The sequence below is a fragment of the Perissodus microlepis genome, chromosome 20 (genome assembly GCF_051167445.1).
Source record: "Perissodus microlepis isolate ML-2025 ecotype Zambia chromosome 20, ASM5116744v1, whole genome shotgun sequence".
Taxonomy (NCBI): domain Eukaryota; kingdom Metazoa; phylum Chordata; class Actinopteri; order Cichliformes; family Cichlidae; genus Perissodus; species Perissodus microlepis.
Window position 1 is genome coordinate 25,363,772 of NC_140480.1, and position 453,127 is coordinate 25,816,898.

The 453,127-nt window shown below is 38.7% G+C and overlaps 11 protein-coding genes and 1 long non-coding RNA gene across 33 annotated transcripts; 7 read left to right on the forward strand and 5 right to left on the reverse strand.

Annotated features, from left to right (window-relative positions):
• Positions 1-1,514: 1,514 nt before the first annotated feature.
• On the reverse strand, positions 1,515-10,954 carry LOC146364634 (specifically androgen-regulated gene protein). Of its 2 annotated transcripts, XM_084918101.1 has the most exons (4): positions 10,733-10,954; positions 7,603-7,787; positions 5,643-5,805; positions 1,515-5,534 (listed from the first exon to the last, which is right to left on the reverse strand). In XM_084918101.1, the coding sequence occupies exons 2-4, from the start codon at positions 7,651-7,653 to the stop codon at positions 4,030-4,032; spliced, it is 1,719 nt and encodes a 572-aa protein (XP_084774227.1). In that variant the 5' UTR covers positions 7,654-7,787; positions 10,733-10,954; the 3' UTR covers positions 1,515-4,029. The 2 variants fall into 2 exon arrangements, with proteins under 2 accessions (XP_084774227.1, XP_084774228.1); XM_084918102.1 differs by lacking the exon at positions 7,603-7,787 and having other exon boundaries at positions 10,733-10,953.
• A 3,289-nt stretch (positions 10,955-14,243) lies between these two features.
• anks1aa (ankyrin repeat and sterile alpha motif domain containing 1Aa) lies at positions 14,244-78,756 on the reverse strand. 11 transcript variants are annotated; one of them, XM_084917932.1, is made up of 29 exons: positions 78,154-78,756; positions 66,441-66,521; positions 66,083-66,239; positions 65,150-65,212; positions 55,541-55,837; positions 54,806-54,881; positions 54,612-54,713; positions 54,428-54,514; positions 54,084-54,253; positions 53,737-53,799; positions 52,758-52,890; positions 51,938-51,981; positions 50,585-50,678; positions 46,500-46,993; positions 37,731-37,787; positions 36,171-36,240; positions 32,130-32,245; positions 24,726-24,824; positions 24,104-24,250; positions 23,335-23,442; positions 22,915-23,085; positions 22,695-22,832; positions 22,531-22,602; positions 22,353-22,439; positions 21,684-21,821; positions 19,551-19,733; positions 18,722-18,823; positions 17,114-17,208; positions 14,244-15,811 (listed from the first exon to the last, which is right to left on the reverse strand). In XM_084917932.1, the coding sequence occupies exons 1-29, from the start codon at positions 78,321-78,323 to the stop codon at positions 15,808-15,810; spliced, it is 3,618 nt and encodes a 1,205-aa protein (XP_084774058.1). In that variant the 5' UTR covers positions 78,324-78,756; the 3' UTR covers positions 14,244-15,807. The 11 variants fall into 11 exon arrangements, with proteins under 11 accessions (XP_084774058.1, XP_084774057.1, XP_084774054.1 ...); XM_084917931.1 differs by having other exon boundaries at positions 14,244-16,628; XM_084917928.1 differs by having other exon boundaries at positions 14,244-17,208.
• A 577-nt stretch (positions 78,757-79,333) lies between these two features.
• On the forward strand, positions 79,334-82,812 carry taf11 (TAF11 RNA polymerase II, TATA box binding protein (TBP)-associated factor). Of its 2 annotated transcripts, none has more exons than XM_084917943.1 (6): positions 79,334-79,439; positions 79,795-79,984; positions 81,464-81,594; positions 81,688-81,775; positions 81,880-81,976; positions 82,065-82,812. In XM_084917943.1, exons 2-6 carry the CDS (start codon positions 79,817-79,819, stop codon positions 82,193-82,195), a joined length of 615 nt encoding a protein of 204 aa, XP_084774069.1. In that variant the 5' UTR covers positions 79,334-79,439; positions 79,795-79,816; the 3' UTR covers positions 82,196-82,812. The 2 variants fall into 2 exon arrangements, with proteins under 2 accessions (XP_084774069.1, XP_084774068.1); XM_084917942.1 differs by having other exon boundaries at positions 79,347-79,620.
• A 104-nt stretch (positions 82,813-82,916) lies between these two features.
• bltp3a (bridge-like lipid transfer protein family member 3A) lies at positions 82,917-100,521 on the reverse strand. The gene is made up of 21 exons (XM_084917927.1): positions 100,280-100,521; positions 97,558-97,720; positions 96,229-96,267; positions 95,885-95,976; positions 95,613-95,802; positions 95,108-95,248; positions 94,807-94,977; positions 94,404-94,584; positions 94,158-94,244; positions 91,836-92,006; positions 91,309-91,448; positions 90,347-90,488; positions 90,017-90,210; positions 88,696-89,891; positions 88,430-88,590; positions 88,207-88,346; positions 87,963-88,113; positions 86,433-86,698; positions 86,171-86,279; positions 85,907-85,998; positions 82,917-85,623 (listed from the first exon to the last, which is right to left on the reverse strand). Exons 1-21 carry the CDS (start codon positions 100,321-100,323, stop codon positions 85,507-85,509), a joined length of 3,987 nt encoding a protein of 1,328 aa, XP_084774053.1. The 5' UTR covers positions 100,324-100,521; the 3' UTR covers positions 82,917-85,506.
• Positions 100,522-101,745: 1,224 nt separating this feature from the next.
• On the forward strand, positions 101,746-111,208 carry LOC146364638 (protein ILRUN-like). The gene is made up of 5 exons (XM_084917703.1): positions 101,746-102,000; positions 103,365-103,519; positions 104,561-104,758; positions 107,010-107,335; positions 109,478-111,208. Exons 1-5 carry the CDS (start codon positions 101,849-101,851, stop codon positions 109,511-109,513), a joined length of 867 nt encoding a protein of 288 aa, XP_084773829.1. The 5' UTR covers positions 101,746-101,848; the 3' UTR covers positions 109,514-111,208.
• Positions 111,209-113,449: 2,241 nt separating this feature from the next.
• On the reverse strand, positions 113,450-149,019 carry pacsin1a (protein kinase C and casein kinase substrate in neurons 1a). 3 transcript variants are annotated; one of them, XM_084917700.1, is made up of 10 exons: positions 148,779-149,019; positions 126,352-126,481; positions 123,419-123,575; positions 123,052-123,287; positions 121,719-121,874; positions 121,203-121,378; positions 118,881-119,001; positions 118,678-118,784; positions 117,738-117,934; positions 113,450-115,608 (listed from the first exon to the last, which is right to left on the reverse strand). In XM_084917700.1, the coding sequence occupies exons 2-10, from the start codon at positions 126,409-126,411 to the stop codon at positions 115,499-115,501; spliced, it is 1,320 nt and encodes a 439-aa protein (XP_084773826.1). In that variant the 5' UTR covers positions 126,412-126,481; positions 148,779-149,019; the 3' UTR covers positions 113,450-115,498. The 3 variants fall into 3 exon arrangements, with proteins under 3 accessions (XP_084773826.1, XP_084773828.1, XP_084773827.1); XM_084917702.1 differs by lacking the exon at positions 148,779-149,019 and adding an exon at positions 148,613-148,748; XM_084917701.1 differs by lacking the exon at positions 148,779-149,019 and adding an exon at positions 131,594-131,830.
• Positions 132,872-145,318, forward strand: LOC146364640 (uncharacterized). Its single transcript, XR_014798966.1, has 2 exons — positions 132,872-133,219; positions 144,543-145,318. It is a non-coding gene; the product is annotated as an uncharacterized LOC146364640 (long non-coding RNA).
• A 5,792-nt stretch (positions 149,020-154,811) lies between the features above and the next one.
• Positions 154,812-161,692, forward strand: smim29 (small integral membrane protein 29). Its single transcript, XM_084917704.1, has 5 exons — positions 154,812-154,927; positions 155,402-155,701; positions 155,859-155,884; positions 156,008-156,113; positions 157,406-161,692. The coding sequence occupies exons 2-5, from the start codon at positions 155,594-155,596 to the stop codon at positions 157,472-157,474; spliced, it is 309 nt and encodes a 102-aa protein (XP_084773830.1). The 5' UTR covers positions 154,812-154,927; positions 155,402-155,593; the 3' UTR covers positions 157,475-161,692.
• On the reverse strand, positions 159,887-166,228 carry hmga1a (high mobility group AT-hook 1a). Of its 6 annotated transcripts, none has more exons than XM_084917706.1 (5): positions 166,096-166,228; positions 164,953-165,071; positions 163,982-164,062; positions 162,885-162,941; positions 159,887-162,023 (listed from the first exon to the last, which is right to left on the reverse strand). In XM_084917706.1, exons 2-5 carry the CDS (start codon positions 165,049-165,051, stop codon positions 161,964-161,966), a joined length of 297 nt encoding a protein of 98 aa, XP_084773832.1. In that variant the 5' UTR covers positions 165,052-165,071; positions 166,096-166,228; the 3' UTR covers positions 159,887-161,963. The 6 variants fall into 6 exon arrangements, with proteins under 6 accessions (XP_084773832.1, XP_084773836.1, XP_084773831.1 ...); XM_084917710.1 differs by lacking the exon at positions 166,096-166,228 and adding an exon at positions 165,834-166,002 and having other exon boundaries at positions 164,968-165,071; XM_084917705.1 differs by lacking the exon at positions 166,096-166,228 and adding an exon at positions 165,834-165,994.
• Positions 166,229-188,644: 22,416 nt separating this feature from the next.
• LOC146364643 (metabotropic glutamate receptor 4-like) lies at positions 188,645-378,642 on the forward strand. 3 transcript variants are annotated; one of them, XM_084915998.1, is made up of 13 exons: positions 188,645-189,600; positions 198,214-198,271; positions 242,824-243,831; positions 314,376-314,592; positions 335,781-335,916; positions 341,838-341,992; positions 342,310-342,450; positions 356,356-356,556; positions 364,033-364,169; positions 366,772-367,707; positions 372,274-372,520; positions 373,257-373,302; positions 375,868-378,642. In XM_084915998.1, the coding sequence occupies exons 3-12, from the start codon at positions 243,298-243,300 to the stop codon at positions 373,292-373,294; spliced, it is 2,742 nt and encodes a 913-aa protein (XP_084772124.1). In that variant the 5' UTR covers positions 188,645-189,600; positions 198,214-198,271; positions 242,824-243,297; the 3' UTR covers positions 373,295-373,302; positions 375,868-378,642. The 3 variants fall into 3 exon arrangements, with proteins under 3 accessions (XP_084772124.1, XP_084772122.1, XP_084772123.1); XM_084915996.1 differs by lacking the exon at positions 373,257-373,302 and having other exon boundaries at positions 188,649-189,600; XM_084915997.1 differs by lacking the exons at positions 198,214-198,271; positions 373,257-373,302 and having other exon boundaries at positions 188,649-189,600.
• A 37,985-nt stretch (positions 378,643-416,627) lies between these two features.
• Positions 416,628-444,119, forward strand: LOC146364644 (immunoglobulin-like and fibronectin type III domain-containing protein 1). The gene is made up of 29 exons (XM_084917629.1): positions 416,628-416,788; positions 417,283-417,358; positions 418,615-418,674; positions 420,788-420,910; positions 421,054-421,193; positions 421,321-421,420; positions 421,697-421,739; positions 421,876-422,047; positions 423,351-423,555; positions 423,936-424,208; positions 424,318-424,578; positions 425,025-425,129; positions 425,239-425,391; positions 426,171-426,293; positions 426,460-426,576; positions 428,489-428,611; positions 428,778-428,894; positions 429,354-429,478; positions 430,826-430,967; positions 431,101-431,394; positions 431,630-431,926; positions 441,273-441,452; positions 441,575-441,703; positions 441,808-442,116; positions 442,386-442,471; positions 442,581-442,773; positions 442,868-443,164; positions 443,253-443,579; positions 443,696-444,119. Exons 2-29 carry the CDS (start codon positions 417,313-417,315, stop codon positions 443,698-443,700), a joined length of 4,545 nt encoding a protein of 1,514 aa, XP_084773755.1. The 5' UTR covers positions 416,628-416,788; positions 417,283-417,312; the 3' UTR covers positions 443,701-444,119.
• A 1,253-nt stretch (positions 444,120-445,372) lies between these two features.
• Positions 445,373-452,006, forward strand: LOC146364645 (uncharacterized). Its single transcript, XM_084918236.1, has 5 exons — positions 445,373-445,873; positions 447,259-447,746; positions 448,161-448,224; positions 449,172-450,180; positions 450,316-452,006. Coding segments are annotated over exons 1-5 (1,842 nt in total). The 5' UTR covers positions 445,373-445,594; the 3' UTR covers positions 450,318-452,006.
• Positions 452,007-453,127: the final 1,121 nt, after the last annotated feature.

The following is a 453,127-nucleotide window of genomic DNA, read 5'->3' on the forward strand; positions in this document are numbered from 1 at the left end:
ACAAGGAGCTTTGTGGAGATTTAGCTCATCTATGCATCATAAAATATAAAATATAACTAAACCTTTGAGATTTTACTCCATGTATAACTGGTAAAATATCAAACTTCAATTCTCCTTTAAACTGTTTCAGGCTGAAATGTTGATGAGTAAAAACTTCCCGCAAATCACCCCTATTCATTTCTCCCACTATATGCTAATACTCTGAAATGAATCATTTCGAATGAATCATTTTGTCTAGAAGAAAAAAGAAAAGATAACGGGATGTTGTTGCAAAGATAAAACCCATGGTTACAGCTGCCTCCAAAGTGTTTTTGTTCCCCTTAAAGAAAAAAAGGTTTATAAAGAAAGTCCATCCTTTTTTTCTTATCTAACCACATCCATATTTATGGCCAAATAATCAGTTAAAGCAATCAAATGAGGCACAGAGGGAACAGGCAGCTCTACACCAGAAGACCTCAGGCGCCTAAGCAATCTAAACCGAGAAGCAATGGTAGAGACAGCGCTAACCACCGCACCGCCATGTTACCCCGAAGAAAGACAAAACATCTAAGATGCAACAGGTCCAATTTTCCACAGAAAAGCATGTTTAGTGAGATTGAATAGCTCAGTTAATTGGTAAACTGAACCTTCCTCCCACATACGTACACAAACACACACACACACACACACACACACACACTTTTAATGACTAAGCTTGAAACTAAAACTTGAACTTTCTGGCTCACATTTTTGGTAGTGAAACCCCCTTTGATGCAGACTTACTTTGTCCTGGTCTAGGCCTACAGCAAATGCATTTTAATCCTCACTGATGTGCCATAATGTCAGATTATCTGGTGGGATAGTCTAATCTCATCCATAAATGCAGTTAGAGGTCTTTTCAAGGATACATATAAAAAGCAAATAAATGAAAGACACCCGTTATTACAAAAGTGAATGGTACACAGAGAAACTGATCTGTTTTCACTTTACTCCATATTTTTTTAAATCGAAATATTTAATTAAGCACTTTTTCTGTGTGCAGTTTATTTGAGAAATAAAAGGAGAAAAAAAATCAATCACATCTGTGCACAAATTCAAATGTGCAACAGCAACATATGGCCCTCTGCCATTATGGATACAGCGTAAGCGGTTGCGGTTCTACCCACATATGAATCTAGACTGCACTCTAGTGGCTGCAGGTTTCAAAGTGAGAAAGTAATACAAACGTGAGGTTTTGACTCGTCAGAGCAGAAGGAATAAATATGATTAATGAAGAGTCAGTTTTATTAAATGTCCTAGTATGCGTACACACATGTACACACACTAGTAGATCCTCTCTTTAGTGGATCCAACAATCACTACCAAACTTGTGCTCCTCCTGCTGTAACGGCTAAAACGTCCTCCAGGATTTCAGAAAACAAAGATTGTCTCAGTGTTACAGTGATATAAACACACTCTAAAATTGTATATTGAAAATTTTGGATAATAAAATAATGGATACTGTAAAATTTCACTCATATTTGTACATGATCATTCTTTTTTTTATTTTTTGCATCCAAATTTTAGAACTATGCTTTGCATAATTTGATATAAACTGAAAGAATACATTGTCCCTGACTGCAGTGCACCCATGAATGTTCAGAAAAATATCACAGGATTGTTTTTACACCGAAGAAAACATAAAAATGTACAATACTCAAGCCAGTTGTTATGTGGGTATTTTTTTAAGAGCACACATGGACATCGTGATAGGTAACTGAAATCTTGAACATTCTGAAGTTTGGTAGAGCTGTGTGTCACATGCAAGTGCTAATAAGCAAGCCAAACGTATCGCTGCCCCCTTCGACTCTCCTGTGCCCCACAGTTTGAACATTACTGCTGGAGAATGATGGACAGGTGTTCGCTCTGTAGACTCTTGTTCACCTCTGTCACATTTCATACCAATCACTAAAAGTTTTTATTTTCTCTGTAGGCAGAATTTTATGGTATGTTTCTCATAGTGGCTGTTTCAGGATCCTAGGAGAACAACTGTGAAAGCTGACAGTTGCTGTCATTGAGTCCTTGTCAGTCAGGTCTGCTGCACTCAGGTGGAAAGGAAAAATAGCTCACATACCAACACGCCACAGTGCAGCACAAAGCTGCCTGTGTCAGTCTGACGGCACCCACTGTAGCTGCTTTCTCTTCTCTTGGGTTTATAGGGAATGAGGATGTTCACTTTGAGCTAAACAAAAATAAACCACTGATACTTTACATACTAGCTTCTTGGTGTCTGGAACAAAACAGTAAGTACTATTCAACTCCGAATTAAACAAATGTGCTTCATCTCTTGATGTAAAATATTAAAAACAATATTCAAATTTCCACTCGGCTCATATTAAAAATTGCGACTGGGAGCTCGAGATCAAGGATTTACTTTCTTATAAAAATATTTTTAGACTTTAAACAAAAAAGCATGGAAATATTCTTAGTGTAGAAAACGCAAACTAGAGGCTGGAAAAAATCATGCTGCAAAGCTGTCCTAGGCGTTATCAGGATTAGAACAAAACGATTTGTGAGTTAAGGGCTGGTATCAAGGGCAGGGCTCAAAGAATTACAACAATGACACAGTACTGTTGGCACTGATCCAGCCATGCAGAGACAGCGCACCTTCACCTTGCTAATTTCTAATTGGACAATTAAAGAGGAGTCATTGTTATCCGCCTGGACACGCCAAGAAAATTTTAATTTTGCTCATTTTTTCCATCAGTACTGTCTGGAAAGTTTAGTTCCAAAAATAGCCAAATGTGTTGATCCAGTCCCTGCTTTGTTCTTTATTAGCTCTGTAGTTCTGCACCCTGCTGTAAACAGCTGCTCAGATAAAACACTTTTTCAAATTGAGCTTGCGTTCACAGAAGTAGGTGACCTCACCGGCAAATTACAGGAAAGAGCAATTCTATTTGTCTAAAAAGCCTGCAGCAGCAATAAAATGTTTTTCAGACAAACCGTCGGCTCGTAAATGAGCCATCATGAGCAGCAAAGATGTTCCATGAAGGCTGAACCGCGAGGTGAAAAACAGGCTGTACTAGTTCACTCATCAGCACATCAGATAAAGTTGCTGAGGCTGAGCCACAAAACTGGTGCCTCAAGTTTTGATTCGATATGACAGACGCATCTGCGTTTTAAAAAAATGACCAAAAGGAGTCAAAACAATGACATTCAGAAAGCAGTCAGTTTATGGTTTAAATAAAAGATGCAATAAATGCCTGCAACTTGTCGACCCATTAACTCCAGACATGTAGCTGCTATGTAACAAGCTTATGCATCATTATTCAGCCATGCAAAAAACATTTTAGATCCTTCTCACCCAGTGCTCACCGACTATGTGCTTTGAGTTACGGTAAGGTATGTTCCCGAACATCCCTTCCCCATATCCATTGATTTAAAGAGAAAAACAGCATTTTCTAGTTATGATACAAACTCTACAAAGCAAATAGGTTCAGTGCAGTTCACAGTAAATGCACAAATCTGAGTACTAGCCAGCGCTTTGTAAAAGGAAACAAAACCAGATGAAAAGTCTAACAGACTGTAGGAAGTGAAAATCAAATTACATAACACAACAGCAACACATGGAAGTACCTAAAAGGAGAAGTACAAAGAGACCCTTTGAAAGCACACAGCGAGGGACATCACAAAATAAACTGAAATGGCTAAATAACTCGCTATTGTCTCATAAAAGCAACATCATTTACTTTACAAAAGTACATATATCACAGTGACAGTTAATGAATATTAAAAATATCCTTGACTGCTAGTTCTGTGGGAAAAAAAACATTGGAAATAAGGTTGTACAATATAGGTAAAAAGTACATTCAATAATGTCCTTGACAGTCATTTAATTCCAAGTTTTGTCAATGCAGTAAAATAAAAAATGCATAAATATGTGGTTAAGCTGCTTCCTGAAAGCTTTTTTTTTTTTTTTTAAACTGTCCATATTAATCATGTAGAAAACTCTGGTATGTTTCTTAACATACATCATCTTAAAGTAGTCTGACAGATAAATGAGGTGCATATTCAATCTCTTAGCAGTCCGAGCTTCTTCAGGGCCCCACGGCGGTCCTCTTCATTTTCTGAACGAGGGCAGATCAGCACGCTGATACCTTGTGATCGAGGCAGTTTCTGAGTGTCTCTGGAGTGATGCAAGGCAGTGTGGGCAGGCAAGGCCTTCTGTGAGGCTGGCTCTTTAGTAATGGAAGGCTCTGCCTCCAAACCCTCTCCTTGAGCACTTGAGAACTCCTTCTTACTCCCAAGAGAGGCGGGGCGTGGTCGATGGTTACGCAGCTGGTTGAGGTTCTGATTAATGCTGGTGCCCTGACTAGCCTCACTGTAGTCTTGACCTGCTGTATATCTGCTTATACCCACCTCAGCGCGCCCGAGGCTGGCTGATTTGACCTTTGGCGGTGTCAGCTGCTTGACCAGGCCAGAATAGGTAAGAGAAGTGGCATCTTTGACAGCAGATGGTTGATTTTCTGAAGGAGAAAGCTCAGTGGGGTCACTGAAATCAGCAGGTGCTGGGAGAATATCAGGATCCAGAACTGTAAGAGCAGTAGAAGTGTTTGATGGTAATATAGCACCAGGGTTCAAAGGCTGGACAGTAACAGAGTCAGGGGGAAGGTTATAAGACTGTGATGACGGTGGTTCATTTGGAGCTGCAGGGCTAATTGGAGGAGAAGAAGAAGATGAAGCTGCCCAAGACACTCTGGTTTTGAGAGGAAGTTTAGAGCTCTGGTTTGGGATCGATTCTTCCTCACTGCTTTTAAGCAGTCCAAGCTTTCTGAGAGCCTCCATGCGAACTTTGTGAGGATCCAAGAATGGCCGCTGTTCACTGCTGTTGAGCACTGGATGCGCTGAGTTTCCATCAGAGTTAGTCATCTTGTGAGATTTCAGAATAATGTTGGGGGGAAGCTTTTTAGGCTTTGGGGCCACAACAGGTGGACTTTTGGGCTCTGCACTTTCAGGAGACGCTGGAGCAACAATTTGTGAACTTGTGAGCAGACTGAGAGACTCAGGCTGAGGTTTGATTTGAGGCACCTTGGTCACAGGGCTTGTCAAATCTTTCTTGACAGAGGCCCTCTGACGAATCTGCTCCAAATCAAAGGTTATTCCCGGCTTTTTCCTGGAAATTCCCACAGATGGAGTAAGGTCTTTTACTTTCACAGGCTGTGAAGGAGAGTCAGGCTCATCCCTAAAGTTTAAGGGAGGTGGAATTACACTCAGATCAATCTCAGAGGTGTCAGTAGATGGTCCTGGACAAACAATTGTACTTTTGACACTCTCAGGATCAGCATCTTCATTTGTGGCTGAGCTTGACATCTCAGTCTGTATAGCTGATGAGTGGATTCTGGTATCAGTAGAAGATTCAGGGATTAGAGGACTGTCTTGTGGTTCAGAGATTTGATTTAGCTGAGTTTTTCCTTCTGTGGCTAATGCTGTGGATGCAGGTGGTGCTGTGGGCACTTCATCACTTAGAAATGATTTCTGGTCGCGTTTGGAGCCATTAAGCATCAAAGTGGAAATGTCTAATTAAGAAAAGCACAATTACAACAGTTAGTGTTGCAGCACAAACTGTGCATCTGTGAAGCAAATAAAGGTACACAAGAAAATATACACAACAGCACATCACATACCATTTACTCTCATCTGATCTGCTTTTTCTGTTAGACTCTCATGATGTGATTCATCATTCGATACGCCGCTGTCCTCCTGCGTCTCCAGCGCTTCGATTGTTTCTTCCAGATACGTGAGACATGCCCTCTCCTCTGCAGATAAGTGGTCCATGCTGTCTTCACTCTGCACAAAAAATATTTTTTCCTATCATGTGTATTTTTCATGACGATTTGATTCTCATATTATCACACGACTGTTTTGCATTTCTTAAAGCTTTTTTAAAAATACCAAATTCTCCCCATACAGTTTTAATAAATATAACATCTTATTCAGTTTGTCATAGGCTCTAATTTAAATTACCACACAGTGCTGGTGTGTGGGGTGGGAGGGAGGAGTCTGTCAGTCATGTTAGAAGAAGAAAGACTCCACTACTGCATTTATTAGCTGGATAGGGAACTTCCCAGACTGGACGTTATCAGAAATGAGAGTGTCACGAGATCTACCTGAAACAGCTGAGTTGTGCTCTGATCACGCCACAAATAAAAAGCTATATTGCAAGCTCCAGTCTCAGCAGCGATGACCCTTCTAATAGCGTGAAAAACTCCACCTGCTGATGTCCAGCATTCAGCTGGAAAATCCCGAAACAAAGACAGGCAGGAAGAAACTCCTCCAGTCACATACCAGCATGCCCGGAGCATAGCATGAGGCAAACTAGGTGTGATAACTGCCTGTATTATGTGTTTAGCTTCATTAGTTTGACTTGTTTCTAGTGACAGCTTAATTTGCATTGGCAGCAAAAAGTCAGACTTGTTCCTGATGGGTGCTGGACTCCATCAGGGCTGTCCTTTGTCAAAGATTTCTAAGGACAGTCAAGGGGTAGAGGGTGTTGAATTCTGTAGTCTCAAGTTCTCATTTCTGCTTTTTGCAGACGATGTGGTTCTCTTGGCTACATCAGCCGGCGGCCTCCAGCTCGTACTGGAGTGGTTTATAACTGAGTGTGAAGCATGAAGAATGAGAATTAGGACCTACGAGTCTAAGGCCGTGGTTCTCAGCCAGAAAAGGGTGAAATTCTGTGTAGTGACTCACTAGTCTCCTCCAAAGGGTGTCTATGCTCACCCGTAGAGATAGAGTTGGGAGCTTATCTGGGAGGGGCATTGAGTATAACTACTCCTTTTCCTCAAAAGAAGCCAGTTGAGGTGGTTTGGCCTTTGACCAGGATACCTCCTAGACAAGGTGTTTCAGGCATCTCCTACAGGGAGGAGGCCTTAGGGCAGACCAAGAGCAAACTGGACGGATTACATTTCAGGGATACCGATTGATTTTTGCGTGTTTATTTCAGTTATTTTATATTGAAGTCAAAATGAAACTGAATTGGTTTCATCATATAAATTCAGCACAAATAATGATTAAACTCATTGGCACCAGAACCAAAGGATGATAAATAAGCTTTTAAGAAATAATGTAGATTAAATCTGTAAGATTAGGTACAAAGTATGCAAATTAATTGCAACTTTTCCATTTTTTACCATATGTAATAATACTCCAAGAAGAAATAACGTTTGCTATTGTGATTTCTTCTTACAGTAAATAATTCATGGGATCCCCAGGGAACCCAGCTGGTAGTCTGTGTGTTAAATATGCAGTAGGTCAAACAGATCCAAAGGAACAACTCCCATCCATCTCCTAGTTTTCTCTTATTCTATATTAGCCTGTTGGAAAAAAAAATATTTCAGGTGGCTGCTGGTGTTGTTTATACTTCATTTATGAAAACATGTGCTGAAACCCTTTGAAGGCTCCTCACTGACTAAACATGAGAACCTTTCACCAATTACAAATTCAGTTCCTCTCATCTCTCAGACTTCACAAATCTCAATTATTTCTTTATTCTCTTCCAGTTGAGGACAGAAGCATTTGTGTTTGTTCTGTACGAGAGAGTCAGTGATACAGACGACTGAGATAAAGTGCTACAGCGGCACTCACATAGCCAGAGTTCGTGCTGATTACACTGTCCGAGCTTCCTGCGCTGTCCATGTTGCTACGGGAACACCACCTGGCCACGTGTCACTCTTTGGCATTGCACATGAAGGAAGATGAGGGCATCACATGCTCTTCGCGGCCCTGTTTCGTTTGTGTAAATCTCACTGAAAGTCTGTCTCAGGAAAAATCTGAAATGTCAAGGACAAAAGCATGAAACTACAATCAGATGAAATTTGTGAGTCACTACTGTCTCCACAGTGGAAAATGTTCATTTCTTTGACCACTGACCGATGAAGCCTTAGTTTGAGGCTAAATATAGCTAGAGAATTAGTTGCTAAACAAAACAGCATCTTTACAATTATTGTGATAAATTAAGGTCATAAATTACAGCTGATAGTTTAATGATCCTCATAATGTAATGGCTGTCTTATTTTTGTAACATGATTCAAATGTGCTGTCATGGTCACTATGATATATTAAGCAAATCTAGTTATGCTAATTGAGTCATTAAATAAAATAATGGTTGATCTAAAACTTTTTCGCCTTTTTAAAAAAAAAATGTGGATCGAGGCACGCATTAAAGGTGAGTAGCTGTGAAGTGGAGAATATTTTCAGTTATGCATATCTGTCATGCATAGTGATGTCTTTCACAGGAAACAGATTAAATGTTTCATTTATTAATAATTAAACTCACCTGTATGCCAACAGAAAAGACCTCTTATGGAGACCATTGTCGCATATTTCTTTTGGCATCTTCAGACTTAATAATTAATTTTGCTTGTGCTTAATTGTGCTTTCCTTCTTTTTGCCACTTATAACAGTGTATTTATGTATTTATAATTCATTACTGGTTTGGTCTTTAAGATATTTCTACAAATCAGGAAAATGAACTCGTCATCGCAAGCAGACAGTGCTGTCAGCATCCCTTAATAATCAGTATTTCAGCCATTATGATATAACAATCAAACGCTCTTACTTGCAAATACACACGGTATACCTCACATCATGGCAAATTTGTGCTAAGAATCCAGATATGTTGTGTTACTGCATGCTTGTGCCTCCGCTCCCTATCTTTTGCGTATCACTACTGGCAGGTCAGGCATGAGGAAAGTATGCTAGTCGTAAAAAAATAAAAATAAAATAAAAAAAATCAACCAAACCAACAGGTTGATTATTAATGAGAGCATAAAGAAAAGGCAACTTCAAGTAGGTGTTTTTTAGGGCTAGAGGAAAAATTGTTGACAATGGTCGTCAAAAGTTTTTTAGCTAATTAACTCTAAAGCTAAATGGGTCAGACAAATTGATAATTTTACTTAAAAAAGCAATTTTACAACCTGGTATAGAACTTATTTACCACATAGTGCTGCAGCCAGTTCAGGTATGTTTGTGGAAGCACAAGCAACACCATTATGTTTATTAAAAATACAAGAGTAACAGAATTAAAGTTTCTTTTCATACCCTGCTGCGCCTGCATGCAAATTATCCCCCAAAATAACATGCTGTGTGTCACAGCTTTAGTTTATTTGTGCAATAGTAAATTAATGTGGTTCGAGAAGTGAGAGAAACTCAGACACTCTGAGGCTCATTCAGCAAAAACAATACATAACTCTGTCAGAATAAGAATTATAATGTACATCGAACATTCTCATAAAAACAACACTTAAAAAAGCTAAAAACTAACACTTCCTGTGGGCCCATAAAGAGCCACCATAATTCTATTGCTGCAAGTGAAATATTTGAAATATTACCGAACAGTAAGATTGGGTAACAAGTGGGGGATTTTCTATGACTTTTGTGTTTTGAAATCTTGCATCTAATTAAAAAGCATGTTTTTTTTTTAAATAGCATTAAACACTACATTGAAGAAAATGAAATACATTTTTAGAGGACATGTAACTATTTTTCAATTTTACCGTCAGCTTTTTCACCTTATTACTTTTAAGATTTGAGTCATGCAAAGACAGTGACAGACTTTTCCTTTGTTCACTGAACTTATCAGCTCTATCTTCTGTACATGGCACTTTTGACCTGATGACATGAAAACTTAGCAAAGGCAGCTGATGAAAAACCTGATCATCAACCCCCACATTCCCACATGTTTTCTGGAAACAAAAGCTAGTTGACAAAGCACACACCGGCCTCCCACAGTAAGCAGCTAATTATCATCCCTCCCTTTGTCCAAACCTGAGCAGGCAACACCTCTCAAACTGGAGCACTGGCAAAGCACACTGCACCCACAGCTGAGTCAGGATTTAATAGTGACAGGAATGTCACTTTGCCTGCTTCCATGTCTTCGACACAACTCTTAAATGAAGCCAAACACATGAGTGGATGAAACCTTTAAAATATGAAAAGGGAGGATCAGCTCCAGGCCTTAAATGTGAGAACAGCTGCACAGTTTGTGAGCTAGACTTATTAAAAACCCAGGATAATGATTGATAGCTTTTGATAACAAATCACAGTGCCTTATTGAAAAACTCAAAAATGTTAAGTATGTATTCAAGGTTAGCCAGCCAGCCAGAGCTGGTTTAATGATTAACAATAAACAAAGATTCATGGTTAACATTGGGTTGTGCAACTCACAGCCTGTTTGAGTGAACAGAAACATGTCTTTACTGTTCACACTTGTTCCATTAAAATGACTGTTAGTGACATTTATGAGCAAATATTTGCATTAATCCTGACATAGATAACCAGGGTCTAAACACTATGGTCAGTTGTGTTATCTCTAAAAACAAATTTAGAACATAAAAACTAATAAGTAATGCATATCGGAGCATTTCTGATACTGATTTTAGTCTTTTGCTGAATATCTTACACGTCTCTCTATTCCTGCTGCACTCTCCTCCACCCGAACAGACACAAAATGACACTCCAGGGTCAAAACTTACAAACTAAGTAAAAAAAACAAACACAAAAACATTATGTTACACCTGATGGTAAAATCTGCTCTGAACAAATGGAGCGCGCACACTTACACACACGAACCACTCTAAATGATCACTGTATTTTCATAAAGTAGACTTACGAGCTTTCACACAACTTTATTTCGTCGTTGCCTCCATTGTAACCAATGATTACACCCTAAACGAGCACATTTCGCTTTTAAGAGGACAGTTTCCTGATAACTTACCAGAAAAAGGTCGGTGAAACTGCGCTGCTGTCAGTCCATAGCTGCGGTGCGCCTCACTCCCCCGACAGCGCTGTTCCTGGAAGTAAAACTACGCGAGTGACAGACGGGAGAGGTGTGAGAGGCTTACGGCCAGGTGAGGCAATTAACTTCCGCACAGGTTGGTTTGTGGCCAATCAGAGAACTGGGCGACTGAGACTTTTCCAAGGAAGAGCCAATAGGAGAATAGCATTAAAACGAGCGAAACCTCAAATGATTTTTCACCTTTTACTTTTCTGTGTTGAATACTGTCACTTATATTAAGTTATTATAACATTATATATAGCTATATATAAGCATGTTAATAACATATTTAAACCAATGTACTGTAATTCAATTGGATTTGCATAGCGCCACATCACAACAGTCGTCTCAAAGCCCTTTACTTGTAAAGTAAAAGCGCTACAATAATACAATATAATATAAAAATATGAATAATACAATATAATCCTACAATAATAGCAAAACCCCAACAATCAGATGAGGCTCTATAAGCAAGCACCTGGCAAAAGTGGGAAGGAAAAACTCCCTTTTAAAACCTTTTAACAGAATCAGGCTCAGGGAGGGGCGGCCATTGTCGCCACTTGTTGTGGATGAGGAGAGGGAGGCAGGACTAGAGACAAGCTGTGGAAAAGAGCCACGGTTTAATAATAACTGGTGATAAGTGCAGAGCGGTGTATAAACACATAGTGAGTGAAAAAGAAATACTCAGTACATCCAAACCTTCCTGTTTGGATTCGGGAGACAGACACCATCTCTACTTTTAAGATTAGGCTTCAAACTTTCCTTTTCGCTAAAGCATATAGTTAGGGCTGGATCAGTTATGCTGCAATAGGTGTAGGCTGCTGGGGGTTTCCCGTGATGCATTGAGTGTTTCTTCTTCAGCCACCTTTCTCACTCATTATGTGTTAATAGATCTCTCTGCACTGAATCATACTTGTTATTCATCGCTGGCTCTCTTCCACAGCATGTCTTTATCCTGTCTTCCTTCTCTCTCCCCAACCGGTCGTGGCCGATGGCTGCCCCACCCTGAGTCTGGTTCTGCTGGAGGTTTCGTCCCGTTAAAAGAGTGTTTTTCCTTCCCACTGTCACCAAAGTGCTTGCTCATAGGGGGGGGGGGGGGGTCTTATGAGTGTTGGGTTTTTCTCACTATGTATTATTGTAGGGTCTACCTTACAATATAAAGTACCTTGAGGCGACTGTTGTTGTGATTTGGCGCTGTATAAATAAAATTGAATTAAATCATGGGAAGCCCCCAGAAGCCTTGGCCTTTTGAAGCATAACTAAGGGAGGATTCAGGCTCACCTGATCCAGCCCTAACTATAAGCTTCATCAAATAGAGATTTATCTTTAAATTTGAAAGGGTGTTTGTCTCCCGAATCCAAACTGGGAGCTGCTTCCACAGACAAGAGGCCTGAAAGCTGAACATTCTGCCCCTCATTCTACTTTTAAATACTCTAGGAACCGCGAGTCTGAGAGCGAAGTGCTCTATTGGGGTGGTACAGTACTATGAGGTGTTTAAGATAAGATGGAGCCTCATTATTCAAAACCTTGTATGCGAGGAGCAGGATATCGGGATTTAACAGGCAGCCAATGAAGAGAAGCCAGTATGGGAGAAATGTGCTCCGTCAGTTATCTTGCTGCAGCATTTCGGCTCAACTGAAGGCCTTTCAGGGAGTTTTGAAAATAATGAATTGTAATATTCCAGTCTAGAAGTAATGAACTAATATGAACTAATTTTTCAGCAACACTCTGAGACAGCACATTTCTAATTTTGAGATATTGCACAATTGCAACAATGCTGTCCTATATATTTGTGTAATATGAACACTGAAAGATCTATCCTGGTCAGAAATGACTCCAAGGTTCTTCACAGTGTTACTGGAAGCCAATGTAATGCCATCCAGAGTAAGTATCTGGCTTGACACCACGTTTCTAAGATTTTTATCACTGAGTAGCAGAAGAAGTAGGAAATTAGAGCACAAAATCAAAATTGAACTATCTTGAGGGGAACAGGAACATCTGCATCAATTTTCACTGCAATTAATACTAAAACATGAGTGTGTCAACCTTAGGAAATTAAGAGGTTAATCAGAGCCATTAAAGACTGTTGCTTTAGGACATTTGTTTCTGTGGGAAATGCAATGGAAATCCATCCAGTAGATGCGGAGCTATTTCAGCCTGCCTGACCAACATGACTACAACACAACTTCTGTGAGAAAACAAGGTAACCTAGATTCTCAGCCTCTGATTGTAAAATTACTACCACCAAACATTTATTTCAGTAATAATTTTTTCCATTTTTACAGGCCAGATACCACACACAGTCTGTGTGATTTCTGTGAGCAAAGCAGAACATCTGTGGATCAGATCTCACAGTCAGCATCTGTTTTCCAGGAACAGCAGCATATGTCTGTGACAGATGTGTAAACATCTCCATCATCTCATCTGTCATTGGGCCGCTGCTAGTACATTTTTTTTCCATGCCAGCAGTCACATCAAAGACGCAGCCATAGTTTGACATTTTTTAAAGACATACTCATTACTCAGATTACAGAACAAACTGAATTTACTCTTGGCAGTTGGATTTGCTGTTAAAAACAATGAACAAGTTTAATTGGAAATACTTTGTAATACACGGAAAACATCAGGTATTTAAACCACGCGTTTAAATATTTTGTTAAATAAACTGAGTGAGATTTGCCTTTTCTCCCCCAAAACCAACATTAGAACTTCTATTCAGTCAACATTAAAAGTCTATTTCAGTTTACATTCACAAATGTAATAATTATTTTGAGTAAACACATCAACGTCTTGTTGTTGACATTTCACCGCAGCTGGCATTCAAATTATAGCTGCAGCAATTTTCTTCCGACTCATTTCCCTCATAGCAAAGATAAAAATAATTGTCAAAGCACAACCAGAAGTTGGGGCAATTTAAAACCTTCGCAATATTTAAATTAACTTGAGCCGATAAAGCTAAACATGAACACAAAGTCAAAAGCACAATATGGGTTATGTAAGGTTTAAAAGGTGACAGCAGTAATAAAACTGAAGGTGACCGAGGTCAAAGGGGCAAAGAAAAGCAAAACTGTTGTGTTTATAATCCTGTGCTGAAAAGTGAACTTCAGTTCAAATAAAAAGTTTCTTTGTTCTGATTTAATGAACTTTTTTTTAATAGACTGACAGAAGAAGCAGCTGTAATACATATTTCCTTTGTAAATCCACTGAGCTGTTGCAGAGAAGTTTATGATGTGGAGATGGGGTGAAGAGCAAACATTTCATTGGAAGACGTCCACTAACCTCGGCTGCCCTGAGCCAAATCGAGATACTCTGAATGCATTGACACTCATGCATCACTTACCCTTAAAGACTGCAACAGAGCTGTAAATCCATCAGAAATTTACCCAAATTTGGAGGAAGAGCCGTTAAAACAAGAACAAAGAATGTCCTAATAAACATCCAGAGACAACGATTCTAACTGTACCATTTATTAGTTGTACAATTATGAAAAATAATCATAAAAAAGATTGGAAGCCCAAGATTATTTACAATCTTTTTCTCTGAAGTGAGGTCCCTCTTCTGAGTCATGTTCTCAGCCTTCTTTTTTTAATGTTTTTTTTTTTTTTTTAAATCACAGGGTATTTATTCACGATATGTTTAACTTTATAAGACATAGTCCTTTTCTCTTTTTTGACAAGTGTCAAAAATTACATACGTACATACATACATACATATACATACATATATATATAGATATCTATAAAAACAAAAATCATTCAAGTATCAAAATACAGACCGCTAGATTCATGTACAATATCATTCTCATCATTGTTGTCATCAGATTAGTCCCAAAATATCTTTCCTGATCCTCAGCAATGTGCAAAAGCAGAGCAGGACCAGGCTGATGGCTAAAGGTGCTGACACCAGCGCGCTGAAGACAGTGTACCATAGAGTTATCGTACTGGCCGGATAAAAATGTACCACATATACAAGAGTTAAATCAAAATGAGCCGACTATGCACCCATATACAGATTGGTGGACCAAACAGTACCATTAACAGTCAACATATTAGGAGTTAGCTAGAGAAACATGCCGTGCCCTATTGTTCTTGTCTGCAGCTATAAATCTAGAGTCGTACCGGCCTGCATGGCAGGTTTGGTGAATAATCTTGTCGAGATTAACTGAACAAAGGGGCAGGGAAGGAGAGAAAGAACCACACCTGATCCAGTTCCAGCATTAGGACAAATCATAGTCCTATAAAAAAAGTAAACGCCCACCCACACACACACACACACACACACACAGTAAAATAAATGCCATCCCCCGTTATTTCAATATAAAACAGTCTTTTAGTGTCAGTTTCTTTGCCCCTTGAGTTTGGTAAGAGAGCTCCTCCCATGCAAGATTACATTGTTTTATCACAGTTACACATGTATGCAAGCTGACGGTGATGAAAGCAGCTAAAATGTTTGGATACAGGACAAACAACCCAGGAAGAAGTGTGTACCTACAGTGTGAGGTCTCTCGTCTGACAGTTTGTTTCATAATAAAAAGTGAATGTTCCTCATCTCTGCAGCAACTTCCCCTTTAACTACAAGTTCTGCTTTGAAAACGGCAGGTACATTTCCTGAAACGATAAACACCAACTCTCAGTGTGGGACGTGATGGTTCATTTCGGAGGAAATGCACGCAACACAACAAATACATCTGTCTCTAATGTCGCACGGAACAACCATCACTTTTCTAAGCATCGAGAAGTTAAATGGAGGCGGGTGTGTGCGTGCGTGTGTGTGTGCGTGCGTGCGTGCAGGGTGATGAAGTTGGAGAAGTCTGATGAACCGGGGGAGCGTGTTGCGTTGGCGAAAGGTTTACATCCGTCTTATTCTCCATGCCCGTGTGTAACTGTGGGCACAATCCGACTGCTGATGTGATCTGCTCGGTGAGAAGTGGGGCAATGATCCAGCAAAACATCCTACCCACCACTCAACAGGGCTCATTCCTGTCCTTTTCTCACTGTCTGGGATTGGCCACAGTGTCAGCTACAGGGAAGGGACACAGACACACGCACACAAAGCAGTGGAGTTAAAATAAAGTAAAACCGACGGACACAAACAGCACTATAGTGATGGATTACGTCCTTCGTAATGATTAACTCTTTTCACCAAGCATCTGTGAAACATTAACCTGGTATGACTGGGGGGGGGGGGGGGAAGGCAATGCTGACAGGATGAACACTGAAGGCATTTGTTGTGAAAGGAAAAAAAAGAGAGAGGAAAATGCACTTATTCTTTCAAACTTGGGGATTTTATGTAAGTGCTTAGGTGTAGTTAGTTCACTCTAGACGAAGCATTGAGTTTAAATCCTGACTGATAGTTGAGGGCATGCCAGTTTTGAATTAGTCTGAGCTGTTTTTTTGGAGCAAGGACCACTAACATGCAGATCCATGTCTGCCTCTGTGCCCTATTCTGTTCCTCTGATGCTCTCTAGAAACCGCACCCCAAAACGCTTACTTCATTAGCATCAAAAGGATCATATCACAGTGCTAGGATCTTGGCCTCTTTTGGCTTTAAGCAGGCAGCTGACCATAAGAAGAAGAAGAAGAAAAAAAGCCTTGCCCTTAATTGATCTTATTTAACCTCAATAACACCTGCATCCCTGCGAACATAAACATGCTACAGTCCGACTGATGCATAGAATTACAGGATCAGTTTCACAGTTTCCTCAGGAAACGTGTCCATCCAGGTACAGGATGTGTGCAGTGGGTCACTCTTGGCTGTGGTAAAAATCAGTTTTCTCAGCACTCGGTGAAGTCAGGAGTTGGAACGTCAGAGTGAAAAGCCTCAGAGCGGCCGTCGCCTAACAGAGCAGGAAAAGCATTAAGAAAAGAGAGAGCTTATCACCAAGAGTAAAGAGTGGGATGTTGACAGTTGGGAAGAAAAAAAAAAAAAAAAAGAAAAAAAAGGGGGAAGCATTGTTGGAGGAAGCATATAAGGTAAACAGAAAGGAGGAATAAAAGGGAAAGTGAGTGGCAGGCTCATAGTAGAAGAGATACCAACTAGACAGCTAGAAGACGGTGGGCGAGGTGGAGGGGTTGCATTAATAATCGAGAAAAAGTGTAAAGGTGCTGGGAGTTAAACATAAGGGGCAACAGCTGGTCAGTTGCCACAGACTATGGTGTTGTCGGAGGAGGAAACAAGTGATGGCGGTGGGGAGGAGCAGAGGTCCAGCGCAGAGAAAGAGGCAGCGTCACAGTGAAAGGCACACAGAAGGAGGGGAAGGAAGGAGGGTGAGGCTGAGCCCAGGAGGAAGAGAGGTCCACTCAGAAAATGGTGGTCTCGTACTTAGTGCTGATAGTGCGCTTGGATTCCTTGGGGTCCATGAGCCACGTGGCACTACCCTGGGACTGAGAATCGCCTTCCTGGTCCACGATGTCCCCCTGTGAGTACAAACAAACAGCAATGAAATATCTGAATCTTCACATACGAGGCTGATTACACTTTTTGTAATGCTTAGATTCAAAATGCAGCAATGAAGTATTATTGTGCCAACAAACTGTAATTGTTTGTGGTGAAATTTAACCACATTTACTCATGAAAGTGTTGATGTTTGTGTTTAAACAGATTCCATAAACGATGCAGCATCACACCTATCCATCAATTATCATAAAATTACAACCCCGATCCCAAAAAAGTTGGAATGCTGCGTAAAATGTAAAGAAAACAGGATGCAATGATTTGCAGATCTCATAAACCCATATTTTATTTATTATATTAGACAAAAAGGTTTTTAACTAATACTTTTTACTATTTCATGAAAAACATTAAGTCATTTTGAATTTGATGGCAGCAACACTTCTCAGAATAGTTGGGGCTCAAAAGATCAGAAGTACTATGTGATGCACTGCCATCTTCTCTGAGCCAAAGCTCTGAGGCAACTTGGAAAACTGTTATGTGGTCAGACAAATCCAAATTTAAAATTCTTTTTAGAAAACACAGATGAAAAGTCCTCTGGAGGAGAGGGACCGTCAGGCTCGCCGTCAGTGCTCAGTTTAAAAGCCTGCAACTCTCATGGTATGTGGGTGGATCATTCCCATGAAATAGGCAGCTTGCACACATGGCAAAACACTATTGCCGAAAGGTATCTACAGGTTTTAGAGCAACACATGCTTCCATCCAGATGTCTTTTTCAGGGAAGGCCTTGCATAGTTCGACTAAACTAAACTAAACCACATACTTCATCTATTACAGCCGCATAGCTTCGGTGCTGAACTGCAGTTCAGACCTTTCACAATTAAAAACAGTTGACACACCATGAAATACAACAAAGAAGACACAGAACTACTGAGCAGCTAAAAAAACGATACAATCAACAAGAATGGGACACATTTCTCTGCTGAAAGTCCGGCAACTGGTTTCCTCATCTCCCAGAAAACAACCTTATGTTTTTCTCAGTGTAAACAGTTAAAATGTTTTGCGTGTTCAGATGTCAATAAAAAATATGGGTCTATGAGATTTGCAATTTTTGCAATTTTAACTTTTCCTGGTTCTCATTTTGCTGAGCACTTTCGGGAGTAATTAGTGAGCAGCCAGTTTTGCTGGCTTTTTATTGATAAAACATAATAAAATTTTCTCTATGTATATCATAAAGGGACTTAAAAAAAAACCCTGTAAAAGTTTAAGTAAAAACACCCAAAAAGAATTCTGTGTACAGTATATAAACTTTGTCTGTCTTACTACAAGCGTGTCACTAGAGGGCGTTGGAGTTACCAGTATACATCATGATTTGTAGTTTTCAACACAGAGCAGTGAAAATATAGTGAAATAAACAGACAAAAAAAGTTTACGGGCTTTTCAGGAAAGTCAGAGAAAATAAGCTGTGACAGGAAGGCAAAAAAAAAAAAAAAAAAAAAGAGTGGGTGAGGAGGGTGGGGATGGGATAGGAGGCAGCACCTGGGCAGCATGGCTGGCAGAGTGCAGCGGTAGGAAGGAGGGACGGTGGTTGGTGCAGGTGTAACAGTAACAGCAACGACTGTCGAGAGGAAGAGGAGAGTCCTGGGAGAAATAAACACCACCAGGAGGAAGAGAAGCGAGCCAGACGAAGACGAAGATTAGAAGAGAAAAGGGAAAGTGCACAAAGAACCAGGAAGAAGCAGCGACAGAGTCAAAGAACTTAAAGGGCGTGAAAAGTGACACAGATTTTAACAGGCATGACACATGAGGAGTCTGACAGGTCGCACACAACACAGAAGACACTGCAGGTGCATTTTGAAGCTTATATGTGCTTATCGGTGTGGATGTGTGTAACTGAGTATGAAGTGCATGTGTGCTCAGGTGCTGATTAAACACATTTAAAAATGTACATGTGAAAAAAAAAAGCCACACAGATGAAACACACTGAACAGAATTACATTGTTAAATCATTGTGATCATTAAGCTGCAGCTAGAAATGTGTGACTTGTCCCTGAGGTGGACTTAGCTCATTTATATTCAGCACAAGCTTCCCTCTTATTGGTTTAATGCTAATGCCCAGATGGACATCAGCATAGCATAACCACAGTGATGTCGAGAGGTGTAGACTGATGCAAGCAATCTAACATCGTTTTTGCTTCCAAAAAAGTAGGCGTATGCTGAAAATGTAATCACAAAACACAAAAAGATTTTTTTCTGGCACAGAGAAGTAAAAAAGGATTTAAAATTCCAAATTTGCTTGAGAACATGTTGAACAATATTTCAGCTTGATTTGGTGTTTTTACTGCAACACTTTTAACAACCAACTCACCGCTGTTTTGCGTATGCTGCCTCGTGGTTTGGGCACAGGTTTGCTGGACTTGGTCTCAATGACCTCTGATCCAGATCCAGCTGGGACGCTCTGGTGTGGTTTGGTCCTCTGGGCCTGCAGAGCCAGCTGATATGCTACCTCAAACGCCTGGCCCAGTGTCAGTATAATCTCATAGGTCAGGTTCTATACAGAAAGGGAGAAAGAGGAGGATCACTGAGTCATTACAAGCCTTTAGCCAAAGGACCACCACCATCACAGTGTGCAGCGAGACAGCAAAACGTAACAGAAGAAAGATTTTTCCTCCAAAACTTCTTCAAAACAAAATTGCATAACCTGAAGAAGTGGCAGTAATCTCAGGAGTATTGTGCAGCAACCCCCTGTTCCTAAACTAGATCCATCCTCTGTAGCTCAGTAATAAAGCTGCTGGATTATTCTGTTTTACCCTGACAGCTCCCAGGTACGAACAAGCACTGCAGACTAAAGACAGATGATTCATGCTTTATACGTTATGCCTTGGGAGTCTGAAAAAGCAATCCTATGGTGGGAACAACAATCATCATTTGAAGAGACACATAACACAGAGCTGTGAAATCCTCTTTATATCCTTTGATGTAGTAACCTGCCCTGAGATAAAGCACTCCATGTACACCAATACGCAGAAACTGAACATCTCTCTTGTGTAGTGACGATTGTGCCTGGCGGACCCTGAAAGCAGCCATATAGTCAGTGCAGTTTAAAATAACCAAATAAACCTCACGGAGATTCATATGGACACTTTCGGTAGCAGAAGGGACACGGCAAAGCTGTGGTAACTATTTGACTCATAGCGTTTCAGTGTTTAATGACTACCAACAGCCCGCAATCAAATACAAAAACATTACTGTCTACAGCTGAAAACTTTTGTCAAGCTACTACTAGCATAACGGACAGGTTTTTGACGGTGCTGCCACACAAACGCAAAGCAGGAGATGAAGCATCACCAAATAGGTTTCCAAACCAACTTCCTTCCAAGTCAAAGACTAGAAAATATGATGAAGCATATCTTCCCTTTGGCTTCACCTGCACAAGTGCCAGGTAGGTCTCCACTGCAGAATTGGTTTTTCCTGCGTCGGGAGCAGTTCTGGGCTCTCCAAATCACGGACACAGTATCCCACATTCTTGATTTTTAGCTCACAAACACTTCTTGTAATGACTAACTACTCCTGACATTTTGGAGATGTTAGCTCATTATACAGTAAAGTTACAGTGGGATACAAATATATCAGGCTTATCCTACCGTAATTTGTTCCCCGGTTCAAATCACGGACAAACAGCATCCCACAGTTGTTTATGTTTTTGAACCCATTTTGCACAGAGAGGCATTTTTTGAAAAATGTATTGATAGCAATGTTGAATATTATTACACAGGAAAAAAAACAACTACATGTAAAATACACACTGAGCTACTACTACTGTTCACGGCCCACAGGTACCCTGAATAAGCAGACAAACTGCAAGCTGAGATAAATAGCAGATAAATCTGTACTTTGTTTTGAACACGGGGGAGAAACTCCAGAAGTACAAAAACTGCAGTTCCTCTGTGCAAAGCTTGAAGCTGGCTCCAAAAATGACAGACTTCCATGTTAAAATGTCACATTTTACAGTATGGTACAAAAAATATTTTGGCTTCTGTGGATCGTTTCCCCCTTCATAACAATTTAATAACAACATAATAATTGAGGACTCATTCTGAAGTACTAAACTGGAGCTCTTCACCGTGTGCCTACTACTACTGGTGACTTTTAGAACATTTCTAATTGATTACATGACTAATACTGTTCATTTCTGGGTGGTGCTGACCATTCAAGAAGTTTGTGCTCTAATGTTTTATCCATCTGTTTCTTACATTAATTAACCTGTATGTGTGTATCTATATTGCATGCCTGCTTTCATGCCATGAGCTGCTGTTTATGAATGCAACTTGCTAAGCGCTAGCTGCTAAGTAAACCCTCCACCCTCCCATCTTTGTAAGATAACGTCTGGCTCTAAAACGCCAGCATATAAAAGCTTCAAGAGCGATAGGTGACATCACAATCACACAATCATCTTTTATACCATCTATAGTACAATAGAGCCCAGTACAAGTGTCCTTACCACATCTACTGTGCTGAAGACATGGCAGTAATGGTGGCTGGTCTGCAGGTCCTTAGTGATGTAGGCAAATGTGCACAAGTCCTCGGGGTCCTGGGCTGCACAAGAAATGTTACGGATCTCGTGCTCTGCAATGATGTTCTGGACCAAGAAGAGAGACATGAGTGAGGTTTAGTAATGAGAGTACACAGTGCATTCTTTCATTTTTTTAAAATTTTTATTTCATTCCATCAACATTGAGACAATAATGCTGTTAGAAAGTGTTACAAATTTTTTTAAAAAAAACTAAATGGTTAAAGGAGAGACACTGACTGCCAGCCATCACAAGTGCAACTACAACAAGACCATGTTGAGCTTCAACATTTCAAAAACTTTTTTTATTAATGTCAACTAAATGTCAATCAGATTTGCTTCCTATAAGGAAATATAAGCACAAACTAATCTGACACAAACTTGCAGGCATGATATTTACAATCACAGAAAGAGAGGAAGCTTGATGTCTGACTGCGTCACTTTCATGCACACATTAAAAAAGGAAACATGCTGTCATTTGCCCCAGCCTCAATTTGATGTATCACACGCCTCAAAGAACACGTCTGGTTAAGAAGTAAACCTTTACGCAAAGAGAAAATGTGTATGTACGCGTGTGTGCGCATGTGTGTAGCCGCTAACCTTGTTGGCTGCGTCGATAAACTTCACACCCTTGTATGTGATTGAGAGGACGATAGTCGGGACTTTTCTCATTTGCTCTGTTGACCTCTGGAGGAAAGATTAAAAGGACAGGTCAATTGCCACTCACGCAAACAATATCTATGAGTTTATCCTCAGGGATTGGAGAAACTTGTCATACCCGCATTTTGGCACAAGCATCCTGCGTGGACTCAGTGCCCCTTAGTTCCTTAATAAGCATGGAACCAAGATACTGTAATGAAATGGAGGGGAAAAAGACATTACTGCTGATGTGTTTAATCAACGAAGCGGAATCATGTAGGAAGGAGAATGGTGCAGACGTACACTAGCTTCATAAGCGCAGGATTCAAAGATGAGTTTCTCCGGTTGGTGATGCCAGTTCTGAACCGGGGCGTACGGTGCTGCTAGACTAGGTGGCCGCAAGGTCAGGCGGGGCTCTCGTTGCCAGTCTTCATGTCGCTCCTATAAAAATAACCATAACTATCAAAGAAGCCTGGCAGAGGCCCTCAATAACCATTAACACACTCGTAGATATACCACATACAGGAGGCCTGTGTCGTTCGCTGCGATATCTTTGGGTAACGTCATAGTCATTTTCTTGTGCTTTTTTCCTCCCTGGCTCGCCTGCAGGCAGCAGAGGGTCCATTGAGCGTCCTGTGTAGGGCTCCATCTGACTCATGGGAGATGAAGTCTGGGATCCAGGCAGGTCTTGGCACTGCGGAGATGTAATATGACACAGTTGGGTATCTCATGTCAGATGCACTCTCTATCATTAGCTATCAGGCATTCATCTTTGTCAATATACTTTGCAACATTTACAGGCTAAAAATAAAGAATTTGAAAATAAGCTTAAGTTTGTCAGACAGTATTCAAACAACAGATCTGGTTCCGAAGTGAGTGAAGAGTAAACAAGAAACATTTTGTGAAGCACTTTTACACAGGAAAGTAGTTTGTAGGTCCTCACCCTGATCTGAGACAAACGAGGAGGTTTGACAGGAGGCTCTTCATAAGGCCTCTCCGCTAAGGAAGCGATGATGCGTTTCCTGTGACCAAGTAGGCTAATTTTTAGCACCTGTAAAAAAGAAAATTATGAAGTGATCATACTGAGCAGCACAAAAGGAAATGCCAGAAAACAACACATCAGGCACCGCTACTTCATTTGTGAGGTTCCCTTAATGGTTCTCCATGTGAAGCAGTTTCTCCTCTGAGTCTCTTCTCTTCTGTTAATCTTGAATCTACATACAGGATTGCACAAGTTCACACGTTCATGCAGCAATACAGTGTCTGACATTACTTCACTGATCTACAGGTGATGGTATTGCACACAGAAATGGAGGAATGCAGCATTGATCTTGGAGTGAACAAGAAAACATGTTTCTTTCAGAGACCCTTCCCAGTAGTAGCAAAAGGCAACACATTTCCTCACAGACCAGTGAAGTCTGACGTGCCATCTTCTAACCAAGTAATTTCAGTTCTGTCTTTCAAAAGTGAAATTCTCAATTAATTTTTTTGAGTGAGACTTTAGAATCCATTTCCCAATATTCAACACAAATACACATTCACCTTCAGTTTTAGCCTCCTGCTTCAGTTTGGGGGGGAACCTGAAGTAAACCGTCAAACTCGTTTCCCTATCCTGATTTTTTTTTTTTTTTTTTTTTTTATTTCCAAGACACCTGAAGACTAATTTCACCCTCTGATACTCCTCACTGTCCTTGTACATCACTGTGACTCACATTGACAATCTCCAGCTCCCACAGGTTTCTGACGCAGTCCAGAGTGCGGTAGCCGCTGGACAGGAAGTTTTGCAAGTACTCATGCAGGCCCAGATTCTCCAGCCAGGAGGACAGGGAGTTGCTGCCGTCACAGCCGAGCGCTTTCACCTGCAGCAGAAAACGTAATCATTCACAGACACTTTGAGGAATTCAGGGCGTTGGCTGAACCAATATGTTGCAAATTTAGCCAATTTTCCTTGGCAGGAAATTGAAGGGTTCTGGTTTTAATAACCCCCACAGATGTATATTTGTATACATGCAGAATGAGCTAAAGCAATACAAATTAAAGTGACAATACTGCAGAGGTGTTTTAGTTTAATTTTATTTTTATAACAAAAGTAAAGCTCCCAATACAATAAGATAAAGCAAGCCCACCGTCAAACCGCATTCGACTTCATTATTAAGCACTATTGCTCCTGCTCAGCCGTATGCCTAACCCACAAATTAACTTGTTAATTTCCATAAATGCAATAGACACTTGGGTCTAAGGTGAGAATATTACTTGATCATCTAACATTAAAGCAAATGCAAAACACTGAATTGGGTCTGAGAAGTACTAAAGTAGGAATCAATGATTTATCACCTTTGGGAAGGAACGTGCTGCGTGCAGGATCTTCTTTCTGTGGCTCGGATCTGTGATTCCAATCTCTCTCAAGTCCTGGTCCTCCATTACATTGCTCCCCTTTAAAGCAACATACAAAACAAGCATTTTTGTTACTGGCATTTCTATTCTAAGACCCATGAAAGTCATTAGAAAGCAAGGTACATTAAACTGTGTCAGAATAAAGTAATTTAAGTTACCATTTAGTAAAAGCCAGTTTTTTTACGTAGTTTATTCAAGTCATCTATGAAAATCCCGAAACACAGACTCCTTTGATTTAAGATTTTATATAATTAAGACGAACCCTCCAAGCTCAAAGCCTTCAGTGCAACGTGAGAATTGATCACAAGTATGCTACCATTGCATAAAAAGGTGAATTACTCCTGATTGAGATCCTCCCTAGAACTCAACTTAGTGACTATCACCAGAGGAGCCACATTGATAACCCCTTAAATGAGACTTAAGTGTGTGTGTGGGGGGGTGGTACTGACAGGAATGTGGTGATTGATGTTCAAACCAGTCTTTGGTTACACACGATATCACCTTTGGAGACTGAGTGGCAACAAACAGATAATGGAGAAGGGAGGGATGAATCAATGTCTGAGTTGCTGAGTGGTCAGCGTTATGAGATGGAGGCGCATCGATAGCTGACGACAGCCGCGGGGGAAATCAAAACACCTTGACACGTAAAAGGAAAGCCTTTATTTGAACACCGAACATCATTTATTCATTTATTTTAGTTCCATATTCAACAATTTCATGGTACAACAGACCAAATAAGACAGTCACAAGACAGTAAACAGTGTTTCCCACAGATTTAGATTAAAACGATAACAGATTCATAATAAAGCTTCTGGGGTTTTCACACTTAATGTTGCAGCTTTACTGAGCAACATAATCAGCTGCCTCTGAGGTGAGCGAAAGAACTCCAAGATTACAGCTGATGATTGTGGGTCTTGTTTATTAACAATTTCCCTACCCACTGTTAGAGCCTGGTTACAGTAGTCTTTTCAGGTCTCAGCATCTGCAGAGGAGAAGAAAGACTACTGTCTTCAACTGCAGTCCAGGAGGGTGGAATAGAACGTGAATATCTCCAAGAAGCAGCTGAATAACTGATAGGACCAAAACAACAACCACTCAGCAATTGAACTGGTAGTCAAAACCACAGGATGGCAAGGGCTGGGACTAGCCAGTTAGCAGAGATTGAAGGAATTGCAGTCAGTTAAACTGAATTAAACTGACTTTTAACCATGCTCAGACTGACCAATAAGAAGTGGGTAAGGGTCAGTCCTGCCTGTTGGATATAAACCATGAATGCTAGCTGTAGTGCTTCTACAGGGGAGTCAGCAGCTAACTCTCATCTGCCAGTATCACTACGGTCCAGAGAAGGCGCCGCCTCAGGGCTCATGTGGCTGACTCTTCAATATGAACCTAAAGTTAATTCTGTGGTGCTCACCGCTGCGCACACATACACACACGCCACTAATGGCATAGCAGAGATGCTGTCTGTAGGTCAAACTTGACAGCCTGTTTTTCATGCAGATGCCGTTGATGCAAACAAGGGGCGGAGAGCATGAGGAGCGGGGAGGAGCGAGTCTGTTAGAGTAAATGCTGCAGAGCAATCTTTGTAATGCTGCCTGTGGAATCACAATGCTAATCACAATTCAGCTAAGACACTGACAAACTTTTACACTGCCATCCTGTTCATGCTGAAATTTCTAATAGGCTGTGATCCGGCCTGTCGATGGAAATCCGGAGAAGGAAGACGGAAAGAAGAAATATGAGTACCTGAATACTCCAAGTGAGTTTATTGATCAGAACTCACCATGATCTTGGCTTCAGCCCACACTGAGCACAGGACATTATGGATCATCTCTTTTGCCTTCACACTGCCTCACACGAAACTGACAACTGAAAGCCCATTATCTCTGAGCAGCAACATGCTGATTGCTGCCTCTCTAGCTGAGGACTGATATGGTTTGTGGGGCTGAATGGATGATAATGCTTCAAAGTGTATGGATCATTGCATTACTGTCCCACTGGAGATTAACTGATAAATGTCTCTATGCGGGGGAATACAGCTGTAACAGACTGGGTTTACACTCTCTGCCTATTTCCTGATTTATTCATTTTCCTACCACTCTGATTTTCTGCTAATTCTGGCAGATGTGTAGAAATGTTCTCATCACTTCGAAATCATCCTGTTTATTGGGCTTTACAGACTTTAATATTTGTTTTATGACATCACTGAGGCAAGCTAAGTAAACATCAGCGTTGTGTGGGTGCTGGAGTCCATCCCAGCCACCATACGGCGAGACCCTGGGTACACCCTGGACAAGTCGCCAAGCTGACACAGGGTTATTTTGTTCATTTCTTTCAATCTTTTTTTGTCCTTGGATAATTTGATTTCATGTTGAAGTTAACCTGGATAAGCTTAGACATAAATAAATGACTCCCAGTCCCCAGTCCCATGATTAATGGCTTGATGGTTGAATGACAACCTGACTAAAAGCAAATAACTTTGAACACTAATCAACATTTTGCTCTTGGACACACCTCACTAAACCAAACCAAACTGGAGTGAACTGAACACCTGTTAGGTGAAGAATGTTTGTTCACACCTGGTTTAATAAAAATTCTCATTTCCTTTCATGTAAAGTGTTACATTCACCTCTGCTATATCTGGATAAGCCATTTATCCTCATTCAAAGAGTCTGAAAACACAAACAGCATGATGTGGTGGTGACAACTCTGTGGGGAAATTTCTGGCTAATGTGCTTCCACAGGGTTGGCAGGTTTCAAGGAGTACATTAGTAGAGAGAACGCTAATATCAGCACAACATTGGCAAACAGAATACATTTACAGCAGTGTAAGCTGGGCCTGTTTTGTGCCTGTGCAGCTTGTCCAGCTCTGCTTTACTCCGTCCTCTCATTAAAATGCTGCTCTGTTCCTCCTCGGCCTATCCAGAGAACAGCCACAGTGGGCTCCCTGGTTTAAAAGCACTCTGAATTCAGGCTGGGTGCTCAGGGGCACGCATCACTCATTCTGACCCTCTAAAGGACAGCTACCTAACAGCACTAAGACTCAGTTTGTCCTCCTAAACTGGCTGCCATGAGACCACTCAGACCTCAAAAGAAAAGTGAAAATGAAACGGTGACAGAACATTAAAGAAAATGTTTCTTTCAAATTAACAAACAAATCTAAGCCAAAAAAGAAAATCAATCAATCAATCCATTCCCAGTCCTTTAGCTTCGGATGCAGGAAACCATTACTGGATTTTTCCGCAGGGTTTGGTCCCTCGCTGCAGCATGAGCCCTTTGCATTTATTAAAAGGCAGAAAAAACAATGACGACAGAAAAAAAAAAAAAGGGGGGGGGGGGGGAGGTTGGGGGTCACGAAAACTTCATGAATTTAGATTACATGAATGCAACTCAGAAGAAGAAAAAGGTTCGCCTAACCTTGGTGCAACTTTTAGATCTGACCAACTCTTTCTAAAAAACAAAAAACAAAAAAGGCTTTCTCCTTATAAATCCTCAGCCACCTCCACTGATTTGAAACTCAAAGTAAATTTGTTCTCCCTCAGCTGACCGCATAAAAGTCAGATCCAGACGCCCTCGCCAGAAGACCGTCAGTCTCAGTCGCTTTGAATACAAACGAACTTGCCGACTGTGTCACAGCGCAGAAGTCTAACACAGAGAAAAAGAGCCATTTCATTTCAACAGGCTTTACTTGTCAGCACCAACGAGCGGTGGAGAACAGCATGATTGCGCAGCGCTTGTTTCATCGGGACATTTGCTCCACGAGTCGATAAAAAGCATCTAATTGGTTTCAGAAAAAGGCTCGTCTCTGCAACGCTGCTTGAACACAATACATTCACTGCTGTTATTGATCTGCTTCTAGAGCGTGCCTGCAGGGGAGACACACATCACAGTTGGCTGAGTGGCAGAGTAAACACTGTTTAATTAGTGATCTCGCTGCTACATAAGCATACTTGGAAAAATAAATAGTATGTCTAACAACCTAACTCAGAGAAGGACCATTTTCTTACCATTGTTTAAAATTTGATGATGAAGTGTGAACATTTCAATTAAAATACTGGCATCTTGCCCGTCTTTTAGCAGCTCATAGGAAATGCATAAGAGTAATATCATGACTCTGCATCTATTTCTGAGTCTGAAGTGTTTTTAGATTGTTGTTTTGAAAGTCGAACACAGAAGGTGATCAGTCTCTTGAAGATAAAAGTGGATTGGCTGACAGGCATATCTGTACACAGTACTGGCAACTCAGCCAAGAACGAAATATGGCTCGTTTCTGCTCTATTCACTAATGCATAGATTAAACGCAATTATAAAAGTTTAGCAAAGGCAAGGTGACTCAGAGGGTAATTCTAATTTCCAACTGAGACTAAATTGTGATTCATAAAAAAAGGTCAACATTTGCTGTGGGAAGGACACGTTGTTTTGTTCAGAGGTAACAGCTTTTTCTCTAAACCCTGCAGCGACTTTAGGAAGCCAGGTGGTTAGTAAGCCATGTTTAAAGATAGAAATGTTGTCAGCTTGCCGCTTTGGAATAAAACGAAGACTCAAGCCTGAGAAAAAGGAGTGTGAAAGCCTAAAAGACAGTAGGAAGATTAAACCCCGAGAGTAACTTCAGAGGCTTCGACACGTACTTAAACATGGGTGTGGATCACACTTTCTCCAAGCGGAGAGGCTGATAAGTGGATGAATTCTCTATTCTCGGGTTATGTAAAGTAGAGTAAAAGGTTGTTTATGGGAGAATCAGAGTGCACTGAAATTAGACAGATATAGTTTGATAGCAGCCACACATTTTATTTATTAAACAACTGAAGCTTAATAAACCAAAGAAACACTAAATTTATAATATTTAAGTCTAATTAACAAGCCTTACATGCAGAGATAAAGAAATAAATATACAGATACTGACAATCAGTGATGACCTTTATCTGGCGTCAGACCAGACAGTGATCTTCTAGTTTTCTATTGTCTAATTCTGGTCAGGTTGTGTTAATCATTGCTTCAGTTTGTGGTCTTTAGCTGATAGTAGTGGCACCTTGTGTGGTCTTCTGCAGTTCAGAGATGCTCTTCTGCATACATCGGTTGTAACAAGCGGTTACTGGAGTTACTTCCAAGTTGCGTCCAGTGAGCTCGAGGCATCAACAAGACATTTTCACCCAGAGATGTGGATATTTTCACATTTTCAGATCATTCTTTGTAAAACCCTAGAAATAATTTTGTAGGAAAATCCTCAGTCCAGGCTGTCTGACACCAACAGCCATTTAAATCACCGTTCTTTTCCATCCTGACGCTCCATTCAAACTTCAGAAGGTCATCCTGACCGTGTCTGCATGCCTAAATGCATCGCGTTACTACAAACCCAATTAGATTGAACACCTGATTAGTATACATCATTAGCATACCAAATGAAGTTGCCTATATATCGTCTTTATTATATCCAGTTTTGCAAAGCTCAAGGTTAATGATTTCGAATTTAAAGTTCAAGTTTATTTTTAAAAATTGTTTAAAAAGTTTGAAAATCTCAAAGAAAAAAAAAAAAAAGTGTGAAAAGAAAGAAATATATTCATTAATTTTTGTCCCATCACTTCATGTTTTTTTTTTTTTAAATTATAGTAAATGTTTCCCTCAGAGAGATCGATGTTTTGTTTTGTAGTTTTTGAACTTTAAATGTCTGTACTGGTTTTAATATCGCTGCTATATCACATAATCTCAGGGTCTTATAAGTTGAAACGTGTACGTCTGTTTACATCTGCTGTCATGTGTTGTGGAGCTTACAAACAGAGGGGTATATCTTCTGAGTCGCACAAGGAAACAGCTGTTATGCTTACGTACAATACGCTGCGTGTCTAAGGGACCATATTCTTTGGAGTCTTTGTCAGCTTCTCATAGTCGCACTCATCTGAGGCACAGTTCATTCAAATTCAAATTAAAAAGTGCCCGAGACCCTTTCTTTCTTTCAGCTGAAATGAAAAGTTTAATTTGCACCCAACACAGTGATTTATGAATTATTTTTGTAGTCGCTAAGGGAACTTGTTCTGTTTTGTTGTTGCTGCTGTGTTCCTGTTTATACGCAGCGCTCTGGATCTGGCTTCATTTACTTTGTGGTAAGTAGTAAGTCCACGTGGAGGGAATCTTGAGTACATTGATAACTCATGTGTGAATCTACAGTAGTGTTTGAAAAACATGAAAATCTGTTGTCCACAGTGTGTTTTATTTGTTACAGTGAAGGTTTTTATAAGTCTGATAGAGATGTGAGTTCTTATCTTGACAAATAGGATGCTTATCTCTCAACTTTCCCACCGGTTCAGACTGCCAGCTGTGCCCCTTCATCAGACTTCAGGACTGAGAAAAGCAACTGAGCCAACTCAGAGAGGCATCGCACACTGTGGGCTCTATAAACTTGTCAGATTGGCAATAGCACCCCATTACTCATCAAGATTCTTCTCCCTTCTGGTCGGGCATCAGCTGCTTTGTTGGCAGCCGGCTCTCTGGCTGTTAACGAGAAGCCACGACAATCGCCTCCCAGGCCACAGACAAACCGTCTGAGAGTGTGAGGATCCAGGACAGCCTTGATTCAACACTAAACCAGAGGTAACAGTATCAATAATAATAATAATGGATTGGATTTATATAGCGCTTTTCAAGGCATCCAAAGCGCTTTACAATGCCACTATTCATTCACTCTCGCATTCACACACTGGTGGAGGCAGCTACAGTTGTAGCCACAGCTGCCCTGGGGCAGACTGACAGAAGCGAGGCTGCCATATCGCGCCATCGGCCCCTCTGGCCATCACCAGTAGGCGGTAGGTGAAGTGTCTTGCCCAAGGACACAACAACCAGACAGAGAGCCCGGGGATCGAACCGGCGACCTTCCGGTTACAGATACGCTTCCCAACCCCCTGAGCCACGGGCGACAGGTATCAAGCAAACTATCTGACAGGAGCTGAGCTCAGACTGCATCGGCTAAGTTGAAAGGTGGATGCTTTGCTCAAGAGTCACCAGAACAGATGGAAAAGTTGAAACACTGAGTTAAGCCAAGCACTAAATAATGTAAATACCTATGATGCAAATATGATACCGAGTTATGTGAAAAGCATTTTTCAAAAAGTAAGATTATTATTATCACAGGGATACATCTAATTGAACTTTAGATGACGCTAACAGGATCATCATACTTAATGGCACTAATATGATTAATGCATAAAAGCACAAATGAAAGTGACTTTAGAGTACAGGGAAAAGGTAAAAAAAAAAAAGTCTTCAAGGATTTAAAAACTGAAAATAAATGGCTAAACATGCGAGAGAATTAAATATGAAACAAAGACAGTAATAAAAAAGTGAGGCACTCACCATGTAGTGAAGGTCATCGAATCCATTCAGGAGTAGTTTGCTCTCGTACTGCGGCAGACCCACATGCTCCAGCCAGTCTCCCACGGGCTGGTCCAGCAGCCGGCCTGCAGCACCTGCTGACAGGGGAAAGCGCTTCAGGAGTGAGAAACCTTTCAGCCGGTAGCAGCGGCACTCCGAGGACGAGACGTGGCATTGCCACATCATTCTCGGCCAGCAGAGCCGAGCGCACCAGCAGCAGGAACGTGAGGGAGACAGTGTCCTCTGTGAACAAGGCGTCAGCTCCCGCAGGACAGCGGGGGCTGAACAACAGTCACTCGAAATAGATTAAACTACCCCCGAGTCGGGGGTGAAGGTAAGATAAAAGGGATAAATCCACAAAAAAATGGATAATATCTAAAAAATAAAGAATATATTTTTGCTATGGTAGTGAGCCAGGAGAATGCTGAAATACATTTCTGTTTAGCACACAGCGCGGTGCCTCACCTAACTCACAAATATGACTGAATATTTCATATATGATTATGAAAAAAGTCAGAATGTCCCATTTCAGGAGGTACCTTTTTCTGCCCCAAAAAAAAAAAAAAAAAAAAAAAAAAAAAATTAGGGCTGTTTTAATTACACTTTAACTTTACAATAACACTCAGAGGTTGGAGCGTATAACTTTAGTTTAAGTTCTTCCAGGGTAGTAGATTTGTTGCAGCCAAGTGTAAGTGATCCAGACTTGTAGCCAAGACATGTATTTGGTAAATAATTGGATCTCAGATTCACATATCCAACCTGTTTAAGATATAATCCCCCACGGACAATCCAAACAGGAATCTACCTGTGATGTGCCACTGTCCACATCGGAAGCAGCAGGACAAGCAAAAAACGCAGAGGGACTAAAGGAAACCTGTGACATGACTGCAATGAACGGAGATTGATAACAGAGCAACACTATACTGACAGCTGTCAGCAGTCTAACGTATACAAAGACAGATTGGTGCCTCTCCTCCAGTGAACATGTTACTGGAATTCTTTAACTCTCTTTCAAAGCAAATACACACTCCACACTAGAAACCAATCACTGCACAGGTAGTTACCTCCCAATATATTAACTACCCCTCAAACACAGAGGCTAACAGAGTCAGTCGTTTCCTACCTTGTGAAATCTGGCAGCTTAGAAAAGTAAACAGCGTTAAATTCTAAAACATAACATTTCTTTATAAAAAACACAGATTTGAAAGTTTCCCTTTCTGCTTGTCGGCTGTCTTATCATTTAAACCTGCTGCATAAACAGTCACGTTCCAGATGAGGGTCCCATGTCAAAAGTTCCGTTCAGACATTTCATGAGCTTGAAAATTTGTCAAGGAGAAAAGAAAAAAAAAAATCCAGTCAAGAATCCGATCAGCTCCTTCAAAAAGCACTTTCAGTGATAGCTCACTCCCAGGATTAACTCCTCTGCAGACAAGAGAGCGCTAAGATTATCTGAGAGATGCGGTCCGGCAACAGACGAGGTCTAAAAGAAACATTTTTTAGCTGCTCCTAGCTAAAGAGCAGATAACCTAGTCCTACAGATGCAGAAGTTACATCCTCCTATTGTCCTGACTGATCACAATTCTGCTGCCTGCAATTCCTCTCTCCTCCCTTCCTCTCTCTCTCTACCCCCCCTTCAATGCATACACTTCCCCACTCCCCCTCTCTCTCCCTCTGTAACACTGCAGGTGGCTGCTCTTTATCAGGGCTAGCTACCATTTCAGCTACAACCCCCCCCCCTCCCACCCACCCCTAATTTGCTCTCAAGTTCCTGCAGCGTCTGTGCCTCAGTCCGTTGTTTTTCCACATTCTCTTTGTAAAGGTAAATCAGTGAAGATACAACAGACTGGAGGCACAGAGCCAATCAACTCGGCACGTCACCGCCGAGCACCGGACCAAATGAAGGAGTAGAGGGAGGAAAAAAAGTGATGCGGTTTATCACATCAAACAGAGAGCCTCCTCTTGACCGAGTCCCCCGATGGTCTGCTCCACTGAGCTGAAGCTGTGAGCGTGGTAGCTACAAGGTTAAGACTCACACACGCATGGAAGTGGAATCAGACTCATGGAAACTTCACACCAAGTGCCTGTGATGGGATGCTAACTACTTTACTGCAGCAGTGTCAGCTTTCTACAAAGTCTGCTTCCTCCAAAGCACAATGAGCTCACCCCCTGACATACGTACAGAAGTGGTTAATATTTAAACAGCTCAATCCAGCGCAGGGCACAGCAAACCACAGGGCTAGAATAAGACGATGGAGTTTGGCGAAGGAAAAGAGGATGTGCTGCTTTGTTTAAATATATTAAAAAGATTGCTCAGGCACAGCGGTGACTGACAGTGGATGTTGAAGAATGTCAACAGGGAGAGCTGAAGGGAAAGATTTGATTGCTCGGGTTGCTGCTACAATCCTTGGACGCCATCCATCAAACCTTAATGACAGGCTTTGAAAAGCAGAATAACAGCAGAGCAGGTTACAGTCCTTACACTGCTTGTAATACAGATTCTCTCTCAGGCACTTTGGTTTTAAAAATAAAGATCCTGGTACGTTATGATGCAGATTTAATACTTGGCTCATGTCAGACACCACAGCTTGAATTACTGCCTCAGAAAAACAGAGACACACAAAACAAACCAAGGGGTCAAATCTCAGTGGAGGATGACACACGCCTTTTAAAAGAAACGTTTTAGACTCTTTTCTTTGTCATTTGTTCTATAAAAAACAAACCAGTAAATTTCTAAAATAGTATTTTTGTACCCAAACCTCCATTTGTAACTAAAATGGCCTGTATTTGTATAGCGTCCTAAGGACCCCAAAGCGCTTTACACATCCAGTCATCCACCCATTCACGCACACATTCACACACTGGTGATGGCAAGCTACATTGTAGCCACAGCCACCCTGGGGCGCACTGAGAGAGGCGAGGCTGCCGGACACTGGCGCCACCGGACCCTCTGACCACCACCAGTAGGCAACGGGTGAAGTGTCTTGCCCAAGGACACAATGACCGAGACTGTCCAAGCCAGGGCTCGAACCAGCAACCTTCCAATTACAAGGCGACCTCCCAGCTCTTAAGCCACGATCGCCTGCTAATCTGTATTTAGAGCTCTCCTCTCTACTATCACTGCCATGCACTTGTTTAATATATTTTTAAGGTTCAGGGTGAGGATCTAATAAATATAACTATAGTAAATCTAATTCCAAGCATTCCAAGCCCACTATTTGGCAATAAAGGCAGCCGTTGCATTAACAGCCACACCCACAAAAAGATAAATAATGAATTAATACTAGAGGTGGGAATCACCATACATCCCACGATACGATATTATTGCAATTTTTAAAAATATTTTGCGATATTCAGATTCTGTACATAAAGGTAAACTTTATCAATATTTGTTTTATCTAATATCAAAGTCTCGCACTCAGTCTTTCTCTCATCAGTCAGTTGTATTGTTGACAAACTGAATGGTTTGTATTACAGTCTAGTCCAACTTAACTGAATGCAACCATCTGGTACAATTATAGCTATTCTGAACTATGCAATTTATGAAAACTATGCAGCCCCTTCAGCAACTGAAGAATTTGAAAGTAAATTAAAACAAAATATAAGTTATAAACTTAATTAAAATAAAACATGTTTATTGCTGCCAAAAAAAAAAGTTAAACACATTTGGACAGTGTCAGGATTCTTGCTCAGAAAAAGGAGCTGATCAACATGCTCTGAAGTCAGAGCATGTTCCAGTCCACAAAAACTTTTTTTGTAACAAAATATCGATTTCTGCTGTCCCTGTATCGATACATTATTAGCAAACAAAATATCACGATACTACACAGTATCGATTTTTCCCCCCACCCCTAATTAATACAAGGTGCTTTTGCTCACATTTATTAAACAGATGAGTAGCTAATGGAAAACTACCCATTTCTTCCTGTTTTGCTTCAGGTTTCCTTGATAATTTATTTGTGAATTTGACACTTAAGTCATTTTAACTTGCTTGAAAAAGCAACAATATTAGTATTCATACTCTACCTGGTGTAGCGTATTGCTGATCTCTGGAAAAATCAATGCCTGCACCGATCATAGTCATCATCTTCTCGATCTGAAGACAGGAACAGAGGGGGGAGAAAACAAAATGTAAGGGCTTGGAAGAGTGATCAGAGTTTGGCCACCACCTTTCACCAGCAAAAATACAGAGAAAAGCCCCTAAAGCAATAATACACTGTCCCTGTAAGAGCAAATGATGAGTATGTCAGCAAGAAGAAAATTAGGTTGCAGTGATTTTGCAAAGACATGTTAAAGGACAGCTTGAGGACTGAGACGGTTGAGTGCCTTTATATCCTATTTATGGTCACATTAAAACAATCATTGCTATTGTCCCACATTAAATGAGTAACCAGGGCTTGACTGCAGGTAGGGGACAACAGGCACAAAAATGCTGCTTTATACTGGCATGCCCGTCTTGCCGTCCGACTCTAATAAGGTCAAAAACAAAAGGGTAATTGTAATAAACAAGCTAAAAGAGAACGTGCACAAGTCCGGAAAAATAATACAGAACAAAGTCTGGTAGTTTAAGCTTCCCATGTACTTATAAAGCTCTCAGTGAAGAGAGTTTTGGAGCAGGTTTAACTGTGTCTTGATGCTTAAACCAATGCTTGTAACAAATGTTTCAAGACGACTGAAGCTTCTTAGACAAAACACAAAAAGACAAAAAGGGTTCGAAACCCAACAAGACTGAGAGTGAGAAGCTACAGCTGAAACGACGCCCAGAAACGTGACGTTTCTTGCAGTAATTTCATGCATCATGACATAATGCATGTGAACATCACCAGCAGTTTGTTTCCAATCATAGCAAGTCATGCACATACACACATCACATGCCGCTCATGGACTTGTAAAAACACAATACTGTCATTTCATAGAAATGTATTCATAAGCGAAGCAGCAGTGGGACGTGAAACTGCAATATTACATCTGTCACAGCACAAAATCATGGTTCCCTTTAAAGTGGCCCAGAGCTGAATATGCATGGACACTGGGAGTGAATTCAATGCAAACGGAGAGACTGACTGTGCTGCTGTCACACCTATCAGGTACTCTGACTACTTTGAGTATGAGGCCATGTTGTATAAACTAGAGTGAACAGATAAAACTATAGCTGGAGAAGTTTTATCCGAATTTGAATGTCCTTGCTCCTTAAAAAGCCCCCAGACATCTTTGATGACCTCATTAGCATAATTATATGTGAGATAATAAAGCGACACTGGAAAACCAAAGTAGCCCTTTTTTTCATCATCGATCAGCAGGTGGATGTTTAGTAGTGAAATAGTGCATAATTAGAAGATTAATGTTAGAAGGGCAGAGAAAGATATTAACGTTGAACAATGATGCATCTATTTTAGTATGCTGCTGTCAGACTGGAAACAGTCACAAACTGAAGCTTCTGGACTTAGAAAAAGAAATGAATAATCTGAGTTAATGTTATTCCAAAAGGGTTTCTAAAGCCTCAAAGGATCCCATCTACCTCTACAAAGAATGCCCCAGTAGAGGACAGAGCCAAAACCCAAAAGGACCAGAAGATTGACATCTTACGCTGTCGGAGGAATTAGATCTTCTTTGTTTTGGGGAGTCACAAGTCGCCGGTGTCTGCTGAGAGAGAATTCATCGTTTTGTTTCGCCTTCTTCCCATTCAAAGTGTGTATCCACACTGTGCCAACTATCCTCTGGCAGTGTTATTATAATCATCCTGTTTCACACAAAAAACACTCTTGACAGGAGATTTTAAAAATTCTAAATTGAAAGAAACACCGTTCCAGATGGAAAACCGTACACGTTTAGTGCATAACAAATGCATCTGTTATGACTGGATCTATGAATAATCAGTGTAGTCATAGGAAGTGAAGAAATATAAACACAAAAGCTCAGGATCACACACTCAGCCTCAGTGTAAAGTACAATTCCTTCCTCATGTCCACATTCTCAACATTCATGTTCACCATCAGTCCTCAATACGGCAGAGGGAAAATGCCAAAGTCTTGGCGAGAAGAGGTGTGAGACAAAGGACGGTTAGAGAATGGCATTATTTTTGATATCCATCTGCCCAGTGTGAAGTCACCATACTCTTGATTAGAGGCCTGCATATTGGGCAGATGGTAGATTAGTCACACGAGCTCAACAAATAACTGCCGTCCACATGTTCATTCTATGTCGTTAAACAGGAAAGCTGACGGTGGAGTGGGAACACAACTTCTAGCTGAGCAAAGAGCAAACATGAGTCATCAAAAGTAGTTGCCTCCTCTTCACACGAGAGTCTCTGGATGCATGTCACACATACTGAAAGCATGTGAGACCTTGTGTGCTCAGACTTTTCTACAGTGATGGTTCAGTTAGTATGAAGCATTTTAGGAAAGAAGAATGATGCTGGTTGGGAGAGATGCCCCCCCCCAAAAAAAAAAAAAATAAGAGCAGCCCTGTTTAGTAAAAATCTTTGAAACAACATGAACAGCATGTAGTTGCTGTTGCTTCTTGGATTCCTTAGATTTTCTTCTAGTGGTGAAATAAAAGAGAAAAACACAAACCAACTACATCTTCATTAGAGTTTCTGTTCACCTAGGGATGGCTGCTTATTTTCCTTAAGTTATGATATCAAACTGATCTTGACAGGTTTATGTTGCTCTCATAATAAACTAAATTATTAGGCCTCGGCAGGACAAAAGCAATTAGAAAGCCCCTGATGAACGCTGGCCTCGACTGGGGGTCTAGTCTGTAAAATCACACACATGCATAAGCAGTAGCAGCACCTGAGTTAATGAAGACAAGGCAGTGCTCTTTGCCTCATTAAAGTGGCCAAGGTCTGTACTCGAGGGAGGATAATGCTCCCATCAATCGCATCTTTGACACAGTTCAGCTGCCCAAGTTTTTTACTCCACCATTCAGGAGATAAGACAGGCCATTGTACTTTTAAACACTGAAGGAGAATTAAAAATATACTCACTACTGTGGAAAAACAAAATAAACTGGATGCATTTAAAATGTCACTTAAGTTAAAGCACAGACCTTTTTTTTTCCTATTTAAAGAAATGTACACACATGAACGTACACACAAATCACAACAAAAAAAAGCACATCGACGTTCAGTCCTGCTGTATTGGCCTCACTTATCCAGCATAATGGAAAAGGGAATGTTAGCTGGTCCAATGAGAGTTCAAGGCAGCTATCCAGAAAGGTAGGTGTGTTGGAGCTGGGTAAATATATCCTTATCAGAGGATGCCAGCCAGTGATTTCCTCAAAGTAAATCACATTCACAGCAAGAAGAGGCTTCTGAATTTCATGGTCAGGAACTAGGATGCTCAGTGTCATGAGAATTAATAGAGGAGAGGAGAGAGATGGGTGTGTTTTTGTGCTGCAGGATTGAATCAATGCAGAGAACTGAAATGGAGAGGCATCCATTGTTAGAGAGCCTCACTGTGAGCATAGGGGTACAATGAAAGGGGTCAGAAGTCACCCAGGAGGTGGAGGTCAACAGCTGAAGAGCCAGCAGTGTTGCGAAATGGTCAGGGTGAGATTAAAGACGCATGAACCCATTTATCATGCTCCTCACAGTAGGCCTGCTGCCCTGAGGTGACTTAGCAGAATAACGGGTCCGCTGTCCTACCGGGATGTGAAAACACAAACTGTCTTTTCATTAACAGCCTTGAACAATGCCCAACTAAAGCCGAGAGAAAGGGTGGCGGCAGAGCTAAAGGACGCCTGGCAGTGTGTAGAGGGTGAAACAAAAGGCTGCAGCGGAGACCGTGTGCCCAGAGCACCAGCCTCAAATTGGCAAGCTGGCACCAAAACAAGGGTTGGACGAAAACTACGGACTAGTGAAAAGCATCAAGGGGAACACAAACACAACCCTGTTTGTAGCAGGTGCCAAGACCTCAATGCCACAGTGGGACAAAACACTGTCAGCAGTCCCATCAACATCCTCCTGAAATAGCCCAATGTCATGCTTATGTTTTTATGAACAACGTCCCCTCTGGGAAACCTTGACCACTCATTCCGCATTACACATAAATATTCCCAGTTAAACTTAAAACAGGAAGGGCATTCCTTTGCAAATAATTACTAGAGTTATACCAAGCAGTGGCTGCACGCGTCAGCCCCCCGTGGCTCTCCTGTGTTCTCCCCCTGGTGGGGATCAGAGAATAGATTTACCTCGCTGGCTGCACTGGAGCTCTGACACACACCCACAGTTTGGTTTGATCTCAGCAAGTCAAACACATGAAACTGCTTAGCAAACAATGAGGACACAGAAAACCAACGCATAGCCAAACCCTTAGTGATCCCATGAACATGGATTAAAAAGAAAAAGAGCAAAGAAATGATGCATGGCTTAAAAACATCAGAGAGGACAAGGTTTTTGAAGAAAGGGCAGGATAATCTGGGTGTGAGCCTCACTTTGAAGCTGGTTGCTTTATTGATAAAGAAATAAAAGGGAGACAATCAGTGAATACCAATCAGAAAGGCTTTAAAAGAAATATAATATCCACAGAAATGCTAAAAAGCATTCATTCTTTTCTCATTCTGTTCAGTCATAGCAGGTAGACAAGATTAATGAGCCTCTAGCAGAGCTGCTGCCTGTAAGGGAATCAATACTCACAAAAGCTGGTTTCATAGTGGCTATTGGATCTGTGAGGTGCGAATCGAAAACGAAGTTAAAAAGTGAAGTGTGGAAGTGGATAGCGGCCCTCTCCTGTCTCTGTCTAAAGCTCGCCGTCTCCTTATCTCTCCTTCCATCTGTGGAGCTCAGAGTGCTGGCTCACACAATGTGCCCCCCTGGATTGTCATCTTCAGTCTGATTGCAAGGACCAACACCAACCCACATTAGCATGCGCTTTACACACATGCACACACACTGAGAGCGCCTTAAAAGGAGAGATGCATAGGCCAAGACCTCATGCAAGTCAAATCTCCTTGTCTTGAAACCAGAGGCAGTGCATCCAAGGGTTTGTCTTGTTGAGAAAGAGGGGGGATGACTAGGAACGATACTGAAAGGAAGGGGAAGAGGGTGTGAGAACCAGAATATTTAGCAAACCAGATTAAAAAGGAAGAAAAAAAGATGTTTTTAGAAGAGGTGTGTCCATGCACTTGGGGGTGGGTTTGGTAATGTCCAGGGACCCCAAATGCTGTCACGCAGCTCTGTAGAGTGCTCCAGAGCAGCCAGTCGTGACTGGCAAGATGGCTGCCACAGCACATCAGAGAAAGCAAGAGTAAGCAAACACTGCAGATGGAGAGACAAGGGCTGAAGAGAATGCAGCGAGAGAGAGAAAGTGAAAAGAAAAGGGAGTTTTCAATTTTCAGGGGACACTCCCAACATCAGTAAGAAAGTGTAGGCAAGGCTACGCCCAATGAAACTTTTACTGCATTTCCCACACACTCCTCTCATTTGCTATGCACTTTAAATCGCTGGTGTGAATATTTCTATTTCAAGCAGACGCAGGCTTATTCCCTGAAAGGAAAAAGAGAGCGAGAGAAAAAAATGAGCTCTTGCGCTTTGGTTTGAACAGAGAACTCACCGCCATCTAAATCACTATTCATGCGAAAAGAAAAAAGCGTTCCGGGTTCATTAACTTTAAGTAAGGCTCAAAAATTGGAATTTTTCAAAGGCTTTTAGAAGCTTACCAGCCAACCAAGGCCTCTAATAAACATCTAGTCACGATCAACCGCATTGAAAATTCCTATGCGATTCAGCATGCTTTCAAAAAGTACTAAAACATGGCGTTATTGTTATGGAAAACTGTGCAAGCAGGGTAGTGGTTAACTCTACAAAGCATCATTTGTTTTAATTTTTTTGGTTTTTGGGGCTTGTATTTAAAATTTTAACTTTCTACATCACAGGACATGTGCTGACAAGGAACCTGTGCATGTGTGAGCTCCATCAGAGGCTGATATTAGCAATATTAGGGAGTACGAACACATTTTATTCCGTAGCACCACTGATAGCAAAAGAGAAAGAAAAAAAAAATCTATATTTTTAAAGGTCAACTGTCTAGGTAGTAGAGCCCAAAAACAATTTTATTACGTGTCTGGCTGTATGACTGGAGAGTAAATAAAATTTATTCCCAAGAGAAGAATGAAATTAACAGACTTTAACTCTCTGCCAGCAGCCAACTTAATGATTTTTTAAAAAGCTTCCAGACATTCAGATGAACTCAAAGCTGCCCAGTTCCCTTGGTAAAATACACTTGCAAGGCGCATACAGGAAATGGGGGCACTGCTTCAAGTTCATCTCCTTTTAGCAGACCAGAGCTATTTTTTTCAGTTTGGAACCAATATCACCATCTATTCTCCTGCCAAAGAAATGCAGTTGGTTTTGGCTCCTCCTCTTAGGCCACGTTTAGTCTGTTTACTTCATCTTTCTCTAAGCACCGGGGAGAATACAACAGGACTCGGGAGCTCCAGGATTATTGTGAGCTGCTGAGGATATCTAGGAAGAGCAGAAAGCTCCAATAGCCAAGTAATGTCACAGCTGGCTTAATCCTGTCACGGGCCACATCCCTCAGGTGCAGTCTGAGGAGGTGAGGTGTTCATTAAACTAGATAATTAGAATGAACAGTGCCCTGCCAGTGACCAGACTTTAAAGGGGAAATAAAAGATCCAAGCAGATACTTGATTGAGCTCATTACCCACTACTCCACATTCTGTAAAAGGAAGACAATGTGCAAAACCTCTGGATGTCTGACTTTTAAATAGTCATCATTACACTTTTGGCTATGGTACATTTCCATTAGTATTTGTCATAGTTTGTGACTGAATTACAAAAATACCACTAGATCCAAATGGTAATGCTACGTTACGACAGATATAAATTGGTGGTGCATATATGTCGGCCAATCAGCAACTGGGCAGCCAGGTGTATGATACAATCAGAGACAATAATGCACAGTTTGCCCACCAGAGGGCATAGACATGTTGATTTTAAAACTAAAACAACCCATTTAGTACATTTGATAAGGGACCCTTTTGGTGAATGTTTATGGAATTATTTTATGTAAAAACAAACAAACAAACAAACAAACCAGTCCCTATAGGCCCCTATATATTGCTAACCAGTCTTTTTTAAATAAATCATAATCCTTTCAAATTGGACTTTAGTGGTTAGTTACCATTTAACTGGTTTAAACTATTAAAAGTTTGAAACCACATCCGCTACATAATATCTTGTAATTGGGTCACACCAGTCCCAGCATCACTGAGGTTTTGGAACCACACCAATTTTAGAAAACACCCACATTTAGTGAGATTGAGAAGCTGAGGCCGGCACAAAAATCAAACTGCAGTCAGCTGACCATAATGCTCACAGAAATCACCTGATGGCTCAGCTGAAGGCCTTGCATCTGATTAAGCTACATAAATAGCAGCCCTCTAATCTAGTCTATTAGTCGCTATACATTTGCAAGCCACTTTGCAAGCCACACCCACCCCAGCATCTTTTCTTCATGCCATGTCTGGCTGCGGCTGGTAAACATCTTGCTTGAATTTATGAAAGATTTTAACTGCCACATATATATACACTACCCAGACGAAACTCAAATATGAATTGTGTTTAATACACAAACCTGAATACAGAGTATACCTGTCTGCAATACTGAGTTAAAGTCACATAGTAATACACTAACAATACTTTATCAAATCAGTGCATTACCATAGTGTGGTGGTTAACACATTTGCCTAACACATGAAGGATCACCAGTTTAAGAGTAGCAGGAGGCACAAATCCTTGAGGATTGCGTCAATAATTTAAAGTCTGTGGATCCATCCACTGTGGTGACCCCTTGTGAATAAGAGAGCAGGTAAGTGTTCACTTAGTGTTCAGGATATTACAGAACAGTTCCTACTGGCTAGAGCTGAGAAAACATGGTCTAGTACACTTGAATCGAGGCGAGGCATTCACTCGGCTGCATACAGACGAATACCAAAGGCCAGTCATTTTCCACGAGTGTTTCCTTGGCAGCCTTTGACAAAACTCTAAACTAAAGTAATGCCTGCAAATGCTGAAATAGCTCAAGAACAAACTCTCTTTGGAGTGCTCCCATACATAAAAGCTCAACAGCAAGGTTATCCCAGAATGAGTCATATTACCATAGTGGAAGGCAGCTATGATCTTTCTCATGATAGAAAAGCCTGTTGAACTTGGATAAAGCACATACATATACAAGGCCTCGGGCCTCTCTCCTTCCCAAAGCAGCTAAAGATGAAAGTGTTGACAGCAGTATTTCCATATAGAGCCAATATCGTGTCTGTTCCTTCCATAAATGCACATCAAAGATGCTTTGAACTACAGTATCCCCTCTGTGGGCTGGTGCCATATTTTTTTTAATCATGATCTAATAGTGAGCAATAAACTGCAGCAACATCAACACAACATCTGGCACTTTAAGGTAGCACAACACTGCCAAATAAGAAAGTATGACTTTGTCAGACAACAGTCACATACCAGCATCTAATGACGAGGACGTAAATTGCACTGGTTGCAACAATGACGCATAATCCAGATTGCTTGCGTGCAGTCTCACACATGAACAGAAAAAAAAGAGATTCTTAAAAACTTCAGAATCGCAGCACACCACAGTGTAATTACTGTATCGGTGGCATAAGTTGGCAGCGTCTAAAAACTGACCACCTGCATGCAAACCATGGCCCGCAGTAGCCAAGACATCGACCTCAAATCTGCAATTAGCTCACTGTGGTTGTTCTGACAGGGTCATGTAAAGGAACACTAGGCAGCAACATGAGCTCCTCACTGTGGGAAGAGAAAGCATTAGTGCTATCTGAGCCTGCGATTTGCTCAGGATGGACAGGCATCACAAATAAAACGTACAAGTCACTTCTGGACTGTGTGTAGCAGTGCAGTTATCAGTAACAAATGGAGCAGAACACAAACAGAACAAGGGAAAATTACTGAGGCTAGTGGACAGCTTATGCAAAACTTAACTGAGAAGCTTACAGAGGATTTCTTTAATTCTGCCAACAATAAGATGATTGTTTTAGGATAATGGTAAAAGAGCCAATGAGGAAACCATGCCAGCTGTATCTTGTGTGGCTGTTTAATGACTGCAATACTAAAAACCAAGGTTTATAAAACTTATACCTTCTTGGTAACTTGTGTTTCTTAAAAGAGTAAAATCTAACAAACTCTGAAAAGGAAGGGTTCTATACTGTATTTGTTTAGCTGTGTGTTTTTTCTGTGTTCTGATGGGTTGTCAGTCTCTACAGAGATTCAGGTCGGAGTTTCACGTCTTTACAACAGGAGGAGGCAAGAGCCGAAGAGACGGATCTACGGCTTCCACGTCTTCTGTGAATCTCAATTTCCAAATCTCTGTCTCTTGTCTTATTTTTTCAGTCTCTCAGTTGTTTTATCCCCATCTTCTTGTCTTCTCTAATCTCTTCCCGCTGTGTCTCTACTCAGCTCTTTATCTACATCCCAGACAAAACATTAAAGCGCTGCATGCACAGGGAATATATTTAGATGTGAATATGCTCTGTGATACTAACACATAGCGGGATTGAGACAAATTTTTAAAAAAAAAAAGAAAAAAAGTTTTAAACACAGAATTCTGAAAATATTTTTATACACTGCAGTTTTTTAACAAAAGAAATGTACTAATGCAAATATGTGCAAAGATATATTCCACCATTTACTGTTTTGCCAAAAAGTTTATGTTCCAGACAAGTTTTGACCTAAATTGCATGATGAGAAGTCAGGCGGGCCTTGTTAAACAAAACAAGTCAACTTTTGTACTTGCTTAAAAACCGTGTCCAATAATGTCAATGTCAATACATTTTAGAACTATATTAACCTTGTGCACATAATATTAATCGTTTCCATCCAATGGGATTCATGACAAATGTTTTAAAAACAAAGATCTCCAGATTAGGTTTGTTTTTACACGTTACAATTGGGATGAGTGAAATTCTTCTAATAATGAATGAGTCTGTTACCTAGCACATCCACGTGTCTGTGCCTTTTACCTGTGCAGGTTATGGCAATAACATCGCAACAGCCTAAACACTAACACCGAGGCTTCAAAATGCAGAGTCCAGAAACCGGTGACTGATGTCACGGTGGCTACATCCATCTTTAATATACAGTCTGTGGTTTCACCTGCTGTCACTCTGCTACCTTGCAGTTACATTAGTGTGAAAAAGGTCACCTTTATTCATATTAAACATCTGTGAAACATGTAATTATTATTTACTGGCCTGCATTATACAATATTTGGTTGTACATGCATAAACACTAAACAGTACAGACACTAAAGCCTGTTTTTTTCCCTGTGTGTGTGTGTCTTAAATATTTCAAGCGGAAACACTTACCTCATCCCATTCTGAGGTGAAAGAGGGAGATTTCTCAAGTCTCTTCTTAGCCGTGCTACAGTTAGAAACAGACTCGCTACGGTTTCCCAATCCTCCTTCCTCTTCATTAGGAGGCGACACGAGCAAGTCTGAGTCAGACTTGGACAGGCTGCGTGCCAGCTTCAGGTCCCCAGGAGGGCGCATCTTGACAGCAGATACAGCACCAGCCACCGAGTCCCTGGGCTCCTTGTTCACAGTAGCATAAATTGCTTTTGGATCACAGTCTGTCAGGATGGCGGCCATGCTAGGACGGCTAGGTGGCGGTGCAGCTGCCGTTACTCCCTCTTTAGCTTTGGCCCTCTTTTTTGTTTCTGGCTGGTCTTGGTTGGGTGGCAGAACACCTGGAAGCCGGAAGGACTCCTCACGGCTCTCAAAGACAGGAGAAGATCCGTGTAGGAGGCCTGTGAACTGCTCTGGTACACCTGCTTCCTGGTCCTGGCTGAGCTGTGAGTTATCTAGACAAAGAGAAAGGGAATAGACAAAGTCAGTGAAGAAGGAAAGCAGTCTGTGAGGGCTGGAAAGTAGACTTCCAACTGAGGGGCTGATCCTTACAGTGTGGCTAATAAGAAACCACCCACACAAGCCCTGAAACAGATCTGTAATTGTTTCCTACCAGGAGTGACGAAGAGAAAAAGGGGGAGAGAGAAGAGATGGAGCAAAGAGAAGGCGTATGTTGGCTGGAGAAATGACTTCTGAATTCCAAACTCAGCTTGTAGCCGTCTGACAGCTATCTGCTGGTGCCTGAATGCCTGTATTTTGCAACAGGGAGTTGAAGCAAGTCATCTCTGTGAGCAGCCTCATCACAGAGGCCTACTTGTCTGTTAGGCCTGTTTTCCTAAAATGACATAACACTGAGAATGTCCCAGAGTTTCTGACTAAACTAAACTTTCAAACAAACCTACACATAAATTCCAAGAGTGTATGCCAGAGAAAAATGCAATACAACACAACAAATATCACAAAGAGGAGTGAAACTTACTGTTTGCCGTCTTCTCCAACAAAAACGACTCCTTAATGAGACTCAATGGCAAGTGCAACAAAGAACAATGAGATTTTTTCCTCCTCCCCTCTCCCAAGGACTTACTGCCACCTAAGCCTATTTTCCACAATCAAATCAGCCACAGCTTGATAGTACCTGTTGTAATCGATATGTTGGTTTTAGGGAAAAAGAAAAAAAAACTAACTCGTGCCAAGCCTGTCTTCTTCAACTGCAGTGACGCATTTTGTTGTATAAAGTGTGCGCCCTCTGTGTTTTCTAGCTTCTAATTCTAGCGCCTAACGGAGGGCGAGGAATGGAAATTTGAATCACCCCGTCCTCCAGCAGCCAGACTTCTGATAATTAGTCCTGTGACACATGGTGCGGGAGTGTGTGGGCTTGTGTGGTCTCTGCCAGGGTGACAAGGGTCAGGAGTGTTTGGTGACAGGGAATCTGGGGCAGAGACACCACAAGAAAAGTAGTGACCTGTTGCAGCACTTTGTTTGTCCTTCACAAAACAGCTTCCTGCCAAAAATGTGCCCAGTGCAGTCATTTTATCAGTATAGAAAAAGAATTATCTACACCAAACTACCTCAGTACTATTTCAGGGATCATTTCCAGGGAGGGAGTGTGCCAAACAACACCCTAAACTCCCTTTTCACAAGCTTAGGAAAAGTGTGTGTGCATTGGGGGGTGTTTTGTGTGTGGGTGAGTGAGTGTACTGCACACATATGTCAAGATCACAGCCAAACACCCACCCTCTCCTTGGCAGCTAGGGAGCGTGAACGCCCTATGATCACATCCATGTGCTTCCAACAAACTCACGTGGTGTTAACCCTTGCAAAGACCACCGGAGCTCCTTTCTATACAGTTCTAGGATGGAAAACCTGCACACATGCAATCTGATGTTTTTGCAACTCTTTTATATTGGGTGAAGTCACCACAGACGTGGGGTGTTTATTTCATTTGGCAGCGACAGCTCCATATCGCCCTGATGATGTCATGTTTGGATTGCAGATGCTGTGGAATCAGTGCTGGTTGTTACTTCACTAGCTACACAATCCAAAGTCAATCCATATGTCCCCGGAAAACCTGCACTGTTTCTGTTTGAGTTTCAAAGACGTTTTAAACTCTTGGTAGTGCACTGCAGCACAACTACAAGGTACTAAGGCTATCTTACTGACATTTGTATTAAAGTACATCATTTGATCATATTTAACTCACTGCAGCGCATTGAGCCTCCCCCATAAAAGATATTTTTATACACTGCAAAGTGCCCACCCCTGGACAAACTATACAACATCAACACCTATTACATGGTTCAAGGCTGTTTCTTACATCCCTTCTTCAGTTATTATTATTTATCAGTCAATATGATCGGCCCCACTGATCAGTTGGGCTCCACATAGCATCATATATAATGATGCAGAAGAAGTGTGACAAACACACGTGCTTTCTGTCTTTAACTTCCTTACATCTATCCTTTGATGTGCTACAGTTCATAAAAGCAGCACAAACAAGTTTAGCTAAGTATCAAAACTACAGAAAACACACTGCACTCTGTTTGTGAACTAATGGAACAGCATGTATACTTTGAGGTTTATTTCCTCACCAACGTTGCTCATAACAGCGTAATATTTAAGTTAAATGGGTGTTTTTAAAATTTATTATTATTATTATTATTATTATTATTCTTTTATTATTATCTGTGGAGAAACTTCTGATCTTACAGGTACTGCTTTGGAAACGCTATAATACATCAGCAGCAGCAGGTCTATTGCGAAAATGTGGATTGCTGCTGAGAGCAGGAGGAATGTGTTTGAAGACAGACAATAAACACCATATATCGCTGACTCGGCATCTGTCCTCCACCTGCCACAGAGATTGCTGAGGTTTGGTCACTGACCGTCCATAGACCACATAAGTTACAAGAAAGATCACATCAACGTGAACAAAGCTAAATATTTAGGCTCCGCCGACTGCCTGGGTTTATGTAATACATAAAATAGGAACCAGGTTTAAGTTGCTGATCTGCAAAACCTCAAAAAGTAAAGAGGAAACAGGTCAGAGACAGGGTTATTTAAGTAGAAACCAAATTTGTGGTTTTGACAAATGAAATGAAGAGAATAACTTTAGAGTTCCCAAATATAAAAATGAACCAAAAAAAATGAAATGAACAACATTTCGCCGTGTGTTTTAAACTAGAGTTGCTCATCCTTGAGCTTTGTTAAAAAAAGAATTACTGCTCTTGTAGAAAATGAATAACATTTTAATGTTTAAACTCATTACGGTTAACCATCTGAGGGGCCAGCTGTTCACAGTGGTTTTTTACATCAACTCAAAGAGGAACAGTGACACGACAGAAACACTGAATATGCGAATAAAGACGCTAAAAATGTATTTCCAATTCATATAAGCAATTATAACAAATAAGATCACACTCTTATTTTCTGTTTTCCAATTTGTCTTTATTTTAAGTCAAAGAAGTCCCAAAAGACAGACTAATGTTACTGCAGCTGGCCAATAATTGTTCACGTGGTGAAATTACATAAAAACAACTCAACTTTTTGCAGGTTATTTCCAAACATGTGCAAAACTCAATTTATTCAATGAAGACATCTGTATATGTATCAGCAAAAACCCAGCAGCTATACTCCTCATCTCTGCTCCGTGCCTGACTGGATGAAGTGGCATATCCAGCTTTAGGCGGGGATGTGGATCTAAGATAGGAATGTCACGATCTGATCAAGAATTCAGTTTCACATTGGCAATGAAACGAGTCTAGCCCACTCGCCAACGAATGTCAGTCAACCTGCCCCTGACGAGCCAAATCCCCTCTGCTGCCCGAGAATACCAATCGTGCACTTCCCCGGCTGCGCTAATCCAAGCCAGCCTATCTCAAATGCATCAAACTGAGATGCATTTCTCCTATTTCATTGACATGCTTGGCTTGTAATTTTCCAAGTCTGATGTGTCAGGTCCATCTTTCCTTACCCTCACGCAGCTTTACCAGCAGCAGTTGTTGTACCTTATTAGGTATCTAAAACCTGAGGACAGTGACCGTACTCACCTCCCGGCGCCCCTGGGCCCACTCTTCCTGGAGGGTGCAAGGTGTCTTTCGTCTTACTTGGGGCTCTAAGGTCGTTTGGGGCAGAAGGTTTATGCTAAAGTAGGACAGCAAGAAAGAACAGATGATAAAAACATTTTCTGTGATTCTAAACAATTATAGTAGCTCGTCTGAAACCCAGTTAGCAAATAACTAAAAGCCAGACTAATTATCCTGCTGGTCTGTTGTTAAGTGAAGACATACCCTCCCTGATCAACTGCATTATAATCGTGGTAGCATGTTTCCTTACAGTAGTTATGGTGTAGCTGAGCTCAGGAGACTGCAGATGAAACCACAGACGACTATAAGATTATTATCATCAGGCAGGTCAGAAGCACAGCCAACTTAATAGGAGCTTGCAAATTAAGACACAAGTATATACTGTGTGCAGCAGAGGGGCTGTAGAGGTGGTTGACAGCAATAATAAAATGCTGCTAACTGGATGATAGATATCAAAGGGCAATAAAAAAAGACAATGGCAATAAATAAAGTAGGTAGATTTACAACATTAAGATGCACTATTATCAGGGGCCGTTTAAGATGACTTCTGCCTTCTGCTAACATATGACTCAGTTTCTGACTCTGAAGAGACCACCATCTTAATTTTAAGACCCGCTATCATCACTTGGGTTGGGTCAAAAATTATCCACTCATTCACTATTCAAACCAGTATATAGGAAGCTTGTTGTCAAACCAAAAAAAACCCTCCAGATACTACCTAATATACAAACTAGACAGATTATCATCAGCTGTAATCATGCATTTTTATACAGTATAATTTCTCAAACATTCTGTCAGGACCACTTTAGTCAAAGTAGGATTGTTATTTCCTCTGCAGTTACATATATCTGGCAAGCTTCGTGCCTTTCCACATGTATACATGTTAAGCCCTCGTACAGATCAGACAGGCATCAATGGATGGACCAGACTGGTCATATTTTACTACTACATTCATGTAGATTTTAATTCCATGTATGCTTTGTCCACCTCACATCTACCACCAACTGAAAACCACCAGTTAACTCTGTGCATGTGGGACTCGTACTGTCATACAGGGCTGCTGGCTCAGCTTGAATCTTTGGCCTACCAGAAGTAACGTCAGGGCTGATATGATGCTTTGCAGCAGTTCTGTCAGTTTTACTTCCACAAGCGCATGATGGTCTACAATGCTTGGGCTAGTGACCGAATTACTTTTCACAACTCATAGTAGGATACTTCCACATACAGTGCAGCAACTAGGGTACAATACTATAATTTTAGTATTCAAATAACAACCTATTTTTGAAGCAGTTATAGTACATGAACAAAAGACTTTACCTGAGGTAGGACACTGTTGGAAGACTGTATAGTGGTATTGTCATCTAAGGAGACAAGAAAACAAACGTTGGTTAACTAAGAGTTACAGAAAATCCATTGTTGGTTCTGACTTTCAGGAGAGACATTACGCTGAGAATGTCAAAGTGATGGATAATAAAATCATGTATTATGCATGCCGCCATTATCGGTCTAAGCGTCAGACAGACTTCAGATTAATCTTCCTGCCTTTTAAACAGCACCGAGTACGGAGACATGATAGAGCAGTTTTAAAACAGATGAAAAACTAATCATTTAACATTTCTGTCCAATTCAACAACCCCCCCCCCCCAAAAAAAAACCACAGTAAGTTATTCTTTTTTTATAACACCATCATTTCCATCGGGAAGGCCCGATGACATCCGCAATTAGACTCCAACACTTCAGCCCAGTTTTCTTTGGGTGATAGTCAAGCTGACTAAGCTGAAAGGTCCCAAGGGTATGGTTTTAAAACATCGACATCAACAACTAGGGATCAAAATTGCCTCCTAATTTAATCCCATTTAATCCAATAACATGCAGTGCCATTCAGCAGCCACAACTGAGGAGGGTCTGCTGAGGCTCTGTTGCGATCAAACAGCAGCAAAAGAGCCTGAGAGACAGAGCTCTCCCGTATTCATGTCAGGAACGAAGGACCTCCTGATTTATATGCAGATATAACAAGGTAAAGTGACTGCATTTTATCAAGAAATATCTTCGTAAAGCACAAACAAAAAGAATTGCTGGAAAAATATGCCTTTTCGAAATGTTACTTGTTGTTTTTGTACTGAATGAACACAATTACCTTTATATGAGTGGGGCTCATGGCTAGGTGGTGGTGGGATTTTTGTCTCTGCAGTCAGCAACAACTCATATGTGTGATCCTCCTCCTCCGCTGGCTCCCTTTTCTCATCAGCACTGCTGCTAGTATACAGGGCCTGCAGAAAAGTCAAAGGATTAAAGGTGAAAAAGAAGTAGCAGGTTAGAAATTACGAGGCAGTTGTGTGAAAATATTTGTTTACAATAGGAAACCCTTCATGAAATATCCACAATATGCCCACTATGATCAGCAACAGTTTAGACCAGAACGGTTCTCGGACGCTGCCTTTTCCAATTCTACTTTCCTATTACATGTGCTCCACTCTGCACTCAGCTGAGTATTTCTTAAGAAGCCATTTGAACTGAGCAGCAGCGTTGAAGGAAATGAAAAGGGTGGTAGCTAAAATGAAACTGGCATCCTCAGTGACAGATTGTTATTTTCCCAGCAGCCCCTGTGTCACAGTGTTAGAAAACACGTCTAACTTTTCAGTGGCATTAATTTTTAAAAGTAGTCTGTCACAACCATTTGCAAACAGCTACAAGTGCGCGTGTGAGAATCTGTGGCGTTAAATGGCAACTGTTTCTGCTGGCTGTATGACCTCTGACCTATTCGCATAGGATTTGTATTACCAGGGGGACTTGATGTGATTTACAAGTTACGCCCCTCGTGTCTGTGTAATGTTACTATTAATATCCTGCCAGATAATTGTGAGCCTAATGAAAGACAGCAAAATGCTTCTTACCAATTCGTACAATGCAAGCTAACAATTTCATCTCATGAATGGTTATCCATGTTGTGCATTTATCCAAATTCTCCTTAAAAACTATCCAAATTTGCATACGTACATTTTTTTTCTTTAAAAAGCAGATTCAGTGGTTGATTTGCATGAGATTAAAATCATAGATGATGTCCACAGCTATCACTAGACCACTATCACCATGTGAATACAGCTTTACTTCCTTACCTCTGAGCTCACCTCCTCTTCATTACCAGGGCCAGGATGTGACGAGACAACCAGGCGATCTTTCTGTACGTCAGCAATACAAGATGTAATAAAAAAAGTAATCAATTCACTATCAGTATTAAAAGATGGCATGCAAACCTACACTGAAACACAAGAAAATAACACTGGTGGATTTTTGTAGCACTGTCATAAGAAGAGAGGATCACCATCTCCCTCTAGTGGGAGTTCAGCATTTCAGTGCCTCACTCTATGTCTTGGTATGTATAAGTTTTATAAGTTTATGTATTGTTTTTTTCAACTAAAAACATCTTTAAAAAAAAAAAAAAAAAGGATCAGAAACTGCTGACCTTTCCAGCTTCACTATCAGGCCTTCCCGAGTCTCTGTCAGAGGACTTCCCACTGGTGAGGCTGTCTAAAGAGTGGCAAGAAGTGGCCTCAAACAGAGCTTCATAAGGGCTCTCCTCCTCGGGCCTCAGGGCCAGCCCCGAGATTAGCTCACAGACTTTCTCCAGGTCACCTGCAAGTCAAAATGGATAAAGATTGAAGCAAAAACAAGTTCTCAAGTCAAAGTAATAGGTAAACTATCGTCATACTTTCCTGCACAGTGGTTTTTTCTTCTGCTTAAAGATTTGCTGCTGCGAAGGTAAAAATCACCCACTATCTCTCACAGGAGACTCCTGATAAATCTTACCCTTTTTCCGTGGGCTTGGGCTCTCCTGAGGTGGAGGCACTGGTGGAGGGGGAAGGTCAATATCAGGGGGTTTTCCAGTCATATGACCTGGAACAAACAAGAGATTGTATCGCAGCTGTTTCATGTGATATAAATAAGAGAATAATTCCCACTGGAGCTCTGTATGTGCTCATTTGGTCTTTACCAAGGATCAGGGCAGCTATCTGTTTGCTTTTCTTAGAGGGCATGTCCTTGACAATGTCCAGCGCTGTCAGGCCCTTCTGGTCGACGATGTTCACGTCGATCCCTGGGAAACGACAACAGTAACAGTCATGTGCTAAGTACGTGTCTTTCCTAAATACGTGGAAGTTATGTAGATTTAGCGCTCTAAGGTCTGACCTGCACAGAGAAGCTTCTGCACCACATCAGTCTTCCCAAACAGAGCGGCTTCGTGGAGTGCACTGCCTTTCTCTGTCTGAGCAGGAAAGAAAATGAAAAAGCATATGAATTTATGAGAAACATAATAGACAGAAGTTCTTAATATTTCCTATGTTATTACCAAAAAATTAGACTACAGAATATAGCAGTTCTGTTCCAGCACCAACACTTTCGTAAAATACGTAGCACATGTTGTGTGGATTCATGCCCACTACTTGGTCCACTTCTTGAACTGACAATTATGTGGTTGAGAAATCAAAGCAGATCATTTTCCAGCTCACAGGGCCATGCTAATTAAAGCCCTGCCGGATGCAGAGCCTAAAGGAAGCTGAATAGTCTCCGCATCTTTTATTCAGAGGAAAAAAGGACAGAGAAAGGATCTCCAGACAGACGGGTGGCACAGTTTGATACAGAGTCAGAGCTCTAGGGCCCACCAGGGGGAGCAAGGCCGGCTCTGCTTTGCGCTGGCCTTACTACAACAGTTCCTTTAGAAACTGAGAGCTTAAGAATTTTACATTTAATCTCATAGCTTTAGTAGGAAGTAGCAAGAGGAAGTGCTGCAAGGACAGATTAAGTTGCCTAACATGATTTGGGCCATGAAAGTATGTTAAGAAACACTTGCAAACAGAAGTTTTTCAGTAAAAAGAAATATATAAGTAAATATACATCAGAAAAAACAAAAAGACATGCACATACCTCATAGTTAATGTCCATTCCAGCATCTAGTAACACCTCCACTACAGGTAGGTGTCCGTTGCGAGAGGCCAGGTGTAGTGGTGTGTGTTTCTTGGTGTTGCAGCTGAGCAGATTAGGATGGGCACTGAGCAGCAGTTTGACAACCTCCAGGCGGCCGTACAGTGCCGCCAGGTCCAGCGGAGTCTCAAACTTGTTATTCCTCATGGTGGGATCAGTGAGTTCCTCCAGCAGCAGCCGCACCACCCGAGAGTGGCCGTACTGGGCGGCACAGTGCAGCGGTGTCTCGTTGTCATTGTTCTGTTGGCGGTGGTGGTGGGGGGGGATAAATAAGTAAGAAGCAGCTTGGGAAAAATGGCAGCACAGTTAAGTTGAGGTAAAGTGAAAATGTGTAATTAAGGAGATAAGAATAGAACAGAGATGCTTGAATCGTGTCTGCAATAAGTCAGAATTTGTGACTCGACTGAGTCATTGTGAGAGTAAACCAGTCAGATGGGTACAGGCAAATCATGAAAGGTCATGAAAAACCACCAACCCTGAAAAAAAAAAAAAAAAAAAAAAAAAAAAAAAAAAAAGCACACAGTGAGGCTTGATTGGGGTGAGGGGGCGGGGACTGGCAGGCATGCATGGACTAATGAGGACAGGTGTCTGTGTGGCACTGAGTGCCAGGGGCAGCAGGGTGCTAACAGAGGGGCAGGGATACATAGGCGGGTGGGGAATTAGCAGAGACATGGGCCAGTTTGACAAGAGGTCAGAATGCACCGACACTGAAGAGCTACAAAGGGTCAGGCATGTATAAAGCTTCTTTGTTGTTGCTTCTCACCAAAGCACAAAAAAGCAACAACCCACATTGCATAGTGAAAAGTAAAAATACACTCAAAGGATCACTGTGATATTAACAATAACATTTGGTCTGCCCTGCCAATCAGATTCTTTTTCTCCCCACAAGTCCAGGTCGGCTTGACAAAAACCCCCAAACAGGGTCCAGAAAACTCAACTATACTTCTATCGCACTTATAGAAAATATACATACAAGCAGCTAATCCTCAACAGAGAAGAAAATGAAACCCCAAAATTGCATTTTTTTTGATGACTTTCCTTTTGATCAGCTGATCAATGTATCGACAAACTGTTCTGGTGCTAAAAAAAAAAATGCAGTGATGATATTTTAATGTTGACTTAAGTTTAGCCAGTATTAGAATGATGTCCTTTATATTGACATGCACAAAAACACGACTGAGCTTGTACTGTAGGAAACATGCTAACAAATAAGTAGATAAAACACAGAAGAAACAGGAGTATTGAACAGATAAACTCAGTAACTAGTGCTAATTGATTCTAACCATTCAAAAGCAGGAATGCAATCAATAGACATGAGAGCTTCCAGCATGTTATCTCTACCACGAGCAACCACCAGGGGGCAATCCCTGAAATCCTGCATGATCAAGTCAAAACACACAATGACAACATGCATATAGTAAATCAGAGCAGACCCTGCTGTGCTTTCTTTCACTCTAGGGTGTTAGCAGAATTCCAATTTTGTGATTTTCTGCAAACATGGAAAGACAATTTATTTCTCTGCAGCTCTGTGGCTCTCTTAAATATTAGATACAGATGGGGTGTGGTAGAAAATGCCAGCTAATGCAGAACCGCATATTCAGAGAGTCAGTCATTCCAGACTAACAGAGCCACCTACAAAAGGGCTGACAGCTGGCATGAGAAGTCCCCACATGGACATGCATGATGCCAGTTTGGGTGACTCCCAGAGGAACACGCCAGCTGTGCCACCGAAGACAGGCCGTCATGCAGGGCAACAGGGCAGTTTTAGACGGGTGTGACTTGCCTATTTACTGCTTTCTCTAAAACCTGGCGCCAGATGGGATCAGCAGGTATCTCCTTCTTTGTTGGGAGAGCGAGTATTGTACTACACTGGCAAAGCAGGTCACGGCTTGAACAGGGAGAGAGTCGGTGGAGTCTAGAGGAACAAAACGACACCTGCCTATCAAAAGAAGGGACACAAATGCAGGCTAACAACAACAACCAAAAAAAAAAAAAAAAAGCTTTTCTTGGATGAACTGAGCTGAACAAAACAAATGTAAAAGAGGCTTAAGAAAAAAACAAAACCTTTCTCTGGCAGCTAAATTAAACCGACCCCAGTTTTCTCTGCCTGGGTGGTTTCATCATTTTCAGTTTGTACAGTTGTGCGCTCGTCTTTGGCTCCAAACAAATGCACGTGTACCGACACAAGCACACTGACACAGAAACGGTCCAAACCATTGTCTTTCATCTGTGACGCACCATCGAGCATTTGTCACAGATTTTTAAACAGATTTACTCTCAGCATTGCGATGACTTCAGCGGACACACACACACACACACACACACACACACACTTCCTCAAACATGCAGGTCTGCTGCCTCCATAGTAATCCAAGTAAATCTGGCATACAAGGACTTTTGTATTTTTTTGGCAATGTGGCTTTTCCTTCCTGGGAGAGGCAGAGGTGTGACATGCAACAAAGGTGCCTTAACTTTTAAGGAAGCCCCTTAGGTACAATTCTAAACTGAAACCATGCAAAAGCTGCCTGTAAAATCAGGCAAAGGAACTTTTTAGATAATACCGAAACACCCTTTTTACCCTTTTCTCATGATATTTAATAATAGTGCTGAAAAATGACACGCACAGTGGACACATACCATGACTTCAGTGCTTATGAGCACGTTAACACCAAATGTCTCCCTTGCCAAAGTGGTGGTCGGGGCACTGTAGCAATGTGTCACCCAGCATCTGATCGCATTAAACATGGCTGACCAGCCGTCTGACTCACTGTTAGGAAACACACAGCAATAGGACAGTGACCCTTGGCTCCTTCAGTGGCAGCACTGGTGCATGTTATCCACACAGAGGCCTTCCACTAAAACATCCACTTACTCCCAAGCACCTCGACCGCTTTGCTTTGTATTGCAGTTTTAGCTTATAACTGAAGCACTTATAGTTTATCCCACTAGTTGTATAGTAGGAGTATACAATTTATTTATATGCCTATTTTTAAGCATTTTATATCAGCAAAATGAGCCAGCCAATCGGGAATTGAACCTGTGTCTTGTTGCTCGCGGCATTTGCACAAATGCAATATGCACACAAATCTTACAGACTCAATTTCTCATTAATATTATGATTTATGTGGAGTGCATTTACAGGGAAGACACTGCAGGGTCTTGTGTAATATTTGGTTACATTGTTCAGCTGAACTCGTTTATTCATAGGCCATCAGAGGAACACGCATATATACAAAGCATAACTAGAAAAAACTATTTGAAAGTCTGTCTACTTTGCTTTTGCATTAAAATCTGCATGTGAGACAAAAGAAATTGAAAGAGTGAAGACATGACAGCTGGAGAGCTGAAATATGGAGCCCAGTTTGAAACTAATTTCAGCAGACTGCTTGCCCTGTAGCAAACAAATCCCATTCAAAAATGCTATTGTACAGAGTTAATTTGCAATTTCTGATGAAACACTTTTATTGTTATATAAGACGGACTTTCAGCATTGAATTCAGCTTTATAAAGATTGGGATCAGCATTATATCCTCTGCACTACCATAGGCCACATGAGCGGTCAGACAATCACGCACTAACGAGATAGATCTCGGAAGGCTGTTACCCAAAATGACACCAAAGGCTTGCAGCCGCGCTGGGAAAGATTAGAATTCATAAAGCAAAGCTAAGACTTCCTGTGCAGTCTTCTGTCTTTACTGTGTGTGGAGCTGCATCCTGAGTTTAACCACAGAGCACGTCAAAGAAGAAGCGATTACGCTGCTGATTGACAAACCGTGGTTTAACCAAAAACATCTGGAGATTACACCCCATTGTGTTATCACGCTGCTGAATATTCTGAGACGAGAGAGAAAGACCCCAAGTGACAGAGAGAAGGGCAGGATGTTATGGTTCTCACAACCTGCAGCTGGGAGACGGTAACACGGTTTGACTAGCCACCACAGTCACGTGACACGCTCACTGGCAGCAGGGCGAAGCAGAGGTTACGTCAGCCTGGCCTCTGGAAGTGGTAGTAGTAGTAGTAGTGGTGGGTGATGGTGGTGGAGGGGTGGGCTGAGCAGCTGTTGCAGCTAGTGCGCCAAAGGGCTGCCCATCCTCAGTGCATGCCAGTGTCACCGATTGAATTCCTGCTAGCTTCTGTGCATTCAGACAGCTCACAGATCTCACACACGTGAACTAAAACGTTGTTTTCTGGGTGCTTCTGATAAAATTATTTAAACAATATTTCTGCTGTTATACTGAAAAAAAGAGAAGTTATTAAAAAAAATGAAGCAGTCATTTGCAGCTGGACTCAATTTAAAATTTTTTTAGGTTTATTATGAGTTATGGAACAATTAAAATTAAGTGTAATTGTAGCCAAGGATAATTAAAGAACAGTGGTGACTTGTTTGGGAGTTTGAGGAAGAAGGAGAGTTTTGCTGAGAAATGCTGATTTCTGTTCTATATTTTGCTCAAATAAATAAATAAACAAGTTAATCACAAAAAAGTAGCCATTTGTTCCAGCTTTGGTATTTTTCTTTATTAGTCAAAAGCCCTTTGTTTTTGCATATAACACAGATGTCTGTGAAGGTTCTCAGTCATCCAGGTCATCGTAGTCAAAGGAGCTTGCAAAGAAAAGCGTCTGGAACTCTTTGAACAGAGGCGGGGGTTTACGACACCAACTCTCTGCCATCTATAATCCAGTTTTGAGATCCCTTCCCAGACGCCTTAACGCCCACTCACATCCTGGGCCATCTGACCTCAGGAATTCGCATGATAAGGTGGGGCCAGGTTTCACAATGAACACACCCGAAACTCTGGCTGATTGGGACCCACACCCAGTTTCACACCTTGGCTCAGGCGATTAGAAGATCATCAGGGGGTCCTTTTGTCCCTCTGTGGGGGGATACTCCCACTAGGTTTATATCTGGGACTCTCCACCATTTGACCTTAGAACTGAAGAAGCTTCTCGGATGAGAGGTGAAACGTCTTCAAGTAAACTTAAAGAAGTCCAGACGCTTTTCTTTGCAAGCTCCTTTGACCATATAACACAGAGCACCAATAATATGAAGGCAGGCTACAGTAATGGATTACAGGCTTTGGAGTCTTGTAATGAGATGGATGCCTAAATGGCTTCTAGCCATGGAATGTAATTCTTTGCACAGGGTGTTTTCTACCTTTTTAATTTTCGTATTGCATTTGTTAAAATACACCACTTTCCAAACACAGCTACATAATATAAAAAAAAAAAATGGGAAACTATCAAAATAAGACATCCCGGCTCTGCCCCCAATCCCTCCTCCTCAAATTTCTCAAAACTGACATGGGAGACACACCCTTACACTTATGACAATGTTGAAACCCTGATTGCTCTTTTTAAAATAAGGAATCAAAAATCAAAAAATGTTCCCTCAGGGGCATGTCAAGCATACTTCATGCACTTCTTAGCATGAATGAGTTGAGAACAGGTCTTGGAGGACAAGCCGAGAGCAGAAGGGAGTGCAAAGTGTTGACGAGGCATGAGCTGGACACTAGAGTGGCAGACGGAGGGGATAAATGAGCGTGCTGTCACACTGCAAACATTATGCCTAGAGGAAGGAAGGGAAACTCTGTTCGGCTTGATAATGAGGTGCCCAAGTCAGAAATATTGCATCTACTGCTTCCATCAGCAACTTCCACTGCGCACGAAGAGAGCAAGGCATAAGATCGGCTTCATTTCTGCATATAGTCTCACATGAGCTTGGCTTAAATCTGCACCAAACTAAAGTATTTCCATTTATCGTCATTAAATATTGTTCCATTCTTGGATACTTATTTTAGATGCTCTAAAGTGGCTTGTGTGTGGGGACATGTAAAGCACATCTGAGGCTGGGTCAGAATTCACCAGCCTATTGTATATCGTATTAGACAAGTGACCTATATAAGAAAGCCTGGATGAGAGGTAGCATGACAAGTCTGGGCAAACTAAGGTTTATAATGGTCAAATATGGTAATTTATTAAAAGGGGAAAAAAGGAGGTCAGTGATAAAAATGATCTAATGAGCACCACATGCAGGGTTTCTGGAACACTTGAGTGAAGGTCCGTTACATATAAATGAACCAGCTCTTGCCAAATCAGTGAACACAATGCTCATTAGTGGCATCGCTGTGGTATAGTGCATTAGTAGGTGCTACTTAGCAAACACACATCTACATGTTTTAGCCGTCTATTACCCAGTAATGTAGGCTGCTCTTGTTGGTTATGTATCTTAGAATAAACAAGTGATAACAGACAAAAAGCAACTAACAGATCACACTCCACTGGAGGCACTGTTTGTACTTCAGATCAGTGCTCGTTGTGGTTACTGGGGTTCTTTTTCAGCTTCCTGGAAATACCAAGTAAGTGTTTGTAGCCTGTACATTGGCTGAATTCTCTGTTTAGCCAAAGAGCGGCACAAATAGACACAAATGCAGGACTATGAATCCAGCTTAAGCTTATGAGTACCAGATAAATCCTCTTTATATTTTGCAGTATACCCGTGTTTTGATTCTCATCTCTGTGGTGACAGTCCTACCAGCAGGGCTGCATTTTACATTCATTACATTTACCAGAACTGAAGAGGAAGCAACAGCTGTAACAGAGACGACTAAGCTTTGCACTGCAGGTTAAAATTGTCAACATATTTTAAAAGGCTGATTAATGATTAATGCTGAACATCCGGACTGGGTGTTGGATGAGATATGGTCATAACAATAAGGCCGACATTCCAACTATGACACGATCCTGCCTGTATCATGTGATACACTGCATGGGAAACGTCGACTGATTCTTTTTTCGGTAAGAGGAGATTATCATCATTATTTGCTTTCTTTCCGCCGTTTCGTCATTTTCTTGCTGTTAGTTTCTTCTCATTAATTGCAAATTTGTTTTCCTTTATCATGAACTAAACAAGTACCCACCCAGGTTCCAGTTCTTGTAGATCAAATTAACATTTACAGTCACTGCACATACTGCAAATATCACTCTTGGACATCTGTACATCAATGACACGTCACGTCTGCAAGTGTACAATATACTGGTGTATTACTATTTAACCACAAAGTTCCTTGATTTACATGATTTCTTTTTCCCCAACCAGCTTTTAGCAGTTCAAAAGTACAAGACAAAACTAAAACTAATAAACATGTTTAAGAAAATAATCACGAAAACAATGATTAGTTTTTAGATCCAGTCTGAAAATAGCTACTTGTTAACTTTTTGTTGAACTCCAGAATCTTCAGCTAAATTTCAAGAACAGAATGTACTCTATATCCCTAACCAAACTGGTGTGGGGGGCACATCCTGTGGCTAGTGGCCAATACTCCCCTGCTGAGGCTTTTGAAACATCATCAAAGTGGCCTTCCCACAGAGGTTAGTATCAGCAGGAGACAGAATGGTGGTATGATGAATAAACATTAGTTTGGCTAACTTCTTGGACCAGGATGACAGCAAACTGGACTCAATCCAGGATGATTTCTTGAGTGAGGTACTTCTGAAGCTGTAGTCCCTAAGACATTTTGTACAGCATCACTGCACACCTTACTCAACCACACCAGCTTACACAAAGCCAGCATCTCTCCACTGGGTCTCACTGCCACGGCAGGACCAATAAACCGTGACATTGTTACTATGACAATGTCTCACCTCTTCCCCTCTTCAGCAGAGCAAGCACAAACTGGGATGTGGGAGCAGGAGGAAGGAGGAGGACATACAACCATTTTTACACACACACACACACACACACACACACACACACACACCTCTCTCTCTCCGATGTTGATTCAAAGAGACTTTTACATTGAAAACCTCCCATCTTTCCCATTCTCTTGAGACTGAGCTCTCGATGTGGATTGTTATGAATCTGGATTCAGAGCACAGACCATCTACTAAGTCACATGATGCCATCAACCATGACCACAACCAGGGTCGCACCACCCACACTGCATCCTGATTTCTGGTTTATTAATAACAAGGCATCAATTATTCAGTTTCACGACCAGGAGTGGGGCACAAACTATCTCAGAAGTGTTTACACTGAGACATTTTTGACATCTCAGCAGAACAAAAACACTCCATTTAGTATATATATATTTTTTAAAATCCTTGAATTAGAATAAACGGAAAAGCATTAGAACTAATGCACACATGCACAGAATACATGCTCTGATGTACTGTATATCAGCACGAAAGAAAGCCAGCCTTCCCATCCAAATGCTAAGAAGATTAGTCCAGGGGAAACGTGACAATGTACTAAAATAGTGTGCAGCTTTATCTACTGGCCTGCCTGCAGAAAATCAAATCATGGAGCGACCAGCATGTTCACCCTGTACACTGCACTAACTGTGAGGATGCCACTGCCAGCTGAGCACTCTGCACACACATAGAAAGGGTGTGACTGGGGCTTCTCTGGGTAGCTGAATGCTATAGGGTTGCGCCTGGTGGAATATAGCAGGTACTACAGCAAGTAGTTACTTCACATGAATCTCTGTTACCTATGATCTGTACATAAAAGACTAGTATGTGTCTATCCTTAGTGAAATTTATTAACAGCAGATTAAAATATATAGTATTTTTGACATGTCAAGTGATTTCATTCAATCTTCCCAGGTGAATTCATTTCAGTAACAGTCAATTTATACATCAACACGGATGGATTATATTCATTCTTATATAGTCAATGTACTTTTTCCACATCTGTCATGTAAAAGTATTTAATTCAGCATGCTATAATGCTAATTCCTGCTGATTAGCATTACACACAAAATACTGCAGTTTGTTTTTCCGTTATCTGATCATAAAATGAAACAGAAATTTATTGCTTCATGGCAGCAATGGATTAAAAAACAAAAACGCAAACAAAAAAAAAAACAAAAAAAAAAACACAACAACAACAACAACAACAACAACACACAGGGATCAAAGTTTCTGTTCCTCTTCAAGGAGATAAAAATCCCTGTAACCAGTGTTGCTATCTTCCATCTGTTAAGACATTTATCTCTGACAACAAAAATCTCAATCTCATGTTGGCCCCTTAGGAAAAAAAGTCATCATACTTTATTGTCTGGGAACCATGAAAACTGGAATTTGTGCTAATCCATCGAAAGCCAGTGGAAGATTTCACAGAAGACCTTCTTTATCTCATACAACTTTCAGCCTTTGAAAGATTGGAGTAATACCGTAATGATTATAATAGCTTAATTGATGGTGGGGTGTGCGTATCCTTCCAGTATAATCCTCTACAGCTGACTCTGTGTTGCCAACAACTTTACGGTACTTAAATCAGGTTTTTCTTACCCACTGGAAAAAGACTCAAATGACCTGCAGCGTCCCCCGTGGTAAACATAACATCTCAATATAACTGGACATCACAACATGTGGAGAAAGCATGAGAGCAGAGATTGACTGATAGCAGCGAAACTAAAAGCCTCCCCATATCTCTACAGCAGAGTGACCCCACAAGCAACGGCGACAAACACACCCAAGCACAGAAAGCCAACACAGCATTAAAGCAAAGAAGGAGGTTTAAAGGAAAAGTTTTGGCAGCACTGTGTACACACCTTGGCATTAATATAGGGGTCAAAGGGCCCACAGCGTTTGAACTCTTTATGGTCTACAGAGCTCTGGGAGGGAGGAACAGAAGATAGGTTGATGGTTTTGGTTCAGACAAGCAATGAACAAATGAGTGATGGTCGCAAATGAGCCAAACTAAATAAAAAGGAGAAGAAAAACATTTAGATGTCATGAACAGGCAGGGAGAAATGACACACAATGAAACCAAGATATTTCTGAGTGACTTTGTGGTTACAGACGAATGCTTGTTTGACCAAATGTTTCTGACTAGGTTTGCAAAGCTCATTATGGGTCATTTCTCCTCATCTCAAACAGGATAGGCCAGGGATGGTTTCAGTCTGGAAGCTATCTGTGCAGTAAGCAACCAAATAAAATATCAAATGTAGGAGTTAAAACAGTTAAAATGGTTAGAGGAAACAAGCACTTTTCACTCTAGCAAGCTGTCAAAGCACGTCAAGTATCACATTATCAAAGGCGAAGTTGAGGCTCAAGATGCACTGGAGTTCATGTACTCTCATCACAGTCTTTTTAACGTTCATCTTATTCAAATACATGCCATGCTGCACTAGACTTTTACTATCTCTATATGACTCTTCTTGCAAAAATGTCCACTTTAGTCTATTTAGAAAAGGATAAACGTCGTATAGTTGATGTTTAAACCATCAGAAAGGTCATCTTGACACTACCAGAGACCAAATGTGCTGAAAAGGAAAGAATCATTAGCGTAAAAGAGAGCTAGCAAGCTTCCATTAGGCCTTTATGGGTCTGCTGCAGACACACATATTGAAAAGTGACATCATTTCAATACGGTTTTCTCTTACATGTACTGCATGAGGAACGTACAAGCAAAACCAGAAGTGTAAGAGTGACCAACGTTAACACATGCACATTAACATAGATGACTAAGTGCATGGGCAGACCTGCTCGTTGAGTTTGGGGTGTGAAGGTCCTTGGTGAATGAGAAGCTTTACGATATGCTCATCTCCCTTCCACGCAGCCAGATGGAGAGGATAGCAGCCCTTGTTGTCTGCGATGTTAGTCAGAGCCTCGTTTCTTAGCAGCACCTCCACCACCTCGCTGTAGACGAATAAAGAGACAGGGCAGGTCAGAAAAAGCCAACAACAAAAACGACATTAATAAATACTCAGAGCCTTAGTAAACAGTCAATCAATAGATTCATCTTCCCCGTTGTACAATGGTCTGCCAGGCCAGACTGCATTAAATTTCAGAGCATAAACAGACGTATTCCCAAATTCCAAACGGTGATCGCTAATCTACCTGTGTCCGTTAAGGGCTGCGTGGTGAAGAGGGGTGTATCCAGTGCTGTCCACGCAATTCACATTGGGGCCTCTCCAGATACTGAAAAGCAGAAAGGATTGTCAGTTTTCCATAACACAGGCAATACACAACAGGAATACCATACCCTACACCAAACAAACATTGCCCATCCCTCTGTAAAGTCTATCCACGGGTGTGACTGTTGCTATTCTGATTGCTATCTCACGGCTCCAGTCTCTCACGGCTACATCTACTTTAAGGTGGTGGCAAACCTTCATGTTCTCTCCTATTCTTTATAAAGATAGGAGATGTCAGGAATGAGGAAGCACTGGGCCAAAAGCCCCATCAAACTAGGAATACAGAAAAAGAGAGAGAGAAAAAAAAAAAAAAAAAAAGAAAAAAAAGAAAGTAATGCCAGCAGTAGGAAGCCACTGAGATGAGCTCATCTACAATAAGTCTGTGCAACCAAAGCCTGATTATTCTGGCCGAGGTCCTGATGTAGAATAGGCTTTTGTTATGTAATCTAACTAACAATAAACAAAGCTTTGGGATGGAGCCAAAAGGCACCGATGGGGTAAAGTGTAAGACAGAGAGCTAAACTACTGCTGGCCTTTCATTTATTTGAGCTGAACTCAGCTGTCAGCTTAGATTGGTTTGTTTCTTTTAATTTGCAAAGAGCACTGTGGGGAGGAGGGAGGAGAATGATGACAGGAGCGGTGGTAAAGACGGAGTAGTGGGAGTAATTTCAAGAGCTAAAAGAGAGATAGAGTGCCAGGACGGGATAGTGAGGCTCTCTGAAAGACCTTAAAACATCCTAAATAAATCATGTGACTAGGAAATCCCAGCACTAGTGAACCAAATATGTGAGACCAGAGTCATCTGGCATACTGAAAGAGAATTGGAGCAAAACAGCTGGGCCTCACAGAGAATCATAAATGTAAGACGATTTGTTTAAAAAGAGATGAGAATTTTTCAAAATTTATTTGGTTTTTCAGATATTCTGGGAAAGATGTCTGAAATGCAAAGTACTGCTTTGACAGCTGGATAGCTTCATAAATTATTACTGGTAGGAATTTTGATGCTAGCAAGCAAGTAACTTCTATGAATGGCAAAAGAATAGCAGCAGCACAGTGCATTTCCAACTCTTTACAATGTAAAAACAAATTTAAACACACAGTCTGGGAGTCAAACACATTTAAAGATACACTGAAGACTGATCTGTAACATAATCAGTGTGTAGACAGCGTGGCAGTGGATGCTCACCCTTATATCAATGCCACTGACAGAGTGTGACTTTGCTCCACATTCACGGCTCATTTTTGCCGCAGTAATGGCTGTTTTGCCCCCTTAAAATACATCTCCCATAATAGCTCTGAGAACAGCCTGCAATTACACAGTCAGAGCCGTCTCATTAAATAAGTGTCTTGGAAGGCTCTGTAGCCTGCAGAACAATGGGCCTGACAGAGCATGGACACGCAGAGACGCGCCACTCTACAACTCATAACAACCTAAGCTGTTTATTTCTTGCAGCAGGTTTTCTGGGTGTCATCCCAACTAGTCAGGCAGCACGCGTGAAGTGGGATATCAAAAGCAGTGCCAGGAGGAAAGACTAGTGGGAACATGTGGCAAGAAATGTTAGGGACAGATAAAATTCTGTTGGAGAGTGGAAAATATGTGAGCTATGATTATGTCAACTTTTCAGGCACACACACAAATTCACTTCCTGTCTTTTAAAAGTAACCAAATGTGCAGTAGAGAGAACAGCAACACTGTCCTTTGCTTGTCCACTGAACACATCAAAAGGGAGACTGAAACAGACCGCTAGTTGCTGTCCTAGATAAAGAGTTATATAACTGCTTAAAGCAGAAATCCCATATACAAATGAACATAAACATGAACGGAGCAGTGACTACAACTGGAGAATTAAACAAAATGTGCCACAGGGCAGAAAAAAAAAAAAAAAAAAAGTAGGAGAAATGCAAGATCATGCACCTTTGATTTTGGTGCATCCATTGTCTTACACAAGTAAAGGCAACAGTTTACTGTGCACTTTTATGTATCCTGTAATATATCCACATCCAGAATTTTGACAATCTTCCAGAAAGAAACATTGTGCAAGACAGAAGTCAGCTGTATCATAAGACATATTGCAAGATTTCCCTTTCACATTTTAAGTCATAACCTTTAAGCCTGTATTTTTAGGTTGTTTTTACATATTGGTATTCCTCATCTGTCGTGAATCTCTGTTGTGTTACTGCCACTAGAAAAAGAGGGGAAATCTAAAAATACCACACAGAAACAAACAGTGTTTCACATCATCCTCATGACCCCAAACATAAAAACAAACAAACAGGAGCACGTATTATTCTACTGCCGCAATATTTCACTTTTAATCGGGGATATAGCATTAATCCTATCAAAATCACCTCCACGCAGAGGGAATGAAGATGTCAGCTCATTACATTTTCTCACTGTCACAGTATTTCAGTTTGCTATTAACAGAGGTGCCTGCAGCAGCAGCTTTAAGCGCAGTACAAGTGTTACGTCCTCTGAGCATTTTGGCAGCGTGGTACTCAAGGGCATGAGTCAGAGTGGTGCTCGACAATCCACTTCATCCTCTTACTACGGCTCACAACCAACCTAACTGAGGGATGGGGCTTAGGCCCATAGCTGGGCAATGGTCAAAACTGAGTTGATTTGGTTTGGGAGGGGGCATATTCATGGGAACTGACTGAGGAATTCCCGTTTGAAAGGCTGAGCTAATCCTTAATTTGCCTGAGGGAATATCGGCAGGATGAGGCCTAAGTTTGAAAGAGATTCTGGAGGACTGTAATTCTGTTTTGTACAAAGCCTGGCTACGAAGAGATGAGGATGGATAAGAGCATTTTTCATCTTTTTTTTTTTTTTTTTTTTTTTTTTAAAACCGTCTTTACTTTATTGGTTTAACAATATTATATTAGTCATATATACTGAATATTTAGGCTTAATAATAAACTTTTCTTTCCCTCAAGTCCCAAAGTCACTGATGTATTATTTATTTAGACCAATTTATCTCATTGACGTATGGTTTTCAGTCTTGAAATTAAATCATGTTGAATACACGGTAAATAAATCAAGTCTGTATTGCAGTTTTATCCATATTCAATAAACCCAGTAATAGAAGCAAGTAAAATCCCATTTTAGTCCCACTGTTTACAATATTTCTTGCTTAAAATGTTTAAACAGCAGACAGTATACAAATTAAAACAGAGACTAGAGCATCAAACATCCCAAATGTTCAAACAATATTAAAATCAAGGTATCTGAATATTTAATCGTTTTAGCCACTGATAGATGGGCTGGGAAACCCTATGACTAAATTTGCTACCTAATGGTGGGTGTCGGGTACAAAGGCCGTATGGGTTGCTGACTCATCTAAAGCTAGTCAGCAATGATTAGCAGACTGATCACACCCCTTTCTCACTTCTTAGTTCTTCTGCACATTTGTCACACTTTATTTTATATAAACAAACTGTAATATTCAACAAAGATAACCCAAGTAAATAAAAATTCAGCTTTTAAATGGTAATTCCATATATTAAAAGGAAAAAAAGCTATTCAACCCTACCTGGCCCTGTGTGGAAAACTATTTTGCCCCTCCTTGTTAAATCATGAATTAAGTGTGATCAACTACATTTTTTTGGAAAGCTGAGTTCAAGTTTATTAGTCACACCCAGACCTGATTACTGCCAGACCCATTAAAGGAGGAAGTCACTTAAATGGAGCCCGTGAAGTCAAGTAGACTAAAGGCAACACATCATGCCACGAGAAAAAGAAACTTGGGAACAAATGAGAAACAAAGTGACTGATATCAGTCTGGAAAAGGTTTGGGACTCCAAGGAAACACGGTGAGAGCCATTACGCACAAATGGAGAAAATATGAATACTGGTAAACCTTCCCAGGAGTGGTCAGCCTACCAAGAGTGCATCAACAACTCATCCAGGAAGTCAGAACAGAAGCTGGAATAAAATCCAAATCTAAAATCAGGCCTTACTCGCCTCACTTAAGGTTAGAGTTCATGATTCAACAATAAGAAAGAGACACAAATGGCATCTAAGGTGAAATCAACTGCTGACAAAAACCACAAAGGCTTGTATTACATTTGCCAAAACACATTTTGATGATGCCCGTGACTTTTGGGAAAATATTCTGTGGACTGATGAAAAAGTCTGACTCCTGTTACATCTCAGGAAAAATACAGTATTTCATTAAGAGAACATCACACCAACAGTCAAATGTGGCGGTGGTAGTGTGATGGTCTGGAACTGCTTTGCTGCTTCAGAATTGGGACAACTTGCTGTAATTGATGGAACCATGAATTCTGCTCTCTGCCAGAAAATCCAGAAGGAAAATGTCTGGCTGTAAGTTTGTGCAACAGTTGGTACAACAAGCAATACGTTTAGGGGGCAATTAGTTGACTATATGAGGAAAAAGTAAGTTCCTTTAATGAATAAAATCGTAATTTATCGGGTTATCTTTGTCTAAGTATCAGAAATATGCAAAATCATGGCACTGCAGGTATAATAAAAACCTCAGCACTTTATCATTATTTGATCAACATTCCCAAAAGCTTACATCATCTTGGGCCAGTGAACTCATGTCATTTACAGTAAAGCTGCATTCGTTTGCACACATCTACATTAGCTAACATTATGTGTAGCTCTTTTATTATTAACAAACAGTGTGATGTAAATGACAATGTTTTAGCACATTATTTCATCTGTGAACATGATTTCTGCCAGAGTCATGTCAGATACTCTAAGGATTTTTATTAGTTTGGAGTTAAACATAACAAACACGATAATCCCACAAAATATAATCAAATATCTAATTTTTAAACTGAGAGTGCATCAGTGGTAAAAATGACATACAGTGCATGTAAATGTTTATTCATTGAGCCCCGGGAAAAGAGCAAGGCAAAATGCAGTAGTAGGTTTAAGCAAATAAGAACCCAGGTGTGTGTGAACCCAGTGTCAAATAAACAGATTTGCCCTCCAGCCTATTAGCAGTGTAACCACACTGCCAGGGATTAGTCTAGGCCAGGGCAGTGAGCCCAGCAGTGACTGACACATGTCGCCCACCGTCAGGGAAATTGGGCTTAATTATGCATACTGCTGCCGGGTGCTGCAACCAGATGCCCTGCTGCCAAATAGTCTACTCGAACATCTTCTCCTCAGCAGAGACTGAAGCACTGGCCAGAGTTCCCTATGCCTGCTGAGTACTACACTCACTGACTTAATAAGCAAAGAAGAAAAAAAGAAAAAAAAGAAAAAGACTGTTAAGATGCTAACATCTAATTGATGTTAGGACCGAAGAGCTATGACTGTAATTAAGCAGTACGTGCTCATCATACACATTGTTACAGAGGAAATTACAGGAGAGCGTGTTTATAGCTACAAAGCAGTATAACGAGTTAGTTGGCACAGGGAAACGTATTAGGCAACTAAATTTCAAATGCATGACACAAGTATGGCACGGCTTCAACAAGTCTGTGACTAACAAGTCTTAAAGCTACTGATAAAGAGAACTTCTTGGTCATGTGGTTTATTGTTTTGACCATTTATGGAGAAGCTTTTCTAGAACTCATAGTGAGCTCATGTTGTATTAGGTATCAAATAGAATTTTATTCACGCCCAACAGCTCTGTGACACTGTGTTTAGGTACATTATTGTTAGCTAAATGACTATGGCAAAATTCATCAGTGAAGATACACAATGCTCCCTGCTTTGGTGATTAGGGCGTACACATAATACATCTCAAGCTAGCAGAAATATCCCAGTGAGAACAGTGTTATGCGACAGGTTAAGAGATCACCTGAGTTATTACAGGGAATCCTAAGGGGGGACTCAAATGTCTCTACGAGATATCATAACAATCGCTACAATAGTTGTCAGCAGACTTTACTCTGAACCACAAATGAAAGCCTTGTGGTTCCAATTGTGGTTGTATCCTCTGGGGACTAGGGTTGACCATAATTTCAAGGCAAGCCACATAGTTGCTGCTGAGATATTTTAGCTTGGATCAAAGTGGAGGACCCACTGATCGCCCACTTTGATTAAAGTGCTTCAAAAAGAATCCTTGAGGCAAGAGGTCTTTGAAATTAGTTAAATAAATGAACAGTCTCATTCATTTCAGAAATCCTAACTGTGACGATAAACATTTCAACGAGGCTCGCGAACAGTATCGATCTTGTTTTAGTGCTACCAGAGTCTGAAGCGCTTCAAACGGATCAAACTGTGTGACAGACATGCAGCAGCTCACCAGGCGACACAGTCTTGATGAAGCCTGATTAAGACTTCATGCCTCATAAATACACCACACTGAGCACTTCACAGTGCAACTGTGTTACAGCAGGAGGTGTGAATATATGTCATATGCCCACTATGATCAGAGCAGTCCAGTGCGAGGCAGCATAATCAAGATGGCTTGCATGGAAAATGCTGGAGGTGAGGTAGGTAGACGTAAAAAGAATGAGATGGAACAAGAATACTTTTAATCGCAGATTCACAGCTGATGCTCCTGCACATGAAACACATCTGAATGTTTGCCCTGGCATCCGCTGAGCCTTTTGCTTGAAAGAACAAGCTCATGTTCAGTTTCAGCTCAAATCTTGCTGGATTGATAGGCAGTTATTTTCTGTTATGCACACAAGCCAATTCTTGAAATTGATTTTCTGTAGAATCCAGTGAGAGTTATTTAAGATTCTCAGTTTTGCTGAGAAGAAATTCGCCAGCACGGTCATTCTTTAAATTTGACACAATGACTTTTAAAATAACTCTGACACTAATCTCCCCTTCTTTGTGGTGATCTGTGGGTGTGAATATGAAAGTAGACGCATTTCTGCGTTTCACAGGTACAGTCTGGTGTGAATCTGCCTAGTCACGGGTTAAATCATTCCAGAGAACTTTGTTCAGTTTCTTTCTTACATTTTGCAGGAAGACCAAAGCAAAGGGGAATTTAAAAAAAAAAAAAAAAAAAAAAAAAAGAAGAAAGAAAGACTGAGGCGAATTTGTTTCCTGTGTCAACACACTGGGGGCACTGTCATTAATCTGGCTTCAAGTACAACATGTTTTAAGTTTGAGGTGGAGTAGAGGTTGGTGTAGGCCCAGCAGGTGGGCCGCTGAGTCTGCTGAGAGCAGCAGAGTGTGAGATAAAAGAGGACGCCGCTTAGAAGGCAAGGCAAATGAAAAAGTCTGGGCTGGGGGCTGCAAGTAGCCAGTGAACACATGTGGGCCTGCACACAACAAGAAAGTTTCTTCTTATAAATTTGGTCAAAATGGACACACACACACACACACACACACACACACACACACACACACACACACACACACACACACACACACCTCATCAACGTTAGTTTATATTTGTCCATTTGCTACCAAACGTTTTTTTAGTAGCTGGTGTTAAATACGGTTCACATAAACACATGACCATAAGAGTCAGTGTAGGTGCCTGTGTGTAGCTGTCATATCAACTTCTGTTTCTTTAATGCAGGAAGAGCAGATAGAAAGTGTAAATGACAGCATTTTATCTCAGAAACCAGACGAGTTTCAGGACCACATGTTTTTCCATTACTCCACTGGACTGTACATAAATCTCTAATGTCAGCTGAACCGTAGCCCCAAATTGGGGCTATTGATTTGATATTCAAAGTAAAATAAATCTTTTGGAAGTCTCTGAACATCTAGGCAGCACAAAAAAATTATTTTGTGCTGCCTAGATGTTTGGCCCCCTTAATTATATTTTAATTTCAGACCAGTTCAAAGCAGCCTTTTCCCCACAAAGCTAATGAAGAACCCCTTGACCCACTTGGATGAAATCTATTTTTAGCCAACCAGCACTAGTTTAAAATATGGAGGGCTACATACTGCATGGGAAGGATGCTGTATTTGTCGGCTTCTGCTCCCACCTCTCACACATATGTGGAATTCATCACTACTGAGTGCCTTTCAGCCTGCTTTCTCAGGCTACACAAACACGAGCCGGAAACATAACGCATAGAGCAGAGCATCCCAAACTCAGATGCTCTTGGAATGCTAACATGGTGGTGTTAGATTTCCCAGCTACCACTGCTCCCTCCTGGGTTGAAGCAGCTACAAATTCTTTCAGTTCAGAGGTCAACACATGATGAAATGTAACTGCCATGCCTGCTGCTGGCCCAGATTTCTACCGGGAAATGATTTGAGGCTCTTTGTGGTTGTGAAAAAGTAGATGCTACCTTCTTAACACAGACTTTCATGCAAAATGTCTCAAAATGGCATTTTGTGAAGAAAGTCCAGCTTTTCTGAAGCACAGCTAAGGACAGTGGGTGTCCGAACCCCGCTGTGAGCCCGTCATTTTGTACACACGTCACCCCTGCAACCCATCTTCACACATACTTGCACACTGGTCGCAATACAAAGAGAAGCTAGAGGAAATAGTGTTTTCAAAAGGACAGTAGGTGCAAGTTCTCCTGCAGCATATATTCTCTCGGCTGACAGCAGCCTGACAGCATGGGTCTGCTTGGGATGAGCCAGAAATTGTGGATGTAATGGGATGGAAAGATCTGGAGTTTTGCCCAAGCCTCTTAAAATGCTAACCAAGTATCAAAGCTGATGATCCTAGCGAGCATTCAGAAAGCAGAAAAACATCCCTTAGGAAAACTATATTTCAAAAGACCTTCGTGAATATCTTAAGCCGATGTTTATCTCCAAACACTGAAAAAGGCCCACTTCTTTCAGTCAACATCTTTCAGAAGCATGCGGCTAGATGAGAACTCTTAATAGGTGGTCCAGTTCAGTCCAAATGACAGCTCAATTTTCTTTGTAAAACTAAAAAAAAAAGAAAAAAGAAAAAAAAGTATAGAAAAGCCCCAGAATGGTCTTTTTTGGGCTGAAATGAATATGAAAAGCACCATTTGACGCTTTGTCAGTGGGACAAAGGACACGGCTGTGGAACTGGGAGACCAACCCTCATCTGGCTAAGCTCTCAGAGCGTCTGTCCAGGACTCCATGCATTCCTCCGTTAATTTCCCCTCAGTGGGCAAGCACTTTCCCTGCCAGGGACTTGTCTTACCTCCGGTGTAACCGCTGCAGCTGCTTGTGTTTGGATGACCTGGGCCAGGAAATACTAGTGTTGGTCTCTTCCTGTATACCTCTGGGTTCAAAAAGGGTCATAGGGCTTCTAGTTAAAAACTACAGTATGGAGGAAAAACAAGTAAATATATGCCCTAAAATTAGATTAATGTAACTTAAATAGAGTAGCCGCCGCTGTGCTGTAGTACTAAAAAGGTTACACTGTGATCTTACTACTTGAGGAAGCCCTGCCCAGCTCGTTTTGGTGTTAATGGAGCACCATGGAACAAATGTTTGGGGCGGCAGGGGTGTTAAACACGCCGGGGGTCAGTGTCTGTACCATGGCAACGGCTGGGATGCCGCCTCCTGGGAAAGCAGACATTCAGCCGAGCAGAGCTGTACAACAGCCTGCACACAAAAACACTACAAGTCGTAACATGCGTTCCATTCCAGAGTACACACACACACCCACACACACGCGCACACACACACACCAAGGAATGGGACAAAAGTTGATTAGCTCACTCATCTGCATCACCTGTAGTTTCTTTCTGCGATAAACGAGTAGGTTTTTCCACTATATTGAATGTACAAGGCCAAATACAAACAGCAACTGACAACAGCAATAACTGTCATTATGTCATCTCATATAACTGAGCCTGAAAAGCAACTTGAAGTGAGGAAAAGTGTTATTACACAAGTAGAAGTGAACATGGAATCAAGCGGAGGTACAAGCTGACACAACCAGAACAGGCGAAAATTCGCCAAAGAAAGCTGTCTTAGCCACAGATCAAATCTCCTCTGACAGGATTACAGGCCTGCACTTTCTAACAATGGATGATGAATGGGTTGCAAAGAGATTTTGATAAAAGGGGGTTGGAAAAAACATTCATATACAAACCCACAGCCTGTGCCACTGTACCAATCCACTGTAATACCCTTAGATGTATTGACATTTTCATTGTGGAAACTAAATCAAATGTCATGCAGAACAGAAACAGCCCTCCAAAGCAGCCAGTCATAGTCAACACTCATGCAAATTCTTATAAGAGCCTGTCCAGTATTCTCAAGTGTTGCCAGCCAGAAGCTTTTTAGATCCACACACCACCTATTCATTTATTCATTTCCTCCCGAGCCTAGCCAATAATTTCCCAGAGATCCCATTGCCAATCACCGATTGCTCAAGACAAATGAGATGACACAATGGGCTCGCCAGTCCGCCCACGGAGCAGTGAGGATGAGACGAGTCAGCCTTCACCGCATGACATTTCTGAATTGGATTTCCAATTAGGAGAATTTAATGTAATAATCTCAAGCAAATCTTGCAGTCTCCACTAAGTAACACAGTGGCGCATCACCCCGAGCTTTGCCTTAACACTTCTCCCTCAGAGGAAGGCGGCTGTTACTGGGAAACCCAAGGGAGCAATTTTACATGATTGACATACACTTAACCACAGACAGGCAACCTGCAGGTTGTATGAGAGGCAGCATTTAGAAAAGCTATAAGCCTTATATTTTTAAAGAGTTGACTCTTTTTCAACAAAAGGACTTTTAAATTCTTTCTTTGCAGGTTTTCATATTGTGTGTAACACACTGTAAACCACAGAAACCTCATGATTAAAACAAACAAACATGATCTGTCACCAGAGAGAAAAACAAGAATCAAACTGTGGCGAGCCAATAATGCAGATAACATACAGCACAAAATGAAAAATACCTTATCTGATTTTTTTTTTTTTTTTATGTTCTCAACATCTGCACAACCTTACATGGATTGTATACTTCTACTAAGGGCTTGTCCCTTTAGTATATCTTTTAGCTTTACCCAGTGTGTGATTTTGGGTAATTGAATCTGATTATGTCCACAGTCACTATCAATTGCAGACAATACAGTGTGGACAAGTATGATTGCTACTTTACATAACTCTGGGCTGTTTTTCCAGTTTTTAATAGTGACCTCATAACTACTGAAGGCTGACAGAGAGAGCAGGAGGAAGGAGAGCCAACTCTTTCTAACCATACAGAGTAGGTCTTTAATAGATGTGACAAACCACATCAAATGTTTACCTCACTGAGGACTTCCTCCAGTGACTACTAAAAAGAGAAAGTCATATTCCTGGTTCACACAAAGCTGAGGATAGTCAATAAGGTTTCATACGACAAAGATTTCCTTATAATAAGAGAATTTTGCTAAACAATGAGAATCCAATTGTGAGAAGACTTCCCATCTCCAGACCTGTGACTGTTCACGTCCAGACTCTATGTAAGCATTATAATTACTGACACATCTGCAATTCGTTTCTTTAAACGTAATCGTGGGCCGATTCGTTGCAGATTTCTTTAGTTAAGTTGCATAATTTCCTCTCAGGCTGTTTGTGCACACTACAGTAGAAATGGCAGTAACACAGGAGGTGTAGGCTAACAAAGAAGCATGCCACTGCTTGGGCGCTGCACTGGTTTGGCTTGCGATTGTTTGACAATGCAGGGAAGCATGCAAACATGAAACATCGTTTCTTGCAGTAACAATAAAGGATTGGGTAATATTCGCCAGGGGCAAAGCTGTTGTCTGTCTCCCATGTAGTCAGAGCCACCTCGCCTCGGCTTTCCCTAAGCCTACCTGAGCAGACTGGAGAGCGGATGAGAGGAGGCGCCGTGGCCACCGCTGTTGCCGCTTCCACCGGTCCCAGACGATCCACCAGCGGACTGTCGCTTCCCGGATAAAAGCTTCTCCACGGCAGCCAGGTTTCCCGTGCGCGCCGCTTCAAGAAGCTCCTGCTCCTTTCCCATCGCGGATCCCAGAAAGAAATCAAAGGAGGCGCGGGGAAAAGAAGGAAAAGGGGAGGGGGGTCGGTTATGGGAGTGAAATTCCTGTGCGAGCCCCTCTTTCTCCCGACCTCAAGTTATTCCTCAGTGCTGCTAAGTGTGAAGGGGAAACAAAAGCTCCCTCCGCCGCGCTGGATCCGTCCGACCCGATCCACGGGTGCTTCTGGCGCTCACTGGAGTGAAAAGTTTCCTTCAACAGCACGGCGCATCGAACAAACTTCCTCTGACCAGACCACTGAGCGTCGTCCGTCACTTCCTCGAAACTGCCCTTTCTTTATGCATCTCCAGTCCGAAACCCTTCAGACGCACACGCATTCGCACACACACACATTTATACCCACTATCACCGCCGCCCTTACTGCTTCAATCAGAAAGTGGATGGATATAAGCAAGATGGCGCATTGGTTAGAGACAGGCAGGATTTACCTATTCAGTGCTTTTAAGATCTGTTCGCCTCTGACCCCTTGTATCCACAGTAAACGTCCATACATAGTCCCTTAATTACTTACTAAACGCTTTATAAATTACTGATTGGTAGTCTGTAAGTATAAATAATACTACTAGTAATAATATCAATAATAATAACAATAAGAAGAAGAACACAAATTAAGTATAAATATTTATGAATAACTATAACTGTGAATTACTCTTACTATCAATGGAACTACCTGACATTAGCAGCTAGGCAACTCTAATCATATTAATTCCGGTCAAATTAATAAATGTTTTACAGCATTTTGTCCAGTGAAAGTAGATAATCTGGGAAATAACAAGAGAAAACCAAGGAATATATAATGCTTTATTTATTTCAGACAGAAGCCACTTGCAGCCTGAATATTTACTGAATATTGCGCTGTAATTACGGGGCAAAAAGACAAAGCAAAATGAAACGAACAAACAAATGAACGAACATCGTCCTGTTTATTCCTAACATCTGAACGTCACTTCCATAGTCCCTCGCTGGTTACTTCACAGAAGGCGGTGTTAATAAAGTTCGTACAAAACGGAAACGGAAATGCGTATGCTTTGTTAGCAACATTACCAGGGAAATTAGCCATTTGATGCATCGTACCTCTTACTGTAGGTGGTTACGTATTTATATAATCCATAGCTACTGCGTTCATTAGAATATAATTTTGTGTACTGGGGTATATTATACAAATCAGGCAAGTGTTAGCCCCCGCTAGCTTCTAATTATCGTTAGCTTAAATTGACGACCAGACTGTTGCCGCTGCTTTGTTGACGCCTAGCTGCGTACAGGGTATGTGCATACTCGTTTGTTTGTTTTTTGTAAAGTTTTATCCACACACTGCTATTAATACTAATGTACCTAATTTCTGGGCTATCTAGCTAAAACAATTAAGTAATTTAGCTAATTGTAGCTAGCTTTTTAGAGTTGGGGTAAGTATCTCATCAACTTCTTTGATATTTGCAGAATCTAAAGTGAAATTAGTAAAATGGCAGACCCTGCACGGATCAAGAGTGACGATGCACTTGAGAGGACATCTCCTACCGACGAGGAGCACCTGAAGTCAGAGGAGAGTGAAAATCCTTCAGCCACAGAAAAACCTGCAAATGTAAACCTAGAGACATCGTCGCAAGATCAGCCTAAAGAAAATAAACATGTGAGTTTCGGAGCGTCATTTGCATAAGTTATTCAAGAAAGAGGTTATAAAAGAAAAAGTGGGATAAGTAGGGCGATGAAGAAAGTAAACAGGAGTACTGGAAGGCTAGACGCACTGCATAGGCTTGTAGTGAGATGTATGTGAGGAAGGAGAAAAAATAACTTGTATCGACTGGTAGACGGAGAAATCAAGATGGAAAGTATTTGAAGAAGGTTAGGGCGATTAAGGATAGAGATGGAAATATGGTAACAAATGACCCGTGGATCTAGAGAGAGGAAATGATTGGGTGCCAAGGGAGGATTGCTGTTACAGCATGATAAGGCAGGAGTAGCAGAGAAGTAGGCAGAGAAAGGTGTTGCAGGACATGTACAAGGATATTGAGACAATGGTGATGTGTGCGGCAGGAATTACACATAGGTTAAAGGTACATCAGGATAACAGATGATTTCAGGTAGGTCATAGTTTATGTGATTTTTGATGTTTTCAGACTGCGTTGTGGTCTGTTAGTGGGAATGGGGAGCAGATAGAAGAGAGGTGGAGATATGTGTTGGAGAGAAGAGGAATCAAAGTCAGTAGAAGCAAACAGAATACATGTACTTGAATGAGAGGGGAATAGGCTTAAAAGTGAAGATGTAAGGAGCTGAGGTACTGAGTGTAGATTAGTCTATAAATATATGGGCTCAGCCATCCAAAGCAATGAACCGTGCAAAACTGAAGTGAACAAGGGAATGCAGCCATGGTGGAGCGAGTGAAGACGCTTGTCAGGGGTCATTTATGCCAGAATGATAGCAACAAGGGTGGGAGGGTTACACGATGGTAATGAGACCTGCAATGATGTGTTGTTTGGAGACAGTGGGGGTAACAAAAAGACAGGGGGTGGAGTTTAAGGATGCTAAGATTTTCTTTGGGAGTGACCAGTATGGACAGGGTTAGACATAAGTATATTGAGGGTCACCTCAGGTTGAGTATTTTGGAGACAAAGTTGGAGAATCAAGGCTGAGATGGTCCTAATATCTACAGAGGAGGGATGGTGGATTTACTGGACAAAGGATGTTAAAGATGAAGCTGCAGACAGAAGGTAAAGAAGAAGACCACAGAGAGGTTTATGAATGTAGTGAAGGAGGACATATAGGAGTTTTGTGTATAATAAAAGAGGATGAGATGCAGGCAGATGATCCACTGAAGAAACCCCTAAAGAGAGCAGCCAAAACAAGAAGACCCTAGACAGTTGGTTGACAAACTTAAATGTACTGTTTCAGTTCCATTTTAAATAAATATTGTATTACAGTAAAGTTAATGTTACATTAAAAATCATTTAACTGACCATATGTATAGTAAAAAGTTTAAACCAACAAATCCTAAAACCTGAATGATCAGATTTGAATTTTTAGGCTGTCATTTGTGTTTTTGTTATGTGGTTTCACAGTGGTGTCTCTTTCTTTGTTGTATTTCTGAATAATTTTGTCTTCCACTGGATAGGAAACACCAGGGGGAGAAGATGAGGAAGAGGGAACCTCTGGCCAGCCTCCTTTGAAAAGGTTAAAAGTGGAACCTGAGAAGAAAAAGGAGAAGCGGCACAAGGTTGATGAAGATGAAATACAGAAGATGCAGTAAGACGACCTTTTTAATCTCACAGATCATCATTCTTATTCTTGAAATTATGTAATTTGCGAAAATTCGCCATAACGCCATAACATTTTCAGAGTTTTGGTGTCATCATTTTCTGAAGAGCAGCTGAATCGCTATGAAATGTACAGACGTTCTGCATTCCCTAAGGCTGCCATTAAAAGGGTAAGTTGTTTGTTTGTTTGTTTTTTTATAATAGAGGAAGTATTAAAAAACCCTGAAAATGTTGTATTGATTTGGATTTGATGTCTCTTATTTTAATATTCTAGCTCATCCAGTCAATAACAGGATCATCGGTGTCCCAGAATGTTGTTATTGCCATGTCTGGTATTGCAAAGGTCTTTGCTGGGGAAATTGTCGAGGAAGGTTAGTTGGAGGATTTAAGAAAACCGAAATCACCCAGAATACAAGGTTGTATGAATTATAGTTTCATGAGGTGTCTTTGCCTTTACAGCTCTGGATGTTTGTGAGAAGTGGGGAGACACACCACCACTTCAGCCCAAGCACATGAGGGAAGCAGTGAGGAGGCTGAAGAGTAGAGATCAGATTCCCAACACAAAGTACAAGAACATTCTCTTTCACTGACACACCTGAGCTGCAGATTGTATGAGGATGACGGATAAATGGCAGTAATTTAAAAAGTGGTGCAGAGCATATGGAAAACTCACCATGAAGCCACTTAACACATCTTGCAGCCAAGTAGACAGTGACTGCAGTCCTGAAGAGCAGTCAAGGCAGCTGCTAAATAAAGCTGAGTTGTCATTCACCCCTCAAAGTCGAGGTAAACGTTTTTCTCATCATTAAATTGGTTGCAACTAAACAGTGAGAAATTATGGTTTTATTTAAAACATGTTTTATATTTTAATAGTCAATGTTTCTTTTTGACTGAAACATTTTAATGTGATTAGGACCAAGCTGAAAATGCAAACATCATTTTTAGTTTGATTCCATATTTAAAAGCCTTCGAATCATTTAAGACCCTTCTTCTCTGTAGCCAATAGTATTAGTTGTTTGACCATGAACTGGAATTGGAAATAGTTTGGACTCAAGACAGACTTGATGGAAAAACTGGGTGCTTGACATTTGTTACTTCAGTTTATATTTTTGTGCAGGTTGTAAACAAGAAGATGAATTCTGTTTAAACTGCATTTGTAAATATTGTACTTTGAGATTAAAGACAAGTTTGCATTATACTAGTAAAATGAGCAGAATGATACTTTGAGTTTTTTGCTCAGACAGCGCCATAAATTCGCTGATACATTGTAACATACAAACATGCATTCAGTTGAAAAAGATAAAGACAAAATGTGTTTAGCAATTAATCATTTATTTATTTTTTTACTTAAATTAATCTCTACATACTACGTTTGGTTCACAGAACCAGTTTAAAATTAGTCTTAATTAAGTGATGAAGACAATATAAAATTCTATTTAATCCTACACAACTCACAAAAAAGTGTCCAAACATTTGCATCACTTAGAAAGATTTCACAATTACTCCTCCAGTCATTTGAAGTGATTTACATGAAAACGAGTGCAATCTCCACTATACCACACAGGTGCAAGTAATCCACAAGGTATAATCAACAGAACATCACTTCAGCACATGCATCTAGAGAGAGAACACCACACTCTGGAGTGAATCTTGCACCACTCTTTGTCCACTTCCTTTCTGCATGGCACACTGGGAAAAAGTTAAATTTACATAGAAACCCTGGCCTGCTCTGGAGTGCAAATAACCTCCGGTGTAACAGGTAATGAACAGATTTAACTTAAAGCACCAGTTTTTGTTTTTTTTTGTGGAACAAAAATGCTACTAAACATGGAAGCCTGACTGAGGAGAAAGAAACTGGGTAAACCTCAGAGCTACATGATGCATCCAGCACGGCACGTTCAATTCCATACCAATATATCCGCCTACCACAGGCATGCAAAAGCAAACACCAACAGCTGAGAAATATATCACATCTCTAAGTGATAATGAGGTTAAAAGGCAGTCTATGTTCTATTACATGTATAGATTGAGGATATTTTGAGTTACACAGGTAATTGATCACCCCGTGAACTGAAGAACTCCACATCAAAAAAGTGTAGTGTTACGGTTCTTTGTCATGTTTGTGGATAAACTCGAGTGTCTATTGCTTTGACATCTAACATTCCTCTTTAATAACATAAAATGTCGGTCACAGGCTGTAAATTTGCTAAAGTGCAAATTTACAATTTAAATTTGCACTTGCTAAAAAAATAAAAGAAATGATAAATAACATTTTAAATGAAGTGTATGCTGGCAAGTCAACACCAGAGGTCTCAGAAGGACCGTTATGAGTTTAAGTGAGTGGAAGATTTCTGTGACAGCTATGCAACCATTAAACCCCTGCCAAAAGGCAAAATAACGAAACGCTAATTTAACATTAAGACACTTTTAGATAAAATGTAACTGACAGCTTCATGAAATGTTTACCCAACCAGTCTTGGATAAACAAGTCAATCGCTTCAAATCCATGTAACAGACTTGTGTGGATAATGGGAAGGGACAGAAATTTAAACTTGCAACTGGCCTGAAAAGATCTGCAGATTAGGATTAAATACAGTTAAATATGAGTGTTGTAGTAAATCTGACAAATATACATTACATTATCAGTACCATAGTTCTTATAAATGTCACCTTCTTTGATTGATATGGCTTGAATACAATGTAATAAGTCAAAGCTTAAAAACAAAACACAGGCAGTAAAACAACACACAAAATGAAGTCAAGTCTATGATGTCAAATCACTACACACAATACATGTGTACAGAAGTAATAACACTATCAGTCTGAGTTGTTTCCTGGTAAGCTACAAAACACAATTAAAGAGCACAGGTACTATACCATTGCTAGCTGGTATATTCTCAGATGTCTTTATGCCAGAGAACTGGACTGACAAATCCAATCAGGTCAATAAATTGAACCTTGTGTGCAACCTCTACCGTCAAGGGAAAGGCACATTGCCTTCATTGGACATTCAGCCACAGAGCACATCGTTTCACAGTACCAAAGAAGCATAATCAACATTTTGCAACTAAAAAAAATATATATATACATATAACACTGGGGAATGATTCAGCCTCTATGCGTAACCATGCCCCCCTGTTGATCAAATAACCAGGTGGAATTTGAAATGAATCAGGCTCGCCATGAAAGCAGTGGAAGTACGTTTTTTCCCCCTGCTTTTAAAGTGCTTTTTTCCCTACTTGTCAAAACACATTTTCCACCAAGTGGGAAAAAAACCCCACAAGTTTACTTTACAATTAACAAAAGTAATCTTCGTTACTAAGTCTAGCTCTCTCACTGTCAGTATGTATATGTGCTACATGTAAATTAGCACTGTTCAGGCAGCATGCTTGAGAATATGTTTTGTGAAGTATTGAGATGAACTAGCAGCTGTCTGGCAGTGTCAGTGCATGTGAAAAGAGGTTTTGGCATGTTTTATGTGTGTAATACTTTTGTAACGCAAACAATCACTAGAGAGAATTAAAGCTTAATAATATGTACCTTTGCATGCTGCATGACAAAACACTAAAACCACACAACAAGTTTACCGTCCACACTTATTTGGATGAGAAATAACCAGAAGAAGAAGAGTTGTTTACAGCAGTGAGGACTATCTAGACCGTTAATGTACCTATGTTAGTTCACCAACTTCCCCATCCAGTAATTGTTATAAGTGGCTTTTTTGTAATTTCATAAATAAAACAAGGGAAGTAATCCAAACACTCATCTTGGATTCCTCTTCTTTTGAGACATGTCTGATGTCCAGACATGAGTGAGTCATGCTGGTTCCCGACATTCAGCCTGACCAATCCCATCAGCATTCTTCAGCAGCGACAGATTCAGAAGTCAAGCACAATGAAGTTCAGAGGGTAAATTTGGGGTCATACTTCCTGACTTCCAGCAGGAGGCGCTCTTTCTCTCTGAGAGCCTGAGTAAGTGCAGCCTGTACCTCACAGAGCTGTGACTCCAGTGGTTGTATCTGCAACAACAGGATTAATGGATTAGTTAGCTACAGACCATGCGTGCTTATACGTGATTCTGAAAGCACTACCATTACATAACTCTGTGCATTTAAGACATCGCTGTAAGTAAGAGGGCACTAGTTTTACACCTGTATTTAAAAATTAATAGTTAATCTAACTGAGCTGAGTTTTAAATATCTTGACCCCACTAAAAATGAATAAAAGTCAAAGATACACACACAAATTTGAGCCCCAGAAAGCAGTACATTACAGAGCAACACATCATTATATACACATTACCTCACTCTGGTGTTGGACAGCGAAAGAGTTGTTAGGGTTATCCCCACCAGTTTCTGGGAAATCTCCTAATGCTTTAGAGCCTCCACCTCCAGCTGCAGCCAGAAAGGAAAATAGTGATGATCAGTTTCTGTTCATCTTTCTTTCGAACTGTGACAGCTGATACTCTATAGCTGGGTCTTTGTGGTTTCAAGGTTCATGATCAAGAATCTAAAATTCATCATGGTGAACAAAATTCACGTTGAAAAGCGTTCTTTCCTTGCTCACCTCTGACTCTCATGATGCCATCATCACTACGCTTGAGAACCAGCTCATCTACAATGAATGTGGTTGGAACAGGTTGGGGGGCTGTGGGGTATATTCTGGGGCCATCATCCTTGAAACAAAAATTAATTAATTAATTTAAAAAAAAAAAAAGTTCTTTTGAAAGGTTGATGTTGAAAATATTTTAGTGGAGTTTTTGTGACTCAACAGATAGCGACATCCAAAGCAAACACTTCACATGCCACGAGGACAGAAAGACACTTACCTTCATCGTGATGGTGACGTTGCTGATGTGCAACTGCATTGGCTGACCGTCAACGCTGAATTCGTCTTCAAGGAAAGGACCAATGTTAGTAACTGTTGAGGCTAACAACTCAGCCTGACAGTCTTGCACTCTCACATCCAGAAAGCCCAGTGATTCAGCCAGAGCAGAGCGCCGAGCTGCAGCTGGACCCATTTCCGCCCGCATGCACAATGCTGGAGAGGCACTGCTACCCTCCCTACTCTGCTTCTGGACTGGCAAAACTGGTGCTGCACAACAAAAGAAAAAAAAAAGGTACATTTGTAAACCATTCTGAGAACGCACACAGAACTCAGGTTCCAGCATGCTCTCCCAGCATTAACTAATCTAGTTCAATTTTTGAGCTGAGCTAACATGTGCATACAGTGCTGTGAAACCCTCCTTACTAACTTCTAGGTTTCCGGATATTTGTCATACACGTTTCAGAATAAATAACCTTTAATGTTAGAGAAAACCTGAGAAACTACAAAATGCAGTTTTTAAAAGGGGATTTCCTGTATTAAGTGAAAAAGTATCTAAATCCACCTGGCCCTATGAGAAAAATTTATTGTCTCCTTGTGCCACAAAACTGGTTGTGCCACCCTTGACAATGGGAAATGTAATCAAACATTTGCAATAACTCACAGTGAGTCTTTCACAACGCTGTAGAGGAATTTTGGTCCACTCTTCTTTGAGAATTGTTTTTAATCCAGCCACAGTGGAAGATTAATGAGCATGAATGGAGATTTAAGGTCATATCAAAGCACTGGGCCACTCCAAAACCTTTTTTTTTTAAATTCATGTTTCCATCAATTATGGCAAGTCGTCCAGATCCAGTCTGTAACATCAATGCACAGAGTATTTTCTCAAAAGTTTTGGGCATCATCAAGATGTTTTTTGCTAAAGGTGAGACAAGCCATTGTGTTTTTGTTGTTGTTCAGTAGTGGCTTTGACCTTGGAAATCTTCCACAGATCCCATTTTGGGCCAGTTTTTTTCTTATTGATCTTAAGTTGTTCTGGGTTCTTTTGTGACTTCCTGGATGAAAATTGAGTATTCTTGGAGTAATTTATAAATTAAAATTAAAAATGTAATTTTACTTTTTTAAAAATCAAATACAAAACAAATTTTTGTATTTACTTGGATTCTCTTTGTTTAATATATTGTTTGATGTGGTTAATATTAATAAAAAAAAATCTGGAAGGGGACAAACACTTTTTCACAGCACTGTATACAGTCCCTTTATAAAGTATGTTTTTATGGGTTCATTATGAAGGATTGTTTATGAGCCAAAAAGCTATTAAAGACCATGAAACAGAACCTATTCATTTTTGATTTTTCTTAAGCCCAATCACACTAAGAATCAAACATAATTTTGTTTTTTTCTGAATATAATTATCAACCCACAAATAAGTAAACAGGAAAAGAAGCATGTCATGAGTAAACATTAAATGAGGCCATGGCATAGATGAACAGGGGACTAAAATAATTTTTCAGCATGACAGATAATCACTTACATTGAATGACACCAGCAAGCACGTCTGACTGTCTGACATTACCCATGTGTACAGGGGTAAGAGTTTGCGCTTCAACAGCCACAACTTGGTCTTCTCCCTTTACCTCAATGGTACAAGATGTTCCACTCAGGATCAGCAACAACACTGAGGACTGTACAACAGCACATCACAAGTTAAATTTGAACTAAATTTAATTCAAATTTAATCTACTTCTGAAATTTGTTATATGATCGCAATAACCCACCGTGTCCTGAGAGACATCCTCTGTACTTTGGGACAGGGAACTGCTAAGATCAGCTGATGAGCCTCCCTCTGTCCCTGGGGCTGGGCTGCCTCGACTGCCAACAGGTGTGCTGTTAGGGCGCATGGACTCCATTCCTGATTCTGGAACAAGAAACAAAGTTATGGTAGATGCCACTTGTGCATGTCAGAGAAATGTATGTAGAATCTTGGTAGTATTTAAACACCTGAGTCCAAGAGGACAACAAAACTGTCACTGATATCGCTATCCACAGAAAGATTTTCATCAGGCAGGCTGCCATCCAAGATAGCACTGTCAAAGGAATGCTGGGAAGGAGACGGCTTCATGGATTGTTGACGAGACTCTTCTGAACGTTGAACCTGTTCCCTATGAACATACAAACACAATCTGTGATTAAGGGAAATCCAATGAAAAACATGAGATGCATAGACATAAAAAAACAGCATTAAGCAGGAGAGTACTAGCGCTTACTTTGCCTGTGGACTGAACAATTTGCTCATCCCCGAGCCACGACTCAATATGCTAAAGGCATCTTTTGTTATTGAAAATGCCCCTTTAGTCAGGTCCAGTGAGGCACTAATGGCATCTTTGGTCACATCCTTGGTGACATTAATGGCGCTTGACAGCTCTCCCTCAAGGCTGAAGGTAGACGGTTCTCTGGAGAGTACTAGAGACTGTCCGGGTGAGAGGGGAGGAGAGGGAACAGGAGCCTCCGGACCCTCCTCCACAGCCTCACAAGCCTCCTCCACCCCTCCATCTTGTTCATCCTGGTCAAATCCAACTGTATTGATGGAGGAGATACCGTTTTCTAATCCACTGTCCTCAAGAACAACATCAGAGTGATGAGATGGGGAGATGTCAGAGTCACTTATGGGGCTGTCTGTTTCAGGAGTGTGGGGGACGACTTCTTCAGGCTCTGTGCAGGCTGGTGGTAAAAGCAGACCCAATTCCACTGAGTCCACCACAAGGGCAAGGCAAACTGTAGCCATTTTTGTCTTCTGGTCATGAGCCTGCTTAACATCTCGTATATCCCGGCCCAACTCTGCTCCCAAGCGAGCCATTGCATCTTTCATCCTGAGCAGTGCAACGTACTGATAGTGGTTGAGCCACATCTTCACTGGTGTGATTGTGTGGGCCAGGAAATGGACCGAAGCAAGTGTAGCCTCTTGCTGATGAGGCTCCTGCTCTGAAGAAAGCTGATGGGTTTTGCTGGGACTGGAGGAGGAAGACAATGAACCGCTTTTAAAGGCACATGGCTGACACATCCACACAGACATGGCAAAGGGCTCAACAAAAGGCTGAGTTTTGCCTTTGGGGAATCGCCGTGCTCCATCAAAGCCTAATGTAACATGGGACAGACTGAGAGACCACATGTCCTGGGATCGCAGCTGCTTTCTGTCCAGAGGCTGGGGCTCCATCTCTTGAGCATGCTGAAGGAAGATGGAAGGAATGGGGTGGAAGGCACTCAGGTCTCTGGGGTACGGGCAAGGTGGTGTGGACTGGAAGAAGGTGCAGCTGGCAAACTTTTCACATGTAGTATTGAGGTCCACATTAGACCCATGAGGGCAGTGGCGGGTGTTGCTGAGAATGATCTGGGGTATAGTGACAGAAAGAGACTGAGGACGTTCTGGATGGTCCAGTATGGATGAATCCAAGGGTATTATCAGCTATAAAAATATAAATAAACAGAAAATTACTGGCTCAAAATTCTATACAAAATACAACGAAGATTGGTAACAAAAAGGACCAAAACCAGAAAATATTAGTACGCTATAATCAGTGGAGTATTCACCTTAAGTTGAGCTGCATCCATGCGGATGTCTACATGTTCATCAGACTTGTTACTGTCTTGTAAATGGTAGAAGGCTTTGACCTGGTCCAGGGTGTGTAGGAGACCCCTGGTGAACAAATTAATCCATAACACACTAGCTGGGTCAACACAAAGCTGGAGGCTGTTTAACTGGGCATACAGGTTTGAGGTGGGCACTGCAAGAAGGAAAATATGGGAAGTCCAGACACATCCAGAATTAGACGGAAATTAAACCAGCATTATTGAATACAATACGCATAAAATGAAGTAATCCTTCTGTGATATTAATGAAAAAAATAAATAAATAAATACCTGGTAGATTGGGATTGTCAGGAAAGTAGTATTCAGTAAACTGCAGATGAACTGCTGGTATGTTGTCTGGTAAATGCAGCGCTTTACGGTTACAGGATAACAAAGACTGGGTCTTTTTGTTTTGTCGGCCTCTTGTAGACACCTAAATGTTACGAAAAAAAAAGTATTATTGGAAGTATTGATGGATTTATATTTTGACTAAACTGCCTTATTTGAAATATATTAAGAAGCAAAAGATCCTGAATTACTAGCCAGATGTAGAGGGAGGTTTAAGAAAACAGAACTAAACCACCTGAGCCTGAACATCAAATGATTTCCTGTCCCAAATTTAAACTAAACACCAAACATTTACACAGTTTCCCCTGGGTGTCTCTTGCTCTAAAAATGAGGAACTACAAGTGCCTTGAACTAAAATAACCCTAGATATTTTCTTTTATGATGAAAAGTGTAGAATATCTGAAGTGAAAATGCAGAACAAGCATGACTGAGTATTTCAAAGTGGCAAGGGGTTTTCTCTGTTCCAAATGAGTGGCATTACAGCTGACAAAAGAAGTCACATGTATGTGATGGGATTTTTGTGTTGGTGCTGAGGTATTCTACCCACATTTCATTAATCGTTTTGCCTATCACACTAACGATCATATTGATGCAGTAATAGTCATCATTGCAATTATATCACTATCTTATCTATTACCGCAGTTCAAGAAAGCAACCTGACGCCCTGAGCTGACGTACCAATATTTTAGATTGACCATGTCATGTGGCTGGTGTGAAAGAGACATTTGGTTCCTCTATAAGCCCTGCCAAGCACGTGACTCCAAGACTACAAACTGGCCAGAACCTTTTGCGGTTTGAACCAACTGCAAGGCCCGACTGCTTCTACTTAGGATTAGGGAATTAGTAAGAAGAGTAAGGCTTCTGTTTGAGCAAGTAAATCAAATGAGACAATGATAAAAACTTGCCTGGTGAATGTCAACATCATCCATCCTGATCACCACGCAGCTAGATCGCAGCCTCTTCAGTGATGATCCCGAAGCAGCTGAAGTCTTGCTGGCTGCCTGCTCTTTTTCAGACGAGTTTAACTTGGGACTTGGCTGTCCATCTGAAATATGTGAGTAAATGCTCAGTTGCAAGCTAAAATAGAGTTCTCCATAAGAATTTGTGACATAAATATGTTATTTTTTTTGGTGAATGGTCACCATAATATCTTTTAATAATAATTTATAGTAGGCCGTTGTGATGAAGGAGGTAAACAAGTAATTAATCTACCGGTGTGCATGGATAATGTTACGCAGTCATATATATATATATATTAAAAGCTATCAAGTGAACCTTGACATGAAGTTGTTTTATAAGATGATTGTTGCTAATATCATCAGCACTGACTTTTCACTCCATCTATAAAGTTTTTATCTTTATTTAGGGCTCAATCTAAACTAAAGTTTAAGAACTTTACCAAGATAAGCAGTACCTCAAGTATTACTCATACCTTGTGCTGTTTTTGCAGGGGAATCCTTGGCTGACTGGGGAATTTCAGTATGTGGTCCAGGGATCCCTGAAGCTTCAACTCTTCTCTGATACTCTTGCAGTAGTTTCCCAGCCCACTGAGCGTGGGCCTCCATGGCTCCACTGTGACGTTCCCAGTGTCGACACCCATCAGCTGTGCAAGAATAGCAACAAGAGGCAGTTGTGATTCAGCAGTCATTCTACATTTAAACTAGTTTTAGAGATTAAAATTTGTTGTACTATGTAAATAGCTACACAAAACAATGATGCATATCAGAAAAATTATAGATCAACAACAACAACAAAAAAGACAAGGTCATTATTTTCAATAGTAGAGCGTAGAAAACAATACAGCATGCCATAAAGGTTTTTTTTAAAACAAACAAACAAACAAGCAAACAAAATCCAGAGAAACCATTAAAGCTGAAATCTAAGAATCTAAAATAAGTAACGTATTTATATACATTTTAACCTTTATTGTACGTTTTCATGATATTATTTATACTACATAAAGATTTCAATGATATGTTTTGCATGTAAACTGTTCCTGCTCTGTGAGGCTGTAAAGTGATGAAATGGTAACGTCAGAAATGACACAACGTGAATACAAACATCATGATGTTAAACAGGTATAATGGCCATCACCCTGGTGTATCAGCATTCCAACAGTGATAAAAAACCCTAGACATATGATACGTTCAGCAGTAGCTGGTGGGAATGTCACATGTTTTATAAGTACATAATGACAAAAGAATGTATTAGACAAATAAGATACAATCAATGTATTTTATTTATTTATTTTTAGTTTGATCTTCTGGTTGCATTACATGGCAAGTCAGAAGACTCTCAATCTAAATCAAAGAGGTCCAAGGCTCTTATTTTTTATATAAAATTTAAAATGCCTTTATTTTCATGGCACGGTCATGTTTAACCTATAAAAACTCTGCTGTGTTTCTGCATACAAGCCTTCATCGAGGCGTTAAACATTCAATAGCACACTGGATCTTTTCTAGAAGTCAAGTACTAAATGACTTGACTTCAATAACAGTAGTCCAGCTACATTACAAACCTTTGGGATTGACAACATGACAGATAAAAGACTTCTAAACAAAGGGAAGGTTTTTGGATTTTTTGATTATAGGCCACCAAATACCCCAACTTAAACGAGGATTTAATTTTACTGCTTTTTAATAAACTTTGTTTGTCTTATAAGATGCATTCATTTTGGCTGTGGTTGGTGCTGCTGTGCCAGTGTTTCTTTGTGACAGCTGGACTGACACAACATAAAACTCCAGTCAAAGATATTTGATATCACAGCAGTGGTTACAACACCGAGCTGTGAAACCCAGTTTTGAGTGCTGCCTTCTTTAGTAAGAGATGCTATCGAGTGATGATGATGATAAAAACTTAGCAGCAGACTAGAACCAAGGACATAAACATCACCGAGCTTGTAAGTGCCAAGCTAACACTGGTGTAATTTTACAGCTGGGCTTCATTCTATGTTTTTTGTAGCCCAAAACTCATTATGGTTCATTCTGTCACTGCACTTTCTTGAAGTGGTAATCAAACAGCTTTGGAGAGTACACACAACCAAAGCCACAAATGTAAAACTAATTGTGGTTCCAGTGGAAAAGTCATTATAAGACCTTCTAACCTACGCTAAAATAAATAATACTGCTCAGTGTACTTTCAGTTTGTATTAAACTGAATTATTGTCGACCAGAGCTACAGAGTTAGTGGGGCTAAAAAGTGTGAAGGAAATTTGAAATGTATGCATTTATGACTTAAACACAACTTTTTAAGAGAGACTGCAATTTTTCCATAATGTATCAGTTTAAATGAATCCTAACACAACAGAGATGTTTACTTGGTTTAAATCTACAACTCAAAAAGTAAAGGAGTCAATACTTTTCAAAGTCAGTGTTCACACGCTGTACAGTATAAATACACACTATGTGCACACATTTGCTCATCTTTCATAATCATGCATTGTGTTAATGTTGATATCTTCTTATATTTACTTCAAACAGGTATAATTCTTAATGACACAGATTTTTTTTTAAGATCCTTTTTTAAGAGGTTTATTTACTTTAATGAGCTCCAAGGGTGACTGCTGTTCTACATTCAACATTTCAGTAATTCCACAGAGTAACAGCACTGAGAACAGTCTCCCATGCCATTAGTCTGCTTGAACAGTAATCCTCCTAAGAGCTAGTCCCGAATGAATGCTGTGGCTTTAGTGGGAGGAGTACAGAGCCTCAGGGTAAACTGCAGCTAAATGAGTCAAAGAATCAGTCACACTCACCAGGTCTGTGGACGGGATAGTAGTCAAAACCTAGCTTCCTGAAGGTCAGCTGCATGGCACCCTGCAAGCCTGGTGGGGGAGGCTCATCTATGTAATATCACATGACAAGAGTTTTAAAACCAGCCTGACAGCAATTACTCTTCAAATGCTGAACAATTTCATATATTTAAGTGATTACCATGTGCAGACAACACAGAAAAACTTAGTTACAAGACAGCAGCACATGGTAGGACACTTCCTTCTAACCTTCATCCATTGAAGAACTGTCATTGCATATGTGTAAGTCCAAGCGTGAGATGAAGGTGTGGTAAGAAGACTCTTTGACATCAAAGAGATCAAAGTATTGGCTGATGTTGCTGGGGGTGCCTGCGGGAGCCGGTTGGGGCTCTGTCCACAGACTCTGGAGGCTGGGAGATGGTGGGGCAGTCTAAACCACAGAAGAGGCAACACGTTTAAAATGACCAAGATGATGATGATTTAACAAAACTGGGAAAAAATGTCTTACAAAATTAAGTTTTATCAAATATCAGTGAGCGTTTCTTTTCTGTTGTTGTAACATAACTTGCTGAATTACTATATCCACAGATTTTAAAATTGGAATTCTTTTTTAACGATTTACACTATACGCAGCAAAAAAGTAAGGAAAGACCTGCAAGGATTCGGCAGCCATGCTTTTCCTCTGCTGTGCAGATTTCTCCATTGCTTCACTGAGAGATTTGGCATAATGGATGATGGCTTTGAGCTGAGTGTCTGTCAGCACCCACAACAGGTCGTCCAGAATGAAAAGCAGCTTTGACGCCAGCACATTACAGTCCTTTATCTGGGCAGAACAATGATGACATAAGGACATTTTATTTATTTATTTATTTTTTTTATTGATGGTTTAATGTTTCTGATCTGAAACCAGTTCTCTGTGAGAAAAGCAGATGAAGGCTCAACTACAATCTTACCCTGCGTTTAAGAGCAATGCGAATGCGCCCCTGGTTGGTGATGAGCCTTAAAGGGGTGCTACTTAGGTCTTGGTCATCGCTCTCAATGGCATCTGCTTCAATACGTAGAGTTTGCCAGTTAATTTCTTTGAATGTCAGCACCTGAATGGGAAAATATACATATAAACCCATCAAACTATAACCAAATAAAATAAACAATGCGAGACTTGTTGTGATGGTTATTTTGAATGATTGTTACCAAAGAGAAAAGGGAACAGACATTTGCTTTTAACTGGATTACAAACTCTCATTCTAAAAGGCTGTTTATCCCAAAATAGTCTGCAGCTACCAAAGACCAGACCATGTGACTTGATTACACACCACAGAAGTCATTTACAGCAGGCTTAATGAGCAAACACGATTTCTGTGGTGGATCATTATTTTCAGTTATATATTACACGACTAAAATGGATCGTGCTGAAGCTGTGTCGGGAGGAAAGTGAAAGCGTTTGTGTGTATAAAGTACCTCTCCTCTCTTTGGATCAGTGATCCGGGTGTAGCGAAGATCACTACGTTGCCATTTGGGGTTCAGGCTGTTGCCTTGTAGCTGCCACAGCTCAAAGGACGCGTGGAAGGCCTTAGCCTGGACCTTGATGGTAATTGAGTTGATCCTAACAGACATGCCCTCTACTACTTTTTCAGCAAAGCCATACTCGCTGTAAATACACATGACATGGGATGCAGTACAGTATTACAAAAGAAAAATGTTTCTTTAGCACAGAATTTGTGAAAGCTTACCTCTGGCCTGCTGTTATAGCTATGGGAGAGGGGCCATTGGGTGGTCGAGGTTCTTCACATGTCCTCATCTCTACCTCGACCTTGTCTAAGAACTAAACATAAGAGGAGACACAAACAGTCAGAATACAATTCAGCAAGCAAATTAGAGATGCAGCCAAAATTGAGCATATAAATATAATAATCTTTATATGCTTATCAGTCAAATAAACAGTACAATAGCAAAACAGGATATTGCTAGTGTCTTCCAAGAGTAAGGTTATTTTGGATTAAAGATGAGAAGGAAGCTAAATGTTGCAGAAATGTGCATGAGCTCTGAATAAGGACCAAAATAACACAATTCTTACCAGGCAGATGGGGCTTGTTTTCAACTTTGTCCATTGTATCTGAAAAGACAGGACAGCAGGGTCAACAGTGTCAGTCACAAGCACTTGCCGCAGCATTCTGTGTTTTTGTCATTCGCAAGCACATAGTGAGAAGCAAGCTCACACATTATGACACAGCAGCTGTGACCAAAACTGACACGCTGTAATATTTCTGCACAACAAATTAACTGGGAAACAGTAGTACTAGAAATAGTTCTAAGCATCATCTCTGTCTAGCATGGTAACTGAAGTGCTATATGTCACGGGCAACAGACTGCAGCCAAGCATATGGTGTGTTAGGCTGCTGCTGACATTTGGTAAGTAGCACTCAAAATAAAGAAGGCCAATATTTATAGGAATGTCAATAGATGTGGTCATATACTGACATACTGAACAAAGCAACATGCTGACCTGTTAGTGATCCTAACAGTGACCCTACAGAAGAACTGAGGAAATCACCACAGGCAACAAGGTCCATCCTTTGGGGACCATGAATGTCTGTACAAAAATTTATGGCATCTAACAAATGCAGTTAGTAACTTAGGTGACTAACAGATCAATCATCCGTTATTCCAGAGAGTCATACCAAAAGCAAAGCTGATTAAAATGGTGCAGACTCAATGGTGCAGACATTCTTCATATTTGTGTGGGCTGCAAGGTTGGGTCTGGTGCATTTTTGAAAACAGTAAGACAATTTGATAAAACTAAATAAGTAAATGTCAGCAAATAGCTGAGGAAAAGAGATGTTATCACCCAGAGTCAGCTGGGTCAGCTCATTGTAAATATTTATTTGCAAAGGCATTCATTAAGTATTTTTTTATAATATGTGTTAAGATATTTCAGATAAGATAAGATTTTTCAAGAGAAACTGCCATTCCTCTTGAAGGTTGTTTGGATTTTTTGGAAATACAAATCAGACATCCTGAGAGCTAAATATACACTAGCTACTGTATCTCAGGATCACTCTAGCCTGCAGGCTTTGGTGTCCCTGTGAATCATGGCTTGCCTGTCTATTATCAACAAACAGTAATGGTTTGAAGGGTCACAACATTCGCAGCAGTGCCTCTAGTAGTGCTCATCTTTGTGGTTCTGCCACTGCTCATTTCCTCTAAGATTCAGTGGACTATGAATGCTAAAATCTATTTCTGAGACACTAATAAACACCATATACTTTTGTTGAATTTAAAAAAAAGAACTATGAGACAAAGACATGATGTATGTATCCGATGTGTGACAGGTTTGATCTACTATAGTCTTCTTTGAAAAGCACATCAACTGTTAGACCATTTACAGGGATCAATATTAACATACCCTGATGGCAGCCTTGTTGCAGTAGACCCGGGTTACAGCCAGCCATGTAGGCAGGTCAAGCATGTTCTGCAGAACCTCTTCATCAAGCTCGAGGTTGGACAACTGCCCCTCCCCCTTTAGAGTACTCAGATTGATTTTGTCCGGGGACAGATTCTTCGTAAACCTAAACAAACCAGTTCAAATATAATGTTTCAGAGTGAATACATAGAGAATAAAACTGGAAAAAGTTTAAACAGGATACATCTAGGAAACACCAGCATATGTCACTGATGATCTGTGAGACAGAAATACCTCAAATTGAATAATGCAAATATGGAGGCAAGATGCTTTTGAAGTAGTGCAACTGGATGACTCATCCTTAGAGGCAGCAGCATTCTTAATAAAGTCCTCCAGCTGCACTCCCATCTAGAGCACCCTCTTCAAAGGGTCTAAGGTAGCAAGCTCCAAAAGCCAGGAATAAAAATGGAATATTGAGTTGTTTTTGGTTTTTTCCACCTACATTACATGGCTGAAACACCACTCTGAAAAATGTGTGTGACATTTCAATTATCAGCTGTGAGACATTGCTTAAAATGAGGACTAAGTATCATTTGATTAGAGCTACAGATTGTAGCTCACAGTTCAGGATGTTCTTTAAACTATAAAACTTAGCATCATCTGATAACATGCTTTTCCTGATAAACGTGAGAAGCCAGTGAGCTCCAGCTTCTTTTTTATATGAAGCAACAAAATAATGGCTCATTATCTATTGCAGAAAAAACCCGCTCTGCTGCTTTTCACATTAACCCCAACAGACATCAGTGAGTCAAGCCTGGGGCGTAGACCTACTTCATATGGCTGGAAATACAATACAACTTTGAAATGACAGTCCAAAGTTCTTCAAGGTTGTTCATACTTATCCAAAAGCCCAACTGCTTAGCTGTACAGTTACAGAATACTAAATTGGTTAAACAATAAACAATGTAGTTCACAGTTAACTAAATGGTTAACTTCAATCTGGCTGAGGAAGTCAAGTTTAATCAATTATATGCTTGTTATGCATGTTTAACTTCTTGTCATTACCTTGAATGCAAAGTAAGCAGAATATGATTTGACCATTTATGAAATGACCACGATGTTACAGGATAACTGCTTTACTGAGTCAGATACTCACAAGGAAAAATTAAAAATGTTAGTGAACTACAGAAAAAAAATGAAAATGCTTTAAAACATGGGTTTTCAAAGTGTTGACAACTGTTAGTTAAGAGCTGCACAAAACAAACACATTTAGCAAATAGTGGTTTGTGTTAGTAATTGCCTTTTCCCATTTATGGCTTTTTAATTATTAGTTAAGTGGCTTTTACACTTCTTGACACCAGCTGTATTTGTTAATATTCAGATGGTTTAGTCTGCTTTGATGGCTACAACAAAATAGGCTGAAACTGATGACTATGGATGAAATGTACAGAAGTGCCTTCTTTTCGTGATTGCAGGGAGCATATAACGTTCCCATGGGCCACCACTGTCCAGCAGACTGCACTTTGAGGTTTTAAGTGATTTATATCAACAGCAGGATGAAAAGATGAAATTGAAGAGATGATTGGATCATTTGCTATCATAGAACAAGCTATGGCAAGCTGAGAATGTGCTTGCATGTCAACCTTTGATGTCCACTCTGTCCTTTCTTCTGCAAAATTTGCTTTAATTATTTAGTGACAGAGACAACAATGAGGAGAATAGCTGTTAGTCAAATGCAAAGCCTCTAACTGAGCAGACATCCACTGTCCAGGCTCATCAACTTTACTCTTTATCCCATTTAGCTTTTGAGACCTTTTATACACATTTCTTCATTGCTCTCCCACCCAAATTCATTTCTTAACAACTGTAAGCAGTTGTTAAGCAATAGCTGAGAACACATTCTCCAACACCACCACCTAAAAAAAAGTTGACTGTGCATCACAAAGTCGGAGGCTGTCTCCTGAGGAAGTAAAATCAGGTCAGATGTAAAGAATACATTGTTATTAAGTCTGAAAATAAGGTGACGTCTGAGACAGGGATATTCCTGACAACTCTAATAGCAAACATGGACTGATAACAACAATTCGTTCATTTATTACGGCTTAGGACAGACATGCTTTTTATCATCCTGATAAATATGTCTGAAGGACAAAGATAGATAAAATGACGTGTACTTCCACCATAACATTGCCGATTTAGAGCTTTGCTTTCCCTTTCCCATGCTTTTTATGCCGTGAAGATGCGATTTATTCATGCACTGACAATAAACCCATTCAATATGAGAATTTTTTTTTTTTAAATAACTGTCAAAACCTCATTCCTGACCCCTGTATGAATAAAATACAGACATTCATTAACTGTAGATCGAGTGAATTTTGTCAAATCTGTGTTACCATTATATTTTCACCCCAGTGAACGCTATAGCATGGACATAACCGTTTAAAAGCAAGGCAGTATGTAGTCTATAACCCTGTAAATAACATACACATGATTGGGAAAGTAGATGGGCATCCTGTGTCGTTCACTGCCTCTTTACACTTTCTAACCGTTATGTGCAAGTCGCTGCTTCAATGTGGAGCACTAAACCAACGTGGATATCAAATTACTCTGACTACATGCAGATGACAAATCGCAGCCAACTAACCTTTGCTGTGGCTGTGAGCAGTAACGTTGCAACAATACAGCTGGGCTAACTGGCTAACACTAACCCGAACCTGACACTTACCTTGACAAATGTTTCAGGATTTGCTTTTTAATAATCCCAGCCATTTCTGCGAGCGTTAGTGTCGAAAGGTGTCGGCAGTTTTCCTACATATATAAACATATGTTAGCTCGCAGGCACCTCTATATTGTACACAGCACTAGCTGTGTGCATCTTCTTAGCCGCTGCTGGCACAGCACGGCACAGCACAGGCTAGCCGCTAAACACCGCACAGAAGCTAACCTCCTTTTCTCTCACACGCACGCGCACTAAAAACAACTTTAACGAGAAATCGCAACCTGCGCCAATGACACAATGCTGCCCTCTGCTGGATATTCAAGGGAAGTGGGAAGACAAGTGGCTTTGAACTGAGGCTGAACGATCCCACAAAATATTGAATTAAACAAGAAGTAAACATCACAGTGAGCGACTGGTATTGCTTTGACGTTATGTGTTACTTGTTAACACACAAGCTTACATTTTATATGTATTCATATATATTTAAAACCTTTAAACACAGACTTTGAAGTTTAAAAAAATCATTTAAAAATATGGCATTATAGTAACTGCATATATATTTTAAGACAAAACTTCAACTAGGCAGAATGTTAATACTGAAGGATATGACCTCATGCAACTATTACAGTGGATATTGCATTTTTATCTTGTACCTAAACAATGGCTCTCTTTCCTTTCAACAAGACCACTGTGAAAACAGTGCTTTTCTACTGGGAAATGTCATAATGTTTTTCTTGACAGCTTACTGATATGCACAAATAAGGCAAAGTATTACAAGGCACATTGGGTGTTAGGTAATATGAGGACTGGTCCCCGACTTCCTTATTTTTCTGTCAAATTTAATTTAGTCATTTCTTTGTCCTCTTGTCTTCTAAAACAGTTGTATGGCACCACCCATGGCACCATCAGATATGTATCCATCCCCTTGCGTTCAACAGTAGCCCCAGTAGAACTTTGGGGAACACTCATTTAAAATTGTGTTATATTTGTAAAAGACTATTATACATGGAAATTGGAGCTGGGTTATATTCCAATATTGACATTGTTTCTTTGTTTAGGGGTCCATGTACAAAATACGATTTACAGTGTGCTGTTTGCTTGCGGGGCGGGGGTGTTTTTTTTTTTTTTTTTTTTGTTTTTTTTGTCTACAGGTGTTTATTTTACAGTCTAAACAACTGCATAGTCCCGCTGCTAGTACTTCAAGTATCACCAAGAATATCGTTTTGCTTAAAACTATGGAAACTTCTAGGATAAATAAACGATAAATTGTTATATATACTTTAAGTGATATTCCTTATGTTGTTCTTTTCTTCTTCTTATCATTATTATTAGTGAATAATTTATTATTTATTTGTGAATTATTATTATTGGTATTTTAATTAGTCTGCCAGTTAATTACTGTTGTATACGCGTAGAAGATGTTTTAATTACCGTCCACATTTTTCAGTCACGGAGACTCAGGATGCAATCAGGTGACATGCGCACTCGACCCTGTTACCGAGTTTGTTATGATAAGTCAAGGCCTCGGACTAAATTAGGAGCCAACCCCCCGTGTTTATCCGGGCGAATCCCGTAATGGAGGGCATGGACCTGGACCAGGAGCTCATGCAGAAATTCAGCTGCATGGGTACAACAGACAAAGATATCCTCATATCAGAATTTCAGAGACTTCTTGGGTTTCAGCTAAACCCCGCAGGATGCGCCTTCTTTCTGGACATGACCAACTGGTGAGCTCGGGGACTCGTATGGCCTGCTGTTTGGTTAATGTTAGATAATATATAATGTGTACCAGCTAGCTTTCTGTGTAGCAGCATTTTTTGTACAAAGATAGCCTGCCTGAAAAATAAACAAACAACAGAAAATATCTCTGAAAGTTTTGTCCTCGCAGAACAAAAGCGTTTACGTTGGCCATAGAAGCGTCGGCTCAGTGACGGCTAACGACGTTGAAGAAGCGTAACTAGCTGAGTCAGTGTGACTCCGACTTTTGATTGCCTGTAACAGACACAGTGAAGGGTCGCAAGATTTGCATACCGGTGGAAATTTCCGTTGAAACAAATACTTTTTCGTTTAGGCACAACATAGCACCGAAGCGGATGCTGTATTTGACAAAAAACACGTTTACGTGTGTTAGCCTGTTGTTAGTCACCACTTTTATTCTGAAAAGCTAGGACGTACAGGATAGCTAGCTAACTTAAACTGAACTAACCGGATAGTTAGTATTTATTTTACAGTCTTTTAACTTGTTATTCAGTGAGTTACATGAGTACCCTTTAAGTTTAAGATACCCGTTACCTTTATTGTCGATACAACTACAGTACATTGTGTCTATACTTTATTACGTAATCCATCTACATTGAAGTTGCAGAGACGGAGCTCAAAGATCACTGAAGCTCAGAGATCTGGTTGCGCAAACCAGATCAATCTTAGCCTGACAGAATGTATTTCAGTTTTTTCACGTACGGAGGGTACTTGACAAGTCTTGTGTTTTTTAGGAAAAATGTGACTTCCGGTGGCATGTTTTAACAGTGAAACAATTCGCGGTGCCATTGCAGCGTACGGAAGCGAAAATGAATGTGCTGCTGAGGGGAAAGGCCATTTTGAAGTCATCCCAAAAATAGATTTCTCTGCGCATATGCGGCGATGAGCCAGCTAATGCGGGTCTGTGGAAGATCAACCGTTCCAGCAGTGCGCTCACTGGGAGTGGGGCTGTTGTAGTATCACGTGATCTCGCTGCTCTGCAACGGGGTTTCTAAAAATAAAAACTGCTGGTTTATGGATGACCTGGTGTCACGGGAAGAACCTATCCTCAATGTGTCATACAGAAGCGTGATCTGTCTCCTTGTGATGCCTGATGATGGGGATGATTTTTGTCAGTGTACAATTACTAACTTTAAATGAAGTATGGAAAAAAAAAAAAAGCAAAAAAAACAAACAAACCCCCAAATGGCTGAATTTAACCTTCACATGTGTGGAACGGCTATAGCCTGTAGAATCATTTATCAACCAGCTGTAAAAACTGAGGCGTTACTTCTGCAACTGTATTATAAGTGAATATTTAGATTTACTCTAATTTCTGGTTTTTCATTCTTAGGAATTTACAGGCAGCCATTGGAGCCTATTATGACTTCGAAAGTCCCAACATCAGTGCACCCTGCATGTCCTTTGTAAAGGATGTGACGATTGGTGAGGGTGAATCCGTTCCACCTGACACACCTTTCACAAAGACCTGGAGGATACAGAACACTGGTAAGTCAGCTAGAATAAGAATAACACTTGTGTTGGAAAATAAAATAGTAACAGTATTTCCCAATGGTTGACTGCTTTGATGGGGTGGGTTGTCTGCAGTGGAGACTAATGTTGGTCTGTCCAGTTTTGGCTTTAGATGAGTAGCACTTGTTGGGAGCTATTATTTTACCTCTAGTTGGCTAGAGAGTTGTTGTCAAGTGGAGTATAACTGTGTTTTCATCAGCATCACTCAGACATGCACATAAACACTGTGCATGTCTGTTGACCGCAGATATACTAAAGTGTCATTATAAGTGACTGCAAAATGCATGCACCGCTGTGCTCTCAAACCCATTGATTTCATTGGCAAAACAGTTTGTCACTGGACAAACCGCAGCACTCAACTTGGGAGTGCTTAAAGACACTGTGGTCATATTTTAACAGATATGAACTTGGGCAAAAACACTGTAATGACTGCCTGAAATTGTTTCTTCTTGTAGGCTGACCTGTGTGTAAGGCCAGTTTACATTTCTTATATCATCCTCCTAATAGCTTTACAGCTGTATTAAACCTGTGGAGGTACATAGGAAAAGAGATGCAGATATTGCACAGGAAGTTTTGAAAAGTGCCTATTTTGCTCTGTCCTTCAGCGCGCCCAACAAACAGCATATTGAATCCAACTGCAAGCACATTGCACGTGGCATCCTGTGCAAAGGCCCTATTGTGTTTTCAACGAATCTCATTTTATTTAAATAAGGTGGCATTACGTGTTACATAACTGAACTGTGGCTCTTTTGATTCGCTTTTCTTGTGTCAAAAATGTTAGGAAAAAAAATGTAACTTTTCAAGCAACAGCAAATCACTTGTTTATTTAAATGCTGCAGCTCTGCCTCTAGCCAACCAAAGCACATTATATAAAAATATTACAAAAGAATGAGGTAGTTGGTTGAGCAGCCTGCCATTCAATACTGATCTAAAATAGAAGCTGATCATTGGTTAGTAATCACTCTATCGTATATGAATACAGTTCGTAACAAGCAAAATTGTCTGTTTGTCTTCCAGGTGCAGAGTCATGGCCTCCAGGAGTTTCTCTTAAGTATGTTGGAGGAGATCAGTTCGGCCACATAAACATGGTGATGGTGCGTTCTCTAGACCCGCAGGAAATGACTGATGTCAGTGTGCAGATGCATAGTCCTGTATCTCCGGGTATGTACCAGGGCCAGTGGAGAATGTGCACAGCTACCGGACTTTTCTATGGAGGTGAGAACTACAACTTTACTTAAAAAATGTTAAATGGAGTTACTTATTGTGATGATAAGTAACTTAATTTTTATGATAAGTAACTCCATTTATTTATTTATTTACATATTAACTTTTTTGTTTTGTTTTTTTAAATGTTTTTGCTATAAGACAGTCAAAATGTGTTTCCTGGTTGATTCTGATGGCATAGGATTAGGGGGATTTCCTTCAGAGCTAAACAAGGGGTTGGAGCCATAAGTAATATATCAGCTGCTAGGGCTGTTCGATATAACGATATATATCGGATGACGATATAAAAACATCTATAGTTTCATTTTACGCTATTGTTTGTTTCGTGGTGTTGCAAAATAAACTGTTTACGGCAATATTTTTTTCATCGTTTTGATCGTCACTGTAGTGGCTATATTAATTTCTTAAAGTTCTCTCTTTCTCATAACCACGCTATGGATGGACAAGCGCCTGTTTTTATGCGTTGTCATTAGCAACAACAATGGTAAAACCATCGCGTGTCCGCTTGTTTATTTTCCACATAAACCTTTCACAATAAAGCTCAAGATCCTGTTGAGACTTTTCAAAATAAACTGAATCACGTGAAAGAGTATGCAGAGTATTTACGGATGAGAAGCAAAAAAGAGCCGCCATGTGCTAAAAAATAAACCTTAGACTCAAACGTTAGAACAGGCTTTCCCCCGCAGCACGCCGTGTAATAAATACTCACGAAGAAAACGGCGGCCGTTACAACTTATGTCAAAAAATGTATCGTTTCATGCATCAGTTAAAACACTCGACTCCAGGTACATGACGCCCAGCTGGAAACACTTCACGCAATTCCAGCTACCCGAGATTCACAGAATTTACAGAAAATGTTAAATTTTTGTGATTTATATCGTTATCAGGACGATAGATGTCTTATATCGGGATATGAGATTTTGGTCATATTGCACAGCCCTATCAGCTGGTACAAAAAAGAGAGAAAACTAGAAATATTAGGTAGGAAGACTTTAATAGACCTACAGCTAGGGGATAACTTACCTAAGGTGCAAGTAAGTTATCTTCAATAAATGGAATTTCTTGAATAAAAAGAAAAAGTGACTCTAATGAAGTAACGTCATCTTTTTGTCATGCTAACTTACTGTTCAAGGTTTAAATTCTATTGTGGAAGCACTGTGGTTGAAGCACTGCTACGCAGATGGTTATTCTTCAGAGCTTTGTTGGAATCTTATTTGGTCTTGGACTTTTAGACAGATAAGTCAAGCTATTTGTAGAGTGCCTTTGTTTGGGGTTTTTGGGCTTTGTTATGTATACACAGAAAAAAAATGTTCAAATCAAGTAAATCTTATTTATATACCTTGATATCACATTACAGTTTTGCCTCAAGGGGCTTTACACAGCACGCAACAACCCTGTCATTAGACAGTTAATTAAATTAGTCACATTTTGTTTATATGTGATTCATGGCTTACGTAAGCTGCTGACACTGAATTATACATGTCGTCCAGGCTTACTTTGTGTTGACTCTACAAAACCTAAAACCGTAGTCAGAGATAATGGTGTTTCGACAGTGGTTATCAGCTTTCTTTGTTATCTCAGACCTTTTGCTGATGGAAACGCTGTATATAACCTACTCCAGACAAGACTAGACATGCATTTACCATTAGTTACCATGGTGATCTAGGCAGGTAAAGCGAGACCCACTGTTGGGATGCTAACAGCTCGAACATTAGGATCACCATACATTGCTAACCCGTTAATTTCGCTACATAGTACAATGTGCCGTGCCGCAGTAACAGGGAATTATTAGCACTTAATCTTCATTAATGAAGATTAAGTGCTAGATCATTTTGTATGGATGTGCTGCAATAAAATTATTAATTATTTATCATTAAATTAATTGATTTATGTCCTATCAGGATGTCTCTAAAGTCTTCTCTACTTACAAATTAAGCTGGAGAGGGATGTTGAATTTAAACACTGGGCTTTAATATTTCATCCACCTGTTCATCACAATTATTTCCCACCTAAAATAGTTTCATGCTGACTTAAGGAGTAAGAAGAGGGCTGCAGATCAGAATCACATTAAATCTTTGAGGATACAAGGTGTAAAGTGTAGTCCAGCCTAATTATTATACAGTAAATATTTTGTTACAGTTTGATTTATGGGTATTGGGTAATATCCTGCATATAGACACAGGTTTAGTTACATGTTATGAACTCTATGATTATGTTTAAGCACACCATTGTCTATTTACAGATGTAATTTGGGTGATCCTGAGTGTGGAGATTGGAGGCCTCCTTGGTGTCACACAGCAGCTTTCCTCTTTTCAAGCTGAGTTCAACACCCAGCCTCATCGTAACCTGGAAGGAGATTATAACCCCTTCGCCTCACCAGAGAAAAACAAGTGCCCTAACAGCAACAACAACAGCCTTCGCGATGACAGCAACCATACAGTTGCAGAGGAACATTGGGAGGGAAGCCCAAACCAGCTGCAGCAAGACCAGAATGGACTTTCACAAAACTCTGTGGATATATTAGCAAACAGTCTACAAAGCAATCTATCAGTAGTCTCTTGCAACCAGGTGAGACATATCACAGAGCAACAACATTGTCTGTGCACGTTAATGAGGGTTGAATCACGCGGAATCTTCTGTGGACAAAATTAAAAAGTCAACATTTGCCTTTAATAGATTATCCCGAGTGGTGGTGTGCTCAGAGCACGTATTAGAACTAAATGCAAAGTTTACCAGCTGTAATTTTGCAGTGTTGGCCAGGACAGCTCCATGCTGTTGTTGGTATGGCACAGACTAATGTAGCTATACTGAAAAATATAGACTTTAGACACCGAAAATCTGTAAAGCTGCTGTTTAGCAAGTTCAATACAGGGAGTGCAGAATTATTAGGCAAGTTGTATTTTTGAGGAATAATTTTATTATTGAACAACAACCATGTTCTCAATGAACCCAAAAAACTCATTAATATCAAAGCTGAATGTTTTTGGAAGTAGTTTTTAGTTTGTTTTTAGTTTTAGCTATTTTAGGGGGATATCTGTGTGTGCAGGTGACTATTACTGTGCATAATTATTAGGCAACTTAACAAAAAACAAATATATACCCATTTCAATTATTTATTTTTACCAGTGAAACCAATATAACATCTCCACATTCACAAATATACATTTCTGACATTCAAAAACAAAACAAAAACAAATCAGCGACCAATATAGCCACCTTTCTTTGCAAGGACACTCAAAAGCCTGCCATCCATGGATTCTGTCAGTATTTTGATCTGTTCACCATCAACATTGCGTGCAGCAGCAACCACAGCCTCCCAGACACTGTTCAGAGAGGTGTACTGTTTTCCCTCCTTGTAAATCTCACATTTGATGATGGACCACAGGTTCTCAATGGGGTTCAGATCAGGTGAACAAGGTGGCCATGTCATTAGTTTTTCTTCTTTTATACCCTTTCTTGCCAGCCACGCTGTGGAGTACTTGGACGCGTGTGATGGAGCATTGTCCTGCATGAAAATCATGTTTTTCTTGAAGGATGCAGACTTCTTCCTGTACCACTGCTTGAAGAAGGTGTCTTCCAGAAACTGGCTGTAGGACTGGGAGTTGAGCTTGACTCCATCCTCAACCCGAAAAGGCCCCACAAGCTCATCTTTGATGATACCAGCCCAAACCAGTACTCCACCTCCACCTTGCTGGCGTCTGAGTCGGACTGGAGCTCTCTGCCCTTTACCAATCCAGCCACGGGCCCATCCATCTGGCCCATCAAGACTCACTCTCATTTCATCAGTCCATAAAACCTTAGAAAAATCAGTCTTGAGATATTTCTTGGCCCAGTCTTGACGTTTCAGCTTGTGTGTCTTGTTCAGTGGTGGTCGTCTTTCAGCCTTTCTTACCTTGGCCATGTCTCTGAGTATTGCACACCTTGTGCTTTTGTGCACTCCAGTGATGTTGCAGCTCTGAAATATGGCCAAACTGGTGGCAAGTGGCATCTTGGCAGCTGCACGCTTGACTTTTCTCAGTTCATGGGCAGTTATTTGGCGCCTTGGTTTTTCCACACGCTTCTTGCGACCCTGTTGACTATTTTGAATGAAACGCTTGATTGTTCGATGATCACGCTTCAGAAGCTTTGCAATTTTGAGACTGCTGCATCCCTCTGCAAGATATCTCACTATTTTTGACTTTTCTGAGCCTGTCAAGTCCTTCTTTTGACCCATTTTGCCAAAGGAAAGGAAGTTGCCTAATAATTATGCACACCTGATATAGGGTGTTGATGTCATTAGACCACACCCCTTCTCATTACAGAGTTGCGCATCACCTAATATGCTTAATTGGTAGTAGGCTTTCGAGCCTATACAGCTTGGAGTAAGACAACATGCATGGAGAGGATGATGTGGACAAAATACTCATTTGCCTAATAATTCTGCACTCCCTGTAGATTGGACTTTTTCTGGTCATGTCAGCACCTTTTAAAATCTACTTTTAATGTTTGCAGTTGCTAAACAGGAAATACCCTACGCCTCTAGTCACACAGGCGTAGAGATTAGTTGGTGATGCCCTTGCTGAGTGGGTGCTGGAAGTTGCTAACAATCACTGAATTAGTTGCAGTGACTGTAAACTGTGAAGCTATGTTTTCTGTCTGTTGTTGGTCTACTACTACTACTACTACTACTACTACTTTTTTTTTTTTTTTAATCCTTTCTCTTTGTTGCAGGGTATACAGGAGCCCTATCCATTTGGGCACTCTTAAATCATGGGACTTGTGAAGGAGTGAAGCAGCACTAAAATCATACCTCTGGAGTCTGTCACACCAACAAAAGAAAGAAGAGGTTCGTCAGTAGAGTGGAGAGTGTGGAGATTCAAAAACACTTTATGCAAAGTCCAGTTAGACTGAATATCCGGAGGCCAACGCTCCTGACATGCAGCTCAACCAACATCCTGCACCCACTGTATGCACGTGTGAATGCTAAGTTAAAAATGAGTGCTATGAGTCTTCTGAGTGATAACTTTTTTCTTTTATTTTTCAAAAAAAATAATAATTTTTTTAGCAGTCAGAGTACCCATTAAACAGATGACAGGAGTGTGTGAATGTTTGTGTATTTGTGTGTGGATTGTGCAACATGAAAAAAGAGAATTTGGAGGAAAAGCCATTCACTTTGCCAACTGATTCTCCGGTTTCTACTCTGATTTATTGGTATGTTGATTGGGTTTGTGGACTCTTTGTTGTCTAGACTACTAAATTCCTGAAACATAATTTATGCATTTTTAAAGAAACAATATTTTCCAAAAGCTTATTTGAAGGTTAGATAAGTCTAAACTGTGTTTTTCATGCCACATACAGTATGACCAGTATTTTGTAAGCCGTTAGCTGGAAGTTTAGAAACAGTGCAGCTTATTTAAACAAGAGGGAATTGGCCAAATTGAAGCTAAGATCAGAGAAACAGAAGTCTCATACATTAATTACAAATCTTTTCTGACATAAATTTATTTTGTATTATTGGTAAATGTTCCTGACGTCATAGTTATACATACATTAATTCATAAAAAGTTTTAAAAAACTAGATTCCTGGAAAGTATAAGATGCGTAATTCAAGTCATATAAACAGAAGTAAAGACATAATTTCTCATTATGAATCCGTTTGGTTGTTTGTTTACTGCTTCAAATTCAACTTAAAGCTGTCTTGGAAATGTTTTTTAACATATTAAGTTGAATGTAAATGATGAATGTAGAAGGGGAAAATTCTTTTGGAAACATATAAATTTACCCAAAGATTCTTAATGGGATATTTTCATTCAACTGTCAGTTTTATTCATGTTATTGTTGGTTTTCATCTCGTTAAATTTATGTTTGAGAAGTTCCATTTAAAAGACTACAAACAGTCTCATTGATATTTCTCATTTAATCACACGCTTGATTATTTTTCTTTATCACCAATCAAATAATTGATTCATATCTTCTTCTTTTTTTTAAGTAATGTTATTCAGCATTTACTTACTTGCTAATCTATGCACTGAGTAATGAACCCCAATGGCAAGGCCTCAGTGTACCTTTTCTCCTTGGTAAGAAGGTGTGTTTTTTTTTATGCTGTGTGTTAGATCCCTGCCATACCCTTTTATGTTGAGGCCTGTAACCTGATGAGTTGACGTGAGAACACCGTTCAGCTGACACTTGAGGATCCATGAGATCTAAATGTTGCTTAGAACAATGTGCATTTCCTGTTAATAAAGAGAGAGATTAATGTTTATCTTGCTATCAGAGGTAGTTATTGTCAATTTAATGTAATATTGCAAAGTTTCCACTGGCCAAAATGAATTGCAGAATGAATCAGTTGGCATTAGACTCAAACAGCAGCACATTTAGGTGAGTGAGAAGCAAACAGATGAAAGCTTATTTCTGGTATGTTTGATGAATGTTTGTATGATTAAATTATCAGTGAAAATGAAAGCCTGTGTGGTCATGCTTTTCATGGTTTTATGAAGCGACTCACTAGCAGATTCCAAGAAAGAAAATTAAACCTTTAAATAATGGCTGTTATGATGGCGGCTGTATGTTTTACTATGAGAAAGTGTAAAGATTTAAAAAAAAAAAAAAAAAAACCCTCAGGAATATTTCCAGCACCTTGTTGAGTCTATGACATGACAAATTAACGCAGCTCTGAATGCAAAAGTTTGTCCAACTCAGTGCTAGCAAGGTGTAACTAGTGAACGTATGTACAAGGAACAAAAATGTGTCTAATACTTGGTGATTCCATCATTAATCTTAAAAGGGCTTTGCCATCTGTGACAGATTTTAAATGCTGATTATTAACTGAAAAAAAGAAAACCGCAAATTCTTCAGCCTATATAACAGTCTATATTTATATATAACGCATATATAAATATAACTTTCTTGGTGTCTTGGTGTTTTGTGAACACATGTGACATAGGTTGGATGATACTACTGATGAGATTCATAAATTCTCTGGATTGCTCGGAGAGCTGAAATGTATTTATCAGACACATCTGGCATTTTTAAAGTTAAAATAGTCGCTACAAGTAGTTGAAGTTGCTGCAGTGAGTTTATTTATGAAGGGCCAATGAGAAGAAAAGGAGAAAAAGTTTAAAATGCTTGTTTGGAGTCCAAGAATTAAAAAGATGTGCTTGAAAATCAGCATAACACATCCACAAAAGATCCACCTGAGTGTTGGACAGTCAGATCCCGGAGCGGCATTACTGCTCAGCTTGCAGTGTAGCAGTATCAGGTCTCCTTTTCATGTATAGCATAACCAGGGCATGGCACACCTGTCTCAGGTAGATCCGGTGATCTCTCTAACGTTCTCCTAACTTCCATTCTGGGAAGTTCCCCATTAAGGTGATGAATGCAGCAATGAAGTCATTTGTCTTTAAAACATAACACTAATCTCCTTTATAATGTATCATTCTTTAATTTAAGACCTTTAGAAAAGATGATCTAAATAAATAGTTCAGTTTATTAAAAGTGGAACTTAGTGATCTTTGAAGGTAGATGCTTTCTGTTTTTCCAAGGTTTGATGCCTAGTGGGCTAAAAAAAGAACCAGTCAGTGGCTCTTTCTTTGGCCTTGGCTCTTCAAGTGCCCCTCTAGTTTTAGAATTGCATTTTCTAATATTCCCATCCAGGTGTATTTAATTCAAAGTTAGGAAATGTTTTATTATTAAACCAGTCTTGATAAATAGCACTTTTTATGTGTCAGTGATATGGCATGGTTTATGCCCATGCTCTACAATAAAAATAAATAAATTGGTAGCACGTTATAATAATGTTACACTATTAAGCATTAGTAAGGTATTAGCAGTAAGGTATTAGCAAGTGCTTCATTCATCATCATATAGCATTACTCCTCCTTAGTATGCCATTTATAAAGACAGATATAACATTATGACTACGACGATGATTCTGATTATTACTACCAGTGATGTCGTAGCAGTGGTAGCTGTAAATGATGTAACAGTAACAGATGGATAAACATATCTGTATTTATAGATAGCATAATAAAGCGGAGTAATGATAAATGACAAATTAAGAACTTGCTAATTCCTTATGGCGTGACATTATTATAAAGTGCCACTAAATTAAATTAATGGTTTAATAACAAATAACTCCAAATCATACTGTCTACAGACAAAAAAACACACAGAGGCTACTTTTTTGTCAACAAACTTGTTTCCCTTTCAAACCAATATCGCAATATTGACACCATCACAACAAATTTGATTTGGGTTTTTCATCACTATCGTCATTATCTGTGATCATAATCATCTTTATGCATATTTAAATGAACTTGTTACATCAAGATGAACAGGCACTACACCAGTTAGGAGATAAAAGTACATCACTAACTATGAACATACATCTTCTAGACCGCTAATAAAGGGTTTCCACAACATGAGCTGCTGTCCCCTGTGTGCATAAGGAAGAGATCAACATAAAAAAGCATTTTACATGTACACCTTTTTACTGCCTCAACATGGTTAGGTCTCATTTTCAACTCAACACAGTTGTACAGTTACAATAGAATATAATCTTTAAATTACATCATCATATACAAATCTGACAGCGTGGGGTAACGTCACGCTTTTATGATACACTGACAATTCCATTGCAATAAAATTCATACAATATGGTACCTATTACTTAATATGTTTTCCATTGCTGTTATTTAATGAAACACATTTACATGTATAACACTACATTTTGTCTTAATAGTCAATCACTTGCATTTTTTTGTGGTTTTTTTGTTACATTTACACAACTCATACACACTGGGTGATGGAGATGTTTTCCCTCAGAATATTAACCTGATAATGTGGATTATGCATTTGAACCTGTGTGTATTGTGTATGTATATCCTGCTTAATGCATGTGTGTTTGCACGTGTGTGGAAGTGTGTGCGCATGTGCATCGAGGATGTATGACATTTTTATGACAGGAGTCCTTTTTGCTATGCTGGACAGCTTTACTCTAAGACACAACTTGTGAGCTGGTGATGTGTTTCTCCTCATGTGTGAGACCCAAAACCTGTCAAATCCTGTTCCAGACACAAAGCTAAACACATCTGACTGCTGTTAGTCTGGTGACATTTAAACTAAGTTATAAATAGCAATCTCCAATCTAATCAGATTTAGGTGCAACTGGTAGCAAGATAACTCACTAATCCACTTTTGATAAATGCAATTCCTGCTATGGTTTTAATTTAAATGGTGCAAGATTTCAAAAATAACCATGTAATGCACCCTGTAAGTCATCCTGCATGCAGTGCAGTACTTGTCATATGTATCCCCAGTATTTTGTAACATGTTTGGGTTTTTTGACAACTGAATTCTGATGGACTGTGAAGCAACTATAAGTTGATCTTCAGTGAAGCTGCTTCCCACTGATATGGTAAATTATTGCACGGAGTGAAAACAGATAGTTGATGGTATTGGGTCGTTCTTTGGCTCAGCATTAAAACGGGCCACATAACTAGTGCTTTTTGCTAGGCAAGGCTTTAAATGACAGTGGAGAACAATGCTTATACGACACGCCCTCTTTCAAGCCCAAACACTAGTACATTCATGTCCTGTTGGAGAGGCTTCAATCTTCAGACAACAGTCTGTAGCACAGTAACACACTGAGATGCCTCCACTGGCCCTTCACTCTGGAAGAAAAGTCCCCAGCATATGCACTGTTCAAAACCCTCCTCTCAAACTGCAGTGGAAACCTCATGATGACTTGATCCGCCTTCACTCTGAGGGAATGCATCGCAGGTCTTTCTCGTTATCAGTAGCGGGATATAGTAAGGAATTACTGAACCAAGGATGAGAGCTTCTGTGAAAAACTGTAAATCCTTTCCATGATTTGCATGAAGATGGTTTTCTCAAAGGATTTGTGACGCTAAGAAAAACAGATGTTGAAAGCAAAACAAACCAACATAAAATCAGTTCATCAACAAGCTTTCTCTTGTGAAATTAGAAGCATGTGCATGTCCAGAAGCTTGTGATGCTAAGAAGTAATCTCTGCATTTGTAGTTGAAGTGTTGCATCAGGTTGGAGCCTAAACAAGGCTGCAGGATTCAGGGAATGCACGTCGTTGCATAGCACATGCTGCTATGCAAGTTCAGAAACAGTTAACACACGTAGCACTGCACACACTGGAAAAGAGGTTGGACCAAATCACAAAGAAAAAACAAACAAACAAAAAAACAAAAAGAGGATACTGTCAGTGGTACTTTTAAAACTACACAGCATTCCTGATGTGAGAATGATGGCTGACCGTACACAGCATTAAAAATGCTACACAAAATGGCATCACACTGTATATACACAATGCAGGTTAGAGAAGCTCATCTTTGTCAAATGGGTACAACTGATTATATTATCTTCCCATTTTCACAAGTGAACTCACTGCAGTTTAAATAAGCTGCATTATATTGTTAAATACAGCTACACAGACAAGCAATGTGTTCCTGCACTGTCTTGATGTTATAGTTGAGTGTGTATATACTGGAATAACTGCTGCTCCTGTTTTTAAATGTGTAAGTTCGCCCACCCCAAATGCTGGATAAAATATATTATACTGATATATTGTCTTTTAGGTTACTAAGTTTTATTTAGGCAAAACTGCTTGGCGCATCTGTTGGGCAAGGGATGTGTTGCTCTTAAGTCTCTGGCTATGTGCGGTGCAATTGGACGGGACAGTTCAAGCTGCCTCCAATGGCATATCCTTGTCCAGTAATGTGACTAGATTGCCTCGACATAATTGGCTGGGTACAGTCCCTCTCTGCCGTTGTCCAAACGACCTCTACACCAGCCTTGCTCATCTTCATCCTCAGTCTTGGTCAGTTCATCGCCTGCAAAAGGTAAATGATTCCTTAATCAGCACACTCGTACGTTTCACTTAAATCTAAAGCAGAGCTATTCATCACAATATTTCCACATTTTCTCTTTTATTATGTATTTTGATAATAAATCACCGGAAAGAAAAAAAAATAAAATCCTCACTCTAGTAAGCATACAGTTGCAAGGTAGAACCACCCAAAAGCTCCTTTATTCTAGTTATTTCTTTGCTGTTACAGTAAGCATAGTTTGTAAAATAACATTATGTTGTATAAATGAGACTTTGAACTTTCCACCAAAACTATAAAATAGATTAAACTAAATAGGCCAGCAGCAGGTTAACTTAGCGTAGCACAACCACCAGAAACATGAATAAACAGCTAGAGTGACATCAAATGTGTGCTGTGTTGGTAACGCTGGTTAGTTGTGTATTTGTGCTTTAAGGCTGTTAGGGGAAAAAAGCAAAACTGTCCGATAGATAATATGTCAAAAACCCACAACTTGTCTGTTCTTCACTTTCTTGTACAAGAATAACTTACACAGAATTTACAGCATTTATAGTATCATTTTATTTGTATATCCTCAGAGAATAAAGTATTCCTTTAGATCAAGGATGTCAAACTCATTTGACATTGTGGGCCACATGCTGCTCACCCTGATTTTAAGTCGGCTGGATCAGTGAAGCTTCCCTTTCTCTCAGTGTAACGAAGTTTAACAACACATTTAATCACTGAGATCTCTTAATATAAGAAAAGGAAATGCAGTTTCACTGTGTGTCTCAAGTTTTCTACATATTAAAGACATGTTGCTCTTGTAAATACAAGAAAACTGTCTCTTTAGGCTTAACTTGTAAGAAATAAATGTGTAAAATAAAGGGAAACATTCTGATTGCCCACCCTGTCCTGTCACAATAAAAGAGAAATGTTTTGTTTATTCAGTCACTGTAAAAACAAGCAAACTAAACTAAACTAAAACTAAATCAAGGCATAAATTACTATAGTAGTTCCCTATGTTGGTTTGTTTGTCTGTTACTTAATTTCATTGGTGTAGTATGAGTAACCATAGGGACGGTCTTTATCAGTAGGAAAAGCTGTTAAAGTAATAAAAAAGGAGTTAAGAGTCCGATATTTATGCCTACATTTTCCAAAACCAACCAGTGGGCCTGACTGGAGTCAGAAAAAGGTTTCAAAGATGAGTGGTTGATGTCATGTTGTTCAACTTGTTCTGTGAACAACATGACATCAACCACTCATCTCTGAAACCTTTTTCAGGCCCAAAGAGTGTTCAACTTCTGTGAACACTCTTTGGGCCACACAATCCAGTTTGATCCCCAAACAAATGTCAAACATCTTAAAATTATCCAGGGCAGTTTTTCTTTCTGGCAGTAAAGTGCAAAGAAAAGCAGTAACATACCATTAAAAGGTAAGGAGTTTCACTGATGTCAGGTAAACAAATACTAGCAAAGAAGAAGTGTGATTCATTTTGTTTGCCTCTAAGGAAGCGACAGGAGGTGCTTTCAATGGTTTTTAAACAGAATACATACAACAGCTTGCAGGTGAGACGACTCCTGACAAATATTCAGGGAGCAACACAAAGAAAGTTTCTGTGCCAGAAGAGTTTGGGCAGGGGGTGGGGTGTCGCTTTGTTTGTTTCATGTCTTTATCAGGCGACAACTTCATGAACAAAGACCTTCACTCACAGTGTGGTTAAAATATGGATGCAGAGGGAGGAGCAAGACAAAGATACACAGCTGTTGCTTCTTCAGTAGCTATTCTTCTGTTTATGGTTTGCCTTTAAATTGTTAGTCATGTCACTGTGATGGCTCTAGAGCACTGTTTTGGACTAGCTTTGGAGCTTCTGTTAAGTGTTAGCAAGTCCCTGTAATTTGTTGTCCATGTGGCTATTATTGACTCATCATTGCTATTTTCTACAGAGGAAGGAACTTGAAAATACATATTAGGCCAAGTTGCTTTTGAACACCTGCATCAAGCTACAGCTTGTCATCTTATCTGAAATCTACAGCCTCAATAACATAAAATAAAAATTTAACTGCATTTTTGTTGTAGTAATTGGCACGCTTGAGCTGAATGGCATGATTATTGACAAAATCCCCAAACTATGTCACCCGGTCATGCACATGTACCTGCTTTAAAGGAGAGCTCATCCTGCTCCTGGCCTTCGTAGTCATAGAGAGCACGCACGCGTACCCCTCTCCCAGTGCTGGAATCATCTTCAAATGAATTGCCATTCCCACCGTTCTCATTGCCCGAGTATGCAGCGGGCTGCTCATCATCAGACCACTCAGTCGAATAAGCTTGGTTCTTCTCATAGCTGCTCACACTGGAAGAGAGAGAAAAGGGAGGCTGACATTAGGATGTTTCCAAAACAAAAGACTGAAATTTAAAGGTTTTGAACAGGTCAAAACCATTAACAAACTAATCCTGCTAGCCAATGTCAGAAATGAGCTGCCTGCCACAGACCTTCGTGACTGTCTAAAAACTATTCTGGTGTTAAGGATCAGTGTTATGAAAAGAGTTATTCTGCATTCACAGAAAACACTGGGAACATGCATCAGGGGAGTCTAGAGAAGCTAAAACATGACACCTGACACTTGTAGCTCCATGATGGCATGCGCTATGAAAGAGTTTTGCTGGCTTTACTTTGTAGTAATGCTGTGACAATATATTGTGTATAATTAAATTTGGACTTCAGTATAAACAGTTTAAACACAGTCTTCTTCCTGAAAGGCTCAGGTGGGACGATTTAAAGTGACAGACTCTTAAACCACAGGTACACAAAACATCTTTGTGGTACTTTAGGCTGAAAACTGAAACATATACTTTATCAACATGTGAGATTAAAATTAATATGTGTTAAAGTGGAAGATTATGAAGTCTAAAAATGTAAAAATCTTGAAACAGGCTGGTTTTAGCTTCCCCAATGAGATTTGTTCACAAAAGATAAACATTTAAAATAAAATAAAACTGAATAAAAATAATTATTAGTCATCTTGTAATTTTATTGCTAGATTTGACTCAAAAATATGTGACCGTAAAATACACTAGCAGATCTCTTGAACTAACCTGCTACGGTCACCAGGTGGAGCCACATGGTCAGTGCTAGGAGTGGGTGGGGCTCCGTCTGGTTTCTTCTTCTTTGGAGGAGCTGAAGCCTGGTCTGGGTTGTACTCCTGGTGAGGAGAGAGAAGAGAAGCACATAAAGTAATGTAAAAAATAAAGGGGAGAGGTGTCGTACACGTTTTTTTTGTGATGGCTTGGCATTGCACCTCAAATATGGGCCAGTTCATGTGCATTCCTGGGCCGTGGTTGTTGCTGAACCACTTGAGATCCTCCTGCGTGTTTGCAGCCAAGATCGTGCGCTCCAGTTCTCTGTATATTGTGGCATAGCTGAAGAGAGGAAAATGGAACAAATAGTGACAATAAAAGTGCCAGAAGGGACCTGTGGGTGCTGCCAATTTGGCAACAGAATCACCAGTGTAGTTCAAATTCTAGGTTGAAAGAGATCTAGTGTTGGGTGACGACAGGACTAAAGTGTCTCCCTGAATTTTCTGGTAAAGCTGGGGTTCTCAACAGTGGACATATTTACTCTGAATGGCCCTGTTTTGTACCACGATGTTGGTATTTATGTTGCCACTGTTTACCCAAACCATGGCAATGTGTAATGGATTAAAAAGAGAACAATGATCCTGCAGTTTTCTTCCTCTAATTACAGGCTAAACCAGTATGTCTGGGGTCCTATTTTAACACCTGTGGATAACAAAACTACTGTGAAGACATGCATAGTTTATAATATTATTACTATCTTTTTGGGCATTTTTGTCTTTAATGCATAGTAAAGTAGTGAAGAAACACAGGGAAGCAGGGGGAGAGAGAGGGAGAAGGCATGCAGGAAAAGGCCTCAAACCTGGGCTACTGCACTCCAGCCATGTGGCACGTGGTCACCTGCTTTCCCACTCAGCTAAAATGACACCCTATAGGTTATGATAGGTTATTAACATCAGCAATTTAAACCTACTGTTAAAAAAACTGTAGATGTCTTAATTTTAAAATAAATCTTTTCACTTGTAGGCTACCGTTGTGTTTATGTCAGAATTCACTAATAAAGGCTATATTATCTTATCTTATCACATGACCGGTCTTGGACCCTAACATAACCTAACACAAAGAGGACAATGTACCAAACATAACTCAAAATATCACCCATAATAGTAAAGGTGATCAGAGAGTGCATGCACAGCCACTCTTCCTCTGTGCTATCCTCATCAGCTATCTGAGGTAAGCTTATGTTTTATTTCTAACTATTGCTTTCTGATTTCAGTAATTAGTATTGACTCCTCTTCTTAATTCCAGTTCATTTCATCTTCACACGTGTAAGTATCTGCTGGCCACTGTACAGCTGCATCCAACATGACTGTATCCATCTGAGCAGTTAGATGGAGAAGACTGAATGTTTACAGATTGCTGAGTTGACTGAAGTGGCAAATTGTCACTTCTGTCACCATCAGGGTCGACTGCTGGCTTGTAATCAGAGCAAAGGGTTTACAGCACACCTGCAGAGAAATTGTTCTTAAAGTGACTTTAACTTGCTTTTTGAAAGTGTTTGGAGAAACTCGTGGGCTCATATTGGATTTGAGTTGTCACTTTTGACCTCTTCTAGTCGATTAAACACATTTAGAGAGAAGCACTGAGAACACAAACACAAGTATCTTGGAAGCTGTCTTCATCCACAAGCATTTCCTGGCTCCTTTCTCCTCTTCTTATTGTTAACTGTCAAGACTGATAACACTTTTTGTGTTGTTCTTACTGGAAATTGCAAGTAAAAACAGTGTAGTGTGGCATTTTTTCATAAGATCAAGCAGCATTGAATGAATGACTTCATTGCAAAGTAATGGTCATAATATCTATTACATGGCAATATTTTTTTTTAAGTAAAAAAGTTCCTAATAGCCTGCTTTAGTTGGAGAGGGATTTTGTTTTTAGCATTATAGCACTGAAATAGTTGGGTTTATTTTAATTAAATAGACACTGCTCAGCGATAGACTGTAGGGCGTACTCTGTCTCTCACCCAACGACAGCTGGAGTAGGCTTTACAGCTGGGAAAGGAGTGAAAATGTTAGAATAAATCAAATCAAAGGTGAACGATTAAACCTGAAAATCACTTTTCTGTGGCTCATGGCTTTGTTTGCTAAATGCAGGATAACAAAAAAAAAAAATCTAGAATATGACAAGCATTCACTCTGGACTAAATTCAGTTTGTCAGAAATGCCACTGACTGAATCATCGGTTAATTAGCACCGAGAGTCTCAAAACTAATGAGAAACACATGCCTGGTTTGGGTGTCTGTTGAAATTAATCAGACTGCAGTGAACTGTGTCAAATGTGACACAAGACGAATCAGACTAATCGAATTTTAATTTGTATTCAGTGTGACTACTTTTGATTAAAAGTACAATTAAGTAACTATATTCTAAGCATCCATTGCCTACTTCACATGTGCCCACACAGAATGATAGTCTATACAATGGTATACATTTCCTGCCAAACTGCAGAGGTGCTTAATGTGCAACCCAACCTTCATTCTGACTAACCTTTGGTTCTCAGTGAGGTTAAGATGGCGTTTGATATCCAGCAAGGCTTCCTTAAGGAAGGTCAGCCTTTTGACTTCATGCTGCTGGCATTGGTCAAACACCTGCTCCATGCACTCCATGTACTGAGGAGTGCACTTGCTTAGCTCCTCCAGAGACTTCTCATACTTTTCTTTAGCCTGGAACAGAAACAAGAAAACACGGTGAGTCATCTACGGACAATAAACAGTGGAGAATAATCTCATATTGGGCCTTGGAGCAGCCCTTCTATAACTTCCTTCTGATAGACTGCCCCTTGCAAAGAGAACATTTGAACAGCAGTAGCATGGGGCTGCTCACAGAGCCAGAACTCCCCTCTTTTTGACATCAGACAGATCCAAGAATAGAAGCGAACTGTCTAAAACAGCAGTTTGAAGCCTGGCTCATAGGGATTACTTGCACACTCGTTGACCTAATTACTGGAAACCTTTGGTCAGAAAAATCAGGAAAAGCATAACAGGCCCACTTTAAGGTTATTACCTTCTGCGTATCCTGTTTGCATTTGTCCACTTTCTCGTGGAGTTTCTTCTGCTGGTCTGGTGTGACAGAAGCTTCAGTCTTGCCATTGGCCTCTCGGGCTGCAGCCAGCTTCTCCTCCTTGCAGGCCATGTGGTATGTTTTCTTAGCTGCCTCCATCTGTAGATTCAAACACGGACATTGCTAGTATCACAGATACAGAACATGATCTGATGGTTTGATTAAAGGAACACAAGAATAGAAACTATACAGTATAAAATAAAATAGGTAACTAATTTAATGTATTTGGTTAATTCTTCTATTTAGGACACTTCAAATCAGTAGTGAATGATATGTGCAATTTTCTCCAGCATGAATGCACGACCACTATTTGCTCTTCTTCATTGATTAGGAGCTCGCCTTAGGTTGTTGGTCTGGTACTTGTGCCAGGAACTGATATCAGTATACAAAGTTTCTCCCTAAGCAGGAAGTCAAGACTTCATCCAGTGACGCATAGTTAATTAACTCACATAATGTTTATCCTCCTGAGACCCAGTCTATTCATTTATGTCCTCTGTAGTGGACACACAAATCATAGAACGGTTAACCCAAAAGATACGTTTTTTCCCTCAGTTCCAGGAGGTTACTTGAAATGCTGCATGGGAATGAAAGTCATGCACAGTAGTTGAAGATTTAAAGAAAGAAATGTGCTAATATAACTACCATATATATGTCGTGTGCCACCATTTAATAAAGCAACTCTAGGACATGGTCTTCACAGATATCGTTTGGTTACCGTAACCACAACAACACATCAACACCTTTCAACCAGCGTCTGGCTAACCAGTGGATAAAAGTCCAGCATTCACTCTCTTTGATCATTTTAGCCTCCACCTATTTCTGAGGGTAATATCTGGCCCTTAACTCGCTAATGCTCTACTGCGTTCAGCATTTATTAACTTGCTCTATCTGCTATTTGAGCCTTTTCACTGATTTAAAAAAAAACTTTATTCAAACTACTAGAATAATAATGTTCCAGCGTCAGCTGCTGAAACTAATAGCTAAGGCTATTTTAGATTAAAGTGATCTCTTTCACTCATCTTTTATCATCTTAATGTATATTTTGTGAATATATTTATTACTTTCTGTAATCCTATTCCATTTTATAGAAAAGGGGTTAAATAATAACTTAGTCAATAGCAAATGGTCATAAAATCCTGCTTCAATGGCTAGCAATGTCTGGCTTCCGTATTGCTATCCCCATTATGATTACCATTTAAAGTTTAATAAAAGTGTGATGGATGGGCAGATGGTCCTGTAACCTTACAGAAAAATAATTTGCCCTCATCTTTCTCACCTCCTTGAGCTTTTTGGCCCATGGTTTCTGAGCCTTCTTGAACCCTTCCTCTGCCTCCTTGGCCTCTTTGAAGCCTCCAATCATTTGCTTATGATATGCTTCTTTCTGCCAGTTCTTCACTTTTTCAACATCTTCGTTAAGGAGGTTGTTCTTCACCTCTTGGTGCAGCTCACTCACTCTCTCCGCCTCTGTCATCACAGCCAGCCATGCCCTTTCCACAGAGCCATACTGTGGACCTGCGAGTTGGATTTTTTTGTGATTCCGAGTAAAATTTCAGGGTAATATTACTCAGTGGAATAGTGAAAAACACATTGATCGCGGTACATTTGCACCTTCTTATCTTGTTGACACTTTAACAAAAGCTGACCTTTCTCAATGAGCTGTCTCCATCTCTTGGACCAGGCAGTTAGCTGATCACCATAGGCTTTCTCTATCTTGGCACGTTCCTGCAAGCAGCCCATAAGGTCATTGCAGAGCCGATGGCCGTCATCGACTCTCTTGACAGCACGTTTGTAGTTCCCCACCTGAGGACAGAGAGCAACAAATGAAAGGACTTGTAACCAATCTGCAGTACATATATAACAACCATAGAAATATACAGAGCTCTGACATTTTTCCCCCTGAGAATAACTGAAGTGAAGGCAGTTTGATGTCTCTCTTGTAAATTTACTGAAAAAATACAAAGAATTTGAGAGACTGCAGTATGACTGAATACCCGAACCAAGCAGCAGCATTCGGGGTGCAAAGGAGTTGCAAATGCAGTCCCTCAAATGGCCACTGTAAGCTAGCTCCAAAAAGTATGTAAATCCTAATGGACTCAAAGGTAAAGTGCCCAACTTTACAGCAGAAATAAACGCTATTACACTGTCTTTATGTCAACTGTGCATAATTTTGTAATATTTTGTAATATTTGCCAGGTTAAATTGTATTAAAGCTTATTATGTTTGTATAATTTCACAACTGGCAGCTAGTATAAATAGCACTAATTCACATTGTTGAACCTGACCACTGTAACACCCTGTTATCCATAGATGATCGCTTCTAGCTTGTACAACCAATCAGTGTTGACATAGTAGCTACATCCATCTTTTATGTACTGTTTATACATTCAACACAACATACATCAAAATGTGTCAGCAGCATTACAGAAGCATTTAATCTGGAGAGTTGATAAAAAGTCTTCAAAAGAAAACATGCTTTAATACACAGTTTCACTAATAAACTGACAATTGAGTGTATGTTTCATTTATTGCATTATACAATATGCTACTCCATCCAAGCAGAAAGCTCCGGCCAACTTCATTATTTAATTAAAAATATCAAAGCTGTTATGCTACCTCGATATTTATTTTATTGCATTTTCTTTTACATCTCACCCCCTTAACTTGGACTACCTTAAAAAAGCAGTGCCAGGCTGAGCGGCTCCACCTCTTTTGTGCCTGCAGGGGGGTGTGCTCATGGTGCATGATGAAGGGAGAGGGGTTTACCAGTGCCTGTGCATGTGTAGTTATGCAATGACACGGGCTTGAGTTTGTGTGTGTGGATGAATGTGTTTTAGTGAGTGTATGTGTGTGGGTAGCTGCTTTAATCCTCTTGAGAGGCGTAATGCAGTCAGATACTCAGGGATAGATGACAAAGTAAAGACAGAAATATGACCGACTGTGTGTGGAATAGGTATAAATACATAGTCATATACAGCATAATACAAACACAGATCATGGAGTGCGTCTCTGATGTGCTCGCTGGCTGTAAAGCTGCACTCTGATTGGTCCTGACGTGAGCACGCATGTTTGGTTACTGTTTGAGACGGTAGCTGCAGGGAGGCCATGAGACAGGTGTTTAACGGTGTGAGTTTTGTCCTATGTGGCAGTTTGCCAAGTCACACCAACAACAACACGTTGGTGTACTGGTTGTACACATGAAAACACACCTGAGCCCCTCTGTTTGAGCCGCAAAACCATTCTGTGTGGATAAAACACAAGCCTTCCTGATGACAAAACATGAGGATACAGCATTTTTTATAGCATTGATAAACCATAAACTGACTCTAGCTGTGCTGCTAGTATAGAGACGATATAGGCAGGTGCATGTGGTGAAAGGCTGCCTCAGAGAGGCTGATGACTGAGGCTCTTTGTCTGAGTCTCTGTGGCTAAGAGCCACAACACAAAGAAGACTCTGTACTGAGGGAATTCATTATCACTAAGTTGGGGGGGTTAAAGTGCAAACACACACACACACACACACACACACACACACACACACACACACACACACACACACACACATACACACAGAGTTGTGTTTCCACCAGGGGACAAAATTACTACTTGGCTAACTGTAACCCTTAACACAGCAAAGCAAATTTGATTAACAGTGCATTCACTATTATAGAGTAATAACAAAACAAAAAATGCTGAGGAAGTGTCTCTACCAGATTTATATTAAACTCTTAGATTTTCAGCAAAGAAAAAGTTATTATGAAACTGGCCACAAGGAAATATGCTAATGTCCTTAACATTTATCTATTGACTTTATCCTCAGTATTACAATTTTATTATATATAGTGCTTTATGATAATGCTATTTAAAAATGTTTTTCTTTTCATAAAGAGGAAACTTTTATGATGCCCTTTGGAGCAAAAGAAACACACCATGCTAAAATGCAAATTAGCCTCCTATATTACTTTGCTCTCTGGTTTACAGCTTGTCTTAATGCATTACGTTTTGCCTTAAGCATGCCAGTTTGAATTCCCTTGCTGGTGAAAGGTTCATAAACAAACCTGCCTTACTTTTCCTCATACTTCATAATTTGTGTGTAATAAATTTGCTCATTTATTTTGAGTACTGTGAGCGCTCTGATTGCTGTACTTCCATCATATTAGATGAAGGCGTTTTGAAGCAGTCATCAAACTACTGCTCAAAATGACCCCTCTTTTGCAGGGTTTGAAGTCCATACTGAAGTCATCAGTATTTTTCCACTGAATATGATGGTATAAAGATGATGAAGCGTATATAATGGGTAGATATAAGAGAGTCTAATTTAAGTTTTGGCACTAAAGCAAAAAGCATCAAACCCTCCTTTAAAATGGACAGCACAAGTGGCCCTCTGGCTGGAAACTCAATGGGGATGGATATCAAACAGCCTCATTAAGATGTGTGTGACGCATTTACTTCTAAGAACAGTTTCATGTTTTTACTGATAGCATTGCTTGATTTCAGAAGCCAAATCAATAGAAATGGAGGGTGAGAGGTTTTGGTACAATTTGAAAATCCATGAGAACAGATATGACGGTGGCTTTACCTCCCAGAAGCTGTCCATGGTGTCGTCACCACCTGCACATTCATCGTAGGAGCCAGACATTTTCCTGGATGAAGCGAAGCACTCTAATGACTAAACCTATCCTCTGCAGAAGAGCTGGGTTCCTCATGCACTGAAGAAGGCAAAGGAGAACAACAATAATGAGAGACAGCGACACCACAAGAAAGCAAAAACTTTAGTAATAGAAACAAGATCAACACTCCTATTTATACATTTGAATGTGTTCTTTAATTATGTTGTTTGATTGCTGATTGCATAGTAAGGTGTACATAACACAGTTCCTCAAGTATTTAAGGTGATTGATATTTATTTGTTTGACATTCACTCAATACCCTACCACAGAGGTGCAAGCAGAAGAAACTGCTGGCCATTATATTGGTATTGAACTCTGTTTGAAACCTAATCTATTTTGTCCTCATGACTAATGTCTTCCCTTTGACAGAGAGCTCTTCATAGCGCTGCAACAGCCGGTATGACAATGAAATTTATAGCCTCCCCTGCCACGGTTTCTTGGGTCTTTATAATTACAGTGGATTTAATTATTATCTAATTCTGTATGTGGCCCAACAGAGCAAAACACAACTTTTAACACTACTAACACTTTTAATTAAAATGATAAAGAGTTTTGTAAATTATTATTAAGGAAGGGTGTGATTAATTGATTCTTAGTCTGCACAGTCCAACCTGAGCGATGGTTCAACCTTGGATGCGTGTACATTCAACATTTCACAATTTGAAGAGGCAAAGCATGAATTGGACATGGTGGTACACGTGATACACGCTTTATTGTGATATCGGGTTGGATGGTTAGGTATGCTAGCTATAGGTCAGAGCAGATGAAGGATGAGTTGTGGCCATTTCAGAGAATAAACTGACTCAGCGTTCTGCAGCTGGCTGCATCACAAGGAGTATTATGTTCAAACAGTAGCCTAGCCCTTCATGCTTCATCCTTCAACCTCCATCTGCTGTCAAGAACAAATTAATTCCTGCAACAACCTTCATCCTTGGAATGAGTCATAAAAAACAGCTTTCTGTATTTGGCTCGACTTGAACTGGCCTGACCTCACTTTCTATATTAACAACATAAACAACCTAATTTCCCCTGTGAGATGAATAAGAGGCTTCAAACCACAAGATCAAGTCATACAAGGAAAGGATTGTCAGTAGTAACTTTTTTTTTTCACAGAAAGTCTGGACATGAACACATTATCAGGGAGTTCAACAACACATTTGCACCCTGCGTGACTGAGTCTGCTGCCAGTTCAGTCAGTGTTTCTACAGACGACAGATAACTGATTTAGCCAAGCTGTATTCATCAAAGCCCTTGGTTACTATCACCAGGCTTACGCCAGTCTTTGAGGCTCTTCTGCAGTCAAGGCTTTCATTCATTGACTATTATCAAGAGTGCACTCTCTGCTGGTTGCAAAACAACAGAGCTATTCTAGGAGTTAGCAATTTTACTGTCACAGACTGAATTGAAGACAACTTGAGCCTTTCAGTTGCAGCGAACAGTTCCAGGGGGAAAAAAAGGTGCAATGTCTCCTTTCTGAGTGAGTGACACATTTCACAACTGCACATATATATACAAAGGAATACTGAGCTTTTTTTTGTTGTTGTTTTATGGATTTAAATACTTACAGAACTACTGAATGTTGTTAAACCTGTGCAGTGGTTCAAGATAGACATGACATTATACTTCATGTTTTCCCATCCAAGGCCAAGAAAAAAAAAGCACTGCCTAAGCACTACCACCAATAAGTTTGTTCAGTCAGTGCCGCTTGTATTCCTTAAAATAGGGGATAAACTATGTGAAATAAGACACACAAAGCTTTTAATGCATTGACATGCAAAGTGTGTTTGCCAAAATTTAGAAGACGAATGGTAAAAAATGCAAAGACTTGACTTACCACCCTCATAATAAAGATATTGAAGAAAGAAAAATATTACATTAGCATGATTGTCATTTTGAGTATGAATCAGCTTTATTACAGCTAATGACTTAAACTGGTTGGGAAAACAGATGCCTTAGAGCAGGGGTGTCGAACTCCAGGCCTCGAGGGCCGGTGTCCTGCAGGTTTTAGATCTCACCCTGTTTCAACACACCTGAATCAAATGATTAGTTAGGCTTCTGGACAACTTTAAGTCACGTTGAAGAGGTAATTAAGCCATTTAAATCAGCTGCGTTGGATCAAAGACACATCTAAAACCTGCAGGACATAGGTTGAGGCCTGGAGTTCGACACCTGTGCCGTAGAGGAATCTGAGACAGGAGTGTAAAGTTCCACCAGCGATTTTCCCATATATGCAGTATGTTATGTGATATTGTACAGCTTGCAGTACTTTCTGTGAAAAGTGTGATCAGCAGGGGAACACCCACAGTAACCCACTTCTCAAAACTGAGGACAGCTTACATTTCTGTCAGTCCATGTGACACAGAGAAAATATGTCAGCCACGCTCACCACTTGCCCAACAAATACAAGGACTTTTAGTATTTTACAATAGATGCCAGCCACACCCAGCATAACTGAATGCTGTCCATGACGACGAAAAGACTCCAATTATCTCTCTGTCCTCGTCACAGACAAGGAACTCAATCTCTGACAAGATCCCCTTTCTTTATGTTTGGAAATTGTGAGCACTTTCGTTGACATGTGAGAATACTGATTATATTCTCATGTCCGCACATGAACCATTACCTCATGCCCTTAGCTTAACTGTCGTTAGCTTATGGTAAATGGGAGGGTTGGCCTAACTGAGAACAGCTAGGTAAGAGGTAGCTTCACTGTTAGATAACAAATTCCAGATATCAGCACATTTAATGCTCAACTAAGGCTTGACACTTTTAACTTTTTAAAAATGTGCTAAATTCCAAGTTTAGAATTGACATGTAATCATTTTAGTGCTTTTCAGCGAACCATCTTCATGCTATGCATGCATGCATACAGTGCTCTGAAAAAGCATTTGTTCACTTCCTTGTTTGTTAGTTTTTTTCCATATTTTTCACACTTTTATGTTTTAGATCAGACAAATTTCAATATTAGACAAAGATAATCTGGATGCATAAGAACAATTTCACTGATTAAGGGGAAAAAGGTATACAAACCTACCTGGACCTATGTGTACTTTTTTAGTTCCACATCTCGATCTGATTACTATTAGACATGTTGAATCAAGAAATTACTTAAATAGAACCTGTCTGACAAAGTTAAGTAGGCTAAAAGGTCTCAAAAAGCAGCACATCAGACCAAGATCTCAAACAGCTGAGTCACTGACATCTATCAGTCTGGAAAGAGTTATAAAGACATTTTTACGTCTTTGTGAATCAAGTGAACCAGGATGAAAGCCATTATCCACAAAGAGAGAAAACTTAAAACAGAGCTGAATCTTCCTAGGATTGGTCAGCCTACCAAAATTACTCCAAAAGAACATTGACGACTCATCTAGGAGGTCACAAAAGAACCCAACACAGCATTTCATAAAAAGAGCACCATAACAACAGTCAAACATGGTGGTGGAATTGTGATGGTCTGGGGCTGCTTTGCTGCTTCGAGAGCTGACCGACTTATTGTAATTGATGGAATCAACGATTCTGTTTTCTACCTAAAAATCCAGAAGGACAATGTCCAGCTGTCACTTCATGCCGTGAAGCTCAAGCACACTCAGGTTATGCTGCAGGACAATGATCCGAAACACACCAACAATTCCACCTCTGAATGGCTCAGAGAAATAACAACATGACGGTTTTGAAGGGACCTAGTCAAATTCTAGATTTTAAACCTGATTGAGATACTATAGCATGACCTAAACAGGTCATTCATGCACAAAAACGTTTCAGCATGGCTGAATTACAACATTCTGCAAAGTGAGTCAACATTCCTCCACACCAACGTGAAAGACTTTCAAGGTATTGCAAATGCTTGACTGCAATTCTTGTTGTCAAGGGTGAGACAGCCAGTTACTTTTTCACACAGGGTAAGTTAGGTTTGGACAGAGTTGATAAATTGAATTATTATTTAAAAACTGCATTTCATATTTACTCAAGTTACCTCTGTCTGCTACTAACATTTTTTGATGATTTAAATCGTGTGAGGGGGAAATTTCTTTTCCATAGCACTGTATATGAACACAAGAAGAGCAAAAGGGCAGGCCTCACTTTCTAAATCAACATGCAAACGTGCATTTATGTTTAATGAAGTTAAATCCATACACTGTAAACAGTCAACTTTATGATGCAAGACAACCTCATGCAGCTCAAAATTTAAGTAGCCCTAAAGTAGCAGTTCTTAATCCTAGCAGCCAAGAAACGCCATTGGTCCAGCACCCTGTCCCACAGCCAAGTCACCCAATAAGCTTTGGCATCAGTGACTACAATACCTAGTGACATCAAAGCCAGTTAAGCTCTGGCACAATACCAGTGTTCCACCTCATAGCCAAACATGGAACACTAATTCAATATTACACAATGTTAATGATTAGAAAGTATTAGAGGTAATTCCACAAGCATGTTCACAAATTCCTTCAGACATCCACGAGCGTCGCTGTAGTCAAAAATGTCTGAGGCATTGTTTTTAGTATTTATGACAGGCAAGAACTTTGAGTTTAGTTATTAAACAAAACACATAAAGAAAGTAATAAAATGATATTGGTGAACATTTTATGCCCAAGAACTCAAACGTCATCAGTGTAAACTTAGAAGGTCCAACAGCACAAAGAGGATACATGACAGAAAATTCACAGTTTTGGTCCACTGTGAGAGTGCTCTGTGTCCCAAGAGACAGAGGGGCTTATACTCCAGTTATTGAGGTTAATCCACCTGAGTGGCTGTGAACACACCTCTCATTCCCTTGTGATTTAACTGGGAGGAATGTTACAGAAAAAAACTAAACTGTAGCATCATGGTAAGCTTGGTACAGATGGTGCTAAATGAAGGCTTGTATAATAACTTAACACCCAAAGCATAGCAACACACACAAAGAAATATTACAACAATAATAGCTGTTTTGTGCAAATCCATTTGAATGTGTCTTGCAAATTGAAAATCACAAACAACCCACACACTGAAAAAAACAACAAAAAAACCCGCTGACAAAGCAATCCGTTTTGTAATCTTAATGTTTTTGAAACCTGTTTTGATTGTGGACAAAAAAAGGACATAACTGAGTGCTACAATCCAGCCTTCTGCATATTTGTTAGTAACTACCACTTCTTCTGCATATTCACGTACCATGTTTGACTCCATCACTACAAAAGAAAAAAGAAAACCAATATCCAAATTTGAAAACACAGCGCAGCTCCTTAAAACAGCAAACTCCTTAAACTGTAGTCCAAATATGTCCTTTACATCAGCTCTTATAACGATAAACGATATGTTGCAAATTTTATTTCTGCAGCTTTGACCTCTGTGGCCGAAGTAAACCCAGAGAGGACGATAAGTCTGACCAAACCAGCGTGTCTCAGAGGCTGAGGGATAATCCCGCAGTGTGTCATTTGAATAGCTTTAGAGGGGGAGGGAGTTCACGAGCAAGAAGAGCAAAGAGGCGGGTAGGACAAGTGAGACAGAAAGACGAGAAGTGTGAAGAGGAATTTATTGTTGATGAAACATATATTGTACACCAACAGGACAGCGCTATTGTGAGACTCCACATTTGTCAGTTTTGTTTTGTTTTTTCCCAAGGAGTTAACTTTTACCAGCATTACAAATGCACTGCTGACACACCATGGCTCAGCACTCCTGTTAACAGTAACATAACACACGTGAAACCAGCCTGTACCTCATGAGCAGAAACTGCTTCCAAGAGAATTAAAGAAAACTGCTGATCCAAGTGTCACAAATGTTCTTAATGCAGTCAGAAGGCCCAGTGTTGACAAGCCTTTTAAAGCACTGAATGGGAACCACAGCAAACATGTAAGCTTGTTACAGTAAGAAGATTTCAGCGAGATGAACTAACTTTACTCCAGCACATTACCAAGCCATCTCTTTCCACTCTGAATATAGACAATGGCATTTCAGAAAGGCAAAGTTGGTTACCCGAAATGAATTCAGTAACAGTTTCGCGCTCTACAGTAATAAAAACGACTAATATCTTAAATCGAAGAAACTAATAAAAGCAGCAGCTTGTGTTTTCATATGCAGTTGGTTTTTGTTAAACTATGGTTGTTGACTGTGTTTGATTGAGCTCAGCATGCCATCCCCTTCTACTGACTGAGTAAAAGAGGACGCATGAGAAGAAAGGGAGGCCTTTCACTGAGAGAGAGAGTGACGCGGACTGAGAATGAGGAGAAGAGAAGAGGAGGAGATGGAGCTCCAGATGGAGATAGGGAGGGACGTGTTAGGAGAAATGAGGAGGGACAAAGGCTGGGAGAAAGTACAGCACGGTCAGGACAAAGTGAGGGACTGGTCAAGCAGCTAGGCTGTTCTCGAGCGAAATAGAGAGAGAGAGCCACAGAGCCAGAACGGCAGCTGACGGTACAAAGATGTGATTCATCTCACGGTGCAGCACAGCATAAGCAGGCTGGTGGATGTTGCCAGGAGACAGAGCTGCCTAGTGCAGACTTCACACACGTCGTAACAGCCGAGGCTGTCGTTATAAGCCAGCCATGTGACCGATGCTTTAGACAAAAGCAAGAAGGCTGGTTCGGTGACGCTCTGTCAGCTGTCCATCCAATAGCCAAGTTGTAGGAAGTCCCTGAGTGTTAGCGCCAGTGTACACAAGAGGGTAACTCGAGGAGACCAGTGGTGCACTGAACTGAAATGGAGAGAAGAGACCTTAAAGAAACAGCACACAAAACAAGGCAGAGAAATAGACTGAAAGACAAACAGGAAGGGAGGAAAAACCAGCGAGGATGGAAGGTGAGGAGAGTCTTATTTCGTATTCATCAGCTGAACATAAAATGCTGTGAGCCCTAGCACCGCTCGCTGAAGCATGGAATAGGAGAGTCAAATGTAAACTGACATGTTGATCCAAATGGGGAGTGTGCAGCAGTATTTGGGGATGAAACACCCTTCATGTTCCACTGTTTTGGCTAACGGCTAACATGGCCACTGGAAAAAAAAGCAGCTGAAACTGCAAAATATTAATAGAATTTTCCTTCTGACGAAAAGGAGGAAAACTATGACAGAGCTACAAAAACATTTTTTTATGTACAAATTCTTGTTCTTATGTACGTAAACATCACTCAGACCTGTGCTACTGCATTGCTGATGTCTTGGAGCTTTGTCTGAAAATGCATATTTTAAGCATAAGTATGTAGACACTGACAAGTATGGCTTAGAAGGTACGTTGGTATACGTCAAAAAGTTGGCAATGGCACACTATACTTCTTTCCATAAATGGTATCCATCCTGGGGCTATATGATAAATGGAAAGAGCACTGAAAAAGATTTAGCTATGTGTCACTGACAGTGCCAATGCTAGATAGCTAAAGTGGCAGATTTTCTCAGGAATAAAGTCAGATGTGATGTGGAATTACTGGTGTTTAATTTTTGCTAAACTGACTTTTTTACTGTAACAGAATTTAGTACTATGTGTGCTCATAGGCTCAACAGTTAGCTAATGTTCACAAAAGGTAACATCTAGAAACAAAAAGGTAACCTAACATCGTCAGTCATGGTTAGCAGCCAGCTCACTGTTTGAATTGAGGCAACATTACCCAGGCAAACCTCATATGGAGGTAAGTTTTTAGTAAACCTAGTGTACCGTATGAAACTATAATAACTGTACTTTTTTGTCAAGCTTTTGGAAGCTGCTAATCTCTGGAACTGTGGGTGAACAGGTTGTTGTGTCATTTAATGTATATATTATAAATGAATTTACCACTGTTTTATTGTAAAGCACTTTGGTTTTACATGTGCTATAGAAAGACAATTACTTATTTATTTACATTGTGGAATTTTAGAGCTAACTTTCTGTCATTTACAAGGATAACGGGCATTATTCATGAGTCGGAGATCTAACTTTATCGCACCGATTCTTCTCATTTCACACAACTAACTAAAACTGCAATCAAATCGAGTGTTTAGTAAGCCCTGTAAATATATTATTTAATTTATTATATTTATATATTGTTTAATTTAGTTCAGTCTGTTACTGTTCTTATTGTCTTGTAGCAACTCTAACCACACAATTAGTAAAGGATTCTGATTCTCATAACCAATAAAATTGAACTGACTAGACTTGAACTACAATTGAATTAACAGCTATCAGCATATTTTTCAAAATAAAATAAAACACAAATATCAACTTTATTATGGTACAAGATAAACTCTTTAGGAGTACTCTTCTAGGAACAACAATTTTTCAGCCTGGAAGAAACATAGTCTTAGCCAGCCAACTTAGCCAGTGTCAAATCATAATGTCATTTTACCTTTCCTGTCGGGCACAACAACAACGCATGCTCCCCAATGATTATTTAATACCTAAAAAAGGTGCTACTTCAACAACCTTCACCAAAAGCCAATATTTGGCAAAAAAATATGCAAGAAAACTGTTTCTGCTACACTTGGTACCAACAAACTTGCTTCTCTATTTCAAGCACAACTGGGCTATTAAGGAGGCAATTCTAGTGATGCACAACCCCAGTGTAAACAATGACTCCACCGAGCATTGCTGGAACACTTGCTAAATGCACTACATGTGACATAAAGAAGAAACAGTGGATGAAGTTACATGGTGGTAAAGGAGTGCTTTAAGCCACCGGGTAAAGCACTCAAGCCAAGATAGAATATCCCAGGTAGAAAATATTTTTCAGGTTTTAATATTATTAGATGACAATATTTTTCAGGATCCTGAAGAGTTACAAAGGAAACTAAACAATTCTTTTCTACTTCACATTTTAACTGAAAAACACTACCTAGGTTACTTTTGTACTTACATTTGACTTATACTGAGCCACTGTATATAATGCTTGGTCATTAGTATTGCACTATAATGCTGCTGCTGGCACCTTGAGGCAATAGATTCACACTTCGAATGAGGTAGTCTGCCATCAATGACAGTCGCTAATTGGAAAAGAAGGACAGAAATGCCCTTCATGTTGTTTGCACTAATTAATGCTGCTGCCTTTGAGCTGCAGTCAAAGATAAAACATTTCATAGTATTTCATAATATCATCATCGCAAAGGTCCTTGAATTACTCCAATAAAATTTTGAGGTTGTATCGACCCTGTCGTGTTCTTATTGTGGCTAAATACCAGCAATGTTTCATTCATAGTTTCATCAGAAAGTATAAAATCAGAAGGCAAAACATCTCTTGTCTATTGGGGACAAAATAACTACCAGAAAGTAATGAAGGAAGGAATCTGCTTCATCCTAACCTACTGTGATGAGGGCAGACCTGACTCTTATACCCTGAAGCAACAGAATGCTGCTTTCAATCTGTCACCAGCATCAAACTCATCAAATATTCTTCCAATTAATTTGTGTTCATAACCGCAGAGCAGTTACTTATCACCAGCTTCAGATTTCTTTATCTGATCCCAGAAGCTACATACTATGAAGTAAAATTTACCTTTGCTTGTGCAGAGTAGCTGCACGGGTCATCAAACATGCACGGGATGACTCAGCTATCTGATGTGCTCTGTGCTATTGCACAAGAATACAGTTTCTGCATAACTTCTGGATGGATTATATGATTTTAAATCAATATCTATTGTGTGCATAATAGTGTGAATCAGCCAGATTTTTTATTGTTCAGCTCCCAGAACAGAAGCTCACACAGTAGTTCCTAAGCAGTGAAATGTGACTAATGCAAAAGAATTATTAAAATTTTACTACAGTGATTTTATATGGAATTTTTCTCTCTCTTCCCCCACCCACAGGGAGGGCAGAGGTTATTGCCATCTACAGGTCACATGGAGCTGTTAGGGACTGAGAGGGGTAGATGCTGACACACCAATGCTGCCTGTTATATGACAGCCAACTGTGTGTCAGTTTCAAACAGTTTAAAACAGGATTCGGGTTCAATCGTTTACACGTAGTTTCAATTTCACCACAGAGAGAAGGTAATGGCCTCTCTCAGTGAGACTAATTTGCAAAGCACAAAAGAAACATAAAAGCTATTAACAATATTTTTAGCAAAGAAAAATATCTGTTTCAAAAAGTGAATTAATCAACCACTAACCAAGCACTTAAATAATAATAAACAATGATTAAACACTGACAGTCAGATGTCCACAGTTGTCGTGGTGATGCAGTGGTTATTCACGGTTCTCCAAGTTGGTTGGATTTTGATCTTGGGTTTGTGCCTGGTGTCTGCATTCGAGTCCTCTCCTCTGTGTTGCGACATCACTGTCTAACTAGTTGATCCTAAAACCACCATAGATGCTCAATTGAGTTGAGGTCCAGTGATTGCTGAGGCCTTAGCAACGATTCATTCATTTTTATCTTCCACAAGCCATTCAGTGAGTGCTAGTGGGGGGCATTGTCCTGATAGAGACTACTCCCATAGAATAGAGAAAAGCTTTATTTATTTTTAGTGACCCTTCCTGGTTAAGCAGACCCAAACCATGACCGCAAACTGCACACAGCCACTGGAGGATCTCCTCACTGTAGGGGTCAAGTATTCATTATTTTCTCCCTAATTCATCATCGTCTGCAGATCGGAAGGGACAACTGAATGAAGGTCTCCCAGAGGTCTCCAGTCTTGAAATGCTTTTTTGGCAGAAGGATTCATTTCACACTCGGCAGCCCATATAGAAATACACACAAATAAAAGCACACATTTGCTACAAGCATTGTGATTTATCACAGTGTCCGGAGCACTGCTGCAGTGGTTATGTAACTATCAAGCCTCTTGCCACAAGCCTGCTGGTGACAGTGGTGAATAAGAGGGAAAACGACAAGGGGAGGGCGAAGAGAGATGGACAGGAGAAGCAGAACAGAGTCGAGGAGGGGGAGACAGACATGTTGTCATGGGGTGTGATGAAGAAATGAACTGCAGACATGCAGCAGTGCCTGAATGTTGCATTAGAGAGGATGGAGGCCTCTGGTTCCAGTCCAGTTTCTGCTAATGTCCAGGCAGTTAGAAGAAACAGAGGAAGGCAGTGAATAAATAAGCATGGCAATAATCAATCTGGGAATGTAGCTCTTTAAACCTACCAGCTTTCCGCCTTCTTATCATTTAGTTGCCAGATGCTGCTCTGAATACTGATGGGCTGCCTTTCAAACCAATGTCTGTATGTGTCTATGTGCATTTGTGAGAAGAGGGAGTGGGAGGTGCAGTTATTACAGAGAGAGTGAGTGTGCTGCAAATTATTTTAAATTTGATATTTCAAGTTTGATAAACCATATCTATATATGTATAGTGAGAGAGAGAGAGAGAGAGAGAGAGAGAGAGAGAGAGAGAGAGACATACAGATGGGCATACTGTAGATGGCTAAACAATGGGGCATAGTGATGGTGCAGAAGCAGAGGAAGACAGAGGAAGATGTATACCAAATGATACCAACATTAAGAAGAAGGAACATGGGGATCCTTGAAAAATACTCAAGGCTGAGAGAGGAGCTAGAGATGGTGTGGAAGACAAAGGCAATGGCAGTTCCCGTGGTAATCGGAGCACTCGATGCAGTGACCCCTACAACTGGGTGAGTGGCTCCATGAGATCCAAGGAACAACATCAGAGACCTCTGTCCAGAAGAAGAGTACAGCACTAGGAACAGCAACAATACTGTGTGTGTGTGTGTGTGTGTGTGTGTGTGTGTGTGTGTGCTAATAAGGAGGAGCCCGAACATCAGTGGGAGATATCCTCATGCATTTAAGGTGTTGAATGCGAAAGCAGCTAACCTGACAGAAAAGATCATGGCTAAGCTGGAAACCTGGACCCTCTGTTGATGGCTGGACCAAAAAAAGCAATTTGAATGGCTGAGACGCACTCTGAATGGCTAACTGAAGGTTGGACAGTCCTAATCCCCATAGAATCTCCAGAAGGGACTGGTCCCATCCAACTACTGGCCAATAACGTGCCCCAGAACAACATGGAAGCTTCTGTCAGACATCATACCAGCTAAGATGAACAGGCACATGGCCCAATACATGAACAGGGCCCAGAAAGGAACACCAGAACAGAATCACCAGAAGTGTAAAACCCCAGCTCCTAGTAGATAGGGCAGTCACTCAAGACTGCAAGACTAGATTAACCTTTGCACCGCCTGGATTGACAGCAAGAAGGCCTATGACTCAGTGCTACACACATAGATCCTGGAATGCCTAGAACTGTACAGGATCAACAAGATCCCAATAGCTTTTATTAAGAACTCATTTGGCCGCAACATTGGAGGCCAACTTCAAACCAATAGCACAAGTCAATATCAAGTGCAGGATTTACCAAGGAGATGCTCTGTCACCACTGCTTTTCTGCATAGACTTTGCATCCTGCTGGGATAATAAGCTGGCCAAAGAGATAGAAGTAATTTACATCAAGACAAGAAAGCTCCTTACCATGCATGGAAGGTTTCAGCTCATGTTCAGTACCCTGAGACTACGTGGAAGGATGGAGGCAGAGGACTAGTGAGTTTCAGAACCATTACCCAGGATGAAACAACAAAGATCTACGTGTACATCAGGGAGAAGGCCACAACTGATCATGTGCCCAGTTAATACCTCAGACAGCACAACCCTGAGAAGGGAGAGGAGCAAAAAGAGGAACCATCATGGAAGGACAGGCATGCCTGCATGGCATGTACCATGGGTAGATGGCATGCCTGCATGGCATGTACCATGGGTAGATAGAATTAGTGGCTGATATTGAGAAATCCCACACAGCTGGATTGAAAGACAGCACAAAGGCACTAACCATGCCAGCGCAGGAACAAACTCTAAGCAAAAGATCCACAGAGACTGGGTGTAAATGACCTTTAAATTTGGTAAAATTTTCACATATGTTTGTCTGAAAGGTACTTCGGTTTTATTTTGAAATCCATGCTTTTATTTTGAAACAGAAAACTGGCGCAAAACCGTTAAAGGGCTTGTTAGTAACGTTTGTTTTAGGATATGGTAAGTAGTGTGCCTTAAAGTGAAAAATATGTACGTTTCCTGTGCCAATTAGTACCTGGCTGACAGTGGCACAAGGTTTGTTAATGTTTCCTTTAATGGAATAAGTTATGTGCAATCAAAATGTCCTTTAATAGAGTTTATGTGTAGTTGTAAGCTAGTGAGGTGATATAGTGAATTGAGTGATGTAAATTTGATGTGTATGCTATATGTGAGCAGGAGAAATTTGTTTCCTTGATATTTTGATGTTATGGTAGTAATATTGTTGGTTTTGTTTTGCTCCTAGCTCTTACGGTGTCTTCACTGAATGTTTCACTGAAAACTTTTCCAATAAAACCTCTGTGAAGCATCAGTATAAGAGACCATCATTCAGCCAGGGATGCTACACTGGGGGCTACCACACCAGGGAAAACCCCAAGTACAGACTGTGCAAATATGCCCCTGAGACAATCCAGCACATAACAGCAGGGTGTAATATACTAGCAGGCAGGGCAGACATGGGACCCCAGAACCCAGTGGCTGGAATAATATGCAGGACGATGCATACTACACCAAGCTACATATACACATAACATAGCTATACCAAGTGATAGCAAGATCAGTAAGAAGGAACATGAGAAGCTTGAGAAAAACCAAGGGCTCACAGAGGAGCTAGAGAAGGTATGGAGGGTGAAAACAACAGTTTCTGGCCCCCAAAGTGCACAGATGTGTTTCACTACGGGTAACTGAGTAAAAGGATTTGCTTCTCGAAAGACTTTGAATTTAATTTAAAGTTTTAAAATGCATCTGTAGTCAGAGACAGTGCAACTGAAACGACCTTTCCTATGATCATATCAGCAGGAAACTGACAGGAGAAAATAAGCAACACTAGTTTATCCAGAGATGTGTCACTGTCCACTGTGTAATCACTTTACATTCCTATTTATACCCACTCACAAATCTCCCCATGTGTCCAGTTAGAGAGCTGGGGACTGAAGATCTGATACACAAACCAGACCTGAGTTGCAAAAATTTAGACCACGACTTGTTGGATCAGAGTCAGCTCATTTCCTGTTTGACTACTTAAAAATATGATTTGTCAAGTGAAATTGTAATTAATCTAACTAATTGATCAGATTTCACAATTTCAGACCATGGCAAACAGCAGCTGTGGTTTGAAATATGATTGCTTAAAGTTGGCACATAGCACTGTCTTCTGTTAATGTTTATTAAAAGTATTGACAACAAGCATTGCCAGTTTGGCTCACAAAGTGCTTCATGTTTATGTCTGGTTATGAGCCAAGGCAAAACTGGTGGTTGCTAAATGTGGAAGAAAGAAAAATATGAATCCTGGTGGTGGCTGCCACCAGCAGGAAACAGTGATCAAGTGTAAATTTAAATCTGAAATTAGGAGAGGTTTACAGGCATTGCTAAAAGGTGTGGCTGAGATCAGACAATACAATGAATAAAGAAGATTAGGGCTTTAATGCTGGTGGTTTACACATTCACCTAACAAGCAAAAGATCCCACCTTGATATCAGGAGGAGACACAAATCCCTTTGGGGTTGTGTCAGGAAGGGCATCTGGTGTAAAAATCTGCCAAATCAAACATGTGGAGGTACCTGCTGTGGTGACCCCTTGTGAATAAGGAAGCAGCAGGTGAGTAACATGAATCCATTTTGCCCATGCAGACAGAATAATGACTGGATACAGACTGGATAGAGTTTTATAAAAGTCTTCTATGGTGTAGGTCACTTCCTGATTATATAATACTGAACAAAATACGGACATTTTAATTTAATGCAGTTAATTAAATAGAAATCATCTAAGAAGAATTGACACAAAGCAAAAATGTAGCTTGACGGTAGTAACACTGAAAAAGAGAGCGTGGTTTAAATGGGAAAAAGTAGAAAAGCTAACGGGTATAATGAAAGAATGAGAAAAAAATGTGTCGATGATCTTCTATGTGTGCTACATATTCCAGGATACTTTGTTTACTAATAAAAACAATCTATATAGGTTCTTCTGACCCAGCTTTGTCTTAGTCCAAACTGCACAACATCCCTGGAGAAGCCTTTCTGAGCTGGGCCATCATGTTCCGATGAGCCTTCTTGCATATACAAACACCAGACTGTGCTCGTCAAACAGATGCTTAACCTCCCCGGCGCAGTGAAATTCTGTCCCAATGCCCACAGAACAAAGAGATCAAACAAGGAAAATCAATAGCTCCTCCTGGGTAATCATTCTTTCCTGTGAGACGGGGAAATCTACTCCTAGTGAGATAATAAAAATAAAATCTGAGATAATCTCTTTTAAGAAAAGAACACGAGAATATGTTGAGTCAAAACATTAATGCTACCATAGAGAGTACAAGTCAGTCAGTTTGATTGTTGGAGTAGCTAGGAAACGGAAATCCAACCCTTTAATTGCATTGTAATCCTACATCTAATCATGCAGTACACGACACAAAGTGCACCACTTACGGAATAATACAATTTAAAAGTCTCCAATAAGCAACAAAGATGACCTGACCTTCAGTTTGCCCATAAAAAGGCTGCGACAGTCTCATCAAATATTAACACCAGTGTCAAAGAGCTATTAATTAACTCAAGTGGTGCATTTAGCATTATACATAAAAAAAACTGTTCAAATCTGTGGGTCTGTGCTCGGCATCGTCCCTTTGACATCCATCTGCATCTTCAGATTAAACTTTGCTTCCAGCACAAAGGACAATTGGCACAAACACGAACAACTCACCTTCTCCACCAATGGGAGGTCAGATTTCCATAAACCTAAGAGAGAGATAGTTGTCGGTCCCCTGCAGGAAAACAAAGCATGAGTAGCTCGGATCTTTTTTCTTTTTCTTTTTAACAGGAAGTTGGTTAAAGTGCTGCTACTTCACCTAATTGGAATATAAATGAAAATCAACCCCGGGTGTGTCAAAACAGAAGTCACCTTTATGGCAGAAGGTTATTAAGAAATTATCTGGGTTTCAGTTTAAACTATCAAAGTTATGGAGAGATTATAAAACTCTGCATAGAGCAATGGGGTATATTTAATAATACCAGTTTCTTTTGTACACTTTAACCACTAATGCACCACCTGCTGAATATAATTAATGCTGGGATGATTAGAATCTAGTCAAATATAGTAAACTGTGATGAAAATGGTGTGGGAAAAATGACTAATTTTGGTGTTAAATCTGCAATATGGTTTGGATCGGTTGATGCAAATGATAATTTATATGTTCAGCATTTGTTTTTTTTTACAGATTGAAGTCTTTCTGCTGTCACTGACACGTGTGACTGCCTCAGGCCCACACAGAACACAAAATTCAACAATAATGCTGAATCTTAGAAAAAAACAATGCTGAGCACCAATTTAGCCGAGTTGGTTTCCCAGGTTACATCAGTGTCTAATTAACTCATATTATTTTGAAATTTAAGTTTCATGCTTAAAAAATGCTGTTTTCCATGTATGCCTGTTTAACTTTATAGAAAAGGGTTAACAAAGTTTACTGTTACAACAATGTATAACGTAAGCGAGATTGTGTTAAAACCATTTTTCAACCATATTTTTCACAAAGCAGGAACTCCAGCAACACTTGAGGGAAGATGAACAACTTTAATAATAGACCAACGCGTTTCGGCTTGTGGCCTTCATCAGGGTCAACCATATTTTTGACATGTTTCATTCAGTAGATCATTTTATTCTATGCACAAATTATTCCTTTGGCATTTGCCGGTATTTTTATTTCCAGGTATAAATATAAAAAAAGCAAATTACTACCCAGTGTGAAACCTTAATAATTAAAAACAGAAGTGAAGCTTCAGCTAATGCAGGCACAGTCAATATTTCCACAGAGAGGAAATTAATGGACAACATTTGACCATTTATCAAGCAAAATATTGAAAGTCCACCGGTTCTAACTTGAAATGTGATAATTTGGTGCTTTGATTGGTGTATCAATCATTTAATAAATTCTGGTGTAAGGAAATATCACAGAGTTTGAGGATGTGACTTTAGCCTTTAGAAATGTCTGAACACCATAGCTGACAGATCTAATTATTTAGTAATTAAAATAACAGTAAGCTTGGATCTAGCATCATGCTATCGTGCTTATATCGTACAGCCACCTTGTCTTTAATACCAAAATATTCAATGCTCAATGTCAATGACGCTATAAGTAGTTCAATTCAGCTTTACTTTTCTTCAAAAATGTGATTGCTTTTGGAAATCATCTGTGCTTCACAGTGTGCTTGAATCTTTCTCTGTGTGTACCCCTCACTGTGTGTGCTCAGCTGAGCTGCTGCATCCTATGACCATGATAAGCAGTTTAGGTAATGGACGGGTCGACTGAATTCAGGCAGAGAAGTGATGAAGCAACCCACACATCAAATGAAACAGCCTGAGAAATGCCAGCTCTATTCGATGCCTAACAGCAAGCAGTCTGCTGGTTATGCTTCAAATTCTTATAAAAATGCTGATTCATGGTCACTTCACTGTGACCACTGGTGCTTTTCAACTGAGTATTTATATTTCTCAAGTTCCAAAGTCTTCTAATTGAAAAATTCCAACAAGCTTTGTTGATCACTTAACAGCCTGTAGCAGTTATTGAAATGGCAACAACAATAAATAATCACTGAAACAATTTTTAAGCTAAGAGGTCGTTGGAGTCGTTGGAAAGGCAAAACATAGTCAAAGATGTTGAAATGGTGATTTTTCACTATTTTTGGATCGAGAATAATGAGTTTTTGATCCAAGATTGAAGCAGATGGGCTACAGCAGCAGAGGACACCACTGGGTGCCACTCCTGTCAGCTCAGAAGATGAAACTGTGTCTACACTTTGCAAAGGATTGCCCGAATTGGACAACGGAAGATTGGGAAAATGCTGCTTGGCCTAACGGGCCTTGATTTCTGCATTGATATTGAGGTGGTAAGGTCAGAATTTGGCAGAAACAACATGAATGCATGGATAAATCCTACCTTGCATCATCTGTTCAGGTTACTGGTGGTGGTGTGATAGGTTTTATTGGCACACTTTATGCCCTATTGGGAATGTTCCTCCCTTTATGACCACAGTGTACCTGTCTTCTGATGGCAGCTTCCAGCAGGACAACACACCATGCTACAAAAGTCAGACTATCTCAAACTAGTTTCTTGAACATGTTAACAGTGAGTTAACTCTACACAATTGGTCTCCACAGTCACCAGATCTCAATGGGATGTGGTGGACACTCATCATGGATTTGCAGCTGACAAATCTACAGCAACCGTGTGATGCTATCATGTCAACATGGACCAAAGTCTCTGAGGAATCTTTCCAGCACTTTGTTGAATATTTGCCTTAAAGAGTTAGAGCAGTTCTCAAGGCAAAAGGAGGCCCAAGCCAGTATAAGAAAGGTGTACCTAACCAAGTGGCTAGTGAGTGTAAAACAGGCAACTGCTCTCGGAAAACATAGTATCAAGTTAAGATGACCAACAGAAAAACATGTGGCTCTCCTATTCTCTCTCTCTGTGATTATGTTTATGAGGAAGACACCCACTAGTGTTCAGCCCTCTCACCCGACCTTCTGCATCCATGTACTTATTAATCAAAACAACAACGGACCCACTGATCTAGAAACCATTCATACCAGAACTGATAAAACTCCAGGGATTCGTGCGCTGGAGGTGCACACCAGGACTCCATTTTGAAATGCCCAAAAGATCACGACACAAACTGGGGCTTCTGCTCTGCCTCAGGGTGAGCCACGGCTTCAAGATGATGACTCAGAGGAGGCAAACGCCGACATGTTGTGATGACGCTGCATGAACGACTCCGGGTAACATCGATGTAATTCATTAGGGTCCACCACAGGATAAACAAGAATAATGTTACCTAGTGATATGTGCGTAGTGTTTCTCATCCTGTTCACATGTACACGTGTGATAAAATTGTTTCCTCCTAATTTTTCTTTAAATAAAATCAACTCCACTATGATGGCATCTCGCTTTTCTTAATATCTCTGGATTTGAGCAAAAATCATAGCCATGGAAAGAGCTTCAGAAAAACAAAATGAGAATCCTTGTGTGGTGTGAAAAGCACCGCAGATGTTTTTGATAATCTCTAATGTCATAAATCTTGTGCCAAGGACAGGAGTCTTCCCAGTGTGTGTCCTCCTCTGCACGGAGAGAAATGAGACACTCCGGCTGCCCTTCAGACTCTCTGTTCTTACATTGGCTCTTTTTTCACACCTTGTCAGACAGCACTATCTCTTCTTTTCACAGAGGAACAACAGCCCTTAACCCTTTCATCAGCAAACACATTAGAGAAGGCCCCACTATTTCACACGTTGTCCTGTTTCCCACACCTACGTTTTTCCAGAAACACCGGAGACTAACAACAACAAAAAGGTCACCAACAACACCTCTTTGTGAGACATTTAAACAGACAGAAACAGATCCAACAGAACAGCGTTTCAGACTATTTGAATGCATCAGTGTTCGGCACCCATTCCTGCATTAGCCTACAAATTGTCATGATTTTGTAATAAAAGATCAAAAACAAACTGACTGAAATAAAAGCTCATCTGAAAACAAATTGCTGTGTTCTAAGTAAAACAAATTCCCTTTAATTGGCATGGAATGCATTCAGCAGTACTCTGTATTGATCCTCCCCTTCCATTTAGCAAAGCAAACCTCCATTGGGAGCGGTAGAGCCCATATGTCAGATATTTCACATTAAACAGAGGAACAAACAATCAAATGACAATAGCTTTAACTGCAATGCAACTCATAAATCCCACGCTCGTGTTAATCCTTTCCCAGTCATTGCAGACAAGGCCAAAATGGGGGGAAAATGAAGTTGGATTAAAAACAATCTAAAAAAACTTCCTAAAACTGTTAGTTAAGCTTGCATGGGCGTTCCTGATAAAATGTTCACATAACAACTATTCTATTAATGGTTAAAGAAAACCACAGATCAAGCCACTGATTACATGATTGCAAATCATAATTAAACTCAAACACATAGTTCCTGAGCAGGAGGATGTTTGCCACAATCAAAAACAAAACAAGCCAAGCATGAAAACAGAAGGTGGACAGTAATGCAGACACACTGTAAACACTATGGGAAGTGAGCGCGGGCAAACATTTCTAGAAATTCAACATACAGCTCAATGATACGGAATAATCTGTGAATTAACAGCTCACATATATAGAAATAAAGCAGCTTGAATTAAAGAGTGGAATTACTCTGCTTGTAAGCTTGTCTATTTATTTATTTTTATCATAGCTCGCAATGTGTCATCATATTTTCATCATCATATCATTTTGTCAATATTTAACTCTCAGAACTAAAATGTACAGTGTTGAATATACACAGCAAACAACAACAGAATGAGCCTGTTCAAACAAGATTGTCTGCCACACATAAATATGAGTATTTCAAAAATTCCTATTGGAGAGAACATCATCACACACATCACAAATTGTGGATATCATTCTAACGCAGACTTTTCCTTCTAGTTAAGTTGATTTGCATTTGGTGCATGTCGTCATACCTGGGCAATATCTCGCTAAAAGTTGAATGAAAATGTTTTTTCTCCTCTCATATTCAAGCCTTAATATGTGTGAAACCATTCAAATGATTTGGACTGTTTTAAAATAATATTTTGTGCCTTATATATGACATGCTATAGATAAACTATAAGTTTCTTACCTGCAAACATATGGATTTTACAGGCCCTTAAATGGATTTAAAGCATCCATCATTCTTTGTTAACTGAGTTTGATAGATAGATAGATAGATAGATAGATAGATAGATAGATAGATAGATAGATAGATAGATAGATAGATAATTTGCTGAAGTACACAAGAGTTCCAAGCAATACACTTTCAACTTGTCTCGACAGTGAAAGCTTAAGAGTCTGCTAATAAATAGCAGGTACTCTTTAACTCTCCTTTCTGCAGTACAATTGGATTAACCCCCCTGAGAGTATCATCATCTCGTCTCTGCAGCCTAGTGTCGAGCTCTCTTGGGGGCACCTTGGATGCTGACAGAAATGCACTCCAGCAAACAATAAATTCAGCACCAGGGACAGCTCCAAAACAGGCGAGGGGACACAAGTGACCTGTCTGTCATCTGCTACTCCACCGTAAGAATTTAACTCTAGAGGATTTCATTTAAATGAACACCCTCACCACCACCACCACCACAAACAACAACAACAAAACACAAGTTAGCCTTTTAATCAATCATGCAGTCTCACAGAAAAGCTAGCTGTATGGTTTTAGGCAGGAATGGATGTTTTGGTTGAAGAGAGGGGGGAACAGGAGCTACACGATTTGGGAATGTGATGCCCCAGCTTCCATTAACCAGTCCCTGCAACATATCATCATCCTCCTCCTCCTCATCATCATCAGCATATCTCAGCACAAGATAACATGCCTTTTGCTAAACGCATAACTATGAGACGCTTTAGTCAGCTGTAAGCCTGGATGCATTTCAGCGGGAGCAGATTTGATGAATGATTAAAAGACCACATGCACCTAATCCCATGTAGAAAACAGGATGCTCCTCCTCTGTGGTGCTGTTGGTTTGTGAGAGAAAAACAATGACGCTAGAGATGGCTCCTCGCTGTGCTGTGACAACCAATTACATAACGCCAGAGCGGAGTGTTCTCATGAGCATTTGCGTCCATTTCGCCAAGAAACCATAAAATACAGAACGAGGCGATTTTTGATTACTATGCAACTTATAAACACACATCAAAGCACCCTTCATATAGATAGAACACTTAATTATACGACTTCTTTGATCGACGCAGTTTAGATTCCTGGTCTTGTTTACCAATTTGGCGCACGGAAAATAAACATAAAATGGCAATCCTGTCTTAGTCTTGGCTACTGTCTTCATCCGCAATAGTGTACTTGGCATGGAAACCGTATTAATGTCTTGTAGAATATTTAAGCAAACCGTATTGCATTGCTGATACAATTGGCACGCTGGGGTCAATTTTGCTCAGCCCGCCAGTGGGGCAATAGAAAGAGCTGCAGAGTGGAAAAAAACAGCCTGCACCATCCTCTAATTTGAAGGGAATGGTGCACATTAGCTTGCCGGTGCAAAACCATAATATACGACTCTATGATACAGTTTCGCTTGTGGGTAACGCGTGCAATAGTAATTCTAGGTGATGCAAGATGGTCATCTTCACCCTTGGTGTTCCCAAACAACGGCACATCGTGTAACATGACGCATGCATAACTAAAAATTTGTTACTGAATCTGTAATACTTGGCAAGTGTCGCAGCAGAAGGGGGATCAGAGTTAATCCAGATGACAGGAGAAGATGCGAGACTCCTTTATCTCTGCGTCGCCCTTCGCGAAAAGGATGCTCAGCTTCTCATTCGAGTGCAGCAATGTGGCATCAACAGAGAGCAAAACACACCAACTGACTTACCAGAGATGCTGCTCCTGCTGCTGCCGCTGAGGTGCACTACTGCCCGATAGCCTCTACTGCAAGTTATTCAGTATTTCCCCTTGCAGTGACAGAAGGTGACCCTGCGTTCTCTGCAAGACGCTGCATCCACGAGATCACGATGCACGCAGCAAGGGGGAGCTCCACAGCACAGGCATGCGTCGAGGGGGATGGCCCAGCTTTTCCTTTCAATGGAGGACAGGAATAGACAGAAGGGAAACGAATGAGAAAATGTAAGATGGAAAAGACGGCTTTTAAATTCCATCTCCCAACACTGGCCACGTGGGCTTAGGAGAATTTACACTAGATATACACCCTCGAATCATTTTTATTGATATATTTTTATTATTTCATTTTTAAAATCAGAATTAAACCATTACCTATGTAATTATTAGCCAGTAGTAAGTTATTCTAATACGCATAATATCACATTTATAAATTATAAGCTTTTAAGAAATGAGGAGACCCCCCCAAATGTAACTTCCATTTTCCAACCAATAGGGAAAGCACGTGGTATGACATGGCGTCACCGCCTTCCATTTAAACCACGCCCACGTTGCACTACGCTGCAAGGGAGGGGGATGGAGTGTTTTTGTGCTTTGGCTTCCTGACAAGCCCACTGACTCATCCACTGTTTCAAGTACACAAGAAAAATCTATTCACCTGCTGATTTATATGAGTATATGAGTGCACACACACACACACACACACACACACAAAAATTCCCAAAACAAAACAGTTTTCTTAATGACGTCATATGATAACAAAATGACCAAAGTCATAGTAAATATAGTAATGAAAACCAGTGACCTATCCACAGACAGGTAATATTGGACACCTTTTTTAGAGAATGTGGTGAAGTCTACTAGGAAAATACTTAAGCTGGTTCATCATTAGTGACAATCGCAAATAAAAATTACAAACAAAAAGTTTCAATCAATCATTACCTGAAGAACTTCCTTGTTTTTGTTTTGTTAATTATTTGAGTTCCTGTATATATAACCATTACTCTCTCACAATCCATTACATCCTCACAGTGCAGACTCTTTCCATTACAACTGCACTCTGAGTTAATGGATTCCATGAGACACAGCACCAGCTGCCTTCAGCCTCTTATGGACAAGAGTGTAACAGATGAAACTGTAACTGACCAGTTTCTTACAGAAACAAATGGAAACACAACAATTAGATATCAGCAAAAATCTCTGTTGAATCAAGGATCTATTTGTTAACTTTCTTTTCTTTGCTTGTTTGTCGTACTATTCTTTTCAAGGCTGGGTGTAACAAAATGCCCTCAAGATACCCAAAACCAAACAGGGTGAAGAGACAATCCCTTTGCTTCATGGAGACGATGTGGCCGGAGAAGCAAACACCTTCATGCAGATTAATCGGATGCTGTTTTTTCTGACTCTAATGAGCAATGATTTCATACTGAGGATGTAATTAAATTGCAGTTAGTGCAGACTGTCTATTTCATCACTCCACTCACATGCTGCTGCCCTAGTTTTAATGATCAGAGTCTGAACAGTGAAATAAAAAGGCTCAAAAGCTGCAATGTTTGATGCCAAACCTTAAATCGTAGCCTACACAACACATTAACAGTGCACCCTCCATTCGCCATTTTCTTAAAACATATTTACTTACTGACATCTAGTGGCAATTTACTGACAGTGCAAAATTTGTAACTGAACATGATATACATGCTTGAAGTACAGTGTGAGAGGTTGCTTCTGTCCTGTGTCACATCATCAATAAACACCAGTGTCCCAGTGCCAGTGGAAGCCATGCACACAAGCCATCACACTGCCTCCACCGTGTTTTACAGATGATGTGGTATGCTTCGGATCATGAGCTGTTCCACTGTGCTGGCTTTTTATTTAGATGTTTGTTGTTGTTGTTTTGCTTTTTTTTTTTTTTTTTTTAGCAGCTTTTCTATTCTTGAGGCCTATGAGTGGCTTGGATCTTGCAATGAACCCTCTGTATTTACTTTCATGCAGTTGTCTTTTTATGGTAGACTTGGAAATCAATACACGTACCTCCTGGAGAGTGTTGTTTGCTTGGCTGGCTGTTGTGAAGGGTTTCTCTTCATCACGGAAATGATTCTGTGATCATCCACCACTGTTGTCTTCCATGGACGTCCAGGGTTTTTTTGTGTTGCTGATTTCACCAGTACTATCTTTCTTTCTCAGGATGTACCAAACTGTAGATTTTGCCACTCCAAATATTGTAGCAAGTTCTTGGTTGACTTTTTTTCTGTTTCTGTTTTTTCCAAATGACAGCACCACACCTCAAATCAACTCCAGGCCTTTTATCTACTTAAATGATAATGACATAATGAAGGAATTGCCCAACCTGACCATGAAATACCCTTTGAATCTATCTATCTATCTATCTATCTATCTATCTATCTATCTATCTATCTATCTATCTATCTATCTATCTATCTATCTATCTATCTATCTATCTATCTATCTATCTATCTATCTATCTATCTATCTATCTATCTATCTATCTATATGCATATAGATATATAGATATATAGAGATATAATTTATTTATTTATAAAGCTATAACACATAGCGCATAACACAAAAGCTAAGTAGACTCTCACTGTTTCCATGGAAATTAAGAGGCCAAAAAGCATCCAGGTCACACCAGATGCACTTGATTAACTGATCCTCGGCAAGTGTGAGTATCCCTGTGAAAAAAAGAAGTGTTCAGGTGTTTTCAACACAACACCAATGAGGAAAGATAACACCAAAGTTCTAAAAGAAACAATTGTTGATGCATTTCCATTTGGACAGGGTCATGAGGCCATTTGGAAACATCTGAAGTCCATCATTGTACAGTGAGAAACAAGAGGAAAACACTGAACAGTTTCAAGTCAGCACAGCTTCGTTTTGTTGTATTTGAACAAACCACAAGACTTCTGGCACAGCATCCTTTGAACAGACGAAGCCAAAGTGGAGATGTTTGGCCATAATGCATTGTGCCATAATTGGCAAAAAGCTGAATATTAACAAAATATTGTACCAATTGTCAAGCACAGCAGTGGAGGGGTGATGATTTGGGCTTGTTTTGTACTCAGAGAACATGAACTCCTATGTTTACCACAGTATTCTAGAGTTAAATGTGAAGCTAACTGTCTGATAGCTAAAGTTTGGCCTCATATGGGTCATGCAACAGGACAATGATCCCAAGCACAAAAGGAAATCTATAACAGAATGTCTGAAAAAGAAAAAAAGAGTCAAGGTGCAATGGTCCAGTCAAAGTCCAGATCTCAATCCGACTGAAATGCTGTGGCAGAATCTCAAGAGAGCTGTGCATAGACAAATGCCTGAAAACATCAAGGAAATGAAGCAATGTTTCAAAGAAGAATGGGCCAAAATTCTTCCCCACACAGCTTCTGCATTTTGGCTTAAAGAATGACATGATGTAATATGTTAAATTTATTTGTTGTTTTTAATTTTGAGGTTCTATTTAATTGTAATAATAATTGTAGAAACTGTTAAATGATAAATAATAGTTAATCTATATGATGCACATTATTTTTAAAAACACTGATAAGTTTGTGGATTTTGATTTAGACCAGTCCAAAGTTTCTCCAGGTAATAAAGCAGCAAACATGGCCATGTTAAATAGAGGTACAGATGAAATTCCCAATTTAGAATTGTTGTGCTTTTGAAATCAAATGCATAATTTATTTAAGAAGTGCTCAGTGTTTACCCTTGACTGAATGAGGATACATTTAAAGCTTTTAAGGACATTCAGAGATTCACCATATTACCGCAAAAGTACCTCCTTGTTACACAGGATATATTCATCATATCACATCATAGCACAATCTCTTTTACTTTACTGCTTTAACACAAATCAAACATTTATCCAAAGTTATTCGAAATATTACAGAATTAAATCTGATAAACAGATGCCTCCGTAGATTCTGTTCTCTTTTAGAAACCAATGGAGTTCTAGTGTGAAAAAGGTATTGAGCCATAGATGAGGTACTGTCATTTTTCCCTATTAGGGAGAGAAAACAAGAGGCTGTCAAATATGTTAGCTTGCCAGAAAGCTACTTACTTACTTAGTGCTTGTTATTTTAAATGATGTCACTTGAATCCTTGTTTTTTCCTTAAAATGTAGCTGATCAAGAAAGCTGCACAGAGGCTGCTGATTGGAATGCCTGTGAAAAGCTGATGAAGGAAATGCTTTAAGAAGAGGATTATCCCAAATGAAATCCTAGCCTGTTCATTCATTACAGGGTGCCATATAAAGCCCATCAACAATTCTACAATCAAACGTGCCTGTATGAGTAACATGTTTATGACTGCATATCAGACCTTCGTGGAATATAGGCAGACAGCAGTCAGTATTGCACTGGCTTGTGTCATGTGTCATGGTTGTCTAAATGTAAACATGAAAGTGTATATTTATCCTCTGTAAACAATGAAACTGCAGCCTCAGAGCACAGGAGGAATCACAGTGCAGACACCAAGGCTTACAGCTGCTAGTGTAGGTGATGATTTATGGGCTTCCTTCCTTCTTGTTTGTGCATCATTCTGACTCTGAGGGGAAATACTGAGTATATTTGAACAACATTATTTATAGGGCACTGCTTAATCGTATGCATCTTTAAATGCACCAAGGCTTCACAATGTGTCAGCCTGCTGAGAAGGGCATGTAAAGAGGAGAAGCCACCAAACAGAGCAGTATCATTGCATAAGATAATTTACTGCGGTACTGCCACTAATCCCACAGGCGAGGGTCAAAGAAAAGGCACTTCCAGTTACGCAATATGAAATGTTACACAAAAGTACACAAAGCTAATATATAATATCCCTGCACACTAAATGTATCATTTCACTCATTATGAATCAGTGTAAGGTAACACTGATGTAGATAAATCCATTTCTTAAACCAACTTTAGTGGTCTAGAATGAAGAATGATAAGACTTCATCTACTAAAATTGAAAGGTTTCACTCATTTTATGCAGCTATAGTTTTATAATTAGCTTACTGCCACACATAAATATTATGTGTGGAGCATAATGGCTCATTAAGTAATATAGTGCTAATACTAATACTGTGTTGCAACAGACTGATGATCTTGTGGTAGCTGGGATATGTTCCTGCCCCCCATGACCCTGATAAGGATAAGTAATACAGCCATCTTGCCTCTCCTCTTGCTCATGAGGAGAGTCCATATGAGTGCACAGTTTTAAAACGGTTACAAGCTTTAAAGTAAAAAACAAAAACAAAAAAAAAACAAAAATCACTTACATCCTGCAGTACTCACTGGCAAAACAATAGCAATCTTGCACAGGCGATAATTTCTTGTTGATGCCAGAGGTCAGAGGAGAGCCACTCAAATAACTGCTTTTTACAGCCAGGGCACACAAAAGAGCATCTCTGACTAGCATACTGAACAGAAGACCACAGTAGGTGCCAGTTCTGTCAGCTAAGAAAAGGAAACCAAGGCTCACAAAATTGGAAGAATAAAAAACTTGTTGTTTGGTCCTGATGAGTCTCAGTATCAGCCTTGACATTCAAGTGGTTGGATCTAAATTTGGTGTAAATGACTTAAAATAATTAAAGCAGTCTTGTGGGTGATATACTGCATAAGTGACTACTGTTGCCTAACACGTCCATCCTTTTAAGTGGACAGCGTACCCAACTTCAGATGCCTAGTTCCAGCAGGAAAGCACATGATGGCACAAGGCTAATTTTTATCTTAAACTGGTTTCTTGAACATAACAGTGAGTTCAGTGCACTCAAATGGCCTCCACAGTCATCAGATCTCAATCCAATAGAGCACATTTGGGATGCGGTTGAACCAGAGATTCATATCATCCATGTGAACCAAACTCTATGAGGAATGTTTCCAGCAACTAGCTGACACTCTACCAAGAAGGAAAAAAAAACCGAAATAAATTTTAAAAAAACAAAACAAAAAACGGATTTTAAAAAAGCTGATAATGAGAAACATTTTTGAGACGTGATTTCTGACGTCATCAATACGCTTTTATTGTGAAGGATTCTGCCTGACTGGACCTGCTGCTGCTAGCGGAAGTGAAGCTTCTGCGAAGCACAACACAGCATTAACTGAAAAGAGAGGCTATGCACAACACACAGTGAGTACGGTTTATTCGATTATGTCAGAATTTTAAAAAGATCGCTTTGGCGTGTAAGAAATCAGCCTAGTCTCGTTTGTATCGCTGTACAACCTATAGTGTAATGGTGCAGCTAACGGTAGGTACCTTCGGCTTGGTCTCTAACAGCTCCATAGAAGCGGGGAAGTTAATTAAACGAGTGTTAAATTATATTTTAGCCTGATTTACTAGAACAGGGAACACTGCCTGCCTTAGTTAATTGGCACTTTGGCAAACGCACAGAATACTGAGCAGGGGAATAGTAGCTTGCTAACAAGACATTCAGTGTTTATGTTTTGTGTAATTGGCCCACTGAGTGTTTGAAACGTCTATTTCATTTACCACAACGAGTTTACGGCATGTTTTTTATTTTTCCAAGTAACTCATCTGCCATTGTATGAACTCACAGTTTCTTTGGCTAACCGTGCAAATTCTTTCCTTTCCCCGTGTCCTCAGATTTGTAGCTGATTAGGGAGGTCAGTGATACCATGTGGAAGTCACATGAGCGACGAGGATGAGGCAGAAACAACAAGGGGGCAGCTTGAGGAGTGATCCGCTGCACAGTGACTGCAACAGGGAGGGTGCCTGCTGCTCGTAAAGGCCTTGGACAAGCAGCCCCCTGTGTCCCCTTATCGCTTAACATTTACAATGAACAGTACTACTCAGTCCCCTGCCACCATAGATGGGAATGTGGCTGTCAGCTATGTGCTGGTGCCATTTTTCCTCATAACCTTTGCTGGGATAATTGCAGCTGTGGTAAGTGGTTTGAACACATGGCATAGGATGATCTATGTCAAGTTGAGCCATTGTGTTATGAAGCAGTCCTACATCTTATTAACTTAAAAGTCAAGTGTGAATTGAGATCCAAGCATACACACAGCGGATGTAACATCTTTCATTTTGTCTGTTTCAGATAATGTATATTCGTAGGAAAAGGAGGTAGGATTAAAATTTATCCATCAACATCATTGAACAGTTTTTTTTCTTGTTTTTGCTTTTTTTTTTTTTTACCTTCATACCTTCACTGAATCAATAATGTGTTTTTTTTTCTTGGTCCCTCAGAGTTGACAGACTGCGTCATCAGCTATTACCAGTGTACACGTACGATCCTTCAGAGGAGATTAATGAAGCCGAACAAGAAATGTTGTGGAAAGAAGAGGACACAAGGGTAAGGCACATCAGTTTTTACAGTTTTGTATTCTTTACTTGGAAGTGCAAGTGGTAAAGCTTGCCGTTTTTATGTGACTCTTTCGGTATTGCTCCCATTGGAAGACATGGATTCTTGTGCCAAGCATGTTTAAACGTTGCACAACCACGTTTTCTAAGAAAGGCAGAGTGAAAACATTCTCTTAATACTGTTTGGTATACTGTCTAATTATATTGGTTGTGAAATTTTCTTTAGCGTGCACCAGTTCCTCTACTGATTGGTCAGTTCCTCTACTGATTGGTCAGTTCCTCAACTGATTGGTCAGTTCTTCTATTGCATTCAGTTATAGATAGAAGTAGAGTAGAAAGGATGATAGTATTAGTAGTAGAACGAGTTTAGCCAGTTGTAATTTTATGGGAATATGGTCGTCAAATGACTCATAGTTATTAATATCCTGAAATCTGCTCCATATAAATTAAACAATCTGCCTTTCTGGTTTAGTAATATCTGAAAAATTCTTTTATAGTCTTTTTTTCCCCTGACAAGTATGCATGTCTTTTCCCAACACAAAATATTAACATCAGCTAATTTTTCAGAAAACAAAATGACAATCCTTCTCATTTTTCTCAGTCTGCCAGTAAAAAGCACTTTATTTTGAGCCGAGTCGTGCACTGAATCCTGAGGCTCACTAGATGGCGATGTTCACTTTGTCCAAAAAGTTTGTCAAAAAGTTTTACTTCTTATTTGTCAAGTCAAGGTGGGGTTGTATAGATGGGAAAGGGACAAATGTGAGCAGTGCTTGAAAAAGCCCTTAATGGGTCAGTTTGCCCAAATTACCAAAAAAAAAAGTCACATACTCCTAATGATAAGTAGCCATGGAAAAAGTTCAGGTTTTGTCTGCCTGCGTTTTAGTGATAAATGTGTCCTTGTTGTCTTTAATCCAATACAGCGAGAGCAAATTAAATTTCAGTTAACCCTGAAAGTCCTGTTATGGAAGATATTCCACGGTTGTGCGGTTTCGGAAAGACATCGGGCTTTTACTGCATGAATCGAGCTTGGTTTACCTCTGCTGTGGAAGTTTGACATACAGGAATTTTATAATCTCGTTATATGAAACTGAGACTACTGTCAAATCATCATAGCTTGGTATAATTTGGTTTGAGTGTGAAAGTTTTGTTTAGTTCAAAGCAGGTTTTCATGTCCTCTCATGAGAAGAGATTTCACACTTGAGTAAATGTTTTTGCTCTTTCAAATAACTTTATTAAGCTGTATGCTTTTCTTTTTTTCTTTTTTTCTTTTTTTTTTTCCTTTAGATTGTACAAAGCTGGGCGTCAAGTTATCAACAGCAACACCCTCTTCTGACCAAAGACGTCAATGCATGATGTTGGTAAACCCTGACATTGAGCACTGTGGGGTGTGACGACAAACCTGCAACCACAGAGATCAGTAATTTTTATCGTGATGTACAAACAATCGTGTACGATACTTCTTAGCTTTTATTTGCTTCCTTTTACTGTCGTCTCTGAGCACATCGGTGACGATGAGCATTTTCCTGTGTTCTCTTTTATGTACACTTTGACGTTGAACTTCTGATGCCGATCCTGTGTGCCTAACAGTCTCAGTACCTTAAGATTATTTATTTGAAATTATTTATTTAAACCTGTTTTTATTGAAAAAATTCAGTGACATGACTCAAAGTTTCAAAGGTACAGGTACCTGTAGATTTTTAATCTGTTGTTTACATTTGCTATGTTGTTGTGGGCGACGTGTGGCAAGCTGTTATGTTCCTGTGGGTTGCAGTGAGCATTCGTACTAGCTGTGCTCTTCGTGGCACAAATGTGCTGTACCCTTTAAAAATCAGCAGTCCTGCTGCGAGAGGAATTGTGATCGTTGCCTGCGCTGGTGATTTTAAACGAGTTGTGTGCACTGCATTAGAAAAGCAAATCATCCTCTGATAAAATGACTAGTGTAGCGTTCAGCAGTTACATTGTTGCAAAACTCTCAGAAAGAGTTTTAAACATGAAAGCCTCATATTGCTGAAAAATAAAATTAGCAGCTAAGATCAAGCTGCTAAATTTGATTTCAGTTTCATTTTCAGTGAAATGATTGAACAGCTCGCTTTAGTTTTACTTTGCTTAAAGAATCTAACTCATGCCTGGAGATTCGCGTCTTTTTGTGGTTTAGCCAAATCCTGTGACTCTTATCAATGGCATGAAAAGCCAGATAGTGGAAGTAAATAACACCAAACTCTCATCCCTAAAATGAGCTCTGACTAGCTCTCAAAATATGTCCTGTCTACAAGGCATGGCACCAACAAATTTGCCTCCAGCTGAAGAATCTGTTCAGATGAATGCCATAAGTCTGACTGTTTTAAGCACTCAGGAAGTCTTGCTCTTTTTTTCTTTACGAGTCATAACCTCCCCGGTTCCTTTTTTGCCTTGCATTTGTGAATGTAAACTAAGAACAATTGAACTGTTTAACTGCCCTCAGATGGGGGAAACATTACTCAGTCCAACAGCTAATGTATTGTACTGAGCATGTAATGCTCAAATATGTCATGTTATCAGTTATGACATCTAAAAGTGTGGGCGGCATGGTGGTGCATAACAAGCAAGAAAGTTCTGGGTTTAAACCTTTCTGTGTGGCATTTGTTTTCCCACTGTGCTTTATCCACAGTGTCAGAAGAAAATCCACACTCCAGGGCTGGCTCTGGGTGTGATTGTTGCTGGTTGTCTCAGCGCTAGTCCTTGCTTCCACCTGTCCAGGGAGTGCCCTACCTCTCCGTGGGTTGGGCTCCAGCCCCACCCTGACCCTCTACAGCTGTGGTTCTCAAAGTTTGGCTTACCATTTGGTGGTCTGTCATAGCGGTGCACAAAAAGATGTGGGAGCATTTCTATTAAATTGCAACACATTTAACTGTAGTTATCATAGATGAATAAATCTTATTAACACTGACAAATACAGATAGTGTAAGGAAATGTAACGTCCACCTCAGTAAAACACACACAAAAAAAGCAAATGCCAACATGAACCACTATTTGCTGAACAGGCACTTTAAAGTGTGGATTTTTCCTGGGTAGTCCACTTACACTGGCTCCCTAAACTTTGAGAACCCAGCTCTGCAAACTTGGGATGGCCAACTAGTTATTATACCCAGAGGTGCTTAAGTATCAGCCTAATTGTGTTTCTATTCTATGCATTGTCTAGAGTTTTTCAGCTTTTGTGAAGAATTTTATGAAATGAGCCATTCATCTTTAAAATTGTATCCACTGTTGACTTAGATTTGCACACGTGACACACCAGAGGGGTTCAACTATGAAGTTCAACATTGCAAGGCTTTCTTGACAAAACCTAAAACCCCTGTCAGATAAAATGGGTAATGGTGTTTTTCAACTGTTCAGGCAGGTTTTCTGCTTCAGCTTCTGCGAGTGCTCACATAAAAGAGGCGTTTCATCATGTGATTGATCCCTACGAGCCCAGCAGCTCTAGACGTTATCAAGCAGTGGTGCACTCTCAGTGCGACTGCTTATTTCTAACATGTAGTACACCCCTCTGGTAAACTTTGCATGAAAGGCTGTGCATTCAGGTGATGTTTGATGAGATGGACTGATGCAAATGTAATTTTGGGAACATTGTTACAATCCTTCTCGTTTCAGACTGTACATCCATTGGTTCAAGAGACTTGGTAAGGTAGTTGAAACGCTGGAAATATAATTATTTACTTTTGTAGATAGTTGCAATGCACCATTGTAGCCTGCATGAGCTGCACAGCAGAGTGCAATAATATGAACAAGTGACAAAGAAAATTCTCTTTATTGACCATTTTCTGATACAAATTGTTGTAGGGCACCATAGAAATATAGACATTGTACATTTATATACGTGTACATTAAAAAGAATGATCCCATCCTATTGAGTTTACAGTATATAAATCAACGGATGACTGACGTTACTATGTAAAATGACATGATATCGAGACTAGGAAGTTGATAGAGGACATGAAATGACCGTTGTACGAGTATGGTGAGAATGGCTACGTGTGGCAGTGGTAGACACACGGTGGCCAACGGAACATGGAAAAAGCGCCCAGTCCATCACAAACATTTGTCCATGAAAATCTGAACTAACATTTCAGTGCACCAGAAGATTTTTTTCTTAAAATGATAAAAACACACTTGCTAATCTACCACAGTCAGCGAACACAGTCGTCAAGCTGACAGGTCTCCCTGACTTGCTTCACACATTTACAAAAAAAAACAAAAACCTGTCTGCAAGCTCCGGTTATGAATGAGCCAAGAAGTGTTGGTGTCGTCACACAATCACATGCTCGACCTCTTGGATCTCTCATTACAGTCAGGAGAGGAAAAAAAAAAAAATACAAACATTGTCAACTCATGCCAGAGGTTACATTTAAAAAGAAAAAAAAAGAAAACCAGTTGCAATAAATGGTAAAATAAGCCGTTTGAGTGAGGTATGAAATTCCAGGCATTGTCTTGCCTGTTTGCAGTTTTCCGGGTTTCGTAACTGAGGTTGTAGCAGCTTAGGTGTGTGGAAAAACCCAGTTAAGTGGACTGTGACTGTGGGTTCCCTGACACTTAGAAATACACAAAAGTTTTCTTTAACCATAGCAGACGGCATACAATACACATCTTCAAAAGACTAAGGAAAAAGTTTCTTTTTATTATTACCATACTAAGTGATGACAGGAGGACCAAGCTAGGCGAAGCAGTGAGATCTAGATGGAATGAGGGAAAAAAAATAAAAATAATAATACAGCCCTGTTGGATAGTAGTGCCACCAACTATCCTGTGTTACAATCAAACTCCTTGTCCGATCAATTGCAGTTTGCCTTATAAGTGATTGAGAGTGAGGGCTTGGAAAACTGAGGACCATGTGAGGACAAAGACGCCAATGTAACAGCATTTGTAAAAGCTCCCTGAAGAAACGACACTGATGACTTTAAGCCTAGAACTCTGCCAACCTTAAAAAACACATACGAAAGAGTTTTATTATAACATGAGAAGCAGCACACGTGTTTTAAAATGTATGTAACCCGAAGGAACAAAAACAAAACAAAACAGTAAGTCAGATCGAGTCTAATGATACACTTTTACATCTCTCCACTATACGCAGAGAACTGAGAAGGAAGTCTGAGAAGCATCACTAAAATCTAAACTGTCCTACAGGAAGAGGGCTAAAGATGGTTCTCCTCTAATCGGGTGGGTGAAGTCAGTTATGCAGATTAGGAAAAGATACTTCTACCATCAGTTACCTATTCTCATCCTAAATGCTGAAGCTCAACTCCATCTAGAATACAATGCAAAGGATAGGTTAACCACTTCACACAAACACTCAAAACCAAAAAAGAAAAACTTTGAAAAAAAAATAAAAAAAATAATAAAAAAAAAATAAAAGCAAGTATAGGTAAAATTCACCTTTGTCCAGTACAAAACACGGAGAAAAATCTATATGCCCTACCATCTCAGATGCGGGTACAACAAATAAGTAACATTAAGCAGAGAAAACATCCTACAAACCATCTTTAGGGGGGAGGAAAAAAAAAAGAAAAAGAAGGAGGAAATGTCCAGGCTCCTTGGAGAACACCTTTTTGTCCAGTATAAAAGACTTGTAATAACATGACATGTAGAGAAACGGGCTGTTACCTTTCATGTAATTCTTAGATCTATGCTTGAGCAAGTCCATCGTTCTATCCAGTGCTGTTGCATGATATATGTACTGTGTTAACCCTCCTTTGGCAAAAGGGGGCTTTGTCGTGAACAGTGGTCATGTGGTGGCACTGGCATTGGAGATACAGCCCAGTTCTGGTTAACAGTAAGTCAGTATGTTGAGTGAGGTAGCATGCGTTGTGAATTACTGGTCCTCTTCCTCTTCCTCCTCAGATGATTCCTGGGATGCTTTTTCTTCCTTTTCCTGCAGGGGAGAAAAAAAAAAAAAAAAAAAAAAGGAAGGGGGGCTGTTAAGTTATGCCTTGACCACACCCACAAGGAAAATGCCCAAAGCACCATCAGTGTTCAACGACAATAGTTGCCTGTGATTCATGCCTCAACGTGACTGTTTTTACTTTAATAACCCCCAAGCACCAACAAGAAAGAGACTAAATGTTATTATAAAATCTCTGATAAACCACTGTGGCATGAAGAACACCCAAGGGAAGAGTGAGCCATCTGTAGTGAAAAATGATTCATACACACAGCGGTGAGTCACAATGAGGCATCCTGCTTTTTGCCCTCTTGCCTTTCCTGCTCACACTTACTGCTGCCCAAGATGTCCATTCATAAAAATGAGGAGCCTAGTTAGGAGGGTAACTGTGGGTCATTCCTTTCTGTGACTAATGCAATCCAGACGAGTACGCCCTAACCACTCATGCACATAACACAATGTTACTACAAGACCGCAGTTTCTCCTAGATTAAAACATGCTGCTTTGACCGGCTGTATGTAGTTGGGCGACTCATTTTGAAGCTCCTAAAAGTAAATATCCTGCTGTCAACATCTGGTTAAAAAAAACAAAAACAAAATCGAAAACCTTTGAAGACATTTGCCATTTTAAAACTACTCAATAAAGAGTGGTTGACCATGCAACTCTGAATGAACACAAGACCCCAAAATAGCCAATGAGTTAAAAAAAAAAAAAAAAAGGACCAAGGAACAAGGCAGGCAAGGGAATTAGGAAAATGCAATTTCACCCTGCAGGCAGTCATACCGAGCATAATTCAATTGGGAGAGGAACAGCTTAACTGATGTGAACACTTGTTTGTCCATGGGATCTTACCTCCTTCTTAGGTCTTCCCCGGCGTTTTCCCCCTGCAGATGGGGCTGCCGTTGCCTTCTGTGAGAGAAAACGGAACAAGGTCAAGAGAGCTCCAAGTGGGCTCTAACATTTTGTTGTGATCCTCAAGGTCACTGATCTGCTAAAACTTCTGAGGTTTTTTTTGTTTTTTTGGGGGGGGGGGGGGGGGCACAAAAAGCAATGGTGTAAACAATATTTCCTAGAGCTCTGCATTTAGCTGCCTGTAGATGGCGGTAAGGCCTCTAAAATGAGACAGATGGAAAGGGGGCATTGGGTTCATTGGCTATTATCTGGAAGGCCGACAGGAACTGCACACAGGGCACTCCAGTTCGCTGGCCACCTGGTCTGAGGCTCAGAGACAGCTGGTGAAACTGAGCGGAGACACAAACCCTCTGCAGCTCGGCCCTCGCTGCTAAACCTATATCAAAACATGTATGCGCGACTTCCTCTCCCTCTGCCTTTCCCATACATAGCAGTGAAGACCGAGCGCAGGGAGAACCGGAGGGTTGGGGCGGGGGAGAAAAATCAGTTGTTGCTATGGTAACGACAGGCAGAGAAGAACTAGGGCTGTGTGCTGGGTGGGGGCGGAGGGGTGCTTAGTGTCAGCTTGGAAACAGTCTTGCGGCCTCTGCACCTGCACCACACTTTGCATGACAAGCTGCAGGAAGCTGGAGGACAGGAAGTAGAGGGTGAGCATCACCAACAAGAAAAAAAGAAAAAGAAAGTGTGAGGCAGTAAACCAAGGTCTTTACAATGGGGAACCCTAGCCAAGCTATTTCTGACACCACGAGGGGGAAGCAGCCAGATTACAGCCAACAAATATATCTCAAGTAACAGCAGGACATCCTTTTACAAGGAGGTGGTTAGCTACTGTTAAAATGTTCATCAACCAAAAGGAATCCGGGGTTTGGAGAAAAAGACAAAGCACTTGCAAGAAACAAATTTTCAACAAATGCCACACTAACGCCGACTGCCCATCTTGGAATTGCAGCTATTCCGGATCAGGATGTGCGCTCGTTGCTGCTGAACTCACTATCTGTCACTATGTGAAAACACGTCTGCAGACTGCATTGACTTACTTTGCCCTTGCCGGTTGTCTTGTTTTTACTGCCCTTCGGCCGTCCTCTGGGCCTCTTTGGAGTAGGGGACCCACTTGGTTCCTGGCAATCACAATCAAGACAAAGTTAGGGTAGTATAAAACATCTGGACAATATTTTAGGAACATAAGCTCTTAAAAATCTGGCTTATATTGCAAGATCAAGGTTTTCAAATCAAAATATAGACATACAAAAAACAAAACAAAGCTCTCTGAGGTAAAGACAGTGCAACTTATGTGCATTAAATGCTAAAAAGGTTGCCATGGTCCAGCAGATACAAGTTCACAAATAACAGATGTGTCATTAAGGGAAATATGCAACAGTAAGCACTTAGGGGATTACCGTCACATGCAAAAAAGCAAGGTACATTCAGCTCGAGGTGAGTTATCTTATTCATGTGTGGTTGTAAGCTTCGTCATGGCTGACGCGCCTCCTGTTGCATTTCTGCTGTGTTTACAACCGCAGCTCATAGCAACAGAGCAATTCAATAGTAAAAACACAGCAGGCTGAGTGACAGGTATATGAGCCACTGTGCGCTTCGACTCTGCTATGTCATCCATTACATGGGGAGCAGAGGTGGGTCGTAGGGGGTTAAATCTGGTTTAAAGGCTTTAGGTTACAGGTTGCTTACAAACCAGTGAGACATGTGGCAAGTTTGTTGTTCTTCCCTTACAGTAATAAGGAAGGGGCAAATGGTCACAAGGGCATGCTGCAGCCATTTCAGGAGTCTTAATTTCATTGAGGGATATGCATGAGAAGCTCAGCTGCAATAATATCTACCTGAGCATCAGCTGCAGCAGACCTGAGTTAAAGGGTTTAAAAAAAATCTGCTCCCATCTTTTTAATAATATTAAATACATCCTTATTGTAATTTCTGGGATACAATAATAATAAAAAAAAATACAACAGCACACTTTCTCCAATAAATAGAAGAACAGAATGGGACTACTTACGTCAGAGGTTTTTACCTGCGGCTGCTTACGGGGTCTTCCACGCCCTCTCTTCTCTGTGGCTTCCTTCTCTTTCGGTGAGACTGTCCCCTTGTCGCTCATGTTTGCGTAGCTTTTCAGACCTAAAGACATAAATCACACCGGTCACTCTTGCAGCAAGGGGAGGCGTCGAGTTCACACACAGAAAAATACACGGGCTATTAAACTCAGTGACCGCAACAGCAAACAAAAAAGAAAAAAAAAGGTGGGCGGCCTACCCACACACCGGTAACGCGTTTAACTCAATTAATCCGCGCTTATTTCCAGGTCTATTTCTGTCACAACCGTGCTCCATTACACAGCCGACGGTGCCACACAAACACTGGATTGGGATCAAACTGGCTTGCAGGGTACAGCCGGGACTCAGTAAGCGATCGGAGGCCGAGCAAACCTGCAAAATACTACTGAACCCGGCGCTCCCCTGCCTCCACGACCATGTTTAGAGGCCCGTTTGCTGTAGTTGTTGTAGCCAACAATCGGGCCTGCGCATGACACTCGCAGCATGTCTGCACGCCGGGGCGACGAAGAGATATCCCCCCCCCCCTCCTCCTCCGCCGCCGCCGACACACATGCACATACACACAATGGCTAGTGTGTGCTCGTCTGGATTTGCAGGGTAAAGCCCTAGCCTGCATGGCGGCACCCATTTTTCTGAGTGCTATAGAAAATGCAAGCAGAGCTCATTTGCGGGAACGAGAGCCCGGGCCGGAGCAACAAAAGACGGCTTCACATCTAAAGCATGCAGCGTCCTCTCGCCAGAGATCCCTCTCTGTAAAAATGCATTTAGGCGGTTGTAGCTTGTAAACTTTAGCTTGCCTTTCGACGTCCTTTTCTTGTGCACTCACCTTTATCGCTCGGTAGCAACCTCTGCTCTATATTTAAGACGAAATGTTTCCTTTAAGCCTAGCTGGTTGTACCCGGTTAAAAAGCCTCGCTCTGATCTATAGGCTACAGCTTTTATTCGTCAGACAACACACAGCCCGCCCCTTTAAAATCCCAGCTCATGCCGCTTTAAAAACAGTTATGAATTAAAATGAGAGCGGGTCAATATATATACTTTTTTTTTTTTTTTAATTTTTTTTTTTTTTTTTAAATAATAAAAATTACCAGCAGGATGAGAAGTTTACTCCAACGACGTCCTATAAATAGCGCACGTGCTCGTCTTGTCTCCTACAGATAAAGGAAAAAGGCGCCAGCCAGGAGGAGTTTTGGGGCAATTTAAAGAGCCGCCCTCATGGGAGCTGGAACATTGGAGGGCGGAGATATAAGTGGGCCACCAACAGTACTACTAGCAGCCCAACCCCCCACCCACTTACGGATCCCTTTAATCCTCCAGGTTCAATCACAAAATATAAAAACATATTTTTAAGTGGCGGGATATACTTTTAGGAACCAAGGAAAGAATGACTACTAACTGTATTTATATTGTCTCATACTACATTAACTTAACCAACACATACCACAGTCTCCACAATAAAATTGTGAATGAACTATGACCTTCTCCAATGTAAACACAAGCTGCCTTTGAGCTCGGGAATGATTTACATCCTTTACTCAGGTAAAACACGACTCCAGTAATGCATTAAAATGAAAAGTTAAATATTTACTAAATGAATAACACAGTAATGCGTTTGTTTAACAACAAAATGAATATCATCATAATATAGTGGAAAAAAATGTACAAAATTGTCTCTGTATTGCAGAATATAATATAAAATAATTCAGTTCTGGTTTTAGATCTTAGGTACAGTACTACGCTGATCTTCTATGTGTTTTAAGGTTTGTAATATCAATGTGATGCATGTAAATAGTTCAACTGCATAAACCTCTGTGCAAATAACATTGTAAAACATGGATGTGATGCTGTGATCCTGGTACAGTTTCTTATGTTTCAGAAATGCCTCTATCTGTTGAGACAGCATTTTATGTTAAAATAAAGAGATTAATAAATTAAAATTTAAATATGCTCTTTGTTGTATCATATTTAAATTTATTAATCACTTTATCTTTTTATAGTTTCTTTTTAACTGAGTCCATTCTTTAGTCTTTCCAAGCTATTTCACCTTGTTATCTGTTTTTACTTTGTTGAGCTGAGTTTTTTATTAGCTAATTTCCATATTTTTAAATTTAAATAAAACTATGTCTTTGTCTTAATTTTTTCCTTCATCTTAAATGTTTAATGGTTAATAATATAGTATAGGGTTTTGTTATGTGCCATTTACCATGACAAAAAACACCCCACTAAAAACGACTTTTAATTTTATTAAGCATTTGGGGTTTATTTGTATTTTATTTTTTCAAAAAAAATGTCCAACATTTGGATATTATTTTTAATATTTCACTGATGGCTTTATCTTAATGATAAAAAATAATATTAGCCACATTAAAAAAAAAACACAAAATATTACTTTTATGTTATTCACTCATTTTTCCAATGATATCACTGTAGCGTTGCGTTGTACCTGTTGAGAACAGGCAGTAGCTGTCGCTGTATTTCAGCAAACGTTAATCTGAGTTCAAGGCCACTCAGTTATCCCATCCTGACAATATGCCACCATAGAGGAGTTCCATGAGTAAGCGCATGCAAGAGCCATAAAACTCCCTTACTGCTACTGCTGGCTCTTTTATTCTTATAGTTAAATATGTCGACCTTTCATGTTGCTCCCGTGAAATGGACAAACGTCTGATGTTGATTGCATGGGTGTGGAGAATGCGGATAAAACAACCTAGGCTTCCAGTAGGTAGTAGGCAACAGTAGCCCACTTTCGCACAGGGGGTTCTCCTGTAAATGAGCTACCCATGTGGAGTTGATGGGTCTGCTACTATCCAAATGAAAACAGATTTCTGAGAATGCAGTGGGACCTTAAAGTGCTTGTAAGGGGACCTTTCGCCGCCTTCTGTGAGTACTCTACCTCTCTGTTTGTTAGGTCATGGCAGATCTCAAATAACTTACAGCAAACGCACATATCAAATGACTCAGACTCCAAAGGCTTTGTTATCAGCGGAGAGCACATGCATGTCAATATACTGTACATATATGACGAGGAGAGTGGGAGTTTGGTGAATAGGGTACTGGATAGAGCATGAATGGAGAGCGCTTTTCTCAATGAGTCCAATGTTCTGCTCAGCATGTGCTTGCCTTGCATGCCACCCCCTTCCCTCTCAATTTCTCAGTCTATTCACTTCCTTCGTATCTACTTCAGGCCCATCCCCCACAAATCTCTGGCATACCCACCCTTCAGTATGTGGATGGAGACAGGGAAATAGGTTCTCTCTCTCTCTCTCTCTCTCTCTCTGCGTGCGTGTGTGTGTGTGTGTGTGTGTGTGTGTGTGTGTGTGTGTGTGTGTGTGTGTGTGTGTAGAATGCTGTCACTCTCACCACTGGCACCACCTGGAGACCGATTTAGGGAGTGGATATTGTGACTGATTAGTAATGGTGAAAAGCAAATGATTGCTTTATCTTTATATTTAGCTGAGATGTAAAATAGTTGGATTTTAAAACGGGGGGGGGGGGGGGGGACTAACAAAACAAAAAAACAAAACAAAACATGTGCGCCTTTGCAACTTTGGTTTTACTTTTGCCTGTAAAGACAAAATTAAAAAGGCTTTTGGGTGTGATAGCATCAACCTGCCAGGTATCCTCTATGTCTTTGGTGCACCTTTACTGACCCGTCTCATGATAATTTAAACCCTCTTAAACATAAACATCTATCTATCTATCTATCTATCTATCTATCTATCTATCTATCTATCTATCTATCTATCTATCATCCATCCATCCATCCATCCATCCATCCATCCATCCATCCAGAGGAAATCTGTTTGTTAAGCCACTTAATGCTCACCTATAAATCATTCAAGCATAAAAACATCATCTAACTCAAGGGATGAACCAATTTTAAATTGTATCTTCATACACTTTATTGTAGCATCCTATTGCAAATGCTAAAAATAACATGTTAAAAATACCAGAAATAGCATTTTTACACCAACAAGGTGCTACTAGATAAACACCTGACGTTTCGCAACATAAACCTCAAAGAAATTGAGGAAACTGCACAAGTAGAGGATAAAACAAGTACCAGGTCTACAAAACTGTTTACAGCAGATGAACAGTATCCAAAAGTCATTTCCATAAGAAATAAGAAAATAAATCCTGCAGAATGGCTGTCAAGAGGTTATTCTTAAGGAAGGGAAATGGGAATCAACCAGCCTAAAAATTAGTGGTAACAGGACTCATGGCACGATGAACCTAAGTTTGATAAGTCTGATTCAAATAATTATCAATATTTAGAGAGGACGACAGGAGAGATGTACAATAGTGACTGCTTACAGTGATCTTTAAAACATGGTAGAGGCTCTGTCATGGTTTGCGCTGCACTTAAACCTGTGGTGTTTTACATCTTGTCAAAATTGGTGGAATTATAAATGTAGAAAAATGTCATTATATCTTTCATCCACCATCCAATAGAGCTTCCTTTTTCAGCATGACATTGATCCCAAACACACTGTCAATGCAGTAAAAGCATACCTAGTTAGAAAAACACACAGCTGAACCCTATCAGTTATGTGGCGATCGTGGCTCAAGAGTTGGCCTCGTAATTGGAAGGTTGCCAGTTTGAGCCCCGGCTTGGACAGTCTCGGTCGTTGTGTCCTTGGGCAAGACACTTCACCCGTTGCCTACTGGTGGTGGTCAGAGGGCCATCACCAGTGTGTCAATGTGTGTATGAATGGGTGGATGACTGGATGTGTAAAGCGCTTTGGGGTCCTTAGGGACTAGTAAAGCGTTATATAAATACAGGCCATTTACCATGGACTGACCTCCCCAGAGGCCTGAATTACTGAAGCAGTCTGGGATCATCTTGACAGAGAACAGAACAAAAGGCAGGCAACATCCAAAGAAGAGCTCTGAATGTCCTTCAGGAAGCTGGGAGAACTATGGCTGAAGACTACTTAAAGAAATTACAAAAAGGCTTGTCAGGCTCTATTGAATGATAAAAGTGGTCATACCAAATATTGACACTCGCACTCATACAAACTCCGTTTTTGCCTAATAAATTCTGATGTATTCCCATTTACGTTTGCATGTTTAAATGAAGTGCTGCACGTGTTTAATATTTTCCCAAAAAATATAATAAATGAGGGGCACTTAAGACTTTGCACAACATTTTCTATTAATTAAATACGTTATGATGTACATCTGAAAAAAAAAGACCATGCAAAAATTTCTCCAATGTGTTTATTCATTAAAAACTAGTATTTCCAGGCATTAATACAACTTTATCTATCTATTTGTTTTTTTTTTTTGTTTTTTTTATTTGCGTGCATTCAGGGATTCCCTGGATGAATAAATAAATAGTCAGGGCAAAGCTGTAATAAGAATTCATCTTTCTACAAAACTATCATCTTAGCAAATCTAATTTGTTTCCTTGTGTATTTTTAGGAATTAATCAGGTTTAAACCATATTTCAGTGTCAGCACATCGCATAAACGTGAAGCATAAGTGTATCTGATGATCCCCAGAAGCCAGAATGACTAGAAGGAGAGCACAAAACAAACTTGGAGCCAGCTTGAATTTCAGCACTAATTGAATCTTGGAAGAGACAAACACTTCCACATCAGACGCCCTCTTCAGAGACGTCTGCTTGCTTGTGAACTCTGCAGCAGAGTTTGAGTAGACAGAATCCTATTGACCCTTGGAGGGTGGGGGTTGGGGGTCTTGGCCCACTTTGGCATGCTCACCCCGCCCCCACCCCATGTCCTCCTGCCCCCGCACCCCCTTTTTCTCCTATAGCTCATCTGTCTTCCCCTTCGGCGCGCTCTCTAGCTCATTCTAGCAATCCATTTTTAGGCGCTTTGTAAACCACAAGTGATCCAGCCAAACCAACTAACAGATGTGGACAAAACATCCTATTCCTGCCTGTGCCTGGGTTTCCCCCGCTTGTGCTGCTGTTGGCCCTGGATGAGCCTGAACATGACTAACACACATACACACACGCCATTCACATCCTCCCTCTCATTCCCCAAAGAAGAGATGAAGGGGGCAAAAAAAAAGGACAGGAGCAGGAGAGAGAAAATCCACCGGGAGGGGAAAAGGAAAAGGCTAGGTGGGCGGAGAATATGTGTGTGGGTGTGTTTCTACGAGGGAGCGGATGGAGGTTAGTGGGCGGAGGGTCGGGGGCCGCTCAGTCCGCTCATGAGTAGTATCTGACTCACACAAACAGACGGAAGTAGTGCGTGCTGCTTGTTTAGTGAACACAGCTCTGTATTAATGTGATACTCCTATATGGAAATCATAATAGGAGTTCTTACAATACCTTATTTCACCTCCTTAAGTCGGTCACTGACTCACCGACTTTCGCTTTCAAATGGTTTCAATTCCACATCCTGAGATGGACACGGGCGGATCAGTCATACTGTGACTCAAACGTTTGACATTTTTTAATGCCATATTTGAAACTTCCTTTGGCAGCCTTGGTACGTTTATAAGTCACTTTTTTATGCGGTATATTTATTTTTTATTTGTCATTCCATGGGAATCAACAGCTTGGAAAAAACCTGCAAATCCGCCTGGTTTTTCTTTATAAAGTTCCTGAAGTGGGTTGACTCACACCCAGTTCACCTAATCATAGCATATAAATACATACTATACCTAAAGCGGACCATACAAAACACTCAAAGCAAGCATTAACTGGGTTTTATTATTTTAACTTAAAAATGTATTCAACTCTAAAGGCAATTTTTTTTTTTTTATCTCCCAGAGCCAGAGTGAGGCAAGAGGACAGGGTCAGCTTCAGAGCAGCCCCCTGACAGCTACCAGCAGTTATGTGCTGAGAGATTTTTTAAAACATAATAATAAGGTGAGTGCTTTTAAATCTAGACTATACCTGCACCACCCTTCCATAGTTCGTTATTGAGTCCCCTCATATGAAAGACATGAGTGTTTTTGAGCATCTGCAATATGAGTCACCAATATATGTCGCCAACAGGGGGCAGATTTTTTTGGTTTACAAACTGAGGCAACAACGTGTGACATCCTTGAGAACTGACACCATCTTGTGGTGATACTTATACATTATGTGCGCTTTTATGTTCAATATTAAAACTTTTTTTTTTTAATTTAAAATGCATCTCACTGTGTAAGATTAAATGTTTATTAGAAAATGCCCAACCCCTCCTCCCCTTCACCTTTTTTTCCACAACTATTCACCACGAAGGAGAGTGTTGCTGTGTTGTTAATACACTCCAAGACTTCTCAGTGATAAAACACTCCTCTGCTTTTCATGACAAGTCTCCCGGTAGCCGAGCACTTTAGTTATCATGTCCAGCAGGGGGTAGTCTTACCCTGAAAAATACTTTAGCCTTGACTTCATTGATTCCTCTCCTGAATCTAATAGGTAGCAGGTTTGTTGCCACTAAGGAATTAACAAGCTGCAGCAAACCTGCATCTGTCTAGAATTTATTCTGACAATATGTTCCCTAGATTGTCCTCCACATCAGCAGCTGCAGACATTTGCTGAAAACTGAAGGGGCTGGCAATATTAAAGCAGTTTTGCAGGTTGCTCTCATTTCTTCATCAAGTTTTGTGAAATAATGAATCCACGGTTTGGATTGTGGTTCAAAGCCTGCCCTCTAGACATGACAATCAGGTGCAGCAGAATGAGGTTACTGCTTAATTCAGCTGACCCTCATCAGGTTTAAATTCAACTAGAGTAGAGAAGGCAAAGGAGGTCTGTCACTCTGACAGATGAGCATATGTTCAGAGAGGTTGGAAGGAGTAATAGATGAGAGTCACCTTGGTGATGGTGCATCTGGATTTTCAGAATTCACGCTACCCCTCTCTGTCTTACCTGATTGATCAAAAGGGAAAAGGGCCCGCCTGCCCATTTTCGGGCCTGTCACATCCCTGCATGGTAGCTGCAGTCCCCAGAGAAAGCATCTGGCTCAGGCTACATCTTTGCTGGTTACCTATAGAAGTGATCTGTGCCGAGTTTTATCGCCGTTTTTTTTTATTTCCACAGGGAAAAGAGAGCAGATTCTCATGGCAGAGCGCTGATGTGATGACCGCAACAACAAATAAGCGCCGAGCTTTACAGTCGAGGATAAAAGGTTTACAAACTCCTCTGTAAAACAGGTGGTAGGCTCAGCTGCAGAGCTGAGTCACTTTAACATTTGTCTTATTGATTGCTTTTTGACTGACATTCCCACAGCAGGTAAATTAGAACGTGGGTATTTTTTCTGTCAAGTAGATTAAACAGAATTAGTATGTGCAAACACTGGCCAGACAGTGACATTTTAAAAATATCACCAACGTATCTAGAGGAAAGGAATTTTTTTAGACTTTTCTTGTTTTTTACACAGTCTACACACTATAATTACATTAAGATTGGTAGCCCAGATATTATGTTTTTTTTCCCATTTCAATTACTTAAAAGAAACAAAAAAACAAAACTCAAAATTAAGGCGAAGTGAGATAAACTCCAAAAACTCACTACACTTTCCATCATTCACTAATGAAAGCATTAGAGCTGATTTTTTTCACAGTACCACAGAATAAAACTGTACAAATAAATCAAATTTCATGTATAAAATAAGCCCTCCTTTAAATATCACCCCTGTAACAAAGTTGAACTCTCTAAAAAAGAATAAATGTCAGTGTAGCATTTTTTGACATTAACTTGACGCCCACAGGCCCCGCAGACCAGTTACTAACACCGGTCAGTAATTCCATTGTGTTGGTGGCAGCTCACCAACCCTCAAGCTTCTAGCCTCAAGCATAAATAAGAAGAAGGCTACAGAGGTCTGGTAAACTCACATCTTTCCAACGCCGCACGCTCTAACTTTAGCTTTCAGTCTGAACTGTGATCCTCTGGAGCGCCCACAAAAGGCAAACATTTTCACATACCCAGTAATAGTCACCCCAAACCTGTGAATAGACTTTGATGTCTTAAATACCCCTTTAACTATACGATGCATTCATTTGGTAAATAACACGTCAGTTTCTTTGTTCTTGCTCTGTGTCTAGACAGGTTAGAAAAAAGACGGGCTAGGTAAGCCGATTGTGCTTGGAGCCTGCAATCCAGCTGTTGTAGCTGGGAAGTCCCATAGTGGTGTCTGGAGTAATATCGGTTGACAGATCCCCTCACTGACACCAGGATGTCCGTCTATGGCCCTGACCACATCACAGTGTTCAGTATCCTGTGTAAGCAGGTGTCAGATTGCTGCCTATTGATGAATGATTTGAGTTGCTGAAGATGGACTGTGGTGCTGCCACCCGCAGGGGTCTAGGCGAGACGGATGGGTCCATTTGTAATGCAGAGGGGGCCCCACAGCTGCATTAACTATTAAAGTGTGGTTATCTCAGGGTAATGGTACGCCAACAGCACTGAAACAAACTGTAGCGAGAGAAAGTATAATTCTAATGTTGATATATGAGCCCTTGCTTCTGTATTATGTGCTCTATTCTCTAGTCTGCAGTCTAGATTGGGACGATATGAATGAAACAGCAATAGCCTGCCATTTAATGAACGTCTGGTTAATATACGCTTGATACCATAAGAAAAGTAATTGTATATTAACCCTCTCAGGCTCAAATTAAGTTTTTGTTGCTAATGCACAAAAGAATACCTGCAGAGGTACTTCTGAGTAAAAAAACCTCATAAAATATGTATGTGGGGTAATCAGGTTGTTAGCTTTTAACTGTTGCAAATCTGCAACGCCTGCCTTGAGAGGGTTAAATGTTTATCTAAGGTAATGTTCAAACTTTAAATTCTAAATTGGGTTAAAATAAATTGAATCCACACTGTTTTTATTTATTAATCGACTTGTAAGGACAGCTTTGTCTTAGCCACACACTCACTTTGCCCTGTGACATTAAAGGACCTCAGACAAAATAGTGTAAAACAACCTTAGCACAGTTGCTTGGCATCACAACAAGCCTGAAATGATATAGTTACCACTGGTCTGCCACACAGCACGGCCAGTAAATGAAAGAAAGACCCATGAAGCAGAGAGGCCAAATGACTTCACCTTTAGCTGCCTCTGGTGTTTGTCTTTACTTGTAAACAGGCACTGGGAGGAAGTTCACTCGTTAAACTTTCTACAGATGGTCAATATCTTTATCTGTTTCCTGCTCCAGCTGGTAGAAGTCTTGAATAGCAGTAAAGAGGGAGAAATTGATTCCACTGTACCTTTCCTCCTCTCATTTTGTCAACCTGAAGTCCATCTTGTGAATGTGCCCTCAGAGTCGATTGGCCTGAGGGATGGAGGAGCACTGGGAGTAGCTGAGTAAAGGAGTGAGCCATCTATCCTTGGTACCGAGAAGGGGGAGGAGGGGACATGGTGTCGTTCCACCTGCCTGCTGAATAAATCATCGCTTAGGCCATTCTGCAGCTGCAGTCCAATTAACCAAAGGGGACCCTGTGAATGCAGTTAGGTGGTATGATTAATTACACAGTACTGACAATACATACCATAGTTCACAATATCCCAAAGGGCAAACACTGAAGATGGCTTTACTTTGCAGATTTTAGCATGCCTTTGAAGCATTGCTCCCTTTGGATGTACACTAACATTATTGGAAGTTTTTTTTTATCATACCTACAGTAACTAATTATGCCTCTATCTGGTACCTTTGAAAGCGGAAACAAACAGGCAAACACATGTACACAATCATAAAACTGAAGCCACTCCAGTAATCTTAAACCAGCTTCAAAGCCAAGCAAACAAGCAAGCAAACATTTTTCCCTGTTAGAAGGCAAGGCTTTCTGGCATACTAATTTAAGGTGCCATTAGTTCCTTTTACATGGCTTATGACACAGCTCCAGTTCTTACTACTTCAGCTCATTTAAATGGTGCCTTGAATTTAACATAAAAAGTCAAAGAAGAAGGTGGAAGAGAAAGGTTAATGGGACTGACACAAAGGGCAGACAGCAGAAGAAGTCTAGCCTTAAGTGTCACATCCTGCTTGCATCACAGCCCATACAAGGAACCAATTAGGCCTGGTCAGTAATTAAGAGAAGTCCAGTAGCATGGCTCTGGTCTTAGCTTTCTGGAGGATTAAAGCCTTCTCCAAGACAACTGCTGGTAATGGCCTCGATCCTTCTATCAATGATCCATTCACACGCTGACGTTTGACTGCTGCCACATCAAACAGAAAGGTCACAGAGGATGTAACAAATGAAAACAGAGGAAAGACGAGACAAGGACGTAATTGCAGGAGACTTTGGTCAATGGGAGAAAGACCGCTCAGCCATTGTTTACTTTTAACAAAGCTGATGTTGCAGCACAAGCACACACTATCCCGCTCTTTCTATTTCCAGCGTGCGTGGCTTGTTTCAGCAGAGCAAAAGAAAGAAGTTAAACATGGACTTGACATTTACAGCCAACGTCTGTTTAAAGGTTACATTCAGTTTCAAATGAAAACTTATGCAAGATCTCTGCTTACTGAGTATATTAGAAATGCAGCATTTGTATGTGGGTTTGAATACGTTCTGTTATTGAATAAATAACTTAGTATTCTATATTAACTGTGGATCAAAATATCTTAAAGCTGTCATTAGTGATGACAAGCTGGCAACTGCGCCACACCTTAGCTTCTTTTAGCCCGTTCTTTTCAGTTTAAAACGCAGTTCTTCAGTTCATTCTCACCACTCTCATCTAAAACCATTTCCAACATCAACAGTATTCAGCAGCTAAAGTTCAGCAGTTGGACGAGTTGTACACCACCACAGTGGATTTTAAATCAAGCAATAGAGAGGTAACTCAAGTGCAAACCTTTAGTTGAGGTTTTGATACATTCATACTCACAATTCGAGTGAAAGGACTTGGAATTAAGGGCATACCTTTTATCTGCACTGTTCCAAAAAAATAGTAATGTCAAAGTATCTTACTGTATATTTTACAGTTTTGTACTGTCTTTCTAGAATATCATTAAATTTACATAAGGAGACTGTGATTTTACATGTCAAAGGTAAAATAACATAACATCACTGTAAATATAGTAAAACACAATTTACTTGTTTTTTAAATATATTTTTTTGTACATATGCTTATTTAGATTGTAAAAATACATTCAGAAATGTATCATAATTTCACAAATATTTGTCTGTTATGTGAGAGAATGATCTGTTAAATCCAAATGTAATACTATGGAAAAATATATAAAACGATCGAAAATTAATGAGAAGAATCAATAATTAAAGGAGTATTTGAATTATAATTTTGCTGAAAATTTCATGTCATCTAGGTCTGATTCAATAATTCAGAGGTAACAAGTGAAAATATAATTAATAGGAATAAAAACTAAAAAAAAACATATAAAACATTGCACGGCCACGCTGTGCTAATTATATATTTTAAAAAATAAATGTAGAGGTAGGAATTGCAATTAATATAAATCTCAAAGTATTCACAACATTCCTGAACAGATATAGGCCTCTGCACCTGGGGTGAGGGTGTGGCCATGAAAACAATGTGACATGCCATTGGATGTTGGGACACATAATAACATGACGCTAAGCATCGGCCAATGAATGTGAACTAACAACCACAAGGTCGCGGGTATGGCTGCACTGTAGGAAAAAATCCTAATCTAAAAGTATTTTGCTGTGCATTTTACAGTTTTGTTCTGTTCTGCTAGAATATCATTAAAGTTACGTAAATAGACTGTGATTTCACATTTCAAATGTAAATTAACGTTAAATCACTGTAATGTAATAAAACACAATTTTTATGATTATTAAATGTATCTGTCTGTATTTATGCATATTTAGATTGTTAAAATACATTCACAAATGTATCATGATTTCACAAATATCTGTCCGTTATTTGAAAGATTGAACTGTTGAATTCAAATGTAATGCTATGGAAAAGTATATAACATGATTCCTATAAGCTTCTGTTACATCACATAAGTATTATTATCATTGCTATTTAGGGCGATCGTGGCTCAAGAGTTGGCAGTTCGCCTTGTGATCAGAAGGTTGCCGCTTCGAGCCCCGGCTCGGACACTCTCGGTATTGTGTCCGTGGTCAAGACTCTTCACCTACTGGTGATGGCCAGAGGGGCCGATGGTGCGATATGGCAGCCTCGCCTCTGTCCCAGGGCATGCAATCCATTATTATTTAAACCAACTGTTAACTGTATATTTCTGTACATTTACATATTATGATTCATATTGCCACATTCATTGACCTTGTTTATAGGTAATTTCATTGTTTGATCACGTTAACATGTTCCTAATTTAATGTCTAAAAGCACTTGGAAAAGGCAGAATCCCATGTAAAATTAGCACAACAAACTCTATTTTCATTACTGAAAATAACTGTAATGTCATGAGAAAGTTATTTTCTGTTATTTTACGGTAGTATTTTGGCGCCCCAGCTGCCGGAATATTACCGTTTTTTTTAAGATGTTTTTTTTAACAGTGTGCTTAATTTACCATGAAATAATTAAAAAACTAGCATCACCTGGCTTTAAAAGCATTTATCAGTCAATTGTCCAATTAGTTTTGAGCCTGTAAAAATGGGGGGCTATGTATAAAAATTTCTGTAATTCCTGAACCAGTAATGTAAGACTTTTATTAGAGCATCTGAATTAAAGCTGAAAATATTCACTTTGTGGTGGCGAATAGAGGCAAAAACTACCAAACTGTGTCACTGTCCAAAAACGTGTGGATGTAACTGCACAATATAGTGGCAGCAAAATCTCTTTAGAGACTAGTAGTTCTGTTCAGGATCTAGACAAACCCAAACAATGTATTTATTTTCAAAGTATACTGAGTGGAGCACTTTGATAAAAGAATGGTCTGTTGGCTATCTGAATTTTTAACTTGTTGTAGATGATTTGTTTTAAAAACTGTAAATGGTAAGAAACTCTGTTCAGTGTTTCAAGAAAAGAGTATATTGAGCAGCTAAAAGCCTACACTGAAACATATCATGAATGCACGAATGAAATCTGCTGTGAATACATATTAACTGGATGGTGCTGAAGCTGGATTTATTTTTTAGTGTTTGCTTTTATTGCTGAAGACAAGCTGGAGAACACTGTAATGTATCCCAGCTTGTATTTCCACCACACAAAAGAACAGATGCACTAATTAGCGTTTGAAATCACACACTTGCCTGAAAAACAAACAGACACACACACACACACACACACACACACACACACACACACACACACACACACACACACATAGTCCATCAATAAAATTTATCAAAAATATCAAGGCTTATGTTGATCTGAGAGTCTTATGAAGCATTTTATAGAAAAACAAAAGGGGCCTAACAAATTAATTAATTTTTAAATGCGACCAAATTGTAAACAAATAGATACGTCAACATTCAAGTCTTTTACTAATTAATTTTCATGAATAAAGAACACCACAATCACCATTGCCTTAATATTATAAAATTAATAAATACATTTTTATATTCTGTATTTAAGACTGTTTGAGATGGCAGTACATTGGAAATGGAAACAACAACAACAACAACAACAACATAAAAAGCACTTGCACATGTCCAAAGAGTAGTTTTTGTGCTTCCACTATTTCATACATTTATGCCATCTTGCATCTTGGAAAGACACACACCTGATGTCAGACGATAGTTGATCTGCAGTCAGATTCTTTTTCTGTTGATACTGGCTTTTAGTTATGCATAGGAATAAATATTTTCATGTGTAAATATCGTACAGGTGCACCTCTTTGGTCTCACAAAGTTTGAAGATTTATTTCCAGTACACAAACACATTTCTAGCTGTTTTAATCCTCACAGAAGCTGCTGAGGTAACAACACAAACTGAGTTATCCTCAACACTGCAACACTAAAGGCGGTTTAGTTTTGATGGACTGGTGAGGCAAATCAGTAGCAAAAGCAATTAAGATAAGCTGGAACGCTCACTGTACTTTTTGAGTGTTCAAACCAAGCCATAATTCCATGTAATTTTTTTCTTTGTGACCACAAGGGTCCGTCTTTGCACATTTATGGGATACTCCATGCAAATGCTACTGCACTTAAATTTGCATTCCGACAGTAGCTAAATCTTCGTGTATTTTGCTAATATAACCTCAAAGGCTTGTTTTCTCTCTTCTCTAGCTGGCTATTGATAATCCTGTTGAATAAACATCATTTCCACGTGTACATATTTTTGTGGCTTCATCTTAACAATTCTGCTCCCACACGATATAGGTTCATCTGCAATAAAATGCATTGTACTTGTGCTCTGACTGCAGCTGCTTCTGGGGATTAAAACCAAACATGACTTATCCTGCACACTGTGATTGTAAAGGCTGTTTGGTGGCTTTTTCCAGATAGCGTGTCTCAACGTATAACAATGACTCTTGGCTGCAGCTGCAAACATTTCTCTGAATTGGATTACATTCTCACAATACATGGTAGGCCACATTCTCATCCTAGATAAACTGTGGCAATGGATAGAGGAGGGGATGGAAAAAGCACATCTCCGAGGGCAGAAGTAATTCATTTTAGCATAAAATGGAAAGTTCAGGAAATCACACTTTATGATTTTATGTTAAAAACAGAGTATAGAAAGAATTAACTAAAGAACTAGTTTGATATTTACCACCCATGGCAGTGTGGATGGTATTTTTTTTCACCTTGTGAGTGTGTGTGTGTGTGTAGGTGTGTGTGTATGTAGTCATGGTAAGTGACAATTGTGAATTTGACTTCTTTGGCTGGTGTTCATGTGTGTGTCTGTCTATAGATCTCCAAAGGTTGATTCTGTTCATCTGGACGTAGCATTTTCAGTGGGAGAAACGTTTCGTCACTCATCCAAGTGACTTCTTCAGTCTCAGCTGACTGTGGTTTTCCCAGCCTTATAAACATAATGACTGAAACCAACCCACTGATGGGACAATGGGCTGGGAGGTCAGTTCCTTCATCATGATTATACAAATTCTCATGACCACTGATCATTGATACTGTTAAGATTGGGGAAACTTGCAGTCAGCTGAGACTGAAGAAGTCACTTGGATGAGAGACGAAACGTTTCGCCCAGTGAAAACGGTACGTCCAGATGAACAGAATCAACCTTTGGAGATTTACTTACCTGGATGATTGAGAATGCATCAAGACGTCTGTCTATAGACTGACACAGGATGGTGTTTAGTTTGAGATTTAGATGATTGCATTCTTGCCAGTGTCATGTTTGCCGTGTCTCAACCAATTCTGCCAAGACAACTGGTGAAATAAGATGAGTGGTCAAATATTCAGCCAGAATTATGCCAGAAGCTTGTTGATGGCTACCAAAAGCATCTGAGGTGCAACTTAACCAAATCTTGATGAGTATGTATGGATATATTTGAACCTGTGTGTATACTTGTGACCCTATATGGATTAGAGAAAATCCAAAATAAAACTTGTTCACCCAAAGTTATTAAATGTATGTTGCACAATAATTCTAACCTGGAAAAAGAACAGTTACAAAAAACATTATAAAAGCCCCAAATTGATGAGTGTACGTAAACTTTCTTTCACAGTTGTACAACCAGTGATTACCTTTTTGGTTGTAGAAGAAAACCGGAAGCAAAAATATTGCAGACTTCGTCCAAAAAAAAATCTTTTGAAGCCTTCTATAATTTGGGACTGTCTGAGCTCCTGCACTGACATATCATTGAAAGGCAAAGTATTTAAATGGACTGAGTGCAATGGGTCAAATAAATGAGTTTGGTTGTAGTGTCCAATCTGTCAGACTGGGTATAAGAAATTTCGGGAAATGTCAGAGAGTGCCATCATTGTCTTTACAGCAGCAGTGTTAATAGCAGTGTGACAAAGCATACTACAACAAACATATTGTTGTTACAGCGTTGGCCTTTTGCAGGTCCCCAAAGAGGAGAAGAAACCGAAGCCAGTAATAACCAGGGAAAACAGGGCAAACAGAAACTGAGCATAGCATTCGTTCTGGCAGGCTACAGAGACAAGCTAAACCAGCAATCCCTGCAGATTTCAAGGCAGTCCACATCAGCTGATGTCTCAGCTGATTCCCTTTTGTGCATCCTTTTGGCATGCTATTTAATCTACTTTACCCTGCATACACTTACAACCCACCTCCAACTCAGCTCCTCCATCTCATGCTATTCATGCTCACTTAATTAGCGTCACGTTAGTTGTCATTGATGCCTGCTCTGAACTGTGAGGGGGTCTTGCTGCTTCTCAGCCTCCCTTTACACTGTAAAAGAAAATCCTAAAAAAACAGTAATATTCTGGCAGCTGGGGTGCCAAAATAATACCAGAAAATACCAGAAAATAACTTTCTCATAAAAATACAGTTATTTTCAGAAATGACAATACAGTTTGTTGCCCTAATTTTACATGGGATTTTGCCTTTTTCAAGTGCTTAAATTAGGAACATTTTAATGTGATTAAACAATGAAATTACCTATAAACAATTCAATGAATGCGACATAAATAATAATACTTACATGTACAGAAATATACAGTTAACAGTTGGTTTAAATAATAATGGATTATTTAAACCATTATTTATATAGCGCTTTTCGGGACCCTCAAAGCGCTTTACAATTCCACTATTCATTCACTCTCACATTCACACACTGGTGGAGGCAAGCTACAGTTGTAGCCACAGCTGCCCTGGGGCAGACTGACAGAAGCGAGGCTGCCATATCGCGCCATCGGACACAACGACCAGGACAGAGAGCCCGGGGATCGAACCGGCAACCTTCCGGTTACAAGACAAACTGCCAACTCTTGAGCCACGATCGCCCTAAATACCATTATTTGATGTAAAAAAAGTTTATAGGAATCATTTTATATATTTTTCCATAGTATTACATTTGAATTTAACAGTTCAATCTTTCAAATAACAGACAAATATTTTGTGAAGTTATGATACATTTGTGAATGTATTTTAACAATCTAAATATGCATATGTACAGACAAATATATTTAAAAAACAAGAAAATTATGTTTTATTACATTTACAGTGATTTTATGTTATTTTACATTTGAAATGTAAAATAACAGTCTATTTATGTAAATTTAATGATATTCCAGAAAAACAGTACAAAACTGTAAAATACACAGTAAAAATACTTTTATATTACTTTTTTTTTTTTTTTTTTTTTTTTTTTTTACAGTGTATAGGCTTTTCATAGAAAGGTGGAAAGGTGGGGGTGTCCCAGAACAGAGCCATGATAGTATAATAAGCCTATTTTTTTTAAACTAAAGTGGTCCTATTAGAGATGCAGATGTTGTAAGTGCATTATAAATAAATTCATTCATTTATCCATTCATTTACTTTTAGCATGGGTGTTATGCTAGTTTTCCATTTTCCATCCTTTGTCATGTTTTATTTGTTTATTTTGTAAGCACAGTCACATTAAAGGTTTTTGGTCATATATTTCTAAATGAAAATAAATAAATAAATTAGCCGTGTCCAGTTTTTAGTCACCAAAATTCTAAATTAGGCATTGTACTACTCTGTTTTTGAAGACCAGAATAGATGTGACACCTGATAAAAAAGAAAAACAGAGTTTTACAAATATATTTCAGATTGCCTTAATGTAAAATCCAAGTTATTATATTTCAATTACTGAAGTACACAGTGCTTTTTCTCACCAGCAGGTGGCAGAATAAACTGTCAAGCAGTTAAAATGACAAGGAAATTAAGGGGCATCCGCTTATTCATGAAGTGCTCCCAGCTTTTAAGCCTGAAGAAATATCATGATGTTTTTTTTGTTATTCTAAAACACTAATGCCACTGCAGATTGGATAGTCTTTCTTTTTCTTTTAGTCATATTCTCATGCATTAAAAACTTTTTCACAAACTCTTTCAGTGTTCATATGGGCATCTGACTATTGTTTCAAGGCAAACCTGGCAAACTGCAAAACTGATCCTTCGAGTGCTGTTTTCTGCCAGCTTTACATATCAATCACAGCCATGTACACCTGAAATCAGTCACGGTGAGACTATATTACTGGGAAGGCTGAACTGCTTTTTGCACATAAATTATTACTGAATTTTGTTTATACTACATAAAAGTGTAATAATAACAGAAAATGTCAGTAGTTCATGCTGAAGCAATAAACAATATAAAAATCTTTGTGGTAGCAGGAAGCACAGAAACTGACAAACACATGCGCCAGTAGTAATAAAAGTCTGCCTCAAAGAAAACAGGGGTTACCATGCTATTAAACAATGCTCGACGCTGTGAAGTGCACCTACAGTTACATTTACATCTGTGGAAAACTGTGGTGTTGCCAGGCATTACAATGGGCCAGACAGATCTATGGCCTGATGCCCAGAACTCTGCTACTCAGAGTCCTAAGGCTCAAACTGCAACTCCCAGTCTAGCTGCTAATGTAACCTCTCCATCCCCTCTTCCCACAGTACGCATGACTGAAGGTGTGTGAGTGAGTGAGAGGCGAAGGTACAGAAAAACTGCAACACAATCAGTCGCTGTTCTAAGGTTTCATAGCCGTGGCATCTCATTAATTGACTGTTGATGTTTTGGTTATGTAACGAGCCGCACGTTCCTGATCCATCTGTGACTACAGTAAGGTGCAGTCACAGATGGATACTTTCATCTGCTGGTAGCACAACGTTGCCCAACCACCATGTGTGTTTACAGTGTGAGTAATTGGATTTAAGGTTTTTGCTGTCTTAAATGTGTAATTTTCACCCTTCTCTGCTTTGACAATATGTGTAAAAACATGTCTAAAGATAATAAAGACGATCACTGATTAAATAAACTGGGACAACTAACAATGATGAGCAGTGACAATTTATGTGAAACGGTATGTTTTGACTCATTATGAGGTTATGCGACCTGTTTCAGGTTTTCATCTGTCAGGCTCTCTCTCTCTCCTAGAACCATGAAATGCTATGAATTTTTTCAAGAAGCTTAAAATGCTCTGTTTGTTGTGCTATGCTGAGTTGCAGCTCTCTCTGTGCTTTCATTAGAAGACTTGCTGGCCTCTCCTTTAGCCTGCACTGAATCACAACTCTGGCAGGGCATAGATAGTTGCAAATGTGAGCAGGAATACCAAATATCACATACCAGTACCCGTCATCTGCTAAGTAAGTGTTTCATTCCACTGCGAGCAACACCGAACCCAGTAATTACCAGTCTTATTCTAAAGGAATGCAATTCATTATGATTTACTTCGTATTTGGCTTTTAAGCCCAGGTGTGATTCTACTTTTGCTCAGACTGATTCACTCTCTGAATCCCAAAGTCTGTTACTGGGGTGCAAAAGCAGAGCTAATCAAATCCTGGTGCCCACCCAATTGAGATGGATCACAGTTAGGGGAGAACAGAATAATTCATGGACCCCCCAAGCTCAAGTGACTGGCCAAGGTGAAAATCAGTAGACTTTTATTGCAACCATGATTATTTATTAATGCCGCCTTGGCCTTCATCAATTCAATAATTAAGACTATGCAGCACTATAGTTAGTTTTACATTTTACACTTCAAAATTTATAAAACTTCTGCGAACACTGTTATGCCTTCCAGACTTAATGTGTCATTGTGTTAGACACTATTTTTCAAAGTGAGAATGCGCTTATGGGGGAAAAAATGCATTTAGTCTATAACTGTTGTAGTCAAGAGGTGAGAAAGATCTATAGCTGGAGCTCAAATGTAAAAGCTTACATAAAGAAAAGAATCCCTGTGCATTTCTTCCAACCAGTATTTTATAACTGTCTTAAAACTCTGGGTCCTCTGTGTTCCTCTCAGAGTCTAAAGACATGCAAGTTAGGTTAGCTGTTGATTCTAAACTGACTGTAGGTGTGAATGTGAGCGTGAATGGTTGCCTGTCTCTCTGTGTTAGGTCTGTGATACAGCAGTGACCTATGCAGGGTGTACGCTTCCTCTCGCCCTATGACAGCAGAGACTGGCTCAAGGCCCCTCGTGACCCTAAATTGGATAAGTGGTAAAAAAAAAAAAAAGGATGGATGGAGGGTGAAGCATCCATATAACCACCAATAATGACTTTAGGTAAGTTTGATGCCATTCTCTAATAAACCACACCTAAGAAGGAGCTTATAGCGTGCAGTTGATGGGCCCTTTCATAGACTAATTATTTGATTCAGTCAGTAATAAAAAAACAACAAAATAAAAATAAAACGTTGGATTTCCAGGCTGTGCAGAATCTTCCACTAGTCTGCTGCTTTTTTTGTTCAGCTTGCTCTTCAATATATTATGAAGAACTCCCAAAAGCTTCTTGAACAGGGCTGCATGACATCTGAACTAAAATCAATTTATAGATTTTCTAACTTCAATGGTTACGACTGCTTTCTTGGTTTTAGTGTCCTTAACAGCCTACTGATTTATCGAGATGCTTAGGCCAAGGACGAATGAAAGTCAAAAGCTTCATTGTTCTTAAATTATTAAAATTGTAAAAAAACAAACAAAAAAAACAAAACACATTTACTTGATGATCTATTTTGGTCAATAAAAGATTTACTAAGTGCAAAAATCCTGACAGGTGCTTTGATTGGTTCTACTCAGATCACCTCATGCAAAGAGTTTGTATAGGTGTACGAATGCTGCTAATCATTATTTTGAAAGAAAAAAAAGTTAAGTTATATATGAGAAGATTCTCCATCAATTATTCAGTTGTTTGGTAAAATACTAGAAGGTTGTGATCAATGCTGGTAGTATTTTTACAGACCCTCAGGCAATGTCTTCCCATTACTCACTTCCCAAAACTAATAGAGCAACACTTGAAAACTCGCAATGATATAAAACATAATAAAGCAGAATAAAGTCCTCTGATGTGAAAAGTTTTACTTAAAGCCCAAATTCATTGTCTACCCTTGACAACAGCTGTTTGACACTTCATGTGAAGATGACACTTTGTAAAAGGTGAAATGCTGACTGTTGTTTCATCATATAAAGTTAAAAAATTATAAATACAGTTAAAGAACAAGAAACGAGAAAGGTTTTGTCATGATCCTGGGTCCTTTTGACCCAGCGTTTTGTGTTTTCTCTTATTGCGATTTTGGTTCTGTTCTTCCTCTGTTTAGTGTTTACTCTGTTCTGCCCGTGTGTTCCTGTATCTAGTCCGCGTTTCTTAGTTTGTGTCCTTTCATGTGTAAGTTCCTGTTTTATTGTGAAGGTCTGCGTCTTATGTGAGTGTTTTCAGTTTGCCTCCCTAGTCTCGTCACGTTAATCACTCCCAGCTGTGTTCCCCACCTGTGTGTAATCTCCCTGTGTTCTCTGAGTGTATTTAAGTTGTGTCTTCTGTCCTAGTAGTTGCTGGTTCGTCTGTGTTGTTTCCCCTCGGTCTCCCTGCATCTCTCCATGTGTATTTCCCCGGACCTCCCTGCATCTTCGTTTCTGGTTTGTTTTGTTAGTTTTACCCAGTTTAGGTTTCCGGTTTCATGTTCACCCACCTTTGCTGTTTGTACCCACTCCTGTAAATAAATACTCACCTGCACCAGAGCTGCCGCCTTTTGGGTCCTTTCTACAACTCCACACGTCTGCCACACCGCGGTCGTGACAGGTTTCACTGTAATTTACGGCTTTAATAATGGCCCACAGCTTCCCTTCTGTCACTTGTCTTCAGTTATGTTATTAAATTATTAAGCTAAAGGGTTCTTAGACTAATCTATCAAGCCTGCATTTGTGAATATTAACAAGTAGTTCACAAATGGATTTTAGGGCTAATGACTGAAAAGTCCATTAAATGAATGGAAACAATCAGCCACCCAGTACACTGCTGTGAATGTTAGTAAGTCATTTAGTAGTCAAACTATCAATTATTAATAAATTCTTGAATAACCCTCCTCATATAGGCTCGCACTTATTATCAGCCTTTCTGTGCATTTCAGTATAGACTAAAAAATTCAGACCAGCTGACCATTTCAAGTTTTGAAACAGGATTTTCCTCATTGATTCGTTATTGAATATTAAGCTTAACGTACACGTGGATATTTACTCGTGCAAAGCGGGCAATTCATGTTTTTAAGCTCACGACCCCTAAAAAGGATTCTCTGACAGGCACAACAAACCGAACCAAAATTAAAGTCCAGTTTGTGACTGAAGCAGCTCGATCGGCTCTGTTCTTTCACTAATGAGAGAGAGAGAACGGTGCAGCTGATTAGACTGATGAATCAATAACTGCACGGTAATGACAAAACTTATAAAGAAAAGCGATTCCAACAAGCAAAATGATCCTTCCCAGGGGAGGGTCCGAGGTAATCACTGAACATAAAAGTCCAGAGCATGGCGTGTGAGTGCACAAGATTGCGTGCTTGTGCGTGTGGTGGGATGGCAGCATAAAAAAATGGAGACTGTGATTAAGAACTTCCTCAAGTGCTCAAAAAGACAAACGAACAGCGCCAAGGAGCGACGGCAGTGGAGCTTAATATGCGCTAGTCGGCGCCTTAAGAATGAAATTTAATGCCTGCGTGTTGCATGTGAATTCAGGCAACAGTGCACTCAGAGGAAGACGGAGTGACTTAAACCTGGAAGGGAGCCCACCCTGCACGGGTTTGCTTAACGCGGTGTATCCACGAGCAACAATCATGTCCACAGAGAGTCTGAAATGGCGATAACGCACACAAATATGCTTCCACAGCTGCAAGCATCGCGCATATTTTTGTTGTATGGTGTGTATGCGTGTGTGTGTGAGGATGAGATGCGTCACTGCCTTACAGTAAATAATCTCACCCTAGCAGACGCCAGCAGCAGGGAGAGCCAGCGGGGCTTCCAGTGAGGAAAGTGTGATGCAAATACACGAGAGCGCAGTTACAGTTTTACGCCTAAATCTTTGCAACAGGAGACTGACAGCAGGGATGGAGACAGATCTTTTTAAATCACCTGCTCATGCATCATCCAGGTGCATGTGAGAAACGGCACAACTCTTGACATAAGTTGTCAGCTGCTTAAATCGAGCGCACAAGGACTCTTTTCAACCTGAAATCCGCCTACTCTTTTCTCTGCTCAAATTAAGTGTCCACCTCGGGGGTTTGACTTATTGATCCGTTTTTCTTTAAATGCAGCTGATTTCAGTTCAATTGATCAAGCAACGGTTTCACTCACTCACTCAGTCCCTGTCCCTCCCCCACCACTTTTTTCCCCCTGTCGCTTTTTTGCGTTGCCAATAGTGTCAGTGCTGTGTGTTTTGTTGAAGCGCTTAAAAAAAGATAGAGGAGAGATAATTTCAGTCGTGCGCGGTGGGAGGGAAGATTTGTGCAGTCAAACAGAAGAATCAGTAGACGAAGAGGAGGAAAAAAAAGTAGGAAATCTCTGCAACCTCTGGAGTCTCATTCAGCACCGCTCGCTCCTGGACAGCGTCTGAGCGGCAGAGTTGATCGAGAAACAGGGGATTTGTTCAAACATCCAATCTGGGAGTAACACTGAATTTAAACGGGGCGCTTAATTTTCTTCACGACTTACAATCCACATTGGTATGTTCACTTCCCACACCTGTCATGCTCTTCTTTTGAATTGAATCTGTGCGGCAAGCAGCGTTTCAACAGCGAGGGAGTCCAGAACTGACTGGAGCTGGTGCCGCCAAACAAAGACGCTGGAAGAAAAAAGAAACCTGGACGGCATCGCAGCTCGCAGAAGTTCTTCTCCTCCACTTTGGGCTCACTTGTATCAGGAAGATTTAAAGGTAACCAGTATTCTTTTCTTTTACACTCTTATACTGGCGTCAGCGAGCTTTAGGAGTGGTATGACAGCCAAGCATCCCAGAGTTACGCAGCTGTGTTGTGGTTCCTGCCTGTGAGAGTATGCTGCACAAAACAGTCTAACCTATTAAGCTACTTAATTGGCATCTTGGTGTGCTTTGGAAGCAGTAGTCCATTATATTAAGAACACACACCAACAATTAAGGCAGTCGTATCTTGTTTCATTGCCTTTTGACTAAACCCAATATCAAATAGTGACTTTACAAATCTCCTGGTGTGTATGCGTGCATCGCAAGATTTAGTCCTGTTTTGGGGAGGCCGTGGTCTTTGTCTGCTCACATACTCAACAGATGAATCACATTTGCTGAAAGGCTTTTGGAGGAAGAACGAAGCTGGTGGTAATCGTGGAGCTGATTTGGGGGGGGGGGCTTGGCAGTACAATGAAGCCCTTCATCAGCTGTATCTATAGGAGCTCCCGCTGCAAACCCCTCTCTCTTTTCCGATCCACTTGGCTAGATCCTTGCAGAAGCAAATCGGGGAAGTCTATAGGAGTAATCAGTGAACACACACGGTAATCCTAAAGTAATGTATTCATTTAAGATAGATATGAAGATGCTGCTAATGACAAATATGCCAGCTTTTACATGGTTGTCTGGAAGAATAGGTGCCAATCCATCTTTGCATTTAATTATTTTCAAGTGAGACTTGACGCTCTGGTGGGTGATGGTGACGCCTCTCTGATAGGCTAATGCACCTCTGTTGGAGAATGCATTGATTAGAGCTCACGTTTCTGCTTACTCGCAGGTTATACATGATGGTTGTTTCATTATGTCAAAACAAAGTATACATTGATTTCTTAAAGATTTTTCTTAAATTTAAGTGATAAGAAGTGCAATTTCCCTAGATTTATAAAGAAATAAGAAGAAAATCTGCTTAAACACTGTTCTGGTATGAAGGGTATTATTTTATCCTTTTTTTTGTTCCACACAGAGGTTTTAATGGATATGCTCTGTTTCCACTTTCTTTTTAATTTTTATGACAGTCTGGTTTTTGCAGGTTTGTTAGGTTCCACTCTAAATCTCTCCAAAGCCTAACCTCCTCATCTACTTCAAATGCCTCACTGGATTTCAATTAGTGAGAATGATTTAATTTGAGCTGATACTCTTCAAAACTCACACAAAATATGAAAGGCATGTGGTAGCAAATGACAACAATAAAAATGACTTGGTATTTGCACACGGTGGGTCTTTAAAGACCAATTAGATGCTCCTTAAGCACTTCTTGAATCAGCCGCAAACATGCAGACATGTTCCACCGAGCCAATAAAATTGAAACTGAAGCATTTAATGTATTTTTTTTTATATTTTTTTGAAATAAAGTCTTTTCAAATCCCCAAACAACCACTTTTAAATACCCATCAGAACCATTAACAGCAACAACTCTTTGCCTTTTTTTAAATTTAATTTTAGATTTATTATAGTATAAACAAAAACAGAAATGGTGAATTTTTTGGAAAGATCAAGTCTTACCGACAAACGCACCAGAGTATTTGCCCAACAGGAGTTTTTAATGTGCTAATCTTAAATCCCAACAAGTCCCACTAAGATCCACAAGTGGGGACAAAGATTTTTGACCTCCCCTTTTTGTTTTCATGTGTTTGTGGCCTTAATCAGAACATAAAGTATTAAAGAGTCATCCTGGCTTTCTGAATGTTTGACTGGTCGACTGTATTGCAGTTACCATTTGGCTTTGCTATTTTTAAAGACAATAATATCAAATTGTCTTTATCATAAGAAAGACAATAGGATTTAAATAAAGTGCACTTCTTCAAACACGTCTCATGATTTTCCCAAAGACCTGAGCCCAGAATGTGTAAAGATGACATTTACTGACCCTGAACTGAACCCTGTGAAGCTGTGCAGCACCCCTAATAAGACCTACTGATTAAAGGTTTACATTAGTTCAGAATTCACTGTTCAAGTTAGGGGTTACCAATCAGATGTGAAATTTTAATGCAACCGAAGAAGTGCCGTGCCAGAAGCCAACCCCAGCGAAAGAACAATTCCTTCACACATTTGGCAGTTTAAAAAAGCTTGCTTTCCAAAGAAAAAAAGAAAAAAAAAATCTAAAAACATCTATATTTTTTACACTTCACTTTCAGAGTATGCATGTTTAATGGTGCGAGACAACATCCAGTATTTCCACTCATTAACACACAGAAACCCCTCTAATTTAGATCGAAATCCCAGAGAAACTCGACTAAAAAGCTCACTGGTTATATAAAACCTGTTAGTTTTAAACTTTACATCCAAATGGGCTTTCTTGTACTTTAAGTGTTCCAGACCTGATAATGTTGCCTTTATACCCAGAAAATCATCCAGGACATGTTTACTGTCATTTCCCTCATCTTATGTTAATTAATTTTTCATGCTGCTAGGAGTTAGCATGACATTAGAGGAACGGGGCAGAGAAAATCATTTTCCTCACTGGCTTCTCTTCCTTTTCCTTTTCACACTGTGCTGAAAGCAAGAGCATACGTCAGCGCTGAAATTCACATCCAGCAGTGCATAGAGACCGACAGACAAGATGAGGCAGGCAGACAACGCTTCTCTCTTTAGATATCCATTTCACTGTTGTTCCTTATCACTGCTTCTTGATCACGGAGTGTCTGCATTCTGGATCACCTCCTCTGCTTTTCCTCCTGGCTGTCCATCTGTTCATCGGGGGGCCGTCTGTGTGGCCTCGCTGTGCTGACCACAGTCTGATGATCTCCAAAACAACAGCAGAGCCATTCCTCACACATTCCTATTTTCTAAACTGCTGCTTCTTCTTCTCTACGATCCTTTAACAAGCTTTCTGGTTTTCGTCTCATTTCTTCCACGTGTGTCTTGTCTGGTAAAAAATAGTTTTGTCGCAAGCTTTGCGTACTTTTCTTGATGATATTTTATAGTCCAGGTGCTCTTGTGTAAAACCACCATGCTATAAGTAAACTGTCTTATCACAGAATGTGTGCGTAAGAGCTATAACCCGCCTACAGTTGGAACATCTTCATTAGAAGCCTGTTGACACTAATCAGAGATGACAGCCACTGACACTCTGGTTAATTTACAAGATTTACAACACAAACAATAAAGGAAATAATCTTTCCATTCCAGCAAGCATGTTGTTCATAATGGAGACGTATTTGACAAGGCGTCGAATTAATCTTTGTTCTTATCAAATGTTGTAATGCCACTTGCTGGCCTCAGCAAAACTGGCATCAAACTGCAGTTTAAACTGATGCTTAAATTTGTTCCCCTTGACAGGAGGAACTCATTCAAATAAGTCAAGAGCATAATGGATCCATATCACAACGCACTTGTTATGACTCAGACAACAGGGTTTCGATTTAGCCTTCAGAGTCATAAGATGAAGGATTGCTCATGATCCAACTTAAACGTAGAGTCATCAAGGCCTTTAAAAAAAAAAATCAGTTAAGTTGATTAAAGTTGCAAGAAAACATTCACAAACTCTTTGGACTGATCATCGATTCAGCACTAATTATTCTGAAAATGTGTTGTGATCCTTATGTCACCATTACTGCTGAACAAAGCGTAAAAACACACAAACAGCGGTACCTTTCATGTCTTTGTGGAACACTGTGAATAACAATTAATAGTATAATACATGTGTTTTAATAACACTCTTTTAATAAATTGATAAGTAATTCTCAACAATGATGGCTGGTTTTGTTTTTTATTTGAAAAATAACTGCTCACTTTGAATTTAATGAATGTTGGAACGGAGGTGTGTTTCCTCTGCGTGGTATCACCTTCTTTTCCAAGACTCTGCGGAGACCAATTATTGTAGTTCTGAAACCAAAAATGTTTTTTTTTTTTTTTTTTTGCTTAAAGTGGGATTTGAACTTCTCGAAACTTTTGGACTCCTCTCTCATATTTTTCTTTCTCCCTCCCTTGTGTTCCTTTTTAGCCTATATTTTACGCAACTTCTATGAAACTAGGGCTGCAAATGGTTTCGTCACACTCATGTTTTCCAAGTAGGACATGGTGCTCTTCCTTGGGCATCAGTTATGATGTATAATTGACAGATTTGTTGATTAGTGTTGGATTAAAGTGTAATTTCACGGGGGAAGATTTGGCTGAGTTTTTCACAGCATATTCCAAACACCTAAATCCAAATCACAGAAATAAAGGACAGACAAAGATTAGGACACGCTCTAAACTGAAAGTAAAAAGAAGCTACTTTTGGCTGCTCACTTATTCAAGAGGGGTCATCACAGCAGGTAGCTGTGCATGTTTGATTTGGCAGAGTATTCTGCAGGATGCCCTTCCTGAGGTGTCTCCCCCTGGGATCGAACTGAGCATCTTTCACTTGTTAGGCAAACTGTAAGCGATAGCGTTAAATTAACCAAGCATCTAGAACATCTCATATTTAGCTGTTATGACTACAGATTTAGGTGGATGCTATAATTAATCAGGTTGTTGACACCAAAAAATAAATATGTCTATTTCCTCATTTTAGCCACACACACACACACAATCTACAGTTAGCGGTTATAACATGCAACTGTTCCGATGTGTCGTCAGGACATCATTTGTCCTGTCCTTACAATTCACTGTTTAGGAAATGACCCTTCACTGTAAAGAAATAAATCTGTTTAAGTAACTGACACCAACTCACATGCACATGGAAATCATTCTGACAAAGATTTGCAGTCTCGCGTTTACATGCACTGACACACATAATTGGGACAGTGTGATGTGCACAAACGATGTGCAGATCCTGCATTTGTTTAACCTTAAAGGCTATCTTGTCTCGTCTTCATCATTTTATTTGTGTAGCTGCTGTTATTATTCATCCATACATTTTCTTAGCTGTTCCAGTCAGAGTCGTGGAAGGGCTGGAGTCAGTCCCATGACTTGCTGATATGGTGCACGAAGCAGGGTACAGTGTAGAAATGTAACATGCCTCACACAGGCAGGATTTCACACATACATAATGAACCACTCCTTGGCAAATATAAGTAGCTCTACTTTGTGACAAATAAACAATGAAGCACTAATCACCTACCTCTTCTGAGTGTATCCTATCTCGTGGTTAGACACCTGCTCCCCCATGTTGGAGAGAGTTATGTTCATGGTGATAATAATTATGTTCAGCAGCCCCAGTAAACTCGATGCAGCAGATGAGCTGCTTCTTCACTAGGTGCAGGTTCCGGCTAAAATGGTATTCCAGCTCACACCAGATCTTTAAAGCAGCAGACCTACTGTCACCAAGCGCCATCCAAGATGGTTCATTTGGAATTCTTCTGACCGAGGCGTGAGAGACTCTTTGGAGTGCCACAACGATCGAGCTTGTTGGAGTGTAAATATGAGAAAGAAAGCGTCAGCTTCATAGTGAGAGTGAGAGGATTGTCCACTAGTAAACCAATCACAAATGGCCTAGGACTCGGACAGATAAAAAAAAAAAAAGATTTATATTCATACTTGAGTGGGCATTGATATAACTGGGTGGTACCCCCAGTTAAAATCTTGTTTGGCTATGTAAGCCTAGCTATAAAGGTTTTGTGACTTATAAGATCCTGTCAGTAAGAAAACATGGATGTTTGCATTGATATTTACAAAAGTCTCTTCTGTAACCTGTCCAACTACACAGGAGCTCATTGCTGTAGTTTGAATACCAAAACGTTGTCAGCTGGGTTTTTGGGGGTCGTGGAATGAGCACCAGTCATAAAAGTAGTAAAAGCTACATGTTTTAAAAGGAAAACATATTTATGTGTTTGTACCCTTAACGTGTGAGCGGAGCGGAAGATAAACAGGTATACTCGAGCTTGCAGGCAGTGACCAATTTGCATATTTATAGATCTGTGCATACTAAAAGAGGGAAAGGCGTGGCATTACATCTAAGCCATTTGAAAGCATCAAGGGATAATTTTGATTGAAATAAAAAAAACCTTCTAAATATGTATTTCTGATGAACAGAGATGAGTATTTAGGAATTTAATCAGTACCAGGAGAGGAGATTTAGGACCTTAGCCATCTGGGTAATAAAACGCTTGTTTTTAGCTTTGGTAAGATTACATAAAAACCTATGTCAAATGTCAGTGCAAAAAGGAAAACAAACATAATCTAGGGTGCTTAAGTTCAGCGTTTTGTTGTCCTGTCTATCCGACTTCCTCCTCTGCAGCCTTTGTGGCTTTAGAGAAATAACCCAGTATCATCGTCCTTGCCTTAGACACGAGCAACAGGAAACTATGTCACTAGAATCTAAACAAATGTTATTCTGCTGAGTGAGTGCTACTGTTGTTTTTCTTGGAAGGACAGTGTCAGTAATCAGCTTGTTGTTTGGTGTGAGTAACATTGACAAACCATGTTTTTATTCATGCTCTCCCAGCAGTCAGCATGAATTAAACAAACTTTTAATCGGTTACCTGTTTGGCTGCGTGCGGTGAAGCTGCGCTGTTTTTCAATTTTCAATTTTAATTTCAATCACAGAGTCCATGGGAATTATTTCATCTTTTCTTTTAGCAGCCTTAGTCAGCACTTAACCTGTTGTTTGGTATGATGTCTTCAGGTCATTTGGATCTTCTTGACTTTATTTGCTTAGAGCAGAAATATCAGCTTTAATGGTATTTTGGTTAGGAGTTTTTGTAACACTGGACATGCCGCTTCCTTTTTCCACATTCCCTATTTAATTGTATTAGTTCTAACATGCAAGCATAATAGAGGTAAGAGGCTAGTTCACAATCTGTAAAACTTTGACATGGGGGCCAGAGGTTGTGATGCTGCTTAGAGGGCAATTATAACAAGCCTTTTTTTCCTTATATGGTTTCATAATCTTTGTTGCATTCAAGACATTAACCCTCTGCTGTGCCCTGTTTTTATGCTCTTAAAAAGGGCACACAAGGCTTGTGTTTAATAAGGAGGGCTGCTTCTGCATTTTTCATTGATATTCACAATGTGTGAGTTGAGGAATTTTCCCGCTTTCTTTGTCAGTCTGTTGAAGCCTGCCCACTACTCATGAATATGTATGAGCATATTTTAGACTAAAGACTTTTAGTCCACGAACTCCCCCACGAGCCTTAAAAACTAAATTCTTTTGCACAGTCAAACTGATCTTAAACCAAACAATAAAATTAATAAAATCCAAACATAAATGTATTCAGTATAAATGTTCTAGATACAATAAGTCTACAGCAGATGATTGAAGAAATGAGTGGGAAAAATGATCCCCACTCTTTCCATAATACATGACTTCGGGGCCAGTTCCTCTTAGCTGCAACAGACCACTACAGATTAGTCCTTGTTCTGCACACCAGCGCCAGCTAGAAATCTCTTGCCAGCAGCAGTGGGAAGGCTCAGATGAGTTCCTAAATCCTGCAGTCAACAGCCACCCATCTCTATGTGAACTATTCCTGGCCTTGATTACAATTAGTGTGCCACAGTGACTGGCTCCAAAGAAAGAACCACAAGGAGATATTCAATTATGTGCATAGCGGGGTGGGATGGATGAGCCTTTTGCAGCGACTGAGAAAATTCTAAATTCATTTAATGTCAAAAAAGATTTTTAAAAATAGTTCTGATTTTGGCCAGTTTTCATGACGTGACAAGTTGTTAAGTCATAGCGAATCTTGCAAAAAGATTGCAAACCAAGCACTAATCCCTTTTACTCCTGTTCTGTTCTACAGTGAATGCTTATAGATCCACCATTCAGATCAAATTTTCTAATTAGCCTGAAAATGCCTCATAGGAAGGCAGACGTAAAAAGGGCTCATCCTATACCCTACGCTCCTTCAAAGACCAACATAGGTATAATGATAGCAGACAGTGGAAATGATTTATTTGCAATCCCCCACTCTGCTTGTTTTGCCTAAGTCAAATCTCCACAATCTAATATAAACGAAGCAAGACAGGAAGCTTAGGATAAGTATGAGGCAGCACAGTAGTATTGCTTCTGAGCAAAATGCATTAACATATTGACTTTGCAGAAGTGCATGCAAGCTACCTCAGCTCACAGTTGATTGGCTGGTGCAAATGAGCTCAAGTAAAACATGCAAGCAATCAAAAAAACAAACATGTTGGATGATGTTTTATTCAACGTCTCCCGCACTCTTTGTCAACAGTTCAGCGCAGCAATCATATTGCACTCTCCAACAACATCCACAGAGCTGTGTTTAACAACATTAAACTGTAAAGGGAGGCTGCCATTAGAGGCTTTAGTTGTTTCACTTGTTGTGTTTTGCTTCATAATGGGTCTGTAGGGCTACTATGTGCGCTGCAGGTCCACTTAATTGTGTTTTGATCTTTTAGAAGCCATTAGTCAGAGAATCCTTGTCATTTCCCCTGCCCTTCCTGAATATGACATTTCAGTTCACTGGTAATGAGATGTCTGTATCTACACCAAGTCCTGATTACTAAAGCAGAGGCAACACAAGGGATACCATGTCAACTAGTCCCAGCTTTCATGTATAATATCTATGTGTCGGGTAAATTAATTTTTAAAACACACACAAAGAACTGGACCTCCTGATTTTATCTCCCGAAAATAAGAAAAAGAAGAAAGGAATAAGTAAGTAATTTCATTCATGTCTTCTACAGACGATGGTTGGAGATTCAGGCCAGGAGTGTATTCCCTTGTGGACAGCTTCAACATCAGGTAGGCCCAGTTGTTCCTTGTGCTCTACTTCCTAGTCCATTTGGAGGAAGCATGTGCAGCTGGTGCCTTTGTTAACTAGCTGCCCTAATAAGTCTGTGCGGTCATAGCAATGGTGTGCTTGAGTGTGCTCCATTCAGTGACTCCATCATGCTACTGGGAGACTTCAATGCTCATGTGATCAATGGCACTGAACCTGAATGGTGTATTGTTATTGGACTTCTCTACAAACCACAGTTCGTCCAAACACTGTGTTCAAACATAAGCATCTCCATAAGTGCACCTGGGACCAAGACACCCAACATTGCGGGTCAATGATTGATTTTCCAATCGTTCTGGACAACTGAGTAAGAGAGAGAGAAGCTGAGCTGTTAACTGATCACCACCTGGTGGTGAGTTGGATCAGGTGATGGGGAAGGATGCTGGAAAGACCTGGCACACCCAAACCTATAATGAAGGTGTGCTGGGAACGTCTGGCGGAGGTCCTGGTCTGTTTGTCCTTTAAGTATCTTGGGTCTTGTTCATGAGTTAGGGGAGCAAGAGATTAACAGATGGATTGAGGTTGCGGTTGCAGTGATGCAGACACTGTACTGGTCAGTTGTGGTGAAGAGTGAGCTGAGCACAAAAGCAAACTGTTGATTTAGCAGTCAATCTACATCCCTACCCTTACCTATGGTCACGAGCTCTGGGTAGTGATTGCAGATAACCGCTTGGAGATACAAGCGGCAGAAATTATCTTTCTTCAAAGGGTGGCTGGCCTCTCCCTTAGAGATATGGTGAGGAGTTCAGTGATTCAAGAGGGCCTTGGAGTAGAGCTGCTCTCTATGTCGAAAGCAGCCACTTTACTTGGTTCGAGCATTTAATTAAGATGCCTAATTGCCTAACATCCCATGTAAATATAACGGAAATATAACATATTTACTTACACTGTAATAACAGTGCTTAAATGTTTTAAAAAGATGCCCACCTACTGTTTATTTTAGGAAACTCCTTGCTTACTACAAGAAGGTCTACAGATTTGTACACAGGTGTGTGTTGCATTTTCAGTGGGCTGTTTCATGATTCAAGATACCTGAAATTCATCTGACTTACACACCGTGTCCTGTCTTTGTTTACAGCACAACTTTAATGGGGGCACTGTAGACTCTCCTCAGTCAATACAAACACTATTCCAGACCCCAGCTGCTTCACAGCTCAGCAGCATGAAGCCGAACAATGCACGTACACAGCTGTGTATCTGTTACCTCTTAAGACATTGCACTGATGTATGATGGAGACTTAGTCTAACTTTAACCCTAACTACTGATAACTTAACTTAACCTTAGCCTAATATTACCCCAGTGGGCATGGCTTCACATTAAAGTTTAATTATCTACACTACTTGCTTTCTTGTTCCTATTATCTGACTGTGCAAACAGATTTAGGTCCCCATAATGTGAGCAATACTCAAAACACACACACACATTCAGTGGTACTGTTAGAATGCCTTAGGCTTTTCTTTTCTGGATGTCTTACCCATGTAGAGAAATATCGGTGCGTGGCATGCAGTGCATTTGATATATTTGGGTGTTCCGCTAGATTAAGTACTGCTGTTTTCCACCAACATACTCGATTGTAAGAATAAAAATATACATCGTCTTTCTGAAAAAACAAACAAGCATAAAAAGGAACATAAAAGGCAAATTCTGTACAAGTTGCTCTAGTTTTGTTTTGGAGGACATACAGTACTGTGCAAAAGTCTTGAGCCACCTTTATTTCTTTATAGTGCTTCTTCTTTTTTATTCCTTTATAATTTGCTTCTAAAGACACAGACTTGTAATTTTTAAAGCAGTCTTGAGCATTAGTTTTGAAGGTCTTTCAAAGTATTTCTTTCAACATTGGCTGCTTTGTCCATAATTTTCAGTCCAGTCTTTGTATCTGACCATTTTCAGAAGAATGTTTCTTTTTATCTGTTGAACCACTGATGCTGATCTTTCATTAAAGCATAAAAAATTCACCCATCTCAGGGATGTTATCAGTGTTGTGTCTACACATAACAGACAACTTGGCAAAGTACCCATTTAAATAGTATCTTTAGACACTTTATTCTTAGTAGCCTTTGGGAAAAAACATATAATTTGCTCTCATTTCTTTCATTGGATCTATGAAAAATGCCAAACATAACACAGTTTGACAGGCATAAAATAGGATTTTTGCACCAACAAGATGATTCCTAAAGAGCTGTTAGCCAAAACCTTGGCATATCTTGGAATGGCATGCCATTAAAAATTTTAGAGAAACCAAAGAAGTAGGCGACAAAAGCAAAAGTGTCAGGCCTAACAAAGCAAAGACCTGACACAGGACCTGGGAGATACATCTGGCCCTTCAGTTGATCCAGCTATTGTTCGCCGAAGCCTCATCGGAAATGGTTTGAGTGGACGGGTGGCTGAGGTATGCCAAATTACACAACAACAAAGTGGCTACAGGTCTTATTGAATTTTCAGTGTTTGGTTCAAAATAATGTCAATATGTATGAAGGAGGGCACAAGAGAGGTGCAACAATGAGTATCTACAGTCGTCTGTATAACATGCTGCCAGTAGAGTAAAAGCATGCTTAGATCTAATTTATATAGAACCTTTTCTTCACAAAGTATCAAGGACTATTTTGAAAAGAAATTACTTATTAAAGAAATTGAAACAAGAAATTGTTTTTGCAGTTTCATGGCTTTTTGGTTAAAAAAAACAAACAGACATGAAACCAGTCTTCTCTTTGAATTAAAATGTTCAGTTTCTAAAACTCATGTATAAGAAGGTAGGGAAGTCATTATAACATATTTAATATAATCTGAACCAATAATGCACTAAGGTCAGCTCTCATAATTGTCAGTTAGGTTTTTACTTGCATATCAATAGTAACCAAGTTCCTGCATAGTACAGAAAAGAACTGCTTTTAGCCAAAGTGACATGACTTCTGTTCCTATACGAATCCGTTTTGTGCTGTTTTCACTTGCAGATCTTCAGCTGCCTTTTCCTTGGTATCTCCACTTGAGTCTACAGTCAGTTCCTCCTACCTGAACTGAATTAGATATTTAAATGAATGGCTGTATTGGTATTTTGTATATCTCTGCATACTAAGAACAATAGTAGACAACAATGGATTGTATTAGAATTTTGAACACTAGGAACAAGTCTGGCTATTTTTCCCCCCAAATTTAAATAATATGCAAAATAGTGCTGACTCTAAGGAACTCTAATTGTGTGAACCAAAGGCCATCTTCCAGGTGTACTGTGTAGGCACTCTTAACTTCCAGTCTTCCATCAAAACGTCGCACTAAACCCACCTGTACAGACTTGATTCAGACCTTTCTAATGAAATGCTCCATCTCTGTCATCAGACTGCTCCTTTCACAATCTATTACACCTTATACATTCATTGCTCTGGTATACATTATATGCCACTGACTTCTGCTATCCTGCTGCATTGTTTTAATTATGAGGAGGAAAGGGGGTTACTGCTGAAACTTCACCACAAAGTCATTTCATTATTTTCCATTTTATGGATTTTTTTCCCCCATGGAGTTCAGCATGTTTTCCTGGGTAATTTCACCACCTTGTTTGGTGGCCTTCTCTCTGTAGCAGCAATGATAACTAAAGATCAGTGGCTAATGTTTAATGCATATGTATTGGTGAGTTTAGTTTTCTTTGATGTTAATGTGTTTGCGGGGTTTAGCATCCACCAGTCCAATGCACAACACATTTCCTCTAAAGCTGCACCCTTCATAAATGACCACAGGGTTGAATTCTGGAATAATCTCCACCGACAGATTGGTGGTGCTGCATGTAATGGAATAGCTTAGATGTTTATTGGAATTTAGACCAGTGTATTTGCCTACAAGGTACAAAATAAATTGCAACTTTAGAGCTACTTGGGCCATCCAATGTGACAACATGGAGAACCAAAAATATTAGCTTGCAAACCTCAACATACAAGTTAATGAGTAATACATTTTAGTAACCATAAATCTCCTTATTAGTACTAACTTTTCTCCAAAGCATATACAAAACTACATGTATGTATAACTTTTGGGTTACTTGAGTATCTCTTTTTAATTCCAATCCATGCTGGTAGTCTGCACTTGACACCTTTATAGATTTCTTTTCAGATCAAAATGTTTTATATGAAAAAACACAAGTAGGACAACTGGGCATATAGCTATAAATTTTGGTTTCTGGTCTTACTGGCTTGTAACACCTTAGAAGGGTCCCTTGTCATATTTTGGATATCCAGGTTTTCAGGGCACTTCAACCAAAAAGATATTTCCTCTTAATCTTCTCAGATTCCACATTTTGATGTTTAAGGTGTAAATGGATATGTTTTACTTCTGTCTTACTCTTAATTTTCTTGCAGTACACTTCAGAGTAATCTTGTGACAGCTTTTAATCCACAGGTTAAGAGTCTGAAGAAATCACATCTGTTTCATCAGTTTTCTCTGAGGCTGATAGCGTTGACATTGTCAGACCAATCCGATAAGGATTTTTACAGGACTGTTTGCAAGAATTGACATCAATGAGTCCAAATTTTTGAGGACTTTGAGCACACCATCAGATTTGTTTAGAAAATAGATTCTGCCAACACAAATACAGTTGTTTGTGGAAACAGACTTAGATTATTTTAGACAAACTTACATTTTTATTAGATATTTTTTAAATAAGAACGTTTGATCTTATGGCATCACAGCACTGATAATGGAACAGCGACAAGGTGATAGGCTCAGCACAATGTCTAAAAATCCAGATGTCTGGATACAATTCAATGGAATGACCAAAAAATTTGCAAAGCTGAGTACAAATCACAAACAAACTGCAACATTACTAACGACTACCAGATTAGTCATCTAGTATAATTTGTTTGTTTTACAAAGATTTATCTAAAAACCTGCTGTACTTAATTATTAATTGCAATACTGGTTAACAAACTCATTAAACCAGAGTGTCTGTGACAGAGAGCTGCCCGTTCCCCCGAGCCTCGAGTGGGATGCACAGGATCATTAGAGGCTAATGTAAGTCTGGTTGAGGTCAGTTGCTGCAGTAATGGAAAAATACAACCTTAAAGCACAACATGCCAAGCTTTAGATAACTTGTGTAGGATTTTATCTATATTTGTGCTGTTATATGTTTTTCTATCTACCACCTACACAAAAATATACAGTCCGTAGAAAATGTTATTAGATGACTGATCTCAGTATTTTCTCATCCTATTTTTTAAAAAAAAAACCAAACAAAACAGTTCTGAAAGTTTTTGCAGGACACCAGGAAAACTAATTGACACCTATTTAAAAATAAGAATAATAATTTATTCAAAGTCGAAGAAGAATATGCTGCCCACTTCCTCATTCTACCCTCAAATATGTGCTAGATATTTTAACGTGAGGCTAATGTGGCATCAGTCATGATGATAATTGTAACTTTTCACCTCTACAATTCTCTCAACTACTGAGCCACACTAAACTGATCTGCTCCATGAACATCTACAACTCTCTGATTACATTTACAATCTCTTATGACAGCCCTCGTAATTGTAAAGAGATCAAGCAAACTCTTAGCCAAGCTATGTTGTTGCTTAAATTATGAAGCCTTGTGAAATCCCTTTATGAATTATTTTTCCTACACTTACACCCCCCACACCCACCCCCACCCTTCTCTCTTTCGTTGTCGCATAGAACATGTCTAATCTACTTAAAACAAGTTGAAAGACTGGTAATATAAATGAGACTGCTTGGCCATCTGAGGATCTGTCTTCATTAGAAGTGGATCTGGACAGAGTTTCTATTAGCTCACTATCAAGATGGGGAGACTGTGAGGAGGAAATTACACATGTCACAAGACAAAGTGCGGGCGGCCCAGAGCTTAGCCCAATGGAGGATGAAAAGCCTTAATCAACGACAAGGACTACCGGTGACAGGGCACCATGATCTCCCCATGCGTCACAATGTAGAAGATTATATCCAGCTTCTGACAGATTGACACTTCCTCTGTGAGTTCCTGGCTGAAAACAGAGAAGGATGGCACTGTTTCTCTCTTCTCTGCTCCTTTTCCTTCCTTTGTTCTTTACAATCAAAGGTCTTCCCCAGATTTGGGTCATTACATTTTTTTTACCTCATCTGCAACGGTAACAACACTTAATATTCTTTTAAAGATAACAGCACTAGAGCGCACCCCAGGAGGACCATGTGCGTATCTTGCCAACACTGACAGTAAATTACAGTTATAATGGAACTGAAAAGTTCAAAATATCACGATGTTGTCATGTGGAATATTCAATTTAAAGGTCATGAGCCTTCTGAAAGAAAATTCTCATTGTTATGTTTTTCTTATCTGTTTCTTGTTTCTCTTTTTTGTCCTTGTCACATTAATGTTATGAATCAGTCAGTCAGCACCGCTCATAAAAACACTCTTCTGTTCATTTCAGGCATCCGTGTAGAGTATTTGAATTAGTCATATGCCATTATCACACCTTCACTATAAAGTTTTTTTTTTTTTTTTAACTCATCTGCAGCTACAAATGGTTCTCTGGGGGAAAGCAATGGCTTTTCAAAAAGAAAGAAGGGCTCATTAATTTCTCCTGACCTTATTAAATTACACACAAGATACATTTTTGAGCTACGCTTCTGCAGACAGGATGCTGAATTTAAAGACGAATACACAGGTATGACATCATTAAAGGAAAAAAACCATCCTTTGTCATTCCTCTTCGTCATGGGACACTGTCTGATAATTATCTTGATTTAATAGCTCTGTTCCTCTGAGGCAACTGTCCTAATTAACAAACAAGGAGCCAATATTTTGATCTTGCCACCAAATCAAAAGGGTGCTAATTGTACATATCATAGCCTAAAGCTTAGACTGTTGTCTGAATGCTGTAACTGCACCAGCGGTTAAACTTCGTTGTTGTATTTTGTGTATTTTTTTTCATCTATATCATCATATCATCAATGGTACTCGAGAGATTTAATATATCCAATTGCTCTTTTATTGAATTCAATATTTAAGCAAACTGCAAAAAGGTACAACTAACAGCACAAAAAAGTGTGTAACTTCAGCAGAGGATTTCTCTAAAGTCTGCAGGCTGCATGAATCAGGAATCAGCAGTTATATCCACAGGCTGACAAGATAACAAGTACTGAATCTATCACCTAACTTTGGTACAGTAACAAAACTGATAAACCCTTATGCCTCAGAGCGTCAGAGAGTCTGTTCTGCATTTCTGGCTTAAAGGGGATGGGAAAACATGATTCAGTTATTCACTACCTGCAATATTTAAGCAAGCAAAAATCTGGCACGCAATACATAAGTGTGCCTGCAAAGAATGTGTATGCTTACTTACATGGCTGGTAGCTAGTTTAGTAACATAAAAGCAGCTTTTGTATTGCATGCATACAGCTATTTCCCAGAGTTTTGCTTAATTTAGTTTATTCACACTCCCAGATTTCTGCAGGTACAAACTTGTAGTTTTCTGCCAGAGCTAAAGTGGACTGTGTATAAAAAAATGGACCAAGCCACCATCATGTCACCCGGTGGTTTGTGCACTCTTTAAACCAAAACTATGTTTTCTGCTTGGCTGTAAACACGGTATATCTGCAGCATAGCTGGACCTTTTAACAAAGGTATGTAAGCCACTTGGGGTTGGCTTTTTGAAGAAATTCAAGGAACTGTAGGTTTTGATATTTCCACACTGGTTTAGTTTTCTAACTCTGCAAGTTGCTGCTTGGTTCAACTGACACTGACTCGCGTTACTCAGACTTTTAAGGGATTATCACTGGATGCACAAAAGCTGTTTTTATACCCGTATGCAGTCAAATGTGATTTTGTCAAATTAGTTATGCTTTAACTTTACATTTTTTCAGGGAAAGAAGAGATTAATTAGCAGTTAGTAGAAACAATGACAGAGGGTGCCGACTCAAGCACTGTATTCATATCACTCTTGGGGACTGGCTTCATATAGAGTGTAGTCTTTAAATTTCACAACAGCTTTTAGTAGTGAAAATGTCATTAGTCATCTCTAAAGTAAGCACTGATCTTGCAGCAGTGCAATGTTTTGGTAAGTCTCTGCTTCAAAAATATTACTATTACTGTTAAAATTTCAGTTTAAGTTGACCTAAAAAAAAATCCAAATTAGATTTACAAAGATCAAAATATTCCAAAGAAAGAAGGGCAGGAAGAAGAAAAAGAAAAAGAGGAGGACTGAAAGGATGAACTTGATGCAGTGGGTTGAAGTGAGGACATTAGCTGCAATAGTACTATCACCGAGCTGACTATGATGCAGAGAAAACTGAACAAAAGGAAGAATATTAGGCTAAAGTTGGCATTTAATTATTTAGGCCATTAGTATAACTAACTGTCTGTACCTTCAATAGCCATCAACAATGTGATATAGATGAGAATGTAGTTAAAAGACACATTTCAACTGACTTTAAAAAGGATCAAGACAAAAAGGAAAACAACAACATCAAAGCATTAATCAAAAAAATAATGTCACAACTACAAAATCTAATATGAATCCAATGATACACAAAATCACAGAAACATTATATCACATGTCTGACATATCAAAGGCCATTTTCACTGCAGCATATTTGCCTCTCTCCTATTGCTGCATATTTTACTTTTTGCCAGTGGTTATGTAATGAGGCTTGTCACCAGAGGTTTGGCCAACACAAGAGACCCTCCTCTCTTCCTCTGAGTAAGTGCCAAGAAAGAAAACCTGGGGTTACAAGGAAGAGGCATAGAAAGAAAATCACTTACACAAGATTTAATGACCAGGATCGCAAACAACGGTCTGACGAAAGCAAGAGATGCTGCAGATGCAGCTCTTTTGTACAAAGAGCCAGAGTATACTGCAACACAGGTCAAAGAGGTACTTAAGGGATAATAAGGTGTGATAGTCTCTTCTGTGTCTTTACTCATCTTTACAATAAAGAACTTGATAAAATAACCAAATTGGACAATATTCCCTGTAGGCGGTCAAGGCTGTTGTTTTGGGGGAAAGAGATCAGTATGGCGCAGTGACACTTGTCATCTTGAATGGCTGGCCGGGAGTAGTGAGAGTGCACCGTGAGTCCATGGTAGTCTGTCACCTCTCTCCACCCAGCCACCTACAGTGAGTAAAAATGGCAAGACAGCTAAACCCTCAACCAGAACCACTCTTGAGGGTATAATGTCATGCTCACTTGTAGGCAGATGTTGAATTTTTTTTTTTTTAAATATTAAAAAATGCTGCTTCCTCTCCCTCACACAGTCTTCATAACAGCCAGAGTTGCAAATTAACACTGAGAGATCTGACACAAATGAAGCGATTATGCCTATCCAAGGGACGGATTGTGCCGTTATCATGTAATAACAGAGCTTCTCTGTGGACTGATTCTTTGTGCTCTTTATTGTTTTACACTCTAATTAAATTAGTGGAGTGATTTCCTGAATGCGCACAGTGTGAGTCTCGTATTATTTGTATTTGGAGGATCCAGCGTCTTCAACTTACTCGAAGTCTTTAAGGATAAGCACCAGCTCTTCACTTCAGGCATGGGATCTGAGCCATGAGGGAGCATCAGGATATATCTTTTGCTTTGAAGCTCTGAAGGGCTGTGCAGAGTTCACCAAACTGCCAGTTTAATGGATTGAGTCTAGCTTTTCAGAGGTGCCACGGAGACAGAGCTATTTGCTACGCTGGTTAAAAGTCGAAAGACATTGCCTGTCTTGCTCTCTCTCTACTCTGCCATAATCTGTTTGCTCCATTTATAGTCGGCAGATACCTTCATTTATTCACTGTGGAACTGTGAAACAAGCAAGTAAAAAGTTTGAAAACACTGTATTTGTCACTCCTACATTTGTTAGCCCCATTCACAGCATATAGTTGCTTATTGTTCCAAAATGTTATTTTTATTTGATGTTAGATTTAAGGATTTTTGTCTCTTCAAAGGCATTTCCATTTTAATACAATAAGAAGTTTCAGCAAGGGATATTTACTGTGTGAAAGCACTATCGTTTCTCCTAACTAAAGGGCTTGTATTAAAGCATATTGCATTAGAAGTGTTTGAGAGATTAACATTTAATTATGCTGCATCTGGTCACCAGCAGAATAGGGAGGGTGAAATAACGTCAGATGAGAAATGTTTTGACTTTTAAACGAAATAAATCCTCTACCCTGACTTACAGATGAGTCCAATTAAAGTGGCGGCAGACAACTTTTCAACATTTTTATTCGTTACTTGTTCGTTTGAAGAGCTCTGGTGTCTGCAGCAAATGCACTTCAGCTGTGTCATAGATCATAAGTATTTATGTTCCTGGGATATCTCATATCTGGTGATACAACTGCACAGTGAAAGTGCAGATCCAGTGAAAATCATTAGTGAAAGTAAAAAAAGAAAGTTTTCATCTTAAGGTGAGTGGTTGAAACAGCTGTTTCAGTCTGTGGTGCTGAAAACATTAGTCCATATTGACACAACACCATCACACGGTGCCTGCAGATTTGTTGCCTGTACATCCATGTAGTGAATCTCCTGCTTCACCACATCCCAAAGGCACTCTATTGGCTTCAGATCTGATGACTGTGGAGGATATTTGAGTAAAGGAGGCTGAAGTACCCAGGGAGAATCCGCATAGACGGGGGGAGAACATGCAAACTCCCCACAGAAGAGTCCCAGTCAGCCTTTAAATCTGAATTCAGCACCTTCTTGCTGTGAGACAACAGTGCTAACCAACGCACAACTGTGCAGGTGGAATATATTTTGATCAAAGTATGTTTTCCTGTTGAGTTGACTGCTCATTTCCACCAACACTTTTGATTCATCTCTTAATTAACAGATATTGATAAAGACAGTGATTGTGCAGCAATATTATGAAGGCTTGGGAGATGACGCCCTGCAAGTTTGGAGTAATTACTGTATTGACATAATCTGACTTTAATTCAGGTTTAAGAGGCATCCTGTTCACTGGAACCATGCGTTAGGATGAACTATATGGGCAGCAACTTATACGCCAGTTTCCAACAGATAAATTTCCAAAATATCACTCCATCCACACTGAAACAATTGATTTAACTCTAATAAATTGTGTCTGTGAAGGCTCTCAGTCACTGAACAGAGGTGGTGGTTTACGACACCAACTGTCTGCCATCTATAATCCAGTTTTGAGTTCCCTCCCCAGACGCCTTAACGCCCACTCACATCCTGGGCCATCTGACCTCAGGAATTCGCATGATAAAGTGGGGCCAGGTTTCACAATGAGCTCACCCAAAACCCTGGCTGATTGGGACCCACACCCAGTTTCACACCTTGGCTCAGGCGATTAGAGGATCATCAGGGGGTCCTTTTGTCCCTCTGTGGGGGGATACTCCCACTAGGTTTAAATCTGGGACTCCCCACCATTTGACCTTAGAACTGAAGAAGCTTCTCGGATGAGAGGTGAGATGTCTTCAAGCAACTTAAAGAAGTCCAGACGCTTTTCTTTGCAAGCTCCTTTGACTCTAATAAAGTGTGTCTAAAGGACAGCTCTACATCTACAGATCTAATAAAAACTAACACTGTGGCATGGTTGCATCAGCTGATCAGGAAAATGAAGGGTTAAACATGAATAAACTTAATAACTTAAAAGGAGTCATAACATTTAGTTTAAAAAATTGCAGAAATGGCAGGATAGCCCATAACCTGTCCGCCAAACAACACAGAATTTAAACAGCACCTGTTTGTTACACTATGAACAAAAACTGAACAGAAATTGCTACATACTATAAACACGAGTTACTCAAAGTTGGTTCCAAACAAATGGCGGCAATTTAGAAACTGCTTTGCAATCACTGAATGTGAATGCGTGTATGAAGCGAAACATCTGGATCATTTAACAGTAGGAACAAAAAGCTACTGCACAGGGTTTAGAGTTACAAGAAGAAAAATGATTTGAAACCATAATATGCAGAAAGTTAAAAACAGTGCTGGATCTATGATGGTTTGGGGAGCCATTTAGTCAGACTGACTGTTTAGCTTAGTGACATAGTACAAGCCAAAGATGATTAGGCATTTTTACAACAGCAAGCAGAAGTAGTCCTAGACACATTCTTTGCTCATAATGTTCATGTCGCCTAAGAAAATGTCACCATTCACACTGCAAAGCAAATTCTGCAGTACCTTCACAAACACCAAGATGAAGTGCAACGGCTCTTGTGAACTCCACAACCGCATGAGACCTTTATGAGATGTTCTTGAGTGCAGAGTGTAAAGCAGAGACCCACCTACTTCACTCTGCAAACAGCTGGAAGCTTTCTTTCTCTAAGGAAGGTCAAACATCTCACTACACATGGCACACACACTTCTGCAGAACTTGGCATTCAGAGGACTGAAGTAAAATGTCAGTTCAGTTCCTTACCAGGTAATCGATATATTTTAGTTGCAGAGCGGTGATGCAAATTTTAAACTCTACAAAATAAATAATTAATTAAGAAAAATCATAGCGTAGACACAGCAGCATAATAAGACAGAGCCGCTTATTAGACATGCACTAATTGCATAAATGTACTGGCAAACAAATCTGATTAACATAAAAGAGACTGGAGCAAAATGTAGATAAATTAAGGTCATGCGTTGTTTGCATGACTAGGTTAACAAATGTCTCGGTAACACCTTATGATCACTAATAATCATTAATGATCATTATCATTTATAAATACTAAACTGAACACACAAAACTGAACTTAAAATCTCATAAGTGGCTACTATAATAAAACAAAAAATATATATTTATGACCGTCAACCTGTTATATTTGGTATTTTTGGTTTTTGGAACAACTTGCTTGAATGATACAAAAAAAATGCTTGAATACAAACACAAAAGCTTCATATGGAAATGGTAAGGTACAAGGACTGGACTGCAAATGAGTGAAAAAGGAGCCAAAGAAACAAACTTCAGATAGCCTGAAAAAGTGCTCGAGACCACTTTAAAATAAATAGAAATTTTGGCTCTTTGGAAGCATAATATAAACATATAATATAAAATAAAATAAAAAGGTTCAAGACTTTGGCATAGTACTGCATATTTACATTTTTATTCGTGTGAATTGCATTAAAAAGTGAATATGTAAAAAAACAAATTGGAATTCATCACTTGTCAGTCCTTAGGGCACTATAAACACAGGCAGCAGTATTCTATAGGAAGTGAGGTAACTGATGCAAAAACATATAAAAGCTGCTATAAGAGGTGGGCGTGTGTGCCTTATTCCCACAATGGTAATTTTTCAACTTGTAAATCCATCAGTTATACAACCTGTGTGAGGACTCCTACTCTTTACTCCCCACTGTTCTGTACAATTGCCTGCCAGATGTCAAACACCGTGTGAGCACGTCGTTCCTTTAATATATACTCAAGAACCCCTATAAGCAGTTAGTACACTTCTTTAGAATTGCTTGTTGGATGATTGAACACCGTCGGAATCACCTTCTCTCAAAACTTTAGGACTGCGGCACAATAATTCCTTTACTTTTAGTTACAATCACTCCCACTAGTTCACACCAACGTACTGCCTCTGCAAGGGGGCAGACAGGGAACAGAGTTTGAGCTGTTTTTGTCAATTTCCGTCTCAAAAACTCAGTTCAACATTATGAATATCCTCCCAGAGAACTATTTGAAATGGTTGGTGTTATGTTTAAATTATGTTATATATTTATAAAAAACCTTTGATTATATATCAACAAGCCTTACTTAAAGAGATGTGTAATGTGCATTTTTCCATGTCTGAATAAGGCCTACTTTATTACTTTATCTACTTCAGAAGAAGGGGGAGAACATGTAGACACCTCACAGAAAAGACGAGTGATCTTAACTCATGTATTGCTGTGAGACAGTCCAAACCACTGCGCCACCGTGCCCCTCATTCAAACAATCATCAGTAGATCTTTTTCAATGGGAAAACCAGTTTCATTCAGACATACTTTTGTCGATTTAACTGAATTATTTTCATAGCTTTGAAAGCCCTCATCCTATATAAATAGCCCTGCCAAATTTCAGCTAATTTGGAAATTTGCACTTTTCAGCAAACACTAGCGGGTCATAGAACTCTATTACTGTGTGTTTTTTAGGAGATGAACCAGGATGAATAAGTCATAGCTCAAATTCCATCAATATGCGCAAACTAACGCTCATGCAGAAGGCAGAAGAACTTCTACATGGGTCCTTAAGTTTATGTGTCAAAGACAGTGTGTTTTTGTTTCAGTAAGGATGATCAGCGTGACCAACTGGATTGAAAAAGACTACATTTTGCTGAAAGCCTTATAGTGAAAATCAAAAAGTGATAATCATGGGCCTAACAGCTTTAATTAGCTGTCAGTATGGGGTCTGAGGTTGTGAATCCTCCCCCCACTCTTTAGACACAACTCACTCTCTTCCCTAGTTTCTGCCTCTCCTCTTTCTCAGTTTTAATACAGGCTGTCTTTACTATAATCTCTTTCTGCCTCCACAGTTTCAGCCTACTTTCTCTCACTGATACGCTCCATGTGTAAATTGAGGGAGGCATTTCAAGGTTGTCTCCATCTTTGATCATCACACAGTGGACCCCATAGGAAATATCAAATATTAAACTAACAGAGCTCCTCCGCAGCACACACTTTGAGACATCATAGCATGCTATGAGAATGCATAGCGTGATGTGGAAATGCAAAGTAACAATGCGTCAGACTTCCTAAAGCATTTCCCAGGAGAACTTCTTTCCACTTCTTCTTTCCACGCGAACACTGCTGCAGCTAAAAAAAAACAAACAACAGACTAAAAAACTAGACTACAGAGTCCAAGACATATCACGTAATGTACCATGAAGGGCAGGGAGTTTTCAGATTATACCTGGTGATTGTACTGAAAGGATGAGTGGATGAAGAGAGAGGAGGGAGCAACGAATGAGTCATTTGGAAGGGAATTCACAAACAATTGGAATAATTTCATAGAGACCTTGGCATAAAAACTCTACCAATAGTCACTGCTAAGACTATTGCTAAGAGATTATTTAGGACATTAACTTTTATACTTTTATTTCAGTTATTTATATATATATATATATATATATGTATATAAGTGCTGTCAGTGTTAATCTTAAATGACGTTAACGCCATAACCACATTAACACTTCAAATCTCCGTTAGCGAATTAACGCGGATCACCCCGTCCATGGGGCTGGACGCACTCATGCGTCAAAGACCTAACCATGCTAACGCGTTGACGCCGTTAGCGTCGTCAGTGTGGTTGCATAATAGCAAATAGCCTTAACCAGCTTACCTTGGGAAATTCATGCATTCAAAAAGAATAACTAACTTAAAAATATACCCAATTTTCATATAAGACCCCATTTACACTGGATTGCAACCTTACATTCAAAAATTGTAAATGCATCCAAATAAAAAATTGCCTTTACTTGTAGTCCACAAATACATCTTTATGTTTCTGTTTAACAGTAGTTGTAAGCAAGTTACTTTGTCAATGAAAACTGCTTTAGTTACTCATCCAAGTCTGATGCTGTATGAAAAAGCGATCTGTGACACGGTCAAGGGAAAGTGCAAGCATAATGCATATTTTTTCATACAAAATATGAACAAAAACCTCTCTATTCAGACAAAATACACATTATATTAAATGCTTAAAATACTAACCTACACTCTTTAGTTGAATAGTATCTCTAGTTTGTTGCTAGTACAAATCTGTTCATTCCAGTACTAATGGTAGCCTTTATGAGCTCTGGACATTGGGTGAAGAGCTCAACAGCCTGTTATTTACAACAAACTTAACACATTCTGATAAGTGTTTAACGAGGAAGTATATATGTTTCATAGGCTCAGTTGCCATTGAGTGTGCTCCATTGCAAAAAGTTGATTCAGTTAGACAAAGGTGAAGCTGTGTAGTCACTTTATTAGTTTGTCAAGATGATCAATCCAGATTATTTTCTTCACAAAAAGAAACTACACATAAGACCCTTTTGCAAGTATCTCGAACCTGCAGCGCACACAGGATGATATGGTCTCTGTGGTTCTGATAGACATATAATTATAGTTCTTATGTAAGAAAGTAAGAAAGAAGGTCAAAAGTTTACCCGTATTAAATGTTTTATTGCCTGTAAATGGCAAGCTACTATAAATATGTTCATCATCTAATGATGCAGACGTATATCCGATCAATGATTTTTGCAACACTTGAGAAGTCTGTTATACCCATTAATGGAGCTTCATTCACTCGCAAGATGGATAAATTGTCTAGTAATGAAATTAATTGAAGCTTTAGAACAGTGTTAATGGTGTAACGATATTGATTTATTGAGTGAGAAATCCAAACTCATCTCTAATGAGATGAAGTTCAAACTTGCTTCTCAGGGTTTGATGCAGTTTTCTGTGGTCAGCCAGTTTCTCCTATCTTTACAAAGATCTACAGATTAAAAAAAAGTCCTCTTAACGACTCCTGAAAGTTGCTTGCATTGTAAGAAGTCTTAAGGCCTGCACTGTTATCTCAATAGGACTTTCATATTCAGTAGGAGCTGATCTCCATTTAAGATGATTTTTCTCTGGATTTCACTACTCACACAATGCTGTGTGAATACTAGCCATGGTGCAGTGGCGGTGGAAGTAAATTCAGCACCCTCTTGGCCTTCCAGAGCACACGATTTGTCACCTCTGTTGAGAACTGTGAGGTCACCCAAAGATAGTGACAGTGCTCTTATAGGGGTATAGATATTTCATTTTCTGGGTCAAAAGCTTCTAGTCTCGCTGATTCCTTGGCAAAACTCAAAAAATAGACTTTGTGTTTTTACTTTCACTAGCAGATGAGTTGTTGAGAATTACCTAATCAAATCATGTTTTTTTGTTGCTATAGAGACAGTTTTTGTGCACAAAACACTACATTTTTGTCCCTTCGACAGAAGTCACAAATCCTTTGAAAGCTGTCCAGTAAAACAGTAGCTCCCTAACACAAAGACCCAGAGAATCGTTTTTGTGTTTGCCTATTTCAATCATCCCGTGTCTCTGAGACAGATAAGGAGAGAAGTGACCTGACCCTCACTTTAGCAGCACTCTCAGAGATGAGAAAAGCTAAAGGGGATAGGAGAATTCATCTGACAGGTCCACCGGGAAATGTTACTGTGAGCACATTAGCTCTCTGCTCTTCTCACTACTACTGTCAAATGTCAGTATGCTAATAACCAGGAATCCGTGTAAATAACATTCTCCATGTTATAGCATGCCAAGCTAGGCTTCTGGTACTTATTGATGTATTTTAAGAGTGCGTGTGTCCTCCGCAGTATCCCCATGAGCGCGTGGCTTCTCCCAGAACATGCTAAGATAGATAGAATCTGATGAAACGCTGAAGTTTCAGCGAGTGCTTCAAGTCTCTGTGGAGGGCGGGCTAATGCTAAATGTATGATCCATGATTTGAACCTCATTTTTAAACCCCGCGAGCGCTAAGTGTGTAATTTTTGAAACTAGAAGATACAGTTCCTCTGTGGATAGGGAGAATACATGTCACATTTTATTGCTTTACCTATATTTGCATCCCACATTATTGTATTTCCCCATAGACCCAGTTATTCCTTGATGTAACAGGGGCACTTGTACATTGATGTGAAATCTTTATAGTCTTGAGAAAAACTTTTTTGATAGTCTGACTACAGTGAAAGCAATTAATCCAACGCTAATTAGCAAAGTAACATTTTTGAATAACAGTAAAGCTTAGACCCACCAATGTTAAGCCCTTTTTCAACACAGCAAAAATATGAAAGCATGCAGGCATATTAAGGAATAAAGTTCTGTGGCTCACGCTGTCCATGCTATGGCAATGTCTGAATGAAGTCATAAGGAACATTACAGTGAGAGTGACTCATGTCTGAATGATAGGATGTCATGACTTTGACAGATTTATAAACCCAGAGGAGAGCACTTGATCATCACAGTAGTCATTTAAACTTACGGCATATCAGTCTGTGCAGTTAAGAAACATAAGTGATTCTGAACCAGTTTCATCTGCTTTGGCACAAATGAAAGTGACTACAGGCGCAAAGGAGAAACAGCAACAAGACAACCCCAGAAGGGAATTTTTGGAAAAGAAGGGGGCAACTGCACCATTTCAGGCTAGACAAGTAGTCCAGCTCTTTTAGAATTGCACAACTATTTGTGTAAGAAGGTTTGCTGTGTCTCCCAGCACAGTCTCAAGAGTGTTGAAGAGGAGCCAGGAGATTGGCCTTTACATGAGGAGACCTGGAGAGAGCTGCAGAAGGGTGTAAATCCAGCACCTGAACTGCTATCAGCTCCTTCGTGCGAAGAGCGACAGGAGAAGCACTGCCAGAGCGGCTGCTCGTGTGCGTGTTTCTGACCAAACTATCAGAATCAGACTTCATGACGGTGGCACAAAGGCCAACGTCGCTCTGTGAGACCTGTGCTCACAGACCAGTGCCGTGCAGATCGCCAGACATTTGCCAGAGAACACTCGAACTGGGAGTTTTGTCACTGGCACCACACTCTCTTCACAGATGAGGGCAGGTTCACACTGAGTACATGTGACAGGCATGAGAGAGTCTGGAGATGCTGTGGTGCACCTTATGCTGCCTGCAACATCATTCGGCATAACCAATTTGGCAGCGAGTCAGTGATAGAATGGGGAGGCATATCCTTGGAGAGTCACACAGAGCGCCATGTATAAGCCAACAGGAACATGAACGCTGCAAGGTATCGTGCTGGAAGTCCTCAAACCTATTGCAAAAATTTATGATACAGTGGGCACTGGATTCTTCCTGGTGCAGGAAAAGGCTTGGCCTGATATGGCCAAAGTGTCTAGGCAACTTCTGGATGATGAAGGCACTGGTGCTACTTACTGGCACTCATGTTCCCCGGACCTGAATCCAATTAAAAACCTCTGGAACATTTTGTTTCAGTGCATCTCATTCTGCCAAACAGTGTCACGGACTCTCCAGTGGCACACTGATGCCCTGATCAAAATCTAGGGGAGATCCCCCAGGACAACATCAACCATCTCATCAGGAGAATACCCATAAGTTATTTTGAATGCTTAAAACCAGTAGGCAGTAAAGGGTTTCAGCTTGAATATTTTGTTCATTAAGATCCGATGTATGATTTACCAATCTTTTATTTTTGAGTAAAGATTATTTTCACTGACAATATCCAAAATACTTTAGTCAGAAAAATGAATAAAGACATTTATTCATTCAATAGCAATACAGAACCCAAGAAAAATATGAAATTAAAAATAAAAATCCATTTGCAAAAAAAAAAAAAGAATCTTTCCAAATAACTTTATCTCCAGTGTTTTTACCATGTGCATGCTGGTTAGTGTGTGTACCCAGCTCCCCTTGTCCCAGCTCACTTTGTTCTCTAATTACACACCTGCTTCAAGTCACTGAAACACTCTCATCCTGAGATAAATTGTCTGGACAACTGTGTAAAAGGCTGCCTGAAAATTGGACGTTGCATTAGAGGTCTTCAAAACAGGGGCTCCTTTCACCAGAGATGCAACATGACAGCTGATTTTCAACACAGGAAACTTTTCCCACTTATCCACTGTGATTTTTGACCCTCAGACATAATATAAATGGAAAGTTTACTTCATCACCTCAAGTTTATAGATATTACCAGTTGATACTATATACTGTATATCATGCCAGTGCAGCGGTTATCACTCACAGCAACAAGATTCCAGGTTTGACCCTGTTTAGCGGTTTTTACATGTTCCCTTTGCAAGTTTAATCTCCACAGTCCAGGTACATGCTTTTTATGTTAATAGATGATACAGGTAGTAGATGTGGATGTGAGATCATGTCGTCTCAGCTGGGAAACTTTACCCTCTGTCACCTGGTGTAGGCTTCAGCTCCTGCTAAGCTGGATAAATGGTTAAGAATATCAGTGCTCAGATAACACTCAATTTAGTACATTTCAATTTCTTTGCTGTAGTTGCAATCTGGCACTATAAGAATGTCTATTATATTGTTATTCTGTGGAAGATTTTGGAAGATATAAAAATTAACTATTAATGGATTTTGTTTCCAGAGGCAAGATATAAACACAAGACAAGCAACACTAACATTACCAGTTAATGCATCCCTCCAACAGGCCTTTATTGTTGCACTTCCCTGCTGAAGGCAAGACTGTCATTGAAAAACAGCAGTTTTTCCACTGGCATCACATTTAGAGTGTTACTGAAAATACCAAATCTGTGCCGATAAACTAAAAGTACTCGTTGTGCTCATTGTGCTGCACAAGCACCATCGCTTATTATAATCAAACTATTTATGCTTCAAAATTGAAACATGTTAATATGATGTAACATACTGCTTAATCTGTGGTAATATTACAATTTAGTATCATGTATATATGCGGTTGTGTCTTTTATCACTGATAGTTTGCACTTTGTCCTGTCATCAAGCTTTATTTATCAGTCATTTTCTAATTTAGGTTCGAAGTAAAAAAACGAAACAAAACACCAAAAATTAACATTGTCTGAGTGAATTGTTTATTATTAAAAGGTAAAAAAACAATCCTTATTTGTGTGTGTATTGCTGTTGCACAGCATTATATCAGGCATATGTACCCACTGCTACATATACTGCGTGTATGGATTTTTCCAAAAGGCAGAGATACATATCACAAGCAAATGCATACACAGGCACATACACGCTGACAGATTTGAGGTCTGCTAGTTGACTGGGGAAGCATTTTGGTTTTTCATTGTGTCTGGCACAGATTGGTTGATCCATCTGCTGTAATCACTGAGTCTGACAGTATGATTCAAGTGTCCAGTGAAAAGTGACAAAAGAGAAAAACATAGCTGTGGCCCATATGCTTAAGGACAAGAGAACCCATTAAGAGCTGAGAATCGCTAACAACCTCACTTCAAAGAGATGGACAACGACGCTTGGAGCTCTTTTGTCACTTTTGCCACCGTGCCCGCCTCGTTCACATTTTCAGCATCATCAGTGGGCCATTAATAAAGCCCCAGAGAACAATACAGGGTGAGATTGTTGCTGAATTCAGATTTTTAACACAACTCCGACTGTATTCATCAAGGAAAACTATTGTAATTATTACATTGTCAGTAACAAAGAATTACTTGACACAGGGAGAGGTCTTGTTCCTCCCCAACCTTGTTACATGAAAACTAGAGAGAGCTCTGATTATGCTGATTATTAACAGAAATTAAAGTTATTACTGTGATGTGAAAACCTTTCTAGCCCTCACAGCAGTTACGACAGTGTGTACCTTCGATGGGAGCGCCACAGATAGAACAGGTTCATTCTCTGTGGTAATTAGAGCTATTCAGAAATGTACCCTAGTCTTTAAGGAGAATGTTTCTTAATTGCTACCTTTGTTGCAACATTGCTGCTGTTTGAAAGGATAATAACAGCCAGTCAAAGTAATTGTTGCTTTATGAATTCATTTGTTGAGTTGTACTGGAACGTTCCCCCTAGAAACTGCTCATTGTTCTGCACTCAAAGCTTTTGCATTGTTGCACAGATGCTGCCAAATTATGTTGCATGACAAAAAATATGCTAATCTTCTCCAGAAAGAAATTCTGATCATTTCAAGCGAAGGAGTAATTTGCATGAAGTCTACGGATTTTGGGTTTCAGAAGAAATAGCAGCACAATGCAATTTGTTCACTACCAAGTATACCTTTAAGCCTTTCTTGTGAAAAGCTAGTAGTGACCTGCATCTTGCCTTGTGAAATTGATATTGCTGGTCAATGACAGTGATTACCATGCCTGTGGGTCTCCCTCCCACGCCGTTCCTGTCAGAGCCTCAGAGATAATGAGATGGCACACATTATCTGGCCTTGCTGGAATCATGTTTTACTAACCTTACAGAAGCAAAGCCAGCCAAGTTATATCAATCGTCTGGCACCATCAGAAAAATATTATAAGCCAGCTATGCTGTTGTAAGCCGTGCTGTATCACTACAAATACATCATCATATAAAGACTAAGTGACAGCAGAGGAAAAAAAATCTATCTTATTTTAATCATTGGAAAATGGATTGCTACAGATTTGGAAATTGCACAAGGACCTCACAGTTTTTTTCTATTAACACCGACAAATCACTAATATTTACTGAGTGTCAAATAAATGTGTGGAAGATGTTCTCAACTTTCTATGAGTCCATTAAAAAGAGATATTTGCCTTTCCAGCTATATTTGTTAAGGTTCAGTTCTTAGGTGGACCCAAATATAGAAGATGTGAGTGAAACAAAAGACAAGCTTTCATTAAAAGTGATAATAAAGGAATGGATTCAAAGGGTACAAAAGCTCACCTCACAGGGAACTTGCAATATAGAAAACAGGCGTTACAACAGACCAGATAAATAGAAAGATGGGACCAATTATACAGAGAAGGCTGACTGAGAATGAGGAACAGAAGGTGAATGAGACACAGGTGAAAATAATCAAAACCATTTTTTGACACATTCAAAAAAGATCCATTATTTAAGAAATCAGAAAAGTCCTCTGAACATGAAGACAGAGACCGGGGAATACCAAAAGGACAAAAAGCAAAAGGATGGAAAAACAGAGGAGACTGAGGATGGGGCAGGCAGATAGTGAAACACTAAGGGAACTAAACACATAAAAATAACAAACTCGGAATAGAAACTGAAGCTAAATAAAGACCAAAGAGCCCAAAGATTGAAACGAACAAAAGAGACCAAAACTAGGACTTGATACAAAACACTCCAGTGTTACTCAGAATACTAGAAAAATGATGATGAAATCAAAGAAGGGAATTTAAAGCCTAACAATATTCAAAAACTTACCAGAAGGGCAGTGAAACCACAGAGAACACTTAATAAAAGATAAGAATCCCAAACCTCCAAAGTAACTCAAACACTGTGACCAAAACCAGGGAAAATAACAAGAAAATAGTTGTATGATATGTACAGACAAAATAAAACATGTTCCTGTTGTGAAACAAACCTAATTGAGTCAGCCTTGATTACACCAAGCTTAGCTATCCATATGAAAATGCATATTATAAGCCCACACAATCATTAGCTACACTGAGACAAAAGTTAATTGGAAATCCTGTGACCTAGCTAAAGATGCTGCATATATGCAGTATATTTATATATCTATTATAACTGCAGAGTTAAACTGCTGAGTTTTTGTTTCCCCCTAAAATGTACATAGATTTAGAAGCCTGAGCCTTTACACCAATCGCATGCCTAATCAACATCCACTGAGAGAGTTCGGGCTCATTAAACAGGCTCTTTGTGCTAGCATTAATAATGCAGGGGCAATGCAAGAGCCACGATGTGCTCAAAGACCTGCCATCTCGTTAATGCACCATTAATTACACAGGTTAAGACAACAGCCTCGGGGGCAGTTGACCCCCCCCTCTCTTTAGGGGATGGGGTCAGAAAACCGGTCACTTGTTCTTCTTGTCCCAGGCACTTGTCGAATCCACCTGCAGCATTACAACGCCGTCAAGTATGAAGATTATGATTCTGTTTTATATTTTTTCTCTAAACTCTCAACAATTTCTGTCCATTTTTACCTTTTAACTACCAAGTGGGAGGAGGAAGCAGGGGGTCTCTTGCATGCAAGCAGAGAAAGGTGTTTATGAAAGTAGCTCTGGGTCTGAAAGTTAATTCTTTTTAAATATGTATAGCTTTGTAATCCTTATTATAGCATGATTTCGATTTTGATCTTACTCCCACGTGAAAATAAGGATTCCAGTAGAAGCCAAATCCTTTCTGTATCCTGTAAACAGCAAACATTTTCTACAAATCTACCAAAATTATTCAACACTAAAAACAGCTTTACAGCTGCTCCCCCTGACTTCAAACTGCAAGGTTAATGAAAGAAAAAAGGAGGTAGAAGTAAGTGAACTAAAATCATTTTAACTGCAGGTCTTTTTTTCCCGAACCCACCCATGAATTGCCATACTTTATGTGAATTTCCCTCAACTGGGGTTAGGCTGCTATTTTAATGGCCTTCAGAATCACTCCCTTCCCCTTTCCTCTCACCTGCTTCTTCAGCTGAAATCAATGTTCCAGCCCTTTCATCCTCTCTGCAGATTGCCTCAACCAGGGCAGAGTCTATCAGGCATCACTAGACTGACATTTTCCTGTAGCTGCTGCACCTATGGGCGACTCCATAACTGACTCAGGCCCCCAAGGGATGGATAATCCCAGGCTAAAACCCCAAGATTGTGTGATTAATGATATGTCGAGTGGTTGTGACCCTTGTTCTCCTGCTGTGATGCCTCATGTTGACCCCAGGGAGCTTTGGAGAGTTGACAAGGGAGACCTGTACAATTATGCACTGGCACAGCAAAGCAGCCCCCTGGCAAACATAGAGCTTGACAGGACTTTTATTAGCAATGAAACTTATACAGTACCGTATATTAAGAGACAAAGCCAGAGTGCAGCCAAACTCATTTCCACACTGCGTGACTGGTTTTCAGCATTCACAAATGGGGCTAATTTATTCAAAATGTGAACTCGTGTGTGTTAAAATTCTCTGCTGAATTACACACATGCTTTTCTGTATATTGTGGCCTACATTTAAAAGACTCCTACGAGTTGTGATTTGCTCCTCATCAAAAGCAAATTATTACATTATAATAGTAATGGCTTTATTGCAACTCAAAGTGCTTAATAATAATAAAGACAAGACGGCATCGGTAAATAAAGTGTGTGAGAACAACATAAAAATGAGATTAACTACCAAATAATAATAATAAAAAGCCATATAACTACGAAAATAAGTGATATCAAAGAATTTTAAAAAATGTTTATAACTTAAGCCTTAAAAAATGTGTTTTGATGTGTTATTTAAATTGATCTGTTGAACTGGATACTAATCCCTTTTGCCTATAACAGAGATGAGGACCAATAATAGAGCATATGCTCATTTGCCAATATGTTTTAGTTCTATACGGAGAAGCTTTAAGAGACTAATTTTAGCGGATCTTTGTGATGTAAAATGAGCGTACTATATCAGCCAATCAGACAGAGAGTCAGGACCCCGAGCAAAATCTTTCCTTCTCTCAATTTAGCTTTCATGGGGAGATGTGTTGCTGTATTTTGGATCCTCTGAAGTTTTTTAATGATTTCTTTGGGAGGCATTGGTGCAGTTATAAAGTCTGCTAACATTAAAAGTATGAATAAGCCTTTCTGTGTTGTCCTCAGAAAATAATTGTTACACCTGGGCAAAATTTCTAATTGTAAAATGCAGTTCTAGTTATATTTCTAACCTGAGACGAAAAGCTTACATTAAACCCCAGAGGTCCAACAAATACACTGAATATATTTCCTAATTCTAAAACATTTACCAGGAGCTTTGGCTGTTTTGTGTTTAATTACCTTCTGCAACTGGAGGGCTAGGTTTCGCTGTTGCCTTAGGTGTATCTATCTACTATCATCAGTACATCAACTGCATATTTGAGGAACTAACCGCTGAAATCAGGAAAAAAATAAAGTATATTGCTCTAACAGCTTGCCTTGGCAAAGATGTGCATCATCACCCTGTGATCAATATCCTGTCGGGTAAACCTATATTTACCTTTCATGAGCTATGGACTTGTTGTGGTGTTGTTTTATTGCACCAGTTCACAACAACAATTATCTCAAGGCATTTATATTTAAGGGAACAACTGCAAAGCGACAACAGTATTAAAGAGAGAATCTGATGATCTTTAAGAGCGAGGTTCTTAAGAGGTTGAGTCAAGGCGGGAAGGTAGAATTCCTATTAACAGGAAGACACCTCTGGCAGAACCATGCTCAGGGAGGACCGGCCTGTTGAAGTTGAGGAGAATGAGAAGATAGAAAAGAAGCATGGAGAGAGAAAACGAATAACAGACAAAGAAAACAAACAACTACAGGAGACAAGTAAACACTTAATGACATGCATTAATATCCCCTGGGAGCTTCAGCGTCTGATTCAGGGTCACCTCATTTAGCTCGAACTATAAGCTTAATCAAAAATGAAGCCATCGGCTTTAGTTTTTGAAGCTACCTTTGTATGCTGAGATCGCAAAGACATGCAGATTAGGTGAGCTGGAAAGTCAAAGCTGCCTGTAGGTTTGAATCTCACTCTGTTTGCGTCCAAGTGCCCACTGAACTCCATACCTACTGCATGCTAGAATGGACCTTAGTATAGAACCAAAAGTGACTGCAATGACTGCTTTACATTTAGATGCAATAAGGTTTGCATTTGTTAGAAATCTTGCCATTCTGCAAAATACCTGATGACAACAGCAACCCTGTGAAAAAGCTACATGGAATTTTCTGTGTTAAGTTGTTTTACTTTCAAGGTTTTACTTTCAAATGTAATAGGAGCAAGAGCTACGCTTCCAGTGAGGCCGCCCGGTGACCAATAGATAAAACTCTGAGTGTACCAAGCAGAATCCAGCTGTCACTGTGTGCAAGTGTGAGAGTGTGCTGCAGCATAGCTAAAAAAAAAAAAAAAGCATACATACTCATCTAACCTGCAAACTGAGAAAATAGAGGTACATGTGCAGTAAAATGTGATACTGAAATCTTTTTTTCATTACAAAAACATGCTGTGGGTGCTGATAGACTTCAAGTCCAAATGTGTAGCACATCAGACTGAAAGTGAAGTAAAGTTAGATTTGTGTTCAGCTTTTAAGACTGTGATTAGGTTTCTGGAGTACCTACTTGTTTAACTTTATAAAGCAATACATCCATAACTCAGTACACTACTTAATTTGATATTTTAGCCAAGCCACCCTTTCCTCAGTCTCGACTTAGGGTACGTGATTACTATGAATACAAATCATCTTCATAATCCAACAGGGATAAAAACATAATTGTTATTGTCTCCTTCATATTTAATTAGAGGAACACTTTAATTGTTCCTTGGTGAGATACTCAGAAAAACAGCTTTTAAAAAGTCCTAATGAAAAAACGTGGACAAGATTTGGTAAATGTTTGAGAGCAAAGTCAGAAAAAGTGCTTCTTAAATCCTGCATTAATTTGAATACTCGTCTCTTCCAATGTGAAAAAATGAAAGTACTTGTTTCAAGTGTCATCATTCCACTCTCGAACAGCTTATCTCCTGAATAAGTCGACTGCAACATTAGACCAATAAGCAGCTGTGTAATGAATCTATTTAAAACCACCTGAGATTAGCCCTTAGGCAGCACCTGATGGGTTTAGTGATCAGCTTTTGTTTCCTCATCAGGAGCCAAAAGATCAGTGCATCACAAGGAGACAAATAGTGTTCCCGTGCTAATCGTCACTCCTGTTTCACATCCAGTATTCAGCTGTCCCATATTCCACAGAGATACTCAGACAAATCTTTTGCATGATTACTTTATGGATCAAAGTCTATCTCAAAGGTTTCTTCAGAGAAAATCCCAATTGCGCAATCAGACACCTATTTCCGCCGAGGAGCCTAAAGTTAATGACCCTGTTTCTCATCTGGGCACCTCCCTGTTTTCCTCTGGCATTGAGGGTGAATGCTTAATCTTCAGTGGAAGCTGTCAGAACATGATGAATGCCAGCACTAGACCGGCTCTCAAAACTTGCATTAATTTTTAACCACAGTTACTGGAACAAAAAAATTTAAATCAGCTATGTAAGATCACTGCAGAGGTGCACACGAGGCCTGGAAACTTGCACAGGTTTTTGTTGAAACTGTGTTTTGGCGCTTTTGAGCACAGCAGGGTGATTTTTTGGGGACTGTTAACATCTATCGCAAAAAATATTTTGCTTTGATCTCCAAGCAGAGATGGCAGTGATGTGGGGTTGCTCTCCTGCCCAACTCTGGTTCGCAATCAGTGATCAACTACTTTGTTTAAAAAAATTAACAAGACACATGAAAAGAACAATTATGAGGTCCCACGCTTCACTTAAAGCACGGTCTTAAACAAAGTGAGCTTGGTTTGTACTAAGCTTTGCTACAAAGAGCGGTTCATATTCTCCAACTATCTACTGATAGTTCAGTGAAAGAGACTGAAGGGAGGGATAAAGACGAGTAAAGACAGAACAGGGAAGGGTGAATTATTAATTACTTGTATTCAATTGTAAAACCCCAGGATGCACAGATGATGCCTGTAAATACAGATGCTGCATAGAGAGAGAGGGGGGGGGGGATGAAGAATCACAGCATTATTAAATTTAAGTCTGTCAAATTTTCAGGTGGCTTCTTTTATCCTTGGGAAAATGATGTTTGTGAGACAAAGACCTTGAAGTTCAGACATGTGGATTTAACTGTGTCGAGACTATACAGGAAGAACCCTGGAATCAAATATGTTTCCTGCTGAAAGCTACAGAGGAGGCACAAGGCCGTGCCTAGGGTGCTGTAGCGGTACTGTGTATTGACATGGAAGACATACTTACTATTCTACTGCAGTCAGTGGGGGAGTACAGTGAGTCATCTCATTTCAGGCTTTGTTATGGAAAATGAATCTGACAAACTAGAGCAGGCACATAAAGAACATCTTGGAATGTTTGTTAGTGACTTTCTTGTACTTTTAATTTAAAGAAAAGTGAATTCCTGTGATCTGCACACTTAGCTACTGGCCTAAAACCACAATTTTTGGAAGATATCAAACATGTTGAAGCTTTATATCTCTACCTTAGGCAAACTAAAAAAAACTAAGTAAGATGTTAAAATATGCACAGTAGTAACAACAAATAGTGATTTGCATTGCTTATGCTGTTAAATAATTTCTTGATTCCCTGTTGCTTGAATATTTAATTTGCTATTATAATCTTAAAATATGGGCAAATGTTTACATTTCAAAATTACCATTTAATAATTAATGGCAAACATCTGCCCTGTGGGCAATTTTTGCCAGGCCATGTTTTAAAACATAGATTTATGTTGATCATATTATTATTTTTACATTTAAATACATTAATTATACATTATATTTGAATTATATCACTATTTATTATATATTTACTATTTAGTATACAGTGGTCGGTCTATTCTTCCACCTGAGGGTCCTGCGCAGCATCTGTGAAGACTGCGCTCTTCTGGACAGAGATCTCGGATGTTGTTGCTGGGATCTGCTGGAGCCACTCACCTCGCTTGGGAGACACTGCACCTAGTGCTCCGATTACCTCTGGGACCACTTCACCCTCCACAACTTCTCGTGTTCCTTCTTCCTGATATTGCTGTCATTCCGTATTGCTTGTCTATCACTACAGCCATCTTCATCTGCTTGTCCACCACTACCATGTTCTGTTGGTTAGCCATGACCAGTTTGTCCGTCTGTGTCTGGAAGTCCTACAGAATCTTAGCACGATCATTCTGGACCAGCCTAGGGGGCATCTCCCATTTTGACCTCGGGACTTCCAGGCCATATTCAGCACAGATGTTCCTGCATACTATGCCGGGCCACTTGGTTATGGCGTTCCATGTATGTCCTACCTGGTAGCATCTTGCACTTTGCTGTTATGTGCTGGGGCATCTTTACACAGCTTGCACCTCGGGTCTTGCCTGGTTTGGTAGATCCCAGCTTCTATGGATCTTGTGCTCAGAGCTTGTTCCTCTTTCTGTGTTCCTGTGCTGCCATGATTAGATTATGATATGTGTGTGTGTGTGTTTCTTTGTCTTCTTAGCATTACACTAAAAAGTGTGCAGCAAAGTTTGGGGTTTTTTACAAAGAAAAATGTACATATACTTGTAAAGTACTCATCATGTCAGGTAAAAGCTCTGTTATTTAGTTTCAGTAAAAATTTATCAAAATTGTTATCTTAAGATATTTGTTGTCATACATCTTAAGTCATTTTAGTGTTATGTTCAGCAGTCTCACTGCAAAACTGCAAGGCTTAGTTTACTCTAAGTGTGGATTTAATGTTCAATTTGTTGCTGGGTAAACCATTTGCTGCGTTTCATTGCCCTTCTCTTTTACCATATTTCATATCTTTGTCCACTCTATTAGCATAAAAAAGGCAGAAAATGGCAAAACAAAAAGAAACACACACTGCCTACTAATTAATACTGGTATTCAGCACTTGGAACTTGTGTGATTGATGGACAGCTGGACAGGCCATCATCATCTCATTTGGAGTTTAACACATCCAGTCTTTGTACCTCACTACTAATTCTTAGCTTACTGTAAGAAGGTCCCCACCCCCAAAAAGTCAGAGCCACTACTTTTCAGTTCTCAAACAGCCCCAGTAGGAGAACAGGTCACACCCTTCTAAAGGCAGCAGGATCACAGTGGACAGGCCCTGTAGCAAAGCTTGGGGCAACTGTCACAAAGCCATGTGTTAGACCAGCTCTAAGAGATATATGTATGCATTATGACTGACTTCAGCTCTCCTTGAATTTAAAAGCAGCTGTAAGGTCAAATTTTAGGTTTTGAGTTCACAGCTAAGGCAAGTCCTGTTTTCATGAAAATTGGGAATCTCTCTACAGTAACTGCAAAAAAAATGTAATGCACTGATTTTGAAATAATGTATCTAATTTAAATAGTACAAGAACAAGAGATTAATGCTTAAACTGAGATATATATATACCCCTTTAGAAGCATTGAATACTGCTTTCAAACAAATCACTTAAGATTAAAAAAAGGGAAGAGAAAATTGTCATAGGTATACCAGCACAGATTAAGCAATTACAGAATGTTAAAATTTCTCTTAGTCCTTTGTTAGTTAGTTTGTGTCTCTGTTGGGTGATACACAAATACTTTCTTCAAGCTACTGAAATATTCATTTGCCTGTATCTGAGCTTGGCTATACCTAGTTATTGGTTTGCAAGACACCATCTGTTAAATATCACAGAAAACTGCTTGGAACAGGGGAAAAAGTGTCAGATTTTAATAAATTGCTCTGGCAACCCAATTACCAATGATGCAAAGCTTACAGCCTAATACCCTTTGATTCGCTGTTTGTGTTCCTGTATTCTATCCTCAGTCCCGCTCCTCTTGGCAGTATCATAACACGCTCTTTCAGCCACACTCCAGCTGCCCAGCATGCACATCTGACAAGGAGAAGGGTAAAAAAAAAATCACTTTTATAAAATCTTTAGTCTGGGGATTAAATCTGTGTCATCAGACCAAAGGCTGACGGGATACCCTTTGAAGCTGGATAGATCCCTCTAAGAAGAGATGAATGGCAAAATAGAAGAGATTTCAGTGTTGGCAAATAGCATTAAACAAACTGGGCTTTGCTTCTTCTTCTTCTTTTCTTCTTTTTTTTTTTAGTAATAATGCCACTAAAAAGTAAAAATGACAGCGTGAGGAAGAGAGTGTACCTAAGAGGGTATATGGTTTTTAATGATAGGGTATGTAGCCTGATGTGCCAAAAGTCCAACATCAAAGATTGTCCAACACACAGTGGAGTTAGTCTGCTGCAACTAATCATGCGCATTCTCTAAGAATCACGTCTGCAGAAGCCTGACTAAAGGAAATTATATTAGAAGAAATACGCAGTGATATAAACACAACTTCTTTATTTTCATTACAGTCGTGTTGCATGGATTGTATTCTTGTTCCAGCACTTACTGACTCTTCGAAGTTGAAGGTGGATGTGTGGGATAGTAGGCATACAAAAGGCAGGGCCATGCATACCAGAGTTCATGGTAATTGGTAGGTGGGGCTGATATTTTGTGAATGCTTTGTGCTACTGTGATACACCAAATATCTTTCTGAAACCAATTTTGTCTTTAGCACAAATGGTAACCAAGTTAGTGAAAGAGCACTTGGGTTGCTGTCTGTAGCTAAGGGAACATTTTTACAATTTTTTTGAGGTTATTTACTTCTGAGATGTGATAGAAAGAGCTGGTATAGCTCACATCTTTATATTGAAATTATTACCTTTATCATAAAGACAAGCATGAGAGGGAAACAGCTAACCTGGGTCTTTCCAAACATAACAAAAACAGCATAGAAGTCCCTCTAAAGCCCACGTTTTTATAATTTATTGAATGATTATAATAGTAATAATGATGTAAATGCAAAACAGGTGTTAAAGTGGGCGGGAATTATCCTGAATGGTTTTCCGGCATCCTCAGTTTATAAGCATTTAAATCCGATAGGCAGGTTAATACATATTACAATGAATGAGTTCATATTTCATGATGGCATGGCCCACTTACACCTTCAACACATTACTTGTTTTTTGTTTGTTTGTTTTTTTATAAAAAATAAAAGTAAACAAAAAAAAACAGGAAACAGAATATTCAAGGACAAAACTGCATAGGTCACAAAACACAACAAGCATTTCAGATGAAACTATAACACTTAAAAAAAATCAATTTCATCCATAAAAGCCAGTTGTTTGTGAAAAGGAAACAGTAAAACTTTAAACCACAGTACAAAGCCAGAAATTAAAATTCATGACAGTTCAGCCGAGGTTCCTCCACTGAGGACAAATCAAACCAGAGCATCAATACGTTGTTCTGCACACTGGGGAAAATGTGTTATTACGGTTGTGCTACTGTGACCTGCTGACACTTATTCAAATCAGTCAGGGTGTAGTCTATTTGGCCTTGCCAGCATCCCACACACTGTGCAGTGACAGAGTTAGAGAGCTACATAGACTACAAGTGCCAGATATTACACTGAATGCCACTAAGCAAGAAAAATGATTAAAATCTCAGGTTATTTGGCCAAAGCACTGAGAGCACTTCTTAAAGCAAAGAGGTTGCATGAAGTATTAGGTTGCTATCATAAATATGAGGTATTTAAGTCTTACAATGCAGTCTCCAAATGTTGGCATATATTCAGGGAGTGGAATAAATGTATTTACTACATTTTAGTGTCTGCCATTGTTTGCTTCACATGGAATATGTTGCAGCACATAAGCCAATGTTCCATCCTGTCACATGCAGCCTGTGCCATTTTTAGAGCCAAACGTAAATGGTGTGGAAACCACACCCATCTGGCACGAAGCATAATTGTGCCAGTTAGGTTTGGAGCTCATCCTACATTTCCTCAAATAAATCATATATCAGAAAGTGATGCAAGATTATTTCTACCACAGCAGCGCCAGTGAAAATGGGGTCCAGGTGTTCCACAGTGAAATCATGGCAGGGATGCAGAGCTGTTCCTTGTTGAATGGGTGAAGCGCTGTTTGCTTGTGTCTTTTTAAACCAGGATTTACAAGGACAACCTTGGTTTAAAGAATACGGCACAAATGACAAGGTTCTAACAGCTGAAGGAAAAAAGCAGTAAGCCAACAGCCTCCTGTCCTGATTCCCCCGTTGAACACTGAAACCTCATTTTAACTGTGACTTTCACCTGATGGATCATACATAACTTTTGGCTGTAAAAATTTCAGAGAGCTTAAAATGCTTTTGTTTATCCTTTATCTTTTTCAACTATGATGTAGCCTTTGAGTCCCCCTGGAACAGTCAGCTCCCCTCTGCATCCCATGCCTGTATGTAAAGAAATGCACAGGAGAAGTGACTGGTGTTCTCATGATAAAAATTCCACTTTAACCATTCAAGCATGCCTCAACATTGAAACCCTCTTTGACAGGGTGGCAGCAAGCAGAGGGATGCAGTATTCATAGCTTCTGTCTCCGGGAGCGCAGATAAACCCAGGCTATACTTAGAAGCTCAATGTGTGATTTGAAATATGTGATTCCTCACAAATACGTCTTTGCCCTCCTATTGTTGCCACAGAAGGAGGTACATTTGGAGCATTTGCTTTTGGTGACAAAACTCTCTCGTCTGCACACTCTGAAATGTGCTCAGCTCTGTTAGCCAGCTATTACTTGACTATTAGGGTGCTGCTCTTGGGGAGAGATTTATTGGATTCAGACAGCGCTTAACATGGCAGCTGCCAGAGTCTTCCTTCATTTGATTACCATGTAGCAGACACAAGAAATGTTTCATTTTGTCATCAAGACAAAAAGAAATTGGCCGGTTAGCTTAGTTTTTAGCTTTTTCGCTGTCATCTAATTTCCACTTTGGGCAGGAGAAAGAATGTAAATGCACTAACTACCAAAAAGGCTTAGACTGAGTCCTTACTGAGAACAATATATCTCAAATTTAGCTTTTTTTCTGTCTTTTATTCATCTCGCCCTGAATGAATAGTGCATTGATCTGCAGCACAAGTGTCACAGCTTTCCTTATCTATAAGTTCAATCACTTGTGCTCATTCTCACTTGGTTAAAGATCACTTTTGAAGTGGGATGCATTATAGCGCAGTGATTTTATAGATTGCTTCGCGAGTTGCTGTTTGAGAATGTCTGCACCCTTGTTTTGAGTAAATCGAGTTAAGCTGCAGTTAAATCTTCATACTGTCCAGTCCTTCTGTCTGTCTCGTTTAGCACATTAAGGACATTCTGACTCAAGCACTTACAAAATACCACGCTTAGCTCCTCAACAGGAAAGCTCAAAGGCTGCTTTTTGTCTGTTGATGTTGTAAACTGCAGCGTGTCATGAAAAATTAGTTCAAGCAAAATGGGACACACACAAAGCCTCAGCTGGCTCTTATACACACATTTCTTATCTTTCCTTCTCTTGAAGAAAAATCTGTTTTGAATTAGATATAACTGAAACACAAGGACAAAGTCTTATCATTTCTATACGACTACAATCCCGCCAGGATTAATTGCTCGTGTGTGTGTGTGTGTTGAGCTTTGAAGAATTTGGTCATGAATAATTCAGATTTTACATACATGACATGGCTTAAAATGACATGTACGAGAAATTGCATCTTGTAACCCATTTAAGTATAAAGGGTATTTAACTACTGCAGTACTACAACTGACAAACAGTTTAATTCGGGGATTCTCTTTAGGAATCGTCTTGATTTTCAGAGACAGCAAAGAGGTTCTAGCTGAGAGAAGGATATTACTCACTATTTTCAGACCAGACCAGAGCTTTTTTTGTGTGTGAGTGTCTACATGCAGTCTGCACTGATGTGTAAATGTATAAATAAATCAATCACATTTGGGATCATTTTCATAACAAAGATGCTATTTTGCCAGATCAGTGCAGTAGAAACAGGAAAGAAATAGACCTGCGAATCTTAAACCTCATTATTATCCAACTATGACCTCTTTAAAGAATTGTTGTGTCCCGTTCTGCATTTTTCCTGTTAGATGTTCTCCACAGATCTCCACATCTTCCCTTTTACCCCAGGACAGCAACATAGACTGTTTATTAATGGAATCTGCATATTGCATGGAGAAAGTGTTAATGAGCGAGCGTGAATCGGTGAATCTCCAGCTCTGTTGGAGTGAGCTAATGGACAGTACCCTGGAGAGGGGTAAGGAGGTAGTGGAGCAAAGGGGAACTAGCTTTGAGGTGGGTGTCTGATGTCTGTTATAAAGAGGGAATGAATGCAGATAGCCTACTATATAAAGTTACAATGCATGTAATGAAGCTTCGTGCTTGCTTCCCTCTGCTTTCTAGTTCTTTCAAGCACTTTGTATGGCCCTGCACTCTTGTACCCTTGTTTTTGTCTTCTTCCTTCAATGACTCATCTTCCAGGGAACATTTCACTCAGAATTAATGTGACACTTATTCAAATTATGATGCACCTGTAGAGATTTGTGTAACATTTTCCACAAAGGTTATTCTGTACTCTTACTAGGAAACTAGTTATGCTCTATCTGTCCCATGATCTTGCACAGAGGTTTTCAAACTGTGAAGCAGAGTTAGGGGGGTGGGGAGTCAAGCGGGGATACTGCGTGAGAAGAAAGACAATTAAGGTATTAATACCCTTAATGCCCAATGGCCACAATTTGAGTCAGTGTCGGCTCCTTCTCAGAGTCACAATTTATAAAATCTAAACACATGGACACGATACACGTATTTTTAGGTTCTGAAAAGAAAAGAACAGAACAACTTTATTTACTGTGTATAACAGCTTTAACAAGGGGATCCTGAGTATTTTTGTGCAAGAGTAAAATGGCACAAAGAAGTAAACTCAGCACAAGACAATACAATCAATTTTCTTTTTTTTATGAGACTATTTAACAAGTCCTTTCTAACATGCGCCTCTTATCATAGATTGAGGTGTAAATAAACCAGTTTCATCATGAAAACCATAACTAATGAGATTTTGTTTTTAGAAGATCAGTTTTTACTCTGCTCTGCAAAAGCAGAGGCTGTTTTTCTGCCAGTGCCTTTATTGTCAAAAAACAATAGGTATTAGAGGCTGACGTCAATAATCATTAGGCTCATGTTTATTTTGTACAGTATTTCAGCAGAAACTAATGTAGAAAATGTTAGTGTCATAAAAGAGTGAGGAAGAGAGAGAGCTAAAGAAATTCTCTCCTCTAATGGACTCCTGTTGAAAAGACGATTAAAAACCTAAAAACAGCTTTCAAACGCTTCGTCGCAAGAAGCTAAATTCCTACATGTTTTGAAGGAAACATAAGGTGGAACAGATTATGTTTTGTAAAAGAGGAAAGCTTTCGAATATGTACCTAGGAAGTTGCAAAAATTGTTTTGTACCAAACGTATGAGTCAAATAGTCCAGGCTAATATCCAACATTATTTGAAATTATAATTGCACTTTGGTACTAGCAGCCCTTTGGTAGGAGTAGAATAAGATTGTGGTGTAGTTCAATATAGTAGATGTAACCTTGATTGATTGATTGAATCTTTATTTTGAACATGTTGAAAAAGTACAACAACATAGAATTAAAAGAGACAAATGAACAAAGCAAAACAAAAGGAAAACGAGCAACCACAACTACAAATAACTTTCATGTTCAAAAAGGAGCAGGAAGAAGCATAAGCTTATTTAATCCCACCCCTTTTCCACTATCTAGTAATCAATAGACTACAGAAATACCTCCTTGCAATTACATTATATGTCATGTGTAATTTAAATTTTTTAAATTTTTATTAATTTTTAAAAAATATATATATACATATATGTTTCTATCTATCCATACATACGTATATACACATACCCACATATACACATTTTCAATAACCCCAGTAACACCTCAAAGGATACACAACCTACAGATATATATATACATATACCCATACCAACATACCCGTGCACCCGCACACACATGAAAATATTGGACAAGAACACCCTATCAAATCTCTACCTCCTCCCTGTACCCTGTAAAAACCATATCCTTAAACCGCTTTTTAAACTGTGCCTTGCTCGGACATTGCTTCATATCTTTACTTAGTCTGTTCCACAGCTTCACTCCACACACAGAGATGCAAAAACTTTTCAATGTTGTACAGATACAAGGATGTTTTAAATTTAATTCCCCCCTCAAATTGTATCCCCGTTCCCTTTTAGAAAACATTTTTAGAATATTGTCAGGAAGCAGGTTATTTATTGCTTTATACATAATTTGTGCAGTGAGAAAATGAACCAGATCTGTGAATTTTAGAATTTTTGATTTTAAGAATAGTGGATTTGTATGATCTCTGTAACCAGTTTTATGGATTATCCTTATGGCCCTTTTTTGTAATAGAAAGGTATTGCCCCAAACCTCTGCACAGTAATGCAAATATGGTGCAATCAGGGAACAATAGAGAATGTGGAGGGATTTGTGGTCCAGAATGTGTTTTACTTTACTCAAGATTGAAACACTTCTTGAAATTTTGTTATGTATACAGGGAGTGCAGAATTATTAGGCAAGTTGTATTTTTGAGGAATAATTTTATTATTGAACAACAACCATGTTCTCAATGAACCCAAAAAACTCATTAATATCAAAGCTGAATGTTTTTGGAAGTAGTTTTTAGTTTGTTTTTAGTTTTAGCTATTTTAGGGGGATATCTGTGTGTGCAGGTGACTATTACTGTGCATAATTATTAGGCAACTTAACAAAAAACAAATATATACCCATTTCAATTATTTATTTTTACCAGTGACACCAATATAACATCTCCACATTCACAAATATACATTTCTGACATTCAAAAACAAAACAAAAACAAATCAGCGACCAATATAGCCACCTTTCTTTGCAAGGACACTCAAAAGCCTGCCATCCATGGATTCTGTCAGTGTTTCGATCTGTTCACCATCAACATTGCGTGCAGCAGCAACCACAGCCTCCCAGACACTGTTCAGAGAGGTGTACTGTTTTCCCTCCTTGTAAATCTCACATTTGATGATGGACCACAGGTTCTCAATGGGGTTCAGATCAGGTGAACAAGGAGGCCATGTCATTAGTTTTTCTTCTTTTATACCCTTTCTTGCCAGCCACGCTGTGGAGTACTTGGACGCGTGTGATGGAGCATTGTCCTGCATGAAAATCGTGTTTTTCTTGAAGGATGCAGACTTCTTCCTGTACCACTGCTTGAAGAAGGTGTCTTCCAGAAACTGGCAGTAGGACTGGGAGTTGAGCTTGACTCCATCCTCAACCCGAAAAGGCCCCACAAGCTCATCTTTGATGATACCAGCCCAAACCAGTACTCCACCTCCACCTTGCTGGCGTCTGAGTCGGACTGGAGCTCTCTGCCCTTTACCAATCCAGCCACGGGCCCATCCATCTGGCCCATCAAGACTCACTCTCATTTCATCAGTCCATAAAACCTTAGAAAAATCAGTCTTGAGATATTTCTTGGCCCAGTCTTGACGTTTCAGCTTGTGTGTCTTGTTCAGTGGTGGTCGTCTTTCAGCCTTTCTTACCTTGGCCATGTCTCTGAGTATTGCACACCTTGTGCTTTTGTGCACTCCAGTGATGCTGCAGCTCTGAAATATGGCCAAACTGGTGGCAAGTGGCATCTTGGCAGCTGCATGCTTGACTTTTCTCAGTTCATGGGCAGTTATTTTGCGCCTTGGTTTTTCCACACGCTTCTTGCGACCCTGTTGACTGTTTTGAATGAAACGCTTGATTGTTCGATGATCACGCTTCAGAAGCTTTGCAATTTTGAGACTGCTGCATCCCTCTGCAAGATATCTCACTATTTTTGACTTTTCTGAGCCTGTCAAGTCCTTCTTTTGACCCATTTTGCCAAAGGAAAGGAAGTTGCCTAATAATTATGCACACCTGATCTAGGGTGTTGATGTCATTAGACCACACCCCTTCTCATTACAGAGATGCACATCACCTAATATGCTTAATTGGTAGTAGGCTTTCGAGCCTATACAGCTTGGAGTAGGACAACATGCATGAAGAGGATGATGTGGACAAAATACTCATTTGCCTAATAATTCTGCACTCCCTGTATGATTTATATGAGACTTCCAGTTTAATTTATCATCTATAATCACACCAAGAAACTTATGTTCAAGTACTCTTTCAATTTCCACACCATCTATATGAATCTGCACTTGTGCATTTCTAAGGGAATTCCTAAATAAGATTATTTTAGTTTTACTTAGATTTAGCGATAGTTTACCTTAACAATAGTGCTTAAAAAAATCACAGATGTAACTCTAGAGTCAACTTATAGACATGATTCTCAAAGTCTTTGGGCTTTATATGTCTTCCATCCATCCCAACCAGCTCCTTATAATTTGTGGTTCAAAGAGGAAGGACTTTAATCACTTCTAGTGTAAAAATGTTGCCTCTGAAAATAAGCAAAGAAGTGATAACATTTGTCACCAGCGAAAATGTGAAAACAATCCTTCTCAAGCAGCCACATTTATATGCACAGTTGAAAAACATTACTGTAAAAAACACAGTCGAGATGATGTAAATAGGTATAAACAAAGGGCTCGAAAAAAACACTTTGAGCAAACCAACCCACAGACATGCAGAGAGTGTGACGTTCTCCATTCTGAAGACTTTATCGCTACTCTCGGCTGTGATCATATTGGTCTTTTGGGCCTAAGTATCTCCTCTGCTGAAGCATAACAGCCAAAACAGCAGTTCCACGTTGGATTAGGATATCACTGTCAGGCAGTGCCCAGTACAGCTTTGACAGACCTATTAGCAGGTTGCATGTTTTTGTGAGGCTTCGCAGTTACAACTGAATGCAAAATTGAGCCTGTGTCTCGCTGCATTTCTTTTGAGCTTTATAGGATGTTCAAAGAAGCTGAACAATAGTAAAACTGGAGATCATTATTTAATAAAAAGGCCATACAACACAAACTCAAGACATGTGACAAGTTCACCAGCGGCAGTGGTTTTTCAGCTATTATGAATAGCTGAAATGTTATTCACACGATTTGAAAGCTGCATTTTAACTGTGAATGTGGTTTCGGGGTGGGAAGGTGCGGTTGTGTGTGGCTGTTATAATCCTGGTGATGTCTTTTTCTTGTATAAAGTGCGAAGTGAAACTCAAACTACGGCTAATGCCAGACTTGGTTTAAAAAATTAGACAAACAAAGATCTTTTTATAGCAAGGCATTTGCTGATTTGGCTGTGCTTCCTCAAACAGTCTGGCTCAGTGGGAGTTTGCTTGTCAGTCTGGCTTTGTCGTGGCTGGCAAGTAGCCAACGGCTGATTCAAAAATTTGAATTGCTGTTGACAATCTTTGATCGTTTGGCCATTTGTACTTTTCCAAACTATTTCTGAGACAGTGTATATGAGTCCCTCCGTTTTAGTATTTAATCCTTTTGCAGCTCTTCATTACTGACATTTGCTGCATAACAAATGTCAGTAAAATTCAACCACTAAAAACTAAATAAATAAATAAATAAATATGTGACGTCATCAAATAGTCCTAAGTGTCATTTGATGGCAGCCAAAATCTATAATTTTGTAATGACTTGAAAACGAAACGACTTGAAAACAAAAAATGATAACCCTTTCCATTACCTTTATTTACCCTTAAGCCAATTTAAAAACAATAAAACTTTGGAAGTTAGGGTTTAAATTGTTTCAAAATTATTGCTTTATTTATAATAATGTGCAATCATCTTGAGTTACCCCTCATTTCATTATTCTTTGATTCTATGAACCAGACTTTCTTTCAATTATTAAAGTGATCCTGATCTTACTGGCAGCCTGTAATTTATTTCCATTTATTTAGTTGAAATGGCAAAAACAGTATTTTTGCACCAACAAGATGATTCCTAAAGAGCTATTGGAAAAAAGCTTGGCATATTTTGGCATGGCGGGCACTGTCTTCTTAAAAGGTTTGAGGTAACTAGCTACGGGATGGAGAAAAGAAAGAAGTCGTAGGTCAAAAAAAAATAACTATCTACAACAGATGAACAGTATCTGACAGTCATGTTCTTAAGAATCAGGAAAAAGAATGACCTGCCCAATGAGCTGAGAGATGCATTTGGCTCTTCAGTTGATCCATCTATCATCAGAAATGGTCTCAGAGGAACGGTGGCTAACAAGAGTCCAGTCTTAAGGAAGTGAAACAGGCAGATTAAACTGAAGTAAGCCATATAAAACATCAATTGCACTAAAATTACTAAAAATAATTACATTTTTTCTTCAGATGATTGTAAGTGTGTCTAGAGGAGTACAGCAGTGAGTAAAACACAGTGGCGACTCTGTCATGGTTTGGGGCTGCATTTCATTTGGTGGTGTTGTGCATCATGTCAGAAGTGATGGAATTATGAGTGCCGAAAAGTTAGATTTCAGTCAAGCAGTACCAGTGGAAAGTGTCGGACTGGCAACAGCTTCATTTGTCAGGATGAAAATATTGCTGAACACATTGTCAGTGCAGTAAGAGCATACCTGGATAGAAAAACAAATAGCGTAACGCTGTCAGTCATGGACTGGCCTCCCCAGAGTCCGGACCTTAACATTGTTGAAACAGCGTGGGATCATCTTGACAGAGATTGAAACAAAAGGCAGCCAACATTCAAAGAAGAGCTTTGAATGTCCTTCAAGAAGCTTAGGGAACTATTCCTGAAGAAATTACAAGCCTGCCAAAGAGGTTTCAGGCTGTGCTATAGAATAAAGGTGATCATACCAAATACTAACTTTCAAACTTGTTAGAATTGAACAAATCCTGTATTTCCAGGTATGTTTGCACATTTCAATAAAACACTGCACCCATTTCCCATTTTCCTAGAAAAATATAAAGAAATGAGGGCTGGCTTCTGCACAGTACATTGCACATTTCACAAAGCTTCATTGTCTTTTGAATTGGAGACACACTTCAGTAAATATTGTCCACAAATTAGTCCATAGAAATGTGTAATTCCATTTAAGTGAAACTTTTACTGGAGTAAAACCTTAGCCCTGTCAGCTGTCAGTGTGGTAATGCTTACAGCAGCAGGGGACTCTGGTTGAGTGCAGAGGAAACCACAGCTCCTCCTCATAGCAGCGAGGGGAGACAGTCGCTATGTGGATTCTGCATTTTACCCCCAACTCATACTCTGAGCAGACAGCTGATGTTTATCTGCTCAGCCCATCTGGGCCTTGTGACTAAACATCTGGTAAAGCTGCCACTGTGTATGCAGTGTTCCAGAGTGATGACAGTGAAGGTACTGCTGTCCACCTCTTCTAAAAAGATCTTGAGAGGTAGGCAGGACTTCATCTTCACATGTCAAGGCTTATTCTTAGAATGTGACTCAATTACCAGAGTATGGTCCAGCTCTCAAGGCATTTATCTGGTTGTTTTGTGGAGAGGTGCACTGTAATTATCTTGATTGTGGCTGCTTAGTGTGTAATCAAAATGATAATTGGATGGGCTGATTTAAAATAAGAAGTTCCCAGCCTGGAGATTTTGTCCCCCACTTTACGGGCTGGTACATGGAATTTTCTTTTACAATATAACAAAGATAAAAACAGTTGTTGAATTTTGGGCCACCAATGCTTAAAATCTTTTAAAAATTGTCACGATCATGGGTCTCTGACCCAGCGTTTTCAGTTTATATTTTGAGTTCTTAAGTTATTCCTTGAAATATGTTGAGTAATATGATTATCATTTGGTTGCCTTAAGTTTAGTCTAGCTATGTTTCACTCTTCTGTGTTAGTCTGTCATGTTTCTTGTCTTCTTGTTCATGTTGTCAAGCTTGTGCTATCATGTCTATGTCGTTCCATGCTGTTTCCTGTTTTATTTTGAAAGTCTGTGTCCAACATGGTCAGCTCGTTCTGTCACAGTGTGCCGAAGCAGACTGTATGAATTGTGAATAGTAGACCCAAATACAGACATAAAAGAATGCGGAAGAAAACTTGATATTAATATATTGATATGGCTGATAAAAAAGGTGATAAAAATGTGCAAAAAATGCATGTTAATAGTGGTGAAAAAGCAGGCATTACTCCATCATCATTATCCTGACCCCCATTTTAAACTGTTTGTCAGGTTACTTTTCCACCTATTTGTCTATTTTCAACTCTTTTCATATTTAAACCCATGTAGCTACCTTTCCCTCTGCCTTCTCTTCGAGGCTTTCCCCCAGAATGGGATGTTTTGCAGTGACTGGTAGGCTTTCATCCATTATGAATGCTATGTTTTAGAAGGATGATCTGTGCAGAATGATATAAATATCTCATTTTGGTTCCCAGCAGGATGGGAGAGGCAGAACAAGATAGGCCACTGTTCAGCGTTAGCGCTGTATCTTTATAATTTGATATGAAGTCTAAAGTAAAAGAAAGCAACACAAACATGAGACGAGCACAAACAAGGCTGTCTATAATTCACGATACACGGCAAATCTCTTGACCCCTCCACTCCTGAGACAGCTAGCCATGTTTTTTGCAAAATTAGAGAAAAATGTTAAAATAAAAAACAGCTATTACTACACTTCACTTCCATTTGCATTAAAATAACTTCAGATATCACCAATCGGAAGTGATGGTCTGACAGCTGGTGCATTGTAGCGCAAATTTTTTGTGATCCTAAGAGAATTTTTGCCCTTTGTGTCCTCTGTTACAGGCTGAAACACAGCAGGGGGCTGTATGTTAGCATACAAAACCAGCATGAAGGAAAGTCTGACAGATATGTGTGTGTGTGTGATGGTCAATTGAGAGAGAGGGACAACTGCAGGCCTCTCCCACTGTGTCCAGATCCATTGCTCTATTAGTCTGACGCTGTGGAGGAAGCCAGTTGTCTTTGAAAGAATATACAAGGACACACACAGACACAAACATACACACATATATAAATAGAGTACAGCTGATACAAAGGATTGGAAAGGCTATGAGGGATAAGATGTGCAAAGAGTGAATAAGTTCACAAATCAAAGAATGTGGTTTTTGATTTTCAGAATCATGTGCTCTTAATTTGCTAGCGTGTTTCATAACCTTTGGTATAACGCTCTGGAGACGATCTACATTAAGAGAGCAGTGTGCCGTTATGAAGCCTATGGAACACTGCCAACCAGGAGCAAATCAGTTATGCTCAAGGCACATAGAAATAATTCATTGCAGTACTCTCAAAGCAGTTGAGGCATGGGTGCAACACAGAATAGATTTCCTGTGTATAGTGCTGGGTTCTGGTATTATTTCTGCTTGAATCTAAGAATCTACAAACTAGACTAGAGCTTTGGCTGTCCAAAGCAAGCATTATGTGCCCCTTTGAATATGATGTCAATTAAAAAATTGTGCGTGACATTGCAGCTTCTCTAACACACACTAACCATAAAGCGTGCCTTTTCTAGGAGATTCTACAAAGAGAAAACCTTAACATTGACTGACACTAATAAAATGCCAAACCTTGCATAAAGCCATCTTTATTGAAATTGGATGACTGAGATGCCATTCCATCTTTCATTTCCTTTTATTTCCAAAAGTGGCTTTTCCTGCTCTTTTCTTCAGGGCCTCTGACACCTCTTCTTTCTCTTTGCAGGCACCCACTGTGGAGCCCACTGGCTGGCCTTGTAACTTTCTGCCTGTTTGACACACCAAGAGGAAAGCTAAATGCACCTGAGTGATTCTGGAGAACCAGAGAAGAGAGGCAAGCTTCCCACCTTTGTTCTTGCCTTATGAGAGCTGCTCTCTGTGGACTCCACCTCAGAACACTCTGTACTGTTTAGTTACTGCATGTATCCCCAACTCTAAGGTGCAGGAAAAGTGAGTGAAACACAAAGAGGAAAGAAGAAAGGGTAAGAGATAAAGAGAGCACAGCTGCATAATTAGTATTAGCGAATTTGTTGCAGAGCTAGAAACCATGAGAAGAGACTTCTGAAGACAACTGTGCTCTGAAAAATATTGCGGCTAAACCTTCAGGACATTTGTATGTGTGTGTGGGTATATGTGTGCACACCTCTTTCATTTTCAAAGGACTTGAATTTGTATTTGGATGCGGATTTAGCCTTTCATTATGACTCCGCAAAGAGGCTTTGAGAGAGCATGGATTGGCTGCCACAAAGGTGTCTGCTGCTGGGTGTTGCTGCTGGCTTGTTATGTCTTGATCTCCTTGGCTGCCAAACCGAAAATGCCGGGCCATACACACCTAAACTCAATACGCATTGATGGGGACATATCCCTAGGCGGGCTGTTTCCGGTGCACGCGAGAGGAAATGACGGCAAAGCTTGTGGAGAGCTGAAGAAGGAGAAAGGAATCCATAGGCTGGAGGCCATGTTATTTGCCCTGGATCGTATCAATAATGACAATGAGCTGCTGCCTAATATCACTCTGGGGGCACGCATACTAGACACCTGCTCACGGGACACCCACGCTCTGGAACAGTCGCTGACATTTGTTCAGGCACTGATTGAGAAAGACTCAACTGATGTCAAATGTCTCAGCGGAGGGCCGCCCATCATCACTAAGCCCGAGAGAGTGGTGGGAGTAATTGGTGCATCTGCCAGCTCCGTGTCAATCATGGTAGCCAACATTTTGCGTCTCTTCAAGGTCAGTTTGCTCTTCAGTATTTACTTCCTATTTTCCTTTTTCTAATCATGTTTGGAAAGTGCTTTTTACATGGAATACCTCAAAACATATCCTGTGCAGCAAACTTAAATTCACTAGACTTTCAATGAAAAACAGTATAACCAATATTACACCACATCAGCATCACCACACTGTAAATACAGTATAAAAAAGTAAACACAACCTCTCCTAGGCCATGTTCATCCTGCTTTCCTATCTGTCTTTTCTTCACAAGTCTAAATGACATCAGTTTCAAACATTTTCCTACTGTCCAGAAAACTAGGCGCTAATCATTATACCATAATTCTGCTCACTAATGACATTAATTTGCCAATGGTCGTCAGTCAGCCCTCTTCTAATTAATTCAGGGAAGCCATGCATGGCGCCGTAAGCTCCCTGCACTACTATTGGACATAGAGTATAAAATGAGACTCTGCATTTTTTTGGGTTAACAGATGTGAAATGTGCGAATGAGAACAAAACATAAACAATATTTGACAAGGTTTATATAATACCTGCTTAATGCTGTCAAACCAAACTACAGGCGACATCCAAACTAATGAACATAAGGATTGTGTCTTTGTTTTAGACTTGGTAGCAGTGAGAAAACAGTGGTTATGCATTGAAACCCTTGGTCTATGAAGACAAGTGAGGATCTCTAATTAGTTATTCATGAATTCACTGACTAACAATTTGCAAGTCAATCTGTATGAATGTAACTGTCTGAGGACTGAACATATACTATATGAGGGGCTTACTTTTCCTCTTCCTTATCCTTTAAGCTTTTAGAGACTATTGAGGAGCAGAGAAGATAGTTAGAGCTTCCACTGTTGTTCAAATTATAGGTAATACTTTAGATAGCCTTTGTGATATTTACACAGACTTTATCTGTTAAAAGAAGATCAGGTCAGTAACACCTGCTGTGACACGGATTTAACTTCTTTTAATTTCTACCAGCCAGCTGCTAAGGTCAACGAACATCTCACCAGAAAGAGTATAAAGGTACATAGTACAATATTCCATCCTAAAGAAGCCTGATTGGTGTCAAAGAATGAGACTCCAAATTCTCCAAAGTACTGGAGTGACTTCTTCTTCTTCTTCTTTTTCTGGTGCCATGCTAAAATCTGTCACAAAACCTTGTAATTATTGTACCCACTGAGCAATATGAAGTTAGTGACACAGCTCACACAGGAACTGTGTTACTGCACAGCAAGGCAGAGGAAAGCAGTCAACACAGCTTGGTGAGTACACTGCCCCAACAGCCTACGACATGTGTCAACATCAGTTCAGCCTGTACAGGACTCCATTTTGTATGCACTGAGTCAATATGAGATGTTACCACAGCACTCGTCATCATCCTTTCTGCTCAAGCCAAAACACGACAACTATGAGGCATTTCTTAGCAGAGAGCACAAACACTGAAAAGCAAGAGCTGAAATACACCAACACATGCACCTTTAAACTTCATGCAGAGGGCAAGATGGCAAGCACAAAGACACCAGACGCAGTTTTCAAGATGTAGCTAAGATGTGTATCCAGGGAGGCCAAAAAGCCTCCAATGACTGCTGCACCTCACGCTGCTCTACAGCTCTCCAATAGCAAATTTCCCACCAAACAGGGCTGCCAGGACTCCTTGTGGAGGGCGCACGAACTGCCAGAGGAGGGCCTGTCCACTCACAGGCTTGTGAGACATCTTCACACAGCTAATTGGCAAGCTTGTGTTTGGACAGGAGTTTGCCAGTGAGATGTTGTGTGTTCCAAATTGCATGCCAAATCCTGTTGTGGGAATAAATTATTTTGCCTTTTCCTTTTTTCCTCCTCTAAAGGGCATAGAGCTGCACCATCCAAAACTCAGTGTTCTTGGGCAAAGAACGAGTTTCCTCTGAGTGTAGTGCAACTCACATTTTTGATAGGCCTTGGATGGGCTGGGGTGGACAAATTATTTACCCTAGAGGCTCAAGCCAGAATAAGCAGCAATCCTTTTTGACGGACAATGGCCTTAAAGGTATCTGCCCAGTGGGCTCGAACAGCCTCCTTGACAGGGCCTTGAGAATGACTTGGCAAATCCCTCTAAGGGTCAGAGGAGAACACTACAGGATGCTGCTAGTGCACTTCAAGTAGCAAACACTATACAATATTTCAAGAGATGGCTGATAAAAACAACCTTTTTACAGAAAAATCATTGCAAAGATAATAAGACATACACTTTGATATTTGAAAAACACAAACACGTCTATAACAAAGGCAGCTGGAAACAGAGCAGTGGACATATTACAGAGTTTGTATATTGTATTTTATTGTATTTTCCTACACAAGGAAGTTATCTTTAAATGCTCACACAAGCACTGAACGGCCAAATCCACTTTTATGTGCATTCCTAGAATCTCCAGTCTGTCCTTGACATGGTGCATGTAATGTGAGGTATTGGGAGCAGCTATTAGCTGAGCATGTTATGTATATCACAGTGCTGACGCTGAATTACCATGACCTACTCTAGTGCAGCTCTCTGTTATGGCAGTAGAACCAAATGGGAAGAGAGAAAGCTTTTAGGTAATGGAACACATGTGAATGCGTCAGCCTTCAATAGTCATCGACTAACGGGCAAAAAAACAAGGAGGTGTTCTATCACTGCATTTCCTGCTTTATTTAAAAACAAACAAACATGGGAAGTAAACAGGCTGATCATAGGGCTGCTACTTCATAGAAAAGGAAACAGAGTGCAGATAACTAACGAATTGATTGATTTGATTTGTTTGTAATCCTTTTACATGTTGGATAATCTTTGATCAATTACAGGGACAATTATTACTATTATTATTATTTTTGTATTCACCTTAAATATGGCAGATAGTTAAGCACACTGAAAGACAGTCTGGAAAAAAGGCACTGATCAGTGTGACTGAATTAGAAATATATATATATAGATATATAGATATATATAACAGACACAACAGGTAAATATGGTTTTCCCCTTGGGTTGTGTTTCTGTCTTTGATGATGCTTATCCCCCCACCAAATGCTTTATAGGAGCTGCAAATAAAAAAAGAAAAAGAAAAGTTTGTTTCAATAATAGTGGCAAAGCTTCTTAAAGTTTTTTGTTAAATATATTCCCGTGTATAGCATTTCAAATATATATTGTAGAGAACTGGGAAGACTTAAAAGCCTTTAATCAACTTATCTTTTATTTTGTACTTGACAGGCGGAACAAATTTTCATGAATCACAGTGATAGAGAAACAGGAAGCCATGGAAATGTGATTTGTAGGGGGCCCAGAAGTGGCCCCAGGTGAAAAAAAATAACACAGGGTTTAATATTTTGAAAAATATTAACACTACACCAGATCACAAAATGGTTTTGCATATATACTCAAGTGTCTCTCTCTTTCTCTCTCTCTCTCTCTCTCTCTCTCTCTCTCTCTCTCTCTCTCTATATATATATATATATATATATATATATATATATATATATATATATATATATATATATATATATATAGGATTCAATGTTTGTGTTCAATACTTAAATGACTTTAGCAGGATGTTCCTATTTTGCTTAGGTTTGCTCCATCATATCCACTATCCTCTGTAATACTCCCCTGCAGTATATTACTTGATTCCTCTGTTAACTGATGTTTAGCTAAATAAAGTAAGTTATAGTATAATAAAACAGTTTATCTGAATTCTAGCGTATTTGTCTGCGTAAATAATACAGCTGTATAGTATTTAAAGGGTGATACTTGCTCCAAGGTACTACTACTGTGGCTAAAAAAAGATTAAAGGCAATTTAAGAAACATTGGTTTTCATGTTCTCGTAGTGCCAGTGGAAAAGAAAACCCCTAAAAAAGAATCTCATTGCCTGAAAGTTGTTCAAAGGCATTGTGTGGGACATGCAGGCAATAATTAATTAAGGCAGATGTGGACAATTCAGTTTGTGGGATTGTAGTTAACAAATAAAAACAGGTGCAGAAACAGTATGTATGTAACATGTAACAACATGTATGTATGCCATAGGCTGGTTGTTCTATTAAAAACCTGCAACTATAAACTTTCATCATAGCTTTTTCGAACAAATACTATTTGTGTTTTAAACTGTTGAAAATCAGGGTGTAAAAGTTATTGAGGTCCATCGGAAGCCACTCTCTTTCTTCCTTTAAGGATACAGACTACTGGTAAGTAAAGCTAACGTATCACTTTCGCACAGCAATGCTCGTCACATTCAGACTGTTTTCTCCATCATTAACGTCACATAAAAACACAAGTGGGGCTCTTTTGTGTGGTAAGGAAGGTTCCACATCACCATTTCTGCTGACTTCAAAAATTCGGTGTAGCTTCTTTCAGCTTATTTCTTTTATGTTCACTTGAGATGTTGGGCTGAAGCTGAATGATGATGCTGATGAGTCCCTTTGACCTCCAGTACTGCGTGTACATTGGTGTATGAGTGATCATTTCAGAAGCTACTTTCAGCTTTATGTGTAACTCAAGTTATTTCATCGCGTTCTCCTAATAATTTGATTGACAGGGCACACAAATGAAAGAATGCAGACTCAACATATTGGAACCAGTGCTGCTTGCAATCTTGATCACTGCAATTGTTTCTCAGCTCGTTGCTTATGGGTTTTTCCTTATCCTCCTTAGTGGAGGAGTGGCTGAGGGTGTAGTGTTTGCTCAGCACTTCAGAGCAGCCAGGATTCCGTCCCCATGGTGTTCCATGAATATTTTACTATATTGTTATGTAATGTAGCTCTCTATTCATTCCCTCATCACTGGGTCTAGCTCTTGGTGTGTTTTCATCTGCTGGGTCTTTATATTACCATATAAGCAGGAGCAAAGTGCACCAGCACTTGAAATAATTAGTGGTTGGTTGCTTATGATACTCAAGACAGACTGTGTGTAATTAAAGCCCCAGGCTTTTGATTGTATCTCTTATACATCATGGAAAACAGCCCCACTGACTGGCTTGAGGAATATAGTTGCTGCAGTCAGAAACTGCAGGAGCATGCACCTTGTTTCAGGTATAGATGCTGACTTGCTGAGACAATCATAAGCTTTTAGACAAAGAGGGGGAAGCTTGGGCAACTTCCGCACAGCAGCTCTCTAAATTAGGTACAAGCAAGCACAGTCAGTCTGCAGTACTTTCCGTGGTGGAGATGTGAGTTTGGAACAGTGGAGACAGATGGAAGGAAGAGAGCAGAGGCGTTAGCTGGGTATACTCCGAAAGCAGCTCAAAGAAGAAGGTTATCTACTGACAGGTGACAAATCAAGGGAATAACCGGAATCCTTGACCCTTTTAGTGAGGGGATCTGATGATTTTTATATTGTGTGGGGCATTTTCCTTGAATAGTTTGAATCACCATAAATCAGTTTAAACCGACGGATCATTGCTATTTGTTGAGTTATTGGGAAGTATCATTAAGGGAGTGACCTTTGTCAGTATAACTATGACCCAATCCATAGAATGCACAGGTGTCACTAAATGGTTTACTGATGGGAAATGCTTTTCACCAGTTTCTTAGAAAGCACTCTTCACCATCATTAGCAAAACATCAAATGATAGAATATCTTTTGGAAGGACGGTGGTCCATTCCTTAAGCAGAGTTCAGTCGACATACTTGACAAAAATCAGTACCAGGCAAACTCAAGCTGCTACTAAAATATTTTATGTTGATTTTTCCTGTAATTTGTCATCCTTCTGCAGCTGCCTGTTGTGCTGTCTGTGAAGCAGAGACCTTGCATCCGCCTCTCTCCTCCCTCATTAGAGGCAGAGCCCCTCAGGCACAGTGCCTTACTCCCCCTCAGCATTTCACTGTTGAGACAGGGCTCTTATTGGATTACCCAATCAGCCCACAGTGACGATAGGCTGAAAGCTTTAAAGGATCTCAAAAATCTGCACGTGCTTTTTACTTTCTCTTGTTAATGGCCCGTCTATTCATCCAGACATTAATGTTTATATCTTTGTCACTGTCGGACCTGAATAAAAATGGCATTAAAAAAATCGGTATTGCATGTTAATAATGGATTAATCTGTTATGTTAAGACGAGCTGTAAGTCAAAATATTATTTACACATATTTTAGACGAAAAGGAGCGCACACAAATTTAAAGCCTTTATTTGTGCAAAGAGGCTGAGAAACCACTATATCATCATCAGTCACACTGGAGACCATAGCAAACCATTTGTGACAATCCATACCTGAGGGGTATAAAGCAAGTTCAGCAAAGCCAGGCTTTCTTTGTGTCAGCTGGGTTGATAAAAACTTTGACCCCATCGAAAGATAATTGGTATCACAGTGGTGGTTATAAACCCAGGCTTTCTGCTTTTGCTTCTGTGTGCGCTCACATAAAAGAGCGTTTTACATGTCATTTGACTCTTTGTCTGCCCAAAATCAAGCTGAGCACTGCCTACTACAATCATAGACATTATTAGGAACAGGTGATATTCATCTATGAAAACAGTAAAAAAAAAAAAACAGTGTGCAACAAATAAGACAAATTGGTAATGCTGCAGAAAATCATGTGAATCATGTGATCATCACAACTAAAATGGACAAAATAAATCTCAAGATTTTATAGTTATTTTACTGCTTGGTGTGCTTTCAGTGCTACAAGTTTTTTCTAATATGACAGCTACACATTGGAGGTCTGAAACTTTAAATTTTATATATTTAAACACAGTGGGCTACTTAGTAGTTTCCACAGCCTCCATCCTAATAGACGAGATCTGGAAATCATGGTAATTTGTCATCAGATTGAAGTAAAATTTCTTATGTTGACTGAAAAGATATTCTTGATGATAAATAAGACTACAAAGGAAACTGATGTTCTAATCTGTGCTCTATTATATATGCATTTCCAACTGTGTAAACAAGACCAAGCATGAAAAGATATGCATTTTCTGCACCACCAACCTTATGCGACACCTACCGTTTGTACAGCTGGGCATCATTTAGTGGTATTAGTAAGATATGGCTTAACACATTAGATTAGATATGTATTCCTACATATCTAATGTAGCTCAACAGTTGGGAGTTTGCCTTGTAATCGGAAGGTTGCCGGTTCGAGCCCTGGCTTGGACAGTCTTGGTTATTGTGTCCTTGGGCAAGACACTTCACCCGTTGCCTACTGGTGGTGGTCAGAGGGCCCGGTGGCACCAGTGTCCGGCAGCCTCGCCTCTGTCAGTGCGCCCCAGGGTGGCTGTGGCTACAATGTAGCTTGCCATCACCAGTGGGTGGATGACTGGATGTGTAAAGTGCTTTGAGGTCCTTAGGGACTAGTAAAGCGCTTTACAAATACAGGCCATTTACTATTAGTACAGCAAAGAATCTATATTGCACTAAAAGAATATGATAAATTCTATTCTAAATAAAAGCTTCAGTAAAAATATGGCGCCTCTAGCAGCTCTTAAAGTGAAACATTTAATAATAAGCTGTTCCCCACTAGGTTACGTGTTCAGCCTTAGTTACTATGGTGATCAAACCAGGTAAAAACAGAGCCACCATTATGACACACTGAAAACTCTCACTTAAGTTCAACAGCTTGATAACCAATCTATCTTTTTTGTAGAACGTCCTTCTGGTGTACTGTTCAGTTATCATTGTATAATTGATTAAACAGGAAATTGAATGCATTAATAATAATAAATCTCAAGGAGAGAGTAATTGTGAAACACCAACCTGTTTGAATCAGTGTACTCCACCTTCTTTCCTCCTTTGACAGTTTGACCTATAGCGTTGAGAAGCACCTGCTTCATTGCCACAGGACATAATTTGCTATTTAGTAAATGCTCCATAAAATTGCTATTTTTTTCTTGGGAGGACAAGATGTGACTGTTATGAAGTTTTCCTTTATAGCATGGCGACCTTTCTATGAGGGTTTATCACTACAACTTACCCATTTCACATTACCAAAGCCATTTGACCCATTGCTCAAATAACACAATGATTAGGGAAACGTAGGATGTCTCTAACTTGATGGACAAGATGACTCTCTCAGCGTTTGATGGTTTTATAATGAGAATGGTTTAAATGCCTGAAATTAATGGGAACCTTGGTGTAATAAGTCATCCTACAAAATAATAGTGGTATGACTACATGTGACACTTTGACTTGTCAGTGCTTTATTTCGCGGGCAGCCTCAGGTGTGCCTTGACAAATTCCCTGAGGCTCAACATCCTGGAACTAGGTGATGATTAAGAAGAGAAGGCTTTGAACACGAGAACTCATTCTGACTAAACTCGCTCTCATGCACCTCCAAGTGTAATTTGCTGCACAACACAGTATATTCGCTTATTCACGGGGCCCTTTTCCTTGAAATCCACACATTCGCACCGAGCAAATCTCATGCACTAATTTGATGCATCTGTAAACTCTAACCAACACAAACCAAAAGAAAGGTGAATTGCCTTAAAAACAAACAGGAAGCAATGTTTCTGAATGTGTTCAAAGACCAGAGCTTTCCATGTTTTCTTTTTTTGCACACCCTTCAACTTGGCTTTTACAACTGGGCAAATCAAATCTGTGAAGCCGTCTTTCTCGACCCCAGATTGCAGATGTCCACCATCCACCATGCTCTAACAACAGAGGAGCAGCTCCTTTAGTTCGGGATTAGTTCCAACTCAACTCACTTTGTTCACCCAAGCCCAAGCGGTCAATTCCCAGGACATTCATGAGTGAAGGCTGCCCAGAACCTTGTGTTTTATTCCTGGCAGTATTTTATCCCCGTCCTCCTGCTGTTTGAAAATCCCTCTGCAGGAAACACGAAGCACCGCTGGTAATCACAGAGCACAGTGACAAAAAAGCTACTGTGTGGCTGTCTGTTCTTGTGCATTTTTTTTTGGTGATATGTTAGGTTTCACTCAAATTAATTACTCTCCTTTAATTAGTGTGCACCAGCAGACCTACTGAGGAAATAACAGCAGGAGGAGGGAAAAAATGCTGTTTCTTTTTTAAATGTATCATTTTATTCTGCTGAGCACTGCTGAAAAAAAATCCAGAAGCCAAGACTGACAATGAAAAGCGCAATATAAATACCAGCGGGGTTTGCTTATGTTCTCCGTGTTAGAACTGTCACCATACGTTAGTGGTTGCAAAATCCCGATTTCTAGCTTTTTAATGTGTCTGTTCCCTGCTCTGGCTTTTCTATAAAAGTTTACAAAACCTCACATCTTCACACAGAGCACCACAAATAGAGCACAGCCATCAGATAGTTTTCTTGAAAAGAGCGTGGGATAAAAGGCTCGGAGCTGTCTCACCTGCATAATCTCACCATCAACCCACCAGTCCATCACTGTCCTGCTGTGTGAGGCAGCGCTGCTTAAAATTTACTCAGACTTTAACAAAGGTTTAAAGCTACAAAAACGAGAAAACAGAAAATCTTAAGTAACTCAAGCAGCTTTAAATGAAGAGTAATCAATAGCACCATGACAGCTTCCTTATTGATTGTGGGAGAGCAATTTTTTTTTATTATTTTATTTTGAGGAGGCAAAGTGACATTGTCAGCTGCTGAGATATGACTGAACAGAGAGCTCAGTTATTTATTAATTTCAGCACAGCAGCTTCCACGGACTAATAAATATAAAACATATGAGGAAGAAAAGGTCAATATAATAAAATTTTCATAGAGCCACTGTAAAGTTGCCTGAGATCTTAAAGGAATTGTTCTGTCAGCCTAATGCCAGGCGATATCCTCAGACTACCCTCCAGCAGGGATGGAAAGAAAAAGTTTGGCCGTCTTCAGGCTAAGCAGCTTGGACATCATCCAGCCTTCTAACACATGAGACAACATGGAGCTCCTCATGAGTCACTGCTGTGTCACACAAAAGGACTCGCTTTCTGTTCAGGGGCAGTTGGGATTTACCACGAAAAGAGTATATTCAAGCTATAATTGAGAAATAAACAGGACTAGGGAAAGTTGTGATTCTGCCTTGTGTCAAGCACTGTCATAATCAAATGACAAGGAGAGGAATCAAAATCTTGAGACATACTTTTTTTTCTATTTGTACTTTTTCTGCAAAATAGTGTGTTCGATCATTATTTTGCATTAAAGAAAAAAAAAATATGGCCTGTGTTTTTTCATGTTGAGTCACTGACATGAGCAAATAGGCTGGTGGTTCATGCAGATGTAGCTGTGCGAAATGAGTTGCTATTATTTTGGTGAAATCCCCGAGAACACGCACCCCAAAACCACGTGTCTTTCTGGCACAAGGCGACTCTCCTCCCAATATAGCCACTTTGCCAACAAAAGCAAACTAAATAAAAAGCAATAACACAATAACACCTAAAATTTAATTTGCCATTTAAATTACTCACTGCCCTCTAGCCAGTTGAGTACGGTACCCGTGCCCAGCTGCATGAAGAGGTTTTAGCTCAGTACATTAAATCCCATAGCCATCTGAAAGCAGCAGAACTCTTTACTGACAAAATGTGCCCAGTTCCAGAATGCAGTACCACTACACTTAACCAGTATGTTGGCACCAGGCAGTAACTAAGAAAGCCTTTTTGGTTATATCAGCTTTGTGCTGTGCTGAATGTCACTACTCTTTTTTATAACTTTCTTTTATTTATAACTATTTATAACTTTCTTTTGGTGACAATCACATTTTATGTTTTATCACCTTGAGCAATATGATGTGACCATTTATGGTATTTACAACAACATTATAATAAGAAAATGCCGTCATATAAACAAATCATCAACATGTTATATTTCTCTCTAGAGAAACCTCTTCCCATATGTTAAGATGTTGTTGTCGTGTGTGATGAGACCATTGATGTGGCTGGCTAAGCATGAACCACACGAGCCCTTTTTTAACAGTGTCCTTCTATGACTGTATAAATACCTGGTGCCTTAGGAGACACCACCACACTCTCAGCGTATTAATCATGTAATAGTTGTAATAATGGATATGAAGGTTTATATATTCACTATAATCCATCAAACAAGCTGTCACTCATATTTGTTATGAGAAAATAGGAAGTATGCGTATGAGCCTGGTTGCCTTAGTAGCTGTGCACTGAACATATTTAGCTTCACATGGTGTGTAATTAAAGTTAATTAGAAAGCTATGCATGTTTTCCTTACAAACAAAACCAACATGGTGGCCTTTCTGAGTGTAATTAGCATGCTCTACCAATGCCTTTGTTTGTTTCTTTTTCTTTAACAAGAGCTCAAGTTTATTTTGCCATGCTAGGCTTAACACACAAATACGGTGCATTTAAAAAAAAATCAGAATTTCCCAAAGTTGTATTTATCAGAGTATCTCACTAAATATATTAGACCTAATAAGCATCGTACTCATCTTGTGAATTTGTACAATTATCTCCAATATATTACATGTAGAAAAAAATGTAAATTATTACAACAATTTTACTTGTTCCAGAGACTTTTTTTCCCCAACACAGCAGGCTAGTGTGATCAATTGGCATTGATTAGCTCCAGAAAATTTGTTATGGGAAAGAGAGGTCATTTTTCAGATCCATGCCAAGAGAAGCAATTAAGGGGTTGTTTTGCTGACAAAATAGTGATAGATGCAAACCGAGCAGACACAGAACAGAACGACTTAGATGTTTTTAGTGACTGTGACAGCTGATATTTATTTATTTAACAGGCAAAAATGGGATAAGGATAAACGAAAGTATCGGGAAAAATATACTGGCAGTACACTACTCATCTGTTCAGCTTTTTAAAGCTGTTTAAAAACAGTTTTACTCCTTGGGTCTTGATTTCTAAAGCTCTAGCATGCATGTCTAATGTTCTTACACCAGATGGTCGCACTAGTCTCATGAATTTGATTATGTTTCTCTTATACTGTGATACCCTCAAACATTGTGAGTGCAAAGGTGGATCGCTATCGTCTAGGAAAAAATGCATTATTTACATGATTTTACAGTGGTTCTCATTTTATGAAATCAGCCGATATCTAAAATAAGTGTACAAAGTAGCTGTAAATATAGCCAAAGATAGACGCTCTCCAAATATTTACACACATTCGGATTACCAGCTGGCACATGAGGATCAATTCTCATTTACAGGCTAATTATCGTCTCAAGAGTTTCCTCACTCAGTAAAAACAGAATAAATCCTTACAGACTAGCTGTCTGTTTGTCACCGTCATCACCTTGTTTCTTTAACCTTCAGTCATTAAGCTATCAAAATTTGATGGCCTTCCATTACAATCCGGCACCTGGATATTGACCCACTGTTGTCAAGCTGGTGTGACAACATGCCTCATTTACTCACATATTTATCTTGTACTTCTTTGGCTAAAAGCTGCCATGGAAAAAAAGGAGGTTCCACAGTAGTGGGGTATATTTACTTTTTCATACCCTGCTTCTGTATTTTGGTTATATGTGGCTGTCAGGTTGTATTTACCAAATTTTCTGATGTGGTAACGACCAGATAGTCCTGATACCTCACAGGACTATCTGACAGAGGGTGCACTTTGTACTAAATTGAAACAGATTGCTGTTATTGCTTTTTAAATTTGAAGAAGAATTTATATTATTTTATTTTTAATATTAAACTTATGTCAACTTATGTCTCATTTTCAAGCCCAATGTTAATAACTGTGCAAAACATATTTTCAATATGATAACACCTTATTCTCGCACCCTGTCTTTATTACATTACATAACAATGACAAACATCTTTGTCCCTGGAGGCCAGCTTCCTAACCCGTGTGCTTTATTATGAAGCGGTTCACCAGAAAACATTTATTCTATAGCTCAGTGTACGGCTGGATCTGTTCTTATATAATCTGTCCGTGACGGAAGCAGGCTCTTCCCATATAGTTGCGTTTCTTCAGTTCTGACAGAAACACTAATAAGAATATTAATATGAAGGAAAAACAGTCATCTCCCATGAGGCTTTTCATCCACAGATTCTTTATGAAATGTGGTTCTGAGGCACCAGTGTTTTCCATTTCATGTTAAAGCATTGTTTTGTATCCTCAGGTGCTTTGTGTTAGTCACTGCTTATCTGTCTCATATTATACCATTTGTTGCAGTTAAATATGCAGTTTGCCCCGTGATGCAAGATATCTTGTAGGTCACCTTATCTAATCTTAGTTTTACTACATTACAGATATAGATGACAGTTTTGCACTCGTGGCTCACTCTGAAATATGTAAGTGCTTTATCTGTGCCTAAGTGATATGAGTTGCAATCTAAGATAGGTAATTGTTCCTATAACTAAACATTGTTTGTGGTTACAATACTTAGAATACGCTTTTCTGTAAAATGAGATAAAACATTTTAAGAAAGTACTGCAAAATAGCAAAATAAATTAAGTATGGAAACCTTTCGACAGGTAATCAAGTGTCATTATTCTACAGCAAAAATGGCATTTGGGTTGAATGATCGATTGCAGCAAGGTATATGCAGCTGCATTGAAAACCTCCTTGCAGTTCACTTGGAGATTGCCATGTTTGCCCAGAAGATTTTGACTTGTCTGCAAACATCTGCCAGCTGCTCACTAAGTGATAATTTTTTTTGGGAAGTCATATCTCCTTTTTTAAGTTTCACTACTGTTTTGTGGTTAGTTCGAGAATATTGGCAGATAAGTTTATGCCTTTTCTTCAGTACAGAAAGACATTATTGCTATGCAACAAGTAGAAACCTCCAGCAATCACTCGCCAACCAATCAGGGAATACACATTTTTCCCTAGCAACCAGAGTTTTCCAGGGGGCTTTTAACCAGTCTGTCAACCTATGTGACTGACGCTTATATTAATTTAAATTTAAACACAATGACATTATAATTTAAATTAAATGATGACATTGAAATTAGTTAACTTTGTCCCATTTTATCTCTGAATATTCAGTTCAGAAAAATGCAATAAAGTATTTAATAAAACAGTTGCTTCCAGTCTTGTTTTGCATTTTATTTATCTTTCAATAGTTACATTTTTTCCTGACCTGATTCCATTATAGGTCTGTGCCTTTCAAAATCACTAAATGTTTGCCACTTAGATAAACCAACCTTGACTCTCTTATTTTAAAAAGGCCAGTAAACAGCATTCTCGATTCCAGTGTTTTTGAAACACATTCAACTACTTCTTTTAAAGAATGAATGGCTTTTTCACATTTTCCCCTCTGACTAGCTGGTGGGATTTGCCATTTGAAGATAAACAACTAACAGTGTTTTTTTTCTGTTACTTCTGTTACTTACTGCAATTATGCAAAAATCAAGCTTTTTTGTATTATCAAACATGTTCACCTATATATTACATAAATACAAAACAGTTTTGGTAGTTAAAATTATCATTGCATATTATAATTCTGTCACTGTATAACATTTAATTGATTTCACTTTGAGTTTCTGCCTGTTTGCACGTGACTTTTGCAGGTTCTACAGATTTGACTGCAGAGGCAACTGGGGTCATTGTGAAGGATGCTGCAGCTACACAACTCAAGCTGGTTTTAGTGCCTTCATATACCTTGATATCATCTCAGGGCAGAGATCTCTAACCCACTGAACTCCTCAATAAAACTCAAGACATAAACTGAGGCACGAGCCATGGCCTCTGTTATGAGCCACTGGAAGCTCACAACAGTGCTGATTTGTAGTAAATGAAATGTCAACAGAGGGGCAGTTTAATCCCATTAACAAAGTCACTTTCCTTATTTTGTCATACATGCCTTTCTAAATGCGGAAGAGGATTTACTACATTTAATAATACAACTCGGTGTCTTTCGTTTGACCCCGGATTTACTGTATTCGTTGTCTCAATGACATTGCAGTGTCAAGGGTACAGATGGTAAATCCACAATATCCCATTGACCCCTGCTGGAGCGTCACCATTACTTAAAACCTGAAGAGTATTGACATGGAGATGAATATAGTGAGTGGGTGGACTTGTTCCAAAGTCATTCAGTGATGTTGTGCCATTAGATGATAGTGCAATTTGTGTGAGAGAAATCAATATGTGTGAATGAGCATTACAAATTAAACTCTCTATCAATTCTGGCATTGACATGTGTAGAATACAAATGTTGTTCATAGAAAGTGTGTCAATCGGATATCGGAGAGAAATAAAAAATGTAATCCGATCCATTGAATATTAAAAAAGCACCTCACAAAACTTGGGACAAGGTGTAACTCTGCTCATAACCGTAGCACGTTGGAGCAGTGTGCTCACATGATGGAGCGGCTGTGTGTATTTGTAGCCTGGCTACCAAACCAGCATTTCATCTCCGAGGAAGTTATCCCAGAGAGAAGTAAAGCAAGTGTGTAAGTTCATCTCTGAATGTTTGTAAAACATTCCCACGTTTAGCTTAACAACCGATATATGGAGGGACTGCGTCTTCTTGCTGCTACTTCAATCGTGAAACTGATTAATGATCAGCTGATCGGCTTGTCTCTCTTCTTTGTTTTTGGCCCACCTTGCGCCAGAAAGAGGAAACCAGCGGCTGAACAACAGCAGCACGTTTAACCTTGATAAGCTGTTGTTAGAATTTATTTAATATTACTTTCTACACCAGGATCTTTTTCTATGCAGCTGACGGCTGGTAACTGTGCAGGGGCGGATCTAGCAAAGTTTAGCCAGGGGGGCCGATAGGGCATTAACAGGGAAAAGGGGGCACAAAGACATACTTTTCTTTCTTATTCTCATTTAAAATGTCTAGCTTTTAATAAATAATTATCTGAATCTTACACCCAAAGTTTTAATCTTATGTAAAATATATAGAAGTCCATTACTGTATATAGTAACAGTTAAGTCTAATATACCCCAGTAAGCTATAGTACTTTTTCCTTTGGGAAGATACCATCTGTGCAGTCTGCAATTCTGTTGAAGAAAGATGTTGAATCTATTTAATTATTCTTGAAAAGTAATTTATTTCTGTGCAATTTATTTTTCACACTGCATCAAATTAAAGTTGATTACGTCGATTAAGCATCATGAGGTGGGGGGTGGTTCCCTATTTTTTTTTTTGTTTTTTGCTGGGAGTTTGCAACCCTATTAGTTAGGTTGCTTAATATTTCTGCTAAGTACTCTTTAAAATACCAGAATAGGAAGGATTGAGTAGGTTTAAGTTTATTAGATTGATCAGTTTTGCTGAACTATGAAATATTTTGGGTGCAGTGTATTTTTTACATACAGGTATAACAGAATAGCTTTAGTGTTGTTGTTTATTTAAACTTGAGTATGAACTTATACAAAATGCAGCAAGATATTAAAAAAACAGTTTTATAGATTAAAAAACACTATATATCGGATTCATATCGGTATTGGCAGATATCCAAATTTATGATATCGGTATCGGTATCGGACATAAAAAAGTGGTATCGTGCCATCTCTAGTATCCAGTCACTCATTCATCTTCAAGCAGCATGTGTAAACAGAATAACCTGTACACAGAGTGACACTGTGTGAAAACCACAACTGTCGACTCGGTAAACTGCCCGAATCCTGTTCTGCTGTTAATCAACTAGTTAGAGTTAATGGAGATGTCAGATCCTGACACGGACCTTAAGTGATTTTGAAGCTAGAACTGAGTGCTTTTTTTGTTTTACCTCACTGTTAAATTTTTTAAAAGCATAAAAGACAACTGTGGTCAGACAAAATTGTATTAATGTCGTGTCTTCAGCGAAAAATCTTGGAAAAAATAGTTCCTAGAATAGCCTAAAAGTAACATTTTTAGTCAGTATTATATATAACAGACTCATTTTCTTTGGAAATGCTTCTGGTTACCTGGTTGGTTATTGCTGCATAATAAACCACATGATGTGCGTGTGAAATGAAGCCATCTATAATTATTTCCTTCTCTAAGGGGAATTAATTTGTCATGCTCAGATGCCTTATTTTTTCCACAAAACATTTTTTGGCATTGAGCAGCACAAATGAAAACAAAATTTATTGGCTACTTTTTGTGTACTGTGTGTCACTGTTTCTAAAGGGAAAATGTTTTATATGCCTCAATGTGAGCTTTAAAAAGGGAAGTGGAGTTAGGGCGATGTCCATTATCTTTAGCTTTAATGAATATCAATGTTAAATGAGGCCTTCAACAGCCCACTAGTGTCTCTTTAAGTGCTGTGTCTGCCATTAAGTACTCTTAGTGTATTCGGCAGTGTGCTGAAAGCATAACTAGCATAACTATTACTGAGTATTATATCACTGCAACTATTACGATGAAAAGCAAAGTTATCAAACAGGAGTAAACTGTGAACTGGAACAGTTTTGTTAAAATACTTAATCAGTTGAAACTTTCAAACAATCCTGTGAGAGTTTGTGGAGTTTTATGGTTTTCAGCAAATTTGCTTTGTTATAAATATTTCATGTTGCCATCAGTCTTTGTAAAAGCCACATCACGAGTATTACCCCCATGTTTCTTTTTATTTCCATTTGCAGGTCCTAAACTTCAAAGATCTGCCTCGGGAAAAAAACCCGGTTTGCTTACACATGGAGAAGTTAGCTGTCTGTTGGCATCAATGTCAAAGTACATACAGGAACGACTAGATTGAAACACTCAGGCAATCAGGCTGCACTGCTTACAGACATTAGCTAGGCACAGCTTGATTTTGAGCAGGAGAGACTGCAGGCACACTCACTCAAACCACTCTGTTGTCTCATAACTGCTGCACACTGCATGTGCTATCAATGCTTTTCACTGCCCCACTTCTCTTTTCTGCAAGTTAAGCTGGAAAAAAACAGTAATGAAATATTTACAATCCAACTATTGGAGTTTGAAGGGGAGTGCCTGTTTGTTCCTTATCTACAAGTCAAACATTTAAGTGTAGGTTGACCTTGGTTTTAATTCATGCTAACAAATCACGGTGTGACTTAATTAGGATTTTTATGACATATTCTGGCTGAGGTAACACAAGCTGAGCCACTGAGAGTGGGCCATCACCCACTTGTTTACATTATTGTTTCAGCTGTTGAGATAAAGCTGCCAGAAAATTCTATTGAACAAGACTCTGTGGGATGGGCTCTAATTTCATTAAGCACTATATGCAAATGGAATATAATTTGCATTACCTTTGAGCAATTCAACACTTATTTGCTTATTTGCCCATACAAAACACCATGAACACACAATGGTCATAATTCTCAAAGCATTTGAAGCCATAAAGAAATGTAATTCGTTCCCATTTCATTTGGTTCATACTGCAAGTGCTCACATTGATGTGACATTAAAGATCTGATCCATAAACCAACTTAAAGACTCCCTTCTTTAATGTACAGTAAAACAGTTTCTCATAGTTAAAGGGAGATAAAGGGATGACCCCATAATTAGGCATTTTATATCGATGTTGAATAGCCATTGGCTGACAGTCTTTTCTTAATGTCTAGTCTATTTATGGTCAAAAAGCCGTGTTGGTTCACAATACAACAAATTTTAAAAGAAAACAAATGAGAGTTAAAAAAGAAACACAAACCTCCCTGGTGCCTCAAACGCACAACTTTACATTTGGGGGGCATCATTTAACCTACTGAGGTAACTGACTTCATATATAAATAACAGAGTTTATTATACTGACAACACAGACAGAGATAATTGTAAGAGTCTGATGTGTTAAGTTCACAGTGCAACAACTGAAATACATGTAAATGTACAAAAAGTGTTTTTGAACACATACTCGTCTGTCTATATGGAGAATTGTGGCTCAAAGAGTTGGCAGTTCGTCTTGTAACCGGAAGGTTGCCGATTCGAGTCCCGGCTCGGACAGTCTCAGTCGTTGTGTCCTTTGGCAAGACACTTCACCTACCGCCTACTGGTGATGGCCAGAGGGGCCGATGGTGCGATATGGCAGCCTCGCTTCTGTCGGTCTGCCCCAGGGCAGCTGTGGCTACAACTGTAGCTGCCTCCACCAGTGTATGAATGTGAGAGTGAATGAATAGTGGAATTGTAAAGCACTTTGAGGGCCCCGAAAAGCGCTATATAAATGCAATCCATTATTATTATTATTATTATTATTATTATAAGACATAATTTGGATGTCCACTACATTCACTACTGTACATTGCGGTCCTCTATCCTACGTGGAAACAGTGTCGACATGTGTTCGCCTAAAGTTCCTTATTTTGCCATTAAGGGATATTTAGAGGCGACTCAATCCCATAACATTAAAAGAACAAATGAACTTACCCTAGATTCTGCTAAGAGATACCAAATGACAACACATGGCCTACGTAGGTTTTAGCTGAGAAACTTGTAATCGGACTACAGTGAGTCTTTAATAAGGTTGCATTAAAGATTAAACTTTTCCTTTGCCCTCAACAGTCTTGTTCATTTGCCTGGGGTCATTCAGTATGCATTCAATGGGGTACAGCTAAAGTACACAGATCAATAGTGAAGTCAGAAGGTTTAAAAGCTGGCAGGATGAATGGAATCTTTGAGTGTTTTGAATTATTCAGTGGTGTGGTGAATTTGTCAGCCTCCTTTGCGCTGACAGGACTGTTTACATCGTTACATTCAAAAGAGCAGATGTTAAGTACTTGGACAGATATGTTTTACTCATAACTTTTCATCTGTCAGTATTATCACTCAAAAAAAGACAAATATAAATACAAATATGCTAAATATACAGTCCCCCTATTAAAAATAATAATTTCAAAGAAAATCAGTTTTAAATAAACACTACGGTGTCGACAATACTACAATTTTTAATATTTGCCAGTGCAACAGACAAACTAATCATCATCATATTCAAATGAAAACAAAAACAGATGCCAGGCCAATTTCATTCTAGTTAGAAACATGTGGGAGGATTGTGTTAACTGCCCAGGCAGACAAAGGGGAAGCCTTGCCACATGTAAAAAATGCCTGTAGCTAAACTGCATTCAGGTCAATTACAGCAATCAGTTCACACGTTTGGCAACCTAATGACAAGAATAAGTAAGACACACAAATAAACACCAAAATGGGCCCAGGACTCATCAGCTGTTAAGTGTTTAAAGTGGATGTTAGTTAACAAGGTTCTGCAGCCATTGGGCTATTGAAATGAAGACACATTTCACACAATGAATGCAACTGTTATGTTTTCCAGAGAGATTGAATTTCTTTGCCTAGAATTACAAAAATTAATAGGAATAAATCCAGGTGTTACTTTAAAGTGAATCATAGAGCAGATACAGTACAGCTACAGTGCAATGTATTATCAAGCAGCAATTACATGTAACCCCCCAAAAATCTCATACAATCACTACTTTTAGAAAAAAATAAAATAAACTGGTCGATTGAGGAGAAAAAATGTCTACCAAGTTGCAGCCTATTGTCAGTCCTCACACTACACTATATGTTTTGCACTGTCCAAGGCTCCACATGTCTGCATTAGAATGAGGTTGAGAATGTTGTCGAGGTCATGACAGTGCAGCGTAAAGCAAGGATTCCTGTCGACGTGACAGATTTCTGCAAATGGCAGGATAAGCATGCGGGAGCAGACTGATTTTCCTGAGGTGCTTTGGGTTTTTAACAAATAAGGACTCAAATGTGTTATTACTAGGCCACACAGAGAATGTCACTAATGCTGCTGAAAGTCAGACCCGTGTTAGAAATGCAAAATGAAATGTGTAAAATGTGGACCGTCAGCTGCCTCGCCCGCTTTTAACTTGATGGCATGCTTTCTGCCCCACAACCAAAAGTGAGTGGTTGTATTAGTTAGTGTATGGTGGCTGAGCAGTGTGGAGAAAACTGTACATTACAAGTGAAAGAAAAGGTTGTAAGAAAAAGATATAGCCAAAAGGGGGCATATAAGAAGGACATAGCATCTGGAGAAAAAGCGAAGGTAAATTGCGCAGATAATAGATTATAGATGTGCTCAAAACAAGGAATTTATAAGTGTGAAAAGCACACGAACCAAAAGTGAAGCACGGTAGCTGAAATGTTATGACATGTCAGCCTTAGTTTACTATACCATCACAACAAAGCTTTGCATGTTGAGTCAGTGTTTTAAAAAGAAATAATAAATGACAGTCATCATGCCACACAGGAAATCAGACAGACGTTATGTATAAAACCAGCGCTAGAAATAAATACGAGTGTGCTCTTTTATTTTTGAAAGTATACTGACTGGAGCAAGCAGTGCTTCATGATGCAGTTAAGATCAACTGATCTTTATTTTCTGCATAGTAATAGACATAAGATTATCCACCTCAGTTATTTACTGATGTTCATCAACCGTAAGGTACACAGTTTGATTATGAACTTTTTAAATGATTCTCTGCTCTTGAGGGCCAATCTGCTGTTAGCTAATGGAATATGGGACTCCAAGTTTCCTGTTTCTGACATTGAATGTAATATAATGGCAAGTGTATTTGCAGTCATGAGCAGTTTGTTTTCCCTTTTTAATAACAAGCAGGTTGTACCAGGAACACAGATTTTAGCTAAAGAATGCAACAAAACAGACAGGAATTTGGCTTAAATCTTCGAGAAGAATCTGAAAGAAGCCAAATGGAATAAAAACAAAACTGAATATTCTGCTTCTAAAATAAGATAAGATGCAAAAACCTAGAGACAGTTCAGATTATGTTATTCATTGTAGAGGGGATAGTCATAAACTCTATATATAGCTGTAGTAGTTACTGTAAACCATAGCTTTCTGTCCCCAAAACTACAATACATATTAGGGTTCTGTTGCAATGGAGATGACATGACAAGAGAAGCAGCAGTCGCAGAAGTAAACAATGTAGGAAGCATAACAGAATTATGTTTGACTCGTGTAATAATTTAAGGAAGGTTATCATCTGCTGTTATTTTTATGTCTTGCCATTGGATGGTAAGCCTCAAGGACAGCCTCTAAGCCACACGCTTCAGATCATGTTTTTTTCACATTCACTGGGGGGCTTTTTAGGTTTTCTTGTGATGCCACAGTGACGAGAACACAAAGCTGGGAGAAAGACACCTAGCAAATGGCCCCAAACCCGAGCCTCTGCATTTGCTTCATGGCAGATTGGGTCAGCTGCTCAATGCAGTGAGCTGACCCGGCGCGCTTGTTGCCATGTTTTATTCTCCGGGTTTCCGATGCACTCAGATTTACAATTGAGTTTCTTCATACATAACATGAAAAAGTGCATTAAAACAGTTGGAACAGAACTTTGTGGTCTTGACACTTTATTGCTTAGCTGTGCGGCACTTTAGTCAACCCATGTTGTTTTGAAATGTGCTTATAGAAAAATGACTAGACTCGACTACATATTTCTTCCTACAATTAAGAATGCCTGTTACAAGTTAAACCGTAAAGAAAGTGAGCTTTTCTGCACTCTGCAACTCCAACTCTCTTTCACAGTCAATGAAATGCAGGGTGTAAATGGGCAAGTGTTCAAGAATGAAGAAAGGCAAAACCTCTCCATGTAGCCTTGAGTAAGTAGGTACTGCTACCATGTTTTGTTAGGCCAAGTGCAAGTATTTATATCTGAGTACTTTTTATGAACAACCTCCAATATGAGTACTTATGGTGCTGTCCTCAATAAGGGTCTGTAGCATGCAGTAAGTGCTGTTCCAGTGTGTTGAAATGTCTTGTTGCAGCAGTCTTTTAATAGGCTGGTTGATCTGCACCTGAATGTCTTCCAGGTGTGAAAAGGCTAAGATGGAGCATTTAAAATGCCCACCTATTTCGAGTCTCACTTCGATCTCATCTGCAACATTTCTAAGAACCTTGTTAAAAGCTGGAAGGTTTGAGCGACACTCAGCAAGCTAGGGAATCTGGCCCCAGTTGATCATGAAGGATATCATCAAACACGCCTCCCCTTGCTTGGCCTGCACGCGAACCCCAAAAGTGTTTTGCATGTAGAAGGTCTTTCTCCACTGCACAGTTAAACTGATGAGAGACATTATACTGACACTGCTAGTCACAACATCAATAGTGAAGCTGATGGCTGAAATGCCCGGCAAACATACGCATGGGCTTTTTTTTTTTTTTTTTTTTACAACATTGTGTGACTTTGATAGTACGGTTTCTGCGATATGGTGACAGCTCATACTTTCCTGTACGCTGAGCAGATGACAAAGTACCATATTATCTACAGCTTGTCATCAAGAGCAGTGCACTGGGTAAGAGCTTCTGTTATTTTTACAGGATGTCGGTTGCAGCTGCACATTTTTTCTTGATTCTAGTGTTTACCTCAAAACTGGTTATAGCTACTTCATATTGTTACATAAGTTAATTCATGTAACAATAACCCCTTAAAAAATAAACTAAATTTGCTATATGAAATGCCACTGTAGCTATATGATATGCACTCAGTTCTACTCAAGTTAACACCTTTTCCTATTTATTCCAAAAGAATGGGTCATTCAGAGCTGCCAGCCAGAGCTCCGGGAGACCACATCTAATTATTCTGAACCTTAGTAGGAATCTTATGTTCCATTTTACCATCTCCAAACCACAACTATCCCTAATTTTCAGACACTCCGAGGCAGAACAGTAATTATCAACTTCCACTTTTATTAGCTATCTGTAATGGCTCTTGACCAATTATAAAGTGGTTGGAAAATTAGTTGTCAGAAAAGGCGAGAAAGGGAGACTCAATTGTTTGTTGCTTGAGGCCGTCTTTGAGAAGTTATTTGTCAGAGAACAGGCGAGTCAAATAAAAGGGGAGAGAAAGTGGATGACTTTGAAGAGATGGATGTGCTGCGGTGGTGCAGGGGAAAAAGGGCAAAATGCTCAATGGAGCCACCTGCAAGTCCTTAAAACTTGAGCTTAAGCAGCCTGTGAAATAGCTTCCTGGGGTCACATAACCCCGAATTCTTCTAAGAAAAGGAGGGTGTATATAATGTCATGTATTTCACCTCCTCCTAACCACTGAGTGATAATGGCTAGAAAAACATAGAGTAAATGTGGGCAGAGTCTTCAGGCTTTGTTTCTGTTTTTGTTTATCAGGCATCCACAGATCCCTTCCAGTGTAGGCGTCTGGGGTAATGGATTAGAGTGCTGGTGCCAGTGATATCATGGTTGAGAAGGAACTGCATATTTTAGAGTTTCTTTGTCTTCATGTGAGGCCTATGTATTTCGCTTGCGAGTTAGACTGTTACTGATATGCCCCCTGGCATAGTGGTCCACTGTGAGTATAATTTAGGGCAGCAACAGTGGCAAACCCAAGGGTGTTAAAGAATGGTAACAAGCTGGCCAAAGAGGATTTAACATTAGTTTGTGGCTACAGGAGTATGGGAACTTTTGCATGCAAAATCCAGCCAGGTGTACCAGTTTTAATTAAAAATTGGCAGTTATTGTATACTACCTGCCAGCATATCAGTAATGACTTTAGTTAAAATTGTATGAAAAACATTTGATGCTTGAAATAAAGTTTATGTTTGTTGTAATGGAAGGAAAGTGGGACAACAATAACTGCTGATCTGTGAATACCAATGAAACAAATTACGTCTACACTCACCAGCCACTTTATTAGGTACACCTGTAATCCAAATATTCAATTCTATTCAATTTTATATAGTGCCAACTCACAAGACCAGCGGCCTGAAGGCACTTTATGTTATAGGGTAAAGAGAAAACCCAGCAATCAGACAACACCCCGTATCAGTTAGCATTTAATCACAGATGGAGGGAAACATTCCTTTTTAACGGGTAGAAACCCCTGGCAGAACAAGGTAAGGAATCAGATATGACCAGTTCAGAATGAGAATATCTAATCATTCATTCACATGGTAGCAACTCACAATGTTTAGGCATGTATGCATGGTTAAGATAACATGCTGAACTTCTGAAAAAGACAAAAAATCCAATAAGTGGCAATTCTCTCTAAAGTTAGAGGAGAATGCCAGTGTTTCTAGCTGATAGGATGTAAACAGTAACTAACTTGCTACAGCCACGGTATGCAGAAGAGCATTTCTAAACACCTTTGAAGCACATAGGCAGCAGCAAAAGAAGACCAGACTGGGTGCCACTCCTATCATCTGAGAACAGGAGACGAAGGCTACAACCCATGTCGACTCACCAAAATTACACAACAGATTGTAAAATTGTCTGATGAAGCTCAATATCTGTAGCAACATTTGGATAATGGGGTAGAATTGGTGTAAACACATGAAAGCATGGATCCAGGTTCAGGCTGCTGTTGGTAGTGTAGTGGTGTAGATTATATTTTCTTGGCCCACATTGGACCTCTTGTGTATACATATTTTTTAATACATCATTATACATACTGTGTAATACATCATTTTTAAAAATGCATCAATGGATTGTTTTTAAACAAAAACATAGAAATGTGCACTAGAAACTCCTGGGTGTCCATTGCTTTCTACTGCCAGCTACTAATGTATTCAATGATAGCTGATATTAAAATATAAAAAAAGATCAAGCTGTTCATTGACATTTTATCTTTATTAATGCTTCTTTGAATCTACATAACTGTTTCTCCAGCAGAGCATCATCTAATATGAGATGTTGTCAGCTTGTGTTCTGTGGCTTTGTTAAAAAAATTGCATGCCATCAATATTATATTGACAATACAGCTTCAATTGTTAGCACAGAACATCACTTAAAATTCACATTCATGCATGCAGTGAACGAGCTGAAAAGGAAATTTATGTCACAAAAAAATCTCAAGTCCTTGAGTCCATGCTGAGCACTGCCCACACAGAGCTAAAAGACAACCTGAAAAACCGTCACAAATTTATCTGTAGCTCGGAAAGACTGTGTGTTTTCATACTTTTAAGTGCCTGGCTGTATAAAACAGAAAACCTATTAAATTTTCCAGTATCATTTTGTTCTACATGTGTGGGCATACTGGTTTCCTTCCTTCAATGAGCTCTTCATAACAAAGCTAAAATACCAGAATTATCTGATAGTTACTACTATGGATACTATAAGGGACCACCACACCACTGAAGACACAGTTAAATAATAAAACTAACAATGTGAAATTACACTTTCATGGAACTTTAAGTCCACTGACAAACGACAGGTTTTTACAAAAGGTTTCAGTCATACTGTGTCAAGCTTTGTTTTGTCTTTTTAAAATGTGAAATAGCAGCACACCTAGGATTCAAAGTGTGAAGGTGCTTCTCAAAGACAATGCCATAAAATCATCCCCCAGCTAGTATTTGTTTCTAAGACACCTTGACAAACTTTCAGGAGAAAAGTTGCTGTTTTTGCTGGAGTTAAAAGAAGAAACAAACAATGTCATACATATTGAATAAGAATTCTAATATAAAAATAAGAATTACAATTAGAATTATTAATAATTACCATCTAGATATAAACATGCCTGAAAATAAACTCCTCTATTACATAAAAACAGACAGTTTTATGCTGACTTTGTTGACATGATGAAGCCTTGTGGAATATTGTATTACGGGCTTGTCCATGTATATGAATTGGAGTTTAACAAACAGAAAGCCTCTGTTAAACAACGCAGGGCAGCAACTCACTGGGATCTTTATTGAATTAAGTGACATCAGAAATCACTGCCAGCTTTAATTCTGACTTAAAACACCTCTGTGGTCCTGGAAGCTCAGAGGGATAAGCAATGAAGGCATGTGATCACTGTCAGATGACGCTGATAGTCACCAACTCAATTTTTTAATATCTCACATCTCTAAAATGTGAGAGCACAAACTAACCCCGCTGATGCCTTGTGACACTCGTGCTGTTTCTAGTTTTGCTTCTCAATACTACATTGTTAGATGCCACTGTAACTAATTAAGCCGCTGTCAGCGGCTGTCGCGACACCGGCTAAGAAGCCAAGAGTCCACACTTGGATTACTTTAAGCCAGTGACCTTTCATTATATCAAGGCCTTGTTCAGTCATAAATGTCTGCTTCAGGCACTGGACACTGCTCATTATCCAGCTCCAGTGACAGCCACACATGAATTGGACCTTAAACACTGAAGCTCATAGAAGACAGCACTTCCCCTTTAATCCATTACCCATCTGGGAAAAAAAAGAAAAAAAAAGAGTTGTTTATGATTTTACTAGTTCTTTTCCATATGGGCACACACCAGGACCTTTAATAAAGACTGCTGGGAAAAGCAGCCTCAACCGCCCCATTTAACCTGTGCCTGTTACATGGTGCTTAGTGTGACTCACTCACATTTAAAAAAACAGCATGAATCATCAGTCTGTCGGTCTTAGAGCTACATCAATCCTGATGAAGACCAACTCAGTTCAAATTTTTATTTATTTTTTTTAAATTTGTGTCATCTCAATGTGTGCATTATTCATAGTGTTTGCTAAAAAATAAAACAGAGAATTGGCCATCTTCTGTACTGTACTGTGCTGTGACGTCAGATTGGACAGACCTTGGATTAATCATTGAAAACCTATTTAAACCTCATGATAGTTAAGTCTGTTTGTACCTTCACACAATTGTGACAACATATCAAACATTGCCATGACATGACTTAGCCTTTGGATATATTGCCAAATTTGCTAACTTTCAGTTTCATAACAGTATGAGTATAATATGGAGAGAGTGTGGCAGTTGTGTGTATGGATGTTGGAATAAACGACCAAAATGCTGAAACGGGGGCAGAACAAGTAGATCAAAATGGAAGTAAGTCACAGTAAGGCCCCTGTATCCACAGGGGCTAGGCAGAACAAAATAATGCAGGTTTCTAAACACAGCTTAGGAAAACAGTAACAGGTAACAAGCAGAAAACATACTGAAAAACTAAGAAAATGACAACCTTGGAAAATATCGTTACCTACAATTATTATTCAGTCCCAGCTTGTCAATTGAAACAATGACATCTGGATCGGTGATTAAAGACGGCACACTCATTTTTAAGGGCTTATTTTTACTTACACATTTCACCATCAGTTAATGACCTAATAATAGCCCAATGTTAAAAATACAGTACCCAGCAACGTCAGTGTAGATTTATTACATTTGCTTTTATTAAACCAATGTGGTCTTATAAAGCAAAACGAGTGTTATACAAAAAGGGCAATTAAAGATTCTCAATATAACTGGTGGTGTTTCTTTGAAAAATAAGAAAACAAAACATTTTTTGACTAATTTTGATATTAAGATGAGTAAATTTGACTTTAAGGGTTCATATAATAATGACAGAAAAAGAAATGTAACAACATGAAGCATTTGTCTGGTCACTGTGGTCTTGTTATTTGGACAGATATGATTACATTGAAAGCATATGTTGTTGGAAGTCCCGGCAGCGGTTAATTTAGGTTTAATGAAAATGCAAACAGGCTGGTTATTTAAATGTCTACACTATACTACTATATTTGTGATTTCTAATGGAGATAAAAGCTATTAGTTCTTTTTAGAAAATTATACTTTTCTTGCCTTATTACACAACTTTTTCTAACCTCTTTTCAATGCAGGAATGTAATGTGACCAAAGAGATTTGTGTATAATGCGATGTTAATGTGTCCTTAATGTGCTTTTTATACATTCTCAGCTCTACTTAGCCCACTTGCGACTGAGAAAGAATGCAAAGAGTGAACAAGACAGAAACATGTGGTAACACAGAGTGGCTTTCAGGTATCATGCTTGAGACCACTTAACATTCTGTGTAACACTTGAATCGCAAACTGGCAACTAAGCTCAAAAGTTGTTCAGAAAGTCTCCCTTGAATAATTATACTGCTGCAATCCCGACCACTGAGGGCGTCCAGTATGTTTGCTGAGCTCGAACTTTAAGTGAGAAAAGATTCATAAGCATCCAAGAATGACTACACTTGTTCCAGTCTAAAGCACTGGGCTGTGGTATTGGCTCTGTTGTTGAGATTGTGTCTAGTGTGCACCTTTGCGAACTCAGGAGACAGAACAATGTTTTGTTTGGTGCTTTCTATTGTGCTCACTACATAATCCACAAAAAAACAAGATGGATTCATTGAGAAAGTCTCTCAGAGAGCAGAGAATTCACCTGCTTCTGAGTGAAATGGAGCATTGGATTTGTTCAGGCAGAACATTGCAATCATGCTCTCCATCAGGCAATCAGTATTAGCTCCTGCATTTACCAATCATATTCAAAAAAGTCACCGAGGTGGTCCTCATAATCTGACAGAAGAATTTCTTACTTTGCTAGACGTTCAAGCCAATAAACCATTACTAACAAAACCCTGTGTATAATCTCACAGTCAGTTTCATTTTAGGTACTGTTTTTCAAAGTGCCCTGTGTAGTACTGTGAAAAACGAAGTGCACCCCATGATTCAGTAGCTTGTAGAACCACTTTTAGTAGCAATTACTTGAAGTAATCATTTTCTGCATGGCTCGATTGGTCTTTCACATTGATGTGAAGGAATTTTGGCCCACTCTTCTTTATAATGTCGCTTCAGTTCATTGAAATTTGTGGGCATTCATTTATACACAGCTCTCTCAAGGTCCCGCTACAGCATTTCTGTTGGATTGAGGTCTAAACTTTGACTAGGCCATCGCAGCACCGTGATTCTTTTATTCTTTCTATCTGTTGTAGATTTGCTAGTATGTTTAGGATTATTGTCCTGTTGCATGGACAAATTTCGGTCAAGCTTTAGCCATCTGAGAGAGTGCCTCACATTTGACTCCAGATTATGTTGGTATATAGATGAGTTCATGGTCGACTCAATGACTGCAAGGTGTCCAAGTCGTGTGATTGCAAAACAAGGTCAAATCATCATCCCACCACTATTGTGCTGGTCCTGCAAACTTGAGCTGTGCTGCCATGTTATTATTACAATCTGCCAACCCTTTCAAATAAGCCATACTTATTCAGTCTTTTTGTGCAAAACAAAGGAAAAATCCTTGGTTATGTGCAGTGGTTAGCACTGTTTGTCTTTTTTATTCATAGCAAGAAGGTTGTGGGTTCAAACATTACGGTCAGCCTTTCTGTATGATCACCCTGTACGTGTGCTTGGGTTTCCACCACACACCTAACAACTAGCATAACTGTTGCCATAGGAATGTTAAAGTGTGAGATCATCCCTTTATGTTGAGCCTGGATTGGCAGGGTGTATATGGTCTCTCACCCCATGACACCAGTTACATAAAAAAAGGAAGGCTTGAAGAGTTTTAGCTTCCCAAAGAGACAAGCTTTGGTCCTGACATTTCAACGCTAAGAACATTGGTATATTTATACTACAGATTATAGGCAGATGAGGTTGGTACTTCTCATTAATTCTTTGTGAAGATTTTAGTCACTGCAACTTCACAGCTGGAGAAATATGGAAACTTTGTTGTGAAGGAATCTGAAAGATCCTGCTAACCTGAAGGTAAACACTGGGGCCTAAGCAGCCCTCTGCCGCTAATTAGCGCTGATGTCCTTGTCAACAACACTACAGCATATAGTAGTTTAGTTCATCGGAGGTTGTATTTGCCAACATATAGTAGAGTAGATGTGGAACTGGAAGTGGGAGACATACAGTAGTTTTAAACTCATACTATAAGTAGATGGATGACATTATTCGGGTACAGCGTTTGATCATTGTTAGGATATGCATAGTCTTCAATGTTGCATCTGTTATGGACAGAACGCAAACGCTACTATTGCCTCATGAATAAAACCTCATAATAAACCTTGTGCTTCTCAGTTCATCAGCGGATGCACATTTAAGGAAGTTATGCATTCACAAATTTGTTTTCTGAGTTTCAGAACAAAGTGTTCCAATGCTGAGATTTTTGGTTTTATTTCAAATAAAACTGTATCTGGTACGAGGTGAATAGGAATTAGACTGTAGTGAGGCTGACTGTGGATTGCTCACTGTTGATAGTTTATATAATCAAAAGGAAGGGATACCCTGTCTGATGAATCGCACAGGCTTATTCTTGGAGGAAGCATAATAAATTCCAATCTCTCTCATGCTTAGTAAACAGAATATATGGTTTTAAATTCAGGAAAGAGTCATTTCAGGGTGCATGTTTCCAAAATGCTAATCTTTATTCAGTAGATGTGCTTCTTTATGAAATACAGAAAAAACAAATAAAACAGACTGTCTGCAATGCACAGCTAAGAATCTAATACTTAAATGTTACTATTAATAAGATATATAATGCTTACACTTGGCTTTGCTGATTTTCTGGTTGTAAAACTTTCATCAGAATTAAATAACAATTATGGCAGACATTATGTTATGTGATGATGAACTAATGAGAGAGGAGGTCAAATCCTAATTAAAGGGGTACTGAAGTAATTTACTATTCCCTTTCATAAATTTTGAAAAGTGACAAATTAAAACAATACAACGAGGCTCCTGCCCTGCTGGCAGCTCAGCGAGGTTGTACTGAGGCACAGTGCTTTAGAAAAATGTGAGCAGGAGAATAACACAATGTCCATGACAACAAAGGTAACCTGCTGATGCTCCGTAAGCAGAATGGTTCCTGTGCATGATCTTTTAATTTAGTGACATACTGAAATTAACCAGTTAATATTGAAAATAGGTTTGGCTGGCCAAACATGTCCGGATGCCACAAAAATGTCTTAAAATTAGGTAAATACAACCTCAATTCAAGAACAGCACATGGCATATTACAGCTGCCATTGCTTATTTAACAAACAGTCAAAATGTAGAATTGGTGTGTGGAAAAACTTAGGACACCCTATGACTCAAGAATTTGTAGAACTAAGTTTAGCGGCTAATGCTTGAAGTAACTGCAAGTAATCATTTTCTGTATGACTTAATCAGCATCTCACAATGCTGTGGAAGAATTTGGCCTCTTCTTCAGAATGTTCTTCAGCTCACTGAGGGTAGTGTGCAATAGCATTCAAATCAGGTTGTGGTCTGGGCTTTGACTGGACCATTGCAACACGAGCTTTAAATGGTTATTTTTGATATATTGAGGAATTCTTGGTCAACTCAATGACTACAAGGTGCTGATGTCCTATGGCTGCAAAACAACCGAAATCATCAGCGCTCTACCACCATGTGAGGTGTTGCTGGTATGCAACATGGCATTGGGCATTATGGCCAAACCTCTTGTGTTTGGTCTCATCTATCCAAAAGACATTGTTCCAGAAGTCTTGAGGTTTGTTCAGATGTCTATTTTAAACCTAAACTGTGTTGCCATGTTCTTTTTAGAGAGAAGACACTTTCTCCTGGCAACATTCAAACAACTTTTTCAGTTCTTTTCTTCTTTTACTGTCCTTAACTTTAACATTTAGCATGCTAGATGAGGTCCTATAATCTGAGATACAGTTCTTATTTATCCTTATTTATTAATTCATAGAAAATTCTCTAAGCATTACATGATCTTACCTTCGATTAGAATAATAGAATGATGGAAACAATGTTTGTAAATGATCTTAAAACCCTACTCAGATAGATGGGCAGCAACAATTGCTTTCTTAAGATTAATGCTGATGTTCTTGACACATACCTAAACTCTCCAGATCAACAAACTGCTAAAACTTTCACAGAGGTGGTCACAGTTATAGACTGCTTCTACGTGTTGGCTTAAATTTTGTTGACTAAAGAATGACATGTCATGTCTTGTACTTCATCTAAGGTTTCATTTACCTAATTTTAAAACCTGATAAGGACTCGATTATTTTATGTAATAATCAAGTTATTTTTCGTGACTGCAAATTGCTGGACTGGCGATCCAGTGGAAAAAATAACAAACTTTTAGTTTGTTATTTCATTCTGACTTTTAGTCTATACCCTAGGTCAATGTCTCAGATCACTAGATCATAGAATTTCCCTATTATAATTACAATGAAAAGCAGGCTTAAAAATGTCAGCTGGTAAGTAATTAAAAACTAATTTAGAAAGGCCAAAGTTGGTTTAAGGGAAGCTGGGAACATTTGCTGCATTACTATGTTTTGTTCACCTGGCAGCACTGACTAATTTATTTGTCATCTGTAAAATGTCTCACTTGAGACATATCTTGATCTTCATCTTTAAAAAATATAATTTCTGGGTTGATGCTGCTTCCACAAGAGAGTATGTTATACAAGTGTTTTCACAGGTGTTCATATGCATATACAGAAAATGGCAACCCACCAACACAATTTTGCTCAGGAAATTGCAATCTCTTCTAAGTCTCATGTTTTATTCTGTTTTACAATGCACAACTCCTACGCACACACATTTTAAAAGGACAAATTGAGATAGCGATTCCACCGAGATAGCGAGTGTAATATTTTATATAATACCTTATATTAAAAACTTCTATCATAACAAATGATATGGCCAGTGTGAAGTTTTCAAAAGGTCATGGACGCACATAGAGGAGGTCAACTGCATGCCTGACATCATGTTACTGCGATAGGCTTGTGGGAGATGGTCTTCATTACAAATAACATCTGGGCTGAATGTCCTGTAGCAGTTTTTTTTTCATGATTAATAATGTACAGCTCTTTTTTATAGCTGCCCCCTTTACCAATGGAATATTTTATATTGTTAATTTCAAACTTGTTCAAAGCTGTGTTTGAATAAAAGGACCAAAGGTACAAAGTAACAGCTGTGCATCAACCCTGTTCATCCAGCTTGAAAAACTAATGATACTTTTCAATGAATATGAATAGATACAATGCCATTTATCATGTTTTGAAGCTGCTCATCATCATCCTCATCTTTATAATTATCACTATAAAAGTACCTGGCTTTGGCTCCGGACATCTGTTGGCATGGCAGCACACACACCTCTGTTGCACTGCATGGGCTGTGATCTGATGTTTGCTTAACTCAAGGCTCATTACACTCAGATGCAGAAGCAGTATTGTTAGCAGCAGACCAGCTCAACATGCTTCATTGATGAAGAAAGCTGTCAGCAATGCTTTTGTTTGTGCTTTTTTTTTTGTCTATGTCTCTTTTGTATGCTCTGGTGCAGTAACAAAGCAATTTGGGCATAGCTGTGCTCAAAGTTTGTGTGCCAAACAGTTAAGCTTTGCACAGAAAATGCAGCTGATTCTGTTTTTCATTAATTTTACAGGTATGTACATGGCCACAAAGTAAAAAGTCTACCCATTCATTCCCTTAACTGCTTATTCTACTAGGATTGCAGGGGCTGGAGGCTATTTCAGATGACTTTGGACAAATGGCAGGGTACACCCCAGACAGGTGGCCAGTTCATCACAGGGCAAACAAAAAGAGACAGATAAACATTCACACACTCAAACAGTGCCCATAGCCAATTTCTAATCACCAATTAAACTTAAATTAAACAATCATGTCTTTGGTCCGTGGGAGGTAATCGGAGCACCCGCAGGAACATGCAGCTCCACACAGAAAGGCTCCAGGCGTGCTCCAACATACACCTTTTATGCTGATAGCATCAGCGATAATCACTGCACTCACAACCAAAACTACTGGAAGAATTATAATTTACCCTCTTGTACTATTTTGACAATAGTTCAACAGAGTAAGATAACATTATAATAATTATTCCTTTCACTTTGAAGTCAACATTTAAGCCGTGGAAGCAAAAGATATTTTTGTCCCACATTTCTGCAGGTACTACATGTAAACTCAGTTTCATAAATCATGAAATAAAATAAATAAATAAGCACATACAACAAGTAGTGAGCTGAAAATTCTCACATCAGAAAGCTAATATAAGTGTCTTTCAGACATAACAGGCTCTCGAGATAGGGATCTTAGTATTTCAAAGGGTGTAACACTACGGAACATGGTACAAAATTTATTTCACTGAATAAGACATGATTTCATCACTGTTTACATACCCGCAGCAAAGATTTAAAATTTAGAAAGGAGAACACAGCAGACATACTATCTATAGCTGGCTAAATGAAAAATGCAGAATATTAGAGAATTCCAAGTCTTGATATTAAAAAAAGGAAAGTAGCACACATGAATGCAATCTCACCACTCCACAGTTTAGTTTCTGTTGCTAATTCAGTGATTTTGCTTTTGTTTTGGACAAATGCTAAAAAAGTTGCAGTTACAATGGCACTGATGAACAGACCTCCCACCCCTGTGGGGCTTAATCAGTGACAATGATAGACATTTGTTTTTCCACTATTTGAGAGGCAGTTTTCAGCTGAACTGAGACTGGTAAACACTCAGTACACTGTGACAATATTGTTTACTCCTCGTTGAGTAATATGTTGATTATTGGCAGATGGGTAGGAGCTTTAGTGCAAAAGAAAATCACCTTTTGAGGCACCTGCAACATACCAAAGGCACCAAATACAAAACCCAATAACTGTCAGCAAATAAATGAGAAAAATCTATTTGCAGCGTTTGCAGAAGGTTCAATTCTAAAATACAATAATGACTTGCTCGTTCACAGATAATCAGCTCATTTTCATAAATGAATGTTTCCTTTAGCATTATTGATGAGTGTATAGCAATGTTCAACAAATGTAAACAGCGCTGAGTTATGATTTGAAATAAATGCGCAGTCATGCATTCCAAGGAAGGGATTTATATTCTCTACCCTTCAGCAGAAATATCAGCAGAGCTATTGTTTGTTTTCCTCCCCTCCCCGGTGCACTATTTACCAGCTGGGAGGAAGTAAATCTCTTTATCTAAATCAATTAATCAAATAACAAACACAGTTTAGTGAAGAAAGTCCTCATAGTTATACAGAGGTACTCAAACAGAAATGCAACTGAAAAACGATTTAGCCTTGGTTAAATTCTGTAACCTCAAACACAAAATCTGTGTATAGAGATGAATAAAAATTGAATCAGTGTGATCAAGAATATTTTTGTCTTATTTGGGAGTGCTGAATATAAATCTGGGGTTAAAATGTGGTGCATTTTGGTTTGAAACATGCATTGAAGAAGAACAATTCTTCATTTTTTCTTTCATTTTTCTAGCATTGACAACTACAAACACATATGACCAATTGAGATTTTGCTTGTGACAAGGAGGTTATGTTTAGCCTGAAAAGTTTGGAAAGAATACATACATAATGACACATACATCACTATAAACCACTTGAAAACCATTGCATCATGCAGTATGAAAAATAAATTTAAAATACATTTTTCACACAACAAGCAAACCTTGTGACAAACATTGCAGGGCTTCTGAGGATTTCTGGGAGGTGGCTGCATCAGCCATGATAAAATCCTCTAGTATCTAGAAGTAACTGAACATTTCATCCATCTGCAGCATTTCAATTTCTAAATAAAATAGCAGCATTAACATTCTTATAAATCTTCATTTGCTCAGTGTGATTTTCTTTTAGGTCAACACTTTCACATAAAAGCAGATTATTTTCTAAATTCAGACTGATTTATCAACAGATACACTCTTGAGAATCACTTAGTTCCTTTTACTGCAGTATACAGGACTGTGCAACAAAGGAGCTGACCTTATAATAAGCACCGAGAAGCAATACCTCTGGGCTACTCATGACAGAGCAGGTTTTCCTGCTGAAGGCACCCCTTTAAAAATTTTGAACTATTGCTGTAAAGAGATTAGCTCCAGTGTTTCTATACTTCGAGATCAAAAAGTGGCTGATGGCATGTCACTGTTAGTTTTCTCCTATGCTATCAACATTTTGCTATTGTATGGGACTTCTAAACTTAAGGTCATGTTCCACTTTCATACTCACTACCTACTGCCTTACTGCAAACATCCACCCTGTCATTGCTTTTTGTGATATGCTGCTCTTTGGTCCAACTCATAAACATGAATCTCCACTGTTATTTAACCACAGAGTTCTGCATTGCATCATATGCTGGTTGTCAGTGGCATGCCAGTTTTACAGTTAGTTTGTTGGTGCTGTTTGATTGAAATTAAGCACATGAATATAGTGTGTCGGTGAAGTTCCACAGCTCTAAACCAATGCCTATCCATATACGACAATGTGTGTGCATGGTGAATGGTGTCTGTGTGTGTGTGTACATGGCTGGGCCTGGGTCTGGGGGCTTGCTGAGCCTTGGTTCCTGTGGGACATGGTAAAAAAAAACGAGTCATGAATACCAAAGTTGCAAGCAGTGTTTGGGATTAAATGCCTCTCTGTGCTCTTACTTGAATCCTTAATAGAGGTCTTGCCATTCTCCTCTGACCTCTACATAATGAGGCACTTTTGCACACTGGATGGCTGTTAACTGAATAATTTTTGCCCGTCCTGCTATTCCTAATAGAGTAAACACGTAAACTAAACATGTAGTCTTAAATCTTTCCTAAATCTGCAGATGATGGTTGTTTTTTTAGGTACTGCTACCAGTTATTTTTTAATTCAGTGATTCTGGTTTAGTACTCAGGAAGGAGTGCCCAATAACTAAAAAAGAAAAGGGTAAGAACATGTTGCACTACATAGATAGAAAATTCGCTGCAATGTATAGCATATATTGCATATTTTGTGTGTCATTTCCCCTAGCCACAGTACTTACCCTCTCACAACAGGATCTGTCACTCAGATAGACTCAGAGATAGCATATCAAAAGGAAATGAATGTATGCTCTTCATTTTGTCTGCCCCAGAGATATCCCTATCTAAAAATATGCAGTAAAAGACCTCATGATACACACAGTATGATGAAAGAAATGTGGAAAAAAATACATAAGATACATTTTAAATCACAGTCACAGGGTATTACCAAAGTTCAGATAACAGCAACTGCTACTCAGGCATTTCTTTGACTCAGCACGCTGCCGTTGCTGGAATTTAAATCTCTGCTGGAGCCAAGATCTAAACCTTTTAGACGGCAGTGCAGTGGCCCTGCTTCTCCCATCATTTAGAGATTTTCAAACTCACATGATTCTGTCTGGGAAGTCCCATTAGCTTGGATATGCTTGGGATATGTGGCTTAGGGGATGGATGTCCTGGAGCGCAGTTTGAGACAGGGTTGCTTTGATCCAGCAGCCAGTCTCTGTAGCCCTGGGTGCTGCTGTGTGAAGTATCAGTTCCACATAGAGTTACTATAAGGCCCTCGCTGCAGTAACTTCTCGCTGTGTGCCCTCTGGCTCAACATTGCTCAACGCAAAGTAGGAAATCTTCAGAGGACATCGCGGATGACGCTTCATAAGAAACTGGCTTTAGTTTCTCAGACTGGTGTTCATGTCAGTCATAATTAATAAACACAGCACAAATCTTATGGAAGACACAATGTTTTATTCACCAAGAGTTTATTTATCATCTTCTACTGTTAATTAGGTTATTTCCTGTTTGGGTTATACCATTGGGAAAGCTGAAGTTCTCCTCAAACTGCTGTTCTGCTGAGTTCTGTAACTCATCCTCTCAATAAATATGCACTAGATCACACATTATAATGAGAATGACCAGTAGAGTTGCTGACACATGAAAAAACTAGAGCTTCCACTAAAAACTAAAAAGGAAGCCTGACGGGTGTACTACAAAGCAGGTTTGACATAGGTAGACTTTTGCTACTTTGACTGGCTCAACAAAATCGAAACCCCTATTCAAGGGTAACACGACTGTGATTATCAACTTTGTTAACTCAGGCTTTTTCATTCAGGCACTGAAGAGACATCAGGTGATGAACAGGTGCGTTCAAGTCTGACACTGTTCCATAAACCTAACGAATGAGATTTACAAATCACTTCAGTTCTTTTGTCCAAGGAAATTGTAAAATTTTAGCATGGATCAAAATGATATTTCTACATTTTCTGCAAAACCATCCAATTGCATGCAAATTCCTTACTGTGCAGCAGATGTTGCACTGCTCTTACTTCCCTGTACAACTTTATTTGATGGCATCAGTAATTAAGACAGCGAACATCCACATATCACACTTTGGATATGCTACTGGGAAGACAAAAAAACAAAACTGACTGAAAACCAGAACTCTGAGCATAACCTGTTAATGTCAAGCATACAGCAAGCTAGTGTGTTCACAGGTGTTACCATGGCTGTGCATGTTGTAGCTGTGTACCAGACTGGAACAACCCGTAATACTGACTAGTCTTATTTTTGGTCTTGTTGGTCTTTTTGCTTAACCCTCTGCTACACACAATGCAAAAGTTGTAATACACAAAAAACCTTTTTAATAGTGACATGAAACCAAGTGTTAAAAATAGTGCTGTCAAAATTAACGTGTTAATGCAGATTAAACCGTCATCACGATTAATGCGATACAAAAAATTTAATGCTATTAATGCATCTGGAGTGCAGAATGACTTAAAATCCCTGAAATGTTTCCGTCAACACATTTCGGGTAGTTGTCCAAGTAGAGTTACCTTCGCACATGCTCAAATGGGCAGTTAATCTGGTAGTGATGGGCAGCTGAACCAATCAACTCAATTTGGAAGATGATAAATGCACATTGGCCCTCTCGATGGGAAATTTGAGTATTAAAAAAATAACAAGACGGAACAGTTGACCAAAATAAAGTATTATGCGCATTGCGCAAGAAGGAGTTTTCTTTTCACCGAAGCACCTCCAGCTTAAAATATCACATTGACGCAATGCATACGTTAGCCGGGGCTGCTGCTAGCACTTTAGCTAACACATCACCCAGCTTGCCACAAACAAATCACGGAGCATCGGGGACTCAGTAAGTCTACCTTGGACATATTGACTGACACAATGCCAAGTGGATTGCAACAAACTGCAGACCTATTAATATCGTTGAGAACATGCGCTTTACATAGCTTTGGTTCCTGAGAGTGGATAAATGCTTGCAGAATTTTTTGTTAACATGAATGTTCAAAATGTTCAATAAAGATGTTAAGTGCATATATTTTCCCCTTTTTTTTCGAGTCTGTTTGCTCATGCAAAATGAAATTCGATTAATATAGATTAAAAATGAATGACATTTAATCATGATTGATCAAAATCAATCCACAGTAACCCTGTGATGAATCTGATTAAAAATTGTTTGAGAGCACTAATATATATTATACAGGGTGGGCCATTCATATGGATACACCGTAATAACATGGGAATGGTTGGTGATATTAAAGTCCTGTTTGTGGCACATTAGTATATGTGAGGGGGCAAACTCCTCAAGATGGGTGGTGACCATGGTGGCTATTTAGAAGTTGGCCATCTTGGATACAACTTTTATTTTTTCAATAGGAAGAGGGCCATGTGACACATCAAACTTATTGGTAATGTCACAAGAAAAACAATGGTGTTTCAACGTAACTTTATTCTTTCATGAGTTATTTACAAGTTTCTGACCACTCATAAAATGTGTTCATGTGCTGCCCATTGTGTTGGATTGTCAGCGCAACCCTCTTCTCCCACTCTTCACACACTGATAGCAACACTGCAGGAGAAATGCCAGCACAGGCATCCAGTATCCGTAGTTTCAGGTGCTGCACATCTCGTATCTTCACACCAGATGACCCCAAAGATAAAAGTCTAAGGGGGGTCAGATCAGGAGACCTTGGGGGCCATTCAACTGGCCCACGATGACGAATCCACTTTCCAACTGTTCATCTAGGAATGCTCGGACCTGGCACCCATAATGTGGTGGTGCACCATCTTGCTGGAAAAACTCAGGGAACGTGCCAGCTTCAGTGCATAAAGAGGGAAACACATCATCATGTAGCAATTTCAAATATCCAGTGGCCTTGAGGTTTCCATTGATGAAGAATGGACCCACTATCGTTGTACCCCATATACCACACCAAACCATCACTTTGTTGTTCCAACAGTCTTGGAGGGATCCATCCAATATGGGTTAGTGTCAGACCAATAGCAGTTGTTTTTGTTTGTTAACTTCACCATTCACATAAAAGTTTGCCTCATCACTGAACAAAATCTTCTGCGTGAACTGAGGGTCCTGCTCCAATTTTTGTTTTGCCCATTCTGCATATTCTGTGCGCCGATCTGAGTCATCCTCGTTGAGATGCTGCAGTAGCTGGAGTTTGTAAGGGTGCCATTTGTGAGCAGCTAATATCTGCCGAAGGGATGTTCGACTAATGCCACTCTCCAGTGACATGCGGTGAGTGCTACGCTGTGGGCTCTTGCTGAATGAAGCTAGGACAGCCACTGATGTTTCTTCATTAGTGAGTTTTCTTGCGTCCACATTTTGGCAAATCCAGGGTGTCTTGCATTGAAATCTGCTACAATTTCGATCCGCTCCTCGCGTGTTAAGCTCTTTGACATGTCAATGGCTGTGAACAAAGAGAAACTTGTAAATAACTCATGAAAGAATAAAGTTATGTTGAAACCAAGCACACCATTGTTTTGCTTGTGACATTACCAATAAGTTTGATGTATCACATGGCCCTCTTCCTATTGAAAAAATAAAAGTTGTATCCAAGATGGCCAACTTCTAAATGGCCATCATGGTCACCACCCATCTTGAGGAGTTTGCCCCCTCACATATACTAATGTGCCACAAACAGGACTTTAATATCACCAACCATTCCCATTTTATTACAGCGTATCCATATAAATGGCCCACCCTGTATATTAGTGTATACCTACCTATTAGTATACAGGTTTTTTTTAAAAAAGTTGCATTTCACAGGAGAGAACCTGTGCTAAAAGATTGAAGAAAACAATTCAAATTGTCTTTGAATTTAAGCATACATTCTTTGTGTTTATTCTCCATTTATATTGCGTAATGTCTGTTACAAGCTTAAATATAAAGTTGAATTGCAGCCAGGCTATTGATCAAGTAATTGCGATTAATCGTGATTAATTACAGAAAATTGTGAGATTAATTTGTTATTTTTTTAATCTATTGACAGCACTAGTCAAAAATGAAAATTGCCTACCATAGTAGTTCTTTCTTTAACAAGCCACAGAAGTATGATTTTGAATTTGTTTCAATATTTTATTTTTGTCTTGGTCTGACACATAGAAAGAGCAAACCATGGTTGACTTTGAGGATGAATTTGATGATTTCATGAAACAAGAGCCAAAAGTCTCACACTGAAATTAAAATTCTCCTTCCATCCTCTACCAGTGTTTTTAACATAACCCTTTGCATTGAGGAATCATTCACAGGGGATTTTATTTTTCTTGTTTTTTCATGCCAACAGTTTGCTCATTAAATGAGAAATAAATTGGAATCATAAGTGCTGTAATTACAGCTCGTGTCAGTTGTGTTTGTTCTATTAAATGGAATGCATTGGGGGACTGCAGTGTGAGAGTCATAAAAAATGCAAAAACCAATGGTGAAACAGACAACATGGTGCTATAAGTGTGCACCATTTTTGTTTAAATGTAAGCTTTACTTTTTTTTATCTTCTTCTAATGGCTTCACAACAACCAGCTGAAAGTGGTGCAGTTAAATACGCTGAGCCAGAGAGGACCCCCTTAATCATTTAGGAAAAAAGAAGAGTACTTTCTTGTTGTTAAGAATGATAATAAAGTGCAAAACTCTCTTGCAGTTTTTTTTCCCTGGGAGAATATAATGAGAGAGGTGCCCTAGTTTAACAAAGAATCTATCTTCTGCAGCGCACACACAAAAATCCAGACAAGACAAATATAGATAACATAATTAAATCAAACAACGTGGAAAGAAAATAGGAGCTCAGTTAGACGAGAAGCTCAGAATGGTGAACTGGATACTGAACAGCAAAGCCCAGGAGACATTTAAGATCCACACTTAGGAGGATATCTGGGTGATGGTAGATTTTTATAGACTATGCCGGGAGTTAAAAGTTGCTTTGAAATACAGATTTTTATCAAATTAACACTCAATTAACAAAAATAAAAATTTCGCACTTGATTATTCTACTTCATCTCCTAAAATACTTGTGCTCTTATTTAGATGAGTTCAAATAAAATCATACATTTTTCTATTTCACATTTTAGGACAAAAAATAATGAACAAACACTGACAAGTAAAACAGGTTGCTGTTGTTGTTTTGAAAAACAAACAGTTTTTACAGGAACTCCTTCATTCATCATTATCAGTATACAATATATAGCTGATTTGTAAATCAATACTTGATAACTTTATACTAATATCAACTTTTGTACTGGTCAATTGGCACATAACCTTTTAATTCAAAGATAGAACATCTACACAAACAAAAAAAAAGATTTTCCTAAATATAACATTAATCGAAGTCATCTCTGCATAATACATAGTTTATACACCTAATCAGCCACAACAATACAGCACAATCTGCAAACCATCATTATTTTCCAAGAGCAGTGTCCCAGGGAGACTTTGTCACGCCTTTCTTAAATGCTCCCTGGAGAAAGTAGTACATTGCACTACTCATTAGATTACTTTTGTGTACACAAAGGTATTGTAATTCCATTTCATGTTCTCAAATGGATTGTCACACAATTAACATTTAACACGATAAACCTCAGGCTACAGTCCCATACCTGTACAAATCTCCATCCTAGTGAGGAATATGAACAGTTGACAACACAAAGCAAATCTGAAAACAAGCCCAAAGAGACTTCAAAGAAAAGCACCTCTAGAAATGGAGGCTCATCATCGCCTTTGTTACTTGTTAAAGATCAGGGTCTTGCTGCTGGCATGGGGTCAGCAGGCACTCAGGTTTAACATCACTCTGGCTCTTGCTAGTTTTGTGTTAGTATGCTCTCTGTAAAGATGCTTGATTAGCTTGAATAGCTGATGTTGTGTTAGTAGTATAATTGTTTCTGATTGGGGGACAGTTGGGACTACCCATCATGGTCTTAAAAAGTAGTATAAAAGTATTGTCTGTAATTCCACTACTCAAACATTGCATCTTGCGTTCTTATTTTACTTTTCCGTGCACATGGACTGTAATAAACTGACTGTAGGCAAATGTGCAGAAACAAAAAACATCAAACATGTTTTTTGTTTCTATCTGCCAGTCATGCAGATAACTAAAGAACCTTTGTAATGCAAGTCACTTAATTATTGTAAATGTAATGTAATTACTGAATATCATAAAGCTTTACATTATTGCCTTACCAATAAAATTGTACCCAGTCCAACGGTATAAGATTTATTGCCAAGAACAACAAAGAAATAATTGACCAGATACACATTTCCTTACACACACACACACACACACACACTATGCAGGATTTGCCAGCACAAACCCAATCTACAGAAGCCCCACCCCAAAATCCACAGTGGAATCCAATGGCTTCCACTGCCAAACTTATAGGTTTACATATTTAGGTAAAATTTTCCAGTAGTGCAACGTGCATCATATTTGATGTTTTGAATAATGTAAGCTTTAGATATTACAGATAACAAAGCTAGCCATATGAAGAGGTTCGCTGCCCTAAAAGGAGTAGATATTTCAATTAGGATGTGCTTTGAATTTATGTTCAGTGTCTGCATGTTATATGTTTTTGCAGGCTTTAACTTAAGTGACTATCGACCACCGGCCATTCTAAATTATTTTCATCGCGCTCTATTTTACTATAAAAGCTGTGCGATATAGCTTAAAGATCAACTGTGTGCTCTTTTCAAAGTTTAAAGAGTTTCTCAATGATGGTATCCATAAATATGTCTTTTTCCAGCCTCCATGTCAGTATGCATATGGACATTTGAGTACACTTAGTTTTGCCACTTTGCCAGTGTTTCAGCAATAAATGAGAATTAATATATATGTGTGGAATTGAGAGACAGTCTGAATAACAGATTACAGCGAACACCTGTAAGCTCCATGACCTTGATTTTGTCTCTTTGTAGCAGGTGCCATCATCGCTGTTATTAATAGAATAGCTGCTGACTGCACTACAGCAGGTTGTCTGTGTTGGAAGTAGTCAAAGCCTCTGATCGCTGCAAACTAATGGCTTTCATTTGGATCTGACAGCTTGGTATTTGCAGGTCCCTCTTGTATTGATAGATTGCATAATTTACAGTCATTTGTTTACCCAGTCTGTCTTGTGTGTGCTACTTCGCCTCTGTAGAAGTGTAAAATAACAGAACAGGAATTGGATATGATTAATAGGACGACTTACAATGTTAAAGCTGATTCTGAGGAAATAAAATTTGTGTGGGCTTTGCTTTCTCAAACTGATATAGGTTTTCGGAAATAAATGTCAGTGTTATTTCTGTATAAAAACAGGCTAATTAAAAGTCTTGACTTGACTGTAAACATCAGATGTTAGTGGCAGTGGAAAGATTATACTGTAGCATGTGGGCTGCATCTGATCGTTCCTCTCTAATGTCACCCAGTGCTGTTGCTGCACTGTGGCATAATCACACCAACTTGCATGGCAGTTTTCACACAGATTATAAGATAATCAATTTCTCTGCCAAAGTAGTCCAGATGGAGTTGGTATACAGTATGATGGCAATCTGTGAGCATCTCTAGCAAAAAGCCAAGGAGCCTCAGCTGAGAACATGATAAAAGAATTCAAAATGGGTTGCTGTAAAGAGGTAGGGGAGCTGCACCACAACAAACTCACCAATCACCAGGGATGAAAAGAGGGGTCCATGAGAGACCCAATTTGTAGTTTTTATCTAAAAAACAAGAAAGTGATTTACTGCATAATGACTCCTCTTGTTTTCAACTTAAAACTGATGTCAGTTTGTTTTGTTATTTTTACAAAGGATCGTGACGCTACTACTGGCACTGTCAGGTCTGCTTATTATCCAGTAATTTGTACCATAACTGCCGAGCACAATTACTGCTCCTTTTTTATAATACCGAAAGGTAAGACTTTTTTTTAGATTTGATTCATGTGAAGAAAATCTTTTGAGGCTTAATGTCAGAATGACACTTCCTGCAGTAGCAAAGAGAACAGACACCAATAACCCAGACTAATGTGTTTTTTATGTATGTCCTTCATGTCAAGGTAACCAACAGCATCCAGCTTTATGGGTGGAGAGAGACGCACTGGGCTAGAAAGAACAGAGCCGAGACGGGCAATCCAACTGAGAGTTCATGTTAGATATCAGTCCAACATGCCATTGAGCCTTCTTCCTGTTTTTTCACCACTGATTTTAGTTGGCCAGAAAGTTTTTTAACTTGTATCAAAATGAGTATCACAAAGAAAATGTGGTAATGTTAGATTTTCTTACTTTTTATTTCCTTTTGTTTAATAACAGATTATTGGGAAACGCCAAAAATGTCAGCATTGCGTCATAACAGCCATACACATATGGGACAATAAATCAATTCCAGCAAAGACCTGAAACTGGACTTGACAGATGCATCTGGCCTTCAGTTGATCGATGTACTGTTTGCTGAAGTCAAACAGTAGATGCTGTAGTAAAAGCAGAAATGGTCTCAGTGGAAGGGTGGCTGTCACAAAGGAGGGGGAAACAGGGAAAAAAGACTGAGGTATACCACATTATGTACTGAAACTCAGTGGCAACAGATCTTATAAAGCGATACATCCCAGTTTAAAATCTTTGGTTCAAATTGTCATCAGTGTGTGCACAGGAGGGCAACATATTGGAGGTTTTGTATGAATTACAGCCAATGGTGTTCAGGATCTTGTCAAAACTAATGGAATTATGAATGCAGTACCATGAGATGTTTGTCCACCATTGCAATACCATCCAACTGTGTTTTGTTCAGTATGGCAAGGATTCCAAACTCACTGCTAGTGCAGCAAAAGCATATCTGGAAAGAAAAACCCACAATGTATGCCTGTATTGGCCTCCCCACAGTCGGGAGTGTATAATTATTGTAGCAGAGTGGGATGATGTTGACAGAGAACAGAACACAAGCAGCCAACCTCTAAGGAGGAGCTTTGAGTGTACTTCAGGAAGCCTGGAGAACTATTCCTGAAGACTGTTTAAAGAAATTGCAAGAAAATTTACCTAAGAGAGTTCAGGTTGCATTAAAGATTAAAGACAGTCATACAAAATACTGCATTTCCATGTATTTTTGTACGTGTTTCCATCTCTCTACCTATTTCCTGTCATCATAAAAAAAATATAAGTAAACAAGGTGTGGCTCAAGACTTTTGCACAGTCCTATATGCATATATGCAATTACGTGGTTTGATAAAAAGCAACAGTATTGTTGAATAAATTATCCTCTGCTGTGGGGGAACAATGCTAAAGCGAGACAAAGCCAGAAGCAAATGGGTGGTGATTATCACGCCAGTGACAATTTCTGGTGTTTGAATGCAAAAACAGGTGTTAATTTGCACTCATGGCTACTTGTTGGAGTCAGCATCAGATGAGTACAGTTTAACACAATGATGTAACAAAAACACATTTGTAAAACTGAAGAATCAATTAACACTTAAGCAAGGTAAAATATAGTGTACTTACCCAGCATGTGCACTACTACATAAAATAAAGAAACATCCAATCGGCATCCATGCCATTAGACACTGATGGATGTTTACAATAAAGTTGACAGATTGGGAACACTTACATAGTCTGATGCAATCAAAGGCAATATATCTGTGTCTCTTCTTTTGCTCATCACAGTTCAAGAGCCAAACAAAGTGCAAATAAAAGAAATATACACCACATGAGCTGAAAAAGACCATTTTCCTTGGTCATTCGAATGATAGAAAGCCAGTATGAGGTGGTTCTTGCTATTTGTTGTGAGTAGGGTGCCTTATTCAAACTGTATCACATTGCTACTACACTGTAATGTAATGTAATGTATTGCTGCGGGCCGGCAGAATGCATTTCTGCTGATCTGTACGTGCGCACAGTGTCTTGTTACTACTAAAATTTATGTTGCTATATAAATAATTAAAGAGCTGTGTTTGTTGCAGTGCTGGTATCGCAGCATGAGCTTGCTCCAATGATTTCATTGACTGAAACACATGTCTTAGTGCCTTATTTTGGTTAGATGAGTGCAATGTGTGGGAGAGGTAAGAGGTAAAGCAGAGAGCGCCCTGTGGGATCTGTAAAAACTGGCAAAGTGGTAAACTGTATAGGACCTTGATGGATAACTTGGAAGAAGGATGCAGAGTAATATTTTGGGAGGGGAAATCTCATTTTCTCCAAGCTAGCTTAAGGGAGCACTAAACTCAATCAAACATAAATGTAATCAAACATGTCATTGCTCTTTGTAGCTGTAGAGGGATCTCTCTAACCACAGACTTGCAGTACCCAATTCTCTTACTCGCTCTCGCTCTGTCTTTCCTTCTGCCTCTCCCCTTCATCGCTCCATAAACAATGACACAACAGTCAGAGTAATTAAGGTCACAGGGAGGTTAGACCAGAAAAGTGAATGAGGGAGCCACTTTATTGCTCCCTTTGATAAAATATTTCTTTTTGTCTTTTTGAGTAAAGCTCACATTAAGTAGAAAATACTTTTCTATAAATATGAAAAAAGAAACATTTATTTTTTGTAACGCTTGAATTTATTTTATTTTGGCCAAGCGGTGTGAACAACTTATGAACAAAGCATTTTCAATATCTTCTAAATTAATACAGTGAACTAGCACAGCGGTCCCCAACCCCCGGGCCTCGGACCGGTACCGGTCCATGAGTCGTTTGGTACCGGGCCGTGAGAGTTGAGGCTCAGGTGTGAAATGTATGGTTTTCAGGGTTTTTATCGGTTTTCAGCGTTATTTTGTTATCGTTTTTATCGTTAACTCGGTTTTCCTGGGTCTTTTCACATGTGTTATGAATAAATCTTCTTTTTTTCGGTACCGGTACTAGTTTTATTTTGTTGTATTTATCCGCAACACCTTAAAGGCCGGTCTGTGAAAATATTGTCGGGCATAAACGGGTCCGTGGCGCAAAAAAGGTTGGGGACCGCTGTACTAGCAAATCTTTTATCTCTTTCATTTTGTTGCTGTTATTAACGGCTAACGTAATTCAATTATTCGCCCTAATTTACAGCTTATTGTTTAAAAAAATATATCTTTACTTGACTTCTATATGCTCACCAACTAGTTATCTATCAATTGCACTGCAAATTTCAAGTTCTGAACTTTTTCACTGAAAACATCTATCTGCTGCATGTCTGACTCATGCTCACCAACATCAATAGTGAGAGAAAGATAACCAGAACAGCAAAGTAGTAGACCAAACAGCTAAGCACTGAACTGAAAAAAAAAAAAAAAAGCTCTGTGGACTCAACACTTCAAGTAATCCCTTTCACACTGTCACATTGTCATTTTGGTCCACTGTATTTTTCAAGCTTTACTCTTGGTGCATAATGATACAACTACTGTTAAAAAAAGAATCCATCATGTCATGTCATGACGTGTCTGTTCTTAACATGTTAATGATACAGAGCATGTGCAGAACATATGGTTTCAGTGCCTGAGATAATAGCATAACCAAGGACAGCATCACTTAGCTGCTCGACACAACCGAGACAGACAGCTTGCTGCTGTCAGTATCTGCTATATGTGGAATGCTTTGAGCACATCAATACCAAGAATACATTACTATGCATTATGACTCAAGGGAACATGGAATCATGGACGTGTATTGATTAACAACACTTCCATTACTAAGATACTACAAATACTAAAAACTTTTAACGTTTTTATTTGCCTTGATTTAACAGATGAGAGAAAGAGAGACGGGAAACAACGGCAGATAGATACACACACATTGGCTGGACATTGGGATAACTGTAGGGCAATGAGTCTCAGTCGGGGAACATCATGTGGAAGTGATCAGAAGGAAACATGTTTCTATAGCCCACAACAAAAGAACTATTTTCTTCAAGAAATTGTGTATCCCCTTGGTCAATTTTGAAATAACATTTCAAGGATGTCCATGGAAGAAAAAGTAAGCTGCCTATATTTTGACTGCAATACTTTACTTTCCTGATATTTCAAATAGAGACCCAAATGTAAGTGAAAGACAAATAGACTGAGAAACTGAGTTGGAGTGCAAGCCATTACACACCTGGTATAGACAGCTGCCTGGTGGAAATGGAGGAAATTTGTTCCATCACACGGAGGAAATATCAGTGACTGAAAAAAATGGATGCTTCATGTACAGTGTAAACATCCTGTGAGTATGTGAAATCAACCATGGTGATTTCTGTAAGTATGGGTTCACTGCAAATTTCCTGCCTGCCTCCCATTTCTTTGCTAAATGTCTGCTTTGGGGATTTAATATGTGACCAGTCACTTTCTTCAAACTCCTAACTACTGTACTTGGACAGCAATGGATCTAGCATACACGAATAAATGTGAATAAACTCCAAGATTAGATTTCCAATAAAACAAATGCCCATTTGTAACTTTGATTGCTTCTGACTCATTGTCTTACCCATACTTTGCATAGTTAATTTAATTTTAAGCTTTTCTTATTTTTTTTGTACAATTGATTTTTATCAATATTTATTTGAATGTTATATGCTGTATATTGTAGTTATATACATAAGAGATTTTAGCAATCATATTATCTGTCTGTCTATATTTGTTCTTATTAATTCTTGTGAAATAACACCTCCTGCTAATGAAGCTGAGAACGAGAACAGAGGCCTATACTGCGAAGCAGGCTTTGTGCTTATCCAGGAACATTCAGTGTTAATGATGGATTTTCTGAACTATTAAGGTGGTTCACTTCTTAATTGGGGTATACTGCCAAAGTAACCTAACCTGCTCCAGAACAGGAGAGTGGCGGGGTCTAAGGTTCAAGCCAATATACTAGCAAAAGATGAAAACAAAACCCAAACCAGACAATTATTATTGGAAAACTCATCAGGTTAAAAAAAAAAGAATAAAATACTTCAGACTTGCTATTAGAAAAGCTTAAATTTGAATTCCTGCACTGTTGCCTCACAGGAAGAAGGTCCTGAGTTCAATTCCACCATCAGGCAGGGGTCTTTCTGTGTGGAGTTTGCATGTTCTCCCCCGTGTCTGCGTGGCTTCTCCCCGGTCACTCCCGGTTCCTCCCACAGTCCAAAGACATGCAGTTAGTGGGGTTAGGTTAATTGGAAACACTAAATTGCCCATAGGTGTAAATGGGGGAGTGTGAGTGCAGCTGGTTGTCTCTGTCTTTGTGTTAGCCCTGCGATAAACTGGCGACCTGTCCAGTCCAGCGTGTCCCCTGCCTCTCGCCCTAAGACAGCTGGGATAGGCTCCAGCGTCCCCCGCGACCCTGAAAAAGGATAAGTGGAAGTGGATGGATGCTTAACATGAACCCAAATAGTATAAACAAACTCAAAATTCACAGACCAAAATCAGGAACCATGACAAAGCCTGTATCAGTACTCTAGTTAAAGTTTCCCTTTTCCACCTCAGGAAAAAAATGAAAACGATGATCCCCTAAAATCAGACAGGGCAGGAAAGAAAGAAAAAACTTTGCTGCAAGTAGTTGACACTTCCAAAAGGAATAGTAGGGAAAGACGTCGTCTCTGTCGTCATACTTTCTAAATGCAGAGGGGTTTTTAACTTCATTTGAAGCTCAGTGATTTCTCGCCCGCTAAAATCTGTACAATGAAAACAGATTTTTAAAGAGAAGGATTTTCTCAAATTGCAATTTCCCAGCGGAGCTGCATGATAAATAATGTTTACCAACGGTCAATTACCATATCAAGGGATATTACTGGCTGAAGCGCAGTCATGTGAAATGAATAGGAAAGGAAAACGTTCCGAGGTTCACACAAAGGTCTCTTCCATTAAGGATCAGTGAGTTATAAAAGACTGGCAGGATTATAGGTTCTGATTTTCGTTGCAAATTTTCTGTTTACTGATGGAAAGGTGTCAAAAGCACATGTAATCCAAATACAATGATTGCCTGAGCTGTGATGAACACAGTCATGGTTAATAACTTTGCTTTCAAAATCACACATAGCAGATTGAGTCTACCTTCTGTTCTTTATATTTCCTGGCTGTGATTACAAAGTGTAGGTCCCACATCATGTAATCATCTGCAACCTTAATCAACATCATTTAAGTATGTCCTGCCTTTCATTGTGATTTGTGGTTTTCTAATCCATCTAGTGTGTTGTATCTCAGGGTACCCCCTCCTACCTTACACAATCCTGACTTACTATTTATTGACAGACAGCCCAGTAATATGTGGTGGTGAATTATGTGTGCATTATTTCCTGAAGTCGCACTGATCACACATTGACTTTTTTTTTAATGTTAAATATAGCAATAAACAACAGTAACATTACTTAAATAACTGGGGTCCATAGAAAACTGCAAAGGCTTGGTAGTGGATGGTATACTTTGTTTACAGTGTCAATAAGGCAGGGCAGAGGATTGATTTCGGTTTGAAGAAAAGGTCATGTTTAATGACTTGCAAGTGGTTTATGCCAGCCTTGATCCATTCCAATATTAGGCAAGTAAATATCAAATAGAACCTTGTTTAATCAAATTGAACAAAGATTTAATTAGAGAAGTTGTTGTTTTTTTAATTCCATATATTATACTCTCAGCACAAAAACTATCATTATTGTGCTCCTTTGTTTTTTCCATGTTGGATAAAGAGGAATATTGCTGCCAGAGAACAATCAGAAACCTTTTTCGGGTGCAACTAATGACAGAAATAACCAGAAAGCCAATACCATTTCACTCATATGACACCTAGAAATGAAATAAGCAACACCTATTTCATATCTATCACCAACACTTGCTTTGACATGAAAAATTTCCATTGCGCCGTTGCACTTTGAACAAGTACAGACTAGCAGCGCTAATAGGAGAGTTTTTTCGTGAACAATTATCTATTAAAAACATTTATTCAATGAAACAAGAGAAAAAGAAAGAACATTTTCAAAGGTGCTTATTCAAATTTGTCTTTCTACCAGTAAAAACCTTGACTTGAATACTTTTATATTACCATCAGTGTACTAAAGACAGTACATTTTGTGCAACCAAAACAGATCCAGAACCAAGAAGCCAAAAATTGTTCACCTGTCATTGTTATAAAGCACAAATCACATAATACGCGGTGATGTTGCTTCTATCTAATGAATGCAAACCACGAATTAGTGAGCTACATATACATATTAATGATTAAGACAATTAGTAAAACTCTCTCGAGCTGTCAAATAAGGCAGAGAATAGTTGATGAAATAAACTTTCTTCAGGGACCACTTTAGTGATGTTGTATACAGAGGTACTTAAGGAGACTTTTATTTCTTGTTCCTAATAACTGGCACTCACCTTGTTGCTGTCCTCCATCTTTAAGTATATTGATTCATCACAAGAATTGTGCCTCCGTCGAGGCTTAGGTTGCTTGGCTAGATTGTTTTAGACTTTGGGGATTCAAGTCAAGAGTGCTAAAGAGGAGTGTCGAGTGTTCTTATTTTTAATGAAAAGCACATCATTAAAGATTTTTGGAACTTCACAGTAGAGTAGAACTGGCTATCTGAATTCAACTGCTTATAAATCTTCACATTCAAACATGTAGTTTATACTCAAATAACAACTGATCAGACAGAAACAAATACATCTGTGCCGTCCTACCAGCAGTGTGATTCATCTGTGTGATGAGGCTGGTGAGCTAACTGCAAATACACAAGCCAGGCAGGAAATATGAGTGCTTTTCACACTCAACAGCTCTCTTATAGAGACTATGTAGACTTTTCACATTTGAAAATAAACACAGATGTACCCATGTTATCAACTCTCTCTTTGTCATCTCTAAAACTTTGAGATTAACAGCAATTTAAATTAAGGTTGTTGTTTTTTAGTTGTTTTTTTTTAGCAAACTAAAAGTAGGCACATACTTCATGTCTGAGTTAAAACATTTAAAAACAAGTCTCCAGTGGCTCTAAGAGACGAGCCCAAGCCTAATAACCGAATCAGTCCACTGCACTTTAGGAGTGGGCTGATTCACTTTGCTTGTGTCTATGATATAATCATCTCAGGCACAAAGCTCTGGCTTTGAGCACAGACGCCCCATCCACCTGTCTTCCGTTTGAAGACAAATGGAAGACAGGTGGGACAGCCAATCAGAATACAACTATGTTAAAGAGAAGACGAAGGGGCTAAAATGTCTTGTTTCAGACACAGGGCCACTGCCAGGCAGTGGTATTAGAGTGTGAATTAAATATAGCAGCCACACTGAATATGGTCCAGAGGTCCATGAGAAGATGAAGATAAAGATAAAGAGAAGAAGATCTCGAAAAGTAGATCAGCCAAATTTTAATCAGGTCAGGTTTATCACTTTTATAGGCCCATTCCCAGAACTGTTTGATTACACCTGTTCGTCCATAACATGACCAAAATGTACACAGGAGGACAGGGTCTGAATGAGCTATAGAAAATGGATTGCTGTGATAAGCATCATTCTTCTGTACAGCTCCATAGAGCATCTCAACATCATTATTTATTTTCAGTTATCCAGTGTAATAGTGCAATACTTCTTCCCCCCCTCACTATTCCTGTGTATACGCTTTGTTTGTTTACTTTTCCAGCTTCCATCAGTTTACTGTCTCCTGGGCAACAGTAACAACATCAATTGCTGGCAATGCAAATATTAAACTTTACTCTTTGAATTTTTATGACAACGCCTTACAGTTACTAGCTTTTACAACCTACATGACTGTAAACACTGACTGAGCCCAACTAGATATATCAGTTATCATTTGCACTTACAGCCTCCTCGCAGTTGTTAAATGTGTGCCTGGCTTAAACAGGTCTGAGGCAATACACACCTGCTTCAGCCTAAAATCTGTTTTTCCACTCATGTTAGGTCATTTAGAATCAGTCAGTCACACAGATATATCACAGAGACTTTCCATCATACCACTGCTCTATTTATAAGCCTCCCCATACACCAATCCTACTCTCCAGGGAGGTCATTAATTTGCCTCTCTGTCAGTGGTATGCCCCACAAAAAGTCCATCAAAACTTGCTGGCTGCTTATCTTTATGGCTACATTTGCTACATTAGAAATTATAGCCGCATGGATTCTCATTAGAAAGAGGTCGTTTAATTACAGTGTCCTGACAAATTTAAGAAGCACATGAGACAGATGACCCTTTTATTTTTCTCTTATGTTTCAGTTTCAGACAAAATTAAATTACACTTAACATTGTTCACACTCATAGCATTTTAAATCTGACAGCTCTGAAAAATAGGGCAAAGCTACCTTATCTTGGGGGAATAGCTCACTGTCGTGCATTACCTCCCACAGACAATCTACTTAGTGTTGCCACTCCACATTGTTAATACTCCATTAATATCTGTCTTCATTACTGCGCTTTGTTTCAAGAGTGCCAGATCTCTGGAGTGGAGATAAAGTGGTCAGTACTGTTTCTCTGATGACTTTAGGACACGCTGTCTGTGACTATTTACTCCCTGCTCCTGTCTCAGCATTGAAACTTTTACAGCACTGACCCCTTGACCTGAATACGCTCATATTGCACTTTGTATTTCAGGCACAGCGCCACGGTGGCCATGAAAGGTGTTTAATGAACTGTCTTGTAAGAAGACAGTTGTGCTTGCCCATCAGCACTTATCCATCCTCCCAGTTTCTGCATCACTTTCTTATTTACAGCCATATCTCAGCTGGTTTTTGCTGAGCTAAGGCATTTCTCCCGAATTGAAAAGCCTCAGAGGTGTGAATAGTTCATCTGTATAAAGATATATCATTTGCTGATATTTGCATGCTATGGAGTGTCTGAAGAGCACAAAAATATTTCACCATAAAACAGCAGTAATCCCTGATACTCTCAGCCTGCTGATACACTAAATTTGACAGCAAACACAATGAGTCACATCTGAGATAAAAGAAATGTTTTGTTAGTGTTGAAAGCAAAATTGAACATAATACACTAAAAATATTTTGGTTGCATGAAGTAACTGCATCTGTTGGTCTATAACAAAAGGCTTCTTTGTTGAAAACTGCTGGGAGTTAGACTGCATTCAGTGTTGATTTATTCAGTATTGATCAGCCAGCTCTTGAATAGAAACACTAAAACACAGAGAAAAGGTTTCATTTCCGCATTGTTAAATGATTATGCATTACTAATACTCTTTTCCATAGTTGATTAATTATTGTTAGAACCCCACAGAGCTCAGTTCTTACTCTCACTATGAGTCATGGACTGCAATGTATTTTTGTTTCTTATTGAGAACATATATAATAGACACATAGGAATATATGTAAACGAAAAGGTTGATTTACCACAGGTAAAAGTACACCAAAAATCCTATAAAAATCGAACTCTAAGTTACTAGAGTTTAAATAATGGAGTAAACTGCAATAAAGGGCAGTGCCCAAGAGTATCAAGCAGCTCAATGTAATATTAATAAGAAATCCCAAGCCGTAATATAGGGTCACAGTTTAGGGTTTAGTTGTTAGGATTGAAACACAAGGGACCAGGTAGCTTGCAAACACGAGCTGTAAAAAAATTTGCATCATCTCATATGAAATAGTGCTTAAAGACTGTGGCCTTATACCAAGAAGAGTAAAAAGGTATAGAAGTAGATAATGATACCAAATTATACTGACTGAAGCACACTGACTATTACTAATACTAGTATCCTGTGAGTTAGAGACAGAAATTGACTGTATGGATAGGTTTTGGTTTTCTTTGCATTGTAAATAGAGGACATAGAAGATGCACATTTGTCTGTTTTCACACAAAGAGGACTGTAATATTGGGTAATCATACCATACATAATGTCGCTTAGCAAGCATAAATATCAGTGTCAAAAGTACAAAGTGAACTAATGAACACACAATAAAAACAACAAACTGTTCTGTCCTTGAACACTTTGACTTTGAGATTTTGAGAGTTTATCAGTAATGCATGTACAGTTGCTATTAGAGTTTCCCACATATAGGCTACTCAGGTAGGCAACCCAAGTATACCTGGTGACTTGTTTTCTTAATGCCTAGGAAGAAACTTCTTGTACTTGATTATAACCTGTGGTTGTTTTAAAAGATGTGTAATTACAGTGTAATAGATGTTACCCCGGAGCAATGTCCAGAGTGACAGCAATTGCAGTATAAATAACAGAATTGCCAGCCTTACTAATATAACTAGTTGTACTAGTAGTTGTAATTGCACTGGCAGTAGTAATTTTAATTAGAAATATCACATCCCATTAGCACAGCAAGAAAAAGGAAGTCCGACTTGACTGAAAAGTCTTTTATTCAAAAGCGACAATGCTTTTAATCATCCTTAAAATAAACTTGGCTAACATTCACCAATCAGAGGAGCAGAAAACATTACCCACCTTCCCTTCTGCCTCCTGGCCTCTGCTCGGATCAACTTTACACACCCATTTCATGTGTTTTGATATTAATTAAAAGCTATTTAAAATTTTCATAACTTTATAAATATATATTAGCCTTTAAGCTGTTACAAAGCCTTGTGCTGTGGTTCTGGGCTGCTTCTTAAACATACATGTATTCAAGAAAAGATAAAAAAAAAAAACAATTTGTCATAGGATTTTGTTCAATGAATACAAATTCTCTCTTTTCAGTTACCTCAAAGCACTTCATATTGTAAGGTAAAGACCCTACAATAAACAACAGTGTAAAATTCTTTGGGGGCTAAACCAAAATTATGAAGGGGCTATACTGTCCAGAAATGTACACTTATCCAGTGCAGTAGGCAGGAATAAATAACTTCTCTTGAACAAACTCCTTAATTACCAACGTTAAGGGTTACTGGAGTGCAAAACAAGCACACTTAAAGCTTAAAGGAGCAAGAAGTTGCCAAGTAACTAGTAAGTTTTCACATATTAATGGGATGAAATTAGATCAAAACTGTGTTCTTTGCTCTCTTTCAGATCTACACATGGCACCATAAGGCATGTAGTAATCAACCTTTTCAGATATCAGCACATGAAAGAGAGTGCATTGCTTCACCTCATCTGTCACACTCAACCTTAGTACTCTCTGTCATGTTCTCTACTAGTAAGCAAGAAATGACAGAAATATCTAATATGTCACTTCCGTGCTGGTTTTCCGCTGATGGGAATAATTAAGTCAGCGCCCTATCTCCTATCTTCTTTTTTCCCCCTCAGTTTTCGCAGGTGTTCCACTGGGCTTTTAATTTCCCTGCCTGATACTGTTTTACTTAGAGATGCTTGAACTTTGCTAGGTTGGCTTGCTGTTTGATAGAAGCGAGCTCCAATTTCTGCTCTTCACATCAACAACGCTTGTTTACCTTGTTCACTCGGGACAACTCTTTATGTTACACACTGGCTTCAATTTTGCTTGGCTTTTTATTTTGACTTTGAGAGCAAAACAACTGGGCATCAGCGGTCTCTCTGACCTCTATTCATCTCTAGTCCTCCTTCTGAAATAAGCCCTTTTATCCCCACTAGATTCCTTATTCCTCAATGGAAATGCTTCACTGACACATTTTATTACGTTTACCCAGTTTCAAGGGTGATAAATTTGGCTGACTAAAGCATGCTGAATAAACAGAATATGCTTGCAGAGAAAGACCATTTCAGTATTCATATTTTCTGACCATTAGCAAGGAACGTGAAACTCAGTAATTGGCCAGCTGGGAAGTGTTAAGATGGAGCTTAAATTTGCAAATAGTCCCAAATCTACTGTATTTGTACTATTTGTATGAAATTTTAATATTGCTTGCATGTACATATGAGTAATACCTGCTCAGATACCTTGTTGTACTTTGTTGTTTAAGAGCATTCCCTGAGGGTGCACTACTGGGAGACACTCCTTATCAATATGATGAGGAAGATGGTTATGAAGAACTTTAGAATGCATTTACAAGTGTGTGATTATACTTAAATTGGATAATCTAAATCAGACCGACTAGCCTGAAAATAAAGCAAAATTACCTTAATATATCAGTACTGAACAATAATAAATAAATAATATTGAATATTAAAAACCCTTAGAAGCAGTCATAATTAATTGATTTTTTATCTTTCATGCTAAAGCTGATAAGTACATCTAGTCTCGCTCAGTTTTCCATTCTGTTTCACTACTTCTCACACAGCTTGATTCTTGAAGCAGAATAACTAGAGGGAAGGGAATGAGAGCAGTGGTGAAAGATTTGGGAAGTACCCTCTGTAAATGGAGCTGATGAGATAATTTTGGGAGTGTCTTCCAGTAGTGCACCCTCAGGGAATGCTTGATTGAATTCCCAATGGCTTTAGATTGAGATGCACGTAGGCCATCATAACATAATTTACATCTTAAATAATAAACAGAAATCATAGTTTCTACAAAAAGCTGTTAAATTTTGGTCTTCAAATTATTTGTTTTGAGATAATTGTGAGATGAGATAACTGCATAGGAGCATTTCTTTAATTGCAAAAATGTTGCTCTGTTTTTCTGAATTAATGACATAAGTTATAATCCCCAAAGATGCTCTTGCTAATTTCATGAGCAATAATGGCCCCACCATTAATGTACATTAGGGAGATGCACTGAGAGATACTGGCATCTTTAGCTTATACAGATGGTAATGTTTGTCTCCCGGTGTTACAGGTTTTCCTTGATCATTGGAACCAGGAGGGTTTCAGGATATATGATGATGCATGTAGAAAAAAAAAGAAATCAAGAGACAGAGATGCCTGTATCTCTCACTGTTTTAAAAGTAAGCCAAAACAAAGTTGTATTGAAACTGAGCAGGGGGACATTTTCTTGTAGTTTCCCTGATAATTATCTCATTAATTCAGATTTTTGTTAAATGAAAAGATTTCTCTGAGTTTATTCATCAAGTGAATGCATTACACATCCATAATGTGGTACTAATGTATTTGTATATATTTTATTTCTACAGCCATGATGGCAAAAAATACTTTAAGGTAAATGCTAATGAAATGCTAATATGGCATTGCAAAAAATATAAATTCTATAGTTGAACATAAATATTAAATACTATAATTTATGGCAGTTCCTCTATGAATGTCTGCAAAAATTAATAGCAATACATTGCAAATCCAGAGATTTAATCTAGGCCAAAGTGACAGACCAAAAGTGCCACAGAGCACAGAGCAATGCTAGGAAAAAATGATAATAGCCTTGGTTTTCTTGTCTATTATGTATCATGAGTTCTTTCCATCTAGAACCAAAGCCATGGCACTGACAACATACATACAGTGCAGGTTTTTTATTTTCTTTAGAAAACTGAAAAAAAGTATATACAGAAGTTACATATTCATTACAATGAACAATCAAATGAGCTTTTTTTTGGTGACTTTTTCTGATTGATCATAATACTTAAAAAATGGCAGCTAATTTTTCAAGTTACTGTTCTTTATTTTTTTTTTCATTTAGTCTTCCTTTCTTATAAAGGAATGTAATAAAACATACATTTCATGGTTATCAGGAAAAAGAATTGGTCAAATAAATCGCATTGAAATGAAATACTGTAAATGAATCACGTTTATTTTAAACATGATATTTCCCTTCAGGTTAGGGTTTCCTCTCAGGAAAACTAGATTTATTATGAACTCATTATTTTTAGTTAGCTCCATCTTCTCAGTCCGTTATCACCAGTTTTACTGCTAACACTGGTGTCTGTCACATTTGTGCCTCCTGATAATTTTTTATGGCTGCTGCCAACAAGAGTTCTGAATGCAAAAGCTTTAATGAAGTGTCTTGGGCTGAAATCCTTTTAGGTCATGATTCAGTGATGCAGAAGAATGAATTGGGCATATAATTATACAAAGAAGTTGTGAACCGGCCCAGAGGGACCCCCCCCCCCCAAAAAAAAATAAAAAAAAATAAATACAAAAACAAGCAGTTATTGGCTCTCTCCCTGGCTGTTTCTGGTGTGGCTCCATCACTGGTGTGAAGCATTGCAGTAAATATTGAGTAGAGCTGTCCAATAATGATATTTTTTTAATGCAGAAACAACAGGCATCACAATACACTGCAGGCCTGTACACCACTGACCTCATGGTCTTTAAGACACTTTTGAGATTGAGCGAGATCAGTGAATAAACTCTGAATACGATGTGACATGCAAGACTTATTGTGAACCTTCCCAGAGATATTAAATCCATTTCTATCCCAAGGCACTGCTAAGAATATCCCCTTTTCACTTCACTGATGTCTTCTGCACCAATGCAGTATGTATTAGTTGCCTTAGAAGAGGAGACAGAGGAGAGCACCAGTTCAGGATTGCTGAATACAAAAGGGATATCCATTGTGCTAACTGTGAAGACACCCAGACATTTCATAATATTACAATTTTTAACATCTGTTCTACATCTTCCAGAGCTCTCATAAAATACTCTGGCTTTTCATACCTAGGCAATACTTGATGAAGCATCAGTTAGTTATTTTGATCACACATTCATCTTTTTTATGTGGTTGTTAATGCTGGGGTTATCATGCTAATTCATTATAACCCAGGGGAAGATTAGTCAAAACCTGAGCATTAATTGCACTTTATACAACTTCCTTCAATTTTTGTGGTAAACAAGTGCATTGTTGTTTATGCAATGAGTCATTAATCACAAATGTCATTTAGTTCAAATCTCACAACATTCTCAACCTTTAGTTGAGCTCATTTGCATGTTTAACGCAAGTAATAATTCAATTTGTAATGAGATAATTAATCACAGTTGCCACTGCTCAAATTAATGATTGCCACTGCTTAACAAATAGAACAAAAGCCATGTGTAGGAACACAGAGTGCCTTTCGAAACAGGGAGTAAACAACAAGTGCTGAGGCCCATCAAATATTTAATTTGGCTGCAAGATTTTTCGTATTGTTTTTGCTAAGGCAAAGTATGAAAAATTAGCTACCTATTTTGACAAAAGGCTGCAAATGGAGTGGAACGGCCCACCTCTGCAAGAATGGGAAATACACTCTTATCTAGTATTGCCTGCCTGCTCTATTTTTTTTTTCAGAGATACAAAGATTTATGCAAACTGTAACAATGCAGAAATAGCCTCTGGCTACTGTTTTGCACTGGGTTTGGTGTGTTTGTGCATCTATGGGTTTTACACCCATGTGTGTTTGTGCGTGTGTGTGTGTGTACGCACATGCACAAGTGAGTGGGTGCTTGCATGTGTGCATGTGAGTTTCGAATTGAATAAATGAACAATGACAAAACGAGTTGTGTAGACTGGTTTGTATATCATGTCAGATCCAGGGCTTTCACCACTGCAAAACTTGTAAATCAGGTCCTGGAACACTAAAATAGAAAGGACCTGGGGAAACCAATCAGTGACACTGTTGCTAGTTATGGTGCAAAATAAAGTCGAGCTTAGAAAGTGTCTTGCAATTAATCTAGTAAACTAAAAATTAAAAAATTCTAAATTTGTTGATCTCCATAAAGTATTCAGGTATATAGAAGCTCCCCATATTGCTCCACTTCTTGAAGGAAAAGTATTTTCAAAAGCTGTTTCCCCATAACAACTTCATGCAACCCTGCACTGTGGAGCAGCCCAGTGTTATTTTTAATTACCTTTGGGTTCTGCAGAAAACAACTAACCTGGCAAAAATTGGAAAGATTTATGCTGTAAGGTTTGGCTCCTTAACATAAAATACTGGCAACTCTAATTCTCAAAGAGTAACCTATACGAACCAGTTCCTACATTTCTTGGCTATCAGCGACAGCATGGAAAAATGAGTAATAGCCCAGGATGTGATAAAGGCAGTGGAAGTATTCTACACTAACATATGCAGGAATTACTTCCGTACTTGTCTGATGTTTTATTTAAATGTAATTTTCTTTAAAACAACTTCCTTAAATTCAGCATAGTTAAATATTGATTAGCTGTCACAGATTCTGCTCATAAGTTTGTGGACATAATTTCTAGGAGAAATGATAGAGGGCGTCCAGTTTGATGGTCTAATGGTCAAACCTTTGATTTTCATGTGGTCCAGGTGGCTTCAAAGAGTAATGACCTCCACCTTGCACTCGAGAGTTTTGCAGCCAAGTGTAGAGTGGCTGGGATGAGAATTGATGCTTCCAAATCCAAGGGCATGGTTTTCAGTCAGAAAAGGCAGTTGCCCACTTCAGATCGCAGATGAGTTGCTGCCTCAAGTTGATGGGTTTAAGTAGTGTTCATGAGAGTGGAATGGGAGATTGACAGATGGATTAGAGCAGCATCTGCAGTGATGCAGGTGCTGTGCGGTTCTCTTGTGGTGAACTCATGGCTGAGCACGCAAGTAAAGTTATCGATTTACTGGCAAATCTATATTCCTATCCTCACCTATAGCCACAAATTATGAGTAGTAACTGAAAAAAGTAACTGATCATTGAACCAAGGAAGGGAAGCAAGTTTCTTCTGAAGGTTCTGGAGCCATCGTCAAAGACTGGCAAAGGAGCTCATTTATTCAGCAAGTAACTTGTAACATCATATGAGACCATTGTTTCATCTGCCTGCATCATGACATCTTTCACCTTCTCAAAAAAGTGTTCTGGATGTGGTGTTCAGAGCTGCCTACCATCAAAGCCAGAAACTTTGAAATGTTATAGATGACCAAGTTGATCATACAAACAATTGATCTTTAAGGTACACGCTGTTTATGTATCTTTGGTGAACCATACAGACTTGGCGGAGCTTCCCCTGGATATGACCTGTAGTATGAGGTCCAGTCAATAGCATTGTCTTGTTCTAACTGCCTCAGACAATCTTGTTTCAGCGGCTCATAAGTATTTTTTTCACTGAGCATTGACAAAATTGCCAGTTGTCATTGATCAGGTTGTTGATCAATCATCATTACAATGTATTTATTAACAATCATGAAACTGAGCTCACAGCCCATTATTCGTCAGTGGTGCTAGTTTCAGTCATTATGCAAATGTGCTGTTACTTCTCCCACTGAAAACGCTACGTCTAGATGAACAGAATCAACTTTTTGGGATTTCCTTACCTGGATGACTGAGCATGCATCAAGACACATTATTTTGTGTTTCCACATTATTTAAAGTAAGATTGGCTCATTTCTTACAGGTTTTACATGGGCCCTAGTGGATAGACATGTCTGACAGTTTCTGTCTATCTTGGGATTTTCAGTGGTCTGAATCTATAAGGATTTTAGAGTATATTAAAAATACAAATACTGAGATGCTAGCAAGCTAATCTGCTCAATGCAGGTGTTAGTTGACAATTGCTTTAATTACCTTGCTGTTGATTGGACTTGCCAGTGCCATTTTTTCTTTAACATACTAGCTGCTCTAAATCCAATTAAAGTTTCTTTTAAGCAGGAATTTATTATTATTATTGCATAACACATTTTTTTTCCTGTGTATTAATTTTTTTTATGACAGAAACACACAAAAAACCCAATTTTTAAAAATTATTTTTAAAACATAGTGTTTTTATATCTTTTATTCAGGTAAAACTTTCACTGAAATTCAAAATCAGACTCACAAGAGCGACCTTGCCAAGAGTGCAGCAGACTCTGTGGCAATTATAAAGTGTTGCATAAGTCACAAAGCACTGGACTTCTTGTGGCTCCTCTTGTGGGTGTTGGGTCCACAAGAGGATGGATCCATGTGGCCTGATGAGCTAACACCTGGCTACCAGGTGTTCAGCAACAAGCCTCTGCCCCAGGGTTGGGTCCAGGATGTGGTCCTAGTATCCAGCTCAGCCTAACAATGTGAGGAACTCATTCATCCAGGAAGGACCGAGAGCAGTGCTGTTGCTCCTCTGCATTGAAAGGAGCCAGTTGATAATGTTCAGGCACTTGGCCAAGATGCCTCCTGGGTGCCTCCTAGGTGAGGCATATCAGGCATGTTCAACTGGGATGGGACCTTGAGGCAGATCCAGGACATGCTGGGGGGGATTGCTGGCTTGGCATATCCCAGAAGAGCTGGTGGCGGGGGAGAGGGAGGCCAAGTCTGCTTAGACTCCATAGAACATAGACCAGGGTAACTGGTTAAAAAAAATGATGGATGGGTAGACAGATAGTTTCACATCAGCATTTACCTCATTTACATCAGACCCATGCAAGACAAATACAAACACACACAAAAACAACATTCATGTTTGCTCTGCCCACTTTGATACTAAAACTGCAGACTGACTAAACTGATCCATATCAAAATAAAGCAAAACAGACAGTGGGGATTTTTCTCTAGTTTCTCTCCACTCCTACTGAAACCAAAGCAGTTAATCTGGGGGAAATACTGTTGCCGAGGGTGAAGGGTTACAAAATTTCTTCAGATAATTACCCTCATTGTTAAGATTCTATGTAAAATTGAGTTAGTAAAAGGCAATACAGAGTCCGCTTATATGCTGAGAAAAATACTTGGCGAACAATAAAGAGTAGAAGTGATTAAGCACCTGTAGTATCGGATCCGATTTTGATCCTGGGCACAAGCATCTATGTGGAGCTTGCATTGTTCTCTTTATTCTCACTATATTGATCTCAGTAACAATGGGTGGAAAGATCTCAGTGGGCTTTATGACTCAGCAGATTTGTCCAGTAGTTATTCACAGGGTCAAGCCAAGCTTTATAGATAAAGTTTTTTTTCCCTGGCAGGAAAGGTGTCTTAATGATAAGAAAAGTAACTGAATATAAATGTCATTAGCACAGCAATATCTGTCACTAAGCATGACACTACTGCTTAACATACCATTGGCTAAGAATGGAAATCTACTATGACAGGATTTACTGACTGGATGCTTCACCTTGGATGACATCCAGTTTTATGTTCAGCTATTTTTTAATTGAAGACTACAGCTGTATGCCTAAAGGTGCTATGGCTCTCAAGAGCATCTGTGAAACAACACAGTAACTACATTTACAAAACTCTTTATATGCAGGTAGAGGCAAAAGTGTTTTGTAAATTAGAGACAACGGCACAATTTAGGGCATAGCTGCAATATGGAAACTGGAAACTTAGCCTTTAAAATAAAAGCTGTGCCTTTTGAAATACGTTGGTTTCAGCGGTAAGTCACGACCATTACTTCGAGAGGGAAACATTCTCCCTCTTTGTTTTGCATTTCCCTTTTTCAAGTGTCACTGCAGCTCGGTAATTAGTTCGTGTGTGTTTTCAGACAAATCTGCGCCTTCCATGTAAATTACAGGTGATCACACCAATCTGCCTCCAACCAAAGCAATCAGAAGGAGGTTTTTGGTACAAAAATTTATGACCAATTTCACCGAGCAACCAGTCATTCTCTAGTTAGGGAACACACTGATTGGTTGGCCATAGTTTTTCCAGCTGTAGCTATCTAGCTAGATAGCTGAAAACTTGTCTGAGAATTACATAACGTTTTTATGCCATAATAATATATTTTAGACTAATTTTCTAGGTAGATATGCATTAGAATATTATTTACATCAATATGTACTCTAAATTCCAGTCATCATAATTCCAACACATCAAATATATTTGTTCTTAATTAGTGTCCTTTATTTTCTTATTTTAATCAGTACATGTTTTGCTAGTTTATAAGAATTGCCTTGGTTTTGATTACGAAGCTAGTTTCAGCCACTCCCTTGTTCAGAGAGGTCAACACAGCGCAACATAACATAATACATAAACATGTACATACATGCATTTTACATACTTATTGCTCTTTCTGACACAAGCTCTAAGGGATTTGTGTCTGTTAGCTAATGAACCAAGCATGCTTACATAAGGTTTATCACCTTTTTTGTCATGTTTTATAGTGAAAAAATGTATTTAGTTTTGGAAAAATAAGTAATTGCAACCACGCACGCACTATTTAAGGCTTGAGAGGCCTGTTGTTCATTGTCTTGGTTGCTTAGGTTTGACTCGACTAACACTGAAGAGGAAAATTAGCTTACACATCACTAAATCTTGCATATTATATTATGAATATAAGTGTTCATTTAATTAATATCTATTGCACCTTTTAAGTAAACATAAACTGTTCATAGGAATCTGGTGACAAGTTAATTAGACGACGGATGTTTTTAGTTGAACTTAGTTGAACTTAGTAGTTAAACCTGCAAATGTATCTGGAACCATTGTTTTTATCTTATTTTTCTCTTCTTGTTTTCTTCGCTTAGTGAAAATACATTTTAATAATACATCAACACCTCGTACACAGTAACACCAATCCTAAATATGGACTCTTCCTGTGAACTGAAACCTTTTTTCTGCTTTCATAGATTAAAAATATACTCCTTTTACATTTTCATAGGAAGTATTTGCAGAAACATTTCCAAAGCCCGACTAAAGCTTTTGATTTTTCTTCCCCAGCAAACACTGTAGATGTATAATATTTCTGTACAGTTCTAATGAGCATCATTACTCCTGCATTGATGCAGTGCCAAATGAGCTCATTGAATTTTTAAAAAGGCACAGTTATTTAAAGCAAGTGATTTGAACATTAAATCTGCATCAAATATCTTCTTGAGACTCACATCACAGCAATTAAACATATTTCCTAAGCCCATTAGAAGTTAAATGGATAGTGGTGGGGTAGGGTAGGTGCTGATTAAAAGAGTTCTATAAACTTGGAGAGGAGGGAATAATGTACTGGCATTCCCTATACTGACTGAATCACAAAAAGCTCATCTGAGAGGACAGCAAGTTCAGCCGCTTTCATCTCAGCCTGAACAGATGGTAAGTGTACACAGCATTACTAGAACCAAGTCATTTTTAAACAACCTACTAAGATCTTTATCACTGAATGTGTTTACGAGTAATCCATGCTGAATTCATCTGCTCAGAGCAAACCCCTTTCTTACGTCAAACCCCCATCAAAGCGCCACACATCACGTTTATATTTTTTCTCCTGGTATCTTTGATTCACTGGAGGTACATCAGACGGCACCTGTGCCGAAGAATTTAATTTCTTCAGCGGATGCTAAGAAGCGACTCTGTTCTATTAGAGGGAGCACACTGTTCAGGACCAACGCTGTAGTCCAGTGAGCAAGAAATCTTGGCAAGACAAACACGATAAGCTCTGCCTCTCCTGAATCTTGACAGAACGCTGAAATTGTGTGATTGTTACAGGAGTGAAAATCCCTCAGGTGAAAAATACAACAGCGTAGCTTCACAGCACCTCACACTTATTTGGCAGATATGAGTCTGGACATGTCACAACAGCGCTGCAATACATGGGAACAGCAAAATTAAAAGACCTTCTTTGAAATCCAATTTTTATATACTATTCATAAGATCCATATATGTTATTGTTTTCTGCTATAAGACTACCTCAATTCAGCAAATTAGCTTCAAAACTGGCATTTTATCTTTAGGAAAAATTAGCTTTTTATGTCAGCTTCTTCTAAGAAGACTAAACATCTGTTGGAAAATACAGTAACAGCAAGAGCATAAATAGCAGGTACGGCCATAAATGTCAGCAGGAGATGGTTGATTAGATGCAATCTGAGTTTTAAATGAAACATCTGGAAAACGAGCTTAAAAGAGACAGGATACTATAAGGCAGATGCCAGAGGCAGTATGATACATGTGTTATTACCTCATATTTTATTCTGGAAGGACATACTGTGTTAGGAAAATTATTAAGATATAACATCTATCACTCTGACACATAACTCGGGGAGCAAATTTGGGGTGTGAATGGCTAAAAAGCTCCTTTTCGCTGTATGTTAGAGCACTAAAATAATCTAAAACAAGGCATCATTAACACCTTCCAAACACCTTTGTACAACACTTAACTTTCATCCTGCTGAATCTCGCCTGTCGTCTCATGACGTCAAAAGAGTGACAGACAAAAAAAATATGATTCACACAATTATTTTTTCCAAGAGGGAGAGAAACACAAAGGTGGAAAGAAAGAGAAGAGAACAGACTTAGTGGTTAAAAGTACACTGACCTGCTTATGTTACAGCAACAAAGTGCTGCCAGTCTGCAGGGTGCAGACTCAATAGCCAAATACTACAACAGGGCAGAAACACATGTATGTCGCATGTTAGTCTCTAACATTGATTCAGTGATCAGAGCTTGTGGGGCAGGGCAGTTTCTACAAGCAATACCAACTTGACACAAGACAAGTGACATAGAAATGCTCTGAAGACAAGACACAGTGTGATAGCTTAGGACAAATTAATTCCAGGAGGCTAACATGCAACACACACAGACAGTCCATCATAAACCAACACAGACTTCCTTTTTCTGCATGTTCTCCTCTTTGAAGAAAATCAACTTAACAAGGCTGTTTTGAGTGGCTCGCTTGCTGCATCACAATTCACTTCCTAAAGCCAGGTCTGCACAGAATGCAGTCTGTTCTGAGCTTATCAGGTAGGCAGATTTAATGCACCTCTCGTTCCAGTTTTACCAACAAAAAACAAACGAACAAAAGTAAAGTCATTGTGGAGTAAAATGAGTTGCTAGGAGCTGTAGGTCACGGGCACAGATTGAACAGCTGTACTCCTAGCACAGGCTGCAGCTACAAGCAGGGCGCACAGTGGAAGCAGAATCAGTGCAACGCTGCAGCTGACCACATCAAAGGCCTCAGCTGTGGGAAGTAAGGGAGAGAGGAAGGGACAGTATGACTCCCACAGCAGTCTTACTCCAGTTTGTGGAGCAAATATTGGTAAAACAGGACATTCAGCTGGTAATGTTTACTTTCATGTAGCACTGTCAGAACACAAGCGCATCAGAACATAAGAAGTAGAACTATAGGTGGATAGTTAACATAAACAATTTTAAAAAAGCTATCTTATCATTAAGTTAAAGCAGTAACCAATTTATGTTCTTAAATACTACATGGTTTTAAGTGGTTGGTGTCAGGTTATCCCTCCATCTGTGCATCCTTTCATCTCATTAGGAATGCTCAAGAGTGTCATGATTTGTCAGACTCCCCAGAGCTACGCTGAGGTCCCATGGCACTCCAGCATAGCATTCAAACAGTATTTGGAAAGAATGACATTTTATTCAGGTGTCCGTCAAATTCAGATATTTTTACCTCCTAACTTGTCACTGAAAAGGAATGTTTTTTGCAGATAATCTTTATTAAAATAGAAATGTATGCACTTATTATAATTATAAAATTATGCAATATCGCATTGATTTGTCAACATCCGGATCTTTTGGTTGTGTATTATTTTATTATCTTGACATTTTGTGTGGGAGTTTTTATGTAAAATACTTCCTGTATTAAGACTACTTAAATAGGCAGAGCTGACCTTAGGACATGCGCTCTACTTTGGCACTGGATGTAGGAAAATGTAATTAAACACTGTTTTGGCCTTCAGCAAATGTAATGATGCTTTTTGCATCTACAAGCCGATTCGATCACAATGAGGGAAAAATGGAGCAACATTAAAAGAGTGTCCATATTTGAAATGGACCCACATTACTGAATGCCATAAAATCTGGTCAGTTAACTTTCAAACTGTGCAGCACAGATCCTATAAGAAGATCACACAAGCTATGACAGCCACAAATCTGAAATAACTTGAGCAAGCAAAAGTTGAGACGAAGAGTTTTCTGCTAGAGGCGGCAAAAAGACTTCTGTAGTGCAACTAAGAACAAAGATACATTTCGGAAGAGACGCATGTAGAGACTCTGAAAATTGCACTTGCCAGTATAAGCTCTTATTATGTGTCCTGGATGTTAAAGGATATTTATCAAAGAACATAATCATTTCTTTTAATAACGATCTCAAGATAAACCAAAGCTGTTTCCATCAGAATAATGAGCTTGACTTCCTTTTGATTATCTTCCCTCTACTGAGCTACACCCACACCTCGTTTTCTACTTGTAAACTATACTAGGAAACAATATGGTAATCATTACTAAGAAACAATAATATCTTTATGGAAACTGACAAGAACATGGGGTATTATTTCAGCTCTGGAGACACAACACCTTTGCTTTTGTGCTTATATGTTTTTCAACACCAAAATAAATCTTGCTGTGAAGTCATGAAGAGATTAGTGTTGCTTGACTGGTGTGGAAAATAATTTTCAGGAAGTATTGTAGCTAAGCCTGTGATCATCAGGACTATTTAAAGCAACAGTGTGCGAACTGCCGAGGGAGAATAATCTACAATGAGTACATGAGAGATATCAGCAGATGTTAGGTGTCATATTATTCAGCAGTTTGTTTTTTTGTACACAAAACTGTGTGGAACCTTTTTGCTGTATATATAATTAATTTGCACAAAGTATATTATTTATATATTTCATCATGCATAACCATCACATTTCTTTATCTTCTCTTCCTCTCTTGCAGATCCCTCAGGTGAGCTACGCTTCTACAGCTCCAGAGCTGAGTGACAACACCCGCTACGACTTCTTTTCCCGTGTGGTGCCTCCAGACACATACCAGGCACAGGCGATGGTGGACATTGTCAAAGCTATGAACTGGAACTATGTCTCTACTGTCGCTTCAGAGGGAAACTATGGAGAAAGCGGGGTTGATGCATTTATTCAGAAGTCCCGAGAGGACGGTAAGTCCTTCTTCAAACATTTCCACAAGCATCCCCAGGTATTTAAAATTATGTTAAAGTGGTTCTCGTTTTTGAATCTCATTTTGTCAACCACCAAAAGTGTTTCTGTTTAAGTGAGAAAGAAATTCAGCCTCTGAAGTCTGAAATTTTAAATAGTATCCTATTTAAAACTTTTTAAAAAACTGCTGACTTTAAAGATTGACTTTAAACATGATCATTTTCACACAGAAGCTGGTTTTGTTGCTGTTGCATTATTCTTTGTGTTGCGTGTTACTGAGAGATGTTCATAAAACAGGGTAAGGTTTGAACTGGTTATTTCGATTTCTTAAACTGAATGAATGCTGTCAAAATGATCTGAAAATAGTTCTCAGACAGGATCAAGAGTCTGGCTTCAATTTTCTTGTTTTGGCTTTACCACTAACTAGCTGATTATCTTAAGCAGAGATGGCTAATGGCTAATGCTGTAAATTTGAACTATTTCAGTGAAATCTGCGTTTGCAACTGTTATCTCCATGGAATAATATGAGCTACACAGGTGTGCAGTCAGAGCACTGAGGGAATTAATTTTGATTATCAAATTCTGAGAAGGCTCAGTGGCAGTGAACCTGCAGAGCTACCCTGAGGCATCATAAGGAGATAGCACTGCACAGTGCTGGGAATACAGTCAGTTTGGTGCAGCAAGCTGCCGGTACACAGTCAGCCTGACCCCTGAACTTCTTCTGTAGCAGAATGTAATCACTACAGACATGTCCAGTACTCTCTGTGCCACTGTGTCCATTCAGTTTCTGCCAGATTCAAGCTGCTGCCTATCATCAGTCTTCCTGGAAAGGCACCGACAGCAAAGCCCCCTGTGTGTCCGGCTCAGCTACCTCTTTGAACAGTCCACACAAAGGGGGAATCAAAGCCCCACAGGGAGATCTAAACTTTTCCTCTTCTTTTTTGGAAAATAATGTTTTTTCCCCACATACTTTAAATTATGTGTTTAATACTACTTAATACTGACCTTGCACATACACTGTATCAGCTTAAAAAAACATATTACATCTTTTAAAATCCCAGACTACACATAAAAAGAGGCAATGAGTTCTGAAGTCATGCCAAGAGTGGAATCATGCTCTAAATGAATGGAAAATGAATCTCAGAGAAATGTTCTTGCACATGATAATATGTTGAGCACAAGCTGGTGTAAATGATTAGCTTCAATGTGTTAACATAAAATAGGTTTTCTAATATAGGAAAAACCTATTTTATGAATCTTTGGGATTCTGAGTTTATGATATGAAACATAATGAATGAAATGAAATTTTGAATATACTAAGAGATACTTGATAATATACTGAAAGAATCTTAAGTAATCCATGATCTATATTAATCTACATAATCAAAATGATAGCCTTCTGAAATCTTATTTTTTGGGTTGTTTTTTTTTTTTTAATTTACACCATCTTGGTTTAACTGAAACACTTTTTATTAACAGCTGTCATATGAAAAACAATATAAACAGTCTTGAGGCTACTTTGCACTGTCTTGAGGAATCCATTTCCACATCTTCAGTGCTCAAGTGTAATCTTGTTTTGCATCATTCCCGAAGCACATTAACAAGTCTTTTAGGAATATTGGCACTTCAGCTGGAACCTGAACCACATGGTATGGGCAAGCATTCTGTTTCTCAGAGGGAACAGACAGGTTTATCAACTAACAGCCTATCAGAACTGTCATTCTGCTGCTTCAGATTTCAATCTATATCTTTTAACTTTCATCGGTAGGATTGCTCTCAATCACTCTTTGTCGTAAAAACAGTTCAAACACTGAGACAACTGGCTCATTTATCAAATACACTACAATGATAGAAGACAGGCTATCACAGTGGAACAGACAATAGTCTAGAGCAATGATTGTTTTAAACAACTGTAATAACTGATAACAACTGATAATTTGTGAACAGACATTACCTGAACTGGTAAAATGCTATTATATCAACATTTTTTTAGGCCTAAAGATTAACTAACCTGTTCCAAGTTGGTTATATTCAAGTTGCGTTCAACTATCATTGTTCTATATATCCATGTATATGCACTGATGTAGATCTACAGTACCACTTGTGTTTAAAAAAAGAAGCGTTTATTCTTATATAAATGTGAATTCTTTGATTCTTAGTCTTGTGTACTTTGATGTCACAAACGTCACTGAGAGTAAAGACATGTCAAGAGAAAGAACATCTGCAACATCTGTCTTTGCAGACATTTTGTGTGGCATCCAAAAAAACCTTGTGTTACTGTTTTTGCTGAAGGAACTGAACTTTCATTTTTTTGAAACACCTTCTCAAATTCAACTGTCACTTGATTTAACCACCTAAGAGACAGCGTGTGACAGAAACCATCAAGCACGCACACAGAATCAGTGTTTAAAGACAAGTACTGCTCTTTTCATTGACTCCAAATTATATATTTTTATACATATATATATATATATATATATATATATATATATATATATATATACGTAGTCAGCCCATCTATACGCTTTAAATTGGACTGGAGCAAAACTTTTACATGTCGGCTTTTAAAGAATTGTTGAATCCAATCCTTTGGTCCAGTTCAGGTCTTTGAGTGATTATGTGAGCGAGACAGACAGAGGAGAAGCAGACAGCTCTGTCAAAATCAAATCCACAGGTATTTGGTTGCTAAATGGGTTCTGCAGTTGTCTGCTCACATAATAAAACAGCCAGATCACAACTGGCCAAATGTTCTGTCTCATTAAACAGCCAAAGGCCATACTGAGCAACAGTCTCCCCTGCCTAATGTCACAATGGCCCTTTGCTGTGCTGTTTTGTGTGGAGAAAATCAGCTTTTTTCTCTAACATTTTCCATGCTGAAGGAGGTTAAAAATAAAGTATAGTTCTATTGAATAAAAATGAAAATATTCTTTTATTAGGCTTACACAATCACTGGATTCATAAAACTTCAATTACTAGAATTAGTTGTTTATTCTGTTAAAACAACAAAACCATCAGGTTTCATACATAAAATCTGAGTAGAATTGAAACTTATGCCCAGTGCGACTGTTTTCATTGAGAATATTGCTAATTATGATGTTGATGAGAATCAGGCAGTTGTGTTGATCCTCAAGCTGTATGATGTTAAGGTCCTCTTGTCAACACGCTCCAGATGCTGTTTCTGTGGTGTGGTTCAGACAGTTATATCTCTACTGAGTCCCGAGCAAGTTTCAGCCTCATAAATGGATATTTATAATTTTTTCTCTAGCAGTACCCTGCTGTTTTATGATTCTGTTTAAGACTAGCTGGAGGACAACTGTAAAAAGTTCCACCATAATGCGACAAAAAGTAGTCCGGCCATTTATATATCTGCAGAGCTTTACTGTATGTTTGTTTGCTTCCAAGCAAAATAGAAGTGAACGAATGCATTGCTGTTTGGTATTCAAAGGAGTGTAAGTCCTGGAGACCCTGAGCTTGTGTGTGTGTGTGTGTGTGTGTGTGTGTGTGTGTGTGTGTGTGTGTGTGTTGGGTGATTTGGCGGAGCTGGAAGCAGCGGCACAGGTGTTAAAGTGTTGTGTTAGATGTTTGATAACACAAGGTCCTACTGTGAAATAATCTGGTATCATTGATCCAAGCTCACTGAACTTTCAAGAGGAAACTGAATTAAACTGATTTCACACAGCATTTGATCAGACTGGCTGGACTTATCAGAAAGGAAATAACCTTTACTGTTTCTGTGAAAGCAAGCATGAACTACAAGCGGGAGAGCACAATTAAGGGATCCTCAAGAATGGGCATGTACTTCACCTAACCTTGGCCTTCTTTGTACAGTAAGATGAGAACTGAGTTGAGATGGGTTGGAATGCTTCTTGTGGTTCCAATAGCAGAGCGGTTAGGGTATATACCACATGTGTGCATATCCCTTTATTGATGGAACCACTGATCAAATACCTCCCTGGGGTCATTTGCTGTGTGTTATCCTGCTGGTCTACCTCCTTCATTTCCTGTCACTGTGCCACTAATAAAATAAAGGCCAAATTCTAAAAGGTGCCTTAAAAACAGCTTCAAACGACAGCATCGTTTTAGTATTACTAGGCAAAATTTACAACTGAATCGAACAAAATTCAATTTCACAACAAACTTCAAACTGACTGTTCAGTTTCACATGAAATATCTAGACTTTTTTTTATCAAGTATGAGTCTCCTATATTCAGTTTTAACAGCCTCTTTAGAGTTCTGCTTCTGTCGCAACAAATCAAAGAATGACACTCTGCCAATGCAGGGCAATACAGGTAAATGCATGCGATTGTTTACTACATGCCTAATGACGCTAATATACAAGAAGACCAATCCTTTCCAGATGGCCCAGAAGTCTGAAATCAAAGTGAAGATTATAGAATATACACAGCTGCTAATGCTAATGGGTTGTTTTTTTTAGTTTGCTATGTTTGATTGTTTGTTTTTACTGTGTTAAAAAAGTCATTTCCAGTAGCTTTTCCAGTAGTTTGCATTTATTGCATCTATTGCATACAGAACATCTACGCAGTCAAAACCATATTGCATACTTATCAGCTCTCCTTTCAGCGTCTACTACTTCCAACATTTTTTTTTCTTCAAAAAGGCATCATGAAGTCAATTTTTAACAACCACATAACACATTGGCAAATCCTTCTCTCACTTTGGTAATACAACCTCTAAAAGAGAGGTACATTTACTGTTCTATCATTCAAACATCATGAGTATTTCTATATCCTTTCTGGGGTCCAGGTCATTTCACTGTAAGATTCTTTGGGATGATTCATGTATAATTGTGAAAGTAATCAATAGAAAGTTAAAGATCTCTATTACAATTGCATTAAATGAGAAATAGTATTATTAAAGACCATGACTTCTATTTTTCATAGGTAAGAATTGTAGATGCTAAAAACATGTTGGAACTTGTGAATTACTCCTTATTTTGTTTTGTGTTACATTGATGGTATACCTTGTTAGTTACAGTAATGCAATTTCTGATTGAGCACACAAAATATGTTGACTTTATCAAGCTTCAGCTATGCTAGTCATTCTGTGATTATTTCATGCTTCTTAGAATAAAAATTAAAAACCATTACATAAATAAACCACTATACAGTGTTGTCAATACTATTTATGCTAGGCAATCTGGTAATCAACTAAATCCATCAGCATAAATTTGTAAATCGGCGTAAATAAATCAATAAATCTGGTAATACCTGAAATGAGTAAAGAAAAACAACTGCCTATTTATGCAAGATAATTCATAATTTTATTTGGGGGGTGGGGGGGTGTTATATTGGTTGGTTCTGATTACCCCCTAACCCCCCTGGAAATTACGCCCCTGACTAAATTGATGCCAGTCCAAAGAAATGAGAAGTGAGATCATGACCAAAATTATTGGGATTCATACACAGATGACATAAATATCGAATGCAAATTTCATTGCACTCACTAAAATAGTTGTCAAGATTTTCCTACAAGTATCAACCACAATATAATAATAAATGTTAAGTATGGAGATTGCCAGCGTGAGTGGGTTTCACTCTAATGATGACAGTGGATTTGTGCTAATCCACCCAGTAGCTGTTGAAATATTTGTTGTTTACCAACCAACACATATTACTCTTCCTAGATTAACTGCACTGGGGAAATAGTTGCTAAGCAGCTTCAAACTAGGCTACTTCCCTTCATGTAACCATGCCACTTCTTTAAAAGTTATGAAGAGCAAATTTTAGACCACGTTTGGTTAAAATCTCAAAGTTTAATTTTGAACAAAGAGTAACTCACAGTTTCTGCAAAGTAAGGCCACTCAGGAATTTGTTTAGTCATGCTGAAATACAATATATTCTGAAATGACAAATAATATAATAAAAGAAGAAGAAAGCTTTTGTTTTTTGCACTACTTTATTTTCACTGAAAGGAGACAGCAGAAGAAAGATTCAGGCATAAAATATTAACGCTAGACTATTCAAATGTCACATGCAGGACCTGTTTGCATGAGCCTCCTAACTATGTCAGCCCCTGTTTATCATGTGGGCATGATAAACAGTGTCATCATCAGGACAGTTTGTTAAATGACAGCATGTCAGGCAACCATTTCATCTGCTGTTGCTGGACTGTGACTGAAAACTTCCATCATTTCAGACACAGAGCTGTTTTCCAAAAGCTGTTTTCATTTGGGCATATCCTTTCTCTCAAACTGCCTCTTGGGATTAAGGCTGGAGTGTCATTATGGAAAATGATTAAAGGAAAAGAGGGATAAAAGTACGGTGCCTTGTTATAGACACCATTGAAATGCAAGACCGTCCTTGATGCACAAGTCTTTGGTCCTTCACAAGATTTTGTTGTGTTTGTGATTCTGTCCGAAAAGCTGCTATTCCTCTAGTGTCCTTATTAGAGAGCGCAGGTCTTCTACAGTAATGGAAGGTGCAGTCTGTGTCAGTTTATTCTCACCTTGTGAAAAGAAGTGCCATTTTCTTTCAGTGGATATTGTATACCTATTTATTGTATCCTTTATATAATCAAGTTTAGTGAGTATTATGGAATCAGACGGTCACAGTATTTGAAATGAAAGGTGATTATTTTGTTTTTCATCTGAAGCAAGCCTACAAGACGAAACCTTAAATGTCAGTATGACAACGTTTCTTCCCCCTGCCCCCCATTTGGCGGGGGCTTTACTTTTCCTGAATTTGGACACTGACATTGCAATCTGCAATTAATTGAATGGATAGTATAAAATTGTAATTAATCAGATTTCCTTGCAAATGACAGTTGAAGCAGAGGAAAAGGGCAGCAAATATAGCACGACGCAGAATGACAGGGGGATTATGCAAATGTTAGAAATGAGAGTTGCGTACTGAACCCTTTGTCATGAGGGAAATGTCAAGAGGAGTGATTTGAATACTCATTAACCTGAAAAGCCGTGAGAAAAATATTGTCAGAAGAGTTTTTCAATAATATTGAAAATGTTTCAATAAACACAGGCTATTACTTACTTATGTAAATTCACCTTATGATTTTATGATACTATGGCTATAATTAAGCTATCACTATGACAAAGACAGAATACTATAGTCTGTTTAATGAATTGATTCTTATTAATACAGCTTTGTTTTGCTGTGATAGTAAGAATTACTAGAACGGGTAATCAATTCACAAAAACAGATGACAGCATTATGTAAATTTATAGCTTTGCATTATAAAGTGTACTATTCCAATTATACAATGTGTGAAAGAAAGGAAGTCAGAAGACAGGAAGGAAGAAAAGACGCAAGGGAGGAACGTGTTCCTGCACCCCGGTTTAACATGTCAAACACAGGAAATCCTTAAGAGGACTTATACAGCTGCTCCTTCCACTTCAGGCCTTGTTAAGTTCTGATGAATGCCATATTGGGCTTCCGAGGGTTAAAGAAAACGTTAGGGGATTTTTCTCGTAAACTGTGCATCCACCCATGTCCTTGATATTATACTTGAAACCCCAGCACTGTTCACCTACTGAAATTATTTAAACTACCTTATCAGCACTAAATGGCCAAAGACAACAAGACGTTTGAAATTAACATGGACAATAACTCTAGAGGCCACAGAACCATTCAAAAGCTACATTTAGATTTCAGGATTCATACATAAATCATGTTGAACAGATATAGAAATGAAGTTATCTAATTTCATTAAACTCATACAGTAACATTTTGATGGATTTCCAAATGCTTTTGACAATTTTAATTTAGTTACATTGTTATGCTGTTCTGTCTACTTAGCACTTCCCTATTTTCCACTGTTCATTACCTTGTTTGATTAGCACTTTGCACCACTTTGCAAATGGTTTCATGCCTTTACAGCTGTCACAACTACATTTTCAAAGGATGCTTTATGTTACTTTCAACCACCTGGAACTTGATTCCTCAGACTGAAAATCAATGAAGGGTTTTAGCTGCAGGTGCGCAGAGAGAGAACGACTGTCAAGACTTTGCCACTGATCTTGTATTTGCATAATGTGCTTTATCTCTATCATGTCACGGAGAATTGCCAACCCTGCATTGCAGAATATCTCAAACTTTCACTGATGCCACAAAACTCAATCTGTCGGTTCTCTTTATCGGGTTAAAGTTTCTCAGTTACAATATCTAATACTTTACTGGCACTGAAAAGTGAAGTTGTGCAATTCACAAAATTTTTCTGGACATGCATTTAAAAGTTTAGAAGTTTGCATAATTGGCAAACGAACACATTTTGTGGATTTTATTAAAAATGAGTGAGTGAGTTAATAAAGAGATACCAATTGTTCATGGAGAAATTTAACATTTTCCACATTGTGAAAGTATAAAGATTTAGACCAATATGCTGATGCTAAAGCAAATTTAAAAAATGGGGTATACTTATCTGAGAATTGTTTATCACTGCATCACGGAGAAGGTGCAAGTCTTGGGCTGAGCCAATATAAAGTAAAGCTGCTTAATTACAAAAAAGATGAGGTAGATGGGTCCTGCTGCAGTGTAGGGTATACTTTTGAACCATAACATACTTTAATAGTTCTGCACATTTCTGAAAGAAGCAAGGATATGTAGCATTTTCTGTCACTTGAAATATAATTCTGAAAATATTTGACCACTTGTAATGGGCTTATGTACCAAACCAGAAGCAGATCTCTATATCACTTTTCACTGATGTTCTCAGACTGAAATCTCTTACAAAAGAGCACTTTGCACTATTTATAAAAAAGAGCTACAAAATATAATGCATTTACTCAAGGGTAGAAACCTGATTTGCTTTTAAGTAACAAATTCAAAGACATGTCTAAACCTACAGTACATCTGTGCTTTTTAATACTATCATGATACGTGTGTTGTATCCTCTTATCTTTTCTTGGGGAAAATAGAACTGCAAATGTAACACAACTGCAAATGTAACACAATACTTTATCATGTAAAATTTTCTGTTAATGTGAATACTTAGTAATACTGAATATGAGGCTACCTCTTCAGGAAGTAGGAGAGGACCTTTTTATTCATTAGAAATCTTGTTTATTAGTAATTGTGTCTTGGAGAAAACTGTTAAAAACAAGCCGTGCTTTCTCATAGCGAAACCCTATACATACTCAGTCACATTTGACACAGAACAGTGTCAATGTATTGTCTAATAAGCAAGCACTTTACTAATTACTGTGCCTCTAGTCCTTCTGTATCTAATTCTTATCAGAAATAGTGTAATTTAGTAGAAAAGAAATCCACAATTTATAGACAAATTAACCAATCAAAACTTAGAAAATGTGCTGCACCTGCTCCTGAAAAGCAAAGCAAACCAAAGACACCATTTATAACATCCAAAGGATCAAAATAACCTACGATTATATGCCAAAAGACAGAATGTCAACCACTATTTCATTTTGATGCGTGTGTACCGATTACATAGTCTAACAGTGTGTGTAGGTGCAGGATCATTTTCAGAAATTCTTGGAAAATATAAGAATATGCCCCTCAAGGCCTTCTGTAGCTCTTCACCCAAACCCACTCATGATTAGAGAGCAGCATTAATGTTTGCCTTGCAAGAGGAGGCAGTGCATACTTTAAACTCTTCATCTTTGGCTTAGAGATATATTCACATTAAGAGACATGCTATGCAGATTCTCCTTAGTAAGAGGAAAGTCCCGTGTTTGTCAGGTGACTCATTTTACCACAGTGCAGAAAACCTCATTTCACAGTGCTTAGAGGCCTGCCTTTGATTTATAAATCATTTGCACTCAGAAAGAAAATGTCATTCAGTCATTCTCAAATCTAACTCATAGTTACCCCAGAGCCTTTTCATTCAAGATCTGGGAACTCACTAGATGACATGCTATTCAGCAAAACTGCTTAATTAAAAATAAGACAAAGTTCTTTTCTAAAGAGTAGAAACACATTACCCAAATATCTACGTATGGATTTATGCAACCTTCGGTCAAATTGTCAGCTGCATATGGAAAAAAAAACAAAAAACCCCCTCAGATTAATACAATTTAGAACTTCACAGTTGCTGAAAAATAGGACAGTGTTGGATTTCTCAACCTCCTGCTGACGCAGACAAATCATTTGTGCTTACACCACCGAGTTGAAATAATCATTTTAATGTATGTCATGGTAGTCAATAAACAGTGCTCTCTCTTGTTCCAGTAGCAATAACATTTCAAAACATATTTCTAAAAAAAATGGATGTGCTGAAATGTAAAACTAGGGTTCTTATGAATATATTTTAAATTTCAAAAAGATCAAAAGCCCTACCACAAAATATTTGATATCTGATAATTGTTACTAAATTGACTTGACATTGCAAGTGCCGTGATTACATGATTTCATAAATAATGTAAAACGAATGCAGAGGAAAATAAAATAAATATTCTTAGCAGTACATCTTCCTTTTGTTGCACATCTTTCTGATTCAGTGGGTACACCACTAACATTGACCCTAAACACTGAATAACCTACTTATAAATAATGAATAAAGGCATTAATAAGTTATTTCAATGATGCTTTTATTGAACAAGGTCAAAGTGTTTTTCGTCCATGTTTATACCTCCCACCCTTTATAACATCTTGTGCTTTCTTTAAAAAGTACACTGCAGTGGAGGCACTGCATGTTTACAGCACGCACTAACTTGAAGAAACAGTGTGGGATGAATAATATGTACAAAATAGCATGTTCTGTCACTGCTGCCCTCTTGCCCTCCATGAGCTTCCCCTGCACTGTGGAGATAAATATAGAGTGTGTCCACTTCCCTCCGGGACTTACAGTGTGCTGATATCAGAGCAAAGTTGCTGACAGATGTTGGACCAGTACTGGTTGCCATTTGGCTTAAGAAAATAGCCATGTCAACAAATACTTTCAGTTGATCCATCAGCTTAGAGGCCAGAGCGTAACAAAAGTTCCACCATGCTGTGGCCTTATATAATACTACTTTCAGGGATTGTTAGCAGATTCATCAATACAAGTTTGAGTGGACCCTTTTTGTTGTTGTAATAGAGGCCAAAGATTAGAGCCTTGCAGTCAATTTAGCCACTAGTTGAGAGTACAGCCCCTGCAAATTGGTTCTTTCTATACCTTCTTTTTGATATTTAGGAAATAAAATATATATCAGTACCTGTACCAGGTTAATCATCTTAGTTTAGACTATTTAGTGTATGAATTTTGATAATCAATACGATGTACAGCACCAGTTAAATGGAATATCATGAATTAAGTGAATCAAAGGGGCAACGTGTTGATTCGACATGGTGTGCAAAACATTTTAATTCTAATTTTTGTCATGCAGTTGGTCAAAGTTATTTCAGAACATCCCTCTGCTGTTTCACCAAATTGAATTCACCCATTCTTTCACTGCAAAAAAAATTATTCTAATGGATAATATAACATAAAAACTAGTTTGTTACAATTTCTTATTTATTTTTGATTTTTTTAACAGCATATAATACTTTATAATGTGCCTAAGTAACCATTAAAGGAAAAGGAGGACACATTTCATTGCTGACTACAATTCTAACAATAAATGTGTGGCAGGGTTAGATTTTGCGTTGTTACAAAAAGGGAAAGCATGCAACATCAAACATAACTACAGCCATCAAATACATCAAATAGTTCTGTAAAAAAACAAAACTGATGTCCAGTACAAATGCTGCCAGATCTGTCACGTGAAAGTAGAATGTGCTGGCCAACATTACATGAATAAATTCATATAGGCTTTTTTTAAAACATGTTTCGGTATCTACAGGGAGTGCAGAATTATTAGGCAAGTTGTATTTTTGAGGAATAATTTTATTATTGAACAACAACCATGTTCTCAATGAACCCAAAAAACTCATTAATATCAAAGCTGAATGTTTTTGGAAGTAGTTTTTAGTTTGTTTTTAGTTTTAGCTATTTTAGGGGGATATCTGTGTGTGCAGGTGACTATTACTGTGCATAATTATTAGGCAACTTAACAAAAAACAAATATATACCCATTTCAATTATTTATTTTTACCAGTGAAACCAATATAACATCTCCACATTCACAAATATACATTTCTGACATTCAAAAACAAAACAAAAACAAATCAGCAACCAATATAGCCACCTTTCTTTGCAAGGATATTCAAAAGCCTGCCATCCATGGATTCTGTCAGTGTTTTGATCTGTTCACCATCAACATTGCGTGCAGCAGCAACCACAGCCTCCCAGACACTGTTCAGAGAGGTGTACTGTTTTCCCTCCTTGTAAATCTCACATTTGATGATGGACCACAGGTTCTCAATGGGGTTCAGATCAGGTGAACAAGGAGGCCATGTCATTAGTTTTTCTTCTTTTATACCCTTTCTTGCCAGCCACGCTGTGGAGTACTTGGACGCGTGTGATGGAGCATTGTCCTGCATGAAAATCATGTTTTTCTTGAAGGATGCAGACTTCTTCCTGTACCACTGCTTGAAGAAGGTGTCTTCCAGAAACTGGCAGTAGGACTGGGAGTTGAGCTTGACTCCATCCTCAACCCGAAAAGGCCCCACAAGCTCATCTTTGATGATACCAGCCCAAACCAGTACTCCACCTCCACCTTGCTGGCGTCTGAGTCGGACTGGAGCTCTCTGCCCTTTACCAATCCAGCCACGGGTCCATCCATCTGGCCCATCAAGACTCACTCTCATTTCATCAGTCCATAAAACCTTAGAAAAACCAGTCTTGAGATATTTCTTGGCCCAGTCTTGACGTTTCAGCTTGTGTGTCTTGTTCAGTGGTGGTCGTCTTTCAGCCTTTCTTACCTTGGCCATGTCTCTGAGTATTGCACACCTTGTGCTTTTGGGCACTCCAGTGATGTTGCAGCTCTGAAATATGGCCAAACTGGTGGCAAGTGGCATCTTGGCAGCTGCACGCTTGACTTTTCTCAGTTCATGGGCAGTTATTTTGCGCCTTGGTTTTTCCATACGCTTCTTGCGACCCTGTTGACTATTTTGAATGAAACGCTTGATTGTTCGATGATCACGCTTCAGAAGCTTTGCAATTTTGAGACTGCTGCATCCCTCTGCAAGATATCTCACTATTTTTGACTTTTCTGAGCCTGTCAAGTCCTTCTTTTGACCCATTTTGCCAAAGGAAAGGAAGTTGCCTAATAATTATGCACACCTGATATAGGGTGTTGATGTCATTAGACCACACCCCTTCTCATTACAGAGATGCACATCACCTAATATGCTTAATTGGTAGTAGGCTTTCGAGCCTATACAGCTTGGAGTAAGAAGAGGATGATGTGGACAAAATACTCATTTGCCTAATAATTCTGCACTCCCTGTATATGTGGCATGTGAATATAGCTTTTTGATAAATCCCAATTAGATTACAACATATTTTATTTGGGGTGTCTTGTGGTATACTATCATTATAGAAAGTAAATAACACAAGAAGATACACCACAGTCTTCTTTAATCCAATCTAATTTCACACACCACCATGCAGATGTCTTTCTAATTAACATCAGAGCATATCCCCTTGAGTATGTTTGAAACCCATTATAAGACTACACAGCAATCTGGGAAATTGCTTTCTATCATTTTGTTTCATCTTATGCTTCTTTGATACCCAAATATCCAACAGTACCATTTTAGTAACATGGCATAGATTAGCAACTGTATTGCTACTGGGTTGTTGATTTAAAACCGAAAAATCAAGAACTCAAAATGTTAAAAAGACCTGGCACATTGCTGTGGCTTCTGCTACTTAATTGAATCAACATGATGCTTCAGGGTTTGGACTGATATTTTAACATAAGTCCAAGCTGACATGTCCATCATGTCTCAAATGACATGTTTTCTCTGGAAGACTTTGGCCAGGGAGTACACGGCATCGTTTCATCTATCCAAGTTATACCTGAACTAAAAGATTGTGTTTTAAAGTGTTTTAAAAAGCTAGGTAATGGAAAACCGTCCTATGGCACAGACATAGCAAACTCTGTACTGTGTGTAAACCGTTTAATCATATTTGCCAGTTGTTACGGCTGGTTTAAAGAAACTGTGGGTGTACTCACACTAGGGTATGTGTGCAGCGTCCAAGCACATTTGACCGCCAAAGTTCAGTTTGTTTGACTAATGTATTCATTTTGCTCTATGTGAACAGTGCCCTGGGCCAGGTGCCCTGGCACTGTTCCTGGAGAGTCCTGGCCCAGGGCACTCTGGGACATATTTGTATAAAATATCTACAGTACAGGACTGTCTATTTTTATGGTCTCTTAGCACATATCTACTGTTCTCCAGTATAGATATTTATCTACTCTGACAGAAAAGTCAGACAGAGAGCATGTGTTCACTGACATCTGAGAGGGGGAACTTGATTCGCACGAGCTTCACACAAAAAACAGTTCAGCCTAATTTTCCCAGCAGTACACAATGGTGAAGCCAGGACTCGTCACAAAATCTAGCCCAAAGCTGCTCCCTGATAATAACCTATAGACTCAGCAAGTCCCTGATGAGTTATCCAGGCTGAGCAAAAAGACATCATTGCATCTGAAATGAATTTTAAAAGAAGAAACAATGTGTATATACACACACACACACACACACACACAGTACAACCACATATAGGTATAATAACTAAGACTGCTTTTATGAAATGGGGCAGATAAAAGCTTTAGATATGAAAAATGGCACAGATGCTTGCCATAATAAAGACAAATTGCATTGATAGATAGGGAATAGGGGCCATTCATCTTCTTCCCCCAAATAAAAAAGCCATTCATGTTCATGTGCAGTCTCTGTCATGTACCGTGTATACACTTAGTCAACATGTTGTTCCTTTGTAATGTTTTACACCTGGTACAGGCAGGAGTTGTCTTTAATTCACCCAATCTACTGAAAATAGCAGAAATGGAAGAAATCTGTTAGTCTGGGCCATCTCTGCGGCTCTGCAGTATATAATAATTATAATGGGATATTATACTGTAATTGAACCCCTGAAGAGAAATTCATTTCCTTTCATCCCGTCAGACCTGCACACTGAGGTGAGTGCACAGCATCAGTGACAGAAAAGCACCTCAGGGACTTTGGGGTGGGAGATTTAGAGTCTTGCTCCAGGACACTTTAGCATGGTGGTTGCTCTAACATGGGACTGAATGTGAGCCTTTTCAAGCAGGGTCAGTCCCCTTAATGATTTCAGTGCGAGGTTTCCCTCTTTCTCTTCCCAGTGCTTCTCTCCCTCACACTCACTCACTGCATTCTGATAAGACAGGAGAAACATTATCTGTAAAAACAGATAATGTACCAATAACAAAGCACTGCAGCTCATTTATAGTAACATTTTACACCACTGAATGGTCACGATTCTACCTGTACTCTTCTTTTTCTAGCTTAGAACCAATTCCATCCATCCATTTTCTCTCACTGCGCCGGTTTAAAAGCAGGACACTTTGCCAGTTTATAGCAGGCTTCTGGTGAACTGATTTGCATGTTTATTACAATCATGTTGTTTACAATTTACTGAATCAATGGGGTATTTTTTTTTTTATCTCTGTGTACAGGTATCACCATGGGCTAGTTTTGTTTTTTGTTTTTTTTAAGTTTCTTAATTCTTTGATCTCATGTGCCATTATCTGGTTGACGTAAACCACCGTGATCACACTACGGAGGCTGAGCATTGCTGATCTTTAGAGACTACTGGTCAGCACCATGGCTGTACAGAGAACTAATAATGGAACAACACTGCTGTTCAAAGCAGATGGGATTTCAAAGCTCTGAGAAACTCAGGCTGGTTTTGTAATTATTAACTGATTGTGTATGTAGCCTAATAAATAATTTGCTGCCATGCAACAAAGCACCCAGGGTGTTGATGTATTCATTTAACACTGAAAAAAATGTCAAGTATCTATTGATAGAAATCGGCTCAACGTTAAAACTATAGAGGAAAAATTAGTTTGGTGATATTTCTCTCTATTTTCCTTGTGTATTTCTATCCTCCATATGAAAATGATGTCTGTTTGGTTAGGGCATCCCAATAAACTTAGTATTTATGTACCTGCATCTTTGTCACGCTGCCAGCCTGGGGCTATTTTGTGCGCTTCTGTGCTACTCTTCACCAGCCACATGAGCTGAGCTGCAATCAGCTATGATGGTGGGGAATATTTAATGTTCATGGGAGCAACGTTTTTCCCACGGGTGTCAAATGAGAGGGAATATTAGTGTTCCGAACTATTAAGGGAACAGAGACCGGAGCTGACAGTGGAAGACACAAGAGGAGATCAGCAGTCTCCTGAGCAACGGATATTTTTAGAGGTGATTTTTCAATGTGGCTCAGAAGTTGAGAATTGTATAGGATAAGTGTTAGGAAACACATACAGCTCTTGAAGGTTTTCACAGTAGCTGCATCAAAAGTAGGAGCATTGCATCTGGTGTGTATTTGAAAATTTGAAAGATTCATCAGGACAGTTACAACACTGAAGATCAGTGTTTGGTGTTGAAACCCAGCAGTTCAGTCTCTTTCGCTCCTTCACTGATTGTTATTGTACAGGTAGTTTTAATATAGCCAGCAATAAAATGTAACTATAATTCAATATGTACCTGGAGAAGTACATTTCATCGTTTTCATAGGATTACTCTACAGTTGCATTTAGTTATTTTATAACTGTCTCTGCATGTTGTTGGTCAGTTTGCTGAGTTTAAGGAAAGTGTTGAAAAGTGGTGCACAGATAAGAAGGGGCCAGTCCTTCAAGGCATCCCTCTAACTACATCCTGTCTGATAGCAAGATGGAATCAGGCGAGTAGTTTATTGAAAAATCTGATTCTTGTAGAGACTGGTCTAATTTAATAATATTAATATAAAATTTGCACTAAGCAAGACCTATAATTAGGCCAATTAAAAGCCACTTAGGTTGTGTAAAAATGCCATTCATGAGCTGCCTGGCACAGCTGAATCATATATAAATATATAAATATATAAATATATTTCTCTGCATTAGTCTATAGTCTTTTTGGAAAAAAAAAAAGTATCTTGCTCAGTGGCTGCTTCCATCTTAGGATTTGCGCCGATGTCCATTAGTCAAATAACCATATCTTTAGTCATGTTATATCACAGTAGTAAAAATAAAAATAAAGAGGAAAAAAATCAAATGCATAGATAAATCAGTTGTGAAATAAACTGCCATGTGTACCCTAGTGCTAACAGAGTTACACCAGTGGCCCCGTGGAGGACCCAGTTTTGTGCACATCCGGTCCTTCTGGTAATCTCTGTGCAAGTTAAACAATGCTGCAGCCTGCCGCCGTGATGTGAGAAGAGAAGAAAAGGAAGGGATGAGTGCTCTGCTTCGATATAGCAGATGTTGTGGGAATGGGGGACTGAAGTACCAGTGAGGCAAAGACATGGAGTCTAATGATTGATAGAGTCTCTGAGAGCCGAGCTGCTGCAAAATTTCCCATGTGATGTGAGCGTAACGACAGAGAGTTACGCAGATAAACCTCTGTTTCACTTTAATCAAAGACTGAACCGTCAGGAGCTTTTATTTTGTAAAAAGATACGCAAATATCATGACTTATAACATACTGTACAACCTTTCCTACATACTTCTAAATATTTAATTCCACTTACCATTCACTAAAAAAAACTAGATTTACACGCATTAACCTTTGTAGATCCATGATTAAAACTACAGGATGGGAAGCACAAAGAGAGACGGTGAATAACCATTAGGGGTTCATGGTTCACTACTTTCAGTACTGATTGAAGCCAGCAATGCCATTTCAGTTTTTAAAATTGCATAGTGTAACTCTGACTCTGTCTTTTTGTTAAAACTGAGGACAAAGCTCATCATCGGCAACAGTCAGGTTTCTTCATGCTCATAAAGAATTTCCTCCATGACAGTAAAACACATAGCAGGAGCCATCTGAATCTCCTGCAGATTCAGAACACTAACTACTTTTAGTGAAAACCTACTCTTAAAGACAAACTATAAATGGACCAAAATGGACTGACAACCTGTCAATATTACTACAAACTCCAAATCCTCTCCTTAAACACATCTAAACACAGATCTGTCACTCCGCTATTACATAATGAACTCGCCCTTTTATTCAGGCCAGTACACTAACCTTGTCCAGTGGTTAACTACAAGATTTACTTCTAGGACTGCAGTTATACTAACTAAACAGACTGATGACAGTTTGGTTAACAAGGCTTACTGAGAAGACATTTTAAGAAATATTACAATATCATAACTTCACATCAGATTTTGGCAACAACAGAACAGCCAGTATTGCTCGCTACTATAATCGATATTGAACTACTATGTGAAACGTGTTTAAAGAAAGTCTTCCAGATCACTTTGTGAGCAGTGTGCTCTAACTGCTCACAAAGTTTTATTGGCTTGATAAAGTAGTTTGTTGTGTAATCTTGCAACACCAGACAGGAAACAGATGGCTTTGAAAACATGCCTATGCCACCTTGCCTGAGTAATCATTACTCTTCACAGAGAAACCTACCTTACAACGTGCTCAAAAGTCAAAGCGTAAAATAAATAAACTTAACTTCACCTGCCTAAAATATAAATTAGGAGTGTTATGATGATGTGGAGTATAATGCCATCTGCTTTGGAAGCTTTGAAATTCCAGATTACTAAATGATGACTCGGTTAATTGTGATATTCAAGTTGTGCGTTTTTGGCATATAAAAACAAGTAAATTAGATGTTCAGATTTGATTGAACTATTGCTTGAGTGCAGAAGGAAACATTACTTAACAACAAGACATCAACCAGTGCACACAACAGGATGAATCTGTTTCTCCAGTAAAAGAACTTCTAATCCATTTACTGAAAAGTGAATTTAAATGTAAGCCGGAACTGCTGTGTTGCACTCATGACATGCATGACCAGCAGAAATCTATACATGAAAAACAAGAAACAGTTTCAGTAGAACAGCATTGTTATATTTCTTCCAGGAGAAAATAAAACAGTAGTGCAAGCCACTGACTGATCTCCCGTTTGACTTAACCAAGTGTGACTTTTTGTAACCATGAGTCAAGTAACCCAACATCATTCATTTCATGGCATCCTCTATTCTTTACTGATATTTCCACTTTCACAACCTATTAGTAACTGAGCAGGGGCAGGCTTTGTTTTATGGTGTGAGTATGGCTGCCATGAACTGGACTAGGGGGGTATTATTTCTGCATTGATTGCTCATTGGGCGGGCTTTGTACTGGGTCCCGAAAGGGAAATTCATTAGCATGTGCATATTCTCTGTGGCATTTTGGCAGGGTGACAAAACAGTTATCCTGAAATGTTGCATTGGGAGTTAAACAGCCTTAGCTTGTTGGTAACCAGGGGACATCCCCTCTTTCCTTTGGATTTGTGTTCAATAGAATGTAAGAAGGTGTGAATGCTCTTTAAATTGATCCATGGAGAATTGCTGTAGCTATAAATTGGTACATATATTCTTTCATGATAATTTCCTTGGCAAAACCCATCAGCCATTCCCACATTGTTGCAATTTCATCATGGCTGCTGATGAAATGGATTCACCCTTTACAGTCCTCAGTTAATACACAATTATAATCTCATAAATCTCTTTTCTTTGCTTTTGTTTTTTTTTTTTGGTGGCTCAGAATTTAGAGTGTGTTGTTTGCTGTTAAGAAGGTTAGTGGTTTGATCCCCAGTTTCTACATCTATAATTTATGTTACAGTGTCTTCGGGCAAGATAAAGAAACACAAGTAGTGCCTTATTCATCCATTTGGGTTTGCATGTGTGCATGTGTCTGTGATTGCAGCTTGTAGTGCAGAAAGCGTTTCAAGTGCTGTCGGAGTAAAAAAACATTATATTATAGTCCATTTACCATGGAATAAACTAGGAAAGGGAAAGCTGTTACTAACTAACAAACCAAACTAATGTGATAGTCTAGTTACATGGTTTAAATCTGCTGTGAGACTGACCGTCTCATAGCAAGAAGGTCTGAATCTGAGAAAGGCCTCTTTATTAGGTTGATTAGTGATTCTAAAAAGAATGTTGGTGTGACAATAAGTGGTTATCTGTCACTCTGGTAACCTGTCAAAAAATAGCATTTAAAAAAATTGATGACAGGGTGTACACCAGCATGAGAGAGTTGAGCCAAGGATAGAAAAAAATCTTTGTGTATTGAACACATGAAAATCACCAAATTACACAGGAACAAATTGTCACCAGTTGAATGTTAAAATAAGATAAGATACCTTTATTAGTCCCACAAGGGGAAATTTCATTAAACTATTTGTATGTGTCCAAGTGGTAAAAGAATAATCCTTCCACCTGCACAGCACTAAGTAGTTGCACTGTCATTCAACCGTTAGAGCATCATGTACTGTGTCATTACAGTTATCTTGGAGTAAAAAGAGTTTGAAATTTACTGCAAAATTTCTACCCTTGAAATGTATTCAGTGGTTAAAACTTTTTTATTAAAACTGTTGTTTTCTAGCATGAAATGAAGGCCAAATTGGCCAAAACTTCAATAAGCTAATGGGATTTTTCAAATTATTAGCTTCAGAGAGTCAGCGATGCAAATTTCAATACTGCATCCAATTTTGAAACAGCGTTTCAGTTTTCCACTTCACTATGCCTAAAATATAACGGCCGGAATTTGCTAGTTGCTGTTGCTGCTGGTCATTACCTAAATAGATAACTAATCAATATCACAGGACAATCTTGTATATTACCCCGAAGCAATTATCGGACTAACTGAATTGGAAATTGAAGTAACGTATTTCATTTCTGTTTCTTTTTTTCTACTTCCCTTTCAAACGTGGTACAATCCTGGGACAAGTGCCAGATTTTTTTTTTAAATTGAAACAACCCATGTAATAGAAAAAAATGCAAGAACAAAAGGAAACAGTTCCCAGTTAGAATATTTATGTAGTAGCAAATGCTACTGCCCCTTGGTCTCACTGTCAGAACTGTAAACTGTATTGAAGGGTAGTCCCGTCTCCAAAATGCCTTTTTTTTGTCCAAGGAAAACCTTTTTTTTAATGCCTTGCATCCCTCATTCCGTGAAATATTGCACCAGTGCACATTTAATAGTGCATTTATCATAAAAAAAAGTCCAGAAGATTGAAAAAAGATATGGGTTAAAAGAAGACAAAAGAAGGCAAAATTTGAGTTAAATTGCATCGTAAACATGTTCTCCTAATGAAACATTTGGAAACATTGTTTTTGTTTTGTTTGTTTGTTTTCAATCAGGTGGTTTGTGCATTTCCCAGTCAGTGAAAATACCACGTGAACCAAGATCTGGAGAGTTTGACAAGATTATCCGGAGGCTGAGTGAGAACCCCAATGCTCGAGTAGTCATTATCTTTGCCAATGAGGATGACATCAGGTGAGTACAGCAGAATCCTGAGTACTGTCAAGTAACATAATGTTTATCCAGACTTATCTCAACTACTGTTTTTAACACTTGCTTAACACCACATACCTATTTTTATGTCATGGGAAATAAATTTAAATGAGATATAGTTCTTCAAGAAATTCAAAGCTGCACGAAGAGCAGGCATGTGTTAAATCAGCGGGCTAATTAGCAGGTAGCTCAGTAGGTACAGTGGTCACCCCATGATTGGAAGGTCGGGGGTTCGAATCCACTGAACAGCTACCCTGAGGTACCCCTGAGCAAGGTACCGTCCCTACACACTGCTCCCCGGGCACCTGCTTAGTGGCTGCCCACTGCTTCACTGAATGAATGGGTGAAATGCAGAGAAAAACAAGTAATTTCCCCACGGGGATCAATAAAGTATATATCATTATTATTATTAAATCAGAGGTTCCCAAAGTATGGGGCCCGTCGGGAGCACGCACTGGGCTCTCCAAATCATGGACCTACAGAATCCCATATTCTTGATTTTTAGTTCACAAACACTTCTTGTAATGACTAACTACTCCTGACATTTTGGAGATGTTAGCTCTTTATTAGGGGTGCAACGATACACAAAATTCATGGTTCGGTTCGATACTTTGGTGTCACGGTTCGATATTTTTTCGATACAAAAAAATGTTCATGTCTTTTTAATTTGTCATTTATTAAAATTATAAATATTTATATTTTAACTCAAAAGTACAGTTTTTAAATTTAATGTTGCTGAAACAACAAAATAATAAAAAAATAAATAAAAATCTATCTGATCGAGAAATCACTCATCTTTGGAAAAGAGAGTTTATTACAGAGAAATGACTCTTTCCAAAATAAAAGCTATACTATACGCTTCTTCTGGGGCATATTCTCAGCAGCATATTAAACATATCAGGTCCCCATAAGGAGAATCATGTGCTAATGGCTGTCTAAATGACTCGGGTAAAGTTTGTAGCATGCATGCTTGTTGTTTTTGTCTGCTTCCACTTGTCTTTGCACTAGGATGATGTCAGCGTAAATGTGCAGTCATATTTGTTGTGTTCCCACTAGTGCTGTCAGCGTTAATCTCGTTAAAATGACATTAACGCCATAACGCGGCAAATCTCCGTTAACGAGTTACCGCGGATCGCCCCGTGCTTGGGCTGGACGGCGTCAACACATTAACAAGCTAACTGCGCTAACGCACTAGTTCCCACCAATTGAGCATTGCGTGGCACATTCGACATACTGTTTTACTTTTGTCCATGACGCGCTTACCATCAGGGTCATGCTTCACATGAAAACCAAGATAGTTCCAAACGACAGATCTGAATGAGGGTGGGGGAGGTTCAATTTCGGGTAGCGTTGAGGCAGTTGCCATGTTGCAACGAGCTAAGCTTCTGTCTTGCTAGCTTGCACTGCGCTCAGTGGATCTGCACTCGACAGTGCAGCCTAGGCGGAGTAGTCGAACGCAGATCCACTGAGCGCTCAACACAGACAGCATCGTCAGAAGAAAAGTTGATAAAATAAATAAAACATTTTGTATTGTTCAATACATATGAGTACCGAACTGAAAGCACTGTATCGAACGGTTCAATATCGATACGAGTATTGTTGCACCCCTATTCTTTATACAGTAAAGTTACAGTGGGATACAAATGATATCAGGCTGATCCTGCCGTAATTTGTTCCCCGCTTCATATCACGGACAAACAGCATCCCACAGCTGTTTATGTTTTTGAACCCATTTTGCAAAGAGAGGCATTTTTTGAAAAATGTATTGATAGCAATGTTGAATATTATTACACAGGAAAAAAAACAGCTACACGTAAAATAATTACACCGTGACGCCTCTGCCTTTTAAAATAGAGGGACAGTAACTGTGTGTGTGTATGTAAGTGTGTAAAAACGGAAGATAGTAAGGTTAACAGTAACAGTATTTTGTGTCTATCTGCCATTCTGCAATTCATCTAATGTAAACAATAACGTGGTGCACAGCGTGACGTGAAAAAAGGCACATACCTTTGACGTTGCGTGACAAACTCTGTATTTTAAAAAATCTCAATTTGATTCGAAATTGATTCAAAATGTCATTTACGTGTGGACGAAAGGCCCAAACGCATAAAAACAGCTGCACTTTCAAAAATACCTGTGTAGGTGTGGACGTAGCGTAAAAGAGTTAGTAGTTTATCATATTGCTACCTGTAATTTATTGCAGTTTACTTTTATTTGTTTAATTGTTTACTAAATGTTTGGGTTGTGAAATGAACCGCAATGGAGTTTGAAAACAAAATATGGGTGTGTGTGGTTGGAGGGTTGCTGGGGGGGGGATTTTTCTTGTGAAACAAAGGGGGCCCAGCAAAAAAAGTTTGGGAACCACTGTGTTAAATACTGCAGACTGTATTAGAATGTGTGTTATAGATTTATTGATTATATTACCTTTCTAAATATAATGTCCTACTCAGATGTTGATATTTATGAGTTACAAACCTAAAATGTGGTTATACTTGAATATGCTCAGTTCAACAAAATTCTATTTTTTTTGTATAGCTCACCAGACTGAGAGCCTATTAGAAAACATTTGGCGATAGTGAGGAATGGAAACCCCCCCCCCACACACACACTTTTAGCAGGAAAAATCTCACAGACTGTGGGTGAGGGAGCACAAACTTCCTCTGTGTCTGGTCAGAATGAGGGAATAGCTAAGAGAAGAAAATAAACTGCATAGAGAGACAGCAAACAGGGCAAAGCACAAAAAACAAAAAGAAGGCAAAGTTAATGACATGCATTACTGATTTTCAAATGCACAGGAAGTGAAATAGAGGACAGGATCAGAGAGGTGTTGCGTGCAACATCAGAGGTCCCTCAGTACCCTTGGTACTGATACCCTTGGTATCTACATTTATTCGAGAAATTTGGTAAAATATAATGGCTGATGGCTGATTTTAAAATAGAAATACATGAAATAACTTGCTAGTTACCAGAATCAGATGTTTTTTAGCTGATCAGCCCATTCAGCTGAGTGTATATTCAATTGACTATTGATCCGCCGTAGCTAGCATGCACCTGGCCAGAAACATTACTACTGCATTGCCTCCATTCAGACCACATCAACTTAACTGTTCCACTCAGCAGCAAAATGCTGTGTAAGCTCGTGATTAAATATAAACAAGATATTACAAATGTAACATGCAAAGGGCTGTAATTGTATCTGGCTGCTGTAAAATGCTAATGCAGTAGCCGATAATTGCTTAGAGTAGCCTCTGCTGTTTCCTCATTTTCAGCTCTCTGCCAATCTATGTATAAACTCAGTCAATCCTCACTCTTTATTGTGTTGTCATAGTTTAATTTAAAGTAATTGGTGTTCAACATTTATTAGCTCCAACTTGTACATGATGTACTGAGCTCACACAGCGCTGTTTGAGATACACAAAAAAGCTGCACACGGTGGGTACTAACACCAACATCAAAAACCATGTTGGAGATGTAATTATAGAGCAAGCCGTAACATGTAAAATTTGTTAGATAAAGTGAAATTCATTTTTAATTAAATCTTATTTGAACAAATGGCTCGGTAAAGTAACTTGGAGCACTTTTTTTCAGAGAATTGTTTTGACTGAAAAAAACACAGAAGGAGAAAATTGTAAACTGTAAAAATGCATTGAATCACCAAAGTTTTTATCAAGAATAAGTCTGTACATCTAAATATTATATATGTTTACTAAAAAAGATATAAACCTTTCACAGCAAAATGCTTTTTATCCAGCTACGTTTATTTATCCCTTTCAGGTACAGGTTACTTTGCAAGCCCAGAGTTTCTATATAAAGGGAAAACAACATACAACATACCCAACAAAACCAGTCAGGTTTGTTAATGCAGCAATGAATGGTGATTCTGTATCACAAGTACTTATATACTTAGTGTGTCAGGGAGGGATTGACTACTTTACTTCATTTTATGATAATATTTTCAAAATAATGTTGAATATTTCGTCCATTCACCCATATCCCTTCTATCCTGGTAAAGCACTTTAATCCAATTTGGCATCTGTTCTGCTGTCCCCAACTATTACAGTATACAACAGTAATGTTAAAAGTGTCCCCGCTTTTATTTGCAGGGAAACAAATGTATCAATTACAATGTATTAGCTACTATCAAGATGAATTAAATGAAATAAATTGCTGTAGGCTGAATTAAGAAACAAAAAAACTTGTGGCTTTGTAAGGGGAAATGTTTCCCTGCAACCATTCAGTAGGCCAGTGTATTCACAGTGGAAAAGGGCAGTGATTTGGGGCAGTCTCTTGATAATGACCGGGGCAGACGTCCCAGTGCTCATTGACTTAATCCGGTCCTGATAACGGGTAATAGTCTGGATATATAGTAATTACAGAAAGCCAGAGGGATCACAGTACAGCATGCCTTCTCTATCCTTGAACTCAGGCAGTGTGAGCCTTCAGAAGACTAACAGGAACCCAAAATTGCCTACAAAGAAGGTATAGGAGACTGTGCTGTTTTGATGAAGCCCTTTAATATGATACAATAATTATATTACACTGCTATTTCAAGGTCATAGAAGTATAAGAAATAATATTTGCTGGGTAGCCTTTCACAGTCTAGATAGGTAGGTATGCTTGCACAATACAGAGATTACTCTGTGTGGAAATAACATGACCTATGTAATAAATACATACATATAAAACTAATAAAATTAATTGTCACTGTAAAAATGTAACATTGAATTTTATTAATTGGTTAGTTTGTGCATCATTTTGTCATTTTCAACACCTGAAATTTATGTTTGACTTTACCGCAGGTAAATAAAATTGCAGTGCTTCTATAATAAATATGTTTACATCAGCACTAAATTAAACGGCAGTGTTTAATGTAAAATGTGACCAAGTGATCAAAAAGCAAGAAATGCAAGTAACAAAGAAAAAACAACCAAAATATCAGATTTGTTAGCAAACTAGCTATATAACGATTTTTACTTCAACATAATTCAAATTTTAGACCTTGTAAATACCATTTAAATTGAGTTTAGAACTGAACCTGGACTGTGAAAATAAATAGGAAGTGTAGGTGCTCATTCATGATCACGAATCAGTGCCTCTTTACTTCATACTGCATTATTTTATATTATACTTCTCAGTCTGTGTATTCATATCACCATTACTGTAATCTCCTGACAGTGAAAAAAAAATCAATTTCTCTTTCTTTTTTCTACATGGTGGGCATAATTGCATTTTAAGACATGCTCATTTCACTAAATGTTGGGAGACCAGACTCAGAAAAATCATTACCAGTCAAACATAAAACCTCGCAGTCATAAAACTAAAGTAAAGAAACATAAAGTTAGCTGCATGAGTCACTGCTTGCCAAGTCAATTTTTTACAAAAGTATAAAAATGCTAACATTATACCTTAGTTTTACTTCAACTTGAATTCATGCGAAAACAACATGCACTATGTGAAAATCTGAGTAAGCTGGTGGACACTTTTTGTGCAATATAAGGGCTGGTGTAAGAGTTGGTAGCTTTTCACATGCCAGGTGGCTGTGCTTAAATTTTATGTCACTATGCTTTCTCGATGCAACTCTGCTGCTGCAGCAGAGCTTATTGGCAGTTTTTTATGACTCCCCAAACTTACATCCATTGGCAACAAGCCTGGACAAATGTGGCAGGGGTATCATTCTGCCACAGCCAAGAAGAATTCCACTGCACTGGGAAGGAATAGTGATTCTATGATGGCTTTTCAATTTTGCTAAACTGCCTAAGTATAAAACTTTGTCTTAGAATACTCTAGTCATGAAACAGCCTGATTAAACACAGTATGAACATATGTGTAGGAAATATATCAGAGAACAGCATTATTTCTATGGAACAAGTAAACATTACTTTATTTTTTTGTTTGTTTCAAAGGCGTCTCCTTCAAGCAGCTAAGAAGGCCAATCAGACAGGTCATTTCATCTGGGTAGGTTCAGACAGCTGGGGATCCAAAATTTCACCAATACTGCACCAAGAAGAGATGGCAGAGGGTGCTGTCACCATTCTACCCAAACGACAGTCCATCAAAGGTATTTGCACTGCCAAACTCTACCTCAATGCTCAAAATATTCAATTTTTTTTGAAGAAAATCTTAGTTTGAAGTAAATTCTGTATTAATACTTGCACTTTACTGCATATTGTTGGTGTATGTTTGCCTCCTTTAGTAATCTCCATTCTACCTTGAAGATACCAGATTTGACAAAAACAATTTTTAAAATCAGGGCTTTACAGTGTTGATAATTGCCTTTGTCACCTCAGTAAAAGGTTAACTCTTAATGTTCACTTTTGAAAAATTTTGGATTACCATTAACTGAATTTGCGCTGTTGCTGTTGGATTTGATTTCAGGTTTCGATCGCTACTTCATCAGCCGAACGCTAGAGAATAACAGAAGAAATATCTGGTTTGCAGAGTTTTGGGAGAATAACTTCCAATGCAAGCTCAGTCGTCATGCTATGAAGAAAGGATCTGGTATCAAAAAATGTACAAGTGAGTCAACATTTATTGGCAGAGAGGGCACTCTGTCAATGTACAGCACTTGATCAATGACCAAGTTTATTGACTGGTTCTGCTGTGAATACATTGTGCGTTTGTGTATGTGTGCGTGTGTGTGTGTGTGTGTGCGTAAGTAGCATGCACTGCTAAATTTATTTGTCATCAGGGAGAATGCAATCAGACTCTTCTAATTTAGGCTAAACGTAATGGGTGTGGATAAGTGGATGGGAATCTCTAATTTTCCAACAGAAATTAATGTGGCTAGTTCAATCTGCAGTGAGCGACAATGGCAATCACAAAGCTATACCACCAGATGTGCTGAAAATATAATCAATACTAAATCCAGTTGTCCCATTAGAAACAAGCTTTCAGGTCATTAAAATCAGTAGGTTATCCAGGCCTGTTTGCCACAGAAAAGAAGTAGTTTAAATCTGGCACCTTTAATGCTTGTAGGCAATCAGTTTCTGAAATAGCTGCCTATATATTAAAGGATCTTACATAATCAAACACAAAAAACCATTACTAAAAAGGCTGACTGTTCTATACAACTGAGATATGTTCAATGCCCATCTATTGAGCCTTGATGACTAAAGACACTCTGTGAGTGATAATTGCAGCTGGGGATAGAAAATGAGGGCTGTGTCTTGTCATTTCCTTTTAAAACAGGCAATATTACATTAACTCCCCTTTACACAGTGATTGGCCAGCTGTGTGACGGCGTGAAATTATCATGGTTTCAGTGTCTCTTACAAGATCATTTTCTTTCTCTCATTACAGAAAAAAAATTGTCGTGTTTCTTATTTACAGCAACACTCTAAATGACCTCCAAGAAATTGTAAAACCAAAAATTTTTATTGTCATTTAACCTACAAATCTCCTTAAGATGTACCTGCTTGGAACAACACTGTCCCCTTTTGATAGATCAGTACATCATACAAAATAATTGTTTGTAAGCATAATACACTTCTAGTCCACTTATATATAAACTGCTGCTTACAGCTTGGATGTAAATCCAACCTATTAATCAGCTTCAACTGATATTTTCATATGACAACATTAGAACAATGACAAAATGTGACACCTGATAAACCCACAGAGAAAAACCTCCACTCGTTTTTTTTAAATCAAGCTTGTGTTTTGTTCATTTTCACTATTCTTAAAACAGTAGTTTTCCATTGAAAAGCTCTAATTATCAATTAATTCTATATTGTGATCAAATATGTCCTAGGCATGGTCACTACCTAATTAAATGTGACTCTAGTTTCCTTAGAAACAAGTTATGAAGAATCACAATTTATTCAGTACAATTGGTTATAGGTTATAGAATGGTATAGAACATAGGATATATAGGACTTTGACTACAACAAGGTAAAAAATCAGCAAAAACACTGCCTTAACTTCTAGCAACTAATCAGTGCAGTGCAACCAAAAACTTGTATGAGTGAGGGAAAATGAGAAGGTAATTTGATATAAAACTGAATGCTAAAAAAAAGAAGAAGGAGGAAAATTCATTCTAGCACAATCAGATTGTCAGTGGAATCAATGACTCAAGATCTGACATAGAAACAGTCTCATGCTAATGTCAGTTTAATGGTTGTATTCATGTCAGGTGCCATTACCAGGAAAAAGCAGAAGCTGGGTAATCTCAATACTCTAATGTGCATGAGAAAAATCAAATTCAGAGCCACCAAATTTCAGGACATTAATGATGGTTCTTTATAAATGACGAACTGAAAAGTGTCTGTTATGGCACCAAGATTCAGAATTAGACTCATGTATTACGTAGACACGTCTTATCCTATTTTCATTGCATCAGTTTAACAATAACAATTCAGATTAATGTCTAAAACATTGGTCACCTCATTTAGAAGTATGCTAAACATGTCATATACAGTAAATTGTTCTGGACGAGATGCCTGCGTGGTCACAATTATGCATTCTGTGACTGCTTTCTGCAGAAAAAAGTGACTGTCAGCGTTTTGCAAGCTAAACACAATTCTTTCATTTGGAAAGATAAAGACAGTTTATGCGTTTTTGTAAAGTATGTAACTTTATTACAGCTGCATTTTTGTATTTCGTTATTTCATTATTGTATTTCATTAGCAGTATAATGCATAACTACCTATTTCTAAAGTGTGTGGTTACAGTAAAGTTCAACAATATAATTTCAGGATTTTCCCTCCCACCAGGCGATAACGGCTTTTGTCTTAATTCCGCAACAACCTCAAAATGCCACCAAATAACAAAGGAACACACTAAATTAGTAAAACAGAACATGAGCATGAACATGCAAGTTAAACAGTATCACGGTGACTTATTTATAGTCTCTTAACAACACTGTGTTCTTGGTAAAACAGAGAGATGCTTCAAACAATCCACACTTTCATGAGATTTCTGTATTTATCTGTTGTCATGGTGGCTGCTCTTGAGCTAAATTGCTGCTGCCCCTTTCTTCCTCTGAGTAGCCTCCAAGGTACAGCAAATTTTACAGGCAAGAGTTACAGTAATTTCACTCAGATTCTTTTGTGAGTACTGTTACTACTACCCATTGTTACTTTTGCAAGAACAATCATTTCCTGTTCCCACTTCAAGAGTTTCTTAGTCACTGGAACACTCAACTGTAACATCAACATGTATGAGTTATCAAGAAACATCTTACAACAAACAAAAGGAAATAATTTAACCCTTAAAACCCTGTTGTTCATGTGACTGCTTTTTATAAATTGGAGCTATGTGATATCACTCAAAAAAGATCTGTGAAAAAATAACCAACCAACCATCAATATGATTAGCTGAGCATGTAATTATCCCATTTGTATGATATCAAAGCATTTAATCACACAATGCAAGTTACTGACAAGTGATTTATGTACCATAACAGCAGGGTAGTTGTAGGTCATCTTCCACAACCAAAGCATTAAAGGATATTTGAGTTAGTGTGCAAGGAAAACAACGGAGAGTGTAGGTATGATTCACATTCTACTGCTGTCCTCATTCCCAGTGTTCTTGTATCTGTTGCCACAAAGGACAAGGTTTATTTTGCAGCTTCAGATCCACATTGTCACCTCCGAGCCACAGGTCATTTTACTGTTACATTCAACAACAAAGCCTTATAGAAAGCTACCTGTAAACAGCCGATAAACTGAGACTATACTGTCCTCCAGTTTCCCACTGTTTCTGCCATTATCAGTTCCATGTTTGGTGTCACTGATACTTGGAAGTCCCAGAACAGAGCCATACCACCAAATATAAATTACAGCAGATAGAAAAACAATCTGTGCTGACAGAATGCAGTTTAAAATGATGTTGGCAGACAATAGAAAATTTAACCAGCCACAATTCTTGAAAGTCTTCAAAACAATATTGCAGAAAGAGGAAAAGCAGCCCACACATTTTGCTGCATTTTAGTTTTTTTTACAGTCTCCACAAAACTTGAATACGTTTTAGGTCACATTTATCCTCTTTCATAGGGTCCTGTATTTGTATAATCACCAGTTTAAAAAAGAAAATCTTACTAAAAGTTTGGACAGTTTTTTTTTTGGTTTTTTTTTTTTTTTTTTTTTTGGGGGGGGGGGGGGGTTTGTTTTGCACACAACCATAAAAAGGACCATAATACTCCCAGTTACAGAAACTAATTAGACCCCATAGGAAATCTGAAAGGTTCACATGTGAAATGCTGAATGTGCAGAATTCAACTTTGCCTTCTGAGCTATTCACACTTCACTGTACTTAACAGTATGTCATGCTAGTGAACCGTAAAACATGTTCCTGTTTTGCAGAGCAGGATGAACAAGAAATGGCTGTGAAAAAGCATAGACTTGTGAAAGGAGACAAGTCAGTCATAGCAGAGAGACACTGCACAGTATGAAGGCATGATACAGTTATACTTACCAGTAATGAGCAGGGAAATATGAATCATAATTTCTTTAGGGTGAACAGACACTCTAGTCCTCAAATCTGCTACAAATACTGTTACAAAGCCATGACACAGCACTGTTGCTTTACTTGTCTATTTGCTAAGTCCCTGGGCAAGATACTGAACCCTAAGTTGAACCTGATGCATCCATCAGTGTGAAGAAGACTTGAAGAGTGAAAAGCTCAAATTGAGTAGAAAGGTGCTAAATCAGAACGCTGGAAGCTAAAGTCAGGGAAGCCCAGAGATTGCTCCAGGATGAAAAAGAGGCACAAGATGTCCAAAACTGAGACTCAAGAAACTGCCAAACCAAGGCTCACAGCTTTGGGCACAAGGCTGAAGAGATATGCCAGAGAACCTGAGGTCAACAGAATACATGACCTGTCCTCCAAAAAGTACTCTCAACTACAAGGGAACACTAATACAAGGGCAGAGCTGAAACTGAGCAATATTGGTTGAACATCTGGAATAAAGCAGATGTTCAAGCAGATCACAGCAACCTCCCTCCAGGTCCAACCAGACAGACTAACCAGAGCACTGCCTGGATTTACTACAAGACAGCCTATGATTCAATGTCCCACACCATTCAACAGGAACTCAAGAGAACTGTGAAATAAAACACAGTTGTTGTCTTATACAACTCCAAGGCAGTCGTACAAGTTACCATCAAGAGTTGAATATACCAAGGTGATGCACTGCCCCCATTGCTGTTCTGCATAGGCGTTAACCCCGTAAGCCAGGTCATCGCTAAGAGTGGACATGATATAGAATTAGGAGTGGAGTCACCATCAGCCACATCCTGCACATGGATGACATCAAGCTGCATTCCAGAAGTCAGATATTGACTCAGCTCACAAGGATCTACAGCAAGTACATCAGGATGTCATTTGGACAGGATATGTGTGGCTGAATGGTTGCAAAGAAAGGGGAGGTGATCTGGACTGAAGGGACGAAGCTACTGGAATGCAGAAGAGCAGATAGACAGGACATCTAAACATATTTGAGTATCCCACAGGCCAGTGGGAACTATGACAAGGATGTACAAAGGTCAGTCACAGCCAAATACTTCCGGAAAGTCTTTGGTACGAATAAGATCCAAGCCATCAATACATACACTCTACCAGTAATCAGATACCCCAGTGGAAGAATAAACTGGCTACAAGAGGAGATGGATGCCACTGATGTGAAAGCATGAAAACTCCTCGCAGTGCATGGATGTCTCTACCTGGTATCTAGCAGTAGTTGTCAAGGAGCAGAAAACCGTAGTTGTGATAGATGTGGCAATCCTAATACTCTTCCAAGTCCTAGGAGCTAAAGGAACAACTGTAGCAGTTGCGCAAGACCTGAAAGAGAGTGTATGTGTATATATATACACTATATATGTGTGTGTGTATGTGTGTCTGTGTGTTTAAACAGTTAAGACATTTTATTCAGCATTTCCACTAATTAATGTTTTCTTTCTTAGTGGGCTTTTGGCAAAGATAACAGCTTCTGCAGGTGCACTGCTTCTTCTTGAGGTCATTTCAGCACATGTTGAGGGTCACAGTTGGAGTGAGGCAAACTGGCTTGAGTCATTCTATTGCTTTGTATCCCTGCAGACATGAGTCATCAAGGCTAGCAGCCACAAATACATGTCTGCCTGCCTGCCTGCTCAATTGTCTGAATTCCATTGCTCGATGAAAACATCAAGAACACACAATACAACTAAACAGTGTGTGACAGCTCTTTGATTGTCTTGGGATCATAGGCAAATGTCAAGCTTTGGATTAAAGATCAAGTACAGGAACAAAATTTATTTTTTTCTCTCTGTCGAGAAAATATTGACTAGCTCAGAAACAACCAAAGGGGATATCCTATTTTATAAATAATTTAATTACTCCACATTTTTATACAAATTTGTTATATTGCATTATTGTTTAAAAGAATGATAGGGAGGGAGAACTACAATATCCATTGATTGCAGCTACGGCAGTGATTTGGTGATTACGACAATGCTTTTTAATTAGAACAGGAAATTGGCAGAGGTTTGTAATCCTTCATGGACATTGCAATTTTTCGATATATAGTCTATATGTTAAGCTAAGGAGGGTGGCAATACACTAGATTAGAAAAGAAATGTGATAGCTACTGTTATGATACTTTTTTGTTATATCCAAGATACTAAAAACTGGGTATCTGCGACATGAAAAAACAAAAATGACTGAAAAAACAACTAATATTTAGGTTTACTATCTGTCTGTGGTACATTAGCAAATCTGAAAACCCTCAAACTGTCATGGTAGCAATGTTTTAGTTTTTAGTTCATCCAGGTATGAGTTATAGCTCAGTTTTTTTGTGCTCCCCTGATGGAAATATGGTGCTGCTATGCTGTACCTCATCAAGGCTGCAGAGCAGAACAATAACTACTGTCGCCAGCTGCAGTCCAATATGGTGGTGTTGGAGTTGGAGCTAGATCATTTAAAAGAGTGTGTGTGCCTTGTTTTGCACACATGTTCAAGTATGTTTGTGTGCCTATGCCTCACTGCCACTACAAATACTCTTAGTCTTTGAAACACTGCATTTACACCACGTAATAGTACTGAATGATCTCAGCAGCCTATACAGTGACCATAAGTTCCAAGGGAATACATGCCTCAGTCACCCAACACCTATACAGTTAGTAACTATATAAGAAAAAAAGCAAGAAATCCAAGAGTTCTGTGTTGTGTCAGACTTTAGAGTGGGAGCATATGGTTTATATTAAGCCATCAAAATTTGTATACATTCTCATTCTTTCATTTTTCAGCTGTTTTGTGTGTTGTGGGCAGAAATCTGCAAGAAACAAAATGATGGAGAATACAAACAGCCTGCGTGAACATTTTAGATACATTTTAAACCAGATGTAAACAAAAGCGACATAATTAATAACTTGTACTCTAATGTAGCTAAAAGAGTAAAAACTAATGTATCCTATACAGACAGTAATGTAGCACTAAAGCTGCTTCAAGTGTAAAGCTTTATATTTACAACATATAGCGGGCAGCACTGTATCCTTACAAGAAAGCACAATAAGTACATTAGTTGGGCAGATATCCCAACTAATGACTAGCATGATAAGGAAAGAAAGCAGATCATAAAATCTGATTTTTGCTTTAGCCTTCACCTGGAATGAAAGAGGACAAAAAAAGAAAATTTACCTTTAATCAGAAGCACATTGTGAGCAAGAGCATACAGGATGATCTGGAGCTTTCTTGAGCGTAATATTCTTTCAGAATTTCAGGGTTTGCCTTTATAGAAACTCCTCAAGCACTGATTAAAGGATACAGTTGCAAGGTTTCATCTTTATTCGCATTAATGCTTGTTTTGCACTGGTGACCTTACTGCTGCACAACTCAACATGCAGTTACTGTTTTCCCCTCAATTTTTAGTCAGAAAAGCTGCCTAAAACTTAAAAGTAAACATCATAATATTTGTGAAGGAATGGTATCTGTAAAAGTAAGATCAAATATGCTACCTTATTAAGGATTTCTATATAGATGGGACTAATGAGACATAAATGAGTTCCCCAAATATTTTTACCCAGACAGTTCAAACAGTTTTAACCAATAGCAATATGGATAACAATAACATTACTTAGTTTTTTTGTGATAATAATTAATGTGTGAGTATTCGTGCTTTCCAAATTACAAAGAAAGATGTCAGTGAGCCACTCATTGATCTGATAGTGAACTTGGAAGCAATTTCCCCAACAGACATTATATAATATACATTATATTAACCATTTAAATCAGGAATGGGCAATTGATTTTCCAAAGTTGCCACATGAGAAACTGTGACTGTTTTGGAGGGCAGCACCAATAAACTGACCTCAAGTTTGCTCAATGTTAACTTTATCTCTTTATAAACTATTGGTAAGGCAATGAAAATGTAAAATAGGCATAGTAAAAACACCAACGCTTTATCATTATTTAATCAACATTTACAAAAATCATTGCAAGACTTTATACAAAGTGCTGTTGCTGTTTTGTTTGTAGGTTAATTACTTCGGTTCTTTTTTTCCCTGTTCAGTGAGAGTCTGTTTTTGGCTCTAATCTAAGTGCATTAAACTCAGGTTCAGTGAAGGACAGCGGACAGATGACTCTGTATCTGTATCTGCATTTGTATTTGTTTCATTCCTCAGAATGTTTGTTTATTTCCAAAGAGAAAACAAAAAAACATATTCTGTGCATCTGTCCTTACATAAGGAAAGTTTTCCTCTATGAAAGAAGAATGAAAATCCAACAGCGATCCTGGCTCAAAATGCTCTGCCAGCAGTGACTCTGACTACAGGTCGATGAGATCTTGCAGAACATTACTGGATGCATTATCCACACTGCAAGTGAAGGGAGAGGAAATCATGTGCATTTCACTCTCAACTGTTTTGAAGTCTTCAAATCCCCATGAAATCTCATCAAGAAGGGCTCCTAACGTAAAACAGTACCAGCCGTGGTGATCAGCCAATGGTATGGCTTCTTTCACTGTTGATATGCAAGTAAGAATGTTGCTGCCCAACAGGCTTGACAGAAACGGCAACTTTCTCATGAAAACCTTGCCTAAGCTGTACGTTTGATGTGCAGCCCTTGCCTATCAGTTTGGTATTTAACTGCTTCATTAGTGCACATCAGTAACAAATCAGTGATTTACCTTCAATCTGAGAGCTGAGAAATGTCAATGGCTTTCTTCTCACAAAGCTCTTAAATTCCTGCTCTCAGGTTGCATATATTTGTTTTTGGTTTTTTAGCATTTTATCACCTGACAGCTGTATGGTAGCCTATCTCTCCATGCAAGCTGTTTCATAATTACATGCAACAAACTGTCTGTGACACAGTGCTATTACACTGACGAAGTTAGCTATTTTAGTTACATCAATTACATGGTTAAATTTTAGCACTAACAGAAAACCTGGTGTATAATACAGTACAAACATATCAATTTAACTTCTCATTTTAGTCACTTCTGCTTTAAAAACCATTTGTAGTAACACCTACCATTTTCAGCCTTATCCAAGCATGCAGCTACTTTCTTCAACTTGCATGCAGAATTTTCTTTTATTGCACACATTATCACAGAGCCAGGAAGGAAAAGTTTAAACTGTCCACTTAGTTTTTCAGCTGAAGTTCCAGATTCCCTTCAGTGTCTTTACATCTAGCTATTTTTCACCTGGAGGGGCACATTCATAAATGCTTGTTTTTTTTCCTCAGCACACTTTTCACAGTTCGCTAAACATTCTCTGATCAGCTCCCCATTAACAATAGCTCAGTATTTTGTGTAACTTTGTTGGAAATCACATAGTTGGTCTTGAACACTCCATCCCTGGATGTGTAAGACTTGTTGTCCTTGTTGCTTCTGCAGCTTTGCTGGAAAAGGTTTAGATGTCCATTCCTGCTCTGCATCAATAAAGTTCTTGTTTTTCTCTGTGTGTTCAGTCTCATAATGTTGAATCAAATCCTTAAACACAAACATCTGCTCTCCACAAACTAAGCATATGGCTTTACCTCTCACTTCAGTAAAAAAAATACTTAGAAGTCTTTGTTTTGTTTAAAACATTCTCCATTAATCTCTATTTTTAATGTGATTTCTCCCCCAAAAAATCACAAAAAACTGTGTATCATATTATAGGAATATTACAGTCAGTCCTCTACAGGAGGTTAATTATCACTGTCATAGTACACATTACTATGTGTATATTTTGCACTGAGTGCACACAGAAAAACACCACTCAAACTGCATAAATCACATAAGGCACACATACCATGCCCACACATTTGAAGAGATACATTTTCTAATCCCTTTTTCATTATTTGCAAATCTCCTCTAGAAATGTATGAACAACGTATGAAAGTACAGAATCAACATGTAAAACATAGCTGCAAGTAGCAATGGTCAGGGTCGACCAAGACTGAACTATTAACATTTACCTCCTTCAAAGAGAAAATATTTTAGCAAGTACTGCAGTTAGGAGACAGTGGAGCAAATCATAAAAACTGTTGATTACAAGTTAGAAAGGTTTCAGAACTTACTTATTACAGCATTGCCTATGGGTAACTTTTAGAGTCTGGGAATTTAAAAACATTTTTTTTTTTTTTTTGCACAAACACTTAGTATTAGAAACAATTACTATAGTGTTCCTATGATATGACTACTTGGATCCATAATCATAATCTTTAGATTACTTAATTGGTTCTTAAAATATGAGGCATAATAATGATTATTAGCTTAAAATAAGAAAACTGTGACTTTTTTGACACTCCTCCTTGGATGTGCTTTAACCACAATTGAAAGAATTGTCACAAAGTATACAGGGAGTGCAGAATTATTAGGCAAATGAGTATTTTGTCCACATCATCCTCTTCATGCATTTTGTCTTACTCCAAGCTGTATAAGCTCGAAAGCCTACTACCAATTAAGCATATTAGGTGATGTGCATCTCTGTAATGAGAAGGGGTGTGGTCTAATGACATCAACACCCTATATCAGGTGTGCATAATTATTAGGCAACTTCCTTTCCTTTGGCAAAATGGGTCAAAAGAAGGACTTGACAGGCTCAGAAAAGTCAAAAATAGTGAGATATCTTGCAGAGGGATGCAGCAGTCTCAAAATTGCAAAGCTTCTGAAGCGTGATCATCGAACAATCAAGTGTTTCATTCAAAATAGTCAACAGGGTCGCAAGAAGCGTGTGGAAAAACCAAGGCGCCAAATAACTGCCCGTGAACTGAGAAAAGTCAAGCGTGCAGCTGCCAAGATGCCACTTGCCACCAGTTTGGCCATATTTCAGAGCTGCAACATCACTGGAGTGCCCAAAAGCACAAGGTGTGCAATACTCAGAGACATGGCCAAGGTAAGAAAGGCTGAAAGACGACCACCACTGAACAAGACACACAAGCTGAAACGTCAAGACTGGGCCAAGAAATATCTCAAGACTGGTTTTTCTAAGGTTTTATGGACTGATGAAATGAGAGTGAGTCTTGATGGGCCAGATGGATGGGCCCGTGGCTGGATTGGTAAAGGGCAGAGAGCTCCAGTCCGACTCAGACGCCAGCAAGGTGGAGGTGGAGTACTGGTTTGGGCTGGTATCATCAAAGATGAGCTTGTGGGGCCTTTTCGGGTTGAGGATGGAGTCAAGCTCAACTCCCAGTCCTACTGCCAGTTTCTGGAAGACACCTTCTTCAAGCAGTGGTACAGGAAGAAGTCTGCATCCTTCAAGAAAAACATGATTTTCATGCAGGACAATGCTCCATCACACGCGTCCAAGTACTCCACAGTGTGGCTGGCAAGAAAGGGTATAAAAGAAGAAAAACTAATGACATGGCCTCCTTGTTCACCTGATCTGAACCCCATTGAGAACCTGTGGTCCATCATCAAATGTGAGATTTACAAGGAGGGAAAACAGTACACCTCTCTGAACAGTGTCTGGGAGGCTGTGGTTGCTGCTGCACGCAATGTTGATGGTGAACAGATCAAAACACTGACAGAATCCATGGATGGCAGGCTTTTGAGTGTCCTTGCAAAGAAAGGTGGCTATATTGGTCGCTGATTTGTTTTTGTTTTGTTTTTGAATGTCAGAAATGTATATTTGTGAATGTGGAGATTTTATATTGGTTTCACTGGTAAAAATAAATAATTGAAATGGGTATATATTTGTTTTTTGTTAAGTTGCCTAATAATTATGCACAGTAATAGTCACCTGCACACACAGATATCCCCCTAAAATAGCTAAAACTAAAAACAAACTAAAAACTACTTCCAAAAACATTCAGCTTTGATATTAATGAGTTTTTTGGGTTCATTGAGAACATGATTGTTGTTCAATAATAAAATTATTCCTCAAAAATACAACTTGCCTAATAATTCTGCACTCCCTGTACAAAGTCCTCTCCCTTAATGATTGCAAGCGGATAATTCAAATTAGATTTTTGATGTAATTATTATCAAATGTCAGAGCAAAAACAACTCTTCTGTGATTGTGAAACAGCTTGCAAATGCGCAGCACACACATTTGCAACTCTAATTGATTATTACTTTTTTGCTAATTTTCCACATTATGTGTTGTTGTCATTAGCTATTAGTGGGAATTATACTTTGAAGTCTTTTTCGAGAAGAGATTGAAAAACATTTTCTTCTCATGCTGAGCAGAATTCAAAACCAGAAGATCTAATTGTTGTAAAAATGCATTAACCTTTCAAAACATAAAGAGACGGGGTGACACGAACCATCTACTGAGCTAATGAAAATGAACCTCTACTAAAGGTTGTCAGGCTTCAGTGTGATTTGAACAAGCTGTCACCACAAAGAAGAATAAAGTGTCACATATCATACGTACTTTCAACAGTCACTTTTCTTTCCTGTCATATTTTCTGAGATTGTTTTGCAATACGCTTTAATTCATGTTCTTTTAAAAGCTGAGCATCTCCTAAAAGATATTTGTAACATTCTGTGCAGGTGAGGACAATTACACTGCACACAATTAATTTCAGGTTGTTAAAATTCAGACAGTAATCCTCCTTCAATCGTAGGCAGCAGAAAATTACCAACCATCACAAAGAGAAAAGATGTGTTTCAAATAAACGGCTGGTTAAATTAGTGCACACGAGGTATGTCTATCAACTCTCTTCTTCAGAGCAGCACTAAAATCTATTGGAAAAAAATGTGAGACCTGTGACTCTTTGTCTTCTTCCCATTTCCCTAATTCTCGCACAATTTCCACATCTTAAAAATTAAATAACAGCTCGGACAGAAGTTTAGAGGGTTAGTTTTAGATTTGCAGGTGAATGAAAGACATTTGGCTCCCCTGTTACCCCATAACAAGGACACATACCACAAGGCAATATAACAGTTATCAACAGGCTTCTTCCATGATATTTGCATAAAACTTTAATGATAAACAAGCTAATGTGCTGTAAACTCACTTTTTTCTCTCGTGATACCTTTAAGGGTTCAAACTCTCAACCTTGCAATTAAACTCCTGTACATTCTGATTGTTGTACACTTCACTTAAAACAGCAACAGTGTCTAACTGCCATTTTTTTATGCTTAACCTACTTTGTAGTACACTGGATGATAAAAAGGATTAAGCTGCTAACTGAAATCTTACTTACAGAGAAGACAACAACCTTAGTTATGATTGATATACACCTGTCATAACTAATTGCATTAAAACTAAAGAATGATTAGGACTCTCTTACCATCTCTACCTTTCCTTCCCTGCCACTCAACCACTCTGAACGCATGATTAATGTGCAATAGGTAACATATAATGTTGTGGGCATAAACACTAAGAAAACATATGGATAAACAACTGCAACATACCTTGCCTTATCAAGCAACATAAACTTTTCCTTAGTTTAAAAGATAAAACTCATTTCAATTAACATCTTTGCATGATACAAAGTCTATCTAAAGCAGTGCAAAAGGCAGATGAGGTTATACGAGTCTTGCCGAATATTCCTGAGTTGGTTTAATCAGTGATCAACAGGCCGTAAAGAGAAAGGCTTCACAAGAGAGCATTTTGGATTCTGTGGAAAGAGATTCTGTGATTGATGTTTATAAGAAATGTTATACAATTAAGGGTTAACACGCACAATTCAGTGCCAATCTCTTTCAAAATCCATCTAGTGGAAAAAAGACTCTTTCACAATTGAGCATTCTGGCTTCTTGAAAGGTTATCATTTGCTTGATTTAAACATTAGCAATCATTCTTATTTTATTTTTTCCACTGATTGCCAAGCAGCTCTTTTGTTCTAAATATGATGGTTTTTCATATCAAAGATTCTAGTCATGACTGTCTTTCAAGATTGCAGCAACTCAGCCAGTAAAACACAGCATGGAAACCTAAGCGAAACATATCAATTAAAATAAGCAGTGAGCATAATCAACTTGGGTTTTTTTAAAAACAACACATTTATGGAGTTAGTTTAAGGTGTGGATTTAACAAATCCTTATTTTTTTATCTTGTTATTGTTTTCTTTCAGACCATGAGCGGATCGGAAAAGATTCATCCTATGAACAGGAGGGGAAGGTTCAGTTTGTTATAGATGCAGTGTACGCAATGGCTCACGCTCTACATAATATGCACAAAGACCTCTGTCCTGGAAAAGTTGGCCTTTGCTCCAAGATGGACACTATCAATGGCACACTGCTTCTCAAATATATCCGCAGTGTCAACTTTACAGGTATGTATTCCTACTTCTGATAAAGCACATAACCCTAACCCATTTTGCTGTGTGAAAACAAGATGGACAAGAAAGTCTGGGAAGTATTTTCAGCTAAAGTATCAAATGGAATGAAATGTCTTTCCTTATAAACAATATTTATCATAGGGATGTGTCAATATATCAGTCAACCATCAAAACAGGACCAGAATACCTTATAGATGTGAGTAGTACACAACTTTTTGGTGCATTTTTGAGTTCACTAGCATATTTGTGCAGAGCCTTTAGTCATATACTATGCAGTGGTCTCAAATTATCAGGCGTCTGAAAGTAAATTATTTCCAGCAAGTACTGAGGCTGAGATCCATAGGAGGATTGACAATCACCAGCAAAACAGCATGTTTTATCATGGTTGATGATGTGCAGGAACTGTGCTTTGTGAGATTTCCTGCCTTATCATGTAAGCATTGAATTGCCCACACAGGAGATCTGCTGCTTTAAGTACACTTGCTGCTTAAAATTATATGTAAATGAGAGTGGGAAGCACGTTAACATAAGGCACAACAGAAATGGGCATCGGTAGTTTTCCAGTAGTTGTCCAATGTAAAGTGTCACTGGCAAAAACAGGATGCAGTTGTCTCTGAGACAGAAAGAGATATGAGTTGATTACATTTAATGTAGCTTCATGACTATCCCTGAACTGTGATGGTGTATGATTTGAGGGAAATCATGTTGTGCTTATAAAACTTTATAAAGGTCACAAAAACTGGAATTTTTCAGACTTTAGTAAGCAAATGTCAATACATATTTCATCGAGTTGTTCTTACTTCTCAACCTGCTGCCTCCATAGTGTAGTGGTTAACATATTCATTTAACAAGTGAAAGGTTGCTGAATCAGTTCTAGCCAGGGAAACAAATCCTTTCGTCAGGAAGGGAGCAGCTAATAAAGTAGCTTTTTCTCAAACTCAGAAGTTCAGCTTCTCTCTGTCTCTTTATAAAACTGTAATACTTCAACTTAGAGAAATACTGTTTACCACTAGCTGACCCAAGACAAAAAATGGATTTCATCTGGTTTCAGCATGTGATTAAAACTGCCACTGTTATTTGCATAATTTCACAAAAGCCTGTATAATGACACTATGAAGTAGAACTGACCTTACCGTATTAAAAAAAGGTACATATATACACAGCATGGGCATGAAGATAATCTTGTAGTTTGCAAAGATTGAATAAACAACATATGAAAATTTGAGGTCTACCTTAGGTCAGTGTAAGTAGTTATAACAGCTTGAGTTAATTATATGACAAGAGAAGAGGGCCATGCAATCAAGCAGAATGCAACATGAGTGGTCTGACACAGTCTCAAACCTGCTCCACCCTCACAGATAATTATACAGTAATGGACACATTTATTTCTATGACAATTATAGAGTGGGATCTTTCAGTCAGGGATAATCATTCTACAGCTAAGTATGTGACAAGAAAAATTACACAATTAAGAAAGTTGTCGATGAAGCAAAAGACATCTGCTCCACTTCTTTGGAATCCAGACGTCAGTTGCTAACGTATCTGTCTGGAGCTTGGCCAGTAGCTTCGATGAATCCTACTCTTAGTGTTTATAAGCGGGATGTTTTCACACATAAAATGCTTACATTCAATTCACATAGACCTCTAGTGGCTGTAGGAATTACACAGTTAGTTACACATTTCAATCACTTACAAATGAAGTAAAAACACTACTGTGCCTTATAAATAATTCCTCTCAAGGGGTGGGGAATAAATACACATTTTTTAAGTTAATGTGTTGGAAGAAGAAAAAATGAGCAAGCATAAATATCTGAACAGCACTGACAAGGACCTGATTCTAAAAGCTAGATAAAGATATTCTTGGGTTTTCCTTATCTTGGAAGTACCAAGTTTGGCAACTACCTTTAAAAATAAGTCCAACTGGCTACAGGGTCATGAGCACCCAAGATTCAATAAATGATAAAGGATGGAAGGGCTGGGACTATTGCACACCATAAAATTTTAATGAAAACCCTGGGCAAGAGATAGCTGTAGGATGCACTGCAAAAAAGGTAAGCTGACTGTGGCAGTGTGATATTCTGGATAATCTCCTTCTGGTAAACTCTGGGTCCTGGCATGTGGCATGAGGCATGTGGATTATATAAATATTGTTGCCGACCACATATACCAAATCATTTTTACCTCAACCCCTTATGTATTTTCTCACCAATTGTCAGGAGCACCTGTGTCACATCAGCAAAATCACTTACTAGAGAATACACTCGCCACACACTTTATTATGTAAACTGTGTTGGCACCAGATTGGACTTCTTTTACCTTCAGAACTGCTTTAATTGTTCAGGGCATAGAGTCAAAATAGTGTGAGATTTTGTTCTATTTTGACACAATATTTTTCACATTTATGACATGAATTTACCATTCCACCTCACCCCAAAGGCGATTTGGTAACTAGAGACTTCACTGTCATGTTCAAGAAACCTGTTTAAGATGATTTGAGCTTTGTGGCATGCACATTATCTTGCTGGAAAAGCCAGTCAGAAGATAGGTACACTGTGGTCATAAACATTGTCAGAAACAATACTCAGGGCTTTCTTTATCTTTACTACTACTATTTTAGTACTAAAATGTATTAAGAACATATAACACACAACATTCTACCAGAACCACCAAAACATACAGTTGATACAAAGTATGATGGATCCATGCTTTCACATTGTTTACACCCTACCATTCAAATGTTGCAGCAAAAACTGAAACTCATCAGCCAAGGCAACATTTTTCCAATCTCCTGTTGCTGAGCTCCTGTTTCCTGTTCACAGCTGACATAACTAACATCTAGTGTGGTCTTCTGCAGCTTTAATCCTTCAAGCTTTGATGTGTTGTGTTCTCAGAGATGCTCTTCCATCCACATTGATTGTAACAAGTAGTTATTTAAGTTCATTTTGTCTTCCTATCCTATCAAAGCAGATATCAGTGAGGTATTTCGCACAGAGAATTCCTAGATAATGGAAAATAGATAAAGGATGCCATGTATAGTAAACTAAAAATAATGTACCACTGTAAACTGATGATACAAATCAAAGTAAAGAAGAATCTAAGTTTAAAGGCATTCTCTTCTTCTCATTCTGTTCACATCTGGTGACAGCAGAACAATTCCCTTTACTAGATGATTTTCAGACCATAATCTTTATTGTAGAATTTGTTGTGCAGAAAGATCACAGTAGATGAGCATTTCCTGAAATACCCAGGCTGTGAGTCCAAGCTCCAGTCAAAATAATCTTTCTTTCCCATTCTTATGATGAGTTTTAACTTCAGCAGTTCATTTTGAGCATGTCTAAATGCAATGAGTTGCTGCTATGCAATTGGGTTATTAGATATTCGCATTGACAAGCAGTTGGGTGGGTGTACTTAAAAAAGTGGCCGGCAGGTGTATTTTTGTCGTAGCTGCTCAATTGTTTTTGTGCTCTAAATGGTACAGTATTCCAGCCTTAATTTCAAGTGTATGACCTTTCGCTGTACCTATCTCCTGATTTGCCAGATTCCCTTCCATGCATTATGTGATTTTTACCTAATAACTACATAGGTGTTCTGTGATGGCAGTTGCCTGTTTGTAATGAAATTTGCCATACTGCAAAATTGTTCAGGAATTGTTTCAGAAAAATGAAAAAGAGTTCAAGGTGTTAACCTGGCCTCCAAATTCCCCAAAGAAAGGAATTAAAAATGTAAGTCCTTGGTTTGTTTTTTCCATTCCCTACAGACAACCATTATTTGCTTTTAACAACCTTTTCTTGACTCAACCAAGTACAAAGTAAGGATTTCAAACATAAAACACCCCCTTAGCCTCCTACTGTAAATACAGTAGCAAACAGCAGTTATAAAAGACCAACAATCTGCTCCATCTGTAAAACAGATGACAAAATTATGTGATATACCAGACAGGCATCCAACTGTCCAGCGATTAGTCCGGGCCTAAATTTAGTGTCTGTTTGACTTAAGCAAACATGAACTCAATCGTTCTTGTCAAGGATAGTAAAGTTTAACTTGACACTTGTGTTTGCAGCTTTCAGTTTTCATCCCTAATGGACACTGAAAGGAAACACTGCAGAACTCAGGAAATTCGTCTATGTCAAAAGTGTTTGTGAGTGTGCTTATTACTGTGCAAGGAGGTCAATCCATATTTGTGCAAAATTAAACAAAGGGAATAGGTAAAGATATTGTTTAGATTTGTATCCAGGAGTCATCTTTGGTTAGTTCTAAAAGATCAATCCTCGTAGCACCATAAAACTTTAATCAGCAATGCTATATGTATAGATGTGCAGTACAAAATTAGTGTTCTTCAAATCTTTATGCATTATTTTATTCATGGTTTTATGTTACTGGAAGGTTTGTCAGCACTGAAGCCATCGAATTTTCAACAGCGATGGCTAGAAAATCAATGCTTCACATTACCGGAATCCTGCCTAGCTCGCTTTGCTTTTAAGAGTCTTTCAGTTCACAGAATCGGAGACTAAAAGCTCTGAACAATGTCAGCATTCATATGATCCCTGTGTATTATGGGAATTTTCTATAGACATACATGCTGACTAAAGGATACCCAAAACTTTACAAATATTGTACATGAAATTGATACTTTTTGATGCCTGATTAGTGAAATAAATTGATATTGGTTAGATTTAAGAAAAAGTCCAAACTTAATTCTGTTTAATACTATTTTTACGTTTAGCATTATAAAGTAAACCTTGCAGCCCATAAATCTGATAGTAGGTAAGTAATATTAAACATGTCATAATTAAATATTTGTCTTTTAGTCTGGGGTTTCAACATAGCTATTTATACAGTATGTTTCAAATTGTCAAAGGAATTACTCCAAGTTCTGTTTCTTAGGGTCTCCTGTGGTGGTGTGTCTATTAACAGCCCAGAGAGTGGGTCTGGGAAGAAAAGATAACCCAAAACCAGTCAACAGGCATTGCATTTACACTGACACATAAGAGGATGGGAGGGCACAACAGTCAGTGGAGGGTATTATTTACATGTCGGTGTTAAACAGAGACAATGGTATCAAGGGTCTGGAAGTCAACAGTGGAGTAACAAAATCAAATAAATAAACAAATAACACAAAGGTGAAAAGGTCAAATCTTCATATACACTAGGGCCAAACAGCTACTTTGTGGTTACAGGTATTGCAACCAGGAACAACAGAATGTTAAAAGCAAAAGATTAAGAGAAGTGACTCTCTGTCGATATTCCTCACCAAAATGCTATTTGTTAGGAGGTTTAGTCGGTGCAAATAGGATTACGCAGAAGTTTATGTGTTTTTGGGAGGATTTTTTTTACCACTGTCAGATAAAGCATGTCTCATATCTTCAGAGCAACATATCAAGTTTAAATGTTTTGTGTAATTTTTTAACTTTGTTTGTTCGTATGTATTTGTTTGGAAATGTGCTGCCTCTTGGCCAGGACTCCCTTGAAAAAGAGGTCTTTGATCTCAACGGGACATTCCTGGTTAAATAAAGGTTAAATAAAAATAAAAAAAATACGAAAACTTGGGAAATTTTATATCTTTATATATTGCAGAAAATATCACAAACAGTAATATATTACACTGAATCCAGGACTGACGTTCACGCGTGGTATGGAGGGAATTTTAAACATCACTGATGTATGCTTAGACTGCTCATTTTTCTGTTTGTTTATTAGCCAGAATACACCAACACTACCATGACAAATTTCACAAAACATACTGTAGATGTGGAGCAAATCATATGTAGTGTTGATCTGGATCGTATTCTTAAAAATGTTCAAATATAACAAATTTAAGCTTGCAGTGTGTATATACCATAATAACAGATCTTAAGCAAAACACCAAACTGTGATGGTCTGACACTATTTGAAAGACTACATTATTCTTGAGCCCAGTGTCATAAAAGACAATAAAAGCTGAAGAGTAAATACTGAAAAGATGATCAGCAACACCTTGGGGCCCTAAATCTGGCAAATTGATTCGATAATAACCATGGAAAGGTGGTCTGGGAACTGTAGCGTCAGTTCTTGCAGTACAGAAAGCCATGCAACTGGAAAGCAGTACTGTCCTTAGATTTTTTTGTAATGTGATTTAAAAAAAGATGAAGCAAGAAATAAAGTTCACTAAGATGGCACCAACGACGCCAAGCATTTAATGCCAAAAATGCAAACGTCATAGTGACACAACATAAGAATAATGGAATGGTCAAATATTTGGATACTGCCCACGTTTCAGCTGACCTCTTTTGAAATGAAGTAATGCAATGTGAGTACTTGTTAATCATGCCCATGCATTAATGTATTATCCATTTGATTTCCATGTTAGTAAGAAACACTTAAACTCAGTCTTCAATTTCCTCAAAATGTAGATCTCCCAAGATGTGAAACTAATTGATTAAGGCAATCAAATTAGTGGAAATACACATCCTACTCAAATTTCTTCTATTGCTGAGGTGAGCAAGAAAATCTTCATAATTGCAATTACTGCCTGCTGTTGTCTCAGACATGCTCTCTGGATGATACACCAGGATGACACTAATGCAATTACGTTCTATGGATTTTGATGAGACCTCTGACAAACACAAATCTGCACTGGTGGAGAGAATACATCTGGTCTAAAGGCTTGACTCACAGGTTTCCAAATCTGGCTCACAGGTTTCCAAATCTGGCTCACAGGTTCAAACAACAATCAACAATCAATAGTGTGACCTATTAAAAAAGAACAAAACACTCAAACAATTCCCTTTCTGGTTATCACAGAGGACAGTACAGTCAATACTTGTGGAACATGATAAACTCCCACTAGTGCTGGAAAACACTGTCAAGCGTCTGCATGATTTTTATGTTATATGTTAAAGAATTTCTGACTAGTGTCAGATTTCATTAAATGAGAAAAAACAAATATGGCATACCAAACAGCCAAACTGAGATACCATTATTGGTTCATTCACAAGTGAGGTGGTGGGCTCTCATCACTAATTCTGTAAATCTTCAACTCCTTAAAACACAATTTTATAACAAGTTGAAGCTCAAGAGGGGATTGTAGGTTGGCTCGGAAAGAAAAGCAGGGACACGAGAGAGACCTCAAAGTGGTAATCAAAATCAGTGCTGTCATTCGTTAGCACTCTGAGTGGGGACCTAGTGGATAACACTCAATGGGGCAATAAGCAGAATGAAAGAGTGTGAAATGATACGGGAACATGAACAGACAGCAGCCCTGGCCCTTCTCAGAGGACCTGGAGAACATGCCTGTCAACATCTATTTTGCTGCCGTCATTAACACTATAGCAGCACAAAGTTGAAGTTCCCCTTGCAACCTCATTTAATTTCAGGGCATGAAAATCAAACCTTGAATTTTTATGGCAATGTTCAACACTGGATTTCAGCTTTAATAGTATCCTCTTTAAAACAAAATAACTACACTGCTTTTTTTGCCTTTATCTTCTTTAGGAATTGCTGGCACCCCTGTGGTCTTCAATGAGAATGGAGATGCTCCTGGTCGTTATGAAATCTACCAATACCAGATAACAAAAAACACCACAGAATACAAAATCATTGGTCACTGGACAGATCAACTCCACCTAGACGTATGTATTTTTAAACTGTTAGGTATGTCTGAAATATCGTATGCTTTCTTCTGATTAGATTTTGTGTGGTCATGTCCCAGTTAACTGATAACTAACTGAATTGTAACTGATTCAAAGAAGCAATATTTCAAATTTTCATTAATAATTGAACTTTTAAAAGTTCTACAAAGTATAAGTTAACATTAAAGTTCAATTTTTAAAGTTGAAGTTAAAAAACACATGACATTGAAACTATAATCACTTGTTTCAACTACTGGACAGACTGAGAAACTGAAAAAAAATTCCACATTGTGAACACTGTTTGCAAGTGCTTGCTGGCAGTTGACTTCAAAGTTATATGTGATATACTAAAAACCTCCATATGATTGGTTTGGTTGATAGAAAATTGCCTTGGTCACCTGTAGTGTTCATGGAAGATGTTAATTTGTCCACAAACACCCACCAACTACTTGCTAAACTGTACTGAAACTGTGGTGTGTAAGACACTTTTATGCTAACCGTATACCAAGTCACACTGCCGGTCCAAGCGACACCACAATAGCAGTGCACACCAACAGATGTGACATAATTTTTAGCTTTGAACGATCGTTCATTTCTCTATTTTTGTAACCTGATGCGTTGGACCGGTGCCGCAGCAGCTAAGTTGAAAACACAAGTGTGCAATCACATCTTCTTCTTTTTTTAACCGCCATTTTAATAATATATTACCACATAACCTCAAAGATTATAGAGGTTATACATTGGAAGATGTTGCTGCAACAGTTTGAAACCACGTGTCTTTGTGGAAAGCTTTAAAAAAATATCCCCACTCTGTTTTTCCAAATCTTTGCTTCTGGTTTCCCCGTATCAGCGCTGATGTGGCAGTATTGCCTGAATGGCAACATCCATCTTTCAGAAGAATACTGCAGTGGATACCTGCACCTTAAATGTGTCACCATATAGCAGTTTCACATGAAGCGACCACAAAATGGATGGAATACTGGTGCTTTAATTCAAACCAGAACCCATTAGCTTTCAAAGTAAAAGTTGCACCTTTTGAAATGTGTTGCTTTCGGCACCTTCAGAGTAAAAGTTGTGAATTTTATTTTGAAGGAAAGGAAAAAGGCACTGTTTTTTTTTTTTTTTTCAAAGTCTCCCTTTTTTGATTGCATCATACTTTTTAATTTTCACTACTATTCAGTGATCTGGGTCTCTTCAGTAGTTAGTGAATCTCTTCCATGCAAACTATAGGCGACTTCCAGAAGCAATAACAAGAAGGATTTTTGGTGTCCTCTATGTGAAAAATTTCATCTGGCAATAGCCAGCAATCACTTCCCATCAACAGCGAATACCTACTGATGGAAAGTTTCTGTAGCTTGCTGACTGGTCTCTAGGCCTATGTGACTGGGGCCTTAACATAAATAACTAAAAACTAAACTAACTGTAAAATTTATAGTGTCATTTGGATTAAACCCACCCCAACAATGCTAAACCAGTCTCTAAACTTGTGGTCATTACATGTGACATTTACAGCAACAGAAAACCCATATGTAGTAAAGCTTAATTTATGCACTTCCTCATAACTTATCCCTAATATCCAAAACTATGCTAAATACATCTTGCTTATATGCAGCTTTATAGGGAATCATTCAACACAATAGTGACTCAAATCTCAAGAATTTATAGAAACAGAGATGCTTTGGGTCAAAAGACAGTATTATACAGCGTGACCACATTTACACTCAAAATCATGGCAATAGCAGTAGGTGTGTAATGGAGTACACAACATTTTTACACAACTATTTGCATCAACCTTTTTTTGACATTTGCTGTCATTCTTTACACAATAATACAAATTTCCCTTTTAATGTATACATAGTGCACAGAATCTGCAGTGTCTGAATATTTAAGTATCAAAACTACTATATTTTAAATGCCAAACCCTCTGAGGAAAAACATGTATCCATCACGTTTTGCTATGAATGATTCATAAGTCTCCCTCTGTGTGTTCTTATTTTGTTTACATGCATACTGTAGATAGGATTTTGGATTATTAAAGACATCAAGAAGCTGAGTTATGGCAGTACACACAACACCAGCTCACCAACATCAGTAGCTGAGAGCTCTAAGAAGAATAAGAAATACCATCATTTTTGAAATGTCAGAACAATCATTTAACTATTTGGATGTTTGAATTAAACTTTCCTGTCCATTTCCACACCCATTTAAGTTAATAAAACTTAACTTAGATCCAATGAAACCATGCTAATAACTATAAATAACAGTCTCAATGTAACTCATATATCATGTAGTAAGTGTCTTAATATCTTAATTATTTTATTAATAAATATTGTCAATATTCTTTCAATAATAACCCTTTCAATGTATTTTCAATTGTACTATAATGAATAACTGAAAATATTTACAATTATATGATTAAAATATAGGAAGATACAGTAAATTATGTCAATAAAATACACTTATGCATATTCTGCGTCTACTACATTTGAAAAAGCCAAGTATATAGATAGGAAATAGATTAAAAAACACACAAAAATGTGAAAAAATGTTTTGTGTAGACAGAGTTACTGAAGCTCTTTTTTTCTTTTACATTTCCATGTAGACTAATGACATGCAGTGGCCTGGTGAAACTCAAGAAGTCCCTTCCTCTATATGCAGTCAACCCTGTCGTCCCGGGCAGCGCAAGAAGACAGTGAAGGGAATTCCTTGTTGTTGGCACTGCGAGAATTGTGATGGTTATCAGTATCAGGCAGACAATTACACCTGCAAGATGTGCCGCTTTGATTTGCGTCCCAATGACAACCACACTGGCTGCGTTCCCATTCCCATTGTCAAGCTAGAGTGGAGCTCGCCATGGGCCGTGATACCAGTCCTCATTGCAGTCTTTGGGATTATGGCCACTCTGTTAGTGGTTGTAACCTTTGTGCGTTACAATGATACACCAATTGTTAAGGCATCTGGTCGAGAGCTTAGCTATGTGTTGCTGACAGGTATCTTTCTGTGCTATGCTACAACATTCCTTATGATCTCTGCTCCTGATGTGGTCGTATGCTCACTGCGAAGGATTTTCCTCGGTCTGGGTATGAGTATAAGCTATGCAGCACTGCTTACCAAGACAAATAGGATCTACAGGATTTTTGAGCAGGGCAAGATGTCGGTCAGTGCCCCTCGATTTATCTCCCCAGCCTCGCAGTTAGTTATCACATTTAGTCTGATATCAGTGCAGCTCCTTGGAGTGTGCATCTGGTTTGGTGTTGACCCATCACAAGCCATCATAGACTATGAAGACCAGCGCACAGCAAATCCCGACATGGCCCGTGGCGTTTTGAAATGTGATATATCAGACCTGTCTCTCATCTGTCTGCTGGGTTATAGCATGCTTCTGATGGTCACCTGCACAGTTTACGCCATCAAGACTAGAGGGGTTCCAGAGACATTCAACGAGGCCAAGCCTATCGGCTTCACAATGTACACCACCTGCATTGTGTGGCTTGCCTTTATCCCTATCTTCTTCGGGACCTCACAATCAGCGGAAAAGGTAAATATCAAATTTAAAATTTGCTAGAAGAGTAAGGTCACAAATTGAATTTGTCCCAGTTGTGTAACTGGTTTAGAATGGTATGATGCCAGTGCAGTCTGTATGCTTTCAACAGCAGTTCTCTATTTAAGGCTACAATAGTCTAGTGAATTCACTTGTGCATGTTCACGTGTCAGTTTTCCATTTGTAGTTCTTTTATATTTCCTGTGCTTTTTATTATGAAGAAAATGGCCACTCAAACTGTTTGTTGTAAAGCATCAGCTCCTTGTGTCTGTATATGTGGAGCTATTCATCATGAGCTGATGGGCTTTGTGCTCCACTGTGGGATTACAAGGCTTTTAAAGTGGGTTTGTGAGAATAATTCATTCACCTCAAGTTTGCTTGGATATGTTTTCTTTAATTGTCTTTCTATGTGTGTTTGACTACTCAGTATTTGCACCCAGTGAAGCTGAATCAATCACTGCACATTCATGCACACAGAAATAGATAACGCATGTTTGAGAAGTAGCATAAAATTACTGTGGCTGTTGATGTTGCTTGTCAGTTGAAAGTGAATCGCAAATTAGCTCTTACAAGTGCTAATTTTGAGGTTGCACAGCGCAGATGCACATCTAAAAAGCAGAGAGTGGAAAAGTCAAACCACCAATTGCAACAGAAGCTTCAATATGGGAGTACTATAGCCATAACAGCAGCCTTTGGGTTGTTAATATCATAAAAAGGTGGGGATAAATTTGCATGAACATTGGCTACCAATATTCTGATAGTAACATCTGGAGTTTTTTGGAAAAAAAGCTCCTTAGTTTGAAAAAAAGAAATATATGGTTGTCTTACAATGGATAGCAGTTTTTTTGTGAACATGCTTGCTGCCATTTGCTATGGTAATTCATGAACGTAAACACAGCCACTGATGAGGCAGCCAAGGTGAAAATCACTTCTGGCCTTCATTTGTATGTCCAACAGTGAAAAGCAGGTGGATGAAATGATAGGAGAAATTATTCTCTGTATTACGGGGTTTTAATTAAATTGAACTGGCACATATACAAATCAAAGGCATGTTCTAAGACTGAAGGTCATATTGATTTACACCGCAAGCTAAATCTCTGGACAGTCTAACAGTAAAAAAACAAAACAAAAAAAGCATCACAAACTATGACGACTGATGAAAAAGGCCCTTCACATACATTGTTGTATCCGCCAGCCATTCACTTTAACAGTGATCAACAGATGAACTATGTTTTATTTATTCAGCGAATATTATTCTAATTACACCCATTATATATAAATTTATAACTGATTCTCACTTTGCATAAATACATTATCAGCTGTAGCTTCACCCTACAATTTTTTATATTATGTAATAGGAAGATTTGTTGAATAATGCTGCTCTTAATTTCATTATTTTTAAATGAATACAAGGAGAGAGCAACAAAAAGTGCCTTAGTAACAGCACAGTTATCTCTAAGGAAGAGATTTAACAATTTTTTGCAGCTAAAATCTTAACTTGTCACATTTTAGATGCTTTAATGATCGCTGCATTGGACTTAGGTGGTATAATTCCACTGAAAGTGCTTATACTGGCTCTTTACACTGAACTAAGCCATCTTTATCACACCTATGCTTTTCCTACTGAGATTCAAAATTACGTCAAAATGTCTGCCATGAAACAAGTCTGTTCCTTTCATTATGTGTCAGTATGTATTTTCCCTATTCATGAGAGAAGAGGCTTGCCATCCAGCTTTGTCCTGGTGTAGCTGCTACTACCGGCAGACAATGGAGCCCTCAAAGCTGTCGCTGGATGGGCCTGTCATAAAAGAATGAGTATTAGACCAGACATATTAAAACATTAAATTTGATATATTCACAGTCAAAGCCTAAAGTCTTAAACACAAAGGCTGGTGGGAAAGAACCTAAGTTAGAATATGGTTTGGGATGAAAAGGCCATAGAACTGCATGTTTCAAATGACACAGTTTCTCAGCCAAAATTCTGGAAGTCTACTGATTAAGAGCATTTTTCAAGAAGGTAAAAGCTTCTTTAGGCTGCTCCCTTATTCACAAGGAGTCACCTCAGCAGATGGATGGCCTATCTGAAGTAGTAGCAGTGGGTATTGTCTGTGTATTTAACCTGGAGAGTTTTTTGTTAAAAATCATTTTAGTTGATTTCACGAAAGTCTAGAAAAATAAATATATAACTAAACCAAAAAGCCTGAACACTTTACCAAGGCTTGGCAACTTTGTGGGAGTGTGATCCAGTGATCGTGTTCACATGGGTCACAAATAGGTAGGGTTACCTCTGGACAAGGAATGCATAAAAACAAAAAGGAGCAATCTGACTTCAATGAAAGTTCATAATGCTTTCTATGTCTGGTCCTGTTCTTTCACTGTGCCAATGGTGAAGATTGGTAACCATTTCGGCACGTCGGGGAAAATTTATGTCATAAAGGCTGATAGAAGTGGACAGGGGTCTTGGCTGCCCTCACAGAGTAACTCCACTCTGTACTCTAGAGGGCTAGGGTTCCAAACTCACCCTAGGCCATGTGTAATCTTCTCAGGAGATTACAACACTCCCCCTCTATCACCAGGGAATGCTCGTGTGCTGTTTGCAGTAATGATGGAGCACAAAGCTCTATCACCTCCATCTTCCACTGACATCTTTTTTTCTGACATGGCTTTAGGCAGCTTAATTTCAACAGAGCTTCTCTACATTTTGTTTTTTACATCAACATGACATGGCATTGCCTTTCCACTTGAACTAACTGAACACTCTACAATATAATACCTATAGAATCCAAACAAAACACTCATTGATGCTACACAAACCACCTTGTAACTTCCAATGTTATTTTTGTCTTGTGCTACAACACTGACATCTAGTTGTACTGATGGCCACTGGACTAGTTAAAATTCTGTAAGAGAAAGGTTGTGAGCAGAAGAACTGGATGAGTGCAATGCCCTTTGACACAACTCTGATGACTAGACAACTGGGTCTCTCAAGGGTTTTCAGGGTGTGAAAACCATTTTTTTTAGCAACCATATGGTTTGAGGTTTATGGAGATGAAATAAATTGCAAGGGCAGTCCAGATTTTCAGAGTAATTTTCTTTTCCTAAAGAAACCATACAAAGAGAGCGACATTAAGCAATGCCCCAAGCAAAGAGAACACTACACAGGGGTGGCTGTAGCCCACAGAAAAACACCCTAAAATCTCTGAGCCACCTCTTTTCTTGGTTTACTACATTATTAAATTGATATTGATAACATTTACACAATATATTAATATAATCTAATACAAGTACAGAACAAATAACATAAGAATAACTAAAAAAGAATAACACCAAAACCCCTACAATAAAAAAAGGAAGTGTGATTCATTCAGGCCCCACATCACAAACTTAGAGATCTTAAAGACTGCTACTAATATCTTAGTGCCAGATACCACGGGACATTTTCATGGGTCTTGTGGACTATGCCTCAATTGTTCAGTTATTTTGGCATCATGAGAGGGATCTAGTGGATATAAGGCCAGAGGTTTTAATGTTATGGCTGATTGGAGAATGTCACAACTGTATGTTGGGAAACATCATCTATAACTGTTGACAAGAGCCCTTTTGGCTATTCCCATGTCAAACAGCTCTGTCATTTGTGATGTCTGCAAATGTAATGTCAAACAAAACCTTGGGCAAATCTCTTTGAAGGATGTTTCTCAGCTGTGTTTCACTGTACACTTACTGCCTTGTGTTCATCAACTTTAGAGAGGCAAAGTAAGCTGTTCTCTACTTCCCCTTTATTCAATTAAGGTTTTCACACAATGATATTGGGAAAAAGATGAAGTAGGATCACAGTTTCTTTGTTAAATTCATGAAACTAACATTTAAATCGAGGACACTGTATTTTCATATTTTTCACTGGTTTTGCACCTTAAACAGAAATTTAAAGCATGTCATAAAAATGAATCAATGCCAAATGTTGTCTACCTACTAACATCTGCCCTGACTCGTCGCATTCTCTACAGTAACAAATTAGAGATGTACTGTGTATGAGTTCTAGGGTGATTATCATAAATGAAAAATTTATGATATAGGCCTTTTTATTATGCTGTAGGATGTTTCTTTCCACTCCCCAGTTGTTGCCTATAGCTATGTATCTGCTACCCAGCTGTGAGTAGCAGCTGTCACTGGCTTCAGAAAACACACAATGATGTTGTCTAAAACCTCAGGGTAAAAACATCTATGCATCAGGGGGGCTTTTTTTTATATGCATATCATAAAATAAACAAACCCTGAAATGACGGTAGAAGTCAGGAGTCACCAGTTTACATAAACGTTCCTGTGTTCCATCACAGAGTTACAATTTGCTATATAAGATGTGAAACATAGAAATATCGTCCACTAAACTTCCTTTTAGCTAAAGGAGAGTGACTTCATTCTGTAGCTTGAACTGGGAAGGCTCTGAGCAACACTCGGTCTTGTTATGTACGCAGTTTAATTTGAGACTATCATGTTTCTTTCCATGACACAGTGCTTCCAAAAAAAAATTATTATTTTGTCTCTGTTATCTCTTTTACAATACAGATGTACATCCAAACTACAACCCTAACCATCTCTATAAGCCTCAGTGCATCGGTCTCTCTGGGTATGCTCTACATGCCCAAAGTCTACGTGGTTCTTTTCCATCCAGAGCAGAACGTACCCAAGCGCAAACGCAGCCTAAAGGCTGTGGTCACTGCAGCCACCATGTCCAACAAGTTCAACCCTAAAGGTGGCCTGAGGCCCAACGGAGAGGCCAAATCTGAACTTTGTGAAAGTCTTGAAACACAAGGTTGGTATCACACGATGACATCCATCCATGCAACAAAGGAAAGACAGGTCAACCAGCATCTGTTAATGCACACTGTATGCAGAAAATAATGAACTCCTTTTAAGTGAAGATTACATTTTTCTTTAACAGTTGACAAACAGAATGATGGGAATAATTAGAAGTGATAGGGGTTGTGTCACATTAGCTTCTCACTTGCACATAAGTGAAGTAGTAGTTAAGTGTTCCCTTCAAAAAAGACTGGAAGTTAATTTTCTATACTTGAAGGATTATTTTTTAATTTTATAGTATGCAATAGCAAAATAGTTTAATTTTCAAAAACTATATTGATACTGGATTTGCCAGTCAGAAGGTGTGGCAGGGGGCCCATACTATTCTGAAAGGGATAAAAGCAAGGATAGCTCAGTGTTGGAGATGAGGATATTTCAATCACCAAGACAAATGGTATGAACAGGCAGTGCCTGTGTGGGGGCAGGCATAAATCCAGTCAAGCACCCCCACATGTTGTGATTACTTAAGGTACTGATTTTTTACTCTGACAAGCTGAACAATATACCATGATATATATCCGGACTAAAAAAAAAGACAACTTACACTTACGTGTATGTTTTCTTCTTATCTTGAAAGGGAATTGTTACAGTATATCTTATCCAATTACAGAACCCGTTTATAGGTGCTGAGACTTAACCTCTGGTTTAAACTGTGAATCTAACAACTGCTCTTTGTGCTTATGTGTCAGATTGTGTTGAGGGAGGGGAGCCTTGTGAGGGACTTTAGACTCTCAGGTAACCTGATTAGAAAATAACTTTGCTCTTCTATCATCCGTGAGCACTTTTTCTGTTAATTTCTGCTAATGTTCACCACAACACCTGTGCCTGCCTACACAATGCAAAAAAGCATCCCTGCTAAAATTCAGCACCCTGAATGACATAAAGCATTAATCACACAGTCACAAATCCACCCTGGACCAAGGGATATTAACTTGGATAAACAATATTTGTGTGTGGTGCTGTAAAATGGCCAATCAGCATGGTAAAGCCTGTTAATGTGAGAAGATGACAACCCTCTGCCGGAGAGGAGACAAGCGATAGCCATGTGTCCCCTGTAATTTGTTTCCCTGTTGACAAAAGAAGGAATTTGTGGTAATGGGACAACAACAACAATAAGAGTGAACAGGAAAAGACAGATGGGTCTGCCAGCTCCAATTCTTTCTGGACCATCTATTCTTTATCTTGGCCTCGCAGCATATAAATATTCAAATAAGGTTCATTTATCAATGCTTTTCTTGGAAGATATGCTTTGGATGAAATGGCAAGAATACCGCCCCCATTCACCCACCCAGTATGGCCCTGACAAATATACCAGAAGCATTTACCATTGCACATCTCTCCTCTGCAGCACTTTTGCCCCTACTCTGGCTTTCAGCCGTCTTCTGATTGGATTCATCCCTTCTGACATATTCAATCAGCCAAGGCTGCTGTAGGCAGATTGGCAGATTGGTATTGTGATTACCACCACCGAGCATGCTTGCTGAGGACAGTTTTACTTTTAAAAATTACACATACACTCACATTTGCACAGACATATGTGTGCAGACAAGCATGACTGCACACATACTCATGGGTACTGTACGTATGAAAGTCACATTTGACCAGTGGTTTGGGTTTGTTATGATTGCTGTGGTCTGCCCTCTGGTCATCTGACTTATGTGCTTCATTCACAGCTCACAAATTTCCACAAACAATGAAAAGAATAATTAGAACCATTATCAAACTTTGATAGCAAAAGCTATACGGCCGGGACAGATCACATATTGCCTTAATTGTATTTTACATGTAAAACACCACAGTTAAGAATGGTAATACATTGACTGCTGCATGCTTTGCTTGATGCACATAGAAACCACAGGTCGTTGCATGCACTAAAATACTTGTATTTGAATGGTTACTCCCGTATTTTATTCTACTGCTGTGAACTGCTTGGTAGTTTAGTAGTTTGTATTTTGGAATTGCAATTTAATAGTATAATCTAAAAAAATAGAGAGTTTTCCTGATTTTTCTATGCTGTAGAACCAGGTACATATGAGTGCAAAACTCAAGTGACTCTGAATAATTTTGCATTGCTGTCAAATCTTATGATACTATGTTTTTAAAATGTCTGCAATATTACCAGACAGACTTATCTCATGGGAAAACAAGAGGAAAACATGGAAATATGATGCATCTGTACACAGGCAGGAATTGTTACATTTTTATTTACTGTCAGCGTTGGAAGATGGTTTTATACTGGCACCACAGATGTTTTCGTGATTCCTCAAGGCACCCATGCCAAACTAACAGCAAAGCATTGAAAAGAAAGAGCTGCTGCAGTATTTTAACCCAAATTCTAACAAAGCAGTTTTCCTGCCTAAACCAAGATGAGTATTTGTGGTGGTCAACTCTAAAAATAAAGCACATGGCATCAAAAGTGAACAATGAAAGAGTAATATGACATACCAATACCAATGTAATACCAATGAAAATCACAGATTCCATGATGCATTCAAACTACAGTGTCTGCTGTGTTGAGAAAGGTGACATGATAAACTCTGTTGAAAGAAATGATAATACAAATTAATAAATAATTAATATTTATTACCTGTATTAATATACCTGTAAAATGTGAGGATAATTCCATTTCACGTCATATGTACATTATATATTTTTTGGATTTTTAGACTAGATCTAATAATGTCATTTGGAGGGTTAAAGGATTTTAGATGAGGATTCCTTTTACATTTAACAGATATTATTTTTTAATATAAAAGTAATTTTACTAAATATTTTCAAACTCTTATTATTTTAATAAAAACAATCAAAAGATTAACAGTAACTAATCATTTGGATAACTGAACCCAAACGTTATATACGCCATAAGAAAATGAACAGAACCTCTTCTTTAGAAACCAGCACATCCTCCATAAACAAGGGAACATTTATTACCATCCAAAAAAGAAGAAACGGACAGCTAGTTAGATAAAAACAAGCTGTTTCTCTTTTATCATACTTTTATGATATATATTTATGTTGGTTGCAGCTTTTATTAGATGGGCTGAGATTACAGATATTGTTGAATTTGTGCATTTTACACATTACTAACAGTTTATTTTGTATCTTAGACATGAGCATGCAAGACATTAAGATAATTTAACATTAGCATCAAGCTATTAAAATTAGTTTCACTTGTGCTTGTTTACTTGAGTTGTTCATAAGGAGAACTTTACAAAAATCAGAATTCCAACACTATGATTGCCTATTTGAATCTCACCCATTGCATTTTTAACCCTTCTTTCTTCTTCCCTATTATTACAGTGTTGGCCTCAAAGCAGACATACATAAGCTACAGTAACCATGCCATCTAAGACCGAGATGAGCCGTGGAAGAGGAGAAAAGGCCTGCCTGAGGAGAAATCACCTGATTCTGGGGGCATATTGGGGATACACTGGAGAACTTTCAAGCTGCTACATCAGAGGATTGGGGTGGAAAGATGGGAATTTGTCACTCCAAAGGATGTCATATTTTTTTTATGGAATCATGTAAAGGCTTGGATGCAAATTTTATGATAAATTAGTAGCTTGTAGGAGGGAGAGAAGAGATGTAAGGGAGCTTGGACAGTTAATTTTCCTCTTCCCACCCTGAGTATTGATCAGTGACGTTTCCAGATGCAGGCTGAATGAACCACCTGGAGCCTACAGATTTTTATTTTTTTTTCTGAAGTGTATAGAGCACAAGTTCAGTTCTCTCTGATACTGAATTGTTTGTCTCATTTCAGTAAAAACAGGGGAAAGCATTCTGTTTTTATCAAATGCAGCTGATGAAATGAAGTGGTGTAAAAAATGTAATAGTTATTTTTGGTTACAGGTGTATTTGGAGTTGAAAGCTGCAGTACTCTTCAGACTGTACATGCCTTACGACAGTACACTCAGTATTCCTACATGAACTAAATATATCTGAAACACATGAAAATAAAGCAGTGGGTCTCCCCAGTAGTTTTTTTTTTACTGTTTCATAATAATGAGGACACCACCATTTTGGCAATCCTAGTGTACAGTCCCAGAGCATGCTTATGGGAGCATCACGTGTACTGTGCTGTGTTGTCAACGTCTGTGGAATGCAACATTTGTCATCGTTGTCATTCACAGTGGAGATGTCATTTTTGGGGTATCCCTCTGCTGAATGAAAATAAGTCAAACAAACCAAACACAAATTGCCATGCAATAGCTCTATGGTTGACATCACATTCCATAAATGTCAGTCAGGACTTGGACACTTGACTCTAAACATCTGAGATTAAGGGGCTCTTATTTATCATGCACCTATTGAAGCCTTTTGAAAGACTGTCAAAATTTCACTTGCAGCGTTGAAAGTAATTGACAAATTTAGCCTAAAAGAGTTTTGATTAAAATTCAATAAGATTGTAAGACTTGTAATAAAGACTGTATACTCTGTACCTTAATGCAGGGTATTGTGGTATAGTAGATTTTTAAAGAAAAAAAGACAACAACAAGCTGTTGTCATGCCAGACATATTGTTATTAAAGCCTGACAACATATGATAAATGGGATAGAAGAAATGCACTGCAAGACTAATCTGTGTCCTTGCAAAATATTTTTATGGAAAAAATGCATTCCTCTTCTGGGTCTTGGATTTTAAGCCTGAAGTGTAAATGATAAATTATATTTTTAAAATAATTTTTTTGATTTAAAACAAGGCTCAAGTAGCTAGCCGGCGTTAATACCAATTTTGAAAAGGTATTGACTTAGTTCAGACAACTGGTCAAAAAGTTCAAACATAATTAGCAATATGATATATTGTTTCAACATATACTGTAACAATTTAAATTAACATTCAGTCCATTGTCTGACTATTATATATCAATAAAAGATACAGCCATGCTGTACTAAGTAGTAGCAAGTTCACCTTCCACTTGGCAGCTATCTTAATTATGTCTTGCTTCCAGCAAACAATTTGATTTGGTGTTTAGCAAGACCCACCTATTTTTTCCACAGAAATTGCTGGAAACCCAAATATAGACAAAAGGCCATAAACATGACACCAGCAGGATACACTTCTTTGTTTGTGTATAAAGGATGTGCAAAAAGAACTGTTTGTTTAAATGTTAACCAGCCGGTAGTTTCTCGGGTTTACTTTGAAGTATTTCTGCCCCCTAGTGATCAAGAGTCTCTAAGTACCGCTTTAAATCTCTACAGTGATACATCACTGCTCCATCACTGCTCCATGCCTACTAATTAATTGGTTTTCACAGTACTGAACATAAAAAAAATCAAAGGTATGAATACTTGCTTGATAAATAAGGGCCACTGCCTTCATTCTGTGCCTCATATCCATTAAACTATTTCTGCTAAATGTTCCATGGTTCTTTCATCATGTTTGTGTTGCCAGTATTACCTTTCAGTTGTTCAGTTTAAACATTATTAAGGAAGAATTCAGTGTACAATTTAAAATGTGTAAACACCATTACTGTTTCCATTCTCTAAAATATGACTAATAACAGTATTCTCTGGATTTTTTGTCTCATTAAATGTTATCCTCAGTAATGCAAAAATTGTATGTTGCATGTCAAAACCCATAAGAAAGTCATGTGGAAAAATTGGAGAGAAAGGCATAAAGTCCAGACTACTGCAGAGGATTATAACTTACAAATATTTTGCTTTTTGATCAATGATTCTCTCAGCTCTCAGCTTCAACGAGTCTAAGGTGTTGCGCAAATGTTGTTTTCTCATTTGATAAAGTATTGTTTGTGGGATTGTTTGTGTTTGTGAATATGATCATTTTACTGCTTTTTTGCCACGACCCCCCTCCCCACCTACTTTTATTTTTCTAAAACACTGTCTGTGTTACAAAATAGAATATGTAATTGCTGACTGAAATTAAATGGCAAGTTAATGTATGTTATTAAAATTGATTGATCATGTCTGCTTTATGTACCAAATTATTTAAAAAAAAAAGAGAAAAAAAACAGTTACAGTGCCTGGATATTTATGAACTATCTATAAAAAAAATAAGCTGTGTAGAGCATGTTCATTTTTATACAAGATATTTCTAATAAAAAGATTGTTTTGTTAACACGTTGTTGGTGTGTCTTCTTAGTAAGCATTTCCTTAGCAAAGAAAGCAACATTTAAAATTATTTTTATGAGTATTCTGTTGTCTTCTAGATTAAATGAATGCCTACTTATGGTTCAGTCACAATATAGTAAAAATAGGACACAGGTTGTAAATCCAACACTAACAACCTGTGGATAACCACTTTCTAATCACAAGGCAGTTGCACAAACTGTTAATTGACGGAACCTTTCTCCAAGCGATCAAAGTCTGACTACAATAATACATACAGAAAAAACCCCAATAATCATATAACCCTCTATGTGCAAGCACTTTGGCGACAGTGGGAAGGAAAAACTCCCTTTTTAGAGGAAGAAATCTCCAGCAGAACCATGCCTAGGGAGGGGTGGCCATCTACCGCAACCAGTTGGGGTGAGAGAAGGAAGAGAGGACAAAAGACATGATGTGGAAGAAAGCCAGAGTATAAGTATGATTCAATGCAGAGTGGTCTGTTAACACAAAATTCCCTATTACATGTAGACACAACACTGGTTCGTCCCTTCACTTACGTGCCTTTGTTGTGCTTGAAATTAGTAAAAAATAATAATAATAATAATTTTAAACTGAACTGAGAATGGCCAAGACTGAAAGCTTGTGAAAAATGTTCGAATAACTACAACCTGGGAAACTATTGTTCAAGACTACTTTAAACATTAACAGAAAGTCTGAGTCCTTGGAAGCAAAACATAAAGAAGTAAGCAGTGTTTTGAGACTTCTGTAGAGTAGTGTATACCGTAGGCAAGAAGAAAGTATTTTAAAGATACAATTTTAAGTTAATTTTAAGTGTTACCCGTTTGTTTGTTGTATGTAAGATGATGGCTTTCAAATTACCCGGCACTGCTGCATAATTTCTATACCTCTGTTATCCCTAGCTATCAACCATTTATGCTACTCACCGAGGACGCAGAGATTATTGGGGTTTGGTTTTTTTTTTGTTCCATTTCTAATGCTTATTTCATCCAAATAATTAAGAAAAGCCAAGTCATTTGAATATTTCCCCATTAACAATATTATAACTGCTTTAACATTTCCAGTGTTCAAATTAATGAATAGGCTACTGCTCATGAGACCACTGGGGGAATACATGCTGAAAATAAAAAGGGGTTTCTCATTTGAAATATCACGTTAATATTTCCACTTGGCTGCTCTAACCAGTGAGTGGGTATTTCATTTTGTACCCAAGAGAAAAGCGTTAAATATTGCTGAGGTGCTTGTTTCTTTCTAAATGTGCCGGAGACACAAATGTATAAGATGTAGTAAGTGTAGACCCTGTGGTGCAGTGCTGGAGGAATGACATCAACTTTTTTTATTGTTATTTGTTTACATTTGTGGTCAGAAAGTTGATAGTAGCTTATTTTTGCTCAAATATTTTCAGGGTGTCCAAATAGCTATATGTGGTGTTGCCCATGTGTTGGACTCTGTGTGACTGATGCCGTTTCTGTGAGCTAATGCAGGCATTACACAAGGACAGAGGTGGCAAAAGTACAAATATTCTGTACTTAAGTAGATGTATAGATACTTATGTTAAAGAAATACTGTGGTAAAGAAATACTGTGGTAAATGAAAAAATACAGTCTCTGAAATGTGCTCAAAGTAAGGACCTCTTTTGAGGATGTCTTGACCCGCTATTTTTGGAAGAAGCTAAGTGAACATTGTCCTATATTAGTGCAATAAAATTACATTAGTACATGGGAATAAAACCTTATTTCAGACAGTCTAAATTCTAATTCTATTAAATGTACTTAGCTTGAATTAATTGTGTGAAACATGAGCGTAGAAAAAGATCCAATATTCAATTTTAAAAAATGAGAACTTACATGTAAACTTTAAATGTCAGTTCATCAAATACTACTAAGCAGTCCTAACCTTTAAATGAAACCTCTCTTCTTCCTCTCCTGAACTGTCTTTTTTTTTTTTTATCTTTCTCTATCTCTGAGTAAAGTTAGCTCTCACTCATTTCTCTCCCTGGGAAATACAGCAGCTGAATGTTTAGCTAGCAGACAATGTGTGGGAAAGCTGCACACAAACACTTTGAATGTTTGATGATTGTTGTTGAGCTATAAGAAACCTTGCATTTGAAATTAAATGCCACCTAAAAGTCTTTACTCCCTATATGCTCTCTGAGGGTGGAGTACCATGACCACAAATTGGAACACCTGCACTTAAAAACAAACAAAACAAACAAAGGAGTAGATATTAGTGTAAAAATGCAGGGAGTAAAAGTACAAGTATTTGTACTTTTTTACTTCCCATCACTGCACAAGGGTTTAGTGTAAATGATGAAGATGGAAGGCAGCAAGTTTTAAATGACAAAGAAATCAAACTAGGCCAGTTAGTACCTACTTGCAATGTGAGCCTGCATTCTTTCTTGACATGAATAATATATAACATATTTTGATGCATAAAAATAAAGTTGCAACTCTGCATTGAATGTTAAGAAAAAAAATGTTGATGTTATTTTTATTTCTTTCATTATATTTCTTTTATCAAATCACTGAAATGTTTATGCCACATACACAATTTTTTTTTAGCAAAGCTCTTTAAAAAGGAAAAAAATAAGACAGAAGACTGGAAGGGGTGAAAATTTCTTGTGTAGTACAATAAATCATGATGACAACCTATACATATGTGTGCCCCATTACTGAAAGCCTGTGGCAGCAATTTAATTTGGACCTCCCGTGACCTGACTCAGAGAAAGTAGTAGTAATTACTATGAAATTATGAATTTGTTTGATTCTAATTTCTTCTGAGTGATTGTTGCCTGAACAATATGAAAGCAGTGTAAGTTTTAACAAAATTTAAAAGACCTTAGGTTGACAATGATTGACTTTAGCTGATCATTTTTATTTAAAACTGCAAATGGCAGCCTCCTGAACAAAAATTATTCTACAATTAGAACCAATTCATAATTAACACACATACCTAGAAGAAACTAGTGACATAGCTACCTCGGCATCTAAACCCCCAGGGTTCTTTTTGAGATTCCTGCGTGGAAATCGCATTCCAAAAATAAATTTAGTATTTCACTGCAATTAAAAATTCTGTATTAACCATCTTGGTATCAAAATAAAGCTACCACTTGTGAGTCTTCATTAAAGGTGTAAGCGTCACAACAGATGCCACGGCCAACCAGCCTATCACTGATCAGTCTCTAGGCATGTGTGACTGCGGCTTTAGCAATCAATTTCACAGCGACTGCCAGCAAGCTACAGCGACCACACATCAAACCAGTTGGAGAAAACTATTTTTTCCTTAGGGACCTGTGATAGAGTTCTGCTTCCAAATGACTATGAATGATAACTATCAAGCTCTTGAATTGTTTGATCTTCCTGGCAAATTACCTCACTTTCAAACCTTCAATAGTAATTTTGTGGACGTCCATTACAGCTGCAGGGAATTTACTAGATTAATAAATGCATTTTTTAATTTAACAATATTAGCATTGTTGTTATCAACATGATACATATGAATACAGATTATTTATAAACAAACACTTTTTATTATGTGTTAACCTATTGATTTATTCAGCACGTTGATTTTTTAATTTTATTTTAGATTTTCCTAGTTTACTTATTTTAATTAACTTATTTGTTTGTAACCAGGTTAAAACTGTCATTTGTTAAATTTTGTTTGAAATATTAAAAACTTTGAAATCAATGTTAAAATGTAAAATGTTTAAAGTATTTAGAAAAGAGTACAATGTGTATAACAAGTTTAAAAGAACATTTCAATTATATATAGTTCGATTTTATTTTAGTGAGGTTGGTGTCTTGTGTTATTGTAAAGCGCTTTGTAGGAGGAAGTGAATGTGGTTGTGATCGTTAGCCTGCTCTGAGAGAAGTTTGGATGGAAAGTACAAGTTTGTGTAAGTCAGTATGTATGAACTGGACTATCTGCTCAACAGTCTTTGTCGGTGCACACATTTTGCAAACTGACTGTGAGAAGCTGAGGACACTGCTGCTCCGAAATCCATCACGCAGCTGCTCACTTTTGTTTTAGCTCAAGAGCTTGCACCATTTGGAAAGGTCCGCTGATCACTCAGCATTCCTCCACCCTCTAGAAAGATGTGACTAGAAGCGTTATAAAAACAATGTCTAAAAAGTTTGACATTGAAAAGACATCCACAACAACTACATTTGGACTATAAATAGCCCTTACACGGAGGTCCTATGGACATCAACTGTAGAAGTTCAGTAGGCGTTACAAAACAACCCATCAGTAGACCAAAACTGTACATTCAAAAATGACTCCTAAAGAGCGTCACTCTGCCATGACTTTGTGCAGTGGGTCGTCACAGGCAACTTTTCTCTAAGATTATGGGTTACTCTTTTGTTCTCAATGAGTTTTCCTTTCAATCTTTACATAATGATTATTTCACCTGCACAGCATGATCATGCACAGATGTGATACTCTCAGCGTCAGCACATCCATTTGCTCATTTAGTTAATGTGCACACATATAATCAGACATCAAGCACCACTCGGGTCTATGTATTGCACTTTTATGGCACATCTCACCACACTTTCTATGCTTGATAGACACAACTATGGACACACTAAAGTTTATCCCAAGGAATGTGAGTGGAGCTGGCTCCAGAGAGAAGAGGTTAAAGACTTTTAACCAGCTTAAAAATCTACAGGCAGACGTCTTACTACAAGAGTCTCAAAGGCCTGCCACAGTTACAGATGAACTTAAAACACCTGAGTTTCTTAATGAGTTCTCAGCCTGCTATAACTCTGGGAGTAGCAATTTTAATATATAAAAATGTTAATTTCACAGTACTCAACACAGTTATAGATCCAGAGGGTAGATTTCTAATATTTAAACTATATATACAACAACAAAAAGTTGTGAGTGTATATGGCCCAAATGTTGATGACACCTCATTCTTACACGCTTTTTTTTAACCGCACTGTAGGAACACCTAGATTGCTCACTTGTTCTTGGGGGCGACCTCAACTTTGGACTAAATGAAGAAATGGACAGGCTCAGTGCAGCTGGAACTCAGCACAATTGGCAGATTTTGCAACACATGGCGATCTCTTCACCCCAAATGCAGGAAATATACTTACTTCTCACATGTCCACCACTCTTACTCTGTCTGGATTATTTCCTTGTCAGGAGCTCCCTGCTGAGTGACATTTCAGACACTGAGATACAACCTATAGCTGTTAGCGATCATGCTCCTGTGTCTTTAATTCTAATAAATAAGAAGGTCATTCCCTAAGTAAAAACTGGAAATTTAATACATCATAGCTTAAAGATGAAGATTTTTATTAAATATTTGTTAAAAAATAATGGGTTTTATATTTAGACTGTAATGACCTGCCTGGAACATCAGAATCTGGGAGGAAAGGTAAAACTGTGATGGGAGGTAAAATACATTCATTTTCATCACATAACAACAAACCTATTCGGAAATTAGAGGAAATCCATTACATCCTTAGAAGAACCCTATGCGTCCTCTGAGGAACAGGAAATGCTGAACAAAATATGTTAAGCACAACTAGAATTAAATGTAATTCTTAGTACAAATACTTTGCTTGCAAAATTTTGAACATGGTAACAAATCAGACTGATTTGTAGCTAACCAGTTAAAATTAATAAAGAAAAAACTACTATATGTGCTGTTAAAGACATAACTGGAAATACAAAATATGATCCTTAAAGAAAAAAACACCACTTTCAGGGACTTTTACAAAACTTAATATTCACCACAGATGAACCCGTGTAAAGACAAAAGTGATCCGTTTCTTGATAACATAACCCTTCCAAAAAATATAAGAATGTCAACCAGTGGCCCTGGATTTACTGCTGATGTCAAGGGAACTCCAGAAAGCCCTGAAAAGCACACCCAATGAAAAGGCTCCAGTTCCAGATGGATTTAGAGCAGAATTCTATTCAAGGCACAAATTAAAATTGTGATCTGTTCCTAGCACATTGCTTATTAACTCATGATTCATGACTGAAACATTCCATCAAACAACCAAAAATATTTTTCCAGTGCTAAATGCTTGTGCAAATAAGTTAGATCAGTATCAGTAATAATTACTTTATGCAATAACAAATGTATCTGCTGAGGATAAGAATAACAGGCAATCACTGTTAAATTCTCACATGCACCAGCAGGCACATATATGTGTGTGACAATAAACAGCTAGATCAGCAACCTCCAATTTAAAAATACCATGCTATACTTCTAACCATCGTGTAACATAAAGTGGAGAAGCTCAACAATTATGCAATGTATGTTGATAAGACAGTTACTGTAGCCCAACATGAATGTTTTTGCTCAACAGCAGTAACACCTCAATAACATTCACATAGATTAGGGATTCAGCTTCAGGAAATTCGTTGTACGGTTCATGCATATCCTAAAAGCCCCCTGTCATGAAGAACTGCTTGATCAGTTTGTTTGAACATGAGCATTGGTGTGTGGCTTTATGAATGTTTAAAGGGCTTGTACATCTTAAGATGACACGTAGTATTTTAGAATACATTATTTGTGTAGAGCAACTTTACTGTGTTTATTCCTGAGAAGTTGAGTTTATGGTCATGCTCCATCAAACAATCAGGTTGAGGAAGTCTCTACTCTCATATCTGATCATTGAAATTCAAACAAGCACATATCTACTGCAAACATTTAAACCAGCTGGGAAGAAACTCATTATGCATCATAGCAGCATTTTCTTGGACCTCAAATAATCATAAACTGCATGACAGCATAATGGAACCCAGTTGAGAAAAGATAAATATGCAATCAGCAACACACTTGGCTTCCCCTTTAAAACTGCAGAGAAAAACGTGTGCAAGTTTATGCAGCCATTAAAAATCTCCTCTGTCTGTCACAGTTGAAAATATATCAAGAGTAGAACTAAAAATACATGAAAAATGTATAAGTGGAAAATGTATAAGTGGTTTTAATAATCATTTACTATCCGAAATATCACAAAAATAAACCCTATGATACATTTCTCCAAAGTTCCAGGCTTGCTAATAGGTGAAATAAACTTCACTGACGTCCTCACTTTACACCCCGTCCCACATTCTTTGTAAGTCTCATCGTAATACTGTTTCAGTATCTCCTAACCACTTTAAGCCATTAGTTAAAATAAAGCAACATAAAAGAGGAAGGACATTTACACTGTTAAGTTTGGGCATTTCCTTAATGAAGCTAACTGTTAAATACTTTATCTGAGTCTCTTTTTTTTTTTTAACTTTCTTATTTATAATTAACATTGTCAACAGCTGGCACTCTGATGCACTGTAGCATGTTTGCATTATTGCTCAACTATTGTATCTCCTACATTAACAAACATGAAACCTGGTTTTTAAATCATAGCGTACAACTTTTAAGGATATTTTGTTTCCCACTTTATTTTTGAATGGACAAAATATTACCAATGCTAAAGTTAAAAAACAATGCAAAAATGATGGTGTACATACAATTTTATTTGGCAACAGAAACACACACTGAATCATGCAATAATATGCAAGCATCACATGTGCATTTACATAAATAAGTCTTCTTCAATTTGCAACTGTAACAACACTTGTGTGCGTGTTCGTTTATGTGGTTGCTGCTATCCCGGTGACACTGTTACAGCTTTTGATTTAGGACTGTCAAGGCTCTATGCCATTCCTCTTCTCATACACACCAGATTCTTTGCTCGTTCCTCTTATTCACCTGCCCCACAGTAGGTATTTACGTGTTCAGTTGGCTGTGCTACTGAAGGGGCTAGCCCATATGTCTCCCTGAACCCGCTAAATAATTTAACATAACAGCCATTCCTATAAAAACCCCATCTATATTAATGAGCAGCCTCCAACCATTTGGATCAGTGGACGAAGGCTGTGGTCCTGCCACAACCACGTAAAGGACTTACCTTCACCAAAGAATCTCAGTGTATGTGAAAGATAAACTTATCAGCCACCACATTAAAACCACTGACAGGTGACATGTATAATATTTATAACTGTGTTACAATGCCATGTCCTAGTGGGAATCCTTAGGTTCTAGGATTCATGGTTAGGCGACATGTACCACCCAAGTAAACATTAGTGCAGAGCAAAGACAACACCTTTGTTGCAACAACACTTTCTAATGTCATTTGACTCCAAGTGGAAAACAGTGCATCTCACCTTCCCCCAATAGAGCAAAGCTTTGGCGGGAAGAGGGACACCATCTCAGTATTAGGCAGGTGGTGTAAATATTGTTACCCATCAGTGTGGAAAAGCTAGTTTCTTCATCATCATATTCTTTTTATCAAACTTTTCCTCTCACTTTATGTCATCGACAGCCCAATCCATTAACTGGTACACAATATCTAGACTTGTATTAAACTTTGGCTGCGTCTAATTTTTTGAACAGCCTGGAAATTAAACCTTGCGGGATTATGACATCATGATCCTAGATCCAGAGTTTTGAGTTTTGAACTGTTAAATTTATGATTGTCTAGTATTTTCTGTTTGGTTCCTAGTTTATTCATTGATTACCCTTTCTTCTTCATGTATATTTTTTAGTACTTTGAGTTTTAGTTACCAGTTCCAGTTTTTGGATATAACCTTCAGGTACCTCTTGTGTTGATTTTTTTGTTCATGCTACCTTGTAATCTGGTTTTCTGTATAGTTATGTATTTATGTTTTGATCCTTTGTCTTTATTCTATCCTTCCCAGAATCTGTTTGTGTCTTGCCAAGTGTCTGTTTCCATTAGTCATTCTCTGTTAATTACTTCCTGTTTGATTTTGGTAGTCCTTTGCATCTTCTCTTTTGTATTTAGTTTTACCCTGGTGTGTCCACTCTATCTAGTAACCTCCTGGATCTAAATTATTTAAAGCCTCCAGTTTGGCTTAGTGCCTTATTGAGTCACACTGTGTCCCAGCTTCATTTGTGCCAGGTGTGTTTCCCTGAAAATTTAGATTTATTTATTCTGGATCTACACAAGCTATAATAATGACTTGCCTTGTGCTTACTTCAGTCTTCCCATGAGCCTTCAATTGGATCTTTTCTGCATGTGTTTCATGACAGAGTGAGGTTTAATATCATGGAAAAGTAGTAATTTCTGTGGTAATTAACAAAAGCATTGAGTGTTTTGCCTAAAATGTATTATATTTTTGGACTAAATGATGAGTAAAGTTATAATTCCATCTTTGTTTATTTATATATCCATTTATTATAACATGTTTAAATACTTATCTTGCCGATATTTATCTTGTTGAAAAGTTTGTTGAAGTTTTTTGTACCTAAAATTTGTTCAAAGCATCGACAGTGAAAGTTAAAAAAAACTGAGGATAAGTGAACATCCAGCTGAATGTGACTGAATGTCAAACACAAATGGAAAATACAAGTGTAGGTTTCAGCTTGCAAACTGAAGGGATACATTTAACAGGGTGTTTGTAGGTCCTCTATCAGCATGCTGAGCATCAGACACTCATTTCCTGCATCGTGTTAACTTTTTATGTACCAATATGAGTGTTTTCTGCATAAAATCATGGTTGTTAATGTGTAGAGATAAACACACAGTAACGTCATCCTTTCCACATCCATTGCTCTCTTTCCATTTCTCCACAAAGCATCTGCTGCCATAGCTAGCCACTATCTTTATGTTTAGTAATGCTCTTACCAGTGGGATTCTGTGGTCCAAACTAGTTATTAGCAGAAGTACTATTTTCATCTGATAATAATTGAAATAAAAAAGGGAAATAAATAAGCCAAAAAGAAAATTATGGCCAACCACAAAAAAACAAAAGAAAAATCCTGTTGGAGTGCTGGTGTATGCCACAGTTACTCATGTCAGCATGCAACAGCTTGCATGTAAGTTGTGTGGCTGCGATCCAGTGAAACAGTTTGCCACCTGTCCCATCACTGCTATGCTGACATATCTATATTAAAGCAAAATGAGTTTATCCTGAAGATTATTTCTCAATATATTTTGGCACCTGTAGTTGGTGTGAAACTGTAGCAATCATGGTGCTGCGTCAACAGAAAGAATGCAATGACTAACCTTTGTTCTGCTGACAAAAGGCTTTACTAGTTAACCTCAAGTACTTGCAAAAAAAATATCTGGCTTATAAGTGATTGGGTATAACAGTATTATAGGCATTTGCCTAGTACTATTTTGTAGTATAGAGTGGACGTAGGTGTGAATATGAGTATGAATAACTGCCTGTCTCTCTATGTTAGCCCAGCAACTGATGGGCAACCTGTTAAGGGTGTACCCTGCCTCTTGCCATATGACAGCTGGGATAAGCAGGACAGGCCTGAAAGCCAATGGGTTTGCAATACGCTTGCAGAAAAATGACTAGGAAATCTTCACTTTCAATAAATGGAAATAATTTTCACATGTTAAGCATCATTGTGCCTTCCGGAAAGAAATGCCAAACACAATTACAAAGGAACAAAGAAAACAAGAGAAACTGTGCTACACAAATCACACAGTCATTCTGCCAAGAGCAACTTAGTTCAAACCTTTGTCTCTGAAACTGGAGGGTATTAAACAATTTGAGTTTTTTAGGATAGTTATAAAAGGAGGGGGGTTGTATTTTTTAGAAAATAAATTAAAATTTCATTTTCTTTGACATCAAACTAGTATTCTGTGTACTAATAAAGACACTTACAGTATGTGTATCCATCTATTTTTAGTGCATCTGTTACAAGCATTTGAAAATAGTAAACCTTCTCCACATGCTTTACCAGCAGGAGGGAGGAAGTGACAACTGTCTGATGCTTCTCAGCATGACACAATCTGCCAAAGAATACTGTGTGGTAACACTGTATACTGAAATTACACAGGAAAGAAAGCAAACCATAAGAAACAGATGTGACTGCTGCAATTGGATGCTGATAATTGCAACCAAATCATTATATTTGCAGTGTGGCATCATGGCATCATGTAAATGGGACCTTCAATTCAAAAATATATTAATATTAATATTATATCCCTCATAGCACTACTAGTATTTTCACCATTTACAACAGCGCCATAAAGTGCAAAATGAAGAGTGTGTGAAACTGCGTGCTGTATCCCAGCAGACGACGAGACAAGAGCCCTAATCGATAGAATCTTGTCATTAAAAAATGCTAAAAAATCATCGCACATACTTGGTGAAGAAATGACTCCAGCGTTATCACGTGAACTAAGAAAGCGATTAAGGACATTAAAAAGTACCTGAGGCCTGTGACTGTTTACTGACACTAAGTTTGAGACAAATTTTGTCTTTGCAGCTTTTACAGCTTCTTGGTAAGCAGAAAGACGAGTCCTTAAAATCTGTAGGGAAACGTGCAATCTGTCCTTTTTCCATCTCCTTTCGGCGCGTGTGTAGTCACGTCTGAGGGAGCGCGTATGTTCATTCAGCCATGGCTCTGATAAATGCTTAGCGCACACAGTCCTGAGCGGCGCAATAGAGTCCAAGATATCAGTGCAGGTAGAATGAAGAATGTCCGAAAGGTCCTCAACACTTTTACATTTGGAGTTCATTATTCCAGAATCCATAAAGGCAGCAGAAAAAGCGGGCGCTGTTAGAGCATTAAGCGCTCGCTTTTTGCGCGCTGGGACGTACGGCTTATCTACCGAGCAGCGCAGCATTAGAGTGAACAACTCTAACGCTGCGCAGGAAGATGATCGGAGATGCGTAACTCGGATATTTCCGTGATGCACACATCCAGCCCATGGGAGAGCACCGAGTCCAGTGTGTGACCTTTTTCATGCGTGGGACCAGTAACCCACTGGGTCAAGTTAAAAGAGCCAATAATATTTAAAAAGTCCTTGACCAAAAGTTTAGAGTCACAGCAGACATGGATGTTAAAATCACCAAGGATTAAAAAATTGTCGAATTTAAGAACAATTCCAGCCACAAAACCTGAAAACTCTTTGATAAAATCCTTATTAAACTTGGGAGGGCGATATATGAGGGCACACAGCAAAGGCGCAGCAGAGTTTAGGTGTAACTCAAACAGCTGGAGTTCAAAACTAGAAAATGAGTCGTGCTGTAATGTTTGATGGCAATGAAATGAGCGTTGAACACGGTGGCTAAGCCTCCCCCCCTACCAGAGGACTGAGGGAGGCTGAAGAATGAGAAATTAGGAGGAACCAGTTCCGAAAAAGCTATAGACTCACCAGGGTGGAGCCAGAAACAGAAAGTCCAACTGTTGTGACTTTAGGAAGTTGTTTAATACATACAGAAGTCTTAGCAGTGGTTGGACTGAAAGACAGCACAGAGGCACTAATCATGGCAGCACAGGAACAAGCTCTGAGCATAAGATCCAAAGAGCCTGGGGTCTACCACACGAGGCAAGACCCCAGGTGGAGGCTGTGTAAAGATGCCCCTGAGGCAATCCAGCACATAACAACAGGGTGGAAGATGCTAGCAGGCAGTGCATACATTGAAGGCCATAAACAAGTGGCCGCATAGAATACAGGAACATCTGTGCTGAGTATGGCCTGGAAGTCCATGGGAGACGCCCCCTAGGGTGATCGAGAATGACCAAGCTAAGAGCTAAGTGGTGGACAAGCAGAGGGAGATGGCCATAGTGACAGACGTAGTGATACTGAATGACAACAACATCAGGAAGAAGGAACACAAGTACCAAGGGCTCAGAAAAGAGCTCGAGAAGATGTGGAGGGTGAAGGTAACAGTGGTCGCAGTGGTAATCAGAGCACTTGGTGTGATGACCCCCAAGCTAGGCAAGTGGGTCCAGCAGATTCCAGGAACAACACCAGAGAACTGAAGACGCAATCCTAGGAACAGCAAAGATACTGCGCAGGACTCTCAAGCTCCCAGGCCTCTGGTAGACGAGCTTGAAGAACAAGATGGGAATTATATAATACACATATCATATGTATAACAGACATAATGTGATTCCTGCTACAGATCTTATACTATTTCTATACCAACTCAATTAGTTTGGGCTTGTGTAACAGTTTCAGTAAAAACACGGATAATGGAATCTAAACATTATAGTCAGACTTCATTAGAATAATGATTATTTGATTAGTTACAACACACAACTAAAGGAAGGAAGAGACATTATTAAATTCACTATTACAGTAAAATTCACTGGTTCAACATATGAAACCTTTTGTAATTCTGTCTTACTTTTACCTACACAATAAAAATATAAGCACTAAACTATTTTAAAAGATAAAGAACTTGAAAAAGAAACAACGTGGTTTACAGTCTTTTCCACAAATCTTTGTCTAATCTCAGAGTTAAAAAACTGGTATTTATTGTTGTTCAAAAGGATATATGAGGGATCCATCTGGAGGTGGATTAGTGTGTGTTTGCAAAGCCTGTCTTGGCCCTGAACCCCAGGAAAGATGAGAAGATGAAATGTCTTACCACATGTTGCCAAATCAAACACTACCCACAATGCCACACAAGAGGATACCTACCTGAGGCTTAAGACAGCACAGCAAAAAATGAAGACACATATGGCACTTAAGGCACTCAGTAGCATACAGGAGCAAAGACATCTACAGCAACATCAGAAGAAATCAGACATGTACCTGGCTAAACCTAGCTTAGGGAGATCAAAATGTTACACATCAACTTCTCATATTCTGTGGCATCAATTAATATAATAATCTTCATAATAATCTCTAAGCACACATCAGCATGAAATATATTCAAAATATGTAGGCAATAGACAAGATTTGGGGTATCAGAAGTTTTTTGGTTTCTGCTTCTAGTCTTGCTGGGATGAAAAATCACTTTTCAGTCACTCATGTTTGAGCATGATGTCATTGCACTCATGTTAAAAATTGAGAGGAAAATTGTTATTGCATTTTTTGAAATGCAGTCCTAAAGTTAATGCCTCACAATTATTTAGCGTTTAATTAATTAATTTATCTTCTTGCATAAATAGCAACCAACTAAGAGAATAGGAATTCGTTCACCAGTTACATTTTATGCAATTCCTAGAAAACAGCCCCCAAGGGCTAGGTGAACAGGCTCCAAGTCAAACAGTTTCCAGAATGACTTGCTGTGACTATGAAGTGTCTCTCCAATGTACATAGGGGGTCTTTTATACACAAGAATTTATTCTATGCATGTTCAGCTGAAAATTAAATGGGGCTTTAGCAGTGAGATTTACTCTAAACACATTAGTATTTGTCCAAGGTGGTGTGTTTTTATTCCAAAATTCACCCTTTGTGCTTCCCCTGAGCCAAGTGACTCACTCAGCACCTAACCCATCATCTCATAGCACAAGTACTGATTTTTTTTCCATTGGGCACTATACAAACAGGACAGAGTAAATTAAATTTTGTGTTTCTATTTTCATACATGTGGTCAGGTCCTTTGGCCTCACAGATGCAGTGCATTAGGCTTGTTTGGAGCCAGGCTTCTTTTATAGTGAATAACGGTTTTCTGCACAGGGAAAGAATCCAACTTCTGCCAATAAAGTGGCGGAGGTATATCATAGCCCTCATTAAGCAGGGCTATTATGAACCTGCTGGTGCACAGTGCCACAGGACAGAATGAAAAACTGGCTCACTGGACGTTCACTCCTCTGGTCTGAGTGAACAATGCAGCTCTCCTCTCCCTTGATATAATTTCAGCAGCCCCAATAAAATGGCTGTATATTCATGCTGTGACATTTCTGTTTAGCTATAAACCATCTGCTCTGGGTCCCCATAAATTTACCCATTTAGAAAAACACATTTGAGGACCTCCTTCAATAGATTTGAAATTCAATATCACATTTCAATGGAAACACTTTTTTTTTCCAAATACAAACAGGAAAAAAATAATATATACCTTATTACATTACATTTCTCCTAATGAATGAAAGAATGCCATGCATAATACATAAAATATGCAAGAAGTGATTGGATTTGATATTGATATTGGTGGAATATACATAAAAACTGAAAAGAGCAAATCCCCCCCCCCCCCCCCCCCCCCCAATGAAAGAATATGAAACAAAATCCTCTGAAGCAAAAGTTAATTTTATGCAAGGATCATAAACATATGATTAATAAAACCTATGCAAAGAAAATCACTATTGAGAAATAAATAATTCTATAACAAATGTTAATATGATGTGAAACTAGAAATAGTAAAACAATAGTTAGTGAGCACAAAACATTTGGTTCTCACAAGTCCTCCCAATGATCCCATCTAAGTGGTGAAGACGCTGCTATTTTTGTACAGCACTAAATAAATGCTGAGCACAAAGCTTCCCTGTAATAAATATTTCAGGCCATCAATGATGCACAGTAGATCCCACATTAATACAAATGTTATTGTTGCATACTGTTGCTTTTAAGTGATTGGAAACAAAAACAAATAAGCTACAGTATGAACCCATGAGAAACCATTACATAATGCTTTCATGCATCAGTACTAACAAACCAAAACAGCCTCAGGTACGCAAGATCACAGCGGTTAATATGATTAAAGCATAAAAAAGATAACTGTTGCCTCTTGCAATGACATCTCTAGGTCCCCTATGACAAGAGCTTAAAAGGCTTCCCTTCATTTCTGGCCGTATTATCTTGCCTGTAGGATTACAGATGTTAGACAGATGGTTACTTTCTCTCAGGTATTTTTGCATTACAAGGCCCTAAAAGATTTCACAGTATAGCAGCAATAAATCACAGACTGCATCATGAAAAGTACTCTGTGCTCCTCATTCTTTACATTACTATGCTTTGACAGGTCCCTTTGTCCCCCCAGTATCTGTCTATATGTGGCACTTTCCTTGCAGTACAATTTATAAATAACCATTTCTTTTACATTTACCTTACAAAAAAGAGCAGTGATATCTAGTCAGAAAGTCAGTGGTTTGGTAGTAATGAACATAAACCACAAACAGGAGGGTAACAACATAACTTTTTCCAATCACCAGGTGGACGGACAAAATCCTCATCTTACAGGAGGATTCCATGAACAGAGAGCAAAGTTTGAGCTATATTTTAAATGTTTTTCATCAATGAAGGAGACGAATGTGCAAATGTTCTGTTTTCCAACTAACAGACGTGGTCATAGCAATAAAGAATGTTTTAATTTATCTCATGTCCATAGAAGGAAATAAAACCAGAAAGTAAATAACAGGTTTTTGGCCATCGGTGTGCTTCTTTGCTTTGAAGATAACAGCAATGTTGACTTAAGCAAACTCATATTCAGCTGCAGTCACACAAGTCTGCGTGTCAGCTTGTCAGCTGCTACCAGGCATTTCTGGAGCAGTTTCTTTTCATTCAGCATCTAGCTTGAAAAGGCTTCCTGATGCACCAGCTCAAATGTCTCTTTGTGTTCTTTTAGCAAAAGTTAATAGCATATTGCTTTTCTTATTTATTTTAACAAGACACAACTGAAGTGACAACTGAGATATTTTCTTTTGGGTGGCTCAAAAGAAGTCACCTTGAAGAGTTATGCAGAGGCTATTTTTCAAAGATACACAAGGCCTTACAAGTAACTATGTCAGTGTGCATCTTGAGACAACAAAGACAGGACTTTTGTTTTACACATTTAGGAGAAAGTTTTTGCACACCTGCCAAATATGTAATGTCCTGCCAACACTGAGTGAAGAATGGACATGAATGTCCAATACACATGAATGGCTTTCTATATAAATCCACTCTGTTGTCAAAATGGCCTGAGGCTTTACATGTGTCAGCCTGTGAGGAATCTCCTGAATGTTCTTCCCGCATGAGTAAACTTGATTTTACAAGATTTACACCTCACTCTTACCATGTAACAGTAGCTGTGAGGTTTCACAGCAGGCATGTATTAAAACATACATATTCTCCCTTTTTACAGACTTTTTCCAGTTGTGATGGAACACACTTTTAATACTCAGACATTTTTTAATGTAGTATAAGCCAACCAAGCTCATTATTATAACAAGCAGTGTTTTTACTGTTGCTTACACACCATTATATGTATATCTGAATCTTAACCTGATGACTTTTTCAAACTACCTTAAGAAGTGAGAAAATGCATCAATCTGTGCAAAATCAATAAAAAATCAAAGTGTTCAATTCAAAGAGTAAAACAGTGTGATACGCAATGTTGCCTCTCCAGTATGTAACTTTTAAGACTACACACCATTATAGTATTCCACAGTAGTCTTTAACCTAATACTTCAGGTGTGACAATCAGAACTTTCAATTCAATTCAATTTTATTTATATTGCGCCATATCACAACTGCTGCCTATATAGGCACTATATATTGTAAGGTACACCCTACAATAGTACAAACTGAGAAAAAACCCAACGATCATATGACCCCCTATGAGCAAGCACTTTGGCGACAGTGCGAAGGAAAAACTTTCCTTTTAACAGAAAGAAACCTCCGGCAGAACCAGGCATCCATCCTAGAGATATAATATCTCCAAACTGTCCTGGGTCTCCTTACAGTAGGACGTGTCCAAAACACCTAAACTACCTCAACAACCCCCCCCCAAAATCTCTGAGTTCCTCACTCTATCAATGACGCTGAGCACAGACAAGCTACTAAGAAAACTCCATCCGCTGCTTGTATCCACAAGTTTATTCTTTCAATTACTAGCCATAGCCTCAGGTCACAGTAAGGACATGGATCAACCAACAAATTGACAGCTTCCCTTTCACGCTCAGCCCTCTCTTTACAACAACAGACAGTGAGAATTAGCATCAATTCGTTGATCGGTCTGTTGTGGCACTCTCCCATCACTCATGCACAAGACACTGAAATACTTGAACTCATTTGAGACAGCCACTCTTCACTGATTTGTAGTAGGCACGAGACCCTTTTTAAATCTGTGAACCACTGGCAGTGCTAATTCTCATTCCCATCAATTTACAGTAGTCTTCAAATCAGCCCAGTGCGAGCTGGAAGTCTTAGCCTATTGAAGAAAAAGAACCCTATCATCTGCAAAAAGCAGAGACATAATCCTGTGACAAGCAAATCAAAAACCCAGCAGTTACCTATGCCTGCAAATTCTGTCCATAAAAGTTATGAACAGAATCAATTATAAGTTAAAATGTGACAGCAAAGAAAGTGTAGGAAGAATCAGTGAAGGAAGTCCAACTCCCACCAAGGAGTATGACTTACTGCTAGCAATGCAAACAATGCTTTTGTCTTTAGTCTTTAATAAGTGACTATATACTCTATATTCCGAGTGAGGCCTATGCAGAACAGCAGTGGGGACAGAGCATCTCCTTGGTAGATCCAGCACAGGACACCATGAGGGACACGGTAACTTACTGTAACAAGAAAGATTTTTCAGTACACTCATTTACATTGATAAACTCACACATTCATGGATTTAGCACTACACAAGGGAATATACACCACTATATGCCACTGCCTCAGGTTACAAAAAGGCCACATTAATCACAAGAAGTTTACTTTTACCCTTTTGGCCTTAAGTTCTCCCGCTTGCCAGACCAACAACTGAAGTGACCCATGTGTTTAATTAAAACAGACACAAATGCTGCCAGAAACTGGTTGAGATGAACAATAGTTTATATGGTTATGAGAAGAATCAGACAAGCTGGATAACATCATAAGGGCTAAGTCAGCTTATTAATGAAATTGCTCTGGAACAACCAGATTTGCAGTGTTGATGTTGACAACTGAAGTCAGGATTACGCTGTCAAGTGTGTAAATTGCATTGTCAAAACAGATTAAGAAACTCTTTTTAGAAAAGCAAAGTTGGGCCCTGGTCTTATAACTGGTAGGCAGGGGATACCACATTTCTAATCTTTTGTCCTTTCCAGTGCATCTGTCCTTAAATTCAGGCTTACTTCATTGTGGTCTTTCTTTATTATAGATTTTTGGTCACATCAGGGTTTTTGAGCTTCTGAATCTTTAACAAAGTGGACACACAGACTTACATAATGCCACTTATCTCTATTTATACAAATGTAATATTTATACACATATATATAGATATCTGTATTTAAACAGTTCACACAGACAAAAAGACAAAGATGAAGGGAAATCACACAGAAAGATGCCTTACTTTTCTGACTAAAACAGAATTTACATCTGGCTGAAGAACAGATTTTGTTAGAAATTGTTTGGACAGAAAAGGCATGAGGAATCACATACCATCATCATTATTGATCTTTCACTCTATATTATTTTGTGCTTACTTAGAGGGGTTTCACTAATTGTCAGTGAAGCCACAGGGGATGCTTTAGGTGAGGACAGTTAATTAACTACAACCCTCAAACAACAATAACTATAAACTATGAATTGGTTTACGGACATTATTGTCTCAGAGTATTAATGAGTTATCTAAGACGATTATCACAATTGCCCTTTTAATCATGTTAAATCAATTTTATGGTATGTTATTAAGATGGAAAATAACTGTCATGACAGCATACATACATACACTGGCAGTAAAGATATTTCATGTGAAACTCTTGGTTGACTTGCTAGTGTGCAATGTCTGCAAGCTGTCCAGACCATGAAGAAGCAAAGAAAACTTAAACCATAATATTTTCACCATAGTACTTCATCGTTAGTACGGAGTGCATCTCCTAAAAGCTGTCCTCGGTTTGCGCCAAATATGGTTACCATTTACCATACATTTTCTGATATATTTAACCGAAAGGCTTGGTCTTTTGTTAAGTGTTCATTGGCTGTTTTATGTGTAGTTCTGCTGTAATGTTCTTACTGGAGAGGTTTACTCCTGGCATACCATGCAAATTAAATGTGTAAAAATGTGATTTGCATTCTATTTGCAGTCACTTATCTTACAGATCTTGCTTTTGGAAGTTCTTGGGCTGAATATGCTGTTGAATCCAGTCAAATAATTTAAAATCTATTCTATTTTTTCAAATAATTTGGAGACCTTTTCTCTGAAGTTTAGGACTTCTTTAGATCTAACATGATGATGGGTTGTGATGATGAGGTTTATATCAGACAAGTTCCACCTGTCACAGCCTAAGATGGGTATAATTTTTTTGTACGTAATCTGAAACCCCTTTAAATATACATAAAACAGGCCAATAATTTCCATCCGTGGTACATGTTTTTCATGACTGTTGCTTCGAGTATAAACTACATTAGGTTTGACAGCACAAATATGAATCAGCATTAAGCTTCAACACAAGTAACCTAAGAAACTGATGCTGCTGAAACTAGGTCTGCATTCAAACTCATCACACCAAGATGAGGGGTAAATGGGCTGTAGAGGAAGCATCCACTCCAAGTGACAGGGAGGCCACGAAACACATTCCCCTGGTGATTCTGAAGTGCTCTCACTGACTGACAGCAGCATGTAATTTCTGTCGATTTATTCTGAAGGATGTCTTCATCTGACCTACAGATGGGGGCATTTGTCTGCCGGTCAGTAGAGTGCCATCACAATTCATTTAACCTCCACTCAAAAACTCCAGTGAGGGAACTTACTTGTGAACTTTACAATGAACAACTGAGTCACACTCATCCTTTTGGTCCTGTCACAATCCACTAACAAACACATTCACAGTTAAACATTAGACTGTGCACCACACCTTTGCATTTTGTGGATGTTTAAAAGCTAGACGTGGTGCTCATGGTGACTTCCATAAAACACAGATTTGAAATTAGAACTTTTGGAATCTTTGGAATCACACATTACAAGTGAATTACATTGTTATAGTCAAAACTTCAACTTTCAATTTCAATCTGAAAACAAAGCAGATTTCTATGAGAAGCTACTTCCCAATAGTAGGCTTTTTGCTTATTAGGTGCAGCATTAGGCCCAGTCACATTGGCCTAGAGACCAATTGGCAATCACTGGTTTCCAGATGGATTTCATTCAAATGTACATTCCCTGTTCTGTTGGTGAGTGGTTTTCGGAGGCAGCAGTTGCTATGACATTTGCTAAAGCTCTGGTCATGTGGGAATAGAGAAAACCCCTGGTAACCTGTGGTCACTATGGAAAAGTTTGTGTTCCCCACCACTTTGTGAATGGTTAACTGGATGGCTAACAATTGGTAAGTGTGTAATCTAATAGTGACCAAAGCATTCACAAGGAGGTTTTTGGCGCGGCATCTACTTTGTGACTATTTTACCCAGCAACTGCCAGCAACCACTCTTCAATAAATTGGGAACACACGTTCTTTCCTAGTGACCAAAGGTTGCCAGGGAATATGCATGAAAAGGGCATTAGATAAACAATTTCTTTACAAGTTATTTTTAGCTAAAGTTTACCTGCAAAAAAAACAACAACAACTTCAATTAAGGTAAATATTGTTGATTAAATTGTGGTTTCAATACTAAGTTAAGGTTAGGAAACCATAATGAATGTTATCATAACTAGACTATGGACTGGTTAAAACTTATCTGATGATGTTTTGAAATGACAAACTATAACCATAAGTAATGTATTATGTGTGTTTTGTTAAGCCCGTGCTTATTTATTTTTTTATTTTGTTTGTTGTCCTGAAATTTTTCATATTAGGTGTGAAATACTTTCTCATGGATTCCTGGAAAACTTTCAGTCATATTAGAATCCCCTTTTACCAAGATATTGAAGATCACAGTACACTACTGAACTTATCAAGTCTCATTTACTTCAATATTCCTCTGCTGTTGATTGGGTTAAAAAGATATCTCACACTGGTTAGATGAAAGAAAAAAAAAAAATCCCCAAGGGAACACAGCTTGGAGATATATTGTTGTTTTGAGTTATCTGTAGCATCTAGAAATATAAAAGCCAAGTATTTTCTACAAAACATTTCCAGACACATTGTGTGTAGATGCATAAATATGACACCTCCATTAAAATCCAGTTGCGACCAAGGTATAGGTTTATGCATAACGTGTTTAATTTAACAACAGATTTATTTTGTATTGCCATTCAGCTTCAAATAACTATTTCAGTAAAAGGTACTGTGGATTTTTGAAACAGCCAGAGTAAAAGTAAGTTTAGATTCATTTTTTGCCTTTTTAATTTACAATAAGGATTAGCAGTACATGCTAAAGAGGTGTTTCATGGGGCTAAGGCCCATCCACTTCATAAAAAGAACAGAAGGTGCAGTCTAGTCTTGTAGTCTTGGATGATTACCATTTTCCTCCATAATCCTTATTTCAGCCACTTCAACTTGGCCTCTGGAGAACAATAATCCTCATACAGTCACATACTATCATACACAGCACTGGCATTACACAGACACACTGATCATCAACATGGTCTGTTTACATTTAATATATCAATATTTTGTAATATTGTATTATTATTGACTTAACTATGGAATAATTACTTTTGGTGATTTGCAACAATTTTTAGAGTCAAACCATTTTGTTTTGGGTGTTTGTCTTGTTTTGTTTTGTTTTGGGTGTTTGTTTTGTTTTGTTTTGTTTTGTTTTGTTTTGTTTTGTTTTGTTTTGTTTTGTTTTGTTTTGTTTTGTTTTGTTTTGTTTTGTTTTGTTTTGTTTTGTTTTGGGGGGTTTCCCCACTTCATTTAATTTGAGAACAAATCTATAATGTTGAAAGATCAGTTTATCTATTCTGACAGATATATAAGACTGATTATAAAATCAGTCATATTAAAGATGGACCTTGGGTAGCAAAATAATTACCTAGGATTTTGATTTAAAGAGATCTTTTACAAAACCCTCTTTCTGGAAAAGACCCTTATACTGTGTTTCATGTTGTTTGTGACTCAGAATAGAATAGAATAGAATTCAACTTTATTGTCATTGCACATGCACAGGTACAGGGCAACGAAATGCAGTTTGCATCCATCCAGAAGTGCTTTAGTGATATAGATATATTACAATATATATTAGCAATAATATAGATATGTAAGTATATTACAGAAATGGGGTCTATTATGGTATGTTATAATGTACACGGTATGAAGTATGTTGTGAATATTCTATAACTATAGGTATGTACAGGCTGTAGTGAGTACAAGCTATGTACAGGCTATGAACAGGATATAAATATGAAAAACTATACAGAATATGAAATAAATAACTTTACAGAAATCTGAGATATACAGTTATACAGAAATGGGAACTATGCAAGTTGTAAACAGTTGTAGGGTTAAAAATTATCGTATGTACAGAATGATTATTTACAGAGCTATACAGTAGTGCAGTTAAGATAAATTAGATATGTGGATAATTTCTACAGTACCTATATAAAGTGCTAGTGGTTGTGAGTGGTGGTTCAGTCCATGTTATTATTGTGTGTTTGAGGGTACAGTTGTCCATTGTGGGTGTGTGTATGTTCAGTCCATGTGTTAACGTGGGTCAGATGTCAGGAGGCAGAGTTCAGGAGTCTGACAGCTGTGGGGAAGAAGCTGTTCCGGTACCTGGTGGTCTTAGTCCGGAGGGCAGGAGGGTGAAGAGTCCATGTGATGGGTGACTGGGGTCTCTGATGATTTTCCCAGCCCTTTTCAGACACCGCTTCCTGTAGATGTCTTTTATGGCAGGAAGTGGTGCTCCGGCGATGGGCTGGGCAGTTTTCACGACCCTCTGCAACGCCTTCCGGTCCGAGGCAGAGCAGTTCCCGTGCCAGACTGTTATACAGTTGGTCAGGATGCTCTCGATGATGGATAAATGGCATTTACTTCAGGGCACCATTAATTTGGGCTTCCTGGTGATCTAGCATTAAAATTTAAAGAAGAATAAAAGTTAAGAAAGTTCAAAATATAATTAATACCTTTTTGAATGTTGTCAACTTTTGACAGTTGTTGTACCCTTTATTGAGATTTCTATGTTTAAAGTTTCCAAACCCTAACCCTATGTTCACACAATTACAATATTCTTATTGACTTAAGACTTAAATTTTAATTTCTAGTATTTCTACCTTCCCTGAGACCGAGTTTGTGTTGGAAACTAGCAACCTTCCAATGGAAGCAAACAGTCTAATCATTACACCACAGAAAGTTTGCCTTTACAAATTAAGGCTATTTATGTGGTTATAACTGTATTTAAGAAAAGTTAAATAGAAAATTAAGAGGACACATCTGAAAGCTTTAGAAAGTTAATTAAAATTGTATTGTTACATTTTAACAACAATTAATAACAATCATTACTCAAGTAATACGTGAACTGGATCTGAATAAATCTGAATAATGACGTTTATTTTTTTGCTCATGGTACGATCATGATCTGCAGTAAAGATATGTTTCCCTTTTTTTTCCTTCCCTCAAAAGAATAACTGAGGCATAAAAGAAAAACAGCCCCACATTAGAGGTCATTACTTTTGGAGAATTTTCACGAACCTAATATTCAGTATTTGAACCATAATGCCAAAAAAGACATTATAAGAGTCAAAGACGTCACTGGCATCAAGTGTGTTTGACTAGCAATCAAATTGGCTGTAAAACTCTAGTGAAATTTAGTCTGCTGAATTTATAAGTTAAAAATCATTGTGCTGGAGCTTAAAAAAACCTCAAGTGCTAAGTGATATTTTTATAGAATACCCAAATTATGCTATACAGACAGTAATAATTCATTATAGTACAAACTTTGACGCATGGATGTTGAGAGGTCAAATTAATTAACTTTATTTTCTCTATTTTCACGTAGTGTGTTATATATTATGGTTGAGAAACAAAAATGATGTAAAAAGTGTTTTGTGTGATGTTAATACTACAGCAGGTTTTACTTCACCTGAGAAATTGAAACCAGAGAATATAAAAATTGAATTTTTACTGAAGAAATTTCTCCAGCAAGGTAGAAGGTGACATTAAATATAATTATGCCTGCAGGACGTAAATTTCCCACTGTGGCCTACCACAAAATAAATTCTCCAAAATTAATGGAGGCTCTGTTGTTTAATAAAATGAAAGCTTAAAAATGCACCTTTATGAGAGGGTTTCTTTCATCATCATTGAGGAGCAAAGGCCTATTATTATCATGGAATTATTTCTTGCCATCATTCCTCAGCATTGCCTACTTAAGGAAGGAGCTGTAAAGAAGAGCTATGGTCACTAAAGGGAGAGATATACAGCAAGCAGAGCTTCACATGACAAATGAGGAGCTTGGCCCACGCTTATTTATGGCTACTTAAAGCTGTCAGGTGGAGATGATAAAGGGTGACCACTTGATTAGAAAGTGTTAGAATGGTCCAGTCCTTGTGACCTGCAACAGGGACAGATGAGCAAGGGGAAGATGTGATAGCACTGTTGAAACAGTTTTTTTCTTGGCAGGTTCAGCGGTTTTGGATTTTGGCAGATGAGAAAAGGATGATGGAAAAGGATGAGAATGACAGGTTGTCTTGAGAGGTGTGCCTATGTCGGGTCCATCTTCTTCAATATAACCTACATTTGAAATGACTGACATAAAAAGATCTGAGGATCTGCCATACAGTCATTGTCAAGCTATGGAAGATGGTAAAAAAAACATAAATTACAACATGAAACAGAAGATGGACCGTAATGGGAGGGTTGATGGTTCCCTGGGTGATAGGGGAAGAAATTGATTTGGAAAAAAAAAATCAATTTGCAATCACCTTCATTACTAAGTGATGACCTTTACTTGGACTTTTCAAACGTAGTCTTTCAAGCATATAGTTGGAAAGGGTGGGGGTAGTGCAGTTTGCCCATTCATTTTCTTTTTTTATTAAAATCCATTATTTTTTTTAAAAAAGAAAGAAACATTTAGTAATGACTAAAAGGCTAAGCATACAGTTCTGGATTTTATATTTTGATTTTATATTTCATAGTTTTCTCACATTTTATTGTCCATATTAATATGGAAGAATACATATGATGGGACAGTTAAAATAACTCTGTAAGTAAATCAAAATTGAAAAATAAATACAATGGCCACTGCTATACCTACAACTTCAACAAATCAGCTATACTTGTAAAGTTTTTACATGGTCAGCTTATGACCTCACATCTTCAGATGGCTTATCTACCATCTTCTGTATTTAGTGGGTCTCTGCTGCAGTGCAGTTAAGAAGCAGTTCAAAGACTGATAGGCACTCACGGCCCTTTTTTTCCTAAATTGCTGCTGCTGTGCCATCTTGTTAAGTGGATGGTTAAGTATCATGGTCTCGCTGAAGCATGTTCTGTTGGTTGATGGACTAGGATTTGCTGAGATAGGGAGTCAACGACACCAGGCATTACCAGCAACAGTCTCAACAATTTGATCATAGCTTAAATTGCTACATAAGTTGTAACTATGTTAAAAAAAATAAATAAATAAATAAATAATAAAAAACAAAAACAAACAACAAACATATACACTCTGCTGTTGTTTCTTTATTTTGGTTTTGGAAAACCTTGCAAATCTTCAAATCCATTCAAAGGACATTTTTCAAGCGAAAAAGCAATTTGGTTGCCAATGTCTGTCTGTGCACAGGCTTAGGAAAAGATAGTACAAGCACAATCAGTATCCACAATTAAATTATTTTCCTGTTGCCAACAAAGTCCTTTCTAAATAATAAGCTATTAAAATGGGTGCATTCTATAGTTTTAAGTTTATAGCTTCTGTTCTCTGTGATTTATTGATAATCTAAACTACAGTCCCAATCAAAAGTTTAAGACCACTTGAAAGATGGCAAAAATCATTTTGCATTGTTGGATCTTAACAAGTTTCCAAATATAGCTTCAACATGTAACAGGAAGAAATTTGAGTGAGACAAAACATTTTTTGAGCATGCCATCTATTGGCAACAACACTTAAACTGAAACAGACTGTTTTAAAGCTGATCAAAAGTTTAGGACCAAGTCTCCAAAAAACCCCATAAACCCCCCCAAAACAGAAATCAAAGTCCCAAACATGAACTCAGCAATGATTAGCTCCACCATTATTGTTGATCACTTCAAAAATTCATTGCGGCATGCTTGATACAAGCGTTTCCAAGCGTTCTCCAAGTGGTGAAGACCGCCACACTAAGGGCATCTACTGTCCGGAACTATTGTCCATTTCTGTAAACTTCTCTTGCCATCCATCCCAAAAGGTTCTCCGTTGGATTTAGATCAGGGGAACACGCAGGATGGTCCAAAAGAGTGATGTTATTCTCCTGGAAGAAGTCCCTTGATCTGCGGCCAATGTGTATTGTAGCGTTGTCCTGTTGAAACACCCAGTCATTACCACACAGACGAGGGCCCTCAGTCATGAGGGATGCTCTCTGCAACATCTGGACACAGCCAGTGGCCATTTGACACCCCTGCACCTCCTGAAGCTCCATTGTTCCACTGAAGGAAAATGCACCCCAGACCATTATAGCACCCCCTCCACTGTTGCGCGTAGAAATATCTTAGGTGGGATCTGATTGTCATGCCAGTAACATTGGAAACATTGGAAACCTTCTTCCACCTTTCAATGTCCCACGTTTGGTGTTCTCTTGCAAAGTCCAAACAGTCAGTTCTGTGGTGTTCAAGGAGACAAGGCCTTTGAAGACGTTTTTTGTTTTTGAAGCCCTTCAGTCTCAGTTGCCGTCTGATGGTGCAGCAGTCGGCACCAGTAACAGCCTTAATTTGGGTCGAAGATCATCCAGTGTCTTGACGGACAGCCAATTAAATCCTCCAGCTCAGTGCTGGTGAAATTTTTTTGGGTCTTCCACTTGACTTTTTGTTCCATAACCCTCAGGATCATTTAAGAAATTCCAAATGACTGACTTACTGCATCCCACAGCACATTGGCACGTTGCAAGAGACCCTGCTTATGCAGTTCAACAACCACATTCAAGAAGGGAAGGTTTTTTGACTTGGCCATCATGACAGTGTTACTACCTGACAGAAAATGAACTTAATCTAAATTTTTGAACAGATTTGGCCTCATAAAGGCATGTGGTCCTAAACTTTTGATCAGCTGTAAAACAGCCTGTTTCACATTAAGGGTTGTTTTCAATAAATTGCATGCTCAAAAAAGTGTTTTGTCTCACTCCCATTTCTACTTGGTGCATGTTGAAGCTCTACTTGGAACCCTGTTAAGATCCAACAATGCAAAATATGATTTTTTTTTTTGCCGTTTTTCAAGTGGTCTTAAAGTTTCGATCTGGACTGTATTAAGGCATATTGGTATAATCCAGCAATATAAATAATAAAGAGAAAATTTTCTATTGAATTTATCTTGTTAACCTCCTAGGACCTGGCATTCACATATGTGGACAACACATTTTGGGTTGTCTAGACCACAATACTAAATGTTGCTCTACAAGGGCCTGATATCCACTTAGGAGGACATTATACTGCCATTGTTCTAACAAAATTTAAAACGAATGTCCTTATATGTGGATATGAGGCCCTTGTAGGGTAAAATCAGGTAAAAAGATAATTCTTTGTTTTTACATCCATCAGGTCCCAATCAGCCCAAATAGCAAAGAGAAATTAAAAATGCATGCCATGAAAGAGTTCAGGTCTTAGGAGGTTAAGGAACCTATTTTCCACTTTATTTTATGGTGATTGGCACAACATAATAAAATTATAGCAGGATTGCAAGACTGTCTTTTCTGTTGAACAAAATACTGCTGTAACTGCTTCTTGGGGTGGATTTTAGTAATATCCTGGTCCTGGTTAGTATCAGTGTATATATCCTTCGTGTGTACGCTGGTTTTGCCACTGGAGATGGTTTACTCATTAGTCAACACAGAAAACTGCAGACCTCATAGTGTATATTCACATGTAATGACCCAAATGTAATGACATTTATAACTTTTTTTCCATGCAACCAATATCTGAGTCACTTTTTTTACTCTATTCAAAAAGTCTCTGATTCTGGAATCCTAAGAGATGTGGACAATGAGGAAGCAACTAATTACTGTATTATTTTTGGTGAGTTATTTTTATGGTGAATAGAATGCTGGAAACTAATATAAGTGTCCACTACAATTTTTCAGACACTTCTATGTTTTGATTTGTCCGGTCAGCAGTTCAAGAGTTTAAAATACAACCAAAAAAAAAAAAGCTTAGCAACAAGCTAACTGGCATATATCCAAAACAAATTATCTGGATTATATAATTTTATAGTGCATGAAAAAAAAAAGTTTGTTCTTCTTTGTTCACTTTCTTTTTCTTTTGTCTATGCTTTGGTCACAAGCTGTTTATACTGACAGAATATCAACATTGGGTGTATTATGCATTACGTTAACTGCCAATGTGGGTCTAATCTCATGGTCATAAATGCTGTGCAGATGTCATACAACATCAAGAACAGAAGGTAGACGGTGCTTTAAAATTAGGAGGAGCCATGCAGAGAGGAAAGCAGCCTCGCATGAATGTATACTGCAGACTCCTAGGGTTAGGGGACAATGGTTCGTTTAATTTTGAATTTGAAGTTTTGAGTTAGTTCCTTCAGAAAGAAATAGTTAAGAAGGTGATGATACACGATGCTGTAGTAGTTTGATGCTTTCCCAACAAGCAACATTTTGAGGGCCATTTGTCAAGGAGTGTCACTGCATATTAATGTATGTTTCAAAGAGCAAAAGCTCCCTGAAAGACGCAATCCCAATCCCTTCCATAGATGTATTTATCATCGGTATTGTAATACAGTTAGATAAAACCTATGCAAGTGCTAATAAAATTGACCAATAAGTAATATGAATTCATTAAGCGCAGTAATACTTTTTTAATATTGCATGTCAGAGGGTGGGCATGATTATTGCTCAGCTACAGTCTCCTGAGAACCCTTTTCATTTATCCCACCAAGATAGCCTTGGCATATCATCATATAGTGATTTTCATATCCAGTAAAATGAATCTATTCAGTGGATGGGAAATTCGGGGAAGAAAATTACAGTTTAAATCTCGATTTATATATACATACATACATACATACATACACATATATATACATACACATATATACATCATACATACATACATACATACATACATACATACACATATATACATACATACATACATACATACATACATACACATATATACATATATACATATATAATATATACACATATATATATATAATATATACATATATATATGTATCTTAGCTGTTCCTAGGACTGCGCTCTTCTGGACAGAGATCTCCGCTGTTGTTCCTGGGATCTGCTGGAGCCACTCGCCTAGCTTGGGAGTCACTGCACCTAGTGCTCGGATTACCACTGGGACCACTGTCACCTTCACCCTCCACATCTTCTCGAGCTCTTCTCTGAGCCCTTGGTATTTCTCGAGCTTCTCGTGTTCCTTCTTCCCGATGTTGCTGTCATTCGGAACCACTACATCGATCACTACGGCCGTCTTCTCATGTTTGTCTACCACCACTATGTCCGGTTGGTTAGCCACCACCATTTTGTCCGTCTGTATCTGGAAGTCCCACAGGATCTTAGCTCAGTCATTCTCCATCACCCTTGGGGGCATCTCCCATTTTGACCCCGGGACTTCCAGGTTATACTCGGCACAGATGTTCCTGTACACTATGCCGGCCACTTGGTTATGGCGTTCCATGTATGCCTTGCCTGCTAGCATCTTACACCCTGCTGTTATGTGCTGGATTGTCTCTGGAGCATCTTTACACAGCCTGCACCTGGGGTCTTGCCTGGTGTGATAGACCCCAGCCTCAATGGATCTTGTGCTTAGTGCTTGTTCCTGTGCTGCCATGATTAGTGCTTCCGTGCTGTCTTTCAGTCCAGCTTTGTCCAGCCACTGGTAGGATTTCTGGATATCAGCCACCTCCTCTATCTGCCGGTGGTACATACCGTGCAGGGGCCTGTCCTTCCATGATGGTTCCTCGCCTTCCTCCACTTTCTTGGGTTTCTGATGCCTGAGGTATACACTGAGCACGCTGTCAGTTGGGGCCATCTTCGTGATGTATTCGTGGATGTTCCTTGTCTCATCCTGGACTGTGGTGCTGACACTCACCAGTCCCCGGCCCCCTTCCTTCCGCTTAGCGTACAGCCTCAGGGTGCTGGACTTGGGGTGAAACCCTCCATTGCATGGTAAGGAGCTTTCTTGTCTTGATGTCAGTGGCTTCTATCTCCTCCTTTGGCCAGCCTATTACCCCAGCAGGGTACCTGATCACGGGCAGGGCGTAGGTGTTGATAGCCCGGATCTTGTTCTTACCGTTCAGCTGACTCCTCAGGACTTGCCTGACCCTCTGCAGGTACTTGGTGGTTGCAGCTTTCCTAGCGGCCTCTTCATGGTTCCCATTCGCCTGCGGGATCCCCAGGTACTTGTAACTGTCCTCTATGTCTGCAATGTTGCCTTCTGGTAGTTTGATCCCCTCTGTTCTGACTACCTTCCCTCTCTTTGTTACCATCCGACTACACTTCTCCAGCCCGAACGACATTCCGATGTCATTGCTGTATATCCTGGTGGTGTGGATCAGTGAATCGATGTCTCGTTCACTCTTGGCATACAGCTTGATGTCATCCATGTACAGGAGGTGGCTGACAACTGCTCCATTCCGTAGTCAGTATCTGTAGCCAGTCTTGTCAATTATCTCACTGAGGGGGTTCAGGCCTATGCAGAACAGCAGTGGGGACAGAGCATCTCCTTGGTAGATCCCGCACTTGATGGTGACTTGTGCTATGGGCTTGAGGTTGGCCTCCATTGTTGTCCGCCACATCCCCATTGAGTTCCTGATGAAGGCTCTCAGGGTCCTGTTGATGTTATATAGTTCTAGGCATTCCAGGATCCATACACATACACACACATATATATACATATATATGTATGTATGTATGTATGTATGTATGTATGTATGTATGTATGTATGTTTCCCCAGTACTTATTTATATTTTTATTTTACCGTTTCCCTTGGTAAAACAGAAAATAACTAATAATAACTCTATATTTTTAACTAGTGAAGTAAAAGACATAACCTGAACATGTAGGAAAATGGGCTTTATCACAACACAATGTCAAGAGGTCAAATGCCAGAAAAACATGGAATTGTCCTTAAGTGCCTAATAACTATACAAATGTTTTGTCATAGCTTTGTCAGAAATTCTTGCTGTACAAAAGGATTCACTTTGATTCTTGCAAAAGACTGTGACTATAAACCAAGGAAATTTACTGCCATCTTGTGGAATCAATAGTGAAAAAGACATCCGAAATGGCAAGGGAGTCTAATAATCTGAAGTACTGGTCAAATAATTAACCCTGTGGGATACACATCACTCTAAAAGACATAAAAAGATGCTTGTAGGAGTTTCATTTAATCACAAGTGACAAAAAGAGTTAGCAGCAACCTTGTTTGGCATTAGAACAAACTTTCTAATAATTAAAACAATACTTTTGACTGTACTTTACTCTTGGTTTGCTCCGTCTGAATTTACCTTATTATGTAGAGTGAAGGCTTGAGTTAGACCTGTATTGTAATTAGAATTCTCATATCACAATTTGGACTTAAAAGTAGGTGAAACCAGTTTCATTTTAGTACTTCTAAATAAAATTTGCATAAAAGCAGCTGGAGTCAATCATTACCAAAACTGCCCAGTGATATTCCAACAATCTAAACTGAACAGTGTGGTGAGACCACAAGCTCAGTATTATGTCTGCTGTTGAAGACTGTGCCATATTTATGTCAGTCCCAGGCTCTTTAATATCACTGTGGTATGGTGTTGATCCTAGATGGATGAAGACTAAGGCCACCTCTTAGACACATGTTTAAAAATCTTAATATTTTTGCAGAGGGAAACTGCACTGAATGCCAATCAGGCCAAGTATAAGCTCTCAGTTTTGAACAGCTTTGTTGTGATTGGTCGGATCCTAAGTACATCGATTCAAATGTAGCTTTACTGACGGAGTACACAGGGAACAATCAGAAAGCCGGAGTGTGAGTGTTTAAAGCACACAGATTATTTGTCAGCCGGGGGAATTAATCAAGCTTGGAGCCTTTGGAGCTGTGAGTAATGAGGATGGAGATGGGCCACCAGGAAGATGTGATGAGGATTTAGAATGCAATTCATGGCAGGGAAGTACTATCTCAAAGAGATGAAGGCTTTTTCCCGCCTCTTTTTTCGCAAGCAGAGACTTTTAAGTCACATCTTGTTCCTGCTTGACTTATCTCATACAAAAGATTGTGCAAGTTAAATAAATTGTCTTACTACTCCTTCAAGTATATTTAATGACAGGATTAAAATCAAGATGATAAGACAGTAAAATATTTTGTGTTTTCCCCTGCTGCAAAGCATAAGCTTTAAGACTTTTACAGTTATATATTGTATGGCAGTGTATGTGATGTCCAAGTCATCACTGGCATAAGAGAAATGGTAGATCAGATGATTAACAGTATATAGACCAAAGACAAATGCATACATAATGTATGTGTGTAATGTGTTACAGAATTTGTCTAAGAAACAAATGTTGCATATTCCAGTAGAAAGACAGCATCTTTTTGAAAACATAAAACTTCAAGTTTTTTATATATAACCTTTTATACAAATCAACTGGAAAATTATCTTTTCCCTCCTTTTTCAGATTGCACTTCCAATTTCTTTATGGTAATATCTGACTCTAGATATCTCCTGTTTTCATCAACAGGTGATATACTTGATGTAATCAACAATCCATTCAGTTTTTGTGCATGTATTTCAAGCTCCATATTTTGCAATTTTTTGTAAAATGCTCTGAAGAAAAGAAAACCAGATACTTGCGTTAGTTTGATATTCAACATGCAGACAGGATCTGGGTGCTGATCTCACAAGGGATTAGATCTGTTTTACATATGTCAAACCACTGATTTAACTGACACATTAATTTATAACTAAATCACCAGTTACATACTATTCTAGCGTGTTACAAATTCAGCTCTAGATGAAATTCACATGGCTCATAACTGATATATTATTTCTCTAAATTTAGCAAGCCACACTCTATATCTGTGTCCCAATTTTATAAGCTTAAATCAAATCAAATTTGAATTTGTTTGTTTTCTTTTCTGCTGTGGACACTGGATCGCCTTCGGTTATTAATCTCATCAAAAATAGCTTTTCATTACTGAGCAAAGATGCCTGGGCTGCTCTGGTCTGAAGCCCAGATTTGAGAAACCCAGAATACATGGAACACATTTCATCCACCTTTCTCAACACCTAAAAATGGCAATATACGCTGTCCATATGGCAGCGCTTATTTTCAAGTAAGGACCATATAACAAATGTATCACAATCACAGGATCTTCAGCATGTAATGAGTTCAGTGATTTACAGCCATCAGTGGTCAATCAGCACTACAGCGGCCATGTGAATGTATTAAAGCAATACCAGGTCTTTGAGTCGATTCTTGGTCAGTTCCAATGGTAAAAACAGGATAATATATATTGATTATGATCAAGCGTCGAGATAAGCTCTGTTTAGAGAAACAGTGTTGAGATGTCATCAATAAAATAGCTACTAATAGTAACTAAAAGACTGACTGGCTCTATTCACTGAATGACTTTTTACTTATTACACCCATTCAAGTCTTGAGCTTGCCTTAACAATAACATGAAACATTCAGAAACGCATTCAAACCTGAAAGCTCACAATCAGAACCTTGGACAATGACGAAACAAGGATGGCAATAAAAACAGAAGTACCAGGAAAGACATGGAAGAAAAAACATCCACTGAAACCTTTATCGATGGGGTAAATGTTATTAAAAGTCTGTAAAATTAAACCTACCTAAACACTTACCCGAAATGTTTACTTACTGCCATAATGGTCTATTGGGAACAGAAATTGATATTAAAAATGCCACAAATTTCTTGCAAGGAAGCTATCATTTCACTGAACCACATAATTTTTTTGTTTTACATCAAAATTAAATAAAAGCCTGATGTCATTTACTTGTGCGTTTCAGAGATAATAAGAAATCTCCATCACATTTTTACCAACACAAAGTCTGGATTAGGTGCTATCTGATAAATATGGCCCCCAACCACTTCACAAAACAGCTCTTTCCAAATGACCACATTCAAAGCCAGGATGGGAAAGCCAACCCTTACAAAGAGGAGGAGAAACAATGCAGTTTAAATAGTATGGATGCATGAATAATATTCATGTATCATTGTGGAAAAAACAAACAAACACAGGAGTAAGTTATCATTAAGGCCAATGGGTTATACCAAAATGCAAATGAGACAATATGCTTACTCTTGGGAAACTGTCGGGGTGTTGCCCCACTATCAAACAGTTATCATATAAAATAAAACAAGGAACAAGAAAACAAAATCCATTCACGCTACAAATGTTGCTAGTGTAAGACATTCCTAATACAACTTCTTTTTTTTCTTAAAGAGCTCATCTAGTAGTTTAAATTTTCTCTTCTTTCCTTTTTTTATTTACAAATAGATAATTAGACATCCAAGCCATTTAATATTCCTGAAACTGTAAGGCATACATTTGTTTATAATTTTGCATATCGTTACATCATGTCATTATTGTGGAAAGTAACTATGTTTCTTTGTGAAAGATCCTTTATCATGAAGATGTGAAAGGAAAAAAATGTAAACATCACTGGGATAGTTTATTTTACACCAGTTATTATCATTAGAAATAAATTCACTCCTTATTGAAAAGTGACTGACAAGACCTCTGCTGATGTCCTGTTGAGGTTTCCCTCAGAAGAGCTATCTACACTACAGAGAGTCAGGCCAGGCTGTCTAGTTAGCACCTCAGCGGCAGCTTTCTGTGGTTTCCCATGACTGGAATGAAAGCTATGCAGCATGACATTTCATCAATATAAGGAGGGTAGGCTGAGGGGGTTTAATTCCTAATCCAGCTGGTTTATGTGAGCTCCAGAGCCTATTTAGATATGTTTGAGGTACTACATGTAGAAGGACAAGCATGACATAATGCTGGCACCAATTGGACCTTGTGCTAGTACATTCTATGGGTACTGAGAAAGAGACACCAAATGAGTTGCAAATTTGTTTTTCCCCCTATTATTTAGTCCCTAGACAGTTTTTAAAGTATCATTTGATTAAATTAGAGGTGGTGGAACTATGAGTTAGGATTTGTTCAAAACCAGAATATTATAAGAACTCAGGGTGCATGTTTTAAGTGACATCAGTTTTTCTAGAATTTAAATGTGGTGTTTACATAAAAAAATATTGAGTTCACTTGTAGATACAGAAGCAACATTTTTGCATGGACTGAGTTAGTACCATAGGTAAGCCAGTGTTGTTTGCTACATCAAAAAGAGTTTATCCTCTATGCAACATTAAGATTAGGATATAACTGGCTTAACTTCTCAAGCTCAGTTATGCATTCTCAGATGTCACTTCATCAGTCTAATCTGGGCTTTGTCAGCCTTGACTACTGTACATACAACCAGCATGCAAATATTTGCACGATAACATAATTATGCTTGGTTTTTGGTAGCAGCACGGAATATTTATTTTCTACTCATGTTTACAGGGTTGTGCAAAAAAAAGAAGTCAAGAAGTCAGACTTAAGCAGCAGATGAACAGTACCTGAATGCCATGTCCTTAAAAAAATAGAACAGAATCTGGACCTTCTGTTGATCCAGCTACCTTTTGCTGAAGCCTCGTTGGAAATGGTCTCAGTGGGAGATGGTGTATTAAGATTTTCTTTAAGAAAAGGTGAGGTAGGTTAAACTGCACAAGAACTGAAAATCAGTCACAGCAATCTGTAAACCATGGCGGACACTCTGTCATGGTTTGGGCTGCATTTCATCCAGTGTTGTTGGAGATGTGAAAACTGATGGAATTGCAAATGCAGAAGTACAGTCGGAGACAAGACAGCTTGCCTGAGAGAGTTCATACTGTGCTAAAGAATAAAGGTGGTCATTCAACTTTCAATCTGGATAGAATTGTAAAACGTCTGGTTTTACCTTATTACTGTATTCCCATTCATGTTTGCACATGTCAAGAAATCACTGTACCTATTTTCCAAGCAAACTATAAAGAAATAGGGAGTGGTCAAGACTTCATATGACTCTCTGTAAGTATAAATCTTAAAATACAATATGATGGTCAATGTTTCTTCAGTAATTGTTTCTTGAGACAATTATAGTGTACAAGACGACCAACAGGCTGATGAACTGAACAGCACTGCCATGCTGTTAGCGAGTCAAATAAACACATGGGTTTCCATGGAAAGAACATAACAGGAATTAAATATAGTTCCCTCCCATATGAAAATTAGATTAGCAACTGCACAAACAAAGTGTGTTAAATTCAGCTATTGATGTTTACAACCGGCTGGTGTTACATCTGTTTGAGTCATTAATTTCATGCACTGTAAGTTGTCCACATTTCACATTGCACATTAAAGACCCTTATACACAATTTAAATCGTTGTGTGACAAATGCAATGGACATTCTGGTGCTTGACCTTGAGACAATCAGAGTCTTGTTCTTCATTTGATCTTCCCTTTCCAAAGTCACAACTGCTTCAGAGCTATGCTGGGATTATAAATGTCATAACCTTGATTATGTAATATATCGTAACATAAGAAGTACACTGCAGACAAGGGATAAGTACCTTGTTCGCAACATGTGATCTTCACTAATATCCAGACAAGGGTACAGTTCAAAGCGGGATTAAACTGAATATGTTTCAACATTATACCACCTCAAAGTTTAATAAAAAGATATGGCTTTGAGTCACTTTCTTTTCATAGCTTCATAGGCCAAATTAATGCTTGCCTTTACCAGTTACCTGCCAGCCACCACTTAAATGGCTAATTTTATGCAACTCCTAATACAGTATGGTTAAAATCAGCCTGTGATGACAGCTCAAACTGAAATCTGTTTCTTAAAAAAAAAAAAAAGCCAGTAAAATACATTTTGAACAATTAATGCTCTACTTAACTGGAATTAAAATCCCCACTGATACTTTCACTGTGACAGTTACAGGTGTGTCTATCTGTAAGAATCAGAGACTACACAAACAAAATGAACTCACCAATCATTTTCTTGTCAGCAGCTGTTCTGTGAAAGATGAGTGTGCTGTCATCAGTAATTACCGCAGTGAGAGATAAACTTCACCACTAACTAGTCATTGGTAGCCCTTCCCTCTCCATTCGGCTATTCATCCTGCCTTACCTCATCCATTGACCCACCAGCTCCCCCGCTCCCTCCACCCACTCCCTCTTAATAATAACCCACCCGCTCTGAGCATCCATCTGCCTAATCAGAAGAAGCCTCTCTTTGACAGTCACTACCTAGGCACAAGCTTGCAGACAGGAAAATCAAACATTTTACCCCCAAAGGATTTAATATCCAGTGAAAACGAGGAGGCAGCAAGTTTATAACGCATCTATAAACCAGTCTCAGTGGGAGTGAACACAGAGCTGTACACAGGTAAAACACCCTTTTCTCTGTTTGTCTGTTTGAGACTGTGTGTGACCAAAGCTACATCCTGACCACAGGCTCTTTATTATATCCAAGTGGATTTCAGTTTACGAAGTGACAGAAGCTAACAAGTTGGGTATTTACAGGATGCCCTCCAGAGGAGTATTAGGTTTCTACTGAAGAACAGTGGATCAGAGAGATGGTTTTCAATATTTGTTTGTTTTCTTTTATTGTTTGTTTGATTTTTTTTGTATGCTTTTATAATATATGCAAAAGCATAATCTTCCTCATAACATAAGCTGTCATCACTTGTAAAGCAATGCCTAGAAAATGTTAACTGGGTATTTTCCCTACAGTACCCCTTAATATAATGTGTTTAGGCTCACGAGTTTAAAGAAATGCACTGGATTATCCTTTCTTATCAAATCAAAGATTATGCAAAATAACACTCTAGTACTCCTAGTACTACTGTTGCATTAATCATATTCACTTTCTATTTCTAGGTCGCCTTTTGACAGTTAACACTTGCCAAAATGTGGAAAAGAGGGAAGAGCACGGGGACCACTGCAAACAGACAATGTAAAGGACTACAATTCTTACTACTCTTTCGTTTTGCATTACATGTATGCTTCTTAAGAAGAAAAATATCAATCACTATTAGGCACAATATGCCGTCATATTCTCTTGGTATTATTTTTGCAATAGATAAAATGTTCCAAGTGTAAGAGATGGCTTTATTGTATCTAAAGAATTAAATATTTGTTGAATTATTTACAAGCTTAATCCTTGCCAGATTTAGGCCCTCACTTCAGCCAGGAATATTCAAGGCTGTGTTGTGTTATTAAAAATTCTCCAAAAGCATTATATAGAAGAAAAAAATGTATTTTTATATCCTGAGTGAACGCTTTGACAATAAAGTAGGCCTTTGGGGTAAAACTATTTGGCACCGACTGTTATAAAAGCCTACATTAATCTTTGACACAGGCAAACTTAATTACTGTCTCATATATAGCAAACTGTGCGCAAGTTAATTAATCACCAAAAGTGGTGGGAAATGAGCTGTCACTAATCCTGCCAAAACATAACATATTGCTACAGTCAAATAAACAATTAAGAAGGTAGAAAACCACCATATGGTGTACCTACTGATAGATTTATGGCTTTAAAAACACTTTGAAATTCGTAAGCAAAATGAGTAATGCTTAGACTTCAAGACAATAATAGAAAAACTAGAGGAAAACCCCTGGACAAGCCCTGCTTAGCACCAAATAACAGACAGACACAATCAGTGAATAGTTGGTGAACATAGTGGAACATTTAGCAGCTAAAGAGCCAGATATTTCCCTCAGGAGTTGGTACAGAACAGAAAGAGAACTGAAGGAAAGCCATTATTGGATTTTCAGGTGGCAAGAAACAAAACTTAAATAATGTGTCGATGTTGTGTTCACAACTTTCTTGCACTGCTACCAGGTGGTGTCACACATGAAAACACTGAAACTACCCACAAGATACACAGAGCAGTTTCTCCGTTAAGTTATAAAATGAACTAAGAATTTGTGAGTTTTCTTAACTAACAGACATTTAGCCAGTTAACTAAAAGTCTGTTCTCTAAGGCTTCAAACTGAGGATGAGAAGAAAACATCCCTGGATTAAAGTCGCCTGTCTCCTGCCTTTTTATTCAGGCCTTTAAGAGTTTTCCTTTTCCACATTATGCCTTACTATGTCTTCAGCTCCTTTTTACAATTTCATATGTATACCACCTACTGTCCTACAAGCATAAACCAGCATTCCCTCGTGTATTTGAGACTGATCTAATGTAATTTCTTTTCACCCAGGTTTCTCCCTTGTTCATCAATATATTCAGCGTTTTAATGAGGTGTCTGGAAACAAGACAGGTGAAATGAGCACTGTTTTATTTTCTGTCGGACAAACTTACTGTTTTTTGAGGTTGCAATGCACTGGAGTGCCGTATCAACATAATACTGAGAAAGAGCCATTATGCTGAATAATGGAAAAAACAATGAATAATACATTAGGCATTACTGAATGCTGTGTCTGTTTGTGACCTGTTTTACCTTTGTATTGATAACCTGAAAAACTACCTTGTCAAAGCAGTGACATGTTTGATTGGGTGGCAGCTCTCCTATTTCTGTCCTTGTCATAATAATCATTAATCCCTGGATTAATGTTGTTCTTTACTGACTCCTGTGTGATCCTTTGTCTTTGAACATTCAAAACCTGATAAAGAAATGTTCAGCTGCCAAGCAGGGAGGCAGAGGATCACAGAATTAATTCATGGCCTGATTTTTAAACAACTGAGTGAATTAGTCCATAGTCTAGTACAGAATGTGAGCTGAAGCTGACATTTGATTGTGAAGAGATTCACACTGCATATTTTTTTGATGATAAATTGTCTGTGTCACTATTTTATATTGAAATTGCCGAACATTCCATATATCAAGCTTTTCTGAATGTTATATACACTTATCAGCCACTTTGTTAGGTACACTTTTCCAACTGCTTGTTCATGCAAATATCTAATCAGTCAATCACATGGCAGCAACTCAATGCAATTAGGCATGTAGACATGGTCACTCCATAAACCAAGCATTGGAATGAGGAAGAAAAGACTGGCCTGAGTATTTCAGAAATTGATGAGCTACTGGGATTTTCTCCACACAACCAGGGTTGTATAGGGTTTACAGAGAATGGTCTGAAAAAGAATATATCCAGTGAGCAGCAGTTCTTTTGGTGAAAATGATTTGTTGATGCCAGAGGTCAAATGAGAATGGCTAGACTGCTTCAAGCCATTGTTACAGCTAAGGTATGTAGAAGAATATCTCTGAAGGCAAAAACCATTGCACCTTAAAGCAGATGGGCAACAGCAGCAAGAGGACTACATTGGGTGAAACTCCTGTCAGCTAAGAACAAGAAACTGAGGCTACAAATCAGACTGGCTCATCAACATAGGACAGCTGAAGACTTGCTTCTCTGATGAGACTCGGATGGTACTGTATGTGCTGTGGAGGACATTTTCTTGGCACACTGTGGGCCCTTTAGTATCAACTGAGCACAGCCAATCTGAGAATTCTTACTGACCATGTCGACCCCACAGCCTCCAGCTTCTAGCAGGATAATGCACCATGTCACAAAGCTCAAGTCATCTCAAACCGATTTCTTGAAAAATGACAATGAGTTCATCGTATTCAAATGGCCTCCACAGTCACCAGATCCCAGTCCAAAAGAGGAACTCTGGGATATGGTCGAATGGGAGATTCACATCATGGATGTTCAATCAACGAATGTTATCATATCATTACAGATCCAAGAGGAATGTTTACAGCAGCTTGTTGAATCTACGTCACAAAGAATTAAATCACTTTTGAAAGCAAAAGAGGGTCCACGCTGGAGTTTAAAAGGTTTACCTAATAAAGTGGACAGTGAGGGGAATTCTACATGTAAGATATTTAGATTTTGGATGTTAGTCATTTAAAAGAAAAAAAAATAGGTGTGGACATTGCCTTCAGCTTTGTGAAACTGGTGTTTTCTAAGAGTTTTTTTGTCCTAATTACCATGTAAAGTACCATTCTAAAGCAATACACATTTAAGATATCCAAGAAAAACATTATCCTATACAATAATCATGTTCTTTTTCAAGCGATAGATGTTACCGTGAACCATAACCGACAGACAAGATTTTGTACTATTCACATCTCCAAAATTAAGGAACATAAATTGATTACCCTACGTGCTACTAGAGCTGGTATAACTTAGAAAAACTGACAACTAAACCTGGAATCAAAAGCAGTAAGATTTATGCACTGTACTTTCCATTTGCAAAGTTACTGTTGCTGTCAACACACTAATTGTCACTGGGAAAATGTTTGACATTTCTGACATCTGCTGGTAGCAAAAAAGAAATCTGTTTAGTTCAATCAAAACCAGCAAACTCATGATTAATTCTTATGATTAACTCTGTTTCTTATTTTTCCCCCCCATTTTGTTTAGCTGCTATTCGGAAGAGATCTAAGACCTCTGGAGTGATGATCACGCAGTACTTAGTAAACATGCCAGAGGGAAAAAGCACCCCTGATTTCCAGTGTAAACCAGTGGCAGTAACTATTGAGAAAGGTGGGTGCTTTAAATTATACCTGACCATTAAAACTGATGCATTAGTGAAAGATATTGTTGCTTTTGGTTTCAGCAATATCTTTCACATTATTAAACAGAACTCAAATTATAGATGTAAAGCTTATAAAAGACATGTCTTTTAGGAAAATTAGCTGTTTTCAAGGCTGTGGTGACAGGGGATCCAAAACCAGATGTGTCATGGAGAAGAGCTAAGGGAACTCTTTCAGATAAGGAAAAATTTCAGACTAAATATGATGAATCAACTGAGGAGCATATATTAGAGGTGAGTGAATAAATTATTCCACATGAAGATCTTGAAGTATTTAGTACTGATACTGTTTTTTTTCTCATGACTGTATTGATCTATAATGTATTTGTATGTGAATTGACACATAAATGAATATTTCCAGATTCACAAAGTGTCTGTTGCAGAAACAGATACATACAAATGCTTTGCTGCAAACGAATATGGAAAAGCTGTCTGCACAACAACATTAACTGTGACTGAGGGTAAGACTTGCCCATTAAATACTTTTAAAGATGATTCTGTACTTTCTTTCTTTTAGTGTGCATTTGGGAGTTTTTCTATTGGTGGAGTGCTCTTGTAGATTTTAACATTTCTTATTACTTGAGCTTATAATGACAGACACTGAAAAACAAGACAAACACTGTAGGTCTAAGGGCCTAGTTCTGTTATTTTTTTATTACAAAAATGATATAGGACTCAATGTGTATTTAAACTGGTCTTTATCTAAATAAAACTTGAATTTCATTTGCTGTTTTCAGCTTCAACAAATCCAGCAGATTTCAGAAAACTGCTGAAGAAGAGGTAAGAACTGTAACCTATTAACATACTTTTTAAAAGAGGACATTTCTGCAAGAGTATGTAAGGATTAATTTACTAAATGATCCTTTTTTTTTGACAGTTGAATACATTACATTTAATATTTTCCTGTTATCTTCAGTAAAGTAGAGCGAGCAGATGGAGAATCTGATGAAAGGTTCTGGGATGCTATGTTAAAAGCTGACAGGAACGACTATGAGCGCATCTGTTCAGAATTTGGTGTTAAAGACTTACATTTGATTCTCAAGAAACTGGACGAAAAGAAGAAGGAGAGATCACAAAATAAGAGGAAGGTATAAAAACACCCAACTCTCACACTGGATACGATATCTTAATCTCTAAAACTCAGAATTAATAAGTAAATTTTTGATGTGTCAGTCATGGAGTGCAATTATTATTTGACTCAGCTGCTGATGAAGCATTCTTTCTGAATACTCACCAAGCTCATACTGTGCATTGCAACAATATGTTGATAATTCAAATGCAAATATGACATCAGCAGAATAACTATTAACTACACTCAATAGCCACTTTATTAGGTACCTTACTAGTATCAGGTTGGAGCCCATTGTACCCTCTGAATTATTCATGACATAGAATTAACAGCATGCTGCAGACATTCCTCAGAGATTATATAGCATTGGAGTTGCTGCACATTTTTTCGGGCTGCACACCCATGAAACAAATCTCCCATTCCACCACATCTCAAAGGTTGTCTATTGGATTGACATCAGGTGACTTTGGAGGCCATTTGAGTAAAGTGAATTCACTGTCATGTTCAAGAAACCAGGCTGAGATGATCCGTGCTTTGTGACAAAGCCTGTTATCCTGCTAGAAACAGATGTTAAAAGAGTGGTAAACTGCAGTCATAAAGGTATGGACGTGGTAGGTTGTAGCATTTAAAGAATGGCTCATTTGTACTAAGAGCCCCAAAGTACACCAAGAAAATGCCCCCTTCACACCATTACACCATCACCACCCTGAACAACATGAATCAGTGCTCTCATGCTTTGAAAATCTGATCCTATACCATCTGAATACTGCAGCAGAAATTGAGACTCATCAGAAGAAGTAACCTTTTTCCGATTTTCTATTGTTAAACTTTGCATTAACCAAGGGCCAAACATCATTACCTACTAAAGTGAGTGTATACATTTAGCCATAGGCATATATCATCTTTTTAATTGTTCATATTATTAACTGCATTCCTTTCACTTCTGAGATCTCTTCATTTAGGACCAAAAAAGTAAAAAAAATAAATAAATGCTTGTATAAATTTCCTAAAATAGTAACCAACAATCCAGGTCAGAGATATCAATTTGCTGATCCCTGTACTGTGTGTAAGTACTGTAAGTAATATACAAAGCAGTGAATGAGTCAGAAATACGCTGGAGCTGTGATTTCAAAACAACTGAAAAATGTTGATAATTTTGACTTTCATTAAAAACACATAATACATGCAATCATAAAGTTCCGTAGTCCTTGATGAAAGAGTGCTTCCAGCACAGTGTACTTTTCAATTTTTATAGAAGTCGTATCATTATACCACATTGCTATTCATCATGACATGAAGGTTCTTTTTTTCTGTGTACCTAGCAGGATGATATAATTCCCTATGATGAAAATGAAACAGAGAAACACAGTCTAAAGAGTGTTGGAAGGACAACGAATTTCTCTATTGATGGCCTGATGCAAAAGGACACAGAGCTTTGTAAGGGGGATATTCAAGAGGCCAACCTTCGAAATGCAGGGCTGCCTCAAATGGATCCTGAAAAGTTCATACTCCCTGCAGAGTTTAAATGTAGGTTTAAAAACCAGCTATGGCTAGACCTGGAAAAAAAAGACAGTCTTCAGAACATAAGCATTTGGGCATTTGCATATTGTTTTTGTTGTACATTCGACTTTAAATAAAATAATGTGCATATGCTAAAGCTTGTAAAAATTTACTGACTAGCCCATAAGCAGACAGTAGCCATTATATTTATCCAGTAACATAACTTTAACAGCTGACACTGAATGTACTGAAGCGCACAATCATGTCCAAATAATAGTCTTGCTGTTCCAGTACTAAGTACAATGTTCTCTACATTCTCTAATTGAATAGAAGATGACCAATACTGATGATACATATATTATATCAAAAAGAAAATCACATGAATATAATATTTTACTTTTTTGTAGTTTCCAAAGTCGACTTTGTGATCAAAATTCAAGAGATTAAAGCTGAAGAAAGGGAGGATGCTTTGTTTGAGTGTGTCCTGACACACCCGCTACCTAACATCACATGGATGGGCAAAGGCAACATCCTGGAGGATGGAGAAAAATATAATTTAACTATGTCAGACCACAAACTCATCCATAGGCTCCTCATCAAGGACTGCCAGATGCTGGACAAAGGCATCTATTCCGCTGTGGTTGGCAATATATCCTGCAATGCCTGGTTGGTTGTGGAAGGTATCACTGTATAACATTACCTTAACCATTGCTATTTTCATATTATCATCATTATTATTATTACTATTATTATTAGATAACTAATTACGTTGTACTTCTAACTTTTAAGCTGACAGTAATCCTGCACCTGGTGGTGAGAGGAGACCCCGTAAAACTACTGTGGCTCGTGGAGCACGGACTGACATTGAGAAAGTGGCCCAAGAGCAGCAACTAAAAATACAAGGGGAGATGGAGAAGCTCTTGGCAGCAGTAAATGCAAAATACGGAGCAGTACATATAACCGACAAACTATCTTTAGAAGAACTGGCATTAGAAGAACTGACTTTAATCTTAAGCACAGGTGGAAAACACAGTAAAGTTACTGGACAAGGTAAAAACATGTATCTCTGACCTCCCTGTCCTTTGGAGCAAAAACTCAACAAAATCTATTATCTCCTTAAAATTAACTCCATTAAACTGTCCTATCATTCCTATCAGTCCCATATTCTGTCTCACCCTTCACGTCTTACCAAAGCATTTCTACTACCAGCACTGCAGTGAATAGGCAGTGTGGCTAAAACTGTGCTGATGATAAAACATGCACGCTTACTGCTACTTATTTCAAAAGATTAATGGAGTGGATTAACTTGTGTCATTCCTGGCTAATATTTGGTTACCCAACTATAAGCCATCTTTTATTTTTCAGTGGCATTAAGTATGACATAGTTGCTTACTGGTACTGGTGCAGGCTGGAAATTAAATAAATCTTCTTTGAAAAACATATTTTTAAAAGACTTTCGACTTTAAAAATCACCATTTTTTATTTCTAACTGGTAGGTGAAAATCAAGAAGATTATTCTGAGGAGACTAAGAACTTCACTGGACATGCAACTAAATCAAAATACCTAAAACAAAGTCGTGACTCAGAAATCGGAGTAATTGGTAAGAAACATACAAAGCAGTACGTGTGTCCATTCCCTTGTTATAGACAGAAAAGTCTAAATATGTAAATAAATATTTTGACCTTTAATCTTGTTTTGTGTCTGTCCAGAGTCAACTGACAAATTTATGGATGCAGACCAGTCTCAAATGCTTACCATTAGTCAACAAGAGCTGGGGGAATCTGATAGAAACAATAACTCCACTGGGTCTGTCAAAAAACAAATGAAAAGAAAGAAAGTCCAATGGAAACAACAAACATCTGGTAAGGACTGAATGACTGCATGAAAATGCACTCTATCTTATTCAAGATTATACTTATGTGTATTAGATATAAATATGTAGATATAAATTATAAAACACTTTTCAACTCCACTTAAGCACTCAAAGCACTTTATACAGCATGCCCCATTTACCTATTCCCACCCATTCATACAGGCACTTTTTCCTGCACCTGATGTTTTGTACCTAACATTCACACACATTCATAATCTGATTAATACATCGGATCGCAACTTGGGGTTCAGTATGTTACCCATCATGCAGAGTGGAGCAGCCAGGAATCTAAGCATCAACTTTCCTCTTGAGCCACAGCAACCCCAATACACTGATGTACAGATGGAAAAACTGTTTATTGCTATATTATTGTCAGTTTTTGTGCAATATTGAATTACAAAATGCATTTTCTTTCATTTGTATTTTTTTTAACAAAATGTAACCAATATGTATCTGAGGCTTTTGTTTCAAACCCTTACAAAGTTTTGGGCCATTTCTATTTGCACTTGTAAATTATAGTCGTGAATTATTATTGTAAAACAGTTTAAGTAAGTTTAAGTAATATTGCACCATGAGAATTGCTGTCAGAGCTTCACATGACACAGTTAGCATAGAAGCTTTATCTTCAATAGTGTAAAAATTCAGAAAGATGTCCCTTAGCACTTTTTAAATTAAATTTTTCTTAATTAATCAAAGAAAACAAAATGCAGCAGAGTTCAAAACTTAAAAATTCACTGGATAAAGTTGTGCATGTAATACCTGACACAGATCCAAAAGAACTAGCAAGTGAAAATGAATCAAGTCGCTATGATGAGGATGAAGACGCTACTGACCAGGACAAGCACACAATTTCTCCAAAGCAAGACCAAAAGCCAAAGGATGCACTCGATGGTAAGGGAGCACAATTAGTGTGGTATTGCAAGGGGAATTTGTATGATTCAATTTCCTCCATGAGGAAACTCAAGGATATATTCCTGGATATATGTTTTGCTTAAAACCATATATGGTATGATTTCGAAAGAACTTTTCTAGCTGAGAGAAGATTTTTATTTTAAAGGTGAAAGTGCACGTCTGAAAGACGACATTAGGTGTGACGAGACTGAGGATGAAACTGAATCTTCAACACATATGAGGCGTAAAAGACACGCCCCTCCGATCAAAGAGTTGGTGGTTGGTAAGTTGGAGACAAAAAATTCTTCTAAACCAGAAGGGTTTTTCTTTTTTGTTTTTTGATGGTTTTTTTTTTTTATTATTAATTATCTGTTTAACTTAACTGATTAACACTTAAACATGTAAAATTCAATTAGCTGAATTATTCCACTTTATTTCTGTCTTATTAACACAGACATGACTACCTTTACTTGCATAAACATACCTGAACAACATTCTGCACTTGTTGATAGATAGTGAAAGAAACATTAAAGTTTCAGCTATGTATTTGTGGATGGAAAAGAAAAAAATAAAATAAAATAAAACTATTATATTAAACTAAACTAAAACTAAACTAAAATGATCTACAGATAGAAAAGACTTGTTGTTGTAAGATTTTGCATTTAAAATTTATTTCATCTACCAATATCCAAAATCTATTAAAGTGTATTGACTGATGTCACACTTCATAATCTATGGGACAGTATTATCCCTCTTCGGAACAATTTGGCTCAACCTTAAGCATTTTCCAACATAAGAGCATAACTCTGATCCTTCAACCTCTTCTCTCAAGTTTATTCGCTTCAGGTAGTTAATATTTAGTCTTATCTCCAACTCAAGTAGTTTATCCAATAAAGTTTTATTCCTCATCTCTGGAATTCATATCTTTAATTTGCAGAGAAAAGGCATCTAGCTGAGATACTTGTATCTCAGTTTGTGACACTTTTTCAGTGCAATATTTAATCTCCTTATTTATTTCTGCTTTGATTTCCATTTCCATCCACTTCTGAAGAAAAACTTGTAGATATTCATTGTTAGCAGTACTGTGTATGAATCCAATATTTGGATCAATTGGAACTCTAAAAACTAGAGCCCAGTCTATGAAGAATGCAATGAAGAAACAGTAACATTGGCACCATTTTACTAAGAAAAGCTCTGTGTGACACAAAAACACTTTATAAACAAGACTATGAAAATCTCTCTCTTAGATACCAGTATATTGATATATTAAATAACAAGAAGCACTCCACTCTGCCAAGGCAGCTTACTCTCTGATCAGCATTTACTTTTAATGCAATATATATTTCGTATGTAGTCATTTAGTTTTCTTTGTTGTTTTTAAATGTACTTTAAGAAGTTTGTAATGTGGTAAAAAAATAACATTTTGGAAAATATTCTCACTTTGCCCTTTAGATCAGTCTATTGACCTTGCAGTGGAAGTCGGAGTTTAATGTAAGATTATATTTTAAATCTCTATATTTTGCCCCTTACATATGTTTACAATATACACCATGATTGTAAGAACTATATTTTATTAGTTATATGGCTTCTTGTCAATTTTAATGCAAATTTTAATGCAACATGATCCTACTCTAAAACTCGAACAAACAGAAAGAATGGTACTCGCGCACATAAATGCTACTAAAAACACAACCTCCTAGGCAAAGGTAAAAAAAAAGGGATCATATAATCCAAACCTATATATAACCTTAGTTTACTTTAGAAATGTACATACTGCATACAGTTAAATTAAGAAAGTGGTAATAAGGAATATTTTAAGTATATTGGAATGCAGCAATAGCTTGTATTATTTAGTAAGAAGCTAAAAATATATCTTATATTGGAGTTTTCTCTGTGTCCAAGATATTATGCTGTATTCCCACAGCAGGGAGTTTCCGTGGGAGTAAAACTACACCGATAAATTAGATCAATTGTTTAGTCATTTAAATTTTTTTATGTAACAGATCTGTATCTGGCCAAAAACAGGAAAGTCTAATTTCTTTTACCAAAAGAACACTCATTTAACAAGGTTAAAAAAAATTACACTAGACTGTTTAAAGGTTTAAATTGGACCAGTTACATTAAAACAAAATCAACATCAAAATTATTACTTAAAAATTCACTGGATAAAATTGTGTATGTAATACCTGACACAGATCCAAAAGAACTAGCAAGTGAAAATGAATCAAGTCGCTATGATGAGGATGAAGACGCTACTGACCAGGACAAGCACACAATTTCTCCAAAGCAAGACCAAAAGCCAAAGGATGCACTCGATGGTAAGGGAGCACAATTAGTGTGGTATTGCAAGGGGAATTTGTATGATTCAATTTCCTCCATGAGGAAACTCAAGGATATATTCCCGGATATATGTTTTGCTTAAAACCATATATGGTATGATTTCGAAAGAACTTTTCTAGCTGAGAGAAAATTTTTATTTTAAAGGTGAAAGTGCACGTCTGAAAGACGACATTAGGTGTGACGAGACTGAGGATGAGACTGAATCTTCAACACATGTGAGGCGTAAAAGACACGCACCTCCGATCGAAGATTTGGTGGTTGGTAAGTTGGAGACAAAAAATTCTTCTAAACCAGAAGGGTTTTTCTTTTTTGATGATTTTTTTTAATTAATTATCTGTTTAACTAAACTGATTAACACTTAAACATGTAAAATTCAATTAGCTGAATTATTCCACTTTATTTCTGTCTTATTAACACAGACATGACAACCTTTGCCTGCATAAACATACCTGAACAACATTCTGCACTTGTTGATAGATAGTGAAAGAAACATTAAAGTTTCAGCTATTTATTTGTGGATGGAAAAGAAAAAATAAAATAAAATAAAACTATTATATTAGACTAAACTAAAATGATCTACAGATAGAAAAGACTTGTTGTTGTAAGATTTTGCATTTAAAATTAATTTCATCTACCAATATCCAAAATCTATTAAAGTGTATTGACTGGTGTCACACTTCATGTCCAAGATTTTCCAAAAATCATTTTAACTGTTCTTAGATCCAGGGGTTCAGTTCATCTGTGGTTTGACTGATGTCAGTGCAATCATCAATGAGATCGCTGAGTTAACATGTAAGCTTAGCAGTGAAGACTGTGAAGGAGCCTGGTTCAGAGATGGCAAACAGGTTAGTCAAACAAACATATACACATTATATTTCTGTTCTGGTACAGTTCTGTGTTCACCCACACACCCAAGTTACTGTGACAGTGGATCAATAAATTTTCATACCATGCCTAACGAATTCATAACTGAGAAAAAAAGAAAACAGGTCCATTGTAACAGCAACAAAATAATTTTTTTTTTAAAAAAGTAGCATTAGGGTCATATGCATTTAGACAGTTACATATTTTTGAGAAACAGTGTGATTGTCCTGAGACTTGTGGTTTAGTTCTTTAGAATTCTGAGATACTGTCCTTGTGTTCAGATTCTTGAGAGCCTCTGAGTTTATATTTATATTTAAAGTTCTTGGTTCTTGTTCATCCCTGTTAGATCCCCTTCTTTTCCAGTCTGTTCTAGTCTTTTCTCTGTCTTTGTATCTCCTGAATGAAGTCAGTTTGTTGCAAGCTCTCTCTTGCAACAAACTGACTAACAAAATGCTGTGCATTGAAGTGCAAACTTTTAGCTTTACAGTAGCTTTGCCTATAGCCTTTATAGAGGATCAAAGATATTTGGACACTTCACCAACAAGCGGTTTCATAGCCAGATGGGGCTTGTTCCTACATTTTCTGTGACAAATTAAGCATATAAAAGATCTGGAGTTGATTTCAAGTGTTAAAGTTGCATTTGACAGGTGCAACATGGTGCAAACCACTGGTTACGCTGAAGAACAAGAACACCAGATAAGACTGAAAACATCTAAAAGAGTTTAGGTGGGAAACACAGCTTTTGGTGATACCCCTCTAAACTTCAGGATAGGATGGGATATTTATCCAACTATTCTTATATTTTTACCTGTGGTAGTTAATTTTGAGTATCTGAAATAAGCTGACTATATATAAAAACAGTAATTCCAAAACACAATGCAACATTTTGCTGAACCTCTTAAATTAATGGTGGAAGTCTCTGCTTAAATTACATCTTGATTTAAAATCTACTTTGGTGGTGTATAGAGGCAAAATTACAAACACTGTCAGTGTCCAAATTCTCATGGACCTAACTGTATGTAAATGTAGCACTCTGTCATTCCTCGCTAACGTTTGATTCCTTATTGATGTATTTTTAATTTTTTAAAAGCTCAAAACTGACATTTAAAAAATAAAGAGTGTCATTGCTGATGTCTGAAAATCATCACCGGTTTCACTGAACAGCTGTTCATCTTTAATTTACTTCAAATCTTTTGCCAGTGTTCAAGTACTTTGGGCCCATGTGGGAGACACACACAGCTGGACAAGAAGCCCCCTTTGAAAACCTAATTTTTAACAGGTTTTGCTTCATTTCTTTACTTTTAACTGTTTGCTCTTTTTCCTATCAGATATTCCAAGATGAAAGTTTCTCCATAACTAAAGATGGGCCAATTCATAAATTGGTCATAAGCAAGTGCACGGAAGAGCACTCTGGAAAATACCGTTTTGAGGCAGATGGCCGTAAAACAGAGGCAATGATAAATGTCAAAGGTTTGAGAACTGCTCATTAAAGCATGACATTTTGCAAACTTTAAATGGAAAATGTACAGGCATACTAATAAAGAAATGTTGAAGCAGGTAACGGATAACATAATACTTCTCCAACTCCTAAAAACTTCTTTAGATCCTCCCAGGTTTGACCTTGAAGACCTCAGTGCTTTTACTGAGCCAAAGACAGTTAAAGTGGGGCACAATGCCATCTTCAAATTGCATTTTCTTGGACACAAACCCATAAAGATTCAGTGGTTCAGAGAAGGAGAAGAGCTCCAAGATGACAACAATACAAGGATAGAGAAATCTGCAAGCCAAAGCCGGTTGCTTCTGAGCAGATGCCAGAGGAAGGACACAGGAGAGATCAAGATCAAGCTAAAAAATGAACACGGCTTCACTGAGGCACTCTCACGGCTTATTGTGCTTGGTGAGTGAATTATGGACAATGCAGAAGTTGAACAGATAAATATAGGTTTCAAACAACAGTAAAATCTCGACTCACATACCCTCATAATATATTTGACAACTGATTTGAAAACTTGTGCAAAGTTGTTTTTCTGTTAAAAAGTCTTGTGATTATTAGTTCTACGTAAATACTGTCTCTATTATGAACATTGTAAATGTATTTCCATACTTTCTGTAAAGCTTTATTGCCGTTTCAGACAAACCAACCCCACCTCTGGGTCCTGCAGAGGTAACAGAGAGCTCAGCTACATGTATTGAATTTAGATGGCGCCCTCCAAAGGAAGATGGTGGCTCCCCAGTGATTAACTACATAATGGAGCGTCAGCAAGTGGGGCGAAACACCTGGAAGAAAATAGGGGAAATACCAGGTGTGTCCAGTTACCGAGACGCAGGCGTAGAGCGAGGGCGGAAATACTGTTACCGCATCCGAGCAGTGACTGCAGAAGGCACAAGCGAAGTTATGGAAACTGAGGAAATGCAAGCTGGCACACTTGGTAAGCAAAGCTGACTACTCACCAAGCTCAATCACACAGAAATATCAGAATGCAAACTTCATATATTGTTTTTTATTGTGGGATTCATTTGACTTCAACAGAAAAGGAAGCTTTTCATTATGAAATGCCAAATAGACGACCTTGTACCTTGTGACTGCTCACTGTCACCAGTCTTCAAAAAGGTTTAAAAATCTGCCAGTCAAAACTTCAGGTTGCTGACATACAGTTAAAAGCCAAATGTGATCTCCCAATCAGTTTACTTGTAAGATATATACAGTGTATATGTGATGATGGCACATGATGATGGCACATAGGCTACAAAGTGGGTAGACTACACAGTGGATAACTATAAAACGGTTAAAACAAGCATTCTCTCTCTTATAGCTCACAGCTAAAACATAAGACACACAAACCACTGCACAGCATAATGCAAAGAAAGTACTTACTGTTTGCAGATCTGCTTGAAAAATACTTCAGTGTCCCTCTGGACCATCTGTCTGTACAGCTTTGCAGAAATACTGGCTAGACTTGTCATTTTTGACAAGCCTGAAATGGTCCTCACCTGAATCCAGGTATTCTCACCAGCTGTTAAAACTAAGCATATTTTTTTTAATTTATAAAACATGATCCTGGCAGTGTAGCCACATGACCAACCTTTTCAGTCCTTTTCAGATTCAAACTCAAATTCATGTCTTTTTAAATAATTTTCCCTTTTAAAAACCTGCTAATTTATGAGGTAGTTAATTATTTCTCAAGGTTGAACCCAAAAATCTGAACACCACTCTGTGTTTTCTCCAGTGGCTTGTGTTTAATTAGCTTGCAATTGTAGCTAATACAAATAGTAAGACAATAAAAAGCAGCTCTTTGGAGGATGTTTCAATTTTGTGCATAGCTAAAGCTGAACATTGTGCTATATTGACATTATGATAAAATAATATCACTAGATGGGAATACAAACTTTAGTCTTTTTTAAATTCTAATTAGTAGATTTTCTTAATATGCAGGTTGTGATCAGCTGACTTGCTGCTCTGTGTGGAGTTATACAACTAAATTCAACCAGATGTCAGCAGATGTTTCGTGAGTTGTCCTGGCTGATTTCCACCCTCTAGACCAGGGGCAGGGAATTCCAAGCCTCGAGAGCCGGTGTCCTACAGGTTTTAGATGTGTCCTTGATCCAACACAGCTGATTTAAATGGCTAAATTACATGTCTTGAAGTTCTCCAGAGGCCTGGTAAAGAACTAATCATTTGATTCAGGCGTGTTGACCCAGGGTGAGTTCTAAAACCTGCAGGACACCGGCTCTTGTGGCATGGAGTTCCCTACCACTGCTCTACACTGACAGTACACTGTCTATGCTCTCTGTTTTCTAGATGCTATAAAGTTGGTATGAAGGTGGAATTTAGTTAATGAATCTAAGCATCATCTGCTAAAACTCATCTACAATTCTCTGCCATATTTGATCTAACCTTACTCTGGCCATGAAACCACCATGAAACCGACCATGAAACCACAGCCATTGTGCACCAGTCACACACTTTTCCTTACTTTAAATTCACTACACTGCAAAGTATTTTCATACAACCTTTAAAATAACACTTAGTCTGTCTCAATTTGATTTGCAGCATTTCACAATATAAAAAAAAATCCCATGTACTGACCCAAATATCTGATATAAAAACATGACTTAAATGTAAGATTTACATTTCCAGTTTATACAACTGAGCAGTCCTTACCTTTAATCTAACCTCTCTTCTTTCTCTCCTGTCCTGTCTTTCTTATCTTTCTCCATGTCTGAGTGAAGTTAGCTCTCTTTCTTTTCTCTCCCTGTCAAATACAGCAGCCGGACCTTTAGCTAGCGACACACTTTGTTGCTAAACTGCACACAAACAGTTTGTGTGTTTCCTTAGCTTACAGAAACGCTGCATTTGAATTTACCCGTGTCACTCCCTCTATGCTCGCTGATCTTCTGTAGGGCAAGTTAGATGCTGAAGGATCGCAACTTACGGACACCTGCAGTAGTTCCGATGTTTTCACACACAAAAAAGAAAGAAAAATATCCTGACTTTGGCACACGTCATATCTCTTTACGCGACATCCTCTGGTGATTAATAAACAAACTGCCATTGATGTGTTTCTGTGACATGTTTCTGTTTTTACTCTGAAATCGGTTTGATGTTTTTTTCTTTTTGTTTTTTTCTTTTTTTTTTTAATATACACAAAAAAACAAACAAAAAAAAAAAAAACCCAGACCCACCCCCCCCCAAAAAAAAAAAAAAAAAAACACCCAAAAAATAGCAGAATGGACATTCCCAGTAACAACAACAGAACAAATTGAGAATCAATGCATATTTCCATCCCAAAAAAAAAAAAAAAAAGGTGATGCCAACATTTCACATAGACCAGATTACAGCTATCCTATTTAGTCCGACCTTAACTACTTTAGCCGGATACGTCACTGACCTGTATGTAAAAAGTAATTAGCCCACTTATCATTATAATCGTCCAGTCTATTTAGCAGTCTATATGATAATCTTTCGTAAGCTGCCACTTGTCCCAAAGAGATATACCACTGAGAGAAGGTAGGAGTCGATGAGGCCTTCCACTCTTTCACCAGCAGCTTCCTCCCCAGCATAATCGCCGTTTGTACCCAATGAGCAAGAGAAGTGGATAAGTGACTCAAAGCTGAAGGGTCTCCTAATACATAAAGACTGTTCATAAATGGGACCCCTTGACCTACAACCTTCTCTACTACAGTGTGAATATGAATCCAATAATCTTGGACTTTGGAGCACCCCCAAAGCAAATGTAAAAGTGTGCCACTTCCTTGCTGGCATTTCCAGCATGCATCATCAGTCGCTAGACCCACCCTATGCAACCGTGAGGGTGTCCAGTATACTCTATTTAAAATCTTAAATTGAACCAATCTTGAATGTAATTCGCGTGACATTTTTTTCAGATTCCTGAGGATGCCATTCCATTCCTCCACTGTAAAGTTGAAATTTAAGTCCATTTCCCACGTTCTTTTGAGGGACAGTGTGTTAGGATCAGAAGCTAATAAAAGCATTTTGTAATAAGCTGATGCCTCTTGTCCACGCCCAAAGGTTTTTTTTATTTCCTCCAGAAAGTCGCAGCTTAAAGGGAACTTTGCGAATGAACCACATGTATTGGCCATCAAATGTCTTAGTTGTAGATATTTCCAAAATTCCTGTCTAGGTAAATCAAATTCTTCTGCAAGTTTTCCATATGATTTAAATATACTATTTTCGTAAAGATCCCCCAACACTGTTATACCTTTCTGAAACCAGAGCTTCCAAAAGAAGGGTAGTTTAGCAATAGAAAGTTTGGGGTTATACCAAATACCAGCAGATTGGTTAAGATATGGAACAAATTTGAATAATTTGGACATTCTTTTCCATACTTCTTTCAAATGAGAAAGTACTGGATGTGATTGGATACGGGGGGACAAATTAGTTGATAAGCTATATAATGGTGTAAATGGCGAGCAAGCAGTACTTTCAATGGAAAACCAAGGAGGCGCTTTCTCAGGGGGTAAGAACCAATGTGCCAAATGCCGAAGAGAAAAAGCATAATGATATAAAAGTAGATTAGGCATCCCTAACCCACCTCTGTCCACTGGTTTCTGCAGTTTTCTCAGATTCAATCTAGGCTTTTTATTATTCCATATAAATGACTTACAGAGCTGGTCAAACTGTTTGGTGTATTTCAAAGGAACATGGATTGGTAGAGCCTGCAACAAATAATTGAACTTAGGTGTACATACCATTTTGATTACGTTTACCTTTCCCCACATTGAGAGATACATCTGAGACCAACGATCAATATTAATTTTCATATCGCTGAGTAAAGGTTCAAAATTTATCTTTATCAGGTCTGACAAATGAGGCGGGAAGGTGATGCCTAAATACTTAATGCCCTTCTGAGGCCAGGAAAACATACCGGTTTGAAAAAGTGACCTAGGACAATAACTAGTTAACGGAAGGGCCTCTGATTTGGTCCAATTCACCTTATAGCCAGAAATAGCTGAAAACGTATTTATTATTGCCTGCAAGGAGTTTAAAGACTTTTCTGGGTCTGATATAAAAAGCAAAATGTCATCGGCGTACAACATCAATTTATGACAGTCTCTCCCTATACTGACACCTGGAAAATTGGGCTCCCTACGAATAGCCACTGCCAACGGCTCAAGGGCCAGAGCAAAAAGAAGTGGAGAGAGGGGATCCCCCTGCCTGGTTCCTCTACCTAGTTCAAAAGAAGGCCCTATTATTCCATTTGTGAGTACTGATGCCTTGGGGTGTACATATATAAGCTGAATCCAATTAATAAAGCTTTTGGTAAAACCGAAACACTCTAAAGTAGCAAATAAATATCTCCACTCGACTCTGTCGAATGCCTTTTCGGCATCCAGCGAAATCGCAGCTATGGGAGAATGGCTGTCCTGAACCGCCCACATAATATCAATTAACCTCCTAATATTATCAGCTGAAGAGCGTGAGCTTATGAAACCAACTTGATCTACATGTACAAGAGAGGTTATTACCCGGTTTAATCGATTAGCCAGAATTTTAGATAAAATCTTACTATCATAGGAGGTTAGACTTATCGGTCTGTAGCTTTTACAGTCAGTGGGGTCCTTATCCTTCTTTAGGATAAGTGTAATGATGGCTTCAGATAGTGAAGGTGGGAGCCTACCCTCTTGAAAAGATTCGTTATAAGTGTTTAAAAGCAGTGGCGCTAGATCTTCTGGAAAGGATTTATAAAACTCAGCCGTATATCCGTCCAGGCCTGGTGCTTTATCAGAGGGCAGGTGTTTAATAACTCCCACTATTTCTTCAACGGTAATGGGAGCGTCCAAATATTTCAGTTGATCCACTGTCACCCTAGGAAGATTTAAAGATAACAAAAATTTCTTTATATCACTCTCTGAAATGCTTGATTCCGAGCTAAAAAGGTCTTTATAAAAGTTACTAAATATTGTATTAATTTCTTTAGGTTTAAAGAAAAGACGTCCATTATTATCTTTAACAGCTGAGATCACAGCCATAGTCTCTCTCTGTTTAATATATCTCGCTAAGAGCCTTCCGGCCTTATCCCCTTCCTCGAAGTGTTTTTGTCTAGCACGAAATAGAGAAAATTCAGCTTTTTGTGACAGTATTGCATTAAATTCATATTTTAACTTGGTCAATTCATTCAAATTCAATGAAGAACAATCATTTTTAAATTTTAAATCAGCAAGTTTAATTTGACGTTCTAAATTTTGAAGTTTAGTAATATTTTCCCTCTTTTTAAATGAGGCATACTGTATTATATAGCCTCTCGGGAAAGCTTTTAGTGCTTCCCATGCTACTCCTGCTGAAGGGGCAGTAGGGACATTCGTCTCTATATACAGATTGATTTGTAATCGAAGAGACTCTCTGAATGCTGCATCTAATAAAAGGGTCGAATTAAGTCTCCATCTAGGCGTCCTAGCTGTATCATTAGATAGTAGCATGAGAAGATAAACAGGGCTATGATCTGAGAGGATTATGGTACCAATATTACTCGATACAACAGCAGGCATTAGTGATTGGGATACCAAAAAAAAATCTATCCTTGAGAAGGAATGGTGAGGGGGGGAGAAAAAAGTATAGTCCCTTCCAGAGGGGTTTTGTAACCTCCACACATCTATGAGGCCACACGCTTCAGTCAGCCCTTTTAGGGCCCTATGAGCCCTAGAAGCATAGACTGATCTGGAACTCTGATCCAGTACCGGGTCCATAACCTCATTAAAATCCCCCCCCCATAATAATAGGGTAATCCCCCATGTCAGATATTTTTTTCTCTAATTGTCCAAAAAAGGATGGATCATCTACGTTAGGAGCATATACATTAGCTAAGATGACCGCCTTCCCTTGAACTTCACACAACATTAACATCATTCTCCCAGCGTCATCCTTACTCTTTTGGATACATTTAAACTGTAAATGTTTACCAATCAAAGTGGCCACTCCTCTGCTTTTACTAGTACCACTGGCTGCCCCTACATATCCCACCCAACCCACGCATAGCGTCTGAGAATCTTGAGGCAACAGGTGGGTCTCTTGAACAAATGCAATATCACACTTCTTAGATTTTATAAAGGACAATATTTTGTTTTTCTTAATGGGATTATTGAGGCCCTTGACGTTCCAGCTCATGATACTCAGATTATTTCTACTTATAGATAATTTTAAGGTACATATAAAGCGGGGTGTTCAGAAACCTGTAATAATGACTAGCAAATTTGGCATCAAAAATTAATAAAAGAAAAAAAAAAAAAAAAAAAAAAAAACTATTAAAACAATACCTCAACCATGCCGGGGATCCCCAGGCAATGATTCCCCCCTTACCAAAGTCCGTAATCATACACTTAACTACCACTGCCTTGAGCCCTGCTCTCCCATACCCCGATAGTCCAGGCTGAACCCATAATTTAATCTAAGGAGGAGAGAAAAAAAAAAAAAAAACCTCAATCGAATATACTGGATCTACAGTCTTATCTATAGAAAAATACATTCCAAACCAAACTTTGTTCTAGTTTAATGCTTATAATACAATTTAACAAACAGAACACTAAGAGTGGACAAAGTACAATAAATCCCCTAAGGGTATGAACTCACCGCTCCACCTTGTGTCCATTTCAGTTTAGAGAAGAGGAGTAAACCTCCAGAATAGTCCTTAATACGAAAACGAGCACGTAATAATCATCATTTGTATCTCTCTCTAAACATAATCAAAACTCCATTAATAAAACCAGGAGCCACGAGCTGTTCCAGTACTTCGGTATCCACAGAAAAAAAAAAAAAAGAAAAAAAGAAAAAAAAAAGAAAAAAACAGGAGAATATTACTACCCAGAAAATACACAGAAACGACAGGTAAAAGAAAAAACAAAGCAACAAAAAAGGACAAAAACGAACAGGCAAACAAACCGGTTTTACACCATAGAGCGAATGAAAGTCATTGCTTTTTTATGGTCCTCGAAGCGACGGGATCCCTGAGGAGCTTTCACAACAAGCACTGCTGGATAGATTAAGGAGAAACCAATACGTTTGTTGTGCAGAAGCTTCTTGCACTCATTGAACTTATTCCGCTTCTCACTCAGCAACCTTGAGTAGTCCGGGAAGATCATTATACGGTGACCTTCCCATACGATATCCCCCAGGCGACGGGCAGCCTCGGCGACCCGATTGCGATCTTGGAATCTCAGGAATCTGGCTATGAGTGGTCTAGCTCGCGGAGGTTGATCGCCTTCTTTGGTGGAGCCCCAATTCGGTGTGCTCTTTCTATTTCCAGGCCCCGCGAAAGGACCAGGTTCAAAATCTTCGGTAAGATTCCCTCCAGAAACTTCCCCGCGTCCATCTCCTCGCAGCCTTCGGGGAACCCCACAAAACGCAGATTATTCCTCCGTTCCCTATTTTCCATGTCATCTAACTTCTGCTGAAGTACTGCAACTTCGTCCACCGTAACCGCGGGGTTAGCTTTTTGTCTCTCATGTTCGTCTTCTAAGAAACAAAGCCGATTTTCCACCTGACCGATCCTGTTGACTATGTCTACCAGCTTACTCTCTGTGGCGCTTGTGCTGATTCGTATTTCTTCCAGTTTCTTATCATGGACGTCGGATTTTTCCACTATAAGGGCTGAAAGTCGGGCCAATTCCTTCGCCAGCTCCCCGGGGATACCCCACGCTGGCTCCGACTCTTCCGTGTCTTCGTATGGAGGTGAAGCCTTTTGGCTAACACAGCTAGCACTAACTGGTTCAGACATTTTGCTCGCCCCAGCTCCAGCGCTGGATTTAACGGAGTTCCTAGTAACATTTGGCATATTAGCACTAGGCAAACCTTATCAATGTATTATGGTGCAATTTTAAATCTCTGGATTGCGATTTAAGCAGAAGTATATACGGGGTTTGGGCGCAGTGTGCTCTCAGGCAGCCATCTTAGCCAAGCGCGTCACGGTTTGATGTTTTTTTCGAAATAACAACTCGACCCAAATGCTTTAAAACAAAAGTAACGAGCCTGTTTTGAAAATGTAAGGAGTAAAAAGTACAGACACTTAAAAAATGTAGGGAGTTAAAGTAACAAAAAAAACCCTACTCAAGTAAAGTACAGATACCTGAAAATTGTACCTAGTACAGTAATGAAGTATTTGTACTTCTTTACTCCATACCTGGACTTAAGCGCGCCTGTTTTCTGTATTTCATAGAGGAATTTTAATGACACATGAAGTTATAGCTTAGGCTTTAGCTTAAAACAGATAGCTAAACAAGCATCTATTTTATCAGTTTCCGGTCCTAAAAGACTCAAAAGTGTTTTTATACTAGTGGAATAATTTAGTGGCATAAGTAGCTTGTATCAATGCAAATGATTTTATAGTTAATTATAGAAAATACAGGCACGGGTACATATAACCAGCCACAACAAATTTTACCAGTGAATTTCTGTCCCTGTGTGCCTGGAATGGAGGCTTGTTTTCCCTCAGAGCAGCCTGGAAAACGCAGGTGTTACCACTGATAACAGTAATGACTCTTCCCCTACAGTGTAACAATGAGCTAACAGGACCCTGAAACTGATGCAGCTAATCTAAGCAGCAAACGTCATTATTTAGATCTGCTCTGCCTCTCTGTGGCATGTCCAAAACATGGTTCAAAATGCATCAACCGGTAGGAAAGCGGCGTTACTGCCCCCTACTGTGCTTTACTGGGCATTCTCCTTTCTTAATGAATCGAGTGATGCGCAGTAAACAACTACTCTTTTCATTATTAACCATTACTTATGTCTAGGAGGATATGTAGTTGGCTCAGATTGCCTGTTTGTGTGTCTGTTTGTTAGTGGTATTACTGAAAAAGTTATGAGGTTTCCATGAAATTTTTACCAGTGATGGGGCTTGGCACAACTTAACTTTGGGATCCAGCTGGATTACAGTCCACATCCAGGAATTTTTGGGACAGTTTACCACCGAGAGAGAAACCTAGATAGGATGATATACATATATGATATACATATACTGCATTATGAAAATAAGAGACCTTTTTAGCCTTGGAGGAGGTGTGAAGCCTGGTGTTGTAAACTAAATTAACTTATCAATTATCAGTGTAGATGTTAATCATTTCAGCATAGTACACATTGATAAATGAACATACATAGCTAAAACATTAACGTTTATATGTGCACTTATTGTTTTATCTACATAAATTACGGTGCTCTGATCCAAGGCTACTTCTTCATTTTGGTCTCAAGTAACAAAAAAAGCTATTTTTTTTTCTGATTGTAACCATTACCAGCACAATCTATTTCGATTCTGCATTTTTCAGCCTTCCCTGGCCCTCCAGCACCTCCAAAAGTGGTCAGCGCTTTTGATGACTGTATAAATCTTTCATGGGCTCCTCCAAGTAACACGGGAGGTTCACGTATCTTGGGCTATATTTTGGAGAAACGAAAGAAGGGAAGTAATCTCTGGTCTGTTGTCAATGCCAATGATGAGCTCATAAAAGGTGCGTATTTTTTAACTTACCTCAGTTGGACCTGATGACATTAGAGCATAACAGGACTCTTTTTGCTGTTGTTTTTCTCCCTTCCTCTCTTTCTGTCTTTCTCCATGTAAAATCTTTTGTAGAAAAGAAATATGCAGTGAAGGATGTTGTTGCGGGTATGGAATATGAATTCAGAGTTACTGCCATAAATCTCTCAGGAGCAGGTGAATTTAGCAGCCCTTCAGATTTTGCTTTTGCACGAGATCCTAAGAGTAAGTGTTGCAACTGTTCTACATGAAACAGAAGACTAAAAAAAAATGTATTAACAAGTATCGCTTAGTCAAAACTTAAATATCTGATGTTTGAACTACACCAGAGCCTCCTGGTAAAGTTACAGGCCTTAAGGTGACAGAAACCTCCTACAACCACTTGGTCCTAACTTGGACAAAACCAGAAGACAAACCAGGCATACAGGATGAAGCAAGAGGGTATTTTGTTGAGATTCGGCAAGCAGATTGCATCGAATGGTCCCGCTGTAATAGCACCCCCATCATTATGACTTCCTTCAGTGTGAAAGGCCTGAAATCCATGGACATGTACTGGGTAAGAGTGATTGCCATTAATGATGGAGGAGAGAGTGAGCCCGAGGAGCTGCCCAACTATGTACTGGCAATGCCCTCACCAGGTATGTCAACAAGTCTTAGATATTTTAGCTTCTGTTGGTTTGTTGCTGCTAAGAATGATTTTTTTTTTTTTAAATAAAACTTTTTACCCCCCCCCCCCCCCCAACAAAAAAAAATCCACTCTTTCTTGGTAGAATACAACATTTATGTGATGATTTATCTTTGCTTATATAGTTTTGTTCATTCCAATTAAGAACCATAATAAATTACAATATGGTACAAAACCTTTTTTTAAATTGTTATTTATTTATTTATTTTGTCACCACTACAGTGAGGCCAAGATTCACAAACAACAAGATGAAGAGTTTCTTTGTGGTTCGGGCAGGAAACTCTGTCAGGATCACAGTCAATTTTGAGGTGAGAATTATATTTCAGCTTTATAATCAGAAAAACCATGGTTTCAAAAAACGAAACATGTGAGGCAATAAAAGAAAATGTTGAAGATATTCCCTTTTTTTTTAAACAGGCTTCTCCTCGGCCAGCAATTATCTGGCTAAAGGATAATGTGCCAGTTACAAAGCGGATCACAATCAGTAACTCTGATGGCTCCTCCCAGTTGCTGATTCCTTCTTCTGAGCGCTCTGATTCCGGCATCTACTCCATTTTGGTGAAAAATCTCGTAGGGCAGGAAACATTAAGTACAGAAGTCAGGGTCACAGGTAAAATAAAACTAAAATTGTATACTCGTTTTCTTTTGCAACATCTTTTCGCAACAAAAGCTGATGGATCTGATGAAAGTAAAACTGTTCGCAGATGATCCAAAACCGCCTGGGCCAGTAGAACTGGAAGAAAATGTGCCTGGTACTGTGACAGTAATCTGGGAACCTTCTCCTGATGAGAAGCGTGATGACCGTCTCCACTACACCGTGTCCAAACTGGACTCTACCAAGCGTTCGTGGGTCACAGTGGCTGACAGGCTCTTCAATAACAAGTTCACAGTCTGCAATATCATGCATGGAAGGGAATATCATTTCCGGGTCTATGCCAAAAATGACATGGGCATATCTGCACCCTCTGAGTCACCAACCTGGGGGGTGGAGAAGAAGAAAGGTGTGCTTGTCATCTCAAACAATCTTAAAGTCCAAATACTCACTTTTTAAGAAAAAAAAATGATCATACTGTGTCTGCTCTTTCATAGAAAAGTTTCTAGTAAGTGTACCAACCATGAAGGACTGTGATTTGCGGTGTGCCCCATCCTTCATTGTTCCACTGAAGCTGCACACTGCACCCAAAGGTTATGAATGCTATATGAGCTGTGCAGTGAAAGGAAACCCCAAACCTCGCATAACATGGTATCGAAATCACATCAGTCTAAACACTAATACCAACTATTACATCTCCAACACCTGTGGAGTTTGCACCATGTTAATCCTCCGTGTGGGTCCCAAAGACATGGGAGAGTACAGCGTCATTGCAGAGAACAGCTTGGGACAAGCTGAATGCTCCACCATCCTTAATGTCAGAGGTGAGAAGAAAATATACTGGCTGTATTTACAGTGAGGGTTAGTTGGGGGGGCGGGGGGGGGGGGGGGGGGGGTGATAGTAAAGGTCAATAAATCTGTATCTCTTTCTCTCACACAGAGTGAAGACATGGAAGATGCCAGTACTGTGTGAGCAACATTTATTTGAAAGATCAGCTGTGTAGCATAGGATGATTGGCAAGATTGTGCTCTTGTTTACTGAATTGGTACTAAAATAAAATAAATAAATAAATACATTTAAAAAATAATTACATTTGTTTATGGTGCGACAAGGTTTCCTGTTTGTTTTTGGTCATGATTTAAAGAGTCTTGGTTGAGCCCTTAATCCAGTAACCTGTAGAATACCCATCACATATTAGATCAGTTGATGAATCATCTGAACAAATATTTGAGAGTTATTTGTAAAGATGGCTATAATTTATTGCAGGCATACACTTTAAATACTACAGCAGTGGTACAATCAGAATGTTTGTCAAAAAGCCTCGCAAAGAAATGTGTATTGTATTATTTACTACACATATAATCCCCTGATAGGTAACTGTGAGGCAAAATTTCTTTATGTCATATTTTGTAAAATGAATTAATAAATAAAAAAATATGATGGAAACGTTTAAGTGGACAGGAAACATGTATATGTATTTATACGTATAAAGGCTAAATTATACCATGGAGCCATGCTCTCAAAAACTGTCATAGCTTTAATACTGTTGGTGAAGATGGCTTTAAGAAAGAAGTGTTTACAGTTAAGTTTTTAGAAGATGTTTAGCGCCATCTTGTGTCAGTACAGAATGTCAACGGATTGGTTGGTGCTGGCTAATAGATTAATACTGTTGTTGTTGTTATCGTCATCATTATTATTAGCTTAATAAACTAGAAACAGAACCAATAACCAATAATAATAAATCAATGAGACTAAAACCAAAAATCATTCTAAGAGGATCATTTTGTAAACTGTCCCTGGCTGCAACAATGCGTTTTATGTTTAAAAAAAAAAGGGATAAACTAAGTGGTTCCTTGTTGTTGGGCTAACTGCACCGAAACGGAAAATCCACCTGTTAGCGGTAATGTTAGTGTTTGTAAAATACGTTATAAGTGAGAACAGTGTATGTCAATCGTTTTTACTGTTCCCTATAGTTTTTAATTGTCAAACATTATTGAAGGCATATGTTTGGATGGACCATGGGTGTTTAGTAGCTCTGCTAAGAAAAACAACAAGAATAGTTATTGGGGAAAATGTGAGAGACGGGAAGACAAAAGACAACACGAAGGACAAAAATAAATGTAGAAATGAAGTATCAGCTGAAAAGGAAACATAACATTCAAAAATGGAGCTGAACCTTTAAACTAACGAGGAAGACTGAAACAAAGCAGCAAAGACCAAGAAAATGTTGACATTTTAGAAACTGAAGGTGACCTTTACTGCAAAGGGGAATTTTACAGAGTCAGAGAGTGACACTGAACATGGCCTTTCCAAAGTAACATTTTATATTACACTTTCAATATAAAAGAAAATTAATTGTACTTAATGAATATTTTCTTATGGCACCCTTTCGTTAAATACTAGAGTGAGTCTGGTCCACAGTGGAAACGTGCAGACCTGCCATTTACACTTATGGCTTCTGAAGTAAAAAATAGCGCACAGCACTCCATCAGCGGACGTGCAGTGTTTCCATTAGTTGACAGTCAACCACCGTGACTCAGGGCTCAGCCACTCCCGATGGCAGCCCGGCCCTCCGCTCCTCCTTGATCTTCCTGAATGGACAACCACGCTACCTACTGTTCACGCCTCCCTCTCACACCTCCCTCACTACTGCTTCACCAACGACCCGCTGCAGCTTTATTGTGGAGTGATCAACCCGGGCCGATCGGTGCACCACGCAACTTAAAGGATCCATCCGAAGTAAATCACTGCTCACACCACGGCCCAAGCGTGCTTACCCACCGGGTCCTTGAATATCACCTCACTACCTGATTAGGACGTTGTGTCCTTTTTAGCGCAATGACAGCCAAGCACCGGAAAGCGAAAAACAACCACAAACATGAAGATAACATATTCAAAAATGAAGTTATGGAGACAGAAGTTCGCCCTGGAGGGAATAACTACACACTTCTATTGGTTTTATTTCTGATTTTTGTGATTGGAGGTGCCACCGGAGTGTGGTTCTGTTTCCAGCAGTACCAAACTTTAACCTACTTAACAGACAATCTCATGGGCATACAGATGAAGATAGTGAAACTACAATCCTCCCACGAAGAAATGCGACAGTCTGGCAACAAGGTAAGAATGTATCCGGTCACCTAAAACTGCAAGCCACCAAAAGCACCAGATGCACTTATTGATAGCCAATATCTATAATGAACAACCAATCTTGTGAATCATATTTTCACGAGATTAGAATTAAAAAAAATCTCTGTACACACACACACACACAGAAAAAATAAAATAAAAAAATGCTCCAGCACACGTTGTCAGTTGCAAGTAAGGAAAGTTAGCTGCAGGCCTCTATCAGATTTCCACATGCCAACAGCCTCACTGGAGTGAGTACAAAACGCTGCTATTTCTAACATCCACACAGCTGCTGACGTTTGTAATGAGGATTATTCTTGACCTACAAATGCCTGTACCAATGACTCAAATGTAAAATAGATCTCTTTTAGTCTCTAGGTTCTGTGGAAAATTCTGTATTGTAATACCAGTCAAGAATATGCCCCCAAAGCTGTGCTGAAGATGCTGCCAAAATAATAATAAACAAGGCAGTAATGAGCCAAGGCTAAATTTAGTCTGTGATTTTGATACTGAACACCAGTTCAGAGGCTCTTTGCAGGCAATCTGAAAGACTGTAGAAAAGCAGAGAGAGCGATGTTGTGTGTGTCTGTCTATATATCTGAAAGGACACACTTTATGTAAGAGATAATTATATTTATAGTTAAACACATTACCATGAATGAAGTTAACCTGTTATATCACAGTAAATAGTAGTTCATGACTGCCATGTTCAGTATTTTAGTCTTCTTCCATGTGTTTCAAATTCAATTCATGGTATTCCAAGAAGTATTAAGTATATCTGTATTTCCTTCCCTTAAGTATTTCTTCTATTCAGAAAAGACAGGGTTGCAGAAACTTTGCACAAGAACATTTCAGCTAGCTCAGTCTTGTTCGGCAAATATTTTCTGTATGAGTGGTAAATTGTTCTGTCGCTCACAAATGTGAAATGCTTCAGGATGTTGTAAGGAGAAAGCTTAATGAAGAATCCAGAAAAGGTTATAAAGAATGCAAAAAAGACAGTTTTAGCATAACTGCAAATAAATCAAAGATCTGAGGTTCATCTCTGTTAAGTGAGATTTCCTAAATGGCTTGTTCATGATCACGCCTGTTAATGATGAGATTTTGGTGTGGCTACATATTTCCTTCCTCCAAGCATTTGTTATATTATATTATACTATATTATACAGAATTTAAGCAAACAATGCAATGCAAATAAAGGTAAAAGAAAATTAACAAAAAACTATCCTTGGTGTTTCCGTCCCTTTAATAGTAACAAAATCTTTTCCCAATAAGCATAATTGTTGTCCAGTGACAGTTAAGAGTCTATCAATCATAAAAATAAGTGAGGATAATAGTCCCTTAGCTTGACTCTGTGTCATTCCTGTGTCTTGTTGCAGCAGCATATTTCGGACAACGTGGAGGCCCGACTTAATGCCCTTGAGGAGTCCTATTCACTGGCCCAGAAGCAGGTGGGTATGGCCTTAGCTACAGCCGAACAGCTCAAGACATCAGACCTCCCCGCTCAGGTGCTGTCACTCCACACAGAGATGAAAACCCGCCTGGCAGAGATGCAACGAGCCACAGTGTCTCTGGAGCAACTGAGCCAGCTGCAGACCATGTTGAAAGGAAAGAGTGAGGAGTTTGAAGATGTTAAAATGAAGGTGGAGGTTTTAGCCACACTGACTGGTGAGCTAGCCCAGAAGGTCGACATCTTGACAGGCGGCCTGGAAGAAGCAGAATCTAAGCTGGAGGAGAAAGTTGGAGAGATTGCCACAGTGAGTGCCGCCCTGGATAGACAGGCTGCTGTGATGCTCAGACTGAAGGACCAGCTAGACGCCTACCAGACTCAGTTGAAGGCTAGCGTGGTCGAAATGACTACTGTCAGGTAGGTGGTGGAGTGGGAAAAAGAGCAGTGGAGGAAATAACTTGCCTCCTCTCACCCATGATTTTATGTTGTCTTTGCCAAAGCCCTGTTGGCTGCCACTGTCTGCAACTCTGTGTTACTCTAGACCAGAGTTGGTAGGCCTCTTTATCACCCTGTGAGTTTACCATGATCTATGTAAATATTTCTTTTGTATTCATAAGTTTTAAAGCTGAAATGTTTGCTTAAAATTTAAGTCTTTGAAGCTTACATAACCATCAAGAGAACGTGGCTCACATGCTATTATTGTCATTTGAGTTTTGAAATAGAAGTGTTGTAATAAAACTATCAGTATGTTTTGTGAGTAAAGCTTCATGAAGGTACAAAATAATGACCACAAGATCATAAGAGAAATTTATTCTGTCTTCTGTCTTTCAGAGAGTTGTTTGAACATGAGCAGTCGCAGCGGCTTCATCAGGCCAGAGTACAGGAGCTTAATGTGGTACGTCACAGTCTGGAGGATCAGAACTTAGCAGCCCGTAATAACAAAGAAGCCCATTGGGTGATCTTATTAATTAAATGCAAAATGGAAAAAAATAAAATGGAAAAAAGGTAGCAAATCATGATCTTAGCAGTCAGGTCAAATTAATGTTAAATGGCAAATAAACAAATCAAATGTGAGTGCCCCTGCTGATGTAATATTTTATCTAATTTTGATATTTGTGTGTTAAGCACAACCCTTTTAGTCCTGACAGTCAAATCTATTAAATCATCATTTTGTTTTGCTTTATTCAGTCCGTCTAATAATATTTTTACTTTAAGTTTGTTGATGTTTATTCATATAGTACAGCTGCATGTGACATGTGATATTTACATGATTCTTAAACCTTAAACTTTTTTAAACCTGCCACAAGAACCTGAGAACTCATGATTAGGTAAGCAAAATATGGCCTAATAGCTCTCTAAATAAATCAGTCATTAGAATCAGATTAACCAGGCTAGACCAGATTTATCTTTAAAAGGAAAATAAATAACAACTTGGAATACAATCAGATATCTAGGACTATATGTTAGATTTATTAGTTATTAAATATGTACTGAAAGAACATTTTTAAGCTATCGCATTTAATTAGATTACATTTCAATGGCAGAACATGCTTGACATGGCTTAACACACATGCTGTCAGCACACATGGCCTCTTTACTATTTCCGTTCACAGTGTGCCCATTGGGAACCATAATAACATTTTCATCACATTAATTTGAAGAAGCTAATTGCCTGGCATGGATTCCCCAATGGATTTATATCAGCATTTACATTCGTGTGGTGCAGTTTCCTGTTTTGTATGTCAGTTAATCACATCACATTCACTGAGATACCTAGATGCCTACATAGCTGAATAGTAAACATTTTGCTCCAGTTATTTGATATGTCTTTGCTTATCTTAGTCTGTGGCAGAAACTAAACCTGAGACCAAGCCTCTGGAAAAGACAGAGGGAGAAACAGTTCCTACAACTGAAGAAGAGACAGAAACCAAAGAGGAAGAGGAAGCTGCAGGAAGTGAAGAAAAAGAAGAAGAAACACCTGTAGAAACTGAAAAAAGAGTAGAAACTGTAGAAACTGAAGAAGAAGCCTTGGGCAGTGAACAAAAAGTAGAAAATGTAGAAACTGACGAGGAAGAAGAAGAGGAGGAGGAGGAGGAGGAGGAGGAAGAAGAAGAAGCCTTAGGAACTGAAAAAGTAGAAGACATAGACACTGAAGAAGAGACACCCATAGCAGCTGGAGAGGAAGAGGTAGCTGCAGCAGCTGAATCAGAAGAAGAAGAGACTCTTCCTACAGCTGATGAAAAAGTTACATCCACCCAAGAGGAAGAAGAGGCAGAGTCTGATGAGCCAGAAGAACTAAATACACAAGATACAGCTCCTGTTGAAAAGGAGGAGTCTGCGACAGAAGAAACTGTTCCTACACAGCAGGCAGAGGCAGTAGAGGAAGATGATGCAAAACAAGAGAAGTCTGTTACTGTATCAGAAGAAGAGAAGGGACACACAACACTGACAGAAGAGGAGGGACACAATGCTGAAGAGCAGATGCCTGAAGACGAGAACCGGAAAGGCGATGAAGAGGAGGCACCTGAAAGAGAGAAAGGTGAGGATGACTCAACAGTCCAAGATGAGAGCCTCAAAGCAAGAGATGAGGATGAGACGGTGTTGGAGAAAGAGGAGTCGGAAGACGATGAAAGGGAGAAGTCAGAAGAACGCATACCATCTGGAGAAGAGGAGCAGCTTTGGAAGGCAGTGCTTGAGGCAGAACAACCAGATGTAGAGGAAGAAGTGTCAGAAGCAGAGGACGAACAGCAGGAAGCAGCAGATGAAGAGGAGAACCATGGTGCAGAGGACCCACTGGAGGCTGATGAAGAAGAGGAGTTTTTAGAATTTGATGCTTTGCCAGAAGACGAATGTAAGATTTCACTTTCTTTTTTTTCATAAATAATGACTTGATTATCAATCCAAGTTATTAATTGACTATTCTGCCTTACTAAAATGTGTTTACAGATATATCCATTCTGATATCTTCTTTTTAATGTTTTTACAGAGTGCATACCACCAGGAAGAAATTTCATTCTTTTATGCTATGGACCTATCCATCAAGAAAAACAGGAGCTTTCTCCGACTTCCACCACTGTCTGCAATATAACAAATACTGCTAGAAAGAGTTATTGATCGCTGTTGTCGAGGTGCATTACTCATTTGCTTTCTGAAAGGCACACCTAATCGAAAATTCAGTCAACATGCAGAGCTGAAACCTGTACCTCAAAATCTAACATGGCTCGTTTTTGTAAGGAAATGAGTCATTCAGGGTTTACCTGCCAATAACAGTCTAACAAGCCTTAACCCATCAAATGATTATGTTTTTTTAAGAAAAGAAATTCCACTTGTCATAACAATTTACACTGTTTTCTACCAAGCTGTTAATGAAATAACAAGAAGCCAGTGCATAAGCTGTGACCTTGAAGCCATAAGTAATACCTGTCTTGGTGACAAAGTGTGCTGCTTTTTGTCACTGCCTGAAATGTATCACGAGAAACAACAATTACAGTTCTGTAATTCATTGTGTCCCTGATGTTGTTTACACAGGAAAAAAAAACTACAAGAAAAATGGTAGAAAATCAATAATATGCAATAACTGAATTAATAAGAGTGTTTTTTTAAAGGTATGGCAAAGTTTATTAAACTTTTTTTTACTCTTTAAAGACATGTTTGTTTTTTAGTGTTTAATAACTAGAGCTGTGCTTGCTCTATAGATTTGGTTATTATCATTTTATTTGCACTTTTTAACTGATTACAATTCCAGCCAGACAGAACACACTGGTGGTATTGTGAGATACAGGGAGGTCGAAAGGGTTGGTCCTGTAACCAAGAGCTCATTATTACTCTGCTGCTTTTTAATCAATCATATTTTAATAAATGTTGTGTGTCTTTAACAAACAATCATAGAAAGACTATGGAACTTTAGAAAAAAAAAAGCTTAATGATGCACCTCAGGGACAAATTGTTCTGCATATGAGGGGTTGGAGCCTGTACTGTGCTTAAGTTACATTTTTAGGGCAGCAGAAGTATTCACATGTCATTCAAAGCATCAGTCACACCAACTAGAGAACAAGTTGTCCACAAGACCAAGAGGCGACTCATTTTATACATCATCTAAAAATATCTTTTGACGAAAGCTTAGCTTTATAATAATGTTGATGTAGTTTTCAGATTTAAGTGTTTTTCTGCAGCACACTGACAGCAAAGATGAATTGAGGGAGGAACAAATGGCGGTATTATTAACATGTTTAGCAACAGAAACAAAGCAAGAAACATGATTTCAAATAATGTGAGTTTTCCAATAATCAAAAATATTGTTGCTATAGTGAGTGTAACCTTAGAGCAAAATATTTTAGTATCTCAAATGTCTTTTTTTCTTCATTTTTTTTCAGGAAATTACAAATATGTGTATTCATATTTTACAAATGTGAAATATGTTTCCAAGAAGTGATTTTTACTGTGCATTTTTACAAAAAAACGAAATAAAACAAACCTAGAGCGCACTTTTTTTTAAGGTCGTGTTTATTATCAGTATAACAATTATGTTTGTAAAATAAACTCTGGTTCTTTCACTTCTGTATACTTGATTAATTGCTGCTGTGTCAAATTCGGCATGGTCACCAGGAACACCTCAGTCTGTTTCTTATCTTAAACAGTTACACATTTTTTTTTTTATAATTTTGTCTCTGTACACCACAACACAGGAGCCTCTAAAAATGGAATATTATATATAAAAATGGCTGTAATTCTAAAAGAGTTAATGCAGTACTTTAGTTAAATTACTTGAATTAAAACTAAAAGTTTGCCCTGCAATAACATTTTGATTGTTTGATATAAACCCATTGTGCAGGTTTACCAAGGAAAAATTTGAATAAATGCCTCATTGTCCAAAAACCTATGAACCTTATTACAATAAGTTATGCTGCTATCAAATATTATCTATGTCCCTAAAACTTAAGTGCATTCTTCTATGCCATATTAGTGCATTAGTGCTTAGTTTTATTAAAGACTTGAGCCTGTTATACAGTACTAGACGATGTTATAATGAACACTGAAACTTTAGTTATTAACACTAAAAAAATTTTACTCTCCTGTGCACTTAAAATAGTTTTACTCCGCTGTATAGAGAAATTATGTATCTTTTTGGTTTTTCAGTTTGCCACAAAATGTAACAAAATTCAGCTGAGCATGCCAGGTGTCACACCTTTCATCTTTTGTTAACCTCCTAAGACCCGAACTCTTCCACGACATGCATTTTTCATTTCTCTTTGATATTTGTGCATATTGGGGCCCGATGAATGTAAAAAGAAAGAATTACCAGATTTTTTTTTTTACCTTATTTTTTTTTAAGAAAAACAAGAGCCACATATATATTCGTTTAAAATTTTGATAGAACAGTAGCAGTATATTGTCCTCGTAAGTGGATATCAGGCCCATGTAGAGCAAAATTGAATATTTTAGTCTAACTAACTCAAAATGTGATGTCCACATATGTGGACGCCAGGTCCTAGGAGGTTAAACATGTTTAATATGCAAGTATGCTATCTTCGGTGCAGTGTTTAGGTATAAATCTCCATAATATGCTTCTTTATACTTTTACTCTTCTAAAGGTTCAGGTGAAATATACCTTTGACCTTATTAAATATTAGTGTTACACAGAAAATTGTAAAAAAAAAAAAAAAAAAAACAACAAAAAAAAAACAAAAACTTTGATATGGACTGATATGCTGTAAAATATGATAAATACATATTTTCCAATTATATTTCTGCTCTCATTTAAAGTTTTAAAATGTGTTATTTAAAAGAAAAAAAGGATT

Excerpts from the sequence above, each read along its gene's own strand:
- hmga1a (XM_084917706.1), bottom strand. The coding sequence starts at position 165,051 with ATGAGCGACAAGGGGACAGTCTCACCGAAAGAGAAGGAAGCCACAGAG. Across the intron at positions 164,063-164,952 it reads CGCAGGTAAAAACCTCTGAC|GAACCAAGTGGGTCCCCTAC; the intron begins GTAAGTAGTCCC and ends TGTGATTGCCAG. Across the intron at positions 162,942-163,981 it reads AGACAACCGGCAAGGGCAAA|AAGGCAACGGCAGCCCCATC; the intron begins GTAAGTCAATGC and ends TTTCTCTCACAG.
- taf11 (XM_084917943.1), top strand. The coding sequence starts at position 79,817 with ATGGCAGACCCTGCACGGATCAAGAGTGACGATGCACTTGAGAGGACA. Across the intron at positions 81,595-81,687 it reads GATGAAATACAGAAGATGCA|AGTTTTGGTGTCATCATTTT; the intron begins GTAAGACGACCT and ends TAACATTTTCAG. Across the intron at positions 81,776-81,879 it reads CTAAGGCTGCCATTAAAAGG|CTCATCCAGTCAATAACAGG; the intron begins GTAAGTTGTTTG and ends TTAATATTCTAG.
- LOC146364634 (XM_084918101.1), bottom strand. The coding sequence starts at position 7,653 with ATGGACAGCGCAGGAAGCTCGGACAGTGTAATCAGCACGAACTCTGGC. Across the intron at positions 5,806-7,602 it reads TCAGCACGAACTCTGGCTAT|AGTGAAGACAGCATGGACCA; the intron begins GTGAGTGCCGCT and ends TTTTTTGTGCAG. Across the intron at positions 5,535-5,642 it reads AGATCAGATGAGAGTAAATG|ACATTTCCACTTTGATGCTT; the intron begins GTATGTGATGTG and ends TTTCTTAATTAG.
- smim29 (XM_084917704.1), top strand. The coding sequence starts at position 155,594 with ATGAACAGTACTACTCAGTCCCCTGCCACCATAGATGGGAATGTGGCT. Across the intron at positions 155,885-156,007 it reads TATATTCGTAGGAAAAGGAG|AGTTGACAGACTGCGTCATC; the intron begins GTAGGATTAAAA and ends TTGGTCCCTCAG. Across the intron at positions 156,114-157,405 it reads GGAAAGAAGAGGACACAAGG|ATTGTACAAAGCTGGGCGTC; the intron begins GTAAGGCACATC and ends TTTTTCCTTTAG.
- LOC146364638 (XM_084917703.1), top strand. The coding sequence starts at position 101,849 with ATGGAGGGCATGGACCTGGACCAGGAGCTCATGCAGAAATTCAGCTGC. Across the intron at positions 103,520-104,560 it reads CTGGAGGATACAGAACACTG|GTGCAGAGTCATGGCCTCCA; the intron begins GTAAGTCAGCTA and ends TTTGTCTTCCAG. Across the intron at positions 107,336-109,477 it reads CAGTAGTCTCTTGCAACCAG|GGTATACAGGAGCCCTATCC; the intron begins GTGAGACATATC and ends TCTTTGTTGCAG.
- pacsin1a (XM_084917700.1), bottom strand. The coding sequence starts at position 126,411 with ATGTCTGGCTCCTACGATGAATGTGCAGGTGGTGACGACACCATGGAC. Across the intron at positions 121,875-123,051 it reads GGGCCAAAAAGCTCAAGGAG|ATGGAGGCAGCTAAGAAAAC; the intron begins GTGAGAAAGATG and ends TTGAATCTACAG. Across the intron at positions 118,785-118,880 it reads TGAACTGGCCCATATTTGAG|GAGTACAACCCAGACCAGGC; the intron begins GTGCAATGCCAA and ends TCTCCTCACCAG.
- LOC146364645 (XM_084918236.1), top strand. The coding sequence starts at position 445,595 with ATGACAGCCAAGCACCGGAAAGCGAAAAACAACCACAAACATGAAGAT. Across the intron at positions 445,874-447,258 it reads TGCGACAGTCTGGCAACAAG|CAGCATATTTCGGACAACGT; the intron begins GTAAGAATGTAT and ends GTCTTGTTGCAG. Across the intron at positions 447,747-448,160 it reads GTCGAAATGACTACTGTCAG|AGAGTTGTTTGAACATGAGC; the intron begins GTAGGTGGTGGA and ends TCTGTCTTTCAG.
- LOC146364644 (XM_084917629.1), top strand. The coding sequence starts at position 417,313 with ATGTGGAAAAGAGGGAAGAGCACGGGGACCACTGCAAACAGACAAT. Across the intron at positions 420,911-421,053 it reads GGCAGTAACTATTGAGAAAG|GAAAATTAGCTGTTTTCAAG; the intron begins GTGGGTGCTTTA and ends CATGTCTTTTAG. Across the intron at positions 422,048-423,350 it reads GATCACAAAATAAGAGGAAG|CAGGATGATATAATTCCCTA; the intron begins GTATAAAAACAC and ends CTGTGTACCTAG.
- LOC146364643 (XM_084915996.1), top strand. The coding sequence starts at position 243,298 with ATGACTCCGCAAAGAGGCTTTGAGAGAGCATGGATTGGCTGCCACAAA. Across the intron at positions 314,593-335,780 it reads TCAGAAGTCCCGAGAGGACG|GTGGTTTGTGCATTTCCCAG; the intron begins GTAAGTCCTTCT and ends GTTTTCAATCAG. Across the intron at positions 341,993-342,309 it reads CAAACGACAGTCCATCAAAG|GTTTCGATCGCTACTTCATC; the intron begins GTATTTGCACTG and ends ATTTGATTTCAG.
- bltp3a (XM_084917927.1), bottom strand. The coding sequence starts at position 100,323 with ATGGCTGGGATTATTAAAAAGCAAATCCTGAAACATTTGTCAAG. Across the intron at positions 92,007-94,157 it reads CTATCCCGTCCACAGACCTG|CTGATGGGTGTCGACACTGG; the intron begins GTGAGTGTGACT and ends ATTCTTGCACAG. Across the intron at positions 86,280-86,432 it reads ACGTCACCATCACGATGAAG|GATGATGGCCCCAGAATATA; the intron begins GTAAGTGTCTTT and ends TTTTGTTTCAAG.
- anks1aa (XM_084917928.1), bottom strand. The coding sequence starts at position 78,323 with ATGGGAAAGGAGCAGGAGCTTCTTGAAGCGGCGCGCACGGGAAACCTG. Across the intron at positions 54,714-54,805 it reads GCAGAAGCTTCTCTGTGCAG|GGATCGACGTGAACATCGTC; the intron begins GTCAGACCTTAG and ends GTCGTTTCCCAG. Across the intron at positions 22,603-22,694 it reads CCTGCGCTTATGAAGCTAGT|TATCTTGGTTCCATGCTTAT; the intron begins GTACGTCTGCAC and ends ATTTCATTACAG.